This window comes from Castor canadensis, chromosome 6 (assembly GCF_047511655.1).
Source record: "Castor canadensis chromosome 6, mCasCan1.hap1v2, whole genome shotgun sequence".
NCBI lineage: Eukaryota > Metazoa > Chordata > Mammalia > Rodentia > Castoridae > Castor > Castor canadensis.
The window spans coordinates 115,834,566-116,377,345 of NC_133391.1; the positions used below are offsets into that span (position 1 = coordinate 115,834,566).

The window sequence follows — 542,780 nt, forward strand, 5'->3', positions numbered from 1 at the left end:
GACTTGTGAAGTGGCTTGCTGCAAAAGTTTTGTGAAACTGAGGCAGCCTATACCAACTACATAGTGAATGGGAAGCCAATAGAATGTCTGCCTTGGAACATTTGAATTAATGGCATCGGATAGTATCAGTGAGTCAATAACGGCTAGAGAAACAGACCAAGAGTTGATAAAATCTGTAATTGAAATTTTCAGTTGGAATCCCCAAACTGACCATCTTTTGGTCCCCAAAGTACGGTTCTGTCTCCCTGAGGCCTGGCTGTAAGACTGAGGGTTCTGTCTTCCTGTTTTTCCATGTATCCCTACAACGAACCTCACTCATTGGAACCTGCTCTTTGGGTCCTTTCAAAGATCTGACTTTGGGAAAGTTAGTTATGGCCACCTGGAAATGTGGTCTTGATGTTTTGTACCCTCTTATTCAGCAGTGGGTGCAGGGAAAAAGGATGCAAATACTGCTGAGTACCTACTGTGTGTAGGTGGGATATCAGCTGTCTTTAGAACAACCTTAAGAGGTATAGTTGACCTTTTTATTTTATTTTTTTTGTGATCCAGAGGTTTGAACTCAGGGCCTACACCTTGAGCCACTCCAACAGCCCTTTTTTGTGAAGGGTTTTTTCAAGATAGGGTCTAAGCAAACTATTTGCCCGGGCTGGCTCAGAACCACTATCCTCCTGATCTCTGCCTCCTGAGTAGTTGGGATTACAGATATGAGCCATTAGTACCTGGCTAAAGAAATGAATTTTTATTAGCATATAGTAATTGTACAAAGAGGTTTCACTGAATTATTTCCATACAATATACTTTGATCAAATCCATCCTCTTGTCACTCTTTCTTATTCCCCTTTTAAAATATTTTTAATAGTACTTGGATTTGAATTTAGAGCTTCATGCTTGCTAGGCAGGCTCTCTACCAGTTGAACCATACTGCCAGCTCTTTTTGCTTTAGTTATTTTGGGGATAGGATCTCAAGTTTTTTCCCAGGCTGGCCTCAACTGCAGTTCTCCTATTTATGCTTCCTGAATAGCTGTGATGATAGGAGCATACCACCAGGCCCAACTGTTATTGAGATAGGGTCTTTTGAATTCTCTCCGCCCCTCCTTGCTGGCCTCCAATCTCCATCTCTTAAGTGTCTAGGATTACAGGCATGATCCACAGCGTCTGGCTTAAACAACTTTTAATGGATTTCACTAAGAACAAATTTATTTTGGCTCACCCTTCTGGAGGCTGAGAAGTCCCAGAGCACAGCACTAACATCTGCTTAACTTCTGGTGAAGTCCTCATGGCAGATGAGCAAGTGCACACATATAGAAGAAGGAAAACAGAAGGGGTAGATTCACTGTGTAATGGCCTTCTCTCAAGGTAACTAATCTAGACTTGTGAGAACAAGAACTTACTCACTAAAGGGCAGGTGGAATGGCTCAAGCAGTAAGAGCACCTGCCTAGCTAGCATGAGGCCCTGAGTTCAAACCCCAGTGCTGCCAAAACAAAAACAAAAACAGGTCACTCACTCTAGGACAAAAGCACTGATTCCTCTCAATAAAGGTCCTACCACCTTTCAACATTGGAAATCAAATTCCAACAGGAGTTTTGGCAGGACAAACCACTTCTGTATGGTAGCAATCCAGCAGCATCAACTCTACTAAAGTTAGAGATGAGTGGTTAGAAATAAAATTTTATCCTCAGTGATGATGAAAAGTGGCCTTTAAGTGGATTCTGTTTTTACCCAGATCAAACTATAATTTGCACATGGAGTTCTTCATTTGTGTGTTCATTCACTAGGCCAAGCATTGATTGGGTGACTCTGAGCCTGTGGTAGGTATACAGAGATAAGCTTGGTCCCTTCTGACTGGTGCGTAGTTGTCTGTGGTCTCTAGTGATTCTTTGAGTTTTTTGGCTTTTTGTTCAGCTGAGGAGTCAGCATAGTGGAAAGAGCATTGAATAAGTCTGATGTATTTTCCAACACCAACAACCAATTCTCTATGGGCACTATATTAATCACTTTTGTGTTGTTGTGACCACAATTCCTGAAAGAACAACTTAAAGGAGGAACAATTAATTTTGGCTCAGGGCTTCAGAGGGTTCAGTCCATGGTTTCTTGGCTCCATGGAACTTGTGCAGAACATCATGGCAGCAGGAGAGTGTGGCAGAGAAAGACAGAGACAGGAAGGGCCAGGGCAAGCTATTGCCTGACACACTCCCAGTGGTCTACTTCCTCCATCTAGGCCCTACATCATACATTTCAATACCTCCCAATTATACGGTCATACAATGAATCTGTCAAGAGATTACTCATTGATAAAGTCAGAGCCCAAATGATCTAATCAATTCCCCAAAGCCCATCAACTGGCAACCAAGCCCCTAATCCATGAGTCTGTGGGGGACAGTTCATATTCAAACTATAACAGGCACCTACTGGGTGTCCAATAATTTAATTCAGTTGACAATACTGATCCAGAGTTAGCACAGACACCAAGGGCTGAGGCACAGACCCAAAGTCTGCACCTACTTCAGACACCAATTTCCAATCACAGGCCTCTGTTACTCCCGTCTTAGCCAATTACTCAATGGAATGTTTCATAGCACTCAGGCAAACACTTTGCTTCTGTTTACTACTTTATTAGAAAAGATGTAACTCAGGAATAGCCCAATGGAAGACATGCTTAGGACAAGGTATGGGGGCTGGGAAGTGTCCATACCCTTTCAGATGTACAACCCTCACAGCGCATCCCTCTATTCACCAGTCAGAAGCTCACCAAATCTCATTGTTTGTGGGCTTTCCATATAGTTTGATCTTGAGCACCACTCTTCCCAGAGATCAGCGGGGTCAGTGAATGGGGCCAAAAGCTCTAACCCTCCAATTTGGTGAGCTAACCTTTATGGAGATCAGCCCATCTGAAGCTATTTAGGGAACTCTCCCTAAATTGCCTCATTAGCATAAACTCAGGAGTGCTCAAAAAGTGAACTCCTGATCACTCAGGAATCAGGTATGAAGATCCAATCCACTTAAGCATACCATGGTTAGGAAACCCAAGTTCAAGTCAGCCCCTCTATAACCTTGGGCAAGTCTCTTAACCTTGTTTCCTCAGATGTATGATTTATGGTTAAGTTAGATAAGGGATCTTAAGTCAAATGCCTGTGGTGGCTGGGCAGGTGACACAGGTGAAAAAATAGAGGCAGAGGTCTGTTTTGCTTCCCACTTACCTCAGGTTTCAGAAAAACAACAGTGGAGTTCAATAATAAATGGCCACCATCACCCAGCTTCAAAATCAGTGAAATAACAGGGAAAAGAGGAGATGGGAGAAACCAGAAGAGACAACCCTCCAGAGTGCTGCCAGGCCTTCTGAGATGTCAAAAGAATGGGAAAGTACAGATTGTTTTTCTTATGTGAAGTCTTCTGATTTTTAAATTTTGGGCAACTAATTCAAAATGTTGAAAACCTGGTGCTTTTTAATCCTGCACTGGCCACACTAAAACAGGTTTGGTTTGTAGGATCATGAGGCTATGATTCTGGGTTCCCCTGTGGTCACTGGAGCAGCAATAGTTCTGAAACTGAGATTTCCAGACCCACTGAGAACTTTAGTGTGTCAACGTCCTGATAAGTGTGCATTTGGGGATGGGGGTGGGGAGAGGCTTATAAAGTCCACATGGGTTCTTAAAAGAATCCGTGACCGTGACCAGCAAATTTTAAGGTCCACCAATTAGCGCTAGCTTTTCAGCATGGTGAGCAGTTGATACAAATCAGACACGTCACTTATTTATTAGGTGCTGGGCATCTTTAAGGCCCTGGGAATGTAGAAGTAAATAAAAGAGACAAAGTCTTTGTTCTCATGAGATGGTTTCTAGCAGAGGGACACAGATAATAGCTATTAAAGCAAAGCAGGTGCATATTAAGCTAGCTGATGATAAGGCAAGGCGGGGAGGGGTGTTTAAGGTAGGGCAAAGAGTAAAGACCTGTTAGGATTTTACCTGAGTAGAGACCTGGAAGGAAGCAAGCCATGCAATCATGTGGAGAGAACATTGCAAAGAAGTTTAAGCAAAGAAAGACTAAAAGTCCCAGGCTGGAGGTCTGCGGGTAAAGTACAAGGTTAAGTGTACTGTGCCTACTAGTGGGTTGAAAGTCAGCCCTGCAATTGTTTGTATAAAAGGAAAAATTCCTTCAAATTGTTTGCAATGATTTTATCTTTTTACGTTGATAAGGCCAAGTTTAGAAGCAGATCTAAGAGGCCACCCTACTCGTGACCTTTGCTCTAAACTGACTCCTCTGTGCTGAAAGCTGTTCAGTAAATTTTTTAAAAAATTATTTATTTATTTATTTATTTTTGCGGTACTGGGCTTTGAACTCAGGGCTACTCCACCAGCTCTTTTTTGTGAAGGGTTTTTGAGCCACTGGCGCCAGGCATGACTAGTAAATTGAATGAGCTCTAAAACTGTTCTCACCCATTGATGTGGTCACTTCACTTTGTGGAATATTTCTGAAGGCAAAGGAGGGTAAAAAGACACAAAGAATTCTGCCGAAGTCTTTTGCAAGGTTTTGGGTACTGTATGTGAAAATTTTTGAAAAGTTTTTAATCCTCAAAAGTGGAAAAGAATGAACAGAAAATGAACAATGAATTTCAAAAGCTTAGATTCTATGAAGCTGTTAAAATGACACTTGGGAACATTAGTAAGTGGAAATGTATCATGTAAAGTGGAAAAAATAAGATACAGACCTGAGTGTTTATGTTGACCAAAATTGTGAAAACATATGGGTGGACATTTAAAAGACCAAAGGAGAATTAGGAGGGATACATAGTGTCTACTGGGCAGTCTGCTTTCTATTTTCAGGTTTGGGACTCCACATGTCAGATTTTTGTTTGGTTTTTTTTTTTTTTTTTTTGAGATGTGGTCTTATTAGCCCAGGGTGGCCTTGAACTCACAGTCTTCTCACCTCAGCCTCCCAAGTGTTAGTGGAACAAACCATTTTTGGTTTTTGTTCCTGCTTTCTTCAAGCCCTTTTCTGTCTATAAAACCCAACTCTTCTGCTTGGCTCACTGGGATATATATTCTATTTTAGGGAACAAAATATTGCCCAATTTTAGAATAAAAAATAAAGTCAATTAGCCCAGTGTGATAGCTCATAACTATAGTCCCAGCAACTCAGAAAGCTGAAGGGGGAGGATTGCGTGAACCCAGGAGAGCAACCTAGGGACCATAGTGAGACATTGCCTCAAAACAAACAAACAAAAAACCAGATAAATGAGACCAATTAAGATAATTACACAACACTTTTATAATTTTGTCCTTTGAAAAGATGTCGGCTGGTGTGTGACCACTGTGACAGTGTGTAGAGGAGCTGAAGGGACACTGACAGTTCCTACACCCTTCTGCATGCAGCCCAGCAAAATCAAATTTCCTTGTGGGAAGAAGGATGCTCCCGTTTTTAGAGCGTCCCAAAGCAAAACATTGTCTAGTTTAGACTGAGCATTGAGACATATTCTTGTCACTCAGGTCAGTGGCCACCTCCAGCCTCCTCTGGTCATCCAATCTAAAGTTACACCCACCCACGGACATAGGATTCATTAGCTAGTTTTGTGTATTAATTCTGCATACTGTCTGGTACAGTCTCATTCTGAGATTAGGGACCATGTCTGTCTTATTTCTTACAGGTGCCTACAGCTCCTTCTGTTTCATTTTAGTTCCCAACATTTACATTTTTAGTGAATGAATAAACTTGCAACAATCAGCAATCTGGGTCCTTTGGCTCCCTGTGGCTCAGTTAGATGTCATTGTTCAAGCTATCCTTGTCACAGGATGTCACACTGGAAAATGAGACCACAAAACCTGGCAGCTGCACACATTAGAATCTCAACAGGAACTTGAGCTTATCTGTGGCCCTAGGAAAAGTGTTGCTCTGAGGAAGGAAGGGAGCGGGCTTCCCCTCCCTGGGGAGTTCCCTATCTCTTCTGCTTCTTGCTTCCTTCTTCTCCCTCCCATTCCTTTGCTTCTTCTGGGGAATGGAGGACAGTAGTCAGGTAGGTGATGATGAAACTGAGGGAAAACCCAAATAAACCCTCCAGCTTCACTTGCTTTTATCACCAATTTTAGAGGTTGCCTAGCTAAGCAGTTTGTCCCCACTAGCTTGGCTGCAGATAACAGCTCTGACCTAAGGGACATGCTAGTTGCTTTAAGCTGTTTTCAGGAACTTGGAGGTAGCTCAAACCAGTTGAAACCACAGATCCTTCACTTCTCTGCCAAGTGTCCAATGGGGGGACTTTTCACATTAGAGGCCCAGGACGCCCCTCAGAGCATGTTAATGCCACCATTTTCTGAACATGTGTCCCTTGAAGAACCATGAAGTTTGACTATACAGCACAGAGCAGCAAGTACTTCACTTGACTCCCAGTCCCTTTTTTGGGTTCATAAACCCAAAGCCCTGTCAATGGGGAGGCAGATCAGACGCCAGCTCTTCTGTCTCCCCACAACTGTCTTTTGACTGGCACAGCGTGCAGTGGTGAAACCGGCCTGGTTGGCTAACAATGGTGACAGGCAGGAAGTCTTTCACAGCTTTTCCTTTAGCAGCTACAGGACCAGAGGAGAAGAAAATCTCACACATGGAGAGTAGGACAGGGGAAGTGGTTACTCAGGACATGCAGATTTGTGGTTGCTTAATTCTTCCACCATTTTGTGAGCTCACAAAACAATCCAAGACAAAGGGGGTAAGGTGTCTCCTTCACTCAGAAAATGAGCAAAATGAACGCCTGAATTGCAGCAAAGTGAAGGCTCTGGCAATACCATCGCCAGGGTGAAGCTGGTTTCTGCTGAGTGGGTGTGGAAACCCTCATATCTGTACCTGCTTAAGCCAGTCTTCAACTCAGTGCCTGGGGTCATTGCTCTGGAATGTCTGATATGCTGCTCACTGTGTGCAAGGTCTTTAAAAATGTACTTATTGTCAGGTGCCGGGGGTTCACACCTGTAATCCTAGCTACTCAGGAGGCACAGGTCATGAAGATCATGGTTCAAAGTCAGCAAATAGTCAGCAAATAGTTCACTAAGAAAAAAAATCACAAAAAAAGAACTGGTGGAATGGTTCAAGTAGTAGAGTACCTGCCTAGCAAGACCACCCTGAGTTCAAACCCCAGTGCCACCAAAAAAACCCAAAAACCAAAACACAAAAAAACAAAGTGTAGCTGTTGCTAGGTGTGGTTGCTCACCCTGAAGCTCTCAGGAGGCTGGGGCAGGAGGACCACAAGTTCAAGGCCAGCCTGGGCTACAAGGGCTGGGAGCTGGGAGCTGGTGCCTCACACGCCTGTAACCCTAGCTACTCAGGAGGCAGAGATCAGGAGGATTGAGGTTTGAAGCCAGCCCAGGCAAATAGTTCAGGAGACCCTGTCTTGAAAAAAATCCTTCACAAAGGAATGGTGGAGTGGCTCAAGGTTTAGGCCCTGAGTTCAAACCCCAGTACTGAAAATGCTTGCCAAGCATGCACAGTGCCTTGGATTCAACCCCAGCAACACACACACACACACACACACACACACACACACACACACACACACACACACAGAAGCTTTTGAAATGAAAGCTAAAAAAAATCCATCTCTATCTATGTGTCTATGTGCTCTTATTGAAAGTCAAGTCTTTCAAGTATTTTATATAGTCACTTATTTTCTTTCTCTCTCTCTCTCTCTTTTTTTTTTTTTGTGTGGGACTGTGGTTTGAACTCAAGGCTTCTCACTTGCAAAGCAGAAGCCCTACTGCTTGAGCCCTATTCCTAGTTGCTCATTTTCTGACAATCTAAACTGAATTGTTTAAAATATACACATCTTTGAGGTTGAAGTACCACACACACACAAATGTGTACATATATATGTATACATATTTAAACACACAAGCACACATATGTCTTTGAGCTGTGTACTGGTACCTTATTCCTGTAATCCTACCTACTTGGGAGGCTAAGATCTGGAGTGAGATTTCCCAGCCTGGGAAAATAGTTCATGAGACTTCATCTCCAAAATAACCAGAGCAAAATGAACTGGGGATGTGGATCAAGCTGTAGAGTACCTGCTTTGCAAGTGAGAAGCCCTGAATTTAAACTCCAGTCCCATAAATAAATAAATACACACACATCTTGCTAATTATCACTCAAATTTATTGAAAAATGCTACATGTCTTACGGTTCTAAGTGCTTTACATTAACTCAACAGTCCTAAGGGAGTGTGACTGTTCTTTTTAACTGATGAAAAACTGAGGCACAGAGCAGTTAAGCAACAGGTCCAAAGTCACAGAACCAGGAAATGGACCCCGAAAATTTGACTCTAGCATCCCTGTTCTTAACTATTGCTGCTATGTAGCCTGTTTTTAGAAGTGGGGAACCTCAAGGTTAGTCTTCCTATAGAGAATGCAGTTCCTAGTGCATGCCTCTTCTGGGTGCACAGCCCTTGCCAAAAGTTAATTTTTAAATCACGTAAACTTAAATAAATTATGTTAAACACAAAGGTAATATACATCCTCAACTCAGATCACTTCCTGATTATTTCACTACATTTACCACTTTTTATGCTCTGGAGGTTATTGACATCGGCTAGGAATACTATGTATGGTGACTAGCGTCTTCAGGGGCAGACACATCACAGAGGTAGCTTGAAATCAACCATGGGAGGTTCACACCAGTGAAATCCGCACACCCTGCAAAGTCAACTAGCTGGTGGTTAATTCACTACTATTCATGTAATTACAATGAATTACCAACTGCCTGACATCATGGCTGTGATGAGAGCTGCCCCAAAGCTCTGCTTTTGAGCTTCACAATTGGCTCTTGTAAGCTGGAACGACAGGCTCCCTCATTCCACTGGAGATAGCCCCAGGCACTCAAAAAGATGAGCTTTAGGGCTGGGATGTAGCTTAGTGGTAGAGTGCTTGTCTAGCATGTGTGAGGCCCTGGGTTGGATCCCCGCACCCACCCCCCTGGAGGAAAAAAAAAAAGATGAGCTTTTAGCTGGGTGTGGTAGTGCATACGTGTAATTCCAGCATTTGGAAGGCTGAGGCAGGAGGATGGCAAGTTCAAGGAAAGCCTGGGCTGTGTAGCGAGACTCCCATCTCCCCCACTGAAAAAAAAAAGAAAAAAGTGGTTAAGGTCAGCTATCATTCAGAGTTGTGATGTCATATAGTTAGCATTCGGGGATTTTCTAGATAATGAAGTAGTTAAAGGTGGTAGAGAAAGGGTGCAGATGCTGGTGCCTTTGCCCACACCCACACCCAGCCCACCCTTTACTAGCTGTGTGACTCGCACGGGTGACCTTCTCACTGCTTCTGCTAGAATAGCAATGTTGAGCAGAGGTCACTATGAGGGGGAAACACGTGCTGAGCGCTAGAACAGTGCCTGACTCATGGCGAGGCCTCTGTCATTTTTAGCTAATTCTCCTGAGTTGGCTGATAGGTGAAAAGTTACTTTGGAAGCCACCAAGGCAGCCTGGATGAGCCAAGACATCTTGGCAGCCTTGAGGTCTTCCACCAAGGGTAAGGGGAGGATGGTGTACCTTCTCCAGGCAGCCTTCCCTAGCCTCTCCTTGTTGGAGGTCAGCCTACTTCTACAAGCTCTGTGAACACCCAGAACTTCCACCAAAATAATTCATGTCATATTGTCCCTGCCTGTGGACTTGTCTGTGTCCCCAGCTACCCTGTAAACTGGGAAAGGAGGAACTGGATCTGTTTCTTCACACTGTATGTCCCCAGCAACCAGCACAGTGCCAGGCGCATGGCGACCAATCAATAAAAAGTGTCGAATAAAGTCTGGAATGAGTGCTTATTTGCTTATTTGTAGAGTATTCTAAGCAGAAGTGGGTGCAGGGACTGGGTGTCGGGTGCCCAGTGGGAACTGGCATGTGAGAGACATGATCTCCTTGAAGGAATTCAATTATAACTCACTCAGTGCCAAATGCAGCCACTCACTACTGTGCTCAGCGCAAAGTTGACTTCACTTTTTTTTTGTTGGTGGTGATGCTGAGGATTGAACCCAGGCCTTTGTTCATGCTAAGCCCATGCTCCTCCACTGAGCTATGTCCTCAACCCTCCTTCTACTTTTTAGAGGTTGCCTTTCCTCAGTTACCTAAAAAGGGATAAAATTAAGAATATTAATGGAGTAACATCTGTGCTGAACACACACTATAGCCTAATGGTTAAGACTATGGGCTTTAGAATCAGATTGACAGGCAGGTGAGGTGGCACATACCTATTATCTCAGCCACTTTGGGAGGCTGAGGCAGGAAATCAAGGTTGGCAACAAAAGAATCAGGTCAACTAAAGTTTGACTTTTGCTTGTCACTTACCAGCTGTGCAGCTTTGGACAAGGATCTTTAACTTCCCCAAGGATCAGTTTCTGCATCTATAAAATAGGGGTGCCAGGTGCTGGTAGATCACGCCTGTAATCTTAGCTACTCAAAGATCAGGAGGATCACAGTTTGAACTAGCCTGGGGAAATAGTTTGTGGGACCCTGTTTCAAAAAACCATTCACAAAATGGAGTGGGTCAAGGTATAGCCCCTGAGTTCAAATCAGAGTACCACAAAAAAATAGGGGTAAAAATATACTTACATGATTGTAAAATAACTATAACAAAACAACTGATTATAAATTACTTACGACAAAAAAGAACAAATTGCAAATAATTTTTAACTAAATAAATTATTTAAAATACAAATATAATAAATCATAAAATTATTTTAAAATAAATTAACAAAAAGTAATGTGTATAAAGCACCAATCTCATAGATGAAGCTTAATCAATAATAACCAATCTATTATAAGGAGGTCTTGGAAGAGAGGCTGCTTCTCTCCTGTAGAAATTTCTTTCTTTTGTAACCTACTCAGGGATAAATTGCCATTTCAGAATTTTCTTCAGTGACCTTGGCATTTAAAATCATACTTATTTAGAAGAAATTCTGAAAACAATGGCAAATGTCCAGGCACAGTGGCACACACCTGTAGTCCCAGAACTAGGGAGGAAGAAGCAGGAGAATTCTGAGTTTGAGGCCAGTCTGGGGTATATAACTAGATCCTGTCTCAATTAAACAAGCTGACAAATGGAGAAGTAAGAATATAGTCTGGAAGGATGTGTGAAGGCCAGAAAAAAGACAAGGGTAAGAAAGAGAGTGTGTAGATAATCCATGGGCAAGTGTAGGATCACCTGATGAAGGCAGTTATTTTCCAAGCACAGCCCTTGTTTGATACTGGCTTCTCCCAACATGCTTGTGCAAGCCTTTTTGTGCACATATACAAGCATTTCTATTGGGTGAACACCAAGAAGAGGAATCCCACACCTGCAGCCTCAGCAGGTACTTCTCCCAAGCAGTGGGACAGTTCCCTTTCCTGCCAGCAGTGGGAGTTCCTGATGAACATAAAACGAAGTTTCATAGTGAGGAATTTTCCACTTGTGGCATCATGTCAGCACTCAAAATGTTTGAAGTTTTGAGCCAGGCACTGGTGGCTCACACCTGTAATCCTAGCTACTCAGGAGGCAGAGATCAGGAGGATCGAGGTTCAAAGCCAGTCCAGGCAAATAATTTCAGATCGTATCTTGAAAAACCCATCACAAAAAAGGGCTGGTGGAGTGGCTCAAGTGATAGAGTGCCTGCCTAGCAAACATGAGGCTCTGAGTCCAAGCTCCAGAAACACACACACAAAAAAAGTTTTCAGGTTTTGGAGCATTCTGAATTTTGGGTTTTAGATTAGGACGCTTAACCTGTATGTGTTTTTCGTATTGATCGGTAAGAGCTCTTCATCAACTCTAGTGAAATCCTTTGTTAGTGATTCACAACTCTGAGGCTGCCTCTTACTCTAATCCTTTAATGGTGCTTTTGACCTTCTGGAAGAAGGATCTGAATGAGAAATATAAAAACAATAAAGCTGCCAAGTGAGGAAAATATCTTCATGACCTTGAGGGAGGTAAAGATTTCTTTTTTTCTGTTTTGGTTTTTCTATGTGCCCAGATTGGCCTCAAACTTGAAATCCTCCTACCTCAGCCTCCTGAGTGTTGGGATTACAGGTGTGTTCCACTGCACCTGGCCTTATTCAATCCTTTCAAACAGGTTTAGAAGTGACTTTGTTTTGTAGAGAGAGAATTGAAGCACAGAGAGGTTAATGAACTTGCCCTGAACCATACAGTTTACAAGTGGTGGAGGTGAACTTTGAACTCAGGTCTGTTTGAGTTGAGAGACCAAGGTCCCAACTCCTGACGGTGCTGTTCCTCCTTTACATCAAGTGTGCCTGTGGCCCTGCACATGTGGGGTTCAGACATGTCACCACTGGCTTCCTGTGTGCAGAAATCACTTAACATGGCCTGATGCGCCTCCCTGTAAAACAGACATTTCTTCTACTACTGCCTTATTAATTTGGCCTGTTATGAACAGTTGAGTTTGGCCTTTTTCTTAGGACTCTTTTGGGCACAACTCGCACAGCTGCCCCTGGGAAAGACCTGGAGCCCTGGACAAACTTTCTATGTTTGCAGCTCTCTGAACCAACAGTATGAATGGCAAAGCCTCAGGTAGCTGAGGAAGAGGCAGCCTTGCCAGGCTCACCATACCCTGTGCTGTGAGCTCAGGACTGCTGGAGTTGGTAAGTTCCCTGTATGTGTGACAGCTTCTCCTTTCTCCTCTTCTTGGCTACCACAGGTCCTCCCAAGAAGCTGGGTTCCCAGGCACCCAGGAAGGTCACTGTGCAGGCTGCTTCTATGGGAGGCAGAACTACAGCAGGTTTGGGGAATGTGGGTAAGTGACTCGGAATTGGTGCCAGGGTCATCACAGGCTTGGGCACCTGCCACACATACCTGTGGTAATAGAAGCTAGAAGAGATCTGGTCCTGCAAAACAGTCTTTTTTTTTTCCTTTGACACAGGGTCTTGTTAAGTAACCCAGGCTGGACTCCAACTCTTGATCCTCCTTGTCTCAGCTTCCTGACTTCTGGGATTACAGGTATCCATCACATGTATGGCCCTACAAGCAGTCTTGGTAGAATTAGGCAATGCCAGAACTCCATCCCAACCGTACCACCCCATGTGAGCTCCCCAAGGGGATCTGACTCCTGGAATCACTGTACTTCATCATGCTGGTAGCAAAGGGAGATGCAGCCCTGTCACTAAACACAGTGGCTGCCACTTACTGAGGACTTGTGTGCCAGGCACTGTTAGGCCTTTCAATACTTTTTCTCAGTCCTTACAAACCCAGTTAAGTACACACCATGGTCATTTCTAATGCAGAGTTGCAGAAATTAATGGTCCGAAAGAGTAACTGTCACTTCCTTCCTGTCCTCATGGCTGTCAAGTAGCAGTGTCAGGGGTTACACCAACATCTGCATGACTCCCAGAAGTGCTTACCATGGAACCAATGAAGCTTAAGCCTCAGTCTCCCCATTTGCACAAGTCCCTTCTGAGGAGCAGTATGGTCACATGGTCCTATGCTTTTGAAGAATTTGCACAGTTAAGGGCTGGAGGCATGACTCAAATGGTAGAGCTCCTGCCTAGCAAGCATGAGACCCTGAGTTCAAATGCTAGTACCACAAAAACAAAAAAACAAAAAAAACCTTTTGTACTAGAAAAATTGCAAAGTAATGATGGATCATTTCTCCAGTCAGTTAAAATTGCTGTTTGCTTCTTCTCTGTCTTCCCCTCCTCAAATGTGTCCCAGTGTTGAGTGGAGCTGGGTATTTGGGGGATCAGCTAAGAGGAATGAATTGGGGACAGAGTAAGTTTGGGATTAGAGGCATACATTTGTGTGCTTTGCAGTCTTTCCTGTGATTGTCAACTTGTCAGTAGCTGGCCCATGGGAGAAATGGCTTCCAGGATTAACTGTGCTGCCCCATGCTATTCACCTGCATCCTGACTCAAAGGGACAAAGCCCAGAGCCAGTACTGACAAAAAACTAAATAAAATAAAATGTGTACATTTTGGAGTCTTTTCCATTTTCTAAATAGCTACTTTGGCAGTCAGTTTTGTGTTTATGGTTTTGTACCATTTTTCTTATTTTGTGGTGCTGGGATCAAGCTTAAGACCTCGTACATACTAGGCAAGCACTCTACCACTGAGCTCTATTCCCAGTCCTGGTATCATTTTTCTTCAAAAGGAACAAAACCAAGCCCTCTAAGCGATCCTGCCCAACTCATGGGAGTTACCTTAGCAATGGTAATTCTCTGCCTCTGAGGTTTGCTGCTCCTCAATGTGGACAGAGAAATGGGGCTTGGATGTCACAGAAGCCTGAGTTTCCAGAACTTTGGAGAGCCCTGCAGTGTCTTCTCAAGATGGAGAGATAGCACAGCACAGTGCCCTGCCAAGGGTGGTCAGGGTAGCCGTAGTCTGCAGAGGGGCTGGATGTGTCTTAGGTTTATAGAAACCAAAAGAGGCGTGGGGTGACTTGTAAAGTCACTGAGCCCTTTGTAATAGATGGTAGTTCCCTTTACAGCCTCTGCCGAGCCTGAATCTGCTGATGAGATTTCCCTGGAAATCTCAGTCTAAAGGTCATTCTGATGCCAGCATAGGGGGAGGACACAAATGAGAGCAGATGTGAGAGAGTGGAGCTGCCGCGTGCACAGTCTCTGCCGCCTCTCCGTTAGCTCTTGAGCAGAGGAGGCAGAAATGTGACCTAAAGGCAGGTGTGCTTGGAGTGTTGGAGCTCTCTGTGTCCTCTGAGACCCCAGACCACCCAGCCTTCCTCCTGGGCAGTTCCTGCACCTGCAGAGCTGGAGGCTGGCTCCCCTTCAAGAACTTGTCTCCTTTTGTGGGATTTACTTCTCCACCTGGTGTCTGGACTGCAAATTACAGGAGACCACAGTGCATTTGTTTTCCTGCTGAACAAAGGGATTGTAGTGGTGGCAAGTGATTTTACCCAAGCTCCAGGAGTGCTCGTGCTCTTGACCCTTCAAGCTGGTCACTGTCTTGGAATAGGCTTCCTGGGAACCAGGCTTCCAATGTGTGTGTATGGGTGGAGGGTGTGAGGAGCAAGGGGGTTCTTTTGCTCAGAGGCTGTGGTGGAGAGGGAGGAAAGGTGTACTCACCAACTCCAAGATAAGAAAATTATTGCACAGAGAGCAAGATTTCCTATGAAATCTCAAGTGAAAAGAGGCAGAAGGAGGCAAACACCCAGGGTATAAAAGCAGCCTCATAGCGGGGCCAGCCTGCTCCAGGGTTATGCTTCTGGTTTAACAATGCAGGGCCCAAAGGTTAGTCCTCATTCCCTCTCTTTATCTCCCTCTCTGGATGAACAGCTCACGCAAGTGTGAAATTGCCACCGGGCTACTCCTAACATGTGACCACAGGCACATTCAATCACATTCTATACACAAAAACAGACAAACAATTCTACACACAGTACAATACACATAAAATAAGTAGCATTTGGGATAATGTTACAGGCTGCATTGTGCTCTCACTGAATTCCTATGTTGAAATCCTAACCAGGACCTCAGAATGGGATGGTATTTGGAGACAGATTTTCTTTTTTTTTTTCAGACTGGGGTTTGAACTCAGGGGCTACACCTTGAGCCACTCCACCAGTGCTTTTTTGTGATGGGTGTTTTTGAGATAGGGTCTTCAAACTATTTGCCCAGGCTGGCTTTGAACTGTGATCCTCCCGATCTCTACCTCCTGAGTAGCTAGGATTACAGTTGTGAGCCACCGGCACCTGCCAGAGACAGGGTTTTTAAAGAGGTAATGATTTCATGTGCATGGTGTCCTTGTAAGAAGATATTAGGACCCAGACGTTTACAGAGGGAAGAACACATGAGGATACATGGAGAAAATGGCCACTGACAAGTCAAGGTGAGGGGCTTCTGAAGAAACCAATAGTGCCTGACAACTTGATCTTGGACTTCTACCCTCCAGAACTGTAAGAAAATAAATTTCAGTTGTCCAAGCCATCCAGTCTGTGGTAATTTGTCACATCATAGCAGACTAATACAAATAACAATAGTAATTTCATTGCACTGGACATCATGCGCAGGAAAAGATACACCTTCAAGACTTGTGTTGCCTTATTGCTACACGCCAATTACTGGGAAGTGCACACTGGGGGTTTTGCAGCTGGTGGGCCAGGCCACAGCTGTGGATGTTTCTCTCAGAACTCACAATGGGAGGGGCATGGTGGCGCGTCCCTGAAATGAGGCTGAGTGTGGCTGACGAACTGAATCCTTGACTTTTGTTATTTTCACTTCGTTCAACTACAAATAGCTCCATGTAGCTACTGCATTAGACAGCCTTGTTCAAGTGCTCACTGCCTCCTTGCTCACAAAACCCCAGTTTTCTTCAGGCAGTCAGAAGTCACTTGCTTCAGGGGAGATGAGGTCCTCCCAACATCTGAGGACAGAGGTAAATGTTAACTGTTAAGCCATAGGGTAATTACATTCTCCTTGTTTGTGATTGGTTTAGGAATGGGCAAATGATGCAAATCCAGCCAATGAGACAGAGGGGGGAAGTCTGCTGGAGGACTCTGAGAAGGTGCTCATAAGAGGTTGTAGGCCCACTTCTGGCGCTTGGATTTTTGTATGAAGAGGGGATACTTAGAGTTGCTGCTACCATTTCATGTCCCCAGAGGACAAAATCTAGCACACAGAGGGGAAGAACTTGAGTCTTCTATGGTATTGCCAACCCACATCATAAACAACCTTGGGATTGTCTTATCCCCAGTGTGAGTCAAGATTCTTGGCTGAGCACAGTGCTGAGGGCCTGTAGTCCCAGCTACTCAGGAAGCTGAGGTAGGAGAATCACTTGAGTCTAGTAAGAGTTTGAGACCAGCCTGGGCAACATAGCAAGACCGTGTCTCAAAGTATGAAAAAGATACTTGGGTCTTCTGATAAATCCAGTCAAACATGTGGTATTACAGTCTGTGTTTCTGCTGCCAATATGAACACCATCAAATATAGTTCTTTTTCTCATTGTTCTTCTCAGACAATGTTTCAAGCAGCCACCACCAATTAATGGGCTGTCATCTGCAAGATGGAAGTCTGTTTGCTGTTCTTGCTCTAGGGAAAAGAACTCAGGTATCTGCTTTGCCACAAACTCCCACACAAACATTTTTCTCCAGTGGCCCTGGATAACTACGGGAAAGTGCCCCTGTGAAGTCAATTCCACATCAGAACCCATGACACCAGCCCACAGGAGCAATCAAAGTGGTCTGCATCAGAAGAACAGGCGTTTCCTGTACCCAAGGTGCTTAAGGGTCAATTCACACTTGGAAGGGAAGTCAGTTGCACAGACAACCTTTATTTGAATATAATGGAGCAAAAAATGCTCTTTTATTAATCTGATGTACATTACATGTCTTTGCAGCTGTTACATAAATGATAGTTATCTGGCATATCAATGTATACACACTTCCACACTTGATTGATTGATGCTGTACACGAGCCATCCCACACGGAGCATGCCCTTTCACAAGGTTACACATGGCTGTCTCGGGACATTTTTGGAAACACACTTGGTCCAACATTTTGGCAATCAGAAATCAGACACAGAGGAACATACCAGAAAGATGAGTTCACAGCAGGATCAGCTGTACTGAAGATGAAAACTCCATAAACCTGAAATGGAATTTATTGGGGTTTACACATGCAGCACACGTACACAGTATGACAGGGGAACTGGACCACACGAAGCAGGAGAGCCTACAAAGCATTAAAAATAGAAAAGAACACAAAGCAAAACACTCAAGGACTGGACCGCTGTCAAGATCGCACTGCCAAAGGGAGTGAACTATAGGCTCAGCAGTATAACTTGAAGTACAACTTCAAATGGAAATTTACCCAGGAGAGACTCTTCTAGGAGTTCTTTTACACATCTAGACATTAACGAAGGACACATGGTCAGTTCTGTGAGTCCTGGGCTGGCGGAGGCCACACACACAACTACATTTTGGAAAGTATAGGTGAAGAAAGAACATTTCTTTTTTCTTTTAATTGATTTAGGGCATAGATTCAGTGTAATAAATATGTAACAATCACAGTGGAAATGAAATTAAGCCAATCTGTCAAGTTCTTTCAAGGTAAGCCTGGTGAATGTCAAAGGCAAGGATGAGTTTCCTTGAGGGGAGACACTTTGTAATTTTAAACTAGCTTGTTTTTATTTACACAGCATGAAAAAGCCAGTTCCCTGAAGGAATAACACCCAAGGAAAGCAGTGGATCCTCTGTACTGTGGGTTCTAGTCTGAGACAATATAAATGTAGAAAGAACTCTCTGTGTACTCCCAGGAAGTTGAACTTGCTGCTTCCCTTCCCTCAGACTTAGGGGCAATGCTGAGCCACAAGCCCATGGGGCTCACACTTCAGTTCAGGGTGGATTGGGTCTGTGCATTAGATGGCCAAATATTCTTTTTTGTTTTTTTCCCAGTGAACCCAGAGCTTGGAGTGCCAGACAAGTGCTGTACTGATGAACTCTAGGAGGCTAAGTACCTTTCAGTGCCTTAGACTGTGATACACAGGTAAATGTTCAACAACCTGGGGGAGGGGAGACGAGTCTGATTTGTAGCATTTGTTGATTTTCATGCTGTAAATATTCCCACCGTGGCTAGCTTCAGCATACAAACATGATGTCACCCACCGTGGTGGGCCTATGTGTGCAACAGTATTATACGGTACTTCTATGATTCTGATATAAGAGGTGCATATTGCTTCAAGGGCAAAAATAACAGCAAAAAGTAGCAAAATAAGTAGAAAGTGATGAGCTTTGAATATATAAACTTTGTCTTAAAATATAGCTTATCTAATTATATTTAATTTTTAATAATGTGTCTATTTCTCAAGTGGCTTTCAAAATTCCTAAAACTTTTGACAACTGCCTCTGATGAACTGGTTTGAACCTGTTTCCACTCATCCCTGGCTTTAGATGACCTTGGCCACATGAGCAGGCTGGCCAGCCTCTCTCCAGTACTTGAAAGCACTTAGGACAATGTACCCCCTTCTGCTGGGGAAGGTTGTAGGCTTGGTGTTAAACGCTCAGTCTGAACCAAAGACAGAAGGCTACTTTCTCCTCCCAGCTCTGGATGGTCCTGGCTCTAAGGGGAGTGGGAACGTGGTGGATCGGGCACCCTCTGCAATTTCAGCACTGTGGTGGGAACAGAAGGCAATTAGCCTTCACCCAATTTGGGCCCTCAGCAGACATGGAGAGGAAGGTATGGGCTACCGCCCACAGGAGAATGAAGGCTACACCCCTGTCTGGGCATAGGCTGTAGGGTGAGGTGTCAAACTTCTGTCACAGAGATGGGCCACCCTGGTTCCATGTCAGACCTGCCCATCCTATCAGGGGGAAGGGATGGGAAGCAGTTGGCAAAACAGCCCTGAATTGGATCTGGAAAGAGCCAACACTGCCCCACACCCACTCCCGTTCCTCATGTTCTCCATCCTCTGCACCTCCATGAAGGAATGGATCAACACAACTCTTTACTCCCAAGTGTCCGGAAAGCTTGGCCTCACTTTTGTACACTGCTAGGGTCAAGAGGGGACAAGAGGGGAAAAGGAGGAAAAACAAAAGAGGAAGGAAGACAGTGAGTATGCACTGCCCAGAGGACAGAGAAAGTTGGTGAGGAAAAAAGGCAGCCTGGGCTCTCAGAGGTCATTGACAACCACCCTCCCCATATGTCCCAGAACTGCAAAGGTTCTTTGCAGCTTCATGACACTTTGCAACAACCACACACTGGCTTTAAACTGAAACCCAAAAATGCCCTTGGTGCGTGGGTGGCTGTTAGAACCTGTTTTCTGGGTGGCTTACCTGCTGAGGGCAGAGAAGGCAGAGGCTGCTGTAAGACCTTTGCAAAGACAGTTCCACTGGGTCACAAATCTTCAACATCACAAAGGAAACACCCCAGGAGGCACAGGCCAGGGGAGCAGTAGCATGACCACTGACTCAGCTCTGGAGAAGAAACTCCAGTGCTCCATAAGGGAACAGTCTCCCAGCACTGGTCTCTAGTTTTAGAGTCCGAAAAAACACATTTCTAAAGAAAGCAAGACTTAAATGAGTGTCTGGAAAGATAGGCTATCCTTGCTGTTGACTTTTCTCGTTGAGGAAGGAATAACACGTGCATGGTTGTGTTTTCCAGAGTTTTCAAGCACTGGCTAGGAATCCCTCCAGCAAAGACCAGCCAACCTGGCTTTTTCCTTTCTCCCCCTTCATCAGAGTTGATCCCAACTACACCACAGGTCCTGCACTACTCACTCTAGGCTACTACTTGTTTGAAACATAAAAACTAGCATTTCATGATTAGAGGTGGGAAGAAGAGGCTCAATAGCTAACCAGTTCCCTTTCATTCCCCCCAGCCCCCCGTTTTCCCTGCTCCTGTTTAAGTCTTGCAAAGGGCTATTTATCTGTACACAGCACTTGCTTCACTACCCAGCACATGGGAGGTACTCAATCAATACATATCAAATAAGCACCTGAAATGACCAGCCCTGCTCTCTCCTCCACCCAGCCCTGCTAACCTTATTCAAGAGCCTCAACAGACTCATGAACTGAATCCTTGAGATTCAAAATGCTGGGATTACTGAACTGCGTTTAGGTGTTAAGAAAAATGGAGGAAAGGGCTGGCAATGGCTTGTGTCCAGTTAGTGAGAAATTGTTGACAAGGGGGACTGTTAATATTTAGAGCAAAAAAGAATAGTCCCTGGAGAATTGCCAAATGCCTGCAACAAGGAAAGGACACAAAATACAGCTAGGATACAATTTTCTTTTGTCTACATTGCACAGATTACAAGAGAAGTTTCACCTAAAACATGCTTTGCTCAGCAGGTACAAAAAAATGTAAGAAACGTACAGTCCACTTTAGAGTGCTCTACTGTGTAGATTTCTTTATGTTGTTGTAACATGACTGGTGTTTTTGTAGGTTTGGTAACTAGACCAAGTTTGGCACAATATGAGAATTAAAGGGAAACCTAATATGCCTTTGAACAATGATGTGCTGATTGTCTTTCTATAATTCTAGGTAAAGGCCAAATTCAGACATTCCTGGCTTCAGAGCCTTTCGTGCATGAACAGGTAAGGCTTCTTGCTAAAGAAACAGGTAAAGGCCATTCTGATATTAAGCAGAAAAAAAAAATGGGAGAATATCATCTTCTATTTTGGTTGGCTGAAGAAATCCAAAAGTATTCCCATGGAATGCTCTGGAAATGATCCAGCATTTAGAATGTCTCCACAGTGACCTACTCTCTTTACTGGAACCTTATCAATGTCATTTTGGACTTTCCCTCTGTCACTACCTTTCTTTTCCTACCTCCTCCTTGATCTCTTAAGTTATTCTCAAAAACAGTGAAGGAGTTTTTGGTGCAGATCTGACCTCTGATTTGCTGAGATTTGTAAATGAAGGTGCATTTGTCAACTTAGGTAAAATTACTATTTCTGATGGGCGAGGTCCACTTAGGCCAGGTTTCAAGGAAACAACAGAGTAGGCTTGCTATAGGACTTTGGGGTCGTGCTGCAATCAGTCTTCTAACTGCAGGTGTATCTGTCAGAATGAGTCGCTTCCCTGGATAGGCAATGATAACTGTCTACTGAACTGAGATGTGCTTAGAATCCTGAGAAGCTAGCAGCACAGCCAATGTGGAACCCAATTTCCTGCCCTCTTTATACACTTGCTTTTTTCCCAATTGTTCAGTATATAAACTGAACCAGTGCTTGTAAAGATGGGTTAACATCAGAATAAAGGTCAGATGAAGCTATTTTCATGCTAATCTGCTAGGATCCTGGAGAGTAAACTAGTGCCAACTCTTTGACAGTTGGGGAAACTGAGGACCAGAGGTTTTTAACAACTTTGTCTCTGCAGCAAGATCTGTAGCTCACTGCTGTGTAGTGGTGGAGCTTGGAGTAAGGACCCTCAGTTGTCTCCTTGGTCAGTGTTCTCGTGTGAGTGTGAGCTGGCTCCCTAGGACCCAATATCTGAGGTGGTGTGTAGCACAGAAGTCACAATTTGGTGCAGGCCTTTCTTTTTCCTATTGAGAGAATTCTGTGGTAATAAAAGGACTTGGGAGCATTCTGGATTGATTCCAAAGGCCATGGGGGAAAATTTAGGTAGAAAAGAAGTTAGAAATACAGGAGTGAGGGTGACATTTCCTAGGCTTTCATTTTTATGCCCACTTTCCTTTTCCTTCTGTTGTAGATGAAACAAGTCGGTAATTGCCTGCCTGGGGGCCAGCAGCCTGTCCCACTGATACAACTGAGAGTTTCTGCCTAGTCACATGGCCGTATCTTAATCTCCAGCTAAACCCCAAACAAGCCAGGCAGGCCACACCACATAACTGGGAAGCAACTTGAGCTTTCTCCTAGACAATCAGGGTGACACACAACGTGAGGGAGGCCAAGAAAACTGCACAAAAGCTGGAAAAGGTGGTGACCAAGAAGGTCTGTGACCACAGAATGTCCAGGAGCTTAGAAGAGATCCCTCTTGGGCCACCTGGGAGCTTGGACTAGGTGATAAGAAGGCTAAGAATGGTTCTTTTGCAGGGGGCACATGGGAGCAGGTCTCATGAAGGAGGATTCTGCTGGTTTATCCCATGCTGACCCAGATAAAATTCAAATACAGTTCTGAGTTATTTGGGCTATAGTTTATGCATTTAGATCCTACACTAGACAATACAGACATTTTTAAAACTGAAGATAATCCAATCAGCCAAGTTGACCAACATGAAGGCTAGAGATGGTGACACCTAGGTACATGTCTTTGGATGGGCAGATGGAGATACACATCTTACTTTTGTACTTACTTCTGCACATACCACATTCCACCAAAAGAGCTGCTCAGGCACCAAGTATGCCTGTTTTAAAGACAACAAATTGAGGAGCAGATAGGTAGAGGAATGAATACCTGTGGAAAAAGAATTACACTTGGCCTTTCTTGGGTATTTGAACTGCATTCTTTTTTCTCCAAGAATATGAGAGGAGGGAGAAGTGCGATGAGCTCTGTGTTTTCCCCTGCTTTGCTGGAATCTTTCAAATAAATCATATCTGGTCTTTATTGATTTTTCCTTCTTCCTGCCACCTTTGCAGGTTTTGGTCTGATTTTCCTGGTGTTCTGGCTCATAGCACACATCAGTCCCTAGGGAACCACCTTCTTCTTGCCACCCCTAGCCTAACGCCACCCTGCCCCCTCCACCAGGTCCGAATTACTTGAGGGGGATGGTCAATTAGTGGCTTATTCTAATGAAAGCACTTTTTAGAGAATCTGAGCTCCAAGAGGGAGCATGGCAGGCAGGGGGTCCAGGGATGTCCCTTGAACAAGACCCTTGAACAAGAGTTAAAAAAGGAATATTGTTTAAATATGGCATTTATTCCTGGCTGTTAGTCATGGGCTTCAGGTCTGAAGGAGGCTTCAGATTTCAAAGATGTGTGAGAAGGAAGAGCTTGGGGGGAGGAGCAGCCAGTGAGAGAAAGAAGGCCCTAGAGCTGACAGCTGGCCCCTGGGAATGTCCTCCTGACCTCTTCCTTCCAAGCCCAGGCAGGGTCCAGAGGTAAAACAAGCAGTCAAACAGCCACCAGGAGATGCTGTCCTTGTGGGCCTCTTGGGAGTGCAGGATACAGGATCCCACAGCCCATGGGAAGCTGGAGGATGGGACCTGCCTTGGTGATACCAGCTAGGAAGGTAAATGCCAACACTACCTCACGGGGCCAGGTGACATTGTCTCTCAGGACTGGAGGTACAGAAAGAGGTACTATTTTGCATTTCCAAATGGCTTTAGGTGTGACTTTCTTCCTAATTTGTAATTTACCACAGTTTAGGTTTCCATCCTAATCTCCAAGCCTAGAGATATCAGGCTGAGTGGTAGAATCAAGCAGTCTGACATAGTTTTTAAGAAGAGATTTTTCTTTCCCTGAATCTAACTCTCTGGCAAGTTCTGTAGCAGCTTGAGGGGAAGGGTAAACAGAGGACAAAGATCTCTCTCCCTCTGATCTCTGGTTTTCAAACACTCTGAACTATACATCGCACTCCCAGATGCTGTCATGATTCTTTTCCCTCATATTTGTCAGAGTTTAATTGGGCTTTCTGTCAGAAATCTCACTTCTGCAGCTTGTGCGGACTTTTGCTAACTGAGGATCCAGCCTTTGTTTTTCTTGTCACCTTAATTGTCTGAATGAGCCCCACCCAGCCTGTCATGGTACCACATGGTTTTCTTTCAAAGGCCTGCTGTAAAAGCCACAATTGCTGGGTGTCCTTTTCTAAGTAAACAGGAAATATCATTCTGAAAAAAAAAAAAAAATCTCTCTCCTCAGCACAAAGTAATCCTATGCCCACTTCCATTTCCTGTCAGTGTTCCACAATGAGCAGGGTCTACTTCATCCACCAGCAAGTCTTTCTGTTCTTCAGTGAGCAGAGTCCTCGGGAAGACTGGCAGGCTAGGGCATTTTACAAACACTTCCACTGATTTTTTTTTTTTTGGTGGGAGAGGAAGTAGCATCACAGTTAGGAACGCTAACAATGCATGGAGAGAAAAGAAAAAAACCAAAACCTGTGCAAAGTCACGTTGAAGGGGCGAGATGATAAGTCACAGCAAGAATTTGTGCTCTGGTACTTGGCCACCTTCCTACAGATGAAAGTCAGGAAGCCTTGGGTCAGTCAGAACTGACCCAGGGCAGAAGGAAATGCAGGGGATGGCTTCTGTCCATCACATCAGAACCTGGGTTCGAGTGTCAGGCAGGCGCAGCCCCACGAGTCCGCCACACACGAGCACAGTAGAAGCCAGCAGGATGGGGATGGCTTTGGTGATGCTGACCAGGGAGCCGAATATTAAGTTTCCCAGGACAGCTGCTGCTTTGCATAGTGCATTCAGGAAGCCGAAGCCCGTGGCCCTGCAGGGAAAGAAGGATGCATACAGTTGGGAAAATGACTTCCAAGATTCCAGCTTCAGACACACACGTCCTACAGAGTAAATTTTGATGGTCTTCAGGTGGATGGAGTTGTATGTCATCAGAGTAAATAATGAAATGCTCGTTAGCAAACCTGGGGGCAGGGATGCCCAACTGTTCCTTCAGCCTCTGTGATTTCCTTAACTCCTCTGCTGGTTCTAATTCTGACCAGAGGTTCCAATTTATTTCCATCAGTGAGCGAAAGGAGATTTCAGAGAATAAGAAAGGTCTCCTCTCGTGGCCCAAAGCCTTGGAAGAAATTAATGTTCCCCATCCAAACCTGTCTCCCTGAAGACATTCAGGGAGAAGCAGGCAGGGAGCACAGTTCACTGGTGGAGACTCCTTTCTGCTCAGCTGGGAGAGCTTGGGGACGTCCCTCTGAGCCCAGGTGGAACAAGGAACCAAGCAAGTTCTTATCTCTTTACAAAGTGACTTGGTATATTGTTTTGTAAATTTCCATAATTTCAGAGACACCTGTGTTTAAAAGGAAATTTTAATTTCCTTCCAGAATTAAAGTGTTTGATAATATATTTCTTTTTCTTTCCCTTTCTTCATTTGAGCTGAGTGACTTTCAATAATTAAAACCCAAGGAATTTTCAGAGAACATGAGAGATGGTGAACTTGCAACCCTCATCTTTCAGGTGAAGCACCCCTCTTTCATCCCTAAGTTTCTGGGAGCAGAAGAAACTGGAGACAGGTTGAGGATCCCTTACCTGAAACACTTGGGATGAGAGTTTTTTGGGTTTTGGAATATTTGCACAGACTTTACTGGTTGAGTATCTGAAAACCTGAAATCCACAGTGCTTTGAAATCTGCAATGCTTTGAGCACTGTGGGTTTTCACATTAGGGATGCTCAACCGGTATTGAGTTGGGTGGTGCACCAATGAGCTAAGGTAGCCTATCTCATCTTCTCAGAGTTCTCTGTGGGAAACTAGGTCTAAGAAAATATTACAGAAGAGAATTAGATCATGGGTCTAGAGATGTCACTCCTCTCTCTCTTCCCTTCTTTCCCTCTTCCTTCCTTCCTTTTTTTCTTTTTTGTGTGTGTGGTACTGGTTTTGAACTCAGAACCTAGGGAAGCACTCTATCATTTGAGTCATGCCCACAGTTTTTTTTTGCTTTAGTTCATGGGTTTTCCCTTGGTTTCTGACCAAAATCTTCCCTTGGTTTCTGACCAAAATCTGAGGTATATTTCTCATATACCTGGGATTATAGAAATGTACTACCACATCTAACCCTCATCGTATTTCTTTTTTTAATTTGATTTTTAAATTTTTTTCCAGTTTATTTATTTGGAGCATAGATGAGGAAAAGTCTAAGTGTCATTTCCTGCCACCTGGCCTCCAAATACCAGTTTATTATTTGGAGTGAAGACGAGTGAGTTGACTTTTTTTTTGACAGTACTAGGATTTGAACTCAAGACCTCAAACTTGCTAGGCAAGTGCTTTACCATTTGAGCCATGTCCCCAGCCCCCCATTTCGTTTCTTTTCTTTTTTTTGTGGTACTGAGCCTTGAACTCAGTACCTTGAGCCACTCCATCAGCCATTTTTTGTGATACTTTTTTTTTGAGATAGGGTCTTGAGAACTAGTTCCCTGGGTTGTTTCCAAACCATGATCCTAATCTCTGTCTCCTGAGTAGCTAGGATTCCAGGTGTGAGCCACCAGTCCCTGGCTCTAGCCCCCCCATTTCTTAAAACATTATTTAGAAAGGAAAACTTTTGCTATCTTTTTAAATTCTTTTTATTCTTATTTTTAATTTTTTTAAATCATCAGATTGTTGTTGTATCGGGGGCACATTGTGACATTTACAAAAGCACTTATAACACATCATGGTTGAATCCACCATGCTATCTTTAATATAAATGTACTGAGTGGTTTCATTGTTGTCTTCTAGGAAGGAAACTAAATTCTGTTCATGATTGGGAATCTTACTGCTGGCATCACGAGAGGATATAAATTTCCTTTGAATTTATGCTAGTCACTGTTTTTGGGCCCTCACTGGGTATCTGTGAGTATTAAAGCACATCAAGTTTCTGAATCCTTTTTTTTTTTAAACCACAAAGGAAAGGCATCTCTGTGCCACAGAATGAAGCATTTAGTATGCATCTTTGCTTGATTTGTAAATTTGTAAGCATGGGGTTTCCCTTTGGGAAATCATAACAACTACTTGTCACTACTTAGAATTCCTAGTGATATTTTGTACAATGTGCGTGGTCCTCAAAACCTGAAAAGTTGTCAGGCACCAGTGGCTCACTTCTGTAATCCTAGTACTTGGGAGGCAGAGATCAGGAGGACCACCTGATCCTGACAGCCTGGGCAACTGGATTGTAAGACACTATCTTGAAAATACCCTACGCAAAAAGGGCTGGTATAGTGGCTCAAGTGGTAGCGCGCCTGCTTAACAAGCATAAGGCCCTGAGTTTGAACCCCAGTGCTACCCACCCAAAAAAACCCCTGAGAAATATATTTTGGTTATTACCCCTTTCACCCAACAGGAAAGGAATCAGTGCTTCTCCCTGAGCTATGGAGCCCAGATGGTACAGTAATGAAGTCCCATCCTCTGAAGGGGAACAAGCCAAGAGTTTCATTTGGCTAAGGCACTTAGAAAGTAGAGCAATGAGGCCCATGAAGGGTAGGGATGCCAGCTGGAATGAGGATGGAGGGAAGGGAATCTCTGGTAGAAAGAGTCAGGGCTTTCTTGGGATAAGGTAGGCTCATTTTATGTTCTCCAGGAGAACAGTGCTATTAAGAACCACCAAAAAGATATGGAGATTTAATATACTGACAACTATTTTCGAATTAATTTTCAGGAGGTGACATGTTGGGTACCAAAGAATGATAACATCACCAAGTCTCCCACCTCCATGGAGATGGTGCCATGAGGCCAAAAGTGTCTTTTCATTGGTTTGTTTAAAAAAAAAAATTAATAGGCTTTTTGAGCAGGTTTAGGTTTATTTAAAAAAAAAAAGTAAGTAAAAAGTAAACTGTGACTCAGTTTCCCTATCAACTTCATGAATGGGTGTGGCATATTTATCACCATTGATGAGCCAATGCTGACACACTGTCATTACCTGAAGCTTGCTATTAACATACGGTCCACTCTTGGTGTAGGACGTGCTACGGGTTTTGACAAATATAATGACATGTGTCCACCATTACCATTTCACTCACATAGTTTTGCCTTTTCTAGAACGTCATTTAATTGAAGTCATACAGTACATAGGCTTTCAGAGTGGCTTCTCTCACTGTTTATAAATTACATTTTAGTTTTAAGATTCTAGAGTCAGAAACTACCAACTACATGTTGTGCTAAGATAAAGGGTGTCCTGCTTGGGAAAATGGCCAGGGTGTGTGTTACTGATAAGAGAGAGGGGAACACTGTTCTATCATGAAGAAGTCTCTGGACACTGAAACTGCAGGATGACCACACAGGACTTACATCTGGGTTAGACCAACTGTATTTTCCAAGCATGACCCTCTGGTGTAACTCAGAACAGGGCATAAAATATGGGCCCCTACCTCCTCACACCACTGAAGCTATAACTGAGGGATGGGTGACTTCCTAGATGTCTGGGCAGCACGAAAGACACATGCAATCCAGAACATCTGGAACCTGAAGACGCTAAAAAAGACAATGAAATTTCTTAAGGATCTCTGAATTAATTTCCCAAGCAAAGGTAATACTTCAGGTGAAAGTCTAGGGCAGATGCAGAACACACGGCCTCCTTAAATGAATGTTGGCCTCCAAGAATCTGGGCCTGTCCTTTCCTTGGACGCCTGAATTAGTCCTTCAAATACGTGCAGCGTGTGTGTGTGTGTGTGTGTGTGTGTGTGTGTGTGTGTGTGTGTGTGTGTGAGTGAGTGCAGCCCAGGCACAGTGCACTAGAAAAATCTACTGTGAAAAGTTTTGAAAAGTTATGAAAAGCTCTTTCATTCCCTGGTCTTCCTTAGAGCAAGGTAGTATTTCTGCAGACATGCCAAGTGCAAGTCCCCTTTGAGGTGGGGTGGCCCTCATAGACTGCAGAGATCCCAGCCTTGGGACTTAGCTGCAGGCTGGGCTCTTGCGTTCGCTTTCAGACCAAAGCTGCTTTCCTGCTTTCTCTTATCCAGTAAGCCCCAGAAAGGAGCTGTTATCTTTCCCTGGGCGCCACCCTTCCTCATCACTACAGCAATGATTGTCCCAACCACTTAAGTCAGTCTTGAACATAAGGCTTTTCCCTAAACAGTGTCCGTCACTGCAGCAACCTTGTTCCCATCCCTACCTGCACTATGGAGGTCCTTCCCACCAGCTGAGACTCAGGGTGGGGAGCTAGACTTCGCTGATGGGAGGACATGACAACCAGTGTTCCCTCATTGAGGTTAGATGGTGGCTTCTTCCTTGGGGAGCTCACAATGTAGTGAGTTCTACTTTATTTACATTGTTTTATGTTTTAATTGTACACCGAGAAAGGGGAACTTCTCTCTCCATCTGGACAGAGTGAGGACAGCAGGTCAGCTTCATCCTAACATCCAGCCTCCTCAGGTTTTAGGGTTTGAATTCAGGGCCTCATATTTGCCAAGCAAGCCCTGGAGACATGCCCTCAGCCCTTCTTTTTTTTTTTTTTTTTTGCTTGTTTTTGTATTTTGGTGGGATTGGGGTTTGAACTCAGGACCTCATGCTTGCTAGGCAGGCGCTCTATCACTTGAGACATTCCACCAATCCAGGACTGGCTTTGAACTGTGATCCTCCTGATCTCTGCCTACTAAATAGCTGGAATTACAGGCATGAGTCATCGGCACTGGCTTCTCCAGTCCATTTTGCTCTGGATATTTTGGAGATGGGGTCTTGACCCACAATCATTTGGATCTCAGCCTCCCAAGTAGCTAGGATTATAGCTGTCAGCTACTGGTGCTTGGCCTCCTTTTTGCTTTCAGTTATTTTTCAGATAGAGTCTCATGCTTTTTTGCCCAGGCTGGCCTGGGACTGCAATCTTCCTACCTATGTCTTCCACATAGATGGGATTCTCAGTCATGCACCACCATGCCTGGCTTGTTTGTTGAGATAGGGGTCTTCTTAAGTTTTTACCAGGCCTGGCCTTGAATGGCAATCCTTCTATCTCCAGCTCCTGAGTAGATGGGATTATAGGCAGGTACCACTGTACTCAGCCCCATCCAGCCTCTTTCTTTTCACAGAGTCAGCTGTGACTGTTTTTGAGGGTCCTTGAGGAAGAAAGGGATCCTGAATAATAATGACAGTACTCAGGGCAGTGCCTGGCGTGTGCAAGGCATCATATATCAACCATCGTTTTAGACACTGGCTGAACATCTGTCTCACCAACTGAGGAGATTATTAGGAAAAAAATAAATGCCACATTTTGAAGAGGCCTGAAATGGTGTTGATCTAGACTTAGCTCATGGGCTTTACCTGCTGAGGGGCTACACTTTTGGAATGGAGCCTTCCTTAGACAATGCAGTCAAGTCCTGGGTAGAAGTCATGGCAGGAATACTCAGCCTCAGCCTGGGGCAGTGGGAAAGTGTGGGCAGTCCTTAAATGAAGAGTACATTTCGATCTAAAGAGTCATCTGGAGGTCAGCCATTTCCCATACATAATGAGTTTCACTTATCTCAGAATCACTACGAATGAAGGCTAGGTTCCCAGGTTCACTGAGAGCTATTTTGACATCAAATCTGTCTGAGCCATTGAACTATAATGCTAAAACACTAGATGGCCCTTGAATACGGTTTTTTGTTTCTGGTGGCACTGGGGTTTGAACTCATGCTTGCTAGGCAAGTGCTCTACCACCTGAGTCACTCTGCCAGCCTTTGAATATCTGTTAACAAGCAAATTTGTCCTTAACACACTCATTTACACCTTCTCCTTTGCACTTTTTCAGTTAATAATCACTACATGCTGAGCACTGCACTCCAAAAAGCTGAAAGAGGAAGCCCTCATTTGCACTAGGACAGGTGAGAAGAGATCGTGAGAAGACACACGCCAGTGCAGTGACAAAGGTAGCTGCAGAGCATTATGGGAACAGGTGGGAGGGGAGGGCGCTCAGCCTGGGGCAGGGTTTCCAGAGGGGACAGATGACAATAGGATTGGCCTTTCTGGTGAAGCTGGCATGGGGTCAGGGTACTCTCAGCTCTCACAATACTTTTGCATTGCTTCTATCTTATCCATGGCACCACTCAGGCTGCCTTCCACCCCCTTCCAAACAAAGCTGCTTGAGAGCCACATGGCCTGCCTCTCTCCAGCTCCCAAATAGTGTCCTGCTTCCTCATGCAGCTGTTGTCACTATTTGAGGTTAAGATGACAATCCAATTGAGTTAAGGTGCAAAGTATAACCACGCCCTCACCTGGTGGTGCTCACACTTGAGTGTATTGGGATCACCTAGGGGAGCTTTAAAAACGGCAATGCCAGCCAGGTGTGGTGGTACCTGCCTATAATCCCAGCACTTGGGAGGCTGAGGAACGAGGATTTTGAGTTTCACTCCAGCCTGGGCTACATGGCAAGACCCTGTTTCAAAACCCAAACCCAAACCCAAAACACAAACCAAAAGCAGCCACATCTGGATAACAGTGGCTAGGGGTACCCCCAGAGACTCTGGCTTTCTCACTGTACTGGGGGCCCAGGCACTGATGTTTTTCAGAAATTCCAAGGGACTTAACATGTATCCAGGCTGAGAACCCTATCATCCTCCCAGAAATGTCTGGATTCACTATTCCTTGCCACAGAAAATTATGAAAGCAAAATGTCCACTCCATCATCAGCACCACAGTTTCCTTTCTGAGTTCCCTTTTAGTATGCTTCCAATCATAAATCATCCCAAATCAGAGGACGTAGACAAGTTTGCTTTCTGCTTTTTTTCAGTCATTCATATAAGTGCTTGCCCCATGTTGTTTATGTTTGAATGTTTTATTGAGCATGCAACTGTTATTTCTGTAACTGTTCCATTGGTTTCCAAATTTGGGATAACATCAACGACACTGTAATCAATACTCTCACGTATATGGCAGCCTGTTTGGATGTGTTCCGTAGGGAATATCAGCCAGGAGAAAATGTCTGTGATGTTCAGGGGACACTGAGGGCTGCAAGGTGTGCTGTGCCAGAGAGAGAGAGAGAGAGAGAGAGAGAGAGAGAGAGAGAGAGAGAGAGAGAGAGAGAGAGAGCTTCCTACAGGCTAGGTGCACAATGCTGTTCAGGCCCCAGGAGGGGGGCTGGATCCACATAGTAGCTTGGTGCACTGCTCCTCAGGACCATCCTGGGGATGCCTATAATACTTGCTAAATGAAGGCTGAACATAAGACTTTCCTGAGATCTTGCAGAAATGTTGAGGGTAGATTATTGTAATGGGTATTAGTTGAGTGATGTTGTTTATTGATGCCTGAATATTTTGTTATTTCAGAGAAAAAGAAATAATTCTGTATATATATATATATATATATATTGGCAGTACTGGGGTTTGAACTCAGGGCCTCATGCCTGCTAGGCAGTCACTCTACCATTTAAGCCACTCCACCAGTCCTTTTTTGTGTGTTGGTTTTTTTGAGATAGGGTCTCTCGAAATATTTGCCTGGGCTGGCCTTGAATTGCAATCCTCCTGATCTCTGCCTCCTGAGTAGCTACAATTACTGGCATGAGCCAATTCTGTATTCTTAAGACAGAAAAGACTTAATTCAATTGGTTTCTGGTTTTTAAAGAAAATTTACCTCCTTCAAGAGGGTAATGTCCTCTTTAGTGGGGGTCAGATGCCACCCACACCACCATATGCAGGCCTCACTCCCTCAGTCAGGTGGAGAAGGAACTCCCTGTGAACTGTGGGCTAAGTGGACTCCCTGACCCAAAGAGGCCCTCTGTCTAGGGGCTTCCTATTGTTTGTTCCTGCTGAAATCAAATATTCACAGGTAAGTAATAACAGGAGCCTTTGTGTTTCATCATTTATCTGATAAGCCTAGCTAGGAAGTACAGGCCTGGGCCAGGGCACAACTTGGAGTTCATCTGAGGCCAAGATCCACAAACACAGCCATACATCCCAATGACCAGGTAAACTTCTTCAAAACAGACCTCAGCCCTGCACTGAAACCCTCCTGGGAGGAGATACACATCATCTGGGCCGAGAGTGGCTCTGCTGAGTCAGATATCTGGGTTTGATGCTGAGTGATCCAAAGCAGGGTACTTCCCCTGCGAGGGCCTGTTTCCTCACCTGCAAATGGGCTAAGAATCACTACACTCATAGGGAGGAGGATTAAACAGAGTTAAGTGAGGTTATCAAAGACACTCAGCACAATGTTGGACTCACCTTTCATTTCACAGATGAGGAAAACAAGGCCCAGAAAGGTGAGAGGACTTATCTAAGCTATCCAGTTGTTTCCTGGCAGAGCCTGCGCTTGAATTAAGGTGCTCTGACTTGTGGAACAGGGCTCCTCCACACTGTTGATGGAATGGAGGGAGAAGAGGAGACCGTCTCCAGGAGGCACTGCTATATGAGGAGGGGGAGTTGATGGCAGGGGATCCAGAGGTCACAGATGGCAGAAGTGGAAAAGTGTCACAGAGGGGCAGCAGAGGGAACTGGACACTAGTGCTCTCCCCTCACAACTAGCCTAGGTCACTTCCTTTGGAAACTAGGAAGCTAGACCCCAGTCAGAGAGGAAAACTAGAGCCCGTAACCAACTGAATGTTAAAAAGTATATTTCAGTCATTCACCTGAGTTATGGCAGTAAATAAGGATGACAAAATCCTGCTCTAAAGATGCTAACACTCTCATGGGTAACAGCTTGTAAACAAACATACAGCCTAACAAACATCATTTGGTCCAGTGGTGATTTGCTTTAAAGTACTTCAGTATAAAGAATATGATAGAGATATGTATATGTGTGTGTGTGTATATGTATCTCTCTCTCTCTCTCTCTCTCTCTATATATATATATATCCATAGAATTTAAAGCAGGTTAATCAGGAATCAACAGGGCACAGATGGTGAGTTTGCATGTTATATGCCATTTCAGAAATCAACATGAGAAGGGATTTGGCTGTGAGCATGGAGGTGACTATTCATTGGTGATACAAGGGTGTTCATACATCACAAGTACCCCCCCCACTCCCCAAGCCCAGCAACCTCAAGTTGGTGACATGGGGCTCTTAGAGCAGACTCTAGATCCCAGAGCCCATGTGCACCTCCACTTACAGGAGGACTTGATTGCTTGAAGGGCCCCCAAATCGGGTGGTCCTGTAGTCTATGTCATTGCATCTATGGCCCTTTCATGAAGGGGCTTGTTCAGGACCCAAGGACAGCAAGGTCACTTCCCTAGAGCTCAAACACAGCTGCTCCCATTGTAGCACATCTGGTAAAGGCTGTGGGGAAGAGGACACAGTGTACCCACTCTCTCACCTTCCACTTCTTTTTTCTGAGACAGGACCTCACTATGATGCTCACCCAGAATGGCCCTAAACTCCATGCTCAGTCAATCTTTCTGCCTCAGTCTCCCAGTAGCTAGGGTTATAGGCGTGAACCACGGGTCCCCAGCCCCACCCTCTATTTCTAACTGCCAGAGACAAAAAGAGTCTAATATTTGCCAAATGGCCACAGTGTAAACTTACATAATATTATGATAAAACATACAAAGAAAAATAAAATATAAGCGTATATAACATAAACATACATAAAAATAGACATATAATTAATGATAGTGTATAAATAAAGTATGGCAAGGGGACAGATGGAATATATTGCACAGATTTGTTAGGAGAGTTGGAAGATTCTTTCATATTAATATTTCAGAAAAAGTAAGTGTGAGCTTCATCTTTATGATCATGGAGAACATTCTCAAGAAAGAATGAACAACATTGCATTACGGAGCACGAGATGGTGGTGACAAAGAGTTCTAGAGTAGAAGGGGCGTGGGATACCATTCGTTTCACCCTCCTCATTTTACAACTCCAACCACTGGGGCACAGTTGGGTCCAGTGTTCTCCCTGGGGACACACAGCTGGCAGTAAGGGAGCCGGGATTACAAGTCACTCCGGGAGGAAATGAAAGTCCTCCTCTGTCTAAGCAAGGGTGGTCCCCAGGGCAGGGACTGAGGGCAGTTAGTTTAGGGCAAATGCTTGACTTTGGTCATCCCACTGCACTGGCTGACAGCAACAGCTGGCAGGCCTAGCAGGGAGAAGCACGTGTAAGCCATCAGAGTTTCACTTTCCAAACCTTTCTGAAGTCATGGCTGACTGTGTATGCATGAGGGTGAAGGAAGGAGGCAGCCAGTGACGAAGGCAGGCAAGCTGCCAGAGGGAAGCACCCAGGAGACTGGCCTGCTGGCCTGGGAATCTGCACAGCACTGGATGGGACAGTGGGAGACCGGGTTGAATCACTCACCAGGTGTGTGGCTACTTGCCTTAAGCTATGTGGAGGGGTAAAAAACAACCACTGGGCTGAATCAGGACTTGGAAAGTGTGGGCAGTGGACTCCATTATGGCCACATGGTGGCAGCAGAAAGCCACTGCCTAGTTGATGCACACAGGCCCAAACCTGAACCACAATGAGCCAGTACAGCCCACACTGTGTGGCTGCCTTTATGACTTTTGAGAATTTTATGAGTTTGACCAAGAAGAGAGAGAAAAAGAGGGAAGGTGAAGGGTGAGGGGCAGGGAATAGTGACTAAATTCACTTTAACCTACCATAACATATTCTTTTCTTTTCCTTTTTTTTTTTTGGTGGTACTGGGGCTTAAGGCAAGTGCTCTATCACTTGAGTCATTTTCCCAGCGCTCATTACTTTTTTGTTGTTTTTTTTGCAGTACTGGGGTTTGAACTCAGGGCCCACACCTTGAGCCACTCTACTAGCTCTTTTCTGTGATGGGTTTTTTTGAGATAGGGTCTCGCAAACTATTTGCCTGGGCTGGCTTTGAACCGCAAACCTCCTGATCTCTGCCTCCTGAGTAGCTAGGATTACAGGTGTGAGCCACCGGCTCTCAGTGCATTACATACTCTTTACTCTGAAGATTCTAAGAGAGGAGGGAAATTTTACCCATTTTTTTTTCCAGTTAGGCTATTGAAGATTTGGGGGAAGGGAATCTCTTGCAGCTCTGATTAAACCCAAAAAAATGGAATGCGTCCTCTGTGGGCATCTCCCACAAAATTGCAAAGAAGATTGAAAGCAATTTTGGTGGCAGGGCCTGGAGGTACAGTGATGGCTTCCTTGGACCAATGTCTGGGCCAATATCTGGGCCTTCCTTTTAGATTGCTGGAAAGCTAGAGAATCCATTCTCTCTGGCACGTGTCATATTTTATTTCCATCTCTCAGAAGAATCTCACGCTACCAATTGTTTATTATCTATATTGCATACACAGGCTGCCTAGTCACGACACAAGTGAGGGGACAATGTGTCTAGTATTTTGAAATTGTCAAAATACTATATGATGACTTGAATATCCAATAAAGCCCTGAACTCCAAAGGTCTGTTATTTGGATCTGCTCTTCACTGCTCTGCTTCCCTTGGAATTCTTCACAGCAATCCTGTCTTCCTAGCCTCACAACAAGGACAGACACCCACTGTAAGTACTTGCTTCTTCCATCTTCCCTCTTTACTCTGGTCCCTACAGATTTAGAAGCATTTCTGGCTCCTTCAGGCCTGAGAACTAAGAGTCCAAGGGAGAGGGGTGCTACAGGGACCTTGGCATGTGTCTCAGTCATTGTGGCCAGTGCCCTGGGGCACTGGGTAGCTGGCCTTGGCAAGAATCCCAGAGTTGGGAAGAAGGTTTAGGATAGGAATGGAGGCAGTGGGCCCAGGTGAATGCATCAGCAGAAAGGCACTTTTCCTCTTGCAGTTTCCTGACACTTCTGATATCTTGCCTCTACCTGAGGTCAGTTCTAGCCCTGGGTAAGTCAGGCCAAACAGTGGCCTGAGGACCACCTACAAGCTTTTACTGCTCTGTGTTCTAAGCCTAGAATTTCTGAAAAACTATCTTGCACAGCTTTCACTGTCAAGACCCATTTTTGCAGCTCATAACATCTTACTTTGATCACTAGGTTACAGGCTGGCCTTTTTTTCTCTATCCATCCAGCCTGAGCAACTGGGCCATTGAACCTCTGTCTTCTAACCTGATATCCTGACCCTAGCGCTTGTACTTTCTTAGTCCAGCTCTGCAGTCACTCTGGATCGTCCTACCTTGAAGATTCACACCCAGACTCAACCTCTTGCCTTCTCTGACACGATTCCTACATGGGTTTTGCTTTCTCTTTGCTTTGATGTTAGCTATCCCAGGCCTCTCTAGCCTACTGCCTGATTTTAACATGTTGTCAACAGCCCAGTTTCCAGGACAGTCATGACATAAGAGTGCAAAAGAGCAAAGGGACAGCTGCTTGTCCCCAAACATGCATATGCATGCACTGCATGATTGTCCTCTGAGACTTCATATACAGCGCCACTCATCTCTGACCTACAGAGTCAACCAGACAGGAGCTCAGAAGGCAACTGAAGCCTAAGTCAGGGGAAAGGGCTCGGCATCAGAGTGAGGCCTGTCTTGGAGTAGTTGTTACCTTGAATGTGAATTCTGGCCATGGGCCTTTATGCCAGAGAGCAAGCACCTATCTCTACCCTAGTGTCAGTGAGTCAGTTTCTGCTTTAACCTTCGAGGTTAGTAATAAATCCCCATCTTTATCTTTTTGTCCCAGTACCATCTGGCATACCCGGTTACTCCCATCTGCAGAACTACGTGCTTCACTTGGTTCCCACGATCTTTGATTTTCTCTTCACCAACTTGAGGCTGGTTAGCTGGTTTCTCTTCATCTCCTTGACCTCTCAATTCTCTAGTGCTCAGGCCGAGTCTTTAGGACTTCCTTTTCTCTAACCACCACCCTTTTGGTGGTCTCATATACCATCATACGTTAAGTAGCACCCACATGCTGACAGGGCTCGTGGTTTTGCTTCCCATCCAGGCCTCTCCCCTGAACTTGGGTCTCATATCCAGCTGCCTACTTGGCCCCTCCACGTGGCTATTTCATAGCACTTCAGACTTCCTCTAAACAAATCTGAGCTCCTGAGTCTTCCTCAACTTCCTCCCCCCACATCTTCCCATTTCAATAAATGGCAATGCCAGTTTTTCTGCTGATCAGGTCACAAACCTGGAAATCTTCCTGAATGCCTTTCGCCCCTCCACCTCCCATTCACTCTTTCAGCAGTGCTTGTGGGCTTTTGACATATCTTCACAATCTAATCACGTACGCCCTTCCAGTGGCACCATTATCTCCTGCCACAATTAATGTAATGACTTCCACTGTCCTCCCAGATTCCACCTCAGATCCCCTGTGGTTTATTGTTATTTTCATTTTTGTTGAGACAGGGTCTCACTATGCAGCCCAGGTTGGCCTTGAACTTGCTGTCTCCAACTCCTGAGTGCTAGGAGTATAAGGGTGCACCACCGTGCTTGGCTACCTATAGTTTGTTTTAAACCCAGACATGTTCTCCTTTTAAACATAAGTCAGATCATGTCACAGCTTTGCCACAAACCCTGCAATGGATTCTATTTCACTCAGTATAAAGACCAGAGTGTTCGCTCTGACCCTGTCACCTCTTACCTTCCACCTTGCTCATTCTCCTCCAGCCTGGAAAGCTCCAACTGGTCTCTTCCACTCCCACCTCAGGGCCTCCTCACTCGCTATTGCCTGTGCTGTGAAGGGTCTCTTCCAAAGTATCTGCTCAAATGACATCTCCCCAGACCACACTATTTGCAATTACAACTCTTCTACCCTCAGCATTCTTGGTGCCCTGTGGAGTTTTATATTTCTCTAAAACACTTAGCAACATCTGATATACTATATCTATTTTACTTGTCTAATTGTTTATTGGCTATCTCCTCAAATTAAAAGCTTATCCATCAAGGATAAGCCTTCTGGGCCAATCCAGCAGAATAGAACAAACAGAAGACAGAATCTCAGAACTTGAAGATGAAATGGTAATTAAAGGAAAAACCGAAGAACTATTAATTAAACAACTCAAGACCTGTGAAAAGAAAATGCAAGAACTCACTGACTCCATCAAAAGACCAAACTTGAGAATCATGGGCATTGAAGAAGGAGAAGAGGTGCAAGTGAAGGGAATGCGTGATATATTCAACAAAACAATAACGGAAAATTTCCCAAATCTACAGAAAGATATTCCCATACAGATGCAAGAGGCCTCCAGGACACCAAACAGACCAGATCAAAATAGAACTACTCCACGACATATCATCATTAAAACAACAAGTTCAGAAACTAAGGAAAGAATATTGAAGGCTGTAAGAGAGAAAAAACAAGTAACATACAAAGGTAAACCCATCAAAATCACAGCAGACTTCTCAACAGAAACATTAAAAGCAAGAAGAGCGTGGGGTGAGATCTTCCGGGCACTGAATGAAAATAACTTCAACCCCAGGATACTCTACCCAGCAAAGCTATCATTCAAAATAGATGGAGCAATAAAAGTCTTCCATGATAAGCAGAAACTAAAACAATATGTGACCACAAAGCCACCATTACAAAAGATTCTGCAAGGAATCCTGCACACAGAAAGTGACACCCAACTTAACCATGAAAAGGCAGGCAGCACCAAACCACAGGATAAGAAAAAGCAAGACAGTAGAGAGTAACATCAAGTTAGGTACACACAATCACACCTTCAAACAACTAAGACAACTAAATGGCAGGAATCACCACATACCTATCAGTACTAACGCTTAATGTTAATGGACTTAATTCACCCATCAAAAGACACCGTTTGACAAAATGGATTAAAAAAGAAGATCCAACAATTTGTTGCTTACAGGAGACTCATCTCACCGACAGAAATAAGCATATGCTTAGGATGAAAGGCTGGAAGAAGATTTACCAAGCCAATGGCCCCCGAAAACAGGCAGGAGTAGCAATACTTATCTCTGACAAAGTAGACTTCAAACCTACATTGATCAAATGAGATAAAGAAGCACATTCCATACTAATAAAAGGGGAAATAGACCAAAAGGAAATAATAATCATCAATCTGTACGCACCCAATGTCAACGCACCCAATTTCATCAAACATACCCTGAAAGACCTAAAAGCATATATAAACGCCAACACAGTGGTTGTGGGAGACTTTAACACCCCATTATCATCAATAGATAAGTCATCCAAACAAAAACTCAATCAAGAAATCCAAGATCTAAAATATGCAATAGATCAAATGGACCTAGTAGATGTCTACAGAACATTTCATCCAACCTCTACAGAATATACATTCTTCTCAGCAGCCCATGGAACCTTCTCCAAAATAGATCATATCCTAGGGCACAAAGCAAGCCTCAGCAAATATAAGAAAATAGAAATAATACCGTGCATACTATCTGACCACAATGCAGTAAAAGTAGAACTCAACAACAAAAGTAAAGACAAAAAACATGCAAACAGCTGGAAACTAAATAACTCATTACTTAATGAAGAATGGATCATCGATGCAATAAAAGAGGAAATTAAAAAGTTCCTGGAAGTCAATGAAAATGAAAACACAACCTACCGGAACCTATGGGACACAGCTAAGGCAGTCTTGAGAGGAAAGTTTATAGCCATGAGTGCATATATTAAAAAGATCGAAAGATCCCAAATCAATGACCTAATGATACATCTCAAACTCCTAGAAAAACAAGAACAAGCAAATCCCAAAACAAATAGAAGGAGAGAAATAATAAAAATAAGAGCTGAAATCAACAAAATAGAAACCAAAAAAACCATACAAAGAATTAATGAAACAAACAGTTGGTTCTTTGAAAAAATAAACAAGATCGATAGACCGCTGGCAAACCTGACTAAAATGAGGAGAGAAAAAACCCAAATTAGTAGAATTAGGAATGCAAAAGGGGAGATAACAAACACCATGGAAGTCCAGGAAATCATCAGAGACTACTTTGAGAATCTATATTCAAATAAATTTGAAAATCTAAAAGAAATGGACACATTTCTAGATACATATGATCATCCAAAACTGAACCAAGAGGAAATTAATCACCTGAATAGACCTATAACACAAAATGAAATTGAAGCAGCAATCAAGAGTCTCCCCAAAAAGAAAAGTCCAGGACCTGATGGATTCTCTGCTGAATTCTATCAGACCTTTAAAGAAGAACTGATACCAACCCTCCTTAAACTGTTCCATGAAATAGAAAGGGAAGGAAAATGCCTAACACATTTTATGAAGCCAGTATTACACTTATCCCAAAACTAGGCAAAGACACCAAAAAGGAGAACTATAGGCCAATCTCCTTAATGAACATTGATGCAAAAATCCTCAACAAAATAATGGCAAACCGAATTCAGCAACACATCAAAAAGATTATTCACCACGACCAAGTAGGCTTCATCCCAGGGATTCAGGGGTGGTTCAACATATGAAAATCAATAAACGTAATAAATCACATTAACAGAAGCAAAGACAAAAACCACTTGATCATCTCAATAGATGCAGAAAAAGCCTTTGATAAGATCCAACATCATTTCATGATAAAAGCTCTAAGAAAACTAGGAATAGAAGGAAAGTTCCTCAACATTATAAAAGCTATATATGACAAACCTACAGCCAGCATTATACTTAATGGAGAAAAACTGAAACCATTCCCTCTAAAATCAGGAACCAGACAAGGATGCCCACTATCTCCACTCCTATTCAACATAGTACTGATATTCCTAGCCAGAGCAATTAGGCAAGAAGAAGGAATAAAAGGAACACGAATAGGTAAAGAAACTGTCAAAATATCCCTATTTGCAGACGACATGATCCTATACCTTAAAGACCCAAAAAACTCTACTCAGAAGCTTCTAGACATCATCAATAGCTATAGCAAGGTAGCAGGATATAAAATCAACATAGAAAAATCATTAGCATTTCTATACACTAACAATGAGCAAACTGAAAAAGAATGTATGAACACAATTCCATTTACAATAGCCTCAAACAAAATCAAATACCTAGGTGTAAACCTAACAAAAGATGTGAAAGACCTCTACAAGGAAAACTATACACTTCTGAAGAAAGAGATTGAGGAAGACTATAGAAAGTGGAGAGATCTCCCATGCTCATGGATTGGTAGAATCAACATAGTAAAAATGTCGATACTCCCCAAAGTAATCTACATGTTTAATGCAATTCCCATCAAAATTCCAATGACATTCATTAAAGAGATTGAAAAATCTACTGTTAAATTTATATGGAAACACAAGAGGCCACAAATAGCCAAGGCAATACTCAGTCAAAGAACAATGCAGGAGGTATCACAATACCTGACTTCAAACTATATTACAAAGCAATAACAATAAAAACAGCATGGTACTGGCACAAAAACAGACATGAAGACCAGTGGAACAGAATAGAAGATCCAGATATGAAGCCACACAACTATAAGCAACTTGTCTTTGACAAAGGAGCTAAAAATATACGATGGAGAAATAGCAGCCTCTTCAACAAAAACTGCTGGGAAAACTGGTTAGCAGTCTGCAAAAAACTGAAACTAGATCCATGTATATCACCCTATACCAAGATTAACTCAAAATGGATCAAGGATCTTAATATCAGACCCCAAACTCTTAAGTTGATACAAGAAAGAGTAGGAAATACTCTGGAGTTAGTAGGTATAGGTAAGAACTTTCTCAATGAAACCCCAGCAGCACAGCAACTAAGAGATAGCATAGATAAATGGGACCTCATAAAACTAAAAAGCTTCTGTTCATCAAAAGAAATGGTCTCTAAACTGAAGAGAACACCCACAGAGTGGGAGAAAATATTTGCCAACTATACATCAGACAAAGGACTGATAACCAGAATATACAGGGAACTTAAAAAACTAAATTCTCCCAAAATTAATGAACCAATAAAGAAATGGGAAAGTGAACTAAACAGAACTTTCTCAAAAGAAGAAATTCAAATGGCCAGAAAACACATGAAAAAATGCTCACCATCTCTAGCAATAAAGGAAATGCAAATTAAAACCACGCTAAGATTCCACTTCACCCCTGTTAGAATAACCATCATCAGCAACACCATCAACAACAGGTGTTGGCGAGGATGCGGGGGAAAAAGGAACCCTCTTACACTGTTGGTGGGAATGTAGACTAGTACAACCACTCTGGAAAAAAATTTGGAGGCTACTTAAAAAGCTGGACATCGATCTACCATTTGATCCAGCAATACCACTCTTGGGGATATTCCCAAAAGACTGTTACTCCAGAGGCACCTGCACATCCATGTTTATTGCGGCACTATTCACAATAGCCAAGTTATGGAAACAGCCAAGATGCCCCACCACTGAAGAATGGATTAAGAAAATGTGGTATCTATACACAATGGAATTTTATGCAGCCATGAAGAAGAACGAAATGTTATCATTTGCTGGTAAATGGATGGAATTGGAGAACATCATTCTGAGTGAGGTTAGCCTGGCCCAAAAGACCAAAAATCGTATGTTCTCCCTCATATGTGGACATTAGATCAAGGGCAAACACAACAAGGGGATTGGACTTTGAGCACATGATAAAAGCGAGAGCACACAAGGGAGGGGTGAGGATAGGTAAGACACCTAAAAAACTAGCTAGCATTTGTTGCCCTTAACGCAGAGAAACTAAAGCAGATACCTTAAAGCAACTGAGGCCAATAGGAAAAGGGGAACAGGTACTAGAGAAAAGGTTAGATCAAAAAGAATTAACCTAGAAGATAACACCCACGCACAGGAAATCAATGTGAGTCAATGCCCTGTATAGCTATCCTTATCTCAACCAGCAAAAACCCTTGTTCCTTCCTATTATTGTTGATACTCTCTCTACAACAAAATTAGAAATAAGGGCAAAATAGTTTCTGCTGGGTATTGAGGGGGGGAGAGGGAGGGGACGGAGTGGGTGGTAAGGGAGGGGGTGGGGGCAGGGGGGAGAAATGAACCAAGCCTTGTATGCACATATGAATAATAAAAGAAAAATGAAAAAAAAAATAAAATTTTAATCTAAAAAAAAAAAAGAATGGAAAAAAAAAAAAGGATAAGCCTTCTGTCTGTTCACTGCTGTGTCTCAATGTCTAGAACAGTCCTGGGCACATGACATAACCTATAAGAATCTGTGGGATAAATTAGTGAGTGGGGTCTGTCCCTAGCTCAGGCACCTCTCTGGTAGCCAGCATAAGTATTCAAATGTCCACTGGGCAGCTCCACATTGACATGAGAACGCAACATGTCCCAAATGGAACTCATTCTCTTCTTGACCCCGTGACTGAACCCACTGTTCCTCCTGTGGCTGTCTCAGTATGGCCATAGCCGTCCTCTGAACCATGAAAGCGAAAACAGAATCCTCTTTGACAACCTCCTTTCCTCACTCCAACATCTAATCAAGCTCTCAGTTTCTTGATTTTGCTCCTAAAATCCACGAACATGGTGAATGCTGACTTCTTCTTCCCCACCTTCACTCTTCTCGTCTACATCACCACCCTCAGTGTTCTAATGAGCTTCCTGCTTCCCTTCTGGCCACCAGAGTGAACTCTCTAACCCTGGTTTGATCTTGGCCTTGTTCTGCCTACAACACTGCAAGGCGCCACATCCTCACAGGCTAAAGTGATACATAGGCCTCCATGACCTAGTTTTTTGCTGAACTTTGTTACCTGTTTCCTTCCAGAGCTTTTATTTTCAGAGGGCACTCTTTCCATCTGCTTGGCTTCATCTACTGTTCAAGTTTTAGCTTAGAAGTTATGTGTTTCAAGAAACCTTTGCTGAGCTGGGCTTGGTGGTTCATAGAAACCTTCTCTGAGCTGGGCTTGGTGGTTCATAGCTGTAATCCCAGCACTTGGGGGACTGAGGCAGGAGTATTGAGAGTTCAAGGCTAGCCTGAGCTATGTAGCAAAAGAAAGAAGGAAGGAAGGAAGGAAGGAAGAAGGAAGGACCGTGCCCTTTCCTCATACCAACCCTGACCACACCATTTTATAACTGATGTTTACTTGTCCTTAGCTCTGGAGAGAAGACCACACATGGCTCATCCAGTCCTAGCATGTTTAAATCCCATCTCGATGTCTACTTCTCAGAGCACTGAGTGAACACAAACAAAGTTCTCTTTTTATCTCACTTGATGTTTAAACCTTTCTGACAAGAAAATTATAACAGGTTCAGGTTTCTCAGAGGAAGGGCCTACTCAAATCTTGAGGTTTTCTTTTTTAAACCAGTTTTTTTTTTTTTCATAGAATACTCATTCTTCCATTACTTATGGTAGCAGGATAAGCCATTGACTTCACCTAAAATACTATCAAACTTCCAGTGTAAAGCAAAAAGGAAGGAGGTTCTGACAGCCTGGCTTTAATATGCAGGGGTTTTTGGTTTATTTTAAATATATGGTTCAGTCTACATCTAGGTGGGCCTTGTTTTCAAAATGAGAATGTAGAATATTCTAGCACAGAGGCTTCCACAGTGACAAAGCCTAAGAATTGTACATGAAATAAAAGATGTCAAGTAGCAAAACAGGGCTTCTATTCCTTTTATTATTCAGCTGCTGAAGTTCTACCCCCAAAGCTCTACCTTCCAGCCCTTTCTCTAATTTGAAAAACAAAGTAGCTGTGTCTCCATTTTGAAACTAGATGAGCATTTTTCCTGCAATAGCAATCTCTCTTTGTTCTGTAACTACGAGCGTGTTGGTCTTTTCTCTAATAGACTGGGTCAAAAGATGTTTTAGAGACCTCTTTGTGGTTGCTGATGAAGAACTCATGTAGACACCTGCAAATGTAAGGTAATGACCCTTGCAGGGCTGATTAGCCACTCAAAATGTGGGCCGAGATAAGCCATTAAATCCTAATCCTCACCAAGACATTATAGTTGCCTCCTATGTTAGCCAACAAATTACATCACTGACACAAATTTCTTTTTTTTTTTTTTTTTTTTTTTTATTATTCATATGTGCATACAAGGCTTGGTTCATTTCTCCCCCCTGCCCCCACCCCCTCCCTTACCACCCACTCCACCCCCTCCTGCTCCCCCCCTCAATACCCAGCAGAAACTATTTTGCCCTTATCTCTAATTTTGTTGTAGAGAGAGTATAAGCAATAATAGGAAGGAACAAGGGGTTTTGCTGGTTGAGATAAGGATAGCTATACAGGGCATTGACTCACATTGATTTCCTGTGTGTGGGTGTTACCTTCTAGGTTAATTCTTTTTGATCTAACCTTTTCTCTAGTTCCTGGTCCCCTTTTCCTATTGGCCTCAGTTGCTTTAAGGTATCTGCTTTAGTTTCTCTGCGTTAAGGGCAACAAATGCTAGCTAGTTTTTTAGGCTGACACAAATTTCTTAACTGGCTTCTTTACCCTAGTAATTCCTGCAAGGAATTATATTCTCTGTTTTCCTTTTAAAAGATATAAGTGGAACCTACAATTTCATAAGCTAGATTCTTTTTGGATTTTCACTTTCTTGGGAAAGTGGCAGTTTGGTTTACTTTTTAATCATTTTTCAGGGGTCCCATGGGGCTTGGAGCACCTCTATCCAAGTAGGCCCATTTCAACATACCTCCGGTCTGTAGGGTACAGTTCCACCGTGACGACATCAAGGGAGTTCCAAGCTGAGATGGTCAATCCATTGTACAGACACAGCATGCCTATCATCATGGATTCGCTGGTGCCAAACCAAAGGAAGAAGCAGCTGATCCCTGAAAGCACCATCGAGCCACCTGCCGACAACGCAGACAAAGGACTGAGTGTCTCTTCTCATCTCAGTAGAGCAAGGATGTTTAGGTCTTTGAGATCACTCAGGAAAACAACTCCATAGGGAAGCTGCAGACTGGGCTCCATGAAACTCAACGTGCATGTGCATTCACCTGTTTGAAAGGTCGTCTTTCCAACATAGCAAGTATGAAATGCACATCACCCATCACTCAGCTACTTAAGTGGAAAAATATACATTAGTTACACAAAATTAGCTTTCAGTCTGTTAACTCATGGAAACTGCTCAAATGAAATGTAATTAGACATAATTTTCGCTACAATTTAGTCCTAATGAAAGGCATAAAGGATTTTTCCTCCTGGGATACAAATCTCTAAGGCACAGGGGACTTGGTAGGAGACAGGCTCCCTCTGGATCACAGGGACAGCTTTTTTCATTTCCAGGAACCAGAGCACATACCTAGCATGGTTAAGCGCCCAATTCTGTCCATCAGGAGAGCAGACACAATGTTTCCTGGCAACACTGCCAATGTACCCAGGAAGTTGACAAAATAAATCCAGTAGGCACTATAGTCATCATCAAAGGTAATCTGGCATCCTGTCTTGTTGTGAAAAAATGAGCAGTTTTGAAATTCGCTGTTGATGAATTTATATGGCTCAAAATCTGTAGAAACAACAAAAATAAATCACCAACCCTTAGCAGGTGTAAGTGAAAGGCATGCACTGTAAATTTCTTGAGGATCTCATGGCCTGGGCTGGCTTGACTTTTTGTGTCTTTTCCTTGCCCAAGAATGGTCTAGTCTGGGACCTCGTGTTACAAAGAGGCAGAATGGATGGATTCTTTTAATGAATGGGAAAAAGTAAATTAAGTTAAAGAGTCCTGTTATCTTCTGATTTCCTGTGCTTGGCCATTGCTAATTAAATTACTTACTCACTCCTATAAAATATTACTTTGTTCTAATTATCATGCTATATAAAGGCCATCATTATATTACTAAGAAGTTCCATGCTACAATTATAAAAACAATTTGTTTTAAAATGTGTACAAATTGACCTTACTGATGTCATTTTATAGGACTCAGAGGCACAGAGAAGAAATGGGATTCTCCTTGGGTCCTTGAGGCTACATTTATAATTTAAGGTCTATGTGGACCACCCCATAGAACAGGAGTCAGCCTCATTCGAAGGTCACCAGTATTCACTGCTAGTAAGTTTTTTCTTGATCTTGGATCTATCCAAGAAGGATTACACCTAATGGTGAGCTCTGCTCAAAGACTATGGGAATCAAAACTGTTGTCTTCCTTGCTGATCAAGATCAGCCAAAAAGGCTAGCAGAGTGGCTCAAGTAGTAGAGCACCTGCCTAGCAAGTGTGAGGCCCTGAGTTCAAACCCCATTACTGTCCCAAACAAAACAAAATCTCCACAAAGATCTGCCAAAAAGAAAAAAAAAAGTTGCTTTCCTGAGGTCCATTGTGTTAGAAGACAGTGATAAGTAGCACTGCTTGAAAAACAAAGACACCTGACATCATTCTCATTTGGTGCTGGGCAGAGCTGGCTCCTGTCTGAGCACCAGGAGGGCAGAATGGATAATGGTCTCCTACCAGCGTCGGACTGTTATTCTGGGCACATTTTAGAGAATGAAAGTGTGGGAGTGGGGAAGTATGAGTACTGAAATCAGGTAGATCTGGGTTCCAACACCAGTTACTGCCAGTTCTATAATTGGGGCCAAATGACTAGTTTATTGGGAAAACTTCACAAGATAGTGAACACCTGATGACTTATGATAGGAAACAACACAACGTAAGGGCTCACTCAATGTTTGCTTTCATTTCTTTGTTTACCTGGGGAATTTCACAGACTCTGGTATATAGATTGGGCTAAAACATTATATTTAATGTCATGTTAAATCGTCACACATTGTCCACCTCTGCTGACTGAGAGTATATAGCATGCTTTTTTAAACAAACATCAGATTTTGATATCAGGATTATCAAAACAAACTTCAGGTTAATTCTTGCTTTAAAATTTTTTCATCAAAGGATTTTTTTTTTCTTTTGCTAACTTTGAACTTGGGCAAACTCCATTTGCATTAAATCTAGCCAAGAGAAACAACAGAAGCTTGCCTTTGATTTAGCCTAATTCAGGGAACTTGTTCATTTACACTTTAATCTCCACTTCCTCTACAAACCTCTGGCCTCACTATCACATGTTATCATATTTCTGCCAAGAGAGAGGGCCTTTGAAAGGGCCCAGCTGGAGACAGTGCTAAGCGACACACCTACCTGTGTTGTCAAAAATGGTGTCAATAAATGTACAATTCCTGAAGTAAGTGTTGACTGAAGTCACGTCCTCAAAGGTGCAGGTCTTAAACACTGAGTCTTTGAAAGTTACAGATTTGAACTTCACCCCTAGGAATCTGTTCAACACACACATAAATTCATGTCAATGACTGTGTCCATTACAGTTCAAGGCTAAGTCAAATAGGTTTAGAGATGTAATGCTGACTATAGACTTTGTTAGTTTTTTTTTATTGTTTTATTATTCATATGTGCATACAAGGCTTGGGTCATTTCTCCCCCTTGCCCCCACCCCCTCCCTTACCACCCACTCCACCCCCTCCCTCTCCCCCCTCACCCCCTCAATACCCAGCAGAAACTATTTTGCCCTTATCTCTAATTTTGTTGAAGAGAGAGTATAAGCAATAATAGGAAGGAACAAGGGTTTTTGCTGGTTGAGATAAGGATAGCCAAACAGGGAGTTGACTCACATTAATTTCCTGTGCATGTGTGTTACCTTCTAGGTTAATTCTTTTTTTTCATTTTTCTTTTATTATTCATATGTGCATACAAGGCTTGGTTCATTTCTCCCCCCTGCCCCCACCCCCTCCCTTACCACCCACTCCGTCCCCTCCCTCTCCCCCCCTCAATACCCAGCAGAAACTATTTTGCCCTTATCTCTAATTTTGTTGTAGAGAGAGTATAAGCCATAATAGGAAGGAACAAGGGGTTTTGCTGGTTGAGATAAGGATAGCTATACAGGGCATTGACTCACATTGATTTCCTGTGTGTGGGTGTTACCTTCTAGGTTAATTCTTTTTGATCTAACCTTTTCTCTAGTACCTGTTCCCCTTTTCCTATTGGCCTCAGTTGCTTTAAGGTATCTGCTTTAGTTTCTCTGCATTAAGGGCAACAAATGCTAGCTAGTTTTTTAGGTGTCTTACCTATCCTCACCCCTCCCTTGTGTGCTCTCGCTTTTATCATGTGCTCATAGTCCAATCCCCTTGTTGTGTTTGCCCTTGATCTAATGTCCACATATGAGGGAGAACATACGATTTTTGGTCTTTTGAGCCAGGCTAACCTCACTCAGAATGATGTTCTCTAATTCCATCCATTTACCAGTGAATGATAACATTTCGTTCTTCTTCATGGCTGCATAAAATTCCATTGTGTATAGATACCACATTTTCTTGATCCATTCGTTAGTAGTGGGGCATCTTGGCTGTTTCCATAACTTGGCTATTGTGACTAGTGCCACAATAAACATGGGTGTGCAGGTGCCTCTGGAGTAACCTGTTAGACTTTCTTAGTTATGATGGACAACAGGCTTCTGGATTCTCTAAGCTCTTTACCATCCCTCTTTTTGTCTCATGTGTCCTTTGGTTGTCTTGTGGTTCCCACCAGGAAGTGATTATACTCAAGTTCATTTAGCTTTTTGCAATGTTGGTAAAAGCTTTTGTGAGGTTTACAGGTGAAAGTAGAGAGTTGGAGGATTACTTATGCCTTCTAATTCTTTATTCTTAATTCTGTTACCCATGCCATTATTTGAAAATTCTCTATTTGGAGTTAATAACTAACTTGAGTGTATATTCCTACCTGAATTTTATTTTTTATTTTTATTTTTTGCACTGTTGAAGGTCAACCCCAGGGCCTGGCATATACTAGGCAAATACTCTGCCACTGAGCTAATTTCCCGGCCCCCGAGCTTTTAATAAAATCTGTTTCCTGAAGAACTTCAGAGTTCTTCATTCTAGAGAAGGGAACTTCAATTGTCCTGAGAAGGCCTGAGAATTCTGCTACGTCCATGAGAGGAATGATGCCACAGGGTCAGGGAACGCACAGGTCATATCATTCCAGGAGGAGTTTCCTTCTCCCAGCAACAGCTCAATTCCTTGAGCCATATCACAATACCAGAGCTCTGTTTAGTTTCTGGATTCTCTAAGTTCTTTACCTTCCCCCTTTTTGTCTCATGTATCCTTTGGTTGATGAAATGGGCTCAGATGCACTTGTGAGCATGGAAGGGGGAGTTCTATGTGGTGAATATGGTGATAGTCATAATAACTGTAACATTTTAGAGTCTATGATTCAGCATTGATAAGGACTTCTAGCAGACAGGATACATATTCATCAATGTGTCTTGGTATCTTATTAAAAGACTAGCAATGTATCTTTAGCCAGTCACTAAGAGGAAAATGCCAGTTCACTGGAAGAAGCTAATATACTAACACCACTTTTTTTTTTTTTTCCTGGCAGCACTGGGGTTTGAACTCAGGTCCTCATGCCTGCTGGGCAGGCGCTCTACCACTTGAACTACTCCACCACCCTTTATCATGATGGATTTTTTTCGATATTGGGTCTTGTGAATTATTTGCTCAGGCTGGCTTTGAACCCCAATCCTGATCTTTGCCTCCTGAGTAGCTAGGATTATAGGTGTGAACCACCAGCACCCAGCTCTAATGCCACTCTTAATAAGGACCGAAAGGAGCTAATCCTTTGAGGTGAGTGAACTGACTTGAAAGCAATTCACTAACTACTGAATACATGCAAAATAATTCCCCTGGTAATGTTTGATTGCATTTGTCAGTTCAAAATGAACTGTGGCCTGGCAGACCAACCAGCCTAGAGATTTTTGTTCAACCTCCACTCCAGGGACCTAGAAGAAAATCATCTAAATGCACTTAAGGTGGCTAAAATGGTCCATTTTAAAGAAGATTATCAATTTTTAAAAATGGAACTGAATCCACATACAAAGCACATGTAGTATGAAGTTGAAAAAGGAAAGAATCATTCTTTCCCCACCTGCTCCTATACCACACCCCCAGACCCTCTGCCCAGAGGTAGCCACAGCTGTCACTTTCTTCTGATTCTTCCAGGAGGTTCTGCAGCAAGAGGACTAGCTGGTCTACACCTGGCCTTATTTATTTACAGTCTACTGGGAGGGGATTCCATGTCAGTGCTGAAGGCATTGCCATTGTAGAATATTGAACAGGAAAACTGTGTTAACTGTGTTTGTTTTTTTTAAAGTCACTTTAGTGGTATTTCACATTTCTCTGAAAGGCAAAAACTTTTTTCTATTATCTAAAATAAGTGCATAACAAATGGAAAATACACATTTAGCAAGGATTTTAACATAGTGCTATTTAACTTATTAATCATTGTATTGCTAATATAAAAAAAATCCTAAGTATAACTGAATATCCAGCTTAGAACTGAATAAATATTACAAAATGATGATTATCTGGGACACAAACATTTTAGAAATTCATTTCTTGCTATTGTCATTTTTTGGTGACAGGATCTTGCTGTATAGCCCAGGCTGGCTTCAAATTCAGGTTCCTTCTGTCTCTGCCTGTTGAGTGCTGGGATTTTAAGTGTGTACCACTGTGCTTGGCTATATTTTATAAGTTTCTGATGCAGTAACGATACTTTAAAAAATAAAATTCACCCTAGAATACAGAGCATTTGGTCCTGAGGTTTCCGTGAAATAGAAGCGTAGATTTGAATCAGCATTTCAGGTGGGAAGGGTGAGGGTGGTGCTATACAGCTTCAGTAATGATTATGAATTGCTAATTAGATCGATGGCCTTCTCAGTTGGTAACTCTCCTTTTTATTGCACAGGCTGTAAGTAAGTATCCCAGAGAATTCCATCTTTCCAAGTGGGTTTTTGCCCAGGGAAGCTTTATTTGATAATTTTTGGTTTTTGACCTTGGGACAATTTCCTAAGAATACTGGGAAGCTATCGTGAGCTCACCCCAGCAATTATTTGGTTTGACAACACACAAGTAGACATTAGCACTGTCTCTATCCATTTCCCTCTCTGAAATAACAAACCAGAACCACCTCTGCGAGCCACTTCCCTCTTGACATCAAGAGGTGTCCCGGTCCTGTACTCCACAGCATCCCTTGCTAGCCATTGGTTGTTTTCAAAGCCCTTACCTTGGCATGGGGGTTCATTTCTGTTCTCTAATTGAAACTTTCCCCAGCACAATTCAACCTCGATTCTTGATTCAGCATAGTAGACAAGGGAGGAATTCTGAACAGTGGTCCCCCTTCTTGGGAATGGAAACTCATAAATTACATGTCAGACTTCTTCCCTGGATTGAGTAGCTCTCCTGTCCATCTGACTTTCTCATTGCCTCACTCCTCTTCCCTAACTCATTTTCACACTAGTCGTTTCCACTACTTAAAAACTGTGAGGCACCTCAATTTCAGAAGTAGTGTTACACATGTATCTTTAAAGTCTATTTAGAAGTTCGCAAATTCAACCTGAAGATGACTAGCTGTACAAACTAAAACAGCAAAACTTTAGCTTTCAGTGCAGTGAATACTGATAAGCATCGGTTTTGTGCATAGGAAGCAAATGGAGTTATCACAAAGATTTCTGACCTGCCGTTGTCATATTCCATCCCAGTGTGGATCTGATTTTCCATCGTAAAGTTAATACTGAAATTTGCATATTTATCGCTTTGCACAATTCTAGTTAGCAATGCATATTCATCGGACTGCAGATGTTTAATGACATCGGGGAACCAAACTGATAATCCATAGTACCTGCGAGATAAAGAGACATGCATTTGTAAAGGTGCCTCCCTGACACTTCTGATGGTTAGTGGATCCCAGAGCAGGCTTTCCTATTATGACTGGCTCCCTGTGTCATTTCAATGAATCATCACACAGTAATTGCTGTGTCCTCTGCCCCCAAGATTAATCTGCAAAAATTGAGCTAGAGAGATGAAGTGGGATTAGCTGGAAAACTCTCGGTGTATAATTCCTGAACCTTTTCTTTGGGAAAAATGTGCAGAAAGAATCCCATTCTATACTAACACATGGTGCTCTGGTCTGAATGTGTCCCCCAAAATGGGAGTTTTTTTTGGGAGGAGGGTGATGGTACTGGGGTTTAAAATCAGGGCCTTGTTCTTGCTAGGCAAGTGTTCTACCACTTGAGCCACACCTCTAGCCCTTTTTGCTTTTAGGTTATTTTCCAGATAGGGTCTTGTGTTTTTGCCCAGGGTCAGCCTCAGACCAACATCCTCCTACCTATGCCTCCTATGTAGTTGGGTTGACAAATGCATACTATCATACCTGGCTTATTTGTTGGGATGGGGTCTCACTTATGTTTTGCCTGGGCTGATCTCAAATTTCGATCCTCCCAATCTCTGCCTCCTGAGAAGCTGGGATTACTGAGCCTGGGCATACCAAAAATGGATTTTTTTTTTTGTGGCACTGTGGCATGAAGTGAGGGCCTCATATTTGCTAGGCAGGCATTCTTACCTCTTGAGCCACTCCACCAGCCCCCAAAATTGGATCTTAAAGTCCAATGTGGTAGTATTAAGAGGTGAGGTCTTTAGAAAGTAGGTAAGTCATGAGGACTGAGTTCTCATGGAAAGGATTAGTTAAAATACAAAAGATGTTGTATTTCACAAAATTATATAAAAGATGTTGTATTTTACAAAATTTTTCAAAAGATGTAACAAGATGTAACAAGAGCTGCTTCCTTCCCTTTTGCCCTTCCATTTCTTCTACCATGTGAGGACACAGAGTTCATCCCCACTGGAGGATGTAGCAGCAAGCTGCCATGTTGGAAGCAGAGCCCAGGTGATAACCTGGGCTTGATTTTGGACCTCCCTCTCCAGAAATGTGAGCAATAAATCCCTGTTACTTTTAACTACCCAGTCTTTTGTTATGGTAGCATGAGTGGATGTCATGTCATTCTTATCCAGGGCTGCACTGAGAAAAGCCATCCCCTAGTCTGGTGGTAAAAATTCCTGTGATCCAGGAAGTATGATAGCCTTTGCAGAATGACTTCTCTTACTAACGGAGAATCTGTCTTGGTTCCTACACTACTGTAATACAGCTAGCCAGGGGAAAAGCCCCCTTTTCCAACGTGACTCAGGACTTCCGGAGGCACTATTCAGGAGACTATCTGAAAAACCAGGTTATTTCCCCTTTCTGTCTCCCATCTCCTAATGTGTTTCTCTAAGAGGCTGGGCTGCATGTCGCCACTCACTATAGGTGACAACTAAGCATTTACAATGTGACTAGTCCAAACCAAGATGTTCTATAAACACAAAATACCACTGAGTGTTGAAAACATATGAAAAAAGAATGTAAAACCAGTCATTAATAATTTTATATTGATTGTATGTTGAAATGATACTACTTTGGGCATAATGAGTTGAAAAAAAATAGAACAGTAAAATTAATTTTACCTGTTCCCTTTTACCTTTTCTGTTATGTATGTTGTTACAAGAAAATTTAAAATGACATCTGTAACTCAAACTATTTCTATTGGATTTAATGCAGTAGTTTCCAAAGTGGGATCCTTGGAGCAGTACCCATGAACTTGGTCTGATTAGACCTGATGAATCAAAGGCTCTGGGGATGAGCGCTCAGCAGGGGGGGGGTTGTTTTGATGCATGGTCCAGTTTGGAAGCACAGCTCTCTCTTACCCCAGTGATATTTAGCTTCATAGGGAAAGAAATAATTTGCAGGCAGACTGAGTCTGAATCCTGGTCTTGCCACTTGCCAGCTGTGTGAACTTGAGCCAGTTATCTAAGTCTCAGTTTAGCATACCTCTTAAAATCTGAATGATGGCAGTATCCACTTTCCCTGGGTAGTTGCCCTGATTAGATGGGATGCCCAAAAGACAGCATGAGTCATTTTTATCATCATCATCATCGTCAGGCTTCCTTAGTCATCTGTGCCTTCCATAGATTTCAACCCCTGCTCTTCACAGACTATGAGTCAATTACAATGGAGGTGTGGGGGGTGGTCACTAAATGAGAAATGACTCAGGGACACAGCCTCTATGAATTACTCTCCAGTTATATACACAGGGCAAAAGCTTGAAACTGGCAACAATGAGGGAAGCCCATTACCCTGGAATGTCCATCAGCAAGGATGTGGAGGAGTTTCAGCTAATTTTCCACTTATTCAGCCAACATCTGCTGAACAGCTGGAAAATGTAAAGCACTGTTGAGGCTTCAGGGAGAGAGCAGTAAAGAAATCATAAAACTAAAATCTGATCACCAATGAAGAAGTTACCCAAATGAACACCAGATAATGCCTATCATGAAACCCCACATACGTTAGAATAGGACTTTCCTCTTGTTATTTTTGTCTTTTTTTTTGTACCTAACTCAGTGCTTGGCACACAGTAGGCACCTAACATATTAATTTCCAGCCCTCTCTTCTTTCCATGACTAATGGATGTTTCTTAGAAGTTGGGTGAGAATTACATTATGTATTCTAAACCAGCCCTCCTAACTCAGAAACAAGGAACTAAATCATATGGCTTAACCAAGTCACACAGCACAATGAGCACCTAGGACTCTGCTCCCCAGCAGCCCCCTCTCCCTATATCACGCCTCACCCAGCACTGGGAAAGAGGGTCATCTTTGATCACTTGCCTGTTTTAATTTACCCCTTTTAACAGATGGCGATTACATTGTCTACCAGGCATGAAGATCCTGACTGTGTAGGATATTATTCATTGCTTTGTTCTAAGGCAGCAGGTTAGGTGACAACAGAGCTGCACACACACACACATCTAAAGTGAAGATTCAAGTAATAGAAACTAAAATCCTGAGTTTTCTCCCTACTGCCTCTATTCTTACAACACATATATGGTGCTTCTATTCATGTGGCAGCAACTATTTGTTGAGTTCACGTCGTGTCAGGAACGTGCATCACTGAATAGGTAGTTTAAAACCCCCATCCACATTGAGCTTCCAGAGTGGGAAGCCAGAGCTCTTTTATATACAGTAAAGAAGACTTTTGCATAGGAGAAAGTAGAAATGCCAGGGGAATAATAAAGCTGAGAAAGGAGTAGGGAGTATGGAGGGGCCAGGGTGAAAGCAAGAGAGGAAGGAGGGAAAAAGAGAAGGAAGGAGGGAGGAAGGGTGCAAGGAAAAAAAGAAGTAAGGAAGGAAGGGAGAAAGTTAGGGAGGGAGGGAAGGAAGGAAGGTGCTTAGGGATGGAGCCATAGACATTTGAGGAAGACTTGAATTAAGGGAATGAGCTGGATAGCTGCCTGGTGGAAGTGTTCTGGGCAGAGGACGTGTAAAGGCCTGAGATGGAGACAGTCTGGCAAATTCAAGGTAGACCAGAGAGGTTGATGCAGCTGTGCTGAGCAGAGGAGGAGAGGAGGGTGGGACAGCCATTGGGCAAATCAACTGGGACCTTATTGGATTTTTCAAATCTATTGGTTTTGCCAGTCAAGTTTTCTGACAAGATAAATAAAAGAATTGGTTCATGAAAACCATAGCTTTTAGCACATCCAAGTTGAAAAAACAAAAACAAGGCATTCTTTCCTAGCAGGTTAACAGCATAGAGCAGTATAAAAAAGCAATGTGACTAGGAGTTACACTGTGATAGTTAATTGTTTCACTCATCAAGAATTTAAATATCACTTACCCAAAAGACAGGGTGAACCAAACAATCGTAAGTTTTATTGTATTTTCCCTGACTGGATAGTTGAAACATCTCCTAAAAGTCATCCAGATCTGTGAAATATTAGAGAATTAGTTTTTGTATGCAATTATTAGTCAATCCCACTCTCCCACCCCTTCTGCCAAATTACTAAAAACTCTGAGTTTTCATTGAGCTGGATTTATTTCAACTTAAATTGTAAAAGCTTAAGTCTGTTGGGAACCAAATGCTGGAATTTCTACTTTTCAGCTTTCTGGAGGCCAGTGGACTTTAAGGTAGGATTTCACTGCTTCAATTTGTGGCTTGACACCTTCCTTCCTTCCCCAAGACAGAACATATCCACTAGCAGCTGATGTGGAAGGGGTCCAATGCCTGGTCCTAGTCCAGGAGTCAGGTGTCCTGGGCAGAGGGGAAGAGCCCCATTGTGTGACAGGAAGAGTCAGCACTCCTCTGACCACCACCAAAGGCACACAGTTGACTCATGGATTGGCGCAGAATTTGGTACTTACTCCATACAGCTCTGTGCGGATCCGAACAAAACACCTCCTGTACCATGTTCCTGTGTCACTCTCAATTTCAATTAGCTCATCAATTTGTTTAGGGGTTTTGATTTTGTTTACCTGTGGAGAGCAACAAAGCACAAAGGGCTCCAGTTTCTTCTCTGAAGTAGCTGAGTTTTGGTTCACAATTTATCATAAATGAGCAAAAACTGACTTCAATAAAAAGTCAGTGATATTTGATAATCACTCTGTATATACACACGAGACCATTGGCATATGTCTACAGAGCCAAATAGCACTTAGAGGAACTGAATAAAGAAAGAATGACACAGAATGGCATAGAGAAATGGGGGAAGAACAAGTAGTAATGAAATGATATGAACCCAAAATGCCCTTGCCTGAATCATTTAGTAGGTAAAATATTCAGATAGATTAGCTTCTGGACTTAGAATTACTTTTCTTGGCTTAAAGCAACTGCACACATTTTTGGGAACATCTTTATTTGATGAAATTGGTCTATACTGTAGTTCTTAAAGCTATCCCACTCAACTGTTACTCATAGAGCATCACTACGGCCCTTTCTACCTTCTCCCACAGCCTGACCCATGGTGGTTGGCCAACAGATACCCAAGGTGGCCATGATTCAAGGAGAAGTAAGTGAGTTACCATTGCAAGCATCAACACCAACTCTTCTGTTGCATAAGTGAAATAAATGACAGAGGTTCAGCGTGAGAAGCTGCTTCTATGATTTAAGGTAGTTTTCTTTTTCTAAGGAAAGAGCCACAAGCCAGGTAAAGCAATACTTTCAACACAGAAAGAATCCTACAAATAGAAAAAGGGGAAGACCAACTCCTTTGTGGCAGACCACCTTCTCCTGTTAACAGACATTTACCAGCTTCAATAAATCTGGAGAGACAGGAGAACGCACACGTTACCCCTGCCTAGGACAGAAGTGGGTTTTTCTGGGGAGCCTGCCAACATCCCAAATGTCACTTCTATTGTGAGAAGCCAGGCACTAAGGCTGGTTTTTCACCAAGGTGATTGGGGACCTTGGGCATTTTTCAAAATGTTCCAGGCAGGTACATTTCTCTCTGGCTATGTGAACAAAGATGTCTCTAGTTGACAAAAATCATGTCTAAGTTAAATATAGGATTCCAAATGCAGAGAGCTCAAAACAACCCCTGTAGAGATTATTTTGTGATACTCATTGTCAATTTTACATCACAGGAGTGTTATCATTCAACATGTTCCTTTTGGGAGGTTTCCACTGCTCCACTCATTGACATTTATTTGTTTATTCATTCATTGGCATCCATAAGAGATGCAAATACCCAACATCATACTCTCCAAGCAATTACCATACAAAGTGAAAAGCATCTGCATGAAGGTCTGTATACAAGGGAGAGAAACACTGCTCAGGACATCTAATTTGACCTGGGAGTGAGAGAGAAGGCTTCATGGACCCTGGAATTAGAGCTGAAGCTGACAGAGGAGACTGCTATTAGCTATGTGAGAGAATGGTTTGGGGGGCATGCTAGGTGGGAGAGATGTCAATGAAACATCTAGAGGTGTGAGAGAAAATAGTGTATTGGGCAACTAAAACAAGCCTGGGATTCCTGAAGAATAGTGCAAGGTCAGAGGGCTATGGACAATGATGACTGAACCAAGTCAGTGGTAGTAAGAATGGAAAGGAAGGAAGTAGAGTAACAGCACATGGTGATTTCTGGATATAGTAAGAAGAAAGGAAAGAAAGAATATGATTTTTCAGGTTCCAGTTTAGGTGGTGCTGACTGTACTTGCTAATAGAATTTAGGACAAGGAGGAGACTTGGGGACTTTTAAGGTGATCAGTTCAGATTATCTCAAAAGAAGGGCATGTGCATGTTCTCTCATATGTGGAAGATAGATCCAAAAGATAAATGTACAGACAAAACCAAACATGATCATATACACATTTATATAGAGAACACGTTCATAATAGCAGAACTACCTTATGAAACCTGGGGAGAAGAGAAGAAAAAGAGAATGACAGACAGAGTCAATGATATTGAAATACATTGCATCTGTGTGGGTTGATGACCTAACAATATGTACTGAAAGCTGTTGAATAATGGGAGGTGGGAAGGAAGGGTAAGGGAGCATAACAGAGGGGGTTGAACTGACCAAATTACAGTATATTCTCAGCTGGAATACATTGAGAAATCCCTTTGAACTTTGGAATAAAAAATGAAAGGAGTGTAAAATAGGTACAGTGTGTGTGGGGGGGTACTTGTGGAAGGGAGGGAAGATGAAAGGAGGACATGAAGATGAGGAAATATGGTTGATGGGATTCATATATATGAAATAGAACAATGAAACCTCTTGCAATTGCTTTAAATGGGGCAAGGACGGAGTTGTGGGAGGGGGAAATGGTGGGGGAATTCTAACCAATGTACAACGTAAGGATATTGGAAATTGGCAATCCCCCCTATGCAATGAATATATGCTAAGAAAAGTGAAAAAAATAAGGGCCTAGTCAAAGCTCTCCAGGGCTTTAATGGAGGCTATTTATCAGTGACCTTCATTTCTCTATCATGCTACATAGGAAATCTTTTTTTAATAATACTTGATAAAAATTTTTGATAATAATTTATTTCCTGAGGCTACTTGTGAATTATTCTCTTTTGAATGAGACAGATTTTTTAAGAGTACTACATACTACATACTAAAATACATTCTCCAAAGATATTCCCAAACATGTTAGAAACCCATCTACCCCTACTATGAATGGTTTTTTTCTTTTTAAAAAATTAACTTGCATTTTACTTACATTTTTGTTCAACTATTACTTAGGTTCCACTGCCCCCAGTCCCTGTGCTTCTCTGCTTTCTCCCACATTCCATTCCTCTCCCTAGCCAAGTCTGAACTTGAAAGTGTGCTCCTGCTCTACGAGCGGGGGTATATTTTATTCTGGCATTCCACTTACCCCACAAATACCAGTGCATTAGTGTTACCTTTCTAGTATTTACTAAAGCAGCAGTCACTGGGGCTAAACCTTTCCATAGAAATGAAAAAATAGTTCAAGAAGTAAAATTTTAGGAAAATCCATTTAACTTTCTACAGATATAGTTTCGTATCTCAAGATTTCCTTCACACAGGTAGTACATGAAATTAATCTTTCTGTTCACAAGTTTTTATGGAATAATACTACATAGGCAATCTTGCTAGTTAAGAACCCATGGGTCTAAGTGTAGCTCAGTGGTCGAGCATTTGCCTAGCATGTATGAGTCCCTGGGTTTGATCCTTAGCCCAGAGTAAAGCCTATTTTAACCTTTCAAAGATACCTTTCCAAAATAAAAATGAAATAAAATAGGTGGAGGGACTTGCTTAACCAGGGCCATTGCACATGTTTGAACAACTATAATTAGTGTTATTTAAGCCACTAAAGATCTTACTTAGGTTCCCCCCTTATGTTTTAGTGCATGTCCTTCTAAGCCTGTTTTAGACAAACCATCCTTAATCTAATGTCTAATATGAGTGCATATATCAAAAGATTTAAAATAATCATTACTTCCTGAAGTCCCATGCATCCTATTTTTATTAATTTAATTGGCTTTCCCCATAAGAAAAAAAATCACTAAGAGGATGGAAGAACATTCCAGGCAGAGGGAATTCCAGATGGCAGATCAGGTTAAATGGCAAGTTTGAGGAACTGCAAGATGAGTATATCTGCGAGAGGACCCCAAAAGGCAGGACAGGATGGGCAGGTCCAGGGGGGCTGGAATGAGCATCTTTGTCTTTATCCTGAGCAATGTGAAGTTAGGGTAGGTGTTGTGTGTGTGCGCTCGTGTGCATGCATGTAGAATACTAGGGAACACATATTTTGGAAATAAGTCTGGTTCTTTCTTACCTGATGTTCATATCAAACCACATCAAGTCAAAGTCACATACTTTGGCTTTCCACACATTCCATTACCTTCCATTACCAAATTCTGATTAATTGCTGGTCTAAGAAATGGCTATGAATAGAATATTTGCCTTTATGTAAAAGCGTTATTGAAAGTGAAAGCTACTGTTTCTCCTTAAAGTTAATAATAATATAATTTTCTGAACTGTAAGCTGTTGAATATTAGGGGAGCATGGTGATAGAGAAAGAGTGAATAATGGGGGCATTAATTTGATTAAAGCATGATATATACAGACCTGAAGTACCATTGTGAAACACCCTCCCCCCCACCTGGACTATCAATCTATGCTTAAAAAAAATGAAGGACAGGAGGGTAAAATAGGTCTTTTCCAGGCAAGGGTACCAGTGGGAGGGGGGTGGGCATAAAAAAAGAGCAAAAGAGGGTGAATATGGCATATGTATTTTGTATTCCATATATGAAAACAGAAGAATGAAACCTGTTGAAATTGTTCTAAGAGTGGGAGGAGGAGGAAGAGGGAGAAAGATGGAGGAAGTAAATCTAACGAAGATGTATTGTAAACACATACGTAGATATCACAATGTATCCCCTCTGAATAACTATTATATGCTAATAAAATTTTTTAAAAATGGAAAAAGATGTTGCTTATGTTGCTAATATTCTTTATAATAAGGCCTATGGATAAACTTTTCACAAATTAGATTTTCTAAAAATCAGACATATTGGCATTTATTTTATATAAAAATTTATGTAATCCATTAAATTTGCTTTTGCTTTGGTTGTTAGGAAACCCAGAGATCAGTTTTCTGCTTAATTACTCTTCTTTGATCCTCTAGTATAGTTGCTTTCTCACTTATTCATTACTGACTCTTTAAAAACCTTCAATAAGTAATTTAAAAATTACTAAGCATCTTAACATCTGTTAAGCCTAAGAATTACAAAGAACAATTCCTGACATCTTAGAGAAAACATATGGGGCTGCTGTGAATGAATATCTTTGTACCACTTCCCAGGAAGCCTAGACACCAGAATTCCCACTAATGAGGGCAAGTATTTTGTGACATTGTGTCTCATGTAAAATACATATGGTTGATTTTTGGGTTTTGACCCAGTTTATCTTTTTGTACTATTTTCTTTCTTTCTTTCTTTTTTTTTTTTTTTTGTGGTACTGGGGTTTGAACTCAGGGCCTACACTTTAAGCCACTCCACCAGCCATTTTTTTGTGATGGTTTTTTTGAGATAGGGTCTTGTGAACTATTTGCCTGGGCTGACTTTGAACTTCTATCCTCCTGATCTCTGCTTCTGAGTAGCTAGGATTATAGGCATGAGTCACCGGCACCTGGCTTCTTTTTGTACTATTTTTATTTATTTAACAAACAATACTTCTACATTTATTCTGACTCTAATTTTAAGAAAATCCTTTATTTCCTGACCCCTTGTACATGAACTACATTCTTCTTTTTTTCTAAGAATGGTTTTGAAAAGTATATCCAATCTCTAATTTCATTCTAAATTTGGTTACTTTTAATTTATTTGAAAGTATTCTCTAGTCTAAACTTTTATAAGCCTACTCTTGATTATTTTTACTATTCTGAACTTCTGTGGCTTTAGGTACAGAAAATTGTTATAGAATCTTAAAAAGTGATAATGTCATACTTTTTTTCAAAGATTTCTGACATTGCTCTGGGTCTATTATCATATTAAAAATAGTTGCGTAGAAGCCCATATGTTCCTCTTACTTCTTGAGTTATCAATTTTGTTTCATCCTGGTTGAAATATATTGAGTTTCTTCTTCTTTTTTATTTTTCAAGAAAGCTATATGGGTGTTTTTTTCTGTACTTTTCCATTTGTGAGAATGTCTTTTTCCATCTCCTTCTTATGTCAATGAACTTGTCTGGTTTTGAAATTTGGGGAGATTTTTTAGTGCTGGGGATGAAACCCAGGACCTTGTACATGCTAGATAAGTGCTCTACCACTGAGCTACATTCACAGCCAAGGGAATTTTAAAAAATAATTTAAAAATATGTTTTTATACTCTTATAATGGAGTTGTCACTAGGGTCAGTTAAAGCCAAAAGTCCAGGTTTTCTCTTCCATATGGCATAAGTCTGACCTGGCATCTCTCAGTGAAATCTTGAACAAGAACTCCTGTTAGAACCTCCGGTAAATTAAGCCTATCATACCAGGATGTGTCGTCCAATAAAAGACCCACAGGTTGCAGGAGAAAGGCAAGGCGGCTGATAAGTCATGGGCTTCCAGGGCAGGACAAGAGAGCACAACTTTAAAATGTTATCTTTGTCTTCTTACCGCCCTCGTACACATACACAGCTACGCACACATATGTACACACGTTTGTATGTATACAGACGTGAGTACATATTAATATTTGCAGCTTATGAGGTATTTAGAATGAAGCAGACATAATGCTGAGTGCTTTACCTACCAGATCTCATGGGACCCTCCCAAGCATTATCACAATTACTCTGTAGATAAGGAATCTGAAGCTCAGAATCTTGATGCTATTTGCTCAAGTCACACAGCCAGTAAGTGTCTGAGCTGGGTTTTGAACCCTGACACAATTCGCTTCGCCTAGGAGACCTGAAGGTCCAGTGAACTTCTTGGCTGAGCAGTCTGTGGAAACAAATTTCAGGAGGGTGGCAGTGGGACAGCAGAGGAGATGGCCCAATAGAGGTCCAGTACTCCTCTGACAGCAAGTCAAGGAGAATCTAACTATTGGTGATCTATCACCAGTCTATCTACATGTGAATCTATCTACATGGTGATACCTCTGTCTTCTGAGCCTGGAGTCAAAATAAATCTGAGATCAAACCATGGTCTTTCTACCTCAATCCCATATTCATGTTGGTGTTATTATTTAATCAATTACAGAGCCCTGGAGTTCTAGATAGGCACACAGAGGGGTTCAAATCTAAGGGCCAAACCCAACCCTCTACCGGTCCTTGTAAATAAAGTTTTATTAGAACACAGTCACACCTGTTTGCTTACACATTATCTCTGGCCTCTTTGTACTGCAGTGGAAGACTTGAGTAGTTGTGACAAAAGATTATATGGCTTACAAAGTCTAAAATATTTATAGTCGGGTCCTTGATGAAAATGTGTTTTGCATAGTGGCGTGAAGGAGTCTTTGAGGAGCCGACTCACCGTGAAGACCTTCTCAGGCTGACCCCGGGCTCGCATGTTGGTGTCATGAATTAACTTCAGAATCATCCACGCTTCATCATGTTTTCCAACCTAAGAAATATCCAGAAGTGAGGGCGATGAGTAGACCAGCTATGTCAGTAGTTTAACTATGAGCAGTGGGGATATGAAAAGAAAACCTAAAATGGAGGATTCTTCAAGATTGCCTATAGAAAAACACTCAGCCCCTGTTAGGTCATGAGATGTCACAAGATGTTTTTGAGTCATCCCAACATTAGTTTCTCAAACAAAACAATGACCTAGCCCTATAAATCATATCCTAGGGGTCAGGTGACCCAATAATAGTTGGTACTTTGTAAATCTATAGGGCTACCCTAATCTTCTGACCTTAACCAGGACTTCAGCCTTGGGGCTTGTCCTAAGGAGGGAATTAACACTCCAGGCCCCTTCAGCCTCAATAAAAACTGGTGCCAGGGTAAAAATAATTGTCATTCTCATTCTCTCTTTAGAGATAACCCATTTTCAGTCCACTGGAAATGTACTCTTTTCCTAATAAACTCCTCTATGACTTTCACTATACTTCTGTGTCTTGCCTGTATTCTCATCTCATTGGATGCAAGGATCAAGGTAAACAGATGTGCTGGCTTTCTGGTAACACTTACACTCCCTGATTTCACAGTAACCAGCTTGTTTTGTCAGATCAGATAGGTTGTAATCGTGCCAGTGTATTTAGATATGTTGCACTGGGACATACAGATTACTTGGATATCATGGGATGCATTAGTCGTTCAAAGAATGCGCCTATATGTAGTACCCAAGAACGCTAATGGTAAAATTTCATTTACAAAACAATAAGCCATATCTCTTCATTGAGCAAAAAGTTGAAGGAGGAACATGAGTGTTTTCTAGCATTTAGTCGGCGTTTTCACATGCTGGTGTTTAAAGCACGGCTCTGTGAGACCAAACACTTCAGGAAGGAAAAATGTACCTCCCAAAGAGACAATCATACTTTCTTGGAAGAGTCAAGGGACTTTTTCCATTGGACATGGGGTAACTTGAGTATTTGCAATAACAAGCATTACCTCCAGCAAAAACCGAGGGCTCTCAGGCATGAACGTGAGGGCCACCACAGAGGAGACGCAGGGGAGTGCGCAGACGATGACGAAGACACGCCAACTGTGGAATTGGTAGGCTGAGCCCATGCTGAAGCTCCACCCTGGAAAAGGACAACAGGAAGAGCGAGAGAGAGTTCCTGTCAGATGGCCTGCTGGGAAACCCATCTGAAAGTCTCCACCATGGATCTGCAAGTCAAGTCTTACTGTCCACAGAGGAATGAGCTGAGCTGAGTGGTAGTCACAGTGATCTCATCAACTTCAAGACCCCCATTGGCAGAGCTGAGGAGAAAAGTGCTCAGAAGGAAAGGGGCCAGGGCCTAAATATAGAATGCATGTGGCTTATGTACAACCAAATCTCAAAGGCCACCATTAAGTTCTGAGAATACTTTCTCTATAAGCCACTGTGTTGGGTATTTTCTGTTGACCTTCCAGATTGCTCTCCACTCTTTTCCACCCTGGTGTGTGCCAGGAAATGGACCTCTGTGGACTGTATCACCAGGCTCCCAGATGGGTTTAATAGAGGAAGCACAGCTAGAGAAAAGGGAAGGGGGAGGAGTTAGACAGGACCTTCCTTGCGTCCCTTGGCTGGGTGGAGGTGTGGAGTGGGCACCCTCAGCTCCTGGGCCTTTTTCTGCAGCTCCAGTTCTTGGAAGGTTCTGGCTGCCCCTTTCCCCAGCTGCCCTTTGAGGCATAGGCCACACCTCAGCTGCTCTATTATTCCTCACTGGTTTCTGTTAACAGTTCCTTCATCTTTGTAAATACTCACTCATTAAACTCTTCTCAATGGCTCCTTCTGGGGATGTCTTTGGTTTCCCATGAGCACCTGACCAGTACAATGATCAGGAACTAGCAGTTGTAGCTCTGTTCATACACCTCATACGGTAAGTACTTCAAGGGAAATTTAAATTTTAAAGTTGAAAATTTAAATTTCTAAATATACAAATAGAATTTTTTCTTATGACATAATAAAAACAACCACAATGGAATATAAACAGAAATTCCTTTATGAACAAAGAGATAGCCAGTGAATGAATGAATATGAAATGGTTGAAAGCAAAATCCAAGCATGGTTCTAAATGAGAAATAATGAAGCATTTCAAATCTAATTGAAAACAGTGGGGACTTAGAAAGGCATAGATGAATTATGGGAGGTGAAATTTTAATTTATTGCAAAGTTTGGCATTTATAAAGTTTTTCTGGGAACAAAAGCCAGGTAGTCTACATATCCCCAAGAGAGCCATGTAATTATTCATTGTTCATTCAGGAGCCAGAGAAGTCATGGAAGATTCTAGAGGTGACATATCTTCCTTTAAGGCCACATAGCTGAAATCACATATCAGAATCTTCCCCACCAGGATTTGAGACAGAATTCTGCACCAATACATGGCCTTATGTGGGTGTCCGCTTGCTCAGTAAACTATTGATGACTGATGTAAACACCAATGATATGCTACATTAATCTTAGATTGATAATTTTTTTCTGATAATTTCACATATGGAGAGTTAGTGGATTGCAAAATCAACTTCCCCATTAACTTCAGGGGAACATTGTCATTCTTAATGTTTTATGAACATAAACTCAAAAATCTTGCATATCCAAAACACAGAAGAAATTCTATGACAGGACAAAGACAATGTCACTCACTCATTTGACATATGAGCGCAGAGCTTCATATAAAGGGCTTCTTTTTTTGGGGGGGCAGTACTGGAGTATCAGGGCCTCACACTTCCTAGGCAGGTGCTTTACCACTTGGTACTACTTGGTATTACTACCACTTGGGCTACTCTGCCAGCCCAAGATCTTTTTTAAAAAGCTTTAAACATTGGAAGAAAAACAAAAGTCTTCAGTGGCTGAGTTAAATTTCAGGCTACAGGACATTCCATAGAGTACAGGGAAGAAGGATGAAGACAAGAGAGGGAAATGCCACTGTTCACACAAATGAATTCAGAAGGTGACAGTTCCAGTGGAAAATAGGATCAAGGAATTCCCCAAGGAGAAAGTCACTCCAGTGAGGAGAGCAGAAGGCTTCCTGTGGTAGACAGAATAGTGACTCCTTCTTCTCAAAAGATGTCCTCATCCCAATCTCCAGAACCTGTAAATACTTCATCTTACAGGCAAAGGAACTTAGCAAGTGTTAAGTCAAGGATGGGAGAGAAAGAGATTATTTTGCATTGTAAGGACAACTGTAAACACTAGTGTCCTTATAAGGAAAAGAGGGAGGCAGTAGAGTCCAGATGAGAGGAGAGATGATGAGGAAACAGAGGCCAGATTGGAGAGAGATTTGAAGGTGCCATGCTGCTGGCTTTGAAGATGAGGAAGGGGCCACAAGCCATGGAACATAGATAGCTAGTTGAAGTTGGAAAAGGCAAGGACTCAATTTCTAGATCCTCCAGAAGGAGTCCGCAGAAGCCCTGTTAACCTATTTGAATTTCTGACCCCCAGAACTGTAAGATAATAAATTTATAGTGTGTAAAATCGGTTTGTTTGCAGTGATTTGTTCAGCAGCAACAGGGAACTGATACACTCCTCTTTGCAGTTACAGCTCTATCCCTAACTTGATTGACATTAGTGGGAGAATTGTAGCTCTTCTCTATGGAGCTTCAGGCTCTCTGACTATGTGTACAGATTGTCCAGATGCCCATCCAAGGACTTCAGGTACCCCCTTGACAGCTGGACTTGGAAATGTTGCCCTTCACTCTTACTACTCTGGAAAGGCCCGTGAGTGGATGGAGGCGGAGAGATTGCAAAGTGATTCCAGTTGCGCAGTTTTCAGCCTATCAAGGAAATTAGTCAACCATCTAAACCAGATGGCTAACTGATCCAGTGCCCAGCTTTGCTTGGTTTATAACAGTTGCTTCAGGAGTAGATGCTCTTTGTCCAGCAGCTGAACTCAGTCTGTTTGCTGCTGTTTAGGTCTTTCTGTAATTCATTAGCTCTGGAGCCTGTTCTTAACCCTGGCTTGGTGTATGTATACGAATGTGGATGTGTGTGTACACACATATGCATACATACATGCATTGTGATGGTCTCCCTCTATGTCAAGGGTATATTATCCACCCACTCTCCATTTATTTGCAATATGCTTTTATCCTAGTCTCCAAAACTATTTTATACCTTTGGTACGTGTCTCTTGAAATCTCCAGCAACCAATGTCACTCTTTGTACTTGACTTCCCTCCCTGTTTTTTTAAAAATATAAACACAGAGAGAACTGCATACGTTTCATCTTCTCACTCCTGATGGTACTAACCCACCTCTCTATCTTCCCTTTGGTCACAACAGATGACTTGTCTGTGTGCCAGTCTAAGGCCCTCCTGTTCACATGGGTTCTGGAGCCCACCCTTCTCTTTCTCTTGGGGACAGAGCTCCTATAATTATCCCATATTATCCCTCTCACCCTCATCGTCATGCCCCCTCACTTTATTTGATGGGTTTTTCCATCCTCACATCTACGTCCAACACCTAAGAAACAACCCTTGTTTGGCCCCCACAAGCTTCTCAGTCTGCACTGTTCTTCTGTTCCCCTTCACAGCAAAACTTCTCATAAAAATGGTCAGTAGCAACTGTCTACCTTCTAACCCAATATTCTCACCCAAATAGGCATCTGTGCCAGACTTCCACAGAACAGAACTGGTGAAGGTCACCAGTCTTCTCCAAATGTGATGGTAGCATCTCTGACCTTATCTTACTCAGACTCTCAAGTCATCCCATACAGTTGTCCATGCCCTTCCTTTTGGAAAACTTGTGTTCCTTGTCTTCCTCATCACTACAAGTCTTCCTGCTACCTCAGTGGCTTTCTTCCCTTCAGTTTCCATAGCTGGTTCCTCTTTTTTTTAAATTTTTATTGTTTTATTATTCATATGTGCATACAAGGCTTGGGTCATTTCTCCCCCCTGCCCCTACCCCCTCCCTTACCCCCCACTCCACACCCTCCCTCTCCCCCCCCCAATACCCAGCAGAAACTATTTTGCCCTTATCTCTAATTTTGTTGAAGAGAGAGTATAAGCAATAATAGGAAGGAACAAGGGTTTTGGCTAGTTGAGATAAGGATAGCTATACAGGGAGTTGACTCACATTGATTTCCTGTGCATGTGTGTTACCTTCTAGGTTAATTATTTTTGATCTACCCTTTTCTCTAGTTCCTGGTCCCCTTTTCCTATTGGCCTCAGTTGCTTTTAAGGTATCTGCTTTAGTTTCCCTGCGTTGAGGGCAACAAATGCTAGCTAATTTTTTAGGTGTCTTACCTATCCTCACCCCTCCCTTGTGTGCTCTCGCTTTTATCATGTGCTCAAAGTCCAATCCCATTGTTGTGTTTACCCTTGATCTAATGTCCACATATGAGGGAGAACATACGATTTTTGGTCTTTTGGGCCAGGCTAACCTCACTCAGAATGATGTTCTCCAGTTCCATCCATTTACCAGCGAATGATAACATTTTGTTCTTCTTCATGGCTGCATAAAATTCCATTGTGTATAGATACCACATTTTCTTGATTCATTCATCAGTGGTGGGGCATCTTGGCTGTTTCCATAACTTGGCTATTGTGAATAGTGCCGCAATAAACATGGGTATGCAAGTGCCTCTGGAGTAACCTGTGTCAAATTGTTTTGGGTATATCCCCAAGAGTGGTATTGCTGGATCAAATGGTAGATCAATGTTTAACTTTTTAAGTAGCCTCCAAATTTTTTTCCAGAGTGGTTGTACTAGTTTACATTCCCACCAACAGTGTAAGAGGGTTCCTTTTTCCCCGCATCCTCGCCAATACCTGTTGTTGGTGGTGTTGCTAATGATGGCTATTCTAACAGGGGTGAGGTGGAATCTTAGTGTGGTTTTAATTTGCATTTCCTTTATTGGTAGAGATGGTGAGCATTTTTTCATGTGTTTTTTGGCCATTTGAATTTCTTCTTTTGAGAAATTTCTGTTTAGTTCACTTGCCCATTTCTTTATTGGTTCATTAGTTTTGGGAGAATTTAGTTTTTTAAGTTCCCTGTATATTCTGGTTATCAGTCCTTTGTCTGATGTGTAGCTGGCAAATATTTTCTCCCACTCTGTGGGTGTTCTCTTCAGTTTAGAGACCATTTCTTTGGATGAACAGAAGCATAGCTGGTTCCTCTGACTGGCCCTCAAAAGTTGGCACACCCCACATCTTGGCTGTCAGTCCTCTTCTCTATGGAGGTGGACTCATGACTTTAAGCGCCACCCACGTGCCCTTGCCTCTGAAATCTATCCTGTTCTCTTCCCAGAGCTCCAGAACTCTCTCTACTGCCTACTTACATCTTTATGGGAACTCTCAAGGTCACTGTGTCTAAAAAGGAACTTTAGATTGTACATAATTGAAGAAAATTTACCAAAGAAAAAAGATTCTTTAGGTTACAATAAAGGCACCTGCACACCCACATTTGTTGCAGCGCAATTCACAATAGCTAAGCCATGAAAAAAGTCAACATGCCCCACTACTGATGAATGGATTAAGAAAATGTGGTATTTATACACAATGGAATTTTATTCAGCCATACAGAAGAATGAAATTTTGTTGGTTTGCAGGTAAATGGATGGAACCGGAGAACATCTTAAGTGAAGTTATCCAGGTTCAGAAAACCAAAGGCTGCATGTATTCTCTCATATGTGGAATATGGACCCAGTACAAATGCAGCAATATCATGAAAAACAAGTCATGATAAGGGGAGATCACATACAAGAGAGGGAGGGTTAAAGAAGGAAGTTAAGAAGGTGAATGTGGTTAGTGTACTTTCTATACAAGAATGATATGGAATTTTTAAAGCTGTTGAAATTACCATAAGAAGGGAACTCTGGTACAAAGGAGAAAAATAGAGGGGTTATAGTATATATATACATTGAAATGTCACAATGAAATACCCCATATAGCTATCTTAAACAAACAAACAAACAAACGTGTCATTTTTTTACAAAAATGGAAAACAGGAAAACAAAGCAGGACCTGTCTGAGGGATGGTACCAGTGGGAGGGGGAAATAAAAGGAAGGATTTAAGAGGGTGAATATGGTAGAAATATTATGTACTCATGTGTGTAAATGGACAAATGGGACCTGTTGAAACTATTACAGGAATGGGGGGGGATAAAGGAGAATGATGGGGGGTGAATTCAGCTATGATATAATGTAAGAACTTTTATAAACGTCACAATGTACTCCCCATACAACAATAAAATAATATGTTAAAAAAAGAAAAAAGACTCTTTTCCTTCAACTTTCCCTATTTTAGTTCTGCCTGTCACCAGATATGAACTCCCAAACCCAAGATCTCATCCTTGGTTCCTTGTTTCTTCTTACTACCCCAATGTTCAACTCATCAGCAAATTTTACCTCTAAAATGTATCTCAAAGCCACTCACATCTCCCCATCTCTAGGGTGTTGCACAGGTTTTAGCCTAGGTGGACCTCCTCTGATCTTCAGCAAACAGTCTCTTAATTGCTCTGCCTGTCTCTCTTGGTGTTCTGTAGTCCACACTCCCTATAGCAGCAAGTGTTAAACTTTTAAAAAATGTTAACAAGGGACAGGCATCAGGAGAAGTGTGGTTTGAGGCCAGCCTAGGCAAAAAATTAGCTAGACCCTATTTCTACAAACAAGCTGGGAGTGCCTGTCATCCCAGCTATGCAGGAAGCAAAGGATGGAGGATCGTGGTGCAAGGTTAGCTCTGGATTAAAGCATGAAATGCTCTGTGAAAAATAACTAAAGAAAAAAAAAAAAGAAAGAAAAGTTAGCAAGTGAAAAAACCTCCTGCTACATGTGGAATGTAGTCAAAATGTCTCCAGGGTCTACATGAACTGATCCCTATTCACGTATCTGAGCTCATCTTCCTTACCTGGTCCTCCTGCTCGCTTGGTCCAGTTCCATTGACTTGTCTCTGCTTTTTTTTCTAGAAGCCCAAAATGTACTTGAAAAGCTATTGCTTGTATTGTAGCTGGCCTGTCTGAGTTCCAAAGTGGGGATTTTTTTCCCAGCATATCTCATCCTCTGAGTCCTCCTAATGAATCTTTTTCTTTTTGGCAGTGCTGGGATTTGAACTCATGGCTTCATGCTTGTGAAGCAGGCTCTCTATCACTTGAGCCACACCCATAGCCCTTTGATGAGTCTTTTGCATTTGCTCTGCCTGAATATCTGCATGATGACTGCTTCCTTCCAGGGCTCAGTTTAAGTTACCTCCTCAGGGAGGCCCAGGCCTGAACCCCACCCCATCACGCAGGCCTGCTCATTGTCTTGACAGCACCTGTCATCATCTGGTGCTTTCATCTTCATTTATTTGCTTACATCTCTGTCTCCCCATTCTCTGCCTAGTCCACAAGAGGTGCACTTTGAATGTTTATGACTGCACACAGACACACAAACTATGTGTGTGCACGTGTGTACAACACCACTGCAAGTTACCAAGATCATAGGTACTCAGGTTCTTCTTCTTTCCTTCCTTCCTTCTTTCTTTCTCTCTTTCTCTCTCTTTCTCTCCCTTCCTTCCTTCCTTCCTTCCTTCCTTCCTTCCTTCCTTCCTTCCTTCCTCTCTCTCTCTCTGAATCCACACTGAATAGGTAAACAACTATGACTTACTTTTTCAGTATTAAAATTATAATTTAGGTAGATACAGCAAAGTATCTTCCTTTAGTTTTTGTCACATAGTTCTGTGCTCTTGTCGAATGTGCACAGGTACACCACAATCTGACCACACAATGACTTCATCGCTCACAGCACTCCTCCCCCCCGTCTCTTTGGGTCAACTCTTCCTCCATTCAGGACTCCTGGCAACACTGATCTCTTCTCACAACCTGAGTTTTGTCTTTTCCAGAATGTTATTTTTTTGAAGCTTTAGCAGGGATTTATTTTAGTATAGCAGAATAAAGTAGGGAGAAGTGGGGGGGGGGGGAGGAGGAAGAAACATTTCCCGCTCCTCACTTAGGAAATGAGCGTAAAGACTCCCAGAATGTCATATTGATGGAGTTGTACTGTATATAGCTTTTTTTTTTTTTTTTGGTGGCACTGAGTTTTGAACTCAGGACCTTGTGCTTTCGAGGCAGGTCTACCTCCTGAGCCATACCTCTACCCTTTTTTGCTTTAGTTATTTTTCAGATAAGGACTTGTGCATTTTTGCCTGGGGCTGGCTTTGAACCAAGATTCTCCTACTTATGCTTCCTGCATAGCTGGGATCACAGACATGAACCACCATGCCTTGCTCATTTTCTGAGGTGGGGGGTCTCTCTTTTTGTCTGTCTGACTTCATACCCTGATCCTCCCAATTTCTACCTCCTGAGTAGCTAGTGTGCAAGGTGTGGGTCACCACACTCAGCTTCATGGATAGGTTTTTGAATCAGTTTCTTATACTCAGCATAATACATTTCAGATTTGTATAAACTGTGGCACATATTAGTGGCTTGTTCCTTTTCACTGCTGTGTAGTATTCCACATCAGTTCATATGTCCACTCACCATATGGATAGTTGAATAGTTTCTAATATGGAGTGATTATGAATAAAGTTGCTGTAAACATTTCATACAGGTTTTTGTGTGCCACAAAGTTTTCCTTTTCGCTGTATAAATATGTACAAGTGGGATAGTTGAGTCACATGAAAATTTCTGCTTTGCTTTATAAGAAACTGACAAAGTGTTTTCCACAGTGGCTATAGCATTTTGCATTCCCATCAGTAGTTGTAGCTGCTGTGTATGCTTCCCACAAATTTTTGCTAGGGTGAAAGAAATTAGCTCCTCCAATAGCCATCTAGAGGGATAGCATCATGATTTTTTTTTTTTTGGCGGTACTGGGATTTGAACTCAGCCTCCTGCTTGCTAGGCAGTCGCTCTACCACTTCAGCCACTCTACCAGCCCTCATCCTGATTTAATTTGCATTTCCCTAATGCCTGGAGACATTTCCATTTACTTCTGGCCATTCTTTCATGCGTTTACTGAGTGCCTCGGTCTGCCAGTCATGGTGTGTGATATGGAGGTAATAACGATGATTTCCTGCCCTCAAGGAGGTTAGAGTCCAGCAGAACAGGCAGATTTGTTAACAGACGCGAGGAAAGACACAGGCCTGGCTAGATCAGATAAGAAAACACAGGGAAGTACGGAGGAGGAGGCAGAGCTATCTGTCCATCCCAAGGAATCTTTTCTTGAGTTCTGGTCAATTTTTTTTCCCCCTGATCTGGGGCCTAGGAACAAGGAGAGCAAGTTTAAAATTTTTAACGTCAAAGTTAGAGACAGAATTAAAACCTTAAGAAGTGGAGGACATTAGCCAGCACTGACGGACGCTTTTCCACTGTATCACTCACAGCTGACGTGGAGGGAAGGCGGGAGTGCTGGCGCGTGGGAGGCGTCCTGCAGGGGACTGGATACCCTCCTCTCACGACCTGTGGCCCCAGGTGAAAGACTGACGGACCTTACCCTGGCTGAATGGCCGATAGACACCAGGAGGGTCTTGAGCAGTGCTCTGCAAACGCTCTGCATTGCAAATGAATAAAAGCAGGGAGGGGCCAAACGCTGACCACCATCACTACTCAGCCAGGCGTGCTCAGGACCTCCTGATTCAAGATGGCCTAAATCTAAATTTAAGAGTGGTACAAGTCTACACCATAAACAACCAGAAAGTGGAGGGAAGAACAGGAAGGGAAAACCAAGCCACATTCAACTGGGAAAGCGAAGAACAGGAAGGGAAAACCAAGCCACATTCAACTGGGAAAGCGGGTTGTTGCTTTCAAATACGAATATGGTGCAAACAATGTGTACACATGCATGTAAATGCAAAAATGATGCCTGCTGAAACTGTTCCAGGAATCAGGGAGGGGGATGAGGGAGGGAAGTGGGGGGGATTCAAGTATGATGTATTGGATACACTGTAAAAACCTTTGTAAATGCCACAATGACCCCACACCCAGCACAACAATAAAAAAATACTCATCTGCACTAAGAAAAATAAGTTCCTTTAAATGAACCCTTGTTGTTGGCACCATGCCTTTTTTGCAAAGTTGATAGCTCTAATTGTCCTTTGGAATTTCATTAAAGTGTCATACTGGGATTTATCTGCAGAAAATGTAAATTCCATGCAAGAAAGGACTTCAATTAGTGTATTACAGAAAGTTGTTACTACCGGGCTGTAATCAGTGTGGCACTTACAAGAGTGCAAAGTGTCTTGCATAATAATGAGGGCCGTTTGCCAGCTTCAAGCTGATGTGCTCTGCGATTGCACAAACCAGTTCCTCCCCAGTTGCCTGACTGTTTTCCAAGGTGCCAAGACAAAAGTATGCGGCACACAGAATGCTGGCTTTTGCATCCTTTTCTGGGCTCCATCCCGAAGCCCTGGGTCGTTGGTACCTACTTTGTTGGTCTATATTTAATTATCAGTTATGTGAATATTTTCAATGAAACAGTGTTTGGCAAGAAGGCAAATTTTAGGTGTAAGGACACTGATCCAATGTTCTGAAAGAAAACCTTCAGTATTGTATGGAAGATCCATTTTTACTAGCACAGAAGTAAATCACCTGTATATTTTGGCCAGTGAGCTTTACTCACAAGACTCTTGGCCAAATAAAATTCTCCTTAAAAGTAGTGCAAAATCCATTTTTTTTTTACAGTGAGAAAAACTTAGGAAGGGAACAATATTCAAATGACTTTCTGATTTTATTGCCACAGAAATAATTGTTATACCCTCAACTTGTCACTGGTTTAAAATATAAATACTATAGAACCAGCACAAAACAGGAATCTTTGGCTGGCAGCTTAGGTTGTCTGCATCTGGTATCATCCGGGATTAAAAAAGGCTTAACCAGTGCAGTTGATCAGTCCAGTAAGGGTTATCTATCTCCTCAATTTATAAAAATAAATAAATAAAATGTGTGTGTGTGGGGGAGGGGGGAATGATAGGGAGGTAAAATAAACTCCAAGCAATGAACATCGTATAACTATTGGGAAAGAATGAGGCAGGTCTTTTTGGTTTAACATGGACAATGTCCAAGTTATACTGCTCAGTGGAAAAAGAAAAGCTTTTTCCAAACAGCCTAAATAGTCCTGCTTTCCTTTTTATGATCATGTAAAATGTATCATTTGATCTAGAAAACAAGTGGGAAGAAAAGAAAATGCACAAAATTGTTTTAAGTGGTTACTTAGGGTGGGAGTGGCAGCTCATGGGGACTTCCACTTTTGATTTTTAAGCTTTATATAACTGTATGTTACTTTTCACTCAAAAAAGGGAAAAAAGCTTTCAGAATTGTAAGCCTATAATTTTTCAGAGATTCAGACACTGATGGGAGAAGAGAGAAGAAGAGAAAATTGAAAGTATAATTGTGGCACTATTCAATATTTGCATTTTGCAAACAAAACTAATGTTATTGATTCTGATTGTGACAAATCTAAATGTCAAGAATGCAGTGCAAGTTGGGCACTTCATGCCTGTAATCCTAGCTACTGAAGAGGCTGAGACAGGGAGCACTACAGTTCAAGTCCAGCTGGGAAAAGAGCTCATGAGACCCCCATCTACAAAATAACCAGAGCAAAATGGACTGTAGGTGTGGCTCAAGTGGTAGAGTGCCTGTTTGCAAGCACAAAGCCCTCAGTTCAAATCCTGGTTCCAAAAAAGAATACAGCGTACACTCATGGGTACAAATGAGAAAGTGCCAGAGACAACTCTGGTGTCTAAGTAGGAAAGAGAACAATACTTGCTGACTCTTTAATCTTGATTTATTAAACACGTCCCCTCCCCATTCTGCAATCTTGGATTCCTGGAACAGAAGCCGGTTGTTCCTCGAGCAGCAATCATGTGAGCAACTGTCACCAACAGTGATGCCGAGAGAAACCACATGAAAACAACCAGCAGGGATGTGCTGACAACTCATGATCGTGATCATGCCTGCAGGAAGCGGGAGCTGATTATGTGCCCTGGGAGACAGCCCCGGGGGGAAATCCCACCTAACTCCTGCAGTCATCTGTCCCCAAGAGCAGTTTCAAGCAACAAGCTGACCTTTTTGCTAGCTTCTTTTCTTTCTTTTTTTTTCTTTCTAGTTTTGGGGATCAAACCTGGAGCCTCATGCATGCAATGTAAGTGCTCTGCATGCCCCCTATTTTTCCCTATTTCTGCTTCTGATTCCTGGTCCTGCTACATGGAGTGGCCAACAGCCCAAGGAAGTTGCAGGACGCCTGTATTTCCTGAATTTGTCTTGTGACCTTAACTATGCTTTTGTAGGGTGGGGCAATGACTTCATTTTGGATGAGAGAGGCACTCTAAAAGCAGACATCTAAAGATACATGGGAAGCAACAGGCTTCTCAGAGAAATAACAAGCCCCTTACCAAAATAACAAAATGCAGCTGCACAATGTGGGCAGTGCACCCGTAGGCCAGGACAAATCGAGCAGACTTTCAAGGCCAAGGAGAGCTGACCCAACCTTCCTGGAATGTCCAGTTCAATAAGGAAAGGGATGGACAGGTGTCTGAGTTCAATGAGGAGCTGACTCAGTGCCAACGAATCACAAATACAATTTCAAGGTAAAATTGTTGGACTTAAGCCAGTTAGTGCCCTGTGTCATTCCTAGACTTCAGCCTTTCTTTGGCTTAGCTCTTTCTCTAAGTCCTACCCAGGGTGCTTTGCTATTCTTTCAATAAACTTTGTGCTTGCTTTACTCTTAACTTTCTGGTCTGGTGTCTTCAATCATCAACTGTACCACAGCACATACTTGGGATCAACAATCCAGTATCACTTTGGAAGAAGCAGATTTTTCTGGTAACTTTTTTTTTTGATACATGTACCTTAATTTTGTATGGATTTTTTTATTCATATGTGCATACAATGTTTGGGTCTTCTGGTAACTTTTGAAATTCACAAATTCATGGGCTTATTTCAATTTTCTTATATTTGTCGAGCTTTATTTTGTGCCCTAAGATATAGTCTACTTTGGAGAAAGTTCTTTCTATCTGATCACAATGCAATAAAACTAGAATTTAACAACAAAAGCAGCAGCAGAAAATACACAAACAATTGGACTCTGAACAACACATTGCTCAATGATCAGTAGGTTATAGAAGAGAGGAAATAAAAAAGTTCCTGGAATTTAATGAAAATGAAAACAGCACCTGCCAGAACTTATGGGACACAGCAAAGGCAGTCCTAAGAGGAAAGTTTATAGCCATAAATGCATATATTGAAAGGACAGAAAGATCTCAAATCAATGACCTAATGCTACACCTCAAACTCCTAGAAAAACAAGAACAAGCAATACTCAAAACAAGCAGAAGGAAAGAAATAATAAAAATAAGAGCTGAAATTCATGAAATAGAAACAAACAAACCAAAAAAAAACATACAAAGAATCAACAAAACAAAAAGTTGTTTCTTTGAACAAATAAACAAGATTGACAAGCCCCTGGCAAATCTGACTAAAATGAGAGAAAAAACCCAAATCAGTAAAATCAGAAAAGCAAAAGGGGAGATAACAAAAAACACCACGGAAATCCAGGAAATCATCAGAGACTACTTTGAGAACCTATACTCTAATAAATTGGAAAATTCTGAAGAAATGGACAAATTCCTAGATACTTATGACCATCCAAAACTGAACCAAGAGGATATTAATCACCTAAATAGATCTATAACACAAAATGAAATTGAAGCAGCAATCGAGAGTCTCCCAAAAAAGAAACATCCAGGACCTGACAGATTTCCTACTGAATTCTATCAGACCTTTAAAGAAGAACTAATACCAACCCTCCTTAAACTTTTCCACACAATAGAAAGGGAAGGAACACTGCCTAACTCATTTGATGAAGCAGTATTATACTCATCCCTAAGCCAGACAAGGACACATCCAAAAAGGAGAACTACAGGCAAATCTCCTTAATGAACATTGATGCAAAAATCTTCACTAAAATAATGGCAAACCAAATCCAAAACATATCAGAAAGATCATTCACCATGACTTAGTTGGCTTCATCCCAGGGATGCAGGGGTGTTTTAACATAAGCAAATCAATAAATGTAATACACCATATTAACAGAAGCAGACACTTGATAATTTCAATAGACACAGAAAAAGCCTATGATAAGATCCAACACCATTTCATGATAAAAGCTCAAAGAAAGCTAGGAATAGAAGGAATGTACCTCAACGTTGTAAAGGCTATATATGACAAACCTACAGCCAACATCATGCTTAATGGGGAAAAACTGAAACCATTTCCCCTAAAGTAAGGAATGAGGTATCCACTCTCCCCACTCTTATTCAACATAGTCCTGGAATTCCTAGCCAGAGCAACAAGGCAAGAAAAAGAAATAAAATGAATAAAAATAGGTAAAGAAATAGTCAAACTATGCCTAGTCACAGGTGACATGATTTTATACCTTAAAGACCCTAAAAACTCCACCAAAAACTCCTAAACACCATAAGCAGCTTCAGCAAAGTAGCAGGATACAAAAATCAACTTACAAAAATCAGTAGCCTTTCTATATACCAACAATGAACAAATTCAAGAAGAATATAGGAAAACAATTCCATTTACAATAGCTTCAAAAAAATCAAATACCTAGGAGTAAACTTAACAAAGGATGTGAATGACTTCTACAAGGAGAACTACAAATCACTGAAGAAAGAGATTGAGGAAGACTACAGAAGGCAGAAAGGTCTCCCGTGTTCCTGGATTGGCAGAATGAATATAGTAAAAATGGCTATACTACCAAAAGAATCTACATGTTCCACACAATTCCCATCAAAATCACAGTGACATTCCATGGAGAGTGGAGAATGAGAAGCCTATGAGCATTTGACATGACCACAGCCACGTCAAATAATCTGCAGGCTGAGATTGGCACAGCCCCCAGCTGCAGAAGAGAGTGAGAGCAAAATGCAGCACAGCTGCTTTGTGTAAGAATAGGGGTGTTTACACCATGACCTTCAGACAGGAACAGTATGTGTGGAAAGTAGCCATTGCAGGTTCCCCCTGTTCCCGATAACTCCAAGGTCATGCCACCCTAAGAACTGTTGCTCTGCTGAGTTTGCTATCCCACTTCCTTGTTTGCCGCTGTATATAATAAATTTGCTGGAGGTGGTTGAGGCTGTTGTGTGTCTCCACCAGAGCACCCAGCCCACCTGATCCTAGCTTTTTGCATGTTTGTCTTTTATCCTTTCTCAATCTCCCATCTCTCCCAGTTAGATTCCTAGGATGAGCTCATGCAGGTCGTGAGAGCATTCATCACCGAGATTGAAAAATCTGCCCTAAAGTTCACTTGGAAACACAAAAGACTGTGAATAGCCAAGGCAATACTGAGCAAAAAGAGTAATGCTGGAGATATCACAATACCTGACTTCAAACTAAATTACAGAGCCATAGCAAAAAACAAAAAACAACATGGTACTAACACAAAAACAGACATGAAGACCAGTAGAACAGAATAGAGGACTGGGATATGAATCCATGCAGCTATGCCCACCTAATTTTTGACATAGTTGCTAAACACATCTGATGGAGAAAAGACAGCCTCTTCAACAAATGGTGCTGAGAAAAGTGGTTATCTGCCTGCAGAAAACTGAAACTAGATCCATGCCTGTCAACCTGTACTAGTATCAACTCAAAGTGGATTATGTTGGGTTTCACTTTTATGTGTGCAGAATCTTTTGTAGTGGTGGCTTGGTGGTCATATATTGTTTTAGTTTCTGCTTATCATGGAAGACTTTTATTGCTCCATCTATTTTGAATGATACTTTTGCTGGGTAGAGTATCCTGGGGTTGAAGTTATTTTCATTCAGTGCCCGGAAGACCTCACCCCAAGCTCCTCTTGCTTTTAATGTTTTTGTTGAGAATTCTGCTGTGATTTTGATGGGTTTACCTTTGTATGCTATTTGTTTTTTCTCTTACAGCCTTCAATATTCTTTCTCTAGTCTCTGTACTTATTGTTTTAATGATAATATGTCATGGGGTAGTTCTATTTTGGTCAGGTTTGTTTGGTGTTCTGGATGCCTCCTGTACCTGTATGGGCATAGTTTTCTCTAGATTTGGGAAATTTTCTGTTATTATTTTGCTGAATATATTATGCATTCCTTTTGCTTGCACCTCTTCTCCTTCTTCAATGCCTATGATTCTCAGGTTTGGTCTTTTGATGGAGTCAGTAAGTTCTTGCATTTTCTTTTCAGAGGTCTTGAGTTGTTTAATAGTTCTTTGGTTTTTCCTTTAATTACCATTTCATCTTCGAGTTCTGAGATTCTGTCTTCTGCTTGTTCTAGTCTGCTGGATTGGCCTTCCATTTTGTTTTGCAGCTCTGTTTAGTTCTTTTTTCTAAGGTTTTCCATATCCTGAGTCTCTTCCTCTTTAATATTGTCTGTTTTCATCCTGAGATCATTTATCTCTTTATTTATCTTGGTCTTTGTTTCACTTTGGTGTTTATATAGTGCTTCTATAGTTTCTTTTATTTGTTCTTGTGCTTTATCAAATTCTCTATTTTTGTTTTCTTGGAATTTCTTGAGCGTCTCCTGTACAGTTTGGTTGTACATATCCAGTATCATCTCTATAAAATTTTCATTGATTACTTGCAGGATTTCTTCTTTCAGGTTGTTCTTTGGGCTTCATTGAGTTCTTTGACATAGTTTATCTTCATTTTGTTGGAGTCTGGATCTGTTTTCTTCATTTCCCTCTGGTTCCTGTACTAATTTATTATTGGGGGAAAAGTGGTTTCCCTCTTTTTTCCATCTTCCCATCATTGCCCTTGCTACTGTTACTGTCCCTGAACTGTGTGTAATTCAGTATTGTCTAGCTTGTAATAATAACTGTGATGATATCTAGAACGGAAGGGTGAGAGGAGAAGAAAAGCAAAGAAGGTAAAGAAAAAGGGGAAAAAACCAAAAAACAACAAAAAAAAAGCAAAACAGAGCCAAAGAAATAAACAGGGAGAGATAGTATACTAATCAATGGTGAGCTAAGCAGGCATTAGAGAGAGACAGAGGATTAAAAAAAAAATCCCCAATTTCAAATGCAATAAAGTTTCAGTCTTAATAGTTTTGGTGTTAGTCCTCAGTCTCCAGTCCTGGTGTTGCTGTCTGAGTAGTAGTTCTGTCATTGTCTCATCAAAGGGGAGAAAAAAAACATATCCCAAGTTCAAATGCAATACAGTTTCAGTTAGTCCATCAGCATCCAGTCCTGGTGTTGGTGTTTGAGTAGTAATTTTGTCATTGTCTCATGAAAGGAAAAAAAAAAAAAAAGAGTCTGGAGACAGTTCTGTGAATGTTTATCTGAGGCTGTGGCTCACCTGCCACCTACTGTCAGCTTGCTGTTGCTGGAGGCTTTATTTACTGCAGATCTCAGGAGTGAGCTTAACACTCACCTAGCCCTTCAGGCTTTGTTTATTTAGAGTTCTCCTGGATGCATGCTTCTTTTGTTTTCTCCAGTATACAGCCCTACCCGCCTGTTGTAATTTCAGTCTTTTTTTTGTTATTTAGAGTTCGAATGGGGAGGTGCCCCTTCCCCACTCTCTGGTGCAGCATGCCACACTTTAGCCGCTGTTAGACACCTTCCCCTCTCCAAGCACACTGGGGAGGTGGCGCCACACCTGCCTTCTCTGGCCGGCTTGTTTATTTACAGTTCACGTGGGGGGGTGTCCCTCCTCCCCATCTGGTGGAGCTTTCCACATGACAGCCACTGTTACAAGCTTTCCCTGCTGCAAGGTTGCTGGGCAGGGGTGCCACTCCTGCCTTCTCCAGCCAGCTTGTTTATTTACAGTTAGCATGTGGGAGTGAGCCTCCCCCACCCTCTGGAGTTCAGGGCACCCTGCCCTCTTTGCTACATGTCTTTTTTTTTTTTCAGCTGCTTGTTTATCATTCAGTTTGGTTTTTTCCTTTTATTCCCTGGGCAGGGGTCAGTCTTTCCAGGGAGCTATGCTGATTTGTCCCAGGGTTCTCTGTGGGAGTACCATGTGCTGCTTATTTGCTCACCTGAGGGTCTGCCAAGCAGGTTAGGAGCTGGCTTCTGGTGGCGCAGGAGCCCTCCTGGTTTCTCCATTTAACATGGTGGGGGGATGCTATGCATGGGCTGGGGGTGTGAAGGTGTCAGAGTTTTGCCTCTTCTTGGTGGTTTTTCCTGCCAGGTGTAATCCAGCTTCTCTCTCCAAGATTTTACTTTAGGAAGCATGCTCTCTGGTTCCTCCCTCTAGTTGCCATCTTGGAATCCTCTGGAACACTTTCAAAAAGCAAAACTAGGGTTGGTGGAATGGCTCAAATGGCAGAGCACCTGCCTTGCAAGTACAAGGTCCTGAGTTCAAACCCCAGTACTTCCAAAAAAATCGAACAAAACAAAACACAACACCACATAAACTGCAGTTAGTTCTGACACAAGTGTCTAGAAGTTGGTAGAGGACTTTGCAGCAAAGTAATGGTGGTTATTCCATGTTAATAACTCAGTTAACCTTCCTTCAAATTTGTTGACTTTAAAGTAGTCTTTAAAAAACAACTTCAGAGTCCCTGTTCTCCTCAGGTCAAGTTTTTTTTTGGTTCTTAGCACATGGCCTTCACAAGGTCTTGCTCATGATCGATGAAAGCTCTCTGTCCAGTTCCAAATGACTTTTGTGATCCAGTACAAAAGTTCTAACAGAATCCATTCTTGGGTGATAAATTTTCCTCTCAGGGAAGAAGAATGGGATAAAGAGGGGACTCTAACATTTCCAGAGGTCAGCCAAGTGCTCTTTGCTTCTTGTGCCCAAAGGTCACACTTGTATACCTCTGCTAACTGTTGCCTTCTGTAACCTGTGGCTCCCCCTTTTTTTCTAGCCCCATTTCTTACCTAGGATCCTCTGACAAAGAACAAGTCATTGAACAGTTGACAAGTCAAACAGCTGCTTAGCTCATGACTCAGGCCCAAAATAACCCTTAGAATTTTGTCATTTATGCCAAAGGCATTCCATTCTAATGGGTGGGAAAGGCATACAGTCATGATGATCTGGGGCTCTAATTTCTGATCCTTGTGCCTCAAGCAAGGGATCTTCACACCCTCCCTCCAATGACAGTGGATGAGCACATGGCTCTGGAGAGGACTGACAAATTCACATCCTCAGCCAGATCAAGCTCCTTGTATCCAATTTACCCCTACCAGGAAAACATCCTTCAGATCATTCACATTCCTATGGTGCACTGCCATAGGAAGCTTCCCAAGTGACTGGGGCTCAAGTGGTGACACTCAGTCTTCTTGATGGCCTTCCAAACCAGAGATGTGGGGGGCAGTCTCTATTCTCCTCCCTCCTGATGTCATCAGCTACTGACAAATCCAATTCTATCATCTGTGTTTCTTCTGACTGTTTCTTTTTATCTCCATCCCTGTGGAGATAGTATGCCCTATTATGCCTCACCTGGGCCACCCTAATAGTCTGGTGCACAGTTGGCATGGATCTATCTGGCTATGTGCATAGCTGAAATATTAATGAATGTACATTATGGCTGTTGATCTGAGCCCCTGGCTTATGCTATGATTTACATTTCAAGTGGAACACCTAGCCCAGCAAGGGGCCTCATAGAACTCCCAGCCTCTAGTCTGCTTGTTCTGTCTTCCACATACCTTCCAGAGAACTTTTTTTTTTCAGTATTGGGGTTTGAACTCAGGACTTACTTGAATTGCTACTGAAGACACAAAATGGGATAACTGAACTTTTAAAAGTGGTAGAGATTTTTGGTAGCGCACCTGAATAGCAAGCATGAGGCCTTGAGTTCAAATGTATATAGAAAAATATACATAAACTAAAAGTGACAGAAAATTTTAAACATGAGAACCTGTTTGTATAGTAGCACAATAGAGCCATGGGATGCTTCATGTGCACCCGTTTGTACCCCAACACAAATGCACACCCCAGCTAGTTATGTCCCCAAACTTTCCTGCAGAAACTGCAATTCGTTATATAACCTTGTTTCAAAACACTTTGCCTAAAAGCTGAGATGATCAGCAAAAGCTCACTAACAATAACATCGTGCAGCTGCTTTCAGGCTCTGCTGGCAGCCAAGGCTGGTTCCATTTTCTCCTTTGCCCTTCCTCACCTGGGGAAGAGTGTCACACCTCACTGTCAGCCAGGTAGGAAAGGAGTGTACCCCTAGAGCAATGGGCGTGTTTTCAAATCTAATACTTTCCCAAATGCAAATTAGACTTCTTTTGGGAAAGAGTTAACAAACAAATGTTTTATTACTCTTAGAGGTACTTCTTTACAACACATCTTCAAAGCATGTTTCATGCAGACTGTCTGGAGAGAAACCTTAGTCTAAATCAATTAAATTGCTGGCAGAGATGGATTTTCTTTTGCCCATCCCTGATTTATGATCCAGCAGCAGACATTCAAGTACTAGTTTTCCTCCTCCCACACCCCTTCCCCTTTGTTTCCACATCTACCCAGAGTTCTGCTCTCTGGAAAAGCTGACAACATAGGTCATTAATCTTGGCCCTGAAATAAGTTCCCAGCTGCTACCAACTGTGGAAATGATTGGTCCTGGTGCATCCTGGGGAATTGTTTTCTAGGGCTATGCGCCAGAAAAATCAAAGCCAGAGTGACTCAATCTGGGACAAATGCAGTGGTTTTTCATTCAGCAGCACCTTCTCTGGCTGTAGCTCATGAGAAATGATCTAATAACTTAGGGAGCTCACAGTGACCAAGTTCTCGAGCCAGGCAGACTGAGGCTCTGGCAGGGGCAGATGTAAAGTCAGCTTTGGCAGGATGCTGGTTCCCAGCACTTGCAGATCCTCCTGTGGGCTCCCTTCCCCCTCAGGCCAGCACATCCCTGCTGATTAGGGTTTTGGCAGAGGACAGGAAGCCTAAACATTACCTGTAGCCTCCAGGAGGGACACAGGTAGAACAAGTTCAAGACATACATCAGATTGCTATAATATTTATAATACACCCACACTGTGCCAGACACTTCACACACATCATCTTGTTGAACATGTCAACAATCCTGCTGACCACTCTGGTAGGGTGGCAGATAAAGTCCAGGCTATTGGTTAAATTTGATCAAAAAAGATTTTAGTATAAGTATGTCCCATGCGATATTTGGAGTAGCCTTATATTAAAATTGTTATTTATCTGAAATTCAAATTTAACTAAGCTTGCAATACTTTTATTTGCTGAATCTGGTAACTATAACTCAGTGTCTGGAGACATTGTCATGACAACGGTACTAAAGGTTTCTAGTGGACAGAGGCCACAGATGGTACTGAACATGCAGTGCACAGGACAGCCACCCCCCACCCTCAAACAAGAATTTTACAGCCTAGAATGGCAGTAGAGTCCAGGTTGAGAAATCTTGCTGTGAAGTAGTCACTGTGCCCATCCATGCCGTGGTGCCAGAGTCTCTGTCAAGACTGGATGCAAGGCATTGTTTATTTGCAATGACACATGGCACCTGGAGCCTTCAAGTGTACGCACAGTTGAAGTGTACTCTTCCATTATCCTGTAACAGATTAGAGTCTTCAGTAGCTTTTTTTTTTCTGGTGGTACTGGGGTTTGAACTTAGGGCCTCACACTTACTTGGCGAACACTCTACCATTTGAGCCACTCTGCCAGCCCATTTTTTGTTTGGTATTTTTGAGATAGGGTCTCAAGACCTATTTGCCTAGGTTGGCTTTGAACCATGATCCTCCTGGTCTCTGCCTCCTGAGTAGCTAAGATTACAGGTGTGAGCCACTGGCACCTGGCTTCAGTGGCTTTGACGATAGTTGTCTTCTGAATTTCATCAAGGATAAACTCATCAAGGATAAAATATGCCTTTTGAGAATTAATGATAACATCCAGCTTGCAAACATTTATCAACAACTCCACATAACGGTGCACAGTCTTTAGAATAAAAAACTCACTGTCTTCATTTTCTACAGCAAAAATACAAACTAGCATCCCTTCTGTAAACAAGCTTTAACTCCTTCCAGTCAATAAAACTGCTTTCCTGTGACCACGAGAGAGAATGAGCTGAATGATGTTCTTTATGATCTTTCTCCTCTCTTTGATGGTTGTGAGTGGTGAACCATTTCTGCTGTTTGCAAGAAACTAAAGGGCAATATGAAATGCCATGCCAAAAATAACTTAAAGGGATTCTTTGTTAACTAGCAAAAATTGAAGTTGTTTAGCTCGATCTATTAGTAATTACCGTGTGTCTGCATTGTACTGTATGTGAGGACTTTTGTGACTCTAATTGTTTGAAATAACTGTTGCATTAACTCAACAGACTGAATAGTTGTTTGCAATGTTTTAACTCCATGTGCTATTTTTAAATGAATTTTTAAAACTTAGTTGCTGTGCATTTTTTGTCTCATTCATCCTCTACTGACAGGTTGAAAGCTATATTGTGAAAACCCATATAAATCTAATAGTTTTTAGGTCTTTGTTTATTAGACTTACTTAGGGCATTTATTAACACCGCAGCCTAACAGAAGGTGCCTTTCATCCCTTTTTCTTCTCTTCAAGAAAATACTTGCTGATGACCATGATTAATGTGAATATGTCACCTTCAAGCTTCCTGTAAAGAAAATTCTAATGACCATTTTTTTTTTAAACTCAGGGTCTCATGCTTGCTAGACAGGTGTTGTACTACTTGAACCACTCCACCAGCCCTGTTTTGTGTTGGGTATTTTTAAGATAAGGTCTGTCCAGCTATTTACCCAGGCTGGCTTTAAACTGCAATCTTCCTGATCTCTGCCTTCTGTGTAGTTAGGATTACAGATGTGAGCCACCAGCACCCAACACATGACCAATTTTTTTAGGTGGAATTTCTTATATGTTTAAGAGAGAAGGAGAGAGTAGAGGAAGAAGACATGTTTTGCTGGTGTTGATGAACAGTCTGGAAAAATCTATTGAATTCTGTGACTCCTTTGGACATTTAGCTGAGGTTTATTATCCCAACCTTGTTTGTCCCTAAGAGTGAAAGATCTTCACATTTGACTTTCAGCTGAGAACCATCACTGAATGGCAACAAATACTGCTTGAAAAATGAAGCAGAAACTAGATGGTCATCGACAAATCACTTCCTGTTTCCTCCTGGACGTACAGATAGACTTCATTTCCCAGTCTCTTTTGCACTTCAGTTTATTCATGGCAGAATTACAACCAGTAGAACACAGGTCAAAATAACAGGCGCCTCATTGCTGGTCTGGCTCATAAAACTCCAATATGTGGCCCTCCATTCTTATTTCCCTGTTTATGGCTGAAGGAAAAGACTTAGTATCCAGAGAAGGCAGAGCCAGGAGATGGAAGGAACCTGAAAACAAGATGGCCAGGAAAGCCAGCCATCTTGAATCAGCCACGCTGAACTATTACGTGTGATAGAAATAGACTTCTGTTATGGGAAGCCATTGAATTCCTGGGTTGTTTGTTGCAGTATTGAGCCTACCCTGAGTAATATGTAAACAAGCATGGGCTCCCGTCAGCAGGACCAGTAGGACTGTGAAATCAAATTTATGTTTAAGATGGAAAACTATAGCACCCTTACAGTGAATACAAGCAACTAATTACCCAGGAAACAGTGGATAATAAATGTGATTGGAGAACAAGCTATAAAGAGATAGACACCAAAATTGAGAAGCAGAATTATGACATCATTCACAAATCAGTTAACTTTTTTAGAGGTACAAATTGGGTCTCACAGGCTTCCTTAGCCTTCTTTTGGTTCTCACTGTGTAAAAAAATTGTCATTTCCTATGAAAATTAGATTTTTTTTCTTCTCTTCAAATCTATTCCATGGTGTGAATATATCACATTTTGCTTATTCATTCATCTCTAGGTGGACACTTGGGTTGTTTCCACTTTTTGGTTATTGTGATTAATGATGCTGTGGACATGAGTATACAAATCTCTCTTCCAGTCCCTACTTTCAATTCTTTTTTAACTTTTATTTATTTGTGGTACTGGGGTTTTGAACTCAAGGCCTTGGGCTTACCAAGCAAGCACCCTACCACTTGAGCCACACCCCTACCTCTTTTTGCTTTAATTAATTTTCAGATAGGGTCCTGTGTTTTTGCCCAGGCCAGCTCTGGATAGTGATCCTCCTACCTCTGCCTCTTGAGTAGCTGGGATTACAAGTGTGAGTCACAACATCCAGCTCCTGCTTTGAATTTTTTTTGATCTAGACCTAGATAAGGAATTGCTGAGTCAAATGGTAGATCCATGTTTAATTTTACGAAGAACTACCATACTGACCTAATCATGTTATGTCTGCTTTCTCTTCTATATAATGGGTCTGTTGTTAAATGCTGGGCAGTTAGGCTGCTCTGCTGTGTCCTTATGCTAACAGGACCGATGGCACACCTGAGACTCTCTTTTCTTCACCTTGAGCTCCATTAGTTTCCCATGATTTCTTTGAGAACATCTTTTTCAGTTCACTTGCAGGTTCCTTTCACTGATGTTCAGATTAAGGAAGGATGAACCCAAATGGGTGGGAAAAGAAGCTACACTGTTTCCCATCATCCCTCTCTGCTGCGAGCCATGTGAGCTTTTTGGCTTCTTTGTTAGCATCCTCCTGTCACATGGCTCTTCCTACCCTGGTGATCAGAGACCGTATGGGCACACTCTTCCTGTTTTTCAGATAGGCCAGGTATGGTTTCGGCTCCTCTGGGAAACAGCCACTTCTGTTTTGTAGATTTTAAAAAAGTATAATTTAAGAAATCAGTCTTATTACTGACTTGCCATTGTTTCATACCCTCTATCTTCAGGGAGACATGAATTAAAACCATGGTGAGACGCCATTCCATGCCACCTACTGTTGGTAAGGACGGGGACCAAGTGGGACTCTTATACATGACGATTGGTGTGTAGGATGGTACCATGCTGGGGAAATAACAGGTTTTCATAAGTACACGTCTGCTCTATGGCTTAAGCAATCCCATCCGGGGTTATCAAAGAAACGAAAACACAGGCAGAGGTAAGCCTGCCTTAGAAGACTTCTATAAGGATGTTCAGCAAAACAACCTTTAAAACAAACAGAAAGCTGCTGGGAAGGCAAGAACCACTGAAATGTCCACCCACAAGATAATGGAGGAATGCATCAGGTGGTATTTATACAATGGGAAGCGGTTAACAATGGAAGGAAAGAACTGCTGATACACACAACATGGATGGGTTTTCAAACATTATAGTGAATGAAAGAAGCCAGATGTTTCCAACTTTATGTGAGTGAAGTTTAGGAATAGGCAGTGCTAATCTTTGGTGGTGGAAATCAGAACAATGGCTGCCTCTGGGGTGGGGAGAAGAGACAGTGTTGCAACACGGATGTGAGGGGCTCCTGGGGTAGATGGGCAGGCACCATAGCTTGATTTGGGTGGTGGTTACATGCATGCATGCATCCCATTGCCAAAATCCTTTAATTGCACACTTAGGAGCCTTGCATTTTTGTATGCAAATTATAACCTCAATTCCAAAAAAGCAGTTAGAGGACAGACAGTAGCAGAAGACTGCACTCCCACCAAGCTGCATGCAAGACTGGATACTCTAGAAACTAATCTAATTTGGGAACATTAGCAATCTGATGGTTTTGGGTTTAGCCAGATTTCAATTGGTTGCAGTGATTCCTTTGCGTCTGGAAAGATGACATTCTTTTTGGTCTTTGCAGCAGAGGTGATCAGAAGTGAAGCTTGTTCCCCCCCACCTGCCATCACCATACTCTTTCCTGGACTAAGACAACTCCTGAGGAGGGCTTCCATTCCAGAGGACTAACAAACCAGCGGCCACTCCTCCTGGCCGAATGGTGGTTTCCGGAGGCTGGCTGCCCTCTTGCCCATGTCATTCTGCTTAGACTTGACTTGAGCAGCCTTTCAGAAGAGTCAAATACAAAGGGTGTCCTATGTAACCAAACACCATCCACAAGGTGTAGGAGCAGAGTTGCTGTTCCTCGGGGTTCAAGCCTCAGCACAGTATGAACTTTGTGGCTTTTGTGACTGTAATGAGTGCTTCACCTCCAACCATATCCTTCAGACCCAAACTCCTATCACACCCTACACACCTCCCCCACCCCCACACACACTGCACAATCACAAACATTCCACTCACAGTACAGTTCAGACACACACTACACTCCACACACATTATTCACAGGATACATGATACATACACACAGCACATATTACACGTACCACACAACCATAAACATTCCACTTACAGTGCACACCACACACGGCACACTACACACACACTTCACAAACACACACTTCACAAACACACACTTCACAAACACACACTATACTCATATAGGATACACTACACATACACACATACCGCATATACACATTACGCACAAATACCACACAACCACATGTATAACATACACCACACTCCACACACACACACACACCACATATACCACACAGCACACACACACATTATACAATACACCACACATACATCACACATGCACACACACAAGCTATAGAGAATATAGCAGCAGCAATGAGTATGACAATTAATGAATAAGATACGTTAGCAAGATGAATAAGTAAGCACATGTCTTGACATTGAAAGGAGGGAGGCAGAATTGAAAAGGTTTGGAAGCAGGCAAGGTCCTTGCTGGGACACGAATTTCCTGGAAACTGTTCTCCTTCAGAGTGCAGTTCACACAGAGGCAAATCCAAGGGTGTTTAAAACACCCCTGGAGCTCTTGAATGGCCTGAACTTTCAGAAGCAACAAAGGCAGGGAAATCTTCTGGCAAAAAATTAAGACCAATGGACACAAATCACAAAGCTGAAATGCAGCTCTTGCATCTTTCCAGGGTGTTCCAACAGTGAACTGTAATGAGCCTGACCAACGCTTGGGGGCGCCCTGAGCTCACAAGATGCACAGACACAGAGCTCTTCAAAGCCTCTTTCCCGAAGGCTTTTACTTGGGAGGGGAAGTTCCAAGCAGGTTAGATTCTGGGCTCCTCTTAAAAGTGAAGAGGGAGGGGCTGCAGAAGCTGTTGTGATTTTTCTTTTCTCCTTGTTCTTGGTCACTTGCCAAGTCTGCATCGGTGGTTTCACTTCTAAGTTCCAACTGGAAGCCCCCTCAATAATCAACAGATAAAAATCTGGGAAGGCCAGGCCTGGCCCTCCAGTTCTAAGACCAGAGCTACTCAGCCTCAGACAGCCCAGGCATGGCACAGCATTGGTGACCCTTGGTCCTCAGACTCTGAGGGTCAAGCAGATGCCTTTGGGAGCAAGGGCTGCAGACCAGCACTTCTGAAAGTGGGAACCCTTGCTCAATGTGTCATAAGAAAACCTTGCACACATCCCGCATTCCAGAGGGGGCTGCAGAGATAAAGTGTGGAAGGGATGAAGGGAAGAAATCTGCCCCTTACTGTTCCTGTGGCTCAGCAGAACCTGGAGAGTGAGCTAGTGTGTGTGTGTGTGTGTGTGTGTGCACTGATGAAGAGTTCACCCGTGAGGGTCTTGGTTTTGACTTGCACACCAACCCACAATCTGGGATTTGGGTAGGAAAAGTCTGACAGAGCCCAGCAAGCACTGTCACACTCAAGGACTCAGCAAGCACAAGGCCACTCAAGGTCATAATAAAGAAGGAAACGTGATGTCTCTGTGAGGACTGTGAGAAAAAGGACTCCAGTGCCAGGGCAAAAGCAGAGAACCCTTGCACACGTGCTGGTGCAGAGGAGAGCAGGACAACTTGGGAGAAAAAAATGAGACTCTGTCTCAAAATAAAATAAAAAGATCAAGCATCAGGCACACAAGTGATGCCTGTCACTGGAACAAAGAAGCCTTGCTAATTAAGTTCAAAACATGAGTCTTTTGAACTTACAGTAATAAAATAAGTAGTTGCATGTCTCGTTCTAACACTGAGTATCGGTGGTTCTCTTAATGCCAAATATCAGTAGATCTTGAAGTGTGGACCCTGACCCAGCTGCACAACCATCACCTAGGAACTTGTTAGAGATTCAGAGTCTCTGGCATCCAGACCTACTGGGTGGGACCCAGCAGCCTGTGCTTAATGGGTCCTCCATATGGCTCAGCTGAATGCCAAAGTTTGGGAATACTGTGCTTTGTTTTATGTGTGGAGAGCACTACTAGGTCTCCCATAAGGGTAGGAGACATGAGAACCCAAGAGGAATCACTTAGAGTGAATTAGTTCTGTGTCTGCAGACCACTGGATGTCCCCAATCCTGGAAAGTTCTGTTTTTCTGTTCACAGGTGGCCAAGAGGGCAATTTAGAAGTGCTGTCACACACAGGTTAATGGCTGCTCTTCTGTGAGCAAGAAGTTCTTCGTGTCTTCCCTTTATCAAAAGAGGAACAGAGTCAGAAGAAAGAAAACATGCCATGAAATGTCAAGGGAGACGAAGTCATTCCTGTCGGCCCACGAAGAATTGGGTTTCGCTTTTAATGATCTAGTTTTCTGCCTCTGTGTTGTGCCAGTATAGCTAGTGTCACCTGTTACTTCTCACTCCAGGCTCCTTATGTTGACCCAGAAGTCAACACCGACATCATCAATTAACAGCAGAACAGTCTGTCCCCAATAGGGGAAGGGTAACTCCCTCCATGGAGGCTCATGTAGCAAGAGTAGTTTTCCAAGTGGATGGACAGCTATTTCCTTCCAGCACAACCTCATTAATAATCTAGAAAGCCAGAGGCAAGAGGTGGTTTGGAAGTACTAGATTGTAATGGGTTTGGATACTGTTTCTACAGGATGCTATTTAATACAAGTGGAATTGTCCTAGCCAGGCAGAACGACAATAACCACGGGGCACTCAAAAAAGATAGGCAAGCCTTCATCAGTGCATCTCTGACAGGATCACCTTAATGCAGCATTTTAAAAATATTCTGTTTTGGTGGTACTGAGGATTGAACTCAGGGCCCCATGCTTGATAGGCAAGCCCTATGCTTCTTGAGCCACACGCCACTGCTTTTGTTTCTAGTTTTGTTTTTGGCTTTTTTTTTTCAGATAGGGTCTTGTGCTTTTGCCCCGATTGGTTTCAAACTGGGAGTCTCTTATCTCTGCCTCCTGAGTGGCTGGGATTATAGTTGTGCACCTAGCCAAGGTGTGTATGTATGTATATATATGTCTTTAGGTTGGGATCTATTCCAATATGGCTGCTGTGTGTATAAGAGGTGATTAGGACTTGGAAAACACAGCATATATATATATATATATATACGTGTATATATATAGCTAAAAACATGCAAGAGGGCTGGTGGTGTATCTCAGTGGTAGAGCGCTTTCCTAGCATGATTCAAAGCACCACAAGAGAAAAGAATAGAAAAGAAAACATATAGAAGAAATAAAAACCAAGTTAAATAATAGCATATTAGGTATTTAATTACTAGTTAGATTTGGATTTTCTCAATCACACATTTAAAGCAAAGCAGAACCTACAACAAAAGAATACCAAAATAACATGAAGGGGCATGAGGAGAGATGGAGCTTCTGTTGCTGTTCTCTATTAAGAAATAGTAGAAGTGATAGACACGAAGAATTTAAATCATCACCATTTGCTTTCACACCTGACTTCTATATTTCAGAGGAGGTGACTTTGAAAGAGAGCTACAGGATCATCCCTCAGAACGAGTGTTCACAGTAAAAGTTCCAATTGTGTAGCAAGCACCATATAACCCACTGAGGGTTCATCTTAAGCCACTGCCATTGAAAAATCTCATTACCAGGATTGGGGCACAAAATTGAGCTGCTCTATGGTTGACTGAGCTGTCTGTGACTCTGGAGATTTATACTCGGTGTGGCCCTGCAGTCTTCAGTTGGGTCTCATTCCTTGCTGCCACAGACGCAGCACAAAAATTACACCACCACATACGTCAGTCTCATCTCCTGTCAGCATCCAGGGCAGTGGTGGCTTCACACTCTCCTGCCACATTACAAAGAAATCTGTACCAATGGTCAACTTCATAACAAAAGGAACATATTTCCAGTATATGTTTGTTAAGGATATTCATTATAAAATTAGTTATGTTACTAACCAAATAAAAGCAGCTGGTGGGATTAATATGATTATTCAAAGGCCTCACGATTTATTAAGCTATTACCCAAATTGGCTTTAAATTACAATGTTACAATATTTTTTCAGAGCCAATGTTGAATATTTAATGGGAGTTGCATTTTTCCAGCTTACTTCCCACGGTCTTTTTATTTTTGCTTTTTAAACTTTGTGACTATGGAGCAATTCAAAGTTGATGAATATTTTGCATGTGACAGAAGGCATTTCTCATTTGGAGGAATGCATTAACAATGACAATGGACTGTAGAGTAAACCAAGTCTCTGGGAGCATCCAAACTAACATTTCCGTAAACGTGGGACAGCTGCTAATTGCTTGCTGTCAGCTTTGAATTGTAATACTTGATAGAAGCAGTCTTGGTGAACTCTGGCATGTGTACTTTCATCCATCCCTCAAAGAGAGACCATCTCAGTCCCTTCTTCGTGTCCCTTTCAAGTTGGCATAGAATTCTACTTTTTTCCAGGTTTAATAATGACACAGCTAGTTTTAAGAAACTGGTCCAACATTTCTACATTCTTTATCCTAATACCTGTTCTTTTTTTCTCAGCACAAGAACTTTTGGCTAATTGTCTTCGCTCAGTCATTTTACAGTTTTTACTGAGCACTTACTATGTACAGGACACTGATCTAGAAAGACAGCTGCTGCTATGGGCTGAACTGTGTCCTCTCCAAATTTATACATGGAAGCCCTAACACCTTGTACCTTAAAATGTGACTGTATAAGGAGGCAGAACCTTTAAAGAGGTAATAAATGGAGTCTTTAGGTTGGGATCTATTCCAGTGAGGCTGCTGTGTGTATAAGAGGTGATTAGGACTCAGAAAACAAAGCAGGATAACCATGTGAGGACAGAAAGAAGACAGCCACTTGTAAGCCAAAGAGAGGCCTCAGAAGAAAATGACCCCTTGGTCTCAGATCTCCAGGCTCCATAATTATGAGGTGATAGATTTTTGTTGTTTAACCCACTTTGTCTGTGGTATTTGTTACAGCAGCCATAACAAACTACCATTGCCTTCTGTACATGGAATGGATGCTATTCATTTAAGTGATCATAGATGGCCATTTGATAAAAATGAGTGTGGAAGGTGAAAGTACACGGTAACTACTGTGCTCTCCCTTAAGAGTATTTCCAGTTCTGCTGCATTTTAAAGGCAAATAGGACATGAGTACAATTTAAATCCCAGTAGCTTTGAACCATGAACTTTCCAGGTTTGGGGAGTTAATTTTCTCCTTTCAGTATGGTCTTGTTTCCCTTCTTCCAGGCACCTTATAATCACTGCCATCAAATACCTCACCAAGTGGGGAGGGACTGGCTGAGACATGCTTTGAATTTAATGCTTATTATTCCACTTACTTATAAGACATCAGCAAGTGCAGCCTTTTATTTTCAAATTTAATCTTAGAAGTTTTAATGCAAAAAAAGTCACTGCTCTTGGTCCACCATTTAAAAATTTCTGACTTAAATTCAAAATTCAAGTGTATCGATAGGCTACTTCTCTTTTTATTAGATTGTTGGAATCAACCTAGTTCCCAGATGTTGTTACTGTCTTTCCCTTGGCATTTCACATCAGCTTCTGTGCCAGTGTGTAGCAATTGTAAGAAGGACCAGGCATTACCAACAGCAATAACTCACAATCTTAAATGAACACTCAGATAAGTAAATAGTAATCTCACAGGAGAAAATGAGCTGTACATAAAAAATATGGTTTTGCTCTACCTTTTCCTCATGCTTCACAATATCTACTTGCATCCCTAGGTGTAGAAAGGGAAAGATGGATGTCCGTGAGTGATAATTATAGAAGAAAGAGTGAATGGGATGTATATAAGTAATTATAAGCTTATGACCATTGAAAAATGTTATTTAATTAAAAATGCTTATCTGCGAAATTTTAGGATCACATCTGTTGCATACAGCATGTCATAAGACACATTGTCTGGCTCAGTTATTTCCTCTCCTTCCCAGCACTGGCTTAGCACTGATGACTAGCTAATCTTTCAAGGCTCCTCAGCATCACTGGCAGAGGTTTTACCAACGTGAAAACTGGGACACTTATGAGCTGCATGACTGAGTTTCTGATTTTTAGTATGTTTCTTCAACTTCCACTCTGCAAAGGTCATCAATGTGCTTCTCAGCAAATAAAATCGTTTGTAACCGTTTCCTCAATAGATAGTTCCAGAGGAAAAGTAAAGATACCAGCTTGATTCTTTTCGTAGCTTCCATCCATGGATCCTATTTCTGTAAGTGTTTCACTAAATCAGGTCCCATTTTTTTTAACCACAGAGCTGGCACTTGTAGAAACTGGCATTATGAGGGTAATTATAAGCATGAGTATGTTTTTTTTTTAATTTGTTTTTTGTTTGTTTGTTTGTTTTGGTATTGGGGATTGAGCCCAGGGCTTTCTGCATGCTAGGCAAGTACTCGACCACTGAGCTACATCCCACCCTAATCCATGCATATGTGGTTGTGTGTGTGTGTGTGGTGTATGTTGTTGGGGGGAGTCACAAAGGTAGGACACTGGTTTTAGTGTCTATAGGCAGGAGAAGTAGCACTGCTAGCTATGTGTTGCTCTGTTTGGTGTAGGCTAGGTCCATTCAAAGCAGTTCAAAGCACTCCCTTCCTTCTCTTCCTCTCCTGATTTTCCAAGAGGAGCATTTCTTCTGTGCTGTGTATGTGCATGTTGCTATTTAGAACCTTAGGGCATTCACCAAGAAGATTCCTCCTTACCTGGTTTCCAACAATGAGTTGGACAGATTTTTTTCTCCTGAAAGGAGTTAACTGGCCAGTTATTTTACATTCTGGAACTACTGAGAAAATGTATGGGCGCTTATCAGAAGTTATTCATCAAGAAAGACCACAGTGCATGGCACAAGAGGAACGCAAGACTAACAACTCTGCTGCACAAATCAACAATTATTCAAGGGAACTACTTTATGTTATTTCAGTCATTTTGCTTTGTAGAGAAGTACTAGGAAATTGTGACTTGTATCCTGGCTGCTTAATGCCATTTCAGCAAAGGGAACAGGACTGCTTATAGGCTTTATAGTGTGACAAAAGTGAAGGAATATTCAGGACAATAAAGACTAAAATTTACATGTGGTCTTAAGATCACGAAAAAAAGAAATTGCCTTTTTGTTTTCTGGCCAATATCCAAACATTCCATGTCATAAACACGGAATTAGGATCTTGACATTTCACGATGGTGATACAGCGGTACAGGGTAAACAAACTTAAAAGATAAATATATTCCCTGAGAATTCTACATGCTGGAGAAACACCCTTCTGTGTCCTGTATGTACATATTATCCCTTACACACACACACACACACACACACACACACACATCCTCTTGCCTCCATAGATGGAATTAGAGTCCCAGTTTTAATTTTTACTGCAGTGTTTTAGTGGGTCATTTAGTAAATTGTCTTCTTTGATTAATCACATCTCCCTCTTCCTGGCTGCAATAATTCCATCCTTTAAGTATCTTTAGATCAAATGGCCATAAATCAAACACTGCTCCAAGCTAGCTACGAATCGCTCACCATTTCGATTAGCATGCAGACTTAACAGCTGTCATTAGTGGGGACTGCAGTGACTGGAAGAATCACAGCTGACCGAACATTAACACCAGGCCAGACCTTAGGATCCAATCTACTAACAACATTGAAAATGTCTGAAGCTCTGAAACCAGGATAGCAATGAATTTATGAACTTATGAAAAATCTGCTGAGCTTAGGTTTACCTGAATGTCTCTGCAGACTCCCATTGAAGTGGCTTCCTGCTTACTAAATCTGACAGTTTATTCTTCACTCTCATCCTTTTGGATATGACTTGCACAAACCAAGCTTCTGACTTTGTCTCTGTCATTGCACTACCCGGGTTCCCCACCACACCCCTGCTTCTCCTTTCCTTTCAAAGCTGGTCATTCAATTCATTTCATTCATTCATTCAGTCCACAAATATTTATTGAAAGCCTGGGACTGGGGAACCATTAATGATAGCTTTCTGGCCACATGGAGTTTACAAACCAATAGAAAATACAGATCAATTATGGAACTAATAGAAAGCAGAGAACAATTAGAACATAGCAGGACAAACAGAACATGAAAGATGTACAGGGTACTTTGGGAGCTTACAGCTGAGGGGAGCTAAGCCACTTTGAGGACACAAGAGAAAAGATGACATGTAAGTTGAGTCCTAAAGCATGAGATAAATTCCCATAAAGAACAGGATGTGTGCAAGCAGTGTTCAGGCATTGGCCTTCTTCTTTCTCTCTCTTCGTCAGTGTGTCCACTTGCCATGTCTATACACCCTCACTGTCGGAGTACACCTGAGTTGATCAACAGGGCAACCATGAACTGCAGGTGGCTCCTGACCCCTTGAAATGTGGCCCGTGTGAATAAGAAACTGAATGAGGAGTCTTAATAAGTTTAAATTTGAAAAACAGACACGATTCAGTTATTTCAAAACTGTTAATATGTTTGGAGCAACCTGAATACGAATCTACACTTTTAATTGTAAACTTTATGAAATCTAAATGTAGACATTTCAAAAAACCTTGCATCTGAATTGAGATGCATTGTCATATAAGCTACATGCCAGATTGGAAAACTTAGTACTAAAAAAAGATCAAAAAAACTCTTGCTTTGTAAGAGTACATGTTGAAACGATTATTTTTGGGGTATTTATTGGGTTAAACAAATATATTATTAAAACAAATTGCTTCCTTTTATTTTTTAATGTGGGTGTGGCTCATACTATATTTCTACTGAAGTGCTGGGCTAGACCATTACTGTTTGAAAGGAGGTACTGGTCTTACTTACCTTTTGTTTTGGCATTACGTTTTGTGTATGGACAGCTGTTCCAAAACCATATGGGAAATGAGTGAGACAGTCCACATGTGGGTCAGGTTCCAATCCACAAATACTTCATTTGACATTGATGCCACAAATATTTTTTGGGGAGCCTACCATGCCAGTCTCTGTTCTATGCTCAGGCAGACATATTGCTAAGTAAGACAATGTTCCTGACCTGGCCTCTTTGTGCTGTCTTGGAACTGGAAACATCATGATGGATGTGTATTATAAATCAATGTAAGGGGATAAGAGCAGAGGTTGGGAATGGGTTTGTTACTCTAGGTAGAGTGGGTAGGAATAGTTTCTTCAAAGAGCAGAGATCTGAATATGGTGAGAAGGTAATCTCTGGGATTGCCTGAAGGAAGAACGTTCCAAGAAGAAGGGACAACATGTGCAAATGCACTGAGAGGGGAATGTGCTGGGTTTGTCTACAGCAGAGCAAGACCAGCAAGGCTGCAATGCCACATGAGCTAAGCCAAGCAGGGCTAAGGAGGCCAGTGCGAGGACCTGGGGTTTACTTCCAGAAGTGGTGAGAAGACACTGGAGGCGAGAGTAGGAAATGGAGGGTGGACCCTCATTTTTGAAGGATCACTCTACTTGCCTTATTGACTATACACAGAAGGGAAAGAAGACAGAATAAGTTTGCTAGATGATAGTGGAGCAGTATCTTCCAACATTCTGAGGCAAAATTATTTTCAGCTTAGAATTTTATATCCAGTTAGGCTATCAATCTAGTATATGGTTGGATAAAGATACAGTCAGCTATGCAAGGACCCAAACAAGTAAGCAAGCAAGGAAACTTCTGTTTAACTAACAATTTCTAATTGTGCTTCACCATAAGGAGGCCATAAGTCAAAAAGTTTAGGGACCCCAGAAATAGGGAATTAACTCAGGAGAGCAATGGAGGTATGTCCCAGGATGACAGGCATGCAGCAAAACTAAGACATAGAGAAATCAAGAACTTCAGGAGAAATGTCTTTGGTAAAAACATGGTAGAAAGATAGGTCCCCTAATATATTTCATTATGGTGAAAAACTATATTAACAGGCTGTGGCCATGGGAAGAATTTGTGAAACACACACAGAAGCCTAGGCAAATGAAAACAATATTATCATTAACTCCAGCAAAGGCAAAAATTATATGAGAAAGTAATCATATTCAAAATTACTCCTTGGCTCAGTGGAAGTCAGAACAATGTAAATTCTGATTAATCTAACATGCATCACCCCAACACTGTGGTGTAATTCTGTTGAGAAGATAAGGACAAGGAGAATTTTGGAGTGGGGTAGGGATATAAGAGCACTATTTCTCATCTTCTGTATTTAGTGCCTAGAAGTAGATAATGCATAATGGATGTATCAAGGGAGAAACAGCACAGCTACATAACTTAGAAAAAATAAGGTAAATAGAGAAGAAACAAGAGTTAAAAGTAATTACTTCTGAGAAGGAATTGAAGTTGAGGAAAGGGCAGAGAACTGATCTTTTTCATTATAATCTTAGAGGTATTTGACTTTTAGGACTATGTAAATATTTACTTTGTTTTAAAAAAAAAAAACTGCATTCTGAAGCTCTGAAGTAACTTTTTTTGTGCTACCTATTTTTCTGCAGAGCCAGATTTGCTTGATAATTAAAGAGTTGAATTGAAAGTCTTCAGGGATGTTGTTGACATGGTGCGAGGAGCATCTGCCACCAAAAAGTCTTATCATTTCATCCTAGAGAACAAATGGCTCAGCTAAAACAAGGGCTTTGTTTCACTGTAAGAAAATATGGGCCCGCAGCCACAGTTTCTGGGTTAAGATCAGGCTTTCTTCTGAAATATACAAATTGCTCAATTTCATATAGAATTGATGGGGAGGGGAGACAGACAGCTCCTATCACCAACTGTCTCTTCTCCACTTTAATCAACTGAGATGCAAAAAGGAGTCGGCTCACCTGTAGGAGACACAATTAACAAAACATACAAAATGTGTCTGTGAGCTAAATGGAAAAGGAAAAGAACTTGCATTTGTAAAATCATGATGTATTTCCCTGGATCTGAAGCTGGGTCAACAGACGTTTTATTATGCTTATGTGTTTTTTTTTATATTAAGTAATTTTTGCACTAAGCAAATGCCATGTGAAATTGATAGCCTAAGGTTTTCAAGCTAAGCCTCCACAGTACACCTTAATGACAAAATTCTGGGTCCTGAGTTTCAGCCACACTGCAAACATTACAAGACTGCTTGTTTTTAAATTACATTGGTTTCATTTGTATTATTTTTCTTTGTAAATCCAGTATCTCTTCATAAGTATATTTAACATTCTATTACAAATGTCCCAACTTCAGAATGTTTTCTGGTAGCACTGTGATACAGAAAGCTGTACCAAGCTAATGTGTATCATGCCTTAGAAAAATTCACAACCTAGTAGCAAAGAAAATTGAATGAGTCTTCTTTACCTTCCCGCCAAGATGTTTCATGGCATCTCTGCATTTTACTAAGGATACTCATTTATTCCTTGACTTTTCAGGAATCATTAAAACCCACATCCCCATTTTCTTCTTCACTTTTTTTTCCTCTTTTCTTCATGGATAAATCTCCTTTTGTATTGTTTTTTAAAGATTCCTTTGTGGAAAAATGTCAATTAAGTCAACTCACACTTCGGTATGATATTGAAAGACCAAATTAATAACTATAGCAACATTTTAATGTTACCTAGCTTTTGATGCAAAATGAAACACGAATGCTTTGCCTTTAACTGTGTTAGTTCTTCCATCTAAACGGATCAAACGTCCCTGACTCAGGAAATGTGGTAAATAATCCTGAGGAAGTCTGGCTGGCATGTGTAGCTGCTCCAGCTTTTATCTCTTGATTACACTCGCTGCAGGATGAGCAGTGTGAAATCACCCACCCCTATCACCCTTCACTATAAATCAGGTAAGCACAGGCCGCACTTTTGATTGGTTATAATATAGTGCATAAAGGAAGCTTCAATATCCCACTAAAGTGTGAGCCAGAAAGAGAAGGGAGGACAAATGAGCAAATCAATAACCTTTTCCCTAAAATGAAACTATGATTGATAATGCTTTTACAGACTGCCAGGATGCTTGCTTTTTGGGACACTGGCAATGACACTGGGGGCAACCAATGGAAACAGAAGCCTGAAATCTGGTTATTTGCTGCCCAAATCTCTACTCCATTGAGGAGATGGAACAACAGATCAGAAGGAAACTTCATCTCTTTGAAGTCCTCCAATTTGGAAATCACAGTACCAAAGAAACAAAGCATTTGATGCTTTTTGAGTTAAAAGCTCTAAAAAAAATTATCCTCTGAGCATTTGTCAGATCTTTTGTATAAGACCACTGTAGGCAAATCTGGAATGCATTACACTGGGTTTGATCAAATTGTTATGTTATTTGGAATTCTTTAAAATTTGAGGCACAATTTTCTTCAGAAACATGAAGACTGCTGTAACAGTGATTGTATTGCTCAGTGTGAATTTTTAATATATATACTTAATTTCATTGGAGCAAAAGGACAAATATCAAATTACCATGCATAGATGGTTCTAGGAACAAAGATGCCTCCGAATTACCAGTACCATTACATTTTAATATTTATTGAATAACATGCTATAGTGATAAAAGACAAACTGATAAACGTCCTGGCTTATAACAATGATGGCACTTTCCAGAAAAAATAAAGCATTTGTTTAAAAGAATTATACATGTAGAGGCCTCAAAACAGAGCTTGTCTCTCCATGGTCGTGAATTCATGTAGTTTCACTGCTGTGATATAAAAAAATATTTTAATGACAAATGTCCCAAGACCAGAAGAAATAAAACCAACCATGACCTGCACCAGCATCAGTACATTAATGCTTGTGTCGTTTTAAAAATTGACAAATAATAATTTTCTAAATTGTATATTTACAGGGCACAATGTGCCCTCTGCACTGGGTGTGCATGTTGCTGTTGGTCATTGAACCCAGGGTCTCACACGTGCTAAGCATTTGCTCTACCACTGTGACCTCCCAGGCCACAATATGATGTTTTGCTATACAGGATGTTTACATTGCCAAATGATTAAATCAAGGTAATAAACAAACTCACCCTCTTTTTTTTTTCTCATAAAGAACTGGAATGTGTATGTCATTTATTTTCTTTTTTGTTGTTGTTGTTCATTTATTCACATGTGCATACATTTTTTGGGTCATTTCTCCTCCCTTCTCCCCTCAGTTCCAGGCATGTCTAGTTCTGCCCTTATCACTGATTTTGTTGAAGAAAAGACATAAGCATAATAAGGAAGACAAAGCATTTTTGCTAGTTGCAAACTCACCCTCTTACATAGTCATCAAAGGGAATAGACTTTCAGTTAGCAGGAGGAATAAGCTATGGTGATCTAGTGCATAAAATGATCACTACAATGCCAATGCCTCTGAGGATGGAAGACAAACAACTGACCTGATGGTGGTGTTTTGGGACCCTGGAGAAGACAATAGTTATACTATGTTCACAGGTGCTAATGACCTCTGCAGATTCCTGTACTAGGCAGAGAAATTTCCTTGAGTTCCTTGAGCGGGCTCCTCATCGATTCCTCAACCCTTACAAGTTACCTGCCATCAGACCTCAGAATGCCATGGTAGAACTAAGGAGGGAGTAAACGTTTACTAGTCAACGAGTCAGGTACCATGGCCTACAGACCCCAGAGGTGCAGGGTGTGAGAAAAGGGCTCTGAGTCTTAGACTGGGACTCATTGCACTACTTTATTTCTGCTCCTTATGTGACTTATGCTCAGACAATTTTGCATAAATGAATAATTAAAGTGCATTCTAACAAAATCCTTGACTTTTCTTTTTTGACCTTAGGTACAGAGGTTGAATTAATTACCCTCCCACTACCACATTATAAAACAACATTGTGCAAATAGTGTGCATCGCTACTTATCCCTGTTATCAACATTCCCCACTCTCATCCCTTTCCACCACCCTTCTAGCTGCTGCATTTTCATTGTAGATTCGAATTTGAATAAATCCTTGTAAAATAAGCTGGGTATCTTTTCATTTACATGATGGCAACATGAGTTAGTTAGTCCCCACTGTTTTCTCACTCTTTTCACCTAGTACTGTGTTTGTTTTTTCATAGTATACATGCTGCCATGGTTTCTAATTGACCCAAGGTATTCCAGCACCCTTTGCTACCCATTCCCCTCGTGATGGACAGACAGATTGTTGCAACTCTCTCTTCTTTTACAAGTACCATTGCTATGAACATCCTCACGTGTGGTTCACTATGGATCTTCGGATGTATCTGGGTGTATACGGGGGTGGAGTATGCAAGCTGGGCATGTATATATTTACACAGTCTGACAACTATCACTGACGGTTTCTCTAAAATAACTACACCACAGAGAACTCCCCAAGTACTTTAGAAGAATCTTAGCTCAAGTTCCTCCTCCAAGCCTCCTTATTTTTCCCCTCACTTTTACTTGTCGGTCACCGAGGCCAGCCTTAGCATGACTTTAAGGAGGGTGGGCTTTTGACTTTTAACACTTGACCCCCATGGAATAAGGGCACGCTTCTGCATATTCTCTTTCTCTCCTCTGCTGGGTGCCATCTTACCCTCTCTGAGCTGGAAAATTAGGAGCTAACTACACTTTAAAACTTGGATGTTGGAACTAACAAGGAAGGGACCTGAGGCAGGTAAGTGTGAAGCGGAGAAATAGTTTTAAAGGAGTGAGGATCAGCAGACATATGGCTTCTAGCAACCAACTCAACTAAAAAGACTTGCATCCCAGTCCAAATGGAAATAAGAAAGCCAAGTGTTTGGGTTGGCTGTCTGGAGGGAGAAGATAGTTTTTGTTCATTTCACTGTTTATTTCTAATTGTGCAGGCTGAAGGAAGGAAGAAATTTGAAAGCTGGGAGCAAACCTCATCTGTCCAGAGGAGAGCCTTAGTATCTAAAGCAACAAATGGCACTTCATAGGCTGGTAGGGACGGAGAGAGCTTCTTTCACCAGGAAAGGGGCATTTAGCTCAGCAGACATAAGCAGTGGAGGTAGCCACAATATACACAAATGTTGGTTCTAGAAATTTCCCTGCTTTCCTGGCTAGGCCATTGGAAGTACCTGTCCAGGGGCAAGACAAGGAAGGGCATGTTTCTTACACAGAAAGCTGGGTCTGGGCTGCACTGAGTACAAGAAGCCTCATGGATGTCAGTCCAGTAGATGGAAAGCAAAAGAGTGAAGCCACTAAGAGTGTGGTGCCTGGAGGGAGGCATGAAGCAGGGCTTTTCCTCCAGCTCCTACATTTTACTAGCTGGATGCCTGTGGGTAACTTTTCTGAGTCTCAGTTTCCTTGCCTATAAAATGAGAATAGCGTCAGTACCTACTTCATGTAAAAAGAAGAATTAATGTATCTTTTTAAAAGAACATTGTTTGGTACCTAGTAAATGCTAGTAGATTTATTATCAGAATAGATGATAATAAAGAAAGCTCCTGACACCTAACCTTCTTGTCAAGAAAGGGCAGTAGGAGTGTTTCCCCACCACTCGGCTCCCTCAGTTCCTCACGCTTCCCCTGGAGAGTGACCTCCTTCTCAAACGTGAAACCATGGATATCTGGAGGGCAGACTCATGGTTTCCTTGCTTTAACTGTTTTACTGCTTAGTTCTGGATTTTTCCATCCTCCCCACATTTTTGGTACACAGCAGCAGACAGCCACGCATGACAGTCAGCCTCCTGACTTTCTACAACCTCTTTGCTATGGGGTTCTGTACTGAGAGCCACAGACAGACACTTGGGTCACCCTTAGCCTTTCTTTTGCCTCTCATTTTTCAAGCATGCGTATCAGGGCCATTAAAACCACTGCTAAGTGGAGAAGCTTTTCTAGGAGAGACGGTGCAATTAGATTTGATCTGGTTGGAGCCGATTCTTAATAACAGGGATGTGCTCTCTTACAGAGTGGTACCTAATGAAACCCTGACACATTAAATAACACAATGTTCTGGGTTCCTTAAGCAGCCAGGCAAGGCCACACATAGGGTGTTTTAGAATCCAAATGAGTCACAGCCTAGAAAAAACAGAGGAAAGGTTAAAAAAAGAAAAAACAGCCCAGAAGTTTGAGAACCATTTTCAATGACAATACTCAAGCAGCAGCTTAGCAATGACAAAACCTCAGGTGGGTGGAGGTGAGAAAGTGCCTTATGTGTCTGCTAGGCTGAATAACAGCTCCTGCTGAGGTCTCAGTTGTGTGAGACCTGCTAGAACCCAATGAGTTCCTCCCCTTCAAGCCCCAACAGCCACAGCCAACACCAGGGTGGGAACACATTTCTGAAAATGCTGAGTTGCAGAGGAAAAAGTAACCTCACAACACAAACTTATTTAATAAAGTGAGTTGACTGGGAACAGATGCCATGGACCAGATGTATGAGGGCTCTAACATCACAGAGCAGGCATTGATTCTAGAGCTCCATGACCCAATTCAACAGAACACTCACTGTAGGCTGGTCTAGGCCAGGTGTTGGGGGTTCAGTGCCATCAAGGTTACAAAGGTGACCGAGAGGGACTGGAGATGTATCCCAGAGGCACAGTGCTTGGCCACCATGTGGTTCCATCGCTAGTACTGAGAAAAAAAAGGTGACTAAGATGTTAGAGTTCAGAATTGCTTAAAAATAAGCTTATGTTTCTCTTTTGTTGAAATTATGAAGAAAATTCTATGAGGCAGAGGTGTGCATCAGGCACAGGAAGGAGGTGGCAGGAAGCTCCAACAAGGCATTGGGTTCATGGCTCTTCCTTCTTGGTTCATTGACACCACCTTCGAATCAAAGAGGGAGAAGTGCTCCTTCCACAGCCTTTTTTTCCTTTCCATTCTCTTGGAGGCAACTGCCCTCTGTCTATGACAAGGTCTGTACCGCTAGACCAGAGCAGCCTTGAGCACCATCTGTGCTCAGCAGAGGGAGGATGGTCCTCAGGGGAGCTGGCCCTGCTCCCTGCTTATTGTTGGGGTAGTCTGCCTGGCTGGACTCTGCACAGAAAAGATTGTTACATAGTCTGATTTTTATCTGCATCATGAATTGAGGGTTCTGAAAAATCTTCACAAGCCACCAAGGATAATTTTCATGTAAGGTGTCTTTGCCTACCTCCTTCACTTACTTATGCTGAGTGGTTGCTAAAGTCTTTAAGCTAGTCATGTCTGTCTTAACTGTAGAGACAAATGAATCCAGAACTCCTCTGACCCCTCAAAATTCAGTCTCCCTTCCTACCCTGTTCTTCCTCAGCCTTCATCTGACCAATCAGGCCACATGGACTCTCCTTTAACTAACAACACCATTTCCATTGTGAAGAACACAGGAATTCAAGGCAAGAAAGGCTGATCTCCCAAGCCCATCACAGAACTTAAGGAAGAGTGCTTTGAACCTATGGACTGCAATGGGGAAGATGAAAGCAAGGTCTTGGCCCTTTGTGTTACCCAGGCCAGATGTTCCTCTCTACTCCTACCTTACTCTAGAAGCTCTGCTGGCTTCCTTCTTGGGACCAGGCACAGAGTACTGCCCAAAAAATGTTTGTCAGATCCTAAGTGCAGCTTTATACCCTCCTCAGGAAATTTAAATGAAGGTTCGATTCCATGGGTAATGGGGGCAAAGTCTAGATCCACTTCCTCACTGGATATCTGGACAGAGAAAATATGACCCTCAAACAATTTCATAACCCATGCCAGTCATCCCATTAAGATATGCTACTACTATCTCTCCTACTACTAGATTACGCAACAGCATTCTCTTGTTTGGTTAAGATCTAAAGCAACCATCACACTTTGCTCCGGCTTATATTTTCTTCTGTCATATTTTGCCTCCCTGATTTAGCTAAATTTGGAGCCCGAACCCTGTCATCTCCCCACCACTTCCCAGGCTCACTGTTTGCCAACCTCTTTGTAAGAATTCTGTCTGAATTCCAACTGCCTCTTGTGTGTCTTGCACATTCCATAGCATAACGAACGGTCTGTACAGAAGAAGAGCCCCTTGAGCATTGAGCATGGGAGTGAGGAAGAAGTGGTCAATGCAAATCTGTTTGCAAATCATGCTTCAAAGTTTTGGAAAAGACCAGGCACTTCCAAAAGTAGAAGCATCTTCCACACTTGAAGCATCCCTTCAAGGGAATGTTTCATTGCGTAATGAGTTGCTTCCATCACGCATTCAACCTCAAGTGCTGTCCTACTTAGCAATCTCTTCTTCTAAGGCTCTATTGTAGGTGGTTAACCATGTATCTTATGGAATTAGTCACGCAGGTGCCCTCAGTGTGGTCCAGTTGTGTGGAATGACACATTTGCTAAAGTCTCCTTGGATTGTCTTGAGACCATTTAAAAGCAACTTGGGGCTAAAGTAAACTTGATTTTGAGAGCAACAGCTGCATGCAGTATAATCACTAAATCAGACCTTAATCCATGTATATCACCCTACACCAATATTAACTCAAAATGGATCAAGGATCTTAATATCAGACCCCAAACTCTAAAGTTGGTACAGGAAAGAGTAAGAAATACTCTGGAATTAATAGGTATAGGCAAGAACTTTCGCAATGGAACCCCAGCAGCACAGCAACTAAAAGAGAGCATAGATAAATGGGATTTCATAAAACTAAAAAGCTTCTGCTCAACAAAAGAAATGGTCTCTAAACTGAAAAGACCACCCACAGAGTGGGAGAAAATATTTGCCAGCTACACATCAGACAAAGGACTGATAACCAGAATACATAGGGAACTCAAAAAACTAAATTCTCCCAAAATTAATGAACCAATAAAGAAATGGGCAAGTGAACTAAACAGAACTTTCTCAAAAGAAGAAATTTAAATGGCCAAAACACACATGAAAAAATGCTCAACATCTCTAGCAATAAAGGAATGCAAATTAAAACCACACTAAGATTCCACCTCACCCCTGTTAGAATAGCCATCATTAGCAACACCACTAACAACAGGTGTTGGCGAGGATGCAGGGGAAAAAGGAACCCTCTTACACTGCTGGTGGGAATGTAAACTAGTACAACCACTCTGGAAAAAAATTTGGAGGCTACTTAAAAATCTAAATGATCTACCATTTGATCCAGCAATACCACTCTTGGGGATATACCCAAAAGAATGTGACACAGGTTACTTCAGAGGCACCTGCACACCCATGTTTATTGCAGCACTATTCACAATAGCCCAATTATGGAAACAGCCAGGATGCCCCACCACTGACGAGTGGATTAAGAAAATATGGTATTTATACACAATGGAATTTTATGCAGCCATGAAGAAGAACAAAATGTTATCATTCGCAGGTAAATGGATGGAATTGGAGAACATCATTCTGAGTGAAGTTAGCCTGGCCCAATAGACCAAAAATCGTATGTTCTCCCTCATATGTGGACATTAGATCAAGGGCAAACACCACAAGGGGACTGGACTTTGATCACATGATAAAGCAAGAGCACACAAGGGAGGTATGAGGATAGGTAAGACACCTAAAAAACTAAAAAACTAGATAGCATTTGTTGCCCTCAACGCAGAGAAACTAAAGCAGATACTTTAAAGCAACTGAGGCCAATAGGAGAAGGGGACCAGGAACTAGAGAAAAGGTTAGTTCGAGAAGAATTAACTTAAAAGGTAATACACATGCACAGGAAAGCAATGTGAGTCAACTCCCTATATAGCTATCCTTATCTCAACTAGCAAAAATCCTTGTTCCTTCCTATTATTGCTTATACTCTCTCTTCAACAAAATTAGAGATAAGGGCAAAATAGTTTTTGCCTGGTAGCAAGGGGTAATGGAGGGGTAAAGGAGGGGGCGGGGGGAAGGGGGGAGAAATGACCCAAACATTGTATGCACATATGAATAAAATAAAAATTAAAAAAAAAATCAGACCTTAAGAGTCTAGGGAAATGCTAGGTTACTCAGCACTAATGCCTCTGCTGGTAGATTATGTAAAAAAAAAAAAAGTTTGGCTTAAGCCTTATAAGTGAAAAGATATTATGGTTGTAAAAAACAGATGGGTGGTTCTATAACTTTTTGCCATAGCAATCTGGGGAAATTTAGGGAGTGTGTCTTCTGGGCACCTCACCATGCATGTGAAAGAAAAATGATAGCCAGGTTGTAAAACTTGAATCCTAAGATATGAAGGAAGAATTCTCTATTTTTTCACAAAATTGTATTTCTCTTGTGCTTTAAGCCTGTTCGATATTACTCATGGAAATCTAAAGAATGATCATGATACCCAAACAAGGGACATTTTAGAAAGTGAGGACTAGTTTTATGTCTCTCCAGGTGAAAGTTAATTCAGAAGTATAGCAGTTATTTACCAAGACTTGGTAATGGTGCTAATTGTAAGCACCATGTAAGGTTAACGATGAATTCAGCAAGGGTATTTTTAGAACAGTTCTTTTCAAAGCTCTCCACCACATATACACAGCATTTTGTTTGCTTCAAAATATATGAATGTGCACAGAAAGGAGTGGGGAGTCCTTATGGGTCCATAAGGATATAGCAAGACCTTATTTTAGAGAGAAAAAGATCAAGTTAGGTTTCTAGTAGATACCTAACAATGAAAACACTGGAAAAAAACAATCCCAATGCTTTCAAAGAGTGGAGGGTGCTTTCTGGTGGCTGGAGGGCCTTTGGTAAGGTAGCACTGAATGGTATTATGAACTCAATTGTGTATCCCCAAATTCATAGGTTGGAGCCATCATCCCCATAAGATAGTATCTGCAGGTGGGGCCTTTAAGGAGGTAATGAAGGTTAAATGAGGTCATAATGTCAGGGCTCTAATCCAACAGGTCTGTGGCCTTACAAGAGGAAGAAAGAGACAAATCTCTCTAGGGCAAAACAAGAAGAAAGTGGTCTTCAGGCCTGGAAGAGCCCTCAGCACCTTTTGTTTTTCTTCTAGAACTGTGAGTCTTTTCTTAATTTACGTATCTTGTTTATAGACTTACTTTAAAATGGATAACTATAATACATTACTAAGAATAAAGCAACAAAAAGGCAGCGCACATCAGTACAAATCCAATGAGCTTTCTACTAAGTGTTAATGAGTTAATATATAGCATGGATACTCTAAGTTATCTAATAAATACAACCTTTCACATATCTAAATAAACAGAAAACTCTGGAAACATATCTTGCCAAAACTCAGTGAAGGCTCTTGAAATGTTATTCTAGTTGTGATGAACACTTTACCTTATATATAACTTCTCTACAATTACTGTTGAGAAGACAGTTCCCTTTCATTCATCCTCTTTTGCCATCATTTCCACACAACTGTTTAGTTATGGATTTTTTAAATGGAATTCAAATTGCTCGTAGTGTGTACAACACAACCATTCACACAAATAATACCAACAGTCCTGTTATCATCGATTAAAAATTGAGAACCATACATGATGTGGACAAACAGATGCATCAGCCAGCACTTTGATCTTAGACTTCTGGCCTCCAGAACAATGAAAAATTCTATTGTTTAAGCCTCTTAGTCTACGTTATTTTTTTTAAAAATGGGAGCCTGTGTAGACTAATACCCATGAAACATGCAAGTGTGGAGCCAGAAGCTGGACAGAGCTTGATTTTCTCTGTATAAATAAGGAGATGAGGTAGGCAGTGGGGTCAGAGTGAAGAGCAGAGCCAATGAAGCTGCATGCTGTGTGGGGAGGGGAATAAAAGACCTCATGCTGCTTTTGAAGGAAGTAAAGGTCAAAGGAGGATTTACCATATTGTAGGCTATAAAATGTGTAACGAAAAAAACCCTTTGTCTCCTGAAATCTTCAACACGAACATTCAAAAATTAATGAAGAATTCTGCATGCCACTGTTTTTTTCTTAAGGCAAGTGACTGAGGTTCAGACCTCTGAAGACTTGGCACAGGGTTGAGACACCATCACCTTGACAGATGAAGGGACAGTGCCATTGTGACATGTGCACACTGGAGACACAGCTAAGTGGCTCAGACAACTCTCTGGGGCACCCTTTGGGGAAGCTTCTTAACTGTGTCACATCTTGTTTTGAAGAAACAAGGACCAGAATATTGTTTCTGGTTATATGTTTAATTTTCCATTATTTGTGTCACTTTGGAAAATGACAATTTTTCCATGTAAAAAATTCTCCATTAAAAAAAGGTAATAACACGATGGCCTTTTCTCTCAAGATTACTAGAATAAATAAGATGCTACATGTAAAAATTCCCTTTAAAAGAGTATTACTCATTTCTTCTTCTTTTTTTTCTTGAAATAATTACAGGATCACTTAAAACTGCAAAGATAGTAAGAACAGAGAAATTCCAGGTACCCCTCATCCAGTTTCACTCAATGGCTGATCTTATAGAGTTATAATATAATATCAAAATTAAGAAACTGATATTAGTATAACTTCTATTATACTAATATTAATGTTTGTATTAGTATAGACTACAATGTATGTCTGCAGAGGATTGGTCCCATGACTCCCTTGAGCATCTATGGATGCTCAAGATGGTATAGTATTTGCACAAAGCCTACAAACATCCTCCTGAATACTTTAAATCATCTGTAGATTACTTAAAATACCTAGTACAATGTTGATGCTGTGTAAGTTCTTGTTATAATTGTACCACATAGAGAATAATGCCAATTTAAAAATCTGGAGATCTTCGGTATAGATGCAATTTTTTTCTCAAATATTTTTTGATCTGTGGTTGGTCAATTCCGTGGATGTGGAACCCATGGATATAAAGGGCTGGCTGTATAAAGTCCTACATCATTTTGTCATGATTCATGAAAGCACCTCAGAAATGGGGACACTAAACAATCCTATCATTTAGATCTCCCTTTGTAGCCATACTCACTCCCCTGTCCTGACCACCACTATGCCTAGCCAATGCCTGATTTGTTATCCATCTCTATGTTTGTCATTTTCAGAATGTTATATAAATAAGCCTTTTGAGATTGGCTTTTTCACTCAACAAAATGCCCTTGAGGTCCATATGATATACGAATCATTTGTTTCTTTTTATTGCTGAGTAGATTTCTGTTGTACGGTAGGAGGGCATTTTGGGTGTTTCTAGCTTTCAGTTATTACAAATAAAGGTGTTATGAACAACGTGCAAGATTTTATCTGGACATAAGTTTTCATTTCTCTGGGAGAAATGCCCACAAGTAGAGTTGCTGGGTTTTATGTTAGGTGTATATTTAGCTTTTTTAAGAAACTGACAATGTATTTTCCAGAGTGGTTGTATTATTTTGCATCGCCTTTAGCAATACATGAAAGATGAAGTTTTTCTTTATCTTAACCACCATTTGGTATTGCCATTCATTTTTTATATGTGCCTATGGTTTTCAAGGCAAACCCCAACATCAACAACTCTTACAATAGTTCCCTATATCTATAGAACTTTTATTCACTATAGATACAGGTGCTTATTTCCTCTACTAGGTGCCTTACCATGTGAGCCACTTTGCCAGCATTATTTCCTCTACTAGGAATCAAGTTCTCCTGGATTCTTGTGAAATCTAGTCTGCTGGTCAGGTTGGGGTTCACATTCGCTTTGGAGAGGACTTAGGTGCCTAGTCAACTGTGATCTGAGGACCAGGGAAGTCTGGTCCACTCTGAAATGCTGCAGAGGATTCCCACTGGCTGGGCTCTCGAGAGCTTTTTTTCTACATTATTTGAAACCAACACACTAAGGCCTTGTTTACTCAAACTATACTCACCTTCAAGTAGGAACTGATTCTCTCTCGACATATACTAAGGTGTGCTAAGCACCTTATCCAAAGGAATGTGCTGAGGTAACTTGTTTATAATATCATGTTGGGTGCCAATTTACTAACAGTAAGGGGTACCCTTAAGGAATGCATTTTTTAAAGGAAACAACTCCTTCTCCATGACTTATGAAGAAAAACCAACCAATACAAAATTCTCCTTGGGACACTGGAAGCGGAAGTTGTATAATTTGGGTTTTCTTTGGGTATGTGTGTGGAAATTTTGAGTTTGCTGATTGATGGGTCATGTACACTGTCTAGGGAATATTCCCTTGGTTCCTGCTGTTTTCTGAGCCTGGTTTTCCTGCCTTTCCAACCATTCTGTGAGCTGTTCAACAGCATTCCAATAAGCTCCTGTCCTGGTTAAGTCAGCCTGAGTTGCTTTCTGTTACTTGCATCCAAAAGTTGGCTAATACAGGAGGGGCACAATTAAATATCAGATTATGAAATACAGGGACATTCCTAAAACATTTCCCAGAGAAAGCATGAAGTGGTGCAGCAGAGATCCCAGTTGCCACCTGACATCCTCTCTACCCCAGTTTGTATTCTCTTCGCTGCTAGAAGGGGAGACTGCTGTACATTATGGGACTCCCTTGCAGCAAGGTATGGTCAGATGTTGAAGTTCTGGCCAATGAGATTTAAATGGATTTGTGTGGGATTTCCTAGACAATTCTTGACAGGAACACAGGCATATCCTTATACATTCTTCCTATTTTGTGCTGCCCAGAATATGGACTTATTAGTTGGAATGTTCTAAGAATGGCGGAACAGTGGGAAGGGAGGAATTGGGGCCTTCCATGATGATTCTTGAGCTATCATTCCAGCTCAAGTTTATATAAAATAAACTTATACCTTGCTCATGCCTCCAGTAGTTGACTTTTTTTCTTTTTTCTTCCAGCCAATTCTAATTTTAACTCAAATGAAGACGTGGAATGTGGTGTTCTACAACCAGGATCCAATGGCTTCTTAGGATGCAAAAGGAAGTATCAGCTGATTTCGAGCTTTCCTGCCCACATCTACTTCAACATTATGATAGTGACGAGCTCTGCCACTCGATGCTGATAACCTGTTAATACATTTTGGCAACCATATTTTCAAGCATTTGGATTCATGTGTAATCCTATTTACTTCACTTCTGCATTTTAAAACATTTTTCTGGAAGGCTGTATGTAAGTCTCTCTTGACTGCCAGAAGGAAAGATGACACACAAGCCTTTACAGTGTTACCTAGTAGCATTAGCGATATAGGAACATACAGTTCTTTACATCAACCTAAATTGCCATATTTTTAAAGCCCACTTCCCCATTTTAAGCTCCTGCGCCTAAGATCACATGGCTGGGACATGCAAGGCTCTGGACAAATGCCCAGCTCCCTTTCTCTTCTGCTGTGGTGGAGGTAAGGAGTTAGACCTCAGTCCCATGGCAACTGGCTTAGCTCACAGTAGCAGAGGCAGCTCCCCCAAGTTCACCACACAAACCTCAAAGGCCAGAGTGAGGATGTGGAAAAGCTCTTCCCAGAACTGTGCAGAACTCTCAATCCCTCAGACAATAAACAGATATTCTTTGGGTCTGCAAGGGGCTATCTGTACCCTTGCGTGCAGACGTCATCCCCACAGGATTTTTTTTTTTTAAACTCCTGTTTAAAAGGCAATACCCTTAAGATGAGAAGAGAGGCAGGAGGGCTTATGGCTATTTCAGCACGCAAGACTTCCCAAACACTTGCTTCCGGTATATAAAAGTGAGACAGACCCACCAAAAGACACAGCCATGCACTTAGACCATGATAAAGCCTTTCCATCTCATGTCAATTTCTCTCATGCATCTTATTACCACATGGGGAAAAGTGAATTTTAAATTGAAGGAAATCAGAGGTCGAAGGTCGTTTTGTTCGATGAAACATATTGACTGGACCTAAAATTAACAAACGAAGAAATCATACTAGTCGGGCATGGTGGTACAGGTCTGTAATTACACACTTAAGAGGTAGGAGAGCTGCCAGGATTCACTACACAGTGAGAGCAGGAGGAAGAGGAGAAGGAGAAGGAGGAATCCTACTGGTGTACCTCAGTTTACCAAGCTGATTCCCCATGTAATGTCTTACTCTGATCCTTGTGCATAAACTCTTCAGGGCTGTGATGCTCAGTGAAATATAGTAAAGTTGAGAGGACAGGACTCAGGGCCTCTCAGCACTTGCTGTTCTGCGTAAGCTGCTGAGTGGGACCCTGCTCTCATTTTAGGCTCTCCCTGCGCACTGGACTAGGCACTGAATGCATGTGCCTGATACTCAGTCTCTCTTTCTTTTTAATTTTTTCTCCCCCCACCCAGCTTCAACCCCACATGTGAATACACAAGACTGCAATCAATGAACATTTGTGGCAGGCACTGTGCAAAGTACTCACATTGTATGCACTTTTGGTATTATGCATGCTTTATGCATGAAGAAACTGAGGACTATCTTAAAGGTGACAAAGCCAGGTTCCACAGAGCTGGCTTGGGACCAGGGCCAGTCTTACACCTGAGCCCAGTTGTTAAGCTTTCCGTGGACTGCCCATCTTCAGGGTCTCAGTTCCTTGCTGCTGAGTCAGAGCTGGGCTCTGGTGCTGCCCACGTAGATCACAAGGTGGGCCACAGGCAAGTTAGGGTTGTCAAGATCTCAGTCTTCTGGTCTGAGGAGGGCAGCACCACAGCCCTGGAAATGGGTCTTTGAATATGAATTCAGGTGACAAACAAATGAGTGGGGATTCTGCTTTCATTCCAGGTAATCGAGTTTTACAGCATTGTATTTCCCTGATTGCTCTCCATTATCCTCACTGCTACCCTCTCTGTCTCCTCTGCCTCCTCCATCCTCTTACCCACTGGGCACTGTTAATGCAGCTTTGGAGCTTACACTGGGGTGTACTAACTATCTGGGGATTCCAGGTGGGAAACGAGCCTGGTAGCAAGAGTAGCTGTCACTTTTTTATTTGATTTGATAATTTTTACATTTATTTACATGTTACCTGTCACTTTTGATCTTTAATTATGCACTGGGTGTTGACCACAGTGATTATGCTGACTCCTCACACAGAACTCAATGGGCAGTGGCCAGGAGAGGCTGAAAGGCTGGCCAGAGCTTACTGGAGCAGAGTCACCAAGACTCAGAATACCTCTCATTTCTTGCCTTTCTTTTCTTCTTTGAGAACAAAAGATCCCATCATTCCTTCCTCAACTGCCCTAGGGCCTCTCCTCTTCCCTCACCACACAGAGAGAGCTGAATTAACCTTGAGCATCTGCAGCCAAGGGAAGCGGGGACCCTTTGGCCACTTGGGCGACCTCAGGATTATGTGTATTTTTAAGGCTAGCATCTCACTGTAGCTAGAGGAGTAGGGACAGGGTGGGCTCAGGCTTTATGGATGCTCCCAGTTTGGTCCTGCAATGTCTACACTGAAGGGAGTGTCAGATGAAGCCCGGGGCTGTTGGAGGTGCTAAATCCTGCCCAGGTGGGTCTGGTGTTGAGGAATCCTCCCCTTAGTGACTCCAAAGTCCCTGCTGCTCACTGCAATGAACCCATCTGACAAGCACACACATTTAGAAGATGATAACAGAATTTAATGGAGTGGGACAGTTCCAAAATACGCCAGCAGCTCTGAAGCCTGGGCCTCCAGGAAAGTTTCAGCCATGAGCGAGAGTGATGATTCAGCTCTAGTTCCTGGTCTCATTTGCCCCTGAAGGCAATGGGGCTTCCATTAAATGATGATGTGTCCTCATTATCAGGGAGCATGAAGAGAGAAAGAAAGAGGGGCTGAAAGGGAACCTTTCCACCTGAGCTGTCTGCTCTCAAAATACTGCCTGCTTCCATGTGTAGTCATTGAGATGTCATCTGACCCCAACTACAATAGCTATTACCCAAAAGACAAAAAAAATAACAATGCTGGTGAGGATGTAGAGAAAAGGAAACCAACCCTTGCACACAGTGGTAGGAATATAAACTAGTACACCCCCAAGAGGGGACAGTGTGAAGATTTCTCAAGAATCTAGAAGAATGTCTACATACTCAGCTATCCTCCTTCTGGGTCTATATCCAAAGGAATGAAGTTAGTATATCAAAGAGATGGCTGCATGCCTATGTTTATTGCTACACTATTCACAACAGCTACAATATGGACTCAACCTAGATGGCACTAGATGGGTGCATTAAAAAGTGTGCCATATATACATAATGGAATATTATTCAGCCATAAAAAGAATGACATCCTATCATTTGCAGCAAAATGGATGGGAGTGGAGGATATTATGTTAAATGAAATAAGTGAGACACAGAAAGACAAATTCCACATGTTCTCTCTCATATGCGGAGAATAAAATTTGGTAATCTGAGTACAGAGTAATGATTACCAGAGGCTGGAAGGTGGCAGGGAGAGGGGATAGAAGGAGGTTGCTAATGGCTACCAGTACACAGATGAGAAGAACAGAGTTTGTTCAGTGACATATAGCACAGTGACAGATGTGATTACAGTTCATGATAAATTATATATTTTATGAGTAAGTAGAAAGAGGCATTGAGGGCCACAAACACAAAGTAATGATGGGATGGAAATGTTAATTACCCTGACTTGGTCAGTACATGGAATACCACACCATACCTCATAAATATGTACAACTATCACACGTTAATCAGAAATTTTAAAAAACCTTTTAAGGATTCCGCAATGCTAACTACCCTGCCTTGATTATTGTTGTAATATACATGTATCAAATTATCACATTTATGTCCCATAAATATGTACAATGAAGATAATAGCAATTGATTTAAAAAAAGAAGAAAGTCTTGCTGTTCCTTTGTGCACTGTTAACCTAGCCAGTTCCCACTGCGGGTCAGAAGCCTGGGTTTGAGCCACACTTTTAACCTCCTGGTCTCGTCTCCACTGTCCCAGGCTCCAGTGTTTAAGGCCAGGGCATTTCCTCTGGGTGCTGTCCTTCCTCCTCCCCTGCTCTAGTGGGACTGCTCTTGGCACAGGGGGAGAAGCAGGTGGCTCTCAGCTCCTGAATGCAGGTGGTGACAGCAAAGGCTGCTGTCTGTTGTGTCCTGGGCAGGCTAGGTGGGGTGATTTTATTTTGGGACCCTTCAGATGTTGGCAACTGTCTGGCTCTGGGGAAAAGTTCAATTCCAAGTGGGATGATGTGAGAGAAACTGCTGTCACATGCTGGTGTAAAATAGGTCTGGGCAGGCCAGGCTGACTCCTGACCTGTTCATCAGGACCTCCTGACCACACCCACACTTTTCTTTACCCCCTGGCCCATGGAACAATTGGAACACTCTTTCTGTGCTGTGTGAACTGCCCAAGATTCCCTCCAGAGCCCTTTGTGACCAGCTCAAGGTCCGCTCTGCATCAGAGGCTGCGTGTGGCCAGAATCTGAGTCCCCTTGCATCAGGCTCAGGTTCTGTGTGTTGACTGCTCTGCCATATGTGCAGAAAGGTGTCATGGAGTCCAGGAAGAGTCCCTTCTGTCCAGAAGCCTCCTGACCACCTATTATTTGTCCTCTGAAGCACATTGGCAATGTGGGTGTCAGTTACTGCTTCTTTTCCTGCAGAACAAATCTTGTTACTGGTGTGAGAAAGGTCAGTTCCTGGTTGGACTAGCTTGGTTTTGCTCCTAGACTCTCTACAGGTAACACTTGAAGCTCTCCTCCATGACAGAGGCTGGAGGGGTGGAGACTGACACTCTTGTGGTCTCTATGGCCCACAGCATCAGTTATACAATGCAGAATTTTTGAGAGAAAAGATAAAGCTCTCCCTGTCCCCAGAGGCTATAGAGGAAGTGGATGGACTTTAACTCCTTGTCCATTTGAAGTAAAAGAATGTGCCACTGAGAAGGAGAGCCATCTAGACATCAATATTACCTTCAAACTGTGAGTCTATACAGAAAGAGCAGGACAGGATTTTAGCTCGCAAGAAACAAACAATGCTGCAACTCAAATGCTAATCGGGTAAGGAAATCACACAGGTAGTACTGCATGCCATGAAGTCTCCGGGGTCCCCCACAAAAGGAGTCCCACACAATGAGTGGAAGACGCTCCTACCTGGCTGTAGCCTGGACCCACCTGGGGGCTTTAAAGCCTACAGATGGACCTTAACATGGTGAAGGTCATTTATGACAAGTCTACCGCAAAGACAGGAGTGAAAGCGGAAAGCTTTTCCTCTGAGAAGCAAGACAAGGGTGCCACACTGCCATTTCTGTTGGGCATAGCACTGGGAATCTTAGCCAGAGCAGCTAAGTGGGAGAGAGAAAGAGAAAGAGGGAGTGAGAGAGAGAAGAGAAGACAAGAGAAGACAAGAAAAGAGGAGAAGAGAAGAGAGGCGGGGAGGGGAGAGGAGAGGAGAGAAGGAGGAGAAGGACAAGGAGGAGAAAGAGGGAGATGGAGGAGGGATGGAGGAAGGAATGAGTGAGTGAAGGCATCAAAATCAGAAAGAGTAAAATGGTCTCTATTTACAGATGGCATGATCTTATATAGAGAAAATTCTAAAGAGTCCTCTCCCCCAAACTCTGAGAAGTAATAAACAAGATGGAGGGTGGTGGCTCACATCTGTAATCCCAGCTACTCAGGAGGCAGAGATGGGGAAAACTTCTGTGCAAGGCCAGTCTGGACAAAATGTAAGACCCCCACCTCAACCAATAAGCCAGGCATGGTGGAACACGTCTATAATCCCAGCCACACTGGAGGCATAAGTAAGAGAATCAAGGTCCAGGTTGCCAGGGCAAAAAACCCATGAGAGGCTATCTGAAAAATAACTAAAGCAAAATCAGCTGGAATCATGGTTTATTTGTAGAGCACTTGCCTAGAAAGAAAGAGGCCTTTAGTTCAAACGCTAGTACCAAGACCCCCCACCAAAAAAAAAAAAAAAAGCAAAACAAGAGGGAATTCAATACAGGTATAGGACACAAAATCAATGTACAAAAATCATTTGTGTTTCTGTCCTCTAATGATGAACTTTTAAATATCTTTTTTTTTTTTTTCACAGAAGTAAAAAAGAATCCTAAAATCCGTATGGACTACAAAAGACCCTGAGCAGTTAAGGCAATCTTGAGCAAAAATGAAGTTGGAGGTGTTACACTTCCTGGTTTCAAATTATACTCCAAAGCTACCGTATGGCACTGGGAAAACCACAGAAACATAAGGCCGTGGAACCAAACGCAAAGCCCAGAAACAAATCTATGCAGGGTCAAGTGGCTGGCGAGAGGCACCAAGGCTGATGGACGCTGTCTTCAATTATGGCTGCAAACTCCACGTCACATGTGAAAGATGGAAACTGGAACCTGCTCTTGCCCCACTCACAAAAATCTACTTCAAATGGATCAAAGACATCAAGGTAAGACTTGAAACCACAGAACTATAATCGATAAAACCTCGAAACACTTGAAAAAGAAGAAAACTCTGCCATTGTGAAAACACTAATGAAATAAGCCAAACACAAAAAGACAAAAGCCTCACAACCTTACACGTGAATCTAAAGCCATCACAGTATAGAAGAGTGGTCCGGTGGCTGGGACTGGGGATAATGGGCAGAAGTTGACCAGAGTGGAGGGACTTTCAGTGGTAAGATGCTGAACTCTGGTGGCCTCACATGGCATGGTGACAGTACCAGTAATGATGCCCTGTGTACTTGAACTCCACCAATGGCATGGACCGCAGGTGCTTCCCACACCCAGAAAGACAGGTGACGGACATGTGCGTTAGCTTGATTGAAGTAACCACTTCGCAAGGCACTCAGAAGCGAAACATCAACTGTCCACACTGCACGTGTGATTTTTATTTGTCAATCATACTGAAAAAATTCAAATGCTCAGTGCTGAGTCTGCAGTGTGGGGAGTCTGAGTCGGTCCATCTGGGGTAGGCCGCAGGCATGGTTATTGTGTGTGTCGGGGGGAGGGGTAGAAGGCTTACTGAAAATGTTTAGGAAAAAGTGTAAAGTCCTTAATGGCGTGAGCAAGTCTTTTTTTTTTTGTGGTAGTAGTGGGCTTTAAACCTGTCACTTGAGCCATGCCCCTAGTCCTTTCTGCTTTAGTTAGTTTACAGGTAGGGTCTTGAGGTTTCTTTTGCCTGGGACTGGCCTCAGACCTCCAACCTCCTACCTATGGTGTCCTGTGGACTTGGGACCACCATGACAAACTTATTGGCTGAGATGGAAATCTTGCTAATATTTTGCCTTGGCTAGCTTGAACTGCCATCCTCCTGATCTCTGCCTCTTGAGTATCTTGGTATTACAGATGTGAGGCACCATGCCTGGCAGAGGTGCCACAAATCTTAAGCAGCTTAGTGAATTTTTACAAAACAAAGTTTCTTTTTTTTTTTTACATCCATAGAATTAGAGTATCATCATCAATCACTGTCACTTCAGCCACCTCAGCACAGGAATTTTCAAATTCAACTTTAAAACACAAAACAAAACTCTTCAAGTTCAAGAGCATAACACTGAACTAACTCAGCAAGGACATATTTAAAGAGCTTCCCTGTTATTCTAATTTGCAGATGGGATTGATTGAAATAATTGGTTGATGGTGCCAGCCACACTTCTGGCTATGGAAAGCCTTCAGTAAAATATGGCCATAAGATTTTACTATTCCGTTACTGAGTTCCTAACCAGGCCGTTATTTCTGAAAGTGCCATCAAAAAAAAAAAAATTAAAGTCAGCCTCAGACATTTAATTTTGTTGTGTTGTGACTGTTTCTGTAACATGCATCATAACTCACAACCTTTCCTCCTTCCAGTTATGTAGGGATTAGTTAACCCTTTTCTGATATTAACAAGGGCCTCCCTTCTTCCTCGTGTATTTAATTGACTCGTGGACCTGCCCCTGCACATCCGTGTGTGGCTGAAGCCGTTTGGAGCTCCTGGTTTCCCAGCAGGAGAGAGCTGCTTAGAGCATGGAACCTGCAGATGCGCTGAGGGGCAGGAATGGCAAGTGCCTCAGGGACTGAGGAAGGATTGTGGGGAGTGTAGACAGGCAGTCACTTCTTAAGTTCTGTAAATCGAAAGTCCACAAGACAGGTTTCTTCCTGCTCCCATCTCAATTCTGTGCTGTGGGAAGAGGGTAGATGCAGGCTGAGTTTAGGACTGGCCCAGAGAGGATGGATAAAGGCACCTGTGTGTGTCTGAGATGTGTGATAGTTGCAAGAACAACACTAAGTCACGTTGCTTTAAATGCTGGTGGTGATCTGCGAATTCTCTCACCTCCACTGGGTGGGTGGGGGAGCCTCAGAGCTGATAGCACACAGCAAACAAAAGTTAAAATTACAAAATTCTATAGTTTGCCATGATATGTGCTTTCTAAACAGAAGTACATATTTTGGTCTTCATCCCCAGTTCATGACACAGAGCTCCTGATCCCTTGGAATTTTCTGGGTGGTAGGAGTGCCTTTGTTCTAATGATGCAATTTTGGTGGACTTCTGGGTAGGGGTGGTCATCAGAAAGACCATGCCATGGTTAGAACTCAGAACTTTCAGCCCCAACCCTATTCTCTGGAGAGAGGCTAGAGATTGAGTAAGTAATTGACAATGACTATGAACTATGGGGTTTGGAGGATGTCCAGGTTCCCGAGGACATGGCGTCCTGGAGAAGGCCTAGAGGCCCTTCCTCTCACCCTAGCTACCTCTCCATCTGGCTGCTCATCTGTATCCTTGATAACAAACTGCAAAATGCAAATTAAGTGTTTCCCTGGGATCTGTGAGCCATCCTGAGGAGGGGAGGCGTGAGCATGCCCAGTTTCTAGCTGGTCAGTGAGAAGTCCCAGAGGCCTGGACTTGCAGTGGCCTCTGGAGTGGGGCTAAGTCCTGAATCTGAGGGATATGACTCCAGGCCCCGGTAGAGCGTGTCAGAACGGAGTTAAGTTCAAGGACAGCAAGCTGTAGAACTGGTTGGTGGAGAAAAACACTCAGATCATCTGGGTGCCAGCACGGTTGTGAGAGTACAGCAGTCCTGTATTCATATACACCAAGGACCATGTGCTGGAATCTTGCTTCATACAGTTCTCTGTACAGAAAGAAAACTCCTGCACACCACGAAAGGGAGAAATGTGGTGAGGACAGAGCTGTCCTCAGCCCACTCAGAAGGGAAGAAAGGAGCAGAGGTGGAAGCTGAAACAAAAAGGGGTCAGCGGGCTGGCGCGGGGCCAGCCCCTTACCGTAGTGCGGGATGATGGCCCAGGCCATGGCAGAGGCGTACACGCCCCCGATCATCCAAAACATGCAAAGCCAGCTCAGGTGCTCTCCCCGCTTCTCCCGGGCCAGCACTTCAGCAAAGTAGGAGAACACAGTGGGGATGGCTCCTCCGATCCTGCAAAAGGTAAGAGAACGCTTAAAACTGGGGCCTGGACAGCTAACGTGAGATGCAAATGGCGAAGTCAAAGCCAACACCAAGGACACGGGCTCTGTCCCTATCCCGCATATCAAGGAATGTACACTTTCTATCATTTAAAAATTTTAACATTAGAGTCTCCGTGTTTAATATAGGTGTGGTAACTGGCAGGTCAAAATGTGGGGCTATTTCATGCATTTGCCCCTTCTTAAAGCGATGATGTAGTCATCCATCAGTGGATTTGCGTGGATTACTTAAGCCAGGATTGCGAAATTAATTTAGTACTTGTAAGCACATCTTAAAAAGTTAGACAGGGATGAAAATACTTGAGTGTGGCCCAAGTAATAAGAATAAGCGTAACTTCATTTTGTGAAACTTGTGTTTGTGTTACGCATACATTTATAGCTACAGCATATATGTGTATATGCTATAAAATCTCTATAGGTATGGTTCTATCTAAAATTGCCACATGGTGACTTAGCACCAGCACCAGCACACAGGGAGGCAACAATCAGGTCCAAGTTCATCAACCAAAGCCCAAGAAGCAAATGCACAGGTTAGGCAAGGGGAATAGCTGGCCCCATACCACACCACACCATGGAAGACTCACACAGGTCTCTTGCTCAGTTCCTTAAGGGGCTTATACCATGTAGAGCAAGTTGAATTAAAAAACCCAGCAACATTTGAACAGATTTTAAATGGTCCTGTTACCATACCCACTTTTAGTGGGAAGTAAAATGTCTATGCCACAAATTACTTCATGCTACTCTTTCTTTTGTTTGCTAGGAAGCTTTTCTGGACTACAGAGTCCCTAATGTGGAGTCACTTTTCAATGCATAAAAACGGTTCCGGTTTTTAACTGACTTTTCACATCCTAATTAATGTTTCATCGGGGTTCTGGACGGTCTGTATGTAACAGCAGTATCTCACACTTCAGGAAGGCATAACTGCAAGTCAGGATATGCCAGGTGCCTCTGAACTGAGATGAATTGACTTCAGTGTAGCTAAAATTTTAAGCCTGTAGGCTTGCCCATTAGGTTTCAACAAATCATTGTGGCAGGAGAGATACGAGCTCTTTGGGGCTTGTAAACAATTCAACTGGTTTGATTCAACACCTCTTTTTTAGGTGGTTCTTTTTGCATGGATATCTTTCATTACCTGTTTGCAAAGCAGACTGCAAGGAACTCGGATGCCAAGGGATAAATGAGTCTGAAAGTTTTAGTGAGAGATCCTACACAAAGCCTTTGCAAAATTCTTTTCACTCAGAAATCTATACCACAATCCAAGTGTTTGCTTTTTTTTTGGCAGTACTGAGATTAGAACTCAGGGCTCCACACTTGCCATCATTCTACTACTTGAGCCACACCTCTAGCCCTTTTTGCTTTGGTTATTTTGGAGATCGCGTTTGTTCAGGCTGGCCTGGATAGCAGTCAATCCTCCTGTTTTAGGCTTCCCTCCATAGCTGGAATGGTAGGCGCATGCCATCTTACTCAGCTTTTTTCCCATTGAAATGGCAGTGTCTAATGAAGTTTTTTTCCTCTGGGCTGGCCTGAAACCTCAAACCTCCCAATCTCAGCCTCCTGAGTAGTTTAAGGTTACAGGTGTGCACAAATATGCTCAGCTATTGGTTAAGATGGGGTCTCAAGGACTCTCTGCCTGGGCTGGCCTTGAACCATTATCCTCCCAATCTCAGCCTCCCAAGTAGCTAGGATTACAGGCATGAGTCACAGGTGCCTGGCTTTTGCATTCACTTTCTTTCTCTTTTGGTGGTACTGGGGTTTGAACTCAGGGCCTCATACTTACTAAGCAGGTGCTCTACCACTTGAGCCACTTCAGAAGCCCTTTTTTTGTAATGGGTATTTTTGAGAAAGGTCTCATGTTTTGCCTGGGCTGGCTTCAAGCCATGATCCTCCTGATCTCTGCCTCCTGAGTAGCTAGGATTACAGGTGTGAGCCACTGGTTCAGTTAATGGTGATCATGTTTGTAAAGACAAAATATTCTTGCTGTGACTTAACACAGTTCATGAGTGCATACTGCAGATGGCTCCATGCACACAGGGCAAAATGACTGTTCCTTCACTTACAAGACACAGATACACTGAAATGTCCTTTCTTCCTTCCTTCCTTCCTTCCTCCCTCCTTTCCTCCCTTTCTCCTTCCTTCCTTTCTTTTTTGTTTGCAGTACTGGAGTTGAATCCAGGGCCTCACACACAGTAGGCAAGTGCTCGACCTCTTGAGCCACACCTCCAGTCCTTTTGTTTGCATTTTGCATTTTGCTTCTGAGATAAGGTCTGGCTAACTTTGCCCAGGCTGGCCTCAAACTCTGGTTACCTCCGCCTCCTAAGTAGCTGAGATTACAGCGGCGCCACCACGCCCAGCCTAAAATTTCATTTTCATTCCTGTTGCTGTTATGTTTTCCTCCTGACCTTCATGCTTAGCAACACCAGGCTCTCAGGGAGCAGCTTCTGACTCTGACATTGCCAGACATCTAAAGCATTATCATTCCAGTAATTAACAGTGACTGGAAACAAATAATTTAATTCTGGGACAAATGAAAACGAATCAATGGTGCCAACTCCATTTCCCATCTTCCTGATTTTCTGTAACAAGAGAGGGGAGGGATGTGTCTGTTCCTTGGTGTGAGATCCATTTAGGAAACTGAAAGACAGATGAATAATTGGTGATGTTCTATTCCTCATTCCCACACCCTTCTGCCCCTGGCAGGAAAATCTTTCTTTGTACTAAATAAATATCTAAAGTCACACAGAATATGGACATATTATTTACTTTTCTAAGAAGACATACTCATGCCTTGGCTTGGAGAATTAAGAGGACGTAACAAAGCGGGCTGTGAACACCCAAATCCCAGCCCTCAGGAGGCTGAGGCAGGACGATCATGAGTTTGAGGCTAGGCTGGGCTACATAGCAAGGCCCTGTCTCCACAAGTAAGCAAACAAATGAATAGTCCCAAATAAATAAACAGACAAAAAAAGGAAAGCACATTTAGAGAATGAAATCATAACCCAGGTAGAACTTAGCCTACCGTAAGTCTTCCCTTTCTATGCAGAAACAAGAATAAGATACAGGGCAGCTAACGAAGCCTCCTTCACAAGGTAAGAGCAACTGGATGTGGTGCGTGCAGCAGGAAGACCTCCAACCCTTGGATCCAGGATGTCCAATTTATTTAATTACGGAGTTGCAAGTTAAAGGACCTTAACTACAACTTAGCCCTTAGCAGAGTCTTTCCTGGTTCTAAATCTGCAAAATGAAGGGTTTGGGCTGGTGACTAAGAACTTCTCCATGTTCGGAAATCCCCAGTGAATGGAACTGGCTGGGCAGGTGCTCTGCTGAAGTGGGTCTCTCTGCTCATTGCACGATTGCAGAATTTAAGCACAGGATAGAGCCAGTGACTACCTGGCCCACTTGAGATGGGCATGAGCTAAAATGCCATTGATCACCTGACTCCCAAGAAGCTCCTATGTTGACTGGTGGGCCACAGTGACCTTTTGGGTCTCCTGGAATTAGTGTCAGTTCAGAGCCAGTGTCTCCTAAGCCCTGAGAAGTCTAATTGTTTTCTTTATTTATTTTCCTGAAGCACAGTCATCCTGATAAAAGGTTGTGGGTCCCTTGGGGGTAGGCTGGAAGAAACAGAAACAGAATAAGTGCTGGCACTGGAGTGGTGTCTTTCCTCATGGGAACATGGTCTCCCTGTCAATCAAGGAGTTCTGGGTCTGTAAAGTGGTTCCAGCCTGGGAACTGACTGAGGGGCTGTGACTTTCTGCTTCTGACTCGTTAGGTTTTTATTCACTTAATGTGGAACTTTTTGCTTGTACAGATCAGGTGAGAATTGAAAAGGCTTCCTGTTTCACTTCGAGGAGCACAGGGTTACCTAGCCAGTGCCACAGGGCCACAGGCTCTGCCCTCTGCTATCCCTTGCAAACCCCGCCCAGCCTCTCTTGGCAATCACACAGCACAGTTGTCCTATGGATCTGTGGCTTTCAGATCTTTGAATTCTACTAACCATGGGTTGAAAATATTCCCAAAAAACTGTGTCTGTAATTGAACATGTACAGTCTTTTTTTCTCATCATTTCCTAAATAATATAGTATAATAATTATTTGCTTAGCAGTTACAATGTATTAGGTATTATAAGTAATCTAAGATGATTTAAAGCATACGGAAGAGGGCTAGATATGGTGGCTTACACCGGTAATCCTAGCTACTTGGGGGTGGAGATTGGGAGGACTGCTGTTTGAAGTTAAGTTAGCAAAGACTTACCAAGACCCCATCTCAACCAACAAGCTAGGCATGGTGCTATGCACCTGTAAGACCAGTTACATAGAAGGCATAGATTGGAGAATTGTGGTTCAGGCCAGCCAGGGGCAAAACATGAGGCCATATCCAAAAAATAACTAAAGCAAAGAGGACTTGGGTTCAGGAGAGAAGGTGCAAATATCATGCTATTTATATAAGAGACTTGAGCATGTGTGTCTACAGGGGGTCTGGAACCAATGACTCCAGAGACAGAGGGCCAACTATATAGAACAAGCCTTTTACTTGCTGGGCAGGTACTCTACCACTTGACCCATGCCCCTAGTTTGTTTTTCAGATAGGGTCTTGTGCATTTGCCTGGCCAACCTTGGACTGTGATCCTCTTACTTCCTCCTCCTGAGTAGCTGGGATTAGAGATGTGAGCCACCATGCCCCATCCTTCACTATACGCCTTTAAAAACAAGAAAGCCCTTTAGAGTGGAGAGTGGTTTCTCATTCATTGTTGTCTCCTTCTGTAAACCTCCTAAGCCTTTTGTCAGTTGTCTTCAGGTGCTGACTAACTGTGGGAAGATGGAGCCTGGAATTGCTGTCTGAGTGCCTTCCTTCACCACCAGTCTGGGAGCAGTTTAGGGCAGCTTAACTCTATCCAGGAAAGACCCAGCATGGTTTTAGGAGGTAGAGTAAGAACTAAAAAAGATTTTTTTTTGAGTTGGAGAAAAGAGAGACTTGGGTGAGACTTCTGAGAGACTCAAGGACAGGGTATCCAGGTAAACTCTAGAACTATCAACAAACACCCTGGATCATGTGGAACTCCACAAAGCAAGTATGGCTCGCTTTGCCCATGAACTCAGGTGAGGAAGAACAAAATACTGTGACGGTCAATTCCAGGTATCAAGCTGACCAGACGAAGGAAAGTTGGTTGGAACCTTATTCTAAGTATCTGTGAGGGCATTTCCAGAGGAGCCTGGCAGGCGAGTTTGTGGACTGAGTGGGGAAGATCCGCCCTCAATGTGTATACGTGCCATCCGACCGCCTCAGGACCCAGAAAAGGTAGGGAAAAGATGAATTCTCTCTCTCCCTCTCTCTCTTGGAGCTGAGACACTCTTGTCTCACTATCGGGCATCAGAATTTCAGGCTTTCTGGCTTTTGGACTCTGGACTTGCAGCAGTGCCTCCAGATCCCCAGGTTCTCTGCCCATTGCCCTCGGGCTGAAAGCTACACCATTTGTTTCCCTGGCTCTGAAGCTTTTGGAATTGGACTGAGACACTTATCCACATCCCTGGGTCTCCTATCACAGGACTTCTCAGCCTCCAAAATCTCATGAGCCAATTCTCCTAGTAAACGCTCCTTCATCCATCCATCCCTCCACCCGCCCACCCATCCATCCTATTGGTTCTGTCTTGGAGAAAAATGACCAATACAGATTTCTCTCTTCATTTTTCTTAACTTAATTTCTTAGATCCCTTCAACTGCTGGGTCTTGCAACACTCTTTGACATTTTGCCACCTGGGCTCAGGTAACTAAACTCACATCCTCCCTACTCCCCAAGCCCTGTCCCTGGCCTCAGGAATCGCTGCTTTTCTGGAGAGCAGGGAGGCTCGATTTTTACATGCTGTGCTTTCTCCTCAAATCTTTTACCTATAATCCTTTCTGTTTTCCTCATGGGCCAAATTTGAAATTCAAAGCCAGAGAGAAGCAAGCTATCCACCACACCTCCTGCTGTCACTTTGAGGCAGGCAGTGAGCACAGGACAGCTTAGCTGAATGAAAGGAAGGATGAGTAAAGAGGGCCCAGGAAATGCCAAGACATGGGGGAAATTTAAATGTTATCTTGCCCGGCACTGGGTGGCTCATGCCTATAATCCTAGCTACTCAGGAGGCAGAGATTAGGAGGATTACAGTTCAAAGCCAGCCTGGGCAAATAGCTTGCAAGACCTTATTTTGAAAAACTCTATCACAAAAATTGGGGTGATGGAATGGCTCAAGGTAAAGGCCCTGAATTCAAGCCCCAGTACCGCAAAAACAAAACACAACAACCCCCAACCCCAAATACCATCTCACAACTTCTCCTCCACATTATCTCATTTAATTCTGACCCTCCCCTCCTAAGGTTGGAATGTAAAGTTCTATTATTTCCCTCTATAAAAGAAAAACCAGGCTGGAGAGGTCCCACAGTAAAAGACAGGGACAGGATTTCCAGTCCTGGGCCAACTACACAAAGTTGCTACAGTGCAACTTTGGTATCATGATTGAAAAGCCTGCATGTGGTAGCAATGCCCAAGTCTGTGCTTTGCTAGGCAAATTATGCTAGCTACCTGCTGGTGGAAGGATGATTTGTCTGTGATAGGGATGAGGATGATATCATGAACATACCCAAGTAGTCTCTCCTTCTATCCTGGCCCTGAATTTGCTTTGGACAGTTCACTGTCTTGGAGTATTTTGCACTGTCTACTATGCCCCCTTTCTTTTGTAGTCAATTGGGTTGACCATGTCACAATTCAGATCAGCAATTAAAACTGCCATAACAGGACTGGTGGAGTTGCTCAAGTGGTAGAGCGCCTGCCTAGCGAGCCTAAAGCCCTGAGTTCAAACCCCAGTACCACCAAAAAAAAAAAAAAAAAAAAGTTGCCATAATAATCTAACCACAGTTAGTACTTCTGAGACTCTGGATATCACTGAAAATTCCAAAGAAGATTACAAACTGAAAGAACTTCAGCTGTTAGCTTCTCCTGCTTTGGCTGTTAGCTAGGGGGATTAAGTAGGAAATGAAAAGGAGACAGAAGCCTTGGCCGTTTCTGGTGGCAAGAATGTTGTATCCCATGGACCCACTCTCTGAGAAGGTCCTTTACCACATGGCCCAAATAATACCTGTTCTTCCTCAAGAATCTCCATTCATTCAACATTTAGATCTGATATAGCTCACGAAAATGTAAGCTGTGTGTGTAGCCGCTCTCACAGTGTCTGGGCACCAAGGGTCCCCTCTCCTGAGGGCAGCCCTCTTTCTTCATTATCACAAAGAAAATGATTGATTCTAATCCTTACTTTCTAAGGAAAAAATATTTTTACACTTTCCAAAACTCTTCACCAATCTTGGTTTGGTGGGATGCACAGCCTTCATGCTAAAGAACACTCCTGGTAGTTGTGCAAGTAAGTCAAATATTTGCTAAGTGCCCACCATGTGCAGAACGTAACGTATGAGGAGAAACAGGAAGTACTGCTCTACAGGAAAGTCCTGCTGGAGCACTCTGACCTCTGCTCCTAAAATTGCCTTCTGCGGAGTAGGACTTGGTGCTGGATCATCATCAACTGATTACTTCTCAAATTCATAGCCCAGTCTGGTCTTCTCCTCTTCATTAAAAAATTTATGTAATTCCTCTTCACACCTTGAAATCAGTGTCTCTAAATTCTCAAGCATGAATTTTTACAAATACTTTTCCTTATTAAAGCAGACTTTCTCATATTCTTGTAATCAAGCTATTGAGTTTTCCTATGGTTGTGGACTCAGTGTAGTAGTAAGTGCTTCAAGCTCTTTGAAGAAAATGACCACATCCATCATTGGCTCTCCTATGCTACTGCATTTGAGGAATAGCACAACTTCTGTTAATTCAACAGAAGTTAAGAACTTACAGGAAAAACCTAGTAAGTCTTCAAAGTCAGGCTTCCTCACTAGTTAAATATATACAGGTAACAGAGTTCAATAAAACCACAGTTATTTGAGACATCTTAATCCTGGATTGAAGAGCACCCTAGATGGTTTGAATCTTTAATTCATTCATAGTAAGTAGAACTCTTTCCTACTTAAATTAAATCTTCAAAAGATACATGTGCTCTGCTGTGGAAATAACATTCAGTTTAAAACACCACATTTTTTCCTAGAAGTTAATACATAAAAACATCAGTCATAAGAATATAGGTATATTTCATTTCTGTCCCAGATTCAAAGGTTGATAATTACATTTCTTAGAATCAACATTGTGGCTTCTAAGGCTGACACACAACTAAAGAAGGAGATGTGTTCAGATATAATTTCTTGGTAATGAGGTCTTCTAGCATGGAGAATATATACAGTTATGAATAAACACATTACTATAAAATATGAAGGAGAAAACCTTACCCGAATCCAGAAAGTAAGCGACAGAAGAGAAAGAAGCCATAACCTTGGACAAATGAAGAAAGGAAGGCAAAGAATCCGTTGACAGACATGCAAATCAGAAGGGACTGTTTCCTTCCCACTTTGTCTGCCAGTCCTCCCCAGAAGAACGCCCCCACCATCATCCCGAGGTACACTATGCTGCCTGCAACACACAGAAAACAAAGAAACACATCAGAATTTGGAAGCAAATGACACATGTAACAGTAAATGAACAAGGAACAAAATACACTCCAACATTTTGCTGGAAAATACCCTTAAAAAATACATCCTTCAGGATATAGTAATCAGCTTTTAAGTTGGAAAATAAGCTCTGCTGGCTATCTTTGGCAACCAAGACCAATTGCAAGGCTGATGGAAGTTATTTCCTCTACCATCTCATGAAGTAGACAAGATGGCCAGATTCTATCCCAGCCTCATGAGGATGAGTATACAGTGGGTGCACAGTGGGTAGGCATGAAACGTCTTCTCAGAGTAACCCTGGAGTTCAGCTCAGGCCAAGTCACTTTTGGTCTGAATGCCCAGTGTAGCACCATGACAAGGCTAACTGGGAGGTTAAGTCAAGGGTTCCCATAGTAAAAGAGACCCCCAAACTGCTTCAAATATCTGCCTTTAGCAGGTGACTTGTACCAAAGCCAGACCCTTATTGACAATTCTATGGGTTCTTTCTCTCTAGTCCCTCTTGGCAACCCCAGCTCTCCCTTGGGAGTTACAGACCACACAAGTTAATCTTGAAGTGATCAGGCTCTATCTCTGCTTATCAGAGGAGACCCTTGGAGATCTTAATGAGCTTAAGAAGATGGGAAAGAGCTAGCAACACGTTGGGAAATATCAATCTTATCATGGCTGATCCCTAAGGGAAACAAATGGAAACCCAGGAGTTAGGAAGGAGTCCCTCTTGCTGTCAGTGAGAGTGGACACTTGAATTTTTTAATTCACTTTATTCTAACAAATCAGACCCCCACAAGACTGTCTAAAATCTTTGTCAGGATAAAACAATATTAGGCATGGCAAATGTTAGTTCAGAGGGATCTCTAAAAGAATGAAAAATGTTTAGGAGGAATGGCATATTTAATAAGTGGAAGTGTGTTATATCTGGACAAGTCATTAAAGAAGCTGCTGCCTTATCTTTTATCCATTTCTGCTTTTCACTCCATTTCACCCCAGACCATTATCAAAGATACATTCCAGATGCTCTAACATCAAAGTAAGAAAGTTTAAAAAAATTGGTTAATTTATTGCTTTAGATTTGTTTGGAAAAATAGCTTATTTAAACATTCACCTTCAAATTAATTTGCATACACAGTTAATGAATTGATATGAGACTGAGAAGTAAAACAGTTGGTAAAGGTCTGGGGACCCTCACCTCCATGATTGAGGATGCTGCTTCTCAGATCACTGAGAACATGCCTACAGTGAATGGCAAGTGTTGAGAGCAATGGTAAAATCAGACTAAATGAAAGCTGTTTTTAATTAGACTGGAGGACTGTGGAGAAGCAGGTAGCCAACCCTTCCTTGGGTGTGGAGGGCATATTTTTCTCTGTACCATGGACTAACTAAGCACAGAGCATCCTTTTCCATAGAGCTTACACATACCATGGGACCCAGTGCATGTCCAGAAGACCATTTAAGGAATGCATCAACACAGCGCGAGGGAGTTGCTGTAGGAGGCGGACTCATCCAGAGACATGCATGTGATATGCAGCTTATCTCTTAGGTAGAGCATATGAGCTCAAGTTTGCCATGCTTGCCTCTCAGAAGGATAACCAGTAACTAAGCCTCTTCATAATAATGTCTGTATCTTTAAAAAAATGCCTACAGATCAGAAAATGAGTCTCCAGCAGTTAGGAGTGGGCCCTAACTGCTGCCATCTAAAGACTTAAAAGGCTTTCTTATAGCCCCAGGCCCAGGAACAAAGCCTCCTCACTCCCTTAAGTCCTAGAGTTCCCTTCTTCCTCATGAGTAAGCCACCATGACAGCAATACCAATCCAAGACTTCTTGTGACCCCCCATCATTAATCTACCGCAGAAAGAGGGGGCAGTACAGAGGCAAGACACCTCTCTTTAATTGATAATCACTTACTATCTTTTATTCATTTATTACTTTTTTCGAGACAGGGTCTCCCTATGTGATCCAGGTTGGTCCTCCTGCCTCAGCCTCCCGGGTGCTGTGAATATCAGCATATGCCACTGTGCCCAGCATCATCTCCCCTTACTGTCTTTTATGACAGCAAACAAGAGCCCCTGCTATTATTTGTACTAACTGCGCATTTGTTTGTACCAGGCGCTCTTCCAGGAACTTACTGAACTTTGATTCACTTAATTCTCACCACTATCTTGCAAAGTGGGTATTAGAAACCCCTTCTATAGATGAAGAAATGGAGGCTCAGAGATTATACCACTTGATTTAACAGATAGAAAATGGCAATCATGGTGATGAAGTGATGTTTCTTTGACTAAAGGCTGGAGGTCTTTTTCAGGGCTGACGATCAGCTGTAATGCACCAGGCCTCCATTGGAACCTCCATTGGAACCTTGACCCTCCACTGGAATTCCTTAGGCTTCCCTTTGACCTGGGAACTAAAGGGTTAAACCTGGTGCCTCAGGGCAATGCCTAGTACTTATGAAGGAGTTATTCTGATTCCCAGGCTATTCCTGTTATTAATTACTTTTTTTCCTTTATTGTTGTGATGGGTGGGGGTACATGGCAGCATTTACACGGGTTCTTACAATGTATCAAATATATCATACATGAATTCACCCCCTCCACTGCTCCCCTTTCTCTCCCCTCCCCATTCATGGAATGGTTACAACAGGTATCATTGTTGCATTTACATACATGTGTACACAGGTTTTGTATCTTACTCACCCTCCTACCCTTTTTCCCTGCTACCTCTCCCCTCCCACTGGTGCCAGCCCTTCCCCCTGGGCAGGACTTGTTATGCCTTCCTGTTCTCTGATTTTGTAGAAGAAAAAAGAGAAAATGAAAAACATGACATTTTAGCTTTTTGAGATAAAGATATCTACACAATTTCCCCATGATATTTCCATATATCCATGTATTATAACCCAATCGGTTTATCTCCTCTAATTTTCTTCATTCTACCTTAGTCCTTTTCTTATGATAGTTTCAGTCGGTTTAAGATATCTATATTCATTCTTATATAGAGAATATATCAACCCTATTCAAGTTCTTAGTTAGTTTCCAACCCTTCCCTCCCACAAAGCTCACCTTGGAAACACCCATTCTATGCAAACTAGGAACTGGGTGATATAAAGCAGAATCTCTAGTTAGGTAACTGAGTGTCTGCTTGACCTCAACCCTACTCCAGTGAAAGAAAGTGAATCTGAGGACCCAGGGCAGGAACAGTTAATTCAGGTCCTTCCCAGCCCCTGGACTAAAGCCACCAGACAACTTCCCACATTTCTCCTGATGCCCTCAAGGCACTGGTGTTTTCAGACTATTGAGAGAATTGTTTATAATCTGGGAAGAGTGGTTTATCCAAAAGTAAGCCAAAGGGAACATCCAGGCCAGAGCCTCTCATGGCCTCCTGGGATCTGTGATCCGGGACAGAGCAATGCTGAAGTATGCATTCATGTCTCTGGCTCTAAGTTCCTCTTCGTGCTCCATCAGAGTGGCTCAGAACTCAATAAGAGGCACAAACAGGCACAGGACAAAGTGAGCCTAAGCCTACCAGGAGGCATGCGCCTCAGTGGAGGAGTAAATGGGAACAGAGAGTGGGAGGTGCTGCTAACCACATTGCTGTGTGGCCTTTGGGCAGAATTCACTAAGAGAATGTCTGATGGAATCTGAAAATTAAAAAGATTTCTAGATGGTATTAAATTCCTCCACAACTGACAAGTTTATCATAAAAAATGTAATAGCAATTAAGAATGTCTAAGATCTAAAGGCAATAATCTTTTCTGACTAATGCTTGATGAATATTGGTAATTAGACTATTCCATTGGGCAAGCCAGGGAAAGACTTAAGCCTATCTTAATTTGAGCACATGAACATCAGAATTAGAATGTGATTTGCTGATCATGTGATCTAATTAAAGCCAAACCTCTGACGTTGGTGAAGGCAAGAGAAGAAGGAAAGTAATCGCTCTGGGATCGTCAGGATAAAAACAGTATTTCCTGCCTAGTTTGTGTTCACCTTTCCATTTTTGTCTTCACAGCGTTGTGACGGGGAGTTCTTGAGAACTCAGAGCAGAGATATGCTCTGGACGTGCACCAACCTTCTCTGCTCTCCACACCTCACAATGCTGCTGCTGACCAGAATTATAAAGTGTCCTCATCCAGACTCCTTGCTTTGTACGTGGGGAAACTGAGGTTGTGAGAAGCCAAAATTTGAAATCAGGTCCTTTAGATCCTCAGTGCATGACTCTTGGATCAGGGACCTCGATAGAAACAGACTCCAAGGCCCTTTTGGGACTTATTGACTGGGAATCTGCACTAGAACCTGATCTCTAAGTGATCTGTGTGTTCACTTGAATCTCAAAGTACTTTTAGAGAGGCATGTTTTCCATGGAAACAGACAACCTCTATAATACATTTCCTACTTCAGGCTTGTATTTGTTTAATTTATGTTTGAGGGGAGACAATGCAGGCTGTAGGATATTTTCATGGGACAGGAAAGATCTCCCTGGATGAGCTGAGATCACAAAAGGGCAAGCAGGAGCTGTGTACTTAGAAAGGGCTCAACTCCCCTGGGACCTGCCTTTCTTAGGACTGGAGGTAGGCCTCCAACTAAAGTCCAAGACAGCAATGTGAAGAGAGGCTGGCCTGGGATTCTCAGATTCTTTCATGAATATAATAAAGTTTTTAATTCAGCCAGGCTTTTAGGAGGTTGAACCTGACCTGAGAAATAAACTCACCCTATACTTTTCAAGGCTCTGGAGACGTCCATCCTTGTCCAGCCCAGCCCCTCTGTCTTTAGGAGATGACCAAAAGGCAGGAAGCACGGCCTCCGCACTGAGGCATTTTTCTAACATGGGGGCTGGCTCCATTTTATTTAATCTTACCCTCATTTCCCCTGATAAATATCACATTTCCATTTCTGTATCCTTGCTAAGCTGGTTTTGATTCCTTCTGACAGTCCCTGAAGGGGTCACATCTTTTTCCCCTAACATAATTTTAAGCCACATTTAAACAAAACAGAACAATTTTAGGAAATGACCTACAGTGTTTTTCGCATAGCAACTTTTAGCCAATTGGTTTTTAAAAAATTGTTTTAAGTACTTTAGTTATCCATGGCTAATGCATGACTCTAGAATTCACTGCATTATTTATTTATAAACTGACTTTTGATGAAAAACATTCTGAATTCTGAATTCAGAATTCTGGTATTCTGAATTCTGAATTCTGGTATTCTGAATTCTGGTATTCAGAATTCTGGTATTCTGAATTTATGGAGAAATAAGCTCTATGAGGCAATGATTATACTTACTTTTTACATGGGGGATTTTCTTAGGTTAAAACAAAGTGAAATGAGAATAAATAATTTTGAATAACAATGACATTTCTGGGAATTGTTAAAAGAATAATATAGTATGTCATATACACAGAATTAAGAAAAAAATCTTAATTGCCCAAATTATGCTCAACATTTTCTAGGAATTACTCTGTTCAGAAAAACTGGGTGCACTTATTTTCCCAAAGATAAGGTTTTCTCCAACAAACCTGGGATATGCCTACAGTAGAGGCCCACTGATGAAGATTCTCTTCTTGACAAAATCCTAGCCAATCAGGTTCTTTTGACCTCTTTTCTCAACTAGGTCCTGACCTTTGGATATCTGTTTTCATTTCTGCATTGCTCAATTTTAGCAGAAATCCTGCAAAATCAGAAGCCCTCATTCTGGGTATCTCATCATCCTTGATATCTAACCAGGTTTCTCATTCTCCACCACCCCTCAGTTGATGTCTGATTACCCCAGCCTGCCTTCATCGAGAATCCAGTTAGGTTAATTTAGCCTTTCCCTGGATGTTTCCTCTCAATAAATTTCCATCCATCTTCCAGGATCCTTGGGACTCTGATCCGTGGCTCTAAATTCTCACTTTCCCTTCTCATCTGAGGAGTTGAGCCCAACTTCTCTTCCCTACACAATGTCCACTGCAATGATCCCTACACATATTACGATGGTCCTGAATAAAGTCTGCTTTACTGTTCTTTAATAAGTGTCATAAATAATTTCTCCTTTCTCATTTTTTAGCCATATTCCACTTAGTCAAGTCAATGAATCAACCGACTTCCATCTCTACCCCACAAACACATTGAGAAATGTGTTTTTCTCACTTTTTTTCTTGCTTTTTCTTTTGATTCTCACCTACCTTATGCTTCCATTGGCAGCAATTTGTGCTTATGGTGATGGTGAATTTGACTGTCAACTTGATTGGGTTGAGAAATGCCTAGGAGATGAGTAAAGCACACTTCTGGGTATGTCTGTGAGAGCATTTCCAGGGTTGATTATCTAATGAGGGCTCTGAACAAATCAGTGATTTAATCCATTGTTGGATTCAAAATTTGAAAAGACTGTTGGGAGGTGGTAGAACTGTGAAAGGTGGGGTCTGATTGGAAGAAGGCCACTGAGGGGAGGTGTCCTTGGGGACTGTACCTTGCCCTGGGTCCTTCCTGTTACTTCTCTGCTTTGCTTCCTGGAGGTCATGATGTAAGCTTCTCAGCTCTGCTACACTATCCCAACCATGATGGACTGAAACCTCTGAAACCAGGAGCTAAAATAAATCCTTTGTCCTTTTAAGTTGTTTTGTCATGTATTTTGTCACAGTGATGACAAAAGTAATTAATGCACTTACCAAGGGTTGATTGTGTTTGTACCCAGCCTGCTTATATCAGTTCTGCTTGCTATTAATTATGCAATCAACTAAATATGAATCACATAAACAGTGAAGTGAATGTGAAAGCAAAGGGAACTCTTATAGTAAAAATAGACTTGGGAAAGATGCCTTAAAAATCACTGCTATTAAATAAATGTCAACAATAGAACTACTAAACTCTGAGAAAACCATTCAGGTGAAGGATTCTCTGCTTAGATTGAGGCTTATGTGCCTCATTCTACATTAAAGAAATTTAAAACTGAAAATCAATGCAAGCAAGACAATGGTGAACTCCAGTTTGAAGAACTCTACTCAGAGGAATCTGAACCCAAAGATGGGAGAATAAATGCATACCGATATGTTAAAACACCATGTTTAAGTACCTATGTGTAGTTTGCAAGTTTTCTAGCTTCTACCAACTTTTTTATTACCCTACTTATTATCAGACCTGATTTAGTCAGCTAAAGGGATTTCTGTTTTGTACTTAATGAAATCAGGCTTACATAAACCATTGGAACAGTTACCCACTAGTTGGTTTACTATATTACTTAAGGCAACCCTGAAAACAGCATCACTTGAAAGGCAACTTTAGGGCTCATCACCTCTGTCTGCTTAATTTCCTTGAAGAAAGATTCTTGTTTTTTTTCCCTTCCATTCAATACTGGAGAAATCCCTGGAGTGAGAACCAAGATACCAAGACTAGTTCTAGTCTCTCTGTAATAACTAGTTGTAAGCTCTCAGGCCAGTTTTTCAGCTTCTTCCTGCGCCAAATGCTGGGGCTGGGCTATGTGTGTAATTGGTTGGCCCTGCAAGACTTGTCCAATCTTTCCTTTCTGTCTTAGGGAGAGGGCTCTGCCTTGCTGGCTTCTTATGGATGGATCCTCTTCACCCATCAAATCAAACTGGTGTAGAAGCTTCCACAACTGCTGCCCTGTGGTCAGTGCTCTTGGACACCCTCCTCTCTTCTCTCCCCCCACCCCCACCAAATGGTTGGCCAAATATGGATTTTTCTTGGCCAGAACCTATCACAGTTCATAAAGGGCTGAATCCAGAGGCCACTGATCCTCCCCAGCTACTCTGGTCCCAATGCCCACCCAATGCTAAGAAGGCTGCAGGGTCTCCTTTTTTACTTACAGTTTACTATTTCTTAACTGGTTTCAGGTTCCATTCCTGAATTAGAAATAATAATATGAAAATCCCAGGTTCAGTACTTATTCTATTGGATTCTTTCATTAAAAAGTGCTAAGAAATGAATCCATTGCTAAAGGAATGGAGACTGAAGTGGAAGAAGAAAGAGAAGAGTAAATCAAATGCAATATCCTTCATCTTCACTGCACCACCATTTAGCACTCTGAACTTTGGGTTAGGCAGCAAAGGGTTAAGAGCCCAGGTCTTGAAACAGATGGCCCAGATCTAAGTCCTTGGGCTCCTATTCCTGGCTGTGGTCCTGGCTAGGATACTTAATTTTCTCGTGTTCTAGTTTCCTCCTCAGTATAATGGGGCCAATAATAATACCTATCTCCTAGGGCTTCTGAGGGACTAGATGGGATAAAGCACTACCTTAATTGTGTGAAACACAGTTGCTTAATGAGCAGCAATCACTACGATTTCTATTGGTTTGAGGTAAAGAGAAAAAGGAAGAAAACAAGGAGGGAAAGGAAGAGATGACAGAAAAAACAAAGAGGGTTCTGGAACTGTGGAGAAAGTGAAAGGATAATTTGTGGCCTTCCTCAGCTCAAGTTTGAAAAGAAACCACTAAAACAGCTCTGGAAAAAAATAATCATTTTTTTTTTTTTTGGTGGGCCTGAGGTTTGAACTCAGATTCAACTCTTGCAAAGCAGGCACTCTACTGCTTGAGCTATACCTCCAGTCCATTTTGCTCTGGTTACTTTGGAGATTGGGGGGCGGTCTCTTGAACAATTTGCCCAGCCTGGCCTGGAACCTCAGTCCTCCCAATCTGTTTCCCAAGTAGTTAGGATTACAGGCATGAGCCACCAGCACCTGGATAACCTGATATATTTAATCCCAAAAACATATACATTTTTTGGAAATGGACACTATTTAAATACATAATTAAGAGGCTCCTAAAACCAATCCCTTGCTTTTATTTTTCAATTGCTATTTGCAATAGCCATAGTAGGGGCCATTATATGTTCAAATCAATCTGTGGACTTTCAAAAAATCAAATAAAACCAAAGGAAGTAATAACATCAAAGACATATGGCCAAAGGAGAAAAACCCGTTTCTGGTTTGCATAAGAGAATATTTACAACAAAAGCCAGCTTACCTTAGCTAGAAAGAACTGTAAATATCAGATGCCATCTGCAGCACATTGCTGACTCTCACATTTGGAAAGTCTGACATTTAAGTGCATTGGTCCAGGAAGAAGTGGAAGCTGGCTGCTTGTGTAGGCAAGTAATGCTGTGTCAAGCAACAGTGCTATTTCTTACCTACGTCCAACTGGACACCAAAGAGCATGTGAAGGTCAAAGACACTTTCACTGAATCCAGTGAGCAAGCAGACTGCAGGAGGGTCCTGATGAAGTCAAATCTATTCTCCATTGTTTTTGCTCAAATGGCTAGTAGATTGGATAGGGGAAGAGATAGTGAATTTTTTTTTTTTTTGCATGTATGGTTCTGTAGTATCCCATCCCTTCCAAAAAAAAAAAAAAAGGGAAATTATAACCCATTCAGTATTCAAAGCAATAAAAACCCAAGTCTTAGGAGCCAAGAACACTAAAGCGAGTCACTTTGTGATGCGTGATGCGTTATGGATATCACCTATCAGTCTCATACCTAATGGAATATCTGTTGGGCAAGATTCCCCCATTCAAGCCATGTAAGAGACTGAACTCACCTTTCACTAATCCTAATCACTGACTCAACAAGTGGAGCCATTGGCCACCAATTCCACAGCTCTTTGTTGAGCACCTGCTGTAAGTTGTGCATCTTTCAAGGTTTAAGGGACAGGGAAGGAGGAGAGGCCCACCAATGTTGTCAGGATGTGACCTTTCCTTCCCAGTAGCTCCCTGCTAAGTGCAGGGTAGTTTTAGATATAGCTGTACATTGGAATCATCTGAAGAGCTAAAAAAAAAACCCTGAAAACCACAAAAACAAAACACGAATGCCCAGGCTACACCCAGGGGTTTTGCATCAAGGGTAGGGCTCAGGTCTAGGGCAGGGCTTAGGCAATAGTAGTTTTAAAAATCTTCCAACACTATTCCAATGTGAAGTTGGGGCTTTGCATTGCACCTTCCCTTTCCTGGGAGATTAAAAACATGCAAAAAAGTAATTACCTCAAAATGAAACACATACTGTAATTAAGGTGAGTACATTATGCTTAAGGGGAAAAAAGGGAGGAAGAAGCTTAATTAGTTCTAGGGAGTTCTGAAAAGCTTCACATGGAAGGCGGTGGCTTTGCTGGGTTTTGAACTATGAACAAGAAGTCTCCCAGTAAAAGGAACTCTCTTAGGAATGTTCCGAGAGAGAGACAAAGCCCATGTTCACAGATTTGGAGGTGGTCAAAGTACAGCAAACCCGGATGACTCCAGGTGGCTCAGGGTGGAGGGAATGCAGATTTTGAGGCTAGGAAGAAGAGCAAGATACGATGGGTCTGGAAGAGAAGCTGGAAGCAACTGAAGATTAAGATTAACAAGAGATTAAGATAGGTAACTGAGGTTCCTAATGTGTCTGGAGCGCAAGATTTAAGGAAGCTCTTACTCTTCAGTGCCAGCTCTGCACTTGCACAACCTTGGCAGTAGGGGCTTCCTTAAATCTTATACCCCCAGCAGCTCACTCTCTTCACCCTAGTTCTCTCACTGGAAAGACCAGCCTAAAGACTATCAGAGCTCAGGTAACTCTAGTAGCCCAAGGGAAAAAATCATGGAAGCCTGGTCTAAGGCAGCAGCAGCAGCAGGTTTGAAGAAGAGAAAAAAGACTGAGGGTATTTTTAGCAAAGTCCAAGTTCTTGTAAATCAAGGAGTGAGAAGCAAGAGTTGAAGTTGACATTGAAAATTCTGGCTTGGGACAAATCATCATCAAATTAATAAAGAAAGAGGATAGAGAGAAGAGCAGGCCTAATAGGGGCCATGTCTTAAACAACTGAGAAGGATGCTCACTTCAGGAACACTCATCATACAGGTGAACAGGGCAGAACAGGATAGGACAGGTATTGTATGAAAACCAAGGAAACAGCATCAATATCATCAAGAAATGCTTTGAGAAGGAAGCAGGTCTTGATTTGAGGGACCTTTGTAAACTGTTGGTGGGAATATTAATTGGCACAACCATTATGGAAAATAGTATGGAGGTTCCTAGAAAAATTAAAAACAGAGATACCATATGACCCAACAATCCTTTTTCTAGACATACATACAAAGGAAATGAAATTACTACACATAAAGATACCTGCACACCTATGTTCACTGCAGTATTATTCATATTCACCAAAATAACCAAGGTGTCCTTCAAACATATATAATATAATATTATTCAGCCTTAAAAAGGAAGTCTTGCTATTTACCACAGCACAGATGAGCCTGGAAGGCATAAAAATGAAATAAGCCAGATCAACAAAGAAAAATATTACATAACCTCACATTTGTGGAATTAAAAATAATCAAATGCACAGAAATAGAGAGTAAATAGAAATCACTAGGGTCATAATAGAGGGTGTGTTGTGTGAGGGGGGCAGTTAAGACTTGTAGATCAAGTATACAAAATTTCAGATATGTATGGTAAGTCTAGACATACAATGTACAACATGAGGACTATAGATATTAATATTACATTGGACTTGAAATTTTTGCTGAAGAGTAGATTGTAGGTACTCTTGACTAAGGATAACTGTGTGAGATGATGGATATGTTAATTGCTTGACTGTAATAACCATTTCACTATGTATAAAGATATAAAAACATACTGGTGTACTCCTTAAATACACAAAATGGAAAAAAGGGAATATGACTAAGAAGATGGGCTGAAAGGCATTTTTGCTTCCTCTTAGGCACACACAACAGTCCTGGATCAGAAGCATGAGAAGCTGGGCACATTAGGAGAGTAAGGAGCCTGGCTACAGTAGCTGGGATGGGGGTATGGGAGAAATATAATTAGGCTGGATGAGAAAGAGAAAACCTTCAATATCAAACAAAAAGTTAATTACTTACTTAGACAATGGGAAGCCATTTATGATGGGCTCCTGAGTGAGAAATTAATGATATCAAAGTTCTAGTGTGAGAAGACCATGACCCTTCTGAGTGGGATTACCTACTTTTTTTTGTTAAAGGCCAGGGATTCAATATTGGGATCTTTGTGGGCCACATAGCATCTATCACATCTATTCAGTTCCACTGTTGCGGCATGAGACCAGCCACAGACAATATATAAACGGGCATGGCTATGTTCCAATAAAACTTTATTTACAAAGCCACACAGTGGGTCAGAGTTGATTTGGAGGCTGCAGTTTTTAGACTCTTGCTTTAGAGAAAAAGCTTGCCTATAGCAGAAAAGTTTGCCTGTGGGAGAGTATGCAATAATTGACTAGGAGCATGGAGATATCTAACTTTTGGCCTTGTGCCAAAGCTGGGGTGAGGAAAAGAGGACAGTTGCTTAGAGGGCAGTTCAGAGCTTTGTGAAACGAGTGAATCCCCTGAAAGAAGAAATGAAAGAGGACAGAAACCCAGGGATCAAATCCCAGAGGAACAGCCATACTTAAAGACCAAAGAGAAGTCAGAGACAAGAAGATGCAGCAAGGAAATAAGAAGAGGGTCCAGATGGAGTAGATACTCATAAACTTAACAAAGAATAAGAGCTCAGAAAAGATGTGAATTTGTCCCTGAAGAAGTCACTGATGAGGTTTAAAGGGACAATCTCAGACCAGTATTAATGACAATGGCAAAAAGCAGAGACTGGTAGATGAAAGCGGAGTGGGTGGGGAGGAAGTAGAGGCAATACAACTGCAATTCAGAGAAGCAAAAGCAACACAGCATTGCTGGACTGAAAGGAGCCCACACAAATGTACTGGTGCAGGAGACTAGTGAAGACAGAAGAAAAATATCAAGCATATTCCCATGCTCGTGGTTTTCTTGAAATCATAGCCCCAAGTTTAACAGAGAAACATTCTGGGGAATATTAGCAAAGGGCTTAGGAGCTATACGAGTGGGCTGCTTCAGAAGAACTGTACCATTGTGTGTCTTGTTTCCAGAATGTGCATGAAAAACAAGCTTAGGAAAAATAAATTCATGTCAAGTTTAACTGCAGGCAACGAAAAGGGTTTTCCCACTGAGAAGTCTCTATTATATCAGTACAGTGTCTATTATAATGGCACAGTGAACAAAGCATTAAAATCTAAAAGGAACTGGTATTTTAGAGGAAAAAAACAAGAAAACAATCTTTGACCTCTTCTCATATTAAATCTTTTGATATTTTACAGCAACAGATAAGCCTGGAAAGGCTCTCACCACCAGAAACATGACTGTGCATGGCAGGAAAATAGGACTGAGTGAGCTCAAAGACTACACAGTGCTTCATCAACATTGATTGGAGAATAATTTCACAAATCCTCCAAGATCCACCTGAAAAATTATCTGCAAGTTTGTTGTTGGTGTCGGTAGTGTTAAGTTTAGGTGGCAGACATGAAAATCACAATCAGACTAGATCACAACAGTTCCTGTCAAGAAAAGTCACTGGGCATCTCTGATGCTCTGATATGACCTTTTGTTTCTCCAAATAGGCAGGTACCTAAAGTTGTCAGTCCAGGACTGTGGGTGTGTAAATATTGGGCTCTACCTCAGACTGGTGCATGTCACTTCTAATCCATTCCTGCTGGCGAAGCTGAAGTGAATTTGGGGTAGCACTTCTTGATATTTGAGATTTATTTTGTCATTAGTGATGAAACGTCACACAAAGGCTCCTCAATCCCAACCATCAGAAGTACACATAGTCATTTCAGGAACGGTCACCCAAATATTGAGGGGCTGATCCATAGTACTGGTGCTCTTATTTAGTAACTGATTATTTGTATTATAATTATTAATGATTTGTGTCTAAATAAGCAATCAGCTTCCTGCTTCTCAGATGAAGAGTGGAAAGTGATCACTTATGAGAATAAGAAAAACGGTAGGAATTTTAGTCAGTAGTTCCATGATGGTTCAAAAACAAACAATCAGCGCTGAATCCATTTTGTTTTCTTATCTAAAGCCTAAGACAAAGAATGTTCAGGACCTACCTATCTCCAAGTCACTGCAATGTCTCTTAAACACATCAGTCATTCTTGCTTGTGAACCCTTACTCAACAAGTCATACATTCAACATTTTCCACTTGCCCACTATCCAAATCCTATACTTTGAACTTCACTTCCACATTCTTTGTGAATTCACCAAGACTACTTGAGTTTGCATGGGCAACTTCTACACGTTCTCAGCCACATTCTAACTTGTTGTATTTGTCAATGTTTCCTAACTATCAGTCTTATCTGCATAACTAATTTGCAATTTGATCCCCATTAAAAACTATATCTTATGGTATCTTATTTGGAAAGTCCATGGAACTACACTGTTCTAGGCACATTTTAAATAATAAATAAAAGTTGGATAAGTTAATTTGAATTCAACATAGAAGGTTTAACTCAAACTGTAGCACTTCTCACATATAGCTATGCAATTAATGAGACTAATATAAAAATGAAATTCTGACCCTAAAATCTTGAGTGTCCCAAGAAAGTGTTATAAATGACATACTTGTGATTTTTTTTTTTTTTTTGCTAAAAGCTTAATTCCCAAATGTACATCTACAGAACAGGCTTCATGAGAAAGTTTCTACCAGCTTACAGTGAAATGAAAAAAACAAGGGAAATGATGTGCTTTTTATATAAAGATAAATTTATTCAGTTAAAAAAGCCCTTTATTCTAAGGATATGTCCTTTAGTATAAAACTTTCGTTTGTTTTTATATAATGTTAGTACTATAAAGAGTAGTATGTGTTGTTGCAATTACTGTAATTTTTTAGTGTTCTTTCTTAGTAAAATAAAGAGATGTCTTTCCTATATTGACCTTCATTTATTAAAATTAGATTTTAAAATCCTAAAGGCTGGGAGTCACCAGTATAAAACCCCAAATGATGGGAACAGTATTTTGGAAACACCACACTCTGAAGAAGGGTTAGAGGAAGAAAAGGAATTTACTGTAACATGCAACAGAACAGAGATGTCTACTGAAGCATGTTCAATGACTGTACAATACAGCTGCAAGTTTTTGACATTCCTTCTATCTGAAGATAGAGTCTGTGTTGCCTCTCCTTTCCTTGATCCTGATTGGTGGCCACTGGAGCCAATGCAGTATGTTAGAGGTGGTGCTATGTAACTTCTAAGAGAGGGTCATGGAAGGCCATGCAGACTTCTCCTTGTTCATTAGAGCCTTGGGCCACCCTCTGTAGGTCTGACTAACCTGAGGCTGCCAAGCAAATGAAAGCACTCACAGGTGAGTACTCACCTTGACAGTTGTAGCTGAGCCCCATGTCAGCCATCCCTGCTAAGGTGGCAGCCACCTTGGACCCTCCAGAAGAGTCCATCTACCAAGGAAACACCACTGAGTGACCTCTATTGATACTACCAAGAAGAATCACCTAGTCACATCCTGTCCAAATTCCTGCCTATTGTTTAAAGCTACTAAGGTTTTAGGTAATTTGTTACACAATGACCATATCCGGAACAGTCTATTTCTTAAGAAATTTCTGGAAACATTTCTTGTGCTGGGATACCCAGAATATGAGGAATACAATATTAGGAATTACATATATTTCTTCATTTTCAGTTTTGAGTAAGAAAGATCAAAACATTTTAATTGCTCATATTTCTTTTGATACTGAAAATAATTCAAAAAAAGAACATCAGAAGCTGCTGTCTTAAGGCATTCCACTTTTCCCCTTAGCTTAGCCCAAATTGAAGATTGAGTGAGGGCTAAGAATGAAGCTAGAAAGGTCTTCCTCTTATTCCTGTCAAATGTTCTCTAGGCAAACCCTGGGAAGGTTTTGTTGGTTTTTGTTTTGATTTAATGAATGAGGTTCAAAAGCAGAAGAAAGACAGGAACTAAGTGAATGGGGGGAAACAGTGAAGTGGAGGGTGTTTTATGGGTGGTCGTGATGGGTGATTTGATGATAAGATGGAGACTTGATCACGATGCAAGGAGGAGGAACAGGTAGAAACACATTTCACCAACGAAATTTGATTAACTGCTGGAGGAAAGAATAAGGGATGTAAATTCTGTGAGCTCTGGAGCATGCAGACTACCAGGTGGGTAATTAATAAGTCTTAGAGGCAAGGTGAAACAGAACTGCAGCTTCTCCCAGGAAATCAGGTAGCAGATGCCCTACTATGATTTTCTGTTTGCACAGCCATTTTCTCCCAAACTGACATCCTGTAGGCCCTTCCTGGTTTTCCCATCTTGAGATGCTACAGTTGGATAAATCTTAAAACTCAAGCATTTCACTCTGGCTATGGTTTGGATATGAAGTGCTAACCCCCCCATCCCACCCCCCACCAAGAAAAAGGCTCACATATTGAAGGCTTGGTCTGCAGCAGTTGGCACTGCTTTGGGAAGTTCTGGAAACTTTAGAAGGTAGAGCCTAGCTGGAGGAAATAAGTCACTGGGGGTGTGTCTTTGGGAACTGTATCTTCTCCCAGACTCCTCTCTGCTTCTGTCTTTACTTCCTGTCCACCCTGAGATGAGCAGCCTCTACCACACACTCCTGCCACCATCATGTTCTGCCTCACCACAGACCCAGAATCAACAGAGCCAAGGACTATGGACTGAAACCTCTGAGGCCATGAGCCAAAATAAATTCTTTCCCCCTGAAGTTGTTTACTTCAGGTATTTTGTCACAGGCATGAAAAGTTTGACTAACAACTTTCAAAGCACAAACTACACTAACTGTGTTCAACTCCCTGCATGTGTGTTGGGGGAGCACTGTGTACAAAGGGTTGTCACAAATAGCATACTCTCCAAGGTCAGGCTGGAGCTTCCCAGCTGGAGCAGAGCAGTGTGGAGGGCAGTGATTGCAGGGCTTTTGTGCTACCCGCACCTTCTTATTCAGACTTGACACTACCATTACCATGTGCCACATGACCCTTTCAATGGAGAGATGGAGACACAGCACAGTGGGGCTGGATTTGTGCCTTTAATCTCATCCAATCAACTTTCCCAAACAGAATCGGACTCATCAAACCCCTAATGTGTGTGGTTAGTTTTTATTTCAAGAGTTCTGATTTCCACTGTTGGAAATAATGAATTTTATGTGCTTTTTCTAGATTTTCTGTCTTAATTCTATAGCCATCTGACATGCAATTGTAGATTTGTTTATATGATACCCCAGTTTGAATTCAGGGCCTTGTGCTTGCTAGGCAGGTGCTCTACCATTTGGATCACTCTGCCGGCCTTAGATATTTTTTTCTAAGGCTCAGAGCACTCAGATTAGCCTTAAGAGTATCGCATCAGTCAGTAAGCTATAAAGAGGAAGTTGTCTAGTATGTGGGGTTTAGCTCTATTTCATTCTTTTGTGTTAGATCCAACTCTCTCTCTGCACTTGAGAGGCAGACTTGTCATTAGTGTCTAAACATTTACTATTAGATGCAGAGTCAAGTTTTCTTTTTAATTAATAATAATAATGATGGTGATGATAATAACAATATATACCCTCTGACTTTAAAGGATAAATTCTTTTTAATTGAATCGTACCTAATCTCATTACAAGCTGTGTTTTGGGTTCCTACCCATGTTGGCAAATTCTAGCCTCCAGGGGGTGCCAAAGGCTCTCCCTCATTTCACCCTTCCAGGAAAAAAGAGCTCAGAGTCTGTCAAGGGCAACAGGAAACCCTGGAGACTTAATAAATGAGGCCATTGTTGCTGGGGTGGGAAAATGATCTCTTCGTTTGGATCTTCTCACTTCAGGGAGTGTCTTCTTTGTTGTTACCTTCCACTTACCCCTTCTCCTGTCTGAGATGTTAACTTACTTGAAAGCTAATAAGTTAGCTTACCAGTTTCATAGATATTGGCAGAAGGCATGAGACTCTCAGGTCTTAGACAAAGGACTCAGCATTAGCATAAGCAAGGTGTTAGCACTGTGGCCTGACCAAGAAGGGATAAACAGGCAGCTCATGCCTGCTTCTATCCTTTGTGCTGTGCCAGATGAATAAGAGGACCTCAGCCAGGGCAGGAGACCATGTCCAAATTTGGAGACCCATCCTTAGTTAGGAGTGAAAAGTGTACAAGTCCAGAGCAGAGACCCCCAAACTATGTTTTTGCATGGCCAAGGGGCTGAGAATACTGTTTTACTTTTTTTTTTTTCAGTACTGGGGCTTGAACTCAGGGCCTCATACTTGCTAGGCAGGCACTCTACCACTTAAGCCACTCCACCAGCCCAGTGTTTTACATGTTTTTTTTAAAGGGCATTATAATAAAGAATACATGGTAGAGACCACAGGTAGTTTGAAAAGCTTAAAGTCTCTACTATCTGGCCCTTCATAGACAAGTTTGCTGAGCCTTGGCCTAGAGTATTCTTTGGGCCACAGTGGGGAGATGGCACTGCCACAGGAAAGAGGATTCAGGACCTCTCTGTCTCCTTCTCTCTCTCTGATCCACTCCATCATAGCAACAAATTGCAGGCCTGATGGACACAAGTGCATTGTGAGTTTATCTTGCTCTTTCATTATTAACTCCATCCCCAACATAAACACCCTGGTGGGTAGACTTCAAGAAATGGGGTTAAGGTGATGGATGATTATCATACCAACATTTGTGTGGACACAAGTTTTTTCTTTGGGGGGGAGAGAGCTAGCAATTGAACAATTTAATTTTTTACACAGCCCTCCAGATGACATCTATGACCTTGTTTTGGGAACACACTTCTTTCCTACCAACCACAGTATTTCTCTGCAAATCAACACCGTTATTCCACCAGCATGGCTTCACTAGCCAGTCAACTTATCTCAGTACAAGCTGATTTACCTCACCACCAAGACCTTCAAAGTCTATGTACTGTTGTCACTAGGACTGCTTTCCAGTAGCACATGAGCTGTGTCTGGTAGCTTCCTTAATTGGTGCTATGTAAAGGAACCAGTTAATGCTTATTATCACAAGCATTCAGTCAACACAGGATTTACCCAAGCCTTTGCTAATCCAGTAATGGTTTGATGCAGTTGGTGGATTCCCCCAGTACTAATAACAACCTATCAGTTTTATTCTATCTAGTTTGATATGGTAGTTCTCTTTGCTTTAGAAACAAAATCCTGACAACACTGAGATCAAATACACCTACTAATGCCTTTGTAATACCCTTAATTCCTAGGTTTTTGCCACCCTGCCTCCTACATCCAGGGGGTTCCTGAATATTAAATCATGTTTAGAAGCTAAGTCAGTGCACTAGCCACACAGATCTGAGCCAATCTTGTCACACCAGTAAACCAGAAGACAGTCATCATAATGTCACAGTGATTCTGGGAATTGCCATGCTAAGTGACACTAGCCAGATCTCACCAACTGCTAACCATCCGATGATCCTGGATTCCTTCATTTCCGGCACACATTTGCAACTCTCTTCCAAAGTGTTTCATGGGGGTATTTGTTCATTCTTCTACTTTGTCCAATAAAGAGTATTTTATGCTTTTATTTTTGTTATATTTTCTTTTATTCTCACTCACTGAGGATGAAAGAAAATATAACTCCTGACCCGGGAATCCAGTTAGGTCAGCAATGCTTCATATAACAGTTCATTAATTATAAGCGAAAAATACGGGGAGGTCTGCTAGAGAACTCACGATAGCTACATTAGCACCAAGACAGCTCTTCAAGATCAATGTTAATACCAGAGGGATGACTTGAGCAGTGGTATCCACAGAGCAGTCTGAGAAAGCAACAAGAGCAGGGCAGAAGATTTTCTAATCAGAGTTAAATCTGTCATCAGAGTCCCCCCACCCCCAGAATCAGTTCAGAACTATTAAAACTCCTACACCTGCATATTTTCAGAAAAAAGAGTTTTATGACTCATGAGAAACTGTGATGGGAACCTTTGTTCTCTGAACTTTCCAATGCCCCACATTAAAATGCAATTTAGGAGAGAGTGGTGAGAGCTGACAAGGGAAGGAAGATCTACTCACCTCAGGTCATGGTGAAAGCAAAATGACTTGGGTGAGAGAGTTTAAGAAAAACAGTTGCGATGGAGTCAGCTGCCTCCTTTGGCTGATCTGTGGATGAGGTGCCCAGGCACTTGATCACAGATCATTATTCCCTTCACGATGCCATCTCCAAAAGGAAAGTAGGAATTGCATGAGAATCTTTTCATTTTGTTACCCTTAATGGATCTATCATGAATGTTCCTAGAATTTTATAGAATCTACTCTTATTTTCTTCAGCATGCTTTTGTTTGGGATCAACATGGTTAAAGGTGGTGGAAGAGTTCCACACATCATTATCTAACTTGGATCCACGGTGAGGATGAGGTCAAGGTGAGTGGTTGTGGTGTATAGGAGGGGTAAGGCAGCTGCTGGGGTCGAGTCAGCAAGAGCTAGGAGCATAAGGTTGGGCCATAGGACTGATCAGGGTGGGCCAGCAGAGGGCTGTACTGGCAGGAAGAACCATCCAGCAGAAGACAAGCCCTCCCCAGTCAGGGATGGGAGTAGCTGCCTCTGGGCATATAGATTTTGATTCTACCTGGAAGAAGTCAGTGGGTTTATTTGCAGGGTCAAGAGGCCCAGGGGTGTCAGAGTACTTGTGAATTTATACAGGAAAACTCAGGGGTCCTTCCACCACTATGTCCTAACCAGGCCTTACAAATGATAGGCCTTTATTGTAAGGAGAAGGCAGTTAGAGGCTACCAAACACACTTACGTGGACTGGGGTGGGAGTCTGGATACCATGAATGTGGATTCCATGAATTCTGCCACAAGAGTGGAAGCCATTTTCTCTTCACGCACTGAGATCCTGCCTATCCTGTGCTGGGGAAGTGCCCACTCTACAATGGGATTTGGGGAAAAAAAAAAAAAAAGCTTAGGTGCCATTTAGGTGATGCAGGGTCCTGGGTCTGAAGATTCTTCACTACCAGCAACTCAACCAAGCCAGACCACATGGCTTCTTACCCAGCCTCCACCACTTACTACCATGAGATCTCAACAAACTAGTAATCTCTCTGGTCATCTGTCTCATTATTTGTAAAACGGGTATAATAATTGTACCTTCCTCATAAGGTAATTCCGAAGACAAAACGAGGTAAACTCGTTTCCCTTAGGACTATTTCTAGCTCATAGTAATATGTAGACAAGCATTTGCCCCTCTTACCCTGGGTTTCCCTATTCGTAAAGACAAGCTAATACCATCCATCTTTAGCTTACACTAATACTATGAACGCACACACATAACACTGAAGAACTCGTGGCATTTTGGGGGCCCTCATACTAATCAGTCATCCCCAAGACCACACCCAAGACACAGACCAGAGAGGATACAGACCTGGAAGAGACACGCCAAACTACTCTTTTTACAGATGAGAAAACAAAACCTAAAACTTGCAATGGTCGCAGAATTAATTTGGCAGTTGAACCAGGAACTGAATTCAGTACAGTGAATTTTCCAGTGTCTGAAGGAAACTGCCAGGTCAGCATCGCTATTGTTCACTGCCAGCCCAATCTGTTTTTCTCCTTCTAGGTAATGAGGTCCAATGTGAAAATGTCCTGAGTGCTGCATCATTGTGGACAGGTGGAACACAACCACAATGTGTGCCTCCTTAGACTAAAATTGGCCAGATTTCACTTCCTTCCAATATCAACTGATAGCTTCTACAAAGGTGGATTTTACTTTAATCTGTTGCCAGCTCCACTTTTTCTATGCTTTATGATCACACCTGGGCTTGGCAAAGATGTGTAGCTGCTCAAATGGGATTGGTGGTTCTAACTGCGAACTTGGAATTAAGTTTCTACTTCTCCTTCTTGTTTCCTCACCATTAAAAGCTTTCTGAATTCGACCCAAATCACCACAGATTTCACACTGCGGGAGCATGGAACCCTGTGTGTCTATGAGCTAGGTCAGGTGATAGGGATTTCCTTTAAACTGAAATTCCTGCCTAAAATTTTCCCCATCCCTACCCCTTATCTTCATTTCTGTTCTGTACACGACATTAGCACAAGATATCACTGGTCAGAAACAATATGGTGAGACTGGGGGCGGGGAGAACAGTGATCTTGGGGGGCCAGGGTAAGCCAGAGACACATAGGGAACATGAGGCATTTATTATGCATCTCCCCTGCTGATTTTTCTTTCTGGCTACACCTGATTCTAGGCTGTGAGATTCATCCTGGCATCTGTGCTGAAGCTGTCATGCCCCTGTTGCTGGCAGCTTGCCTGTTTCCCTCACTCTTGGTCTTGATTCAGGTCCTGCCTTCTACTGCTCTCTGCCCGGTTGCTGCTCTCCCTTCCTACCCAGTTCTAGAATTTACACAGTCAACGGCTTGATCTACTTTACTTTGGTCTTAATCTGATGAGAAACAAACAAAGCCTCCAACTCAGTGGATATTATTCATACAGATCAATAATAAACAGGAACAAATTATTAGTGACTAATAATTTGAGTCACTTTTTGAGTGACTCAAAAAGTCACTATCACATTACATTTCTGTAACATCCTCAAAATGAAAAAATAATCACAGAGATGGAGAACAGATCAATGGTTGCTAGAGGTTAAAGTTGGGGACACGATTTGACTATAAAGGGGTAACAAGAGCAGTTTCTCTGTGATAATAGAAAAATTTGGACCCCAATTGTATGGTGAAGTTATACAACTCTACACATGTGATGAAATTTCCTAGAGCTGTACATCCAACCCAAAAAGAGCAGGTGTTAAAAAAAGAAAACTGGCAAAATTCAAATAAGGTCCATCTTTAAGTTAATTGAACTGCATCAATGTCACTTTCTTGTTTTAGCAATATGCTATGCTTATGTGAGATACTGTGTTATCATTGGAAGAATCTGGGTGATGGATAAACGGGAACTCTCTGTAGTAGTATTACTACTTGTGAGTTCTAAACCATTTAAGTCTCAATAATAAGGTGACTCCCATCCTCAGCATATCCCAAGAAAGGATAAAAAATGATAAGCAAGGTGCCAAAGCTATCATTCATTTGCATGGCCTTCTAAATGAAAATATCATATGGAATTTAGTATTAAGTCTAAAACGTCTTGGTAGTAAAAACAAACAAACAAACAAACAAAACTACTGGCTAAGTCGTGGCTGAACCTGTGCTGTGTCTTCAGCTGGCACAACACACACCATGAACACCTAAAATGGAGGTGACACCCAAATGTGTCACACCACTCAAATCTGGCTGACTTTTCCTTTTCCTGTTCTATTGTATAGATTTTTTTGTGTTTCTTCCTGACATGAAAAATAGTCTCTCATATACTGACTGTGGAACATGATTTTGAGACTGTCTGGAAAAGGAATGAAGTAATTCTTCAGTATTCATGAGTATCTGAAAGGAATCAAGGAGCTAGGGTAAAATGAAATTTAATGTTTCTAAATAAAATTATTTAAAGGAAATATAATACCTTAAAATTGTTCTCACATGACTTCAGTGCTTCAAGAGAGTTAAAAAAGAATACAATTAGAATGTTTTCACTTTGACTAATAGACAAACACCATCTTTGTCTGCTGATAGAAAGGTGGACATAGTGAATACCTGTCTTCGTGAGCCTCAGAGTACATTTGGGCAAGAGTGTTTGTGTCATGCCTATATGTGGCAGTCAGCAACTCCAGCATGCCTATCTACCCTACTGTACCCAACCCAAGAGCTCAGGCACATGTACCTCTGCATTTGCACAGGTTCCTGCCTTATACTCTGAGCAGGAGTTTGTAGAAAATCAAAATGAATGCACAAGAGTTCGTTCCTCGTTTTGAGGAACAGGTACATGGAAGGTGCTGACCTTGCAGTAGAACAATTATAGTGATGGAGTATTCTAGGTCCAATCTGGTTTTCATAATGAAAATTCTTGACTGAGCTGTATCTGATCTGTGAGAAAAAAAAAAAAAAGCTCCACGAGAAGGTGAAGCCGGGACTTTAGGGATAATGAAGACCCAAGGCAGGGTTGGAGCAGAGAGACAGGCCAGCAATATTAATAAAGAACTTGGTACCATTAAAGAGGATTACAAATTAACTTGGGTAACAACAGTTTTCAGAAATCAACCCCAAAACTCTTATTCATGGGAAGAATCATTACCAAGCAGAGCTAATTTATACTATGTAAGCTTAATCCAAAAAATATTGATTAGAAGAAAGAACAGATGGCTATCGCCTACCACAAACACATTCACTTGTTCATTCAATCATTATGCCACAAGCATTTCTGAGTACTGACTCCAGGCTTTATAATACCAGGAATTGTGCCAGGCACTGGTGGGCCAAGGATAAATAAACACAGAGCACCCAAAGAACACTTCCTGGGAGTAGTGAATTGCAACACTGGTTTAGAAGTGGTCAAGGCAGAAAGGCCTCTAGCCTGGATTCTCCAAACTCAGTTTAGTAAAGCATGGATCTGTGTTCAGTGAAGTATTAGTAAGTGCTCCATGAATCAAAAGTTTTCACATTCAGATGACTTTCACACTCCACTCCAAACTTAATATATTAAAGGTTCTGAGGAGTCCTACAGTAAAGAATTGTAACCAATAAGCGTGGGCACACAGATCCTGGACTACAGACGGGAAAGAGGTGAAAGGAGAAGTGACATCATAGTGGGAGGGTAGGATCAAGTACATCAGGTTCACATGCCATGATAGTTTCCTTGGCTCAGTCCACTAAGCCAGCTAAATCTCCACACATCACTGCCGTCCCCTTGCCTGACAGGATGCAACGTGGAATGCATGCAGTAATTTTACCAACTTTCTTCCACTCAAAACCCAGAGATAATTCATCTTCCACAGGATCCTGCATCAGAGAGACTAGAGCAGATAAGATTGTCAGGAAGCACCTGCGACAATCTTCTCACTTGATGGATGAGTCTGGACAAGTGACCTGACTTTGAGGAAACCTTGGTTCCTAATTCCTAGTCCAAAGCCCAGATAAATCAGTACCTGTCTTGGATGATGCAGCATTTAGCGTACTGTGGGTGATAAATGACAGCTACTCATTGAAGTAAATTACAACATTTCTAATATTACTACATAAAAATTAGTTCATAATACAAGGAAACAAGCTGTTTCCTTGGAGACACTTATCGAACATTTCGGGGGAAAAGATACACTAGGGCTAAAGAGTTAATGTTGCCTTGACTTCAAGAATATCATTATCTGACGGCATCCTCTGCCATCCCCACGTCAATGAGATTTTTTAAAATATCATTGGTGTTGTAATAATCTTATAAACCTACTGGATCAGAGAGCTTATTACTCTGAGAATAGCTTTTTCCCTTCTAAGCCAAACTTATCCAAAAGAATCAGTCTAAAGATATAAATAGGCCAAGTAAAATGATCAGTGACATGAAAATGTAGTCTACAGCTGACAGAACTGAGTAGCAGGTTGGATTTCAAATCAGAGAATGAGGTGATAAGATCCCAATACTGGGATCCATGCTGGATTTTATATCGTCCTTAAAGTGCATTGCATGAAGGAGTATGTAAGATACACTTGGCCTAACTCCCAAGCAACCTATGTGCCTATTTTTAAAAAAGCTTTATTGAGATACAATTCATGCACTATCTAATTCACTCATTTAAAGTATAAATTCAATGGCCTTTAGTATATTCAGATATTTGCAACCACTACCACAATCAATTTTGGAGTATTTTCATCACCTCAAAAAGGAACCTGAAATTGGGCTTGGTGGGGCATGCCTGCAATCCCAGTGACTTGAGAAGTGCAGGATGCTGAGTTCCAGGCTAGCTAGGCTAAATTAATAATATTCTATCTCAAAACCAAAGTATAAACAAAAGGAGTGGAGATGTGGCTCAACTGGTAGAACACATGCAAAGGCCTGGGTTCAATCTCCAGTACCAAAAAAGCAAAATAAGGACCCCTATACCTGTTAGAATCCCCCCCACACACCGTTTTCCTACCTTTCTCATCCCTAAGCAACAAATAATCAACTTTCTGTCTCTCTGGCTTTATCTATTTTGGATGTTTCATATATCTGACAAAGGACAATACATGAGGATATATCCTCATATATCTGTGAGGACTATGTGGTTTTTTGTGACTGACTTCTTTCACTTAGCATAATATTTTCAAAGTCCATCCAGGTTGTACCATGATCTATATTTTATTCCTTTTTATTCTATTGAGTGTATATGCAAAGCTTTGTTAATCTAGTCATCCACTTATGGACATTTGTGTTGTTTCCACTCCTAGATTATTATGAATAATGATGCTATAAAAATATTCATGTAATTTTTGTATGGATTTTTTTGTTTTGTCTCTCTTGGATATATACCTAAAAGTGGAATTATTGGATCATATGACTATCAATTATTGGTGATGAGAGTTGTCACTTTCTCATAGATTTCTATGATGAAAAACTGATAGACTATTTTTTCCCCAAAGTGGCTGCAACATTTTACATTCCCAGTGCATAGGTACAATTTCTTCAAATCCTTGTCAACACTTGCTATTATCGGACTTTTTAATCTAGTATACTAGTATGAATGGAATGATACCTGGTTTTGATTTGAGTTTCTTTATGACTAGTGATATGCAGGTACTCACTGTGGTCATTTGGAAATCTTTGTGCTTTTTATTACTTTTTTTTTGTTTGCAGTACTGGGACTTGAACTCAGGGCCTACACCTTGAGCCACTCCACCAGTCTTTTTTGTGAAGGGTTTTTTTGAGATAGGGTCTTGTGAACTATTTGCCTGGGCCAGCTTCAAACCATGACCCTCCTGATCTCTTCTTCCTGAATAGCTAGGATTGCAGGCGTGAGCTATCTGTGCTTGGCATTTTTATTACTCTTTATTATTGTTTTGTAAGAGTTCTTCTTAAATTCTGGGTGTAAGTCCTTGGTTAGATATATGAATTGCAAATATTTTCTCCCATTCCATGGGCTGTCTTTCCACTTTCTTGATGGTGAGCTTTGAAGCACGAAAAGGTTTGATTTTGGTAAAGTGTAATGTATTGCTATTTTTCTTTTGTTGCTTTTGTTTTGGTGTCATATCTAAGATTACTTTGCCAAATGAAAAGTCACAAAGGCTTCATTTTCTTCTAAGAGTTCTAGTTCTTTAGTTTTACTTCTTATCTCTAGATTTTTGACCCATTTTGAGTTAGTCTTTGTCTATGGTATGAGACAAGGGTTCAACCTCATTCTATTGCATGCAGTTATCCAGCTGTCTTGACATAATTTGTTGAAAAGACTATTCTTTCCATGTTAGATGGTTTTAGTACCCTGTTGAAAATCAGTCATGGGTGTGTGCTTATTTCTAGACTCTCAATCTGATTTCACTGGTCTAACCTTGTGCCAGTGTCACAGTCTTGATTACCATTAGTTTGCAGTAAGTGTTGGAATTGGGGAGTGTAAACTCTCCTACCTTGGTCTTCAAGATTTTTGAAATCTTGGACAAGAACAAAATTCCACATGAATTTTAGAATAGAAATTCTGTAGGAATTTTAGAGCTGACTTGTTAATTTCTATAAGAAATCCAGCTGGGCTTTTTCACAGCGATTACACTGAGTCTGTAGATCAATGTGGGGACTGTTGCTTTCTTCACAATATTTTCTTCCAATTTATGAACGTGATATCTTTCCATTTTCTTATATCTTCTTTAATTTCTTTCAGCATTGCTTTAGTTACCAGAGTATACATTTTTCACTTGTTTACTAATTTTTTCTTAAGTATTTTATTCTTTACTAATGCTATTGTAAGTGAAACTGTTTCCTTAATATCATTTTAGATTTAGATTATTCATAGCTATTGTATAGATACACAATTAAGTTCAGTAATTAATTTTTTAATCTTACAAAAGTATGGGTTGAATAAAATTCCCCTAAAACATATGTTAAATTTCTAAGCCCAGTACCTCATTGCAGATAAGGTTGCAGTGGAGTATTTATTACTGGTTTCATTACAAGAGGAGGAGAGGAACACAAAGATGAAGACGGTCATATGACAATGGAGGTAGGGTGGAGTGATGCATCTACATACCAAGAAATGCGAACAAACACTAGAAGTGACTCTACTCAGAGTCTCAGAGGGACTCCCAACACCATGACTTTGCATTTCTTCCCTTCATAATTGTGAGAAACAGATTTCTATTGACTTAGTGCCCAACTTGTGGTATTGATTACAGCAACCCTAGAAAACTGATGGACCTGCTAAACTCATTCATTAATCTTGATAGTTTTTAGTGGAGTCCTTATGATTTTCCATATACAAGATCACATTATTCCTCCTCTCTACATACCTGCTTGGGTAATTCTGTAGCACTGTAGAATTACTACTTGACTCCCTAAACATTAACATTTCAGCAAAGTTCATTTAATTGTTAAATCCAGAGATTCCTGTCAGTTTTCAATTTGGAAAAATAAATAAAATGAGATTGCAGCAGCTGACTCCGGCCTCTTCTGTTCTGCCAATTTATCTTCTATGTACGCTCCAGATGTGACTATTTGCACAGAATGATGCAGAAGTACTAGATAATAGCCACACATGTACAAGTTTTCATTTGCAGAAGATGACTAATATTTTTCAGCCGCTTCAATCTATGGTATAATTATATTATTAGAAGTATCGTCCAAAATAAATATATACCAAAGTAATTTATAACCATTTTGTAAGCATGGATTTATTTTCTTCCCCTTAAGAACATACATTTAAACTGAATTTAGCAGTTAATCTGATGTCCATCTTTTCTACTCTCCAGAATAGCTTTCTCACTCTCATTGCAGGGCCCTTCTCTCAGTCATGCCCCAGAAGCTCTCACCAATTAAGACTCCTTCTCCTTCTTTCTACTCTTGACCTTCAGGCAGCTGAGACTTTCAATTGATGACTTTTCTCCTCTCTGCAGCATCCGTTAGAGATCTGTCTCCCCACCCCCACCCCAACTTTCCGAGGGCTAGTTTCCCCACCAAGCCTATTACCCTCTTCTAAATACCTACCTGGACAGCTCCTCCAGAGCAGCCTGGCTAGCATCTGAAACACAAAAAAATTCACTGGGCACACTTATCACCACCTTGGTTCTGTGTTTAAGTTAACCTGTGAGTAAGACACATTCAATTCTTGTCCTTACTCTCTCAGGGTAACAAAACTCATCTTCCTTCTTTCACATAAGCTCCATCCTTGCTTCACCAACTCCAGAACTCCATTCTCTAATTAAGGCACATCACCTAGGCTTGTAACCTAAGCTTCAGGGTTCTGACACATCCCCTCTCCCCTTTGTTCTCACAGCTCATCAATTGTTAAGGTCCAGAGATTTCACTGACAACTTCTCCTCTTCAATTCCTCATCCACAGTCAGGCCTTGGTCACCTATTGGAAGATGTACTTTACTGATTCCCCATCTCCAGTTCACTCCTCTCCAATCCATTCCACACACAGCAGTCTCCCAATCATGAGTTCTCACCATGCCAGTCCTTTGTTGACACACCAGCTACTCCCCACTAGCACCAGAATAAGTTCAGTTAAGACTCTCCGTGTACAGCTGGGTCCCAGCCCACCTTTCCAATTGTTCTCTTTCATGTATTCTCCACTTCAACAAAATTAAACAGCAAGTCCATGATGCTTATTTCAAGATTTTCATGCATTTATTCCTTGGCTCAGTCTTTTCTGACTCCCAAGAACACCCTGTCTCCATCCTCTCTCTGCATTTCCAAATTCTACCTGCCATTCAAAGGCTGGCTCAAATACCAGTGTCCTGAGGCCCTCCTTTAAGGCATTCCTTCCTCAAACAGAGTGAGTCTCTGTCTTCTGGCTCCCATGCTATTTAGAATACAAGTGTCTTGTTCATAGAGTTTATATTTGGTTGATCTTTGTATATGTCACATGACAGAGTGCAAGGCCTTACAGGGATTCAGTAAGTATGTGATGGATGAATGGATGGACCCAGTGCTCTGTGTGAGAACTGATGAATTTTGAATGGTGCATTTCCATGAAGACATTTCTCCTTGCACTCCACTCATATTTCAACCATTAAGGAGGAAGATAAATAATTAAATAAACAGAGGGTGCTGCAGGTCCACCCACTTCTCACCTGTACAATCTACTCCCTTTGGGCATGTGTACTTACACCAAGCCGAATCCCACAGCAGGACTTTGTCCCTATGATCAGTGTGGTTAGCTCTTGCAGTTTTCAATCAGCTCTCTTGACACAGTCATACCTTCAATATTTCTGATCTAACTAGATTCTGCTGAGAAAACTAAACTACTCACGGAAAAGCCATTTATTTTCATGTGGATAAGAGGGAAAAACACTGAGGAAGTCACATTATCATTTTATTGCCATGCCTGTCACTGAGAAACTATTTCCACAAAGCTGGTCACACTGTGCCTTGCACATCGGGAGTCCACGCTGGGATTTGTAGCTGTAAATGTGGCTGGCGACATTGAAATTCTCCCACTTTATAGAAGACAGAACAGTATAAATAGCCCAAATGTATTTAGCAGAGAAAACAATATGCATTCCATTGCTGATGATAAGACACTTTTTAAAAATTAGCATGTTGATAGTTGTTTGTGATATTTACATATGTGCTTACAATATATCTTAGTTAGATTTACCCCCTCTACCTTTCTCCTTCCCACCTCCCCCTTTCTTATAGTAATTTCAGCAGGTTTCATTCTTCTATTTTTATATATGAATATAAAATACATCTACCATATCCACTCTCATTCACTGTTTCCCTCCCACTGGTCCCCTATCTCCAGAAAAGACCTGTCCTTCATTTTTTTTTTAAGTGTATGTTGATAGTCTAAGGGGGTTCTGCCTTGGCATTTCAGACCTGTATATTTGCTATCATACTTTAATCAGGTTAACCCACCATTATATTCTCTTTCTCTATCAACATGCTCCCTGATTAGTCAACAGCTTATAGTGCAGTATGTTATATCATATTCATATACAGATGGGCTGTTTCAATATTTTTCATTCTCTAACATTTTCTTTCCCTCTCCCACCTCCCGTAGTCCCCTCAGACAGACCCACTAATAAATCTTGTTCTCTCTCTCACTATGTATTTATGTTTTTATATGTGAATCATACATGTATTTATGAAAGCACTTACTTTTGGAAAAATATTTCGGCAAAATGACCTATAAAACACCCATCAGTAAATATCAGTAAATATTACTGAATAAGAGAGACGCTTATATCCCCTTCTAATAGTTTAAAATCACAATAACATTTATAATTTTCACTATTATTTATTTATTTGGCAGTACTTGGATTTGAACTCAGGGCCTCATACTTGTTAGGCAGATATTCTACCACCTGACCCACTCTGCCAGCTCAATTTTTACTATTATAACTGTTGGAGTTCAACATACGAAAATCAATAAACGTAATAAACCACATTAACAGAAGCAAAGACAAAAACCACTTGATCATCTCAATAGACGCAGAAAAAGCCTTTGATAAGATCCAACATCATTTCATGATAAAAGCTCTAAGAAAACTAGGAATAGAAGGAAAGTTCCTCAACATTATAAAAGCTATATATGACAAACCTACAGCCAGCATTATACTTAACGGAGAAAAATTAAAACCGTTCCCTCTAAAATCAGGAACCAGACAAGGATGCCCACTATCTCCACTCCTATTCAACATAGTACTGGAATTCCTAGCCAGAGCAATTAGGCAAGAAGAAGGAATAAAAGGAATACAAATAGGTAAAGAAACTGTCAAAATATCCCTATTTGCAGACGACATGATCCTATACCTTAAAGACCCAAAAAACTCTACTCAGAAGCTTCTAGACATCATCAATAGCTATAGCAAAGTAGCAGGATATAAAATCAACATAGAAAAATCATTAGCATTTCTATACACTAACAATGAGCAAACGGAAAAAGAATGTATGAAAACAATTCCATTTATAATAGCCTCAAAAAAAATCAAATACCTAGGTGTAAACCTAACAAAAGATGTGAAAGACCTCTTCAAGGAAAACTATACACTTCTGAAGAAAGAGATTGAGGAAGACTATAGAAAGTGGAGAGATCTCCCATGCTCATGGATTGGTAGAATCAACATAGTAAAAATGTCGATACTCCCCAAAGTAATCTACATGTTTAATGCAATTCCCATCAAAATTCCAATGACATTCATTAAAGAGATCGAAAAATCTACTGTGAAATTTATATGGAAACACAAGAGGCCACGAATAGCCAAGGCAATACTCAGTCAAAAGAATAATGCAGGAGGTATCACAATACCTGACTTCAAACTATATTACAAAGCAATAACAATAAAAACAGCATGGTACTGGCACAAAAACAGACATGAAGACCAGTGGAACAGAATAGAGGATCCAGATATGAAGCCACACAACTATGAGCAACTTATCTTTGACAAAGGAGCTAAAAATATACGATGGAGAAATAGCAGCCTCTTCAACAAAAACTGCTGGGAAAACTGGTTAGCAGTCTGCAAAAAACTGAAACTAGATCCATGTATATCACCCTATACCAAGATTAACTCAAAATGGATCAAGGATCTTAATATCAGACCCCAAACTCTTAAGTTGATACAAGAAAGAGTAGGAAATACTCTGGAGTTAGTAGGTATAGGTAAAAACTTTCTCAATGAAACCCCAGCAGCACAGCAACTAAGAGATAGCATAGATAAATGGGACCTCATAAAACTAAAAAGCTTCTGTTCATCAAAAGAAATGGTCTCTAAACTGAAGAGAACACCCACAGAGTGGGAGAAAATATTTGCCAATTATACATCAGACAAAGGACTGATAACCAGAATATACAGGGAACTTAAAAAACTAAATTCTCCCAAAACTAATGAACCAATAAAGAAATGGGCATGTGAACTAAACAGAACTTTCTCAAAAGAAGAAATTCAAATGGCCAGAAAACACATGAAAAAATGCTCACCATCTCTAGCAATAAAGGAAATGCAAATTAAAACCACACTAAGATTCCACCTCACCCCTGTTAGAATAGCCATCATCAGCAACACCACCAACAACAGGTGTTGGCGAGGATGCGGGGAAAAAGGAACCCTTTTACACTGTTGGTGGGAATGTAGACTAGTACAACCACTCTGGAAAAAAATTTGGAGGCTACTTAAAAAGATGGACATCGATCTACCATTTGATCCAGCAATACCACTCTTGGGGATATACCCAAAAGACTGTTACTCCAGAGGCACCTGCACATCCATGTTTATTGCGGCACTATTCACAATAGCCAAGTTATGGAAACAGCCAAGATGTCCCAGCACTGACGAATGGATTAAGAAAATGTGGTATCTATACACAATGGAATTTTATGCAGCCATGAAGAAGAACGAAATGTTATCATTCGCTGGTAAATGGATGGAATTGGAGAACATCATTCTGAGTGAGGTTAGCCTGGCTCAAAAGACCAAAAATCGTATGTTCTCCCTCATATGTGGACATTAGATCAAGGGCAAACACAACAAGGGGATTGGACTATGAGCACATGATAAAAGCGAGAGCACACAAGGGAGGGGTGAGGATAGGTAAGACACCTAAAAAACTAGCTAGCATTTGTTGCCCTTAACGCAGAGAAACTAAAGCAGATACCTTAAAGCAACTGAGGCCAATAGGAAAAGGGGACCAGAAACTAGAGAAAAGGTTAGATCAAAAAGAATTAACCTAGAAGGTAACACCCACACACAGGAAATCAATGTGAGTCAATGCCCTGTATAGCTATCCTTATCTCAACCAGCAAAACCCCTTGTTCCTTCCTATTATTGCTTATACTCTCTCTACAACAAAATTAGAGATAAGGGCAAAATAGTTTCTGCTGGGTATTGAGGAGGGGAGCGGGAGGGGGTGGAGTGGGTGGTAAGGGAGGGGGTGGGGGCAGGGGGGAGAAATGAACCAATCCTTGTATGCACATATGAATAATAAAAGAAAAATGAAAAAAAAAAAAAAAAAAAATAACTGTTGGAGATGCTACTGTTTCTTGGTTGGGAGGCCAGGAAGTGCTATTTACCAGTAGGGTTTAAAGAAGGGCTCAGAGGGCTCCCAAAGGGAGGCTTGCAACCTGCAGCCTCAGCATCACCTGTCATTTGTGAGCACGAAGAACCCCAGGCCCCACTTTAACCACATCCTTGGGCCTCTGTGTGTACATTTGTGTCTTGGAAACACTGGTCTAGACTTTGGAGTTTCAGAATTTTCCCTCTGAATGAGAATTATGTAGGATTCTTGCAAGATATACACAGTTTCCCAGGCTCCTCCCCTGGCACTTATTCAGAAGATGTGGGATTGGATGTGATTCCAATAAAATGAGAACATGAAATCAGTATAGAAAGCTAAGAATAAACTCCAGGCTCTTCACTCTCCTGCTGTCATTCACACTAGAGGCAGAGTTACCCAGTTAAATTAGAATTTCAGGTAAGAAACAATTACTGTTTTTTAGTACAAGTATGTCCCAAATATCATATTTATACAAAACAACTCCATTGCTTCTCTCATTTGTGTTTAACTGGACATCTTATCTACCCAGGACCTTGGAATATTTGCGGGAAGGGAGTGAGTGGCAAGTAAGAGCGGAAAAATAGAGCAGCTCCCCCTTGTGTAGTTTTGAACGCCAATCAGAGGAGCTTACATCAGCCCGTGTACTAACTAGCCATGGATGTGATGTGAGCAAGCCCGCTGGTCCCCTCCATCAAGAATATCTGAACAGCGTGGCAAGTAGGCTGCAGAGACAAGCGTCTCTGTCCATTATAAGGACCCTTAAGGGAGGGAGGAAGCACGGAGTTAAAATTTCAAGGCCTTAAATCTATTTTGTATGAATTCTAACTCCTTAAGTCATTTGCGTATGCCCTGCTCTGACTCATAAAAATAATTGAACCTGGTGACTTCAATTGGTGCACAATTGAACCTTATTTACAAAGAGCTATTTGCAACTGGAGAAAAAAAGATAACATCGCAAAAGCCAAATTTCCAAGGTCCTTAGCCCACTCTGCCAGAGGCTTGAACTTGATTTCTGGATCCCAAATCTCTGGCAAGAAGGTCCAGTTGTAAAGCCAAGCAGTCACTTCATAGCTATTTGTTCTTATTTAATATGTAATTCTTAACGACCTGAGTTTTTAGCTTACTACACCACAGCACAGAGACATCCAGGGATGAATTCTGGGCAGTTAAAATGACAGTAGTGACAGCATAGCAAGAAAGGAATATAGGAGAAAAATGTACTATACAAAGTAAAAAGACACAACCTGATTCATCAGTTAGGATGCATTTACATTATCTATGATAAATCTAGAAAGACTATAAAACACTTCTTATTTCTTTTTTAAAAAATCAGCTCATTCTAAGAATGGGGGGAAGGGAGATAAAGGGGAATGATGGAGGCAGTGAATTTAACTAGGATATATCGTAAGAACTTTTGTAATGTCACAATGTACCCCAGTACAACAATAACATGATAATAAAAAATCAGCTCAAACAAGAACTCTGACTCTTGCAAAGGTTAACTTCATTGCTTAAAATAAAACTTAACTTAGCAAAAATTTACGTCAGTGAGGCCATATTTTCAAAATTTTATTGATTGTCTGACTCCAAGTGAACTAAGAATTACCTACAGAATGTTTTAGCTTTGCTTCCTCTGGTTTTCAAGTAACACAATTTATCCACATTCAATGCCACCCTCCACTCAAATGTTTTCCTGGAAGTGCAGCAGGAAGTCAGCATCCAATATAATTGTGAGAGGTCAGCTCAGCAAACCCTGATCTCTGACATTCTCTAGAACCCTTATGATGAGCCTCAGGAGCAGGGGCCACTGACAAAGAACTGGTCCCATTGGAACCCAGGTTCCTGTGAAACTTACAGACACAGGCAGGGAAAGTAGCTTTCTTCATCCACTTTTAATCTATGCAAAGGTTGTCATCAATTCCAGCATGTCTTCAAACACAGGAAATAGGCAACTCTATCACGGGGTAAGACTAGGAATGCCTAGTCACCTCCAAGGACTTCCCTGTAATTTTCTTTTCTTCTTTGTTTTTTGTTAAGATGGAAACTAAAAGTTACCATTTTAACCATTTTTGGATGGTGGTACTGGAAATGGAATCCAGGGCCTCGAGCTTGCAAACATGTGCTCTACTACTAAGCTACACACAGCCCTAAGGGGTTTTTGGTTGGCAACTCTACCACATAAGTTGGCTATGAAAGGGTTTTCAGCAGTTTCTCAACTGTGAGCTTAACTGTTTCCAGGCTGTCTCAACAGTGACACAATAAATCTAATGGCAGAAATAACTAATACTCTGATTTTAGAAATATTTGCTCATTGCTAATATGCACAGAAAGCCTGCATTTTTTTATTGTGATAAAACATCCACAACATAAAACATCATCTTAACTGTTTTGAAGTGTATGGTTCAGTGACATTAAAGTTCATTCACGTTCTGGTGCAGTCATTACCACCATCTGGGACTGCTGCTTTTTGGGGGGAGGAAGGGAAGGAATAATCATTTGATGGTCATTTTGTTATAATTGTTATTATCAATTATTGATATATTGGGGGTACATTGTGACATTTACAAAAGAGCTTACAATATAGCTTGGTTAACTCCCACTGCCATCGTTCTCTATCTCCCCTCCCACTGATGCTCTTTTGTAGAAGAAAACCCCAATGTGGCAATGAGAGGGGTGATCTTACTCCCACCTCATCATTCCTGACCTGTGCCCCAGGAATTGTTCCCTCACTTGCCTTCTGTTCTCTGCTTGCCCAAATTGAGGATGTTTCTGTGAGTACTAAACACCTTCCTGTGTAAGGTTCTAGGCTCTAAGAGCAGCTCAGTGATTGACCTGCCTGGTTTCCAAACACACATGCATCAGAGAAAAACTCAAGACAGCTGTCGGGGCCAGTGAAAGATCCTGATGTGAGAACTGCAACCCTAGAAGATGCAGAACTCTCCTTGGAGGATGGACTGCTGGCCCAAGGGATGATTCTTCTGTACCTCCCAACTCCATTCTCCACTGGGCTGTCCACACTGAGAGGGAGGTCAAACCCTGGACCTTATTGTCCCTGGTAGGCATTTGGAAATATGTGTTTGGGGTAGCCCTATCAGGGGTAGTAAGTCACATGTTATAAGTGATGCTTGGAAAGGCCAGCTCACATTTGGAGGATAAAGGCCAGATGTTAACCATCCATAATGAGTGAGACAGTGTCACACAGCGAAGACTTGCCCCTGTAACTAGTGCTTGTGTTGAGAAGCACTGGCCTGGAGCTGGACATGGGGGAGTAAGCTCAGTTTGAGGGTAGGGGACTGGGGTATACATCTTTGTTTGGAGGGTGAGTAAGCACCTAAAACAAGACGCCCTTAACCACCTATCTCACCATCAGACCACCAACATCTGCCTCTGTGTGCTCCAACACCTTCTCTCATCATCTTTGCAAACGATTTCCAAAAACAATGTTGAAAGGGAACCATATTTATACAAAAGACTTTTTACTCAGCCTTGCCTACTCCCTGGTTCTGTGTTGCCTGGCATTTTTGACATACTGTATTTGCTTTTTCTTTTCTTCTTTAACATTACTTTTATTAATGATATTTGAAAAGGAATTAAAATATTTTTATTTTTCACTTATTAATATCTGTTTTAATTGGACTTTGGAAAAAACATTTTAAGGAAACGTCCCTCCAAAGAGTCATTAATAATGATATTAATTGAAGCATTATTTTCCTATAATAAGCAAAGAATTAGATACATTCAAATCCTCACTACAGGTTCGATAGGCAAGTTACCTCAACCATGAGTTATAGGCATCGATGTACTCTAATGTCCATTAGATGTATTGATTCTCCAAAATGTGTATGTGAAATAATTTTAAGATGTTAACTAAACCCTATCTACATAATAACTGAGGTTCTGATTATAAGTATGTATAAGAACTAAAGCAGAGAGATGTGAAAATAATTCAAAAATCATTAAATTCTATTTGTAAACAAATTCCTTACATTAAAAACTTTTGAAATCAGAAGAACTCATTGTTTCTTCACATTTTCTATTCAATTAGAAGCCTTAGTTTTGAAACTAAAGATAAAAACTGTACCCAGGGACCTCTTATACGTTTCCTCTCACAATCTTAAAACACCAAAAAAGAAATTTCTAAGATTAAAATAATAAGTCAGCTTACAAATATGTGGACTGGGGATGCTTAGTTCAGTGATTTAAGAGATAAAGAACACTTTCTGAAGAGATAAAGAACACTTTCTGAAGAAGTGTTCTTTGGAAGCTTGGGTTCTACAAAGGCTCTGACTCTTACTTATGTGAGAACAGTGCAATGCTAGAGTTCCCGTGATAAGAGTGCAATTACATCTTGATATTTGGAAATCAAAACTCTAGGTCTGAATTATTTGTATTTGATTGGATCTGGTTATTAGATGATTAACAATTCAGCAAATTCTCTATGCTGACTGAACATCAGGGACTTCTCCAGTGAATTCAGGGAGTCCCAGGCTGAATAAGGTTTTGTCAGAATCCTCATCCAGGAGTGTTGAGGACATAGGGATACAGGAATTCAGGAAGAACAAAGGAAGGAAACAGACTTCAGGTTCAGAGCTGTGCTATGGGAAATACCCACTGAGCCCTAGGATGGCAGAAGGGCATTTAGTATTACAGTCTCACAGTCCCAGGGTGTCACTTATTGGCAAGTTTCAGGACTGACATGAAACTCACTTCCAGTCCTGTGAAAATGACTCCTTTCTGATGGAGAAGTCTTTTCAAACTACTTAATCCAACCCTCACTCTGACATCAGCAACCTCTTTCCTCTTAGGAGAATGCAAGAGACAAGAATAAATAAGACCCAGGACTATCATGGTGATGAATTATTTAATCTCTTTTCCAATTTAGCAATAATGCATGCAAATAAGATTTTGCTAATGTTGGTGGACAGGATGAGCCAATAATTTTTTAAATTCTAATTAGAGTCCATGTGACAGCCAAGAAGCTAAACACACCCAGAGGGCACAGATCAAAGTTCCATGAAAGACCCCAAGGCAGACATGGAGGACAAAAAGCCCATCAGGTAGGAGACAGAGCTGCAGGTCCTGAAATCTGCAGTGAACACTTTTAGAGGAAAAATGACATACTTAAAATTTACAGCACACCCCGATGGCAAATGATCCAAAATTTGGAATAAGGTTAAAAGACAAAAAAATCTGCATCACTCTTATCTGCTTGGATATACCGGCCTATCCAGCTTCACTGGGCAGGGATTTTACATTTAACAGCCGTGGCTCCAGTGCAGTGTACCAGTCACTGCATTTTGCTTGCAGTCTAGTGGAAAAGAAAGTCAGTGAACTAAAAGATGGGGGGACCTCAGAAAGTAGAAGCTGGTTATTTTCAGAAAAGTAGGCATAGTCATCTCTAGATAAAGTAGCTAGGAACTCTGATCTGATATTTCTCCTTTTGTTAACACCTAAAGGAATAAGGGAGTATATGAAAGTATGTATAAATATGACAAGGTATGAAGGTTCAGGTCATATCTATTTGGCCTGACCCTAAGAAAACTATCCTTCCTGTAATGGCAAGCAAAGTGGGGGACAGAGAGAGAAATTCCACCCTCCAAGTGAGAACTACAGAAACTTGAAAGATATGTTGAAAAGCATGTGTGTGGTCTCCAAGAGACATATTTATTATTTTATCTTAGAGTTTAAACATGCTTTTCACACAGTAGAAGCTGGACACAACATTGTTGAATGAATATTTTTGTTATCAATGGAAGATACAGGAATGCCTATCTGACTTGATACAATTGATAGTACAGAGTAAGTATTTTTTTAATCAAAAAATGTATTTGCAAATTTATTTATTCTAGAATTGTTTAGGAATATTTTTTGAAACGTTCAAGAGCTAATAAAAATGAAAAGAAAAGTCAAGTCAAATTCCAATCATGGGTATAAATATAGATTTTTTTTAGTGCTTTGGTGTTCTTGGTTTATCTCTGTTTTTGCCCAATATGTCAATCAACTCTTGGTAATATTTTAGATGTATTAAAGGAAAACCAGGACATGCTGCAGATGGGATATTTATTCAGGAAATTTGTGACCCAGGATGCAAGCTACTTCCTGATCCTGATCTGGACCTCTATCTTACTTGCTCAGGAACCAGATATGTCAGCGCAATGAAGATAGTATGCCTTGCAGAAACATGCTCTGATGGAAAAGAAATCCAGAAATGCTAATTGGTCAATTAAAATGAAAAACACAATTGCCAACAAGACTGGTTCCTTTGGCAAACACTTTTTTTTAGTGGTGAATTGACCTCAGGGCCTTGCACATGGTAGGCAAGGGCTCTACCACTTGAGTTATGCCCCCAGTCTTTTGGAGATAGATTCTCCCTAACTTTGTCCCACCTGGTACAGAACTCATGATGCTCTCACCTCTACCTCACAAGTAGCTGGAATTACAGGTGTGTGCCACCAAACCCACCTGACAACATATTTCTGACAGGCAAAATCTAGAGAAAGCTGAATTGAAATCCTCACGTTGATCTGGAGCATGGATGTAGCATGACAGGTTTTAGCCACAAGATTCAGATCTTCACATACTCTAGACCAAGAATGCCTTTGGCATCTTTCCCTACAATGGGGATACCCACAACCCTGAAATCAAGTGGGACAAATCTTTACATGAGGGCACTGAACCTGAGTGTCATTTGGAAGTGAACTATCAACGTTTGCATCTATGACTTTCTCTCATCCAATACTGATGAGGTCCAAAGCGCAAAAATTCTCAGAGACTGTCATTAATGTATTCAACAAATACTTGTTGAGACCCTATTATGTGCCAGGCACTGATAAAAGCAGGGAGGATATGGTAGTGAATAATACAGACAAACCTGGCCCTGTCCATAGGGCTTGCATTCCCTCTTTTTTTCTTTTCTTTCTTCCTTTTATTTGGTGTGGGGGAGTACTAGGATTTGAACTAAGGATTTAGTGATGGCTAGGCAGCTGCTAGCCATCATGCACCACACCTCCAGCCCATTCTCCCTCCTTTTATTTTTTAACTTTTGTTACTCTGCCTCTTCAAGATGACTTTGCATTATGGGCTAATTTTATAGTTTAATTCTCTAAGGCAATCAAATTTCCAAATTTCTCATTTCTGACTACTGCCATTTTGTACTGTCTATAAATACAAAAAGCAGGTTATATTTTCTATTTAGGCTTGGAAAAGGGAGGAAAATGTTTAAGCTCAATGTGTGATTACATTGTTGAGTGTTTATAAACAAAAACTAAATGTCTAGATCATTGCTTGAGATACCAGAGTGATATAATTTCATCCAGAATGGAGAGTCTTGCCTTCTTCCAAAGGAGAAACCCAATTGAGAGGATTTTTTTAGCTATTTTTTATTAGCATACAATTAATAGTATAAAGGCACTTCATTGTGATAATTCTATAGATGCATACACTGTACAGTGAACACGTTAAATGAAACTGCTAGGGAATGAAAGGGCCATAGAGTTAGTGTTGAAATATGTATTTCAAAGCTGACCTCAGCCAGTAACCAGCACGGACAAGACAAATCACCAGAACTCTCCGGGTCTCTTACCTCATCTTTAAGATGACAGAATCTGCCTACGGCACCAAGATAACAACAACTGGGAAATGTCACAACTCCCCTGATGATAGGAACTGAATCTTATGCATCTCAGACAAAATGGCCACTCCATTAATACTTTGCTTTAACTAACACTAAACCTGTGGTAACACCAGTGTGGCAACTTGAAAGTCTCTCATATTCCAGATAAGACACTTAAAATGCTGTTGCTAATGTCTAGCTACAAATCCCTTATTCACATAAATCGCATTATGTCAGAGATGAATTTGAGTCTGCTCTGGTGAAGAGAGAAGGAGGCAGGAGGGGTCCCTTTGCCACCCCTCCCCACTTCTACCCTATCTCCAAAGAGAGCTCCATGGAACCTTCCAGATAAAATGCTGAAAATATATCTAGCATACAGATAAAATGCTAAAAATGTCCACTGGTTCTGAAGGAAAAAATGGGGGTGGTGGCTGCTTTTAAGACTCTTAAACATTTTTCAATGGCCAGGCACACTAATTCACACTTGTAATCCCAGCTTCTTGGGAGGTAAAGATCAGAAGGATCAAGGTTTGAGGTCAGCTGGGGCAAAAAGTTAGCAACACCTCATCTCAACCAATAAAAGTTGGGTATGGTGGCACATGTCTGTCATCCCAGTTATGTGGGAAGTGTAAGTAGGTCCAGGCCAGCCCAGGCATAAATGCAAGACACCACTTTAAAAATAAGTAATACAAAAAGGGTTGGGAGTGTACATCAAGTGGCAGAGTCTGCCTAACTGTATTCAAACCCCAGTGCTGCCAAAAAAAAAAAAAGAGCGTTTTACAATAAAAAAATTGAAAAATGCCCTTTTGCAGAGGAATTTATTTCTGGCTACTACTTATTTCAGGACAAAACTGTCCAGTACCTCACTGGTCAGATCTGGCCTCTTGTTTAGCTATGTTCCCAGTCTGGGTCAACTTTCCTTTTCAGAATCCCGCATCTATCCTTTTCCTCCTGGACTCTCTCCTAACTCCAGACCCAACCCTCCAAAATGGTCTCACCAGCCTCCCTGTCTGCTTGGCTTCCTCTGTCCTCAATCCCTTACTGGTAACAACTCTTAGATACCAATGGCAGCTGCCCACTTAATCATCACTTGCGTTCATCAAGTTTTGCCATTTCTCTTCCAGTTTAACCTCTCTCACCCACAACATTCTACCAGCTTTTGCCCAGACCTTGGCATTAACCTCCTCCTGGGCTTCAGGCTTGTCATGATTATATCAGCTAGCATCATTAGTGTTTGTTACATATCAAGATGCTTCGCTTACAGCTATACACACATTCCCTAATTTAACTCTCCCAGTCTAATCTAGTTTTCTTATTCTTGATGTAAAGATGTGAAAACTGAAGCACAGAATACCTTAACTCACTTGCAAATCATCACACATCAACAAAGTGGCTTAAAGTATATGTCCATTTGACTTTTTGTAGTTCTCTCATTTAATTCACTCCCCACACTGCTGCCAGAGATGGCTTTTTAAAACACTGATATAATAATGCCACTCTTGCCTATGACAGGATAAAGTCAAACTGTCTATCTTGACATTAATTCAGGTCTTCAGCAATACTTCTTCAACTTGCCATGTCAGCTCTGACACTATCTTTCATCCCCCATCCAGCCTGAACTTCCCCAAAGTCCAAGTCTTTTGACAGCCACACCATCTTCCTAGAGTACCATTCTCCCTCTTAGTTGCCTGGTAACTCATTCATCCCTCACATCCCTCACAGCCCCGTTTAAGTGCCACTTCCTAGATAAGATTTCACCAGTTCCCAAAGGCAAACCTACTAATTCCCTTTGCGATCCTACAGCATTTTTTCAATATCTGTCATAGAAAATATATAGTATTCTATAATTTACCTCTTTATAAGTGTATTTGTTATAAGAAAAAAGTTCCTGAATAACAATGATCACAACATACTCATCAGAATATTTTCCAAAGTACATTGCCAAATATTTGGGTCATAGTTGGTGTCCAGTTAATGTCTGTTGATTAAGTTGTCCTCGCTATCTCCATTTTTTTCTTCACATCATTCACTTTTTTTTTTTTTTGAGGTACTGGGGTTTGAATTCAAGGCTTTTCACTTGCTAGGCAAGTACTCTATCACTTGAGTCATGCTTCTACCTTTTTGCTTTTAGGTTTTTTTTTTTTCTTTGCATATAACCTTTCAAGTTTTTCACTTGGGGTCAGCTTTGGACCATGATCTTCCTCCAACCTATGCTTCCTGCACTGCTGGGGTTACCAATGTGAGCCACAGAGTTTAGCAACATCATTTACTTCTTACTCTCTAATAACTGGGCTCTGTCTCAACTATGCTATTCAAACTGTCCTGAAAACTACTGATGCTTGTGGGAATAGGGTTACACTTAAAGTCTGCTTGGAAAGGATAAAAGAAACATATATTGGATGTTTAATCATTGGGTTCAGGCTTAGTTATCACACACATTGTGGGTTATAATGTGTTCTCTTCTGTCTACTTTGTACAAATCAACACTTGGCCACAATAATGTTTTAGTTCTTAAATATTATTTGCCTTTGGAATCCTCAGCAAGCAGGCAATTGAACCAATAATGATGAAATTCTCTGTTTCACGAGGTGGGTCTCCCATGTGTGGGAAACCAGTCCTCCAATGGAAGAAGGGAAGGAAGAGCAGCCAGCAAGATGCTTATTCTTCTCTCATGGCTAGAGCCGGGGAAGGGCTGAGCCTTAAATGGTCACAGTTTTCAATATACATCCTTATAACTTCTACCTTCACAGATGCTATGTATTACAATATTGGTGACGCTGTATGATTCCTTTATCCTTTCCCTCCTTCTCTGAATTCCTTAATGTAGTTCCACTATTACAAACATGTTCTACATACATGTTTGTATATGATCATGCTCGTTTTTGTGTATACATTTATCTTTTGGATCTGACTTCCACATATGAGAGAAAACATGCAGCTTTCATCTTTCTGAACCTGACTTTCCAAAGACAGTACTGTAAAACAGGTTCGGAGTGTGTGTGTGGGTACTTGTGGAGGGTGAATGAAAGAGATTTAGGTGAGGGAACATGGTTGATGGACTTCATATACAAAATAGAACAATGAAACCTCTTGCAATTGCTTTAAGAGGGGTGGGGAAGAGGTTGAGGGAGAGATATGGTGGGGGTGATCTAATCAATGTACAACGTAAGCTTACTCAGAATTGTACAGGTACAATAAAGATATTCTAATTTAAAAAATGGTCACAGTTCCTTCCTGCCTCAGAACCCAATGCCTTGCTCACTAACAGGAGGACAGGAACTAGGTGGACTGTGGTCCCACAAGGCATACCCAGCGGCATCCACTCTGAGCCTCGGCAGTGGGGAAAGGATGTCAAATGTCTGAGACAACCCTGCCCTGCCACCAGGCACTGGGAACCCAGAGGACCTGTTGCCAGTGCACAGACTTTAAAAGGGTCTGGCTTTGCTCACTGTGCCCATCTGAAGAGCCATTTGCAGCAGTCAGTCAGTTAACTGGCAGACTTCAGAGACTTGTTGCAGTCTTTACTGTGATACTCTACAGTGCCCAGGAATTATACCTCCCTTTATCTTGCCAAAAACTTCCTTCTAGACCACCTGTCTCTCCCAGTCCTTCCTCTTTCTCTTGTTTCTTCTGTCAGCCTCCTTAATCTTCCACCACTGCTAGCCCCATAAGCTATGGTTGGCAGGAAACCATCCTCTCCCCGGTTAAGGTCACTGGCACCGTCATCTTAAGTGAAATGGCTCCCAAACCTTTGGCACTCCAGCCCAAATGGGGAGTGGCCCATTGACACTCCTCTTCAACCCTTCCCAAGGGCCTCAAAGTGAGAATGTCTAAAACTATCCTTTTCCTCTTCCTCCCTCCTGCTAAAAGCTGTGCTCTGTGTGACCTAATTTGATGAATTGCCTTCCTTTCATTAACTGATTCCTTTGTCCTCCTTCCAAACCAACTACTGAGCTAACCCTTGCTGACCACATTTAGAACAGCTCCTCCATCCAGTCCAATCCTCCTCAGTGGAGGCCCTGCCCCTTACCGAGTTCTCCCTGCCTGAAGTCTCTGTACTTACACTTCTGTTTTGACTACTGACACTTGCTTCCTTATTCTGGTAATCTGCACACATACGTGATTTCTCCATACTAGACTATAACTTCCAAAGAACAAGAAACCTTTCTCTCCTCTTTTTAAATTTTTTGTCCTATTATTCCTTTAACACTGTGCTTTGCACACCATAAATGCTTAATAAGTAGTCCTTGGCAATAGAGAATGAATTATCTTAAAGTGACAGCATTTATTCCCCCAAAAGAGCAGCTCATTAGATAATTAAATATTTACTCTAACTTTTTTCAGCCCAATTAACAACGTTATCTATCCACACAGACCATACACACAGACACAGGGTACACCCTAGCTACCTTTAAGTCAACCTCTTAGCAAACACAAAGTCACGATCAACCACCTGAATAATTAAAACATAAACTGGGTCATATTTTTATTTCTGGTTTTCCTTGAGGAAAATGACACAATGCTTAGTAGCAAATGAAAAATAATTTGCAAATCTATATCCACAAAATGCCACCAAACATGGGTCATGCATCTTTCTTTTTTGCATTTTGATCCCATTGCTATGACTTAGTGTGGTAATTATATTACAAAGCTATTATCCGATGAAATGAAACTGGCAAAACAATTTAAATGCTTGTCTAAAGAGACTCTGTTAGAATGCAATTATGAGTGAAATTACAGTGGCAAAATAATTGAAATGCGAGTCTGGAAGACATGGTTATGAAACCATTAAAAAGCTTCTGATGGGGACTCACACCATACACTCCTGGGGACACATTTTTAGTACACCAAACAGGCAACATTTACGGATGGATTAAAAAAAAATGGATTCCCACTCTCTGCAGCGTTATCTACACTTCTGAAGGCCACGTGCGGGTATCAAATCATTGAGGAGCTGGACTTGGTGGATACACTGATAAGACAACTCAATGCAATGCTGTGCTTCTGTTTAGCACCAAGCAGACAAAGGCATGAGGGCAAACATGATTTAGGCTTTTCTGTAATGTTACAGTGTGAAAGTCAGCATCATAATATGAAAAATCTTTTACTCTCAATTGAACCCTGCAGTGATTAAATGTCTGTGCAGACCTTTTTCTCAGGATCTACCTTCTGCTGATATATTGTTTGTAAAATCTTGACAAAATGTTGGCATCCAGGCTTATACTGATATACCTGCTCACTAAAGGAAAAAAAAAAAAAAACAGAAACCAAAACAGATACAAGACAGGTCTGCTGAAATGATCAATTTGATGAACGACCACTGTTTCTTTTCTGAAGCAAGGTGGTCTACATTTTGATGGCTGAACACACAAATGAGTTTATCGACAAAAATATGCAAACTACCTCCCCTGACTCCCACCCTTGTCCCTTCACAGTCTGTTCAGATCCATGGATTCATTTTTTTTTCTGTTAAGTATAAAGAAATGATGCATAGGGAATGTCATATAAAAAAAAACAAGTGTTACAAGAAGAAAATGATGTACAGCCTTCTCTCCTTCAGATTCTCTCTCTTGTGTTGTTAGACTGAAAGTTAGGAAATTATATTTAATCCTAATCACAGAAAAATTTCTTAGCATCAATGATTGCAATATTACTTAATAAAGCCTCTAGGTTTCTACACAAAGAATTGTCTACATTCTGGTTTTCAAGCTTTAATTTCAAGAAGTCTGTTGAAAATATAAATGCTGAGTATTTTTTATTTTCATTTACAGACTCCAAAACACATAAAGATTTAATGTGCACTTAAGCATGTTCATTGAGGCAGAATTTGTAAAAGGAGTTTGAAAACGCTTCTGACTTAGTGTGCTAAGTATTTGAAGTAGACTCTTGAACTGTTGGGAACTACACTGGGTGTGTGTTTCTCAGCCTTCTCTTCCCTTGTTCAAATTCAGGGAGTGTTAACTACAGTTTTTGTAAGAAGAAGACCCTGGTGTATATGGCAAATTTTATTAAAATATCAAATCCGCTGTCTATATGTTATAGAGAGGTCATATTATTTTCAGCACAGAGTTTAAATATTAATGAAATTTGAGGTAGGCTTTTAATCCTATGAGGAAATGAAGTTTTTCCAGCTTAGACACAAGAGTTCAAACCTTAAAAAATATTTTTAAGTCACCTACAGAAAATTCTATGGATAAGGCTAATTGAAAAAGCTAAATAAGCATTCACACAGATTATAAGAAAAATAAAAATCAGTAAGGTACTATGATATTTAAACCACAGTATTCTATGTAAAATTTGAACTCACATTCGTTAGAATCTTACAGAATTAACCTCTTTGTTTAGAAAGGTCAAGAAAAAGACACACCTTTGGAAATTAATAAAGGAGAAGCCAATACAAATCTAATTGTGCTGAATACCAATGTGCCACACAAATGACAGGCCACATTAACCAATGACAGTGGTCCCATGAGATTATACTACCTAGTGATGTCATAGCTATCATTGTTTGTATGAATGCACTCTATGATGTTAGCAAAGACCAAATCATGTGATGACGACTGCCCTTCTCAGAACGGATCCTGTCATTGAGGGGTACATGACTTGTAAGTATAAATTAAAATGCATCGCTGTCATTGCTTTAAAAGCCATGGAAGTAAGTCGGATTGATGAATATGTAAAAGCTAAAGAAAACAGAATAAATGTTAACTATAGAATCCAGGAGGTGGTTATATATAGGTGTCCATTGTATAATTATTTATCTTTTGTATGCTTAAGATTTGTTAAAATGCAATGCTATAAATGAAAAGTAACTATGAAAAGTACTTATTTTTTGTGGGGATATCTGTCCTCAATAAACCATTTGCAGAACTTGTCTCACTGACATGACACACTTACCTAGCCATCCAGATCCTGAATTCGGTATGCATAAGTCTGTCTCAGCACTGGGTAACACAAATCCAACGACAAACACCTCCACGCCATCTGCCATGAGAGCCATGCCCAGGACGAAGAAAAGGGCCCACTGGAAACGGCCGTGACCACACTCTTGGATTATCAGCTCGTACTGCTGGGCTAGCTCTTCCTCGTCAGCTCTCCTCTCTGACTCCAGCTCCCGGCGGTCCTTGTACCCATTCCCCTTGGGCTGCACCACGGATACTATGCTGTCTTTCCCTTGACTCATGCTGGGGATGCCCTGATACTCCCCTTCATAGATCTCATCTTCCTCGTCATGGCCCTCAGTAGCTTCACTTGAGCCTTCATCATCATTGGCCTCCCCATTGTAGCTCTCTCCAGGCCGGTAATAGTCATCATCGTCTTCTTCATCCTGAAACCGACTATAGGACCTCTGGGTGTACTCGTCCTGGGCTCTGTCCACTGCTTGATTCACCTTCTTCACTGTTTGCTTCTTCACCTCTCTGGCAATGTCCTTGGCACCCTTCACCAGAGAAGTCCTATCCTTGTAAGAGTCTTCCATCTTACCTAACACGTGGCCACAGAGTGATAATTGTTCACAGACTGTTTAGTGGCTGAGCCCCAACAGCATCATCCACTTGGGGTTGAGAAGAGAACTGCAAAAGAAGAGCCAGAGGAAATTCATATTATTCCCTTCCACGTCTTCTCCACCATCCTTCTCTTGGTCTCTTTTCCCTGCCTCACAGACCAAGACACAGAATGTGCTTTTCCTGGTTCCATCCCATTGCACGCGTGTGCACCCTATGCGGGTTCTCTGCTCAAGTGTAATCAGTTCCTGGAGTATCTAAGGGTGTTGTTGCTGTTATTATTGCTGTTTTGTTTTAAAGAATGTCCCCCAGGCAATATTACATAGGTATTCCCTGAGAATAAACCGACCATCTTACACCTTTAAAAGCACACCCAACATGTCTCCAAATGTTATAATACTCTGATTGATAAAAATAGTGATGCTCACAAAACAGACACATATACATACTGCAAAGGCAAAGCTGAAGTATTAGAGGAACTCTGCTGGATCTTCTTTCCTCGCATTGAGAAAACCAAAAAACAAGTAGGTACTCTTTGTCCAATGCTATCAAACCACAGCTATATCTGTCAAATTGCATCGCCTCCAACTTTCATTGTGTTAACTGCTAACAAATCTTAACAGAGACTCATAAGGCACACCAAACCAACAGTGAGTATTTTCCCTGTGTATAGCAGATGTATCTGTAGGAAATTGGCAGAGTTCAGCAAGTGATTTTCAGATGCACTGGGCAGTTATTGAATTAGAACGTGTGGCTCATTGTGAAGATCTGTCCTTTCACAGACCAACCCCACACCACTTGGAACTGGTAAGCCTAAGGTGGTACATTTTCAACCCCACCCTGCAATCTCTATTTTCCTCAAATCTAGATACACACACACACTCACTCACTTCTACTAAGTCTTACTTCCTCTCCACTTAGCTGTTGTCTAGGATTCCAGAGTCAGCAGTGTTCCATGACTATCGTACGGTTTTCTTTCTCACTCACAGTCCCTTGTGTCTTAGCTCATTGAATTCAGGCTGATCTCATGATAACTGATATTTCACTTGCCTACTGAGCTGTCTCTTCTTGTGGTCAAATGGGCCAATGTCTATCCTTGCAAATAGGTAATATAATAAAGATGAAAAAAATCTTCCTTCCTTATCATTAATTTTCCAAGTTCTAAGCTATGACAGTATCCCAAATATTGACTTATATAATGGTCATTTGTACTTTTCTTTTTCAAACCCAGTGTAAAATACATGGTATGTAGCTGTTCTACACATACATTTATTGATCATGCAGCTATCACAAGCAAATCCAGAAGTAAAGGCAAAAAGATGGTCCCAAGCATTTTAGATAATGAATGCTCAACATGTAGTTTGTGGTCTCACTAAAGCCAAGATTTGTTGGCATTTTTCATAAATAGGATCAAGTATGAATACTTCTTCAAAATTATATTTAAAATCTGATGTTTATAGATGTTTCCTTTGGGGAAAACTGTGAGAGGAGTGTAGGGGAACTTGGCATTATTTCTTAGGACTGTAGGCAAACCTACAATGACCTCAAAATACAAGCACAAGTTCGCAATATCCTTATATAGCAGTCTTGGAAAGTGCAGGATGCTTGACTAGTAGATTACTCAGAGGACAGAGTTATATTCTATGATATTAATGCTCTCTGGTAAATTGAAAAATGCAAAAAGTTAGGCTCACTCCCGAAACCATGAAGAAAATAGCAGATTGACATTTATGTTGGGAGATTGTTATAGTTTGGAGCTGAAGTGTCACCCCACAAAAGGCTTGTGTGTTGAAGGCTTGATCCTCAGATGGTTGATCTAATCACTCGGGATGATTGGCTCATGAGGGCTCTGACCTAATCAATGAATTAACTCAATGATGGATTTATGATGTGATGGCATTATTGGGAGATGATGGAAACTTTTACTTGGAGGTGAGGTCCAGTTGGAAGAAGTAGGTCACTAGAAGCAATATCTTTGTCCTGAGTTCTTCTTTCTTTCTCTCTCACTCTGCTTCCTAGACACCATGATGTGTGTATCTCTACTCCACTATACTTTCTGCCATGATAATGTGCCTCACCACAGGCACAGAAACAAAGGAGTCAGCTGACCGTGGACTGTAACCTCTGGAACTGTGAGCTAAAACAAATCCTTCCTCCTTCTAAATTGTTTCTCAGTCACAGCCATGAAAAGTCAACTAACAAAAAGGTCATATCTTAATTAAAATCGTAGTTCTCAAGGAGGGGTCTATGTACCAGGTATGGATCTCAAGAAGATTCACAATCAACTGCTTACTTACACCATTATCAACATTTGCAGACCATACACTTTTGTGACTGGGATAAATTATAGTTATACCACATCATATGTGCTAGGCCTTGATTCAAGGAAAACCAAAACTAATCTGTTTAATTTAGTGCCTAAGAATTCTATATGCATGCTTTTATTCTTTTACTTAATCCTTACTTCACTGGTATAGGATGATATAGTCTTCATTTTATAGATGAGGACATTAGAATTTAGAGGTATTAATTAGCTCAAGGCCACAGAGCTTGTCAGAGAAGAAACTGGGATCCAAGCTCAGATGTGTCTGAAGCTAAGGCTGTGCCTCAGGCTCTTCCACCTTCTGTGGTCCTCTCACCAGAGTCTAAGTCAGCACTGCAGCCTTCTTTCTACTCATTTTCCCCTACACCAAAATCGCTTTTCACAAGTTCTTCTCTAAATTATCTACAAGCTCTGGAATAAGAGCCTTTTAAATTATCTGATAACAATTCTGAAATATGGTCATCTTTGTTCAGATGGACCAAGGTGGTGGCTGTACTTCAATGTAATAAAATCTTGCTAAATAAGATGTTAGTAGGTCAGGAGGGCAGGAAATTAGGCAACACCACGAATCTCTCACAACCTTCAAGGGATACATGATGTCCCTTCTCACTTATCCAAATAGGTTTCTTTCTCCATGAAATAAGGACAATAACTCTCTCATAATGTTGTGAGGATACAATGACTTGTTATTTTCACTGTTTTTAGGATGAACTGACATGTTTCAGTTAGGTTCCCCAAGGGCGGAGTCTACCCTCAGGAATCAGGTGCAAACCAGTTATGAAAAAGTAAGGGAGTGAGAGAGCAAGTCAGGGAGGGTCAGCATTTATAGAGGGGAGCAACTCAGTGAACTTCCATCATGGAACTGAGCAGTAAGCTACAAGTAATGAATTGGACTTGCTGGAGGATAATCCAGAAAGGGAAGGCTCTGAATTCTACTGACAGTCCTTGTGTAACTTCCCACTCTAGACCTTTCTGGAGACCTGGCTCTTCTCCAGCTCTGTGCTCACAGAACCTCTGCAGAAGAAATGGCAAGATAACTTAAATGCCTTCAGTTGAGCCCAGAAAGAGTACAGTACTCCTGTATGGCATCCCCAAATCATCACCAGGATCCCATCACCTTTTGGGGAAACTAGATACCTGAGGAGCATCCTCACAATCTGCCTTATGAAGCCAAATCAGGTACAAAAAATGCCACACATAATTCCTACTTTTTAAAAAATGTTCTTTTTCTTTTCTTTTTTGGTGATACTGGGGTTTGAACTCAGAGCCTCACACTTATGAGGCAAGTGCTCTACCACTTGAGCCATGTCCTCAGTCCACAATTCCTACTCTTAAATAACAGTGAGACATTCTCTTCCATCAAATGACCAATGACATTCTGGCAGGTGGTTCCCCAGAATTAAAGTGAGACCACCAGACCTGAAAGGGACCATTTGTGAATGTGGTCAGTTGTGCCTCTTTATCGGGACTTAGGAATCATGAGAGGGAAATTAGAAAGGAAACAAAGCCAGGCTGAGTTCCTTCCAGGAAGCCAGGCCTCAGGAACAGTGACTGGGCTTGGGGAAAAGCAGAAGGGGAACTTCCTGGGGACAATTCTGCTTATCTCGTGAGGATTAAAAGAGCACCCCACGGATCCAATCATTCATTCAGCAAGTGTTTGTTAAGCACCTATGACAGACCAGGCATACTTATGGAAACTGAAAAGCAGTGAACAAAGCACACAAAGTCCCTGATTCTACAGATAAGCAAAAAAGGAAAAAAAAAAAAAAACCCAAAACAGAGTAAGGGGGTTAGAGCAGTTCTGTCCTGTAAGACATTTTTCCATTTTCAAAATGATGGAAAAATGTCCTACACCAATGTTGTCCAAGAAAAATAAGACAATTGAAATGGAAATGACCCCACCTGGCTAGTAGCTGCCCTATTGCACAGTGCAGGGTTACAGAGTGTAGGAGTAGTCAAGGGAGGAGAGTTTGAACTGATAAAATTTGAATAGAAGCCTTATAAAGCCATACTGCTACCCAGGCTCAGACAGAGAGTAGCAAGAGATGAGGCCTCAGGTGGAGAGTGGTGAGAAGGCCAGGTGGCTGAACAGAGTCAGGAAGAGAGTGTCAAAGGAAGTGGATAGGGACAGAGCATCAAAGACTTTGAGGGCCATGAGAAAAGCTTTATGTTTTATTCTGAGATTGTTCTAGAGTAAGGAAGTGCATTAGTCCATTTTCCATTGTTATAATAAAATGCCTAAGGCTGAGTATTAATAAAGAAAAGAGGTTTATTTGGCTCAGTTCTGGTGAAAACTTGGCTGCATCAAAACACAGCAGAGAAGCAGGGAGGGAAAGGGCTGTATGCAGAAGAGATTACATGACCAGATAGGAAATCAAAGACCAGAGAAGGGCCAGCCTTGCTTTTTTTTAAAATAATAACCCACAGGAACAAACGCATTCTGTGAGGCCAGCACCTGTCCCTTCTGAGAACAGTGCAGTGCTCCTGTGACCTAGCACCTTTTACTAGGCTCACCTCTTATAGACTGCACCATCTCTACATACCACGGGGGGACCAAGCTTCCAGCACAAGAACCCTTGGGGGACAAACCCCAAGGAAACAGGAAGTGATAAGATCTAGAAGAATATAACTTAGTGGAGCAAAGCAAGGATTTCCTGTAGGACCCCATTTGCATGATCACTGGTGACACCTTCTCCTTTTAGTCCCACTCTCTTACATTTGTTACCATATTTATTCTCACTGTAATCATCTTATAATGAGCTGACAACTTCAAAATCAGGGCAGCATGTATTTAATGGCTTTAACGACCAATTTGCAGAAGGAGGAGAACAATGGAGGGTAAGGTCCTCAGTACAGACAGCAATGAAAGAAAAATCCAGGTCTCGGTTGTACCTGGTAGGTGCTTACTGAGTACCTGTAATCATCTATCCCACTTAACCTTCACATGCACGCAACCTCTTGCCAGAGCTATGACAAAAAAAAAGGCTAGTTTCTATTTCCTCTGCTTGCCTAGCACTGGAGGTAGGAGAAAAAGAAGTGGAACTGATCTATAAATTAGATGCCTCTGTCTTGTGTGTTTACAGTAGGCCACAGAGCCAGTGAAATTCTGGGTTTGAGCAATTACTTAAACTAAAGCAGTCATTTCTTCCATTCATTATCTCTGTAGAGCAGATGCAATTGTTCCCAAAATTACCCAGAAACCTACAATGTCCCTGGAGTAAACAGGTGTCTCAGACATACTAAAATGACCCAAGTTATTAAACATAAACAATGCTCTTGTTTGTGAGTCAGATACACACCTGGGTTCCAATTCTGACTGCCTCTTGCTAGCTTTGTGACATTAGTGCAAAACGGGAAATAGCTGTTGGGAAGATCCAATGTCATCAAAAGGCAAAACTGAACATAGTCCCTCCTCGGTAAAGCCTAGTTTATTTGAAATTAAAGAATAAAAGAAAGTAGCATATAAATAGAACTCGTCATCTAGCAGTGCTAATGCTGGCAATGTCCTGGTGGGAAAGGAGAAATGCTTATGAAACACGGTTGGCTATGCCCGTCCCCAGCCTGGGAGCATGGCCTGGAGTCAGGGAACCACAGCACGCTGTCAAAAAAGGCAGAAAAGGCCCTCCCGGGGCTTTGCTGCTGCTGAGCCATCATCCTGAGGTTCAGCCTGCAAAGGGAAAGCTCCAAGAATGTCTATTCATCTGCTGTCCTGTCTGAGGGAACCAGGACAATGTGCTAAGCGCATTTGCAGAGCTCTAATGCAATTTGAAAGCATAGCCAGATGTATCAACCCTGCCTGGTTCAGATTACATTGAATAGAGCAAAACGCTTTTTTCTGGACCTCAATTAACTGACAGGAAAGGCAAAGAACTGGGAAACAGAAGCCTCCAGGGCTCCTGCTCTTCTTCCACTTACTGCCTGGAAATAACATATTTTCTCTTTCTGCTTTGTTCACATTTTACTCAGAAAACATTTTATTTTGTAGGTTCCCGGGGAGGGCTGTAGAACAGCTATCTTTTGTTTACTTTGGATGCTCCTGAGCAAGGTGACAAAACCTCCCAGGGCCCTGTCCCCTGGGATGCTCTGCTCATTGTTTCCCTTGCTTCTGGCCTCCAGAAGGGAGGCAACAGAGCCTCCCTGAATGTCCCCACCAGTGCTCTGTGGCTTAGTGAGGTGCAGCTTTGGGACCAAGGAGTTTCATGGTACACAGTCCCCACAGAGCCATCTGCAAAGCAAGAGAACTGCAGCATCAAGTGACTCAGTGTTCTGTGTCCTGCCCAGGGTTCTGTTTGTACACAGCACCTCTGTGTGCTGAAAAAACACCTGTCAGGGCAGGTTGCTACTGCCAGGAAACTTTGTGTGTGTGTCAGAGAGAGTACGAGAGACAGAGTGGAAGAAAGAGCCTTAGTAGAGCATCATAAGAGGTCACAGTAGTCACTGAAAAACAGGTTCTCCCTATATTCCTCCCTCCCTTTCTCCCTCCCTCCCTCCCTCCCTTCCTCCCTTCCTTCCTTCCTTCCTCTCTCTCTATTTCTATCTCTCTCTCTCTCTCTTTTTTTTTTTGGGAGGGATACTGGGACTTGAACTCAGGGCCTACACCAGCCCTATTTTTGTGAACAGTTTTTTTGAGATAGGGTTTCCCAAACTACCTGCCCAGGCTGGCTTCTAACCATGATTCCCCTGATTTCTGCCTCCTGAATAGTTAGGATTACAAGTGTGAGCCACTGGTGCCCTATTTTCTAATGAAAACAGAGCTGTTGAACTAATTCACACACGGCATGTAAGTAAATGGCTAAGGAGTTCGAGTACTTCTCCACTCTCTGAGATGCTTCTTTCCTCACTGTCTAGTCTAAAGCAATGGGTACATTGTGGCATTTCAAGCCCAGTAGTTGGTATATAAATTCAATATGGGGGAATGGTAGGGACTTGTTGCTTTAAAGTCTCCCATGTGGCAATGAAATTTGACACCAGTATACGAAATCTAGCTCCAAAGCAATAGTCACAAGACAAGTCAGAAGCCATCCACGCACCCCATCAAAGTCCAAGTTCTGTAAGGCAAGAGAGCAAGTTTTGGCTCATCCGTTCTTAGTGCACAGGCGAACCTGGGCATCCATTCAGCAGAGCACAGACCATCCCTAGATCTAAGCATGCAGCCTTCACCTTTGAGCATGTTCCACTTGGCATGATCATCTACGGTGTGACAAAAGCCATAAGCTGGATACTATGGGATAGAACAGGGTCTAACCTTAGCTGGGCAGACAAAAGGTGGACAAGCAGAGGCACTCACTGATCAAGAACTTGCTTAGCAAAGGTCGCAGTAAGAATGCAGTATAGGTTGAAATTTTAAAAAAAACCACAAAACCTCAAAACCATGGACCCATAGCCTTTAGTACACCCATACCTGTGTTAGATACGGAACTACAAAAGGGAAAGAGATTTCCAGTGCTTCCTCTGACTGTCAGGCTTCTAAGGCCAATAGTGTAACTTGACCATATCCACTAAAAATAAAATGCTCAGTTTCTTTCCTTAGCTTTTGAGGGTCTCAACTCGCTCACATCATTATCTCTATGAATTAGCACCACAGAAGACGGTATAAAAGTGCTTTTGGGAGTGACAGAAACACATGATTGACATGTAATTCACACAATAGTGTTTTCCAATTTTTTGACACATATACATGTACATATTTTGGTGGTCCTGGGATTTGAACCCAGGACTTCAGACTTGAAGTAGGCCCTCTACTGATTGAGCCATACCTCCAGTCCTTTGTACTCTGCTTATTTGGTACACAGGGTCTCACTTTTTGCCTAGGCTGGCCTGTCCTGGATCATCATCCTCCTGTTTTCCACTTCCTTCAGTAGCTGAAATAGCAGGTGTGCATCACCTCACCCAGCTTTTTTTTTTCCATTGAAATGGGGCCCCACAAAGTTTTTTGCCCAGAATGACAAAACTGATCTGGCCGATCTCAGCTTCCTGCATAGTTTTTAGTTGAGACGGGGTCTTGCAAATGCTCTGCCCTGGCTGGTCTAAATCAAGATCCTCCTGACCTCAGCCTCCCAAGTAGCTAGAATTACAAGGCTGAGTCACTGGCACTCAGCTTCCAAGAACTATTTTAAAAGTGTTTCTCAAAAGAGTTTTATGGCCAAATATTTTGGGAACCACTTGTTACTTTTTCACTATCTTCACTGCTGGTTATTTGGCCTGAGCCAGGTCACCTGGACACTGCAAAGGCTCCCCTCTCTCCTGCTGGTTCCATTTTTTTCCTTTGGAGATTGTACTCCACAAAGCAGCCAGAGGAAATTCTTTCCAAAAGTATGGCAAAAAAATTTTACTCCCTTGTTAAATCCCTTTAGGGAATTCCTTCCCAACATTTTGACTCTATGAGGCCTCATCCACCTCCTCTTTGGTCTTATCTTCCACTATCCCCCTCACTCCCAGTCATTTTAGCTTCTAACATGCTGAACACTTCTGCCTCAGGACCTTTGCACTTGCTATTCCATCTACCTGAAATGCTCTCCCCCATGTGCGATGATTGCTGGCCTTTCTCTATCCTTTCTTTCTGGCCTCTTCTTAAATGTCACCTCCACAAAGAGCCCTGGGCCACACTATCTAAGACAGTGTTCCTATATGGTCACTCCCTAACCCTTTATGCTGCTGTTTTGTATCATGCTATCACCATCTGACAACATAGTACATATTTCTCATTTGTTCACTGTCTGACTCCCCACAAATTATAAACTACATGAAAAGAGGACTTTTTCTGTTGTTCTCAGCTAAATTCTAATACCTAGGAGAAGGCTCACTTCAGAAAGGTCGGGGCCTCCTCCTGCCTCAAACATAAGTCACACAATACAGGAGCAGGACAACACCAGTGAGATCCCAGGAAGCAAAGGGATTTGGATGCTTCTTGGTCCAGTCTTGGGAAGGCATCATGGGGTGGTGACCAGTTCCTGCCATGGCCAGTGTGACTGAAGGAAGCCACTGGCCTTTGCCATCTGTCTTCAGCTGCAGCAACAGAATCTAATCTCCAACGTCCCATAGGCTAGCTCCAAATGAAATGCACTAATCAATATTAGGGTGGAGGAAGAAGAACGAAAGACGTTTCCTTGCTGGAAAAGTGCCTTGCCTCACCCTCTGTCAACCTCTCATGCAATTCACATTTTGTTACCTTACACATTCTTCAGAACAACCATCTTGGCTACAGTCATAGGAAATCATGTGACTCTTTAAGACAGGGCCAGATTTAAAAAAAGAAAGTAGTGAAGAAGCTATCATTCAAAGGACTATTCAAAACAAACCCCAGAGCACAATGCCATTCACTCTGAGACACATTTACCAAGTACTTGGGGCCAGCAGACCCTATGGATGGGAGGACAGTGGCAGGGGACGTGGGGTAGAGAGACCAGTGAGAAGGAGGCACAGTGCATGCCCTCAGAAGTCAATCTTGTCTGGGACCTCAACGCCATTACAATTCACCTGAATATGCATCATGCCAGATGACCTGTGTACAAAAGACCAGGACCTGGGGAGGGGACAGCAGAGAGTTCATTTCACCTGCCTGCTAAGGGCAGAAAGATCAGTGGGTTATTTGTGCTCTCCCTTCTGATGGATCAGATTTTAAAGCAATGCGATCTGGACTTTGAAAGACTATTATAAAATTGATCGGGGGCTTGGGCTTTGACAGAATATTTGAGACATCTGGGTTTTGAAGACAGCCCTACACATTCAAAGGCAAACAAAGCAAAACAACAACAAAACCTGCAGCAAGCAGACTGTTTTCCTCCTGGAAATGGTTTCATCTGCTTCAAAGTGAATTTTTCACATAGTAGAGCTTTTTGTCTAAATGCTTTAAAAGATCTTTAAAGGTTCTCTACATACAGGCAGAGCCAAACAGCCCAGACCCTTCCCTCGCACTGCATAGCAAAGACATTTCAGTGCAGCAAGCTTCAATTCTCTGCCTTTAGGTGTGCACTGATAGACATGCATGTGTGTCATCTACACGGCCCATGTTCATGAAGTAATTTCACATACATTGTCCTCACAAGTACTTCGTGCAAGCTGTTGAATAAAAGGGGTGGGGAATTGGGAAAGAGAGAGTAATAGAGGGAGTTAATCTGATTGAAGTACAGTATATTAGTGGGTGAAATACCACAGTGATATCCTTTTGAACAATGCATAAACACTAAAAAAAATTTAAAAAGGAAGGTCCTGTTAGGGTTGGGCATTATAGTGAGAAGGGGGAGGGTGAGTGGAGAGGGTGAAAGAGGGTGAATATGTACTTTATATTCATGTATGAAAATAGAATGATGAAACCTGTTGGCATTGTTTTAAGTAGGGAAGGAGGGGGGTGAGGGAGAATGATGGTGGAGATGAACCTAACCAAGGTACACTGTAAGAGTGTGTGGAAATGTCACAATGAAATATGCTAATAAAAATGTTTATAAAAAAAGAAAAAGAAACAGAGAGATAGGGTGTACTGGGATGGAGCCAGACACACACAGACCAGTTTTAGCAAATGATGACACAAGTCTAGCACCTCTGGCTATGACTCTCCCATGCCTTTCACCTGCTGAGCCTTAGAGAGTTTCTCTCCTGGTAACTCCTTTACGGCAAGCTGACAACACTGTGCCAGGTGTCCAGTGTGCTTGATCCCATCTTGACTTCCAGAATTCAGTTTCTAATTCCTCCATAAAATGCTCAGAAGTCCCCCTGAGAACATCAGACAGCACTGGCTCACTCAACCCTTCTCACTCATTTCCTCACAACAGCTTTGAAGTCCCGTGACCATATGTGGGCATCAGCACGGTCATAGGCAGAGGCTCCTGGGATTGCTCTCAATTGTCCCACCCTAAATTTTGACTCCACAGTCCTGAGACCCAGCTGGATTTGAACAAGAGCTTCTTTAAGAACATGGGTAGACCTGGGAGAGCGTCACCTACCAACTTCAAATGCAAATGCAGCCATTCTGCCCTAATGCTGCATTGCCAAAGATGTTCCTGCCCCTGCCCCTACTTTCTGAACTCAAGTGACACTGTCCACCCATCCAATCTACCCACTCTCCCTATGAGTGCAACAAATCATACCAGAGTCATTGAGTTCAAGTTAAGGGGGCTCCTCTGCTTCCTTCTCTGCCTCCTCCAACCTAGACCAGCTCTTCTCCTAATTTCAACATAATCCCATGACTTCCCCCCTATTCAGTGGAGTTCTTTTCCTAAAATCTCAAGAAACACAAAAGCAAGTCCTTTATAGCATACATGTTAGAAAACGCTTCACTATTTGGTATAGATGGATACTACTTATTTACAGTTGTTAGATGAGTAAAAGTGCTGTGGGCAGTCATTCCTCTGGAGAACTGGACTGTCGATAGCAAAATGTAACCCCTAATTACTATCCCATTTCCATGGAAAACCAGAGTTGAAGTCACTGTGGCTTGAAATGTCTTTTTTAGGCACAAGCTATTGTATTAGTACCCCAGTACAAATTTCAGGTTACAAACTACCACAAACTGGGTGGCTTAAAATAGCTTGACACTGATCATCTCATAGTTCAGGTGGCTTAAAGTCTGAAATCAAAGTGTCGGCAAGGCCATGCTCCCTCTGAAACCTACTGAGCATTCTTCCTTGCTTCTTCCCAGCTTCTCCTAGTGACTATTTATTCTTAGCATTCCTTGGCTCGTACTTGTGTCAGTCCACTCTTCATCTCTGTTGTCACGTGGCCTTCTCCCTCTGTGCCTATTTCCCTCTTCTTGTAAGTACACCAGTGACATTAAGGGTGCACCTTAATAACTCACTTACCCTGATTGCATCTGCAGAGCTCTATTTCAAAAACAAATTCACATCCACACATACTTGGCACTAGGATTTCATATCTTTTGGGGAGAGACACCACCCTACTAGAGAAATGCCTGTTTATGAAATGAACCTTCTTTATATTTAAGAATAATAATAATGTACTTCATTAGTGTTTTTCCTGCAATCATTCTCCCTCAGATCTCCAAAAGAAGACTTGTAGATACTTCAGGTCTCACATGAACACTTCATTGGACATAGAAAATGGCAGGATTCTTATAACTTCAAGAGATTTGCTCTTTTTATAGCTCTTCTGATATTAGAATAGAAAGAAAAAACAATATTTATGAACACAAAAGAAAACAGTTCTATCACTTTGCTTCTGTTCTTTCATTCATTTCTCTCCTCCACTGCAAACTTCATTCATCAAAGTTATGTGTAATAATACTGTAAGTAGTTATAACTTAGAAATTATTTTTCTAACACAAATTGTTCTTTTGGGTGTCCCATTCTTGACAGAAAAAAAAAGGTTGATTACATAATCATAAATTCTCAAAGACCATCAAGAAGAAAAAGAGCCAGACAACCTGTGCTTACATGCTTAGTTTGCCAGTTATTAGTGTGGGGGGGGAGGGGAGACACCCCGGGGTAATTACGTCAAACAGATCAACGTTGAACTACAAGAAAACGACACCAGCAGATTGCTTATAAATTAGTCAATCTCTTTGTCTATACAATGCCAAACAACCAAAGCAACTTTTTATGGTATAATTAACCAAATTAACAAGTTATGTCCAGTTGCTTCAGGATGGAAATACTGAACTCAGATTTTATATCCATTTGATCTCTAGGTCAAGTAGCAAAATATAATTTAAGGCTTTAGCTGGATACCAAAACATAGTCTTTCACATTGCAATAGATTAAGTGATGTTAAGGTTATCAAATAAAACCTTTTTTATCTACAAAAATATTAAAAAATATTTCATTTTTCAGAAGAGAAAAACATTTCCCCCTCTAATATGGTGAAGAACAGAATTTCAAGAACACCTGTGCTCAAATGTAGACTATCAGTATCAGGAACTGAATGCTTGTCTAATGTGAGCCTCCCACTCTGTTCAGGAGGTAGATCTCATGTGAAATGTGTCCAAAGCTCTGAGATAGTCTTAGAATTATAGTTTGATTAGACAAAGGGATTAAATAACACACTTGTTTTTGCCACAGTGGTAAATAGTTTTATTCTTGAGTGCTATAGAGATTGATTTTGTGTTATGTGTAATGTCTACAACTCTCTTTAATTTTCCATGAGATCTAGAAATAAAATTTCTATAATAAAATCTATAAGCTATAAAAACACCTGTGCTTAGAATTTTTACATAAAAACATTGAAATTAAAATATTTCTCTAGAGCAAGTTCTGCAATGGTCACGCATGTCGCTAATCTTGCCATGTCTCCAGTCCTCAGACTCAGTTCCATACTCTTTTTTTTATTCATATGTGCATACAATGTTTGGGTCATTCCTCCCCTCTTCCCCCCGCCTCCTGCCTTTTCCCCATCCCCTCCTTCTTCCCCCCTACCCTCTCGCTACCAGGCAGAAACTATTTTGCCCTTATCTCTAATTTTGTTGAAGAGAGAGTATAAAAAATAATAGGAAGGACCAAGGATTTTTGCTAGTTGAAATAAGGATACTATACAGGGAGTTAACTCACATTGTTTTCCTGTACATGTGTGTTACATTCTAAAATAATTCTTCTCGAACTAACCTTTTCTCTAGTTCCTGGTCCCCTTCTCCTACTGACCTCTGTCACTTTAAAGTTTCTGCATTAGTTCCTTTGCATTGAGGACATCAAATGCTATCTTGTTTTTTTTGGGGGGGTTCTTGCGGTTTTTGTGTGACAATTCTTATGCCTTGTCCTTCTCTGTCATCTTTTCTCCCAAATGTGGACATCACTCCCATTTTATTTCGATAACTGGCCACATTATAGGAATTTCTTTATTATTTTTATATTATTGCATAACTATACATCATTGATATTACTTTTTTAAAAGTAAGAACTTTAACAAATGCTTTCTAAATTTTTTTTTAAAGAAACAATCAAGTTGTTTTCACATCACATGATCTTTTGTTGAAGCTCTCCATCTGTCAATTGTGGGTCATTGGTCCCCACCAAAAAATGTTCCTTATGCTTCATGTAGACAAACACTTCCAAAAAAGCAATCTGAAAAACAAATACCTTCAACATTTTCCTACTTGGTTGTGTAAACTAAATGTGAATGACCTTTTTTGAAATATGATTTTTGCATACTTAGGTGTACTGTAAAGTTTAAAAGGATCTGCAGATAGTTTACTGATTTTAAGAATGAAATATTTTTAATGATTGATCTTAACAGAATACTAAAATCTAATTCTGAGAAAACTGCTTCTTTTAATAGTTCTTCAAATATTCTTTATATTTCATGCAATTCTTTTTTATTTATTATAATTATTGAAAAATATGGAATACTTTACAAATTTGCAAGTCATTCTTGCTCAGAGTTTTCCGTGGTTCCAATTTTAGAATGTGTGCTGCTGAAGCAAGCACTTATACAATCAATTCTTAATCATTGATCACATTATCAAATGGGAATACAATTGAAAATAATCTGAAAACTATAAGCTATTATTTGCTTATTATATCTAAATTGTGGATATAAAATATGACTCTTGTACCATCTATTACTCTATGATAGAATTTCTCAAACTGTTGTCAGTAGGATGAAGATCAGAAGAATATTAACAGGTGTGACTTTATATTAACCATTTAGAATTCACAAAACAACGAGATCTTATCACTCTCATGCTGTTGGAATTAAGCAAAAAGTTTATAATCCTCACATTTGCAAGACCCTGTTACTCTCCAGTTAGGGTACTTCAAAATATGACTTAATTTTTGGGTTGTTTATTAATTTTTTTAAGAAGTTGAATGTTGGAATTGTTGATTTTTTCTACTAGATTATTTAGTCATTTCTGACAGCATTTAATTTGTTTGTGTACTTTTCGTGTTCTATTTGCATAGCACATCACTTGAGCTAATTGGTGATCTATGAATATATTCATCAGTAGATATTAAGTGACTCTGCTATGTGTCAGGCACTCAGGGTGTAACAATGATGAGCAAGATTCCTGTCTTGTGGCGCTTATGTGCCAGCAAGGGGAGAAAGACAGTACACAACAGACATACTAAAATATGGTAAACCCACATTATTCACAGATCAATTAAACATGGTTTTGACCAAGTGTGATAAAAATAATTAAAAAAAAAAAGAAATTTCCAAACAAATATTTTAAATTCTGTCATGCGCATGATGCAATTCAGTGACTGCAGAAGTGCTCAGTCAGTCCCACACTATCTTCAGTTTTGTTTAAATCATTGTGTGATCTGCTGAGTGTTTCTCTGCCCTTTGTTTTAGGAAAATCTGCCTCCCATAAAGCAAATGGTGTCCAAAAATCAAGGTAAAAGTGAATGTGCTTAATTTAAGAGATAAACTCTAGCAGGAGTTGGATGGCGTCATGGGAAAAATGACTCAAGCATTCCCAGTACAGCACTGAACTCTGTGCATCCTAGCACAGACAGTTTTTCCTCAATGACAGTCTCCTTGCAACCAAAGACCTGTGGATACCAAGGATCTATTGTAAACCATGTAACTTATTAGGAGGTGTTCTATACTGTGCAAAAAAACCAACCAACCAAACAAGTAAAACAAGGGGGAGTGAGAGTAGGGTAGGGGTTGGTTGTAGTAATAATTAGAGAATTTGGTGAGGGTTTATTGAGATGAGATTCAGGAAATGGCTCACAGGAGGTGACAGGCACCCAGGAGGATTTGTGGAGTAAGAATGTCTGAGGCAGAGAGGACAGAGCAAAATCCCTAAGTCAGGAGCATATATGGTGTATTAGGGAAACAGTAAGGAGGCAAGTGTGGTTGGAACAGAGTAATAAAAAGGAAGAGCAGAAGATGATCTCAGAAAGGTCACAGGGACCAGATCACATGAAGCCCTGTGGACTGTGTTAAGGTCTTGGCTTTTACTCCAGTATGACAAGAAACCACTGCAGGAACCTGAGCTGAGAAAGTATGTGGTCCCACTTTACTACAAGAACTTCTCTGGTGAGGATGGATTCTAGGTAGCAAGGGTAACAGATACACTAAGTAGGAGGCTGCTTTGGTAATTCAGGTGATTCAGACAGAGGTGGGGGGACAGCAGTGGAACTGGAAGGAAGTGGTTAGAGTCTGGTTATAATTTGATGCTGGAGACACAATTATTCCTGGTGTGACTGTGAGAGAAAGGGGAAGGACATCTTTCTATCACCTGAGAAGGAATAAGATATGGAGAAGCAGGTATTGGTGGGGTGCAAGAAAGGGGTTAGGAGTTCAGTTTTCAGACATATAAAATTTAAAATATCTTTTTGACATCCAGTGGAGAGAGGAATACAGAGTTGAAGTTCAGGAGATACTTGGGAGGCCTGGGCTAAAGGTAGATACTTGGGAGCCTCAGAATAGAGGCCCAGAATAAAGGATGAGGATGAATGAGATTACCAAAGGAGTGCATATAGGCAGAGAAGAGAGGAGAGGGGAAGAGAAGAGCAGGAGAGAGACTAGAGGAGAAGAGTGGGTTACAGGCAGGATCACAAAGGTAAGAGGCTAGGGAGATGAGGATGAGCTAGCAAAGTAGACTGAGAAGTCACCTGTGTGGCAGGAGGAAGACACAGAGTGTGGTTTCAGTAGAAATTAATGATGAGAGATCATCAGGTTGCTGTATGAGTCAGGATCTAGCCAGGAAACTGAAAGGAGAAACTTTAATGTGAATAATTATTAAGTTAACCTGTGAATAGAGTGAAAAGAAAACCCTGAAATATCATGAAAGTAGCAAGTTCAAAATAAAAAATCTACCACCTCTTGCACTGGGGGAGCAAAGGTATGAGGCTTTAATTGCTAAATAAGCTTTGAGGTGAGGCCCACAGAACTGAAGACCAGACTTCTGAAGAGCAGGTGCTATTGGCTGGTCTGAGGATCCAAGGAGGGACACTGGGTCTGGGAATCCTTTTCTAAAAGGCTAAGTATCTCGTGCTGTGGCCATGAGGGGGGCTATATAAGAGCGTATTTTCATTTCCTAGAGCTACCATGCAAATTACCATGAACTTCCTGGCTTACAACAGAAATCTATCCCTCACAGAGTCTGGAAGCTAGAGTCCTGAAATCAAGGTGTCAGCAGAGCCAAGCTTCCCAGAGGCCCTGAGAGGGAACCTGTGTCATGCTGTCTGCTAACATGGTTGCCAGTAGTCCTTGGCATCTCTTGGCTGAAAAGGCATCACTTTAGTCTCTGCTTTGTTTTCACATGGCCTTATAGTTATTATTATTATTATTATTTGGTGGTACTGGGGTTTGAACTCAGGACCTCACACTCTACTGCTTGAATCACACTGCCATCCCTGTTTGCTCTGGTTATTTTGGAGATTAGGATTTTGCCTTTTGCCCAAGTAGGACTGGACCCCAATCCTCCTGTTTAATGCTTCCCTGCTGTCTCTGGGATGACAGAGGTACATCAGCATGCCCAGCTTTTCCTTCTGTTGAGATGGGATCGCACAGCCTTTTTGCCTGGACTGGCCTCAAGCTGCAATCCTCCCAATCTCAGACTCCCAAGTACCTAGGATTACAGGTGTGAACCACTGGCTCCCAGTTCACATGGCTCCTTATAAGGACACCCTTCCTGGGATTTATGGTTCACCCTAATCCAGTATGGCCTCATTTTAACTAGTTCTACCTGCAAAGACCTTATTTCCAAGTGAAGTCATATCCTGAGGTTCTGAGGGAACATGACTTTTAGGGGAACAGCATTTGACCCACAGGGCATGTTCTGCAACTGCTGGCAAAACTGAAAACTAGAATCAGGAAGAAAGAGCCAGCACAAGAGTGAAGAAGGTTTCCTGCAGTAAGCCACTCATAAGACCCACCGTGGATGAGAATCCCATGGGAAGCGAGTGAGAAAGAGTAGCCCTTTTTCTTCCCCCAGCCTCTCAGTCTCCTTCTACTATCTGGTGTTGGCAGAGCCTAACATGGAGCCATCTCAGAAATCTAGGTTGCAGGGTTGGGTATGGTAGCCATGCCTCTAACCCAGATACCTGGAAGGCAGAAATCAGGAGGACTGTAGTTCAAGGTTCACTGGGGCAAAATTTTAGGGACACCCCCATGTCAACCAATAAGCCAGGCGCTGACAAGTGAAGAAAGATGAGAACTGAGAATTGTCCTCTAGATTTAGCTTCAGTTTCATGATCAAGTTGAAGAAATGCTCGCTGTTTTAGGGCTTTCTATGGGACAGGCCCAGCATTTCAGCACTTTGGCCAGCTCCTTCCCAAAGCAGCTTGGCCAGTACTGGCTGACATTAGAACAGTCTGTAGCCATCACATACATTCAGACATACATAAAATGTTCCTACCACCAACTTTAGCCACTACATATTCCGTCTCTTCCCTCTGCTGACTTTTTACCTGATACGTGCAGGTGAGTTAGACTGTCCTTGGAAACCAGTGCCTTCCATAGACTACATTGAGAACCTATCCAGTAAAGCCAGGCAACAGTCCTACAATAAAGTGAAAATTGAACTCCCTTTCTCTTTACTCCACTTTTATATTTCAATAGGGTGTCCATGAAAGATTGAAAACAGGTGATTATGTACTCTTAGTCTGGTTCTTTGGGGTGAGAGAAGCAAGTAACACAGTAGAAAGAATTTTTTTTTGGTAAATCTGGAACAAATCCAATAAACATTTTAGAGATCCATATATATCCTTGATACCCTGTTGAATGTTCTCTTACATCTTAAGCTGAAATTTATGGAGCATGCTAGTGTCTTGAACATCTAAAAATACATGCTACAAAATAAAAGTAGAGGCAACATTGTGAAAACTGCATTGAGGTATAAATGAACAAGCTTGAATTTCACAGCTCCCTTTGTCTCCAACTAGTGACATAGCTTCAGGCAAGTGATTAAAGAGTTTTAAACTGTTTTCTTCATCTGTAAAGAAGGCTAACATTAAATGTTCCCTCAAAGCTGCCAACTTTTGACTTCTATTACCTAAACTCTACAACTAGCATGCACGATTTTCAGTGTTATTAGGAACTACTATAAATTTTGATTATGGGAATTAGTTGAGGATGTTATTAAAGATCTAAGTGGTTTTGTTGCTCTATGAAAATATCTGCATTTTTTTCAAAGAAAAATAACAGTTGACACATTTATAAGCTAACAGGAAACTAAAACACTGAAAGTCAAGTTGGAAAGAAGATGCATCAGTTGTCTACACTGTTACTTGTTATTTATTTAAAATAATGACTTTCTGTTCTTTCTTAGAAATTATCCAGTTGTGTCTGCAGTAAATAGTAAAACAGAATCAGAAAGCACCTAGCATATACCTGTATATGCCTAAAACTGATTTAAAAAAGGACAATAACATGAAGAACAGACACTAATAAATGAACTCAGGGCAGCCCTTAATGGAATTCAGTTCTGTGAAGAACTACAGAATCCTGACTTCTTTGTGCATAGTTTCTGTGTCCAGAAATTTCACTTATGCTTATGATTCATCTCAGAGTCTGAAACCACCCAGAGGAGCTTCTGCACTGTGCTAAATGCAGAAAGTGTGGGGAAATTCTTTAACCAGAATTGCACTAGAACATGATCTGCTCAAGGGAAACTGAAAGAGAAACAGTAGCTGTGTGTATTGTTTACAAAAAATATTATTTTGAAATAGTATGTTAGTTCTGATAAATATCAAAACAGAGCTTGCTAAATTTGGTAAAACTCGAAAATAATCTAAAGAAGGAAAGTAAGATTTCTGGTAGATTCCATTGGGGTGTGTGTGTACCATTTCTATTTGGTGATACTTATCAGTAGTCAATGTAGTTATAACCTACATTTATTTGAAAGGTTTATTTGAAATTTGAAGTAGGAAACATTTTCTTTAAATTAAGAGAAATTGCTTGGAATAATCCATTCATTTTCCTTTTTGAATAGACTGTAACCATCCCTTTCATACTTTCTTACACTACAGGAGACACAATAATGGCCTTATCTGCTTTGACTGCACAGATCTCTTCAAGAAATATGGAGTGCATTTAAGGCATTGAACAGTTTTTGATCTTTAGAAACTCCCAAGTTATTAGCAGACTATAAGAATGCAGATTTAATAATATCCTAAAATCCAGATTAAAATGTTCCTTTGTCATAGTGTTTGGGGGTAGACACTAATTGATTTAATGGGTATAAAAGTGTTATTGGAGAGTTTGGCACTCAGAGTTCTTGAAGAATGATTGAAATTATTATTATTTTATGGGTTTGTATACTTACAGACTGGGATAGCATATAATCATGTTTTACCTCTCAGTAGTTTTATGCAGATTTAATGAAATAGAGAACGTAAAAATTGTGTTTCTTATATTAAGAATGTAATCTGGCACTATCCCCAATAGTGACTTGCAGAATAACTCAGAATTTTATCATTGGGATGCAATGTTAACCCTCCATTTGAAAATCCTTCATTTTTCAGAGATTGTAGATTTCTAGAAATACATTTCTCCCTTAAAGGAAATAAATAAGGTAAACAAAAGTCTTCATTATTTAAATTTCTCTTTCTTAAAATACTACTTTATTTAGCTAGTTTATCTAGTGGTTTTGAATGTGGCTCTTAGTTGAAAAACAAAGGAATGTGTCTTGAAAGCCAAAAAATCTTGTGAATTTAAATTGAATTGAAAAAAAGAAAAAGAAATGTGAATTTTCTCCACCATTTTTATTGGACTCACTATTTTTATTTACTCCTGAAATTTTTACTTACTATGAACCAACAGATCTTAATTTTAGTGTTTCAACACTTGAATGCATAGCAGTAAGTTGTCTTTGTGTTAACAAAAATGCAAGTTCCCAGACTTTTCAGGGACTTTCAAAAGTTTATTCTAGGGCCTTGCTTCTCAAAGACTAATGTATGGACTGGCAGTGCTGGCATTGCCTTAGAACTTGTTAGAAATGCAGAATCCCAGCCCTCTCCCCCCTACTGAATCAGAACCCGCAATTTAACAAGATCCTCAGATGATCTGTATATGCAGTAAGCTCTGAGAAGCACGTCCAAAACACTCACACCCATTTGCACTCTGATACAGCTCCTAAAACAAGAAATGAAAGGAGCAGAATCGTATAAATTGATCTGAAATCGTAGTTCAGTTCGTTAACTGCTCGGTACTGAACCATGCAATGCATGAAGAATGTGAAAGAATTGCTTACTTAGTCATCTTAAAAGTGAAGCTGAGTAATTAGTGATTATCCGTATACGCTATCTGTGCCATATAAGTAGGGTAGGATCGCCACAAGGTCCTATTCTCAGGACATTCCTATTTTACATCTGATATAATTGAATACTCCACTACCTTTCAAGCCAAAAAAGTTCTCATTTTGACAATAAATTATACAATTACCCTACTTATAATCAGGTGCACCCATGACAATGTCCCCAAAAGATTTAGTCATAATAATACATGATATTTAGTTAACCAATTCTCCTCCTGCCTAACACTGATGAGCTGGACAGAGACACTCCACTGTTAAAATAGCAAAGTAGGCACTTTGCATTTTACAAAAGAAAAAGTGATGATTGCAATCTTCTCATTTTTAACCTTTGTCTATTTACTTTTTTTTCTATCACTGATATTTGATATGACTTATCACCAGGATCTGACATAGGATCCAATTTAGAATAAACTCGCATTTTTATTTATTTTAAACTTGATATGGCCTGCCTTCTATATCTATGGGTTCTGCATCCTTGGATTCAATCAACTGCAGTTGAAAAATATTCTAAAAATCCAAGCAGTTCCAAAAAGCAAAACTTGAATTTGTCATGTCCCAACACTAGGCTGAACCCACATGAAGGAAGTGATGTGTATATGTGTCCTGGTGCAGCCTTTGTTGCTTCATGGGTCCTCGCCTCTCTCCAGCATGTCTTGTTGGAGCATTGTTCACCTTGTGTCTTGTTCGTGTACAATGTACTTAGGTCTATGATGGTTGCCTCCCTACACAATACATTACACTAACTATTTATGTAGTGTCTGAGAAGCAATAGTGTAACTATTACACTGTGTTAGGCATTATAAGTGATCTGGAGATTATTGAAAGTATATGGGAATAAGTGCATAGGTTATATGCAAATACCATGCATTCTTTTTTCCCATTAATTTTTTTATTAGGATTTATTTGTTGTTCAGGGGGTACTCATTGTGACAATTCCAAATAGGCTTATATTGTACATTGGTTAGATCACCCCCACTCTTTCTACCCCTTCAACTCCCTCTCTGTCCCACTTAAAACTATTGCAAGAGGCTTCTTTGTTCTATTTTGTATATGAAGTCCATCGACCATATTCCCTTATGTTACTCTCCTTCTTTCACCTTCCCCCTCCCATATATACGGGACCTGAGCACCCTCAATTTTGGTATCCAAAGGGAATTCTGGAACAAATCACTGGTGGAACTAAGGGAACTGTATATCATATATGTTTACAGTGTTGCAAAAAGAGCACTGTGACTCCCAACTTTCAGAACCATTCAGAGAATCACAGCTTTAGCAGCCGAGAGTGAAAACACTATTCGGTAAACTTCCCATCTATACATGCTAAATGAACAACAGGCACACTCTTTACACCACAAAACCTAGATAAAGATTTTAATTAAAAAAAGTAAAAAGCCTAGGTGAAGAAAAGCAGTGGCCTGGGTGAACCTGTGAAAGGCAATCAATGTTGAGGAGAAAGGCGGAAGGCTGATTCTCCTTTTGGTCAACTAGGGAGTATCCACTGTCATTCACTACCATTCACTGGCTGTGGGGCACAGTGTAGTGAGGTCAGAACATAGGGTTTGCTAGGGGTTTGCTCTGGGGAAGGTGATTCTGCCCAACTGATCAGAGGAGACTGAGTCTGGTGGAGCCAAGGCCCATTAGCAGAAGCAAGAGTTCAACCAGGAAGCAACAGGAGGAGCCAGAAGAACAGCCAGCAACTGAAGATAAGGATGGGAAGTGACAGTGGGCAGGGGAAGAAAGTCAGCCAAAGATGAATCTAGAATATGCAGAAAAAACAAGTGGAATCAGAGGACATTAAACAGCTTAAAAACTTCTATTGAAGTGGAATTTTCATGCAAGCAAAATTTAGTCCTTGTGATACACAGTTGTGTGAATTTTGATAAACACACAAACACCACAATCAAGATACAGAACAATTTTATTTCCTTCCAAATGTGTCAAGTTTGTCTTCAATCCTTCCTCTGACTCCAGCCCCTAGAAATCATTTTTTTTTTTGGCCATTTCCAGAATACCACAGAATGTAGCTTCTGTACCTGGCTTCTTCCACATAGAACGATGCATTTGAGGTTCATCTCTGTTGCTTGAATCAGTAGTTTGCTTCTTTCATTGCTGAGTAGTATTCCATTGTATGGATCAATTGCAATTTGCTCATCTGTTCACCAGTGGAAAGACATTTATGTTGTTTTTAAACTTTTGGAAATATGAATAAGACTCTTAAACATTAACCTATAGGTTTTTGTGTGAACATCAGTTTTCATTAAACTTGAATAAAGACCTAAGACAAAATGGCATAATAGATGTTAAATTTTATAATAAGCTGACAACTATTTTCAAAAACACCATTTTGCACTTCCGCCAGCAAAGTTTAAAATTTCCAAGAATTTAACATCTTCACCAGCTCTTGAAATTAACAATTTATTTGCTTTTTGGAGCTTAGTCATTTTAGTAGGTTTCAACCTTGATGCATATCTGTTTTGATCTTCTATAAATGAAAACATCATACAATAAATTGCCAAGAGCAATTTATGTACAACAGGCTTCCATTTACATTTCCTTAATGAGAAATGTTGTTGAACACCTTGTCTTGTGCCTATTTGCTATCTAGATATCTTCTTTGGTGAAGTGTCTTGTCCAAACATTTTGCCCATTTTTAATAGACAGCTTACTTTCTAATTAATGAGTTCTGAGAATTGTTTACATACTATGTATACAAGTACCTCACAGGATAACTGCTTTTGCAAATACTTTCTCTCAGTCTACCACTTGTCTTTTCATTCTCTTAAAAGTGTCTGACAGAAGCTCTTAATTTTGATGGAGTCAAATTTATAAAGTTTTTCTTTTATGGACAATAAGTTTGATGTTTATTTAGGAAATCTTTTCCTATCCCTCCCAATACAAGTATTATCTCCTGTATTTACTTCCAGAAATTTTTATAGTTTTATGTTTTACAATTTGGCCTGTGATCCATTTGGAATTATTTTTTGCATACATTGTAAATATGGGTCAAGGATCTGTTTTTTTGCTCATCTGTCTTTTGCAGTTAGACAGCCAAATATTCAGGTGCCATTTGCTGTAGAGGCTATTCTTTCTCCATTTGATGGACATTGTGCCGTTTTTCAAAAATCAATTGACTATACATGTGTGGGTCTAATTCCAGAATCTTTATTCTTTTCCATTCTTCTATGTGTCCATACTTTTGCTAATATGACAATGTTTTCATTCCTGTAACTTTAGAGTAAGTGTTGAATTCTGACATGAGTCTTCCAACTTTGTTCTTTCAAAATTGTTCTGACTAGCCTAGCATGCCTATAATCCCAGCTACTCAGGAGGCAGAGGTCAGGAGAACTATAGCTCCCTTTCAAAAGAACCCATCTCAACCAAAAATGACTGGGAATAGTGGCATATGCCATCCCAGGTACACAGGGAAGCACAAATAGGAGAATGGCAGTCCAGGTTGGCCTGGGCATAAATGCAAGACCCTGGCTCACGAAACAACCAAATCAAAAAGAACTGGGGGTGTGGCTAAGGTGGTGGAGTGCTTGCCTAACAAACACGAGGCCTTGAGTTCAACACACTAGTACCACAAAAAAAAAAAGTTCTGACTAATCTAGCTCCTTTTTTCCCCCATATACATTTTAGAGTCAGCAAGTTGATTTAATTTTTCAAAAATCTAGCTGGTTGGGATTTTTATTGAAATACATTTAGTCCTCCATTATTTAGATCTTTGATTTCTTTCACTGGTGCTTTTTAAGTTTCAACAAAAAGATATTGTACATAATTTTTGCTATAATATATATATAATATCAAAGAAATAGCTATTTCTTTTTGTGTCATTGGGTGATATCATTTTCTTCTCCTCTTCCTTTTTCTTTGGGAGTACTGGGGTTTGAATTCAGGGCTTCATGCTATCCCTCCAATTTTTTTTTTTTTTTTGCTTTGGTTATTTTGGAAATAGGGTCTTGCTTTTTGCCCAGGCCAACCTGGACCAGAATTCTCCTATTTTAAGCTTCCTGCAGTCACTGGAATGATAGGTCATACCACCTATTGGTTGAGATGGGGATCTCAAATTTTTTCTCCAGGCTGGCCTGAACCTCAATCCTCCTGATCTCAGTCTTCTGAGTAGCTAGGATTGCAGGCATGTACTACTGGCACCCAACAGTACTATTTTCTTAAATTTCTAAATTTCAGTTCTTAAGTTTGTTTCTTAACTTTTTTTTTTAACTGGAATTTGAACTGAGAGCCTCATGCCTGCTAGGCAGGCACTCTACCTTTTGAGCCACTCCACCAGCCCCCTTTTTTTTGTGTGCTGAGTATTTTTGAGATAGGGTCTTGTGAGCTATTTGCCCAGACTGGCTTTGAATTGTGGTCTTCCTGGTCTCTGCCTCTTGGGTAGCTAGGATTACAGGCATCAGCCACTGGTGCCAGTGGCTATTTCTAAAATTTGAATTCCAGCTGTCTATCAGTATTACACAAGAATATGGCTGACTTTAAGAATCTTTTTGTGTGGATGCTTTAGGACTTTCCACATAGGATAACTATACCATCTGTTAAATAAAGGCAGTTTCATTTCTTCCTTTCTAATCTGCATGTTTTTGATTACTTTTATTGCTTTATCGCACTTGCAGTGCCTTCTAATATAATTTTGGATAGGAATGGGTAAAATAGAAATCTTCACTAGTTCTCATTATTATGGGACAAGCACTCAGCTTTTTGTCCCTATAACTGGTTTTTGTACTGCCTTTTACAAGGAAGTTCCTTTTTATTTTGAGTCTGCTGACAGATTTGAAAATCATAAATGGATGCTAATTTTTGCCAAGTGCATTTTCTGTATCAATTAGATTGTTTTGATAAGTTACATTGATTGATTCAAATGCTGAAGCAGCTTTTCATTCCCAGAATAAACTTGGTTATGATGCATTATTCTTTTTATAAGTTTTTGACCAGTGTGCCCGTATTTTACTGAGGGTATTTGTGTCTGTGTTCATGAGGGATATTTCTTGTAATGCCTTTGTCTGGTTTTAGTATTAGGTAATAGTGGCCTCAGAAGATGAGATAGAAAGTGTGTTCTCCCTTGCTGTATTCTAGAAAAGTTTCTGTAAGATAGGCATTACTTTATCCTAAATGTTTTGTAGAATAAAGCAGAAAAAATTAAAATTTAATAGTACCAAACTCATAGACTTGTGAGCACTGAATGAGATATTATGTAGATAGTCTAAGTACCTTAACAAAGAGCACCCAGGCATCCAATACATATTTGCTGTTATCACTAGCCTATTACTCTACCTAGTGTAAGTAGTTAGCATATTGCTAGAAAATCATACACCTATCCAGTGAAGCCATGGCCTATCTTTATATGACACAAGCTGACATGTAAACCCATCTATGTTGGCCAGAAGTGATGGTAAAAACGCCGAAGATTAGCCAAGATCAGAAAAAAAAGAATTTAGGTTTCTTTGTAACAATCATTACCCAGTTAAGATACATGGTAAGGGCTCATCAATATTTTAACATTATGCTTCTTGAAATGTTATTTCATAATTATCCCTTAAGTTTATGTATGCTCAAGAAAAATCATGATGCTATTTAGTGATTGAATTAAGAATGAGCTGAGATACAGATGAATAATATCACAAAATGCCTTTTTCTGCCCATCTTGTATTTCGGTACGTATAGAAAGGCATGAGGACTAAATCAAGATGTTTAATAATGAACCAAAGGTGCTGTCATTTTAGAAATACATTAAATAGCATGCTGAATATTTTGCCAGTTTTAATTATGCATTATTACACACTCCATAGGTTTTTCATACATCCATGTATGGTTTTGCAGACAGATACTATAACAGAATGGGGAGGGGGCAGTGAAGCATACCAGGTGCTACAACAAAAAGCACTTGTGTAAATGTCTAATAGAATATTAATGAACCAAACTAATGAAAACCAAAATCTAGCTCTTCCAAAATGTTAAGGCTTCCACTGGATATGAGCGGAGAGGACTTGAGCCGTGGCAGTTCTATGCTGGTGATAATCACAGAAGCACATTGATGACAGCCTGGTAAAACCAGGGTCATGTTTCCTGTTTGATAAATAATGAATATTTATTGAACCTCTCTCAGAAAGCCTGCAAGTAAACCATCTAAGCCAAATGAGTCTCTATAGTGCTCTTTATAGAGAGAGCTCCACAGAATACTCACAGTTCCTTGCTGGATAGACAGAACCTGGATTTTTAAGCCAGACAGACATTGAGCCACTGGCTCAAGCTCTATGACCTTGAGAAGTGCTTTCTGAGATTCAGTGTTCTTACTGCTAAAAGGCTCGTTCATTCACAGCACTGATCAATTGTGCCAGGTTCTGTATTACCTCCGGGGTCCACAAGGGTGAATCCTCAAGAATGCAGACAAGGAAGGAGCAGCCATAGAACAGACTGAGGAGTGTGGCTGCTGGAGAGAAGTGCATCGGCTGCAAGTTGGAAAGGCACTGAAATCGGTCCTGGGAAGACAAAGGATGACTTCCCTAAGGAAACTACCTTCACTCAAATCATGAAAGCTAAATGGGAATTAGCTAAGTGAGCTGTGGGGTGGGGGACGAAATGGAGTGTCTCCAGGCGGGCAGGGAAGCAGATAGCGTGGTGCATCAGAACCTGAGGAAGCTAACTGTAGATCACTGTGAAGAGGAGCCACTAGTGACTTTTACCATGAGAATAGACACAGTGTTCCGTGTTGTACAAAGATCACTCAGGTAAGACAATCAAGTGAAGAACAAAAACCAAAGGCCAGAGATCTAACTCCGAATAAGCTAAGTTGTTTCAACTGAGAGGTGATGGTGACCTGGCTGAAGTTGTGATAAAAACTAAATAGCAAGTGCCCAGCAGCATAGCTGGTACATGCTGTAACCCTGTAAATACTAGTTGCCTTCTTTAGTCTTTCTGTTTCATTGGTTTTTTGGTTACATTTTCTGTTGTTTTGGGGGTTCTTTTGTTGTTTTTGCAGTACTGGGGATTGAACTTTGGGCTTCAACACTCTACCATTTGCTCCACACCCCTCACCCTTTTTTTTATTTTTAAATTTGTTTTTTCACATAAGCTGTCCCAATAATTTTACCCAGCTGGCCATGGACCTGAATCCTCCCACCTCTGCCACCTGAGTAGCTAGGATTATAGTCATGTACCACCACATCCAGCCTGTCCCATTGTTTTAAGAGGAATTTCCAAATGTTTTATCAAAAATTTTTCTTTCATATGTCCAAAGTGAAAATACACATTCTATTTTATCTTTATTTAGGCATCAGATTTCTAATAAATGCTGATGCAAATGCAATTTCATTACAGTGAAATTATTAGTATGAATTTGTTAATTGTAAGGAGTTTGATCACTTATCTTAGCAGAAGCTAAACGCCACAGAAACAAAGGCTTTTCCTTGTTTAAGGTTCTGCCTCCAGCAGCTGGAGCAGTACCTAGAACTTAACAGAGACGTGATAAACACATGCAGGTCAATGGCTTCACAGAAGGAATGCAGAACAAGGTTTCCTCTCTCTGAAGTAAGTAATGGAAAGTGGCCCCTCCTATCTGATATCCCTGCCTCAGTCTCTCCTTGCCCTAAGCCACTGTACCCTGATTTCATATTGGCCTTTCCAAATGTGCAGTTCTGATAATCGTAAGTCCTTCTCACCTCAAGCCCAAATGCAGCACTTGACTTTCCAGGAGTCCCATCCAGCCCTTAGCTCAACTCTACCACTGCCATGTCCTGGTCCTCACATGGCCTCTCTCCTAGGTGAACAGGAACACTTGTCACTACCCACCTGTGCACCCCCATTTACAAAACTCCCTCTTCTTTAACACCCTGCTTCTCCATCTTTGCCTGATAAGACCTACCTGCCCTTCAAGGGACACCTCAAAAGCCAATACCTTGTTTTCATTATGCTTTCTTATTAGCATATGTTAATTTACAAGGGAAGGAGTTTGATTATGACATTTCCATGCCGCATATAAGGCACTTTGATGTATTCACCCCCTTTATTTTCCTTTTCCCCTCCCCACTTCTCCTTCTACATCCCTAATAGTCTTCCTCTAACTTCCATGTCCTTTGTTTATTTGCTTTTTCCTAAATGCCACATATGAGAGAAAACATGCTACACTTGTCTTTGTTGGACTGCTTCATTTCACTAAACCTGATGATCTTTGGTTCTGTCCATTGTCTTACAAATGACGTCATTCTTCTTTATGGCTGAGTAAAACGCCATTGTGTATACAAACCACTCTGCTTTATCTGTTCACATGGTGACACACTTAGGCTGATTCCCTAACTCCATTTTTATGTTTTGGAAGTGAGAAGTTCTCAACTGTGGGTGATGGTTTTTAGATCATACAAATTTTTTATTAGGATATATTCATTATACAAGGGGGATTCATAATGACAATTCCAGTTAGACTTACATAGTACATCAGTTACATCGCCCCCATCGTCTCTCCCCCTCAGCCCCCTCCCCACCCCACTTTAAGCAATTGCAAGAGGTTTCTTTGTTTTATTTCATATAGGTACATGAAGTCCATCAACCATATGCGCTCACCTTAATCACCTTCCTTCACTTGAGGGTCATTTTATACCTCACCCCCACGTCTACCATGGGGGCATGTGGCAGTATTTAGAGATATTTTTGGTTCTGACTATTGCAGGGGAAAATATATAACAGCTGTAGACCAGGGTAGAGACCAGGGTGCTGTAGACATTCTACAATGCACAGACCATCTGGTCTCAGTCAGTCCTAGTGAGGTCGAGAAAGCCTGCCTAAGTCAGTGTCCTACTGCAGCCTTCAGTCCCCCATGGAATGCTGGATGGTGAGCTCCCACTCTTGTCTGAGCCCTCCCACCCAGGACTGTGTCCTTCATGAAATCATAGGCTGTATTCCACCTGATATTTCAATTTTCTAGTCTATTTTCAAGTCTGTTTTCTCTTGTACTGTTAAGAAGAGAATAAAAGGTAGGCATCATTTTTTGTGCATTTACTCTTTAAATACTTAAAGACAGTATTAAGTCATTTGTCTTCTTATCTCCAGATAAACTACCTTATGATTCCATAGGAAGAGTGCCCTTTCAGGTCAATAACTGGTGCTTCATTAGACTAACTATAGTTTTGATGCTAGTTCTCATTACATACCATGAATTTGCATTTATTTCACTTAGCATAGCTGTAGCTTAGGAGCTAATAAACAAAAATAGCTAAGCTTGACCTCCAATTGACTCAAAGGCAACTTTCTGTCCACGAACCAGAACTGAAAAGTAAATGTCATGATTTAACTAAAGCTCCTCCTTTTCCTATTATTCCAATATTTGACAAAGTTAATAAACACTTGCTAATTTTATGGTTAAATGGCATTATAAATGTTTACTAAGCATTTTACAAATAAAATATCATGGACAATTTGCTGATAGGGCTATACATTAGAGAGTAGGCACATTAAAAAAATTCATCAACTCCCTATTTTATTGCATTAGAGGCATAAAAAAATCCAACAGCCTGGGGAATACACACATGCAGGTACATACCAGTTCTTAGAATTAAAATTGGAATTTTAAATGCAAAGTACATGTTGAGATTAAAAAAAAAAAGGAAAACCTGGTATGATCAGAACTGATATAAATCCCTGTCACCATTACCATAAGGGAAGCTGACCTGCTGTGACTATAGGACCAAATGGCCTTCAGGCTGGAGACAAACACAATGTCTGGCCTGAGAAGCTAAGATGCTAGACATCTTGATTCCCAATGCTGTCAGTCAAAGAGACAGGGAAAACTGTGGAGAGTTCTGTACTGTCATATGTCAGCTGGGTCAAAAATCAGCAGTTGGTTATCCGGCAAGGGAGGGAAGAAACTCTTCTAAGCCAAAAGCACAATGTGACCAGAAGACCCTGGGAAGGCATAGTTTCCTGAGTGAAGATGTCATAGCTCATCAGTACCAGCAAGAGGAAACAAGGAACGCACACAGACACACATGCGCACATCCCTCCATCCCTCACCCACACCTACACTCCAGCGAAGGAAAGCACTAACACAGCAAGCAGTAGCCACCATGGAAGTAACTGAACATCACTGGGAGCCTTAGGACTCAGGTCCTCGCTTCACCGCCTTTAATTTTAGATGAAGACAGGTTGTGCTCTGGCTTTAAAATTTCACGATACCTAATTTCAAAATTGTGTAGTGACTAAAAAATGTTTGTCTAATCTGGTAGGTCAGGTATAATATGAACTGTTATTTTCCATCTTATTTGGGAGCCTTATTAAATGGAATTTTATGTTACACTAAATGTCTAACATGGTAATCAACACAGCAACCAATGTGGTAACAATAAGCTAATAATGAGTAATATGGTAACAATAAGCTAATAATATGTAATATGGTAATAATAAGAGAGCAAGTACATCATGTCCCCAGATTGGGACCAAACAAATTAGTTATCCATTGCAAAACATCCCTTTCATCTTGGCCTGGATTCATAAGTCTCACATTTAATTATATTAATCACTGGCTTTTCTCTTCAGGCTTGCTGAGAGGCGGATGTTAACCTTTATGGGGTTTTTTGTTTGATTGTTTGGGGTTTTTTTTGCAATTACTGCCTTTGAATATAATCAAAGCTTCTGTGCACACACATCTGTATCCCAAAAGGGAGCATGGTCATTATGCATTCAGGTTCATAGTAATGAATGTTTGGGAAAACAATTAGCTGTAATGTATTTATCAATAAATGAGGAAGGCTCAGCCCCAACAAAAACAACTCATGCATGTGCAGCTAAAGAATGGGATGTCCTTTTCAATAGTCCAAACCTAGATAAAAAGGCACACAGGGAGGCATCTATTATTGAGTCCTAGGTCACCATTCCAATGTCTTCTGATTTATTCCTTCTGAGTTACTGTAAATCAGTTTCAGTTGATAGGGAAGTACTCATAACCGTGAACTTGTGGATCAAGCTAGGTCACCAAGCTTTCAGTCTATCTTTTGTAAGAGTCTCTTCTGAAGCAATGTAGAGGGCTCCCTCAGCCTCCATACACAGAAAATCCAGGTGGGGGAATCTTACAGTAAATGCTGACAGTCATATCCAAGAATACCAGGATTTAAAAGATAGTGTTAGGAAGAAGCTACCAGATTCCACCAGAGTTGTTGAAGCAACCATCTTTGAACACATCAGGTAATTTGTTCTTTTCCTTTAACTTCCTGCTCTTATTCACCACTAACCAAAAATTAGAGTCACACGGTAAAAACTCAAGGCCTTCGCAGCCAAAGCCTCCAGCACAGCTAGGTTTCAGGTAAGTCTCAGAGCTAAATACTGATGAAGGCTTGTACATTCTCCACAGGCACGCCATGTCTCCAGGCAGGCCCAGCTCACACACCTCCACTTCACAAGCACTGCCAGAGAGAGAATAAGGTGGCAATCGTCACAGAAAAATATGTGTCCCTCCAGACACAATGTTTAGGAGGAAGGGCTGTCTCTGGGTAAGCAGCTGTCCCCTCCCCAAGATACAAGCTTACTACATGGAGTGCTAAAATGATAAAGAACTTAAAGCTGTCCTAGTAATAACACACATTTTATAGTACCTTATTGAATAATATTCAGATAAAACAATCTATCATCACGCATAAGTTTGGGATATCAATATAATACCCCCAAAATAATCAAGGGAAATAGAAGAAAAATAGCAAGTTATCTTTAAAACATGTAAATGTTCCAATGTAACAACCCTCAAATACAAATGAAATCCTGAAGTGTTTGCATCTAAGTACAGAATTACAATAAACACCACCTAGAAAAATACCAGTATCTTATTAGCAACTCAGTATCACACATAGGGTTTGCTACCACTGGTGATGTGATTTTTAAAAACAATGAGTACCACTCAGTAAGATTTTAAACAAAACAAAATACAGTCTTCTCTTGAAGACTGTAAAACTTCACTCCTGGAAAACTTATTGTATGTCAAAATTATCAGACAATACTGTGTTCAGATATGAAACAGAATCCTATTCTAAGCTCAAGTAACTAGAAACAGAATTTTAAAAATCTGAATAGATGTATGGTGGTGCACTAGAAAGTTGTGCAACCCGGGAGACAATGCTCTGTTTACGAGGAACTGTCCTGCACATTGTAGGTCTTTGGTCAATGGAATGTGAGTTGAGTGACCGAGCACCAACTCTGAGTCTAGGCTCAAGAGGCAAATATTAGGACCTTCACAGAAACAGAACAAATAGGAGAGACCCAGTCATAGATAGGGATATAGCTATATTAAAGAGATTTGGTATAAGGAATTAGCTCAGACAATTATGGAGTCTGAGTTCAAACCTAGGATAGCCAGTGCTCTAATTTCAATCTAACTCTGAATCCAAAGGTAGGAGACCAATGGCCCAGCTTGAAGACAGTCATGGAGAGGCAAGAATTCTTTCTTTCTTAGCCTTTTATCCTACTCAGGCCTTCAACAGATTAGACAAGGCCCAACCACATTGGAGAAGGCAATCTGCTTAATTCAGTTTCTGTATTCAAATGGTAATAGACCCAGAAACATTCTCACAGACAACAACCAGGAATAATGTTTAACCAAGTATCTGGGCATGCCATAGCTTAGTCCAGTTCACACATAAAAGGCATCACATGATGCGTTTCTACTCACATCTCACATACTTCTGACCTTTCCATGCACAGAAACGAAGGACTGGGTAACTTATTATTCCCAGGATGAAAGGTCTGAACCCATCCTGCATCTTGGGGCAAACATAGCAAAGCTCAACTAGAACAGGTAGCCCTCAGCCAAATCCACAGATACGTGTGTGTAAAACTAGATCATTGTTGCTTTCAGCCACTAACTTTTGGAGTGGTTGGCCAGGCAACATGATGTGGCAGTAGATGTCTGATATGTCCAATGTGATTTTCTTCCAGCATAGGGAAGGTAAGTGCGGTTAAAAGTAGAGTTTAAAAAGTCAGTTAGAGGGCAGGGCATGGTGCAGATGCAGGTTTTGTTGAGTGTCCTAATTCCACATGCTTCATTGACAACTGATACAGCGGAATAGTGGAAGACAATGAAGCCCAAGCCCCAGAAACAGCTAGTGCACCAACTCAGCTGTATGACAGGAATAATATTTAAGTTGATCGCATGATCAAGTGATCTCTTCTTCTGTTCTCCCAAGAGTTCTTCCTTCCTTGTCTGCATTTAACAGACACAGTCTTAGAAGCACTACAGAATAAAAGCCCAGACAACTTTAGTCCTTTGGTGACTAAATGCACATAAGCAAGTCTGGTCTGTGTCCTGTCCTGTTTCACTGTGGTGAAGCATGAGCAGGGCTGGAAACACCATCTGGATTGTTGAAAATGTTTAAAACTGTGATTCTCTCCTTTTACTCACTTACCCCATCATGGTTTAAGTATAAAGCTCTGTGAAGTTATCTGTTGGGAATAGCCGTAGGGGTGTGGGTGTTTTATTTTTTGAAGAAAGAGGTGGTTTTGTTTGAATTTTATGGGCTCCTTTGTCCTCTTTGGGTGATCTAACTGCAGCTAACTGATTCTTTGAAATATGCTCTGTAGCCCAGTCTAACTAGTTAAATGCTATATGTGGACAAGCTTGATTGTTTGAACAAAATAAGAGCATTAAACAAGCATCACCTCCCTCAGTAACAAAAGTGTGACTTTGCCATCAAGGGTAGATTCTCTATTTCAAAGAATGTGACTGTTTTTTTATGGTTTGTCTGAAAACTTCTATAAATCCTAATGTCTTAGTAACAGGTTTTTTTCATTGCTCTAAAGAAAATAAGAGAACAAAAAATCAAATATATAACTGGTAAAGGACTGGTATCCAAAATATGCAAAAAAAAAAAAAAAACCCAAAACCCTCTTAAAACTCAACAATAAGAAAATAACCCACAATCCCAGTTACATGGGAGGCCACAGAGAGGATGAGGCCATAGTCCAAGACTGGCTCTGGGCAAAACACATGAGATGAGATCCTATCCAAAAAATAACTAAGGCCAAAAAAGAAGCCAGGGGGAGGGCCCTGGGTTCAAGATTCAAATGGCAGAGAGCCTGCCTAGCAAGCTTGAGGCCCTAAGTTCAAACTCCAGTACTGCCAATAAATAAATAAGTAAATAGCCCAATTGAAAAATAGGTAAAAGCTCTAAACAAACACCATCCAAAGAAGACCTACAGATACTGAATAAGCATATGCAAAGATGCCAAGCACCCTGTGTCTTTAGGAAACTATAAATCTAAACAATAAGAAGATAGCATTACTATCTATTAGAAATGGCCGAAAAAAAAAAAAACCCAAATGCTGACTAGGATATAGAGCAATGGGACCTCTCATTCATTGAAGGTAGGAATGCAAAAATGGTTTGCAAGACAGTTTGACAGTTTCTTATAAAACCAAACAGACATTATATGACCTAGCAGCTGTATTCCTTGGTATTTGCTCAAATGAGTTGAAATCGATGTTGACATATATGGCTGAAAAAATAAAAATATTCATAGCAGCTTTACACATGATTCCTAAGATGTGAAAGACCCTAAGATGTCCTTTAAGAGGCAAACAATAAATTGTGGTACACCCATCCAATGGAATTGTTCAGCAATAAAATAAGTGAGATATCAAGCCTTGAAAGACATAGAAGAATTTTAAATGCATGTGTCTAACTTAAAGATGCCAATCTGGAAAAGTTATGTACTATAGGATTCCAACTACATGTCATTCCAGAAAAGACAAAACTACGGAGACCTGGAAAAGATTAATGGTTGCCATGGGTTAGAGGGGAAGTAGAGGGAAATGGGAGAGGAAGGATGAAAAGTGGGCACAAAGTTCTCAGGTAAGAAAACTGTCCTGTATGATGCTCTACTGGTGAATACATGTCATATATTTATCAACACAGAGTAAACCCTAATGTAAACTGTAGATCTTAGTTAAATAGTGAGCTCATTGTAGCAAATATACTGCACTAGTGCAAGAAATGGAACTGGTGAAGGGGGAAGGAAAAGGAGCACTGTACTTTACATTCAATTTTTTACAAACCACAAAAAATAGTCTTAATTTAAAAAAACCCTCAAACTATATCTTTTATTTTACAGAAACATTAACTTAAAATGGATCACAGACCCAATATAAAATTCAAAACTATGAAACTTTTAGAAGAAAACACAGAAGGAAATGTATGTAACCCTGGGTTTGTTGATGAGATTTTTTAAAACATGGCACAAAAAGCATGATCCATGAAAGAAAAAAATGGGTAAGATGGACTACATTAAAATTTAAAATTTTTGTTCATTAAAAACACTGTGATAGTGTAAAAACATCGGCCACAGTGGAAGAAAATACTTATGAAACATATGTCTGATAAAGGACTGGTTTCTAAAATATACAAAGGATGCCTAAAACTCAATGATACTAAATGAACTGAAAAGTAGACAAACATCTCAACCAGACCCCTCACCAGAGAAGATATAGACAAGGTGTGGTATACAGAAAAATGGTTCCTGGAGTTGTATTTATTCCTTGATCCCCAGGACCTATGACTATTTCATTCTATGGCAAAACATACATAGGAATGTTCATCTTAACTTTAATCATAAAAGCCCCAAACTGGAAACAATTCAAATGTCTGTCAATAGGTGAACAGAGAAACAAATTGTGCTTTGTTCACATAATGTATTCACTTAATAATAAAAAATAGTAGACTGGTGATAGACACAAAATAATAAATTTTTATAAAAATACTGTTGGGTGAGAGAGAGAAGACACGGAGTACAAATTATTCAGTTTCCTTTACATGGATTTCAAATATAAGCAAAACTAATCTCTGGTGATAGAAATCAGGACAGTTTCTTTAGGGGAGGAGGGAATGGCAAAAAGGGGTCACAGAGCGTTCTAAGGTAAGGAAAGATTCTTCTGGTTGCACAGATGTGTACCTTCATCAAATTGATCCAACTACGTACTTATCATGTATATTTTAGACTGACATAACTTATAGCATGAGAAATTTCATTAATAAAACAAAATTAAGACTCAGAAGATTCATAGCTTTTAATAGTGTTCAAACTTCAAAACCATTCTGTACACCTAATGAATAGACTAAGGGGTGACGTAATGATCAACATCCTTAAAATAAATACAGGAAGTTCCCTAAGACTGTTTCTTAAAATAGTGATATGAAATAGCAAGACATTAGAAGCAAGTCCAGAAGGAGAAAAATAATCTGATGGAAACCTGAGGTTTTTCAATCTTCATCTAGTGATAAGAATTAAGAATATCACATATAGAAAGAGGGATGAATGGACCCCATAGAGGAGGAATAAGCTAGTTTGTTGCTTTCTGACCCACTGGAATGCATTCAAGTTCAAAGGGTTAGAAGACTAAGGCCTGACTCTACAGTACAGTTAAACACAATCTTGTGAGATTCTAGTCAAGACCTAGAAGTCAAATGATGGAATTGCTTATAAGGGACTTGCAGTCAAAGCTGGTTTGCAACCCAGGCAACCATGTGGGACTGTTTTCTTTGCCTCTACATAAAACCGTGTGGACTGGAAGTTTGGGGTACCTAAAGACAGCATTCTGGGCATAGCCGTATCATTGTCATGTCCCTTGGCAATGGTGAGGCTCTGCCAACTCGTTTCTCAGAGCATGAGATTCAGAGCAGGAGAGAGAGAACTTGTTAGGTGTGTCAAGAGAACTAAATCAGGGTAGTGGAGGGTGGCTATAACCAGAAGAGACATGTAAGAGGTGTCAGGGGCACTAGGAATATTCTGTTTCATGTATGAGTGGTCTTTAAAGAGATGTTTCTGCTTGTAAAAATCAATTTAGCTAAACCCTTATATGTATTTCTCTTTCTACATATTATACTTCAATAAGGGTTTAAAATTAATTTAAAATACTTTCAGCCACTATTTGTCCAGTATAAAGTTGGATCAATTTGATGAATCTGCACAACTTAAAAGAGAATCTCCATTATCTTAGAAAGTTCCCTACCCCTTTTCAGTCATTCCCTCTTCCCCCAGAGAAACTGTCCTGATTTCTATTGTCAGGAGTTACAAAGATTTCCATGCTTTGGCCTCTGCCCTCAAGGTTTAAAAGCCTCTGAATCTAGCAGGAAAACATGCAACAAAACCACAGTGACATGGTCTGAGAAGCACCCCACAGCTGTGGCTGCAAGGAGAGACTGAGAAAAAGGCCCTAGATTTTCAAGCTGAGGCTCAATTAGCACACATTTTCACGGATATATGTGTATTTGTTGGGAGTGGTAAGAAAACAGATAGTCAAAGGAAGGACATTCTAAGCCCATGAGAAGATGAAGAATTTCCAGTCTCCAATTCCATCAAAATGCAGTCATAGTAGAATGAAAAATCTCCCTAAAACAAAATATTCAGAGTATTAACACAGGCTCTTGACAGCTATTGGACACACATGATTTATTAAGGAAAGGGGTGTGGCAGTAAGAGGTGGTCTCCAGCTCTAATAACGTCAGACAGCAGTGAGCTGTCTTTGTTCGAGGGCTGCTGCATTGAATGTTTATTGGTGTGTTCCTTTTTTTATTCAAAATGAAAACATAGTTGTGCATTGCTTACAATGGAAACACGTTCTGAGAAGGGCAGCATTAGCTGTTTTTGTCATTGTGTGAACCTACATAAACTAAGACAGCTATGATGTCACTAGGTGATATAACTTTGTGGGACTATTGTGGCATGTATGCTGTCCTCCACTGACTGAAACTTCAATATCCAGCACGTGACTGTAATTTTATTGAGTAGTAGAGTAATTTATATTGTCATAACTTAGATGACTTTACCTATACTACTGATGAAAAAGTATCCATGAGAAAACCTAAAATATTTAGACATATTTGAGAAATAGTACCATGATGAACCTTAAAATTAATAGTTACACTTTTACCATAGCCTTAGTTATGAAAGTAATATGTGCTTATTGAAGAAAATCAAGCAATTCAGAAATATATAAAGTGAAAAATGTACAATCCTTTCCATTCTACCCCCAAAAGACAAGTTTGGTCTTTTTTATTCCAGACTTTTAAATGTAGCTTAACGTCTTTTCAATACCATGTGTTCTGGTCAATGATTTGCTGTATTTTTAAATATAACATATCTTCAAACTATTTCCAGTGTTAGTGCATGTGGACTCACCTTCTTTGGCTCTATAGCATTTCATGACTGCAATTGATTTGATCAGCCTCTAACGGACACTCAGGTTGTTTCTGATTTTCCACAACTGCAAATAATGATGCAAGGAAATCCTGTAGAGAACCTATTGATTCAGCTCAAGACTCTAATCTCTCCAGCGTGCTTAAAGGGGACAGACTAAGAAGTCTCCTAAGAAAGATCTCATTCCAATTGAAAATAAATTTGGGACCCACTCTCTACTGTCCTAAGACAACAGGCCTGTACCAGAGGGGGCAATTGATTGTGAATATAGGACACTGTATCACTCAAAGTGTCCTCACATCACCCCTATGCATCCATACACTCATCTCTCCAACAACATTAAGAGCTCATGGTACCATCAGCAGATTTTTACCACACAGGGGCCAAGATGTTCTGGGTGGTAAGAGGCAGTATAGCCACAGGAACCCAAGGCAGGGAACAATCACTCCAAGAAATAGTGAGGAATCTTTGAAGCAAGCTGTGGGGTTGGAACAGAGCCAGAGAAATGATTGTGGAGCTATTTCTACCTCCAACCTGACATGGCCAACAAGAAACCGAGGCTGCAGGTTTAATTGGATACTTCAAAAATAATAATCTTTATACTTAAATTACTTTCATGTTCAAAGCAGCCAGTAACATGTTTAATGTGCATTAACTGTGTCCGGTCATGTGTTGAAAATACCTGAGGGCATCCATGAGAATGAGGATGCAGTTATCAGAATGTTACTTAAATCCAAGCATATATAGGCAAAAGAAATAAAGAAAAACTGGCATGCTGAGAACTATTAAAAAGTGACATTAAAGGAGTATATTTTAAAGAGGCTAGACAGAGCTCTAAATGACAAAGTGGGTCACCTTCTCTATCCACAGCCAAGGTACATGGCTGTCCCGTGCTGCAGAGGCTCCCATGCTGCATGACTCTGCTGAGTAATTTAAAGCAAAGAACCAAACATCTCAGATCTTTCTCTTAGGAAAATTTCAACCTGCCACGACCACTATTTATTCTGTGTGAATTTGCAGATGCTGAAGCTCAATGTTGGAGGACATCATGTAAAAATCAAGTTGCTGGCACTCCCAAGTATCCCTCCAGAGGCCCACCTGGAACTTCAAGTTGCACTTACTGAGGAGACACAGGAGCAGAGTAGTGAGGGGGGCAGGGGAGGTGGACAGAAGATCTACTGATGCCACCTAAGAATAGAAGCCCTGAAGACAGGACTTCACAAGCTCCTGATGCTCATCCCAGGTTCTGACACTCTACATGATTGGACAAGGTGTAGAGGAAAAGAATGTTGGACCAGGAGTCTGATGACTTGGTTCAGTTGATTATAAGCCTGGCATATGGGGAAAACCACAAGATCTCTCAGTAATGAAAGGCTCCATCAATTATGAAGATTAAATATGCACGTGCAGTCCACAGATACAGATATAGAGATAGAGATATGTTAGTTTACCAAGAGCAACTACATAATTGTCAGGGCCCCGGGCAAAAGGAAAGTGTGCAGCCTCGTGTTCAAAGAATTTCAAATGCACTAAAGCAAGCCCAGGGTTCTTCTAAAGTCATATGGCCTACGAAGTGCTGTCATTCCAGGGATGGAATCTCCCTGAGAACTGGATCTTTGTAATGCATAAATAAACCCTCCAGAGTCTCAGGAAATATTTGACTGCCTATGGGATTGCTTTATAATAAAAAGGAAGTGGAATCTCCTGCATTAAAAAGGAATTCTTTCCTTTCACAAGATGACATGAGATAAAATATATCTTTTAAACTACAGTGCCTATCTAATGAGTAACATGCTAGTAGCTTTATATATATTTTTCCCTTATGTGATCTTTACACACAGTCCTAAAAAGTGGACCTAAATATCATCTTTTCATAACTGATGAAATCAAGGCCTAGAGGTAAGAAACATTTCCATAATTATACTATTTTTTCCTCACAGGTCATTAAGTCACTTAATATTTATTGAGTTCCTACTGTGCCTCAGGTACTATTTTAGACACTAGGAACAAAAATCCAAGGTGAAACAACTGTCTCCAATCCTGTCTGTGACCTCCTAGAATTCAGTGAGGATAGACTACTATTAACAAAAGAATCAGATTTCTTATTTTAAAAAAGGAAATGGCAAAATTAATAGTCTTTATGAATAAGGCTACCTGATTTAGCAAACAAACATCCAGGATTCCCAGATAAACTTAAATTTCAGATAAACAATAATGTTTTGGTATAAGTAGTTACAGTTGAATGATGATGACTCCCCCAAATTCATATTTTGGAATTTAATCCCCAAAGTGACAATATCAAGAGATGGGGCCTTCTGGGAAGTGATTAAGGTAGAGGGACTTCACCCTCATGAACGTGGTCAGTGCCTTATAAAAGAAGTGGAAGGGAGCTGCCTTGTCCCTTCCAATATTTGAGGACTTCTGTGAGGAGCAAGCCTTCACGAGACACGGTATCTGCTGGCTCCTCAATCTTGGACTTGCCAGTCTCCGGGAAGAAATTTTTCTATTGTCTATAAATTCTATTGTCTATAAATTCCTCACCCACTGTATCGTGTTGTGGCAACCTGAAAGGACTGAGACAGTGTCCCATGCAGCATTTGGAACATACTTATGCTTAAAATACTTTATCATTTACCTGAAGAGAGTCCTACGTTCCCTCTGATAACTTTATTGGTAAGGAAGAGTGTGCTGTTCTAGGAGAGGGGATTTTAACCCCTAACAGAGCTTTGGAGGTTTCTCCAGAGAGGAAAAACTGAGCAGAGATCTGAAGAAAATAAGTGCTTAAGATAGTGGAGGTAAGTTGGGCAGGTTGCACAAGATTGATGGTATACAAGTGGCTTGGGGATTAGGCAAAATGAGCAGGGGCCAGGTCACATCCAGGGCTTTGAAAGCCAGTCTAAGGTTTTCATCATTCATCCCACTAGACCGACTGGACATTAAAATGTTCCTTCTATCTATACCCTTTTCTTCTTTGACACCTTCTACATGATTATCTTCCCTATCTCATCCACTCCTTCTGTGATTTTTACCAAAGAAGTTACTCATCTTTAAGTCTGTCTTTGCCAGCTAGACTGTGACTCTTTTGAGGGTTTCCAGCAGATGCTCAATAAACACTAAACAGAACAACATAAGTTAGAAAGTCATGTGTTCTGGGCTGTCACAGTTAATCTTGCTTATCAACTTGATTGGATTGAGAAATGCCTCAGAGATTGGTGAAGCACACCTCTGGAGGTGTTTGTGGGGGTACTTCTAGAGACAACTAGCTCATGACGGTTCTGCCTAATGACTGTATCGTATGATGGTGTTATTGGGAAGTGGGGAAAGGTGGGAGGTGGGGCACAGTTGGAAGAAGTAGGTCACTGGGGTTGTGTGCTTAGGGGCAAAATCTTGCCCTTGTCCTTTTCTGGATTCCCTCTCTCTCTGCTTCCTGTCCTCAATGAGGTGAAGAATGCCTTCTCCATAGATTCCTGTCACCATGACTTTCTGCCCATGCACACAGAGCCAAGTGACCATGGATTGAACCCTCTGGAACTATGAGCCAAAATAAATCTTTCCTTGCTTAAGTTGTTTATGTCAGGTATTTGGCCACAGTGATAATAAAAGTAACACATGAGGTCTGCCATATAGTCTAGTACTAGTTCAAGTGCTCCTATGCAGGTCTGGTCCCTAATGATGACATCCACACTGTGGGGGAGCTTGATAAAGGCTGGGCCCAACCATGGAACCACTGACTTGAGTATCTAGGACGGGGCTCAGAAACCTCCACCTGGACCAGCTTACTAGGAAAGTACAATACACACGACTATTTGAGAACCTCTGTTCTTTTTGGCTATTGTGGGATTCTAATTCATAGGCTTTTCAGCTAGTAATAAATGATAAGGGAAAACACTTGGGCTCACCTGTCATAAATCACACTGTACTCTTGACTTGCCAGAAGAGTCAAGGTTGTTTGAAGGCTGAAACCCATTGTTACAGTGTCTGGTCTTGATCTTAATATTACATACTGTCTATTGGGAAGAGATACAAGAAGCATGATATGCATTAGATAGCCAACAGAAAACTTATAAAATGTCATGCAAATTGACCTATCTGCTTTATATTATGCTGAAATTATTATTTTTCAGACTTGGCTTTTAAAAATGCTTTAATTTGTAAAATCTAACATTTTATGAATTTTTCAAGTTTTGAAATTGCTTTAATTGGAAATTAGACTATTCATATTGCTAATGTCATAATACAAAATCTAGTAAACCATTTACTCTTCAAAAACAGAACCTATTGCTCCATGTAAAATTTAAATATGAGTTACTATGAGTTAATATAAATACTATGAGTTAATAAAAATAATAAAATGTTACTATGAGTTAAATAAAAATATACTTCTTATATTCTATTTATGAACAAAGTTCAAATTTAAACTAGAACTCATTATATACTTCTCTATTTCCTGGAGTGAAAGAATGTTAGAATCCAGTCCATCTCCGTCCATTTATTCTAGATTGTTCATTCTTCCCAACAGTGGAAGCCATCATGATATGCAATTACTACTGTCTGGTCCTAATTACAAGGGAGAGTTTGTGATAAAACTCATGGTGTCTTTATAGTACATTAAGATATATTTCTAGCAAGAATTAAATTAGTAATTTCATCCATTGTGAATCTCCCCATTCAATCTACTGCAACATTTTACACTGGTTGCTCAGTTGTGAAGAAACCCAGGAGAAGTGGGGGGAGGGAAGCAAAGCAAATATAAAAACAGCTTAGTAATGTATCAAAATTGCATACAGCTGGAGGCTGCCTCTCCCATGCTTACAAACAGACCTAATCTAAATGACAAGTCTGTGTTTAAATGGACAACAATAAGCAGATATGACTCTGTGAGCCTGTATCAGACAGAAATCTCAGCGACACAAAACCAAGATGCACACTAGGGAACTTCAGTTTTTCCCCTGATACAGCTGTGTAGAATAAAAAGGGCATTCCCATTTTCACTAGTCACCAAAAATCTACCGTTATGGAGGGCAAGATAAGTAAGAGTGTGACATTTTGCCAAATCAGATGTTTTTATTCATAAAACATGTCATCAACAAATTTATGTAAGAATAACAGCTAACATTCCTAATTATAAGAAATGAATTTTTCTGGTCTTTGTGATCATGTGATATATCACACATTATGATGACTTTTTGATAATCTTGAGCCTGAAAACTGCAAGGTGTTCTCTGAAGTATCTTTCACACTTAAAGGATATGATAGGAGTAATACTAAGCTGAATTTTTACCTAAAAGCTCTCAGCTGTTCTGTTGCACAGACCAGGAAAGCTACTTTCACTGTCTGTGGGTTATGAAAAATAAATTTGATTTCTTTACTACATAACCAAAAGCACTCCAGTGTGACCCAGACATCTTTCTTTCCCCTCTCCAGATAGCAGCTAATGGCATTTGATTTTATATTAGATGTTAGGAAAGATCTATTGTCTGCATTTGTTGACATTGAAAGCCAGATTTCATTTCAAAGGAACAGTGCAGGGAAAAGTCATTATAATTTTTTTAAAGATAAAAATGTTTTCTTTTTCTTGAAGGGACTTTCATAATATTTTCCATTCATAGAGAATTTGTATTTCTAAAGCTCTCTGAGATCTCTTTGGTCCTCAACACAACTCTGTAAGGTAAAAAGAGCTTTTTCCTTCTTCCATATTTCTTAACTGTGGAGGATGGACAGGAGGGTACCTGCTAAGGTGGCACAACTTGACATCTGGAGAAATGGGAAGCAGGATCTTTGTGTCTGAGTTCCTTGTTACCTGCTCTCTCCCTTCCTTCCTCCTTTCCCACCCCATCCCCTTTCATTCCTTTTGCCACACATACTGCAGATTTAGGCTCATTCAGTAAAGACAGTAGAAAAGTCCTTCATAAAGTGGTCTTTATGGGAGGAGGGATAGGTTTTTAAATTTTTCTACCAGGGAATACAGTATTAGTGTGTTTAACACGCATTGGGGGGGGCGGTTATAAAAGAAGTATGTGGCATGACGTTTTGTTACTCAATCTCAAACTCCACTTAGAGGCCAAGCCTCTGCCAAAACCCCTGAATCAGAGTGAGTAGGAATGGATCGGCACTACAGAACCTCACAAACCTCAATGGCAAAGCGTTCACATGAAAACTTGCCAGGAGCACGCGGCCCTTCAGAACCTGCCATTGCAAAACAAGTGAACTCATGAAGATCAATGCCATCATCGTCCTCAGGATTAAGGACACGAATTAAACTGAAACTACTTTTTAGCGCTGTCGATCAGCTAAGTATGAAGGAAGCGTGTCCAGCGAGAGAGAGACCAACAGGGCATCCCTGTCATGGTGCCTTAAAAGATACCCAGTCTCTTCAGTCCCCGGGGGAGCCCTGGTCGCTGCAGCACGCCTTCCAGGCACTGCGGCGCACTGCGGAGCCGCTTTCCAGCCCGCAGTCCGGGTCCTGCGGGGCTTTCCCTGCAGCCCCGCGCCGCCTGCTGCTCCCGCAGCAGTTCGCCCCTCCCGGGACCCCACCCCACGCAATACCCCTCCCCCCGGGTCGCTGATGTCCTCTGGGGTGCATCGCCAGCCATCCATCACCAGAGCCTTTTGACGCACACACGCGCGCTTCCAGACGGAGACTGTCACCTACCCCCTCCCTCCACCCACGCCCCCCTCTTGTGGGTCTCCATTTGCATCACTGGCACACGTAGTGGGTGACGCGAGCGCCCCCCTGCTCGGGCCGTCCAGGCAGTACCTCCAGCCCGGGTGACTCAGCTCCTCCCCCTCCGCCTCCTCGCGTAGCCACTGAAGTCCCCGCACGCCTACAGAGATGCTCTGGGTTGTGCATCTTCCGCGGGGTGCGGGCTGCTCCAAGGCAAGTTCATCCCCGTATTCCGCAGTCCTCCTGGGCCCAGCCAGAACCGGTCTCTCTAAGGCACTGGAGAGAAGTATCCCAGGTTCTAGAGCCCTGGAGCAGGGGGCAAAGCCCACCAAGAGAAGATGTCAGATGGGCTGGTTTGTCGCCTCCACTTCCCCCACCGCCACCTTAAGTCCAGCTCGGTAGCCTGTAGACCGGGGCCGGTCCCTCTCCCCGCCGGGCTTCCCACTCCTTGGTCTACTTTGCTGCGCTCGGCGCACGGTAGGCGCTCAGTGGAGTTGTGTGCCATGAGGGTGTAGCGTCGGAAGCACAGGCTCTTACAAAGAGCCACAGCCCCGCAGGTGTCCCTGCTTTCCCCTTCTAGTGCTTGGGTGTAGACACTACAGGCAGGCTTCGGGGATTGATGGGGAAAAGTCTGAAATTTTACGTTGTTTCTTTGGGGCTTCCGCAGCGTCTACTGCGGCTTCCTCTGCTCGCCCGCCACCCGCGCGTATGCAGAGGGATCCCCCGCCGAAAAGTTGAGCCCAAGGCTGCGGGGAGGGCCACTGGTGGGGAAACGAACGGTGCCTCGGGGATGCTTGTTTTGAACCAGCCTTCCCTTGCCCGTCGAGCCCTCCAAGTAAAGAGTGGGTAGATCCCTGCAGACGCAGCCACCGCATCGGGGCTGCTCCCCACGGCTTCCCCTGGGAATTCCAGATAAAGTGCGCCCCCTGAACCTACCCGTAGGGAACCCGGGCGCGCGCTGCGGAGAGAGGGGCGGTCACTCCATCTGCTTTACACCGATTTTCCGGGTCCCACCACAACAAAGGCTCCCGAGCCGCAGCCCTAGGCACCTGCAGCCGGTTTTCTGGGGCCAGACGGGGCAAAGTTGCGCTTCTCCCAGGATACAAAAAGTTCCCGAGGCTGCAACACCCGGCTTCCCGATCAGGAAGGGAAATTTAGCAGGACGCGAAGTCTCACCACCGCGGCAGGAGACCCTTTACTCACCGCTTCCGTCAGGGACCCCTGCCCCGAATGGTGACAGCACCGCAGCCGTCGTTGCGCGGGCGCCGTTCGGGCTCGGTTCCCGGGGCCGCCTCCGTCTGCCACTCTCTCCTGCAGCGCGCGGAGTGGTGACTCCTCCGAGAGTGTCAGCGGCGAGAGGAGGGGCGGGAAAGTGGCTCCCGGCTCGCACGCTGCCGTCCTCCGCCTCCGCCCGCCTCCTCCCCCCGGTGCTGCAGTGCCGGGCGGCGGCGTGGCGAGAGTACAAGCGATGCGCAGGGAGGGAGTCACGGCGCGCGGGGGAGGAGGGCGCCGCGCACGACTCCGCGGACTCGGGGAAGTCGCCGCGCCGAGGCGGGGCGGGACCCGGTAGAGGTGGGGTGGCAGGACCACCTCCAAGTGACAGATACTTTTGGAGAAGTCAGGCTTCCGACTTTGCAGCAGGGGAAAAGAGGGAGGTGCTGGTCCTGAATTAGTCATCGAGTGTGACTGTGCGTTGCGCACTTGGCGTCGCCCCGGGTCAGGTGCAGCAAGATGCAAGGGAGTTTTGACTGCTGGACCCGGCTAGTACCACCGCAGAGAGGGTTTGCCGCCCATTTCCGGGCCTGGGCAGACTTGGTAACTTTGACTTGGTTTCAGGAAGTCACTAGGCAGAACTACGTGGACGACTCTCCCCACTCCCAGCCCCCACGCTGGCATTACAAGTCCAGAGAAAACTTGGGGCGCGGCGGGAGCACACGGAAACTTCTCTGGGGTCTTTCCAATACAGGTAGGGCCATGGAGCCGGGAAACATTGGAAATGGCCCCTTGCGGGGAAACTACTGAATAGTTAAAAAAAAAAAAAAAGGAGGAGGAAAGAAAAGAAGGGGGGGGGTAAGAGAAAGCCACGAGAAGCCTGTCTTCTCATCAACGTACTAAAGACGCAACTTGAGCCTCACCATTCCAAACCGCTGGGGCCGGACGACGAAAACACCCGCTCGAGGCCACACCCAGGCCTCCCGAGGAGGCACGGGAGGGCGTGGTCCGTACCGCACCACCCCCCCAACCCCGGCCTCCCCAAGCCCGCCGCCCACTCCGCCTCCCGGAAGCAGCCGGGCATCTCCACGTCCCTGACCCTGTGGGATGGGAGGCGTCCACACAGGCGTGTGCCTTCCCCGCAATCATTACTCTTGGAGTGGTGACCCGAAGTGAGACAAAGCGCGGCGCCAGTGAGGGCTGCAGAGCGGTGGGTGGGACTCGCGCGGAGTCCCCCGGCGAATGCGGTCCCGCGGTGTAAATACGTCTGCAAGACTGAATAGATGGGTGGACGCATGGCCGTGGGGATGTGCACAGAAGCGTTTTTTTTGAAATGTACTGGCGAAGGAGAGCCATCATGGCTTCTCCGGAATGCAGCCCCCTACCCAGAGAAGCTGGTGGGGACGACCTGGACCGCCCAGGATCGTGTTGTAACTCCAGCTTGCTAGCTTGGCTTGTTGCCATTGTGCAGGACGCTGTGGAGAGAAGAAAATGGAGCAAGCCCTTAGCCTCTCTCCCTCTGCAGTTCAGGCATCCTGGGATACTCGCACCCTTTGGAACCTCTTGTTTTGGTGAAAGGTTTTGGTGTTTGTCACCCCCTATGGTGTTGCCAGGTGGTCAGAGGACATGAAAATTGGTGCCCATGCTCGTTTGCAACTCTGTGGATCCTTCTTCATGTGAATTCCTATTTAATTAGCTTAAATAATTATTTAGACTAAAATGCTCGTGGTGTTTCCATGTAAAGGAAGATATATCCCCATAAGAATGCCTATGAATTTAATATTGCAAAGAAAATGTGAAATTTTAAAAAATTGTACATGTTATCCGGACTCAACACATATTATATATAAAATTTTTACCTCTGTACCTCAAAATATGCTGGTAGTTCATTCAGTTCCCAAAGGGATACCCTCTTGAGGACATACCCTCAAATGTCACAGAATAATGTATTACTCTACCAAGTGACAAGTTTAGAAAACCATGAAATCCATCTTTAAAATGATCAACATAATCTATACTTTGCTCTCTTAATATTTTTCTAGCTCTGAACTTCCATGTCTTTTTTTTTTCTTTTTGAGAAAGGATCTCCCTATGTAACCTAGGCCTCAAACTCCTACACAATCCTTCTGCCTAAGCCTTCCAAGTGCTGGGATTACAGGCATGCACCATCATGTCCAGGTTGGATTTTCATGTCTTGATGCATTTGAAGAGAAAAACTCCAATAGGAAAATCCCTGATCATGTGTTTGAAGAAATGTCTAGCTTAAGGCCAAGCTGAATTGGAAAGGGTATTTGAAAACTGTGTCTTTGAGGCAAACACTTTTTCATTATGATGGTGGACTTGCCCTCCAAAGCAGCTATGATTGCTCCTGGTATACCCCTTACCTCAGGTCTCCTGGATCTAACACTCAACAGTATTATTCCATATCTTCATTGTAAGAAAATATTTTCTCTCTTCTAAAAACACTTGTCTTATAGGAACTGATGAAGGTAACAATGGGTATCTGTCCCCACAAAATCTAAGTGCTCTTAAGTTGCTACCCTCCTACAAACCAGGAATTTCATTCCAGTATAGTGTCTTTTTGTAAAATCATCCTGATGAGCACCAAAGAACTGCTTTCTGATCTTTAAAGTATGTTTGTTTGTTGGCAGTATTGGAGATTGAACTCAAGGCTTTGCTCTTGCTAGGCAAGAGCTCAGCCTCTTGAGCCATGCCCCCACCTCTTTATGCCATACTTATTTTTCAGATGGGAGTCCCATACTTTTCCCCTCAATAGGCCTCAGAATGTGATTCTCCTATCTCCATCTCTCGTGAACTGGGATCAAAGGCATGAGACAGCACACCCAGACCTCCAAAGTGGTTTTGATTAAAAAAAGTAATAATTTATACTAAGTACAAATGATGTGGTTATTAAAATTTGTCAGATACACAAGAAGCACCTGCCTAGCACACAGTGAGCATTGAGTAAATGTTAGTCACATGTCCCCTTTCAATAGAACAAGGTTTTCCAAAGGCTGCTCTGTGGAGTGTTAGCCCTGTAAGATGCTCTGTCAGCTCAGAGTAACACCTGCCTACTACTCCACAACAGGTATCCAGAGAGATCTAGACTTGGATCAAGTCCACACCACTCCAGTTCTCTTCACTTCTGCCAGCAGCAGTCAATAACAAGGTGCTCCCAACACTCACTGCTTCCCCAACACTGCACATCTTGAGCCTCCAATGCTCATCTCATTGAGCACTTAATGTTTACTCACAACAGTTACCCCAAGAAGCCCTGGAACTGCGAGTTCATATCACATCTCTACACTTTAATATTCCTAAGACTCACTGCACCCTGTGGTCTGTCTCTTTCTTCCTATCTGGCTCCTGAAACCCTTTGCCTGTGCCTTCTAGAATTTACAGTCTGCCATTAGCAAAATGTCCTATGTGCTCAACCCTTCACCTCCTTGTTCTAATGGAAGCTTGGTTTGCCCCCAAAAGTGATGCTCTCCCATAGCCCTCTCAAGTAATGGCTGTTTGCTCCCTGGCTCTTACATCACTGTGTTTAAAGGTAAGAAGGTGGTATCTTTTGTTCCTCATTGCTGTTTCCCAAACATTCTTCACCCCTTCTCCCCAGAACCTCACCTCATCACATTACTTCACTCACTCTTAAACGTTGCTGCAAGCTCAGACCTTCATGTTACTCCATACCTTTCCTGACAATTTTAGTCCCTGACTCAGGTCTCTCTCTCAACACTAACTCTTCCTATATCCTTAGCAACTTACTGTACACAAAGATATTCATTCCAACCAGTCGCAACCTTAAACCGGGACAAAAAAGGACCTATCTCCCTCTACTTCTCTCCCCTCCCCCAGTGCCTGAGGTCCTGTGCTTTAGAGCAGCTTCCTCAAGAGAGTTTCAGGTCCCCTGCTGCCAATCAGTTTCCTTTAGTGCTTAAGCCCAGATCCTCCTGGGCCTCCTCCCTACAGCTGCCCTCCGGTGCACTCTTCAGCATCCTCCACCCCCAAACTCATTGTAGCATTGACCAAATGCCCAAAGCAGCTGGCTGCAGGGCTCCCTCCCATAGGGTCATTGTTTAGAGGGACAGGTGGGTTGCTCTGCTGGCTGGTGTCCCCTTTCCTTCCTAAAGCTGTTGAAGGATTGGCCACTAGAAGGCTGCCAGCACAGTGAGTTTGAGTAACTCATATTGTCTTCAAAGACACCCCTTATCTCCCACCTCTCCACTCTTCTCTTACATAATGCTTCTAAAAATTAATTTCCTTGAACCAAGATCCAAACGCACCCAATGTGCGCCATACTTTGCCTTTGGTTGATGTGTCTCATATCTCTTTTCACCAACTGGTTCATCTCCTCTTTTTCACCCCTTGCAAGTTACGTTTGTTGCAGAAAGCATTTGCCTGGTAGAGTTTTCTACAGCCTGGTTGGGGCTGATTGTGTTTTTGTTATGCTGCTTAAGTGCTCTGCTGCCCCTGAATTTCCTACAGTCCAGAAAATAGATCTAGAGGCTTATCAGAGTTAGGTTTTTTTTTTCAACAAAACCACTGCATAAATGTCAACATGTCCTTCCATTAGGAGGCATGTGTTGTCTCTTCTTGTGATGGAATAATATCAACAGTTATTGATATTATTGCTCTTGATCTACTCTTTCATTCATATTTTGCTAAATGGTAAAATTCTTTTTGTGGAGTTTAGTGGAATTTGAACTTAAGCCTCACATTTGCTAGGCAGGTGTTTTACTACTTGAGTCATGTGCCCCTAGCTTTTTTTTTTTTTTTTTTTTTTTGGCTTTAGTTACTTTTCAAATAGATTCTCAGGCTTTATGCCCTGGGCTAACCTCAGACCATGATCCTTTCTATGCCTCCCCCATAGCTGCAATTACAAATGTGTACCACCATGCCTAGTTTGTTTGTTGAGATGAGGTCTTCTTGCTAACTTTTTGCTTGGGGTGATCTCAAACTATGATCCTCCTGATCTCTGGCCCCCGCTGGGATTATAAGTGGTGTGTCACCATGTCTGATCTAAGTGTAAGATTCTAATACTTCTTGAAACTCGTATCTTCTTATCCTTTCAAAAGATGCTTGAAAGAAATATGGTAGTATAACCTTTTGAGAGTTTGAAGAATAAAAGGCAAAATCCAGGACTGTACAAGTTATCAACCTAATAAGGGAATCACTACCCACCTTCCACCACAAACAGACTTAGTCAGCATTTTGTCACTAGAACAAAATGCCTGATATAACCAACTTATAAAGGTAAAATGTTTTATTGTGGTTCACAGTTTTGGAAGTTCCAGTCCATGATCAATTAGCCCTTTTGCTTTGGACCTGTAGCAACACAGCACATCATGGTAGGAGTACATAGCAGAAAACCACTCACCTCATCACAAGCCAGCAAAAAGAGAATAAGGAAGGGGCCAGGGTTTTACAATTCCCTTTGGAGTGCAGTCCCAGTCACCTAAAGACCTCCCTCTAGGTCCCATCTTTTACAGGTTCTACCACCTTAGGTTCACCCTGGGGACAAAGCTTTTAACTCATGGGACTATAAGGGACAGTCATGATTCATACTACAGCACAACTCAAAGGTTTATACTGTCACTATAAGGAAAACCACAAGTTGATCCTTTCCTCCACTACTGTTACAGCAACTTGCTGAAAGGGTCACCTTAATGCTGAGTAGAGAAAGAGAATGTAGGTATGGGGTAGCAGTAATATCCACTTACCTGAGAAATTTCAACTGAATGCAAATTGTAGAGATTTGTATCCCCTAAGTTTTCATTAAACTATGATCTCAGCCTAAGATTGGGCTGGTAATTTCTCAGGACCTTTGTAGTGAGAAATTTAAATTCTTTTTAGAAAACCCTCCTTCATCCTAGGCTTCAAATTTTCCTACAAATAAGTGTTTAATGAAAGTTAGAAAATAATAAGCATACACAATAATTAACACAAAGAAACATAGCACCATGGAGGGGCACCAGGAGGTTTAATGGAAGAAACACCAATCCTTCCTTAAGGAAAGACATCAGATGTTTAAATTATGGGCCACATTTCTTACTTTGCTTGAAGAAAAACAAAAGACAAACAGAAGCAGTTTCAGGCAATAGAAAACTCTAGGGAAGGATTCGTCCTATTTGAAAAGGCACAAAACCAACCTTTTGTCCAACATCAACTTTCACACACATATACACATCTTTCCTTTAAAAAATCTGATTTCATTTAGGGCTTCACCATATTTTAAAAAAGTGTTCACATATATTTAACAATAAAGTTTCATATGGAATGCTACAATCAGTTTTTCCTATTTTACTGAAGGGCTTGAAACAATATAGATCTTCTAGAAATACTCAGAACCATGGCACATCCTGACAGAACTTCTAAATAGATGCACCATGATTTGTTTACAGTTTAATGGTTCAATGGTAATAATCAAGAGAGGAAGACAGTATGTGAGTTATTTTATGTGTGTGATTTAAAATACAAGAAATAGAAAATACATTTTAATATGGTCTCATATCCCCTGAACCAGGTTATGCCTTACTTGGAAGGGTGATTAGTCTGTCCAAATAATCTAGTTGGCACTTCTGTGACTGTCAAGTCATTAATCATCAGCCCTTTTCTATCAGACTTGGTGCCACTAATCTCCCTTACTCAGTTGCAAGTCTTTTAAGAGCTAAAAAAAACAAAGGCAAATTAAAGCATTTGCCCTTTTTATTAGCTTCTATGTAGACTTCTTTTACTAAACTATTCACTGCTCGATTCACTGAACTATTCACGAGGTTATATCCATCCAATTGAAGATGTGCAGCCTGTTGGCCAAGGGAGAACTCATACATTCAGGAGTGGTGGCCATCATTGGTGGTGAAGACCCATATCAGTAGGCAAGTCTCTTGGGGGATGGGCATCTCTGGCTTCTTCTTAATTTCTTCCTGAATAACACCAGACTTCATCACCAAGTGCCCGCCCAGACTTCTGACTCCCACAGCAAACTGGGATCCACCCATTGCCACATGGCCATGTGCCTTAAAGGCTGGCGTTATTACATCTTTTTTGGTCCTAATCAGTCATGTAATCTTCTGCTCCTTTCCAGTGACTGGTTTGGGCAAGGACATGTTAAACAATTCTGGTCAATGGCAAATGACTTCTAGAGAGCTTTGGGGAAAATGTTTCCTCGCTGCTGAAAAATAGAAACAAAAAAAAAAAATCCTGTTTCTGTTTTTAGATATTATGATACCTGAATGTGACATTCTGTAAACATCCTACAATCACGGAAGGGAGATAGTTGAATGAACAAAAAAACACAGGAAGATTATAAGAGCCAGGTGGATTTAGAAGAAATGGAGTCAAAGCCTGCTGCACCATACCTGGAGCAGCCCTACTTCTGTGTGTGGTCATAAATTTCCTTGTTTAAAAAAAAAAGCCACTTTAAGTTACAGTCTTTTGCTCTAGCTGAAAGCATTGTTACACTTACACTCCCCCACCTCTGAAAGAGTACCTGGCACCCTGTATATATTCTGCAAATGTCTGCTGATTTGAGTTGAACTTTGTGTCGAGTTCATTTCTGTTGGAAAACAAGGGCATCTCCATCTGTCACATCCTAAACATCTAACAGTATCAAAGAAGGAATACAACAAATATCAGGGTTTCAGCAAGCAAAAGTAAAACTTTAGGAGACCAGATGGAAGGCTGGTAAAGAGAAAAATTAGCTCAGTGAAAACTCAGGTTCTGGAAGAATCTTTCTGCTCAAATGGACAAAGAAGAAGCTGCCCCAGGCAGGGTGAGAGAAAGGGAATCCGAAGAGTCTCTAGCTTGAGGTGGCTCTGAGGGGAAGCCAGCATGTCACTTAGAAGTGTGTGCTGGGGTAGGGTTTTCCAGACATCAAATTTTGCCTTTTTTTTTTTTAACCAAGGAAAGTCTCTGGAAAACTTTCTTATTAAGGAGAGAGATGAATTTTAAGAAACTCTCTATGTATCTTCATGGGACCATAATTGTCCTTCCCTGTGTAGTACATTCCCACATTATCTGCAAATCTAGAATTTCATCACTCAGAAACTGTCCAGCTTCAGTGATGTGGCTACTGATGAGAAGATGTGTGTGTGTGTGTGTGTGTGTGTGTGTGTAGGGGGGGGATCCTGAGTTCTTAATCTCAGGAATAAGAACCCCTTATACCTGAATGGTGGCAGAGAAAACTGAAGCCACTTCCCATAGCATTGTGTGGTCTTGATTGACTTGGAGGTGCCAGAAGAAGCGTGGCTGTGAGTAAGCAAGTTACCTGCTCCAAAGTTCTCAGTGACTGCACAGCAGGTGACTTAGAATAAAGGGTAAACTTCTCACCTCATCTATACATCTCAAGTCAATGCTCACCAAAGGAACTGTCACCCCAAAGGAAGCACTGAACAATTATGGCCAGGATGGCTTAACAGGTCTCTGATCTCAGCCACTGAAGGCTCATACAATGGGCCCATGAATCCTCAATCAGTGAGGGATGGGACTCGACAGGTAAGGATTTCAGTGTTCTCTCACATAGAGGGACAATTCTGAGGAGCTTCCTACTGTCTTTCTGGGGTCTTCAGTGGGATAGAGTTCAGTTATCGATAGCAGTCACTGGGTTGAAATTTACCATTTAGTGACTTTCCTCCTTTCCCCATCTACTGCTCCCTCCTGCTAACTGTATTTCACAGGAACATTTCTCCAAGGAAGTACACACACTCAAATCCTAAGCCCACACTAACCAACCTGCCATGCCAAGCTGCTTGTCTTCCTCTCCAAGCTCCTGTCCACCCTTTACCTTCTTACTCCAGCATTCCTAATCTGAATCTCACTTCAGATATTTTGGACAAATGGCCACATCCCAAATATTCACCAAGTTTCTTTACCTCTGGCTATAGTTATTCATGTTATAGGCACTGCTTGGAAAACCAAATGCTATTTTGTGTCTTTGCTAACTATTCCAGGCAACAGGGTCCTTCCGAACTCCACACTCTGGTAGCTCTTCAGTTCAATCACATCTGTAGCCTTCATCACTAACCAGCTTGGTTATAAGTAATTCCATTTCATTTCCTGTAGTGCAACAGCATTTTGAGGGCAAGGCCATCAGATCTTGTATAATGTTCAGGCCTACAAACTCCTTGACACAATGCCTTCCACATGAAAGGGAATGATTCTTCAAATATTTAATTAATCTCCTGCATTCTTTCTTGAACTTTGCTTTCTAAAATAAGGATTTTCAAGGGTCTTTCACATGAGAAAATTACAACTTTAAATTCTGCAAACTTTCTTTGGAGAGCTAAGTGCACAACCTGAGAAATTTCCTGCATTCAAATAGTTCTCTTTTGATTCAGATTAAAAATTTTTAAAAATTGTCCCCTTTTTGACAAGCATAGTCTTTTGAATTTTTTCCTTCAGTGACTTCTGCTGCTGCTGCAAGTGCAACAGAAAATGTTATAGATTATCTGCATCCAAATGATTTATAGCTCAGATCTGAATATTCCCACTGGGTCTTCCATGTTTCCACTGGTTGGATTTTCCTTTTTAACATTCTACCATAGTTCTGTTAATACATTGGCTTCTATTCAATTATTTTCCTGCTCAAGGAAGGATTGTTTCCATGTTCGGAATTTCTCTTGCATAGTCTTTCTGCTCCAAATTAGTGCTCTAACACTAGCTTTTCTATTTTAGTAATAGACATGCTGATTTTCCTATATGACCTACCTATTAAAAATGGATGTAGAAAGCTCTTGGTAAGTTAGGTTTACTTCTATTTTTAGCATGATCTATAGATATTGATGCTGACCAACTTTTGGGTCACAAATGGCTTTTATTTTAAGAAGCAGCAATACTATATAAATATTAATGATGGAAACATTTGTATTAATAGTTTGCCTAAATTATTTTTTCTTTCTCTAACTTAGACTAAAGCTGCTCCTTGTTAATAAAAATATTTTTAAATACCATCTATCCCCACACTGCAAACCTAGTCTAAGAAGAGATGTTTGGTACCTTAGTAACTGTTTTCTGCATAACAGCACCTTAAGTGGACGTTAAGTCCTCCATGATGCAATGTGAACTCATTTTTATATAAATTGGCATCCCAGAATCATAAGTTATCTTTTCTGGCTCCTGAGAAGTCAGGTGAAGCTTAGTGCCTCTTCCTCATACTTACCAGGGATTCTCCAAAAATTCTGAGATGGTAGCATCCCTTAATGGTTGATATAAAGACAAATCAAGCTCATGCTAGCCTACTGTCAACTTCAAGAGTGAGCAGGCAGTCTTCCTTTAGCGTCAGGCCTAGCTGTAGTTTACCAAAAAGCTCTGTGTTTGGGCTCTGGAGTACTTGCTGGCTCTCAGAAGTACTGAGGAAGAAGCATCTACTCTCCTTTCTACTCCCTTAGTTATCCACAGGAAGTGGAGTCATAGCACTAATGAGACCCTTGGAAGAATGGGGAGAATCATCTTGTCTCTCTGACTCCCTACTAAGATGTCACCTTAATGCTCTGTAATCCCTATTTCTGAAAGAGCAGCTTATCTATAAAACTTTCTGAGGATATAGGCCCAGGAACCCCTTGAAGGAGCAGAAGTTGGTCCCAGATTTCCATCAGAAAAACACATTTCTTCAATTAAGAGAGAAGGGAAGCTAAGAAACAGTAATAGAAGGGGTGAATTTGATTATATAAAATATGTACACATGGAAATATCACAACAAAAACCCTTTGTACAATTAACATAGCAATAAAAAAGCCCACATTTCTTAAAATACAGATCTTGAAAGCACACTTCTCTAGGTTGTCCTAGAAGCAATGAGGAAGTGACACAGGGGTAGAGGATATGCCAAACCATTAGTTCCCAGAATGCAGTGAGATTTTCTTCACATATTGAGCCAGACAGGGGAAGACCAGGACACCACAGAACACAGTTTTTACAAAATACCAGAGTATGGTTAGAACACCACATGCAGACCAAATATCAGTTTAAAAGGCCACTTTCCAACTGGCAATCTTTCCAGAAAAAGATACAGCCCAAGCATTCCCACGGCCCCAACTAGGCTGAGGATGGAGCCACGAAGCTCAGAGGTCAGTGGGAAAGGGTGCCACTGTCACAGGGGTTGTACTGAGACTTTAGAGTCCCAGAGAAAGCAGAGGCCTGTATTCTTATTTACAAAGAACATCTGGATTCAACTCAGGAGAGGAGAAGAGACTGGAGTGCCACCATCACAAGTTTCTCTCTACATGTCCTTATAGAGAGTCTACTATCCTTGAAAGGGATAGTAGACAGCTATCTGATAGAATAAGATACGGTCATGAAATCAAAAACACCATCATCATAGTGGGAAGTAAGAGCATCTTCACTTCTGCTCACCTGGAAACACCTGCATAAAAATGGCACATTTACTGAAGATCCCATAGACAGGTGGGCAGCAGAGATCTGATCTGTGTTCAGGGTGATGAAATTCCCTGGGAACACAGGACACTATTGGTTTGGTCTTTCCCTCAGGATGACAGAAACCTGGCATCCTGGTTGTAGGCCAAGGCCCTGGGACCTTGACTGGTCTCAGATGTGGGCAGGACTGAATTCCAAGGTTGCAGGGCATGAAGAATGGTCTAAGAGACAGTTCCAGGAATACAGCCAGAGAGATAAGCCAGCAGATAGCACAACTGAGGTTGCTGCACAGAGCTAGAATCTGGATATGAGGCCTATATCAAGGAAAGGTCTGCAAACAACAGAATATGCACTTGAGCATAAGTGACAGATTGGAAGAAAACAAAATCATAGGAAAAACCAAAGTACCAGGCCTGGGAAAGACAGAACTCTCAAAACCTCCTTTAGGATTCTGCTTCAGAGTGAGTCAGCTTCCTCTGCCTTTAAACCTGTATGACTAGCTTGGAATTCCCAGGACAGTCTGTGAAAAGCTTAGCTAGGTCCATGTGACAAGTGGAAGGGTGAGCCAGGGAACCCTGACTGACACACCTACCAGGACTGTAGGGAATGAGTGCTAGGATGGAGGGAAGGGTTCTGTGCAGGACAAAATAAGGCCTCTTCATTACAGAGCAGTTGAATGACAATTGGGGATGTCAGAGGATTGGCAGGACGATGGAGAGACCCTGGAGAGATGTCCTGAGGCAAGGGTCATTCTCCAGCACCCCCATGGCCCCAGTTAGGCTGAGGATGGAGCCATGAGGGAGCTGCTCAGACAGATGGAGCAGCCATCAAGTCAGACAGATGGCCTGTAAGAGGACAGCAGCCCCTGTCCTCCTTGGTTGATTCTCAAAGCATATGGTGTTGATACAGAAAAATCTGCACCCCAGATTCTTGGCAGAGAGTTATTAGAACTTCAAACCTTCTATTGCTCATTTTTTATCAAAAGCTCAGTAGTGACTAAAAAATATCTGTGAAGGGCCTGAAAACCACGCAATGCGTTTATTGACTACTTTGAGTGTTACACCTGTATTACATCAAACACGCATGCACACAAGCATGTGTGTGTGTGTGTGTGTGTGTATGCTTCTTTACTTTTCACTTCATCAATTTTATTAACTGTCCCTATGTATTTGTGTTATGCCATCAGCCCGCATAAGACACAATGTCATTGTGTTGTGATGGCAGCAAGGGCTTTGGTCACCAGATCAGGAGCATATCTCTTATTTATGTAGAACTGTTCTTTTAATTCTTAGTGTCAATAAAAGTTGAGGCTAGGGGTGTAGCTAAGTGGTACAGTGTGTGCTAGCATGCACAATGTCCTAGGTTAAATCCTGAGTACCACAAAAAAGTTGTTACACATCCAATCAAATCATTTATTTTGTCCTAGTTACACTTTGTCTTCTGCAACAGGTTTTAGTTAAACTTCCCTAGAAGTAATATTGGAGTATTTCAGAATATAAATAATTAAGAATATAGATAAAATAATTTTTCAACCTTTTAAAATCAGATGTTTGCTACAATGTTAACTATTTAGAAGGGCAAAAAACATTAAAAGCTATTTAATCAATCATGAAACTAGAAAAATTTGATATAAAAACCCTCACAGTGCCAATACAAAATAAACCTCCAGACTATAAAGCATCCCAATCTTGAATACAGATGCAAAACTCCTGAATAAAATCCCAGCAAACTGAATTCAGCACTAAAAAAAGAACAAACCATAACCTCATAGGTTTTTTATCAGGATGAAAACATACTCTACTACTAGGAAATGTATTAATAATAATCTTGTAGTCAAACAAGGAAATCTTATGATTATAGCTCAACATATGTTGAAATGTAAGTCTTTAAATTTCACCCCCACTCCTGACTCTTTAGACATTGAGGTTCAGAAAGCACATTCTCAGGAAGATGAACATCTCAAAATGATAGCCACATTACCTTTATTAGGCAAACGCTGGAGGCACTCCCCTCAAAGATCAGGAATGAAAAAAGTTAAGTGAGCATCATTTAACTTGAATTTAGAAGAACTGGATAACAAAATAAAAATATGAACCGATGATTTGAGATGTAGCAATAGAAAAAAGTGAAAAAATCTATTATTATATGTAGTTACCCAGACTGCATATGTATGTATAAACATCAAAAGAAAACTGAGTAAGTAAAATGACTGGACATAGATAAGTATCCCCAAATCCACAGTTCCTCTATGTATGGGCAAAAGCCCATTGTAAGGTATAATGGGGAAATATCCCATTTACAGAAGCAAGAGAAATCTAAAGTACACAGACTAAACTTAGCAATAAAGCCACAAAATTTTACTAAAACAGTTTAAAGAAAAGTCGAATACTCAGGAACATACATTATATTCTTAAATGGAAATAAAGATAGAAACATATATCATATTTATAAATGGAAATACAAATATTACAAACATATGTGTTCTTCTAAAGTCAACTTATGATTTAACAAAATATAAAATCCTAGAGGAAATTTTTGGATACTTTAAGTATGATTATAAGTGTACTTGGAAAAAATCAATAGGTAAGAGTTGCTTAGGCATTTTTGGTAGAAGAGTAAACCTTAAAAAAATACATTTCAAATAAAGATATTATTATAAATTCATTGAAGCAGTTAAATACTAGCTAAAATTGAGGTTAATACTTGTCAAATCTGTCAATCCAAGTGAGAAATTTCTAAGCTCAAAAAAATAGAAGAAATCACAAATAATAATAATTCTTTGATTGAATGCTTCCAAAGCATTCAAGGAAAGTTTGTTTAAATAACAAGGGAATGTTTTTTAGGTCAAAAAAAAGGATAAAATTCAGAAGAAAATTGAAAAACATTTTCAAAAAATATAAAAAATTTTAATAGCCTCTATAGCCTTAAAACTCAAAACCTGAGATTCCAAGATAGTTGCTAGAGGGAGGAAGCAGAAAGCGTGCTTTCTAAAGTAAAATCTCAGAGAGATGCTGGAGATACACCTTACAAGAAAAACCACTGAGAAGAGGCAAAACTTTGACTTCTCCACACCTCCAGCCTGAGCATAGCATCTCCACTGCACATTAAATAGAGAAACCAGGAGGGCTCCCATGCCACCTCCAGACACCAGTGCCTAGACCGCTTGGGAAGATGCAGACCACAAGGTGAGCTAAGCGGCATGCGGTACTCCCACAGACAACCCTAGGCCAGATCAGCATAGCCCCCCGGACAGACCAAAACCCATCCAGGGAAAAAGAGAAACTGAATAATAAGCAATAACAATAAAAAAGACACATAGCAAAGAGGGCGAGGTGCAATGAGCACTGAAGGATGGGGAGGGGAAATCCCTCACGGAACTGTAAATAAACAAGCCAGCCAGAAAAGGCAGGAGAGGAGGCACATGCCCAGCAACCAGGAGCCGGAAAGCTTGTAAAAATGGTGGTGGGAGGAAAACTTCACAGGAGAGCGGGGAAGGCCAACTTCCCACATGAACTGTAAATAAACATGCTGGCCTGAGAAAGTGGGTGCAGTGTCACCTCCCCCAGTGTGCATGGAAAGGGGAAAGCTTGTAGCAGTGGAAGTTGGGCCCAGGAGAACTCTGAGTAGGCAAAGCCTGAAGGGCCAGGTGAGTGTTAAGCTCACTCCTGAGATCTGCATAAAAAAAGCATCCAGCAACAGCAGGCTGACAGCAGTGGGCAGGTGAGCTGCAGCCTCAGATAGTCATTCACAGACCTGTCTCCAGACTCTTTTTCTTTCTCTCTTCCTTTGATGAGACAACAACCGAACTATACCTGCATGCTGAAAACTTACTGAAACTGTATTGCAATTGAACTCGGGACACTTTGTGGTGTTTTGTTTGGTTTGGTTTTTTTTCCCCTTTGATGAGACAATGACAGAACTATTTTTGAGACACCATCTCCAGGATTGGAGGCTGAGGGACTAACACCAAAATTATTAATACTGAAACTTTATTGCATTTGAACTTGGAGATTTTTTTTTCAATCCTCTGTCTCTCTAATGCCTGTTTAGCTTACTGTTGATTAGTACACTATCTCTCCCTGTTTATATCTTTGAAACTTTTTGTTTCTTTGTTTTGTTTTTTACTTGATTATTTGTTTTCCTTTTTTCTTTACCTTCTTTGCTTTCCCTCTCCTCTCACCCTTCCATCCTAAATATCACCATTGTTAATATTACAAGCTAGAAAATACTTAATTACACACAGTACAGGGACAATAACAAGACCAAGGGCAATGACGGGAAGACAGAAAAAAACAGGGAAACCAGTTTCCCCACAGCAAGAACTTAGTACAGGAACCACAGGGAAATGAAGAAAACAGATACTCAGATCCAGACTCCAACAAAATGAAGATAAACTATGCCAAAGAACCCAATGAAACCCACAAGAATAATTTAAAAGAAGACATACTACAGGTAATTAAAGAGAATTTTATAGAGATGATACTGGATATGGTCAACAAAAATGTACAGGAGACACTCAAGAAATTCCAAGACAACAAAAATAGAGAATTTGAGAAAGCACAAGAATAAATCAAAGAAACCATAGAAGCACTGTACAAACACCAAAGTGAAACAAAGGACATGATTAATAAAGAGATAAATGAACTCAGTATGAAAATAGACAACATTAAAGAGGAAGAAACTCAGGATATGGAAAACCTCAGAAAAAAGAATGAAACAGAATTACAAAACAAAACGGAAGGCCAATCCAGCAGAATAGAACAAACAGAAGACAGAATCTCAGAATTTGAAGATGAAATGGTAATTAAAGGAAAAACCAAAGAACTATTAATTAAACAACTCAAGACCTGTGAAAAGAAAATGGAAAAACTCATTGACTCCATCAAAAGACCAAACATGAGAATCATAGGCATTGAAGAAGAAGAAGAGGTGCAATCAAAGGGAAAGCATAATATATTCAACAAAATATTAACAGAAAATTTCCCAAATCTAGAGAAATCTACTCTCATACAGATGCAAGAGCCCTCCAGAATACCAAACAGACCAGACCAAAATAGAACTAACCCACAGCATATCATCATTAAAACAAGTACAGAGACCTGAGAAACAATATTGAAGGCTATAAGAGAGAAAAAACAAATAACATACAAAGGGAAACCTATCAAGATCACAGCAGACTTCTCAACAGAAATATTAAACGAAAGAAGAGCTTGGGGTGAGATCTTTTGAAACTGAACAAAAATTACTTTGACCCTAGGATACTCTACCCAGCAAAACTATCATTCAAAATAGATGTAGCAATATAAGTCTTCCATGATAAGCAGAAACTAAAACAATATGTGACCACAAAGCCACCACTACAAAAGATTCTTCAAGGGATTCTGCACACAGAAAATGAAACCCAACATAACCATGAAAGGGCAGGCAGCACCAAACTACAGGAAAAGAAAAAGCAAGAAAGTAGAGAGTAACATAGATTTAGCTACACACAATCAAACCCTCAAAAAACTAAGACAACTAAATAACAGGAATCACCACATACCTATCAATACTAACACTGAATTCTATCAGATCTTTAAAGAAGAACTGACACCAGCTCTCCTTAAACTGTTCCATGAAATAGAAAGGGAAGGAAAACTGCCTAACACATTTTATGAAGCCAGTATTACACTTATCCCAAAACCAGGCAAAGACACCTCCAAAAAGGAGAACTATAGGCCAATCTCCTTAATGAACATTGATGTGAAAATCCTCAATAAAATAATAGCAAACCGAATTCAACAACACATCAAAAAGATCATTCACCACAACCAAGTAGGCTTCATCCCAGGAATGCAGGGGTGGTTCAACATATGAAAATCAATGAATGTAAAAAACCACATTAAGACAAAAACCACTTGATCATCTCAATAGATGCAGAAAAAGCCTTTGATAAGATCCAACACCATGTCATGATAAAAGCTCTAAGAAAACTAGGAATAGAAGGAAAGTACCTCAACATCATAAAAGCTATATATGACAAACCCCACAGCCAGCATTATACTTAACAGAGAAAAACTGAAACCATTCCCTTTAAAATCAGGAAACAGACAAGGATGCCCACTATCTCCACTCCTATTCAACATAGTACTGGAATTCCTAGCCACAGCAACTAGGCAAGAAGAAGGAATAAAAGGAATACAAATAGGTAAAGAAACTGTCAAAATATCCCTATTTGCAGATGACATGATCCTATACCTTAAAGACCCAAAAAACTCTACTCAAAAGCTCCTAGACAGCATCAATAGCTATAGCAAGGTAGCAGGATATAAAATCAACATAGAAAAATCATTAGCATTTCTATACACTAACAATGAGCAAACTGAAAAAGAATGTATGAAAACAATTCCATTTACAATAGCCTCAAAAAAAATCAAATACCTAGGTGTAAACCTAACAAAAGATGTGAATGACCTCTACAAGGAAAACTATAAACTTCTGAAGAAAGAGATTGAGGAAGACTATAGAAAGTGGAGAGATCGCCCATGCTCATGGATTGGTAGAATCAACATAGTAAAAATGTCTATACTCCCAAAAGTAATCTACATGTTTAATGCAAGTCCCATCAAAATTCCAATGACATTTATTAAAGAGATTGAAAAATCTACCGTAAAATTTATATGGAAACACAAAAGGCCACGAATAGCCAAGACAATACTCAAGTCAAAAGAACAATGCTGGAGGTATCACAATATCTGACTTTAAAGTATATTACAAAGCAATAACAATAAAAATAGCATGGTACTGTCACAAAAACAGACATGAAGACCAGGGGAACAGAATAGTGGACCCAGATATGAAGCCACACAACTATAACCAACTTGTCTTTTACAAAGGCGCTAAAAATATATGATGGAGAAAAGACAGCCTCTTCAACAAAAACTGCTGGGAAAACTGGTTTGCATATGGCAAAAAACTGAAACTAGATCCATGTATATCACCCTATACCAAGATTAACTCAAAATGGATCAAGGATCTTAATATCAGACCCCAAACTCTAAAGTTTGTACAGGAAAGAGTAGGAAATACTCTGGAATTAATAGGTATAGGCAAGAACTTTCTCAATGGAACCCCAGCAGCACAGCAACTAAGAAATAGCATAGATAAATGGGACTTCATAAAACTAAAAAACTTCTGTTCGTCAAAAGAAATGGTCTCTAAACTGAAGAGAACACCCACAGAGTGGGAGAAAATATTTGCCAACTATACATCAGACAAAGGACTGATAACCAGAATATACAGGGAACTTAAAAAACTAAATTCTCACAAAATTAATGAACCAATAGAGAAATGGGCAAGTGAACTAAACAGTACTTTCTCAAAAGAAGAAATTCAAATGGCCAAAAAACACATGAAAAAATGCTCACCATCTCTAGCAATAAAGGAATGCAAATTAAAACCACACTAAGATTCCACCTCACCCCTGTTAGAATAGCCATCATCAGCAACACCACCAACAACAGGTGTTGGCGAGGATGTGGGGAAAAAGGAACCCTCTTACACTGTTGGTGGGAATGCAAACTAGTACAACCACTCTGGAAAAAAATTTGGAGGCTATTTAAAAAGCTAAAGATTGATCTGCCATTTGATCCAGCAATACCACTCTTGGGGATATACCCAAAAGACTGTTACTCCAGAGGCACCTCCACACCCATGTTTATTGCAGCACTATTCACAATAGCCAAGTTATGGAAACAGCCAAGATGCCCCACCACTGACGAATGGATTAAGAAAATGTGGTATCTATATACAATGGAATTTTATGCAGCCATGAAGAAGAATGAAATGTTATCATTCGCTGGTAAATGGATGGAACTGGAGGACATCATTCTGAGTGAGGTTAGCCTGCTCCAAAAGACCAAAAATCATATGTGCTCCCTCATATGCGGACATTAGATCAAGGGCAAACACAACAAGGGGATTGGACTTTGATCACATGATAAAGCAAGAGCACACAAGGGAGATATGAGGATAGGTAAGACACCTAAGAAACTAGATAGCATTTGTTGCCCTAAATGCAGAGAAACTACAGCAGATACTTTAAAGCAACTGAGGCCAATAGGAAAAGGGGACCAGGAACTAGAGAAAAGGGTAGATTAAGAAGAATTAACCTAGAAGGTAACACATATGCACAGGAAATTAATGTGAGTCAACTCCCTGTATAGCTATGCTTATCTCAACCAGCAAAAACACTTGTTCCTTCCTATTATTGCTTATACTCTCTCTACAACAAAATTAGAAATAAGGGCAAAATAGTTTCTGCTGGGTAGCAAGGGGGTAGGGGGGGTGAGGGAGGGGGCAGAATGGGTGGTAAGGGAGGGGTGTGGAAGGGGGGAGAATTGACCCAATCATTGTATGCACATATGAATAAAATAAAAATTAAAAAAACCCTCAAAACGCTTATACAAATTATTAAGAAAAAATACTCCTAAGTAAGTAGATAAAGGAAATAAATTGGAAACCACCATGGAGGAACCACAAACGCGTAATGAACAAATACTCAATTTCACTAATACTCAGTAAAAGGCAATTTAGTGTGGCAACGTATTATTTTTCATCAAAACATTTTAAGTGCCGGGCATGTGGTGGCACACGTTTAATCCCAGCTACTTAGAAGGTGGAGACAGGATGAAACTGTCAATCAGGGCAAAGAGAGAAGCAAAACTCTTGTCTCAAAAACCAAAGGGCTGGGGGTGTAGCCCAAGTGGAGAGCACAAGGTCCTGACTTAGATTCCCAAATGTGAAAATTATTAATTTAAAGCTGTTACAAATTTAATTAATAAAATAAAATTTATTTTTAAGAAAAGAAAATCATATCACCACCAAAATAAAAGCAAACCATAAGCCTTCCCTGACACTGGAAAAGGAGCAGCAGCCTGGCTTCTGAAGTCCCTGGTGCTCCACAGCCAGCATTGGTGCTGGGGGCGGGGGCTGCATTTGACCTCAGATACCAGCTTTTCACTAAGGGCACAACTTCCCTTGACAATGAAATCTGACAGCAACTCTGCCTCATGTTTTTTTAAGGGGTCATTTAGCGCAGAGCAGACCACTTCTTCAACATTCAAAGAATGCTGTGCCTGATTCTTTCTCATTGCATTTCTTAATGTAAATACAATTCAGTTACTTTTGAAAACAGGGAGGAGAATATGAAAATGAGACAATTCAGAACACAGGTTATAAAACCTCATGAATGTTCTTTTTGTTAGTTTCCTGAGGGGCATTAAATAGAGGCTTAAAGAAACAATTCATGGTACACAGCGAGAGCTCTAAATCCAATTTTACTACTGGGTACAATAATCCACTTTCAGATACAGTACAACAAAACTATGATTTTAAAAAAAAATTCCCCTTTCAGAGACTTTCCTAAGGTGGAACCCTGACAACAGGAAACCTTACCTACAAAGCTGTTCGATACAGTCTTACTTATAGCAGCACAAAACTAGAAACATCCAGCAATGGAAGACTGACTTAGAACCCTGTAGTGTCCCTGTGTGATGAAATAAGATGTGTCCATTCAAACGTTACTAATAAAGAATCTCTAAAAAGACAAGGAAAAATTTAAATTATGTTAGGAGAAAAAGACAATATTTCATGATCTCCTCAGCATAAACTGTGTCTGATAGTAACACATGAAACATGAAATATCTAAGGTGCTAAAATCACTTAGTATTTTTCTATGCTGTTAGTAAAATAAGGTATTTCCTTTTAGCAGGAAGAATAAATTTAAAGTTCATAATATTCAGATTGTTTACCAACAACTACAATCATTATGTTTAGTATGCCAGCTTGACACCTTAAATCCTCATGCAAAGGGAGCTGGGACAATTTTTTCCTCATTAAGTCTTTGATTTCTTAGATTTCTGACCTGCTGTCTTCTTAGCTTTCTTGCTCAAGATGTTTTAATGTAGAATATTTTAAGATATTTTTATTTTTCATATTTTTAGTCATAGGTTGTTTTTGGGTAATGTATTCTAAAACAATTTTATTGGGCAAGGGATAGTACTACATTTTAAAACCATTAATGTTCTTATTCAATAAAGCTACATACACTAAAGATTCAGGTAGTATTTTGTTCTTACTTAAAATCTTGTTTTTGTTACATGCAATAATTCTGGGGCCCCAAAACACTTAGATCAAAGACAGTAACAAATTACAAAGTTTGTTTTCCTTTTTAAGTTTCTTTTAGATCTAATACTTAGGAGAAAAGAAGAGAGACAAATAGCTTTCCATGTTGTTCTTTGATTATCCATAAATACATTATTCTTTGAATTTATTTGTATTTGATCTTAAAATTACTTTAGCAATAGAAAAAGCAAAAGTGAATAGAGCATTTTAATGCTTTCAGAACATTGATATTTAAAAGGAGAAAAGTTAGGGAAAGGTTGATCTCAACCCTCTGATCATCTCTATCAAATGCCTGCCAAAATATAAATCTGCATTTTACTAGGTGGACTGGGGCAAGAAAGGTAAACACAAAACATTTCACTGAGACCTGAACTGTAAACTCCTAGTGGCCAGGAACAATTTCTTTCTGATTTTCTCTATGTAAGATCAAGCAAAATATCCCACTAGTAGGAGCATTTAATAAGTGTGATGGGAGCAAGAAACATGCAATATGCAAAAATCTAAACCAGAGATCTTTAAGCCAAGGGACTCCTTCCAAGTAGAAGCAGCTGTTTACATAACACATTTAATGCACACACTGCTTATTCTTTTTTGGTGGGTGTTGTGTTGGGTTTTGTTTGTGTATTGCCATGCTCACTCTTGGAGGCTGCTCCCCCACCTGGGAAGAACCCTCCACAAAGGCACAGCTTCTCCTAAGCCATCCCAGGGCCCAAGTCTATGGTTGTCCTGAAAAAGGCCTTTGCCTTGAGATCTGGAATCTGCTTTCTCCTCCAGTCCTTTCTCAGGCATCTATTCCCCCTCCCTTCTTCTTTCCCAAAATCTAAAGTTAACTTTAATCTCCTGTCCACATTTCACAGCAGGTAGGGCTCATTATGCACTATTCAACATATCAGTGTGGAGTGAGAATTGTGCTGTGTTAACATGCCATGCTCTCTCTGCACGCTATTCTGTTATTTCCCCCTCGATCCCCACTCCTTTAATGTCACTACTCACTTAATTTTTTTCTTACATTTTGTTTAGTATGTTTTTATCAACAAAGCTCACATTCAGAGTACATCTCACTTTCTGAATCACTCTAAAGATGTCTGTGAGACTGTTTAAAAGTTGTTTATACCTCTTCAAATGAGTGTTTAAAACACGCATTTTACAAAAGAAGTAAGTTCTTCAAGAACTTTAAGTACAAGTCTCTGGAATAGGCAAAGTTATAAAATTATAGTGTTGGACTAAAAAAAAAGTCATTATAAAAAGAAAACCCTATCTGCATCTCTTTCAGTGTTCTTAGTTGTAAATAAAAGGGTATGAGATAATTCAATCAGAAAAAGACCCTGTTAAAGGATGTTAAGTAGCTTGAAGAATCTCTGAGAAGAGCACAGGACCAAGCTTAGAGCCAACACAGTAAGAGTGAACTTCCAAATCACAACATGGGATGCAGTGATGAAGTGCTGCCATGACTCCATCACTGAAACAAGGCCAGAACCTTTGCCTCTGCTGCCCTCAAAAAGTCAGGCACCTTTCCAACCACCTCTACAAATAGATGGCTACTTTCCCACATTCTCTTCTTCTGAATCAGAGCTTTTCACAAAGGTGTCCTAGGGTTGGCCAAACTTAAGACAGATACTTACGTCTTTGCTGCAAGGATACCTGGGAATGAGCTTCTAGTTTCTCCCTAAGGAAGGTGGAGCACAAAGTGTAGGGAATTTCACATGCACATGGGCCTCTTGAGCAAAGCAAATAAGCCCTGGCTAGGAGTAAGCAATTCTCCAGGAAGGAGAGGAGCACGTTCAGACTGGATTAAAAAGACCCCTCATTCTGAGGGCATGGACTAATTTTACCTTCCAGTATGTGCCAGGTCATTTTAATAGGGTTGGTGGGGTTTTCATGGGGTTGGACAAAGCATGAAGACAGTTCTTAGAGCGACATGGCACGCAGATGGCACTCCGTGTTTCCATAGCATGCAAGTCTGAATGCTTGCTTTGAGGTCAGAAAAGCCAGTGCCACTCAGAAGAGTTACCACTCTGTTCTCGGTACCTCTATTAGATCTTACTTGGGTTTAATTAAAAACCGCGCCAGTGACTTGGCTGACCGCCATGATAAGAAATGTGATGTTACTTTTGATCCTTTCATCTTCAAATTGACCCAGGCCTATGTCATGGTCCTTGGTAGAGCCTCTCCTGTTCTCAGAAATTTCATGCTAAGTATATTGTTTATGGAAAGCAATAAGAAATTGAACATAGGAAAATTATGGGTTTTTTTTTCAGGTGAAATCAGACCTGTATACTCAAGCTCATGTAACCATCTACTAGACCCTTCCCTCATCCTCTCCTTGCCATACCCTGAAAAGTACATCAAATAAAAAATAATTCTCATTGCATAAAGATGGAACCAGTTTTACAAATGTTTTAGGGCAAACATAAAGCTGGTAGCCTGAAAGACAGAGAAAAGTCAAGAACATTTGAACTATTTCAGGTAAGCACTACTTCCTGGTTTGTATACTGACAGGATTTTTAAAAAATGGGTGCAAATATGCACCAACCTATGAAGAGAATGCTGTTCTGCATTTGGCACAAATGTCATTTGTTGATTACTTGATTTCTTTTAGTAGTTCTCTGGAGTACATTTACTTCAAAATGTCCATTGTAAAAAGTGAATTTCAAGTGAACGAACACAGTAGCATAAAGTTTAGGGGGCAGCTTTCTGTGCCTCTCTGTATACCACACAATCCTACTGTGGCAGGGCTTCAGTAGATATGGCTTGATTCTCCATCTCCCCAAAATAAGAGTACAAAGAGGAGAAGGCCTACTCTGTTACCCCAAATTTACACATGAGTTCAAATATGCCTAGAATACAGTACCATTTTTTGTGTGGGGGGAGGAAGAGGGCAGAGTTTCATCTCCTTTCTGATGGATCTATTACTAAACTAAATGAGGTTCCTTGCTAGAATAAAGAAGATAAATCCAGGTTTTGAGAAATTGTCGGAAAATAATATGCAGAGATGACTTTAGTAACCTGATTCTGATAAAATAATAGAAAACACTCGTATTACTGTGTGTTCCATTGTTTATTTTAATCAGAATATCTGTGATCAATAACAGAGCTTTGGAAATGATTTAATATATTCACAGTGCAGCATTCAGAATTTGAAGAAATGCATAAGATCATGGTAGAGTGTTATAAAGGATATCATGTCAGAGTTTTATAAAATCTACATGTACTTGGTATTCTAAAGTGATCTCTAAGTGTTCTTACTTGTATTTGAAAGTATGATTAGATTTGCTTTGTAATACTCATTTCAAAGTTCAACTTCTAGTCACATCCATATTATTAAGGCAAATCATCTCCCAATTTATTCTGTTCCAAATTTAATTTTGTAATTATGAAAAGATGGAGTGTTCAGTACTTGTTGGAATATTCTCCTTACGCTCTTAAGAAATTCTTAGTCTTTGTGTATATTATAATAAGCAATTAAAAGTAGGTCTTTGCCAACATTTGCTTTTTAAGTTCTAAGCTGTTGTTCCATAGAAATGAGAACTTAATCAGCTGTGACAGTTAGGACAAATATACCTGACTCTGTTCTGAGCTTTGGGTGTGTGAGTAAGGCTTACAAGGGGCACAACTAGATTGGAGTCATTCTGGCAGTAAAGCACCCAAGGGTTACAATGAGTTTATTATAGGGATGGTGAGGGACCTGGTGGACACCAGGGCAGATCAAAGATCCAAAATGAGCATAGATTTTGCATCATACCAAGATAATGCCTGAATTATTCATGGTGGTTTCAAATGAGCTGGCTCAACCATGGAGAGTAGAGAGGACTCTCCTTAGTACCTTTCCTGTCTGTACCTGCACTCCTGGCATTAATCCAAGTAGTATGCTTGACTCAAAGAAGATTTATCCAATCCATAAACACAAGCAAGAGACTTATGTTTCCATAATGGTACCTCTGTGTGGAACAAGCTTTAACCATGCTTAAAAGACACTTCTCTCTAAAATAAAGATGGCCATGAAGTAGCCTATCAGGCACTTCTCCATTAAATAAAGGATACAGCAAAAGAAATTACTGAATGATTCAGATTACACATAAACACTAACTCTGTTTCATGTTGGCATAAACATGGTCAAAATTAGTCCAGTTGGAGAAACCTTACCTTCATTTAACCCAGAATGCTACTGGTGATGGTTGCAGCCAGTCATGTTGCACTGTACTTTTATGTACATTATTAGAGTCAAAAATACTCACAAAAACTTGACTTGGTTGCAGCCAGTCATGTTGCACTGTACTTTTATGTACATTATTAGAGTCAAAAATACTCACAAAAACTCACTAATCTGCAGGATAGGTGAGAAAACTAAGTCTAAGGGATCAAATCATTTGTTCCAAGTCACTGATAGTAGCAGTAATCCAAAATTCAAACCTATTACATTTAGCATATGAGAAAAACACTATGGCTCTGGTTATATTATAAAGCTAATTTTATTTTAAAATTACTTTGATTCTAAAAACATTTTAATAATTTTCATTTCTATAGTGACTTAACCTCATCACAATCTAAAATTTTTAGGGAATATACTGGGATTTTATTTTTATGGACAAGGTAAATAGAGGCTCAGAAGCTTCGATTTGCCACTCACAAAGCTGTGTGGATCCAGAATCCAGTGGTATCTTCAAAACACACTCAGCTTCCTCCAGTTCCTTCTGTTAGCTATCAAAGTTGACAGAAAATTTTATTAAAGAAGCAATTGAACTGCCTAAAAACAACACAATCTACAATCCACTGTGGATATTTGACAAAATATCCAAATCAAAACTAGTGATAAGTTCTTTTTCTCTTCCTCCTTCTCCTCCTTTCTTTTTCCTCTTTTTATTGTAAAAGACAGTACTATTTCCTACAAAGTGATTGTGGACAATAAAAATGTCACATCATCTTTAACTAGTTTTAGCTCAGATAAGAACCGATCAACCTCACAGTGCCACACATTGATCAGCCAACTTTCTCCTAGTCCACAACTGAAAGAACCATAGGATCAAAGTATCTGTTATTTGGGCTAATGGCTGATACATTCTGAACTAAAAATCTACTGCTTTTATTTCAATTCCAGCGACTTATTCCAATTGCCATCACAGAGCTTGTGTCAACCAAGCAGTTTTGTTAAGCAATGTGACATAGGCTTGTGATCTGAAGGGTTGAACTGAAAAGACAATGACATCTAATGAGAAAAGGTTAGCTGTCTTCAGACACATATGCTTATTGGAGCTATTAGAAGCCATAAAAAATTATCTGCAATTCTTGAGTGTTTCACTATTTTTGGCCCATATTGAAAAATTAAGAATTAAGACATCTTGTATAGTCTTCCAGATAAGTCAGCCTTATAAGCCAATGAATGATGGAAAGTCCTGACTCTAAAATCTCCCCCATTGATTAATTACAATGTCTAAAATGCCTCTCCAATGTCTTTTAAATTATCCTGGATTAATATTTTAATATTAGTATAATATTAATATATGCTGTTATAACAATTACATAATTTATAATAGCATAAACCCCCAAAGAGGTTAATAGACAGACCTATTTCTTATCATTTATTTTGAAGTAACAGCAAGTTTAGGATTGGACTTCCTTGGAAGAAAGCAGAATTCAAAGGGGAGAAATCTAGGGACAGAGTGACAAATTGTGAGCAGGACTCCACTTAGAGAGTTCAAGAACTCTGCAGCACCACAGCTAGGCACAGGCAATGTATGACTCCTCCTAGCTCTGCCAGCATCCTGGCAGTCAGACGAGCTCATGAGAGTGAAATACAATAAGCACGCCTTCTTCCTAGTTCCAGGTCCCAGGTCCCTGGAGTCATGTTGGGGTTCCACAATCTTAGGGGATTATGATATCCCCAGAGCCCATCACAACATAGAAGTCAACCGGGAGTCTTTGATAAATCAGGCATGGGCCTTTCTTTATATCTCTCTGTTGTAGCCTGTTCCTCACCAGACAACTCACACAACAAATGAGACCACAGAATCCTTACCTTATACCCATAAATGCTTAAGCTTCCTTTTTCTAAAGCCAGGTGACCTCAAAACTCAAAAGTTGCTTAATTAATTATAAAACCACAACTGGATTAATATTTTGGAGAAATGAATTTTAAAAATTTCTCAGATCTAATTGGAAGAAAATAAAATCTCACAAAAAACAAGCAAAGGTTTGGGGTTTCCTTTTAATTTTTAATAAGGCCTCTGACATGTCAAGACTTGGTCTTGCAGGCCCAGCTGCTGCAGTGGGGGAAATTGTAGCTGGGAGAAGACCTGGATGTAAACTGCCAGCTTCACACACTGATCAGTTGGCCACATGCAGACAAAATAAATTGATTCATTACTCTGCAGAGAATAAACAAATGAAGCCATACATCTTCCTTTCCCTACCTGTTAACGTTTTCTTTCTTTTGAAGTTTTAGCCAGGATTTATTTTAGGATCACAGGGTTTATTTTGGTATAGACAAAGGAGAGGGAATGGAGAGAGAGAGAAACAGTTCCTCTCTCATGCAGGAAATGGGAGCAAAGACTCCCTGTTTACTTTTTCAATCACTTAGCTTGTGCATACCATCATGATAAATTGAAAAGAGGACCTAGATTTTTGTGGGAATGAAGCAGTAGCTAGGCTGCTCTTGGACTCCTCACTGCCTCAGTTTCCCTGTCGCTCTTCCTAGCAGTGGCCTAGCAGAGAAATAAGATATCTGAATATATTCGGGTAATGGAAGATGAGAATGATGAGATATCCATTGAGATACCATAAGAAGACGACAGGACAGTGCTGCTGTCCACCGTTACAGCCCAGTTTCCGGGGCCCTGTGGGCTGCGCTACAGGAATCCAGTGTCTCAGTGGATGAGATAGATGCTTAATGAGCAGTGAAAGTGAGAAGAGCAGTCCAGAAAATATCTGATTTAATAGTGTTGGGTCTCCTGTGGAAAACAACTGAACAGGGTTTAAAAGAATATTTTAGTACCTTTGGAGAAGTTCTTATGGTACAGGTCAAGAAAGATATTAAAACTGGTCATTCAAAAGGGTCTGACTTTGTTCGTTTTACCAACTATGAAACCCAGCTGATGTCACAATGACATATGATAGATGGACGATGGTGTGACTATAAACTTCTTAATTCTAAGCAAAGCCTGGGTGAGGCTTTGAGAAGCAGAAAGGTGTTGTTGGGTGTTGTACAGAGGACATGACTGCTGAAGAGCTGCAGCAGTTCTTCTGTCAATATGTCAATATTGACATATTGACATATTCTGTCAATATGGCAAAGTGGTGGATGTCATCATTCCAAAACCATTCAGGGCTTTTGCCTTTGGTACATTTGCAGATCATCAGGTTGCCCAGTCTCTTTGTGGAGAAGACTTGATCATTAAAGGAATCAGCGCGCATATATCCAATGCTGAGCCTAAGCAAAGTAGCAATAGACAGTTAGAGAGAAGGGGAAGATTTGGTGGAAATGCAGGTGGCTTTGGGAACCAGGGCGGGTTCCCCACAGTAGAGGGGGTGGAGCTGGCTTGGGAAATAATCAGGATAGTAATATGGGTGGAGGGATAAACTTTGGTGCTTTCAGCATTAATCCAGCAATGATGGCTGCAGCTCAGGCAGCACTGCAGAGCAGTGGGGTATGATGGGCATGTTAGCCAGTCAGCAGAACCAGTCAGGCCCATCAGGTAATAACCAAAGCCAGGGTAACATGCAGAGAGAGTCAAATCACGCTTTTGGTTCTGGAAATAACTCTTACAGTGGTTCTAACTCTGGTGTGGCAATTGGTTGGGGATCTACATTGAATGCAGGGTCAGGCTTTGGCTCAAGCATGGGTTCTAAGTCTTCTGGCTGGAGGAAGTAAAGAGTGGGCTATGGTTGGTTGATGTGGAATAGTGGGAATTCAAATTTTTCTAAATTCATGGCAAGTATATTGTAAAATAACATACTAAGAATTTTCAGAATTGGTTTGTTCAGTGTGGAGTATATTCAGCAGTATTTTTGACACTTTTCTTTGGAAAAAGAGGAAGCGCTAAAGGAATCTTACAAGTTTTGTTACATAAAAGGTTGAAATATTGAGAGGCTGAAAGTGAACTGCTGTTTGCCTGATTGGTAAACCAACACACTACAATTGATATCAAGAGGTTTCTCCTATAACATTTTATCCCTGGACTTGTTAAGTGAATTCTTTGCATGTTCAAAGTAGAAACCATTGGTTAGAACTACATTCTTTTCTTTGTTTTCCTTAGAAAAATCTCCTTTTGAGAGAGCATGATGTCAACGTGTTTGGCTCTTTTGCTTTTGTTTTTCTTAACACTTGTCTCCCTTCACGTACAAAAGTACAATATGAAGACTTCGTTTAATCTCTGCACTTCATCTCATTTCAAATGTTTATGGAAGAAACACTTCATTAAAAGTAGTGCTGTAAATATTCTACCATAGGAATACGTCTGTCTTCATGCTTTCTCATCCAAAAATTCGTCATCATGCGCACAGGCTGAGTCTTTGATGGTTGGGTGTCCCATTTTTATCCACTACTCTTTATTTCATGGAATTGTATCAACGCTATGAACACATGGAACCAGAGGCTGTTGAACTTTTGAAACCTTGTATGGGATTGATGGTGGTGATTGATGGTGGTGCCAAGGCATGAAAGGCTAGTATGAGCGAGAAAAGGAGAGAGTGCCTTCAGAGACTTGGTGGGTGCATAATGGATATATTTTAACTTGGAGACATGTGTCTTTCAATCCTGTGGTTTTGGTGAGACAGTGCACAGGGAACAATGATAGCAAATAATGTACAAATGTTTTGGCATTAAAGGACATCCACTCCTGTTGGAAGACTTTGAGTTTCGTTCTTGGATAACCCATGTTAGTTGAACGTGTTAAGCAAAATGATACTTGTACTTCCCCTCCCCTTTTGTCAACTGCTGTGAATGCTGTGTGGTGTGTGTTCTCTTCCGTTACTGATCTGTAAGTGTGGGAACGTGACTGAAGCTGATGGGCTGAGAACATGAACTGAGCCTGGGGTGTGCTTTGCAGGAGTACTGGAAGCAGAGTTCACCAGTGAGCTCGGGTGTCTCCAGAAGGGTGCAAGTTCTCATGTCTGCTAGTGACCCATAAGAATGCTGTTTGTGTAGTTCTGTGTCCTGTGCTTGGATGCTTTGTATCAGAGTTCTCCATGTTGGAAATTCTTAAATTAAACTGGTTTAAATTTTAAAAAAATGTATTCCTAGGTCTACCACCCAGAAACCTCCTTACAATGGATGGCCAGAAGAGAGATTATTATACCCCAAGTCTTAAACATATATATATCTGGGATTGCAGGTGTAAGTCATCACACCCAGCTGGAAAGATTCTTTTCTTTGTAGAGGTGCTGGCTACTCAAGTGGGTTTGCTTTGTGAAAATCCTCCAAGATCTTCATTTACAATTTTTGTACTTTCTCTGTATATACGTTACACTTCAATCAAAAGCATACAAAAACCAATAGAAACATTAGGAAAAAGATCATCAGACTTCAAAAGAACATGGTCAGATAATGGAAAAAACTCAATTCATATTCTTTAGCAAATGCATGTAAGCCTTTAGTTCAAAAGAGGTTTGGCAGAGAGCCAGAGCATTACAACAAATAAAGGCAGACCTGAAAAAATAGCCCCAATTTGTGTAATGATAGAGCCACTGGCAGGAATCCACCACACAGAAGAATGAGCAAGGACGGTCATGCAACAGACTTCCTTAAGATGCCAGAGCAACTGCTGCTGAGAGGCCATCACCCCTGGCAGGAGGGACTGGGATCCCCAACTGCTTCTTTCCAGAGAGGTCACCTCAGCCCAGCACCCCAGGCTTAAAAAACACTGTTCCATTCCTTCTTGTGAGTGTGTTCTTTGCATTCTATTTCAGTGCTGTGGCATTCTGTGGGCTATTAGAAAAACAAGTTCCCATTGAGCAGGAAAACCTTTTGAGGGTCTTGTTTGCAATATAAAATCATTGTACAATCACATAAATTTAAACTGAATAGCTGATGTTTTGAAAGGAATATCTACTCTCATATGTTTAGAGTCCTTCTCTCCTCCTTTAAACACCCAACTCAAACGTCATCTCTTCCTGAAGCCCTTCCAGAATGAATGCTTTCTCACTTATTTCATCTGAATTTTGCCTGAATCTTTAGTTTGACATTTTAAAGGGAGATAACATGATATGGCCTTTGGATTTTAAAGATCAGAATTTCTTAATTTCCCTGAGCTTGAATTTTCTTAGTTTTCCATTTGCAGGATTGGGTTATTTTGGTGATTAAGAGTGTCTGTGAAGTACCTAAACATGGAAGTGACTTTAAAATGACCCTCTCTTTGTCTAGTTTTCACAGATATGCATCACCTTGGAACATGGGTTAATCCTCATAGATTAAGATTATTACTTAGTACCTGTGTCCTTCCACTAAAATAAACTCCATGCACTCATTGTCTGCTTTGTTTGCTGATGAGTTCAAAACGCCCAGGACAGTCTCTGCAACACTGTAGGATGTGCCCAACCCACAGTACTTGGGGAATGAATGAACTCCTTTTCACACCACCCCTATGCTATCCAGAGACCTGTAAATTTATTAACCAAGATTTAAGCTTTCTAAGGGTAGGTACCCTCTTCCAAAACATCTTTTAGCCTCCAACAAGTTGACATTGCAAACAGGAGGCATTTGAGGAGACCACAGCGAGTTACCATACTGTTAACACCAACACTGTAAAGCAACATGAAACAGATTTTAAACAATCAAGGTTAGAGCAACCAATCCCTGGCATGAGTGGCATAAGAGAATAAATGTTTTATCCCCAAAGCAGCATTAATTAATTAATTAATTTCTGTGTAGTTCAGCTCAAAGTTGCAGCTAACACAGTCAATACATTTAGCATAGAAAATGAGAGAAGGAGAAATAAATAAAAGTCAGCAAGGAGTGCTGCCTGATGTTATCAAATGAAAAAAACTTTTCTACCTTTTCTGTTTCATGCTACAGAAGAAGGACGGGCCTGCAGATTTACATAAAGAAATGAAATGTGAGTTCAGTCTACAGTTCTATGGGAGAGAGATGGTAGAGGGAGAGGAGAGAGAGAGAGAGAGAGAGAGAGAGAAAGAGAGAGAGAGAGAATATTTGGATTAATCACTGGGAACAAGAAAAATAAATAAGGTTTACGTATTTTGTGGCCCTTGGTTTCACTTACTGAAGTTTTGTGCTATAATAACTCTAGTGCTGTTCACTTTGAAAGAAAATGTGCACTGGTTCATGCATGGGTTAGGGTGTGGTCTGTTTGGGGCTCTTTCTTGTGTTCAACAAAGAGAGATAGAAAGTGTAGTGGTTGATCACCTGGGACTTGAAATCCTGAAGCCTGAACTTGAATTTAAAATCTGGGTTACTAACTATGAGTGTCTTTTGACAACATAATCTTCATGGCAGCTGGATTTCTCTAGAGTATGTATGCAGGAGAGAGAGGGAGAGAGAGAGAGAGAGAGAGAGAGAGAGAGAGAGAGAGAGAGAGAGAGAGAGCTTTATTTTTTGAAATTTAATCTTAGAAGTGACATACCAACAAACACTCCAGCTTTGATCAAACAGACCAATCCTGGTATTACACGGGAGAAGACTGCACAAGAGTGTGGGTACCAGGAAGTAGGGCTCATCGGGGGCCATCTTGGAGGCTGGCTACCACACAGGGATAACAACTGAGGCCTGGCAGGTATCCCTCTTTCTCTCAATGGGCTTTCTACATGACTAGCTTGGATTTCCTCATTGTGTGGCAGCCTCAGGATAGTCAGGTTCTAGCAAAGCAATTTGCCTTACCCAGGGCAAGCATTCCAAGGTTTAACATGGAAGTTTCCAGTCTTCCTAAGGTGTGGCCTCAGAAGTACTGGACCACATCCTATTGGTCAAAGCAGTTACAGAGTCCACACAGGTTCAAGAGGAGGAGAAAGAGACTTCATCTTTTCACAACAGTGGAAGTAGGATAAGAGAGAACCCTTACAGCTCTTGTTGGAAACACAATCTACCACCTGTGGAACAGAGAGTGCAGAAAGGAGACTGCATGAGTTCTTTAGAAGATGTGGATCTTGAAGCTGACCTTGAGATAAACTGAGGCCTGGAATAGGAAGGAGGTGGTCCAGTGTCAAGAGCTGATCCAAGGCTGGATGCATTGAGCAGAGCCACAGAGACCAGTAAGTGCAAGTCACTCATGGATGAGTGGAAATTACTTGGCAGGCTTGGGAAAGTCATTCAAGGTTAGACAGGAGAAAGGATTGAGGGCCAAAAGACCCAAAAGCTTAACAAGAAACCTAGACTAAGAAGACGCATCTATAGATTTTTGAGGAAATGACCCTCTTAAAAATACTTCTGAACAAGGACCTTGACATTTATGAGACACTGACCACATGCCAAGCACTGAGCTAAGTGTCATGCATACATTAATTCACCTAATTCCTACAGCAAGTCTGCAAGGTGAGTCTCATCTTCATTGTTTAGATGGGGAAACTGAAGTGTAATGAGTTTGAATAACTTCCAAAGCTAATAACTGGAAGATTTGGGTTTCAGACTCAGGTCTGTTAGAAAGTGTGTAGTTTCAAATAATTCACTTATTGTCATTGTAAAGACCAAACAGAAAGAAATCTTTTAGGTGTTACTATGAAGAGACACCTGAATGAGCTACACCCTCATAGGTGTCTAGTCTATGACCCAGATAGGTAAGCAGTACCCTGGACAGAACCAGGGACTGTCAGAAGTGGGTAAAGGTGGGATATATAGGTGGGATGGAGGAGCTGCTGCAAAGGCTGGGCTGAGGGAGCTGATAACTGCTATCTCAGGTGGTACAGGAGCTGCCCTGAGTGAGAAGGCAGAGCAGAAGGAATCTTCAGCTCTTGGGAGAGTTCTACCAGGAAGGATGCTAGACCCTCTGCTAGCTGTGAATAGTGTCAGTCCTACTTGACTAATGGTGCAGCTTTAGGAAAAACCAGGAAAGAACAATAGGAGAGGACAAGATCCCCATCAGAGTCAGATCTACTAGTCAACTCTGGTGCACGATGGAGATGAGGAGGGAACTGTTGGTGGCAGTTATTGCGTCCAGATTGCTCTTACAACCAGTGCCTCACCACCACCCCTTTCAGACCAAGGCTCAAGGGCTCAACTATGGTCCTTGTCTGGCTGTACTCTTCCTCATGAGGTGAAGGGCCTCATGTGTGTCCATGTGGAACCCAGTCTCCATCTCTAAATACCTGGGATCCCAGAATTCCCTGCCCAAATGTCACAAGCATGCTTTCAGGGTTCCAAAGTCCTCTCTACTGGGTCCTTCTTCTCCAAGGTGAATCCTCCTCTGCTCTGTGCACCCCCAGGGATGTGGAGTGACACAAGGAGAAAATGTTTAACTGCTTAAGGGAGTATAAAAGGAGCCTGAATATGTTGACTAGGATGACCACACCATGTATACCCCTTTGCAAGAAGGGGTAAAGCCAGAGGTGGGAAGAGAAGGGGCTGACTGGACTGGCTGTGGAAAGCATAGAATTTGAGGTTGAAAATGTAAACCTGGCCTCCTAGTTTATTCTAAAGGTATTATGTATGCAGCTAGGAGATGGAACATAGTTGAGTCTATCATTGATTTGTAACATAGAAATAGTTACACATACAGAACATGGTCCTCTGTGTGAATTCTCATCAAATCTTGCAGTGTGCCCATGGTTCTGACCCTAGCACCAGCTCAAAGAGACTCCTGGACTAGTTCAGAACCCTTGTAGGTTTAGTGTTTTCTACTCTCTGCACTGAAACTTAACCAGCTACTGTAATAACTGCATACAAACAAGATTCTCCCTGGGTCTCCTACTTGCTCACATGATGTGCCCCAGCAGGGTCATGAGGAGGCACAGACTGCAGGTCCAGGATAGGGAGAGCAAAAACTCAGAAACTGAGCCATGTCACTGGCAACCACCAGCTAGTGCTGTTGAAGGCAAATCAGAAAACAAAGGACAGGTCAGGAACTCATGCTCACCACGCTTGGGCAGTAGGGGCCTAGTTTTCTCTCTCTGTTTTATTATTATTGTTATTATTATTATTTATTCATATGTACATACATTGTTTGGGCTATTTCTCCTCCCTCCCCAACCCCTCCCTCTCTCCCCATCACCCTCTTCGCTTCCAGGCAGAACCTGTTCTGTCCTCTTCTCCAATTTTGTTGAAGAGAAGACATAGTGATAATAAGAAAGACATAGAGTTTTTGCTAGTTTGAGATAAAGACAGCTATACAGAGAGAGTCCTAGCATTGCTTCCATGCACTTGTGTATTACAACCCAAATTGGTTCATCTCTACCAGACCTCTTCACTACTTCCCAGTCACCTTCCCATAGTGGCCCCTGTCAGTTTAAGATTACTTTATTTGCTCCTCTACAGTGAGCACATCAAACATTTTCAAGTTTTGGGTTTTCTATCGTTCCCTATTTCTCCTGTATGTGTTCTCCCTTTAGCGTGTGACCCATTTCTTTTAACATAAAAGAAATGAGCCACTTCTTCTGCTGACCTGAATGCCTAGTCCTGGGTAAAGGAGCTGCTTTAAAAAAAAAAAAAAAAAAGCCGATATGTGAACATCAAAATGTGAACCTCTGAGAAACAAAGCTTTGCAGAATGTCCTGTGCTACTCTGCTGTTTATTTTGGAAGGAAGGGACTTAATTGAGGTTTCTCATATGTTTATGTGAGCGTTTACAAAGCAATGCTGCAATTGACTTATGTGGTGCTTGTGAATGTTAACAGGTTCTTCATTAACTCAGGGTGTGATGGCTGATGTAGTTTGTGCTGTTTTTGCAGAAAACTCTTAATTCCTATAGAGGTAGCTTACAAGCAATTTTAGAAACTTACACAAAATATAAAAGGGTTTAATTTTACCTTTTGCCATTGATTCAGGGTATATTGAGAATGTTTTTCCTTTATCTACTGAGATAATTCGATTATCCTTTAGAGTGAATGTAGTCTCTGAATGGCATGAGTGACCAGCAACAGGATGAAGTTTCCACATTTTTATCACTTACTATGTGCCTGCAGCCTTAATGTATTATTAATAATCTATTATGACAACTCTGCAATGTAAGTACTATTACCACCACACAACCTTGGTTTTCTAGATTTTGAAATGGAAGCATGCAGAAGTTAAGTGACAAGGCCAAGGCTGCCAGGGAGATGCTGGGATTCTGGCCAAGATCTGTCTGACTCCAAAACCAGGTTATTTCCATTCTAGTACACTTTCCCCAATCCCCAGTGTCCCCACCTCCAGCTCAAGAAGAGCCTTCCATTCATTCATTCAAATGTTTAGTTTGCACATTCAGTGTATAAGACCCTGTATGTTCCTAGAAGAGGAATAAACCATAAAATATGGCCCCTGCCTCTAGATACATCACAATATTTTCTACATATCAGTTAATCAACAACAATAAAACAGTTATGTTCTTTGAATGTTCACTAGTTATATCATTTAACAAAATGTGTTTTGGTTCATATCATTCAAAAGCTTTTAGAAGGTTTTTTAAAAAGGGCAAACACAACAAGGGGATTGGACTATGAGCACATGATAAAAGCGAGAGCACACAAGGGAGGGGTGAGGATAGGTAAGACACCTAAAAAACTAGCTAACATTTGTTGCCCTTAACGCAGAGAAACTAAAGCAGATACCTTAAAGCAACTGAGGCCAATAGGAAAAGGGGACCAGGAACTAGAGAAAAGGTTAGATCAAAAAGAATTAACCTAGAAGGTAACACCCACGCACAGGAAATCAATGTGAGTCAATGCCCTGTATAGCTATCCTTATCTCAACCAGCAAAACCCCTTGTTCCTTCCTATTATTGCTTATACTCTCTCTACAACAAAATTAGAGATAAGGGCAAAATAGTTTCTGCTGGGTATTGAGGGGGGGAGCGGGAGGGGGTGGAGTGGGTGGTAAGGGAGGGGGTGGGGGCAGGGGGGAGAAATGAACCAAGCCTTGTATGCACATATGAATAATAAAAGAAAAATGAAAAAAAAAAACAGAAGCAAATATATTTAGAGACTTCCTAGTTCAGTAGATTTGCTTTGGGTCTTATGAAGCAATGACTAAAGTATTTTCCCTCTACCGTAGGTCCTGGCCATTCATGAGAATGGAGTCAGGTCAGGGAACTCGAGGCCAAGTCAGCTCTGGGGAGGCTGAAAACCAAATATTTGGGAAAGCCCCTGAGCAAGTTGTTAAACTACTGAATCAGTTTAGTAGCAAAAAATATCATAGTTCAAAACAGCAGCAAGTGTAATTAATAATATAATTTCAAATGCCAACTCATTAATTCAAGCTGATTGTTATAGAATGTCACTCTGGCCATTAACAAATGGGTCTCCTGTTGCAGTGTGACCTAGGTACCAGCAACACTGAATATATTAACATCTCGGACAGTCTTCTATGGGTTAGATAATTTTTTAATGTAATTGCTACTTGACCAGCAGATGCTGGGAAGGATTCAGCACCATGAGCAAGAAGAGCCATTTCCCACTTCCTGAAACTACAAGTCATTTGACAATGCTGCCCAAAAGCAGAGTCAGGCGACCTGGCAGACAGTTGTGGAAAAGTTAACAACAGTGAGGAAAGAGGGAGAATGCTTATCAGCTGCTGCCGCTCAGAGGGGTTGGTGACATGGGGAATGAAACTTGGCAGTGCTGAGATACAGGTTCTCTGAATGCAAGTCACACAGAACATACTGGCATCAGACATGCACCTGGCTATAAAGAGCAGGCAACGGGCCAGGTGACTCTGGCTGCAACATAGCACAGAGGGCCAGAAACCAGTTGGTGACCCATCTTATGAGGAGGCAGTAGGAAGAGTTTGATGTAGTCCTTTCACCAAGCTGTAACATAGTCAGGGGTATCACTTAGCCTGTGACAGTCTGATCAAACAAAAGACCATACCTACAACTTTAAAATTTGAAGGTGTTTCTAAAATTATCTGATAAAATTTTACACATTTATATTATGTGGTAAGTCATCAGATATTGCTTAGTTTATTTGGAGAAGAGAATTTTTTAAACATTTGATTTATAAACTAATTAATATTACCAGACTGATTGTTAACCATTCTTTAGTGTTTACGTGTTTTTGAATATCTCCCATGGAAAGACTCCAGTTTGGAACCAGCAAAATTGGTTTCTCAGTGGCTTTCTCTACCCCAAAGAGGGTGCGTTTCTCAGCTGGATGGAGCTGAGAGAGCCAGTCAAAATACTGCCGCCAGCCACATGGAAGCAGCCTCCTAGAACTGTGCAAAGCCATGGGCCTGAGCCACATACCCATCAAGGACTGAATTATTCTAACGCATAGGACGTCAATATTAGAGAGAACTGGTAGCACTTTTTCCTATGGGTCTCTTTCAAAAACTCTTGGATGGGTGAGAAAATAATCCCTAAGACAACTAAGGTGGAAGCTCTTCCAAAAGGAACTTTACCAAAATAAAGGAAACCAATTTGTCTTGCTAGAAAATTATGGAACCAAACTCAAATATGTAAATATTCCTAAAACTATATGGGGTTCCTTGACAGTTGCATAGGTGCCCAGAATTTACTGGAATGTTTAAAAGAAATAGTTAATTATTAAAATCCTTCCCTTTAAAATGATCACTCTGACCCTTCTAACCTACGAAGTAATCACCATAGAAAACTGGGGTCCAAGGTCACGTGGATGGACACTCACCTCTGGAAATGGAGGGCTCTATTCAATCAAGTTCTGAAAAGATGTGAGTAAGGTGGAGACCACATCCACTTCAGAAACTTGTTCTGGTGACAGAATCTGGCTGATGATTCTACCCAGAGCTTATTCTAAAACATGCCAGGTTGTATTATAAGCTGACATTCTGGTGGGTTTTTATCCAAATAAACATTACTGTGATAACTGGTGTTGTAATGGATGGAATACTTGCATGTTACACTGATTGTTTTTAAAACAAATTCATCTTGAACCTGTAAGACTAGCCAAATATTTACTTACCTTTCTGTGAAATTACACGTGTGTGTGTGTGTGTGTGTGTGTGTGTGTGAATTTGCCAGGCCAATTCCTACTTGGAGAAATTTCTTTGAATTTTTAAATCAGTAGTTCTCAATCTTTTTCCAGTACCTGAAGTACTGTCCATTTCCACCTGTCACTGGCTCACCTAATCATCACTTTGGGTGGAGGTGGTAGATGGAAAGCCTTATAAAGGAATGTGTCAGAATCCTGGGTGAGATGTGTAGTTTTAAAATATCTTCTCCACCCCCTTCCTACCATCGTGGTTGAAAATCGGTGCCTTAGTCATCTGCACAAGCTTCTGAAAAGCACCTCTCATCTCAGCTAAAATTTCACGGTGTTTGTTCATTTTGCATTAGTGCATATTTAGAATGGTCAGGCATGAGCTAACATTAATGCTTTGACTTGCTTCCTCAAAGCAGAAATGGGCCATCTGACTTCCATTTTTTTTCTCAGTTCCATTAAATATACAAACTCTCGGTCACCATATCACATTACTCTGGGCCTCCAGCTGCAGACATTTATTTAATAGTGTTACAAATTGTGCCTGTAGAAATTAATCAACTTCCTGTCTCAATACAGAGAATAGAAATTTGGAGGATTTTGTTTTCAAAACACAGAATTTTAGCAGATGCGAAAATATTTCAGATAATATTTTCCTACTACGTTCATTTTCTTATAGGGAACGAATTTCCAGTGCAATGTGATGCTTCGGGTGTTAGGCAGAGCTTTTAAAAGACTGTTTCCTTCTGCTGTGAATAAATAGTTTGTAAAAGGCACTATGCCACCTGAACATATTAGTCTCTTGGCTGTCTTGCTCATACTATCTATGCACCTTTTTATTGAATGTTTGCTGCCAGAAGTCCCAGCCAGGAATGCCCCACAGCCATCTGCTCTAGCTCTGGTACCCCTTATGTTCTAGGGGGACAGCAATCTCTCCCCAAGTACTGGTTAGGCGCTTAGACTACTATACAAAAGCAATGCAAAAAAATTATTTTGTACTCAAGGTATGTGAGCTGTTTTGTGTTATGATATTTTATTACCATCCTGAGTTTTCGAATTGATTCTATTGTTGAAAACATGCACAAATAGAGATGGAGAGATAAGGGCAGGGTGGGAAGAAGACAGTGCTGGGCAAGGAGGAAGCCCTCAGAGGGGATCTGCACCCTGTCTCTGCTCTGCTTTTAGCTGAAGCTGAAACTTTGAGCAAGTCACTCCCCCTTTTAGTTTTTCTTGTATTAAAAATGAGCTTCCCCACAAAATTGACCCTATAAATGGGAGCATGAAAAACCAATTCTAAAAGATAAATGACAGCTAAAAAGTATTTGTAATACTTACAGAAAATGCTTAATATCCCTAATAAAGAGTGCTTGAAATCAATGAAAACAGAAGGCACAAATAACCCATAAATATAGGCAACAGTGGGCTGGCAGAGTGGTTCAGATGGTAAATCATCTGCCCAGCAAGTGTGAGGCTCTGAGATCAAACCCCAGTTCCATCAAAAAAAAAAAAAAGCAAACGATATAATAGGTTTCATAGAACATGAAAAGCAAATGACCAACAAATCAGTGACAACATGCCCACATGTTGAAAAAACACATTCTCTATTAATTCATGGCGAGAGCACAGGGGCACACTCAGACATTGTGGTGGCAATGTGAATTATGAGACGCCATTCAGAAGTCACCTGAGACTGTCTCGCCAATCTCACTTGTGGTAACCTATCCTATCAGAACAAAATCATTAAACAATACAAGTATGGAGATTTTTATCATAGGGCAGAAGAAAACAAAAACCAGAAAATAACCGAAATCTTCACTGAAAGGGAGAGGATTATTGAGTAATTAGTCTGGAATAGTGGTTCTTAGCTCAGTGCTTTGCCTCCCCTCCCTCTCCAGCCCAGAGGAAATTCACACTATCTGGAGACACTTTTGATTGTCAAAACTGTGACTAAAGTGCTGCTGGCATCTTACAAGCAGGAAGTCCCCTAAATAAATACTCTCTTATCCAAAACATCAATAATGTTGAGGTGGAGAACCATCCCTACATATACATACTGAAGGTGAGTCCCTGAGAAAAGATTAAAGACAAAGGTATAGCCAGATGTGATGTTGAGGTTTCTTTCCTATTATTCTATCCACTGAAAAGAAGAATAACAATATTGTAATCACTCTTAAGATCATTACAGACTATTGTTAAGTTCTTTGGTTAGCTCCAATAATTTCTAATAAGTCAAGATGGACAGAGATTTTTTTCAGATATAAGAAAGCTTTTTGGGCACCAGGAATTATCAAGAACCATAGTGCTGCCAGGCATGGTGGTACATGCCTGTAATCCCAGTACTTGGGAGGCTGAGGAAGGAAGATTGTGAGTTCAAGGTCAGTCTCTACATAACAAGTCCTTGTCTCATAAAAACTAAAGAGACAGACAGAAAGAGAGAGAGAGAATCTAGTTTCTTAAAATATTATATGTATTACATAATGCTAGAGTATGGAGGAAATAGGGAATTATTCATCCCATACAGACAACATTTCTTACCTTGAGAAGGACCAGGGGAATAGTATGGTAGATACAAACTCCTCCCTACCCACCTCTACACTCCTGTACTCCTATTGGCTAAATCAGAAATCTAGAAGATACTTTTTAAAAAAATCATATTTCTTGGCCACATTCCAGTGTTCTTGGATCAAATACCATAGATCTAAACATTTTTAAAGAGGTTGAGTCCTCTCCGCCAAATTATCTTTTAAAAGAGCAAGCTGATTTTTACTTAAATCTTCACCAAGTATCTCATACTCCTACCACAGGGACTCCCTCAACTACTTTATTTAGACAGCAGAATAGACTGTGACACAGGTGACTCCAGAGGCATCTGCACACCCATGTTTATTGCGGCTCTATTCACAATAGCCAAGTTACGGAAATAACCAAGATGCCCCACTACTGACGAATGGATCAAGAAAATGTGGTATCTATACACAATGGAATTTTATGCAGCCATGAAGAAGAACGAAATGTTATCATTCGCTGGTAAATGGATGGAATTGGAGAACATCATTCTGAGTGAGGTTAGCCTGGCCCAAAAGACCAAAAATCATATGTTCTCCCTCATATGTGGACATTAGATCAAGGGCAAACACAACAAGGGGATTGGACTTTGAGCACATGATAAAAGCGAGAACACACAAGGGAGGGGTGAGGATAGGTAAGACACCTAAAAAACTAGCTAGCATTTGTTGCCCTCAACGCAGAGAAACTAAAGCAGATACCTTAAAAGCAACTGAGGCCAATAGGAAAAGGGGACCAGGCACTAGAGTCAACTCCCTGTATAGCTATCCTTATCTCAACCAGCAAAAACCCTTGTTCCTTCCTATTATTGCTTATACTCTCTCTTCAACAAAATTAGAGATAAGGGCAAAATAGTTTCTGCTGGGGGAGAGGAAGGGGGAGGAGTGGGTGGTAAGGGATGGGGTGGAGGCAGGGGGGAGAAATGACCCAAGCATTGTATGCACATATGAATAATAAAACAATAAAAAAAATAGACAGCAGAGTACTATTCTGGGGAGACTGGGCAGCTTGAAAGCTGGGCACAATGTTTACAGAGGTCACCTGGAACAACCAGCTAAAAAAAGGTAAAGTTGGCGGGCACCAGCGGCTCACACCTGTGATCTTAGCTACTCAGGAGGCAGAGATCAGGAGGATCTCAGGATCAGAGATCAGGATGGTTCAAAGCCAGCCCAAGAAAATAGTTCACGAAATCTTATCTCAAAAAAAAACCCATCACAAAAAAGGACTGGTGGAATGGCTCAAGGTGTAGGCCCTGAGTTTAAGCCCCAGTACTGCAAAAAAAAAAAAGTAAAGTTTTTTTAACTTATATTTAATAATTATTCTAAGATGAGAACCTCACATCCGTACATATTAAGTGTTATTGTAAATCAGTGTTTTAAAAACACAATTAATGGTTACTTTGTGGAAATATGAATAGACCCTTGAAAGGCAGAAACCACTGGAGCAACTGTACTAATTTCATGCTACTTGGTACTGCTGGTTTGGAAAGCAACACCTCCAGTGACAGTATAATATATACAGATTTTTAAGTTTTTTCTATTTGTGTTTCAAACAATTTCAAAGAAAAGGTGATGTGCACTGCAAAATCGCACAAGTGATTCAAAATATGATAGCAAAGACGCTGACGGAGCAGAAGCGTGTGACTCGATTTCATGAAACAGGAAGAATGGCACAAAGTAGTTAACGTGTTATTTTACAAGGGATTTTAAATATGTATAACCAAATTAATGAATTAACGATCACAAAACAGTGAAAATCTTATAAGTGTTTTTTTGTTTGGGTTGTACTGGACTTGAACTCAGGGCCTCACACTTGCTAAGCAGGCATGCTACCACTTGAACCACTCACCAGCCTCTTTTTGCTCTAGTTATTTTTTAGGTAGGGTCTCATGTTTTTTTCTGGGCTGGCCTCAGACCATAATCCCCCTGCCTGTAGCTTACTACATAGTTGGGATCATGAGTGTGGACCACTAAACCTGGCTTATTGATTGAGATGCAGTCTTCCTAACTTTTTTCCCAGGCTGGTCTTAAACTGCGACCCTCCCGATCTTTGCCTCCTAAGTACCTGAGATTACAGTTGTGAGCCACCACACCCAGCCCTTATAAGACAGATTTGTGAATGATTGGACCAGAGAGGTTTCCAATAATTATCCATAATATCATCTCCATTGTGGGTGTCCAAGGCCCTGTGATGGTGTTCGGCTTCCTGCCTTTTCTTTCTGGAAAAAGATGGTTTCCTAGAAGACAATTACATTTTAGCTTGGGTAAAGGACAGAGAGATGAACTGGTATAGAATACTCCTAGTTTATTCTCTGAGCAACAGTCTTGCATGCTAACTCAGTTTGTTGTAATGTTTGAAAGAAAATCTAGGACAGTGTGGGCAAGAGGCTGGGTCTGGTGATTCTGACATGTGCACAATTCTATTCTTCAAGCACCTGCCACTGCAGAAAGTCAGATACTTGGGAAGGCCCTATGATATTTTAAGGCCAAGAGGGCATCTGCTGATGCACCAGGCATGCTGAGAAAAGCAAATCATCCTTCAGTGTGTGAAATGACGCCAGTGAGTTAACGCAGCTGTTAAGTATTAGGCGTGGGGGAGCGAGTGGGAGGCAGGAGAAGGCTGTCTTAGGGAGCTTCCAGCTCTCAGTCTAGCCTTGCCACACTGCAAAATGGTAAGGGATAAATCATTTTAACTTTGGGCTCTCTGTTCTGTTCAGTGGGATTATTAATGCCTGTCTTGAAGACCAAGGACTAGAAAAAATCCAAGAACACTAAAAACACATGACATGGCATTAATAATTTCAATGATTTTGATAAATACATTCATTTTGATTTTAAGAACCAGATGTTAAGATCCTGTATTCGCCTACAAGATCTTAGTCTAATGAAAGACCAGTTAAAAACTTTCATCATGATTCAATATCCCAGGCACTTTTGAGTATGAAATTATTATAACACTAAAAACTTCCCTATGATTAATGAGACCAAACGAAATATAGGGATTTCATGTGAACCATCAGCAAACATCTCCTTTCAATGGTAAAATGGCTCTTCCAGGAAAGAAATAAAACTGACATTACTAGATAAACAAATAGAGGATCCTGTTCTGTATCACTGTAATTTCATATTTTCAAGTTAAGTTCAGTTCCCCAAATATTAATTAAATCCTTACTATATATGAGATACACTGCTGGGTTCTGAGCATGACGAGGTAAATGTGAAACCGGACAAGATGGAACATTAGAATTGCCGGAAAGGCAGCCGGAGGCATTGATAAAATTGATCTCTATCATGGAAATTGAATAGGAACGTGATGCTGCTAATAACAGAATGCAATTTACTTCTAGAACGAACGTTCATTTATTATGAGCAACTATTTGTTCTTTTCATTACTAGGAAATGTTTGCATTAAACTCATGTAATTCACATCTTCAAGCTTTATAAAGAGAACAAATCAGGGATTGAATATTCCTCTTGTGGGTCAAGCGCTCTACCATTTGAGCAGCAGCAATTGAGTATTGAATGTGTGGTAATCACACATATGAATCGAAGAATTTAATGTAAGTTTCATTATTGTTTATTAGGTTAAATAAAGCTCTCAGACAAGGAAGCCCAATTCATATGTGTATTACTCTTATAAGGAATTACTGCTACCTTACCCCCTTGGCAGGTTCCTAATAAATGACCTTGGACTCTAATCTCACGGAAAAGCAAAGCAGTGACTGTAATAGACAAATGACTTCTTGATATATCTGCTCATGTATTAATTACCTGCTGAACAAATAAGTCCTAAAATTTTAATGAGATAATAAAATAAAATTTTTATTTTCTGCTCAATCAATTGTCAATCCAATGTTAGTGTTCCTGGTTGCCTTCAATGCGGTCAGAGACCAGATTCCTTCCATCTTGTAGCCTGGCTTCCTCCACGGTATCAGAATCTTCTGTGTTGAGTAGGTGATGTGGAAAGACAGAGAGAGCACACTTGTGTTCCTAACCCATCCTGGCCAGAAGAGACACCAGCATTCCTCTAAGAAGCAGTCATTTGTTTCTACCTGGTTGCAAGGCAGGCTGGGAAACACAGCCCAGTTCTTTGCCCCAGGAAGAGGAGGAATGGATTTGGTAACAGCTATACTCCACTCTCCAGGTCTTCCCACAAAAAAAAAAAAAAACACTCCTTCCACAAGGGAGACATTCAAAGGTTCCCTCATTAGTGATTCCAGTGCTAAGCACAGGCTCTCCAGGTGAAGAGCTGCCTTTGCCCTCAGATCTGTGTGTGGTTCCTCATGTTAGGATGACCCGTGAACTAAGAAGTCAGATTTTCAGCCAGCATACCCTCAGATCAGGGACAGAGAAACTGTAATAAGGCTCACTCAGAAAAGTGAGTAATAGAAAACATCCAGGCCACTGGTCCACAACAATGATGAAATCCTATAGAGGTTTTGATTTGCTTTGTGGCTGATGAAGAGATATTCCCTCGACCTGACACAGATACTGAGTTCTAGAAGGAACTCCTTTGTCCATTATTATTCACAGCCTCTGTCTGTTCCCTTTAGGAAGTTGTTCTTCCTCTGTCATCTTCCATGGCCACATCCAAAGTAGGCAGAGGACTATGGCCATATGAGTCACTGAGCCAGTGCAAGCTTAGGGATTTGATGGTTGTTTTTAAGCTATCACAGTCTAGGGTTTCCAAATATGAGTTTATAGGGATTATTTTTGGCAATATACTTCCCAAAAACCTTTCTAGGTTCCTGATTGTTTTATGCCACTAAGTTGTGGGCTGCTGTAGGGCCTTAGTAAGTGAAACACTATCAGAGACTTAATCTAAGGACGTGACTTAGATTCATATCCTTGTACCCTAGAACTCTTCGCTCAAAATTTAGAGTAATTTCACTGTAGTATCTATCAATCAAAGAATTTCCAAGAGTGTCCAATTCATTAGCATGGAAACATTTCTTAAAATCCCTTTCACTAATTACACTATGTTTTAGACTTCCTTCCTTACCCTCCCCTCTCTACCATTATTCGTGTAATTTCCCACGCTTGTATGGCTTCATCTTTTCTTCCCTACTTCCTCTTTAATTTTTTTCTCTCACTCATGCACACAAGACCCAAATACCTCATCCCAGTTTCTCTGGTTTTCTCACCAGTTAGCCAAATTTAATAATAAATCCAAGATACACAGCAATGGTGGGGACATGAAGGTAGGAAAAGGGAAAAGGGCTGAACAATATTCTTGCAAGTATGATTTATCTTTAAAAAAAATTTTTTATTCATTTATTCACATGTGCAAACATTGTTTGGGGCATTTCTCCTCCCGCCCCTCGCCCCCTCCTCTCTCCCCATCCCCGCTTACTTTCAGGCAGAAGTTTTTTGTTGAAGAGAAAACATAAGCAATAATAAGAAAGACATAGCATTTTTGCTAGCTGAGATAAGGATAGCTATACAGAGAGATTCCTAGCATTGCTTCCATGCACAAATGTGTTACAACCCAAATTGATTCCTCTCTACCTGACCTTTCCACTAGCCCTTGACCTCCTCTGTCACTTTAAGGTTTCTGTATTAGTTCCTCTGCAGTGAGGACATCAGACACGTTCATGTTTTGGGTTTCCTACCTACCCCCATACCTCTCATATGTGCTCTCCCCTTATCATGTGACCCAAGTCCAACCACATTGATGTATTTGCCCTAGATCTAAAGTCCACATATGAGGGGGAATATACGATCTTTGGCCTTCTGAGCCTGGCTAACCTCGCTCAGAATGATGTTCTCCAGTTCCATTCGTTTACTTGAGAAAAACAAGATTTCATTTTTCTTCATGGCTGAGTAAAAGTCCATTGTGTATAAGTACCACATTTTCTTGATCCATTTGTCAGTAGTGGGGCATCTTGGCTGTTTCCATAACTTGTCTATTACGAATAGCGCTGCAATAAACATGGGTGTGCAGGTGCCTCTGGAGTAACCTGTGTTGCATTCTTTTGGGTATATCCCCAGGAGTGGGATTGCTGGATCATATGGCAGATCTATGTTTAGATTTTTAAGAAGCCTCCATTTTTTTTTCCAGAGTGGTTGCACCAGTTTGCATTCCCACCAGCAGTGTACAAGGGTTTCTTTTTCCCCACATCATCGCCAACACCTTTTGGTGGTGGTATTTTTGATGATGGCTGTTCTAACAGGGGTGAGGTGAAATCTTAATGTGGTTTTGATTTGTATTTCCTTTATAGCTAGACATGGTGAGGATTTTTTCATGTGTTTTTTGGCCATTTGAATTTCTTCTTTTGAGAAAATTCTGTTTAGTTCATTTGCCCATTTCTTTATTCGTTCATTGATTTTGGGAGAGTTTAGTTTTTTAAGTTCCCTATATATTCTGGTTATCAGTCCTTTGTCTGATGTGTAGTTGGCAAATATTTTCTCCCACTCTGTGGGTGGTCTCTTCAGTTTAGAGACCATTTCTTTTGTTGTGCAGAAGCTTTTTAATTTTATGAAGTCCCATTTGTTCATCCTTTCTCTTAGTTGCTGAGCTTCTGAGGTTCTATTGAGGAAGTCCTTGCCTATACCTATTACTTCCAGAGTATTCCCTGCTCTTTCCTATACTAACTTCAGAGTTTTGGGTCTGATATTAAGGTCCTTGATCCATTTTAAGTTGATACTAGTACAGGGTGATAAACATGGATCTAGTTTCAGTTTTTGCAGACGGATAACCACTTTTCCCAGTAACATTTGTTGAAGAGGCTGTCTTTTCTCCATCATATATTTTTGGTGCCTTTGTCAAAAGTAAGGTGGGCATAGCTGTGTGGATTCATATCTGGGTCCTCTATTCTGTTCCACTCATTTACATGTCTGTTTTTGTGCTAGTACCATGCTGTTTTTATTGTTTGAATATAGTTTGTAATATAGTTTGTAATATAGTTTGAGTATAGTTTGTAATATAGTTTGAAGTCGGGTATTGTGATATCTCCAGCATTGTTCTTTTGCTGAGTATTGCCTTGGCTATTCATGGTCTCTTGTGTTTCCAAATGAATTTTAGGGTAGATTTTTCAATCTCTGTAATGAATGCCATTAGGATTTTGATGGGAATTGCATTAAACATGTAGATTGCTTTTGGTAGTATAGCCATTTTTACTACATTGATTCTACCAATTCATGAACACGGGAGATTTCTCCACCTTCTGTAGTCTTCCTCGATCTCTTTCTTCAGGGGTTTGTAGTTCTCCTTGTAGAGGTCATTCACATCCTTTATTAAGTTTACTCCTAGGTATTTGATTTTTTTTGAGGCTATTGTAAATGGAATTGTTTCCATATAGTCTTTCTCAGTTTGTTCGTTGTTGTTGCATAGAAAAGATAATGATTTTTGTAAGTTGATTTTGTGTCCTGCCACCTTGCTGTAGCTGTTTATGGTGTCTAGGAGTTTTTGGATAGAGCTTTTTGGGTCTTAAAGGTATAGGATCATGTCATCTGCAAATAGGGATATTTTGACTGTTTCTTTACCAATTTGTATTCCTTTTATTCCTTCTTCTTGCCTAATTGCTCTGGCTAGGAATTCCAGTACTATGTTGAATAGGAGTGGGGATAGTGGGCACCCTTGTCTCGTTCCTGATTTTAGAGGGAATGGTTTCAGTTTTTCACCATTAAGTATAATGCTGGCTGTAGGTTTGTCATATATAGCTTTCATAATGTTGAGGTACTTTCCTTCTATTCCTAGTTTTCTTAGAGCTTTTATCATGAAATGGTGTTGGATCTTGTCAAAGGCTATTTTTGCATCTACTGAGATGATTTAGTGCTTTTTGTCTGCTTCTATTAATGTGCTGTATTACATTTATAGATTTGCGTATGTTGAACCACTCCTGCATCCCTGGGATGAAGCCAACTTGGTCATGGTAAATGATCTTGCTGATATGTTGTTGGATTTGGTTTACCATTATCTTATTGAGGATTTTTGCATCAATGTTCATTAAGGAGATTGGCCTGTAGTTCTCCTTTTTGGATGTGTCTCTGTCTGGTTTTGGGATGTATCATGTACTTTTCATCTCAAAGGTTTTTTAATCTTTTCTAGTGAATAATCCATTAGCTGGAAACTTGAATTATGACAGATGGCATGAAATATAAAAGTTACCTCTGCAATTTAAAATCCATTTTGTCAAACAGGGTCGTTTAATGGGGGAATTAAGTCTGTTAACATTAAGTGTTAATATTGATAGGTATGTGGTGATTCCTGTCATTTAGTTGTCTTTGTTGTTTAAGGGTTTGATTGTGTGCAGCTGAATCAGTGTTACTCTCTACTTTCTTGCCTTTTCTTCTCCTGTGGTTTGGTGCTCCTGTCCTTTCATGGTTTTGTTTGCTTTCATTTTTTGTGTGCAGTATTCCTTGAAGAATCTTTTGTAGTGGTGGCTTGGTGGTCATATATTGTTTTAGTTTCTGCTTACCATGGAAGACTTTTATGGCTCCAACTATTTTGAATGATAGTTTTGCTGGGCAGAGTATGAATGAAGTTGTTTTCATTCAGTGTGCAGAATACCTCACTCCATGCTCTTCTTGCTTTTAAGGTTAAAATTGAGAAATCTGCTGTGATTTTGATGGATTTACCTTTGTATGTTGTTTGTTTTTTCACTCTTACAGCCTTCCATATTCTTTCTATATTCTCTGTGCTTCTTGTTTTAATGATAATATGTCGTGGGGTAGTTCTATTTTGGTCAAGTCTGTTTGGTATCCTGGAGGCTTCCTGTACCTGAGTGGGCATAGTTTTCTCTAGATTTGGGAAATTTTCTGTTATTATTTTGTTGAATATATTATGAATTCCTTTTGCTTGCATCTGTTCTCCTTCTTCAATGCCCATGATTCTCAGGTTTGGTCTTTTGATAGAGTCAGTGAGTTCTTGCATATTCCTTCCACAGGTCTTGCATTGTTTGACTAATAGCTCACTAGATTTTCCTTCAATTTCCATTCCATCTTCAAGTTCTAAGATTCTATCTTCTGCTTGTTCTAGTCTGCTGGAGTGGCCTTCCACTGTGTTTTGTATTTCTGTTTCATTCTTCTGAGGTTTTCCATATTATGGGTCACTTCCTCTTTAATATTGTCAATTTTCTTCCTTAATTCATTTATCTATCTAATTATGGTGTTCTCTGTTTTACTTTGTTGTTTATTTAGGGCTCCTATAAGTTCATTTATTTGTTTTTGTGTCTTCTCATATTCTTTATTTTTGTTGTCTTGGAATTTCTTGAGGGTCTCCTGTACGTTTTGAATGACTATGTCTAGTAACATCTCATTGACATTCTCAGTGATTACTTTCAGAATTTCTTCTTTCAGTGTGTTCTTGTGGACTTTGTTGGATTCCTTGAGATAGTTTATCTTTGTTTTGTCAGAGTCTGGAACGGGATATCCATTTTTTCATTTCCCTCTGAATTCTGTATTAATTTATTTTTGGGGGAGAATGGTTTTCATCCCTTTTTCCTCTTCCCATCACTACAGTTGGTGCTGTTTCTGTCCCTGGTCTGTGTGTAATTTAGTATTAGCTAACTTACAATAGTAAAACTAACAAAACAAAGAAAGAAAGAAAAAAAAAGAACCAAAGAAATCAACAAGGAGAGATAGTGGACAAACAAGCAGAGAACAAAACAAACAAACACACACAAAAAAATTCCAGGTTCAGTAACAATAGAATTTCAGTCTTAGTAGTTCTGGTGTTACTCTTTCAGCATCCACTCCTGGTGTTGGTATTTAAGCAGAAGCTCTGTCTTAGTCTCGCCCGGTGGTTGGGGATACTGGCCAGTTTTGGTTTTTTTTTCTGTCTTTCAGTGACAGCTGTTTAGTCAGCTTCTCCCTCAGTGAAGTGTGGCTTGTCCTCAGGTTCTGGAGATCTGCTCTGTGGCCCACTAGCTGTCCTGCTCTGGAGTTGGGTTTTCACTGTGTTGGTTTATTGGAGGCTTGTTTCTTTGCCTTACACCCTTTCTCTGGGGCAAGGGCAGAGATCTGTCAGCCAACCTTCTGCTGTCAGCATGTTATGCTGGTTTTCTGATTGTTTTTCAATCTTGCAACATCGTTTGACTTTGGATGTTGCTCATTGGTTCAGAAGATGAGCTTTGTGGGCCACTATCTGCCCTATTTCAGGCAGCAGCTTATCACCCACCCACTGTTGGCCCTTCTGCCTTTCCAGTCTTTGTTTACTGAAAGTTCGCATGAGATCAGCTTCTTTTCCCCTTCTCCTGTGCATTCAAAGCAACCCACCCCCTCTGCTGCATGTTCCTTTTCAGTTGCTTGTTTATTATTCAGTTTTTGTTTTTGTTTTTGCAAGGCAGGGGTCAGTCTGTACAGGGGGATATGCTGGTTTGTCCCAGGGGTAGCTGTAAGAATACCGCATGCCATTTCTTTGCTCACCTGTTGGTCTGCATCTCCCAAGCAGGTTTGGAGCCAGCATCAGGTGGCATGGGAGCCCTCCTGTTTTCTCAGCGTAATGTGGCATGGAGAAGCTTTGTATGGGCTGGGAGTTCAGGGTGTCAGATTTTTTATTCTTCTTGGTGGTTTTTTCTGCCAAGTGTGGCTCCAGCATCTCAGCAAAATTTTTGATTTATGGAGCTCACACTGTCTGCTTCTGCCCTCTAGTCACCATCTTGGATCCTCCCTGATTCTTTCTGGTGATACATCAGAGATTATCTCCTTTGTGTGATCTTGGATTACTGAACACTGATAGTTGATGATAGATAATTGAAACTCACCCTATCCACATGCTTTGCTTGGATTTTTCCATTTGGAGCACAAAAACCAGGATCTTCTGATCACAGACTGCACCAGTGTGGGTAACAATAATAGTAATTCCTGTCTGCAAGATTCACAGATGACCAAGTATCTCCAGGTGAAGGTTGGAACGCTTCAGAGTCATATCCCATTATGACCAAAAGGGTTTTCTCCACTCTTTTGGTGATGGAAACCCTTCCATGGCCTTGTCCATTGTAAGCCTGGTGAGCAGAAAATTGCCATAGGAATTCCAGCTAGGAAAGGCCATGATTTATCCTTATTGCACTTGTATGTGTAGTATCTCAATAGATTACAATCTTCACTGCATTATAAATTTATAATTTACCTTCCTTTCATTTGTATATTTGTTTTCTCTTTCTTTACCAATACCTTTTCTTGAAGGAACATACTCAAGTTTACTCAACACAATGCTCAAGCTATGCCCAGTCATTCTTTCTTATATTAGCATCTTCTCAAAAAGAGGGCATATACTTATTGTCTCCATTTCATACATTTCATTTACCTCTCTCAGCCCATCACAATCTGGTTTCTGCCCCCACAAGTCTATCAAAACTCCTCTAAGATTGCCAAATGGTCAGCAAATGACTTTATTCAGTGGTCTTTTGAGAATATAGAATACCTCAATAATGCCTCCTGGAAACTCTTGGTTTTAAGAACCCCATTTCTGATTCATTTCCTACCTCTGAATAATCCAGCTGCTGATTAGATTTTCCCAATGGTAGTCTGTTTCTGTTTCTTTTCATTATAGTCTCCTCTCCTGATGGAAATTGGGAGACATTCCTAGGAGACAAGTAAGAAGGTAATTAAATAGCATCCCCTGATGTCACACTCAAAACTACCTTCACTACAGACCAGAAATTCAGAATACTCCAGAGTCAACATTTTCCTATTTGATGTTTAGTTTTCTATAAACCCAGCACTGTGTAAAGACTCACTGTGGCTTTACTTCCCTAGCCATTTGTGAAGCTTAATCCAGTCTTCACAGGACCAATTATCAGTTTTTAAAAACCTCACAGGGTTCATATACAAATAGTATTTCTCATTTGAACTAACACTCAGAGTTCCTGTATAAACAGACATGTCAACATCTTACTTTAACACTCTTCTCCAAATCAACAGCTCCTGACTTTTGCCATACTTAATTAATCATTAAAATAGAACTTCCAAAATTTAGAGAAGTACTACTATAATTGATTCATTATTGGAAAGTCAATTGTTGACCCCCCAAATGGTAGACTCAATCTCTATGATTTATATGTTGTGGAATTTGGGGTTAAAATTCAAACATCTTACACATATTGCTTTTAAATAATGCCATTCCTCACACACGTTTTTAAGATCATACTGATTTGGCTATTATTTTTTCCCTTGGAAAATTCTTTTACATTCACAGAGATCAGACTTTTTGAAATTAGAAGCCAAAGGCTGTGTGATTATGACTACATGAGAAATTTTCTAACCCTTTAAGGAGATAGCTATGCCAATTCCTACCTGTAGTTATAATTTGGTATATGATGTGAATGGAGAACTGAAGATACATTTTTAGTGAACCCCAAAGGTTAAGTAGCAGAAAACAGTGTCCACAGTACAAATTTACACAGGATGAGATTTGTTACAGTGTATTAAATGGCTTAGAATCATTAGGATGGCTAAAGAAAGAGCCTATTGAATGAGTTTTTAGGAAATTCTCAAAGCTGCCTAATGGAATTGAGTCACCCAGGGACCTGCTGTCCCTTCTACAATCAGAAAGCCATCAGCTCCAAAGCAACACTGCCAATGCCACAATCAAGATTCTCTGAAATCATGACCATATGCATGAGCAAAATGGATGCTTTGTCTCTCCAAACCCACAGACCAGGAGTGATCATAGTCCCTCAAACTGTGCTTGCAGCAGAAACAGCAGAAGCAGCAGACATGCAGTATTCCCTCATCACCACTTCCCAAATTGTGGATGAGTGCAGCTGATGCGTATCTAAATCAAGTCTGGAAACTTAGATGCTAGGGCATTTGAGGGAGGTAAATTTTTTAGCTTTCCCTTCATCCTCTTATCCATCCCAACAGGACAAGATACAAATGAATTCCTAAGAGTGAGTAGTTGTAGTTGGGTGTTAAATGGTTTTTGTATTGGTTAAATAATGAAGTTTCAGGAGTAACACTGTACCATGAAGATTAAAGAGGAATGCTAACATGCTATTTTTATAAACTCAATAGTAGAGATTACTTTACAAAAATTAGCTCATTATTATTAATAAAATAGAAGGCACTGTGAAATGGCAGTTTCTTCTTAGGCCTCAGCTTACATATTCAGTAGAAAAGTAACACAATGCTAAATGCTAAGTGAAAAGTCCATGAAGTCTTTACTGGAGCTGGGGAGATAAAGGTCATAAATGTTGCACAGGGCCAATGTCAAGTTCATTTTTCATGATGAAATTATAGGGGGTATTTTTATAATCAAATAAAATATAACTTGTTACCTCTCCATAATGAGTGAGAAATTACTGTGGAAAGGTTAGTGAATTATGATAATAAACACAGCTGCTTTGATATATAACTGCAGGTGTGCATCTTAATGATGCTAGCAGCACACCTCACCTTCACCTACTGAACCAGGCAAGGAAATTCCCTCTTTGAATGGAGAGGAGGGAGGAAATCCATGCCTTCAAGCTTTGTATTCTCATAGCAGTCATAAACATGCAATGCTCATCCAGCTCTTTAGTACCAAGGGGACTGGCCTCAGACTGCCATTAACTAAGTACTTTCTCCAGTCCACATTGAAGAGGATTCTTTACCTTCTTTCACTTATTACATCACCAAACAAGAACTCTGGAGGGCGGTATTCCTGACCATCTATACCATTTACAGATGGAAAAACTTGGGTTCAGAAAGAATAAATTGTTTGCACAGGTTGTTGAAATAGTAAGATACCAAGAGGGTGCAGACCCCAATGTGTCTGAATCTGTGGTGGAACTGTATTGTTTGCTGGCCTAGCATTTCCTCAGGAAAGCACCTTCAGAGAACCAGCCATCTCATCCCCATTCTCAGTCTAACTGGAATCATTGGGTTGATTGCTGCTCTGGTCATTGGTATGGAACCTGGCCATGGTACAAAAGGCCATGTGTTCTCATGGGCACAGGGGTCAGTATCATGTCACAGAACCACAGCCTATCAGAAAGACTTTTTCTTTATTTTCTGCTGCACTGGAATTTTGAAGGCATAAGCCCAGAATGACTGGCAACCTTTTGCTCCTAAAAGGAGAACGTCTGCTAAGAATTGGGCCAACCCATTACAAAGCAGTGGCAAGAGATGGAGAAGACTGATCTTTTTTTAAATTAATTTTTTTATTCTTGTGCTAGTAGTACATTGTAGCATTTACAAAAGTGCTTAAAGTACATCAAATATATCATAGTTGAATTTACCCCCTCCGTCACTCTCCTTTATCCTCCCTCCCACCATTGCTGGACTAGTTTCAACAGGTCTCATTTTTCCATTTACATATATGTGCACATTGTATTTGCACTATTCACTCTCTTACAACCTTCCCCCATATGCTCCCCCCTCCCCCCAGTACCAACCCCCTAAGACAGGATGTGTTCCGCCCTCCTGTTCTCTAATTTTGAAAAAAAAAAAAAGACATTTTCATTTGTTTAAGATAGCTAAACAGGGAGTGTCCTGGTGTCACATGAATTGGTTCATCTGCTCATTTTTTCTCCTTTCTACCTTAGTCCCCTTCTTAGAGTGATTTCAACAGGCTTAAAAATTCCCTATTCATTCTTGTATAGGAAGTACATCAACCATATTCACCTCCTTACCCTTCCTCTCTTGTATGTGACCTCCCCTTATGTGACCTGTTTTTCGTAATATTGCTGCATTTGTATTAGGTCTACATTACACATATGAGAGAGAACATGCAACTTTTGGCCTTCTGAGTCTGGCTAACTTCACTTAAGTTGATGTTCTCCAGTTCCATCCATTTACCTCAAACAACAAAATTTCATGCTTCTTTATGGATGAACAAAATTCCATTGTAGGTAAGTACTACATTTTCTTAATCCATTCATCAGTAGTGGGGCATAGTGGGGCATCTTGGCTATTTCCATAGCTTAGCTATTGTGAAAAAGGCTGCAATATGCATGTGTGTGCAGGTGCCTTTGTTGTAACCTGACTTACATTCCTTTGGGTGTATTCCTAAGAGTGAAATTGCTGGATCATATGGTGGTTCTACTGTTAGTTTTTTGAGGAGCCTCCATACTGCTTTTCATAGTATTTATACTGATTTACATTCTCACCAACAGTGTATGAGGATTCCTTTTTTCCCCACATCCTTGCCAATATTTATTGTTGTTTGCGTTAGAATGATGATACCCATTCTAACAGGAGTGAAGTAGAATTTTAAAGGTGGTTTTGCTTTGCATTGCTTTTATGGCCAGGGATGGTGAGCATTTTTTCATGTGTTTTTTAGCCATTTGAACTTCTTCCTTTGAAAAAGTTCTGTTCAGTTCATTTGCCTATTTCTTCATTGGGTCATTGATTTTGGGGGAGTTTAGTTTTTGAGCTCCCTGTATATTCTGGTTATTAATCCCTTGTCAAATGTATAGCTGGCAAAAGATTTTCTCCCACTCTGTGGGTAGCCTTTTTAATTTAGTGACTATTTCTTTTGTTGTGCAGAAGCTTTTTAATTTCTTGTAGTCCTGTTTGTCAATCCTTTCTCTTAGTTGCTGAGCCATTTGAGTTCTATTTAGGAAGTCATTGCCTATGCCTATTAATTCCGGTGTGTTCCCTGCTCTTTCTTGTATCAGCCTCAAAGTTTCAGGTCTTATATTAAGATCCTTAATCCACTTTGAGTTAATACTTGTACTGGGTGAAAGAAATGAATCTAGTTTCAGTTTTCTGCATGCAGATGTCCAGTTTTCCCAGCAACATTTGTTGAAGAGGCTGTCTTTTTTCCATCAAATGTTTTGTCAAATATCAGGTGGGCATAGTTGCATGGATTCATAGCTGGGTTTTCTGTTCCACTGACTGAGAAGACTGATCTTAATTACATCTTTTTAATTAAAAATCTAGGCATTCCTGAACCCAGAAAATGCATGAAATTTTCAAGTACATAAGAAAATTAGGCTGGCAGACAGGCTCAAGTGGTAGAGTGCCCATCTAGCAAATGTGAGACACTGAATTCAAATCCCAGCATCATACAAAAAAAGATTACTTCCTAAAGTCTATTTAATACATATTCTAATTCAGTCACACTGTTTTAAATATCAGAGAAGAAACAACCTACAAAAGAAAATAAAAATAAAATTTAATATGCTAATCATATACTAAACTTATTAGTGATATATTATCCAGCTTACCTGTAAACGTGATTATCAAAGTCATTTAAAATATTTTGAGTAAAAACATTTAAATGATTTTGCCACAAGGTAAATTAGTTGTGCATTTATAAAACTTCTCCAGTCAATTACGCATTCATAATGGCTCACCTCTTAACATTTTGTTCTATTTGCCTCCTTTATCATAAGCCAATGATAAATGATATGAATTAAGAGGTCTTTTTAAACTAAGAAAATAATTAGCCCATAAATATAAAACATCTTATGTAAAAGTATTTCTAAGAATCAAATTTATTGGCAATATCTCAATAAAATATAATTCCCCATAGAATGTGACTGCAAAACGTAGGCTGTACTAAGGAAAGGCAATGTGCAGTGGGCTTACAAGTGGGGAAGAGGTGGTCCAGGATCCTAGCTCTTTATTACTCATTAAATAATACGAGATGATCCAATTATCATTCAGGTTAGGTGATGCTAGATTAGGCAGTTAAAAAATATACCAATTTCAGTGGGCTTTATTTTCTTTCAGCTTTATTTGTTTATTCATGCAACATGACCAATGCAAGTTAGTAGGGACTTTGCTCCATGTAGTCACTCAGGCATAGAGGCTTCTCCAATGAGTAACTGCACTACCTGGCAACCTAGCCTTCTTATCTGCTGTGGCAGAAGGATAGAAAGAACAAAGAGCTCGAACCTGTGGCTAAATACTTATGCTATACGTGAGAAAACGTGCACATAATGTCTACATACAGCCTCAGCCAAAATTAGTCACAGGCCCCCACCTTATCTGCAAGGAAAACCGGGGAGTGATAATGAATCATGGGGAATATTTGGTGAGCAATGAACAATGAGCTATGTTTTCAATGCTATCTAGGAGCAAAGAATGGAGCTGATGTCATTGTGCCCAGTTGACTAGTCCATACCAACTTAAATTTGTAAGTATATCTTCTGTTTCTCTGTTACTTTGCTTAGGTCTTATTTATTTTATGTTATTGTAGAGAGGGTCTTTCTAAGTAACCCAGGCTGACCTCAAATTCTCAATCCTCTTGACTTAGCCTCCCTAGTGCTGGGATTACAGGTGTGTACTACCATGCCTGTAAAAAAGGCAATTTTCACCCCAATAAGATGGACTGCAATAAGTGCAGACATTAAGACTCTACAGGCTCTATAATTACATCTGGTAACTTCCTCTGAGGGTGAATGCACCTTAAGTTAAGCATGTCAGTAGACAGCTGGCCTTCTACCAATCTGGGCTCTGTAAAATGTCTTCAAGTCTGGATACTCCATCTTTCCCCATAGCCAGTAAGATACGTCAACCAAGCAGGCATACCCACGATCTCCTAAGATGAGGATGGGCACCACTGAGGACTGCCTCTCACTCACGCACAGATACTGTGACACACTTGAGTGTATGTGTCATCACACACCTTGCCCCTTACTAACCTAGATAGTTCTGGGTTTTGTTTTCTATTGTTTTGCTTTATTTGCTTTGTTTTGTTTAAGACAGGGTCTTGACCTGAACTCTTAAAACTTGTCTGAATTTTCCTGATACAGTAGTTCTTAATGGGGAGTGGCATGCTTTAGGGAGTATTTTGAAAATCCGTGGTGATATTTTTTGTAGGGCCTTTGTTTTTGTTTTTTCTATTAAAATCATTTGGGGCCAGCCTCAGTGGCTCAACCCTGTAAATTCCAGCTACTTGGGAGACAGAGATTGGGAAGATCAAAGTTTAAATTCAGCCCAGGCAAAAAGTTAGTGAGACCCCATCTCAACTAATAAACCAAGTGTATTGGTTCACCTGTAATTCCAGTGAAAGGATCAGGTATGGGGATTGTGGCCTGGGCAAAAAGTATGAGATCCTGTCTGAGAAATAACTAAAGAAAAAATGGTGGGGGGCATGGCTCAAGTGGCAAGAGTGCCTGTTTAGCAAACATGAGTTTTTGAGTTCAAACCCCAATACTCCCTACCCCAAATTGGGACGCCCCCCTGGTATTTAGTTGGTAGAAGTACTTCATCTATTTTTTTGGTGGTGGTACTTTAATATTTATTACGTTTTTTAAGAATATAACTACTGTTGTCTTAGAGGGAAGGTTGCACTTTGTTTTGCTCAGGGCTTTACCAAAAAAAGGTTTTTTTTTTTGTTTTAGAAATTTGTGTTTCCCACGTCAGCACTGTTCATGGTATTCACACACATAATGGTTCTCCACATGTATGCAAGCACCTGATGACGTCACTGTCTCCCAATGTATTCCTGCTTGCTTATTTACATATCTGAATGCATACTATGGTATGACAAATTACTTGTATTTCATCTTTCATTTTTACTACACATAGGTTATTGAGTGTTTTAAAATTATAGGGTAGTCAGTAATATCTATGGGTTTGATTTTAGAATAACAAAGGAACATTAAAATATTTGTTGGATCTGACAAAGTTGAGAAGCAGTGTGTTAAACAATATGGCATGATGCTTTAAAAGCAGGGTGTTCAGAGTTACTTAGGTCTGAGCTCAAGCCCAGTTCTAGAATACAACCTCAGACAAATTATGTAACCTCTTGACACCTCAGTTTTCTCATCTGCAGATTGGGAGTACTCCCTATTAAATTACTTATTTTGATACTAAATGAGATAGCTGATGTTTAACTGGGTGCCTAACCCTTAGCAAGTGATAGATAAATTATGACTCTGAATTATTTCAAAGTTATCATCACTAATAAAGCCTAAAATACAATATGAAATGTTCAGAAGACAATGCCTCAGGCACTCTTGCCTGGTAAAGGAGTGGTTTCTTTTTTCTCTGTTTGCCTTGGGTTGAGTCTGGCATCTATTTCTTCAAATTCTAGCTAAGCCCTGCCAAGTCAGCTGTGGGAAGCAAAAGTTTGGGTATATATATAGAACCCCTGGATTTCTTTGTCAGTATCTTTCTGCTCCCCCTCTTCCTTTTGAAAAAGTCACTTTATGGGAGCACACTAGTAACTAACAATGTGCAGATCCACCCACATAGGCTGCTCTCTTGGTAGGGGTGAGGGGCTCTATTGTTACCTGCCTTCAAAAGTCACTCTTGGAAAGAGGCAGCTTCACTCTGTGGGCTGCAAATATGTACTCCTAATTTGCTTTCAGGGCAGCATCACAAGGTTGTTGTGATCCCATCAGGAAAACATGCTGTGTGAGATTAGCAGTCTACACCAAATCTTGTGAGTTTCTTTACCAACCTCCTTCCTGAGTTTAGTTTTATAGAGTGACTGCTAAATGCACAGAAAAAAAAAAAAACCCAAACCCAACTCCCACCCAAGACCCCTGCAGACATGAAACATACTATTGGACTCTTTTTCCCCTCTGGCAACCTAAAGAAACACACAAGTTTTGTGTTGTCAAAAAATAACTACACTGAAACGAAAGTTTCCCCGTCTCTGCCCAATGTCAGTGGTAGAAAGAGTCCTCAGTAATCCCCATGCCATTGAGATACTGAACTGGATCTCTTGTCTTGATTTAATTCTCTACTTTTTAAACGTTCCCTCAAACGTTTAAAAACGATGTTTTTAAAGAGTTAAAAACAATAAGAGGGAGGATTTTTGAGCTCATTTTTCTTTCTGCCTAAAAGCTATTTTCTTACAAACTCCCAAAAGAACAAAGTCCGGAATTTTCTAAGAGTCAGACCCTTGAGCACTCACATTAACCAATTCTAAGCAAACTGCAGCATTTTGCAAGCAATACCATCATTCAGCCATCTTGGTCTTTTCCCTGGATGACTAGCAGTGACCACCCACCCTGAGAAGCAGGTGTGAAGGTGTGACTGAGCACACAGCTAGGCTCCCCTGTAATTACAGATTTCTCTGCAGACTGTAAAGGCTGCGGGAGAGGACGTGGTGCTCACTGACTCTCCATTCTGGACTGCAACTGGATCTTTTCTCAAGAAACATCACACTAATTCATCAAACAGGTATTGAACACCTGCTATGTAACAGGTGTAGGTTCTGGAGATACTGCAGAGAGAAACAAAACAAAACAACTTGGTAGAGTTTAGCATTTTGGGAGGAGATAGACAAAACCCAGAATCTATAAATTCTGTTATACTAGAAGGTGATGGAGCTTAATAGAAAAATGGGGAAGGTTGTTGGGAGTGCCAGAGGTGGGCTACAGTTTTCATAGCATATATAGGGTGGGCCCCCTGGGCAATTGACATTTGAATAAAGACTTCTAGTAGTTTAGGAAGGTGCATGATGGTCATCTCTGTGTAGAGAGGAAAGAAGAAGGAAGCTTCCAAGGAAGGGCCTGTTGGAAGAACAGCACCGAATCTATTGTGACCAAGTGGGGTGAACCAGGGTTAATAAAGGTAAGTTCAGGGGGGCCATGGAGCCAGATCCTAAAGATGCTGGCTTTTACCCCAAGTGAGATGGGGAGTCATGGCCGGGTTCTGATTAGAGGAGTGACATGACCTGAAATAAGTTTTGAAAGAATCACTCTAGATTGGCTTGCATGAGGACAAGGGTGGGAACAGGGAGTATCATAGAAGGTAACTCAAGTGGGAGATAATGGCGGCTTGGACTGGCATGAAAACAGTGGAGGGGAGGGGAAATAGTGAAATTCTGGACATATTTTGATGGCAGAGCCAGCAAGATTTCCTGTTGAGTAGAGATGGGGTATAAAAAAAAGAGAAGAGTCCAGGGAGACTCCATAGATTTCAGCTTGAAATTTTGAATCACCTAGACTCGTTGGGAGATTCAGTGGCCTTGAATCTACAGCGAAGGCTGCACTTCTGGAATGCGTCGGGCATTGATTGAAAAGAATCCTTCATCCCCAGAGCCTTCCACTTCTCCTCCAGCAGCCTCTGAGCTAACAGGTCAGCATGGCTCAGAGTTTGAATTCCATGGGTTTGCTGCTGAGACAACCAAGGGTCTATGCTGTCTTTATAACTTTACCATAAGGCGCCACTTGAGTTCAAGCATTCTGTTTTTTATGAGAAATGTAAATGAAACCATTCAGTCATTCTGTAAAGTTTATGAGCAAGTAAGGAATTTTTTTTCTTGATCGTCACTGTGGGGAAAATTCACACAGCTCTTGACTCTAGATTCTAGAATCTTGCTTATACCCTCATGGGCTGAAACAAATGGAATGGATAACCGTGTTCCTGCCTGTGTTAGCTTTCTTTACTGGCCTTGACCAAGGCAAGGCTCCCCGGTTCCGTTTTTACCATGAGCAGCAGTAAAATCTTAAGAGAATCTGTTAGCAAAAGATCACTGTTCTTATAGCTACGCTTTGAACAATTGCAGCTACATCAGGAAAGATGGGAGACGTCTCAGTTTGGAACAAAATGGAAGAGAATCTGCTAAGAATTCCACTAATACAGGCTTCGTCTATGAGGGACAGATACTGCTGAGGTCACTCTTGGGTCCTCAGCATCTTTCAGAGCATTTTGGACACAGTAGATGCTCAAGAAATGTTTGCTAAATGAATGAAGGCAAGGGAGGGTGCCCCTGTTTTCCTCCTCATTTTGCTACTTTACTCTGATAAGGCCTGTCGTAAGGGAAAAGGGACTCTACTAAGGGTTACAGTGACATAAACAGCTAATGCCTATCAAATACTGACCAATAAGAACCTTCCACCTGTTACATTGTTTAGCCATCCTCATCAATACACTTCAAGCTCCACTTACCACCTTTTTTTACAAATGAAGAAAGGAGACTCAGAAGACTGCAGCCTGGTCTGTCTGCTGTCAAACGCTGTGCACATCCCCCTCCCGCCCACAACCACCATGAAAGTTGCTTGCAGACAAGGAGAGAGGCAAGAAGCCATGAGAAGTGGCAGTGCAGCCTTGGGGAAAGTGTTTAACTTTGCTGTGCTTGATTTTTCTCATCTGTAGAACGGGAATGATTTGAGCGTGTGCCAAGTAGGGTTGTTATAAGATGCACACATTGATGATAATGGTCAGGAGATGCTTCCATGGAGGGGTGGCACTGTATGAATGAGCAGGAAGGATTGGAAGCTCCCAGAGAAGACAGACAGCATGGATGCTGGAGAATGTTGGAGGAGACACAGCGGTAGTTTGGCTGGAGTGGGAGCTGGTGGTTCTTGATGCAGCAAGGCCTGGGAGTGCCATGCACAGCCCTGGGCTGGGACACCCAATGTACCCACTCAGGAATGGAGGACCCTTCCTCCTCATCACAACAAGTCACAGGCAGGAGATGGCAGGGGCTGGGGAAGGCAGATGCAGCCTCAAAGCCAAGGCAGGGGCTAGCCCTTGTATTCTGCACACATTTCTGCTAGTGAAGAGTTCGGATGGTGGAATCCTGTAATCCAAGGGGCTTCTACATGAGAAACAACACAGAACAGTGAGATGCCATATTATTTTATTAAGGCCTCTTACATAGCATCTCCCACTGAAAGTGGGAAAACGGAGAGGGAGGGGCAAAAGTGAATGTGGAAACTTGCCTTCTGTGACAGGAAGGTACATGGTAAAAACCAGAGCTGGGACATGGTCACCACATATACGTGCGTGAGACCAGCCATTGGCCAGAGCTGCCAGAAGGAGCTGACTTCGCAATAGGCAAAGTGTTCAGTTTTCCCTAAACCTTTTCCCCAAGGGAGGTCAAATCCTCAATCTTTTTTATTTTTCTTCTTCTTTAGGCTGTGCTGGGGATTGAGCCTAGGGTCTCTTACATGCTAGGCAAGTGCTCTACCACTTCAGCAATATTCCCAGCCCTTTTATTTTATTTGCTTTTGAGATAGAGTCCTGGTAATTTTGCCTGAGCTGGCTTTGAACTTGTGATCTTCCTGTCTCTCCTAAGTAGTTGGGATTACAGCCAGACACCACCATGCCCGGCTTCCAAATGTTCAGTCATTAAGAGAGAGACTATAGACACTGAGGCAACCGCCTTTCCTCCAGCAGCTTGCTTCCTGGTGGAGGAAACAGATGAGTCTGTGTTTAGGATAACAAAGAACACCTTTTCACAACATCATTGACATGCACAAATGAGTATTGCACAAAGCCTCAAAAGCCAGAAAGACAGCAAATAAAGCAGTCAAGGCAGATGGAATTATCTTGGAAGGTGACACCTTAGTTTATTTAAATGGGAAAGTCCAGGTATGAGAATGGTTTCAGGTTCATCTGGATCTAGGGGCTCAAATGATGTTACCAGGACTCTGTGCGCCCTGCCCCCACCCCCAATTTCTTCTCTGCTCATCCCTGCATAGTTTCATTCATCAGTTAATAATTTTTTATATTATAGGCAAGATTGCTACAGGCTTAAAAACCTCATGGGAGTGCTTTTCTGCCCCAATGGCAAGAAAGGACTCAGATTTGTTCTACTTCAGCCCCATCTCCATTCCTGGATCAATCGGTTCGCCTGTGTGATAAGGGGATGCATGATCAGTCATGTCTGGATAATGAATGAGCTTCCCAGAAGGATATGGAACTATTAGAGGGAAGTTCTCCAAAGAAAACATATTGGTCAGAGATAAACAACATATGCCTGATGCAGAAATTGTTCTACAAATTTAAAGCCCCCGATGCCTATATAGAGCAGAAACAGACAGTTACACATCAAGTCTTAGAATGTAAGAAATGATGATAGGGCCTATTTGAGGAAATTGTTTTGAGGAAATAAATCTAAGTATTGCCAACAATGGTGACAGTGTCTGATTTTCAAACCTTTGTATTTTAGCAGCAAAGATTCTTTTCTCCTTCTGCAGGGCATCGCCTGTTTGTAGAACCAGAGCACGAAACAGATGAAAGCAGAGCATCTATGAAAGAAGCACAGGGGGTGGGAGGCTGGAAATCTCCATCCGCTTGGTCCCCTAGATTCATACTGGCCACAAGCCACTTCAGGGAAACCCTGGGGTTATTTACTAGCTGCTGGCATATGGGAAACTTTAAAAAGTTTGTTAATATAAAGGTCAGTATGAACCAATCCAAGAAGACCAGAAAACCTGCTAGAAGCCATGCCTTTCATCCCAGCTACTCTGGAGACAGATTGTGAAGATCAAAGTTTGAAGCCAGCCCAGACAAAAAGTTATCAAGATCCCACTTTAACAAACAAACCGGGCATGTTGGCATACAATTTATAATCCCAGCAGGAGGTGTAGGTAAGAGGATCCTGTTCAAGGACAGCCCCAAGCAAAAAGTATGAGACCCTATCTGAAAAAATAACTAAAGCAAAAAACGGTTAGGGGCATGGCTCAAGTGGTAGAGCACCTGCTTTGCAAGTGTAAGGCCCTGAGTTCAAACTTCAGTATCCCCCTCCCACACCTCCTCACTCCCAAAAAAAGTTCTGGGCAAACTTCCAGATCGATAATGGATTACAAGGACAGTAGAAGAACTTTGCTGGCTTGTCTCTAGTTTTGTGAGATAAGGTCACATTCCCCAGGCCCTCAAAGGAGGAAGCCCATGTCACTGGAGAGCAAAATGCTGGCTTTTGGTCCCCATTTCTCTTAGTCTAGGCAGGAGAGACTGAAGGTTTGAGAACACTGGCCTCAAGTTCCACCTCCCAGCTTAGCTTACCAGCTGGGTGTCCCTGGGCAAGCCACTGGCTTTTCTGAACTCATTCCCCCATGTGTAAAATGCTGTTTGTTTGTTTTGTTTTTTCAGAGTCATTATGTAATGGAATGCAATGGGTTTGCATCTTGGTGAGTGCAAAGCCAAAATAAGCAAGGCCAATAAATAGAAGAGTAGAGATTTGTTACCTGCCGCAGGTAAGCAGAGCACGGGAGTCACTTCCAAAGGGGCACCCTCCTGAACAAAGGAAGCATGGGGATTTAATTTGGAAGGCCTATGCATAGTCATATAAAAAAGCACTTTAGGGCAGAATCATTCCTGAGCTTGCTTGGTTAAGGACCACGTTCCTGAGCATGCTGAGTTTGGTCATCATTTAAGAAGGAAAGATGGCAGACATTTTTGGGCATGCATGCTTAAGACTACAGAACATCTGTTTGAAGGGCTGAATTGCTCACTTGTGTCATAAAGTTTTAGCTGAAAATAAAGGAAAAGACAAGAGCTGGTGGAATGGCTGAAGTGAGTTCAAACCCCTGTACCACCAATAAAGAAAGAAAGAAAGAACACGCTTTGAAGGTGCCTACGGATAGGTGTTTGCCCCTAAAGGCAGCTTCTTAGTGGCTAACAATTATGAAGGTAAAAGAAGATAATGAGCAAGCAAGCTCCAGAGGACCCATCACACAGTGAGCATTTAGTGAGCCACTACCCACATTTCTTGCTCAGCAGTGTTATCAAGAAATCTAGGGACACTTTGAAACTGCCACATGAGGAATGTCCTTTGATTAGCACAAACCCCAGGACCACAAGCCTCAATATTGCTAAAGGCAATGCAAATACAGTAATACTGAGTTTGCAGCAGAAAGCAACGCATACCACATGCCAAGGACTGACCGTCTATGTGCTAATCTCATTTCATCCCAAATAAAGTCGATACTATTGTTTACATTTTGCAAATGAGAGCTCAGCTGGCTTCCAACACATTCACAGCTGTGTGTTGATAGCCCAACCAATACTTGGTGAAGAAGAGAAGTGTGCAGTTCAGTATTCAGAAGAATTTTCTAGTAGTGAGGGTGGTTGAAGAATGACTCCGTCTTCCACCCCTGAGAGTCTTAAATGTAAGCGCCTTGGAGGTTCTGCTCTCTGGTAAAAATACTAGATTCCATAATTCTTCCATGACTTTAGGAGAGGCCTGAGTCTGAGCCTTAACACCTCCTTCCTCCACCAGTATCAGCTTGGCAGCGCCTACAACTGCAACACTCCACAAGTCAGAGATCTGTAACAAGGGCCAAAGTATGAATTTGGTAAAGTAGCAGAGGGTGAATTGGCTCCTTCATCAAGGAACGTGGAACATGCTATGATTTGAATATATCTCCCCAAAGCTCATGTGCTGGGAACTTAATCACCAATGCATGGGTGTGGGTGGTGGGGCCCTTAAGAGCTGATATGGCTGGATTAATGCCATTATCACAAGAGTGGACTCCTTATCATGAGAGTAGGCCCTTCATGAAAGGATGAGTTTGACCCTTCTCCCTTCTCTCTTGCTCTGTTTTTCTCTCTCCCTCCCTCCCTCTTTCCTCTTTTTTACTCTCCCTCCCTTTTCCTCCTGTCTTGTGCTATGCAGCAAAAAGGTCCTCACAAGATGCTGACCCCTCCATCTTGGACTTCCCAGCCTCCAGAACCATGAGCCAATACATTTCCACCCAGGCTGTGGTTTTCTGATATTGGTGAACAAGACAGACTAAGAGTGTTATTCTAGATCTCATGCTATTTTTTTCTCTTCATGACATCATTTTTTAATCTGTATTTTTAAATTCTACCTATCAGGTAGAGTCTCATAGTTTTTGCCCTGACTGACAGGCATGTGCCTCCTGCTTTTATGTTGAGATAGGGATCTTGTCAACTTTTGTCCAGGCTGGCCTCAAACTGCGATCCTCCCAATCTCTGTCTCCTCATCTCTATATCCCAAGTAGCTGGGAAAACAGATGTGAGCCACTGCACACAGCCTTCATTTTTAAATTTGAACGTAACCTGCTGAAAATAATCTTCCTTGTTCATATTAAGTGTCAGTTATAGGTTTTCGGATAGCATTGAGCATGGGGTCAGATGCTGGAACATGGCTTCTCAAGTTGAATGGGCCCAAGAATTACAGGGAGCTTGTTGAAGTTTAGCAGGGTCCCCCTGCAGAATTACAGCAGGTCTGGACAGGCTTGGTATTGTGCAGGCTCGTGGTGGCTCACAAGCTACACTCTGAGGCAAATGCCATGCCATGGAAATTTAAGACAGGCTCAAGGCAAACTGGGAACTTGCATATGGCATTAATGTCCCTCTTGTCTTTCTGTGCTCCTCTTGCCATGGAAAGGGTACCTGGGAAATGGTACCAGAAAGTTTTCAATAGGCAGACAAATGTCTCAAAGGCTTAATGCCTGAGAAGTTTTGGTTCTTGGGCCTCTTCCTCAGACTGGAATTTCTAGCAGTGGACCCACTGTTCTCAGGCCTTTGGACTCAAACTGAGTTCCACCACCGACTTTCCTGGTTCTCCAGTTTGCCGATGGCATATTGTGAGGCTTCTTGACCTCCATAATCTGTGAGCCAGACCCCATAATGAATATATGTGTATGTATGTATGTATATATATATATATATATATATATATATATATATATATATATATATATATATATATATATATCTCCATCTTCCCAGCCTCCCATGGTTCTGTTCTCACCAGAGAACTCTGACAAATCCATCCAGAACAAGATTGAGTTTGATTCATTTTTTTTTCTTTTCTTTTGGGGAGAAGGGGTGGTGTCATTTTGGGAGGGGGCTGTGGTGACACCCATGTTTGAACTCGGAGCTTCACACTTGCTAGACAAGCACATTAGCACTTGAGACACTCCCAGCCCTTTTTGCTTTAGTTATTTTTTTGGATAGGGTCTCACACTTTTGCACAGGGCCAGCCTTGGACTCAGAGCACAATCTTCCTACCTAGAGCTTCTTGCTTAGCTAGGATGTCAGGCATGCCTCATCACACCCAGCTTGTTGGTTGCGATGGGGTCTTGATAACTTTTTGCCCAAGCTGGCCTCAAATGATAACCCTCCCAATTTCTGCCTCCAAGTAGCTGGGTTACAGGTTTATCCTACCACACCTAGTCTGTTTTGCTCTTTAAAAAAGATACTTGGTTTCACTATGTAGTCCAGACTGGCCTTGACCTTGCTCTATAGCCCAGGCTGGCCTCAAATTCATGATCCTCCTGGCATAGCCTCCTGAGTATTAGGATTACAGGCAGCACCACAATACCTGGCTTAATTTGTCTTTAAAAAAATAACTTATTGATATCAAATGGTCCTCCAACTAAAAACTTTTCTCCATGTGGACCTTTAGAGAGTCAGAGAGCCATTCAACTGAAAGATTCTTCAGAAATCTTTCCCTTCTGTCCCCTCACTGTGCAGCAGAGAAGCTGATATCTAAGTTACTTGTTTAAGGTCACACTGCTAGTCAAAGGCAGCCCCAGAAAGACTCTTAGGAAATCAGCTCTATTCTGCAGGAAACACAAGAACTCAGCAAGGATATATATCTGATAAAATGGCTCTTTGAGTTCCTCAAATTAGACCTTAGAGGCAGAGGCACAATGTCTGTAAATAAGGCTGGCTCTGCCTTTGTGCACCTTTACTCCAGAGATGGAGATGCTGTGCACTTTGTCTAAAATTACATCTCCTGTCTCACTGTCCAGCTTTCTGTCTGGACTCTCTCTCTGTAAATCATCTTGGGCATGATTTACCTTTTTAAATTTGTTCATGTATACCACTGCTGATCCCTTTATTGGGCCCAAAATAGAAATAGTTCTATTTGAGGCATTAAAATCCAATGACCCTGTTAAGCCAGCCAGTTCTTCCTGGCCTTAATAAATCACTTTCACAGTGCTGTGGAGCATCATGAGATTTTAAGCAAAGGTCCTCTATTAACAAACTGTATTTCTTTTTCTTTCTTTCTTTCTTTTCTTTTCTTTTTTTTTTTTGTTTCTCCCTTGGCTTGAAAAATTCTTTGTGTTTTCCATCATCTTTTTAAACCAGAACATCAGTCCATTTCTGGCCTCCGGCCCAGGAGAGATGTTCTGAATCCATTAGGCTGAGAGGGTTTTGTTATGCCACAGCAGTGGAAGATTAAGTGGCCAGGATGACTTCATATGAAAGTGCAGGAATGAGAGCAAGCACCGCCCTGACACAGCAGTAATGTGAGGCAAGATGGCAGACATTTTTGACCTGGACAATCTCCTCCCCTCAAGAAAAGGGAACAAAGACACAAACACAGGAACCAGGGCCAAAAATTCCTTCCAAGCAAGAGTTTCAGAGGAACACATATAGTTCAATAAACTGACCGTGGGGACAGATCTTTCTGAGTGACAATGTCCCCATGTAACTCTGTAGCAGCCTGTTCATCTTATAGGCCAGTATCATCTCGTGGGCACCATTTTTCTTACACAGGGGAATGCACTGACTTGACCTTTCTCTTCCTGCAGCTTCTATGGGCTGAAGGATCTCCACCCTGTGTGTCATTCTTGCCTCCTGTCTCCTTGAGTCCAGGCAATTCTCCCTCTGCACAGCATTGTGCCATCATGAATATGACCACACAAGCTGAGACTGGCCAAAGCAATCTTATCATCAATGGAAAATATTACCAATTTACCTGGCACCCTTACAAATTTTGTTGAAACAGTAAAAACTTCCAAACACTGATGATAAATGTATAGGGACATGAACAAATAGTAAAATCATTATTTATTTAATATGCTGTAACATAAAACATTGAGAATTCAATCATTCTACTTATTTCTCTAAGATACCTGTTTCTCAAGAGCACTTTGAGCAGACATTGCCTTCTTATTGTATAATTTATTAGGCAAAGTGAGCATCTTCTCAATGCCCTGGCAAAACTTCATACTCTTTTTAAAGTTTGGGTCTGCTTCCAGCATTTTATTCTTTATACTTTCAGTGTTGTGAAATATCTCTGAGAGTCCTTTAATGTGAACCTTTTACCTGTGTTGCTTCTTCTGGGGCACTACCAATTTGTGTCACTACCAATTTTTTTTTTGTTTATTTATTCATTTATTCACATATGCATACATTGTTTGGGCCATTTCTCCCCCCTGCCCCCCATCCCCTCACTCTCCCCTCTACTCCCCTCTTGTTCAGGCAGAACCTGTTCTGCCCTCTTCTCCATTTTGTTGAAGAGTAGACAAGCAATAATAAGAAAGACATGGCGTTTTTGCTAGTTGAGATAAGGATAGCTGTACAGAGAGATTCCTAGTGTTGCTTCCATGCACAAGTGTATTACAACCCGAATTGGTTCATCTCTACCAGACCTCTTCACACTTCCAATTTTTAAAGTGTATGTCAGTAAGTCTCATTTGTTCCTTTAGGTATAGCTCTCTTGAGTAGCAGTGGTGTTGACATTCTCACTGTCACTATTTCTTCTACAATTACATTAGGTTCAACTCAAATTTCATTTTCAGCATTGTTCCTCCTTGTTTATTTGCTACATTTTCATTTTTGTTAGCCAGTCCCTTTTTTTATTATTCAATTTTTAAAAACTTCACATGGGTTTATCACTGGGAGACAGACAGAACATAACTATGTGCTTTGTTATCTGTGCATAAACTGAATAACTAATGTGCACTGAACAGTCACTGACAGACACTGAATGAAAATGCATGACTAGTCACTGATCAATTTATTGATTTGTTATTTACATAGTAATTTGTAGATGGAAGGCATGGCAGTAAAATTTATGCTTTATGCAATTACTCATAGTTAAACTGTGGTCACTAAAATTTAACCATGTTGGGGAGTAATGTTAACTAAACTATGATGATTGAAATTCATATATATCAAAAATCACACAAAGTAAGGCCTTCATTGTGTATAATATGTATATATATGTGTATATATCATGTGTATATACATATATTTATGTGTATTTATGTGCATGTAATATGTAGATTATAGACATGCATATACATGATCCATATACTATATAGACAGTGTAGATATTAAATAGTACAGTACAGTGTTTTATGTGGTATTTAGGTAAATATAATGCATATATGTAGTTTACCACATGTAGTCATGCATCACTTAATGACAAGAAATGCAGTGATAGATGATTTCATTATCATGTGAGTATTATAGTTTATACTTACACAAAGTAAATAGCTATGATGTCACTAGGTGATACTTTTATGAGTCCATCATTGACTAAAACAGGCAACAAGAGCAAGAACTGATTAATGGGATTGCATCAAATTAAAAAGCTGCTGCATGGTAAAAGAAATAATAAACAGAGTGAAGAAACAGTCTGCAAAATGGGAGGAAAATCTTTACCAGATATTCATTTAACAGAGGATTAATATTCAGAATATATAAAGAACTTAAAAAATGAAACACCAGAAGAGTAGATAATCCAATCAGTAAAAGGGAAAATGACTGAGTACTTTTCAAATGAGGAAACAAATATATTTTTAAAAGTTCAACATCTTTAGTCTTCAGGAAAACATAAATCAAAACTATAGTGAGATTCCATCTCACACTAGTCAGAATAGCTATCACCAAGAGAACAAACAACAACAAATACTGGCAAGGATGAGGGAGGAAAGGGCCATTATACACTGTAGGTGGTAATATAAATTAATGCAATCACTATGCAGATTCCTCAAACATTAAAAATGGAGCTACCATATGATCCTGCAATACCACTTCTGTGTATATTCTCCAAAGAATCAAAATCAGCTTACTATAGAGATACCAGTGTACCCATGTTTATTGCTGCACCATTCACAGTAGTCACATTATGGACTCAGCCTAGATACCCATCAGTCAATGAATAGATAAGAAAAACACATGGAGTTTTATGAGCCATAAGGACGAATGAAATTATGCCATTTGCAGTAAAGTGGAACTGGAGAGCATCATGTTAAGTGAAATAAGCTAGTCTCACAAAGACAAGTATCATGTTCTCTCTAATATGTGGAAACTAGAGGAAAAAAGGGACAAAAGGGCAAAAGAAGAAGGAGAAGGAGACAGAAACTATAAGGGAAAATTAGAAGCTTGCATATAAAAGTTTTCAAATTTTTGATGTAGAAATCACTCTACCATAAACAAAAATTAGAATTATTTGTGGCTTACCTGACTGAAAGACAATTAATATACTTCAAGAACTGATAATTAAATAAAATGGGGTAATTGCTCAATAGGAAAATAAGTAAAATACACAAACATCCTAATCCTACAATCAACCCATTCTGAAATTTTAGTAAAGCATTCACCAAGACAGAATTGATGGTTGTTGTTAGTAGTGAATTATAACAGTGATTGCTTTGTTTTTATGTTTTTTAATATTGTTTTGATTTTTCAAAAACATATTTTATCACTTATACACCAACAAACTATTTTCACTTTGAGAAAGAAATGAAAATAGTCAAAGTGATATCTTTTTCTTAAAACTAATTTTTTTTCACCTTTGACCAGAGACAACTTCAGCTGCAAGTAACAGAATCTCTGATCAATATTGGAGTTAAACAAATAGTAGTTCAATTTTCTTCATATAAAATGAACAAACTGGAAGTGGGTAGTCCAAGGTTGATTTCCTGTCTGAAGGCTCTTTCTTTCTTTCTTTCTTTCTGCTCTATCATCTTCAGTGTCTTGACTTTGAGATCTGTGGTGGCAAGATACATGCTGTACCTTCATCATGTCTGAATTACAGTGGAGATAAGGTGGATATTGATGGAACAATCAAGAAATCATCTTTAGCAGACTTCTATTTTCATATACATATATATATATATCTTACATATGTAAGATATATATATGTATATATATGTAAGATATATATATTAAGATCTGTATCTATATCTATATCTATATCTATATCTATATCTATCTATCTATCTATCTATCTATCTCTATAGATATATATACATGTTACTGGCTGCCCCCAACTGGAAAGCCATCCAAAACTGTGTAGGGTCTGTGATTTTATCTTACTTTCAAGCTACCAAATTAGCCTGTAACAGTTTCATGGGTGCTGGCAGAAGGCATGAGACTCTTGGGTCAGAGACAAAGGACTTGTCATTTGGAACACAGCTTGAACTTCTTGCTTGTTTTGATTCCCCTTGCTCCTCCCCATCCCTAAGTCCTATGGGAATACTGCAAAGGCAAGTCTAGTTGGTGCTGGAAACATGGTGGGTTTGTGTCACAAGTGAGCTTAATAAGCCCCCATTTTTGAAAGAGGTTGCTAACGAACATGTTCAGCCTATGCTTCATAGGAAAACATTATCTTTATTATCATGCACAGCAAGCATGCCTGTCCTCTACCCCAGAAGGATACTACTTCTCTGCCAAGGCTCTTCACTGTACACATCCTTGAAAAGGTAATCCAGAGCAAGTACAGACAAAGGACATGAAGAAATGTAAGAGGCCCATGGAGAAATGTCTTCCAACAAGGGCCATCTCTAGCATGGAAAAAAGTCACACATGGAAGCTGTTAGTCAACCAACAGTGTTTGCCACCTGCCTTTCAAAGACTGTTCTGTAACTATCACTAAATCTATAGTAATTAACTACCAAGGCCTTCCTCTACCAATGCCTTAGCTTCCTATTGCTGCCATAAGAAGTTACCACAAACTTAGTGGCTTACAGCAACACAGGTTTACTCTCTTATAAGTCTGGAGAGCAGAAACCCAAAATAAGGTTCACAGAGCGAACATGAGGGTGTTGGCAGGGCTGACTGCTTCTGGAAACTATGAGGAAATAACCTGCTCCTTTCCTTTTGTTGCCCGTGGCCCCGGAATTCCTTGGCTTTTTCTATTTAAAGCATCTTACTCTGGTCTCTGCTTCCCTCGTTATTCTCCTCCTCTTCTGTCTCTGATCCCTCCTGTGACCTCTTATGAGGACAGTTATGATTTTAATGCCCCCCCTAAAAAATCTAACCTCCTCATCTAAAGATTCTTAGCCTGTCAAAATCCCCTTGCCATGCAAGGTCACATTCACAGGTTCTGGGAAATAGGGCTTGGATATTCATTATTCAGCCTACCACTAACTGACTTTTATGGGTAAAATATTAGTTATTTCTTCAAATGTCATACATTGTAAAACTTTATTGAGAATCATTTTTAAAAAGAGTGATAATATAGATACAAACAATATAGGTTAGTATATTCATTTACTTAATAAACCTTTTATTCTATGAATCCTCAGATTAATTTAAATTATATCACAAAGATGTTTTCAAGCCAAACAACCACCTGTATTTAAGTAGCCTATTACATGACTAAATAAGCCTGTTTTACATTTGTCCTTTCAGATCACTATCTATTCACATCGCTCCTAAGAGCTACCACTAAGCACATCTGTCACTGAACCAAAGGACTACTGAATTTCAGCACGGAAGTGGACTTCTTCTCTCCAGAGCAAGTATACCCACTTCTGAAAAGGGGTTAAGCAGTTTATGTTTGCGTTTCTTGGAGTAGTAAAGACTCAATTGTAAAAGTCAGGCCTTTATTAGAATATGGGGTAAGATGATATCCTAAAGAGGGAAAGGACTTGGGAGTCAGTTAGCTTGGTTCCAAACTTAGTCATGCCTCTTAAAGAAATGACTGTGGGTGTGATTGTCAATTTTGTGTGTCAACCCAGCTAGAGTATAGTTCCCAGTTAGTTAATCAAGTGCTAATCTGAGTGTTGCTACGAAGGTGTTTTGCAAATGTGATTAAAGTCTATAATTCATTTATTTTAAATAAGGAAGATAATCATAGATAATCTAGCTAGGCCTGATTCAGACAGTTGAAAGACCAGAGAAACAGAACTAAACTTTCCTGGAAAAAAAGGAAATACTGCAGGTAGGTTGCAGCTTTAACTCAAGCCTGAGGCTTCAAACTGCCTTCCTGACAGCCTGCCCTAGGGATTTCCAGCTGCCCTGCCAGTCCTCGCAACTGCACAAGTCATTTCCTCACAAGAGGTCCAGTGAGGAGGGAAGGGGAAAGAGAGAAGAGAAAGAAAAAGAGGAGTGGGGAAAGAAACTTCCCTACTTTTGATGGTACACTGGTGATATGGTAGTTAAATTATTACCTCTCTCATTTTTAGTTTCTGTACCTATAAAATGGAGATAGTAATAATCTCACAGGCTTGTAGAAAGATTTATATTTGATAATTGAAGAAAAGTACCTGGCAAACTGTTGTTCTTTTTATTGTTCTTATTCACTATTATTATTATTATTGTGGGAAGGAGATTCCATCTCTACCCTTTCCTTCAATTTAGATGTTTCTCCTATGTCTGGAATTTAAATCTGCTTTTTAGTAATTTCTGTCTGTGTATCCTAATTGTCCCTCCACAGCCAAAAGCAGAGTGACTACTCCATTGTTTATTAATCCCCCATTAGGGGAGGAGATAAGGGGAGGTAATGGAGGGTGAATCTGGTCAAAGTGCATTATATACATATTTGGAAATATCACAATGAAACCCCTTTGTTCAATCAATGTACAGTAATAAAAAAACAAAAAAACCAAAAGAACAGGACTGAGTATTGAGCCCTGGTATGCAATAATGTGGGGGAAGGGCAGGATTTGGTGACCTTGGCAAACACTGTATCAGTGAAGTGGGAGGAGCAAAGCATCAAGAAATGCAAAGATAATAAGGGAAACTTTTTAAAGGAGTTTTCCTGAAAGGGGGAACTGAGCTGAAGGGTGATGTCAGGCAGAAGGATGGCTTTCTAAGATGGAAGATTCTTCAGAGCGATTGGACAATAATGGGGGTGATCAATAGGGAGGGGAGATTGATGCAAGAGAGGTGTCCTTAATTAGGTGAGAGAAGATAACAGCCAGTGCAGGGGAGGGATTGCCAGGGGTGAAAGCGAGCACAGTTCACCCGTTAAGCAGATATGAAGGTGCTGTGTTCCTAGGTGCTTTGTCAGGGCAGCGGGGTGTAATTTCACTTTGATAGTTCCCTGCTGTGATGAGACTTTCTTTCAGCCCCGCAGACAGGGACATGGAGCTGTTCTTTGGCACCATCAGAAAACATCAACTACTGCCTTCAATGTTTGTTGACAGTGTTAAAAAACAAAAGTATAAAACATAATGTAAAGAAATAATTAGTGTTTAATTGTGATGTATGAGCAGACAGCATGTCCTTCATAAAGTAGAGCTGCAAAGATCTGACCAGAGGGTTTGGGCTTTGTAGGGAAAAAGGACTGAAGAAAGCAGAAAAAAAGGAGATTGGTTATTACAAAGTTGCTTTCCTCATAGGGTTAAAGGAAAAAGGACTCCTTATCATACCAACATGGGTAATTTGGGCCGCTCTGATTGGTCCCTGTGAATTTCCAGTCTGGAAACTGGCCTGTTTTCAAGTTCTGTTTGGATAGGTGACTTCATTCTGGTTTGGTCTGGTCTCTTGGGCCTAGAGCAAGACCTCAGTCTCAAATAATGGCTGCTACAAATTTTTCACTTAACAATAGATTTTCTTACAGCTGTAAATAATCTATGCTTGTTTATTTATGCAAAAATATATTTAGAATATAAATAATAATTCTCTTCTCCATTCCAATAGCCATTCTTGTCATTTCTGTTTCATTTGTATTATATTGCCCAGAACTGCTATGATAAGGTTAAATGATGATGACTTGTAGTGAGCATCCTGGGTTGTTTCCAAAGTTAACTAGAAATGTTTTAGTGTTTCCCACTGAGTAGGATATAGCTTGTTTTGGAAGACAGCTGTGGTTTCAAGTCAAAATACTCTATTTCTAAAGTTTTAAGTTGGAAACATGGGACTTTTATTAAATACTTTATCAATCATATAATTCTAACTATTTAAGATTCTAGTATAGTCTATTAATTTTTTAATTCCATAAAGAACTTACTGGATTTATTCCAAATATTAAGAAAAGCCTATTAAATTTTTATAAATGGGATCTAGGAATAGATTTTGAAGCTAGCAACAGCAACAAAAAAACGTGAGGCTGAATGTGGTGGTACATACTGTAATCCTGGTTACTTAGGAGGCAAAGGTAGGAGGATTGAAGAGGCCAGAAAGAGAAAAAGCACAAGGTCCTATTTGGAAAAGAAACAAAAGTAAAAGGGATTGAGATATGATTCAAGTGGTTGACAACCACTTATCCAGCACAAAACCTGGAGTTCAATCCCTAGTACTGGGGGTGGGGGGAGAAGGGAGTAAAAGCATGATATTCTCCAATTAGTCATGTTGCTTTGTTCTTCAAGCTCTCTGGGAATCCTATAAGGCAGGACTGCAACCACTGAAATTGTACTAGTCTAAAAGCTGTGATTGTTATGCAAGCTGCATCCTCTTTGCACAGTGCTCTTCAATCTCATTAGAGAGAAAATTATGAATTAACAGCAGTTGATGAAGACACTGAATTCTACTTTTTTCTTCTGGCCATCTCGAAGGTATGAAACAACTATAGGTCTTTGTACCCAGTAAATGATCTTCACATTTTCTGTATTATTAGCCTGGTTCCTTCAAGAGAGAGGGGGAAAAAAAATCTGAAAACATCTCTTTAAAGAAAAAAATGGTAATAGAAGAAACAAAAACAAATTGATATTGTTCCACTGCTTTTAAACAAGTCTTTATTAAACAAACATAACAATTTTATTTTCCTTTTTTGTACATAATTTTCAAACCATGCCTGCCATTCAAAGGTACTCTTAAAGCCACTGAACTGTTTTAATAAACACACTTGCATCCTAGCTCTTTTGCTGTGTTGATTTGAGGTTAATGACTTGAGATCACAGCTACTGACCCTAAATTCTTCTCTCTTGGACCAGGAAGCATGAGTTCAGCTTCTCCTCTCTCTACCAAAGGACAGTATAATGCAGGGCTGTCAGGGATGGAAGGACGAGCCTCAGTGCTCTTCTGAGTTCATTGTGCCACTGTGTGAAGACAGCTGTGCTTCAAGGCTTCCCTGGAGCTCCGTTTCACAGTGCCTGGAATGCATGCATCCCAAGGCTCTGCATATCAAGCATAATGAAACAGGCATGACTCCTAGAAACCAGAACATCTTTTCTACTCCAGTTCTTAGAACCAGAGGGAGAGGTTTTGGGATGCTAATCCTTCTCCAAAGTGTGTTTCTGCTATATGGAGCCTGAGAAACCTCAAGAGAATCACACTCCATGCACAGTGTTAGAGACACAGGAAAGGGTCAGGAATAGGTCTTGGGCATTTTTTAAGTTTCAAATGATTTGCTGTGTGAGCTGGAAATAAAGTATATCTATAGCCATGGAACAAGGATTTTGACATATGAAACGTGCTCATTTAGCTCCAAGTTCACAAGTTCACCTCATTAATTCACAAATCCACCCTTTCATTTTAGACAAATGTCAAAGTGACTTAAAGAGTGACAGTGGCTGCCATCATCTAATAAATATTGCAAACCACCAATGTATTCTCTCCACCGTGCATACAAACAGTGTTTCCCTGGGTGCACTCCTGTGATCTTACCTGAATTTATCTTCTAGGAAGCCCCAGTAGCCTTGTTTGAGACTCACCAATCCTACATTACCATGGAAGGCATGTGGGTTTGGGTGTCAGCTCTCTAGTGGCGTCACCTGAGAGCCGTGAACTGTAGGCTTGGAGTGGAATGCCCTGAGGACAACTGTTGAATGGATAATCCCACTGGTTTGGAGGTGTCCGCATGTTCCAATGTCAAAAGCAGAGGCTCTGGAGAGACACCCTATAGCTTGAATTCCTGCCCCTGTGGCTTGCCTGCTCTGTAATTTTGGCAAGTCTCTTCAAAGCCTCTCTTTCTTCATCTGTAAAATGGCCGTGATAATGGTGCCTCAGAAAGTTATGACGATTAACTCTTGGTGTCTAACGCAAAGCAAACACTCAATAAATGCAAGCCATGTAAATGCAGAATTGTGTCATCCAGATTGACTCTTGTGCCTATATATTGCAGGAATATTTTGCTTAGTGGAAAGCCGAAATGCAAAACTGGGATTTGATAAAATATAAAAAGTAATTTATTATTATTCACATATATGAATTTATCATTTCCTCCTTTTAGGGGGAAACACAGCTCTTGTTATGGGAGCATGACACCCTAGTGTTCCAACACGCTGTCACTGTAGTATTACAGTAAATGAGGTAAAAGGATCCCAAGAGAGGCGAGAGCTGCCTCCTCGCATGGCAATGACCGTCATTTAGGGCCAACTGAGGAGAGTGGATATGCCACTTAACGACAACCCCAGATAATGGCTTCAGCAAAACATACATTTTTGAAGAAAAAAATAGCTTGGAAGAATCTAACCTGCTTTACTGACATTTCTCTTAATTTTCTAAAAGTATGTTCTCATGTCCTTGAGAAAATTAAAAATTGCCATGACACTTTATTTAAACTCTTACTTTGAAAGCAAGTCATTTGTTAAGCCAGATGTAAGTGTTCTATTTAAAATATTAGCAAATTAAATTGTTGGCTGAACCTGGGCTTCTACCATGAAAATTCAAGGTCATGAAAAATTTGAACATATATACAGAAATTCAAAAACCTCAACTCATGAGCATTATTATTTCAATGAAGGCAGAATTTCTTAAAATAAATAACGATAATGATTATAATAAATAGTGACAATACAAAAAGTAAGTTCATAAGTTTATATTCTCCTTGGATATTAGTATTGAATTTTCAGTCATTTCTATTTTTGCCCGAGATTCACAATCTTTTCAATAATACTATATTCTTCCAAAAAATCCTAAGAAAAAATATTGTAAATAAGAGACAGTGTATTTTGACCCATGAAACAAAGTTGATAGCAAACAGCATTTTTAAAGCTAAGTAGTAGTTTATGTGTGTGAGAGGGTTTTTTTTTTAATAATTTCTTGAGACTTGGTTCCACCGTGCCCAGGCTGCCCTCAAACTCCTGGGCTCAAGGCTCAATCAAAATGTATAGTGTATTAGACAAAATATTTAATAGCTGACTATTTTCCTCTTTACCTGTTAATGTTTTTTAGAGAATCCTCAGCTAGGTGAGAAAACCATGTATCAAACTGCTGTTGAAGAATCTTTTCAAGTAAACATCGGAGGTCTATAGACATCTCTGCATCTTTGTACCTGAAAGTGCCATCTTAAATAGGAAAACTATATGAAGTCCCTGTTTCAGTAACTTGATGTGTATATTATTAAAAGTAATTCAGTCAAAAAATATTTTGAGAACTCACACTGTATCTTAGACATCATGTAATCCACTCAAATAAACTTATTCATTCTCTCAACCAGTATTTACTGAATGCAGACGCACTGCCTTCCTTGATAAAGACAGAGCAAAAATCTTCCTGCTTTGCAACACTATTCCATATAGTCTTTCATTATCCTGATCTAGGGCTAAATGACAACTAAGTCAACAGGACAATGTATCTATCGTATAGCTCAATCAAAATGTCCTGTACCTACTAAATGCTCTTTTTCCTCTTTCAATTCCAAGGCTGGCTCTTCTGTTTGCCTGTGCTATCTGAATATATCCTTCCCTGGATGTGCTTACAGAATGTCTATTAATGCCAGTCATTGGTGCTATGTGGTATAAAAGAACACAAACTTAAACTTCAGTGGCTAAACTCAACAAACACCTTTCTCTTACTCATGTCATGGACTCAAGCGGAACTTGTGCCTCTTCATCCTGTATCTGTGCCATCTGGGACATGTGGCTCCCATGGTTGTTTCACTAAGAGAGGACACTGAGAAGATTTCTCATTCTTACACATATCACTTGTTCACATTTTCTGGGCAAGAATTCAGTACATTGTCCCAATTTAACCACATGGGACTCTTCCTGGCTATCCAGGAATGGGAAAAGTGGTGTAGATATTGTCTCCACCACAGAATTATTTACATGCTTCTGTGTTTCTACTTAAAAACTAAAAAGATTATTGCTCTTGCTCTTGGGATTGACACACTCTCTTCTCTAACGTAGGTGTGGTAGCTTGTAATTAGTACATTCACTCATTTATTCATTCAATCATTCATTCAGAATGCCTACGAGATAGCACCATGGAGCGATTAGAGCTAGTGCCATGCCTACGAGACAGCACCATGGAGCGATTAGAGCTAGTGCCATGCCAGTTTGCAAACTGCTTCAAGAAGGAGATCCGGGATGTTGTAGTATGTTCCTCATTTGCCTATTCCCACTCTTTAAAAGCATGTGCACCACACAAGTTCACCCAGGTGATAATCCAACAACATTTCACAGAAAAGGGGGTTTACATTTTCACCCTGTTTTTTAAACCATTGGGTTTGTTTCCTAAAGAATTAACTTGGTCTTGTTTTAAGTCCAAGTGTAAATGACTCATCTCAACTAGTTTCACATCAAGTCACCAGAAACGTTAGCACTCAAACCTGGTGAGTTTCTAGACAATAAAGAGACACAAGAATCTGATAATTTCTTTAAAAAGAAGTGTGCAGATTGATTTGCACGATGTATTGACATCAAATTCCCCTCTGTGTATATATTCTGTGTTGACTTTCCTATTTCGGTTAGAAGCAGCAAACACATTTCTCTGGGCTTCGTTATTTTCAGTGTCATTATCAACAGCCTGTTTCCCCCTTCATCCTCACTGGCACAGGCTACGATGTGTATCTAGTCATGCCCAGGAGGACTGAGAGGGTGAAGGGAACTAGGACGAGCAATAAGGGAACATTTCAGGGAACATTAGTGATATACACTCCATTACTTCTCTTTCCTTTTAGATCCGTGCTGCTGCCAAGGGTGGAGGAAGCACTCTCACTGCAGGGTTTGCTAGACTAGGAGATCCAGATCCCACAGGCATGTACACCCTGCTATTTACTTCCAGGTAGATGAGTGTAAAAGAGCCTCCCTCATAAGGTCCCTTCTCCATCATAAGTAGCTTAGTAAATAAAAAAGATTATTGGCCTCATGATTGACTCCTCCTCCTACTTCTGTCATTCCTTCCCCTCCCCCACCTATTCTCCTTAACTCTGTTTTCCAGGCTACCAGTACAGGTAGTTTGTAGTTAGTACACTCATTAATTCAACCAAATTTTTGTTGTAAATCCACAAAGTGGCAGGTAGAGATGATTAGAAGACCTGTTCTGATACCAGACAGATGGTCTTTTATCCCAGTTCTGTCACTTATTAGCTGTGTGACTCAGGGAAGTTGCCTAACCTTTCTGGGTCATGACCGTCGAATATGAGGGATATCATTCCTGCCTTTGTACCAGCAGTTCTCATGACCAGAGAGGCCCACAGTTAATTAAATCAAGTCCTCAAGACCTTGATTAATAGTCATCTCTATGATGCCCACCTTGCCATCCAATTTAAACTCAGCTGCATCCTCTTTCCCTCTACTCCTGATCCATTTTGCCTTGACCTTTCTCTTTTCCATACCATCTGTGTCCTTGACATATTATGTACTTATTTTACTTACTGTTACCTATCTGCTTACTTATCTATTGTTTCTTGTTTACCTCCTTCTGCTAGATGGTATGCACAAGGGAAGAAGCTTTTGTTTATTATGTATCTCAAGCATCTAGAACAGTCCCTGGTACATAGTTGGTATTCCATTAGTAAATTTTTAGTGCAAGAATGATCTAAGAAGAGAAGTATCAAAGGATAAGCTTATTTGTAGAAGCATGACCTTTTGGTCATTTGAATAATAACAGACTCACCAAAGTGGGGGAAAATGTTAAAAATTAATCAAATTAATCACAGTATATGCCTTATTAATCCTTAACAATTATATTGATAGATTGGTAAGTAGATAGATACATACATACATAAAAATTATTAAAAATCCTTCAAAGTTTTGGCAGGCATTAAGAAGTACCAGAGCCCAGGGCCTAAACCTAGATCATCAGACTTTGTCCTTTTTTCTACTATATGATGTAGTAAGATAGCAAAAGAAATCTTTATGGTATGGCCATCTACATTTTTGACTGTTGAAAATGTGATTCCTCATGGAAAACCTTTGTTTACTTGCCTCTTTCCCACTTTCGATGAACTTATTACATTTGATGAGATATTCAACAGAAAGGCTAAGCATAAGTTTCGATCATAATTATTCTAGAAAGAGCTTAAAATTGGATCATATAAAACTCCTAGTATTTAGTTCAGTTAGTTGTAGACTACAAAAGCTTCTGACTTTATGATACTTTACCCCCACAATTGTATTGAAAGCAGGTAATCAATACCTGCTTCGTGCCTCAGCAAGCCAGATTGAACACGATTGTAACCATCTTTGCTTTCTTTGCTCAATATTACTTTGTGTAGAAGCTCAACACAGTGACAATTTTAGCCTCTTCTCTTATTGCTCCTCAAAGTCAACAATCTGGAAAGGATTTGCATGTGTGCCTTTTTTGATAGTCAGCTAAACCTATGCTAAGTAATTTATTTCTCTTGTTTTCTCTGGGGAAGTGGAGATCATCTTTCAGAACTTGAGAAGCTCTGGTATGTGTTCTTCCTGTAGTCCTACCAACAGTAAAATAGTAGACAGAATTCCAAAATTTGGTCTATGATAAATGTGCCATAATTATAAATTAGAGAAGGAAGCAACTTATTCTTCCTTCCTATTTCATAATTAGCATTAAGGGATTAGTCCATTTGGGCTGGTATAACACAATGCCATAAACTGGCTAATAAACAATGGGGATTTATTGATCACAGTCTGGAAAATGGGACGTTCAAGGTCAAGACCCTGGATGAGTTGGTGTCTGGTGAGGGCCCACTCTCTGGTTCATGATTCTTCCCCACAGCAAAGAAGGGGCAAACAAGTTCCCTCGGGCCTCCCTCATAAAGGCATTTTACTAATGGCCTCAAAGTACAAACTAGTGATGCTGGCAATTTTATTAGAGTATATTGTTATAATTGTGCATGTTCATTATTAGTTATTAAGATTACTATGACTAATTTATAAATTAAACTTTACCATAGATATAGAAAACCTATAGGAAAAAAAAACAGTATACAGAGAACTCAGAGTATCGGGTGTTCATTAGGGGTCTTGGAACATATTCTCTGCAAATAACTGTAGTTACCTGCACTTAACCTAAATTATAACAAGAGTCAGTCGCAGGTTACTCCAGAGGCACCTGCACACCCATGTTTATTGCGGCACTATTCACAATAGCCAAGCTATGGAAACAGCCAAGATGCCCCACTACTGACGAATGGATTAAGAAAATGTGGTATCTATACACAATGGAATTTTATGCAGCCATGAAGAAGAACGAAATGTTATCATTCACTGGTAAATGGATGGAATTGGAAAACATAATTCTGAGTGAGGTTAGCCTGGCCCAAAAGACCAAAAATCGTATGTTTTCCCTCATATGTGGACATTAGATCAAGGGCAAACACAACAAGGGGATTGGACTTTGATCACATGATAAAGCGAGAACACACAAGGGAGGTATGAGGATAGGTAAGACACCCAAAAAACTAGATAGCATTTGTTGCCCTCAACGCAGAGAAACTAAAGCAGATACTTTAAAGCAACTGAGGCCAATAGAAGGGGACCAGGAACTAGAGAAAAGTTTAGTTCGAGAAGAATTAACTTAGAAGGTAACACACATGTACAGGAAATCAATGCATGTCAACTCCCTGTATAGCTAGTCTTATCTCAACTAGCAAAAACCCTTGGTCCTTCCTATTATTGCTTATACTCTCTCTTCAACAAAATTAGAGATAAGGGCAGAATAGTTTCTGCCTGGTAGCAAGGGGTAAGGGGGGGGTAAGGGAGGGAGCAGGGTGGGGGTAAGGGAGGAGGTGGGGAGAGGGAGGGAGATAATGACCCAAACATTGTATGCACATATGAATAAAATAAAAATTAAAAAAAAAAGAGTCAGTGAGTCTCAATAAGAATGGCTACAGAAAGAAAAATGGTAAGTCTTTTATACAATTTGTAGGATAGATAAGGTTTGAAAGATATTAATTGTCCAGACTCAATCTTTCTGACCTTACTCCCTACCCTTACCTCCCCTGTTTAGGAGAGGTGTCCCCTTTCCTCTTCTCTCTTCAAGACTCCAATGCCCTTGGAATGTATATTTGATGACAGGTCACATCCCAGTGAATTACCATTAGTTGTTTTCATGTTTCCCCTGACTAGACAATGGTATTTACTTCATAAACATTTGTTGAGCAGTTTTGAGTGGGAAGTTCTTGTTTTGCTTATCTAGCATCTTTCTCCATTCTTCTGGTTGCAACACTTCAGTTGTCCTTTGGGAACCACTCCCTTCCCATTGTCAGTCTACATGGTCTAGATGGGACTGGCAGCTAAGTGTTGGTTTTGAGGGGAGGGTTGGTCATATAACTCAAAACTCTGTCCATGAAAGCAACACATTGCATATCCAGGGGGAATGTTGTTAGGGATTAGCACATGATCCAAGTCACTCACATCAGAGATAGGGAACATTAGCTGTGAGACTCCTTTGTTCCTGGAGTTGCTACCTTGTAAGTAAGAGGTGAGCCTAGGGGATTAAACTAGGGGTTATCTTTGACATTTCATGAAAATGAAGTCAGTATAGAAGAAAGCAGAAAGACAATGTCTCGATAATGTCATTTGAAGCTCTGAATAGAACTGTGTTTACATATCTACTCATAGAATCTTCAGTCATCTCACCCAATAAATTAGCTTAGTCTGATTAAGACCATTTGAATTGCAACCAAATGAGAATGAATACTCATTGTGCTTTTCATACAACGTACTATGACAGATTCTGAACATACAAAGATTCTGCTATCATTGCGTCTGGACAACAGAAATCCTTGTCATGAACCTTTTGGTATAGAAAGAGCCATATAGCACATCCAAAAAATGCAAATTCAAGGTCACTAAAGAGTACATGTTTGTCTCTGTTACTTAAGACCTGGCACTAGCATTAGTTCAGAATGACCTGTAGCTCTAAATATTCTTTAGGTCCCAGGAAAATACATTTCACATTTCCTCCCTTAATGTCCTCACAACAAAAGGTGACAGCATCCAGTGCTAAGCAAGATTGTCAGGGGTGCCACTGCTAATGTCAGAGAGGGACACAGCTTTAGGGCCCAGGAAGGATTTGTTCAACAGAAACACTTATCACAAATTAACCTGTTGATGCTTTTCTCTCAGATAGCATGAATGTAATAAACTTTTATATTCCAGAGGTGCCCAGTGTTGATTTCTTGCTCCTCAATGTGCTTAAATATATGATTCCAGAGAGACTCATTAATTAGCACAGAATTTGCAACAGTTGACTATTTTAAAGCATTTTGTAATATGGAACAATATATTACTTTCAAGCTTGCATAACTAAATGTAATATGAAGCTTATATTTCTTTTGTTGCAGTGAAATGAATCTTGGACACTAGAATTGAAAAAAGATGGATTTAAAATATTTAATGCTATGTAATTAAAATTTCAAAGCAGAAATTAAATTTTAGGTTTTAAGGTAATTATAGTTAAAATTTTTATTAATCATATTTTGTAATTTTGAATAAAACATTCTTGAAAACAAAATATCTTGGTGTTTATATTTATCATAATTTATATCTTATAAAACATTCTAATTTATACTTTACATTTACCTTTGATATTCTTTTAGATCACTAGCTTTAATAGACCACAAATTATCTAAAAATGTTGCTACAACAACCTGATCAGTAATTTTGCTAAAATGAGCGCAAGAAAAAAAATTTAATTGGATAAATGTACAATAATTTATAAATTATGTATGTCTTAACTACTCATCCAAACAACACCAATTAACAGGAAACCTAGACTATGCAAAATATAATTAAATCCATTCATCTTTGATATCTGCTGTCTTTCAGTCATAGAAACCTAGCTTAGCACACATTAAGCAGTTTTGCTATTATAAAAATGTATTTAAAAGGTAGGAGCATGCATATTTTATTTACAGATGTGATGACATAACATACAACTTTTAAATGTTTATCTGCATGGTACATGGGTTTCCATCTCAACATGGGATTCTTGTGCCCACAAATATTAGGAGCAAAAAAATAAAAAGATATAAGACAGAATCCCTAGGATGCAAATAATCCACAGGCACTGTCTATTGGATTGGACTGTGATAGAAGTGCATGCAACGTGGTGTTGGAGCCCACAGAATGACAAGAACCACCCCATATTTGTCTTATAGCCCTAGTACACACTGTATAGATATTTAAGGAGTAAATAAATAAATACATGTGAGCATGCATGAGTCACTCATACAATGAATATCAGAACAGTAATAAGAGAAACCGATTTTTTTAGGAGTCATAAAAGATCAGAGCAATTGACAGTGTCAGGCACTTGCATTAACATGGTTATTACAGAAAACACTTATGAGTTCTGCATTTAGAGGACTGGTTTATTAAAAACTTGATTGACCTTCAAGGTCATATTAAAATAGTATCATGAGGAATTAGAATTATGAAGGGGAATGCTCGCTAAAAGATTCTGAAACCCTGTGAAGCTGCTCTTAGGCAAGCCTCATACCTTAAATGTGAATATCATTTTTTAGAATCGTCTTTTCAGCAAAATCACTTGCCATAAGCGAAGTGGAAACATTTCTGAAAATCTGTCCGAGAAACAATAATGGCATTCCAGGTCTTTAAGAGTATTGACTTTTAGTACAATTTCTCATTCTTTATGAATAGAACTGGACTTATATTTCCTTTTCCCTCTATAAGAAGTAACAACATTTGCAAAATTGGATATTTCTATCTTTGGACTGACAAAAGATAAATGTAGAATGTGTATGTGAGCAATAGACCACATAGCAATGAGGTAATGTCATCACTGTGGATTTACAAGACTGATATTTCTCCCAATTATAGACACTATATAAGAGTCTTTGAGCAAATGTTTGATTTGGAGGATGTGTGCGTGTGTGTGTGTACATATGTGTGCACATGTATATGTATTTTGTGGAGAAGCTTCAACCCTGGATGCATTTTAGATTCAGCCAAGGGCTGGTGGAGTGGCTCAAGTGATAAAGCGCCTGCCTAGCAAAGCCTAGCAAGCGTGAGGCCCTGAGTTCAAGCTCCACTACCACCAAAAAAAAAAAAAGATTCAGCCAAGCAACATTTAACAAATACCAATGTCATGTCCACATTCCAAACATTAAGACAGAAGAGAAGTGTGGCTTTTGGTACAAAGGAATTAGCAGTTAACTGTTTTACAGTCACAGGATAAATCCTCATGCAATTGATTGCCTTCAGATTGTATCTAAGATTTGCTTAGGAGAAGCAGAGAACGAGAGACAGAAGCGCCAAAGGAGATGTACTATGCACCCAAAATGCAAAAAGAACAGTGTTCCTCTGTTATGGTTTGAATATGAAATGTTCCCCACAGGTTCATATGTTGAATGCTTGGTCTCCAGCTAGTAACCCTATTTTGCGAAGTGATGGAAACTTTGGGAGGTGGGGCCTTGCTGAAGGAAGTAGATCCCTCGGGACATGTCTTTGAAGTCTCTATATTCTCCCAGTACCATTCTTCTTTCTGCTTCTTGTCCACCATGAAATGAAGACCCTCCTCTGCCACAGATTCCTGTCACCATGGTCTACCCAAGTGCATGGGGCCAAGTGACCAAGGACTGAACCCTCTGAAACAGTGATCCAAAAAAAAAAAAAATCTTTCCTCCCCTAACTTGTTTCTGTCAGGTATTTTGTTACAACAAAGATAAAACTAACACAGATAATTTATACCAGGAATGTAGGGTCGTTGCTATGACTAAACCTAACCATACAATTGATGTTTCAGTTGCATATTTCTTTGGCCTTTGGAACTGGTTTATAGGAGGAAGTTGGAAGAACTTGAATTCTAGGGCTAGAGAAGTCCTAAAATACTGTAACCTCAGCATAATGAATAGTTCTGAAGGGAGCTCAGAAGACCAAAATGCTGATAGAAATGCAGACAGTGGAGGCCAGGCTCATGAGGATACATTCTGGCAAAGAACTTGTTTACTTTTTGTCTATGGCCAGAGACTTTGTGGAATGCTGAGTTTAAAGGTAGAGACTAATTAATCAGGCAGAGAAAATTTCAAGATGATCCAGCATTCAGGCTGTGACATGGTTACTGCCAGAGACTTTTAGACAGGTTTATAGTGAGAATAGTTGCAAAAAGTGAAGAGAAGAATCTGAAAAATGTGAAGTTTGGTCAGAATAGCCAGTGTAAAGTTGAGGGTAAGGAAGGCGTGGTTTCTGAAGAGTTCGTTACATTAAAAAGAAACCAAATAATTTTCATTGAGACAATAGGAAAGATGCCTTGTAGACATCTCTGGAATTGGCCAGACCGCACTCATGGCAGGTTCAAGGGTATGAAAGAGTAAACTGATTTGAAAGACTTTTCTTTGAAAAGAGAGCTTGTCAGGGTCACCTAAGAAGTTGTTTCCCCAGCATTTGTTTCTCTGTGCCCAGCAGGTCAGGTGCTCAGTGGCCACTGCAGCTTGGTCCAAGGGGGCCCAGCTACTACTCAAGCTGGCAGCAGACCTCTTGACATTGTACAAGTGATGCTGGTTTTGCATGTGAATTACATGTATCTTACCAGAGAAGCCAGAGTATTTGCTGTATGCTCCTTCTCAGATTTAATTAACATGATACCAATAATATGGTTGATCGATGTCATGTTACATGGAATATTCAGCTTATCAAAGAAACTTTGGATTTATGTTGTCACAGAGACCAAGAGAGCTAATATAGCCTGGGGATAAGAGTCTGAATCCATACTGCTATCTACTCAAAGGGATCCTTCCTCCCAATGAAAATTGAAGCAAAGACATTTGCCAGATTAATAGCTGTATATGAATAGTTGTTTGATGCAACTATTCTAGTAATCTAGAAGTGACCACTGGTAAGGTTTATAGCAATTCATAGTCAATGACTTTGACCTATGTCTTTATTGCAAGGGCAATGCTGATGATTTAACTAAAGATTATACTAAGAACCACCACCTCTGCCTCCTCTATGTCTTATAGGGCTTTATTAATCTCTACCATTCCAGTCAGAATGTGTCCTTACCCCAATATACTATCTTGCCTTGGGTGAGGGATATATTAAGGGGGGCAGGTCTAAGCTTCTCTTGTCATCATTGCTCTTTTTTTAATAGATCATTGAATCAATATAAGGGCTTTGTCAGCTATTATGTATATCCCTTTTGACTAAGCATGCACTCAGAGAATGAGGAAATGACATGGAATTGGGCCAGGGTTTCATCTATCACTTCACCCTGGTACAGTCCTATTCAAATATGAGGGGAAAAGCAGGTGGTCTAGAGGCCACAAAGAAAGGCAGATGCATAAGATAGAGATTAAGGTAGAAAGGAAAAAAATAGAGGGGATGAACCAATTTGAGTTATTGTACATACACACATGGAAATATCACAATGAAACACCCTGTATAGCTATCTTAAACAAACAAAAATGTCATTTTGTTTTACAAAAATGGAGAACAGAAAGGCAGAACAGACCTGTCTGAGGGGTTGGTACCAGTGGGAGGGGGGGGATACAAGGAAAGGGTGTAGGAGGGTGAATATGGTGGAAATATTGTGTACACATATAAGTAAGTGGAAAATGAAACCTGCTGAAACTATTCTGGGAATGGAGGGAGAGTGGATAGAGGAGAAAGATAGAGGGGGTGAATTCAACTATGATATATTATAAGAACTTTTGTAAATATCACATTGTACCCCAGTACAACAATAATTTTTTAAAAGGAAGAAAAGAAAAAAAAAGAAAGGTAGGTGCAAATCTACAGAAGCGTAAGTATTCACTTGAGACATGTCTACTTCATATGAAGACCCCACGTGGTTTATAGGCAAGTAGAGCCTGCTGTCCACAAACAGTGAACAATGGATACTTCTGAAGGACCAGAGGGGTCTCAGAGGAGAATTTTAAACTTTAAGGTTCTCAGGGGGCATTTACATGAATATCGATATTTTTGTCCCAGGGTTCCACTCCCTAAAGCACTGGGCTTGCTGGAACTGTGAATTGAATCTTATTTGCAATTCTACTACTGGTCCTAATTTTCACCATGAACTACCCTCCTCTGATAAGAGATGATGAGCACTTGAAATCTTGTCTCAAAGCCATTTTAGCTTTCATATCTTCCTCTGAAATAATTTAGCCAGCCATTTTCTTCTTTGAGCACATCAACGCACTTAAGAATAAACACTGTAACTTCCCAGTCCCTGTAATTTACATTACCACAGCTCTCTCAAGTGCCAGAGAGAAGAGTAAGGCAGTGCATCCTCTTAGACTATATCACGTCCTGTCTCATCATTGATGAGAACCTTCGTAATTGCGATGCCTCAGTGTGCCAGGATTTATCATCAGCCAACATCCAGCAATGAGTTCCTTATTGTCCAGTGAGTAATCTAATTACAGAATCCTATCCTGACAATCTGCTCCTTAGAATATCATTTGGCATCAACTGTCTTGGTTTGAAGGTCCCCAGAAGTGGACTCAAATAAAGATTCAAAATCAAACAGTTGATTTGGAAATGCAGGGAACACTGATATGAGAGTAGGATGTTGATACAGAGAAGATAAGGCAGACGAGAAAGAGTATATTTTATAAACAGTTTCCATCACAGAAAATCAGAGCTTAATTCCATGAAGGGGTGAAGGGAACAGGGGCAAAAATGGTACAAAACATAGACTTCACATTTATCCTCCTTTTGAAATAAGGGATCTGAGGCACTTGCATACAAACTGCCAGCAGTCCTTGGGTCAGGCTGTCTGCTCTAGCACTTCTGGGTTGGTAGCGTGAAAAGAAAAAAGCTTTCTGGGGGCAGAAAGTACTCAAGCATGGAAGTACAGCTACTGGAAGTTTGGAGTTGACTTAAACCCATTAGATTAGTAAAGTCAAGAGACAGAGGTGAGTCACCGACATAGCTACTGTATATGGTGAAATTGACAGTGAGCCAGGAAAGAAACAGATATTTATGTCAGTAAAGAAATATTTTTGTGTATGAAGTTTGGGGTAACTCTGGGAAACACAAAGCGATCCATCTAGAAGCATTTGGGTGTTTGTGTTTGGATTTTAGGAGAGAGGTGTGAAAATTTAGGAAGTATTATAATAAAGGATGCTTGAAGTCATGACAGTGAAAGGGCAGATGATAGCACACTGAGGAATCTCTTATTTATGGGTAGTTGAAGGAGATGCCAGAGAAAGGAGAAAGAGAAGAAAGGAAGAAAATGTTAGAAAGGGGAAAACGTGTGGAAAAAGTGTATCAGAAGTCAGAGGAAGTGAAGTTTTCACATTCAACAACATCATATGAATTTTTTTACCAGTTATTTCATTTTCTGTGTTTAAATCCACTAAAAGCAAGTTGTATGTTAAATTTCTTCCATTTTTACTGGTTGTACTTACTGAACCCTTTAGGTTATAATAAAGACTTGTAAATTCTTTGGGCTACGCAAGTATCATTCTTTATTATTTTTAAATATTAATTACCATTACTTGAAAGGATTTCTTTGCTCAAGAGGGAAACAGGAGAGACAACAATTAGCTCGTTATATACCCTTCCTCTCTTCGCTGTAAAATAAGTACTTTGGTGGAAAGAAGTGTTATGTGGGATACGACAGTGGCAAATAAGGTTTCCTGTAAGTCCACAAACAATATTGTTGGAAAAAGTATGGCACGCAAGCAAGGCAGATCCATATCCATATCCATATCCATACCCAGAATGGTGACTCTTTCAAGGGTAATAAATCACTACCCACTCCTTGGTGGAAGTGCCCATAATAATCATCTCACACTTTGACTGCAGGAACAGACTAGACAGAAATTATAGGATTTTCTAATTGTTTCCCAGAATTCCTCTGTGAGAATTATCTCTAGATGTTCAGGCAAATCCCTCAATTGAGACAGCTATATTAATTAGAAGCTCCTTTGTTACTTCTTGGCTTAGCCAAAGCAGCCCCATGAAGCCACTTCCGACTGGAGTTCCTTTGCATAGAAAACAACCCAGAAAGACTCTCCATCCTTGAAAAATTTGAAAGCCTTGGATCTGATAGAGCCTTGCTGAGATGGGATAATTTTCCCATTTAGTGAAAGAAGCCCTGGCAGTTCCCGTTTCCCAGAAGGCAAAAGCAGAGTGATCAATTCTGAGCAGAATCTCTACTGAGAGCATTTTAATCAACCAGAATGAGTACAGAGCAACTGGCTCACCACCAAAACTTCCCAGACATGTTTGCATTCAATTAGAAAGCAGTAAACAGCAGGCACCAGGCCAGGTGCACTTTGGTATATTAATTTCTTAGTCTAATATAGATCTTAGAGCTATACTCTTTTTTCTTTAAATTTTTATCTCTCTATAAACCCATATATATCCTTTTCTTTCTACCATCTAGATTATCATGAGAGAGCTTGTTCAAACCCTGCTTATAATAATCAACATAGTTTTAACATTCTATGGCATTTTTGTATCCTAAACTATACAGACATAGAGAGGATGGGTGATGGGACCTAATTTCATCTCTTTACCATTTCCCTCGTTTTAAAGATAATTAGAATCACTCATTTGACCTTGAGCATGTGACTATAACATAAAGACTTCAACAGCAAAGCTTATGTATTTAAATGAAGGTAGACACGGAAAGCAATATCATTATTCCATGGATATTGCTATTGTTTAAAAATTTTTTAATCTTCAGAATGCTCTATTAGGAAGCTCAGTCTTCAGAGACCTGATTCACATTTAACAAGAAAACATTTCACAATTTATTCATCTACCTATATCCTGCTTCACTTTGAGTCTTTTATGGCAATTTTAGAAATTAAAATTAAAATCCAACCCCCAAAATACTTTTTGTCATACCTATGTACTCAAAGCAATGTGTTCATAAAGGTTAGCCCAAACATGATTTCCAAATACATTTCAACCATCTAAAATGAATTTAGATTTAGCCATCTAAATTCTAATTCTAATTAATATTTAGCCATCTAAAAAGACTACTTCAAAAGAGGCAGTATTCTTTTGAATTGAGGAGTTTTTACATGTCTGACAAAAATTAGCCTTATTACTTTGCAATATTCATAACTTTATTGTTTGTCAAAATGGAAAATAACTTTGTAATACTTTCTATGTAGTTTTTTGGAAACCATAGCATATTTTAGTCTTTGCAATTACTAAATTCATGTGTGATGACCCATTTCTTGGATGTGTTATTTTTATAACATCAGGTTTGGTTCAATTCGATATATTTATATCCAAAGTGTGATACATGAAACACTAGATATGTAAAATAAAGCTAATAAATTCTGTAATGGAATTCCAGTAGGCTGCTTGAGAAAAATAACCTACTATATTCCCTTTTGATATTCACAGTGTATATAAACACATTAGCCTTGCCCAGGACTCAGCTTTAACTATGTCTGCTTCCCAGCCTTCTTCAAGACCTAGGGTTTCTCCCACAGCCCTCTCCTCTCCTGGTTCTCTCTATCTCAGTAAAAGTAGCAAGTTAATTCTTCCAGTTGTTAGAGCTAAGGTTCTTGGAGTCAACTACTCCTTCTTTCTCTTATAACCTAACTTAAAAAAAATCCAATTGACTCTAATTTTAAAATAAATTTGTCTCACCTGTTACCACCTCTACCACTATCACTTTGGTCAACCTATCACCATCTGTCTTCTAACTTACTAAAAGTTCCTCAAACTGGTTTCTCTCCTTTTGCCCTTACTCCCCTTCTGTCTACTAAGCCAGCAAAAAAGCCAGTCCTGAGATGACCTTCAAAGCCACATGTGATCCCTTTTTTTTTTTTGCTCCCCAAATCTGCCTTCCATCCCTACCCCTTTGCTCTTACCTTCTTTCCCATCACTTCCCCTCGATTAATCCAATCTCACCAGCCTCCTTGCTATGCCTGGAACACACCAGGCGTTATTCTCATCTCAGGGCTTTTGTATTTATTCTTCCCTTAAATGTCCCTTCTGAATGGCTCACTGCCTCACTGCCTCACTGCCTTCAGGTTTCTACACAAATGGCATCTTATCAAAGAAGCCCTCTGACCATCATTCTATTTTTAAATTTTTTTCCCTTTTTAAAAAATTATTGTGGTACTGGGGTACATTGTGACACTTACAAAAGTTCTTACAATAGATCATAGTTGAATTCACTCCCTCCATTATGCTTCTTTATCACCTTCCCCATTCCTGGAATAGTTTAATTTGTGATCACTCCTCCCACCTTCCCACTCAGGACCTTTCTTCAATATTTCTTTACTCTGTTTTGTTTTTCTTCTTGACACTTATCACCATATAACTGACCTTATGTCTGTTTATTTATTCTCTCTCTCTATTACAATGGAAAGTCTATGAAAGTAGAGTCTTCTTATCTTCAACTGAATTCCCAGTGTTCAGAATGGTGACTGCCATAGGGTGTATTGAAGAGATGTTTGTTGAATAAATGAATGTGTGAAGCTTTCTGAGAGACCCTGAAGAAATAAGCCTGTTGAATCATTATTTCCAAGCATGCAGGTATACAAAACTGATTTTTAAAAACATAATGCCTAGTAACATCTTACTGAATATGCTTTGAACCTCATGAGTGTAAGGTGCAGTCCTAACTTCTGTGTGCTTCTGGTCTAATGCAGGGGATGAAACATAAACAGATAACTCAATGCAACTTGGAAAGTGATGAAATTGATGTGTGTGAAGGATGCTAGGAGAGTACAGGATAAATCCTTTCATCTAAACGAGAGCTTCTGGGATGGTTGCTTCCAGTAGAAATTCTTGATTGTGCTACTACAAAAATAGGTTTCTGTAACTTTGACCATTATGTAAGTCAGGCAGTCATTATGAATTAATAGTACTCACTGGCATTTTATAGAGTGCATTAAGACCACTAGCTCTTAATAAAAATTTGAAGAACATAAAAATATAATTTAAATTTTAATGAAAAATAACATCAAAGGGAAACAAATGTTATTTAGCACAATAATGCCCAGAATGGCTATTTTGGAGGGGGAAGTTTCAAAGAAATGTCAATAAGAGGTAATATTTTCTCATTTGAGATGTGATGTTTTTGTCACTAGAAAAAAAATTGTATTTGCTGTAGTGAGGTATATTTTGCCCTTGGGTAACTTGAGAAGAAATGAGCTGTGACTGCCTCTGGTGGAGCTAACACATCCATCATCTTCCTTTCACTCTGCAGACCAAAGCACATGCCCTCGGCTGCCCCTTCCATCCTCGTATCCAGCAAAACCTGCATAGAAGAAATCAGTTAGCATCCAGAATATGAGGTGCCAGGATATTCATGACACAAGAAGACTCTTAGGACCATGACATCTTCCTAATGTGGAAGGAAAGAGAGCTCTCCAAGACAGGCAATGAGGAGAATAAATAGCAGGGTGGCTTCTGAATTGAGATTGCAGGGAGAGAAAACAAAAGTGAAATAAAGAGGGATGTAGAGTGAGTGATCATGGAACAACCAACTAAGATGAAACTTGGGGTTTCTCTTTTCCTTAGCACCACACTCAAAGGGAGTAAGTTAACTATATCACATCATGACTGCTAATCCTCATGCTTTGAAGATTAAGATATTCTAATGGACATTTACCTTTATTTCTATCTCTTCCATATTCTTCTTATTTTGTGACACTTCCAATTATATGAGACTTTATTGGAGTACAACTAAAGAAGCCAAGAGCAACCCAAGATTGCCTGTCCCTACCTCTGTAAGTTAAGGCATGGTCAACTGACCAAACACAGTCAATCACATTCTCACATTTACATTTCTCAGTCTTGAATAAGAAGTGCAAAGATAAAAGAACACTTATAATCACTACTTAATTTTTAAATTTTTAGCTGAAATACAATAAACTTCTTTCATTATACAGTTCCAGTTCTTATAAATGGGTAGAATAATGTACCTATGACCACACATAGACACAGACCAGTTCCTTAATCCCTCAAATTCCTTTTTGTTATCTCTTTGTAGTTGAATTCTCCCTCTGGCAACCACTGATACATTCTGTTACTTTAATTCTGCTTTTCCAAAACAGTCTGTCCTGTTTTATTTAGGATAATATATTTGGGACTTACCTATTTTGGTAGGTGTATCAATGGTTCATTTTTTAACTGCTATTAGAATGGGAATAGAAATTATTTAGAATATTAAAAAAAAAGCAGAAAGAAGACAAAAGTTGTAGGAGTTATGATCTGATTTCTTATTTCAAGACTTACAATAAAACTATAGTAATCAAGGCTGTATGAAATTAGTTAAAAGATAGATAAATCAATGAAACTAAAGAGTTCAGAAATTAATCCATATAAGTATAGTCAGTTGATTTTTGACAAATATGTAAATATCATAAAATGGGACAGTGCTGGTCTTTCAAGAAATGGTGTTAAAACAACTGACTATCCTTATGCAAAAACATGAAATCTTTACCTCTGCTACATACCTTAATTCTTTGAATTTCCATAGGGGTAGGTAGTGGTGTTTCCTCTTTCATTCTTGATGTTGGGAAGGTAGTCTATTCTTTTCTTGATCAATGCAGGTAGATGTTTATCAACTTTTAGTCCTTGTAAAGAACTAGCTTTCAGTTTCATTGATTTTATTGTTTGCAATTTTTATTTCTTATCTTAATCTCTTTCTTTCTTTGCTTGTTTTAAATTTCATTCTCTTTGTTTTTTCCTCTTTTTTCAGTACTGGGGTTTGAACTCAGGGTGTTCACCTTGAGCCACTCCACCAGCCTTTTGTGAAGGGTATTTTTGGAGATAGGGTCTCCCAAACTATTTACCCAGGCTGGCTTCAAACTGCTATCTTGATCTCTGCCTCCTGTGTAGCTAGGGTTACAGGCATGAGCCAGCGATGCCTGCCTTGTTTTTTTAAAAGTTGTTGGACTGGGGCACATTGTGACGTTTACAAACATTCTTACAATATGTCATAGTTGAATTCACCCCTCCATTGTCCCCTTATTCCTGGAATAGTTTCAACAGGTCTTATTTTTCTACTCACGCACATGAATGCATAACATTTCTACCATATTCGCCTCCTACACCCTTTCCTTATGTCCTCCCCCTCCCACTGGTGCCAACTTTCCAGACAGTACCTATTTTGCTTTCTTGTTCTCTATTTTTGAAAAAAAAAAGACATTTTTGTTTGTTTAAGATAACTATATAGGGTGTTTCATTGTGACATTTCCGTGTATATATGCGTAATAACCCAAATTGGTTCATCCCCTCTATTTTTCTCCTTTCTACCTTAGTCACCTTCTTATGCTGATTTCAACAGGTTTAAAAATTCCATATTATTCATATATAGGAAGTACATCAACCATATTCACCTTCTTAACTTTCTTCTTTTACCCTCCCTCCCTCATATGTCACCTCCTTTTAGTGTGACCTGTTTTCATAATATTGCTTGTATTTGTATTGGGTTTATTTGAATTTCATTCTCTTTTAGCTTCTTCTTTTTTTTTTTTTTCATTTTTCTTTTATTATTCATATGTGCATACAAGGCTTGGTTCATTTCTCCCCCCTGCCCTCACCCCCTCCCTTACCACCCACCCCGCCCCCTCCCTCTCCCCACCCAATACCCAGCAGAAACTATTTTGCCCTTATTTCTAATTTTGTTGTAGAGAGAGTATAAGCAATAATAGGAAGGACCAAGGGGTTTTGCTGGTTGAGATAAGGATAGCTATACAGGGCATTGACTCACATTGATTTCCTGTGCGTGGGTGTTACCTTCTAGGTTTTGTTGTTGTTGTTGTTGTTGTTGTTGTACTGACATTTGAACTCAGGCCTACACCTTGAGCCACCCCACCAGCCCTTTTCTGTGAAAGGTTTTTTTGAGATAGTATCTCATGAACGATTCCCCTGGGCTGGCTTTGAACCACCATCTTCCTGATCTCTGCTACTTGAGTAACTAGACGTGAACCACAGGCACCCAGCTTTTTGGGTTGTTTTTTTTGTGTGTGTGTGTTAGCATACATTCATTGTACAGGGGGATTCATTGTGCCAATTCCCAATAGCCTTACATTGTACATTGGTTAGATTGCCCCCACCATCTCCCCCCTACAACCTCTCCCTGCCCCACTTAAAGCAATTGCAAGAGGTCTTATCATTCTATTTCATGTATGTACACTAAGCTCATTAACCATTTCCTTCACCATCATCTCCTTTGTTCACCCTCCCCCTTCCACAACTACCCCTCCCCCACACTGTATCTATTTTACAGTCCTGTGTTTCATTATAATTCCAAAGTCAAGTTAATGTTGAAGCTTTGGCTATTAGTTTTACACCTTTCTTTTTTCTAACATAAGAATTTAATCCTACAAGTTTCATTGTAAATGCTGCCTTATAAATTCTATTCTATAAATTTTGATATGTTCAGTTTTCAAAATACACTCTAACTTCCCCTGTAACATCCTCATCGACCCATTAATTATTTAGGTCTGCCACTTAGCTTCCAACACTGTATCTGATGATTTTTCTATATATTGTTCTATTGTTGACTTTTATAAAATTCTATTGTGGCTAAAGAACATACTTTGTATAACTTTGATTCCTTCATTTGTTAAGGTATGTTCTATGGTCCAAGATATAAGCTATCTTGGGAAACATTTCATGTGAATATAAGCCTAATGTGTATTTTGTGGTGATATCTATCCTATAGTCTTCCATAAATTTCAATGATGTCAAAGTGATTAGAAGTCTTATTCAGGTCCTCAGATACTATTTTTTTTAATTCTAATATTTCCATTTGTTTCTTTTTGTATAATTTCTCCTTGTGTACTAAGAACTTACATCTTCCCATTCATTTTAAGTGTTTGCCATCATGTCTGGGAACATACTTATTAGAGTTGCTTTAAGTCTTCTTCTGATAATATCCATCTCTTTGCCCTCTGTTGATAGTGTTGATTGTAGGTTCTTGGGTTTTGTGGGTTTTTTCTTTTGTACATATTGGTTATATTTTTCTGATTCCCTCATACTGTTTGAACAACATGGCCCTTTCCACCAGTTCCTTTGTTGGAGGTTTAGATAGCAGCATCAGAGCCTTAGGGGTGCAACCCTATGGATGGGGTTGGCCCTGGATCAGAGCCGGGACAGACAAACAAGCAGACTATCCTGTCTGGACAGCAGAGTCCTTTTTCCTGGCCCTCTGGCTAGAAAGAGATGGTTTCTACCAGAAAGGTGCACATATCTCCTTATGGTGCACCTTTCAGAATTTAGCATAGCACTTACAGATGGGATGGCTCATTTTGAGTAACATTGCTTTGTGATTTGGGAGTCCATCAATTATCAGTCTTTGCAATGGTGAGCAAACATAATGGAAAAATCAAAGATGGATAAAAGAAGAGGGTGGAGAGAAAAGACAGTGAATGAAGGAAAGGAGAGAATGCAAAATCCTGAGAAAAAGGAAGAGGAGAAGGAGGAGGAGGAGGCAGAGAAAATCAGAAAAGACATGTCTGCATGGAAGCATTATTTTAAATTCCATGACATTTTTATTGGGAAAATATTTTTTCTACTCAAGAAAAAAATAATACCCACCAACCATTGTGCCCTCTTAAAAGCCAGCTGCCAGTTCAAAAGCTTTTAATTCCTTTCCCAAGTCATAACCTGAGCTCTGTACCTCTTCACCCACACTTCCATGAGTTGTTAGCTAGACTCAGCCTGGAGGACCTTACTCTTCACCTCTAGAATATGATCTTGGCCCTGTAGAGAATTCTGGGACTGCTAATTGCAACATCTAAACCAGCCCTGTGCACAGATTGCCAGATCCTCTGTGCCAAGTCAGGTTTTTAAGTTAGAACAATATAAGGCCAAACTTAACTGAATCTTCCTTTAATCCAGAACCCTGAAAATGGAGAATAAATAAAACAAATTGACAAACTAACTCACGTTAACAAGTTACTGACCAAAACACCTTAACACGTTTCCAGTCTCAGAGTGGTTGAGTTTTAACAGGGAACTGTAGATGACATCATGCAAATCTGGGGGGATAAATTATGAATGGTAGAAATATGCATACTGTGTATCACATAGAAAATATGCTCAGGTCAAGCTGTGCAATGGTCCACAGAAGCAAGCAGCTTACACAATATGGAAGATCATTTCTCTGAGTCAAGCAGCCAACTTAGGCTGATGGAAATGCTCCACGGTACTGGAAACCCCAGTCCTTTCTGCCTCCTGGCTCCCCAACTCTCAGCACACAGCTTTTATCACATGATCTAACATGGCCATCACATTCAAATTCCACCCTGTGGACAGGGAGGAGGCAAAGGAGAGACCAGATTTCTTCCCTTTTAAGGAGAACAACCCAAAAGTTGCACACATCACTTAGCTTCACCTCCATTGACTAGTATGTAGTCATAGCGCTGTGACAGAAACTTGGAAAAGACGTTTATAGCTAAAGGGGCATATGCTTAGCTTAAATTTCTATTACTAGAGAAGAGGGAACAGCCATAAGGAAAAAAACTGGGAGACTCTGCCATAGCAATTTTGGTAAGGGGGAGGTTTTCTTACACTCTTTAAGCAGTATGTTTCCTTTGCAAATAACCTGGTGGGTATTTCATAGAAAGCATTTTTGAATGTCAAGGCCTTGCATTTGATATTACAATGCAGATATTGGCTCTAAGATATGTTACTATATATTAATAACCATAATAAGAAATATGGTAAATTATATGTAAATAAATGACAGAGAAATGTATAATATATAGAGAGATTTATATTTTTTTAATATTTATATATTTTTATTTGACTATTCATTGTTTTTATAAATAATAAAATATATATAACTAAATGATAAATATATAAATTTATATATCTGAAATTTACTTACATAAAATGATCTTTTTTCCTCTTTTTAAATTTTTGTTTATTATTGTTGTACTGGGGTTACATTGTGCCATTTACAAAAGTTTTTACAATATATCATAGTTGAATTTATCCCCTCTATCTCCCTCTCCTTTTCCTGGAATAGTTTCAAGAAGTCTCATTTTTTCATTTACATACATGAATACATTCTCCTTCCTACACCCTTTCCTTACATCTTTACACACACACACACACTGGTACCAACCTCCTGAGACAGCACCTGTTTTGCCTTCCTGTTCTGTTTTTGTAAAAAAAAATGGCATTTTTATTTGTTTAAGATAGCTATACAGGGAGTTTCCTTGTGACCTTTCCAGGTATATATGTATTATAACCCAAATTGGTTCATCCCCTCTATTTTTCTCCTTTCTACCTTAGTCCCCTTCTTATAGTGATTTTAACAAGTTTAAAAATTCCATCGTCTTAGCGTGACCTGTTTTTCATGATATTGCTTGCATTTGTATCGGGTCTATATTCCACGTACGAGAGAAAACAGGCAGCCTTTATCTTTCTGAACCTGGCTAACTTCACTTAAGATGATGCTCTCCAGTTCCATCCATTTACCTGCAAAAGACAAATTTTCATTCTTCTTTGTGGCTGAATAAAATTCCATTGCGTGTAAGTATCACATTTTCTTAACTCATCATCAGTTGTGGTGCATGTTGGCTGTTTCTATAGTTTAGCTATTGTGAATAATGATGCAATGAACAAAAAGTCAATATCTGTTTTAAAAGTCACAGAGAAATTAAGCTTTAGATTAAGAATTCCATCTTAAACCATGAAACGTCCATATTCTCAGTTTTTTAAAGAAGCATCCAATTTTCATTTATTTGGATTTAAGTGAAAAATAATAATGCAAGAGAAATTGAGCATCTTCATTCTTCATTTTCTCTAATAAAACTGAGACTTACACCAGACACCCTGGGAAGGATCTCTGGATTCAGAGCAGCCTGAAGCATCGTTTACAGAGTCATCATTCATAAAGAAACTGGAACGATACATGAAATTCCAAGAAACAGCCATCAAAGTCTCCAGTTTATTATAAACTTTGTTGGTTAATACCTTAAGGAAATTTGCTACATAATAAATCATTTCCCTTAGTTTACCAAACTAATTAATTAGAGTTTTATATGTGGGTAGGTAGGCAATCTTACAGCATAAAAGACTAGAGGACCTTTGATGAAACAAACAAAAAAGTTACATTTTACAAAAGATATTCTTATGACCTAAGGGTAATCCACTTCAATTCTAAAGAAAGCAAAGGCTAAGAACCTCTTGCACTTTAATCCATCTAACCATTAACCTCCCAATCTTGCTTCACATCAGGAAATAGTTTGGTAACTACCATTAGGATTATTTGCTCTTTCCCCTCATTCTCTTTTATTTATTTGGTACATGGCTACTCCAGTAGACAGGAGGGCAGTAACACTTTAGAATAAGAAACACTCCTATTAGGAAGGAAATCAAGTGTGACAGAAACTCCTGTCTACAGGATATTGGAGTCTTTGTGAGTTGTGCTTGGCCTGCAGATTTTGTTGTGAACTAAAAGGAGCATTAATCAGCAGGGAACAATTTTAATCCCATCAAAGCAAAGGTATTAGATACTAAGAAAAACAAAACCTGAAAGTACAGGTAAGTGAAGGTACCAATTAGCAATTTGATTTTGTCCATTAAATAAACGTTTATAGAAAAGCTATTGCATGCTTACGCACAGTGCCGGTGCTCAGGATACACAGATGAAAAGAAAAGATTTCTTTCTTTAGGAAACTCACAGTCTGGAGGTGGAGACACTCTAGCATGTGTAATTTCAGCATGGAATAGTAATTGCAGGAATTAAGTTCCATTCTCGGAACAATAGGAGGAGACCAGGGTGGAACTGAAGGCAGGAACAAGGGCAGGTTTGCTGGAAGAGACACAGCTTAACTCAGATTTGATCTAACCAATGAAGGAAGCAAGTGAGGGAGAGGAGGGAAGACATTCTAGGTAGGAGGGAGTAGAGAGTGAAGGCACAGGGACAGGAATGAACATGGTGGAGGCTGTGTTGGATCACCAGGACAGGGCAGAGGACAGGAAAAGACAGGTTTGGCAGTCAACAGCATTCTACATACTGTGATACTTTTTAAGTCCTTGTTTTACCTGACTGACTAAAACCAGTATATATGGAGAGATGGGAGACATTAAGTATGGTTTGATGGGTAAGTTGAGGAAATGTAAAATCTTCATTTTCCCCAGTTGGAAGCCAAGAGCCATCTGCTGTGAACTGAACTGTTTCCCCTCAAATTCATATATCGAAGTCCTAACCTTGAAATAGTATTTGGAGGTGGGGCCTCTGGTAGGTAATTAGATTTTTATTAGGTCATGAGGTAGGACCCTGGTTTGATGGCCTTGGTGCCCTTATAAGAACAGACATCAGAGGTTGTGCTGTCTCTCCTTTTCCTCCCTCTGCCACATAACAAGAAGAAAGTGGCCACCTGCAAGCCAGATGAGGGTCCTCACCAGGACTGTGAGAAATAAATCCCTGTTGTTGAAACCGCTCAGTTTTGTGAGGTTTTGTTACAGCAGCCCAAACTGACTAATACATATTAAAAGCTGAAAAACCAGAAGGCAACAAAATAAGCACATGGTTTAAACATAGGGTAGTAAATACCAAAGAGATTAAAGGGTTGTACTTGACTGCATAAAAGGAAAATGAAATGAGGATGATGGGCAAAGGACTAATGTTTTTTAGCACATTAATTAAATAATTAGTACATTAATTAGTCAAGAAGTGAATAATGCCTAAATATTTTGAAATTAGGTAAAACCTGCCCATCTCTCTCAGAAGCACACGTTCTAAACCACTGCTTTAAGAATTCACTCATGCCATCCTCTGAAATTAACCCAAGACTTCTAAATGGACAGGCCTCTACTATCTAACGCCTTGTTGGTGAGTTCGAGATGAACCTAGGCCAGGTTCATACAGTATATCAGATGCTGCCCTTGGCAATAGTGGAGAAGGGTGTGGAAGTTTGTTTTTATGCTTTGGGGTCTGCAGCACCACCCAGCTTTCCTTTTCAAATGATATCCCAGTGTCAGGTGATATTAACAGGTATACTTGCCCTTCCCCTCCCCAGGGCTATGACCCATTTCATCATTGTTGTAATTCTACTCTTCATCATTCCTTTCCAAATTAAGAATGGAAGTCAGTACTGTTGAGATTACTCTAAGGAGCTCACAGAATCCATTCTAATTTCTATTAAAAGAGTGAATCTATAATTAACTTCAGTCTTTGAGTTATTATTAGATATTTGTTATTTTTTGGTAGAAGTTTCATATATATATATAAGACACATATAGACAAGGGCATCCATCATAACTGTGCAGGCTGTTGAATTATCACAAGCTAAAAATATCTGTATAAGCAGCACCTAGATCAAAAAACAGAACACTGCTAGCACCCCAAATGGTCCCAACACTACTTTCTCCACTGCCAAGGGCATTAGCCTCCTGAAGTCCAGTATTATAGATTAGTTTTGTCTTTTTTTTAAACTTTATATGAATGGAATTATATTTTGTATATTCTTTTAATTATGTATTCTTTGATATTTAAATTTTTAGCTCAGCATTTTTTGTGAGATTCATCCATATCACTTCATGTAGCTGCATTTATTCAATGCTATTTTGATCAGGTATTCCATTTGATGAATAAATCACAACTTATCCATTCCTCCTCCAGTGGGCATGTGGGTTGTTTCTACTTTGTCAATACTATGATTGGTACCACTATGAACATTCTTGTGCATGCATTTCTGCATATATGCATTTCTGTTGAGCATATGCAGTTCTCACATTATATAATAGCAATATGCATAAATTTTAGTTACCACAGTATAGTTAAATATTACTAGTCTCCCAACAACGTGACACAAATTTCAGTTGCCGTGGTATATTAACTATGATCAACTGTGTAAAGTACAAATTTTGCTGCTAGCCCTTTAGGCCACAAATCATTATGGAAGAAAGAAAGGAGCCAAGACCAATCATCTCTCTTCTTGCAAAGTCTTGGTCACTCCATATCTGCTATTCAGTTCACATAGAAATTGTGAAGGTATAGTTGTGTTACCTCTTTGCCACCCAGTCATAAATCCATGTGACACTTTATAAAAATGAGAGCTGAAAGGGAAAAGTGAAAGAGGGAGCTGGCCAACAAAATGCAAGTGCAAAATGTAAACAAAAATGGTAATGCTGGTGATGGAATTTGAACCAAACATCAATGGAGTTAAGAAATAGTTGATGATGGGAATGTTGATTTTGCCACCATTTGTGAGGTCCTGGAGAAGTAGCCAGAGGAACTGAAAGTAGTTGTGGTGAAAAACATGAAGGTGTCCCAGAAGAAATGACAGTAGGGAAAACTTCACATTCAAATGAACTCTCACCAATATTTCATAACATTAAAAGCACAAAGGATAAAATGTTGAAAGTTGATCTGAACTTAGAAAAAAGTATGACATTTCATTGGGATAGAAAAGATGCTCACTCCATATAACATGTACTATGACAAGAAGATAATTACTATTTTGCTTACAATTGTCACAGTTCCTAATGTCTTAAATTAATAAATACATATTAGTTTTATTTTTTCATGTCCCAAAACAAATGTGATAGAAAGAGAGCTTTTAATATTTGACAACTTTTTTTTTTTGCAAGGCTGGGATTTGAACTCAGGGCCTACTCCTTGAGCCACTCCACTAGCCCTTTTTGGTGACGGGTTTTTTTCAAGATAAGGTCTCATGAACAATTTGCCCAGGCTGGCTTTGAACTGTGATCCTCCTAATCTCTGCCTCCTGAGTAGCTAGGATTACAAACGTGAGCCACCGGTGCCTGGCTTGACAATATTTTTTAAAGACCATAAAGCAATCACAATATCTCATTCATTATCAACACAGTTTTGCCTAATTTCAGTTTGCATGGTCATTTTTATATACTTTTATATAAAGCAAGGACTTCCGGTATTAAGGACTATAATTGCTAGATTAAGATAACAAACATTAGACATACAGCTCAGGCAGCAATCAGTTCCTCTTATCTCTCTTTTGCAGGTTACAGAATAACCTTAAAGACTACATTCCACTGAGGATTCACAGACAGGTGAGTCAGCTTTAGTCCCCATAAATTAGAACAGGTGAGGCAAAATGAAGAGTGAATAAGCACTAAACACTGGCTCAGGAATAGCTCAGTGTCAGAATGCCCTTCCTTTCTGTTCATGACATTTGATGATTGCTTTATCCCTATGAACTCAAGCTTGATTGAAATAACTCAAAGAAAAGCAGAGGTAAGAAACTCTGGGTACTGCAAAGAGAGGTGGGGAAAGTAACTTCTGAACTTCCCAATTCCCTTGAGGCTGGATAGCATTAGTGTCCTAAGATTCTCCCACATCTTTCCAATACAACTTCCCCCCCATTTTTATTAGCATATATTCAATAACAACTTCATTCTATTCATTCTCTTTTAATGGGTTTCTATTCCTTACAACAAAATATACCCTATGGACACATCCAAGTAATATCTTAATACTTTAACATAATTAAAAATGCTACAATCAGGGATAGGGGTGGGTTAGTTGAGCACTTGCCTAGCAAGCACAAGGTCCTGGGTCCAATCCCAAGTATACCTCCAAATAAGCAAATAAGCCTCATGCATTACACACTACACACAAAGCCCTGTGCAAAAATCTATCATTTCATTCTAGCTGAATATTTATAGATTTGTAGTTATAATTTTTCTCTTGTTTTAAAATTGCCATGGGAACTCATTTATGGATAGTGTACAAAATCTGAATGGTACAGAAAAGTATAGAAAAACTGTGAAAATGAAAACTTCTTTACTTCCTCATAGATTGGCCACTCCCAGCCCCTTCCCAGATGGGACATTAATAACAACCTCTCTGATCTTCTAAATGCCGCTACACCTACATGTTATGTATTTATTAACACGTGCATGATAACACTGTTATTTACTCTTTTACAACTTGCTTTTTAAGTCATTCATATGTGTTGTAGTTTGTCAGTAGATTTAGATACTTCTTATACTTTTAGCAGCTGCATACAATCTTTAGTATTAATGATTGTACACTAATTATATCCATAATTACTACCCTTGACCTACTGATGTTTGTTTACAATTTTATAACATTTAAAAATTACACTGCAATTGCTCTGTACATGGTTGAGTATGTCTGGCAGGTAGACCCCCTAGAAACAGAATTGTGAGTCACTTTCACAGTTATTTACAAACTGCCTTCAAAAGCAGATACCTGGGCTGGGATGTAACTCAAGTGGTAGAGCATTTACCCTCCTTCTCCAATGTATAAGGAAACATATGTCTACACTCTAACTAGGACCAGATACTAGATTATATTGTTACATGCCGGTTTGAAGTGTTGCAGGATGGTGTAGAGGGTCCTTGTCTTCACAGGCCAGGGAACTGACTCGTGAGGCAGCTGAATGCTGAGCCAAAGCTGCTATATAAAAAGTGAGATTTATTAGAGAGAAAGGAAAGGCTACAGCTAGAGAAGTGCAGTGGAGCCCAGAAGCCGGTAACTCCCTGCTCAGGTGAAGGCTGGGGCTTTTTAAGGATGCTTTAGCTCTGGGTTAGGGTATCAGTTAGGTGGGTTTTTTCCTATTGGCCATGTATTTGCATGGGGGCTGTCTTAGATGAGCTGGTCTGTTTGCCCCTTATTGGGGGGGAGAACAACATTGGGAGAACTTTGTTTATCAGTCCTGTGGCAGATTTGTGAGACCCTGTATCTCTTCCTGGCAGATTTGTGAGACCCTGTAACTCCTTCTCAGGGTGCAGAGCTCATGGTGCTCTCCATGGGGGATGGGCTACTCACTCATCTGCCTTAGGTATCCAGACCCAACAATGTCGATCATTTGATTAAAAAATTAATAAAATTTTTACCAGTCTGGTAGATAAAAAAGGTTTCCTTTTATTCTTTTAATTATTTTAATTCATATAGTAAACACATAATGGATTTTAATTTAAGACTCTAACTTAGGGTTAGCGGAGTGATAAAAGCACCTGCCTAGCAAGTGTGAGGCCCTGAGTTCAAACCCCAATGCTGCCATAAATAAATAAATAAATAAATAAATACTTTTTTAAAAAAAGACATTAACTTAGAAATCATGATTTCAGACTAGAAAATTAAAAAAGATTTCAACCATTCCAAGAAAAACTTGGTATATGAGCTAGCTTGGTATATAATTAAATGCATTGAGAGAATTTCTATATATCAATATTTTATAAGCATAGACTATCTTCCCATAATGTAACAAGGGTAAGTCATTTTTCTCACTGCCTCTACTCTGACCCTTCTAATCCTGTAAAGGAGAGGGTCTAAGAGCAAATGGTTCACAATGACCGCACACCTCCCCATTCCTCTCCTAGTATAACAGAACTCAGAAGTAAAATTACTAAGAAGGCAATGAGACTCATATCTCTAAGGCCTAAGTCATTCTAATTTTCCTTTTAAAATTTCCTGTTATTTTAAATTTCTGTTTAAAGTTTAGCTTAACTTCTGTTTACTTGGACATAAAGCAATGTCATATGTTCTCAGTGGAGTAAGTTATTCAATCACTATCAAATCTGGTGGAGAATTGAGATGCAGGTTCGTCCTGCCCTCAAATCATCATCTGGATTTGAATCCCAAGGTCACTTCTTAACTTAGCAAGTCACTTTCCCCAGTGTAAATTCCAAAAAATTGGGGATAAGAATGGTAAGTGTTCCACAGGCTGGTTGAAATTAAATAAGAATTAAATGCAGTAATCTTTTTAAGGTTTTCAGCCAGCAGTCTGGTACTACCTAAATGCTAAGTAGAAGCATTTAAATTTCAATGGTTTTCAATAATGATCCTGTGTTTTACAGGCTGTATGTGTTCTAAGGTGAGGAGATAGTCCCAAGGGGCTATGAAAGTGTAGGAGGCTGGATGCCTTTTATTGGGGCTTGATACAGTGGAAGCAAAGCTAGGTTTGGTCAGGTAGCAAAGGCGATACAATAAAGGATGAAGGGATAATAGACAGGAGACTGTAGCTGAGTGCTATAAAAGGATGAGGTAACTGAAACAGGAAAGTGAGAGAAGGGCAGAGTGGCAGGACTTGACCTGGTGGGGAACCATCTTGGCTCCCCACTAGATGTGGAATGTACTTATTTGTATCAAAACTGGGCAACAGGCTGTGATAGTGTCAGTATCCATTGATGATCCTGCTCTACCACCCCTTCGGTCTTTAAGAAGAGAGACTAGCTTCCTAAAGAGTGATCTCAAGGAGATGCAGCCATAGGGCTAAAGAAAGTCGGGCCTTCCCTTAAACGTGCTCCAGTCCATTCATTCCTTCAGTGAATACAGTAGTTCCCTCTCATTCATGATCTTACTAACTATTGTTTCAGTTGCCCTCAGTTAACCACTGCTTTCAGTTAACCATACTAAGTAGAAAATTCCAGAAATAAATTATAAATTTTAAATTATATGGCATCCTGAGTAGCATGATAAAATCTCTTGCTACCCTTCTCCATCCCACCTAGAATGGGAATCATCCATCCTTTTGTCCAGTGTATCCACACTGTATATATTACCTATCCCTGAGTCACTTAGCAGATGTGTCAGCTATCAGATCAACTGTGGCAGAATCGCAGTGCTTGTGCTCTAGTAATCCTTATTTACTTAATAATGGCTCCAAAGTGCAAGAGCAGTGACACTGGCAATTCACATATGCCATAAAATACTTCCTTTAAATAAAAAGGTGAAAAGTCTCCACTTAATTAGGAAAAGAATTATATCAAGGTTGTTAAAAATCTATTATAAGCTATTGTTAACTTCTTATTGTGCCTACTTTATAAATTAAACTTTATCACAGCAATTTTATATATAGGAAAAAATATATATGAAGGGTTCAGTTCTATCTGCGGTTTCAGACATCCAGTGGGGGACTCTGGAGACAGTACTCCCCATGCATAAGGCAGGGACTGCTGTATTTCTTGAACGTCAACTACAGGTCAGACTGAGCTAAATGAGGAGGATGCGGAGGGTATGCACTAATGAACAGAATACATGAGGCCTTGTCTTTATGAAGCTTACTGTCCAGTGCAAGAAGACAAATATTTGAATAAGCAAGCAAATACATAATCACAAATAGTAAGCAGTCTTATGGCAGGAAAATAGGGTCCTATTTAGAGAATAAGAGAAACTATCTTACTTATATTGTTAGTGATGATGTGTGCAGGTGGGTCAAAGAAGGCTTCTCTGAGCAGAGAACTTTCTTGCTTAAGAACTAATAAGTAAGAATTGGAGTTGTCAAGAGAGCTTTCATGGAGAGGAAACATTAGGCACAAAGATCCTGAGGTAGAAATGAACCTAACACAATCCAAGGACTGAAAGTGGACTAGGAAGTAGAGTGACTAGGCACCAGTACTACAAGATGAAGTTGAAAATGTTGACAAACTTGAGTTTTCAGATGAAGTTTAGTAGGCAGATGTTTATGAAAGAGTTGACTTTGGACCAATATCTGTGGAAGAAGGGAAGGAAGTAAGAATATGGAGCAGAACAGACATGAGCTAAATGCAGATCCAACCTCATATAGAGCTCTGGGACTGGAATGGCCAGAGTTGCTCAGAACTGGGCCAAGATAACTAGTCTTTTTACTCCTGCAATGACCAGTCATTTGATGCAAAGAGCCATGGAAAGGACAGATCTTAGATGAGGTAGCTCCCTGCAGCTGAGGCCAGCCCTCCTGGACACTGCTGAAGGCCCTTATCAACAGCGTTCCCAGCAGCCAGACTCAGCAGGACATCCCAGTGTGCACCACAGTCCTAGTCTTGGATGCTGGGATTTTAATTGTGTGCAAGGGGAAGCCTTCATCTGGGAAAGTAGGGGATTGGTAGAGGCTTATTTCTATCAATATGAAATTCACAACACGTGAGCAGAAAATGCGCAAAACCAAAGGCTATCCAAAAGAATGCAATCAATGTTCTAAATTTCGTTAACTTAAAATGGCTTTTGTAGGATATTGTAAAGAGAATCTTATTATTTGGGGTTATACCTTTGAAACTTGCTTTTTTTCAACAAGTTAGGTTTAATGTATCCTCAGAATTCCATTTGACATTAATGTTGTAGGCAGAAGCTCTACCACTGAGAACTTGTGTCCAGTCCTGACATTAACGTTGTCTGTAAACCATCCCCCTGCCCAGTGAATTGGTCCTCAAACAAGTGATCAAAGCAGTGTTTGTGGAAAAAGCATTGTCTCCTTTGGAACAAAACAGCCAAAGATTTGTCTACATATTACAGTATACAAAAGTAAGAACAAAGTTGCCTGTAGTTATAAAGGCACTTTTCATTGTCACTTCTTTGAAATATAGCATTTTAGATGGAAAAACCTTGGAGAACTTATGGTCCAAGTGCCTATGTAATAGCTGGGAAGGCTAAGTCCCAGAGTAGCTGATGGACTTAGGACCACACAGGAGATTTATAACACAGAACGAACTAGAATCCAGCTTTCTAACCCTAAGCATTTCTACTATGGCATGCTGACTGACCTTCAAATGATTAGAGATGGAAGAAACACTTCAGAGTTGGAGCTCCCCAGCCACTTATTCCTAAACCAAAGATTCTGTCTCTTAGGATATCACAAGAGAGTTTTCTTCTAATGAAACTGATTAGCAAATTAACACAAGCAGTCCATAAAATACCTAACATGCTATTCTCAAATGTGTTTTATCTTTTGAATGTAGACTCTTTTCTTATTTTAGATTTTCCTGGAAGCTCCCTCAAGCTTTAAGTGTGCGATTAAGACTGTGCACACATCCGTAAATTTCCAGCTTTCATACTGCAAATTTTCAGTGACTGTCTTTTTTATAAAGGTCAATAAGCTGAACAAAAATTGCATTTTGAGATGCAAGCTCCTGGATTACAAATCTTCCAAAGACTTCTGCCTCATGTTCCAGTCATCACATACACTGTGGAACCAATTCCTGACCCATGAAGGGAATAGCATGTCACAGAGACCTTTTGTACAATTCCTTTTGTTAATGGAACCAGTGAGCCTCAACTGAATTCAATGTTAAATTTCAAAAACACTGTTGCTGGATGCCTATAGAAGAACATGTGCACTTCTAGGATATCTCAAAATTGGTAGTTTTTAAATCTTTTTCCATAATAATGTGAGGAATCATGAAAACTTTCTGCTTGCACTTAGAGTTGATCTGTGTCCCCAATGTCTCCATCCTGTACTTGTGTTAGTGACCAAAATACCTGGCATGAACAACTTAAAGGAGGAAGGATTTATTTTGGCACACAGTTTCAGAGGGTTCAGTCCATAGTCATTTGGCTCCATGTGCTTAGGCAGAGCATCATGGCAGCAGGAGCCTGTGGAAGAAGAGGTCTTTCACCTCATGGTAGACAAGAAGCTAAGAGGAAGACAGAAAGGGACCTGGGACAAGATATCCCAATGATCCATCTCCAGTAACCTACTTCCACCAGCTAGGCCCTACCCCTAAAATTTCCAGAACATCCAAAAATGGTGCTACCAGCTGGGGACCTAGGCTTTAACACATGAGTCTGTGGGGGACATTTCATTTTCAAACCCTAATAGAACCTGAGAATAATATGTTAACGGGCAATGGTAGATCTATCAGGGAAAGAGGAGAGAGGCAGAGGGGAGAGGAGGAGGTAAGAAAAAGGAGGGGAAAGTGGATGAGGGAAAGAGGTGGGACAGGGAGGAGGAAGGAAAGGAAACAGAGTAAAGGGAAGGGTGGGTACGAAAATAGAAGGCAAGATTCCAGAGGGATGGAGGAAAGAGAGGAGCTATAAGAAGGAAAGAAAAGAGAAGAGAAAGTTTATGAATGAACTTTTATTAAATTTTCCTGTCATTATTTTCTCCTAGAAGCTAAGCTAATATGGGGGCAGTCTCATTAAAAACTTATTTTTGTAGGTATAACAGATATAATTTTGACAAAATTCTGATAAATTTTCAAACATACACAATCTGTCTATATTTGAGGCTTGCAGAGCTTTAAGATTCAGCCAATATTTTACAAAATGTAGCTTACTTTTCTTAAAATAATTACCATAGTCAATGAGCAACTTAAGACTGAACACACAGAGTAAGAGACTAAATTTAAAACTTATATAAAGTGATAAGCATAATTCTTGGCACTTAGCAGGAGTGCACCAAATCATTTATTGTAATTATTTGTTTAATATATAACCCAATAAACTTTACAACAAAGCTAGTTGGATACAAATTACCAATACACAAAAATGTTAATATACATAGTAACTAACCATAAGTGATAAGTTCTAATAAATACTTGTAATTAACATTACATTTACAGGATGAGACCTAGTTTTTCTGTTTTAGAGTTCTGTATCTTTATAATGTATCATTTATATTTTCTCTAGGAGAAAATCCTCTTTCCACATTCATGATAATCTCTTTCTTGAAATCCAGAGAGGCCAGATAGGATTCTTTCAAGCAGATTCTTGGCTTCCTTTCTCAGCCTTGGCAAACATTCTTCTAGAGAGGGGCTGATCTCTTTGTCCCTGAGGACAAAGGGGCTTAAGGCCAATGATTCTGGAGTATAGGCAATGCAGGGTGGGGTAAGTAACACCCCCAAGGAAAGGATAAGTGAGAAGAGTTAAGTAGTAGGTAGGGAGACACAGAAGAGGGATTGAAGTATATAGAAGAGAAAGCAGAGTGACAGTCAACCCTGGACACTGAGAGAGTTGGAGCAGAGCTGAATGGTAGGGTGACTGGATGAGATCCAGTTAGGCCAGAACTGGACTCAGGCAGTACAAAAGATTACCATGAAGTTTTTATTTGGTTGGAAAAGACCTCTAGCAGAGGAACTTTGAAACCTAGACCTAATAAGATGCAAATGGCACAGATAAGGTCAAGAGAATATGGAGGTACCTCACCATAGAAGCAGAGAGAAAAATAAAATTATACTTCCCATCCAATCTGGTCTTCTGCATTTGTTCTTTTATTAATATTCCAATAGTAATGTCCAGATATTTCCCACAGTGCTCTCATTCTTTTAAGCTAAGGGCTAGAGGTACATATAGAAGTTGGTAAGGCATGGGGGAGGAGGGTCCTGTGGAGTGGGAAGGAAGAAGAGGAAACTTGGGACAGAATTTCTTCCAAGTTTCCATAAACCCAACTAAGGAAAGATATGACTAAACTTTGTGACTCTGTCACTAAGTTGTGAGGGTTAAATGCCCATTCCCATTCTCCACCCTTTAATCATTTGGGGACTCATATACTCTTTTAAGGGTTAGGGGGGAAGCTAAAGAATCACTTCCAAAACAAATATATCTGTACTCAAAATTCTGTTTAATTTTTGAGGAACATTTCTATTGTTCTCCATAATGGCTGTGCCATTCTATATTCCACTAGTAGTATGCACATCCTCACCAACACTTACTGTCTTCTGTTTTGCCCTCACAAGAAGTACGAGGCAATACCTCAGGGTGATTTTGATCTGCATTTCCCTGATATTTAGTGATGCTGAGCACTTTTTCATATCTCTGTTGGCCATTTGAATGTCTTCTTTGGAGAATGTCTTTTCAAGTCCTTCAAGCATTTTTAATTGGACTACTGGGGGTGAGGTTGGTGATGGTGCTAGTGGGCTTTGTTTTGGTTTTGATTTTCTTACCATTGAGTTGTGGGATATCTCACCCTTTCATATCAAGAATCAAGGGCTTTGGGTACATGGCAAAGCAGTTCCTTACCATGATGGTACCTATTCTCATTGCTGGGGAGAGGACAAGACAGGAGGTTTGAAAGGCTTCTCAAAGAAGGTGTCAAGCTCTGCAAAGCAAAATTACTTGACCTATCTGTGATTTCTACAATGACCTTCATAATGAATATGAAATCTCAGAACAAAAACGAGCTCTACAGAAATTACAATTTGCTTCATTTTTTCAATAATTGGGCTTAATTTGTAGCTCAACCTCCAATTCCATAGATAGAAAAGTTAACCTAGAGTAAAAAAGAAGAGGTGTATGTGTGGGAGTGCCACTTTTTTTCCTTCTCCATAGTTGCATTTAAATTCTGGAGCAGAGTTGTGGAGGATAATACTGAGGTGGGTGTGGTGCAGGATGGCAGTGAGAGTAGGGTAGGCTATCTGGCCAGGGTCATCATTCCCTTAGCCATAATTTGTCTTCTCTGGTTCTAGGTTGTTGTCATCTCTCCAGGATGGCATTGGGTGCTGCTTTGTCACTGCCAAATGTTAAGCTCTCTCTCAGTCCACTGGCTTTGACATCATGTCCGTACTACTCTTGATCATATTACTCTATGAGCCAGGCAGAAGGACTCAGCTTGTGGTCACTTTCAGGCCATCTATCTAGACAGCTCACTCCTTCATTCCTACTCTATTGCTCCCAGTTCGTGTTGTATGCTGAGGTACCTCCAGGTGTATGACACCTGACCTGACTTCAATCATAAAGCAAAGTTCAGATCTTGCTGTTGTCATAAGCCTGAATCCATACATAGTTTGGAACATTCACATACCTCTAATTGCCCATCCTGAGCTCAGCACCTCTTGAGAAATAAAGCACAAGACACTTTCTTGGAAATACTCAATGCTGTCTGTCTTGCCTTCCTATAACAGAAAAACAAAGACCAGGTAATTTCTAAAGAATAGACATTTATTGGTTTACAATTTTGGAGGCTTGAAAGTCCAATATCAAGGTGTCCACCTTTGTCTAGCTGTGTCTGAAAGGGCAGAAGGGCAAAGAGAAAACCAGGACAAGTATGTAAAAGATGAAATTCACAGCCTCAAGGTATTTTTTCTAAAAATCCTTATTTTTTATTTATTTATTTATTTTATATGGGGATTACCCTCAGGGCTCACAGTTGCTAGGCAAATGTCTACCACAAGGCATTTTCTAATTGGTTTAGTCCATTCATGAGGGCAAAATCTTCATTGACTTAAATTCATCCCATTTGACCCCACCTCCCAACATTTCTGCAATGAGGGTTAAGTTTCCAACACATAAGCTTTGCACCTTTCAACACTCTCCCTCTCCCCAGTTTGCAGGATCCATGGCTTCCCTACAACAGGAAAATGTGATCTAATGTCCATATGCATTCCTCCAAATCTACTGTGCTAATGGAAATAGTTTTACCACACTCCATCCTTTGCAATTTTGACTTTTGATATCCCACACTTTTGAAATTAAAATGTTTCCCTTCAAACTGTAAAGAGACTCAAGAATCCATTTGAATTTCAAACCTGAAAATTGGTTCAATTATTCCCCCTCTGCTATACCCTTATTTCTCTGAAGAAATTGATAACATTTGGTATCAATTTTTGTTTTGAATTTGAATTTGTTTTGAATAGGAGGGAGTGTTATAGGGATTAAATGGAATAAGAAGAAGTTTGGGAGGGATTCCAAGATGGCAGCTAGAGGGAGGAAGCAGAAAGCATTCTTCCTAAAGTAAAATCTTGGAGAGACGCTGGAGATACACCTTACAGGAAAAACCACTGAGAAGAGGCAAAACTTTGACTCCTCCACACCCTCAGCCCATGCATAGCATCTCCACTTCACATTAAATAGAGAAACCAGGAGGGCTCCCACACTGCCGCCAGATGCCAGCGCCCAGACAGCTTGGGAAGATGCAGACCACAAGGTGAGCTAAGAGGTACATGGTACTCACACAGACAACCCCGGGCCACATCAGCATAGCCTCCTGGACAGACCAACCCCCACCCAGGGAAAAAAAACTGAATAATAAGCAATAACAACAACAAAGACACGTAGCAAAGAGGGCGGGGTGCCCTGAGCTCCGAAGAAGTGGGGAGGGGCATTCCTCACAGAACTGTAAATAAACAAGTCGCAGGAGAAGGCAGGAGCAGCAGCATCTGCCCAGCAACCAGGAGCAGGAAAGCTTCTAAAAGTGGTGGTGGGAGGAAAACTCCACAGGAGAGGAGGGAAGACCCACTTCCCACGTGAGCTGTAAATAAACACGCAGGCCTGACAAAGCTGGAGCAGTGTCACCTCCTCCAGTGTGCTTGGAAAGGGAAAAGCTTGTAGCAGTGGCGGTTGTGCCCAGGAGAACTCTAAGTAAACAAACCCTGAGGGGCTAAGTGAGTGTTAAGCTCACTTCTGAGATCTGCATAAATAAAGACTCCAGCAACAGCAGACTGACAGCAGTGAGCAGGTGAGCCACAGCCTCAGATAAACATTCACAGAACTGTCTCCAGACTCTTTTTTTTCTCTCTTCCTTTGATGAGACAACAACCGAACTACACCTGCATGCTGAAAAACTTACTGAAACTGTATTGCATTTGAACTTGGGACACTTTGTGGTGGTTTTTTTTTTTGTTTTGTGTTGTTTTGTTTTTTTCTGTTTTTTTCCCCTTTGATGAGACAATGACAGAACTACTTCTGAGACACCATCTCCAGGACTGGAGGCTGTGGGACTAACACCAAAATTATTAAGACTGAAATTTTATTGCATTTGAACTTGGAGATTATTTATTTATCTATCTATTTTTTTTCAATCCTCTCTCAATCTCTCTAATGCCTGTTCAGCTTACTGTTGATTAGTACACTATCTCTCCCTGTTTACATCTTTGAAACTTTTGTTTCTTTGTTTCTACTTGTTTGTTTATTGTTCTTCCCTTTTTCTTTAACTTCTTTCTTTCTATCTCCTCTCACCCTTCCATTCTAAATATCACCATTGTTTTTATTACAAGCTAGAAAATACTTAATTGCACACAGTACAGGGACAATAACAACACCAAGGGCAATGACAGGATGACAGAAAAAACAGGGAAACCAGTTTCCCCATTGCAAAAAATTAGTACAGAAACCAGAGGGAAAATTTCCCAAATCTAGAGAAATCTATTCCCATACAGAAGCAAGAGGTCTCCAGAACACCAAACAGACCAGACCAAAATAGAACTACCCCACGGCATATCATCATTAAAACAACAAGTACAGAAACTAGAGAAAGAATATTGAAGGCTGTAAGAGAGAAAAAACAAATAACATACAAAGGTAACCCATCAAAATCACAGCAGACTTCTCAACAGAAACATTAAAAGCAAGAAGAGCTTGGGGTGAGATCTTCTGGGCACTGAATGAAAATAACTTCAACCCCAGCATACTCTACCCAGCAAAACTATCATTCAAACTATATGGAGCAATAAAAGTCTTCCATGATAAGCAGAAACTAAAACAATATGTGACCACAAAGCCACCACTACAAAAGATTCTTCAAGGGATTCTGCACACAGAAAGTGAAACCCAACATAACCATGAAAGGGCAGGCAGCACCAAGCTACAGGAAAAGAAAAAGCAAAAAAGTAGACAGTAACCTCAACTTAGGTACACACAATCAAACCTTCAAACAACTAAGACAACTAAATGACAGGAATCTCCACATACCTATCAGTACTAACACTTAATGTAAATGGACGTAATTCCCCCATCAAAAGCCACCGTTTGATGAAATGGATTAAAAAGGAAGATCCAACAATTTGTTGCTTACAGGAGACCCATCTCACTGACAGAAATAAGCATAGGCTTAGGATGAAAGGCTGGAAGAAGATTTACCAAGCCAATGGCCCCCGAAAACAGGCAGGAGTAGCCATACTTATCTCTGACAAAGTAGACTTCAAACCTACATTCATCAAATGAGATAAAGAAGGACATTCCATACTAATAAAAGGGGAAATAGAACAAAAGGAAATAATAATTATCAACCTGTATGCACCCAATGTCAACACATCCAATTTCATCAAACATACCCTGAAAGACCTAAAAGCATATATAAACACCAACACAGTGGTTGTGGGAGACTTTAACACCCCATTATCATCAATAGATAGGTCATCCAAACAAAAAATCAATAAAGAAATCCAAGATCTAAAATATGGAATAGATCAAATGGACCTACTTGATGTCTACAGAACATTTCATCCAACTTCTACACAATATACATTCTTCTCAGCAGCCCATGGAATCTTCTCCAAAATAGATCATATCCTAGAGCACAAAGCAAGCTTCAGCAAATATAAGAAAATAGAAATTATACCATGCATTCTATCTGATCACAATGCAATAAAACTAGAACTCAACAACAAAAGAAAAGACAAAAAACATGCAAACAGCTGGAAACTGAATAACTCATTGCTTAATGAACAATGGGTCATTGATGAAATAGAAGAGGAAATTAAAAAGTTCATGGAAGTCAATGAAAATGAAAACACAACCTACCAGAACCTATGGGACACAGCAAAGGCAGTCCTGAGAGGAAAGTTCATAGCCATGAGTGCATATATTGAAAGATCCCAAATCAATGACCTAATGATACATCTCAAACTCCTAGAAAAACAAGAACAAGCAAATCCCAAAACAAAGAGAAGGAGAGAAATAATAAAAATAAGAGCTGAAATCAATGAAATAGAAACTAAAAAAAACCATACAAAGAATTAATGAAGCAAAAAGTTCGTTCTTTGAAAAAATAAACAAGATCGATAGACCCCTGGCAAACCTGACTAAAATGAGGAGAGAAAAAACCCAAATCAGTAGAATCAGGAATGCAAAAGGGGAGATAACAACAAACACATAGAAGTCCAGGAAATCATCAGAGACTACTTCGAGAACCTTTATTCAAATAAATTTAAAAATCTTAAAGAAATGGACAGATTTCTAGATACATATGACCATCAAAAGCTGAACCAAGAGCATATTAATAAACTGAATAGATCTATAACACAAAATGAAATTGAAGCAGCAATCAAGAGTCTCCCCAAAAAGAAAAGTCCAGGACCTGATGGATTCTCTGCTGAATTCTATCAGACCTTTAAAGAAGAACTGACACCAATCCTCCTTAAACTGTTCCATGAAATAGAAAGGGAAGGAAAACTGCCTAACACATTTTATGAAGCCAGTATTACACTTATCCCAAAACTAGGCAAAGACACCTCCAAAAAGGAGAACTATAGGCCAATCTCCTTAATGAACATTGATGCAAAAATCCTCAATAAAATAATGGCAAACCGAATTCAACAACACATCAAAAAGATTATTCACCACGACCAAGCAGGCTTCATCCCAGAAACGCAGGGGTGGTTCAACATATGAAAACCAATAAATGTAATAAACCACATTAACAGAAGCAAAGACAAAAACCACTTGATCATCTCAATAGATGCGGAAAAAGCCTTTGATAAGATCCAACACCATTTCATGATAAAAGCTCTAAGAAAACAAGGAATAGAAGGAAAGTTCCTCAACATCATAAAAGCTATATATGACAAACCTACAGCCAGCATTATACTTAACGGAGAAAAACTGAAACCATTCCCTCTAAAATCAGGAAACAGACAAGGATGCCCACTATCTCCACTCCTATTCAACATAGTACTGGAATTCCTAGCCACAGCAACTAGGCAAGAAGAAGGAATAAAAGGAATACAAATAGGTAAAGAAACTGTCAAAATATCCCTATTTGCAGACGACATGATCCTATACCTTAAAGACCCAAAAAACTCTACTCAAAAGCTCCTAGACACCATCAATAGCTATAGCAAGGTAGCAGGATATAAAATCAACATAGAAAAATCATTAGCATTTCTATACACTAATAATGAACAAACTGAGAAAGACTATATGAAAATTATTCCATTTACAATAGCCTCAAACAAAATCAAATACCTAGGTGTAAACCTAACAAAGGATGTGAACGACCTGTATAAGGAAAACTATAAACTTCTGAAGAAAGAGATTGAGGAAGACTATAGAAAGTGGAGAGATCTCCCATGCTCATGGATTGGTAGAATCAACATAGTAAAAATGTTTATACTCCCAAAAGTAATCTACATGTTTAATGCAATTCCCATCAAAATCTCAATGACATTCATCAAAGAGATTGAAAAATCTACCATGAAATTTATATGGAAACACAAGAGGCCACAAATAGCCAAGGCAATACTCAGTCAAAAGAACAATGCTGGAGGCATCACGATACCCGACTTCGAACTATATTACAAAGCAATAACGATAAAAACAGGATGGTACTGGCACAAAAACAGACACGAAGACCAGTGAAACAGAACAGAAGACCCAGATATGAAGCCACACAACTATAACCAACTTGTCTTTGACAAAGGTGCTAAAAATATATGATGGAGAAAAGACAGCCTCTTCAACAAAAACTGCTGGGAAAACTGGTTAGCATACGGCAAAAAACTGAAACTAGATCCATGTATATCACCCTATACCAATATTAACTCAAAATGGATCAAGGATCTTAATATCAGACCCCAAACTCTAAAGTTGATACAAGAAAGAGTAGGAAATACTCTGGAATTAATAGGTATAGGTAAGAATTTTCTCAATGGAACCCCAGCAGCACAGCAACTAAGAGATAGCATAGATAAATGGGACTTCATAAAACTAAAAAGCTTCTGCTCAACAAAAGAAATGGTCTCTAAACTGAAGAGAACACCCACAGAGTGGGAGAAAATATTTGCCAGCTACACATCAAACAAAGAACTGATAACCAGAATATATAGTGAACTTAAAAAACTAAATTCCCCCAAAATTAATGAACCAATAGAGAAATGGGCAAGTGAACTAAACAGTACTTTCTCAAAAGAAGAAATTCAAATGGCCAAAAAACACATGAAAAAGTGCTCACCATCTCTAGCAATGAAGGAAATGCAAATTAAAACCACACTAAAATTCTACCTCTCCCCTGTTAGAATAGCCATCATTAGCAACACTACTAACAACAGATGTTGGTGAAGATGGGGGGAAAAAGGAACCCTCTTACACTGCTGGTGGGAATGCAAACTAGTACAACCACTCTGGAAAAAAATTTGGAGGCTACTTAAAAAGCTAAACATTGATCTACCATTTGATCCAACAATACCACTCTTGGGGATATACCCAAAAGACTGTGACACAGGTTACTTCAGAGGCACCTGCACACCCATGTTTATTGCAGCACTATTCACAATAGCCAAGTTATGGAAACAGCCAAGATGCCCCACTACTGATGAATGGATCAAGAAAATGTGTTATTTATACACAATGGAATTTTATGCAGCCATGAAGAAGAACGAAATGTTGTCATTCGCTGGTAAATGGATGGAATTGGAGAACATAATTCAGAGTGAGGTTAGCTGGCCCAAAAGACCAAAAATCGTATGTTCTCCCTCATATGTGGACATTAGATCAAGGGCCAAGGGAATTGGACTTTGATCACATGATAAAGTGAGAGCACACAAGGAAGGTATGAGGATAGGTAAGACACCAAAAAAACTAGATAGCATTTTCTGCCCTTAACACAGAAAAACTAAAGCAGATACCTTAAAAGCAACTGAGGCCAATAGGAGAAGGGGACCAGGAACTAGAGAAAAGTTTAGATCAAGAAGAATTAACCTAGAAGGTAACACACACGCACAGGAAATTAATGTGAGTGAACTCCCTGTATAGCTATCCTTATCTCAACCAGCAAAAACCCTTGTTCCTTCCTATTATTGCTTATACTCTCTCTTCAACAAAATTAGAGATAAGGGCAAAATAGTTTCTGCTGGGTATCGAGGGGATGGGGGGAGAGGGAGGGGGTAGGGGATTTAGGGAGGGGGTGGGGGAAGTGGGGAGAAATGACCCAAGCCTTGTATGCACATATGAATAAAAAATAAAGAAGTTCGGTTTTTTTTTAATGGTAATGTGTTAAAATCTTGTGCTGTCTTCAACAGTGAGGACTGCTTACCAAAGCATTTGGCCCAGTGTGGCTGCTCATACCTTCAGTTGGCACGAATGCAGCTTGTCTGCACTGCTGTGGTCCACACCAGTTTTTGTGTTGTTGGTTTTGTTATCAATATCTGTTTATATCAATGTGTGTTCTTCAGGAACCTTTGGTCTCTACCATTATTCAAGTGACTTCAGTTCAGAGCCACTAGATCCTTAGAACATGCAGATGAAAAGCAGAATTGTCTATTCAATTTATTTCAGTATTGTCAAGAAAACTCTTGTCCCAAGCAGACAAACAAAAATGGAAAAGATGTATGTGTTTCAGAATTAATAATTAAGTATCATTCTTTGTAGTAAATAAGAATCCAAAAATTATTCATAGCAAAGCTCATTATTTCTTTTAATATCATCTGTAATGTTAAGAATCCTTCCTACAGTTCCAAGAATGTTTTATTATATTTGATAGTTGTTCTTATTGAAATAACTCTGAAAGAAACCTCTATTATACAGCTGCAGGCTTGGGAGCAGACAGGAGTTTGGGTAAGCTCAGTGGGAAGAATTTATATCTGCATCACTAACTTGTAATTCTTTTGCTAAATCAAGTGCAGCTTTGACAAAAGTGAATATTGCTATTTTCCATCAACTATGGTGGAATGAGATCAACACTTCTCCCCCATCCCTGCTGCCATAGTGACTCAAAGGCAGCCAAACCATGGCACAGATTTGGCCTCATCACTTCCCTTGTTCATCTGGCACACTCAACTAGTTAAGAAAAATTATTGCAGGAAATAACCCAAATCATCATCAACTGATGAATGGATGATTAAAACATGGTATATACCTGTAGTGGAATATCATTCAGCCATAAAAAGGAATGAGATAATGATACATACTACAATGCGAATGATCCTTGAAAAAACATCCTAAGTGAAAGAAGTTAGATACAGAAGACACACCATGTAACTCTATTTTTGTGAAATATCCAGGATAGCCAAATCCATAGAGACAGAAAGTAAATGAATGATTGATTAATGCTAGGAAAGTGGAAGAAATGGGAAATGATTACTGATAAGAGGTGATAAAAGTGTTCAGAGAGTTAATAATGGGGATGTATGCATGTGTCTGTGAATATGCTAAAAATCATTGGATTTTTACTTTGGGCAATTTGTATGATATGTGCAAAAAAGCTCTATAAAGCTGGGGTTTTTTTTTAAGTCATATTCTCTTTCTGACCTTTTTCTCTAACACTGTCATCTCTGTCTAAGGCCAAGAGCATCACACAGTTAAATATGCCCGTTTTTAGCAATGCTTCTAAGAAGAAGCCAGGACAAGGCTGCTTGTAGGGACAGGGCTCAGAGACTTTATCATAGGCCCAGACTGGCAGTTCTTAGATGAGGCGTCCTCAAAGTACTTTTAATAGTCTGTCTTCTCTCATGCTTCTATTACATTAGAACAATTTAGATATTTTGCTTCATCGGTTTTCTTTCATGGTCTTCTCAGAACCAGACTAAGGAAACAAAACAACTCTCTGCCTTTCAAAACCTATGACAATTGAAAGAGGATCTGTCTAAGTTAGAACCAATTGACCCCTACTAGCTCCACTGGCTAACATCTCTGCTTCATCCACAGTTATCACTTTCACTCTTAAATATGCTAGATGGCAAAGGTCTCATTTACCCAAGAGAGGTCATTCCTATTATTGTCTCTTATGGGCTCTTTTTCTTCCCAGGATTGACTTCAGTTTTATGTGGATGTCTGCTTGTATCAGACAAGCAGACCTACAAGCGTTAACATGGTGTATCAACGTGAGAGAGAAGTTTGTCTCCCTGGTCCATGTACATGGCCTGGAGGCCAGCACATACCTACCACATACCGTACATTCTGTAGCATTTATTGAAGGAATAACAGAGCCTACAGTGTGCTGCTTTGCACCTATGCTAGGATCAAGGCTACCATGTTTCTTTTTTTCTTTCTCCTTTGGGATCAAACCCAGGCACTTGAACATTCTAGGCAAACAGTCTACCACTGATATATCCCCAGCCCACTTTGTTTATTTTAAATATTTCCCAGTCAAAAGAGTCTGAGCTCCTCCACCTGCCTCCTGAAAGCAAATCTGCAGTGAGCACACATTTTCCCCTAACCATTCCCCCCTTGTGGGATCACTCTTCTTCTACATGGTGTAGATGGGGCTGGCCATTTGGTCACACACCTGGCCAATAGTGTGGCCGAGGTTGTTATACTGGCTATTTTGATTGGTTCAAAGCTGAGTACACAATCAAAACTAGGCCAATCAGTGTCCTCCTGAAATATCTTCACTAGCACTTTTGGGAGGGATGCTCTAGAATATTCTTGATATCAGCCCCAGTGACTCTTTGTTCTGGATAACTGTCTATTATGGGGCTGTCCTGTGTTTCCAGGATGTCTCCCAGCATTCCCAGTAGATGCTGGTTACAAGCTCCAGGTATAACAAGCAAAATTATTTCTAGACATTTCCAAAAATACCTTGGGGGAGGTACATGCAAAATTTACCTCAGTTAAGAACCACCGCGGTAAGATCTGCCTGTGAGGACAAACTAAACTGGATTTGCCAGCACACATGCTCCCTGGGATTCCTTGGAAGGAAGCCTCCGTGGAGAAGCCATCTACAGCAAGAAAGGGTGTAGCCAACAGAGAAAGAGAGTAAAACTAAGAGTTGGAGTACAAGAGGACAAATGACATCTTTTAAATCTTATTTGGATTTGATCTGGGTTGCCTGCCACTACATCAGACTCATGATACATATGTTTACAATATAACTCTTTTCCCTAAAGCCATGTATAACCCTGGTTTCTCTTCTAGAAGTCACATGTACCTATTCTAACCAAAGAAGTTGAGCTGGTCAAAAACAGACATAAAAACCTCCTGCTCGTCCATGGAGATCTCTTATACAAGTTTTGCATTCTTCATATCTGTTTTAGCACAGTGTGGAGCATAAGAAGCTCTCAACCAAAGTGGCTAAAAGAAAATGTATTAGTTTCCTACAACTATTTTAACAAATTACCACCAACTTTGTAGCTTAAAAAATAATTTATTCTCTCACAGTACTGGAAGTCAGAATCTAAAATCAAGATGCTGGCTGCTTTGGTTCCTTCTGGAGGCTCTGAGAGAATCGGGTCCATGTCTCTCTCCTAGCTTTGGTGGTTGCTGACAGTTCCTAGAATTCCTTGTCCTGTAGCTGTATCAGTGTATCATTGTTTCCATCGCCATGTGACCTTGTTTCCTGTGTGTCAATGCATGTAAGAGTTCATCCTCACTCAGAACATCAGTCATTGAAATTAGAACCCACCTTAATTCAATGTGACTAATTATATCTGCAAAGACATTATTTACAAATAAGGTCACATTTTGAGGTTCCAGGTAGATATGAATTTGGGGAAGGGAGGATGCTATTCAGTTCTTTACAGAAAGCAGAACAATATATTTCAGAGAACTTTATAATTTTTTTCTTTTATTCATATGCACATACAATGTTTGGTTCATTTCTCCCCCCCCCTTATAATTTTAAAAGCATTTTCAAGAAAAGAAATAGAACAGAGTCATGCAAGTCACCTTTTTCCAAGGATGCCATGAAGATGAGTGAAGAACACCAAACTTCACAGAGTGAGCTAGAGAACCACTTGACTCTGCCAACTGGGCAACTGGATACAAGCTGGCTTGCCTGTCTGCACAACCACAATCCCTCTTTTCTGTCCTCTGCTTCAAATTTTATCTGCAGCCTCAGCTAGAGATCTATATGTTGATTAAATTGTTTCTAAAACCACTTGAATTTCCATTTGGAATTCTATCCAAGGCAATATGACACTAAAACTAGCCAAAGGAGCTGCAATTTATTTTTCCATTTTATTTTGCACCATAGATATACATTTCTTAATGTATGTATTAGTCAAACTGCTTACTAATCAGACTGCTTTGCCTCAAAGGATAAAAACAAGGACTCCAGCAGGGCACTGGCATCCAAAAGCTTGACACTTGAGGGCTCTTATATATTAAGGGCTTTTGCTCTCTCTCTCATGTGATCTCTACCAATGGCTTCTGGAAGCAAAGGAGAAAACAGAAAGTAACAACTTTGCTTTGTCTCATTGCCAAATCCTGGGATGAAAAAGCTCAATGCAACTGGAGAATTCCAGAACATTCAAGAATCCTTTAAAATAAAAGAACTCATTCCTTTATGGCCACAGCATTATATGGTGAGACCAAAGCCTAATATAGCAACACTTGTGTGGCACATTTTGAAGCAGGATCATGCTTACCTACAATTGTCATTAATAGTCATTGAAGGGTTGGATTACCTACAATCATTCTTGCTTATTAGTAAGAAATAGGACTTGAATTTCATTTGTAAATAAGTATCTAGCCTACTGGAGAATTTGAAGTACTGATAATTCTCACCAAGATCTACTGTCCTTGGGTAATGGTTTTTTCATAGCAAGACTATAAATAGCACTTTAAGTGAGGATTTACTAAAATCAGCTCTCAATCTACACATTACCTGAGTCTTAGTCTATGTTTACCAAGAGGTAGGGTGTATAAGGGAACCACGTTTTCTCCAGATCCAGTCCCAGAAGTGATAGCTTAAAGTCAGGAAGGACATAAAGCCAAGATACAAAATCATGCAGAAAGGTGAATCACTTGGAATTTGGGACTCCATTTTCCTGCTCACATGTACAAAGAACAACTTTGCTCTAGGCATCTAGACAGAGGGCATCTCAACCTCATAGTTCTAACCAATATGCACAAGAGGGTGAAAAGCTGTAGGACACCCCAGTTCCCCAAAAGTTGCTGGGTATTTCATTGATCCAAGTCTACTCACAGCCTTTCTCATTTAGGACTGTGACTTTTGTAACTCCAGATTCCAAATGATCCAAGTCAGAAGTATCTTATGAGCTCCTGATCAGTGAGCTGACATTATTCTTGCCTTCCAAAGACCTGTTGTCAGCCAACTAAATATCTTAGCCAACAAAGATGATATTTTAATTGGCAGGAATTTAATCACCTGAGTCAGGGTGGGGGAAGACATCATGTTGATCGAAACAAGTCCAACAAGTATCATATTCTCATATGCAGAAACTAAATGACAAAAATATGACCTGAAAATAGAAGAAGGACTAGGAGGGACCAGGAAGAAGACTGGGAAGAGGTAGGAGAGGGAGAGTGGGAAAGGGAAGAGAGGAGAGTGGACATGACCAATGAATGATACATGTCTGTGGGACATATCAAAGTGAAGACCATTAATTTGTACAATAAACATGTGTTAATAAAAAAAAGTTTTTAACATGCAGCAAAAATAAAAAAGAATCTTTGTCTAGTAAGTCCAATATCTGGGCTACCTCAAGAGCAGTTTCTATTGACTGCTTTTTTTCCCTATGTGTGAGCCATTTTTCTTATTTCATATCATGTAACTTTTGTTAAAAATTCATTATTTAAAATGAACATATTTAAGGTGATATAATAAATAGGAACTCAAAAAGCAAATTCTTTCCCCTACCCATGATTTGGTAGTGATGGTGTTGCTGCTGCTGCTGCTGCTACTATTTTATTTTTTTATTCAATGACTTTTTTTTTAAGTTTTTTTTTTTTTGAGAAAGGTCATCTCTTTATAGCCAGGATGGCCTCAAACTCATAATCTTTCTACTTGAGCCTCCTGAGTGCTAGGATAACAAACCCGTGCTACCACACTTGGCTTTGTTCAGTGACCTTTTCTGAAGTAATTCTATGAAGACTGTATTTATTGCCAGGTATAACTGTTGAAGAATGTGTTTGGCCAGGTTAGTCAATAGCTACTAATTAGATACTTCCTTAAATTTCTAGAACCAGTAAATTTAAGTACTTCCTTAAATTTCTAGAACCAGTCTTTGCCAAGGAACTCTGTATGTATGTTGGGAGAAGACTTCAACACTTACTTTACAACTCTGCATTACACTTACTTCTGGCTTGAGCAGAGCCTCACGATAAATTAGAGATGAGACTCTCAATTCTTCTCAAGCTTCCCCTGGGCATGCACACAGCGCTACGTATTAGCACATGGCCTTCTAGATTGTCAGGAAAGTGTAAGACCTTTTTTAAGTGGCTTATTTTCATTTAATTCCCCAGATTTTCCTTTCAAACTTTTGGATTAGGCTATTGTTTGACCAAACTTTTACCCAGTACATTAGGCAGCTAGGAGATTAGACAGTGGCCAATGATTGTTTTTGAAAGTTTCTCTCTAGGAAAGCAAGTGTGTTCTGAGTCGGGTCAAATAAAGATAAGCCTTGCAAGTAGATCTTCCATAGAACTACCGCACAGGTCAGATGATGAAAATTTTCTGAGAACAGAACTTTGAAGAAGTTCCAACGCCACTCTAATTCTTTCCAAGGCAGTCCAGCTGCTGGTTGTCAATGAGATCATTGGCTGTTTGTTTTCAAAGATACCACAAAGCTAAAAAGAAGGGGACAGATATTGTTACCAATATCCAGCAGTATCCACGCCTTGGGTTGCTATAAACATTTGGTTAGTTTACCAAGTTCTGGAAAAGTTGATCCTGACAGTTATGCCAGTGTTCTCATTATCTCATTATCTTTATGGAGGAGGAAATTTTTGAATAGCCTCACTCTGAAAGTCTCGTTGACATCCTTCTCACCTAGAGTCTTGCCAGAGTTCCTCTAATTGGTTCAGATACCTCCAGTGTGTCTTTTCTCCAAGCTGTCTGCATAATGCTGCCAAAGTAATGTACAATTCTAATGACATCCTCCCCTGCTTCAAAACCTACAGTGAGTTCCCATTTCCATTTCCCTATTCCCAATGCTTCCCATTGAGATATTTTAACATGGAACAAATTTCTACATGACCCACTTTGCGGGACTCATCTGTCACAATCCCCCTTAACACTCGCTTCACTGAATTAATTGCCATTCATGGATCAAAATCTCTTTGGTGATTTGTCTTGTGCTCAGGAAGAATGTCTCTCTTCTTCCCTGACCTCTACTTTTGGCAACCTTTTCACTGCACCTTTCACATAGCAGGTGTGAAGTGAATTTGTTTGCTCAAACCTCAGTGTTAGAAGTTTATCAGACTCACTGAAACTAGAAAACATTACAAATTTCACAATGGCACATTTTCACCCTGACAGCAGACCTTGCGGTATGCAGATGCCATGTCTACAGTCTGAACTGTATAAGCCCTGATGGCTTTTCCAGTGCATTCCAACATCCATCCTCCTTGGATTCTTTCCCTATCCCATCATGATAATAGTACACATTCCATGATGACTAGAGAGTACATTAGCAGGAGAAGTGAAAACCATGAGCTCAATTTTTTTCCCCTTGTAAGGAGAAATTTGTCCTGAGGGCCTCTTTTGTTGATTTTCTGGGCCCTTGTAGTTAGCAATCAAAAGTCTCCATTGATCATTTTGTTGCTGATTTCTTAGCAAAAGAGATATTGATCAGAAGCTTCATTCAAGTTACATAAGAATACAATCCCTATATCACTTGGACTCTTCCTGCCTCTTGATATCGAAATAAAAGTACTTCCTGTCATGCAGTTCTCTGGCCTTTGGATTCTCATACTTTCCCAAGGCCATCAGATCTGAGAATCTTGGAGTGCTTTCTCCCTTTCCCAAGAACCTTTTCCTCACCTGCCACCTCACCACACTAAATCCATTTAGACATGAAAATCAGTGCTTTCATCTGCTACACATTTGCACATTCTTTTCTAAACTTTCTTAATTTCAACATTTGGGATTCCCAGAAAGGGTTCAGGTTGTAGATGGTGTGAGAAGGCACTTTAAACCTTTTAGGAACATTCCAAGATGGCGGCTAGAGGTAGGAAGCAGAAAGCGACACTCCTATAGTGAAATCTTGGAGAGACGCTGGAGACACACTTTGCAGGCATAATCACTGAGAAAAGGCATAACTTTGACCCCTCCACATCTCCAGCCGGCGCAGAGAATCTCCACTTCACGTTAAATGGAGAAATGAGGAGGGCCCCCAGGGCCGCCAGTGGTCGGCGCCCATACAGCTTGGGAAGACGCAGACCAGCTTACTGTCAATTAGTACACTAACACTCCCTGTTTATACCTTTGAAACTCTCTTGTCTGATACCTTGTTCTGCTTTCTCCCTCTTGTCTGTATATTTGTTTTCCCCTTTTCTTTAACTTCTTGCTTTCCATCTCAGCTCACCCTTCCATTCTAAATATTACCACCGTTATTATTACAAGCTAGAAAATACTTAATTGCACACAGTACAGGGACAGTAACAACACCAAAGACAATGACGGGAAGACAGAAAAAACAGGGAAACCAGTTTCCCCACAGCAAAAAATTAGTACAGGAACCAGACGGGAATGAAGAGAACAGAAACTCAGATCCAGACTCCAACAAAATGAAGATAAACTATGCCAAAGGACCCAATGAAGCCCACAAGAATAATTTAAAAGAAGACATACTACAAGTACTCAATGAGAATTTTATAGAGATGATACTGGATAGGGTCAACCAAAATGTACAGGAGACACTCAAGAAATTCCAAGACAATAAAAATAGAGAATTTGAAAAAGCAAAAGAAGAAATAAAGGAAACCATAGAAGCACTGTATAAACACCAAAGTGAAAGAGAGAACACAATGAATAAACGGATAAATGAACTCAGGACAAAAATAGACAACATTAAAGAAGAAAACTGCCAGGATATGGAAAACCTCAGAAAAAAGAACGAAACAGAACTGCAAAACAAAACAGAAGGCCAATCCAGCAGAATAGAACAAACAGAAGACAGAATCTCAGTACTTGAAGATGAAATGGTAATTAAAGGAAAAACCGAAGAACTATTAATTAAACAACTCAAGACCTGTGAAAAGAAAATGCAAGAACTCACTGACTCCATCAAAAGACCAAACTTGAGAATCATGGGCATCGAAGAAGGAGAAGAGGAGCAAGCGAAGGGAATGCGTAATATAGTCAACAAAATAATAACGGAAAATTTCCCAAATCTGGAGAAAGATATTCCCATACAGATGCAAGAGGCCTCCAGGACACCAAACAGACCAGATCAAAATAGAACTACTCCACGACATATCATCATTAAAACAACAAGTTCAGAAACTAAGGAAAGAATATTGGAGGCTGTAAGAGAGAAAAAACAAGTAACATACAAAGGTAAACCCATCAAAATCACAGCAGACTTCTCAACAGAAACATTAAAAGCAAGAAGAGCGTGGGGTGAGGTCTTCCAGGCACTGAATGAAAATAACTTCAACCCCAGGATACTTTACCCAGCAAAGCTATCATTCAAAATAGATGGAGCAATAAAAGTCTTCCATGATAAGCAGAAACTAAAACAATATGTGACCACAAAGCCACCATTACAAAAGATTCTGCAAGGGATCCTGCACACAGAAAGTGACACCCAACTTTACCATGAAAAGGCAGGCAGCACCAAACCACAGGATAAGAAAAAGCAAGACAGTAGAGAGTAACATCAAGTTAGGTACACACAATCAAACCTTCAAACAACTAAGACAACTAAATGGCAGGAATCACCACATACCTATCAGTACTAACGCTTAATGTTAATGGACTTAATTCACACATCAAAAGACACCGTTTGACAAAATGGATTAAAAAAGAAGATCCAACAATTTGTTGCTTACAGGAGACTCATCTCACCGACAGAAATAAGCATATGCTTAGGATGAAAGGCTGGAAGAAGATTTACCAAGCCATTGGCCCCCAAAAACAGGCTGAGGTAGGAATACTTATCTCTGACAAAGTAGACTTCAAACCTACATTGATCAAATGGAATAAAGAAGGACATTCCATACTAATAAAAGGGGAAATAGACCAAAAGGAAATAATAATCATCAATCTGTACGCACCCAATGTCAACGCACCCAATTTCATCAAACATACCCTGAAAGACCTAAAAGCATATATAAACGCCAACACAGTGGTTGTGAGAGAGTTTAACACCCCATTATCATCAATAGATAGGTCATCCAAACAAAAAATCAATAAAGAAATCCAAGATCTAAAATATGCAATAGATCAAATGGACCTAGTAGATGTCTACAGAACATTTCATCCAACCTCTACACAATATACATTCTTCTCAGCAGCCCATGGAACCTTCTCCAAAATAGATCATATCCTAGGGCACAAAGCAAGCCTCAGCAAATATAAGAAAATAGAAACAATACCATGCATACTATCTGACCACAATGCAGTAAAAGTAGAACTCAACAACAAAAGTAAAGACAAAAAACATGCAAACAGCTGGAAACTAAATAACTCATTACTTAATGAAGAATGGATCATCGATGCAATAAAAGAGGAAATTAAAAAGTTCCTGGAAGTCAATGAAAATGAAAACACAACCTACCGGAACCTATGGGACACAGCTAAGGCAGTCTTGAGAGGAAAGTTTATAGCCATGAGTGCATATATTAAAAAGATCGAAAGATCCCAAATCAATGACCTAATGATACATCTCAAACTCCTAGAAAAACAAGAACAAGCAAATCCCAAAACAAATAGAAGGAGAGAAATAATAAAAATAAGAGCTGAAATCAACGAAATAGAAACCAAAAAACCATACAAAGAATTAATGAAACAAAAAGTTGGTTCTTTGAAAAAATAAACAAGATCGATAGACCCCTGGCAAACCTGACTAAAATGAGGAGAGAAAAAACCCAAATTAGTAGAATCAGGAATGCAAAAGGGGAGATAACAACAAACACCATGGAAGTCCAGGAAATCATCAGAGACTACTTTGAGAACCTATATTCAAATAAATTTGAAAATCTAAAAGAAATGGACAGATTTCTAGATACATATGATCACCCAAAACTGAACCAAGAGGAAATTAATCACCTGAATAGACCTATAACACAAAATGAAATTGAAGCAGCAATCAAGAGTCTCCCCAAAAAGAAAAGTCCAGGACCTGATGGATTCTCTGCTGAATTCTATCAGACCTTTAAAGAAGAACTGATACCAACCCTCCTTAAAGTGTTCCATGAAATAGAAAAGGAAGGAAAACTGCCAAACACATTTTATGAAGCCAGTATTACACTTATCCCAAAACCAGGCAAAGACACCTCCAAAAAGGAGAACTATAGGCCAATCTCTTTAATGAACATTGATGCAAAAATCCTCAACAAAATAATGGCAAACTGAATTCAGCAACACATCAAAAAGATTATCCACCACGATCAAGTAGGCTTCATCCCAGAAATGCAGGGGTGATTCAACATACGAAAATCAATAAACGTAATAAACCACATTAACAGAAGCAAAGACAAAAACCACTTGATCATCTCAATAGATGCAGAAAAAGCCTTTGATAAGATCCAACATCATTTCATGATAAAAGCTCTAAGAAAACTAGGAATAGAAGGAAAGTTCCTCAACATTATAAAAGCTATATATGACAAACCTACAGCCAGCATTATACTTAACGGAGGAAAAACTGAAACCATTCCCTCTAAAATCAGGAACCAGACAAGGATGCCCACTATCTCCACTCCTATTCAACATAGTACTGGAATTCCTAGCCACAGCAATTAGGCAAGAAGAAGGAATAAAAGGAATACGAGTAGGTAAAGAAACTGTCAAAATATCCCTATTTGCAGACAACATGATCCTATACCTTAAAGACCCAAAAAACTCTACTCAGAAGCTTCTAGACATCATCAATAGCTATAGCAAGGTAGCAGGATATAAAATCAACATAGAAAAATCATTAGCATTTCTATACACTAACAATGAGCAAACGGAAAAAGAATGTATGAAAACAATTCCATTTACAATAGCCTCAAACAAAATCAAATACCTAGGTGTAAACCTAACAAAAGATGTGAAAGACCTCTACAAGGAAAACTATACACTTCTGAAGAAAGAGATTGAGGAAGACTATAGAAAGTGGAGAGATCTCCCAGGCTCATGGATTGGTAGAATCAACATAGTAAAAATGTTGATACTCCCAAAAGTAATCTACATGTTTAATGAAATTCCCATCAAAATCCCAATGACATTCATTAAAGAGATCGAAAAATCTACTGTTAAATTTATATGGAAACACAAGAGGCCACGAATAGCCAAGGCAATACTCAGTCAAAAGAACAATGCAGGAGGTATCACAATACCTGACTTCAAACTATATTACAAAGCAATAACAATAAAAACAGCATGGTACTGGCACAAAAACAGACATGAAGACCAGTGGAACAGAATAGAGGACCCAGATATGAAGCCACACAACTGTAAGCAACTTATCTTTGACAAAGGAGCTAAAAATATATGATGGAGAAATAGCAGCCTCTTCAACAAAAACTGCTGGGAAAACTGGTTAGCAGTCTGCAAAAAACTGAAACTAGATCCATGTATATCACCCTATACCAAGATTAACTCAAAATGGATCAAGGATCTTAATATCAGACCCCAAACTCTTAAGTTTTTACAAGAAAGAGTAGGAAATACTCTGGAGTTAGTAGGTATAGGTAAGAACTTTCTCAATGAAACCCCAGCAGCACAGCAACTAAGAGATAGCATAGATAAATGGGACCTCATAAAACTAAAAAGCTTCTGTTCATCAAAAGAAATGGTCTCTAAACTGAAGAGAACACCCACAGAGTGGGAGAAAATATTTGCCAACTATACAGCAGACAAAGGACTGATAACCAGAATGTATAGGGAACTTAAAAAACTAAATTCTCCCAAAACTAATGAACCAATAAAGAAATGGGCACGTGAACTAAACAGAACTTTCTCAAAAGAAGAAATTCAAATGGCCAGAAAACACATGAAAAAATGCTCACCATCTCTAGCAATAAAGGAAATGCAAATTAAAACCACACTAAGATTCCACCTCACCCCTGTTAGAATAGCCATCATCAGCAACACCACCAACAACAGGTGTTGGCGAGGATGCGGGGGAAAAGGAACCCTCTTACACTGTTGGTGGGAATGTAGACTAGTACAACCACTCTGGAAAAAAATTTGGAGGCTACTTAAAAAGCTGGACATCGATCTACCATTTGATCCAGCAATACCACTCTTGGGGATATACCCAAAAGACTGTTACTCCAGAGGCACCTGCACACCCATGTTTATTGCGGCACTATTCACAATAGCCAAGTTATGGAAACAGCCAAGATGCCCCAGCACTGACGAATGGATTAAGAAAATGTGGTATCTATACACAATGGAATTTTATGGAGCCATGAAGAAGAACGAAATGTTATCATTCGCTGGTAAATGGATGGAATTGGAGAACATCATTCTGAGTGAGGTTAGCCTGGCCCAAAAGACCAAAAATCGTATGTTCTCCCTCATATGTGGACATTAGATCAAGGGCAAACACAACAAGGGGATTGGACTATGAGCACATGATAAAAGTGAGAGCACACAAGGGAGGGGTGAGGATAGGTAAGACACCTAAAAAACTAGCTAGCATTTGTTGCCCTTAATGCAGAGAAACTAAAGCAGATACCTTAAAGCAACTGAGGCCAATAGGAAAAGGGGACCAGGAACTAGAGAAAAGGTTAGATCAAAAAGAATTAACCTAGAAGGTAACACACACGCACAGGAAATCAATGTGAGTCAACTCCCTGTATAGCTATCCTTATCTCAACCAGCAAAAACCCTTGTTCCTTCCTATTATTGCTTATATTCTCTCTACAACAAAATTAGAAATAAGGGCAAAGTAGTTTCTGCTGGGTATTGAGGGGGTGGGGGGGAGAGGGAGGGGGCGGAGTGGGTGGTAAGGGAGGGGGTGGGGGCAGGGGGGAGAAATGAACCAAGCCTTGTATGCACATATGAATAATAAAAGAAAAATGAAAAAAAAAAAAAAACCTTTTACTAGTCACTCCTAGTCTCCACAGTTTTAAGCTCTCACTATCTCTAAGGCTTTATTGTGTATCCTTCCACCACTCAGAGACCAGGCCCAGAGAGATGGGAGTCTCTCTCTTCTTTCTCACCTCTTCTCTCTTGAAAATGACAAATGCACTCCTCTCGTCATTCACATGAGTCTACTATCTTTCCTGACAGCAGGACACCGGCCAATACCTAGGCCTTTGGTGTCTATTTTCCAAACATAATTTTCTTCCCAAGAGAAATGAGCTTAGCAGATATGTCAAGAAAATACAAGGTTTTTTTCCCCAAAATTTGTTTCAGGAAAAAAGAAAACAACTATACATCTGGCCATCTACTGCTACTTAAATCACATAAGGAGTCCATAATATGTCCTAAGATAAAAGTAGTTGTAAACTGTCAGCTAGAAATCAGAACACTGAAGAATAATAAAAAGTATTATTTGGATGGATTAAAAGGAAGATGGATTATATTACAGGGTGGACTTAATATAGTCACTACCTGTAGAACCCCTCTCTTTAAGATGTCAGCTGCCCAAGATAGCACAATTCCTCTTAAGTATCCTCTTTTATAAATCTTCCCACCAAGCAGGTCAATGAGTAGGGTTATGATAGACAAAACGTGACACATAGCAAGACCCAAACCAGGGGCAAATAAAGAGACATAATATCAGAAGATGGGTGCCTTTAGCTCTGAGAGAAGGGTTGGAGTTTTAGTGCAATGCCAAAGTCAAGTCTGAGGAATCTGGATTAGATAAGCCAAATTCTATGAAAAGCAAGTAAACAAGTACTAACTTAGGGGGTACTGACTTTTGACAAGGTCAAAAGGTAAGAAACTAAGAATCAGGTGAATAGGAAACAGGCAACCAAATTTTGTAATGAGGCCAGGATTTGTCTTGCACTAACCTGTTTTTAATGGACCAACATGCTCAAGCCAGTTCAGGCCTGAGACTTACTGAAGTCACAAAATGGGTGGTGCTGGCTCACAGTCTAGACAAGGCCTTTATGAAGACAAAGAGGAAGAAAGGAATTTATTCTACAATTCAATTAAGCTAGTCAGTGGCACATTTCCTTCCCAAGTCACAAACACATTTTCATAGTTAGAGATTGCAAGGCAGATAGATAGCTCAAAAATAAAATGGAATGAAAGAAAATGGATTTTAAATTGCAGAGGTAACATTTCTATTTCATGCCATCTGTTATAATTCAAGTTTCCAGCTAATGGATTATTCACTAGAAAAGATTAAAAAAACTTTGGGATCAAAAGTATATGATACATCCCAAAACCAGACACAGATACATCCAAAAAGGAGAACTATAGGCCAATCTCTTTAATGAACATTGATGTAAAAATCCTCAATAAAATAATGGCAAACCAAATCTAACAACACATCAGAAAGATCATTCACCATGACCAAATCAGCTTCATTCCAGGGATGCAGGAGTGGTTCAACTTATGCAAATCTATAAATGTAATACAGCACATTAATAGAAGCAAAGACAAAAACCATTGAATCATCTCAATAGATGCAGAAAAAGCCTTTGACAAGATCCAACACCACTTCATGATAAAAGCTCTAAGAAAACTAGGAATAGAAGGAAAGTTCCTCAACATTGTAAAGGCTATATATGACAAACCTATAGCCAACATCATACTTAATGCTGAAAAACTGAAAACATTCCCCCTAAAATCAGGAAAGAGACAAGGGTGCCCACTATCCCCACTCCTATTCAACATAGTACTGGAATTCCTAGCAATAAGGTATGAAGAAGTAATTAAAGGAATACAAATAGGTAAGGAAATTGTCAAAGTATCCCTATTTGCAGATGACATGATCCTAAACTTCAAAGACCCAAAAAAACCCTACCCAAAAACTCCTAAACACCATAAACAGCTTCAGCAATGTAGCAGGATACAAAATCAACTTATAAAAATCAGTAGCCTTTCTATACACCAACAATGAAGAAACTGAGAAAGAATATAGGAAAACAATTCCATTTAAAGTAACCTCAAAAAAAATCAAATACCTAGGAGTAAACTTAACAAAGGATGTGAATGACTTCTACAAGAAGAACTACAAACTTTCGAAGAAAGAGATTGAGGAAGACTACAGAAGGTGGAAAGATCTCCCATGCTCATGGATTGGTAGAATCAACATAGTAAAAATGGCTATACTACCAAAAGCAATCTACATGTTTGATGCAATTCCCATCAAAATCCCAATGACATTCATTACAGAGATTGAAAAATTTACCCTGAAGTTTATTTGGAAACACAAGAGACCATGAATAGCCAAGGCAATACTCAGCAAAAAGAGCAATGCTAGAGGTATCAGAATACCCAACTTCAAACTATATTATAGAGCTATAGCAGTAAAAACAGCAGCATGGTACTGGCACAAAAGCAGATATGAAGACCAGTAGAACAGAATAGAAGACCCAGATATGAATCCATATAGCTATGCCCACCTTATTTTTGACAAAGGAACCAAAAATATATGATGGAGAATAGACAGCCTCTTTAACAAATGTTGCTGGGAAAAGTGATTATCTGCCTGCAGAAAACTGAAACTAGATCCATGCCTATCACCCTGTACTAGTATCAACGCAAAATGGATCAAGGACCTTAATATCAGACCCAAAACTCTGAAGTTAGTATAGGAAAGAGCAGGAAATACTCTTGAAGCAATAGGTATAGGCAATGAATTCCTCAGTAGAACTCCAGCAGCCCAGCAACTAAGAGAAAAGATGGACAAGAGGGACTACATGAAATTAAAAGGCTTCTGCACAACAAAAGAAATGGTCTCTAAACTGAAGAGACCACCCACAGAGTGGGAGAAAACATTCATGGGCTATACATCAGACAAAGGACTGATAACCAGAATATACAGGGAGCTCAAAAAACTAAACGCCCCCCAAAATCAATGAACCAATAAAGAAGTGGGCAACTGAACTAAACAGAACTTTTTCAAAGGAAGAAATCCAAATGGCCAAAAAACACATGAAAAAATTCTCACCATCTCTAGCCTTAAAGGAAATGCAAATCAAAACCACAGTAAGATTCCACCTCACTCCTGTTAAAATAGCTATTATTAAAAACACTACCAACAATAAATGTTGGTAAGGATGCGGGGGGAAAAGGAACCCTCATACACTGCTGGTGGGAATGTAAGCTAGTACAACCACTTTGGAAAACAATATGGAGGTCTCTTAAAAATCTGAACAAAGATCTGCCATATGATCCAGCAATCCTACTCCTAGGGATATACCCAAAAGAATGTGACTCAGGTTATTCCATATGCATCTGCACACCCATGTTTATGGCAGCACTATTCACAATAGCCAAGTATGGAAACAGCCAAGATGCCCCACTACTGACGAATGGATTAAGAAAAGGTGGTATTTACACAGAATGGAATTTTACTTAGCCACAAGAAGAATGAAATTTTGTCATTTGCAAGTAAATGGATGGAACTGGAGAACGTCATCTTAAGTGAAGTTAGCCAGGCTCAGAAAGCCAAAAATTGTATGTTCTCCCTCACATATGGATTATAGACTTTAAACAAATGCAGTAATGTTATTGCATATGAGTCACACGCTAAGGGGAGAACACATACATGAGGAATAGGGAAAGGGAAGGAAAACTAAAACTTGAAAGTGTTGATGTACTCCCTGTAGAGGAGTGAATAAAGTAATCTTAAATTGGCAGAGGTCACTTTGGGAAAGTGATGGGTAATAATGAAGAAGTCTGGTAGAGTTGAACCAATTCAGGTTGTAATACACATGTGCATGGAACCAACACTAGGAATCTCTGTATAGCTATCTTTATCTCAAACTAGCAAAAATGGTATGTCTTTTTTATTATTGCTTACGTCTTCTCTTCAACAAAATTGGAGAAGAGGGCAAAACAGGTTCTGCCTGGAAAGGGGAAAGGGGTGGGGGGCAGGGCGGAGAGATGGCCCAATGTATACACATACAAATAAATGTATAAACAATTAACAAAAAAAATTAATTATGGGGGGAAAACAAAACAAAGTATATGATAGGTCACAAAAATACTAAAAAATGGTAAAAGTATTAACTCTGAGTATATTTTAGCTTAAATTTTATTTACAGATTAATGCACAGTGCTCTTAGACTAAAATGATTGTGAATTAAACATTTTCCTAAAATAAATCTAAAACATGGGTGAACATTACCTATTTTACAAATATCCTTGCAGTACTACTAAAGTATGATCATTTGCCTGAAGAATTAGATACCCTTTGAAATTTGAGGCCGTAGATAATGACAGTTGGCTAAACGGTAGGAGACCCTGGATCCTGGCCATCTGTGTGTTTCTCTCTGCAGACAGCTAACTCTAGTGATCTGATGTGATCTGTAGCAAAAGTCTCAAAGTCCCTAGTTTTAATTACAACTGTTGACTTATATCAGAAAACAATTAGGACTTGTTAAATGAGGGCTGACACAAACACTTCAGAATCAGAAGAAATCATTATACTAAGTCAACCACAGGGGATGGAAAAGAGCAAGAAATAAAAGTGAGCTATCCACCATCAGCCTCTCCACCTCACTGTATTTACCAGTTTCACATTACTACAACAAACTATTTGAGACCATTAACTTATAAAGAGAAAAGGCTTATTTAACTCACAGTTTAGAAGTTCAAATCCAAGATCATATAGCCCTATTGGTATGGCCTCTGGTGATAGCAGAGAATGACAATGACAGGAGCACATGCCAGATTGAGTGATCATATCGCACACCAGGAATCAGAGAGCAGATCAGCTGGGCTCCCACAATTCCCTTCAGGGGCATGCTCTAACTCTTAAAAGCCCACAGCACTCCCAATACCACCACCCTGGGGCCCAAGCCTTTACCACATGGATTTTTGTGGGTAACTACCTATTTTCAAACCCTATTACTCATTGATGCAGCCATGTTGCTCAGCTGAGAAAATAATATTCAATATCTGAGTGCTAATATCAACACATGGCTAACCACAAGCAAAATGGCAGGGGAAGGGCTTTCTTTCTTTCTTTCATCCTTTCTTTCTTCCTTCCTCCCTTCTTTTTTTCCTTTCTTTCTTTCTTCCCTGCTTTCTTTTTTTTTTTTTTTTCTGTGGGACTTGGATTTTGAAATCGGGGCTTCAAGCTTGCAAAGCAAGTACTCTGCTGCTTGAGCCACACCTCCAGTCTATTCTGCTCTGGTTATTTTGGAGATGGGCAAACTATATGCCCCGGCTGGACTCAAACTGCCATCCCTCCAATCTCAGCCTCCTAAGTAGCTAGCATGACAGGGGTAAGCCTGGCAAGGCTTTTCTTAACATGGTAGTTAGGAGGATATCATTTACCTGTACTGACAAGCTCTCTCACTCACTTCAGTGACAGACCTCACCCAACTTGCATCATAAACAGCCCCAAAGTCCAAGAAAATCACAAACAGTGACATCCTAGCTTAGGGCAAGTCCTATGCTTGCTTCATTAGACAGTCACAGCAGCCTACTCTCGCAAGAGTCTAAGCAAAGAGGTGCAGGTCTCTGTGGATCCCCAAATCACAGACAATACATATATCCTCCTATAAGCAGGAAGTGAGCCAGTGGCAGTGATCTCAAGCTTATAAATTTGCCTTTAACTTTTGCTTCCCTTTTTCCTTTCTTTATCAATGCAGCATCACTTGGAAGGATCCAGGGCTGTTGACACACATTCTCAAAAGCAAGGGCTAGGCCTCATCCCCACACTGCCTAACCCCGGGAAAGGATAAAGGTGACTGACCCACTATCCTACAGATGACAACTGTATTCTATGTTTAATATGGGTTACTGCAATGGGAAGAGGTTCCCTAACACTTGCTCCTCCTCTGAACAATGTTATCCTTTGCAAAACTTTGACCTAGGCAAATGAAGGCACCATAGCACACCTCCTTCGACGCTGACTACATTCCCCAACATAATTTATAGCCCAAGTCATGAATTATTTTAGCACTAGCCCAGGAAGCATGGTTATCTTTAAATATTACACATTGTAAATTGCATAGGAGGCCTGGTGTTGAAGTTTACGTACTGAAGCTGTAACTCTGCAATTGCATTGTCTTAGGAAAGTCCCTAAACTTTCTAGGCCTTTCTTCAAAGTTGGGAGATTGGAATGGATTAGGGACACCCAAGACTGCAGGAGAATCACCTGTAGAGAGGCTGCTATCCAATCCAAAGGACTTAAACTAGCACCTTGAGGGTGGGCACTTCAGATAAGTTTCAAGCTTCCTTTCTGTTTTACAATCCTTGAACTCGAGGATAACATTGAAGTCATTTATTCATTCAGTGTATACTTAGTGGTTATTATGCAGTAGTTTTATGACTAAATTGTATCCCCCTACCAAAAAAGTGCATTTGTTGAAGTTGCTTACCTGCATCAAGTCCCAGGGGCCTGCATTCTTTATTTCAAGTGCAATAAATGGTAATTGAATTAAAACAAACAAACAAAAAAAGCAAAGAGGTTTTGAGCTCAGCCTCAGAAGAACCATGCCGATAGCACAATCTTTTTATTTGAATTGCAAGGTTATAAACAAAGCAACCCTGCCCCCTGACTGAAGTATGTACTGATGAAACAGGGAAGAGCTGAATAAACCTTCCATGTTTAACTCACTTCACTTGCTCTAATTTTTTCCCCCTGGTTTTTGGAGACAGGGTCTCACTATATACCCAGGCTGGCCTTGAACCTGCAATCCTACCTCTGCCTTTTGTGTACTGGGAGTACTTGCCTTTCTAGACCTAACCTACTTCACCTTCTTAGTTATTTGCTTTTAGTTACCTTTTAAAATCATCAATTTTAGAGACAGAGATAAGACCTCTGACGTGTGGGTCAAGATGGTAACAGTTAACATTTGATTAAGCTTATGCAGATCACCAATTACTTCTTAATCAGTAACCTTTCCCTAGCCTCACCCCATCAATACCCCCAAACTCTATCTCTGTAAAGGCAGATTCAAGCTTTACTCTCTCATCCCCACATGCTTTTCTGAATAAACTGTGTCTTTTGTGAAAAATCTTTTGTCTTAGTGATTGGCACACACTGTGGCTGGCAAAATGGGCCTGGTTCAGTAGAACTGAAGTGCAAAGTTTAGTTCTTTGGAATGGTAAATAATCCATTTAAATAAACATTTGGCATGTTTAAAATTTATATAATAGACTGAGATGAACAGAAATGTTACTTTTAAATTTTTCTATAGCTGACATGACTTTTGAGGTCCTATTTTCAGTGAGGGCAGAATAAAATCTATTTTTATTTTTTAAAAAGCAATCTAATGCTTTTAAGAAGACATTTTATGTAGCAATGGTCAGTTTTTTTATATTTACTTATATGCAATGGAAAGTAAAATTTCTTGCTGTCTCAGTTTGGGCTCAGCATGAAGACAATAGACACTAAAGGTGTCAAAAACTGGCTAGATGACACAGAAGCTCTTCTTCCTCATAGTGTACATAAAGATAAGGAGTTTGTTGGGGATTTTGGTGCTATGGATGGTAAAAGAATTTACTAAACAAGCAAGTAGGAGAAGCAAGAAGTTTATAAAGACACTGCTAAGATAAGCAGTGGGCAGGTGAACACCAGGGTGGGTCACTTCTGCTTTACCAATGTAAAGAATGAGGCTGGCTTATTAATGCAGAGCAAAGCGAAGTACACTCTCCAGCAGGAGGATGGCAGGCTCAAGAGAGCGGTGGAGGTCACAAGACCTCAAGCTTTCACTGGGGTCTCTAGAGCTGGAGGTAGTCAGTCCTGGAAAACTGGGTTATGTGTCATTAACTCTCTGAGACTGAGCTAAAACTCCTCCCATATGTCAGGTGAGAGAAAGGAGTTGGCCTTGGATGGTCAGACTGGGGCTGTTATTTTCTGAGGGTTCCAAGAGGCATGCAGGTCAGTAAGACCCTACTGTATGCCACAACCCCTTCTGTTAAGATCAGCAATCTAGAATGTGAGTCCTCAACAATATCCAAGCCATGGTTTTCAGCCATCAGGATTCTTAACTCTCTGCCTAGTTGCTACATCAGAGTTGGATATTAAAGACAGGGTTTTTGTTTGGTTGGTTAGTTTTTGTTTTGTTTTTGAAAAGAGTTGTAGGAATGTTCTAAGTCCCACCATATGTACACTGCCCAGATAACACATTAGTCTGCTACATTAATGGTACTATGTCAGTTTGACTGAATGAGTAAGAAAATACAAGTACACTGAAGGACTTTTTATGAATTTTAGGAAACTCCAAGCTATCCTACCTACACCTTTTCCTGCAGCTTCCGGAGAGATGGTGCTGAAAGCTCTCTTGGAGTGTGTGCCTGGGCTTGCCCTCAGCTGAAAAGAATTGATTCCCCCAATGTCAAACCCTATCCTGGGAGCAGCGTGAATCCATAGATGTGCCTGTGCAAACAGTAAAAAAACCCAAATCCCTCACTTCACTAGAGCTAACTCTGAAATGCCTTCCTGGCTTCAGAGCTTCCCTATAACAAGATTGAATGGAAAATTTGCTTTCACTGCAGTTCAACAACTTAGCTTCTTCCTCAACTGCCTTCTTTTCCTAATTCCTACAGTAAGTGTTGGTCCAAAAGTACTTCCCATTGATTTTGTGCATGCAAATCTCCTGGGAGTCTGCTCCTCAGTGCCAGGAACTCTGAAGGATCTAAGAGAGTGGTCCAACTTTTAAGCAAACAAGTGAACCTGCTCCAGGTCCATAGATGTTGGCAGAAGACACAAGACTCCTGGGACAAGGAAAAAGAATGTTATTTATGATACTCATGGCCAGTAGACAGCATGAACTTCATGCTCAAATTGACTTTCTACACTCCCCACATCCCACAGGTCATCAGAACACACAACGGGTTTGCGTCACAGTTGGGGAACCCTGAGCTTAGGAAACCCTGAAATTTTAAGGGGGACTACTGGCAAATCTTCCCACCCTTTGTCTCTGAGGAAGACTGGCATCCATTATACTGATCAGGAAACTGATTCTAGAAGCAGATACTGTTCCTGTCTTCCAAGCTTGTTTGCCATATAAATATTCTTGAATGGACAATCCAGTATAAAAGCTGATAGAAGACTTGTAGAAGTGTCCAAGAATGGACACTTCTTGGAGAGCTGTCTTCCAACCCTTGGGGAGCCCAGCCTGTGCTCTACACGTGTGTATACACACTAGCAGCCTGTCTAATTTCAGCACTCATGTAAATGTCTTTATCAATTTTCATGAAGTATATTATATATTTAGGATTGCCATAATCTTTTTTACTTTTAATTTAACTTATAATTCTGTCAATTATATGTGCATAATCTTAAAAAACATATGGTACTGAAGTATTCATAATGGAAAATAGTTGTCTCCTACCCAGTTCCCCTCACTACTTCCTATTCTTGAAAAATAGGAAATGCTTAATTTTTAAGCATTTTTATTAGCATACATAAGTTGTGCAAGAAGTTCATTGTGACATTTCTGTATATGCTTACAATGTGCCTTAGTTAGGTTCACCCCTACTCCTTCATCCCCCTCCACTCCTTCTTAAAACAATTATGACAGGCTTCATTGATCTAGTTCATGAAAGTATATAAGTACATTCACCAAATTCACCCTCCTTTACCCCTCCATTCACTCTCCCCCCTCCCACTTCTGCCCACCCCTCACAGGACCTGTTTTACCATACTGTCCTTCATTTTTAAGTCCATATTCATTGTTAAGAGGGTTTTACAATGGCATTTCAGGTGTGAATACAGTGTACCTTAATCAGATTAACCCCTTTTATTACTTGTCCTTGCCCTTCCCCCCACCTCCTCTTATCAATAGCTTTCAGTGCGTTTTGCCATGCCTGATTCCTCTACAGAAGCAATGTATTTCAATATTGTTCATTCTAAATCCTCCTCTTTTCTTCTTTCTGTTCCCCTGAGTCCCATAAGACAGTCTCACTATTGCAAGTACGCTCTATATTTAAATGTGTACATGATCATATGTGATTTTGTGAATACATTTATCTTTTGGATCTGTCTTCCATGTATGAGAGAAAACATGTGACCTTTGTCTTTCCGAGCCTGGCTTACTTCACTTAACTTGATGCTCTTCAGTTCCGTACATTTACTTGCAAACATAATTTTATTATTCTTTGTGGCTGAGTAATACTCCCTTGTGTATATATAACACATTTTCTTAATCCATTCATCAGTTATAGGGTGTCAGGACTGTTTCCATAACTTGGCTATTGTGAATACTGCTGCAATAAACATGAGTGTGCAAAGGCTCTATTGTATCCTAATTTACATTCCTCTGGGTATATGGCCAGGAGTGGTATCACTAGATTGTATGTTAGTTCTATTTTTTAAAGAAACATCCATACTGGTTTCCACTGTGGTTGCACTAATTTATATTCCCAATTGCCGTAGTCATTTCCTTTGGTAAGTATTTTTTTTTGTATTTTTGTTTTGTTTTTGCGGTACTGTGCCTTGAACTCAGGGCCTTCACCTTGAGCCACTCCACCAGCATTTTTTTGTGAAGGGTTTTTCAAGATAGGTTCTCAGGAACTACTTAACCAGGATGGCTTCGAACCACCATCCTCCTGATCGCTCCCTCCTCAGTAGCTAGGATTACAGACTTTAGCCACCAGTGCCCAGCTCTATGTTTATATTTGTTTTTTTTAAAAAACCAAAACAATACTTATGCCATTCTTATCTGTTTCTCTTAGAATCTGTTGAGTTCTATTCATGTCACATATTTAACTCTTACAACTGTCAATACATATTTCTTCTACTCCAGTCTCAATATTAGTGAACTAAGTAATCTTTCAGTTAAGCCCATATTCCATTCTTTCCCCTTTGTGATTAAACACAGTTTACCAAATAGTCAAGCAGGGTATAATAATTATATTCCTTCTTTATTCACTTTTTCCCTAGAATTAATTACCTTTTTATTTTCCATTTGGTTTGGATTCCCTAGTGTCTCCACAATCTTCAAACAACTCTGCAAAATGCTTCTTAGTTCAATTTTCCATGTGGTCAAAGCTGTCCTGTGACCTTCCGGTCTCTTTTTCCCTCTTGGAGCCTTGGTGTAAAATCCTTTTCTAGACTGGGCAGGTTGCTCTGTAGACTACCCATGCTCCTGGAATCCCTAGTTACATTATCTGGAAAATTACCTCTATTTTTCACCCTCATCATTGACTGGTAAAGCTACCAGCCTCTGGTATTTACCTGAAAAATGATGCTTAAGGAGTAAAATTTGTAGGCTTCCCTCCTTCCCTTCCTCCTTCCCTCCTTCCTTCCTTCCTTTTCTTTTTTTGTGTTTTTCAGTATCTTGTTCTTATTTCACAAACATAGCTTTTCTCTCACCTTATATTTAAGTAATGGTATAACATTTTGAAGAAATTATTACATCAATTTCTAGACTCCGGAGTTCTTTTAAGAAATTTGGGGTCTTTCTAGTTCTTAATCTTTTCTATGTAATGTGTTTCAAATTGCTAGGAGAATTTAGCATCTTTTCTATCTGAAAAGCATTTTCATTATGCCAGGTACTCAGTGGACCTTCCAATCTGCAAGTGTGTCTCTTAGATCCATTCCTTTTTCTCTGTTCTCTTGTGATAGAATTCTGCTAATTGCATACTGTATTTCCTGAACTTATCCTTTCATTTTTGCCCTTTCTTTTTTTTGACGATTTTGCATTTTATGTCTTTTTTCTTTCTAGACATGTTGTCTTTAGCTTCCAACCCCTCTCTTGAAGTTTAAAATCTTTATTCTTGTATCTTTAAGTTCTAAGAGGTCTTTTTTCTCTCTCTTTTTCCCCTGTCCTTCTTTCCTTTTCTTTCTTGTGTTTTTCAGCATCTTGTTCTGATGTCATGAATGCATTATCTTCAGTCTTTCCAGAATTATTATCACTTATAGTTTTTTTGTTTCCTCCTGGATTTACACTGTCTCTTCTCTTTGTTAGTTTTGGCCTTATGGCTTATGTTAGAAGGTATCTTCAAATGTTGAATGATCCTACATTGTCTACTAACAACTAATAGGATTAAAATTCCCATTGGAAGGTTTCTGTGAATAAGCCAGGTGAAAAGTATGTTTAAAAAGCATCTTCATTGTATCAACAAGAGAGCTTTAATATTGCTGAGTGAGGTCCTTGCTTTTCTTGCAAGGGATCTCTGCAAAACAGAACTCCTCTGCATCCATTCCACTTTCACTCCAGCTTTGGTACTGAATCACTGCATACAGATGCTCATGGGACATTGTGCAGAAGGCATGTGGCATGGCTGCAAGGTGAGGTAAGCCTGAGAGTCAGTCCTACCTGGAGTCTGTCAGGCCCTTGCTTGGACTCTGACTCTGCAACTTACCATCTCTGTGACTCCACAGGAAATGGAAAGGAGATGAGGGTTAAAAATAGGAAATAATAGGACCTGTGTCCTGTGACTATTGTAAGGTTAAAATGAAGGATTTTATGTAAACTATCCAGAAGAAGGCCTGCTATCTCTTCCTCAAAATGTCAAATGCAATTAGAAACAGCAGCAGCACAAACATCAATGATGGGTTTAGAATTTGAGCATATGATAAGAGGGCTTAGGCAGGGAAATTTAATTTAAAGCAAGGGATGTTATGACAGAAGTTCTGAAGCTGCATAAGTACAGCAAGGAAGATAAATGACTGACTGAATGTTTATTTGGCATGGCTTGGCAGGGAGGCAAGCCTTTCTTGGCTTTTCCACTTACCATTATGTGGAGAGCGGATTAAAGACTATGAGAACTGGACACAAGCAAGGCGAGATGTGGCTCACTTGCTTTTCCAAGATTGGCACAGCCCCGGAAGCAGACCAGCTGTTTCTCCTAAGTTGTTTGCATTCAGAGAAGCAGGAACACAGGTTTTTCCTGTTACAATGTCACGCCCCTCCCCCAGAGCCTCTGCTCCACCCTGTTTACCACTGTATATAAAAGACCCGCTGAAGGAGGAAGAGGGGCTTTTTGCCTTGAGAATTTTTGCTTTGGAGGGTTTTTTGGACTTTGGCTTGGTTCTTTTGCTTTGGGGTTTTTGGTGTGGGAAGCTTTTGGAAGGGAAAACAATTATTGATGGGAAAAGTATGGCTAAAGAGTGGTTGGTAGAAAGTCTGCACCAAGAACTTTAATATAGGCCTTAGAAAGCTAAGCCAAAGAAAGAACTTTAACATAGGTCTTAGAAGCTAAAGAAGAGCCAAAGAGAACATGGGACAGTGCAAGATAGAGGACCGAGACCTTGCAAGTCTGAGCACCAAGGCTTTAAGAAAGCTAAAGAGAAAATGCTAAAGAAAAGCTGCAAGCCTGGAGGCAAAAGACTTTAAGAGTGATTAGGCTAAAGGTAAGCTAAGAGAAAACATGGGACAGAGAAAGTCTCAGGAAAGAGGTTTTAAAGAAGGTTTTAGAAGCAAGGTTTTAAAGAGCTGCAAGGAGTAGGGCCTTAAAGAATAAAGATAGAGAAAAGAAGCAATTAGGGTTGGGCATCTCCACCTGAGTGCTCAACACAGCTGACCCCACTTTCTGTTTGTCTGTCTATCCTGTGACTTTTCTGAATCTCCAGTCGCCCCCAGTTAAGCCCAGTTAGGTTCAATAATAACCAGGAGCAAGAGAAAGCTCTCTAACAGGGGAGAGAATGAGAAAACAGTGCCCCCTCCACCATTATTATTATTGCTATGTCCTTCCAATTACTAGGATAGAACAATAATGTCACCATTTCTAAATCAGCAGCCATTTTACCCTCAGACCTCACTTGTGAAACTCCCAAGGACAAATTCCCATGCTCTAAGACAGCCCCACCCCTACCAGAGACTGCCACGCATGTGCTAACTTCCTTAACCTCCCCCTTCTATAAAAGCCACGCCTGGCCCAGGTTCACTGCTGCGCCATCTTTCCCCTCTGGCCAGCCTGGCAGTTTGGGCCTGCCATTAAGCTTTGCTCTATGGAAGTGAGACTTTTCTCATGAGCTTTCTTTGTGAGCGGCATTTTTCCTAACATTTGGTGCCATGACTCGGATTGGGTGAGCTCCCAGCACTGACCTTGCTCTCCCGGCCTCCCCCACCCCATCCCGCTCTCACTCTCTCTCTCTCAACTCCCATTCCCTTCCTCTGGGATCTGAGCTGCTTTGCCAGAACCCCCGATCCTAGAAAATGCCACTCTCCCACTAGCTCACAGGGAAGTTCCTCCGCCACAGCACACCTCCAACTGCCATCCACCACCGGCCAATCTTCCCTCAAGGTCCTCTCTCCCCCCGTGAGTCCTCCTTGCACACTGAGCTGTGGTCTCTCGCTCTCATTTCCTCAAAAACCTAGTGCTAGGTCGCAGCTCGCTCTTGTCTCGGGGAACTGGGTTCCCCACTAGGGACTGTGGACCCCCTATGGTGAAGATGTTCCCTCTGGATGTTCCACATTTCTCTCTCTCTTGAGGACCTGATATTTTGGGGATGCCTGCCATATCTCTCCTCAGGTCAGGCCTTACCATGGGAGTTGGACCATCCCAAATTCCTTCAGACTCCCCATTGGGATGTCTCCTGGCCAACCTTGGGCCCCTACACCTCACACCTGATCTTAAGCCCCAAAAGCTCATTTTTCTCTGTAATCAAGCCTGGCCCCAATACCCATTAGACAATGCCTCCAAATGGCCACTTAATGGCACTTTCAATCCCAATATTTTAAGGGATTTATACAATTTCTGTGAGCCTGCTGGTAAATGGAAGGAACTTTCCTATATCCAATCCTTTCCTTATCTCTGCACCAAACCCTCCCTCTATACTTTGTTCCCCTGTGCAGATTCTATTAGTCTCTAAACCAGTTTCTAAATCAACCAATTCCTCTCCCAAACCTCCTCCTTCCCCATGTAAGCAGACTTCTTGTGCTGCTTACCATGCCTGTCTCTTCCTATCTTCCTGAGGGACTTTCCCATCATGGTGTTAAACAAGCCACTCCTTGCCAACTCTGGCCTCATGGTGATTCCAGCTCTGGGAGAGCTCATGCTCCCTCCCTGTGGGCTGAGACCAAGCCCAGGGTTTATTTGGGTACGCCTCATGCTACATTGTGGGAGTCCTATTTGATTATGGCATCTGATGACTGCTTCTCTTTCCCTCCCTCCTGTCTATTGTCCCTTTTTCCTGAGACAGCAACCAGAGAGTGGAGGTTTCATTTTGCTGAAAGTGTTCCAGTACCAGTCAATGGGAGAGACCTAGAGATGCAGGTGATGGCTAATCCCTCAGGCGTGTGTCATGCCTCCAGGCTTTGCCTTCCCCTCCCTTACCTAAGATGTCAGGAAAACTTTTCTGCTTCCTCCATGGTCTTACCACATGACCTTTGTCTCTGTCTGCCTTCCCCTCCCTGGGCTTAATAGGATCCAGCCTCCCATGAAAAACTTGTAAAATGGTACCTTATGACTTAAGTTATTCCAAGTAGTTTGCCAGGCCCCTCAGTCTAAAGTAACTTTAAATCAGCTGCTTTTCAAAAAGTGCTTACAAAAAACTTCAGCTACCATGCTCACGGTCTAACTCTGCCCCCACAAGGGGAGGAAGGAAAGCAAACAGGTGTGCTAGTGCACAGGATGCTGGCTCCTAGACACAGCAAAAATGCCTGCCATAGCTAAGAAAATCCATAGAGAGGACCCAGCACATCCTGGGCCACCAGCCACACATGGTGATGGCTGCAGCCTGCTGCTACTTCCCCTAGAATAAACACACGCAGAGTACACAGGAAGGGGAGAGGGGCGAGACAGACCGCAGGATCAGGCCTAGGCAGACAGGGTCATTTGTCCCAGGTGTGTGTGGAGGGAGTGGCACCTTATACAAGCCCTGCTCGTAGCCCCACCTCACACCTTGGGACATCAGACCCAGCCCTTGTAAGCCAATTGTTAGCCCAAGGTTATAGTTCCAGAAATAACAAAATGGACATTACTGTGGTCTCTAAACTTCTCTTTTAAAACTTTCTATACTTTCAGCCTTGGCATAAATTTTTCCCTCCAAATATCAACACTAGTTGTCCCATATGGTACTGTTATTGGCCAGGATGCCCTCTAAATGCCCTTCTCTAACTTTACAAATGATTTAAAAAGGTAGCCTTTATTAAAGAGGCTGCCTGCTGTTAGCTAAAAGACAGGATCCTAGTGTTTTGTTCTTTCTAGATAGATCTGCCCCATCCCAGTCTTCTGGCCTGTCTATTAAAATGTTAAGAAAATATATTAAAAGCTTTGTACTGAGGCCTGGGCTCAATATGCCTTGAGTGACCAAGAGAAGTGGACTTCACAGGGTTCCTTAAATTACAATACCATACTCCAATCAGACCTTTTCTATAAAAGTAAAAAAAAGTAAACTGAGATCCCCATACAAATTTTCTTTCATCTCAGATTGGCTCCATAATTACTATCTAGGTACTCAAACACTGGCCATTCTTTGTAAACCACAGGATAAACATGGAAAGGAGGACCAGAAAAGCCCCTTATCAATGACGAGGCCCACCCCTACTGCTCCACCCTCTGCCCTATCTTCTAAGCCACCCCAATATTCATAACCTCCTAATGGGTGCTTCCCCCTTCAACAGGTAATGGCAGGAAGAGGGCAAGTCTATGTCTCCTTCCAGTTATCAGATCTAAGGGAAATTTAAAAACATCTGGACAGCTATACTGATGCTCTAGGCCAATACATTCAAGCCTTTATCTCTGTGATCCAAACCTTTCAATTGACATGAAAGGATATTATGCTTCTACTAAACCAGACTCTTATCTCATTAGAAAAGCAATGGGTTCTAGCCCAAACCACTAAGGTTCCCAGACTACTCAGGTTAAAAATGATTACCATTTACAATGAGCCCCAACACCTATGGCACCTGGAAATGTGGGAATACCACACAAATGTAGGGAATACCTACCTACAGGGGCACAGGCAGTCCCCTTGACAGATCCACACTAAAAAGGGCTGATGATATGGCTCAAGCAGTAGAGTGCCACTTTACAAGCATAAAGTCCTGAGTTCAAGCCTAGTACAGTCAAAGTAAAGAAAAAAAATTGGGGGCTGAGGAAGTAGTTCAATGGGAGAATGTCTGCCCAGCATGTGCAAAGCCCTGGGTTCAATTCCCCAGCATTACTAAATCAAAAAAAAAAAATAGTAAAGAAGATAAGTGGCATTAATGTCACTTCAGCCGTCTCATAATGGAAGGAAGTAGTTTAACCTAGACCAGATCCCTCATTCTTCAAGTGAGGAAACTGAGGCCCAGAACAGTTCAGAGACCTGCTCTCCAGAGTGTCAGGTGTCAATGTAAAATAACAACTTTGCTTTACAGCAATGCCCTAAAGAAAATCCCCTTACCTTTCTACAACACCTTAAGGATGCTATCAAAAAACATATCACAGTGGACCCAGAGCCACAGGTGTGAGAGGTTCTCCTCAAAGATAAATTTCTAACAGTCAGCCCCAGATATTCGTAAAAAACTCCAAGACTGTGGCTGAAGGGAAAAAGTCATTGAATCAAGTAATACAGTTAGCTATGTCTGTATTTATAGCTATGTCTGTATGTCTGGGACCTTACTAACAGAGAGAAAGATAAGAGACATGACCTCATTGCTGCTCCCACCCAACTGGGGCCTGCATCTCGAGTTTGCTACCATGGTAGACAGGAGGGGCACTTCTGCAGAGAATGCTTAAGGGGGACGCCCAGGAGACAGCCCAGCCCCACCCCCAACCAGGACCCTGCCCTCTCTGCAAGGGTAACCTCTGGAGGTCTAAGTGCCCCCATCACTAGATGGAAGGTGAGATTCTACCTCCTGTGGATTGATGGGTCCTGGCCTTCTGTCCATGCTCCACTTATTAATATCAATATTGAAGAGCCTCAGGTAGTCATAATGGTAGAGAAGTGAAAGGTCATTTTCCTCCTAGACAGTAGAGCCCATTTCTCTATTTTACCTTTTTCTCCTGGTCCCTGGTCCAATGACAAAAGTTATTGTTTGGGGCAAATCTGTCCAGCCCCTAGAACACTAGTTTACCTGGCCTCTGGCCTGCTCTTGGGGAGACCTCCTCTTCTGTCATTCTTTCCTCATAGTACCTAAAACTCCAGTGTCCCTGCTGGGATGGGATTTACTATATTAATTAAAAGCTCAAGTTCTCCTCCCCCCAGGCATCTATTTTTGCTGCCCCCTTCTTCAGGAACAAAGAGATTCCACAGTGTGGACTGATGAGATGGTTGTAGGATGAGCCAGGACAGCCCTCCCTATTCAAATAAAATTCAAAAATCCCTCACAGTTTCCACACCCAAAACAATATCCCCTCAAGAGACATCCCCTGAGGGACAATGAGGCCTTATGCTTATCATCAATTCCTTAAAACAAGGGCTACTAATTAGTTACTCCAGCCCATATAATAAATTTAAAATTCTTATAAAAGCTAATTTAAAAATGCAAGCTACAAAGTAAACAACTAAAAAGGATATAGATAGATAATAAATGTATTTTTTGAGAAGTTAAAGAAAAGACAATGTTTTTGGATGATAAAGGATTTTATAAAGAAGGGTTTGTCCTAAAGATTGTTTCAAATAGGAGGGATAAAGACAAGCCATTGAAGGGTTTAATATGTTATATAAAGGTCTGAGTAAGTTTTAAAAGTGTATAATAAAAAGCTTCAATGTATAATAAAGTTAAAGTTAAGTATAAGAGTTGCCTAAAAGATTTTTAGGGTCATGTCAAGCTAAAATCAAATTCTCTATGTCTATAAAATAACAAGGTTATCTTAATATTGTTCTGCTCTGAATAACATCTACAAATAACCATTACAGAGAAAGATTTTATCAAAGAAATTATTTGTGTTTTCTGATAATCTTGTCAAGCTTTAAATACTACTAAATCAGAGTTCATTTACATATTTGCTTATGTGTCTTAAATGACCACCTTTTAGCAGTGTTGTGTCTATACTTTATCTAAATATGGTACAAACATTTACAAAGTTATATACAAAATGAGCTAAAACTCTGTTTTATCCAAAGGTGCTACATTTAACCTAAATCCTGACAACCCCTGCCTCCCACAGTTCACCCACCTAGGTATGGCCTTAAAGGGACAGACTCACTCCCTGAGTCATGAGTGCATCAATGCAATCTTCCATTTCCCTTCCCCCATACCATAAGACAGCTTACAGCAAGCTTGGGAGTTATAGGATTTTGCAGAATTTAGATCCCTAGGCATGCAGTCCCTGAGCAGACACCTTTTTATGCTCCTCCTAATATTCCTATTTGGGTCTTAAATAATTTATGGCCACCCATTTCTCTTAGGAAACTTGCCTTTAACAAACTCTGTTCCTCTGGCTGACTACCTGTCTTATCTTAACCATCTCAGGGAACTTCTCAGAGAGCATGCAGACCAGATCCTGCCTCACCCTATAACAATTTCTGTTAAACCAGGGGATCTTGTTCTTCTAAAGGATCTTCTCCCCTCTCCATTGGGACTTCAATAGACCAGCCCTCATCTGGTCATTCTCATGACACCCACTGCTGTCAAACTCAATGGGATCCCCCAGTGGCAGCACCTCTCAAGAGACAATTAGAAAAACAGAAAAGGAAGTTAGAAGACTCTTGGAATCTTCTAGGGAACAACATTTCACAGTGGTTCTCCTGGCCAATGCCCATCCTAATGCCTGTATTCTTGCTCTCCTATTCTTAAGCTTCCTCCCTTGTATTATACTACATGTCTGCTACTGCTAACCAAAAATTTAACCAGTTGTACCTCCAGGGATATCAACCTCCCCAAAACCACCTGAAAAAACTACTGTGAAGGCCCCATCCAGGACACCACAGGAGCCTGAGGATCCTGCCCCATATAACACCCCCTGCCAGCAGGAAGCAGCTAAAGAGATCATGCTTTGCCCCAATTCCTGATTCTCAGCCCCTACCCTCATCATTATTAAAGAAAAAATGGGGGAATGATAAAACAATAATGTCACCATTTCTAAATCAGCAGCCATTTTACCCTCAGACCTCACTTGAGAAACTCCCAAGGACAAATTCCCATGCTCTAAGACAGCCCCACCCCTATCAGAGCCTGCTGTGCACGCGCTACCTTCCTTAACCTTCCTCTTCTATAAAAGCCACGCCTGGCCCAGGTTCACTGCTGCGCCATCTTTCCCCTCTGGCCAGCCTGGCAGTTTGGGCCTGCCATTAAACTTTGCTCTATGGACGTGAGACTTTTCTCATGAGCTTTCTTTGTAAGTGGCGTTTTTCCTAACAACTATGACAACTACTATTGAGGTGGCAGAGAATCATAAGTCCTGGCTGCTTACAGTGGGGATGCACTTGGTTTGGGGTGTGTGTGTGTGTGTGTGTGTGCGCGCGCGCACGCGTGCACATGCACACATGTCTATTTTCCTAAAATAGCTACCTGACATTAGCATAAATTCAAATGTTAGAGGAAGACTTTAAAGTTGGTGACTGATTCCCTGTGATGTTTGGAAACAGCTTATGCTCACTCTAGGGAACACTTGCCATGTTGGGGGATTGACACTCTGCTGGCCACAGACTGAAATGAATCTTGCTTCCCCTACCCAGTTCCTTAAACTCAGAGTTTCAAAGAAAGCATCTGGCACTAATGCAGCCAACTTTCTCCTCTTTCCTTATGGAATGAAGGCACATGATCTGCTTCCTGAAGTGTTTAGCTTCTACACTTCCCTTCCACATCTAATCAAGATACAAGAGGAAATAGGGGAAGGAAGAGAGGATAAGAATAAGAAAATCATTAATATACTTAAAATATTAATAAGGACCTACCATGTGCTTAGAACTCAGAATGATAAACCTATCCTGAAGAAAGAATTTTAAGGCATAAAAATGAGCTAGTTAGGTCAGCCTATTAGGGAAAGCTGAGAGTCAAGCACCGTGAAGAATTAGTACAGAAACTTTAATTGATACAGGCAAAAACAGGTTGGAGTATAAGTGGTGGAATTAAGCATTCAGGGTTCACAAGCACACGTAGGTAATTCCTGTTCTCTCATACTACACTGGGCAAAGGTTGACCTTTCCTATAAATGGTCCTAGTCATTTGGATATCTTCATGGAAAATACACAAAAATCATTTCCAGGTGGATTATAAACTTAAAAAGGAAAAGGTTAAAGCTTCCTGGAGGTAGCAAGAAGTTTATCTTAATGACTTCAAAATAAAAATTTCTGATTCTTTTTATGGCTAGGCAAGCACTCTACTACTTGAGCCATATCCCCAGACCTTTTTGCTTTTAGTTATTTTTCAGATACAGTCTCTCACTTTTTGCCTCAGCTGGCCTTGAACCAAGATCCTCCTTCCACACCTCCCCTGAAACTGGGATTACAGGTGTGAGCCACCACACCAAAATTTCTAAAATAGGTCACACAAAACTCTGAGAAAAAGATGATAGTGGACTATGTTAAAATTAAGACCTTTATCTCAAAAGACACCATTTGAATAGTTTGTACTTCCCTGCCTTCCTCTCCTCCAACAAATTCAGATGTTGAAATTCTAACCTCCAACGTGACAGTATAGGGCCTTTGGAAGGTAATTAAGTCAGTAAAGTCCTTGTGAATAAGATTAGTGACCTTGTGAAGAGACACAAGAGCCTGCTTCTTCTCTCTGTTCTTCATTATCTCTGTTATGTGAGGAAACAATGAGAAGACAGCCATCTGCAAATCAAGACTTTGGATTGGCTGACATTTTCTAGCTTCCAGAAACTGTAAGAAATAAATATTTGTTGTTTAAGCCACCCTGTCTATGATAATTTGTTAGAGTATTCCTAGCTAAGAGAGTGAGGAAATAAGTCATAAAAAATAGGTAAAAATATTTAATATAGATACATACTAAAAGGCCTTGGCCTTAAATACAAGTTGAATGGCCACAACACAAAAAGAGATTTCCAAATAACCAATAAATACATGCTCAACATTGTTAGTCATAAGGGAAATACAAATGAATACAATAATGAGATGTTTTAGTACATATGACTATATTTACAAAAACTGGCAAGCACTGCTGGTAGGAAGTGTAAACTGTCACCTTGGAACACTCTCTGGCAAAGTGTCTACTAAGACACTAAATGGTACAATAAGCATACTCTGTAACCAGCAATTCATTTCCTTGCTCGACAGAACTGCATGCATGTGTTCATCAAGAGACACACAATAATGCTCACAGTAGATGCAAACTGAAAACAACTCAAATGTCCATTAACAATAGAATGGATAAAAATAAATCTTGACCTCCTATGTAACAGAATGCCATTATTAGAAATGAACAGATTTTACACATAAAATATGGATAAGCACAATGTGTATGAAAAGAAGTCAACCAAAATAGAGTGTATACTGTATTATTCTATTCATATAGAGTTCAAAAATCAACCCAATGAATGTGTACAGTTAGATGTCAAGATAATGGTTTTCCTTGGACAGAAGTAGCTGCAGGGAGATGAGGGAATTTCCACGATAATAGAAAATTTTGTTCTTAATGTATTTTCCACTTTAAAAATTCATCAAACAGTACAGTCATAATTTGTGCATTTTCTCTAAGTGTGTTATATCTTAATGGGAAGTTTAATTAAATTTTAAAAATAAAATGATTCAAGATTCACAGGGGCAGGACTTGGAGCAGGAACAGAACAAAAATAAGCACTAAGAATCCACAAAGAATTCTGCTAATAGCCATGGTGGTATGGTAGTATGTAGGTGAGTTAGGAGTGTCTTTCATGTCTATATCTCCATGATGTAAAATTGAGTCAGACCTACTACAGACCAGGTAAATAAAGCAGGACTAAAGAAGAATCCATTGCATTCCAAATAATGGTGATAAACTCACCTTGTGCTTAGATGTATGCCTACCACTACTGTTGGTAGCTGATTTTCCTGTTTTTCCATTCTGTACAACTTCATTTCCTGTTTAACTTTTAACAATGACTGAAGGTTTGTTTGTAGAACTTGGAAATTAAAGAAACAGTGTTCCACCCAGCATACAAAGCACCAACTACTTGAATGATGAGCTTTGATATTCCAAAGAAACATCATGAAGCCTAAACACTGCATAGAGCCCTTAATATAATCAAAGTTGTCTTTAAACATGTAAATGGATATGTATGAGTGGGCAGGGGATTTTGCATGGTCCATCAGGATGACTGGAAGGCAGATTTCAACTCAAGGAAGAAAAAGCAACAGTTTCTGTCAAGACCTAATGAGTTCACTGGATGATTCCAAGCAATCTAGACAGGCAGACATGATGGATATATCACCTGAGAGCAGCAGCAACCAACTAGGGACAGTTTTTCCTGTCATGGGTTTGGGCATTGTCTTGAGATATATTTTTGGTTATGACATCTTGGGATAGTGGTGCTGCTGGCATCTGGTGGGTACAAGCCAGTGGTGCTGCCAAACATCTCTCAGTGCACAGCACAACCCCCCCACAGAAGTTACCTGACCTAAAATGTCAGTAGTGCTGGAGTTAAGAAACCATGCCTTAGAGGCACTGTTATTTCATGATGGCACAATGAGAAACATGTGCAAAATTCTTACTGTCAGAGGCTAGACTGGCTTGACAAGTCTGCATATGTAATTTATTAATCCTAACATTCTGTAAGCACATAAATATTTTGTGCCAGTATTGCCCTCTCCTTCAATCACTTGAATTATAACTTTTTAAAAAAAAAATGAAAGTACTGTTGGCCACTTATGAATACAAAAGTTAAACATAATATGATGTATACAATCCCAATTCTGCAGATTTACAAGGAGACAGGCACAAGTATGTTTATTGTAGATTAACAAAGGAGAGACAATGCTCAGAAGAGCGAAAGAGAGGAAGAGCACTGAGAAACACAAAAGAGGGACAGGGATAGCTGAAAAGCATGGTGAAACAGAAAGATAACAGAGTAAATCAGGAAATGAAGAAGAAAAAAGAAAACTGTCCATCAGTAAAGTGACAGATAGAGTTGATGATGCATACAATGCAGTATTATACAGGAGGTAAACTAGATATGCATTTACCAACATGAAATGCAATATTGAGAAGAAAAACTTGCCCTTTGTACAATACAATACTAGTAATATAAAACAGGCAGTCTTTATGAATGCATGCAGATAGCTTAAAGGCAGTTTTAAGTTTATGGGAATGCTACACACCAATTTCAATGTATTGATGACCTTGGCGGAGGAGAGGAAAGAATGGGAAGAATTGAGCTTCATTGGAATTTGTAATGTTTTGTTTTGTAAGTCAGAGAGAGACAGAACAAGGAAAAATGTTAACACATGTCAAACTTAGGGGATGAGTACAAAAGTATGTATTATTTTCTATACTTCTTATTTATGTTTGAAGGGTTTTATAATGAAGAATATTTTTAATTTAAATTTAAAAGTTCTACTCATGCATAGCACCTGGTGCAAAAATACTTTGCGTTGATTTGTAAAACAGAAGTTTAATTCCAGGTTCAGATCATTATCAACAGACTTGTTTTGTTTTTTAATTAACTTATTTACTTTTAGACTGATACATATAAACATAAAGATTGTATGTATTAGTGGGCTATCACTTGATGTTTTGATACAGCTATACTGCATAATGTTAAAATCAGGTTAAACATATCGATCTCCTGAAACTTGTCATTTTCTTATGGTGAAAACTTTTAAAATCCTTTCTTCTAGCTTTTTGGAATGTACAGAACATTGTTAAAGATAGTTACTGTTAGGAAAAATGCCACTCACAAAGAAAGCTCATGAGAAAAGTTTCAGGTCCATAGAGTAAAGTTTAATGGCAGGCCCAAACTATTAAGCTGGCCAGGGGAAAGATGGCACAGCAGTGAACCTGGGCCAGGCATGGCTTTTATAGAAGGGGGAGGTTAAGGAAGTTCACGCATGTGTGGCAGTCTCTGGTAGGGGTGGGGCTGTGTTAGAGCGCAGGAATTTGTCCTTGGGAGTTTCTCAAGTGAGGTCTGATGGTAAAATGGCCGCCGATTTAGAAATGCTGACATTATTGTTCTATCAGTTACCCTACTGTGAAATAACACACCAGAACTTTTTGCTCTTATCTGTGTATAAACAGGTTTTTCACCTACATGAAAGTCAGAAAAACACTTAAGACACCCATAAGTCACAAGGTAAGGGACAAATTTTGATTGAGGTATTTCATGTATTGTAAATCGTCTATCATCCTTGGCTTCTACCCACTAAATGACAGTATTGTGTCCCAGTCATTGTGTAACCCATTCTCTCCCAAATTCCCAAATACCTTCTAAGGGGTAGTTCTGTTCCTATTGAGCATTTCTTCCCTAAATATCCCCCTAAATTATCAATCATCATGCACTTCCATATCTCGTGTTTGGGAAATCTTTTCACTAATTATTACATGACTGTCAGTGGTCTACCATACCTTTCTACTTGCTTGGAAAGCTCCTGAGCTGTTGCTCAGACCCAGGCCTGCTTTATACTCCTAATGTCTCCTGTCTTCAAGTGGTTGCCTGTCCTCTTGTGAATTCTGTCACCCATTCCATCCCTTAGAGTTTGGAGTGTGTCAGCCCTCCCACCCTCATAAGAGAGAAGAGTTTATAGGAGCATTGTTTTTCTCTGCCTCACATGGTGATAATGAAATACCTGACACAAGCTACTTATGAAGACAGACTTATTTTGACTCATGGTTCTGGAGATTGAAGCCGAAGATTGGGTATCCCCACTGGTTTGGGCCTTCAGAAAGACTGTGCATCATGGAAAGAAGTACATGAAAGAGTGGGCGCTCACAACATGAACCAGGAGACAGAAACAGAGAGGTCACACAATCTCTTTCAAGAGTGCACTCCCAATGACCTAAGGACCCACCTCTTAGAGAGCCACAGCATGGGGGAGGGGGAAGGGGAGGAGATGTTCAGCAAGATGGCAGAATAGAAGTTTTCTCCATCTCACCCCATGAAAGAGAAGAGTCAGATTAACAAAGGTGAGACTATGTTCAGAAGAGAGAAAGAGGAAGAGAACTGAGAAACACAAAAGAGGGGCAGGAACAGCTGAAAAGCATGGTGAAACAGAAAGATAACAAAGTAAATCAGGAAACAGCTTGCAACTCCAGCTCAGGCTCCCTTGGGGGGAAGGAAAGCCAAAGCCTCCACAACAAGGGAAGCTAGGCAGCCTTTGTGATGCAACTGGTGGACAAGCCCATACCTCCTGCAAGCCTTAAACCCAATGTGGGGATTTGGTAGGACAGTGATTCCCGCAGCATGACAGGCTATCATCAGACAAGACAGTTTTTCACTCCCACATTTCAGAGAGCTGTGGAGAGACACCATCTCAAGAGAGGGCCTACAGGTAAGACTGGACCACTTAGGGGACTTGAAATTGAGGAACAATCTCAGCTCAGGGAGTCTTGGGACAGTCAGCTGCAGTGACCTGGAAGGAGATAGCTACAAGAAGTAATCCTGGAGAGGAGAGGGTCTGACGTGGGAGAGCTAAGAAGTTAAAGCAGCCTGGAATTCTGGAAGCAAAGAGCACAGGGCCCATCCTCCCTGGAGAAAGCAAGTCCCAGTAGATGAGGATAATTTCAGAAGCAGGATCAAGTTTCCAGTGTACAGAGTACTTAGGTTCTAGAAGCTGCTGGATGGCTGCAAGGATCTGCTGCCAGGTAGGTTTTGCGACTGAGCTATCCTGGGGTCTTGAAAATAAGGAACAATCACAGCTCAATGAGTTTTGGGACATGTACCCACAGTGTCATGGGGGGAGATGGCCATGAGAGGTGGTCATGAGAGAGAGAGGGGCTGACATGGACCCGTGGGAAAGTTTAAGTGACAGGGAGCTATGGCAGTGAAGGGCCTGGTGGTTGGTGGCCCTATCATTTCTGTTGAGAGCAAGTTCCAGTGCCTGAGAATCACTATAGAAACAAACACTGAGTCCACAGCTTGCAGAATGTTCTAGTTCCAGGAGCTGGATGCTGGCTGTAGGGAGTTACCACTAGGTATGGCTTGAGATTGAGCTTTTTTGGAGACTTGAAAACAATGCACAGTCGCGGCTCAGAGAGCCAGTGTCCAGGAGGGAGAAAGCCACATGAGGTGATTGTGGAAAGGGAGAGGATCTGATGTGCACCAGCAGAGTTGAAACAGGCAGAAACTTGGGCAGTGAAGGGCTTGGTGGTTGTAGCCTTGCCCTCCCTGGCTAGAGCAAACCCCATTGCCTGAGGATCAAACAGCAGAAGCAGAACACCAAGTTCTTGGCAGGTGGAGTGCAATGACTCTAGGAGTTACCTGCTGGCAGCAGGTGTTTGCAACTAAGCAGGTTTTGAGACAGAACTACTTGGGAGACTTGAAATCTAAGGAACAATATTGGTTCAGAGAGTATTGGGACATCCTGCAACAGTGTCAGTGTAGTACACAGCCATAAGAGGGAGCCATGGAGAAGCAGAAAGTCTGACATGGACCCACTAAGAAGATTAAGTGGATGGAAGCTCAGACAGCAAAGGGTGTGGTGATTGGTGGCCCTGCTCTCCCTGCAAAGAGCAAATCCCATTGCCTGAGGACTTGCGCAAAGCCTGTGGCTATAGAATGCTTGGCAACCAGGAAATATCTGCTGGCTGCAGGTGCTACTAGGTGAGGCTGAGAGTGCTAAGGAAAGGATCAAATCATGTGATATTCCCCATAGCCTTCTCCTTCCCACAGAGTGACAAACTGCTTGGTAGGATCTGAAAGAACTGAGACCTGTAAGCAGAAAACTTAAGTCCCTCAATTCTCTACCACCAGTGCAGAACTTAGTCCTCTGCTTCCCACCCCCCAGAGAACAAAGGTGATAGGAGGGCACCCCTAGGGTCACAAACTGAGGTCCCGTGCAGCAAGTGGGAACCTGCCTGGCCCATAGACTACAAAGCTCTGTGTGGCCAACATTGGTTTCCAGTGCAGAAAGAAGGGAAGCTTCTAAGGTGAATGTAGCACAGAAGTGGACAACTGATCCTTGACTAGTCCTGCCCTCAACCTACATGTAATACCAACTCATATACAAGAAAATGCAAGAGACTTCAGCTAGTTTTTCTCTGTCTGAGTAGTTCTAGGGATCAAGCCTGGTACCCTGAGCATGCAGGAAAAAGTTTGGCCACTAAGCTACCCCCTCGTCCAGCGGTGAGAAACTACATCACAACCCTGCCATTACAGAGCCCTGCCTCAATACTGAGAACACTTCAACTGCAAGACCATTGGTGATTAAAACTTCCGAGCAATGACTTGGCCTCAGATGCACAAATCTCAATGCATAAAAACAAGAAATATAAATAAAGAAGGCAACATAACACCTCCAAAGGTCAATAATCTCACAGTAAAAGACACTAAGGATAGAGGAAGAAAAGGAGGAGGAGGGGGAGAAGAAGAAAGAGGAGGAGGAGGACGAGAAGGAGGAGGAGGACAAGAAGAACAAGAAGGAGGAAGAAGATGAGAAGGAGGAGGATGAGAAGGAGGAGGAGGAGAAGAAGGAGGAGGAGGAAAAAGAGAAGAAAGGGGAAGAAAATGAGAAAAGGAAGAGGAGGGGGACAGGAAGAGGAGGACAAAAGGAGGAGGGAGATAGGAGGGAGAGGAAAAGGAGAGGGAGGAAGGGGAGGAGGAGGAGAGGAGGAGAAGGAGAGAAAGAACCAAACATTACAAAAACAACAAAATAACAGGAATTACTACATATCTTTCAATAATAACTCTAAATGTTAATGATCTCATTCTCTGATCAAGACACAGATTGGCAAGTTGGATTAAAAATCAAGATCTGACTGTTGCTTATAGGAAATGCACCTCACTGATAAACACAAACACATGCTTAAAGTGGAAGGATGGAAAAAGATTTTCCAAGCAAAAGGAGCCCAAAGTAAACCAAAGTACACATAGTCATATATGACAAAGCAGACTTCAAGATAGAACTAGTCAAAAGAGACAAAGAAGGCCAGTTCATATTGATAAAGGGAACAATCCATCAAGAAGAAGTGACAATTGTAAACATATACACACTAAGTATCAGTGCACTCAATTTCATAAAACAAACACTACTGGACATAAAGGCACAAATCCCAACATAATAAAAGAGGCTGAGTTCAATACTGTACTCTCACAAATAGATACATTATCTAGATAAAAAAAAATCAATGAAGAAACTTCAAAATTAAATGACACTATAGACCAAATGGGCTAACAGATTCTTGAAGAGTATTCCCCCAACAGCTGCAAAATACACATCCATCCTATGGAACTTTCTCCAAATGATGATACTTTAGGACATAAAGTCTTAACAAATATAAGAAAATAAAAATAACCTCCAGTATTTTATCAGATCACAATGGAATGAAGCTGGAAATCAACAGCAAATTCAAACACATGAAGATGGAACAATATACTGCTGAATGATCAGTGGGTGGTTGAGGAAATAAGGGGGAAATCTAAAAATTCCTAGAATCAAATGAAAATGAAAACACAACTTACCAGAACCTTTAGGATACTGCAAAGTGCTAACAGGAAAGTTTTAGCTATGAACACCTAAATAATAAACCGGAGAGATAGCAAATAACCTAATGATGCACCTCAAATGCTTTGAAAACCCTAAATTAGCAGACAGAAAGAAACAATAAAGATCACAGCAGAAATTAAAGAAATGGAGACTTTAAAAAGTTAAATAATCAGTGAAATGACAAGTTTGTTCTCTGAAAAGATTTAAAAAAAAAAAAAAGACTGACAATTCTTCAGCCACACAAATCAGAGAAGACCCAAATTAGAGATGAGGGATATCACAACAAATATCAATGAAATTCAGAGGATCAATAGGGGAATACTTCAAAAACTTATATTCTACTATGCTAAAAAATCTAAAAGAAATGGATAAATTTCTAGATGTATATGACCAGCCTAAATTGACTCAAATGGATATCAACCACTTACACACATCTATTATGAGCAATGGAATTGAAGCAGTAGTAGTCTACCAAGAAAGAAGAACCCAGGACTGGATAGATCCACTGCTGAGCTCTACCTGACCTTCAAAGAAGGAATAACAACAAAGCTCCTCAAACTGTTTCATAAAATAGGTAAAGAAGAAACTAACAAACTCATTCTCTAAATCCAGTATTACCTTAATATCCAAGCTGGATAAGGACTTAGCAAAAGAAGGGAAATTATAGACCAATTTCCTTGATGAACATGCATGCAAAAATTCTCGATAAGCAGGTCACTGGTGGCTCATGCCTGTAATTCTAGCTACTCAGGACGATCACAGTTCACAGGCAGCCTGGGCAAATAGTTTGTGAGACCCTATCTCTAAGAAACCCTTCACAAAAAAGGGCCGGTGGAGTGGCTCAAGGTGTAGGCTGAGTTCAAGCTCCAGTACCGCCAAAAGAAAAAAATTCTCAATAAAGTATCTGCAAACCAAATTCAGCAACACATTAAAAAGATCATTCACTGTGATCAAGTTGGTCTCATTCCAGGCATACAAGAATGGTTCAACACACATAAATAAATAAATATAATACAGCAAATAAGTAGAATAAAGGACAAAATTCACATCATCATCTCCATAGATACAGAAAAAGCTTCTGACAAAATCCAACATCCCTTCATGATTAAACCTCTGAAGAAACTAGGAAAGATAGAAGGAACATACCTCAATATAACAAAGGCTGTATATGACAAATGAATAGCCAACATTGTACGAACCAAGGAAAAACTGAAACCATTTCCTCTACAGTTAGGAATGAGACAAGGATGTCGTCTCTCTTCACTCTTATTCGGAGTAGTGTTTGTATTCCTAGCCAGAGTGTAAGTCAAGAGAAAGAACTAAAAGGGATACAAGTAGGAAGGGAAGGAGTCAAATTATCTCTGCAGATGATGTGATACTATATATCTTAAAATCCCTAAAGACTCCACCAAGAAACTCATAGATTTAATAAACATTTTTGGTTAAGTAGCAGTCTATAAAAATCAGTAGCTTTTCTATATCCTAACAATGAACAAGCAAGAAAGAAATTAGGGGAACAATTCCATTCACAAGAGCCTCAAAAAAATACCTAGGAATAAACTTAACTAAGGACATGAAAGGCCTCTACAATGAAAATACACAATAGAGATACTTGTATATCCGTGTTTGTAGAAACACTATTTACGACAGCCTATCTGTGGGATCAGTCTATGTGTCAAACAACAATGGCTGGATAAGTAAAATGTGGTACATATATATAGTGGAGTATTATTCAGCCATAAAGAAGCATGAAATTATGTTACTTACAGGAAAAGGGATGAAACTGGAAATAATGTTAACCAAAATAAGCCAATCTCAGAACTATAAATGTTGTGTATTTCCCCATATATGGAATCTAGACCTAAAAAATAATAAAAATAATATAGCATGATGGTAAAAGGGGGACTGTTTGGAAGGGAAACCAGAGAGGGGGAAGACTGGGAAAGGAGAAGATTATGGGGGTAAATATTACAGAATACATTATATATATGCATGAAAGTAGTATGAAACCCACTGAAACAGTTAAAAAGGAAGGGAGATGGGGCTATGAAGAAGAAATTAAATTTTAAAAGATCCACAGCACCTTTCAATACTACCATCCTGAGAACCAAGTCTTTACATATGGCCTTCTGGGCGACACTACTCATACTTAGACTACAGCAGACATTGAGGCAGACTTGCTAAGGTTTGAACCTGGCACTGACATGGACTGCTTTCCTCTACAAACACTGTTCTCTAGAGAGAATACTTTCTAGACCTCCCATCCATTGACTATGGAATAGGAGTAACAGTTGCTTTGATACATATATTTTGGCAGATTAATTGGGCTGATAGACTTTTATTTTCACTCACCTTATTTCTGAAAGGATTTAAAGATGCTTGACAAGGACAACTGGAAAACAGGATACTGACTGATGATCTAACAGTCTGGGCAATTCTTGCTATTTGAAGAAATATTTGGATATCACATTTGTAGAGAAATGGTTCCTGAGGGTCTGTACTGTACATCAAAGCCCCCAAAGTCAGTACTGTGACACAGAGCAAGAGAACTAAAAGAAAATCATTGATCAGAAGCTGTGCTGCACACAAAGTACAGAAAAATTATCAAGCAGAGATATGGGTGGCATATTTCTGCAAAGCTTAGTTCATATGACCTCTGTTGAGTCTAGGGACTTCCTATATGATACTCAATACTCTCAGCAACTGTGATGCAAGTACTCTTAGTCCCATCTTTAGAGAGTCAGACTTCCTGAGCTCCAATCCCACTCTGTTCCTTATTAGAGGTTTGGCCTCAGCATGTGCCCAGTCTCAGCCTCAGCTCCCTCATCTTCAAAATGAAAGCAATAATTTATCTACTTTATAGGTTTTTTATGAGGATTAAGTGAGCCAATGAATATAAAGCACTCAAACAGTGTTTAGCACATAGTAAAACCTATAAAAGCTGAAGTGAACATCATTTTATAGATGACGAAGCTGTCACACAGAGAAATGAAAAATGTCTTGTCAGTGAAAAACATTCAGCATCCATGGACCTTAATTAGGGCTTGGGGAGGAGCTGGGGGGGGAAGTACGCATTTGGAAATCTCTAGAATTTGTTTTGTCACAGAGTTGCTACATGATCCATTATGTAAAAATTTTCACGTTATATTGTAAATGCATACAGATACCCAAAATAGCCTTGATTTTATTGTTAACTTGCTTCCTTGAGTTTGAAGTATTATTTAGCATTGAAAGGTTATGCGGGTTTCTTTTTTATTATTAATTATACAGTGAAAAATCAATATTGAGTGTGCACCAGAATGGAGTTCATTGTCAATATGTTCTCTATCTTATGTCTTAAGCTCATTCTTTAGGTAAGTTTGCAACACAGTCAGTGAGTCTGTCAAGCCAGGTTTATATTGTAAAATAGAAATAAGTTCATGAACACCTTCTATGCACCATACCTCAACAATCAGAAAAGGCAGGCCTTCCTTTAACAGAAACACTGAGCCACTATTCTATGACACAAGCGTGTTTATTCTGTAGGATATTATTTAGCCATGTAAAAACAAGGTGCACTATTTGTTATGAGTTAAAATAGTCTGTAATTAGGCACAGTTTGATATCAATGACATAAAAGCAATTATGGTGCAATCAAACAAAATGACATTGTTAGCAGGCTCCACTTATCATTCCTAAATTGCCACATTGGCAAAAGTCCAGCATTTATTCAGACCACTGTAAAGCCAATCAAACAGTCCATTTCCATGGTCCCCTTTGGTGTGTCTAAAAAGTTGGTGCTCATACCTGGGGAGCATGATTAATTCAGTGTTGTTTTTTCAGTTTCCCTTATCCAAGAAAACTTCTGAAGATTGAAGTTTACCTTCCCAAAGCTTCACAGGACCCAAAAATACTTTTATTGAAAACCAATCTTTATTAATTTCTTTATTAGTTAGAATTTGCAATTTCTTCCAATTTGCATATCTTCCAATTATCATACTGGTAAATAATACCATTGTGAAAATTCAATTGAATAGTATTCAGATAATTGTCTGCGTCAGTCAGTTCTGTTACAACATAAGCCAAAATACACCTGAAAGAATCCAATTTTTGAAAATCTTTCTATAAAATATAATGTACATTAAAGATTTAATAAGTATGCCAATAAAAATAATAGCACTTTTTCTATTCATCAACTTATATAATCTTCACAGAAGAATCATTTTACTGATAATATGATCAATTTCTTCCAATTAATTGACTTATGGTGAAATAGATAGCAAATTCAAGAAATGATTGGAACTCAACACTCTGACACTACTCGTTTAATTTCTATGGTATGTGGTATAGCCAGTGTATGTCTTTGTGCTTTTACATAATTGCTTCTTAATTATTTAACACCTAATAACATATGAGGACCACCATTATGGACATGAGTTACTCTTGAAGAATAATCCAAATAAAGCAGATGGGAGAGACTGAGTAAGGGGTATGTGCTGGGGAGAAAGTGGTTTAGGGATTAGGTCCAGTTAATTTGGGGGTTTTAATAAAAGTATAAAGAAGAAAGAATAAAAATTGACAACCTACCATTAGTAAGGTATTTTGAAGGATGGTTTGCAAATCTTTCTACATAATACAGCCATTTAAAAAATATAAAGGGAGTTTGTAGTACAGAGGTTAAATGGATTCTGAAAAAGAGACAGAGATTAGACCTTTAAGCCCAAGAGCTCTGGATTTCAGCTTCTTGTCCTCAAAAATGAGCATACAGCTAGAACTTAATGCTTGTGGACCCCCTAGTGAGATATTTCACATAAAATACTACGTGAGATGTTTGGCTCATGTCAAGTACTCCATAAAAGTTAAATTTTTGTTATTAATGTCAACAATACTTAGCATTTTCGACTTGCTTTCTTCTCTCTCTCTCTCTCTCTCTCTCTCTCTCTCTGGTTAGACTGGGATTTGAACTCAGGGCTTTGCACTTGCAAACCAGGCACTCTACTACTTGAGACATACCTCCTCAACTTGCTTTCTTGCTCAAGTATGAATTGTGAACATTTTCTCACTGTATTATTCTTCAAATACATTTTTTTAATTTATATGTGCATACAATGTTTGGGTCATTTCTCCCTCAAATACATTTGTAAAGGAGCATTAGAATGTAATGTTTCCTCTCTTTTTGCAACTTTAAACAGACTATAATCCATATGCTCATAAAAATCATTGTTGTGGTCTTCTGATTTTTTTCTTCCCCTAAAATCCCAAAGTGAAATGACTTGCTCAAAGAATATAAATATTTTGAGGCTCTTAATGCAAATTTCCAAACCATAGTCCAGAATGAGTATGCCACTTACATCATCGTCTGGGGTGTGAGGATGTGTAAGTCTGTGCAATTAAATTATTATGATCATTTATTTTATTCTTTGCCAATTTAATTAATGAAAAATGTCAACCCATTTCAATTACATGTGTTTTTCTTACTAGTGAAATTGAATTTCTTGTATGTGGCACATTTGTATCTCTTTGTGAATTCCATATTCATGTCCATCGGAGTGATTTTAATTTTACCTATTGATTCATGTATCCAGGAATTCATTGTAGTTAACCAATATATATTATTGGTACCTATGTGAAGATCAGTTTTATAACTTTTGTTTTATAAGTTTCCAACATATCTTTTTAATATTTTGCACATAATGATTTTGGTATACAGATATTTTTAATCATTATGTAGATAAATCTATCAAGGATCTCCTTTGTTTTCTGACTTTGGTACTAGGTTTTTAAAGACCTTACCTAGGTCTGTGTTATGCACTTGCTTATGTTTTTCTACTTTTAAAATAATTTTATTTTTATCTTTAACTACCTAAACTATCTGGAATTTATTCCATAGTAAGCTAGGAAGAATAAAACACAATAATTTTTATTTTATTTTATTTTATTTTTATTTTATCAGCTACTTAGTATATTTTCTTCATAAACTTGATTTCCCGCTGATATTAAAATTGAATATGACATTGCTTCATTTAGTAGGATCTTTCTCTAGTTTGCTAATTCTCCCCATTAATCTCTGCATTTCTTATATCACTGTCTTACTATTTTCATTATTTTATTTAAAATTATATTTCAATTTCTGGCTTTTTTATCACTATATTGTTTTTACTCTTTTTCCCTCAAATGCTCTTCTGGGGCATTTTTAAATAATTTTATTTGGTTCAAGAAGAATCAAATGGGGTTTTTATTGGAATCTATTTCAAGAAAGTATAAACTAATTTGTAAGAATGTATCTCTTTATAATTTTTATTCTGCCTAATTAAGCATGGTAAATCTGTTTATTCAGAATTCTTTTTCATATTAACTAATAAATTTAGCATTTTTCATTTCTTGTTAAGATTTTTCCAAGTTACTTGCTATTTTTAGTCTATCATGAATGAGATTTTCCCATTGTAGTTTCTAATCGTCTGTGGCAAATACATAAAAAAACAATTTTTTTACTTTTTATTTTAACTGATCACTTGAGTTTTCCCTTACTTTGCAGAAGGTGTTTCTAAGTAATAGTCTTATATTTACAAATAAAAATAATTTTCACCTTTCTCTTCCTGTATTCATACTCCTCAGTCCTTTTCCTCATCTAATTATTATAACTAAAACTTCCCAGAACCACCCTGGTTAATCAGGAGTCAAGTCTCAGTCTTACTGATGGTGATATTTTCATTGCTTCAGTGTGGACTGAGATATTAACTTTGGATATTTCTTTTGTTTTATAAAAAGTATCCTTTCACTTCTACTTTCATTTAAAACAATCTTCACCCCCCAACACACACACACACACACACACACACACACATACACACACCATTTTTTGGGTTCCTTTTGGAGTGGCATTCTTCATAGTGGCAAAAATCTGGAAACAACATATATGTCCACTTAAGGGGAAATAAGCAACATATTTTGAAGCACATTTTGAGACAGCTTTGAGATTGAATGAACTATGGCTACTGCATCAACACACATGAACCTCATTAATCACTCAATAAAGTGATGTCATAATACAAGGCACACAGACTAACATCATATTAAAAACACTCAAGCCAGAACTAGGTGTTGGATTCTATGCAATGCCTTTTTTTTTTAATCTATCTGGATGATTCTATGTCTTTTCTTGTCCATTGGCCACCAGTGGCATAGTACATGAACAGATTGCCTAATATCAAACTATCTTTTCAATGCTAAAATAAGTCACATATAATCTTGGTATATTGTTCTCATATTATGCTACTGAATCAGTTGACTTAAAATTTAGGAGTTTGGTATTAGCAAAACCCACGTACTTTTCCTCCTTAGGCAGATAATTTAAGTAACTAAATACATGTCAAAGTTTTTTAAAAGAAAAACCTTTGGGAGTCAAAATACTTGCCAGATAATGTCTAGGCACTGATTTTGTTTAGTTAATTTCACCAGAATTTGTTATTCTCCCTTAGCCTGAAGACTTAAATATTCAGTCAGTACCAGAAGACTTGTAGCTTCTTCATTGCCTAATTATATATTTTCCTGTATCTATTTTGTTCTTTCTGAGATTTCTATTATATGCATATTAGATCTCCTGGTTTAGTTCACCCTTCTTCCCTTTAAAAAAATTTTTACATTGTTTTCATCTTTTTCCCTTGCCCCTGAATCCTGGATGAATGTTCAGGGATTATCATTTACATCATTGATTGAATTTTCTGCAACAGCAAATCTGATCTTTGTGTAGGTTTCAAACATGAAAGTCAATTTTTTTTCTTTCACGCTGGCTTCAGATTGTTCTTAGTGATCATCTTGTTTATTTCTGTAGACCTGATGTTCTCTTCTCTATCTTGTTAAGAACAGCCTTTACCATTCTACTTTTTAAAATTATCATAAGTTTTTATTAGGATGTATTCATTTTACAGGGGGGATTCATAGTGACAATTCCATTAGATTTACATTGTGCATTATTTGCCCCCACCATCTTTCCACCTCAGTCTCCTCTCCACCCCACTTGAAGCAATTGCAAGAGGTTATTTGGTTCTGTTTCATATAGGTATTTGAAGTCCATCAACCATACACTGCCACCTTAATCTCCTTCCTTCACCCTCCCCCTTCCCATTATTACCCCTCTGCCCCCACAGACCCTGTGTCTATTTTTCAGTCCTGATTTTCATTATTAATATTTAAGTTGACGTTCAAAGAGATGTCTCAATGTATGCCCTCTGTGGGTGTGCCTTATTTTGGTCTGATCAATCCCATTGAATACTCTCCCTTTTACTTCCCTCACCCTATTTTTCAACAGTTTTCAATACGTATCCTAGTACAACCACTATGAAAAGCAGTGTGGCTATTCCTTTAAAAATCAGAGATAGAACTGCCATATGATCCAGTGATATCGCTCCTGGGCATCTACCCAAAAGAACCTAAGACAGGATATAGTAGAGACACCTGTACACCAATGTTCATCACAGCACTATTCACAATAGCCAAGCTTTACAAACAACCCAGATGCCCTACGACTGATGAATGGATCATGAAATTGTGGTACATATACACAATGTAGTATTACTTAGCCACAAGGAATAATGACATGGGGTTTGAAGGTAAATGGATGCAATTGAAGCACATCATGCTAAGTAAAGTTAGCCAGGATCAGAAACACAAAAGACACATGTTTTCCCTTATATGGGGAAGATAGAGCCAAATATAAACATATATACAAAAACAAGCATGATCATATACAAACTCAAATGTAGATCATGTCTGTAACAGTGGAACTACTCTATGGAAGGAGAGAAAGGAAAAGAGAATGACAGAGTGTCAGTAACATGGCATTCCACTCTATTTTTACTAGCTATAGCTCAGAAGAAGGCATTTGCTCTCCTTCTTCATCATGGTCACCTCTTTTTAGATAGTAATGTCTTTTCAAATTACCAATGGATTTCACCTGTTTGCTTGTCCTTGAAGAGGCATCTGCACTTGTTCATTTCTGGGAATTGAGATGAATTTTGTCAAAGGTTATTTGAATCTTTGTCCAAATCTTTCAAGATTTTTTTAAAAAGGGATGTGAAAGATTTGGATTTAGTGTAGTTTTTTATTCAGTGTATAAATACAAACAGCCTGGCTCACTAAGACAAAGTTCCCTAAGCCAGAACTAAAATCAGAGGCAGTGATAGCAGGAAGAATGGTCCTCAGGCTGGAGCCACGCAGCCAGCAATTAGCTGCAGTGATACTCCAGTTGTCTGGCATGCTTATCCTCATGAAGAGCAAGCTGAGGCTCTTCCTCTGCAACAGATGTCTGCGTTTAATATAGACCAGGCCTAAAATCATCCTTAGCTCCACTAAGTGTGGCATATCCCTGGGGTTCATAGCCTCACCTTGTCACTGCTGCCAGTCCATCACATCAGTAACTCTCCTAAACAGAGGATGGAAGGAGCTTCAACCAGGAATTATCCTCCTTGACTTTCCAGTCTTCAAGCAGACATCCTTAATTCATGTTAATCTGTCCTTCAACTCAGTCCTGTCTGTACCACAACTGGCAAAGATTCTAGCAAATTGGTGCAACTTTTTAATATTTTTCATTAGCAGTGTCTGGTGTTTCTAGTTGGCTGTTTTACAGTCATGTAAAATAGTAACAATCTAGCAAAGTGATGAATTTCTTGTCTGTTTTCCATTAATGTTTTGTTCAGGAATCCTTTAATTCCTTTCTAACCTGCACTTAAGGAAAGGCTACCCTACATTGCTAATGGAGTAGGGAGGAGGCCACTTCAACCTCCTTGAAGAACATAAAAGAAAATGATCTCTTTTACCTAAGCAGCTCAGCCACAGGGTTTTTCTACTGTTGGTAGGAACATCTTTTCAGGCTGACTCTTCTTGACTGAGAGAAATAAAGCAAATAAACTCAGATAAAGGATGTAGTGAAAATTGTTCAGACATTATTAACTCATCACTAAACATCAAAACTTGGTCCTTTCTTCAACCTAACTAGCAATAACATATTTCCTCTGGCTTGAGACATAGTGAAAATACACACATTCTTTGATTTTTGACTTATTGATAGAACTTGTGGGGAATTGGAAAGAAATTGTACAGAAGTGATCAAAATATAAGATTATTAAGGAGTTGTGAAAGACTAAGGGTAAATGTAACCAAATATATTCAGCAGGTGTTTTTGTTGTTGTTGTTTTGTTTTTTGGTCTTTCTTTTCAGTGTTGGGGATTAAACCCAGGGCCTTGTGCATGCTAGGAAAGTGCTCTTCCACTGAGAAGCAGCAAGTGCACCCCATTCTATGGGGTCTTGGCCAAGATATCAAATGCTGCATCCCAAGAAAGTTCCTCTAAGTTAATGAACTATTGTATTCTATACGAGTATGTTCATATAGAATACAGTCTTAGCCAGACACAGGATCTCATGCCTGTAATCCTACACTCAAGAGGCAAAGATTGGGAAATTGAAATTTGAGGCTAGTCTGGGCAAGGTATTTACAAGACTCCATTTCAACCAATCAGCTGCACATGGTGGTGTATGCCTGTCACCCCACTTGGTAGGGAAGCATAGTAAATAGGAGGATTCTGGTCCAGGCAAGCCAGGGAGAAAAAAGGTAAGATCTTATTTAAGTAGCTACCTAGCAAGTGGGAGGCCCTGAACTCAAATCCCAAGACCATCATGTATAATATATGGCCTTACATTCCAGAATCCCTGACCAAGTGACCTCACAACCCAATCCTAGGGGTTCTCCCCTGGTTTTTGTTGGTATAAGCTAGCTAACTTTTATTGCTACTTTTGGGTATCATCTTTCCCCCATTATGAGACTGAGCTTGCCTACAACTGGGTTTTGTTGGAATTTAGCCCCGGTTATCCATCTGGCACCCAGGAAGAGAGGCAGCTCTTGAGGGGAGCACTAGCCAACATGCTTAGAGGAGCCCCAGCTGTCTCTGAGCTTGGGGCAACATGTGCTCCCTCTGAAGCTCTCAGGCTGCAGGGGAGGCCAGAGAACCACATTCCTCAGAAACACTCACCCAGATGTCCTTATCCTTGTTTCAGAACCCCAGATTTCTTTGTTAGGGAAAATAAGTGTAACAGATATGCCTTGTTCAACTATTTCTCTGTATTTGGGGATCTATATTCTAAACATCAGACCCAAAATCTGCCCCTCAGCTATTGTCCCTACAGAAGCTAAAGGCCTGGCATATAGCAGGTACTATTTGTTGGGTGGATGGATGAGTGGCACTGGAGAAGCAGTGATTTAGAAAAGCATGGAGATTACTAAAAATGTCTTAGTTTTGTACAATTTTTTAAATAAGGCAGAAGAAAATCAAGGTCATAATCATGAATTATTTAACAAAAATGTTTATATTGTTTCTCATGTCTTATAAAACAAGACACTAAATATGATGTATAGAACACAATACTGAAATTATTTGTAGAAAATAATAGGAAAATTCAAAACAACATTGTTTAGGGCTAGTTATAAGCTATTTCTTTGTATAATGAGCAGAAAGTTAAATATGTTCTAAATTTATATCTGTTGTTTATTATAAACTGAAAGTTTGATATGTTTTAAAGAAGCCTTAGCAAGCAACCCAGTTCAGAAAAATAAGTTGGTGAAAATATAGTTTGTGGTTATGAAAAAGAGTAGGAAATAGTAGCATTTAATCTACCCAGAATGCTACTTGGATGTAAGTCTTGTTTGGTAAATGTTTCACGATCAGAATGTTGTCCTTTAAAAATGCCTCAGGCATTAATGTCAAAAAGTGAATCAAAACCAAACAGTTGAAAAAAGCAACAAAATTTGAAACAAAGGCATTGCATAAAACCCTTTTGAACCAGTGCAGCTAGTGCATAAAGTAGATGAGTGAAAAAGTCACAAGTAAGGAAAACCCATTCAAACAAGACTTACTAACTGTACATGAATAATCAGATTCTTTGCACAAAAAAAGATCTTTATCTCTAAATTTCCCCTATTAAAAGCAAAGATAAAAAATATTTAAAATTCATTACTTCCTAGTGTTTACTACATTTACTCTTATCTCTCTGCTCTTGAGATCTTCTCTGTTGGATCTACATGGTAGAAATGCTATGTAATGTGTGCTACCAGGCATCAAGTCCAGCCCCAAGTTCAGTGATAACATTTGTAGCTTGAAATTAGCCAGAAGTAATTTGCAGAACTTGTCAAACACTGCACATCAGGGCTTTGTCTTTGTTAAGAGACTTCTTACTAAGCATTTACCAGCACTCCTTCACAATGCTTTTCCTGACTGTAAATATGTAAGAAAGGTCTTGGTTCTCCCTGACCAATGACCAAAACGCTAAATATTTTGGAACACACAAAGACACACCATGTGACAGATGATGTCTGAGTTCACAGCAACAGGGTTTGATATGTCCCCTCTTCCACAACTTCCAGAGCCATGCACTGTACTGTGTCGTCTTGGAAAAGCATGGAAACTTTTGTTCTGAGCAACAAGAACCAGTTTTGTGTGCACCTACCCCTCAGTGCCATGTTTTCCCTTTCCCTTTTTGATCTGCTGTATCAAGAAGAAATGCCTGGATCAACACATCAAGAAGCAAAGGCCTGGATACAGATGTCTTTCATTTTGGGATGGTTAGTCCTTGAAGAAAGGGCAGACAAAGCATGAGTATCTGATGCTTCAGTCATGGCTCCTTTTTCTCCAGCAGTAGTTTGACCTGAAAGTACCCAAAGGCAACAAGAATTTTTTATGAACTCTACTACTTTAGCCTGTTTGAAAAGGCCTTGGCTTCTTTTTAAAAATTTTTATGAGCATAAATTAATTGTAGAAAGGGGTCTCATTGTAATATTTATATAAAAGCATTAACATACTTTGTCCACTACCCCTCTATTACTCTTTTATAACCCCCCTCACTCCATTTTGCCTATCTATTTCTCTATTTTCCAGACACCTGCCCTGCTTTATTGGGCTAAAAGACACTCAGCTTTTTCCTCATCTGTGTCGCACATGTTTGTTTTGTCTGCTTGTCCATGTAGGGTATAGGCAAATGCCATCAAGATCATACAGCTTCTCTCTAAATTCAAGCTGCTTCTCCAATAAAAATAGCAAACATTTCAGTTCTTCCCAACAGCAAGCCAGGTGTGTAAGCCCATGTTAAAATGACATCGCTGTTCAGTATCTTGAGAGAGTGGTTGGGCAGAAGAAGGAGGGATGAAGAATGCAAAGCACTAAACCCCAGCCAAGCAGAGGAAGGAGCCTGCACTACTAATTTCTTGTCGACTCTAATCTTAGATGTGTTAATTAGGTTCTTTCAGGTAGCATGAACAGGGAAATGAGTGTTTTGCCTCAAGTAATGAGAACTTACTTATGATGTAACACAGGCAAAATGTACACATTTTATCAGAGATAAAGCTAAATAAAGATGGTTCTGGAGATAAGTTGTTTTTTTTTTCTCCTGAAGCCCTTAGCTAAACTCCTAGAACTCAAGTGCCTTCATGTGTAAAGAGGCAAGAGACACACATTGACAGATCAGGATTCTAATTCCTTAATCTAGGTATCATTCAAGTGATAAGAAATAACTTTAGTCATACCAAAAGTGAACCTCATATTCTAGGTCATATGTATTCATTCAAGAAATTTCTATGTTCTCCTTAATAAACAGAGACAACTTCAGTTTGATGACAATTCATCTAATATTGTTGCGGGAGTTTGCTAGCTGAGATATGGGACGTCGAGGCAATTAGCAGGAAGCAATGTTTTATTGTGCCAGCACAGACTCAGTGGATTCATGTCCAAAGGCTGAGCCCTGAGAACAAAGGGGTGTCACCTTATATACCCTTGCAAGCAGGTTACAGAAGCAAAAGCAAAGTGTAATCCATATATGGTTATATTTAATTTTATTGGCTACTTTATCCTAGTGCTACTTGACTTTCCCCTCCCTGGTGCTATGTGACCTTCCTCATGCTCAGATTTCTCAGGTTTTAATCTCTCTGCTGTGCTATCCCTACCTCCCTGCTACTTTCTCAGGACTCAGGTCTAGTATATTTTCTTTTGATCCTCCTCTCTGCTACAATATTACTCTTTTTCTTAAACATAAAAAGGAAGAAAATATATTCAATATTTGCATAAACATTGTGAATTGCAGAATAGCACTGTGTATTAAACTAAATTGATCTTGGCACTTATAGAATTTGATGTTTTATAATTATTTAATAGCAATGTGACTATATCAGTAAATCAGGCTATCTTCTAAATTAATGATAAGTTCATATGTAATGGTTAAATACATTTCTTCTAAAACTGGAAGGAACACAAGCTGCCCTGTCTTCCCACACCTAGTCGGTATGGCTGACTACTTAAAGAACTACTTAACTACTTAGATGCTCTAACTACTTAAAAGAAAAAATAAACAAAAGGCTCACATATTGTAAAAGAAAGAGTAAAATACCTTTATGTATAGATGACACAATTCTTACTAATATACAACAAAGTGAGTAAAACTAATTTGTTAACTTAGCAATAAACAGATACTCATCAATGTACAATAGTTTATTGTTTTTTCTCTCTCCCAGTAGTTAGCAACTGGAAGTGAAAATTAAAAATTTAATGCCACTTAAAGTAGAAAAAATATCATTAGATACTTAGGGATCTATTTGATCAAATTTACCTATAAATCCAATGAAATTCAATTCAAAATTCCAACAGGATTTTTTTTGCACAAATTAACAAACTGACTCTTAAAATGTGAAAGACATGAAATAGAATGAATACTTTTGAAAAAGAAAAATAAGGTTAAAGTATAAAGGGCACTTGATTTCAAAACTTACTGCAAATCTGTAGTAATCAAGACAGTAAAATTGGTATAAGTATAGACATCTGGACCAATTGAACAGATTGGAAAATTCACAAACAGATCTGTACATACATAGTCAATTGATTTTTTTAATCCAGGGTAATTTAATGGAGGAAAAGATGGTCATCTAAACACATGGTTCTGGAACAACTAGCTACCTAACTGGGGCTTGGCATTAGAACCTCAGCCCTTACCTTTCATCATACTCAAAAATTAACTCATAATAAATAGAAGTCCTAAAACTATAAAACATCTAGAAGAAAGCTTAGGGGAAAATATTCTTGCTGCTGTGAGGTAACCAAAGATTTCTCAGAAAAGATACAAGAAATAAATGAAACACAAGTTAATCAGAAGAGAAGCCTGTTCGTCAAAAGATACAATTACGGAAATAAAAATGCAAGGCGCAGACTGAGAGAATATATATCTGACAAAGGACTTGTGTTCTGAATATATAAAAACTCTTACAATTCAAAAGAAGAGAGGCAAACCAAGTAAAGACGGACAAAAGACTTCAGCAGGTACTTCACAAAAGAAAATACATGAATAAACATTTAAAAGGATGTCATTAAAGAAATGCAACTTTTAAAAACACAATGAAATAATTAGGCAGTTTTTATATAAAAACATACAAAAGCATACAAAATACCATATAACCTAGCCATTTCATTCCTAGTTATTTACCTAAAATAAATCAAAACATTCATTCCCAAAATGACTTGCACATGAATGTTTCTTGGCAGCTTCATTCATAAGAGCCAAAAACTGGAGGCTTGAGGTGTAGCTCAGTAGTACAACAGTTCTCTAGCAAGTATGAGGCCTGCGTTCCATCCCCAGCACCACAAGAAAAGCCAAAAACTGCAACAATTCAATGTCCCTCAGCAGATGAATTCATATAAATAAAATAACACATCCCCACAGTGGGATGCTATTAGCAATAAGAAGAAATGAACTACAGATACCTACAGCAATGTCTTGCATCTCAAAAACGCTGTGCTAAACAAAAAGAGTCAGACAAAAAAGAAAAAAGCGTAAATACACCAGTCTTCAAACTAGACGAAATTTTGAGAAGGGGAATCCGTCTATGGGAGAAGAATACAGAGCTGCCAGGGCCGGGTGGGGATTGACTGCAGAGGAGAAGAGGGATTCTTGATGGATGTATTTACACACTCCAAAGGTCGTCAGACCCCATTTGAAAGGGGTTCGTGTCACTTTTATGTATGTTTTACTTTAATAAAGTAGATTTTTCTAAAAAACAAAATTGACAGCTGACTAACGTCACAATGTTCACCAAAGTCATGAAAAGAACATAATATAAATTAATTTGTGGCCACACTTTTGTAATACTTATATCATATATTGTTGTCTATTTAATCTTTTAGTTCTTCATTTGACAATAAATTTCTCACATATTTATATAGTAAGCAGTAGGATAATTTAAAATTTTTCCTTCACCAGGATTCATTTTTTTTTATTCTTGGTCCCTTACATGGGTATTTTTTTACTTCATAGTTCAGTATTTTTCATATGCAATATAATGCCCTTTTCTGAATTTTTATCTCAACCTCTGTTTTATTGCTGGTTGTTCTTCTATGCACCCTTACCTATTTATCTCAAATTAGTATGATTCTTCATATATAGTATTAAGACTTTACAACAGCAAATTTCTATTTGCCCCTCCTTCTCTTTTCATTATTACGCATTTGTGCTTGTTCTGTTTTAAATAGTCAAATGTCTTTCAAAGACATAAGGAAAGTTAAAATTTTTTTGTATATTTATCATTTATTTTACTGTTTATTACACACTTCTGTCATTGTGATAGATTCAAGATTTCTACTGACACCATTCTTCTTCAACTGAAAATCTCCCTTATATATTTCTTTTAGTGAAGTTCTATAAGTGGCAAATTTTCCAGCTTCATTTTTTCTGGAAAATGTCTTTGTTGTCTTTGTATTTGAAGGATATTTTCACTGCATGCAAACTTCTAGATCAAAAGGGATATTTTTAGCATTTTAAGTATGTCATTCCATTATCTTTTTGCTTTGCATTATTTCTTTAGAGAAATCGGTCATAATTCTTGTTTGCATGAGTTCTATCTTTTTCCCCTGTGGTTGCCTTTAGAACTTTTTAATTTATCTTTGCTTTCATAAGTTCAACCATGATGTTCGGGAATAATTGTCTGGGTATCAATTCTGCTTGGGGTAAATTGATTATTTCCCTCTCTTTCACCAATGCTTCTGTGTGGATCAGTAAAGCCCCTTGGGTTTGGGCAGACTTTCTCCTACTACTACCTGTATCCAAATCAATGTTTTTACCCAGAAGTTTCCAGAGCACACTGGAAGGCTTCCCGACATTAAGCACTTTTCCAAAACCCACAGTAAGTGTGAGTTACACATTGTCTGGATTTTTCATGGTATTGCCTTGAAGAAAAACTCTCCCACATCCTAGTCTGAAGTCAAACTACCTATACTAGCTATTTTCTAATGTGGTCTTATGAAAGCAATATGTCTTTTGGATTCAGACAGATGTGAATTCAAAACTTAGACTGTGCACTACTAACAGAACACAATTCATCTAGTTGACAAAGACCCTTCAAGAGATGCCACTGAAGAAGAATGAGCTAGTGTTAAATATTTTCTGCTGAGTTTTGCTAGATTGACTTTGCAGAGTTGGTATGGGTGACCTCACCAAAACTGAATACCAGTCCGTGGGCTAGCCAGGAATTCAACAATTAAATTCTGGCCAGTGTTAGGTAGTCATAGTAACAAATTGGTCATGTTGTTCTCAGAAATGAATAGCAATGGCCCACTCAAAAGCTAATTTCATATCATTGATTAGAAAAAAAAGAAGCTTTGAAATTGAAGCTTCTTTTAAAATTAAAGCTGTCTTTAAAAGCCTGATAAAAACATTGGCTTTTTGTGATTATTTAAGCAATTTCCAGAAAGTGTCATTTTTTGGGGGCAGGTATATAACATGAATTGACAGAAAACCAACTTGAATTCAGAATTGAAAAGCAAGAACTCACCAATCACTTGAACTGGCAATATGTGAATTTGTACAACATATTTTAATCTAGTAAGTCATGCTGAACAGAAAGAAGTACTTAATTTGCTGTTCTATTTCTGACATCCAATTTTATCTACTAAATCTACAATAAAGAAACGCCAAACATTCTGTTCTATGAAAAGTAATCTCTGAGCCTCAAATGCTACTTTATATAGGGCAGGACTCCCCTTTCATCCACTGAGATGTTCATTAAATATCTACTGCATGGCTCGGTCTGGGTTAGGAACTTTAAGACTTATATGCCTCTGGCCTTAGTTCAGACATTGAAGAAATTATCACAATGGAGATGGGTGCTTACAGAGAAGGAAGGGGTACAACAAAGGTTGAGGATAATCAGGAGTTAATAGGCCTTGTGTGCATAGGGCCACCCAGGTAACAAAAGGTATCAAAAAGGAGAAAGCTAACTTCTTAGTTCCATTCTTGCTCATCTTCAGAAATTCTAGACTGCTTGAAGGTCTAAACTGATTGCCCTTAACTGTCTTATAAGTCATCCTTGGATTCTACCTCTTTTCCATCTAAACTTGTAGCATGTGCAGGTCAATGTGATTCAAAGCATGGTCCAATGATCAGCAGCATTGGCTGGTAGGAAATGCAAGTTTTCAGTCCCCTTGTGTGTTAGTTTTATAGCACCACTGTGACAAATAACCTGAAACTGGGTAGTTTAAGCAGAAATTTCTACTCTCACAATTTTGGAAGCCAGAAGTCTGAAATGAAGGTGACAGAAGGACTGAATCCCCTCCAGAGGCTTTGGGGATTGCCTTGCCTCTTCTACCTATAGTGGCCCCAGGTATTCCTAAATTCATGTCTGCAGAACTCCATTCTCTGCCTTCACTTGATGGTTTCTCCTCTGTCTTTTTCTCTTCTGTGTGCATCTTCTATTATTGGATTTATCACCTAAATAATCCAGGATAATCTAATCTGAACATCTTTAATTATATCTACAAAACTCACTTTTCCAAATAAGGTCACATTCATAGATTCCAGGAATAAGAATGTGAATGTATATTTTTAGGGCCCACCAACACACCACACCAGCCATTAACCAAAAATTCCTAGGCATAGGACCCAGAGATCTGCGGCCTAACAAATTCTTCAGGGGATTCTTGAGATACTAAAGTTTGAAACTCACTAGACTAAATAAATCCTTGCTGCTCAGCTGGGTTCTATCATTGGATCTCCTAGTCAATCTTTTCCTGCTGTGGGTCTCAGAGAAAGATCCTTACAGAAACCATGAAATATTTGTTCTAGATTATTGAATGATGACATATTCATATAGTTTTCAAATGACCATATATTTATTTTGCACTGATTATTTTCAAAAGAACCCAAGAATTAATAGAACATTTCTTTGTTGGTAGGCAAGTGCACTACCAATTGAGCCACACCTCCAGCCACTTTTGCTTTTGTTTATTTTTCAGATAGGGCCTCACAATTTTTGCCCAAGGCAGATCTCAGGTCCTCCTACCTCTACCTTCTGCATGACTGGGATTATAGAAATTTGTCACCACACCTGACAAGAACATTTCATTATGGGTTGATGAGTAGTGTCATAATATTAGAGGTAACCACTTTGTGCATAAAACATTCCTTATTTGCCAAAAAGTATGAAAATCAAACAGGAGAATTTTTAAGAAAAGCAGAATTGACCTGCATTGTGTACCATGTCAAAGATATTAAATCTTTTCAAAAATTAGAAATAGTCTTCCTTCCAAAAACCGTTAACCATCATTCCCAGAGGTTATGACAAAAATAATAACGAACTATAACAATGACATTTTAAAGGTTTTTTTCATTTTGGAAAAAAAGGAAGGCATTCTATACCCTAATCCCATTATCCTCGTAGAGTTTGCTTTTATTCCAAGGTCATGTCTGCTACCCACTTTATAAATGAGCCAGGTCTAAAGGTTAAAGGTCTTAGAATTCAGGGGTCTTGAAATGTCTAATGAAAATCTTTTTAAATTTTATTCATCATTACAAGCTTTTAAAAATTCATAAAGCATTAGCACTGACCTTGTGATATATAGTTAAGTTCTATTTACATTTTTATAGACAAAACTCAGTTTGTATACAGTAAATGATAGAGATAGGTGTGTGTGTGTGAGAGAGAGAGAGAGAGAGAGAAAACAACGTGGTAAAATTCAAAAATCTAGGGTTAAGTACTTTATGACATTCAGAAATATGCACTAGCAAAATACATACACACAGGTACTTCCCTACAAATGAACATCACATTGTTGGAAAACACAGTGAGTGGTCTATAAAGGTATGGTTTTATAGCTCAAGATTATTGTGTGTATGTAGAGCACAGATTTCTGTTCCTTTTATATCATAAATTTTCTAGTAAAAATGTGTGTGTGGTCGTGTTGTTCCCCTCACTGATCAAAACCTGCTCACCTGAGACTTACCATTATTATCAGCTGCTCTTCCATTTAACCCCCTAAGCCTTCCATTCGAGATTTACTCGTGAGTGAAAACGGCTTTAGCACTCCAAGCTGTCTCCCAAGAGCTCCACCCCAATTTATGCGCTCAACAACCACTTATTAGGCACCTACTATGTACCAGACATTGTGAACACAGAAGTAGATAAGGAGTCTTTATTGTGAAGGAGGGTACAGGAGGTGGTGGGGAGGTTGGACAGAAGAGAAGAATAGGGCATTAAGGAGGTGATACATGATAATTACATCACAGACATTTTGTGCCCAAAGTTTAATATGTATTGTCTCAAAACCTCAGACAACCCTATGAGGTAAGATGTTACCATATTTCTGCAATGAGAAAAAATCAGATTCAGGAGCATAAAATTATTTGCCTCCAAATGCAAAACTGGTAATCAATGGAGCCAGGATTCAGATAGGGTTGCATCTTTCTAGATAGGCTACTCTTGCTCATATCACCTGACTGTCTCATGTGGGATAGGTACTTCAAAACATGTGGCCCTATCACCAATTTTGTCCCCTCCCATGCTTTTCCTCTCAACCCCTCTGTCTTGAGGCACACAGTGAGGCTGAGCCATATGGGTATGAATTAAACACTAGATAAGCATGCTCACTTTATTTGTATAACTAATTAATTTCCCTGGACTATCTAATGGAAGACAATTTTTAAAAAGTACTTCTTGGTTTTTTTCAGTCCTGCATTGATTTTTGTCTTAATCAATTCTGACTCATAATCAAGTCACTTTTCAGATTAAACTTCAGTGAGCTGAATGCTCCAACATTCATCCTTCTCTTTGGGACAGCATCGAAACCTAGGGAAGCTATGGGAGCATTATGGCCTAAGTGGGATAGAAATACTTATCTGAAAGTGTGTCTGTCCTCTTGGTTCAAGGGATCTACAGTGCTATGTCAGGCAGAGCTCAGAGCTCTTGACCATGAGCTTTTTCTTTGCTCTCTGATGCTGTCAGTCCTCTGGACTCTGTGCTGCACTATATCTGCTCCCTGACTGCAAGTGATGTAGCATTCTTTTGAGGACCTTCTCAGCCCTACTGGTGTCCTCCTGACAGGATTACCACCTCTCACTCTTTTCTAACTTTCATGTGCCCATGCTGTGCCCAGATGAATAACTGAATTTCAAGGTCTAGGGGAAAAGTTGGTTGGAGGGGCATTATCTCCGACCCACTCTTTTCTATATACGCCATCTTCCATTTTGCTAAGCTAGCTTGGGGCCAATGGTTTCTCTCTGGGGCTTGCCATTATTCAAGAATATGCTCTGGGGTTTTCCTCTCTAGGATTCAGATATGCAAGGAAGGTTTTAGAGAGTAGAGACTGGTACATGGGTTAAGTTCAGAGAGCATGGTCACTACACTGCATCTAATTTCCTTTCTCTAAACTCTACTTTTCCTTGAAGGTCATTTATTAAGTCTAGGGTTTGAGAGTCAGAAATACAAACATCTTCTTTTGGTTCTTTAAATTGATTTCTAGTTTCTTCTATTTCCTACTAACCTTCAACTTAAAACCAAAGACTAGGTCAAGTTTGCTTTCAGCTGTGAACTGTCCCTACCTCAATAGAAGTTCTTTCTACTCAATGGGAAAAGGTGGGTAGCTATACAAAGTGGCATTGAAATTGAGCAGCAATTAATGATTTGAAATATTGCCCTGCAACCTGAACTGTGGACATTTATCTGAATTCTACTTTTTAACCATTTTCTTTTCCAAGCCAGTGCATGATGCAACTACAACCATTAAAAAATGAAGTTATGTACTAGATGTCTAGAGACTCTACATTTTCTTAAAGCAATACAGATGCTTGATTGACAGAAAAATGTGGATATAGAGCTAGCAGCCAAGAGTAACATTTATATGGTACTAATTTTGACATAGGGTTAAAATATATGTTTGGAAGCATTTAGAATCATTCAGAGTGACCCTTGGGAATTTCATAATTCACTGTAAGCTTCTATCTTCAACTCTATAAAAGCAATATGAAAGAGATTAGAGAAAAAGTGTAGGGAAAATAACAATGTACAGATAATCATTTGAAAGTCTCACTTTGTTCAAAGATAGTGATCATAACAAAGGTGGCTTATCTTAGCAGAATTTAAAAGGCAAATAATTCAAAATAAAAAGCATAGGAGTATTTAATATGTTGGGTTGCTTAGAGAGCAGTCCAATGCAAATTTGTAGGATCAATGTTTCCCTAACAGAGAAGCAATTACATTTAAGAAAGTTTTAAAAGGTGGTTACCAAGCAACTACACTCAGCCTACACACATTGTTCATAATTTCTGGTAAGTTATAGAAAATGACAGCCTGTCATTGTAGAACAAAGATGTAGAAAATTGGGGCATTATTATTCAATGTTCCTCCCACAGGAGAAAGATCAATTATATCTTTGGTACAGTGATTAGGTTAAATAACTACAATAGGTATTAAATGTTAGCATGTCATGATATAAATGTGTAAAAAGCTCAGTAGTTTTTCAAAGACTGACCCTTGTAAGCAGGTGGAGCCCTCCCCTGACCTGACTTCTTGTCATAGGAAGAGAAGCTCAAAGGAGTCTACTGGCAAAATTTTAAGTGAGTCTTTGGTTTAAAAAAAACTCTATAAGAAAAATACATATATAGGTATAATTCACAACTCAGAATTCTTTATTATTTCTAATAAAATGATGATATTCTTGGAGTCAGTGCTTTTTTGATAGTGCTATCTTAGTGACTGCCTACTATGCCTCTAGGTGAGAAGCTCAGCATGTAGCAGCAGACAGAATCAAAATATCTATTTTTTTCAAAAACAATCTTTAAGAATATTAGGAAAATGTCTAGTTTCTTGGGTAACAAAATACTTCTTTTAAAAGTGCATGCCACTGAGTTTATAATCATATGACCAATATATATCACATAAGTGTTCTCAAAATACTTTGAAATTTCATTCCTTTTTTTATGAAAATAATGGTTAGATAAAATCAGATCTTTACAAAGTTATCCATATTCATTTCAATATGCATGATAAAACTGTACACCTTTAGAAATTATGGAGTATTTTCTTTTCTTGTTCCCCTTTCCCACCTCTTCTCAGCTTGTAATGACTAAGTTCACATGAAATAATGAGCACTCCAGGGCTCTTTCTTACTACTCAGTCATAACCATTTTGTACAGTTATTTCTCTCTTATGTAGCTCTCACCAGGTGTCACTTAAAATTGTGAGGATGAAGAAACTTGTGGTGGCCCTGTTCATTCATGGCTATGTTATCATCATATGGAACATTATTGTTGATTGTGACCTAGAAAACTGAGCAAGAAAGATGAGATCAATATCAAAGCAACAAACTAGAACTAACAGGAACTGACAGAAAGGAGGGGCTGTGCTAGGCCCCTCTGCCTTGTTATGGTCTCTCTACAGGGTCACATGAATTTTTTTCATTCCTGTTCTACTTTCTTCTTCATCATATCTCTACTCAATAGATGTGTTGTTCTCCCACAGTTTCTGGCTCTTCATAACCTTGGTTTACCATGGGCTAATCTATAGTTCATGGTATTCTTCCATCTCTATCTCCCACTTCTAACTAAATCATTCCTTTGCATTCCTTAGTTCAAATTTTTGAAAAAGAGAAAATATATAACCCAGTTCATCTTTTTGAGCCAGACACTATTACAAAACCACTGCCTGGCCTATGGGTTGTGTGGCAATTTAAAAAGTGATACCAAATTCTCTGACACTTCATCCAGAGATTGGGTCTGTAGCTCTTCTCCTTGGATCTGGGCTTTGTGAATGCAGTAGATGTGATACTGAAAGATTAGGCCTTAAGGTACTACCAACTACCACGCTGTGGTGAAGCCCAGACCAAATATCCATCATGGCTGAGGTCTCAGGCAGCAGTCAGTAATAATCCCCAGAATTATGTGAATAAAGCTGCCTTTAAATTACACTGGTCACCAACCACTTAGTCACTGCAGCCTTTGACTCTTTCCAGCTGGCATATCAGATATCATGGAGCAGTGATGAGACATCCTTCTGGTGCCATGTGAATTCTCAACCCACAGCAGCTGTGAGCACAGTCAAACGTGTCCTTGATGCCACGAGGTTTTAGGGCCATTTAGCAATTGATAATGGAAAGTATTTTGGTACACAAGTCAATTACCTGTCACAAAACCACAGCATTTTATTTTCTCTCCTGTTTCTGGGAGTCAAGGATTTGAGAAGCCATTCTGGCTCCGTGTCTCCCTGCAGATGCAGTCAGATGTAGACTGGAGATGAAGACCATCAGAGCTGAGGCAACTGTAAGGCTTGCCAGGCACCCCTCTTTTTTTCTGAGAATTCAAGAATTTTCTGTATGATCGCTCCAGATGGACTAGTTTAGAAAGAACTTTGGGCTTTACCTCAAAATGATGGCCTTCAAGGAAATAAATTTTTACATTGTGGCTCAAGGCCCCAGTGTGACCATTCAAGGGAACCAAGTGGAAGATGTAGTGCCTTGAAAGTCATATGATGTTTTATCTACCGTACTCTTGTCAGTCAATTGGTCACTAAATCTTAGCTTAGATTCAGTGAAGGGGGTGGGGTATGGACCCCACCTTTCAAAGAGAAGAATGTCAAAGAATTTAATGTCATCTGACCATTACGCTTTAGTCCTGTGACAAAGTTCATTCCTAATCTAATGAACTATGCCCAAGGTTGGTGGAGTCACTGGAACACCTATGGCCTCTCTGTTGATATGGGCATTGGGCAGGGATGATCAGAAGCTAATTGACCATTTCAGGGCACTTTCCTGCCCAGCACCCAGAGCCCTTCTTCCTCTTCTTTATGACCTTCACCTTTTGGCAACCTGTTGATTTCATCTATTAAACACCTATAGAACTTCCTTTCACTGGCAGTAAATAGATACCTTTTACAGAAAATTTAAAGAATACAGAAAATTACAAGGGAGAGAAATACTCTTACTCCCACCTACCTAGCTCCAGAGATGCCCATACCCAACATGGCTTGTGTGGCATGTTTGCAACCACAATGTGCTCATCTTCTGCTAAAAGGACAACAATCTAAGATCATGACCAGCTAGAACATCTGAAAAAATGTCAAGGACACTTTAAAAGCTGCTTGGCAATCTCAAAGACTAGAGTTCCAGTGAGGAAAAGTAAAGTATAGTTAAAATAATCATTGTTATTTAAGTACAAAGAGAAAGTAAGGACCCATTCTTGGATCCTGAAATTAGGTATTTATTTACACATTTGTGATCAAACAGTATTCCCTGAAGTCTGCATTTTTCTCTTAGTATTATAACTCTTTTATTATCATTATAATCTTTTTTTACTTTGTTAATAACTAAAAGACTTTTTTCTTGTTTATTTTTATTAGCATAAATTAATTGTACAAAGGGGTTTCATTGCAATTTGATTATGTGTACTCTAATATTCTTCCCTAATTCCCTCTTTTCTCCCCCACTCCACTTTTTAATGGTTTTTAATGGGTTACATTACCCTATTTTCAGACTTTTTTTGGCAATACTGAGGGTTGAACTCAGGGTCTCACACTTGCTTGACAGGGACTCTACTACTTGAGCCACTTCACCAGCCTATTTTGTGTGTGTTGGGTATTTTTGAGATAGGGTCTCTCAAATTACTTGCCCTGGCTGGCTTCAAACCATGATCCTCCTGATCTCTGCCTCCCAAGTAGCTAGAATTACAAGCTTGAGCCACTGGCACCCGCCTATTTTCATACTTCGATCATATTCAACCCCCATTTCAGACTCTTTTCTCCCATCCCCCTGCCTGCTTGTCCCTCCCCTCCCAACAATCCCTCATTTACAATCATGTCATTATTTTATCATTATTATCATCATCATTAGGTCTGGATCCCACACATGGGTGAAAACGTGTTATTTGTCTCTCTGAGGTTGGCTTATCTTGCTCAACATTATAATCTGGAGTTTCATTCATTTTCTTGGAAATGAAAGAATTTTATTCTTTTTTTATTGCTCAATAATACTCCATTGTGTATATGTGCCATATTTCCTTTATCCATTCACTAGTTGTTAGAACCTAGGCTAATTCCACAGTTTGGCTATTGTAAATAGTGCTGCTATAAACATGGGTGTGCAGATATATCTGTTATATGCTGACTTACATTCTTTCAGATATATGCCCGAAAGTGGTATAATAAGAGTTCTATTTTTTGATTTTTGAGGTTCCTCCATAATGATTTCTATAGTGGAAGAACTAATTTACACTCCCACCAGAAGTGAATAAGGGTTCCTTTTTGCCCTGCATCCTTGGAAACATTTATTGTTTGTTTTCTGATGATAGTCATTCTGCCTGGGATGAGATGGAATCTCAGTGTCATTTTGATTTGCGTTTTCTTTATGGCTTAGGGTGTTGAACATTTCTTTGTGTATTTATTAGGCCGTTTGTTATTTAATTCTGAAGCTTCCTTGTTGATTTTTTGTCTGGATGACCTACCTATTAGCGAGAATGAAATATTAAAGTTCCCTTGTTTTGTTGGGAGACCTACCTGTGATTTTATGTCTAGTGGTGTTTGCTTTATGAAACTGTGTGTGCCAACATTTGGTACAGATATATTTACAATTTTTATCTCCCCTTGACAGGGTGATAAAATTTTCTTTATCAATATGAAGTGATCTTCTTGGTCTGGTCTAATTTTGTTTTGAAGTCTGCTTTTCAGATGTGAATATAGCTACTCCTGCTTGCTTTCAGGCTGCCTTTGCTTGGTATATCTTTTTCTCATCCTTTCACTCTAAGTCTATGTTTGCCTTTGTCAGTGAGGTGTGTTCTTACAGGTAGCAAATGGTTGGGTCTTTTTTTTTTTTTATCCAATCTTCTAGTCTGTGTCTTTACATTAGAAAATTGAGACCATTAGCATTCAGAGTTATTATTGAAGGGGATGTAGGCATTTCTTTTTTTGTTTTTTGTCCTGTTTGGTTCTTTCCTCATTCTCCTATGTTTGTCTCCCCATCTAGTTAGGGTTATTCTTTCCCATATGTTCATAGTTGTGTTAATCTTCATCTTTTGTGTGTAAGATTCCTTTAAGTATCTTCTGTAGTGTTGGCTTAGTGGTCATGAATTCCTTTAGTGTTTGTTTATCATAGATGATTTTTATTTCTCCTTCAATTATGAAGGATAGCTTCACTGGATACAGTAATCTAAGCTGGCAGTTATTTTCTTTCAGCACTTGGAATACATGAGTCCATGGCTTCCTTCCTTATAGAGTCTCTGTTGGGAAATCTGCTCTTATTCTGATGTTTTCCTTTGTATGTGACTTGGTGCTGCTCTTTTGCAGCTTTCAGTGTTCTTTCCTTGCTCTACATAATGTTTTAATTATAATATGCCTTGGAGATGTACTTTTTTGGGGTTTTGTCTGTTTTGATCTCCTCAAATCTTCTGTACCTATGTAGCTATCTTTTTCTCAAGATTTAGGAAAATTTCTGTTACTATCTTATTGAATATGTTTACTATGCTTTTAGTTCACACTTTTTCTCCTTCTTCTAAGTCCACAATTCATAGTTTGGGTCTTTTGATAGTGTCCCAGAGGTCTTGCATTTTCCATCCATTCTTTCTTATTTTTTTTATATCTTTATCAGAATGTTCTAATTCCTCTACATTGTATTCAAGCCCTGATATACTGTATTCAGTTTGACCCATTCTATTGACAAAGCTTTCAACTGAGATTTGGGTTTTTTCCAGAATTTTTTTTTGGTCAGGATTTCTGTGTCTTTACTGAATTCCATTTTCAAATCCTGGATTGTCATCCTCATTTCATTCAGTTGTTTATTTGTGTTCTCATGGACTTCATTCAGGCATTTATTAATTATCTCTTTATTTTGGTAAATCATTCTATAATTCTTTGAATTTTTTGTCTGCGATTTCATCCACTTCACTATACTTGGCATCCATTATTATGGATTTGTTGACTTTTTGGGAGATTCATGTCTCATTTTTTTCATATATTGTGTTTCTGCATAGGGATTTCTATATCCAAGGCCTAGTCATTTGTTGGAAATTTTAATCACCTAAGATATTTCAGTTAAATTGCCTCAATGTTCAGGCAGTACTGTGTAATGCAGAGTTATGGTATACTTTCTTACTGTGTAGGGCAGGATTGTGATGTACTTTCATGCCAGGGGAATAGCTCAATAACCAAATTTTGGCCCACATGCTCAGGGTACCAGACCTGATCCCCAGCACATGGAGACAGAAGAAAATCAGCTGGAGTCTCTTGCTTTTCCTACTGTATGGGTTGGTGCTCTATGTAGGCTTGGGGCAGGGCTGATCAAGTGTCAGGTGTAGACTTCTGTGCTTCTTTCACCTTGGAAGTTTCACTTCTTTGTATACTTGAAGCCACTGTTGTCCATATGGAGTTTTGTAGTCTGTCAGCCAGGTAGGTTACCACATGCTGCACAGGTCCCTCTAGTTTGTGCCCCCATGGTCAGCAAGTGTCTGTGCCTAGGGGTGCCCCCAAGTGTGTGGGATAATGGAGAGAACAAACAGCATTGTGTTCTACACTGGTGGTAGAGAATTGAGGGATTCAGGCACTCTGCCTGCAGGTTTCAATGCTTTCACATCCACCCAGCAGTTCAACGCTCTGTGGATGAGAGAAGTCTGGGGAAACTCACATGAACCTCACATGCTGTACTCAAAGAAGACCCTCCAGTAGCAAACATCTGCAGCCAGCAGCCACCTCCTGACAGCTGAGCACTCTGTCATCCACAGGCTTGGTGTTCTGACTCCATTGTTATCCTCAGGCAATGGGACTTGCTCTTGTCAAACAGGGCATAGCCACCAACCACTATGTCCTTCCCTGCCTAAAATTCCAGCTACTTAGACTTCTCCATGGGTCCTTATCAGATCTCTCTTTCTCCATGACTGTGTCTCCTCTGGACACATACTCAGGTGTCCCAAGACTACCTGAGTCATGAATGTTCCTTGTTTTCAAAGTCTCCACAAGTAGCTCAGTCTTGTATACTAGACTCTCTCTCAAGATGGCACCTTACTATAACTCTCTGAGAAACAAGGAGTGACAATGAGAATTTTATAGAGATGATACTGGATAGGGTCAACCAAAATGTACAGGAGACACTCAAGAAATTCCAAGACAATAAAAATAGAGAATTTGAAAAAGCAAAAGAAGAAATAAAGGAAACCATAGAAGCACTGTATAAACACCAAAGTGAAAGAGAGAACACCATGAATAAACGGATAAATGAACTCAGGACAAAAATAGACAACATTAAAGAAGAAAACTGCCAGGATATGGAAAACCTCAGAAAAAAGAACGAAACAGAACTGCAAAACAAAACGGAAGGCCAATCCAGCAGAATAGAACAAACAGAAGACAGAATCTCAGAACTTGAAGATGAAATGGTAATTAAAGGAAAAACCAAAGAACTATTAATTAAACAACTCAAGACCTGTGAAAAGAAAATGCAAGAACTCACTGACTCCATCAAAAGACCAAACTTGAGAATCACGGGCATCGAAGAAGGAGAGGAGGAGCAAGCGAAGGGAATGCGTAACATATTCAACAAAATAATAACGGAAAATTCCCCAAATCTAGAGAAAGATATTCCCATACAAATGCAAGAGGCCTCCAGGACACCAAACAGACCAGATCAAAATAGAACTACTCCATGACATATCATCATTAAAACAACAAGTTCAGAAACTAAGGAAAGAATATTGAAGGCTGTAAGAGAGAAAAAAACAAGTAACATACAAAGGTAAACCCATCAAAATCACAGCAGACTTCTCAACAGAAACATTAAAAGCAAGAAGAGCGTGGGGTGAGATCTTCCGGGCACTGAATGAAAATAACTTCAACCCCAGGATACTCTACCCAGCAAAACTATCATTCAAAATAGATGGAGCAATAAAAGTCTTCCATGATAAGCAGAAACTAAAACAATATGTGACCACAAAGCCACCATTACAAAAGATTCTGCAAGGGATCCTGCACACAGAAAGTGACACCCAACTTAACCATGAAAAGGCAGGCAGCACCAAACCACAGGATAAGAAAAAGCAAGAAAGTAGAGAATAACCTCAAGTTAGGTACACACAATCAAACCTTCAAACAACTAAGACAACTAAATGGCAGGAATCACCACATACCTATCAGTACTAACGCTTAATGTTAATGGACTTAATTCACCCATCAAAAGACACCGTTTGACAAAATGGATTGAAAAAGAAGATCCAACAATTTGTTGCTTACAGGAGACTCATCTCACCGACAGAAATAAGCATATGCTTAGGATGAAAGGCTGGAAGAAGATTTACCAAGCCAATGGCCCCCGAAAACAAGCAGGAGAAGCAATACTTATCTCTGACAAAGTAGACTTCAAACCTACATTGATCAAACGAGATAAAGAAGGACATTCCATACTAATAAAAGGGGAAATAGACCAAAAGGAAATAATAATCATCAATCTGTACGCACCCAATGTCAATGCACCCAATTTCATCAAACATACCCTGAAAGACCTAAAAGCATATATAAACGCCAACACAGTGGTTGTGGGAGGCTTTAACACCCCATTATCATCAATAGATAGGTCATCCAAACAAAAACTCAATCAAGAAATCCAACATCTAAAATATGCAATAGATCAAATGGACCTAGTAGATGTCTACAGAACATTTCATCCAACCTCTACACAATATACATTCTTCTCAGCAGCCCATGGAACCTTCTCCAAAATAGATCATATCCTAGGGCACAAAGCAAGCCTCAGCAAATATAAGAAAATAGAAATAATACCGTGCATACTATCTGACCACAATGCAGTAAAAGTAGAACTCAACAACAAAAGTAAAGACAAAAAACATGCAAACAGCTGGAAACTAAATAACTCATTACTTAATGAAGAATGGATCATCGATGCAATAAAAGAGGAAATTAAAAAGTTCCTGGAAGTCAATGAAAATGAAAACACAACCTACCGGAACCTATGGGACACAGCTAAGGCAGTCAAGAGGAAAGTTTATAGCCATGAGTGCATATATTAAAAAGATTGAAAGATCCCAAATCAATGACCTAATGATACATCTCAAACTCCTAGAAAAACAAGAACAAGCAAATCCCAAAACAAATATGAGAGAAATAATAAAAATAAGAGCTGAAATCAATGAAATAGAAACCAAAAAAACCATACAAAGAATTAATGAAACAAAAAGTTGGTTCTTTGAAAAAATAAACAAGATCGATAGACCCCTGGCAAACCTGACTAAAATGAGGAGAGAAAAAACCCAAATTAGTAGAATCAGGAATGCAAAAGGGGAGATAACAACAAACACATAGAAGTCCAGGAAATCATCAGAGACTACTTTGAGAACCTATATTCAAATAAATTTGAAAATCTTAAAGAAATGGACAAATTTCTAGACACATATGATCATCCAAAACTGAACCAAGAGGAAATTAATCACCTGAATAGACCTATAACACAAAATGAAATTGAAGCAGCAATCAAGAGTCTCCCCAAAAAGAAAAGTCCAGGACCTGATGGATTCTCTGTTGAATTCTATCAGACCTTTAAAGAAGAACTGATACCAACCCTCCTTAAACTGTTCCACGAAATAGAAAGGGAAGGAAAACTGCCAAACACATTTTATGAAGCCAGTATTACACTTATCCTAAAACCAGGCAAAGACACCTCCAAAAAGGAGAACTATAGGCCAATCTCCTTAATGAACATTGATGCAAAAATCCTCAACAAAATAATGGCAAACCGAATTCAGCAACACATCAAAAAGATTATTCACCACGACCAAGTAGGCTTCATCCCAGGGATGCAGGGGTGGTTCAACATATGAAAATCAATAAACATAATAAACCACATTAACAGAAGCAAAGACAAAAACCACTTAATCATCTCAATAGATGCAGAAAAAGCCTTTGATAAGATCCAACATCATTTCATGATAAAAGCTCTAAGAAAACTAGGAATAGAAGGAAAGTTCCTCAACATTATAAAAGTTATATATGACAAACCTACAGCCAGCATTATACTTAACGGAGAAAAACTGAAACCATTCCCTCTAAAATCAGGAACCAGACAAGGATGCCCACTATCTCCACTCCTATTCAACATAGTACTGGAATTCCTAGCCACAGCAACTAGGCAAGAAGAAGGAATAAAAGGAATACAAATAGGTAAAGAAACTGTCAAAATATCCCTATTTGCAGACGACATGATCCTATACCTTAAAGACCCAAAAAACTCTACTTAGAAGCTTCTAGACATCATCAATAGCTATAGCAAGGTAGCAGGATATAAAATCAACATAGAAAAATCATTAGCATTTCTATACACTAACAATGAGCAAACGGAAAAAGAATGTATGAAAACAATTCCATTTACAATAGCCTCAAAAAAAATCAAATACCTAGGTGTAAACCTAACAAAAGATGTGAAAGACCTCTACAAGGAAAACTATACACTTCTGAAGAAAGAGATTGAGGAAGACTGTAGAAAGTGGAGAGATCTCCCATGCTCATGGATTGGTAGAATCAACATAGTAAAAATGTCGATACTCCCCAAAGTAATCTACATGTTTAATGCAATTCCCATCAAAATTCCAATGACATTCATTAAAGAGATTGAAAAATCTACTGTTAAATTTATATGGAAACACAAGAGGCCACGAATAGCCAAGGCAATACTCAGTCAAAAGAACAATGCAGGAGGTATCACAATACCTGACTTCAAACTATATTACAAAGCAATAACAATAAAAACAGCATGGTACTGGCACAAAAACAGACATGAAGACCAGTGGAACAGAATAGAGGACCCAGATATGAAGCCACACAACTGTAAGCAACTTATCTTTGACAAAGGAGCTAAAAATATACGATGGAGAAATAGCAGCCTCTTCAACAAAAACTGCTGGGAAAACTGGTTAGCAGTCTGCAAAAAACTGAAACTAGATCCATGTATATCACCCTATACCAAGATTAACTCAAAATGGATCAAGGATCTTAATATCAGACCACAAACTCTTAAGTTGATACAAGAAAGAGTAGGAAATACTCTGGAGTTAGTAGGTATAGGTAAGAACTTTCTCAATGAAACCCCAGCAGCACAGCAACTAAGAGATAGCATAGATAAATGGGACCTCATAAAACTAAAAAGCTTCTGTTCATCAAAAGAAATGGTCTCTAAACTGAAGAGAACACCCACAGAGTGGGAGAAAATATTTGCCAACTATACAGCAGACAAAGGACTGATAACCAGAATATACAGGGAACTTAAAAAACTAAATTCTCCCAAAACTAATGAACCAATAAAGAAATGGGCACGTGAACTAAACAGAACTTTCTCAAAAGAAGAAATTCAAATGGCCAGAAAACACATGAAAAAATGCTCACCATCTCTAGCAATAAAGGAAATGCAAATTAAAACCACACTAAGATTCCACCTCACCCCTGTTAGAATAGCCATCATCAGCAACACCACCAACAACAGGTGTTGGCGAGGATGCGGGGAAAAAGGAACCCTCTTACACTGTTGGTGGGAATGTAAACTAGTACAACCACTCTGGAAAAAAATTTGGAGGCTACTTAAAAAGCTGGACATCGATCTACCATTTGATCCAGCAATACCACTCTTGGGGATATACCCAAAAGACTGTTACTCCAGAGGCACCTGCACATCCATGTTTATTGCGGCACTATTCACAATAGCCAAGTTATGGAAACAGCCAAGATGCCCCAGCACTGACGAATGGATTAAGAAAATGTGGTATCTATACACAATGGAATTTTATGCAGCCATGAAGAAGAACAAAATGTTATCATTCGCTGGTAAATGGATGGAATTGGAGAACATCATTCTGAGTGAGGTTAGCCTGGCCCAAAAGACCAAAAATCGTATGTTCTCCCTCATATGTGGACATTAGATCAAGGGCAAACACAACAAGGGGATTGGACTTTGAGCACATGATAAAAGCGAGAGCACACAAGGGAGGGGTGAGGATAGGTAAGACACCTAAAAAATTAGCTAGCATTTGTTGCCCTTAACGCAGAGAAACTAAAGCAGATACCTTAAAAGCAACTGAGGCCAATAGGAAAAGGGGATCAGGAACTAGAGAAAAGGTTAGATCAAAAAGAATTAGCCTAGAAGGTAACACACGCACACAGGAAATCAATGTGAGTCAACTCCCTGTATAGCTATCCTTATCTCAACCAGCAAAAACCCTTGTTCCTTCCTATTATTGCTTATACTCTCTCTACAACAAAATTAGAAATAAGGGCAAAATAGTTTCCTCTGGGTATTGGGGGGGAGAGGGAGGGGGCAGAGTGGGTGGTAAGGGAGGGGGTGGGGGCAGGGGGGAGAAATGAACCAAGCCTTGTATGCACATATGAATAATAAAAGACAAATGAAAAAAAAAAAAGAAACAAGGAGTGAAAAGACGTCTTTCTAACCTGTCACTCTCCCCCCATATCCCCAACATTGTTTTTAAGGCTTACAGGAGCTGTGGACCTGACCCACAGCTAGATATGCCAGTATTTCACCAAAGCCACCTAGTTTTTCTTGTGTTGAAGTCTCCAGCTTCCCCTTCTCCACTGGAGAGCTGAATCTGCAACTGCAGACTGTTTCCTGGTTTTCTCTGTCACCTGTCTGTTTCAAAGTACTTTTAGCTGTCCCCTCCCTCTTTCATGATTCTTCCTTTCTTTCTCTGTTTGGAATATAGTCTCTCCTTTGTTACCTTGACTCTTCTCATTCACAGAGTCAAATGGAGAAAGCTTCTACTCCACCATCTTGCCCTGCCTCTGACCTGTCATTGTAATCTCTTAAATCTCATTTTATTCCTTACAGTCTTTTTTTTTTTTATTGAGTCAGGGTCTCACCAAGTAGCTCAAGCCAGCCTCAAATTCATGATCCTGACTCATTCTCCCAAGTGCTAGGATTACAAGCAGGTACCACCATACCCAGCTCACCTCCATGTATTCTATGACTAAAAGTTAGTTGAGTGAAGAGAAAAACTGAAGTAAATATCTAAACTTACACAGTCATTCCATTTTCTTCTTTACCTTATTGTTAATAATAAAACTATTAATTTTTTGCATGATCATGATCAAATTTACCTATTTTTAAATTTATTTTTATCATAGAATAAAACAAAAATTTATGTATTAACAGTGTACCATGTAATGTTCAATACATGTATAAATTATATAATGTTTAAATCAGGTTAAACATATTTATCTCCTGAAACATTTGTTATTTCTTTATAGTGAAAACTTTCAAAATCATTTCCTCTAGCTTTTTGAAATGTATAGTACATTATTTTTATCTATAGTCTGTAGAGTACAATAGCACACCAGAACCTCTTGCTCCTATCTAACTATAACTTGTATCCATTGATCAACCCCTCCCATCCCAACCCCTCATTATCCCTGTCCTTTGGTAACCACCATTGTACTTTCAACTCTATGAGATCAACAGTTTTAGATCCTACTTATAAGTGAGATCATGAGGTATTTGTCATTTATTTCAGTTAGCATAATAATCTCCACTTCCATCCAAAATCATTTAATTCTTTTTTTACTTTATTTTTTGGTAGTACTAGGGACCAAACTCAGCTCCAAACCCTTGCTAGGCAACACTCTACCATTTGAACCACACCCCTATCTCTAAATAACATTATTTTTATTAACAAAAATAACATTATTTTTTATTAAGCAGCAGACATATTTGGCTAATTGTAACTCTTAATCACTGTTTTTTCTTTCTCTCTCTCTCTCTTTCTTTTTTCTTTGTCTCACTGTGTACCCAGGCTTCTGGGCTCAAATGGTCCCTCCACTTCCACTTCAGCTTCTTGAGTAGTTGCAACTACCCAAGGTGCATCACTGCAACTTGCAAGCTCATTTCTTAATTTAAAATAGAATACACAAAATTTTAGGTAAACTTGGTGAATTGAATATAATTTTGAATATAATTGCTCTTCCATGTTACCTCTTGAAATCCCACTAAATTGATAGGAAAGGAAATTTAAAACCATAAATGCACAGGAAAAAAAAAGGTAATGACATCATATGAAAGATGTGAACTGAGAAGCAGCCTAACAAAGGAATAACTTAACAGACCAGAGAAAAATGAAGCCTGAATCTGAAATAGGTAATCTAATAAGAAATAAGCTAATTATACGTCAAAACTGGATAAGTTACAGAGTCTTTCTCACAATCTAAACCAGATATCATTGAGTCCAACAGTCTAGGTTGGGCTGAAAGCAAGATTAGTTATACTCCTTACAGGGAGAATATAGGACCCCAATTAACTCCATCAGCCCATTCAGAAGGGCATGAAGGAGAAAAGACCAAAGATGAGATGTCAGAAAATTGATCCAGAGAAACTCTGACTAGTAAAGACCAAACACAATGAGTACAGAAATGAGGTGACTAACTGGAAAATCAATTATATCAGTTGAAGCCTGGTCCCTACTGAGTGATTAGGATGGTGACCTCAGTCCAGGAATGACAGTAGCGAATTCCTCTTTGGAAAAACTAACCAAAGAAGAAAAAAATCTACGCATATTGATATTTAAGTTTCCCTATAGAGGAAAGCCTAGACTACTTATCAAATCACACAATTTTTATGGCTCAATCCAATAAGCACCTAAAATTTCCACTTAGCACATAGGATATATATTCAGTGTATTAGGACCTTATTCTTAAATGTGAAGAGCACCCTAACATAAAACACAAAGACCCCAAGAAAAGAGCACAAAGAAAAGGAATTCCTAGGGAAATAAGAAAAAGCAAAAAAGAAACAAATTAACCTTTTATTTAAAAAAAATCAATGAAAGCTGAGTGTGGCAGCATACATCTGTAATCTCAGCACTCAAGAGGCTGAGGTAGAAGGATCACAAATAACAAGGCCCAGTCTCAAAAAAAAAAGTCAATGAGACTGTTGATGGAAACATAAATTAGTATAGTCATTATGGAAAATAGTTTGAAGGCCTCAAAAAATTAAAAATCAAACTACCATATGATCCAAAAATGCTACTACTGGCTATATATCAAAGGAACTGAAATCCATACAATGAAGAGATATCTGCAACCCTATATTTATTTCAACTTTATTCACAATAGCCAAATTATGAAATCAACCCAAGTGTCTATGAATGGATGAAATGTGTAATGAAAATGTGGTGTGTATACACAATAGAATACTGTTTAGCCTTCAAAGAGAAGTAATTCCTGTCATTTGCAACAACATTCATGAGCCTAGAGGACATGATGCTAAATGAGTTAAGTCAGACATAGAAGGACAAAGAGTACATGGCTTCACTTACATTTGGAATCTGAACAACTCAAGCTCATAGAATCAAAGAACAAAAATGGTCGTTACCAGGGGCTGTGGGATGGAGTTAGGATGGTGGAGATGTTAGTTAAAGGATACAAAACTTCAGTTAGGATGAGTAAGTACAGAGACCTATCATACAACATGGTGACTATAGTTAATAACAAAAAATGTATTGTATTCTTGGAAATTACTAAGACGGTAGATTTTAAGTATTCTCCACAAAAATAGTATGCATATAAGATAATATACATATTAATTAATTTTATTTGGCTATTCCACTAGTTATACACCTTTCAAAATATATTATATACCATTATTATTTCAATTTTATCTGTTAAGACATGATGATAATTAAACATTGTTAATAGAGAACCAAGCCAGTATAAATACAAGAAAAACAAATTCAAGGCTTAAGATTGTGAAGAAAAAAAATCAATGAGATAATATTAAAACATTATATCCATAAGAACAGACATATATATTAAAAAGGAACATTCCAAGAAGAAAGGAAACTCTGAAATTAAAGCACTGATACAGGCTTCAAAAATTAAATTTAGCAATTCTATGATGTAGTTAAGTAAATTTCCTAGAAAAGTAAGAGGAAGAAAGAGGAAGAGTTGAAAAATGGTGATGGAGATAAAAGAAAGAGGAAGTTCAGCATACAGTCAAATTAATAAGAGTTTCAGCAAGAAAGAACAAAAGAAATGAATATGAATTGTCTTCAAAGAAATAATGCACATTTAAGAAAATATCCCAGACCTGAAACACATGGGTTTCCACTTGAACATGTCCACACAGTACACAACAAAGTGAATAAAAATTACTCTCACCAAAGCACATTATGGTCAAATTTTAGCACACAAGGAGAAAGAGAAGATGCAAAACTTTCAGAGGTGAAAAAAAATGGTTCACATCAGAGTTGCATTGGACTTCTCAAAGTAGCAGCACAAAAGTATTCAGGCATAAGCTTAACCAAGGAGGCAAAAGTCTCACACACTGAAAACTACAAAATGTCATTGAAGATACAAACAAATGAAAATATGCCCTGTGTTCATGGATTAGAAGGCATAATACAATAAGCTATCCAATATTACCAAAATATTTTATAGATTCAAATTCCAAATGACACTTTTTGCCGATTACTTTACATAAACAGGGTCTAACTTTGCCCAGGCTGGCATTCAACTCACAATCCTCCAGCCTCTGCCTCCTGAGTAGCTGGTATTATATGCATGTACCATCACACTGGGCTCTGGTTAAAAAAATTAACAAATACAATCATAATGCATTATGTAGTTCAACCTGTGTACAAAATATATATGCATATTCATTATGTAATACACTCAACCTTTACTAAGAAAAAATGTCAAATACCTATATTTGCAAGGTAGGAGAAGTTTAGAGTGGAGGAGGAGAGCAATAGTTCAAGGACCAAATATTCTATGACAGAAAGTCAATAGGTAATGTTTAAAATTGAAAATCCAAAATGGGATAAGAAACATGTAATTTAGAACTAGAAGATAAACACTTGTACTGGTCTCAATACATTTGCCTTCAGGTCTACAGTTTATCCTTCATTTCTCTGTTTTGTCTAGTAAGGAAGCTATCTGTTGTCTACAGGCTGTACTTTCTAAAGTGCCATGTCTGTTGGAGAAACCTGGTTTAGTTAATGAAAAGCACCATGAGAAAAGTGAATGACAAAAGGAGGAGAAAATATAGAGTACCCCTCCCACCCTTCTTCTACACCTCAGGTGTTGTCTCAGGCAGTGTCAGGGTTTCCCTCATGGCTCCAGCTCCCAACAGACAAGGCCCCATGGCTCCAGGCTCTGTTTGGTTGTCCTAGGTAGTGGGCTTAACAGCACCTCTTCCCCCTCTTCCTCAAGCTTAGGCTCACTGATGTTGCTAATCTTTTAGTTACTCACCAACCATATTTGCTTCTCAACTTTTCCAGTACTAATAATTGCTTTAAAGCTCTAATGTGTGGATTTTGTTTCTGTGTCATATGTAGGTAGAAAAGTATGATTCCTGTCCTATAAGCAAGGAAAACATGACAAACTACAAAATCTGAGCTTTTCTTTAACCCTTCAGAGAAATGAGTTCAAAGAGCAACCAAATTGACTGCAAGTCAAGGAAAGATGGGATTCAGCAAAGAGATGTAAGCACTGGCTTATTGTGACACAGTATGAGAGGAAGAGATTCTGGACATCATTTAAGTGAGCAAGAAGAATTTGAATTATTAAATTCTTAATAAATTGCTGAAAGCGTCATTTGGGTTAAGTGTGATATCATGGAGTCCCAGGGAGTTTCAGATGTAAGCCCATGTGCAGTTCTTCTCCTAGACCTCTAGTGAGTGTTCATGAGAAAGATTTGGGGTAAGGTGGGAAATGGAAGAGACTTCCTCGGTAGAGTTATAAAGGCACAAATCCTTTGGCTCTTTCTCTTATGTGGAACAAAACCCTTCAGTTGCTAGGGGAAGAAGAGCAAACCTTGTCACCCCAATAGCAGGTGACAAGTAAAGGATGCACATTCGCAACTCTAAAACAATCTCCAAGAAAAAAAAAATAGGTTTAGACAGTAGTAATAGTAGAAATAAATACTATAAAATGTTAAACTGAGAGAATGGATATAAAAAGAAAAAAGAACTGATGAGCCAAATAAAAAGCAGGTAACAAAATAGTAGTTTTAATATTAAGATGCAAATGGCCTGAACATTCTAATTAAAATGAATGGATTAATAGAATGCATTATAAAAAATCCACAGATATATTAAAAGTAAGAGGATAAAATAAGCTACACCATGAAAGCAAAAGCTGTAAAAAAATGGAGTTGATACATTACTATGAGACAGAGTAGAGTTCAGAACAACAGATATGACTAGGAATAGGAGGTAAATTTCATAATGTGATAAAGAGCAAATTCATCAAAAAGTAACAGCCCTAAACGTTAAGCACCCCATAACAAAGAGTAACAATACCTGAAGGAAAAGCTGATGATATTGAAAAGAAAAATAAATAATTCACAAACACAACTGAAAGTTTCAATAGACTTCCTTCAGTAATTAGTAAACCAAGTATACTTTTAAAATCACTACAGATGTAGAAGAACTGAAAAACACAATCATTCAATTTGACCTAATTGACATATATGTACCTAGATAGATAGATAGGTAGATAGATGTAGGTAGATAGATGATAGATAGATAGATGTAAAATAAACATTTGTTTCAATGCATGAAGAACATTCACCAAAGTAGAAAGACTTATCCTGGGCCCAAGTCTCAAATTTAAATGGACTGAAATCATATAGAGTATGTTCTTTGACTATAAGATAATTAAATTAGAAATCAGTAACAGAAAAATATAAAAATTCTCAAATATTTGGAACTTCAGTTTTTCAAATGTTGCATTTAATGTTTTCACCACTGTACTTCAAATCTACATTGCACAAGGTGACAGAAAGTGTTCCATGGTAATTGGCCAGGGTCTAAAATTTTACTGTTAATACCAGTGTTTTCTCAGCCCTTTTTGATACTAAACACATTTCTCACACAAGTGAATTGGAATATTTCAAGTGGGTTGGTTCTCAGGAGTCTCAGAAAACACAACATTGTACCTTCTGTCCTTAGTAATTCATTGTTTCTTCCCCAGCAAGTAATTACTTCATTTAAGTTAAAACTTCCAAACATAGTTTGTTAATAGTCATCAAATTCAGCTTGAGAAACATAATTCTAAATAGCACATGGGTTAAAGAAGAAATCACAAAGAAAAATAGAAAATATTTTAAGCTGACTGGGAATGATAATACAGCATACCAAAACATGGAAGAAGGCAAATTTTTAATCTTTACCACAGTTTTAGAATATATTTGATAAATTCCTACATGGGTTTTCTTCCAAATTAACCCTATAATTATTTTTTCCATTCCCTTTTACCCACTATACCTGCTATATGTTTTAATTTAATGAGCAAATTTTATAGAAGATTGAACCTTTCCCTCCAAAGATAAGTTATCCTCTCCACTTAGGTGTACCCAAGAGACAGAAGCGCTATTGGTCATCTAGTAATCCATACCATAACCTTACTCCCAACACCCCATCTATGAAACTTTGATTTTTCTATTGAGAGCTTTATTCTGGAATTTGGGGCTTTAATGATTAAGGGATTTTCTGTATCATAACAGTTTATCATGTGCTCAGTGCTAGTTCTTCATAGACATGGCCAGAATTAGAAAGCAGGATGTTTGTTACCTTAATTGAATTAAATTCAACTTAATTCTGTAATCATATATTGTGTACTCAATATATGCCAATGAAGGTGCTAACTTCTGTGAGGAGTCAAAGATGAACAAGTCCTGGTCCTATTGTCAAGGATAATTTATTCTATGATGATGATATATATAGCCAAAATCTTCATGAAAGACATAATGTTCTAAGGAGAGGCTGCCTGGGTGCAAGCAATAGATAACACAATAAAGACAAATGTTAACATTCCATATAAAAATGTTGATTCAACTTCTTGTATCTTCTTTCTAACAAACTCTGAGGTCTAGCTATTTGCTGAACTTGGTGCTTTATGACTGAGTCTTAATTTGCTTCATTGATCTTAAACTATAAGGTCTACAGCACCTGAGCTTGTGATTTTGTTTTGCAACCTTACTTATCACATTAACTGTTTAGGTGGTAGTTCTTTTTCAGCTAAGAATAGAACATGCCAAGGAAATTTAACAGAGAAATTAATACAGAAATGAATGGTGGGGCAACTCTCCATTCAACATTTTATTGTTAATTATAAATTTGCTGCATAATTTCAGCTCCTAAGGAAGCTTAAATTTTCTTCTAATTAAAAGAGACAAGTAGTGTGTATCAGAAGCAGTTTCTCTAGAGAGAACCTTTACAGTTGTTTCCAAATTATGCACATGCATGAAACAAAGTGTATTCAGCTTTCTTTGTTTCCATTTCAACCTTGATATGTGAGGTTACATATAATGAAAATATGGTATCTCAAGATTCTTTGTGCCTGTTCACTTCATTTTCTCAATCCTAGGAATAGCCATACAGGATAACCAAGTTAAAACTCAGTTCTTAAGATATAGGAAAAGAAGAAAGGAGGGAGAGAGGACAGAGAAAAAAATGAAAGAAAAGAAGTGAGAAAGAATAGATAAGATGAATGGAAATTCAGACAAAGCTTACAGAGGGCAGACTATTGTAAGAATATAGAATTAAGAGGAAAATACAACTCTGCTCTATTTTTTCATTGTAATAATACATCTGGACTAAAGGTGAAGTGTAAGTTAACATGTTGGAGCAAGATAATAAATGGCATGGACTTATGGGTTGGATTGCATCAGGGTCATCCTTGACTTCCAGTCTCCTGATGATAACCTCAGACAAATTATTTTCTATGCCTTACACTCCCCATAAAACCTGCCACATTCATGTTGACATCAGAATGAAGAGAAGAAGAACTATAATACAGAATCATAACACACATCACTTAAACAAAAAATGTTAAAATCCCATAATAACATGTGCTGTCGAGCAGGTCAGAAAAAAAAAATAAAACTGTCACAAGCAATTGGTGGGACTATAGAGCAGAAAGCAATTTAACAATAGAACAGGTTAGAAAAAGTTACTCCGACTCAGCTACGCCTCTCCTAGAGATACCCACTAGAAAAACTTGCATGTGAACAGAGACACATATACAAGAATGTTTGTTGCCATGCTATTTGTAATAGCCCAAAATGGAAAAATCAAAATATCTTTCAATAGAAAAATGGATAAATCACAAAATTCAATAGTGAAAAGGATTGATTTGAGTCACATGTATCAGAATAGATAACTCTTCTATGCATATCAAATTAAAAACTAAGAATCAACTGTCAGGTTTCAGAATATCAAGGCAAAAATCACAATGGAAATGGAAAAGGGCTGGAATTCTCCCAGACAGCCTGAACCTGAAGCTGGATACAATAACTACTGTGTTTTTGTTTCTTCATATGATGAATTTCTTTGTTTTACAATGAAACATTTAAAAATCTTAATGCATGAAAATCAGTACATGATGTTGAGGGAAGAGAAGTGAGCCTAAAAGTAGTAAATGTGTTATCTGTTCTTTCTACCATCGCAGCATTACTATTGTTTTATTTGTTAATCATAATTTTCATTCCCATCAATTACAATATCCCTTAAATCTCCACCCCTGATGCTCTGAGTCAAATCTAGGTAAATCAGATATCTTCTCTCTCCTGGGAATTTACATTTTGGGCATAAGTACAAAAAAATGAAGAAAAGTGGTACCAGTGTCCCCAAAGAGCCAACACTGATCTCATAGCAGATTGATTTACATTGGCTCCCCTCCTTCATGAATGAGGCAGTAATTTTAGAGCTCTATGACTAACTTATTCTGAATCTAGATTTACCTTGGGCATAATCATATAAACTGGGCCCAAGACTCTTGGAGTTGTCCTGGTATAAACACTGGCTATAGCTTAGCCTCTCTGAACCCCACTCTCTCAATTCTGCCTTTAAATAAACATTTATGCAGCCTTGATTAGTTCTAAATTTGATGTAATCTGCTTCTTGAGGCTTACATTGGGAAGCTGTTTGCAATCATATTTTATGGCTTTGACTGGAGGTGTGGCTCGAGCAGTAGAGAGCCTGCTTTGCAAATGCAAAGCCCCGAGTTCAAGCCCCATCCCACAAAAAAAAAAAAGTTGTACTGTATGGCTTTGTTAGCACCATAGCTTCTCTGGAGGAGTCAATAATGAAAAAAGTAATGGCACTAAGATTGAATCAAAGGCCCATCATTAATCTTAGGAAAAAAATATTGTTTCCCTGCCCAAATCTAACCCACGTCAAGACTTGGCTGTAGCTCAGGATGAGAGGATAAGTCACCTGCTGTGCACTTACAGTGTAACGAAGGACAAAAAAAGTATATTTTGGCTCAGCCATTTTGGTTCTATGCTTCCAAATGATTATATCATAACAGTGTCATCAACTGTCTCCTGTTTCAAAATAGCCTAAACCAAACCATGAGTCCAAATGGTTGCTTCCCTTCTATGACTTCACTGCTACTACAATGGCTGCAGGAAGACTGTGGGCAGCACTTCCGTGACAAGCGGGTCCTTAGATCTGCTCTCTCCATTGAAATGGGCCCCTCACTAGGAAAGCCTCCAGGTGTTATCCAGGGACAGCATTTTCTGATCATTGGCCTTTCTCTTTCCCTTGCTGAGTTGTCATCTGCAGGTCAAGATGGCCTTTCTGTCTGCTACCCCATAATAGGGATGTAACTGCAAACACTTCTTGACAACTAAGGGTATGACTGAATAGCAACTGGATGCCGCCAATGTCTGACTCTTTACTCCCTCACACAGGGGGAAGTCCCTTTCAGATGGACCTGAGGTAGGGGCATTTGGAGGGTGTCGCCCTGCTCCCTTCTCCTCCCACAGTCCTCTTCCTTTAACCCTGCCCTCTTCTGGTGTCCCTGGGATACACAATCACAGCCAACCTTCTCCCCTAGGATCTACTACAACTCCCCAGAGAAACAGGCAAGTCTCAATCACTGCCATTTCACTCTAAGTCCTTCAGACTCCAAAAGACTGGGTGTCTCAAGCCAGAACATTTGTATTGTTTCCATTTAACTCACTCTGCAGAGGTCAAGGGCAGGATCTGTTTGGTCTGGACTGAGGGAAGGTACACTGAGAAGCAGAAGCTGTATTCTATGCTGGGTTCTAGCTCATTCTCTCTTAAAAGATCTGAATTATTAAACATATTTTGTAACCACAATCATTAATTTTCACCCTGAAATCCACATCATAGAGTACCTGTGATCTTCTTTCATATGAATGAATCCCATGGCTTTATTATGATGAGACTATTGGATCCTTATTTCCTGAGTTACATAACAAAGCATCCTACATTAACTGACAATAAATTTTACAAGCCCAAATTCTCTCTAATGATCTGATTTCTCCCCAACCATGGGAGAGGAGGAAAGATGGGTTTAATTCTCTCCATTGCACAGGTTATGACAGACTGGCCATAACTTTTCCTTTGGCCATTAAAAAGGTCAAATTTGTAAAATGAAAAGATACTACTCAAAAATTTCTATCTGACCTCAACATTCACAATGGTATCATTGAAGAAATCACCTAAATGGATTATCATCTCATCACCAGTATTTTCACATATTCTGGTAGAAATTTGGTGTCCTCTGCCATTGAATATGACATGCCACATGTTCTATTTCTCAATCTCAAATATATATATCTCTCTATATAGATCTATAGAGAGATGTATACCTCAAATTTGACAATTTCAGAGTTAGAATCTTTTTGCTCACCAAATAACTGTCAGCTTCTATGGGTGGAAGCTGCTGACAATACAATACAATCATATTTTTCACAAGGAACCAGTTTATGAACAATAGTACTGTCTCAGTTAAGAGATGCTATAGTCAAGACACACAGAAAAGAATAGAAAGGCTGAGATGTTAGAGTGGATTCAGTGTATCATTTCGGTGACAGAGGGCTGTTACTATGAATATTCCTTGAACTATTTGCAAAACTCCCCTATAATCTAGCTGCCTTAATGGGTACATAGTTTTGCATATAAAAAAACCAACTTAATGGTATTCTATTATGTCAACATAGAAAAGCATTCCATAATGGGAGCTTTGAGGCAGCAGTGGAAGTATAAAACCCTCAGCACCTTTAATACTAGCTGTGAAATGTAAATCTGATGATGCTGATGCAAAATGCACCCACATAAAGTGAAGTCTCAGTCTTAAACAAAGCAGGTGCAACTGAGATCTTTCTAAGGCTTATGTTTGGAGGAGAATCACTTGAGTCTTTATAGGCTTCTATTTTGATTGCTTCAAAATAGACTAAACCTATGAATCACACGCAAACACAAAAAAAGTGCATATAAACACTTTCACTCCTCTCCTAAAATACCATTTTATGTTCGTGTAGTAATCAGTTTGCAGAGGGAGCTTGTATTAAATTACTTACTATACCAGGTGTGGTGACATACACTTGCAATCCCAGCACTCAGGAGGCTGAGGCAGGAGAATTCAAGGCCAGCCTGGACCATATAGTGAGACCCTATCTAAATAAACAAGTAAATGAAAAATAAGTATTAGTAAGAGTAGAATAACCATGCTACTGTCTCTTGACTTTCCAACTTTAATTAAACTAAAAATAATTTTTGCTAGGTAAAGTTCACATTTTTTTCAAAAGTGAACTTTAGTTTTAGAACAGTTTTAGAGTTATAGAAACTTGAGAAGATAGTACTGAGGGTTCCCATACAGTAGGGTATTATTTTCTTATTAGTATGATATGTTTGTTACAATTAATGAACAAATACTGAGACATTATCAACTAAATATCATCATATATTCAGATTTCCATAGTTTTCACACAATGTCCTTTTTCTGTTCTGGGATCACATTCAGGAAATCATATTATATTTATCCTTCATGTCTCCTTAGGCCTTCTTGGCAGTGACATTTTCTCAGACTCCATGTTTCTGATGTCAGGGAGTTTTTAGGAGGATTGTTCAGGCACATTGTAGACATCTCCTTTATTTGCCTGATGTTTTGCTCATGAGTAGTCTTTTGGGGATAAATCTCACAGAGGTGAAGTGCTGTTCTCATCACACTGGATCAAGGGTACATACTATCAAAGTGATTTATGACCGTTGATATTGACTTAATCAACTGGCTGAGGCAGCATTTGCCAGGTTTCTCTACTGTAAAGTTTATTCCTTCTTCATCCTTCTTCATCCACCCCCCCCCACACACACACACCTCTCTATACTATACTCTTTGAAAGGAATCATTACATGGCCTATGCTTAGGTTGAGGAAGGAGTGGTTAATGCTCCCTCTCCTTTCAGACAAAGTATCTACATAAATTATTTAGAATTCTTCTGCATAGGAGACAATTATTCATTTCCAGTATACAAGTCTAACAGTATCAGAATGTTAACCTATACTTATGTGAGACAACTTTATTAACCAAATACAATGCTTATAAACAATTCCTTCTATTTTAGCCTCAAATATTCCCCTCATTTCCAAAATTACTTAGGTCTACACCTTTTTCTGTGCCCAGTTGAGTGAGGTTATCTCAAATATTTATAATCCATTTAGATTCTCTTGCCACATTCTCTTGGTCTCACTCTATGCTGACCTCCTATAGTGATCTTTTTCAATTTGCATATATTAAGTTATACTCTTTATTCTGTAAAGTTCTATGGGCTTCAACAAGTGAATTGTGCCCACTTTTACAGTATTATTCAGAATAGTTTCACACCCTAAATCTCCTGCACCCATTCATCCCTTCTCTGTGGACTTGAATCCATGAAAACCACTGATCTTTTTACTCTTTGTATACTTTTGCCTTTTCAGAGTGCCATGTAGCTGGAATTATGCAGCATGTAGCCTTTCCAGATTGACTTCTCCACTTGGCAATGTAAACTGAAGTTTCCTTCAGGTCTTTTTGTAGCTTGATGGTTCATTTCCTTTCACCATGGAATAATGTTCCATAATATAATATGCTAGCTTATTTATCTATTCCCCTGTTGAAGGAATCTTGGTTGTACTCAGTTTTTGGGGACACTATAAATAAAGCTGTTATAAACACTCATGTGAAGGCTTTTATATGGATATAAGTGTTCCACTCTCTTGAGTAAATGCCTAAGAGCAATTATGCTAAGACTGTGTTCAGCTTTGTAAGAAACTGCCAAAAATGTCTTCAACATGGCTAAATTATTTTTGTATTCCTACCAGCAGTGAATGAGAGTTCCAATAACATTTTTTTAACTGGGAGAACAAGCAAGCCTTCAATTACACAAAATCTCATTGCTACAGAATAGCTCTGTCATGGGGATTAGGTAGACATTCAGCTTCCATGGTTCACGCCTTCTTGGAAAGGAACAATGAACTTCTGTAACTGTCTGGAGATAGCATTTATGTTTGAAGGAATATGAAAGTATAATTATTTTTTCCACCCCTGTATGGCTAACACAATCTGGCCACAACAGCATGTACTAATCAACTTCTAATTATAAAAGGCTACTAGAAAAATTAAGCAAGTAAATCTATAATTAATTTTATACATATTTTATCAATGTCATTAATATTGACATTTTTAAATATAATGAAATTCAGTAATTAAAAAGACCAATTGATTGTCTCCATGAGATAAAATACAAGACAAGTGGAGAAAGGTGTTACAATTATGGGTTCTTTATCTAAGGCCTGGGTTCAAAATCTGCCTTTGTTACTTACTCGTCATATGCCACTGGACAACTTTCTAAATTTCACTGGTACCTGATTTCCCAAGCATAAAATGAAAATGTCAATAATACTCCCATTTTGCAGTTGGAATCTGACAGTAATGTGTACCAATGATTCAATTCAAGATAACTTTGAATTGTTCAGAGTTCAGGGTCATCCCAGTTCCTGAGCTGCAAATGGGATCAGCAGAATCCTCTGTTGCATCTTATTCCAACTTCTTCTTCTGCCCAATCATACCTCCCTTGCTCCTTATAAGTGTTGTTCTAAGAGCTCCTGCTAATAAACCCCTGGCACGCAAATCTCCATCTGAGGAACATAAGAAACTAGCAGTTTCATCCCAACTACTATTATTATGGTTTATTCCAAGGCCCCAGTTTCACTCTGAATTGATGGCTGTGTGTGCACTCAAGCAAGACATCCCTCAGTCCTTCATTGAATAGCCACTGCCCTGTGAACAGACTCATACTCCCTAAGGGATGAGCCGCTGGAATTGATTGACAGGTCTAAAGTGTTGGTCCTCTTCTAGTAATGGTGGAAGATGAAAGGCAAAGATGAGCAAAGAATACAGTAAAGAGACTGAGCTGATGAAAGTTCCTCAGCCTAATCCAATAGAATTGGATCACATATATGGATGAAAATAGTGCAGTAAAACCCATTAAAAACTGTTTTTTTTTAAAGGAGGGGGAGAGGGAAAATGAGAGTGGGTGATTAAGAAAGAGTAATATAGATGAGATAATTTGATCAAAGTACATTATATGTATGTTGTAAATATCAAAATGAAACTCCTTTATACAAGTAATTTATGCTAGTAAAAATTTCTAAAGTGAAATTCAAAGAGTCTAATGGTAGAAGGCAGTTTATCTGAAACAAGTCCTAACCAAGAAATCAGATATTACTGGAAGCTGATTATACAAATAGTGAGTTAATAATAAACTCCAGGGTGAGATTTTGAAGCTATGTTGATTTGCATAGCCAAGATCTGCAGAAGAACCTTACGATGGCATCTTTGGAATAGCAGAAAGTTAAAACAGAAAAAGAAAGAGAAAAAAAATGTTACCTGAAGGCACTGGGGTTTGACCAGACCACACAGAGAAGAAATTGTGTTAAGTGTCAACCTTCAGTGATTTCTTTTCCCTGATGAGGAAAGAGAGAAGAGAGAAGTCAGCTGCTTCTATCTATCAATTTATAGAACACACAAACTTTCTATATCTACAAATAAAACCTTCCATATCTATAAATACACAGAATAGGTCATGTCTCCTTTAAAAGCATTAATGCATGTTTCTAGTAAACTTACCTTGACTATTCTGTTTAGTACATCTCCTCCAAAACCAGATGTGTTCACTGTTCCTATCAAGTTAAAACTCAGGTCTTTAAGAACAATAATAAAAGGGACCTCCACACTAGCAGTCAATCTGTTAGGAATTTTTTTCTTTTTTGAATGTCAAATTCTCTTTCCACAGACAGCTTTAATTTATCTAGTGATAAATTAAATCTTATAATTAAATTGATAATCAAGTAAACTGACAATACAGTTCCTACAACTACTGTAAAGAGTTTTCTGGAATAGTGGCTATAGGGATGCAAATAGTACACTCAGGGGAAAGTTATCCAAGCAATGTTATAAAAAACAGGTCAGACTAAGGGGAGGTCACTAACGGGAGAGGGAGAGTAAAAGAAGGAAGATAAGAAGGTGACATTATGGTTGGTGTACTTTCTATACAAGAATGAACACAGAATTTTTCAACCTGTTCAAACTAAGGAAGAAAGGAGAAAGACAAAGGAGATGAAGCAATTCAGGTTATAATACATATATACATAGAAATGTCACAATGAAACTCCCTGTATAGCTATCTTAAACAAACAAAAATGCCTCTTTTTTCAAAAACAGGGAACAGGAAGGTCCTATCTGGGGGAGGGTACCAGCAGGCAGGGGGAGGATGTAAGGAGAGGGTGTAGGGGGTGAATGTGGTGGAAATACTATGTACTCATGTGTGAAAATGGAACAATGGGACCTGTTGAACTATTCCAGAAATGCAGGGAGAGGGGATAAAGGAGAAAGATAGAGGGGGTTAATTCAACTATGATATATTGCAATAACTTAAAAATATGATAAATAAATAAATATAAAATGAACTCATTTAGTGACCTCTAGGAGTATATTACTTTTGATGAATCATTTTCCAAATTTATAAAGCATCCTCCCATTCAAAATTTCCATACCATAGCTTATTACAAAAAACCCTTATATTTAAATTACTTATGAGCAAAAGAAATGCATGAAAATGTACAGACAGATAACAGACCTACCTCATGTGCTAAAAACTAAGCTCATATATTGTGTTTTCCCTTCAAATTAACCAAACCTATTTTTGCCACATTCAAATTCCTCTGTAAAGATCAAGAAGAGGGCATATGTAAGGACAACCAAGGAACCCAGGAGTTCTTTACTGGGCTCCTGGGGACCTGGTAGAGGTAATGATGTCCTGTTACCTTGAATGCCAATGGGGATGGTGATACAACTGAATGAGGAGATGCAACTTGAGAAAATCCAGAAGCACAAGCAGGACAATGGGTACCTTAGGTGAAAACCAAATTCCAATTTGGCTTGATGTGACCCAGATTCAGAAGTGAGGTGCTGAAGACAGTGTGGCACCCACCAATATTTGACGACCAACATGTAAAAACCAACCAACAGAGGTAATAAATATCAGAGAATTTGTTTGCAACTTTAATGGAAAAGAACAACTAAAAAACTTCATTTCTCTAACACCTCTTTCTCTGATGAGTTCAAAACAATTAACGCCCACACCTAATTAGTCTTCACAGCTTGAGGTTCCTCATAATTGAGACGACATTCCAGGGATGCTATTTTCACATAAGACAATCTAATGGAATATTCTTTTAAAGGAAAGAACCTTTTATGAATCTAACCAGGTAATTTCAGTCCACAGGCTGGTGGTGGGAACATGGCCCACCTGGAGCTGTAGTTGACTCACTACAACTCAGCACCAGCATAGCCTTCACACTGGGATGGAAAACTTCTTGAGCCAAGGCCTTCATTTGACAGGAGCCACTGGGGTTCTTTCTTGAGAGGCATTCAAAGCCCAAGCTCCAGCTTAGTGAAAAGGACACTGTGATCAGTTATACTATCTCACATGGGCAGAGAAGCATAACAAATTTGACAATAAACTTGCCCTAATAGAATGTGCTAGAGAAAGTTCTTCCAGAGCTGAAAACTTCACCAGGTGCCAACCTGCAGAACAGATAAAACTCTTGTGCAAGATGTCTCATTCTTTTCCAGGCAATCAGAAGTCTGTTAGTAAAATCATTCAGCCACCAAAATTGAGTCTTACTAACAAAAGAAAGGTTTGCTTGTACTACAGGTTCTCTTGTTGTAGTGGAGGGCCCTGGGAAGTTGCTAACTCCAAGCCCACTACCATCTGTTCAGGAAGAGACCCATACATAGCCACCATCTCATGGGGGATTGGTTCCAGATACCAAAATCCATAGGTGCTCAAGACTCTTATGTAAAATGGTATGATAGTTGCATAAAACCTACATACATCCTTCTGCATACTTTAAAGAATCTCTAGATTACCTATAACATCTAATACAATGTAAAGGCTATGAAATTAGTTGTTATACTGTGTTGTTTAGGGAATTAATGACAAGGAAAAAAGCCCATATATGTTCAGTACAGAAAATAATTTTTATCCTCAAATACTTTTAATTTATGGTGGCTGTGGAACCTGCAGACACAGAGGGCTGACAGTGTTCATTTTGAATGACTTCTGTGACATACTTTGTGGCTTAAGGCAACATATATTTATTCTCTTATAGCTTATGGTTCTGCAGGTTGGAAATGTAAAATTAATTTCACCGGGCCAAAATCAAGGCATTGGGAAGGTCACACTCCTGAAATCAAGGCATCGGGAAGGTCACTCTCCCTCCGGAGGCTCTAGAAAAGAATTCTACCCTCACCTTTCCAACTTCTAGAGCTGCATTCCTTGTCCATCTCCTAAGCCAGCACTTGCTTCATTCTTCACATTATCTTCTTCTATAGTCAAATCTCTCTCTCTCTGATTCTCTCTCTCCCTTTTTTCCCTTTCTTTCTCCCTAGTCAGTTACATCTACAGGTTAGGATTTGGGTATCTTTGGGGGTCTTTATTCACTCTACACCAGCTAGAAATCATAAGCTCTAGTCTTCTTCTCCACATTAACAAACTAAAAGTGGACATGTGGGGACAGGGAGAGCACAGAAAATGAAAAAAGGGCATCAGGACAAGGAGATCAGCCTAAGCCTGGGTCTGTAGGGATGGAAAAAGCAGAGTTCCATTATGCTACTCAATCCTCATGGTTGTCTGCAATGTAGTACACCGACATGCCCTTCTGGATTAACAGTACTCACTGATAAGGCTTGAATCCATTTTCCTGTCTAAATCATATTCATTAATTTTCCTAATTATAATATCTATATCTATTCATAGCAGAAATTTGGGGAACTACATTTCTGGAAAATAAAAATCAGGGATGTTACCATCCCTGTTAATAATTTGACATATTACCAAACTCTCTGAGCCTATCTTTCCTTTTGTTTTATTTGTTTTGAAACAGAATCTCAGTGTTTAGCCCAGGTTAGACTCTAATTTGCAATCCTCCTGCCTCAGCCTCCTGAGTAGTGAGATTATCAGCATATACAATTATGCCCATCTTATCTGTCTTGAATTAAGTCCTTGGAATATTTCAGGCTCATCCCTACCAAGAAATTCTTACTCAAAAGGTCAGATGCAGTCTTCATATTGGTATTTTATTGATCAAAAGACCGAGATATAAAAAAGGGAGAAGTGCTTTATCTAGCATTGTTCATTAAAACCAAGAGTAAATATTGAGACCTCAGCCTCTTCCTTCTCATTGTTGTCTTCTACTCATCATCAACTTCTTGGTATTCCACACCCAATTAAACACATCTAAATTCCTAGTTGGGATCATAATGATTCATTTGTTACACATGTTGATGACACATCAATGTTTTGACCATTAATCCACATCTGCCTTTCCCAAGTCAGAAGCTACACTGCTACTATCAATCACAATGGAACACAGAAGTGACCAATTATTTAACCTGTCAAATCCCTGGAGAAGAGTTAGGTAATGCTTTCTTATCATTACTGTTTTGAGCATGTTCTTAATGGTTACAAAAAAAACCAGCAGATATTTTTCCTCACTGCTGGTCAATTTGAACTTCACTCAAAAACAAGTAAAATCGGCTTCCGTGATTAGTCAAGGAGTCAGTAACCACAGTGTTGGGATACTGTAGGGTGGGTTTCCTTCTTTATTGAGCCAAAGAAGACTCACAAAGACTGGGAGGGTGCTCACTGAGCTTGAAAGGGAAGCCATCTGTTTGATTGGAAGAGAGCAACACAGAAGCCTCTAACCCCACACTAAGGGCTAGGCATAAACCTCAGAGTATTGTACCTTCAAGACGTTCAGCACTGCTAGTTAATACTGAAAAAATCATTACCCACTGACTCCTCTCTTTCCAGCCTATTCATCTCACACCTCTGTAAAAACAAGCTTCCTGCAGATAGATTTCTGTACAGTTGAACACTCTGAATTACTGTTTAATTCCATCCTATTTCTTTGAGTGTAATTTTGATCACATTGTTAGGATTTGGATAGTCCAAACTGGATTAAGGGATGGGCTACCAAGCAACAACCAGATGTAATGGCCATTTAAGCCATTCTGGAGTCAGTCAGAAATATAATACCATTAATTCTGACTTCCAGAATCAATCCCTCATGTGATTGGTGAAATGTAATTTGGTTCCATCTCCTCTGAAGTAGAAAGAGGGGGAAAAAATACTTCTTGCTAGTACCAACCTATGTCCCTTGAGTATTTTTGTGACACACAAAGTTTACATAGCCCAAAACTCTGGGACACCAATGATACTAGGGCAGCTAATAACAGAAGTTTAGAAGTTAATAAATATTTCACACTAAATAATGTGTAACATAATGCATATCTTGGGAAGTAGAAAGAGATCTTAATTTCTAAAATGTACCTCCTCAAAACTTGCTTGATTTAGTGTCAAAGGTTACAAAAGAAATTGTATGATACACAGACAAGAAAGAAAAAATAGCCTGTAACAGGACTCATACCAAATCTTTTCATGCTACCTCTATCAATAGACAATTAGTTATAAGGCTCAGTTGGAAAAACTAAGAAATGAAAGATAACGTCAAACAAGAATTTTGCTGAATAATCAAAGCTTGTTTAAAACATTAAAAAGTTGTGATCCTATTATTACTCCCTGCAAAACAAGTATCCAAGTGTTTGAGTAGCATTGCCTTAAAGAGGGCCCTGAAGTATTGGCTTGCCTAGGGCACCTACATGTCTCAATATGGCTTTCTCTGGATCTTCTCTCTGTCACATGGTTATACATTCCCTCTCAGCTTTCATTCATAAGTAGCTAATCCTACAAGTACAATCTCTGCTGCCAAATCACCCCCTGCCACTTTCTAATTAAAATTAAGTTAAATTTTAAGTAAAATTAAAATTAAATTTCCTTAACTTCTGCATGCCTCAGTCTCCTCATCTGTAGAAGCTGATACACATAGCACTCCCTCACATGGTTATTGTGATGACTAAATGCTCTAAAACAGGCAAAGGGTTTAAAAGAATTTCTGGGACACTGTCATCACTGAATACATAATGACACAGTTGATTACAAGTTCACTTGCTTTCTCTATAAGTTTTCTTATTTTAGACATTCATAGTCATAGAATCATATAATATGCAGTGTTTTGTGTCTAGCTTGTTTACTTTAACTTAATAGACACTTTAAGTGTTTCATGTTTAACTTACATTGGTACCTCATTCCTCTTAATAATCAAATATATTCCATTGTATGGATATACCATATTTTGTTTATTCATTCATCACTTAGTGGATATTGGGTTGAATATTTCTGCCTTTTAGCCACTAGGAATAATGAGAATGGAAATAGTGCAGTCATTTGGAAAATAGCTTAGCAGTTTCTTATAACTCTAAATATACATTTACCATACAACCCAACAAATATACTCCTGGAACTTACCTAGAGAAATTAAAACATGTTTTCACACACAAAATCTGTATAGGAATGTCTATAACAGTTTTATTTGTAATAGGCAACCCCCCCAAAAAAAACATCAAATGTACAATGTGGAGTGAATGGGTAAACAAAACATGTAGCTTTCTGAGATAGAATTCCAACTTAAGTATAATGTTCTTGAGATCCATCCAAGTTTTGAGTGTGTCAATAATTCATTCCTTTGCTGAGTATTATTCCATTCTATATCTCTATATATTGCTATCTATAGATACATATACATATATTCATATTTAGATATAGAGATAATTCCAATGTGGAGGACAGATGAGTAGTTGTTCAGGGTTGTGGAAGGGTGTGATTTTAAGGGGTAACGTTTGGGACAATGGAACAGTCTTCTGTCTCTACTGTGGTAATAGTTACTCAGAGCTAGACATGCAATAAAATATCATAGAATGTCAAAAGGAGTTTTAAATGTGCATATAAAACAGGTGAAATTTAAATATAGTGTGTGTCTGTGAGTTAATGGTATCATACATCAGCATCGATTTCTGGATATGACAACATACAAGGTATATGTAAGATATTAACATTTGGGAAAGCTGGATAAAGGCTACACAGGGACTATCTTCTATCTTTGCAAGCTCTTACGAGCCTTACAATATTTCAAAATTTAAAAGTTGTGTTTTATTTTTTAAGTTGCAGCCTAAGCTCTATTATACTTTGGGGATTTTAAGGGAATGGCTATTCATGGAATAAAGTAGAGAAGAAGTTGAACATTCCCTAAAGTTGCCTAGTCCAAATGCCATTTTATAGAAGCTATTTAAACATGTATAAATTTCTCAGACTCCATGGCAACCAAATATGGCCACTTGACAGAGTTGTGGAAGTACACCTGTTTGGTGATTTGTTTTCGCCATATGGTCTATAAAAGAACACTTATTCCCCTCAATTGCTATGTAATATTGTGAGCTAACATTTTAAAATATAATTGGCTATTTTCAATGCAGTCTTTCACACATTAAAGCATAAGCTATAGTATTTTTCTGAATTATCACTGTGTATATTGGTTTATTTTTAAAGGCACTTTTGGTTTTGACAGGAGAAATCCTCCTATATTACTTATATAAAATATATTATCACTCTTGTTGCATCAGTGAACTAGATGACAGCTCAATTTGAGATGTGCAAAAAAAATCCTTTAGGGAAATTGTCTGTGGTTTTAGAAAAAAAAAAAAAAATATATATATATATATATATATATATATATAGCCTTTAAAAAGAGATCATGTGATACTGAATAAGAAAACTGTAAGAGAATAAATACTTGTGCCAGAAAAACGTGCCTGATCACTGGAATGAGATTTTTTTTAATAAGCAAGAAACAAAGGGAAATAAAAAGGAGTGAAAATACATTTCAACCAATTCAAGATAAAGCTTCAGCATTTAGGAAATTTAATTGCCTGCTCACTGGGATGCAGAAAGGCTGTACTGATGGTATGACTGGAAACTGGAATGATTTCTAGAAAGCAAGTTTGACATAAATATCAGAGAAAAGAGGAGGGGAAGAAGGAAAGCCTTAAAACTGTTCATACCTTTTAATCCAATTAGAATATTGTAGGTCTGGATGCTGAAGAAATAATCTAAAAAAAATGGTGGTCAGCTATGTTATCTGCAGTATTCCTCATCAGCAAAAGCAGGAATGAAATAAGTAAATCAAATTTACATTTCAGGCACTGTGCCAGAATGCTGGTGGTTGAACAAAACAGGCCTCAGTGAGGGAGGGACATCTCAGCTGAAACTTGAAAGAATTAGTCATTAACCAATCAAAGTCAGAGAGAAAATGAAAGGTTTTGTGGAGAGTAGGAGGGGAAGGAGGGAGACTATGCTGGTGGGGGAGAAGATTTTCTTGTAAGAGCATTCCAGACAGGGGACCAGGAATATTTGCAAAACATAAATCAAACTACAGAGTTAAAGTGCAGGCATCCACTGTTGTAGATACCTATATATTGGCCTAATCTTTCTTTAAAATACTTGGTTGTAATCCGTCTACAACTGGTGAAAACATAGTATGATAGGAACACATTCTGAGAAGTGAATTTTTAGGCAATTTTGTCATTATATCCACATCAAAGAATGTACTTACCTAGACAGTATCACTACTGCACACCCAGGCTATAGGTCATATAACTAATACAATATGTGTGTGTGTGTAAGTACGTATATATACAGAAATAGCGATAGATTAGATAGATAGATGGATAGATAGATAGATAGTAGCTAACCAGCTGCTAATGCTGCATTACTGTTTATGAAGAGTTGACTTCGCATCTAGATCTGGTCAGTCTAAGTCTAAGTATTAAAGACAATAGTGAAGCAAAATAAGTCAGACTCACAGAGGTAAGTAGCACATGTTTTCTCTCATATGTAGAATTTGAGGAGGAAAACAGATCATGAAGTAAATGAGGGGCCACTGGGTATGTGGGAGGGGATGAGGTAAAGGGGGATAAGAAAAAACAATAGAGGGGATGAATAAGACCAAAGTACATTCTATGTAGCCAGGCTTGTGTCTCTGGCCTGTAATCCCAGCTATTTGGTAGGCAGAGGCAGGAGGATTGCAAGTTCAAGGCAAACCCAGGCAAAATTACTAAGACCCTACCTCAAAAATGAAATAAAAACAAAAGGGCTCGTGGCATAGCTCAAGTGGCAGAGCACTTGCCTAGCAAGTGTGAGGCCCTGGATTCAATCCCCTAGTACCACAAAAAAGTATATTTGTACATATGGAAATGTCATAATGAAACTCATTACTTTGTACAAGTAATATATGTTAATTTAAAAACAAACCAATGGTACACCAAGGAGCATTACAGCAAGTGAGGTAGCCACCAGAGAGCCTTTTATCAAACATAAACACAACTGTCACCTCACACTCAACAGACAAAGCCAGAATCAGCCAATTCCACCTCCCTATCAAAGAATCTTTCCTCTGATTTTCATATAATATTAATATAAACATTTTCAGTTGCTAAGGTTCAAAACCTCAGTTGCATTGAATTCCTCCCAGATCATCTTTTCATGTCCAGTTGGTCACTAAGACTCGATGAGTGTTATGGTTTGGAAATGAAATGTTTCCCAAAAGCCTCATGTGTTTAAAGGCTCAGTCACTGAGAGAGGATGGGATCATGAGGACTCAGACTTAATCTGTGATTCATCCACTGATGTTTTCACAATTTAATGGATTTATTAGAAGATGAAGTCTGGTTGGAGGAAAAAAGTCCCTGGGACAAGTTTTTAAAGGCTGTATTTTGCCCTGGCTTCTTTTCTCTCCTTTTTGCTTACTGTTGCTATAAGGTAAAAAGCTTTGCTCCCTCTCACCCTTCTACCATGATGTTCTACCTCACCATAGGCCCAGAAACATGGCTCCAGCTGACCATGGACTGAAACCATGATCCAAATAAATCTTTCCTCCTTTAAATTGTTCTTCTCAAGTATTTGTCATAGTGACAAAAGGGGTGATTAACTCAGTGAGTCTTTGTTGAGATCACCCTCCTTTGCTTGCTAATATCTCTTCTTTCTTTTTGGCTCCCATCATCATCACCAGCACCACCACTCTTGTTCAAGCTCTTACCATCTCACACCTGACTGCCCCAATGGCTACTCCTGGGTTGGTTTCTTTCTCTCTCCCAATTTGATTTGCTTACTTCCTCTTCTGAATTCCTGTGTGGAATATTTTTATCGGCACTTTTCTTGGAGCCTTTAGCAAATGCTGCCTTAGCTACTATAGGCATACTTCATTATACTGTGCATTGTAAATATTGCATTTTTTACAAATTGAAGATCTGTGACAACCCTGTGTCAAACAAGTCTTTTTGTGCCAATTTTTCTTCAGCATGTGCTTACTTTTCATCTCTATGTCACATTTTGGTAATTCTTACAGCATTTCAAACTTTTTCATTATTTTTATAGTGATCTGTGATCTTTGATGTTACTATTGCAATTATTTTGAGGCACTATAAACTGCACCCATTACAAGACAGTAACCTTAATTGGTAGATGTCGTGTATGTTCTGATTCCTCACTAACCAAATACTCCCCCATCTCTCTCCCTCTCCCTATTTCTGAGACAGGATAATATTGAAAGATATGATCCAATAATGACCTAAAGTGTTCAATGACCTAACGGAAGAGTCCCATGTCTCTCATTTTAAATCAAACATTAAAAATGAGGAAGCTTAGTGAGAAAGGCAGGTCAAAAGCAAAATAGGCTAAAAGCTAGGCCTCTGGTACCAAGTTAGCCAAGTTACGAGTGCAAAATAAAAGTTTTTGAAGGAAATTAAATGTGCTACTCCAGTGAACATATGAATGATAAGAAAGCAAAACAGCTCTTTGATGATATGGAAGAAAATTTTAATGATCATGACAGATCAAACCAGCTACAATATTTCTTTAAGTCAAAGCCTAATCCAGAGCAAGGCCCTAACTCTTTTCAACTCCATAAAGGCTAAGAGAGGTGAGGAAGCTGCAGGAAAAAAAGTTTGAAGTGGATAGAGGTTTAAAGACAACATTTTCATAAAAGAAGTACAAGGTGAAGCAGCAAGTACTAATGTCAAAGCTACAGCAAGGTATTCAGATCTAGATAAAATCATTGAGGAAGGTGGCTCCAGTAGACAACAGATTTTCAATGTAGATGAAACAGCCTTATATAAGAAGATGCTGTTGGTGACTTTCAGAGCTAGGGAGAAAAATGCTGGTGTCTAAGATTCAAAGGATGGACTGATTCACTTGATAGGGGCTGATATAGATGGTGACTTTAAGTTGAATCCAACTCACACCATGCTGAAAATCCTAAGGTCCTTAAAAATTATACATTAACTCACCTGGCCTTGGTGGCATATGCCTTTAATCCTAGCACTTGGGAAGCTAAGGCAAGATGATCGAGAGTTTGAGGCCAGCGTAGGCTATTTAGCCAGACACTGACTCAAAAAAAAATTACACTAAATCTACTTTGCCTATGCCCTATAAGTGCAATAAGAAATCCTAGGTAGGAACACATCTGTTTGCAACATGTTTTACTGAAATTTTTAAGCTCACTGGTGGAATATACTACTTAGAAAAATAAAAGATTCCTTTCAAAGTATTTTTGCTCATTGGCAATATACCCAGTCACCTAAGAGCTCAGATGGAGATGTACTAGATTAATGCCTGCTAGCACAACATCCATTCTGCAGCTCATAGATTGAGGTGTCATTTCAACTTTCAAATCTTCTTATTAAGAAACACATAATAAGACTACCACTGTCACAGATAGTCCTCTGCTGAATCTGGGCAATGTAAACTGAAAACTTTCTGGAAAGGATTCACCATTCTAGACACTATTCTTGTCATTCATGGGAAGAGGTCAAAATATAGATATCAAGAAGAGTTTGGAAGAAATTGATTCCACACATCTCATGGATGACTTTGAGGAATTCAAGTCTTCAGTGAGAAAGTAACTGTAGATGTGGCAGAAATAGCAAGAGAACTGGACTAAGAAGTAGGATCCAAAGATGGGACTGAATTGCTGCAATCTCATGACACAACTTTAATGGTGGAGGAGTTGCTTTTTATGCATAAGCAAAGAAAGTGGTGTCTTGAGATGGAAACTACTTCTGTCAAAGATGCTGTGCATACTGTGGAAATGACAACAAAGGATTCAGAATATGACATAAACTCAGTTGATAATCGGTGGGAGAGTTGGAGAGAGATTGACTCCAGTTTTAAAAGCTGTTCTGTGGGTCAAACGTTATCAACCTCACATGGTAGAGAGAAATTTTTCATGAAAGAATCAATTGGTACACCAACCTTCTTTGTTAAAATTTAGAAATTGACACAGCCACCTCAGTCTTTAGCAACTGTACCCATGATCAGTAAGCAGCCACCAACATCAAGGCAAGATCCAACAATAGCAAAGGGATAATAAACTTGCCAAAGGGTCAAATGATCAGTAGCACTTTTTAGCAATAAAATATTTTAAATTAAGGTATATGTATTGTTTTCCAGACATAATGCCATTGCACATTGAATAGACTATCATACAGTATAAACTCTAGTATTTATCCCCTGGGAAACTAAAAAGTTCATGTAACTTGCTTTATTGTGATACTTGCTTTTCGAAGTGGTCTCAGAGGTATTCCTGTACTAGTATTACTATTCTTTTAGACAATTGGCAGCACAGCAGTTTGTTTACACCAGAATTACCACAAGCATCTGAGTGTTGTGCTGCATAAGAAGGCTACAGCATCACAAGGTGATGGGACTCTTTCAGATGCCTTATAGTCTTGTGGGGCCACCAACGTATATGCAGTCCATCATTGATTGAAATGTTACATGGTACATGACTGCATAGTATCCTGTCCTAGACATATCACTGGACAAAAATAACAGGCTATTTAGCTGCTCAGTTTCTAATATTATTGACCTTGGGTCAGGGGGTGTACCTTGTCCTAAGCCTGGGAACCTGGAACTTCAAAACGCCTTCTGAACTAAACCTCCACGAAGAGTTATTTTACATAGCTAAAATGGTGAAGTAAAGGGTCTCCCATTTTCATTTTCTTAAATATAAATGCAAGAATCTGGATAAAATATTCAAAATAAAGATATTTTAAAAGACATGCTGGAAGCCTGACTCAAGTGGTAGAGTGCCTGCCTAGCAAGCACAAAGTCCTGAGTTCAAGTTCCAGTATCACCAAAGAAAATGTTTTTAATAAAAAACAAGATACATAGCCTATATAGTATTCTGGCATTTATATGGAAAAGGAAGAAAAGAAAAAGAGATATGAATGGAATTTTACATGGTGAAACTATCTCTGAAAACATACTCAAGAAATGAGTATATTTCTTGGTTTCTCAGGGAGGCCAACCTGGGACATTAATAGCATACCTACTCTTTCAACAAATTTATAAAATCCACGAAGTAAGCTATTTTAAGTGCTATTTCTCAGACTGCAATCTCTTTTGATCTCACATTCGTTCTCTCATCCTCATCACACTGTATGGTGTTGGAGAGGATCCAGTTAGCCTTGAGTTGGGGACACATTTCATCTGCGAGAATGGATACGTTTATGTGAACACAGGCACTTCCTAGGTAGACAAGTTATGGAGGGCAATCCCATCGTGGGGATGTGCCAAGTCAGTGTTACGTCACAGCAGTACAAGAGCAGCTGTCACGTCCAGAAGTGAATGTCATTCCATGGTGCTTGGCTTGGAATTTTGTGAATGGTGGTGGAAAAAGTGATACACAAGGAGCCAAAGCTAGTCTGTGGAAAATCCTTTCAACATCAGGCATAGAGAATGACAAGTAATAGATAAGGCTGTCATAAGTGCCCATTCAAAATGGAATTTCCCTCCTGTCAGATAACACTCATAACATGCCAGGGCAATGAGGACAACTGATGATGAACTGGAAAATGAGTGGCATTGGCTCAGAGTATTTAAAATTCGTCAGTGGGCAAGAAAACTTGAAAGTATGTAAAATTTTATAGTACATATATAAAAGGAACTTGACAGAGACTTTTCAAAATTTAACAGCAATCCTAACTATTACATGACATCACCAATAGGGAGTAGTAAAATTGACAGAAAGTTTTCTAATCTATTAGAAAATAAATTTTATGAAACATGATAGAGGAAAGATTAAATTATCTTTCTATTCTATTTTGAAATATGATGTTATAAAATAATTATTATATGAAGAATATAATTAAAGATTATGCAACCAAAAGCAATGTAGAGGAGATAGGTGCTGTAGAGGTATGTCAAGCAGTTAATTAAAATATTATGTCACATCTTCTGGGTTATTATGATGCTTGTGTATTTGTCAGATTTTGTCATTTATAATTCATTTTGGTATATTCTCTTATTCTAACCAACTTTCATATTTGTACTGATTGTGCATTATTTTCTTAATGGAAGACTAAAAATTTCATTGATTTTTCATGCCCTATAAAGTCTTGATTTATTCATGAGAGCCATCATGCTGCTGTGTCATAACACAATGATCCATCAATTATTAACATTTCTGCTTTAACATCATTTATACATTCACTTTATTCTTTTAACCATATGTTACGGTCAAAGCACTGTGAAGTATGGTTCTAACCAGTTCTACTTAACAATTAAGTGCTAGCAAGCATCCTTGATAAACTTCCCTTCTTGTTCCCACTTCCTTTGCCCCTTTCTCATTTTCATCAAATTTACAACCTGCAATTCCTGTGCATTAAATAAAATTGCAAGTGTATGCCACAAATGTTACTGGATAAAACATGAAAAAGAAAAACAAGTTATTGTTCCCCAATGATTGCTCACATGACAAGACACTGGATACTGGAAATATCATCAGGAGGTGTCATACGTTTCAGCTTACATATTTGTTAATGAACTTATCCCTACCAAAATGGATGGCATTGTGACTGAAGAGTGTGAATGTAGATTAATATTACACTAGCAAGAAGAAATAAAGACATCTCTGGTTCCATCACTGCAACCAGAAAATCTCTTAGAAGAGGAATATGGCAGACACTGCAGGGTGTTCTTAATGTTTGTTCTGTTTCCCTGCCAACACTTGAATGGGGTGGCAGTGTGACAAACTATATTTCAGTCAGTCATACTGCTGCCTTGAGGCTAGCAGTGACAGAGTTCTGATAAGCACAGAGTGCTGGATGGAGTTCTCAGAAGCACTCTTGGTAAAGCGTGCAGACTCAACCAATATCATCTTTTGCCCTTATTCAGCAGTAATGTGGTAGTAGAAGCAGCCATCTTACAGCTACAAGTCAACAAAAATAAAGATAAAAGTCACATGACCTGCAGCTATGGGATTGCCTAGTTCTGTCTACCTCTTGTTAAGTTTAAAATGTAAATCTTTACCTATTTAAGCCAACGATAGTCCAATTTTGTCATATGCAACCATACACTAATTCCCATCTGATATACAAAATTTCTACATTTACTTTTAATATTCTACTTATGAATATACATTATGCCTAATAAAACTAAGATGTTTACAGAAAGGAAGAGCCATGAAGAAAAGGATAAGGAGTAGAGCAATAAAACGGATAAAATACAGAGGTGGTAAAGAGTAGTGTGTAACTAGATTAAAATCCAAGCTATGCTACCCTGATTCTGATCACTTATTCATTGACTACTAACTGAGCAAATACTATGTGCCAGGCACGGTTTAAAAGGCTTGGAAATGAGATTACTTAACTTCTTGGTGTCTCAGATTCCTCATCCATTAAGTAGATACACTGATAGCACCTTCCTTATGGAGCTATTATAAGGATCACAGATATAGATATAGATAGATATAGGTATATTTATATGAAGTTACAATTTGTAAAGCCCTAGAGCAGTACAAGTCATCAGTAATCATTCAATACATATTGACTATTACTTATAAAAATTTATTTGTATCATTAAATGAAAACAATCAAGCTATGACATAGCATTATCTTGTTATTATCTTGGAAAAGATACATATATGTCTAATAAGACTTGAATGATATATAATAAGATTTTAACAGAGATCATCTCTGAGAGGGAAGTTATGATGTCTTTAACATATTTCTTTTTGACTATTTATCTAAATTTTCATAGGAATAGATGTTCCTGGCTGAGTGAACATGTATTCTTTTTGCAATAAGACTATTAAGATTATGCCTAAGCTGCATACACAAGCCCCATAAGAAATACTCTTTGTAGGGTTATGGAGCCTGACCAAATAAATAAATAAATGTAGTGTGAACTCCCTTCTACAGAGAGTAGGCATTCTCATTGTCAATCATACTAGGGAGAAGTCACCATGTAGTCATCCTAAGTTCAGGGTTTCCATTACTGAGGGAGAAGGAGAAATAAATATTGAAATATAACTTATTCTTTGCCATAAGTGGGAAGTAAGTCAAAAAGAATGCACTCATATGATAGGTGGGCAAACCAAAAGCCTAACAAGGGCTGCCCCTTATAAACTGAGCAAGCAGAAAAGAAAGAACATGACAATAATGAAACAATTTATAAAACAAAAATGGGAAGAGAGAAAGGATGATGGAATTGAGGATAGCATAAAAATTAGATCTATAAAATTCTTGAAAAGAAAATACATACCAAGAAGCAGAAAAAATTTCAGGGCAAATCTTTCCTGATCTTAAAGAAATTCTTCAGACTTGTAAAAACTAAAGATAATATTGAGTCTGTGTTTTAAAAGGCCATGACCAGATGATAAATGGTAAAATTTAATTTTCTAAGTAAGATTGCACAATTAAAGAAAAAAATCAAGAGCAAAAAGAACGTCAATAAAGACCAACCAAGCAATTAGCTAAATATAGAAAAGAACATGGCCAAAATGACAGAAAACCAAGTCAGTGTAATACAGCCTTAGAGAAAATGATTCAAATAAAGAGATAAAAGACAAAGAGACAAAAGCAACATAAGGACAACAAATTTGAGGAACAAACAAAGGAGAGCCAAAGTGTGATTTGGTGTCATAAAGCAGAGAAGAAAATAAAGGAACTACCATTCTTTCAACAGACCTCGAAAGGTAAAATAAAATCATATTCCTGAAAAGAATAGAGAAAATTCTTAAAATTGAACATTTCTTCCTGATTAAAAAAAACTCTTAGTGAAATAGATATTATTATAAACCACCAAAATTCAGCTCGTGGTTTATGGTAAAAGACTACAATCTATGCCTCTCCCTACTCAGTGAGATCAAGACTAAGATACAGATGCCCAGTAGAGACACTAATATTATTATTTAAACATTCTGTCATTATGTAGCTTGAAAACCCAAGAAAATCAACTGAAAGAAATAAGTACATGTTAGTAATAGTTATAAGGTCAATTGTGTAGTTAAGTACAAAAATATTATACTTCTTCCTCATTATATAAATATAAGTACAAAAATATTATACTTCTTCCCAATTATATAAGTACAAATATTAATTTCAATAACAAGGCAAATAAAAGTCTTGGAGAAACCTAACAAAAACCATGATAACAAATTTTCAGTTCAACTGAGAGACAATAAAAGATTATTTTAATAGAAAAACACACTTGGGTCTTAGAAGGGAAAATGTACTTATAAAAAGGCCAATTCTTCCTATGGAATTATTAAATTCAATGTAATTGCGACTTAAAAGTGCCAGAAAAAAATTATATTTGTTGGAAATGGGAAAATGAGAAAATGACCTAAAAAGTAGACATGCAAGATACATGTGAAAAAATCTGAAAAGAAGAATAGTATAGTTGAAAGCTAGCACCTCAAGCCAGGCACAGTGACAAATGCCTATACTCCTGTCTACTAAGGAGGTAGAGGCAGGAAGGTCATGGGTTGGAGCCCAGCCTGGGAAAAAGTAGCACAGGACCCCATCTCAAAAACAAAACAAGCAAGAAAGTTGGCACTTCCATGATTAAAACATAAAGTTTAATTACTCTTAAAAATTATTTCCCCAGATTAATATCAATTAATAGCACAAAATAGAATATAGATGATCTAATAGAATATTCGACTATTGGTATAACGACCATGTGTTGACTTATCAATGTGATAACCAAATGAAAAATACATGTCATTTATCTACATGAATTCAATAATATGACTGACTTCCATTCCCATTCTCAGCGCAAAGACTGATGATAGCTAATGTGTTCATGGAGGAAGCAGGATTTGAAATAGCCCTTGGTTTATAAGTAAGATTTGAACAGAGGACATTGAATGCCAGAAAAAGTTCCAGGAGATCAGGATGATTTATGCTTTCTTAACTAGCTTAAATATCAAATGAGAGTAGTATTTTAAGATCAGAACTTTAGCTGCTAGGTAAATGTAAGCATTTTGGTAGAAAATCAATACCACTGTTCTGGTCATGATCTTTCCGTAAAAATCTCTCAGCCCCCTGATCTTTCTTTTCACCTTCAATTATCCAACCTCACTATTATGTGTGGCTAAATTGGGATTAAAGTCCAGCAGGTCATTTCTGGAAAGAGAGGAAGAAGACTTGCCATATATCCTTTATAAGTTAGAGGCACAATTTGAGACTTAACTTTGAGGATTTTTACAAACAAACAGCAGTTACTCAAATTCTTCGCATTTTTGGTAATAGCTATTCCTATTCTCCCTCTCCTTCTTCCTGTCTCTCTCCCTCTCTCTTCAAATACCTCAGTACCTCACAAGTCAGTGTGGTCCATGAAGCACCAGCATCACCTGGGAGGTTATTAGAAATGTAGGCCCCACCCTTGCCATTCTCTATCAGGATCTTCATTTTAACCCAATTAAATGATCTATGCACTCAATGTACACAGATGGTTCATATCTACATTGAAATTTCATAAACATTGCCTTGAAGTATTACATTGCTTTTCTACCTTATTATTTAAGCTTCAGAGGCAAAATTCTCACGAAATGGTCTTTGGGTTCTTCTGACAGATCTGTTTATTGGTTTTGGATATAATTCTCACATATAAAAGGCCATAAGAAAAAATACTGCATTTAAATTTAATGTGAATAGTCTACTGAATGGCTATTTTCTCCATTTAACTGGAAAAATTGATTATAAGATGAATTCTCTTTGCAGAAATGCTGTAGATTTTTATTCTAGTGGAATTTTTTTTAACGTTCCCGTTCCACCTACTCAACTGTAACCATCACTGCTCTGAACCACTGCTGACAATATAGTAGTTAATGAACACTGTTGTTTCTGACCACAGAACCATAATTGGTTAACTGAGTGTAAGGAATATGTGGACAATTATGTTATCAAAATTGTCCCCTCTCATGCTTTATCAGGGTCAAGTAAATGACCAAGCTAGGCCATAGAGTGGTACATCTTTTAGTAATATGCCCATTTTAAATATTTTTATTCTTTTTAGATTTTTATTTATTTTTGAATTAGCATATAATTAGCATAATAATATGAGGGGGTTCATTGTGATAATTCCATACATGTGTCACATTTACTTTGAACAAGTTCACTCCCTCCCTCCCTCTACTTTTTCAAACAGTGTTTGGTAGGTTTCATTATGCTGCCTCTGTGAGTGTGTGTGTGTGTGTGAGTGTGTGAGTGTGTGTGAGTGAGTGTGTGAGTGTGTGTGAGTGTGAGTGTGTGTGAGTGTGAGTGAGTGTGTGTGAGTGTGAGTGAGTGTGTGTGAGTGTGAGTGAGTGTGAGTGTGTGTGAGTGTGTGAGTGTGAGTGTGTGTGAGTGTGTGTGAGTGAGTGAGTGTGTGTGAGTGTGAGTGTGTGGGTGTGTGAGTGTGTGAGTGAGTGTGCGTGTGTGAGTGTGTGTGAGTGTGTGAGTGTGTGTGTGTGAGTGTGAGTGTGTGTGAGTGTGTGAGTGTGTGTGTGTGTGAGTGTGTGTGAGTGTGAGTGAGTGTGTGTGAGTGTGAGTGTGTGCGAGTGTGTGAGTGAGTGTGTGCGTGAGTGTGAGTGTGTGTGAGTGTGAGTGTGTGTGTGAGTGTGAGTGAGTGTGTGTGTGTGAGTGTGAGTGAGTGTGTGTGGGTGTGGGTGTGAGAGTGTGTCATTGTGTGTGTGAGTGTGAGTGAGTGTGAGTGAGTGTGTGTGAGTGAGTGAGTGTGAGTGAGTGTGAGTGAGTGTGGGTGTCAGTGTGTGTGTGAGTGTGTGTGTGTGAGTGTGTGTGTGTGGTACTTCGAGCTCCACCCCTCACTATCATTTCCTTTCTCCCTCTTCCCTCCTGCTGATTTCCCCTCTCCTTTACATTCATGTCCTACTATCATCATTTTAAGTCTAATTCCACAAACGAACAAGAACATATGATATTTGGCTATTTGAACTTGTCTTATCTCATTCAACATGATGATCTCCAGTTCCATCCACTTTCCTGCAATGTGTTTATCAGATCTAAGAATCTTCTGGTAGAATCTTTAAGGTCTTTTAAGATCACATCATCTGCAAGAATGAATAGTTTGACTTCTTCCTTTCCTATTTGCATCCTTTATTTTTTCCCTTGCTTTACTACTCTGGCTAAGATTTTAAGCACTATATTGAATATATTTTCTCTATATTACATATCACCATATATTGAAGATGCTGGTAGTGGAAATCCTTGTCTCATTCCTGATTTTAAAGGAAATGCTTTCAATTTTTCCTCATTCAGTATAATGTTAGCTATAGGTCTGTGATTGAACTCAGCTTGCAAGCATTTTATTGTTATACAAATTCAATGCAATCCCTATCAAAATCCCACTGACATTCTTCACAAAAAAAGAAAAAATGATCCCTAAATTTATATGGAAACACAAAGACCCCAAATGGTCAAAGCAATCCTGATCAAAATAAGCATCCTTAGCCTCCAGGGAAATACAGTCAAACTGCATTGAGATTCCATCTCACCCCAGTTAGAATGGCTATCATCAAGAAAACAAGCAACTACAAATGCTGGTAAAGCAGCAGCAGGAAAGTAAATTTGTCCAGCCACTATGGAAATCAGTGTGGAGATTCCTCAAAAAGTTAAAAATAGAACTTCCTTATGATCCAGCCATACCACCTCTGGTATATAGTCAAAAGAATCATAGTCCACTTACTATAGAGATTTCTGTATATGTCTGTATACAATAAATTGTGTTTATTGTGGCACAATTCACAATGGTCAAATGATGGAATCAGCCTAGGTATTCACCACTAGGTAAATGAATAAAGAAAATGTGGCATATATATATATATATATACAATGGAGTGTTACTCAGCCATAAAGAAGAATAAAATTATGTCATTTGCAAGAAAATGGATAGAACTGGAGATCATCCTGTTAAATGAAATAATCCAGTCCCAATAGTTACATGTTTTCTCTCATACATAGAATGTAGGGGGGAGACTGCTACGGGTATAGAAGGGAATGGGGAAAGGGAAAAAGACAATGATCAAAGTACATTATACACATGTATGGGAATGTCATAATAAACCCCCTTATTTTATGCAATTAATGTATGCTAAAAAAAAAAAGAAAGAAAGAATGTTGTAATTTCTAAGGAAGATTTGATGAGCAGGTTGTGGGAGATTTCCCTATAAAACTTCCCATGTTTGTCTGCATTCAGGTGTCACTCAGTCTACAATAATGAGAGTCATTTTTATCAAAATACTAAAAGGGGGGTCTGGCCTGTACTTCCACAGATGAAATCCCTCCAACCTGAATACTACAAACTGATAACGACTTACACAGAATTATCATACCCTATTCAACAGAACACAGTTCCTTTGAGATGCTAACAAAAAAAAAAACAGAATAGCAAAAGCACACATAAGGTTCTAAGCTAGGCATGATAGTCCATACCTGAAATGGACATTGAGGTGGGGGGATAGTGAATAGCCAGCCTGAGCTACAAAATGAGTCTGAGGCCAGCGTGGGCTCCAAGATAAGATTGTGTCTCAAAAAATCAAACAACAGCAACTACCAAAGCCCATAAGGTTCTGCGTTCAAAATATAGAATCTATAAGGTTCTATATTCAAAAAGTTTAAGTAAAGTTGAACCATTTTCCTTACTTCATATAACTAATACATATAAATCTCCAGGATTTATATGACAGGACATGATTGTAGGATTTTCATAATTTATTTGGTCCTGAAACCCTCTTTTTAGTATGTTGTGTCATAGCATCTGCAGAACCGGTGTTTTGGAGAACACAGTTCAGGAAACAGTCTTAAAGACAGTGGCTAGGAAGTAGTGTCTGGAATGTGCTCTACTGTGAGTACCCTTGCTCTTTCCCTGCTTCCCTAAGTTCTTCCTCATCTGTGCTGTGATGGTGCTTTCTTTCCAGAACTCTTGCATCTGGTCACAGGTAGCATGAACTCTTGGTTCATGCACTTGCTCATGCATAGCCACTGAGAACTATCATCACCATCAATTAGCATGAAAGCTTTTCTTTTCCCTTTGTGGCTGGGATGGTTAGACCTCTCTGGCTCTGTCTCTGTTTCTGTCTGTCTCTCTCTCCCTCTCTCTCTTTCTCTCATTGGAGCACATGTTCTTTCTCCAGGTATCAGCATTCTTTTCTTTCTTTTTTGTTCTTGGTTTGGGGGTTTTGTTTGTTTATTTTGTCTTGTTTTGTTTTGTTTTGAGATAGAGTCCCACCACATAGCTCAGGCTGGCCTCAAATTCAGGATCATTCTGCCTCAGTCTTTTGCTAGGATTGCAGGTATATACCACCATGCTCAGCTGCGTTCTTGTATGTTGAAAAAAGGCAGATAGAAAAGGACCTTCCATTTGAGATTTTCCATTCAATTTCATGTCTGACACCATTAAACACCCTCAGGCAGTCCCAGGATATTATAGTTTTCATTCTCCACTGTATAAATGAAACTAAATGTATAAAACTAAAAAATGTTACAGGTACAAAAACTCGATCCCCACCGACCACAATCTCCAAAGTAATAGGGGAAACTAAAGAAATGCAAGAGGGACAAAGCCTATTTATTTGGATGGAATGATGTTAGATTTTTTAGACAAATTATGCCCTTCACATAATGGGAATAAATGTCCTACTCAAAAATTACACACGGGGTTTCTCCAGGCTTCAAATGTTATAGTGAATTTCAGTCCTCTTCTGGTTCTCTCCCCTCCTATCACAATTGCAATTCATAAAAGAAATCTGATCCTGTCTTGAGCAGGGGCCCTTATATTCTTTTGACACCAGAAGTAGATGGTTACTATGTATAAAAAACACATTGCATTTCTCAATTCCTACCTTGGAAAAGCCTACAAACAGTCTGATGTGAAGAGTCAGGAGAGAAGAAAGAAAAAAAAACATGTAGAAAAACCATCACAGAATTATATAGCCAGTCAAAACTGGGCTAGGAGGTAGTGTCAGGTAACAAAAGAGGGAGCAAATCAAAAAGATTTTTCCCCCTCAATTCTATTTTAATATTAGACCTCTGTATGAGTAGTATTAGTGTTCTATGTGATTGATTCATAATTACATATCCTCAAAAGAGACTACAGAGCTGAGCCTAAAATCAAAGCCCTCTGAAGTCTGAATCCTACAAGCAAAATAAGAGTACAAATTGACCTGTGTGGCATCACCATGGTGATTATACTTGAAATTTTCCTTCCAAGGTTGACTTGACAATGGATAGTAGCAGAACCATTAACAAAACTCCCCCTAGAGACAAATGGAACTGATGGCTTAGTTATCATTACTAAAGATAGATGAAGCCCCAAAGAGATGACAGGAGCTGTTCTTCCCTCTCCCCATCCAGTACTAACATATCATCCCCTGGACTCTTCACTTCTTCAAAATGCAACTCACTGCCAGGTTATCAGCTAATGGAATTGAAAGTGGTTTTAGAGTTAGCTGTTTCTGTATTTCTGTTCTTTTGAGCTCCTGTTACTTGTTAAAATATTTTGAAAGTGGGATCATGCAAGAGAGGCTGCACAACAATAAACTGTTTGCTAAAAGCCTGCCTTTAGTCTTCATTTGGTTTTTCACTCCTCTCTAACCCATTATTCAAATAATCAAGAACCAACCCATCAGTTCCAATAATTTATGGGCTTGTGGCCACACAGAAGTAAAATCCATGATGTCAGAAATGTACAATTACCTAATGACAAACAGTAGTTAGACCAGGAAGCTCACTCTTTGTCAAGGAAAAATATGCCCCATGTGTTGCCAACTGGAAATTAGAGGATATAGACCCTACCCCTGGGCCTGTGTAGAGTGTCTTGCTATATAAATGAGAGTATTGTGATGAGGGTGATGCTTCTCTAAATTTCTGGATGTGGCAACCATAACAACATGCTGGATCTCCTGCTATTAGAGCAGAATGGACCTGTAGCCCCACCTACACCACATCTGCACCAAATCCATGCTTCCCCAGATGGCCCCAAATCCTCACTGTGCGTGGCTAAGGCACTCATGCAGGTCTGTGTCTGAAGGTTGCAAATTCCTCTCACCAGTGACTTGGGCTAGAGCGGTGCATTCTTAGAACTGCACTACTGCTGGAGACCCTTCCCTGCCAAATCCTCCCTCCTTCCTCTTCTCGTTCATGGTATCATAGCTGCATCACAGTCTGCAGGCTCTCCCCACCCCTCCCCTTTATCTTTTACAGGCATTTCCCCCAGTAAATCTCCTGCAAATCTAACTCAATATTGGTAACTGCTTCTTTTCTTGTTTGCTTGTTTGTTTGTTGTTGTTGTTTTTCTTTTAATATTTTATTAGCATATAATAATTGTACAAGGGGGATACATTGTGGTATTTACATCATATGTGCTTACAATATATTTTAGTTAGATTTACCTCTTCAGTTGTTCTCCCTCTTCCCCCTGCCTCCTCTTCTTAAAACAATTTCAATGGTTCCATTTTTCTATTTTCATATATGGTTACAAAATACAGCCACCATATACACCCTCATCCCCCCTTCCCTTGTGCTCACCCACCTCCCACTGGTACCCACCTGTGTCCCTCCTGCCCTTCATTTTTTAAGCGTATATTGATAGTCCAAGGCAGTTTCACCTTGGTACTTTAGGCCCACATATATCATGCTTTAATCAAATTTCCTTCCCCTTTTACCCCACCACTCTCTATGGTGACTGCTTCTTAGAGAACTCACTCTCACAAAGTTTACATGGAATAGTCAACATTCGAATGTTGATTTTATCTTCTTCCACCTTTTCTTGTACATAATCTTATTTGATCCACACAATTGTTTATAAGGTTTTCATGATTATCCTTTACCAATTTACAAGTCTCTCCTTCTTTAAAGGAATAATCATACTCTACACTTATCTGTGACTACAGGTTGCTAAATAAAAATAAGCTGTATCATTCATTCATCCATTCAACAAATACTGAGTTGATTCTATGTACGTGTCTCTATGCTGGACTCCCTTGGGGATACAGCAGTGAGCAAGATCAAGTCAATCACTGTCCTTACGAAATTCACAGTAAAAAATTTTTAAATCACAATTGTGATAAGTGATAGACAAGAAAAAGTCAAGGTATTATTGGGACAGGGAATAGAGTGGGGATTTTAACCTTGGTAAGTGGCTTAGACAAAACTTCCTCAAGACTTACCATAGGAGTTTGAACAGAAGCTGAGCAGACATCATCATGCCAAGGGTGGTAGAGCAGATATGGGGTACGCAGTAGTGTCATTGCGCAGCTAGGGAAGCGAAAGTGCTTAGGCAGAAAGCAGCGAGGAGCATGAAAAGAACTGAAAAAGACCAGTGAACCTCCAAAGTAGCCAGAAAATGAGAGGGAAGTACCAAGTAAGACTGGAGAGATAGAAAAATGCTGTGCTGCTCAGTGCTTCCAGATGAAAGGAGTTGCCAAGATTTTGCTTACATATCCCTCTAAAGTAATTATGAAAAACTATATACCTGATGTACTGTCAATTTACATCTAAGTTAGCTTCTTTTAAACCAAAGGATTTGATTTCTGGAGTATTGCACATACTGACAGTTTAAAAGAATGGTACAATGTATCCAAGAAATATCTAAACATCACTCATTAAAAAAATAGATAGATTATAAACAAGTGCATCTTTAACACTCAGAAATTTTAGATCATTATTATTTCAACTTGAACTTGGATTTTGATGCCACTTTTCCATGGAATATCTTCATGTAAAATATTTTTATGCTTAAAAATAAATATTTTACTGATCAGCTTTCATCCTTCTCTGCGTTAAAATGTATGTGTGTAAATTCATAGATAAATAAGGTTCTTAAGGATAAAATGTTTCCTTCTGGATCAAATTATTACTACAATTATCATTAATATGTAGTTTCTCAAAAGCAGTATATATGTGTATATTTTTTCAATTTTTAAACATGAAAAGAAAAATTAAAAATTATTTCCTTAATGGCATGGATGAGGATTTCATTCGTGGTTTGGTGGGTGAATATTATTTATGGCTATAATGAGATTCAGTTCAGTATCAATTCTAATGTGTTTTTTTTTGTAAGCTCTGAGAATCTGTTCACATATAAAAGAGATGGAATTGGAGCACAATTCACTATAGAAATGCTATTCAGCTCTTCGAACTTCTTTCACTTTACTTGCCAAAATAACACAGTGGCACACCTTCAAATATTATTTTTGTGATCCATCAGCTGACAACTCAATTGAGTTTTCCTCAATTTTATTGAAAGCAAAGAAATGGAAATCAGACTGAATTGTAAGGAAACCTCTTACTCATCATTAGAGACATCAATTTCTCAATTTCTGGAAAACATATCAAAATTTTTCTAGGATTGAGCAAATGACTATTAATTATACTCCTTAGTCTTTTTCTTAGAGACTTCTTCTTTAATATAATATACTCAGAACAGATTGGGAAAACTAAAACATTGTTAATTGTAATCAAGATTGTTAATGTGCTTTTCATGAACTAAGTTAAATCTGCAACTTGAAGTTTTTAAACAATGTATTAAAAAGGGTATATCGAAAATACACATTGTATATACTTAATTAGGCTATTCCTTATTGAATATCAAGCCAAATACCCAGTTGAAATTCTGACTTCATTTTTCATTTCAAATAACATATGACAGCATCTCACTTCCGAATTCTAATGATAGATACTCAGGTGGAGAAGATATAGAGTCCTGCCTTAGTTTGTCATCTGAACATAAAAGAGGCATGGACACCCCTGCTCCAGGAACAAATATGGCTCTGGATGAAATTCTGAAAGGAATTCCATTAACCTTACTACGAAAATTTAAAGGTATTTATTACTAGTACCAATTCTATAGTAACTGACTTTGTGATTTTGGACAAGTCATTTATTCTCTTTGGCTCCTTATTTCCACCATTCCAAGGATCTTTGGCGACCACAGCAAGACATCAAAAACATCAATAGATGTTCCCCACAAGAGTGGGGGTCTATTTTTCACCACTCTTGCTTGGACCAAGCCAGATTCACTTGCATCTTCTTTGTCTTTGTTTTTTTATTATTCATTTGGAGGCTTCTGAACAGGCTGGTATGAGAGCATGTGTTTCCATTGTTTTTCTAATTTTCTCAAAGTAGATCTTTATCTATAATCTGCAACATCCCAAAAGAGGATCATTTTATTCCAAACATAACCTAAAATATCAAACATTATGTATTATTGTTTAGAAATGGAATTGATATTTCTAATTAAGAATAAAATTTTTTTGCTTTGTTTTGTTTATTAGCATATATTAATTTTACATGGGGTTTCCTTGTATTTCTGTACATGCATATAATGTACTTTGATTAAATTCACCCCTACATTGTTCATATCTCCCCTCCCCACTTTTTACAGTTTCAATTCACAGATTCTTTATGAAACAATTGCCAATATGTGTTCAATTTTCTGTTTACTATACAGATAGTAATTTTCCTGTGAAGTATAATCTACAAAATACTTCTTTTAGAAAGCATCAGGACATTAATTTTAGGCAAAATTAACATGAAAACATGTTTTCATGAACATGAGCTCTGAAACAAATTTATTCTTTATCCCAGTGACAAAGAAATGGGAAAAAGGTGAACATTAAACATTAAATAAGTAAAGATAAACATTAAACTTTAAATAAGTAAAGCCAATTACTGAGAAAACAAAGAATAAATATTCTGTAAACTTCTGAAATTCACCTGAGCTTTTTTAATCATTTCCAGAAGCAGTCCCATTACAAGATAATTTTTAAAAAATATATACTTTGGCAAAAATACTTTGGCTCCAGGGATGTAGATTTTTGCAGTAAACCTTTAGGGCTCAAACTACCATCTTGAATTTTCTATTTCCCACATGTAAACCAAATCAGTATCTCACGAAACATTTTTCTCCTAAGGTACTTCTTTCAACATAAAAGAAACAGTGATTTGATATATCCTCTTCTGAAGTGTCTTTGCCCTGGATTATTCAGACTACATGTTGAATGGCGTATTCAAGAATGCTTTGAACTAGTGAAAAGTGAACAAGTGTAAAGTCAGCATGTGTTTTAAATTTCTTTCACAACTACAGTATCACATGCAACTGGGAACAAAAGCTATAGGGAACAAAGTGTAATGAATCGTGATGACTATTTTAGAACAGCTTGAACCTCCTTGTAACCTACCAGAAGGCAGTGTGAGCTGAATTCAGAAACACTGAAAATGGATTTTACTGCATGCTGCACAGTTATTAAGAGAAAGTATGCTTTTTTAATAACTTACAACAATAGAAGGACTCTCAGGTAAAATGATTTATTCCAATAAAAAGTGTGTTATCCCTCACATCCCTCCATTTGGTGCAGTGTCTTTAATACAAAGCACACACGTAAATACACATGAAATGCTTTCTAAATCACTAATATGCTTTGTTCCATTGCTCACTACTAATGCAAAAAAATTGTTTTCCTATCATTTTACTGATGTTACAGTTCTTAGCTCTTGTGAATGGAATTACTATTATGATAGCAAATCAATTGAATTTTAATATTTTGGGGCAAAAGAGACATGTCTCCATCTTCTTTGTGTCTGAAATACTTATATTAAGGGGGGAAGGAAATGAAGGAGAAAATGTACCATATTTCCATCTATCCTAGATTTTAATACCCTTGAGGCACATTGTCCTTGTCCTATCTCCTTGGCAGTAATCCTCATTGAGTACAGGACCACTTTTGTTCAAATTAAATTTTTCCAGCTATGTGCAGCGTCAGTGGGCTCTTAATGAACAACGTTAAGGAGAATCATGTCCCTGCAGTGTGACTGGGATTCTATCTTTCAGTTCCTTGCTGAAGGATTGTAAACTGATGGATTCGAGGAAGATAATGACCGAGAATATTTGGCATTTGGTAAATCTGTTTTTGCCACTATAGTGATCCCATCAGCCCTCACCGCCTGCCTGGGAACATGGCATGCTCAAATAGAATCCTTCATCAAGAAACAGTGCCATTGTCAGATGGCCCCTGGGTTGCTTGAGAGTCATGAAAAACAGAGAAATTTATTGCTCATTGAGCACATTATCAATTTTTTTAGGGGAAAAAAATAAACCTCTTTTCATTAATCTCATTTCTCCTAGTCTGAATCTCCCAACCAGATCCCTCACACTCCCCCTTTTTCCTGGCACCCCAAACCATTTCTGGTGGAAATACATCAGCAGGAATGTAATGGTGCAGAACAAGCCAGTCAGCCCTCTGCAGTGCACCCCATCCCAGTGAGAATGTGCTCCCTGTGACTCAGAGTGAATCAGATGGTCAGATGGAGAAGAAAAAAAATCACACCTCAAAGCTGCAGCTGAAAAACAGCAAAGGGTGACGTGCAGGAGACTGAACTGCCCATCATGGTCATCCTGCCAGAGCTGGCCATGCTGCCAGCCGTGTTTTCCACAGAACTGGCAGAACATGCAGCAGGCTTTGCTTCCAAAGGAAATCAAAGCATGGTTGTTTAGGCACACTCTGGCAATGCACATCATTTACCTCTGTTGTCCTAAGCCACTTTTCTGGAATAGTTTCAACAGGTCTCATTTTTCCATTTTCACACATGAGTACAGAATATTTCCACAACATTCACCCACTACACCCTTTCCTTATATCCTCCCCCCTTCTACTGTTGCCAACCCTCCATGGGTGTTTTACTATTATAAAATTAAAGTTCTTCTGACAGGTATGACAGGTAAGAAAACACAGTGTAGAGAAATGCCACAGAACTAGCAAAGAAGTAAAAAGAGAAACAGACATGAGTGTACACAAATTTTAAATAGTTGATCAAGGAAACATCACAAAGGAAAAATCACTGATTATATTTACAATGGCTATTTTGAAGAAAATAACTGACTCCTTGCTTCACGTCACACACTAAGTGCTATAAGTGTTCATTATTTTTTTTTAAATGCTTACACGTAAGGCCAGACATGGGGAGTCACAACTGTAACCCAAGCTTCTCAAGAGGCAGCATTTGGGAGGATCACGATTTGAGACCAGGCAGACAAAAAGTGATACTGCCACCTCAACCATAAGCTGGAAGTGGTGGAATGCACCTGTAATGCCAGCTACGTGGGAGGCATATGTAAGAGGAGCATGGTCTGAGGCTGGCCCTGGGTAAAACACGAGACCCTATCTGAAAAAATAATCTAGAAAGTAAAACGGGCTGTGACTCAAGTGGTAGCGTTCTTGCTTAGCAAGTGCAGAACCTTGAGTTCAAACACCAGTACTACCACCACCCAAAAACTGCAAATACATCACTCTAGACTGAGAGAAACTATATGAAGAATAAACTAAGAATAAAAGCAAAAAAATTGCAAGAAAAAAAATTGACAAATTTACCTGTGCAATAAAATTTCAAAGTTCTATGTTCTCTGAAGAAAAGGTAAAAGTAAAAATGCTGAGGAAAACTTTGCAATATATTTGATGAAGGGCCAATATATTCATATGCAAAGAAGTTCTATGAATCAATCTTTTAAAAGAAAAACATTCCAATACAACTACAGATGAAGAATATGGATAAACGACTTATGGAAATATTATTCATGTTTTCTGTTTATGTCATAAATAGATGTCATTGGGGGTGGTATTTAGGATTGACCTTGGGCTTTGCACTTGCTAGGCAGGTGCTCTACCACTTGAGCCACTCTGCCAGTCCTGATGTCAGTTTTGATAAATTGTAATTCACTAGGAATTGGTTTGTTTCATTTATTTTTTTAATTTACTGAATAAAATTATATTCTCATCTGCATTTTAATATCTATAAGAGGATCTAAAGTGATGTCCCATTTTTATTTCCTGATACTAGTAATTTGTAGTTTTTATCTTTTGTGTTGGCCACTCTAGACTCTCAACCTACTGCCTGTCACTCACCAGCACTCCTGTTCATTCTTTCTTACCTTGCTCTGCTCTTATTTTGTCGCTGCCACTCACCATCTCTTAAGGCACTTTCTAATCTAGTACCCACTGTCTTGTCTATCACCCCCACTCCTGCTAGAAACCAGCCTCCATGAAGGCTCCTTGCTTTGCTCACTGGCAAATCCCAGGTACCCCAACTATACCTGGCAATCACAGGTGCTCAGTAAGTCATTTCTTGAATGATAGGATGGCAATTTTAATTTTTTAATTACTGCATATGAATTATAAATTAATGGGTTTCACTGTGACATTTCCATAAATGCTTAGATCATGCATTGACCATGTGTGTCGTCCTTCCTAAGACCCTCTCTTTCCCCCAACTAGGTCCCCTTCCCAGTCCTTAACTGTCCCTATTCTACTTTCGTGATTTTTTTTTCAGTTTCTACATATAAGAGAAAATATGTGATACTTGCCTTTTGTGTCTGGCTTATTTTGTCCCCCGGCTCCATCATTTTCCTACAAATGACAGGATTTCATTCTTCTTTATGACTGAATAATAGTCCATTGTATATGTCTACCACATTGTCTTTATCCCTTCGTCTGTTGATGGGCACCTAGGCTGATTCCATAGCTTATCTATCAGGAATAGTGCTACAATAAACATGGGGGTGCAGGTATCTTTTTTTGTATGTTAACTTTATTTCCTTTGGATACATACTCAGGAGTGGTATAGCTGGATCATATTGTGGTTCTATTTTAAGTTTTTTGATGAATCTTCATATTGCTTTCCATAATGGGTTGACTAATTTACATTCATATCAACCGTGTATAAGGATTCCTTTTCCTCTGTATTTTGGGGTTTTTCCACAATAGCCATTCTGACTAGGGAGAGATGGACTCTCAATGTTACTTTGGTTTGTGTTTTCCTAATGGCTAAAGACATTGAGTATTTTTTCACATATTTATTGGCCATTTGTACTTCTTCTTTTGAGAAGTGTCTATTCCCATCATTTGCCTATTTTTGATTGAATTACTTGGTGGTATTACCAGATTTTTTTCAGTTCTATGCAAGGCATGGTGGTATATCCCTGTAATCCCAAACACTCAGAAGGCAGGTGGAAGCAGGAAGATCCCAAGTTTGAAGCCAGCCCAGGCAAAGTTAATGAGACTATCTCAAAACAAGGGCTGGGGGAGTGACTCAAGTAATAGAGTTATGACCTAGCATACATAAGGCTCTGGGTTCAGTCTCTACTATAAAAAAAAAATTCTTTGGTGTTCTTTATATTTTATGGATATTAATCCTCTATCAGATGAATAATTGACAAGGATTTTCTCCCAGTCTATAGGCTATCTCTTCACTCTGTTGATTGTTTCCTTTTCTGTTAACAGCAATTTTTAAATCAGTGATTCTCAAAGTATGGTCCACCAAGCCTTCAAGTTTCCCCCGAATACTTTTGGAGGGCCCACAAGCCAAATCTGTTTTCATAACACTGAGATAGTTCTTCCCTTTTGGACTGTATTGCTATTTGTACTGAAGGTGTCAAGGCAGAGGCCGGCACAACTCCAACACCTGCATACCAGCTGAGGAAGGAAGCCAAACCATTCCCGCAGTCACATTCTTCAGTGCCTTATGCTCACACTCTAAAAGAGGACTGTCCTTCCCAAAGCACTAAAAACTGTTCATTTTCAACCCTAAAGTACACTTTTTTCAATACTGTGTTATAAAGGGGTGTACCCACAAAGCAGTTGTGTGCATGCCAAAGTGCATTCATTGTTTGGCTCAAGGAAAACAAGTTGTGTGAGTATTGATATAGCAAGCTGAATTAGACATTGCTTTCATGAAACACCATTTTTATTTTAAAAACTCTGACAAAGTACGGCTATTCAGATTAGGAGACATTTTCACTTCACATTCCAATTACTTTAAGGAAAATAAGAACAATATTTGTTACCAATTCCAAAATCCAATCTTTCAAAACAAATTTGAATATTTATGCAAATCTAGTCTATCCTTCTCCATTACTATGAGTTTGTCAGATGCCTGATGCTTATAGATTTTTGTTTTAATTTTTCATGTGGTGATATAAATAGATGTAGCCCACTTAAAAACTTTTCAGGTTCTTCAATAATTTTTAAGAGTGTACAAGGGGCCTGAAATCAAAATATTTGAAAATAATTGATTTGTCTCAACCATTGTCTGGCCCTCCTTGTTCTTCATAACCATAGGGGCCATTCTCACATCTCGGACCACCTGCATTGAACACTGTAGGTGGTCCACCCTCACCCTCAACACTCTCTTACCCCTTCAGTCCACGTTGCTGTACTTCCGCCTCATCAGCTCCTGAATTTCATTATCTGAGGGCTTTTCTTTGGTGCTTCCTTCATCTGCCAATAAACTACTGTTAGCCCCTTGACTTAGGGAGTGCTTCTAGGACAAGAGACAGAAGAGAGTTTTAAAAAGTCATAGACTGAGTGGGCCATTCATGCTTTTCCTTTACTTGGAAGAACATACACCACATGTCCAGCAGTCACTCTCTTGCTAACTTTAAAAAGCTAGAGAAACTAGGTGCACAAAATAGAGAAAAAGCCCACTGGACATATGTACTTGACTAGCACATGAAAGCATTCAGCCAGCCTTGCCCACTCCTCTACAAAACTGAAAAATTAAAGAATATAAAATGAAGATCATGAGGGAATAGCCAAGGTCATCTGTCTCCTTGAATCAAATCTCAATCTACCTGAGTTTAAGCCTCAATCTGCCTGGGTTTAAATGAACAGAAGATTAGAAGCAAATGCAGGTGGAAGGGAGGAGAACAGGAGAAGAAGAAGGACAAACAGCATTTAAAAAGCAAAACAGCTCCAAACTGCCAAGCTGCTCCATTTTGTCCTCTCCTACCTATGACCATGTGCACTTTAGCAAACCTCCAGGGCAACACCCAAGGAGAAGCAATATGCTTCTATCTTCCACAGAGCCCAGAGTTATGTTCCATATGCCCTACTTAAGATAATAGCAGAAAACTGAACTTAATCTTGAAAAAACATTATTTAATTAGTTAAATAAGGACAACCCTTAGCAGGTATAAGCTCTAGGTCTTTCAGAAACTTCTAACAAAATCATAAACACTATTGCATGATACTTTGGAATATTTTCCCCTCCATTTCTTAATTAAGTATTATAAAGGCAAGTTATAAAGCACTTGTGTTTCACATATAATAAGTATTCGTTTAATCAGTGTTTGGTGAGTTAGATGCTAAGTGAGCAATTTACAGATAGAGGGTATTTTACTCATAATTGCTCATACATAATCTGTATAAATATAAATGTAAAGGCAAAAGCTAGCCAATATTGTAGTCCTGTCACAAATAATCAGAGACTTAAAAATATACCAATTTACCTTAATAGTCCAAGAAGCTCATGAAAATTCATTGTTAGGGAAGAACTGAAATGAGTCAGGAGAACAATGTGTTCTTTTTCTTTTACTTCAATTATCTTTATCTAATTTTGTGATGAGACATTTTGAGATGTTGATTGCTTTCTTAAAAATCTCCTGATTACTTCAGAACATGCAGAGGCTTTGTCAGGTATTTAAGAATTATGTAAGAGAAAAGTTCCAACAAATTATTTATAAATCTTAATTGCAAATTGAATTATTTACTATGGAGTACATAATTTTTACTTTGGGGAACTTGAGTATCTTTAAAGCAACAATATTCCAGAGACAGTTTTCACTTACAGAAGAGGACCTTTAATCCAGGTGTCAATAGCTATAACTCCAAGGATCCAGGAACCCTGCTCTCTGGACCCACCTTTACAGTTTGGGGCTTAGTGGTTACACTACGCAACACAAACCACCTGCCTGAAGAAAATATTTAAAATCAGACCACTGCCCTCCCACCACCACCAAATACACAAGCATCCCTCTGAAGAGTCTCTGACTGGTTCCATCAGAAAGTGATCAATTTAAGGATTGGTTGCCTAACAGTGCACTTAAATAGACTCACAGCAAAACGAGATTGGAAGGAGTGTAGGGCAAGGTTACTCCTTCCAGTCCTCATGAGGAGGGAATACGTGGCTCACTGTTCATTTTTATAGCTTCCTTCTGTGATGGATGTTCCCACCGTATTTATATGCATTCTTGTTCAGTTTACCATTGGTTATAGGATCACGGGAAAGTTATTAACCTCCCAACAAAAGAATAGATGTTTTCCTTTTTGTGGAGGGAGGCAGTGTCGAGGTTGAACTCAGGGCCTTGTGCTTGTTGGGCTGGTGCTCTTCCACTTAAGTGATGCTCTCAGTACTTCTTGTTTTAGTTATTTTTCAAATAGGATCTCACTCTTTTTCCCAGGGTACTCTTGGACTGCCATCCTCCTTAGCTATGCTTCCCACAGCAGCTGGTATGGCAGACATGCACCATCATGCCAGCTTCAAACCACTATCCTCCCTATCTCTGCCTCTGGAGTAGCTGGGATTACAAGTGTGAGCTGCTGTACCCAGCCTAATGGTTTCCTCCTTGAATGATAGCTGTGGTGACTTCTCTGTGCTCTGTGAATATGTGTGTGTGTGTTTTCATTCACATATATACAAAATATTGTAAATCAGGGGGTACCTATGGGGGGATGGTGGAAGGAGGAGACGACAGTGAGGGAATATTGTTGATGGGCTTCATATACATACGTGAAATAGAATGATGAAACCTCTTGCAATTGCTTTAAGTGGGGCAGGAAGAGAGTTGCATGGTGGCGGGGAGGGGGTGAGGGCAAGCTAACCAATAAAGGCTATTAGGAATTGGCACAATGATTCCTCCCATTCCATGAATATATGCTAATAAAAATGAAAATGAAAAACAAAATACTAGCAAATCAAAGCTAACAATGTAAAAACAGATAATACATTGCAGCCATAACTCCTGCCATAGGTAATTATCCAGGAAATGAAAACATATGTCCATAAAATGACTCCTGCATGAACATTAATAGATGCACAAACTGGAAACAACTCAAACATCTATCCACAGGTGAATGAATGAATTGCTGTGTGTCTCTATGATCAAATACCGTGCAGCAAGAAAAGGAACAAAGTAGAGACACACACTATACTATGGATAAATTTTGCAGACAAAAGTGGCCTGGCATACAAAGAGCGAATATAGTTCTATTTCTATGAAGTGGTATAACAACTGAAATTCATTTATAGTGATTTTTTTTGGCAGTTCTGGGGTTTGAGCTCAGGGCTTTGCACTTACTAGGCAAGCACTCTACCACTTGAGTCACACCCCCACCCTTTTTGTTCTGGCTAATTTGGGGATAGGGTCTCTCTCTGTGGACAGGTAGTCTCCTATTTTATGCTTTCCACCACAGCTAGGAGACAGGCATGTGCAACTATGCCCAGATTTTTCCTGTTGAGATGGGGTCTCATGAATTTTTTTTGCCCAGGCTGGCCTGAAATCATGATCCTCAAGAGCTCAGCCTCCCAAGTAGCTGGGATGACAGGCTTGAGACACCACACCCAGCTTATAGTGATATTTTGAAAAAAACAAATCAACGGTTCTTTGGGGTAAGGGATGGGGCAACTTACTGTAAAATAGCACAAGAGAACTTTGGGACAGGTGACAATTTTCTATATTTCAATTTTTTTTTTTTTGCAATACTGGTGTTTGTACTCAGGGCCTCATGCTTGCCCTCTATCATTTGAGGCACACCCCCCAGCTCTTTTTGCTTTAGTTTATTTTTCAGATAGTCTTGCATTTTTGCCTGTGATCTTCCTACCTCCACCTCCCAATTAGCTAGGATTACAAGAGTAAACCATCATGCCCAGCTTGGTTTTCAAGATAATGTCTCACTAACTTTTTTGCCTAGGCTGACCTTAAACCATGATCTTCCCATCTCCATGTACTTCATAGATGAGACTGCATACCTGAGACACTGCACGTGACTGGAACTCCATTTTGTAGCCACCACATCCAGCCCCTATATTTTAATTTTGATGGCAATTATATAGGTGTATATTTCTGATAAAAGTCATCCACCTAGGAAGAGCAATCCAATACAAATACTATATACATATAAATATATACAGAACATGTTTCCAAAAGTGGGACAGTTAGAAGAGACTAAAAGAGGAGAAAAGGAAGGAAAGAATGATAGACTGAATAATTATGAAATATTTCACATCTGTGTAGGAACAAGACAATAAGACATACTGGAAACTGTTGAACTGTAAAGGATGGGGGGAAAGGATAAGGAAGAGTAGTGGAGGAGGTTAAACTGATTAAAATACAACATATTTACAGGTAAAAATACCAAAGCAAAACCCCTACTGAACAACAAACAGACACTTAAACAAGAAGGACAGGAATGTAAAACAAGTCATATTAAGAGGAGGGTATTAGCAGGAGGGGAAGGGTGAAGGAAGAAAACAAAGGAGGGTGAATATGGATGATGTATGTTGAAACTTGTTGAAGCACCTTAAGAAAGGGGTGGGGGGAGAATAGTGGAGGGGATGAACCAAATTGGGGTATAATACATGTCACAACGAAGCCCCTTGTATAAAAACATCATATACTAATAAAAAAGTCATCCACCTCTACCAAATTCATTTCCCTCCTATATTAAGAAAAGAGAATTTCATTATACCAGCTTCTGAGTCAAAAACCCTGAGGTTATCTCTCTTGGTTAGGAATTGACTCAGTTGTGATCAGTAAACCTGAATTATATAAATAATTCATTTACACAATTTCTCAAGAAATGCAAAGGTCCATAACTGAACAGTTCCCAGAATCTTCTTTAGTACTCAAAGACTGCAATATTCTCAGCCTCTCTCTCATGGTTGCAAGAATGAGGAAAAGAAAAATAACAAGAAGAGAAAGTGGAAATGGGGATACCAGTTACTGTGATCCTCTTTTAAGGAGCTGTCCCAGAAACCTACTAGGAGGCTGCTGTTTATTAATGGATACTCATATTTTTAAGGCAACAAGGAAGTGTAGTTTTTAACTTGCCAACCTCAGCAAACATTGCAGTTTAAGCAGAAGGGGAAAAACTAACATGCATCTAGAAGTATCTTCCATATTATCCTTGACTCCTATTTTAATTCATGTTTCTCCTATTGTACACTTGGCTCTACACTCAGAACACAGTACAGAATTAGGACTGTGGATGTAGCTTAGTAGCAGAGTGTGTATTTAATATTGTGAGGTTCTAGGTTCAGCCCCCAGCACAAAAAAAAAATCCAGAATCCAATCTGTTCTCATCACCTCTATCACCAGGCTGGTCCAAGGTACCTCCTACCTGTACTACTACTGCATTAGCCTAACTAGTCTTCATGCTTTACATTTCTCCCCCACTATCTAGTCTTAACAAAAAATCAGTCATCCTACCACTTGCCCAAAACCTCCTGTGGTTTCCCAACTCAGTCAGAATAAAAGCCAAAGAACTTATACTGTTTTTGTGGTGTGGTTTGGTCTGGTTTGGTTTGAGAGAGGGTCTCCCTATGTTGCCCAAGCTGGTCTAGAATTCCTGACCTTAAGGGATCCTCCCACTTCAGCCTCCCAAATACCTGGAACTGCAGGTGCACATCATGACAACTGGCTCTTATATTATTTTAAAAGTCCCTACATGATCCATTGTCACTGTTACCTCTATGAATTCACCTTCTACTAACCTTCTCCCTTACCCAATCCACTTAAGCCATATTTGCTGCCTTGCTGTTTTTCAAACAGGCAAGACTCTTCTACTTGATGATTCTTCTGCCTGGAATGTTCTTCCTATCTGGTGCCTGCATGGTGTGCTCTATCCTTTGCTTTTAGGTTTATGCTCAGGCGTCACCTTACTACCTTACAGAAAATGGCAGCCTGTCTGAGATGCTACCCCCTTACTCTGCGCTATTCTTTGTAACATTTATCACTCATCTCATAGGACATATTTACTCTCTTCACCAAATAAAATGTAAACTATGTAAGAACAAGAGCTTTGTTTTTGTTCACAGCTGAAATTCTAGCTCATGACAGGTCCTCAATAAATATTTATTGAATTTGAGAGAAGTGTTTCTAATTCCGAATGAGAGTTCACATATCTTTGGAGAACTGCACTCTCCCTTTTTTTCTCTTTTCACATAATGGAAAGGGAAACCTTCCCATAAATGCTAGATCAATCCACTTCTCCACCATCCTCCTCTGGATCATGGTTCTAACATTGGGAGGACTCCAGCTTGTCAGCAATGCCTACTCTTCAGGGAATGTAAACTCGTCTCCAAAATATCTGCACATATTAGCACAAGATGACATCAGGGGGTCAGGGAGGCTTGTGCAGAACAGAGCTCTGCATCTCTGCTGCTCACCCACTACTGACATTAAGTCATGGAATGGTCTGTTAGTGATCTAAAGCCACCTAGAGCATCCAGCTTAGCAGCAATAAGTCCATGCGTGAAGAGGCTGCCATCAGTCTACACTTGTGAGAATCTCCCATGCACACACACATATACGTACCATGCACTCATGGACACATATATTTATATTCCTTAAATTGTTTTTCAGACAGGGTATCACTGTGTTGACAAAGCTGCCTCCAACTCCTAGATACAAGTGATCCTCCTGCCTCAGGAGGATCCTCCTGCCTACAGGTGCACATCACCATGACTGGCTTTCAGTCATGATTGATTGTATTTATGTATTTATTGAAGGCACTGGGGTTTGAACTCAGGGTCTCATGCTTGCTAGGCAGATGCTGTACCACTTGAGCCATGTCCCCCAGTCCTTCAGTTTATTTTTTATACTTACTTTGGTATTTAAGCCACCAATGAATGGGCATCTAGCCTTACCTTGGACAGGTCCTGGGTAATGAATCCTCCTCAGACAGTGCTGCAGGCTTACTATTTGCACAGAAGTCAACACTGAAGCCTTGACTAGGAGGCCTACACACATTTGAGCTGCCTGATCACATGCTTCTCCTTCACCCCAATTTTATTCCATTGTCTCTACTCTACCACGTGAGAGTATCTGCTTGATATACTATGACCAAGTCAGTGGGAGCCTTGGTACAACAGGCATAATTTTCTACGATGCATCCGCTATACTCTCTTCAGCCCCAAAAGGTATTTAATAAGTTAAACTTGGTGGGCAAGGACTAGTGAGTGATGGGAGACGTCTTTATAAATCTGTTCTTACACCTTGCTGGCAAACATGTATATCACACACTCACTGCCCTGGCACTTGTCAAGTAACAGTTACAAACTTGCCTCCCCAAAATGGCTTAGCCACTTAATTTACATTAGAAAGAATTAACGGCATACATTGAAATGCTCCCAGTTGTCCATATATATTGATGTGCAATTATTTAAATAAAATTGTTTTTTCTGGATGGCAAGCTTATGAGTCAGTTTGCTTAACATTTCTTAGGCATGGTCATGCTTATGCATTTTTTAGTATTTTCCATTTTCTGTAACAGGTATTTATTACTTTCAGAATCAAAAAAAATACATGTGGGAGTATTTTCTGCTTAATTTTATTGCCTAATGTGGACATAATGGTTTAAAAAAAATAAACAAATAATAGCAGGTTTCATCCTATTATCAGGACTCTTTTTTTTAATCCATGAAATCTGCCCTATTTCTTCTTCTTTTTTTTATTGTTTTATTATTCATATGTGCATACAAGGCATGGGTCATTTCTCCCACCTGCCCCCACACCCTCCCTTACCACACACTCCGCCCCTCCCTCTCCCCCACACCCCTCAATACCCAGCATAAAGTATTTTAGCCTTATCTCTAATTAAGTTGAAGAGAGCATATAGGCAATAATAGGAAGGAACAAGTGTTCCTGGTTGAGATAAGGATAGCTATACAGGGAGTTGACTCACATTACTTTCCTGTATGTGTGTGTTACCTTCTAGGTTAATTCTTTTTGATCTAACCTAATCTCTAGATCCTGATCCCCTTTTCCTATTGGCCTCAGTTGCTTTTAAGGTATCTGCTTTAGTTTCTCTGCGTTAAGGGCAACAAATGCTAACTAATTTTTTAGGTGTCTTACCTATCCTCACCCCTCCCTTGTGTGCTCTCGCTTTTATCATGTGCTCAAAGTCCAATCCCCCTGTTGTGTTTGCCCTTGATCTAATGTCCACATATGAGGGAGAACATACGATTTTTGGTCTTTTGGGCCAGGCAAACCTCACTCAGAATGATGTTCTCCAATTCCATCCATTTACCAGCGAATGATAACATTTCATTCTTCTTCATGGCTGCATAAAATTCCATTGTGTATAGATACCACATTTTCTTAATCCATTCGTCAGTGGTGGGGTATCTTGGCTGTTTCCATAACTTGGCTATTGTGAACAGTGCCGCAATAAACATGGGTGTGCAGGTGTCTCTGGAGTAACCTGTGTCACAGTCTTTTGGGTATATCCCCAAGAGTGGTATTGCTGGATCAAATGGTAGATCAATGTTTAGCTTTTTAAGTAGCCTCCAAATTTTCTTGCAGAGTGGTTGTACTAGTTTACATTCCCACCAACAGTGTAAGAGGGTTCCTTTTTCCCCGCATCCTCGCCAACACCTGTTGTTGGTGGTGTTGCTGATGATGGCTATTCTAACAAGGGTGAGGTGGAATCTTAGCGTGGTTTTAATTGGCATTTCCTTTATTGCTAGAGATGGTGAGCATTTTTTCATGTGTTTTTTGGCCATTTGAATTTCTCCTTTTGAGAAAGTTCTGTTTAGTTCACTTGCCCATTTCTTTATTGCTTCATTAGTTTTGGGAGAATTTAGTTTTTTATCAGTCCTTTTGGTTATCAGTCCTTTGTCTGATGTGTAGCTGGCAAATATTTTCTCCCACTCTGTGGGTGTTCTCTTCAGTTTAGAGACCATTTCTTTTGATGAACAGAAGCTTTTTAGCTTTATGAAGTCCCACTTATCTATGCTATCTCTTAGTTGCTGTGCTGCTGGGGTTTCGTTGAGAAAGTTCTTGCCTATACATACTAACTCCAGAGTATTTCCTATTCTTTCCTGTATCAACTTTAGAGTTTGGGGTCTGAAATTAAGATCCTTGATCCATTTTGAGTTAATATTGGTATGGGGTGATATACATGGATCTAGTTTCAGTTTTTTGCAGACTACTAACCAGTTTTCCCAGCAGTTCTTGTGGAAGTGGCTGTTTTTTCTCAATCGTATATTTTTAGCTCCTTTGTCAAAGACAAGTTGGTTATAGTTGTGTGGCTTCATATCCGGGTCCTCTATTCTGTTCCACTGGTCTTCATGTCTGTTTTTGTGCCAGTACCATGCTGTTTTTATCGTTATTGCTTTGTAATATAGTTTGAATTCAGGTATTGTGATACCTCCTGCATTGTTCTTTTGACTGAGTATTGCCTTGGCTATTCTTGGCTTCCTGTGTTTCCATATAAATTTCACAGTAGATTTTTCAATCTCTTTAATGAATGTCATTGGAATTTTGATGGGAATTGCATTAAACATGTAGATTACTTTTGGGAGTATCGACATTTTTACTATGTTGATTCTACCAATCCATGAGCATGGGAGATCTCCCCACTTTCTATAGTCTTCCTCAATCTCTTTCTTCAGAGGTTTATAGTTTTTCTTGTAGAGGTCATTCACATCTTTTGTTAGGTTTACACCTAGGTATTTGATTTTTTTTTGAGGCTATTGTAAATGGAATTGTTTTCATACATTCTTTTCAGTTTGCTCATTGTTAGTGTATAGAAATGCTAATGATTTTTCTATGTTGATTTTATATCCTGCTACCTTGCTATAGCTATTGATGATGTCTAGAAGCTTCTGAGTAGAGTTTTTTGGGTCTTTAAGGTATAGGATCATGTCATCTGCAAATAGGGATATTTTGAGTTTCTTTACCTATTTGTATTCCTTTTATTCCTTCTTCTTGCCTAATTGCTCTGGCTAGGAATTCCAGTACTATGTTGAATAGGAGTGTAGATAGTGGGCATCCTTATCTGGTTTCTGATTTTAGAGGGAATGGTTTCAGTTTTTCTCCATTAAGTATAATGCTGGCTGTAGGTTTGTCATATATAGCTTTTATAATGTTGAGGTACTTTCCTTCTATTCCTAGGTTTCTTAGAGCTTTTATCATGAAATGGTGTTGGATCTTATCAAAGGCTTTTTCTGCATCTATTGAGATGATCAAGTGGTTTTTGTCTTTGCTTCTGTTAATGTGGTTTATTACGTTTATTGATTTTCATATGTTGAACCACCCCTGCATCCCTGGGATGAAGCCTACTTGGTCGTGGTGAATAATCTTTTTGATGTGTTGTTGAATTTGGTTTGCCATTATTTTATTGAGGATTTTTGCGTCAATGTTCATTAAGAAGATTGGCCTATAGTTCTCCTTTTTGGAGGTGTCTTTGCCTGGTTTTGGGATAAGTGTAATACTGGCTTCATAAAATGTGTTTGGCAGTTTTCCTTCCCTTTCTATTTCATGGAACAGTTTAAGGAGGGTTGGTATAAGTTCTTCTTTAAAGGTCTGATAGAATTCAGCAGAGCATCCATCAGGTCCTGGACTTTTCTTTTTGGGAAGACTCTTGATTGCTGCTTCAATTTCATTTTGTGTTATAGATCTATTCAGGTGATTAATTTCCTCTTGGTTCAGTTTTGGATGATCATATGTGTCTAGAAATTTGTCCATTTCTTTAAGATTTTCAAATTTATTTGAATATAGGTTCTCAAAGTAGTCTCTGATGATTTCCTGGACTTCCATGGTGTTTGTTGTTATCTCCCCTTTTGCATTCCTGATTCTACTAATTTGGGTTTTTTCTCTCCTCATTTTAGTCAGGTTTGCCAGGGGTCTATCGATCTTGTTTATTTTTTCAAAGAACCAACTTTTTGTTTCATTAATTCTTTGTATGGTTTTTTTGGTTTCTATTTCGTTGATTTCAGCTCTTATTTTTATTATTTCTCTCCTATTTGTTTTGGGATTTGCTTGTTCTTATTTTTCTAGGAGTTTGAGATGTATCATTAGGTCATTGATTTGGGATCTTTCAGTCTTTTTAATATATGCACTCATGGCTATAAACTTTCCTCTCAGGACTGCCTTAGCTGTGTCCCATAGGTTCCGGTAGGTTGTGTTTTCATTTTCATTGACTTCCAGGAACTTTTTAATTTCCTCTTTTATTGCATCGATGATCCATTCTTCATTAAGTAATGAGTTATTTAGTTTCCAGCTGTTTGCATGTTTTTTGTCTTTACTTTTGTTGTTGAGTTCTACTTTTACTGCGTTGTGGTCAGATAGTATGCATGGTATAATTTCTATTTTCTTATATTTGCTGAGACTTGCTTTGTGCCCTAGGATATGATCTATTTTGGAGAAGGTTCCATGGGCTGCTGAGAAGAATGTATATTGTGTAGAAGTTGGATGAAATGTTCTGTAGACATCAACTAGGTCCATTTGATCCATGGTATATTTTAGATCTTGGATTTCTTGATTGAGTTTTTGTTTGGATGACCTATCTATTGATGATAATGGGGTGTTAAAGTCTCCCACAGCCACTGTGTTGGTGTTAATATATGCTTTTAGGTCTTTCAGGGTATGTTTGATGAAATTGGGTGTGTTGACATTGGGTGCATACAGGTTGATGATTACTATTTCCTTTTGGTCTATTTCCCCTTTTATTAGTATGGAATGTCCTTCTTTATCTCATTTGATTAATGTAGGTTTGAAGTCTAGTTTGTCAGAGATAAGTATTGTTACTCCTGCTTGTTTTTGGGGGCCATTGGCTTGGTAAATCTTCTTCCAGCCTTTCATCCTAAGCCTATGCTTATTTCTGTCAGTGAGATGGGTCTCCTGTAAGCAACAAATTGTTGGATATTCCCTTTTAATCCATTTCGTGAAGCGGTGCCTTTTGATGGGTGAATTAAGTCCATTAACATTAAGTGTTAGTACTGATAGGTATGTGGTGATTCCTGTCATTTAGTTGTCTTAGTTGTTTGAAGGTTTGATTGTGTGTTCCTAAATTGAAGTTACTCTCTACTGTCTTGCCTTTTCTTTTCCTGTGGTTTGGTGCTGCATTTTCTTTTCACAGGTCTTGAGTTGTTTAACTAATGGTCCTTTAGTTACCATTTCATCTTCAAGTTCTGAGATTCTGTCTTCTGTTTGTTCTGTTCTGCTGGATTGGCCTTCCGTTTTGTTTGCAGTTCTGTTTCATTCTTTTTTTCTGAGGTTTTCCATATCCTGGCTGGTTTCCTCTTTAATGTTGTCTATTTTTGTCCTGAGTTCATTTATCTGTTTATTCATCGTGTTCTCTCTTTCACTTTGGTGTTTATACAGTGTTTCTATGGTTTCCTTTATTTCTTCTTTTGCTTTTTCAAATTCTCTATTTTTGTTGTCTTGGAATTTCTTGAGTGTCTCCTGTACATTTTGGTTGACCCTATCCAGTATCATCTCTATAAAATTTTCATTGAGTACCTGTAGTATGTCTTCTTTTAAATTATTCTTATGGGCTTCATTGAGTCCTTTGGCATAGTTTATCTTCATTTTGTTGGAGTCTGGATCTGAGTATCTGTTTTCTTCATTCCCCTCTGGTTCCTGTACTAATTTTTTGCTGTGGGGAAACTGGTTTCCCTGTTTTTCCTGTCTTCCCGTCATTGTCTTTGGTGTTGTTACTGTCCCTGTACCGTGTGCAATTAAGTATTTTCTAGCTTGTAATAATAACAATGGTGATATTTAGAATGGAAGGGTGAGCAGAGATGGAAAGCAAGAAGTTAAAGAAAAAGGAAAAACAAATAAACAGACAAGAAGGAGAAAACAGAACAACTCCTGTGGAGTTTTCCTCCCTCTGCCACTCTCACAAGCTTTCCCGTTCCTGGTTGCTGGGCACACGCCCCCGCTCCCACCAGAGCCTCTCCGGCCTGCCCGGCTTGTTTATTTACAATTCTGGGAAGGATTCCCTTCCCCCAATCTTCAGCGCTCAGTGTGCCCCACCCTCTTTCCCGTGTGTCTTTATTTTTCTTATTGCTTATTAGTCAGTTTCTCTTTTTTTCCCCGGGTGGAGGTCGGTCTGTCCAGGGGACTATGCTGCTCTGGCCCAGGCTTGTCTGTGGGAGTACCGCAGTACTGCAAAGCTCATCTTGTCTGTGTCTTCCCAAGCCGTCTGGGTGTGGGCGACTGGCGGCCCAGGGGCCCTCCTTGTTTCTCCATTTAACATGAAGTGGAGACTCTCTGCGCCGGCTGGAGGTGTGGATGGGTCAAAGTTTTGCCTCTTCTCGGTGATTTTGCCTGCAAAGTGTGTCTCCAGTGTCTCTCCAAGATTTCACTATAGGAGGCTCGCTTTCTGCTTCCTCCCTCTAGCCACCATCTTGGAATCCCTTATCAGGACTCTTGGTTGTGAGTGATAGAAATCAAATCAAACAAGCACAGCTGGACCAGAGACCCAAACACTGTCATCAGGGCTTTTTGACCCTCATCTCTCATCCTTGCCCATTCTGTCTTTATATGTCGACCCATTTTCTTGGCAGCTTCCTCCAAGTGGCGAGGGGGAGAAGTTTATGTTGTCCTTACAGGTTGAAATCCCAATGAATGAGAGACTTTCACTCTCAGAATTCATATATCAAATCTCGGGGAAGGCCAATATGAGTGGCTTGGGTCATGCACCCACTTGTGAATAGGGGACAGATACCTTCCTTCAGGCAATGGAGAAAGGGGCAGAGTGCAGTCACCTGGTGCCAGCCCTGTGTTAAAGGTTCCCCACAGTGAAGAGCGATTCTGTGAGTAGAAGAAAGATAGGATACTAGTCAGAACAAACAGCAGTCTGTTCTGCTTTTCTAAATGTAATACCAAGTTTCAGTATTTCCTAGTATGTCTCTAGTTTTAAAGATTAAAATTATTTCTCCTTAATTTATAGAAAGCATTCTACTTACAGACATAAATGTTGAAATGATTTTACTTAGTTGTGGCTGCTTTAGCTCATTTATTGGATCTTTCATTAATTTGGGATTGCAATTATTATATGATACTCTTTTTTTCTTTCATTTATATATGAAAACTTCCCTAGATTTATAATACAATAATAATTTTACAAAGTTACCCCAAAATCTGTGTTCACTTTCCACATGTGGGCACATGATCCAAGCAAGTCACATCAGAGACTTCCCTGAGATTTGATATATGAACTCTGGAGGAGAGTTTCTCATCCACTGGAATTGCAAACTCTAAAGATGTAAGCTGGTCTTCCCAGACACTTGCTCATAGTAGGAGAAAGGGAGGCAACAGGACAAAGAGCCTATCATTTATTCCTGTTGCAGTCAGGATCAGTGGCAAACAGCAAAATCTACCTTGGCTGGCTTAAATAAAAAGGGAATTAATTAAAGACTAGGGGGTAGCTCACAGAAGCTCTGAGAAGGCTTGAGAACCAGGCATGGATGCTGAGCTATAAGAAACAATATCTAATTACACTGTAGGAGCCACTACAGCAAAAACACCCCTGCTGCCAGCTCAACACCAGTACCAGACTTGCACAAATGCTACAGCTCACACAGTGGTTCTCAGGAACAAAGACCAGAGACTGATATTGAGAACCCAACTCCTAGAGAGCCCAACACCTCTGTTGGCATACATGCCAGATGACAAATTCTCATTCTCCTTTCTCCCCAATGCTCACTTCTGAATCAGTCACATGCCAAGTGGATCTCATGGGTGGATTCCAGGACCAGCACCTGTGTACCTGCTGCAAAGGAGTCTGGGAAGGTAAGTTTCCTGCTGCAACCTTGAGAATGGGGACTCAAATCAGAAAAATTTCCAAGCACTGTAAGACTGTTCAAAGGATACTGGGCACTTGGAAATGTCCACAGTAAGCCCTACAAGACAGACTTCTCTCTGTTAATATTTCTTTTATCTTTCAGTTCCAAAAAATACTCAGAAGACAAACTGAAATCATCACTGGAAGTGATGATACCTGCCAAGAACCACAGAGTGCTACTTCATGGAGATATATGTTACCGGTACCAGAATAATGCAATTAATTAATTGTTTCTTATTTCTCCATAGCTCAAATTCTGTGGAATTTAATCTAGAATCCCAACATTGAGGCAATATGGGTATTTATATACATGAAAAATCATTTTACACTAATCATCCACCCACCCCAAAATTCAACCATTTCATAATCCCAAAAGTATTGTATCTTGAAAAATCAGATTAGTCTCTTGATTTTTAATAAGTAGGATAGTCTGATCATTTTGAAAGAGTAATTGTCCCTTTTACCACTATCCTCATATATACAAAACGGTATAATAATAATAATAACTCCCAATATGATCACTTCTGTCCCTTTATATGAGTGCCAGGATTCACTCATCTGAATATTTATTTCTGTGTACCTATTAGGTGCGCAATTAATAAAACGCCTGCTCTTCACTCTTCAGCAGCAGTCAGAAATCACACAAGTCTTTGAATCTCTTTTAAATCTAGAAAACTATGTTCATTTAACTCTTTGCTGTTAAATTATTTTCAAATCTTTTATTTGTAGAATCGCTGCATTGTTTTTCCTCATGTGCTGACTTGGTGTCCCTGCAGACGTGGGTCATACTGCCACCTGGTGTGGTTGAGACAAACTTCCATTCTGTGAAGCCACCAGGGCAGAACAACACACTAACCCAGCAGTGCTGAGTCATGTCGCAGGCTGAACCTCCTTCTAGAAGAATTCACAGCCCTCCATAAAATGAGGAGAGAGTCTTGGATGAGCCACAAACACAAATCATTTTATAGAGAAGGAAGAAACCATAGGTATTCAGCATTTTTAATTCAGTGAGTGTTGAGGGCTCACCAAACTGAAGGTCTGTGGTTGGTGCCGCAGGTGACACAAAAATGAGGGGAGATGTAGCAATGAATGGCAGAATGTAAAAGGAGCTAAACATATATATTGTTTATGGGGGGGGGTTAGAATCACCAGAAATTTTTTTTAAAGGCCTGGAGATGTGGCTCAAATGGTAGAGTGTCTGTCTAGCATGAGGCCCTGAGTTCAAACCCTTAGTACAGCCAAAAGGAAAAAAAAAAAAAGACCTCTTTAGGGGAGTGTCATTTGAGATAGGCCTGGAAGGAGATTTGAGATTTAAGAGATCTGAGATTTTTATGGACAGAGAAAGAGGAGCTGAGGAGGAAGAGGAAAACATATATCAAAAATAATAACTAAAAATTAAAACATCTAGGGGTTTTCTTTGTCTTATTTCATTTTATTATCCACAAAGTACATGAGAGAAAATGTAAAGTACAGTTTTCACAGTAACTTGTGATTGGGATTTTTTTTTACCAGAATAGGGAAAGATTTTTAGATAACAATACTAGCAATTAAACTTTGCTCTTCTTAAAAAGTAATTCCTAACTGACAGTGTTTGGTAGCAATATTGCCATTAAATTTTCTTCACATCTTTTTTTGCCTCAAAAGAAAATGAAAGACAAAAATCCAACCATAGACTTTCCACAGTTTTATTAAGACAAGATTATGCATAAAATAATTTATATTATATATAGTGTCATCACAGTTAATAGCATGTGTGCTTATATTACATACACAAGAGCCATAAATGAGTTCTCTTTTTTTTTTGGTAACGGTACTGGGGTTTGAACTCAGGGCTCCGCACTTGCTAGGCTGGAGCGCTAACATTTGGGCCACACTTCAGCCCACTTTGCTTTAGTTATTTTTGAGATAGGGTCCCATTTTATGCCATGTCTAGCCTGGTCCTCAGTTCTCCTATTTGTGCTTCCCCACCTAAGTGAAATGACAGGTACACACCACATACCTATCTTTTTTATATTAACAGAATCTGGTAGGGGTTTTAAGGTGACTTAATGTATTGTAATGTAGGTTCAGGTTTAGATTTTCTCATTGTTGAAGAGCTTATAAAGATTACACAACTTTCCCAAATTTTCACATCTAGTAAGCAGTAAATTGGTGGATTCCAGTATAAATATACCTTTTGGTGTTTGGTGGGGCTGGCTTTAAGAGAGTTTTGAATGCCATGGAAAATCATAAAAAGCTTTTGAGAAAGAAATGACACAATCCAGTGATATTCTAAGAAGATAATTTATGGACAATGTGAAAATTGAAGTATAGAAAGAAGAAATGAAGACATGCAATCAAGAAACAGTCCAAGTGCTGGGAAGTTTGTAACTCACTTTACTAGCATTTTCTTAACACCTCCCTGTTTTCCTCCCTCTTCTCCATCATCTTCTTCTCAGTCTCCTTTGCTGGGTCCTCTTTTGCTACCCAACCTCTAAATGTTAGAGATGATCAGGGTTCAGTTCCAAATCCTCTTCTCACTCACTTTACATTCTCCCCCTTAATTCAACACAAGGGTTCCTTTGTGACTTTGGTGGTGGTGTTTGAAGTCTTTTTTTTTCCCCACTACACTCTAAATTCCATGATGGCAGACCATGTCTGTTTTGCTCACCACTCTATCCTTACTATCAACAAAATATGCAAAATAAATGCATATGCATTTTATTCAAATTTTGTTGAATGAATAAATAATTATAAAGGGCTCAAGCTGGAAATTAAATTATGAGTTTGTTGGAGTTTAAATTCTCTTTTTCTAGGAACTTTGGGACATGAACCAATTCTAAATTTATGAGTCCAGATCAGGTTTGGTGTTTTTCTCTCTGTTCTTCACAGATGAATGGAATGGCTTACCCGATGATTTTCTGTGAAAATCTTCTAACAAGAAGACAGGGAAGAGAAACATAGCTTTATCAATACTTCTTATACATATATCAATATAACTTAAACTACTCTGTTTTTAATCTAAAGGAAAATTTTGGTGACATAATGTAAAAGTTTTGATGTTGCTTTATAAGCAACTGTGCTTAGTAACGAGGGCATAAGGGGGGAGAGGAAGGGGGCGGGGGGAAGGGGGGAGAAATGACCCAAACATTGTATGCACATATAAATAAAAAAAACAAAAAGCAACTATGCTTAATCTATATAATCCAAATATTACCCCCAGTTAACTGTAGCAAAACCATTATGCATTACTTGAAGAAAATAATAATATAGCTTAATTAGCTCTCCAAATGTGAATATTTATAGCTGTATAATTATTTGGAAATATTGCATTAGCAGAAATAGCAAACACAGTGACTTTAGTTATACTAATCCATTTTTCTGCCAATCTCATATACTAAATGTTATGGAGCAGATTCATCTGAATGTAGTTTTCCATTTCTTATTACCAGACTTCTTCTAAGAAAGTCACGTGAAGACCTTGCTAATGGAGACCAGTATCACCACTAATCAAAATTAAGATAGCATGAAGTAAGGAACATGATGGGGCTGGGATTCCCAGTCTCCTGTTCCTATCCTCCCACAGATTCTGAAATGGAAGCACATTAAGACACATATGTACTAAGACTAGTATTTCAACTCACACAGCGATATTGGTGGATCCAGATGCTCACCAGGGACTGAGAGACTGGTAGCCTCAAGACATATCTCAGAGCAGAAAACACATATCTGTTTCACACTAATCTCATCTTGTCTACTCCTCCCCTGTCATTTCCCCATTAATTCCCTGATCATTTGATACATTTTTGTGTAGCCTCCTATGCGTAAACAAAGGTATTCCCATTAGGTATTGCCCTTTTTTCCTTATCATCCACATTCAATACATTAAATATTTCTTATTCAGTGTTAGTTTTCCTCTGCATTAAATACTAGCCTTGCACAGTGTTTTCATTACTTGTGAATAATGTTTCAAAGTTACCATGTATTCATAGCTGAGCTGACCGTGCAGTTATAACATTTTCAGGTTTTGGTAGGAAAATGCATTTCAACTACAAACAATAGATTTACCATTGAGCTTTGGGATGTGTTTATGAGTGGGAGGCATGACTCCTCACACTCAAGGGGGAAGAGAAAAAAACTAAGTGATGTGATCAAGGAAATGAAACACATTCTATTACATTTCAAATCTACTTTGAATACTGGGTCTAGCCTCTCTTCTCCTTCCTCCATTAAAAATAAAAAAGGAAGAGGATATAGGGAAAGGGCATAGGAAGCTGAATGTGGTGGAAATATGATGTACTCATGTATGAAAATGGAAAAATGGGACCTGTTGAAATTTTTCCAGGAAGCTGGAGGGGGAGAATGGAGGAAGTAAGTTCAACTTTGATATATTGTAAGAACTTTTGTAAATGTCACAATGTACCACTAATACAACAATAATATAATAAAAAATAAATGTCAATTTGTATCTTTTGCCTGTCTTTATACTGAATTTTTCTTGTCAGTTCATAGGAAGTCTTTGTATATGACAGATACTGCCTCTGCATTACAAAATTTCTCAGTCATTTATCAATTGATATGTATATTATCTTTTGTCATATGCAAATTAAAAATACATAGACAAATAAAAAATGAAAAAGGAAGGAAAAAAGAAGGAAGAAGGGAATGAAGGAAGGAGAAAAGGAAGAAAGAGCTATAATTTAGAATTACATGGATCCTTACTACTGAACCAAATAGCCCCACTTCAGAAGCCCTAAAATCCAACAATCCAACAGATGTCTACTACTCAAAACATCAGTGGGACTCAGTAATGTTATTTTCTGAAAACTAATTAATCCTGCTTCTCACAGCAAGTGCTAGATTGCTTTACAAAAGAAATGTTAAGGGTAAGGAAGCTTTTATATGGATAGAAAATGTTCATAGAGAGGTTCAGGAAAGATTCTTTATAATTAGGAAGAACAGAAGACTGATGGTGAATTCCCTTCTGCAATAAAAGGACTAGGGAACATTATGTAGCAAAGTGCAACAGTGGAATCCAAAAAACCAGAATGTTCTGAAGAAGTTCTCAGCCTACTGCAGACCTGATGATTTCTGCCATCTACCCCGTGTTCTTGCCTCACTGATAAGCTTTCTTCCTCTGCTCTGCCTCAGTTAAAAATGTTCAATGAACCCATTTTTTGCTCCCAGTGTGTGGAGGGATTCTGAACAGACTGTAGAGTCTAGCTACAGACATTCTATTTGGGAATATGCATTGTGAGCTACTTGCCCCAAACTGGTCAACCACAATCCTTGCACATCTTCTTGGCTAAAGCTGCTTTTCACCATTAAGTCACTTGTCTGACTTAGAAAAGCAAGAAAAGAACTTCTGTTCAGAAGTTCACAGAAGTCCCAGTGTTTAAAAGTTTACAGGGAATGAGAGTTTAAAAGCTTTGTCTTTAAAAATTAAATCACTGTGTCAGCTACTTGTACCTTGGAGAAACAAAGTCCAGCCTGAGGGACTATGACAAAGACAAGTAATTTTGAACTGAAAAATAGGTGAGATGAAAAAACAAAAAAAATCTTTGAGTCCAGCAGTCTGGTTGAAAAATAGCAATGGAGTTAGTTTGTAAAGGGTCAAGTCTGTAGGGAATCTTCATGGTAGCAACCATCCCCATCTCTTCATTCCTTCCCTCCTAGATATCTCTCTCTTCTTCTCTCGCCTCCTTTCCCTTCCTCTCATCTCTTCTCCCCTTTTTCTACTTCCTTCCTTCTCTTACTTTCTTCTTTTCTTTTTCCTCCTCTTCCTTCTCTCTCTCTCCCCAAGATTTTCAATGTTAGGAAGGTAAACACAGTTCTTTCTACATCTAATTTCCATTAAATCAAAATGATACACAGAGTATTAAAAAATCCCCAAAGTGAGGAATATTCTCCAGCAGTCCCAGCTAAACAAATAACATGGTTGAGGGGATAGAAACCTTTTTAGAGGAGTTGGAAGTGACCTGAAAGCACAGCAGATTTCAAATCAAACCTCCAACTTAGATCCAGAAAAAAATAACATGGGTTTCAACTTTTTCCAATAATACTAACAGTATGTAAAACAGAGATGCACTCAATACATACCTAGATCCATCTAAGCTTTATGTCTTTGTCTTGGGAAGTTTAGGTAACAGATCTTATGACTCAAAGTTCAAAGTTCTATCTTGCTTAGCTGCCTCAGTTTTTTTTTAATCAGAGTACATTTTCACATACATCACTTCCCAATAACTTTATGTACTTATTTGCGGTATTAAAGACTGAAACAAATTGACCCCAAAATATGATTTAAGGGGAAACAGATTTGTTTGTTTTCTGCTGTTACAGAATGGGCAGGGGAGTTCTACTTAGCTCAACACAGAGAGAAAGGAGAAGGGCTGGAGAAAGCATGCCTAATGTCTTGAAATCCAGTTCAGGAAGTGGTAGCTTCAGTCCACTCACATCCATGACCTCACTTAATTGAAAGATGGGGTAGAATTGTAGGGTAGCTACACAGGCATATGCCCACCTTTGATTTTACTAGGGACTAAATAATGATAGAGATCACTAGGAAATAGATACTTTCATGTAGGTTCAGGTTTAGATTTAGATTTAAATTTGATATGTTCTATTATTTTCTCATTGTTGAAGAGCTTATAAAGATTACACAACTTTCCCAAATTTTCACATCTAGTAAGCAGTAAATTGGTGGATTCCAGTATAAATATACCTTTTGGTGTTTGGTGGGGCTGGCTTTAAGAGAGTTTTGAATGCCATGGAAAATCATAAAAAGCTTTTGAGAAAGAAATGACACAATCCAGTGATATTCTAAGAAGATAATTTATGGACAGTGTGAAAATTGAAGTATAGAAAGAAGAAATGAAGACATGCAATCAAGAAACAGTCCAAGTGCTGGGAAGTTTGTAACTCACTTTACTAGCATTTTCTTAACACCTCCCTGTTTTCCTCCCTCTTCTCCATCATCTTCTTCTCAGTCTCCTTTGCTGGGTCCTCTTTTGCTACCCAACCTCTAAACGTTAGAGATGATCAGGGTTCAGTTCCAAATCCTCTTCTCACTCACTTTACATTCTCCCCCTTAATTCAACACCAGGGTTCCTTTGTGACTTTGGTGGTGGTGTTTGAAGTCTTTTTTTTTTTTTTTCCCCACTACACTCTAAATTCCATGATGGCAGACCATGTCTGTTTTGCTCACCACTCTATCCTTACTATCAACAAAATATGCAAAATAAATGCATATGCATTTTATTCAAATTTTGTTGAATGAATAAATAATTATAAAGGGCTCAAGCTGGAAATTAAATTATGAGTTTGTTGGAGTTTAAATTCTCTTTTTCTAGGAACTTTGGGACATGAACCAATTCTAAATTTATGAGTCCAGATCAGGTTTGGTGTTTTTCTCTCTGTTCTTCACAGATGAATGGAATGGCTTACCCGATGATTTTCTGTGAAAGTCTTCTAACAAGAAGACAGGGAAGAGAAATTTCGAACCACTGGCAGGAATAGTCAGCCACTAACAATCACAAAGTATGGGACTGCCATGATAATTCAATTAAAAAGCAGATATTGGAACAAGGTATGAATTATTTATGGATAGGAATCTGTCCTTTAAAATAAGCATAGGGAAAAAAGAAGGAATAGACATAGTTTATGTCACAGAAATTTCTGATGCTCTTCTTACTTTATTGTCTGGGTAACTAGAAGTCTGGCTCTGCCAATATGGACACAGGTGAGATTGAAATCATGCACTTCTATGTGTAGATAAAGAGACCTCATCTTCCAGTAACAGAAGGAGAGAAACTCATGCAGATATTGTTTGTCCTCCAAATTGAGGTACCCCAGGGCTGGGCCCTGTGCCATCTGGATCCTTATGTAACTCTAGCCATATCGATTGCTCACACAAATTGAACGGCTATTTTTATATGCCTCATCTCCCCACTTCCCTTTCATGCGGATAGAATTATCCAAGGTGAAGGTGACAGTGAGTAGGTGATGGAGCCAGATTATAATTATGGGGTCGATATTCACTAACAGGGCCTGCCTTGACATCTACCACGTTTAGACTAGTATAAAACCTAGACCAGCAATTTTTTGAAGCATGGTCCTCAGAACCCTGCATCAGAATACTGGCATTATTTGTTAAAAATTCAGATTTCCAAGACTGAAGAATCTGTATTTTATTTGTCTGTTTGTTGGCAGTACCAGACTTTGAACCCTGGCCCTGGAGCTTGCTAGGTAGGCGCTCTACCACTTGAGTCACAGCCCTAGCCCAGGAGCCTGTACTTTTAAAAACACCTCCGAGTGATTCTGTGCCAGGTGTCTGTGGATGCAGATGATTCTTATGCAGACTAAACAATCAGGACTCACGCCTAGGCTGCCGGCATTGGGGAAAGCCAAGAGCACACTGCCTGGACAGACTGCAACCCTACTCAGCAACCTCAAAAAAACCTGGCCCACGAGCCGCCTCCTGATCCGCTGCCGCAGAACGGAACTGGGCATGCGCAGTACTCAGCGCCGAGCGCAGGGCGGGGCTCCCTGAGACCTCGCCTTTCGGAACCAATATGACCCCGGGACCCGATTCTCTTCCGGTTTCTCCCGCTACGGCTCATGCCCCGCCCCTGATCCGCGGACCAATCAAGTTGCAGGTTGCTGAGGCTGGCGGCCAATGCACAGGGCTGTCTTTGACTCCTCCCTGCAGTTTGAAACTGTCAGGTAGCTGCTAAGGTAGCAGCTGGGCTTGCTGTGGTTTCAGCAGCAACGCGGCCCGGAGACTCGAGGAAGGAGTCAGGACTTGGTGGAGAGCGGAGACGGTGGATAGCGCGCCCCGGCGGCCCCGCATCCCCGGCTGAAACCTCTGCGGGGGGTTCTGCTCCCGCATCGTCTGCCCCGGCTGGGCGATTCGGCTGTTGTGCGGTAGGGTCCAGACTTTCCGTTCTGGGGGCGTCGGGAAGAGCCCGACGGAGTGAAGGGTGCTTAGTACAGCGATTGCTATCGCCGTAGGTTCTGGTCACTTATAACGCAGGGGAGAAGTAACGCCTTATTGTTATTACTAATTAGATTTAACCAGAGCTGATTGCAAGGTGTTGGAAGAAAACTTCTATCCCCTGCTTACTCGCAACGCTCTTCCCCTCTGCTTCTAATCCCCGCCTTGGTGAGGGGCTGGCGCGCCCCCTGTCTGCACCCCCTCTCCGGTGCATGCAGCCGGACCCGCGAAGGGCACCAGGGACGTCACCCTGCTGCCAGTTTGCACGCTAGTTCACTCTTCCTCTGCCTTTTGGAAGTGGCATTTGAATTCCCGGAGCGCGCTTTCCTTGTCAGCCAGGTAATTTCCAAGACATCATATCTCTGGCACGATAAGAAGTTATAACTTTTTATCTTCTGGTTTCTGATACCTTAGAGAATACTGAAAACTTGGTGGACCAATGTACATCTGTCACCCATTAAAGCGAGCTTCATTTTTCTGCTTTGTTTCTGAATCTAGAAACAGGAAGTGCTACTGTTGTGGTTTCAAATTGTCATACCTTCTTAGCGTAAGGCATGATAGAGATGGAAGACAGCATATTTTCCAAAAGTGTAGCCATTGTTTTGTGTCTGCAGTATCTAAATTTAAGAAACAATTTTTGAGGTCCGAGAATACATAACTAACTCATTTGTTTTCTAAATAATCAGCACCACTCCACTACTGTTACCTACCAGGTCTGCATACAAATTATAAAGGAAGATGTGAATGAAAATATAAATGGACCAAGTTACCTCAGTGGTAGATTTGGAGTTATTAAAACAGCTGTTACTTGCTGTAGGTTGCTTATTTTATCCCCCCTAATTGGCTTAACTAAAGACAGTCATGCTGAGATTTATTTTACTTATCCGATGTATAGATAGTACTACTGAATAAAATAGAAATTTTCAGCTGGGTGCCGGCTCACGCCTATAATCCTTGCTACTCAGGAGGCAGAGATCAGGAAGATAGTGGTTCGAACCCAGCCCAGGCAAATAGTTCAGGAGACACTATCTTGAAAGTACTCAACAAAAAAAAGGGCTGGTGTAGTGGCTCAAGCAGTAGAGTGCCTGCCTAGGAAGTACAAGGCCCTGAGTTCACTGAAATTGTTCAAACAAATGTCACAGAACTTCCTGGTTGTCAAATTCAGGGCAATCCTCATAAGTTTTTGGCATGTGACTCTATCTTCTCCAGGTCTTTGTGATGCTGCTCATATAGTTCTACTATTCTGACACCCCTTTATTAGGGTTATGACCACCTCTAAACTATATTTGAATCTAGTCTTCTTTCTAGAAAACATGCATGTGTGTTTATACTGCAAAATACTGCATACAATTTGGGTATATGGTCCTCAGGATAAGAACTCTTTCTCATACTCTTTTTAATAGATGATCTCATTTATTCCCAGTTTTCAGCAGATCCCATTAGAATAGTACTTCCTCATCTCGATCTCCACCTATACTCCTAATGTGGGGCTCCCACATTGCCTAAGTTTAGAAGCCGTCATTCACATTGTGAATACAGTCCTTGGAGTTGTGCACTGTATGGCCAGGATAGCCATTTACAGTTGTCCTTCGCTAAGTATGATGAATTGATTCCAGGGTCCCTGCAGATACCTAAATCTGCTTAGACTCAAGTTCCTTACATAAAATGGCATAGCATTTACATATAACTTATGCATATCTTTCTGCATACTTTAAATCATCTCCAGGTTACTTATAATACCTAATACAACATAGATGCTAGGTGAATAGTTCTTATACCGTATTGTTTGAGAAATAATGGCGAGAAAAACCTCTGTACATGTTCATTGCAGGTCCCTTTTTTTTAGTATTTTTGACCTGTGGTTGATTGAATCCATAGGTGTGAAACTCATAGATCTGGAGGGCTGCATACACACAGCTTTACCCCAGTGCCTCAGAGGCAACCTCATACCCAGCACATTGAATATGAACTTGCCCTTCTTTCCAACCTGCTCATCCTCCTACATTCCTTACCTTCATGAATAGAGTTCTCATCCATCCAGTTACCCAAGCCAGAAACCTGGAAGCCATCAGCAGTTCCTCCCTTTCACCTCTTAACCAATTATTGATCATCATCTCTCATTTCCATTGCAATAACCCAACTGACTCATAGTCTCTCCTTCCTTCCCCTTGCCTGTACTGGTGCTTTCTACACTAAGGACTCATTTATCTCCAAGATTACTGCTGGAGGAAACATTTACCTCTTGAATATAATTCAAGAGCAGTCAGCTCTTAATTGGTCTCTTTTTAGTATTCCCAGTTCATCCTCAAGGCTGCTAGAGTGATCTTTCTAAAAAACAAGGCTGATCATGCTGTCATTTATTTGAAATATTTTAGTAACTTCTCTAATATAAACACCCAACTCTTAAATCATGATCTTCCTTGAATTTGCCTTACCTTTTTCTTTCATCCTTAGCAAGTCTTACATTGCACCCTTTGCCTCAGCCTTAGCATCCTCCTTGTTGTCCATAGCAAACATGCCATACCTCTGTGTCTTTGCTTGTGCTGATATCCTTTTATCTTTGACCCATCTCTCAGAACCAGTCCTGCTTATCTCTCAGGTCTCTGTACCTGGGCCATCTTTAAAAGCTTTCTCTGCCTCCTTTCCCAATTCTTCACATCCATGCAGTCACAACTTATGGAAAGTAACTAGTTCTGCCTCCAACCTCTTTTTTAGGAGCTAACAGCAGTTTTTTCATCATTTGTTTTATATATACCCACTCCACTGATTGTAAAGGGACTTCATTTTATAATTCATTACCAATGTACTATGTTGCACTTACGTATATTTAAAAAGATTTTATTTTAGCTTACATATTAAGAAAATACTGAAGTTATCTTCTGTTTTATAGTATTTGTGCAGAATGTTAGCAGATGAGGATAAGTACTCTCCTCCAGTTGTACAAAATGACTCTGATCATGGCAGTTCTGTCTCTACGGACCTTCAGGTAGGAAAGACATGTCTAAACTTATTGTGACTTTTTTAAAGTAAGTGTATTTATAAGAAAACCAGGAATACATTTTTTTATTCATTCCATTTACAATGATAATAAACTTTGGGAATTACTTTACAAATTTTGGAAGGACTTTACATTGCTGTAACTTTTCAGAAAATAGTCATGAATTCTTCAAACACTTTTTGTGGAAAACTTCAACTATCATTTAGTTGAATGACTCATGACTGCCACTTTGGCTTTTAATGCAAATAAATACAATATCATCCAAAGTTCTAGAGCCCAGGATTCTGTTATGGTCTACCTAATGAGGTTCTAGCCCCTGTTGCCACAACATTCAGCACAGTCTGTGGTCAGGATATGGACATTGACGGATAAGTTGGATAAATTGACTACAGAAGGTATGGTGTTTACATGCAATATTTTTTTCTTTTACTTCCTAAAGTTTCATCAAAAATACAGGTTCAGTTTTCTAGAGATTTTTAAATGAGAATACCAACATGATATAGATTAAATTTTATAGTTATATCACTTTAAAAAAGGAAAACCAGACATCGTGTTTATGCCTAGGTATAGTGTTATTGATACTGTATAGTATGGGATAAGCTTTAGGAAAATATTTTATAAAACAAGTTAGTTATTTCCATTGAAATCGTGGATTTAGAAATTGGGCTGATACTGGAAAAATATCTGAATGCTTACTCTGGTAGTTAGTCTGGTATTGTGACATTGATGTTTCACCTCACCTTCCCTTTTGATTGTACCTCTCCTGTATAGTGCTATCTTTTGAGGTGACATGCTTTCCTGCATTCTTTCTTTTCTGCCTTATCCATACTTCCCTCAAGAAAGAACTGATTACCTCATTTATATTAAAATAGAAGCACCCTGTAAGGCCTCAAACTGTCATTTTGTCAAGAGACAAAGCTTTAAATCAAAAAAATAAATCTTGGGTTTAGGATAAGGCTCAGTGATAGAGTGCTTGCCTAACATGTGCAAGGCCCTGGGTTGGATCCCTGGTACTGGAAAAAACAAATGAACAAAAATCTCTAAAGTAGAATTAAGAGAGATAGGGAGAAGAATCTTCTGGACCTCCCAGAAATCATTTTGTGCTATTGGTTACTTGCTTGTAATATCATCCTAAATGTAAGTCTATTATTAGTAACCCTCAACTTCTGACCTTTATTAGTTATTAGACTAAAGTTGAAAAGCCTATCTACTACCTATAGATGAAGTGTTATTATTTGGAATTCCAGTAATAAAACATAATATAAATGTTAGAGTGATCTTAAAAATAAACAAAATAAATATTTATTTTTGCATATGTTGTAAATATGGAAATGTAAGCACTTAATGCAGAAGTTCCTCATAAATTACTTTTTCTCCTAAGGAATGTTTTGTTGCTATCAGTTACATGATAGCTTCATAAACCAGCAGATAGTAAATGCTGAGGCCCAAACAGCATTCATGGTACTTACATGCTAATAACTTCCTCCAAGCTCAGCTCCAAACTGTCATCAAGTTGCCCTGCTCAAACGATTGAGATATGAGTTGAGCTGTATTTTAGGGTCATGTCAATCCAGCCATTGCGGGGAGGGATAGCCAAAATTACAAGTGTGGGTTGTTACTTTAGATTCTTATTTACCTTAAAACAGATTATCTTTGACAATTAAGAAAACCAATACTATTTAATCTTTAACAATGGGTTAAACAACCCATTTGGTCTGTGTCTACATAAATGAAACTCTAAAATAGTTACTTTAATAACTTATTTTTCAATTTTTCCTTAAAATTAGTTAATTATTATGATCATTAGATTCTATTCTCTCTATTCTCTCCTTTAGTCACAGTGATTGTTGTAGGAACTTTGCAATATGTGTTTGGATTTTTTTCTTTCTTTTCTGGTCCAGAAAGTCAGACTAGGAAACCCACATATTAAAGCCCCTGACGTCCACTTCCCTCTTCTGTAAGCTAGAGGTAGTAATCAGCTGATAATGAGCAGAGATGATTTGACTAAATCTAGTTGTAATTGCCACCAGAGGGAGGAGCCATAAAAAGTTGATGGATCTCAATTATAGGATAGCCCTCGTATTAATCTGCTTGGACTTTCACAACAAAATATAATAGTTTTGGGGACTTGGACAATAGAAACCTATTCTCTCACAGTTTTGGAGGCTAAAAAATCCCAAATCAAGGTCCAGCAATGTCAGTTTCTGGTGAGGGCTCTCCCCCTAACCTTACTGCCTTTTTGCTCCATCCTCACATGGCCTTGGTGCAGTAGGTGCACGTGAGGTGGAGAACATGAGCTCACTGGTGTTCTTCTCATAGATTACTAATCCTATCAGCTCAGGACCTCAGCCTGTGACCTTACTTAACCTTAATTACTTCTTTAGAGTCTTCATCTCCAAATACAGCCACACTAGGTGCTAGGGCTCTGACATGTGACTTTTGGAGTGACTCAAACATTCAGTCCATACCAGCCACACTTTTAAATATTCTTAGCCAAAATTAAAATTTACTTTACCTGTTTGAGAAGTAAAACAGAGTATTTTTTTTTTTTTGGCTGCTTTAACAGAAACCAAATAAAAGCAGCTTAGGGTGATTCTCTCCCGTAAGAGTGAGCTGAGGTCATCTAAGGACCTGTCTCTTCTCTCTAGATGCTCTGCCCTGCCCTAGGATAGTGATCACATTTGCATTGTGAGGTGCTGGCTCACTACTACCTACAGCCCATGGGAAGTAGGGAATAGGAAGCAAGTGGCTTCCTTTTAAGGACTTTACCTGCAGTTAGGCACATCATTTCCATTCAGATCCCATAGACCAAGTCTCTTGACCACACCTAGCTACAAGGGAGGCTGGGAAATGTAGCTGGATGGCCATTTGATGGGACTAAACCCAGGAGCTCTATTAACTTGAAGGAATAAAGGGAAAATGGATGCTATTGGACCATTAGCGTCTCTACCATAAGGAGTTAATGCACTTGACATTTTATATATTTTATTAGCTTATTAGGATCAACTCACATTCAGGTTTATAGGAAATGGTGAATACCTTGTTCATGACTCCAGTTTGTCAGAATATTTGGGAATTTCCTTTTATTTTTTTTTTTGTCTTTTTTTTTTTCTTTTATTCGTATATGCATACAATGTTTGGGTCATTTCTCCCCCCACCTTTTATTTTAGTAACTGGAAAACAGTTATAGTTTGGGCTGTTTTAAATTCTTAAGAGTATTTAAAGAATTATTATTTTTATCAACATAAAAGTTAGAAGTTGTACTGTGATATTCTAAATGAATTTTTTTCTGTTATAAGCCTTATGTCTTAGTGCTAACTATAATGTAAAATGCTTACTTTTGTTTTCTATCAGGAGATGTCACTTTGAAACTCAGGTGTTTATTCTCATGAAAGGAATATCACTAACAAAAAGAGTTGATTCTAGCAATATGAAGGGGATTCTGGTGATTGGTTTTTCTAAAGGTTCTCTTCCAAGTGTGTGCTTCTCTTCTGTCATTAGCATATACTTAACATATACTCTATAAAAATCTGTGTTGCATCTGATATTTAGTGCATGTAAGTGTCAATGTTAAATAAATAAATCTAGGTTTAAGTTCAGTCTTTTACATTTAATTGCCCTACAGCCTTGTAGTTTTCAGATAGAATAACATAAACCCTTCTTTTAAATGATGTTACTTAAAATATACAGTATACAGTTGTCACATTTGTGACATTTACCTCTAACAAAGTCAACAAAAAACAGTTAAGCTTCCTTGATACGTGTACTTTTGAAATTAGGGGTTGATAAGAAGCCAGTGCAGTTTTAAAAGCCTGAGTATCTGATTTGCTTCTTTTGTTTTGTTTGAGTTGCATAAGTCAAGAAAACTCTGATTCTCAATAAAAGTAGTTGAAAATGGTAGCTTTTAATAGCTTATCTCATCTTCAATTAAACCAATCTGAAACATAAGAAAAAAGTGATAGAAAGGTTTTTACTGTCTTGAATATGTAACAGGATCTGTTACCTCTTTAACTTTTAATCATAACCATAAAAACCATCCAAGTACTCAAAGGCCTCAAGCCTGGAATAAGTGCTAAAACTCTTAGTACCATGATAAGCACGTGTCTCCCTCATGGTCATTAATTAAACTCTTAAAACAAAAAAATCCGGTAGTTGAATGTACTATAACATCATAATTATTGTAATGCGTTATTGATTATTGGCTTCTCATAGGAAGAGTATGAAGAACTGCTTCGCTATACTATAGTGACTCCAAATATTGAATCCATTGCTTCACAATCTCATCCTAAGGGAGAAATCGTGCCAGAGGTTAGAATTCCTACTACAATGGATATTCTTCATAATCAAGGTTATGTATATTTTGAAAGATACATCTTAATTTAAGGTATTGAATTTGTCATTTATAGTGACTTCTGATTGTGCAAATGCCTCTGCAGATCAGTGATTGTTCTTAGTCATTGGTGTGTATCAGTGTAAAGTGGAGCATCTTCTCCATTTTACTATTACTCCTAACAGCTGGATTTTTATTTGAACTTCATTTAACTCCTATTTTTATGAAAAGCAAGAAAGTTTAAAGCAGTGCTGTAGCAATTTTATGTTTGATGGTAGAATATGTTGCATCTCAGTTCTTGTCCCAACAATTTTATGCTTGCATTATCTTTAAAACTGAGTGTCTAAGCCCAACACAAAAAAATGGTCCCTACATACCCTCAGACTCCCTTAGGTTACTTTATGAACTGTGTATTAGTTCTTTGTCAGCAGTATTTATATGGGTATGGGGGACTATTTGGATTATTAGCACAAAGGTAGACCTACTTGTGAACTTGTGGCAACAGAATTCAGAACTGATACAAACCACAATGTGCATTGATAAGTAAAAGGAGAAAAAAGGGTAACTTTCCTTTCACCTTTTCCATTCCTTATTCAATAAAGTATAAGATACCAAACAGCTCACTCTAAGTGAGCTTTTCAAGGGTCCAAACAGCCCTAATAGGAGACAGTTACCATACTGTCAGCTTACCACTGAGGATACCTGTCCTTGAAGGCATGTGACAGAGCCCACTCTGAGGTAAAAGGCTCCTGAGTTTCCAGTAAGTCACACCCTTTCCTCACCCTCTGTAGACATGGATATTTCAGTGTTCCTGAGTCTTCAGTCTACTTCATTGGAAAACAAACAGGGCCATAAGACCAGAGCCTTAAAAAAACAACATATTATGTGCAACAGGAAATTTTCTCCCCATATTTCTTTACCTTTAAGAGATATGAAATCCCCAGCACCAAAAATGAAAAGACACAAAAAAAGAAAAAGAGAGAGATGAGCCAGGGATTCATTCATTCTGCATCAGTGGTCTCAATCATATTTTGATTACACTTAACATGCCTTAACATGCAGTTCCTACTGAGCAAGCTCAAAATGCTTCATATTCTCATATCAAGTTAAATAGGCAAATCAGCATTATAGCCCTAGATACCTCTACCTTTATGGGGATTACCAAAAGGCTGTTTCATCTCCCTCTGCCAGCAATACTCCTATACTGTTTTTTCCAGTGATAAAATTTAGGGCTCCTTTCCTTACCTATCTCCAAATTTTCTCCAAAAAAGCTGGAATTTAAGATCATCACTCTCTTCTCCTATGTAAGATAGTACTTATTGATTTAATGTTCAGCCCTTCCCAAAAACAATTTGAAATTAAAACAAAACATATAGTAAGCTTAGCTATCCTGGTTCACAAATAGACTTTGTTATAATAGACTGTGTAAACTTATCATCACACATTATCTCTATTCTTAGTAGTGTTGTCATCTGGTATAAGTAGGGTGCATTGAAGTTGGCAGGTCTCTAACACGGCCATTCTTGTGATGTTTTCTCTAGTTCCCTTTTGGACTAAAGGTCCTGAAGTGGAAGCAATGTTGTCTTTTTGGGGGGTAACCTGTGTTTTAATATGATTGTAGCAAGTGAAAAGCACCAGGCCACTGGAAATACCCAGCAAATCTTTTTTAAGGTGTACTGTCTTCCACCCACTTATTCTCTTAGTGTTATTGAATGCTGTCATAAACTGAATTATCTTTTGCCCACATTTTCTGGGTGAGATTTAACTTATCAGTGATACAAGAAGTCTTTTTCTAGTTTCAGATCTTATTCTTTTTTGTTCTTTGTCTTAGTGCTCCTGTATCTTCAGCATGTGTATTGTTTCTTTGTCCTAAAATGTTATTTATGTTATTCTACCTTCTTAACTTAAGTATTTGTAATTATTTAGGTATTTTATTTAAGAGTGGTCAGTTTCATATGAAAAACACGTATAGAGGCATAGGCAACAACTTCCTAAATAGGACTCCAATCGTTCAGGAAATGAGCAAGAATGGACAAATGGGATTGCATCATTAGCTTCTGGATAGCAAAGAGAACCAGAATGAAGAGACAGCCTACAGAATGGGAGAAGATCTTTGTCAGATAGTCATCTAACAGGGAGTTAAGATCCAGAATACACAAAGAACTTTCTAAGTTCTTTAAACACCCAAAGTAAAAAAATCGAATCAATAAATGGACAGATACACTAAACAGACAATTCTCCAGGAAGCACAGGGCTGGAGATGTGACTCAAGCCATGCAGCACTGGATTCAAACCCCACAGCCACCCAAGAAAGAAGTGCACATGCCCAGTAAATGCATGGATAGTATGCATTCAGCACTCTTAAGCATCAGGGAGATGCAGATCAAAACCGCATTGATGACAGTCACGATGACTGTCATCAAGATGGCAAAGATTCGGGAAAAAAGAAACCCTTATACACCATTGGTGGGAATATAAACAGTCCAACCACTATGGGAATCAGTATGGCAGTTCTTCAAACACCAAAAATAGGGCTGGTGGACTGGCTCAAGTGGTAGAGTGCCTGCCTAGCAAGCATGAGGCCATGAGTTCAAATGCCAATACCACAGGAAAAAACTAAAAATAGAACTACCATAGGATCCAGCTATACCACTTCTGGGTGTGTACTCAAAGGAGGTAAAGTCAGCATACAACAGAGAGATTGCATACCTATGTTTATCACCATGCTATTCACGGTATTCAAGCTGTGGAATCAGTCAATGTACCCAATAACAGATGAATGGATACAGAAATTGTGGCATATGTATCACCAAAAAAAAAAAAAAAAAGGAAGGGGGACTATTTGGGAAGAAGAAGGTGACCAGTTGAAGGTGGGACAAGAGAGAGTAATGAGGGATTAATAGGATCAAAGTATGTTAAATGTGTTTTTGAAAACATTACAATTAAACCCTTTATTTTGTATAATTAATATACACTGATTTTTAAAAAGAGTGGTTCAGTTTAATCTAAAAAACCTTTCCTTTTGCAGGAAATAGCCCTGTAGTAAGAGAAACTGAGATGGAAGTTGGAAAGGGATGTGATTTAAATATCTCAAGCCATTCACGGACAGGTGGGTGTGACTTTAGTTTGTTTTGACATCCAATATCTTGTGGTTTAATGAATATTATCTATGTAATAAGAGGAATAATGTCAGTGTGTTACTTTGGCAGGATATTAAAATACTGTTGTTATTAATAAATCAGTAATATTTAAAATAATTTCATAAGATTCCAAAAAAGCACAATAAAGACAAATTAAAGCAGTGTCATCTGTTCTTAAAACTGCTGAGTTAGCAGGCAGGTATTTTTAAAGACTTAATGGGACATTAGGTTGGCCAATTTAAATCTTTTGCACTAACTCCCTATTTTCAGGCATGTGTGTACCAATGTAATAGGGGTTTTTTGTTGTTGGTGTTGTTTTTTTGCAGTACTTGGGTTTGAACTGAAGGCTTCATGCTTGCTAGGCAGGCACGGCACTCTACCACTTGAGCCATACCTCCAGCCCTTTATTCTCTGGTTCTTTTTGAGCTAGGGTCTCACTTTTTGCCCAGTTCAGCCTGGACCACAATCCTTTTTATGCTTCCCATATAGTTGGAATGATAAGTGCACCCTACCATGCCCAGCATTTTGTTGATTGAGATGGGGTCTTGGTGAAATTTTTTCCCAAGCTGGCCTGGAATCATGATCCTCCTGATCTCAGCCTCCCATGTAGCTGGGATGAAAGGCATGTGCCACCACATCTGGCTCAATGTAATGATCTTTGTCATATCTTTAATACTACCTGTCTTCTCATTTACTGTTTTTCTTTAAATGCACTCACATTTTACATTGTTTATTTTAAAAGGAAATTTTACATAGTTGTTCCTACATGTAATGTAAAACGAGTATACATGTGTTTACAATAAGAAAGGAATGGTAAAAATAAGCATAATGAAAACAGTTTCTAAATTTATCTAAATTTTGTTGGTGGTATTTTGTTGACCCTGAAAACTGTTTTGTGCCTTTGAAAGGAAAGACTAGCAAACATTCAAGGGGTTTTAAAAGCATAGTACAATCAGACTGAGACTCTTTTAAAGGTGAATATATTTTTTTCAACAATTAATAAGCAGAGCCTGCTGGGCATAATTGTAATTCCAGCATTCTAGAGGCTGAGGCAGGAGGACTTCAAGTTTGAGGCCAGCTCAGGCTACATAGTAAGACTTTGTCTCAAAAACAAAAAACAATTAATTTTAGAGCCTATTGCTTTTCTTGTTGATAAAATCCAGTAAAAGAATGTGTGGTTTGTCATTCTGCTTTTGTTCTTTCGGTTCCTTAATTCATCCTCAGAACATGTAGGTAGTTTTTCATAGTATGACTACCTGGAAACTTGTCTTACAGTTTGTATGCCAAAGATACATATTAGGGAAAAATTTTTCCTTTTGCAGGGGATTCTTGGAAAATTTACTTTCAAGTAACAAGTTCAAGGAAAGCCCTTTACCCTTGGCTATTAGGACCATCATAACAAATGTGATATACTGAGAAATGATGATAGGTAGATGATGTCTAATTCCAACATAAATGTGTGCTAAGATGTCATGCTTTTTAGTTAATGGCCATACCACCCTGAAAGCACACCATCTCATCTGACCTCAGAAGCTATGTTGTGCTTTTTAGAGATAGATTCCAGTTGTCTTTCTGACTCTGGCTCATCAGCACTGTCCTGGATAAGGGGTTCGTGATATGTACGTACAGATAGAGAGATGGGTATATTTCTCATGTACATATTGAAGGCTAATGGAATGCCTTACAACAGAGTATCTGACAAACTCAGTTACTATTTATATTGTTGAATCTTAGCTGTGTTAAGACCCATCCCAGTATTAAATATAAAATTATTATGACTTATATACAATCACTCTGACCTTGGTCAATTATTTAGCCCTGTGAATTTCAGTTTTCTCATCATTAAAATAAAGATGACACCTACTCCTTAGGGTAGCATATATTATGAGAGTGAATCCTTTAACGTTTGTATTATAGGAACATAAAAGGCACTTAGTTAATGTTAATATGATGATGAGTATAATAGTATCTTCAGCTCAGGCTGGACCAAGATATATAAAGAATCCTTACTTGGGATGGGGGTTGAGAGGTAGTAGAGAATTTAGGTGGCATCTCATGCCAGTCAGTCCTAAATTAGTAACAATAATGAAATTAAATAGACAGATTAAGGTATATCTAAAAGATAATCTCTCTCTATTTTTCTAAGCCTCTGTAGTTAACAGACATCTTGTAGCTTTCAATTTTATTCCTTACCAGCTGAAGAATTTTTGATTTGGTTTGATTGCCACAACTATTCTCCTCCCCCCTTTTTTTTATTAGTGCATATTAGTTGTACAAAGGGATTTCAATGTGATATTTCATACATAAATGTAGATAATGTGCTTGAATCAAATTTATTCCCTCTGTTACTCTTTCTTACCTCCTTCCCCCTTCTTAAACACTTTTAACAGGTTTTGTTACTCTGTTTTCATACATGCTTATAAAGTACTTCAATCATATTTATCTCTTCTTCACTCTCTCTTTTTGTTCCCATCCCTCCTTCAAATGACACCCCCATATTACATTTGTGTTAGTCTTTTTTTTTTTTCAGTCTAGACTCTGCATATGAGAAAGAACATGTAGTCGTTGTCTTTCTCATACAACTATTCTTTTTTTTCTAGTATCATCACCAATATTGTCACCAAGGAAGCCTTCTCACCCCGTCATGGATTTTTTCAGTTCACATCTTTTAGGTGACTCTTCCTCACCAGGGTCTAATTCTACTCATATAGATATTCATGAAATGATTGTGGGTGATCGTCCTATTTCTGATGAAAACCTTCAGAAAATGGAAAATGTGCTTGATCTTTGGAGTTCAGGTCTTAAGGTATTGAAATTGTTCAATTGTAGTTTAATTTGCAGTTCAGTCGTTTTACTCTTGAGTCTACTGTTTATTCTTTTTTAAGAGTTTTTCTAAAAGGGGGAGCGAGGGGGGAGAGAGGAAACTTTATTTCCTGAGAAGATGAGTCCAGTGTCTTAGATGTGTTTCTCAGCCTTTAATGTACATATGAGCCATCTAAGTATATTTTAAACTGTAGCTTCATATTCAGTAGGTCTTGGGCCCAGCCCAGGATTATGTATTTCTGTCAAGCTCCTAAAGGTGATACTACTGGTTTAGAAACCATACTTTGAACTGCAAGGTTTTAAGAAGCTGCTAGAATAATCCTGTATGTTCTATTGCATTTCTCAGATGCTTTGAAAGGTTTAGCTCATGTGTGACTGAGACCTTTTGAGCCTTTATCATATCACAGCTGGGCACAGCGTATATGCCCGTAGTCTTGGCTACTCAAAAAGTTGAGGCAGAAAAAAATCTCTTGAGCCTACGAGTTTGAAAGCAGCTTCAGCAACATAGTAGGATTCCGTCTCAAAAACAAAAACTTGAAAGATACTAATGGAAATGTCTCCTTTTATATAAAACAAAAAAAATCCAATTTTAGTAATGTATATTCATTTTATAGCCACTCTTATAGCAACATAATATAACTGATAAATCTATATAAAATATTTTTACTTGGTTATATTAATAGTCTCAGCAAAGCAAAATATAGAAATGGCAAAGGTTTTACTATTTTCTAAAAAATGGAGAGCATGAGCTTTTCTAAAACATAATTTGAGGAAACTGGTATTTACATACATGGGAAAATTGTGGTCATGTGACATTTCTGTATCATTCTTTTAAGCAGATTTCATATTTACAATAATAGCAAAAGACCATTGAAAGTAGAATACAAGCAACCATTCAAATTGTTCTGTGTTCAGTTAACCATATTTGTTACCAGGGTTTTTTTGATAGCAAATGATTAGTTGGTCATTTTACTTACACCAGTCAACTGGAGTGAAAAAACAGCAATTTGTTGTAAGGTGACCACTGTGGTAAACACTTAGGGTTTGGGGAAGAAAATTTCATTCCTATGGTCTCCATTGCTACTTGTCTCTAAACAACTTCCCAGTCACCATGGCTCAGTCTAGCCCCTAGTACTAAATTTCCTTTTTACCTGATCCATCTTAATATGGACATTTAAGTCTTTGAATAAGCAAAGGGATTTAGTAAGACCCAAGAGTTTTTTGGGTTTTGGTTTTTTTGTTTGTTTGTTTTTTTAATGACAACAGATGTGCCTAGCATGGTGAATGTGAGTTATGAAGAGCCATGGCTGTTGAATTTGTATACGTCATCATTAGTGTGTTTGTAGTTTTTAAATAGCTCTTGTGTTGACGGCCCTGATTTTTTTAATAGTTCTTAATTTCAATTTAGTTTTAAGAAGTGTTATTAAGGAATGAACTATTTTTAAGTGTCTATATATATTTTTTAGACAAACATTATATCTGAACTAAGTAAATGGAGACTTAATTTCATCGACTGGCACCGAATGGAAATGAAAAAAGAGAAGGAGAAACACGCAGCACATGTAAAACAACTGTCCGTCCAAATCAGTGACTTGAAGGAGCTGCAAAAAGCCTTTGAGGTTTCCATCGGGAGAAAAGATGAGGTCTTTTTTTTTTTTAATCTCTTTTTTAATTGAGATGCAGTAAATGCATTTCTAGAAAATAAATTCCAAGAATTAATAATTGTTTAGTTTATACAAGATACAAAGAGACAATCGGTTCAGAAACTGATAGAAAAAATAAGTACAGAACCGTAGCATTTATTCTTCCTATTAAACATACCAGTGCAAAGTCATTTCATCTTTACTTCTGACATCAGGGTTTCTTGATGTTTGAAGAGTGTCTCCTAAATATAGGTTCACTAGTTTCTCTTCTTGTCTTTTTTTTTTCTTAACTGCCCTAGAGAAAACATTAAGGAACCTCATTCCCACATCTGAAGCTGCCCTTGTAGTGAACTTATTTTTTTAAGCATCTCAAACTCTATTGGTGATGTGTCTTCATTGGTGAAGATAAGCACAGAGAGCACCTGGTATTTCACTTTTTTTTTTTCCCGCAGTATTGGAGCTTGAACGCAGCGCCTTCACCTTGAGCCAGACCACCAGCCCTTTTTCGTGAAGGGTTTTTTCCAAGATAGTCTCACGAACTATTTGCCCGAACTGGCTTTGAAATGCGACCCTCCTAATCTCTGTCTCCTGAGTAGCTAGAATTGCAGGCGTGAGTCACAGGTGCTCAGCTTGTATTTCACTTTCTGTCAGTCTCTTAAGAACTCAAGGGCACAGTTCAGGCCTGGGCTAGATTTTCCCTTTTGACAATACTGTCAACCAAGTAGATGGGCAACTAATCTGTGCCCCCTGCTAACCCTCCATAAATTTATTTGTAGGGGGATGGTGGCTTTCAGAGCAGAGGGATTCTTGGCAGACACCTTGGCTGCTGGCCTACAGAAGTGTCACTCTGGTGTTTTAATGAACTAAACAAAGATAATAGTTTTTACCTATATATTTCTTTTTTTTTATAGAATGTAATATAAAGTTGAATATCTTACTTTGCTTTTTGAAACAAAATAATGTCAGTTCTTTATTACCTTCAAAACTTTTCTAAGGTGTTTAATATTTTTAATTTTTTATTTTGAAATATCATACAAAGTTATACATATCATACATTCAGCTTAGAAAAATAAATAAAATGAACAGTGCTGCATCACCCTCTGGCTTAAGAACTAGAATATAACTGGTATCTTAGAACATGTGCCCTTTGCTCTTTTGAAAAGAAGAACATGTATGAGTATGGTGGCACATACCTGTAATTCCAGAACTCTAGAGGCAGAGGCAGGAGGATTGTGAGTTCAAGGTCACCCTGTGCTGCATAACAAGTTCCAGGCCAGTCTAGGATACATGATGAGACCTTGTCTCAAAAAAACAACAGAAATATCTTTTTCAAAGGGACCATTTTTAGATATGTGTTTCAGTTACTTAATTCTTTGTAAGAGAGAATATTACCTTAGGATTTAAGTGTCTTCACAAATTTCTTTAAGGAAAAGAATAATATCACTGAAGAAGACCATCAAAATATATTACTTGCTTTTATAAGTTTATTAAAACCCAGAAAATCATTAAATAGTTACTGAGAAACTTCTGTATCCAAGGTAGTAGTAGGGGATATAAAGATGGTTAAAGCCTGGTCCTGCTCACAAGTTGAATGAATGAAAACTTTTTTTATATGTAGCAGAACTTTCAAATGTACAATTGTCTTTCTGAATTAAATGGCAATAACTATATTCTCATATACATAAACTTTATTGGTGATTAACAAAATATATAAACAGTGTAAGATTTCTTTCCTGTCTTGTTCCCTTTTATTCATTGATATTTAGTATATTCATGTAGGAAACCTTTTTGATCTTTTTAATAATAATGAGGGTATGTTGGGTATGGTGGTACACACCTGTAATCCCAATACTCTGGAGGCTGAAGCAGGAAGATCTCAAGTTCACGGCCAGCCTGGGATACATAGTAAGACCCTAACTTGAAAAAAATTTAAATGAAATAAATAATGAGACTAACTGGATGAATACAGTAGAGATCCATAGCAATTCTCTAGCATTTTTTGATGTGAGGAAAGCCTTTACCAACTACTGTTATTGCAATATCATAATAATTGAGATAATTGCTGTTTGCAGGTGATTTCCAGCTTATCTCATGCTATAGGCAAGCAAAAGGAAAGGACGGAGCTGATGAGGACATTCTTCCACTGGCGAATTGGCCATGTCAGATCAAGACAGGATGTAAGTATGAAAAACACAAGGCTACTTACAAGAGCTTAACTCTTGTTAAAGTCAAATATTTGTTTTCTAGTAAGTCAAAATGAGTTTATAACTTAATGTTGCTTTTATTTAAAAGAAATTTGATTTTAATATTGTTTAGAAAAATATCTCTCTGATTTTATAGGTATGATATATATTATTATAGATATGTCATTCACTGCTTCACAGTGGATTGGTACTAACTTATCAAAGGCCTGGAACCTGTTTAACAGATTTGTTGGCTGGAATAGTTGAGGTGCCATTACTTTTTGGTTAGTTTTTCAAATTTAAGAATATTGAGAATTGGAACTCCTTCTTCAAAGAATACATTGATAAAGGAAAAATGATAAGTGTTCCCTTTATGGGTCAGTTTGGCCCTATATGTGATAGAGAGGTATGGAAGTTAAGTTAATCTTGTTTATAATGGTGACAACTAACCCAAAGTTAAAGCAGTGTCATCCCATACCACCCTTTTTGCCCTCTGGTCACTTTTCTGTTACTGTCCTTATCCTACTTTCAGCTGAAAAGTCATGCAAATTCTTAGCTAAAATGGCAAATTTCTTGTTTTCTTTCATTTGGCTTTTTGTTTTTCACCAAACTTGATTAGGTTGGTAAGCCCTGATGTCATGGGTAAGAGCTCCGGCCTGGCAGTTAGTAAGTCTGGATTTTTCCCTTTCTACTTGTGTAACTCAGGCAGGTTCTATGTGCAAGTCAAGAGTAAAAATGGTTTCACAGGATTAAATGATGACATATTTATGCTTACCACTGTGTTATGTTTACTATTATCACTACCAATACATTTGCTAGTCCACTGTGTTTTTGACATTGTGTGTTATCTTTAATTTAGGTTTATGAAGGTAAACTAGCCAACCAGTACTTCCAGAGAACTTTGCTAAAGAAGGTATGGAAGGGCTGGCGCTCAGTAGTACAGAGGCAGTGGAAAGAAGTGGTGGAGCGAGCTTGTCAAGCGCGAGCTGAAGAAGTTTGCATCCAGATTTCCAATGATTATGAAAACAAAATTGCTGTGGTAAACTTGTTTTTTAATTTTTACTTTCTTTTAGAACAATAAAAAAAATGAGTAGACTCACTGTTAGTTTGTAGTTAGGCTTCTTTTTTCTTTATGTAGCCAAGAATAAAAGTTAAAAACAAAATGTTTATCTTCATATCAAATAAACTATGTTCTTAAGTTTGATAAAGCATGTGTATATAAATTGAAGTTATTTTCCTTTAACTTTTAGTAATAAAATTAACATTGCTTCTATGGGAAAATATTTGGGCCCAAATTGAAATAGCCATTTTGAAGACTACAATAGGCCTCTTGAAATCAAATGTTAAGAAGAGAAAAAATTTGATCATTGCAGCACTAAATTCTTAATACTAAAAACTGTGGCCATTTTCACAGTATGTCTATTTTTGACAGTAATATTCTTTGGGTCACAAATATCTTTCTTTTTTTGTTTATTTATTTATGGTAATTCTCTTACTTTAGTTATCTGGAGCTTTGGAAAATGCAAAAGCTGAAATTCAAAGAATGCAACAAGAAAAAGAGCACTTTGAAGATTCTATGAAGAAAGCTTTCATGAGAGGGGTGTGTGCATTAAATCTGGAAGCCATGACTATATTTCAGAACAGAAATGATACAGGTTAGTAATTCATGGAAGATTCTCTGCCTATTTTGAAGAAAGAATTTGAGGTGATTTTAGTGATTGGTAGGCTCTGCTTTATTAATATTCTACAGTGTTGTGTCTGATCTAAGTATTGTTTATTTTTAGTTTCATGGTGTCATATCGAGCTTTAAATCTACTGTGAGAATTAGCTCATTTATGATTACTTTTGGTATCTTAGATCTGACCAGTTAAATTGTCACTTCTTAAGTTGCATAAGTGATAAATCCTTATTAGAACTTCTTACATTCAATTACAAGAAACATGTTTCTCAATTTAAGAAGGCAATGAGTTTACTTAGGACAGAATATTTTAACATTTTAATAAATTTGCCATCTTAAAATTTAAATTCAAACACATATATGTCTCCTACAGGAAAGAAGCATGATTTGCTTTGCTCCTATACTTATGTCTTTGAGTCTAATGCAGGCTCTGGGAACCCAACCGTTTTAAGTGACTTTGTTCATTATTTGTCGTAAAGATGATAAGAATAGTAAAACACAAATTACAGTAGTTTCAGTGGAGCTATCAAAGGCAAAAGTTCAATGCAATCTAAAACTGGGTATGCTTTTACTCTTTTTATTGAAGAAGACAGAACATGATAGTAAAAATGGCCTTAAAGTGGTTCCTACCAATTTTACAAACAGTTTTACACACAACAGAAAAATGCTTTACATCTGAAAAATAATTATCCTAGTTAAAGCAAGAATAGTTATTAAATTTACCAATTATCTGGTTAAAAGAAACTTCACAAATCAGTCCACAATAGCAAGAGTTGGTCACCTGCCTTGCCAGATCTGACCTTGATACTGGCTTTGCATCTCATAATATCTGCCAGAGTGATACTTAGCTCAGCAGCACTTTGTATCATAGACATGTTCAGACTCAGTGGGCATGTGTTTTCAAATTAAAAGCAGCGGTATTTTATATTGAATTAGTCCCTTTCATCAGAGGATTTCAAAGGATCGAGACACTCTAATCACTGTTAAACTTTGTTATCAGGGTAACTATTACTCTGTTTCACACAGGTAGTTTAGAAAGGGACTGATGCAAAAGCCCAAATTTTTGGCTAAAAAGAGGACAGTGTAGAAAAGCATTTAACCATTGGACCTATGTAGTGTCCTCTATTCAGAATTCTGATACATCTTGTTGAATTTCCAAACCCTCACCACACCATTTGATAGCACAGAGATAATCTTAATTGGAAACTAAGCAAATTCTAAGGAGAAAAAAAAAATCTCAAATTGGACAAAATCATTTGTCCTGGCTTTTAGAAGCTGGCACCATTTACTCTGTAGATGAAGCATAAGATTCATTTGTGAGGGAAGATTACTGTGTACATCACATCCCTACAGTCAGTTAAATGGGCAGATGTTCTTTAGTAAAAGTTAGGTAGTCTATCTCCAATAACCCATTTCTTTTATGTCAAAGGTGAAAGTTTCAGTTTTACTTGTTGGTTTACTATTATTTGTTGAAAAGTCAAGAATAAAAATAAGTTGTTCTTTGTTAGAATAGGAACAGTAGATAGAAATGAGGGGGTATGGTGGCATCAGAAAACCGTTTATCAGCATAGTTGTATAAAATGCAAAGTATGTAAATCCTTAAACTTGTGATGAATGTGTAAATCATTCATTAGTTTTCACATGTTGAAAGAAGTGGTCTGAAGTCTTTAAAGGTTATGCTGTATTAACCAGTTAATACTGACAAACCATTAACTGAACAGTAGACCCAATAAGTAACAAATATCTACATTTTTGTTAGACCAAATTTTATTTAGCATTATATATTTTCATTGTTTGGTAGAGAATAACAATCTGAACTTGGGAGAATTTTCTTGGAATGAATTTGTGATTTATAGGGAACGACTTCACAAATACCAGAAAGGAAGAATGTGGCCCTGGTGTTCAAGGAAAAGAACATCCTGACCCTTTAGATGCTTCCGTGGCCCCAGTGCCCTCCAGTGTTCAGCTGCTTCCATCCTCCCCAGCAACAGCCAGCGCCACTGTGGTTCCCTCTGCTGCTTCCATGACTTCTGCGGGAGCTGCGCCTCCCTCTTCTGTTCACATTCCCATCTCTGTTCTTGGTACAGGATCTGCAACTACTGCTGCCCCGGAGGAGATGGTTAGTACAGTTTCTGCAAGGGCTGTGTTATGAAAGAGTTCAAAACCTTGTTTGTAAATTGGATATTTTGTTATAACGGCCTCTGAGGAAGGTTTGGTTTTTTGTTTTAATTTTTTGTTGTGCTGGGGGTGAAAACCAGGGCCTCTACCACTGAGCTACATCTCCAGCCCTATAGATTGAATATTTTGAACTCAGAACATTTTCTGCATGGTATTTAGGCCAACCCACAGAAAATATTCAAACCATAAAGTGGCTAAAATAATTTCTAATGAAAAATAACCCAAAAGTACTGTCACATTAGTGATAATTAAAAAGATCTTTTTCACTTTACATTTTTTTAAATACTATTCAAGAAAAATAGATTTGAGCCAGGTACTGGCAGCTCACACTTGTAACCCAGGAGGCCGAGATCAGGAGAACTGTGGTTCAAAGTCAGCCCCCGATAAAATAGTTCATGAGACTCTATCTTGAAAAAACCCATCACCAAAGAGGGCTGGCAATGTGGCTCAAGCGATTAGAGCCTCTGCTTAGCAAGCATCAGGGCCTTAGTTCAAACCCCCAGGGCTGCTGAAAAAGAAAAACAGATTTGAGAAAGAGTTTATTAGACTTTTTCTTAGTTTGAAGCAAACTAGTAGGTATTTTCAAGGGCTTTGGAGTTTAATACATGTTTAATTTTATATTTTTCTATTAAACTAACAGCTTTCCCTTTTCCTGGATACAGATATATTGCTAGCCCTCTGCAGTAATTCCATCTGGACTAGGTTTTAGGTTTTGATTCATAATTGGAATGAAGAAAGGAAGAGTTTTTCCTAGTCACCATGCTTCTATTGGAGAAGTGCCTAGAAGACAGTATTGAATGGGGATGGAGTATTTATATGAGAACTTAGCAGAAATCAAATTAATCCATCTTTTGACAAAGCACATCATGATTCGTAACTTATGCCTCCTGCTGTTAAACCTGTATTCTTCAGTGTTTCCAGTGGAGGGAAGGGAGTAGGGATAGACATAGCTATGCTTGTCAGACTCACCTCTTGTGGCATATTTAAAAAACAGTTGGCCTTTTTCCCTGCTCTGGTATGGCTCTGCCCAAAAGCGTGGAAAGTCTTACAAAGCTCTTAATTCTGTCTCCCTCTTCTCCCCAACTGCTAACCACTAACGTAATAAAAGAGAAGATAGCAGAAGAGGTGTTAGGTCTTGCAACTGTCCTGGCAGTCCATCACAAGGTACCATTGCTCTGGGCAGCTCTCCATAGTGAAGGAAGGCATTGAGTCAACCAGATAATTGGTTACTTGGTTACCTTTAGTCTTCTAACTTACTTGAATTTTTAACTTTTGAGAGCTACCATCTTTGGAGAAAAATATGTTGAGATCTGCTATGTATCATGTTCACTCTTTTATGTGTGTATATATATATTATATATATTATATATAATATATAATATATATATATATATAATATATATCACAACATACATTGCTGGTAAGAGAAATTTGAATGTGTGGAAGAATTTTGACTTAGACACTAAAATTGAACCCTGACATATGTTTAGCTGTGTTTATTTTCCAATGATTATACATTTGAAGTATGTTCAGATGATCTCTTAATAAACATGGCAAGTTTATATTTAAGTTTTTGATTTGCGATTATGTTACATATGCAGCACACAGCTAGATATTTCAAAATTCCCTTCTTAAAGTATGACTACACCAACATGCCTGCGTTTATTTGTAAACCTGAATACACATGGAAAAAATGAGTGACCTTGTTTACCACCTTTTTTGTTGCTAACTTTTTTAAACAATTTGACTACCTAAGATAATTTTGAAGTCTTTGAAACATGAAAAACACAGTATTGTGTAGACAGCCCTTCCCCATACATCCTCCCACAACACACACACACACACTGCATCCACCCCTTCAAACACCAGCTACATATATTCAGTCTCATTCATGGAAAGACAGTCTTTAGGGTCAGAGTGAATCATGAGTAAATCCTTCTGTAAGTATAGTGCTCCACTCCTTCCTTCCTTACATGATTAAAAATACTCAGATTCATTTCAGGTGTGTCTTCTTGTTTTTAAAAGAACCATAATAACAAAAGTAGGAAGAAAACAAATTACTTGGCTAATTTAATGTGAAACCAATCATTTTTGACATAGGAAAAGAAGAGATTAATGATCCAAGCCTAGATCTTCTCATTTTAATCAGCAAGGCTTCCTATGTGAGCATTCAAAACTTTTTCCAGTCTTTCTTGTTATTTCCAGTAGTAAAAAAGATTAAAATGCAGTATGCTTAGATAATTAGAAGACAACAAAAGCAAGGAGGATAAGTTTTCCAGTGAAGTAATATCTTCATCTGTAAAGTTGTTTTCTGTAGACATCCTCAATGTGTTTAAGGAAATGTCAGAATTTTCTGGTGGAAAACATTTTTCAAAGTATAAGCTGGACAATGTTGCAGTTCACTAGGTTGAACAATAGATGGCACTGTACTCTTTGTAACTCCAATTGGAACCGTGGAGGGAAAATAGTCTTAGATGGATTTTAAAGCTATGTAGTAATGCTTGTCTTCTAACTTTCCTCTTCATCAGAATGAGAAGTGTTTAGGTAGTTCTACACAGTTGGTACTGCTTTACCCACTTTACAAATGGAGTATTTGAGGCTTAGAGGGAGAAACTCTCCTGTGGACACAATTAGTAACTGTTGGAATTCAGACTTTGACAGTATGGCTTCTGAGGGCTGTACTCCTGCCTGGTAATCTGTTTTGTCTCCTTGCCAAATGTTATGATGCAAATGTTGGGCTTTTAAAATAGCGTTTCTTTTTTTTTTATCATCTTTCATTTTTGTTGTTGTATATGTTGATATGACTTAAAATGCTAGAATTTTCATTTTTACAGCATTGTTTAAAGTCATCTAAGCTGATAAATTTAATGATGGGGACTCGTAAGTGGTCATTTACGCAGTCAGCTAATGCAGAGAAAGCTTTTCTTTTTTAAATGATCCATGCATGCCTTACCCATCATTTTATCCTATAACATAAATGTATTCATTTGCCAGGTTTCAGTATGCAGCCAAACTGGGTGTGATTACTGATTGTAATGTCATTTTTTTAATATAAGCCACACTCTGTATTTTCTGTTTTCCAAAGTCAGTTTCTCTAAAGAACATCATGAACTAACAAAACTTTCAAAGCTATCTAATTATAAAATCCTTCTAGGTTTCTTTTCCCTCCACTTAATTTAGCAGCAATTTTCTCTAATAGCTTATCTTTATATATTCTTTCAAAAATGTCTGTATGTTTAACAAAACTCATTTTCATCAGGTTAATATAATTTTATATTGCATAAGTATTATTAGCAAGTGACAAGTCATATGAAAATAAGCAATTCTTAGTAAACATGAAAGTCATTTAAGACAACTTCTGTTTAGCTCATATGAGTATACCGAGATTTCTTTAAAATGTCTTTAATGGAATATATATTTTCAACTTGCTGAAGGCCTTCTAAAGCAATTCTCAGCTGGGTTAAGTACAGCTTACACCTATGGGTGTTTTTCTCACTACTCTAGTGGTTCTCAGTCTGGTCCGAGAATAGCTGCTACCAAAGGGAGAGTTTATATCCCTCAAGTGTGTCTTAGCAGCAATAAGTTTATAAGTTCAGTTGTACCTCAGTTTTCAATTTTTGGCAAATCTTTTTTCCAGTGCTGAGGATCAAACCCAGGGCCTTGCACATCCTAGGCAAGTGTCCTGCCACTGAGCTCTGTCCCCAGCCTCAAAGGATTTTCTTATCAACCACTGATTTTTTTTATTATAAAATACTGTTTAAGAATCTTCATTAGGAACCAGGGGTGTAGCTCAGTAGTAGAATGCATGCTTAGCATGCATAAGGCTGTGGGTTTAATCCCTAGTATCAAAAAAAAAAAACACTTTATTACTCTATAAAATCTTTCTTGTACCTTATTTTTGTAACTAAAAAATAGGATTAAAATGCTTCTGTAAGGTCAGAAGCATGAATTTAATCCAAAATATATTTATAAATATCTAAAATCTGATATTCAGTATTTTAAATTCATAAGTTCCATAAAATTTCATAGCTTCAAAAGCCAAGTAACTTCCATGAGAATTATAGTGAGAAATAGTTTTGTAAATCCTCTCCCTAAACTCTGTCACTTGTTTCTTCTACTTACCAGTTTTTCCTAAGTAGCATGTTCATACCATTATTGCTACATTTATTAATTTCAAACATTATTGTTGACATCCTCTGCAAATGAAGGATTTGCCTTCTGACATCACCTTATTCCTTCTCTTCCCACCCCTATCCTCCCTATATATAAATATTTAGATCCTGATATTTTGGTGTTAGATTTTTGTGATGACTTTGTAAACATAGCTAAGCCATGAATGTATACCATGAGTACATTTCCTTTTTAGTACAATTTTTTGTTCCTAGAATTAGCTGCTTCATTTTTGTCTTTGCTTAGTTTTCTGTGCAGCAACTGTACTGAATTCTTTCCAAACTCTTCAAAGAATTGCAAGATCCCATTGAATGCTCTTTTCCTTAAGGTCCTCCCAAAACATCAGTGTTCTGTCATTTCAGTTTTCCCAGAGCCAGCTCTGCTGGAGCTCACTCTCTCCTTTCAACAGACAGCTGCGACCATCTGTAGCAGGATGCAAATATGTACAGATCCTAAGATGGGCTATAACAGCAGGGAAAAGATGAATATTTAATAAATGCTTTCAGAAAAACTATTGAAAGGGAAAGTGAATTTAGGAAAAATGAAATTTCAGATATATCAATAAGTTAAGCCAAAATAAGTTCACTTTGGAAGAGTATAATTGCCTCAGCTATCCAAGCGTGTTTTGGTTCAGCTATGGAAGTAGGAAAATATCAATGACAAGGACTAGGGCTGGGGTTCAAGCGGTAGAGCACCTACCAAGAAGAAGGCCCTGAGTTCAAACCCCAAAACCACCAGAAAAATGAAAAAATTGATGACAAGATTAACTATAATTTTAAATTTTTTCAAAATTTAAAAACTAAAGTAAAATAGACAAACTGTTTACATTATTAAATCAGTATCTATCAGTAGTTATTAAAAATATTTTGTTTTGCAGAGCTGGGGGGTCAAACCCACCTCTTCACTCATACTCAACAATCACTCACCACTAAGCAATACACCCAGCTCAGCTGGTTCTTTTGTTTTTGCTTTTTTGTGGGCATTTTTCTTTTGAGTTTTTTAGAGTTTTTTTGGTCTGGTTTTTTTTTTTTCTTCTTCTTCTTTTAAGACAGGGTCTTGTCATGTAGACCAGACTAGCCTGGAGCTCACAATCCTCCTGCCTCAGCTTCCTGAGTGCTGGAATTATAGGCATGCATAATCATGCCTGGATTTGTAGCTATTAAAACAAACTTTGATGGCAAATACCCTTTCAATTCCTGGCAAATAGTCAAAGGTCATGGATAGCAGGGAAATTGGAATATAGGTATAAAGTGTTAACAAAATCCACAATTAAATCAAGTAGTAGGTTTTACCTCAGACTTAAATGAGCAGCTATATAATTGACAGTAAAAAATAAGTATACTTGTATGTTACTTCTGATGTAAATATCTTTCTTGAGTATGATCTAGTAGTAAACAATAAATGCTGACAGTAGTTTGGAATATGATCATTATTTTTGAAAGATATTCTATAAAAATAACTCAAATCATTGTTTTATAAGTATACTATATATTATAGAAAAAGAACTGAGAAAGCAAACTGTAGTCTGTCAATATAAAAGCATCTCATTAAAATTATATCAGTTTTCTATATTCATGAAAAATAGTATCTTAATAAAGTGAGGGGAAAGGCATGTATGTAATGGTAGTATCTGTGTTTAAGGACCATAGAGTTCATAAAACAGATAGTGTTGGTTAAGGGTGACAGGTGGTTGAGGAAGGAAGGAGAGCTGGGCAAGACTAAGTGATGGCGTGAGGGACATCCTTGTGGAGATGAAATAGTCTGTGTTTTGATTTGCACTGATAGTTACGAGAACCTATGCATGTGACACAGTGACATAGATCTATTCACAGGCATTGTATCAGTGCCAGCTTCCTGGTTTCAATGTTATTACACATCAAAGATGGAATCCTTTCAGGAAACTGAGTGAAGAATACCAGGACTTCTCAATACAGTCTTCGCAACTTCCTGTGAATCCATCATCACTTCAGAATAAGCTTTCATAAAGTCTACAATATTATGAAATAATTGGCATACCATATTATACAGGTGTTTTGGAGTATTTGATTTTTTTTTTTGTTCTGCTTTATGTTTCATTACATTTTATTTTTAAGTGTTGTGTATTTTCTTTGAAAGTTTTATCACCAAAAGTAATACAGATTTTTGCCATGGATTTTCTACCAACAGAATAGTTTCTTATTTATTTGTTTGTTTGTTTGTTTTTTTAGTATGTACCAAGAGTTGTAACTTCAGCACAACAGAAAGCTGGAAGAACAATTACAGCCCGGATCACAGGGAGATGTGATTTTACTTCAAAAAATAGAATTAATAGCAGTTTAGCTATAATGGGAGTTTCTCCTCCCATGAGCTCAGTTGTTGTGGAAAAGCATCATCCAGTCACAGTGGTGAGTCCATATTTGAGATATTGTTAGAAAATCTTCCTGAGAGTCTTAGACTAATAAACTCTTCAGTGATCTTTTGGAAAGATCAAAATTCTTAACCATCAGCATTTGTTTTGCTTTCTACTATCACAGTCTAGATTTGCTATACTTACCATATCTACCTTTCTTCTGCTAAGAAATTGATTTCAGAAACATTGCTTCTTCCAAACAGCATAAAAATTATCAAATAGAAAAAGTAATCCAGTGTGTTGGTAGCCAAATGGTAAAATGTATAATGATTTATTAGGACAAAAACTCTTTACTCATGAACTATCTTCTCATGTACCAGATATTTGAAAACTTCCCTACCTTTTTTATAGTTTTAACTTTTGTACCTTTTTTTGTCCCTTTCCTTAATACAATTATCAGCATACTTCTAATAATCAAATAAGTCAGGTTGCAATAAATTTATGTGCTATAAAAAAAAAGGTGCATAGAATTTGAAACAGAAATAAGCAAAAATACCCAAGTTAGTACTGCAGCTTTGCTACTTACTGCCTTTGGGCATGTAAAATATTTGCCTTCATTTCCTCTTCTGTAAAGGAATTGATACTTAGCTCCTCGTGTTATTGTCAAGATATGGTATTGAATAAGATAATGTAAAGTCAAGTGAGATATACAAAGCCATTTGTAAACTTTAAAACTGTAGGCAAATTTAAACTATTTAAAGTTACTAGGAAAGGAACATGAGAAATTTCTGTTTTCTTGTAACAGTATGTGAAATCAACAATTATCTCAAAGTATAATTTATAAAATGAGTGATAAGAACACATCTCTGAAGAAAAGGAAGGATTGATTTTCAAAAGAGAATAGCCTCTGGACTGTGGGTATAGCTCTCAGTGATACAGTGCTTGCCTCACATGTGAAAAGCCCTGGGTTTGATTCCCTGCACTGAAAAGAAAAAAAAAAAAAAAAAAAAACTAATTCAAAAAAAGAGAAAGAAAGAGACTATCCTCTTATAATTCTTCAACATTCGACAATGTTCCTGTTTATTTAGTATGTCAAAGTAGTAACAAAAGAGGTATATACAATGATTTTTTTTTCCAAGTTCTTTCAGTCCTGAATACTAGATAGTTACTGTATGATTAAACCAAAGAGCCTAGATTAAATTGAACCTCAGGTGAAGCATGACCTAAGGTAAGTGGAAGACCAGAGCTATGAGAACCAAGTCCAGAGACATGGAGACAGTGGAAGACTTATTTTAGGATTAGTTGGATTTTACAACTTGAACAGACCCTGAGAGTTCATGGATGATTTTTCTATAAGCTTTTGATTATGTGAGATTAGCTATCAAAAATGAGAAGAAATGAACTCATTTCTATTTTCATCAACACACAGAATGTGAATGGATGGGACAAGAGATTGTCTAGTTGTGAAAGAGGCATAAAGAGAGCACATGTTTGTTTTTAATTGAAATAACTTTTGCTTTTATAAATGATAGCTCATTTTACAGAAAAAATCAAGGAACAAAAAACTACAACCCCTCTTTCTGATAGTTATCTCCCAAACCCCTGTGCTTATTCAGTATGGGCAGTGCTTCTCCAGTAGTTGGCTATGAATTAGATAGCCATAAACTCCCTCCACTATTACTTAACTTGTATTGTGTGACAGATACAATTGTAGTCCTCTTTCAGTTTATACCAGGAATCAAGATCTAGAACTATCAGAAACAGTATTACTCATAACCCAAGGATCAGATTCATGATGCGTTAGCCCACCTGCTGGATTTTGACCAAAGATATGTAACTTTGCTTGAAATGTTGAAAGACAAATTTTCTAAGTGGGAGACCCTATTAGAAATCTGTGTGTACATGACTGAGAACTTAACTTGACAGGGACAGAGGTAACTTGATAACAGATCCCACCGCTAGCTACCAAGAAGCTGTGTCTGGTGTAACTTAAGAAAGTCTGATACTTAGTACTCATATCTGTGTGTGATATAGACTTGTGTGCATGATACGTACTTACACATTTCACATGCATGGACTCAGAGCTTCAGTGTTCACGTGTAAGATGTTCCCCTAAGCTCTGAGGTGGTGAGTATATACTCCTCAGCATGTGTCCTCAACATCAAGTGATTTCCTTGTTTAGAAATTTGTAGTTTAACCAGGCATGGTGGTTCACACCTGTAATCTAGCACTCAGGAGGCTGACCATCTTTTTAAAAATAAATAAATAAAATTTAATTTAAAAGGAAACAGAGGAGAGGAGGAAAGTTATAATCTACATATATTAAGGGAGCATTCGGCTTCTTCGAAGTTCTACTCTTGTGTTACCATAAAAGGTTTAGTCTCCTCCCAGGTGAACTGGGTGAAATCTGAGGCCCTTGCTTTAGCTGGTTTGAAGTAAGGATCAGACTGAATCCTCAGGGCTTCACCATGTCCCCCCAGGATTGGACTCCACGTATTAACAGTCAGAAAGAGGAAGAAGCTGGATGGAATGAGGGGATGGATGGCTTGGGGCCAACCCTTTTCCATGCACCACAAAGTTGCCTTTTGTACTTGGCCTCTGTAAGCCTTTTCCACTTAGTTGTCTTGGAGGCATGACTCCCATGCTCTCACAGTACAGCTCTAGTATTAAATGTGGGTGTTCAACACAGGCCAGCTGCATGTGGGTTCATTTTGGAGAAGGGCTTCATTGTGTTTGAATAGTTGCTTCGCCCAACTCATTGCTGGTACATACTGGATGCTTAACAAACTTTAGTCAGGTTTAATTATGAGTGATGAGATGATACTTAATACATATATAATCTTATAAGATTATTACAGCAACTTCCTGTCTTTTCAGCAAACCATTCCTCAGGCAGCTGCTGCAAAATATCCACGGACCATCCATCCTGAAAGTAGTACCTCAGTTTCCAGATCTCTCGGAACCAGATCAGCCCACACCCAGTCTCTCACAAGCGTTCAGTCTGTGAAAGTGGTTGACTAAAGTGAATATGTTTACACAGAGGTCTTTTAATTCCTCTGGTAAAGACTGTATCAAAGGTTGGAACCCTTTAGGTTTTTAACTTTTCCATACTGTTAGAACATCATGGATTCATCATGTTTGTCTTTTAAAAATTACAAGAGTCCTTCTCAACTTATACCATCCTTTGTACTTATATATAGAAATTATTTTAATGTTATTTTTAATTTAAGTAATTAAGTAAAACTTTTAAATTAAAAAAGAAACTTCATTTTCACTATGTTCAGCTTGTCATTGGTAAGTCATTGAGTATATAAAGCCTGTTTTCTCTAAATTGTTTCTAAAATAAATTATTTCCAATGTTACTGAGCCATAATTTGCACAAAACTGAGGGGAGCTTCACTAAAAACATTACTAAAACTAGGAGAAACTAACATTTGTATGCCAGGCACAGTGGTTTACACCTGTAATCCCACCACTCCAGGAAGCCCGGGTAGGATCATGAGTTTGAGGTCTCAAAAAGGGAAAGGAGGACGAAGGAAATAAGATATTTTTTATTTTTAAATGAATAAGATAAAGACCAAAAGTGATAATGATGTTTTTAATTACAAAGCTTTTTATGACTTTTGTGTATTAGTCTTCATTTCTCTAGAACTTTTTTTTTTCTCTCCAATGGGTAGCTTTGATTTTTTTTTTCATTTTTTTAATTTTTATTCACATGTGCATACATTGTTTGGGTAATATCTCCCCCACCCCCTCCCCCACCCTCTCCCTCCTTCCCAGCTCAGTTCTATGCAGGTCCTGTTCTGCCTTTATCACTAGTTTTGTTGAAGAAAATAGATAAGCCTAATAAGGAAGACAAAGCGTTTTTGCTAGTTGAGTTGAGGATAGCAATACAGAAATATTCCTAGCATTGCTTTCATGTACACCTGTTATGACCCATGTTGATTCATCTCTAACTGATCTTTACCCTGGTTACTAATCCCCTTCTCATGATAACTTCTGTTGCTCTAAGGTTTCTATATTAGCTCCTCTGGAGTGGGGACATCAAACGCTTTCATGTTTTGGGTTTTCTAGCTATTTCTGTATCACCCAAATGTGCTCTCCCCTTATCATGTGATCCAAGTCCAACCACTGCTGCATTTGCCCTGGATCTAAAGTCTGCATATGAGGGAGAACATACGATTTTTGGTCTTCTGAGCTTGGCTGACCTCACTCAGAATGATGTTCTCTAGTTCCATCCATTTACCTGCAAATGATAAGATTTCATTCTTCTTCATGCCTAAGTAAAATTCCATTGTGTACAAGTACCACATTTTCTTCCATTCATCAATAGTGGGGCATCTTGGTTGTTTCAATAACTTGGCTATTGTGAATAGCGCTGTAATAAACATGGGTGTGCAGATGCCTCTAGAGTAATCTGTATTGTATTTCTTTGGGTATAGCCCCAGGAGTGGGATTGCTGAATCATATGGCAGGTCTATGTTTAGATTTTTAAGGAGTCTCCAAATTTTTTTCCAGAGTGATCATACCAGCTTGCATTCCCAACAGCAGTGGATTAGGGTTCCTTTTTCCCCACATTGTTGCCAACACATGCTGTTTGTGGTGTTTTTGATGATGGCTTTTCTAACAGGGGTGAGGTGGAATCTTAGTGTGGTTTTGATTTGCATTTCCTTTATGGCTAGAGATGGTGAGCATTTTTTCATGTGTTTTTTGACCATTTGAATTTCTTCTTTTGAGAAAGTTCTATTAAGTTCAGTTGCCCATTTCTTAATTGGTTCATTGATTTTAGGAGAGTTTAGTTTCTTAAGTTCCCTGTATATTCTGGTTATCAGTCCCTTGTCTATTGTACAGCTGGCAAATATTTTCTCCCACTCTGTGGGTGGTCTCTTCAGTTTAGAGACCATTTTTTTTGTTGTGCAGAAGCTTTTTAATTTTATGAAGTCCCATTTGTCCATCCTTTCTCTTAGTTGCTGGGCTGCTGGGGTTCTATTGAGGAAGTCTTTGCCTATACCTATTAGTTCCAGAGTGTTTCCTGCTCCTTCCTTTAGTAACTTCAGAGTTTCAGGTCTGATATGTAGGTCCTTGATCCATTTTGAGTTGATACTAGTACAGGGTGATAGACATGGATCTAGTTTCAGTTTCTTGCAGGTGGATAACCACTTTTCCCAGCAATATTTGTTGAAGAGGCTGTCTTTTCTCCATCATATATTTTTGGCACCTTTGTCAAAAATGAGGTGGGTATAGTTGTGTGGATTCATATCTGGATCTTCTATTCTGTTCCACTGGTCTTCATGTCTGTTTTTATGCCAGTACCATGCTGTTTTTATTGCTATTGCTATGTATATAGTTTGAAGTCGGGTATTGTGATACCTCCAGCATTGCTTTTTTTGCTGAGTATTGCCTTGGCTATTCGCAGTCTCTTGTGTTTCCAAATGAACTTTAGAGTAGATTTTTCTATCTCTGTGATGAAAGTCATTGGGATTTTGATGGGAATTGCATTAAACATGTAGATTGCTTTCAGTAGTATAGCCATTTTTACTATGTTGATTCTACTGATCCATGAGCACGGGAGATCTTTCCATCTTCTGTAATCTTCCTCGATCTCTTTCTTCAGGAGTTTGTAATTCTCCTCGTAGAGTTCATTCACATTTTTTGTTAAATTTACTCCTAGGTATTTGATTTTTTGGGGGGCTATTGTGAATGGAATTGTTTCCATATATTCCTTCTCAGTTTGTTCGTTGTTGGTGTATAGAAAAGCTAATGATTTTTGTAGGTTGATTTTGTATCCTGCCACCTTACTGTATCTGTTTATGGTGTCTAAGAGTTTTTGGGTGGAGTTTTTTGGGTCTTTAAGGTATAGGATCATATCATGTGCAAATAAGGATATTTTGACAGTTTCTTTACCTATTTGTATTCCTTTTATTTCATCTTCTTGCCTAATTTCTCTGGCTAGGAATTCCAGTACTATGTTGAATAGGAGTGGGGATAGTGGGCACCCTTGTCTTGTTCCTGATTTTAGGGGCAATGGTTTCAGTTTTTCACCATTAAGTATGATGTTGGCTGTAGGTCTGTCATACATAGCCTTTACAATGTTGAGGTACATTCCTTCTATTCCTAGTTTTCTTAGCGCTTTTATCATGAAATGGTGTTGGATCTTGTCAAAGGCTTTTTCTGCATCTATTGAGATGATCAAGCAGTTTTTGTCTTTGCTTCTATTGATGTGCTGTATTACATTCATAGATTTGTGTATGTTGAACCATCCCTGCATCCCTGGGATGAAGCCGACTTGGTCATGGTGTATGATGTTTCTGATGTGTTGTTGGATTCAGTTTGTCATTATCTTATTAAGGATTTTTGCATCGATATTCATTAAGGAAATTGGCCTATAATTGTCCTTTTTGGAGGTGTCTTTGTCTGGTTTTGGGATAAGAGTAATATTGGCTTCATAGAATGAGTTAGGCAGTTTTCCTTCCCTTTCTATTTCATGGAACAGTTTAAGGAGGGTTGGTATCAGTTCTTCTTTAAAGGTCTGATAGAATTCAGCAGAGAATCCATCAGGTCCTGGACTTTTCTTTTTGAGGAGACTCTTGATTGCTGCTTCAATTTCATTTTGTGTTATAGATCTATTCAGGTGATTAATATCTTCTTGGTTCAGTTTTGGGTGGTTGTAAGTTTCTAGAAATCTGTCCATTTCTTCATGATTTTCAAATTTATTAGAGTTTAGGTTCTCAAAGTAGTCTCTGATGATTTCCTGGATTTCCGTGGTGTTTGTTATCTCCCCTTTTGCATTTCTGATTTTACTGATTTGGGTTTTTTCTCTCCACATTTTAGTCAGGTTTGCCAGGGGTCTGTTAATCTTACTTATTTTGTCAAAGAACCAGCTTTTTGTTTCATTGATTCTTTGTATGGTTTTTTTTTTGGTTTTTTTTTTTTTTTGGTTTCTAGTTCATTCATTTCAGCCCTTATTTTAATTATTTCTTTCCTTCTGCTTGTTTGGGATTTGCTTGTTCTTGTTTTTCTAGGAGTTTGAGCTGTAGTATTAGGCCATTGATTTGAGATTTTTTTTGTCCTTTTAGTGTATGCACTCATGGCTATAAACTTTCCTCTTAGGACTGCCTTTGCTGTGTCCCATAGGTTCTGGTAGGTCATGTTTTCATTTTCATTAACTTCCAGGAACCTTTTAATTTCCTCTTTTATTTCATCAATGACCCATTCATCATTGAGCAATATGTTGTTCAGCTTCCAATTCTTTACATGTTTTTTTACTGCTGTTTTTGTTGTTGATTTCTAGTTTTAATGTGTTAAAATCCATGGGATTATTTCTATTTTCTTATGTTTGCTGAGGCTTGCTTTGTGCCCTAAGATATGATCAATTTTTGAGAAGGTTCCATGGGCTGCTGAGAAGAATGTGTATTGTGCAGAAGTTGGATGAAATATTCTGTAGACATCAGCTAGGTCCATTTGATCTATGGTGTGGTTTAATTCTAGAATTTCTTTATTGACTTTTTGTTTGGATGACCTATCTATTGGTGATAGGGGAGTATTAAGGTCTCCCACTATCACTGTGTTGGAGTTTATATATGTTTTTAGGTCCTTCAGAGTTTGATGAAATTGGGTGCATTGACGTTAGGTGCATATAGGTTGATAATTGTTATTTCCTTTTGGTGTATTTCCCCTTTTATTAGTATGGAGTGTCCTTCTTTATCTCGTTTGCTCAATGTAGGTTTGAAATCTACTTTGTCCGAGATAAGTGTGGCTACTCCTGCCTGTTTTTGGGGACCATTAGCTTGGTGAATCTTCTTACAGCCTTTCACTTTCAGCCAGTGCTTATTTCTGTCAATGAGGTGGGTCTCCTGTAGGCAGCAGATTGTTGGATCTTCCTTTTTAATCCAGTTTGCCAGTCAGTGTCTTTTAATGGAGGAATTTAGTCCATTAACATTCAGTGTTATTATTGATAAGTACGTGGTGATCTCTGTCGTGTAATTGTCTTTGTTGATTAAGAGTTTGATTATGTGTAGCTGAAACAATGTTACTCTTTACCTTCTTGCCTTTTCTTCTCCTGTGGTTTGGTATTGCCTGCCCTTTCATGGTTTTGTTTGCTTTTATTATCTGTGTGCAGAATTCCTTGGAGAATCTTTTATAGTGGTGGCTTGGTGGTCATATATTGTTTTAATTTCTGCTTATCATGGAAGACTTTTATTGTTTCATCTATTTTTGAATGATAAAGGTTTGCTGGGTAAAATATCCTAGGATTGAAGTTATTTTCATTCAGTGCTTGGAAGATCTCACCCCATGCTCTTCTTGCTTTTAATGTTTCTGTTGGGAAGTCTGCTATGATTTTGATGGGTTTACCTTTGTATGTTACTTGTTTTTTCTCTCTTACAGCCTTCAATATTCTTTCTCTAGTCTCTGCATTTGTTGTTTTAATGATGATATGTTGTGAGGTAGTTCTATTTTGGTCAGGTCTGTTTGGTGTTCTGGCAGCTTCCTGTACCTGAATGGGCATACTTTTCTCTAGATTTGGGAAATATATTACGCATTCCTTTTGCTTGCCCCTCTTCTCCTTCAATGCCCATGATTCTCAGGTTTGGTCTTTTGATGGAGTCAGTGAGTTCCTGCATTTTCTTTTCATAGGTCTTGAGTTGTTTAATTAATAGTTCTTCAGTTTTTCCTTTAATTGCCATTTCATCTTCAAGTTCTGAGATTCTGTCTTCTGTTTGTTCTATTCTGCTGGAATGGCCTTCCATTTTGTTTTGTACTTCTGTTTCATTCTTTTTTCTGAGGTTTTCCATATCTTGGGTTACTTCCTCTTTAATATTGTCAATTTTTGACCTTAATTCATTTATCTCTCTGCTTATGGTGATCTTTGTTTCAGTTTGGTGTTTGTTTAGGGCTTCTATAATTTCATTTATTTGTTTCTGTTTTCTGATATTCTTGAGTTTTGTTGTCTTGGAATTTCTTGAATGCCTCCTGTACGTTTTGGTTGACCATGTCTAGTAGCATCTCTATGAAAGTCTCATTAATTACTTGTAGAATTTCTTCTTTCAGGGTGTTCTTGTGTTCTTCATTGGGTTCCTTGGTATAGTTTATCTTTGTTTTGTTGGAGTCTGGATCTGGGTATCCATTTTCTTCATTTAGCTCTAAATCCTGTACTACTTTATTTTGGGGGGAAGAATGGTTTCCATCCCTTTTTCTTCTTCCCATATTTCCACTAGGTACCGTTTCTGTCCCTGGACTATGTGTAATTTGGTATTTGCTGGGTTACAATATTAATAATAACAAAATCATTAGAAAAGGATAATAAAGAGAAAGAGAAGGGAAGATAAAAGGAAGAGAGAAGAGAGAAAAAAAGGAAAGAAAGGAAAAAGAAATGGGAGAAATGGTGGGTGATCAAAGAGCAAACCAGGCTGGCAAGCCCTTAAAGAAGGGAGAAAAAAAAAAATCACCAGTTCTGGAACAGTAGGATTGCAGGCTTAGTTGTTTTTACTTTAGTGTCCAGTCCAGTCTGTGAGTATCTCTTAGGCACGCTTGGAGCCCTCTAGTAGCAGCCCAGCCAGA

The 542,780-nt window shown here is 39.5% G+C and overlaps 2 protein-coding genes and 1 pseudogene across 7 annotated transcripts; 2 read left to right on the plus strand and 1 right to left on the minus strand.

Moving 5' to 3' along the window:
- Window positions 1–17,199: 17,199 nt before the first annotated feature.
- Window positions 17,200–230,967, minus strand: Sv2c (synaptic vesicle glycoprotein 2C). Of its 2 annotated transcripts, XM_074077259.1 has the most exons (14): window positions 230,725–230,967; window positions 226,757–226,864; window positions 182,606–183,279; window positions 134,098–134,278; window positions 125,541–125,692; window positions 65,842–65,975; window positions 64,763–64,852; window positions 57,707–57,817; window positions 57,183–57,271; window positions 53,154–53,318; window positions 48,774–48,907; window positions 46,952–47,155; window positions 46,340–46,499; window positions 17,200–24,780 (listed from the first exon to the last, which is right to left on the minus strand). In XM_074077259.1, exons 3-14 carry the CDS (start codon window positions 183,183–183,185, stop codon window positions 24,597–24,599), a joined length of 2,184 nt encoding a protein of 727 aa, XP_073933360.1. In that variant the 5' UTR covers window positions 183,186–183,279; window positions 226,757–226,864; window positions 230,725–230,967; the 3' UTR covers window positions 17,200–24,596. The 2 variants fall into 2 exon arrangements, with proteins under 2 accessions (XP_073933360.1, XP_073933359.1); XM_074077258.1 differs by lacking the exon at window positions 226,757–226,864.
- Window positions 230,968–232,028: 1,061 nt separating this feature from the next.
- On the plus strand, window positions 232,029–260,054 carry LOC141424303 (TAR DNA-binding protein 43 pseudogene; annotated as a pseudogene).
- A 245,391-nt stretch (window positions 260,055–505,445) lies between these two features.
- Poc5 (POC5 centriolar protein) lies at window positions 505,446–536,842 on the plus strand. 5 transcript variants are annotated; one of them, XM_020178294.2, is made up of 12 exons: window positions 505,446–505,680; window positions 508,641–508,736; window positions 512,961–513,096; window positions 516,107–516,187; window positions 518,819–519,024; window positions 520,508–520,684; window positions 522,757–522,861; window positions 523,727–523,906; window positions 524,369–524,522; window positions 526,402–526,664; window positions 533,101–533,277; window positions 536,100–536,842. In XM_020178294.2, exons 2-12 carry the CDS (start codon window positions 508,653–508,655, stop codon window positions 536,241–536,243), a joined length of 1,707 nt encoding a protein of 568 aa, XP_020033883.2. In that variant the 5' UTR covers window positions 505,446–505,680; window positions 508,641–508,652; the 3' UTR covers window positions 536,244–536,842. The 5 variants fall into 5 exon arrangements, with proteins under 5 accessions (XP_020033883.2, XP_073933363.1, XP_073933361.1 ...); XM_074077260.1 differs by lacking the exon at window positions 505,446–505,680 and adding an exon at window positions 512,103–512,193; XM_074077262.1 differs by lacking the exon at window positions 512,961–513,096.
- The last annotated feature ends 5,938 nt before the right edge of the window (window positions 536,843–542,780 follow it).

What these genes read in the sequence shown, in the direction of transcription:
- Poc5 (XM_074077260.1), top strand. Translation starts at nt 508,663, where the DNA reads ATGAGGATAAGTACTCTCCTCCAGTTGTACAAAATGACTCTGATCATG. An exon ending in CTGTCTCTACGGACCTTCAG is followed by an intron (nt 508,737 to 512,102) that starts GTAGGAAAGACA and finishes GTTTTCTATCAG; the next exon opens with GAGATGTCACTTTGAAACTC. An exon ending in AGCATCATCCAGTCACAGTG is followed by an intron (nt 533,278 to 536,099) that starts GTGAGTCCATAT and finishes CTGTCTTTTCAG; the next exon opens with CAAACCATTCCTCAGGCAGC.
- Sv2c (XM_074077258.1), bottom strand. Translation starts at nt 183,185, where the DNA reads ATGGAAGACTCTTACAAGGATAGGACTTCTCTGGTGAAGGGTGCCAAG. An exon ending in GCCCTCGGTTTTTGCTGGAG is followed by an intron (nt 64,853 to 65,841) that starts GTAATGCTTGTT and finishes GATATTTCTTAG; the next exon opens with GTTGGAAAACATGATGAAGC. An exon ending in AGCCTGAGAAGGTCTTCACG is followed by an intron (nt 57,818 to 64,762) that starts GTGAGTCGGCTC and finishes TGCTCTCCACAG; the next exon opens with GTAAACAAAATCAAAACCCC.